At 35.0% G+C, this 576,716-nt stretch overlaps 3 protein-coding genes and 1 pseudogene across 12 annotated transcripts; 1 reads left to right on the forward strand and 3 right to left on the reverse strand.

Annotated features, from left to right (window-relative positions):
• Positions 1–44,788: 44,788 nt before the first annotated feature.
• On the reverse strand, positions 44,789–48,396 carry LOC149538809 (kinesin-like protein KIN-5A; annotated as a pseudogene).
• A 170,478-nt stretch (positions 48,397–218,874) lies between these two features.
• On the reverse strand, positions 218,875–447,497 carry LOC149538810 (protein SEEDLING PLASTID DEVELOPMENT 1-like). 10 transcript variants are annotated; one of them, XM_089800127.1, is made up of 11 exons: positions 446,654–447,489; positions 427,240–427,454; positions 425,930–426,080; positions 425,588–425,779; positions 298,093–298,255; positions 297,700–297,944; positions 238,176–238,352; positions 237,874–238,038; positions 220,892–221,024; positions 220,137–220,225; positions 218,875–219,467 (listed from the first exon to the last, which is right to left on the reverse strand). In XM_089800127.1, exons 1-11 carry the CDS (start codon positions 447,089–447,091, stop codon positions 219,285–219,287), a joined length of 2,151 nt encoding a protein of 716 aa, XP_089656253.1. In that variant the 5' UTR covers positions 447,092–447,489; the 3' UTR covers positions 218,875–219,284. The 10 variants fall into 10 exon arrangements, 7 of the variants coding, with proteins under 7 accessions (XP_089656253.1, XP_089656254.1, XP_089656256.1 ...); XM_089800128.1 differs by having other exon boundaries at positions 297,700–297,842; positions 446,654–447,329; XR_016356108.1 differs by lacking the exons at positions 220,137–220,225; positions 220,892–221,024 and adding an exon at positions 236,964–237,115 and having other exon boundaries at positions 446,654–447,497.
• On the reverse strand, positions 271,078–272,344 carry LOC149538811 (uncharacterized). Its single transcript, XM_089800134.1, has 2 exons — positions 271,933–272,344; positions 271,078–271,824 (listed from the first exon to the last, which is right to left on the reverse strand). The coding sequence occupies exon 2, from the start codon at positions 271,610–271,612 to the stop codon at positions 271,253–271,255; it is 360 nt and encodes a 119-aa protein (XP_089656260.1). The 5' UTR covers positions 271,613–271,824; positions 271,933–272,344; the 3' UTR covers positions 271,078–271,252.
• Positions 415,361–416,719, forward strand: LOC149538812 (uncharacterized). Its single transcript, XM_089800126.1, has 3 exons — positions 415,361–415,519; positions 415,654–415,942; positions 416,061–416,719. Exons 1-3 carry the CDS (start codon positions 415,386–415,388, stop codon positions 416,622–416,624), a joined length of 987 nt encoding a protein of 328 aa, XP_089656252.1. The 5' UTR covers positions 415,361–415,385; the 3' UTR covers positions 416,625–416,719.
• Positions 447,498–576,716: the final 129,219 nt, after the last annotated feature.

The following is a 576,716-nucleotide window of genomic DNA, read 5'->3' on the forward strand; positions in this document are numbered from 1 at the left end:
TTCACCACTTGGCAGATTTTTTTAGGACTTTTTTCAATTTTTTTTGTATTTTTGATTTTTAATTTTTTTTTTGGTGATACATCACAACACCTATTGCTAGGTTTTCACTAAGATGATCATTTTTTCAGGACATTTTTTGATTTTTATGATATTTTTCAGCATCATATATGATTTTTTTTTGATTTTTAGAATGACTTAGAGATTACTAGTTCCTAAGCAAGATCACATCATTTTCTTTCAATGTCTAGCAAGGTGTAGGATATAATAGAGCAAAAATTTGGTGGATAAGAAAAGATGGATATGACAGGAGTATGAAGCAAGTGAAAGTGATCTTCAAGGACTTGACCCCTCAAGAGTACCCAAGCTAGGGAAAGATAGCCGTATATAGTAGATTTTGAATAAGCAATGGAAGAAATGAGCAAGATTATGTATAGGATAAATAGTGAATCCAACAAGTGAGATAGCATATGGCATAAGTAGTGGAAGACAATAAGCGAGATAACATGAGAGCATGTAGTCAAAAAGAGTAGCCATGTCAAGAGACCTATGAGAACCATGTTTTCTTTGTGTGATCAAGAGAAAGGGGTAAACTAGATAGGATAGCAATGGGATAGATAAATAAGAATGAAGTTGGATATGAAGGATATGAATGAATGAGAAAGCACAATAGAGAATCTCATGGACAAAATAGCCAATACGCAAGGATAGCTCAACAATGTCAAGATCAAAGAGGAAGAGGGAAAAGGGGATAGATGGATGATGGAAGAATTATGCATGATTCTTGTTTACCGAGTTTTCATCATGGTACTTATCCAAGGTGCTACAAGAAGTGGTTTTCACCATAGGAAAAATTTATTTCTTTTTACTTTTGCTACTAGCGTGCCACAAGAAGTGGTTTTCACCAAGTACTTTTTTTCTTTTTTCTTTTTTCTTCTATTTTTTTTGAATTTTTAGAAAGAGCTCAAGCTTTGTCAATTTAGATAGTGCTCCTATAGGAAGAATAAGTCATGATAAGCCAAGACCATGGATAAGGTATGCTCAAAGATGCTGATGGGATGAAGGAAGAGAGATGGTAGTAGGAAGAGTATATGTAGGATAAGAGTTTATGTATAGAAAGTAAGTGTAAGCTTTAGAAGATTTCATGAGGGTAGCCAAAATATTGGGCAAGATCAACATTGACACACACCTTGAAGGGTGTTGGAATGATGTAGGAATCATGGAGGAGATATTTTTAGGTTTAGATGTATGATGTAACAAAGAAATTTTGGAAGAAGATTGAGTGGAAGGCTTTGAAAGCTTTTTATGAAGATGTTTGGAAGAAGATGGAGTCGAGGCCTTTGGAAGCTTGAATGTAAACTTTGATATATTCAAACCTTTCAAGAGAGACTTGGGAACCCATATAGCTTTAGATTTTTCTTTTTCTTTGAATGCTTGAGAGCACATTTCTTCAATGATGGATTTAGGAACCCACATTTTATTTGATTTAGCTCTTCGGGTCGTAGAGCTTTATGATCTCTTGAATGTTTTATCTTTCTTAGCATTCACATATCGATTAGATAGAACATAGTGATCATTTTTTAATGGATTCTTATGCTTATTCTTGCTTCAAAAGGACTTGGGATTTGTGGATGAATACGGCTGATATGATTGGTTTAGATGGATAGATGTGTAGAAATTCATCAAAGATGAATCTCTTTTTTGATCTTGAGGTATAATGGGAGAGCTAGGAGTGGAAAATGTAGGATATGAAGGAACATAAGGTCCCAATATAGATGGAATTTTTGAAGGATTTAGCTTTGATAGATAAGGACCAAGGATAGACTTTGGATATGCAAGTGGATAGTGAAAATGGATATCAACATCTTTAGAGTGAGCAACATAGTCAAAGCCATCGATAGACTCATGAGTATCTTTGATAGGGACAACATTTTTAATAGGATCACTTAAAGCTTGAGCACAATTTTGAAGTGGATATGAAGAAGTAGAACATGAGGGGATGCTTTGATCTTGACAAGTAGATTTGGATAGCATAGTAAGAGAACTTTTCTCATACTTTTTAGTAAGTTCAAGGGAGATAATGGAAGTGGTATCTTCATCATACTTGGGGGGATGGAAAAGACATAGGATATGAAGGGGTGAAATTTTGAAGGAGATGAAGGGGTGCTTGATCTTGATCTTTCTTGACATTTATATCTTTTTCTTTTTGAGAGTCCTCTTGACATGGAGCCACTTCCAAGGACAAGGGAGAATGAAGAGTGAATGGAGTAGTGCTTGGATCTTTAGGCTTAGTATCATGGAAAAGGTTTGTAGCCAAGTGAAGGTTAGCTTGAGTTTCTTTTAGAGCTAGCCCTTGAGGATAGGCATAGTGTATGTGAAAAGCATTAGGTTCTTTATTTGATAGAGGCATGTTGGAAAGATTTGAAGTGTTGGGAGGTGCATGAGTATTAGAAGAAGTGGAGGTATCAAGGAAACCATCACTAAAAATAGGTTTATTAATATGATCTTTCTCAAGAAAAGTATCCTCATCACATGAGTCATTAAAGGTATCAATAATCCCATTATCAATAAGATCTTGGATTTTATATTTTAGCTCAATGCAATTTGAAGTACTATGCTCATTATGTTGATGATAAGCACAATAGATATCCAAGAATGGGTTTCAATATGAGCTAGACATAGGTAACATGATGAGCTTGGTACCAAGAAGTGTTTGCAAAGTGTCATCATAAGAATCTTCCAAGGGAACAAAATTTCTATCAAAAGTATGTCTAGAGTCCTTTTGTTGTTTCTCAAGTGAATGGTATGCATCCATGTCTTCATCATTATCTTGGTCAAAGATAGGTCCATCATGATAGCTTGGAATAGGCCCAAAGGAGGTACCACTTTCTTTCTCTCTAAGGAGGTCTTTAGATCTAGAAGATGAAGACATTTGATGTCTTAGAGTAGAATATATAGACCTTGAAGAAGATGAACCATGTGTATGTAAAGGTCTTAAGGGAGATTCATTTAAGAATGAAATCTTCTCCTCTAATCTTTTCTCAAGTTTAGATTTCATTTCTATCATATGCTTAGAGAAATGAAGGTAAGAAAGATCATTTGTCTCTTCTAGTTCTTTGTATTAAGCATATAGATCTTGAAACTCTTTAGTGGAATGGAGGATATCATGATCATCTAGCTTTGGTTGAGGTTTGGTAGCACAAGGTTTGAATTCCATAGTGGTAGATAGATAATCAAGCATGAAGGAGACTAGATGAAGCTAAGAAGGTGACACAAGATAACTTGATGTCCAAACTAGAGAGGTGGAGTGTTCAATTGCCAAAATAGTGAAGATAGAGTAAAGTGACTTGTCAAGAAAGTGTCCAAGAAACTTACAACACTAGTGACTCAAGTCAAGGTCTAGGAAAGAAGCCAAATAACCAAGTAGATAGAGCAAGCGGGGTGACAAGTGAAAAAATTTCCCAACATAAGAGTGTAGTCAAGAAATCAAGGTAACCATTTCAGAAAAAAGATAACTAGCAAGCAAACATAGACCATAAAGATAGAAGGACCAAGAGCACTAAGAACAAAGAGTCACTTTAAGCATGTTCAAGCACTAGAGACATAGAAAAGAAAAATAAAATAATGAGACTCCCCTTAGCAACAAACATAAGAAAAATGTTAAGACTTGATGCTTTGATTTGGTTGACAAAGTTTGACAATAGTTGATAGCATAGCAAGTTTGATGTTCAAAAGCAATTTCTTTCCAAGCAAGATAATGACACATGGAGTAGTCTTCAAACAATCAAGCAAGGGACAAAGAAACCTTGCATGATATGTTGGAAATATGTCCAATAAATCAGATAAAGTAAGTCATGATTGCCATTTATGGCAACATATTTGTTTTGTAGATTAACCTCATTTAGTTGTAGAAGAAAACTGTCTACGTATCAGACAATGTTATTATAGTAGCAGGATAGTTTTGATGTTAATAGAATATTCCCTTGGAATGTTCTCTTGTGTAGTTGACCAAAGATGCATGACATCATAAGGATGATGTATATCAATGCACATGTCTATACAATCAACCAAGCTTGAGTTATGATGAAAATAGTGATGTAGTCCTGACATAATGCATAACAAAGCATATCAACAAAATATGTTTAATGATTCGATTTATTGTTTTAAGTTATTGAGCTAAATCTAATGATGTTATATGAGCTAACTAAATAAGAATTCACTAAGATGCTTCATATAAATAAAGTATTTTATTTGTGAAGTTAAAGGGTGTGTGAGTTGTAAAAAAGGGTGAAAGCAAATGATTTAGTAATCAATTGATGCGAAGTTGATATGATCTTGTGAAATGAGAGTAACAAGAGAATGTGACACTTTGATATGTGATGTGAAAATTTGATGTAGATTGATATATGCACAGTCACTATTGTGTGAAGAATCATCAATTAGAAGGTTTGCACAGTACAACAAACAAGTCAATATTGTATGTATACTTATTTCTTGAAGAACTTATTGTAAATTTGCATGTTAGGGTAGTGGGCTATTCTTGCACACATTTGTATATGATCCACCAACTCCTAAAAAGGTTGAAGCAACTCCTGATAGGGTTGAAGCTTCTAACAAGGCCTAAATCTCCTAACAGGGACTTGAGACACTATACATGCTTCATAGACTCCTAACAGGGTCAATATCCTTAATCGGGTTCTTATATATAGTGAATCATCTAGTGGGTTCCATCCCCACCATGATTTTCCCTTGGCCAAGGTTTCCCTAGTTAATAAAATATGGTGTTATGATCTCTCTTTGTGTATGGTTTACATTTCTCAGTAGTATTGGTTTATTTTCTTATGCATATTATAAATTGATTAACAATATTTAGTTGTGGCTAAAAAGATTGAAAAGACTGATTCACCCTCGCTCTCAGTATTATTTATTTCTAACAATTGGTATTAGAGCCTAATTATTTAGAAAAGGCTCAAAATTTTTAATAAGATCCCTATGGATATGGAACAACTGAAGAAAAATCTTGAAGAAGCACTTGAATAGATTGATCTTCTTACTGATGAAAGAGATGGTCTCAAAGATAGATACAAGGATGCAAAAGCCTACATTGGTGAATTGAAGGACAAGATAGATGACCTAAAATAGAAAGGACCTTCTAATCAAACCAATGATGATGATATTGAAGCTATGAAAAAGGAAAATAAGATACTAAAACATGAGTTGAAAATAGTCGAACTTAAGCTGAGTCTTAAGAAAAATAGAGGTAAGATTGATTTTGAACTAAAAATTGAAAATATAGATATGAGATCTCAGTTAAGAAAGGTAACATCAAAACTAGAATCTATTAAATTAAAACATGCAAAGTTAGAAAAATAGAACACTATTGTGAAAGGTGAGTCGATACAAACCAAGAAACAACTTGAGAAATTATATACCAACAGTGATAAAGTTGAAGAACAATTATGTGTTCAAAGACCCAGTTATGAAAACAGTGGACTTGGATTCTTTCTTGGTCAATCTGTCAAGAAACATATTGAAACAAAAGAACCTGTTACTCCTAAAATTAATAAGGACCTAAAAAAGAAAGATGATACATCTAAGGACAAAGTAAATACTACTCAGTCCGAGATAGTGAAGGAATCTAATCAGGATATGAACAACAAGAAAAAGGAATCTTTTGCCTGGTGTGATGAACCTAAAGACATTGAAGTTAATAGCGAAGGTAAATATTTTAAACCTATGTGTAAATTTTATTGTCATAATTGTCATGGATATGGTCATTATGCAATAGATTGTAAGAAACCTAAATTTGATAATGATAATGCTAATACTAGGATGCATAGGAATGCTAACCATGCAAGAACTAGAAGAAGATCTCATAGTAATGATAGTGGAGAAAGAAAGATAGATTATTTTCTATAGATGAAATAATCATGGACACATTGCAAAGAATTGTAGAACACCTAATGACAAACTGAATGAACAAAAATGAGATGTACTTGTATGTCAGTTGTACAACAACTTTGGACACACAACAAGGTTTTTCAGAATGGACAAAAGAGATCTAAACAAGAATCAAAATTACAGAAGAAATAATAGAAGAAATGAAGTAAAAGAACAACCAAAAGAATTGAAGGATTCATTTGTGAAGACAAATGAACCAAAAAGTTCTCATACAGATCTAGAAGATGTACCTAACAAGACAATGAGGTCACTTATTGTTAGTGACTTTTATCACCAAAATTAAGTATTCTCAATGGAACAAAGTATCAGTTATTGATAACTGATGCTAGAGAAGGTATTAAGGGTTGTGCAATTGACAGAAGGTAGTAGACATTGAGAGAAGTCTACAGTAAAGTGTGCATTATCTAATATGATCATGATGATGATATATGTAAAGATCAAAGTTTTTGTTGCATAGAGACAATATACTAAACTAGTGGTAGATACACATTTATTGTGCAATATAGATTACAAAAGATTTAAAGGACGTGAATTAACTTGCTCACATCATTTACTTGTGCGAAGTTTATGAGTGAGATTGAAGCAAGATTTTGAGAATTAAAGAACCATGAAGAACGCAAAGTCACTAGAAACCCTAGTATGCATAATTAAGGTATTTTTCTAAATTTTTGAGAAAAAAACCCTTCAAGAATGGCAAGGAAAGAAGTTCATAATGTAAGCAATAGGCCTAGGTATAATTTTAAGAGACACCCATTTGTTTCTTTGCTCGACGATTCCATTGGAGCATTTTTGCAAGTTCCAAAAAATGTTCTTCATGTGGAAGATATCAAAGGATATATCCACTGCAAGATTGATAGTATAGGTGACTCTAAGATTCACAAGGAATTGGAAAAGATTTGTAACAATGATTTATCATTGAAATTCGAACATAGATATCTAGAATGCCTTAACCTAGTTAAGCATATGTTCTACACGGATTTTGATAATAATGATTGGACAAGAATTATTCTTAGTAGAGTGCATGATGATCTTCTATGGTTGGGAGATTCTATCATTAGCATTGATAATGAACTAATTCATAAGGTCACAGGATTGAGCAATTAGGGTAGCAATCTAGTAAATATCAAGAATGTGCACAAACTTGTTGAGGCAAATCTCAACACATATTTCAATGGAAGGAACATGAAGGCAAACTCAATCCAAGATGATGGAGTAAGACTTATTTGCAAAATTTTGGGTTACAAATATAACCATGGATCAAGAATTGATTCAATCCTTGTAGGATTCCTACATGTAGCTTACCTGGCTGTAAGAGGTGAAGAAGTGAACATGTGTGATATTATCAGAACACAACTGTTGGATAATATCTCAAGAATTGAGAAGTCAAGAAGTGCAGTATTCAGATTTGAATCCCTTCTAATGCATATATTCTTCTATTCTATCAAGTAGTTTCCTAGTATTACATTTTGGAATAAAAATGAGTGCACAATGCTGCAGATCACTCAAGCTTATAGATCAAGATCTGAAGCAACCAAAGACAATGATTTGGATAGATTAATATATAATTTTTAGATGGAAATGAAGAAGAGGTATAGAATACCTCCAACACTTGTAGAGAATTACAAAGATGAAATATGCTTTATGGTTGAAACAGACTTTACATGCATGGATGTAGTATTTTCTTGAGTGAAATTTATTGAACCTATGGGAAATGAAATGAGTGAGGACTTGATTGAAGAGTATGTGTAGATAATCCTTCAATCTGAAGTTGATTCTAACTATCTCAGATGGGGAACATATTCAGAGAAAATAAAAGACGTAAAAACTAGTCAAGTTATGAAGGAATCCAAGAAAAAGGTGGAGAAAGTTATTGATTCCATCTTGAAGGAATCTGGAATATCAAGGAAAGAGTTTGATGAAGCTAAGGGGATAGCTATGGAAATGAAAGACAATGGCCAAATTGAGGTCTTAACCTATACACCCATTACTATGGTAGTAGCTACTGAGGAGGTCACAGTTGCCCAAACAAGTGTGCAAACTCCTTCTATGCCCTATGCAGTAGTTGCACAATAGAAACCACCAAGAAAACCAATGAAGATAGAGGAAACATCTGTAAAAAGAAAGTCTACAAGGACATCAACCCCTCCTAAAAGGAGAGTAAAGAAGAAAATTAGTCCCCCAAGAAAAAGGAGAAGAACTCTTCAAACAAGCTCATCAGGAGGCCAAGATGTTAGTAGGACACAAAGCATGGAAGCCTAAGGTAGAAAACCTTAACATGCAAATTATTAATGATAACAATTTTGTAGAGTTGAATAAATATTATGATTTGTATAATAACATGGATAGGAGACAACTAGAAAATGCTGTAGTTAGAAATATGATTTTGAAGGATAAGAGGTTTGATACCATCAAAGGGAAAATACCCAAAGATTTGTACAATAAACTGCTAAATAGGAAAAGCAGAGTTATAGAAGAGGATAAATAGATAAGAATAAACATGATAAGAAAGTTATGTACTATGAATAGTGAAGAAGACATAAAAGAAATTTTGAAAGGCATAGAACCATTATTGAGGCATAAGAAAAGATCCATCTTGATTATGGGAGGAAATTATGAGGAAATCAATAAAGAAATTCAACAAGCCATAATTTCTTTCATGACCACTATGCCTAGAGATAATGCACAGTTAGTAGAAGCAAGCCATATGCCTAAAGGAAGTGCATAGATGCCTAAAGTTAGTACGCAGAAAAAAGAGGCAAGCAAGAAGCCTAAAGTAAGTGCACAGATAATAGAGGCCACCCAATCACCCAAGTAGAGTATGTAGATAAAAGAGGATAATCCTATAGCTTACAACCCTCCTCATCAAGCTACTCCAAGCTCTCCTCCTCACATCACTATTGGTAGTGACTCTATGCAAGTAGATAACACCAAAGTGACTATTGAAAAATTAGAGGATCCATTTAAAAATTATGATGCCAGCATTGTTGGCAATATTGTGGATTACAACAGCTTTGATAATGAAGAGGATGAAAAGACTACTGAAGAAGCTACGCAAAAGATGGAAACTAGTATTGTAGTAGGTGCCACAAGTATGCCTTTGACAGGAACAATAGTAGTAGGAACTTCCACTCCTCTTACCCAAATAGTAGTAGTAGCATATCTAACTCAATCTAATGAAGAAGATGAGGCAAAGAACCTTATATCTTCTCTGAGAAAACTTCTTGAAAAGAAAATATCAGTCAAGTGACTTGAGAAGACTTTGACCATAGTTTTGGACAAGATGGAGAAGGTAATAAGCCCTATTGACACCCTAGTTAATATTCAGCAGTGCGCAACAATTTTGTGCAAGGCTTTTGATGATGAGTTTTCTACATTAATGAATGTGGCTAACATTCAAGCACAGACTGAGCATAATGGTAAACTTCTAAACACCATGTGCACTAATATGAGGAATGATATAGCAACTTTGAACATATGTATTAAAGCACTAAAGCAGTGCATAGAGGAAGGAAAATAGCTATATGCTAAGTGTAACCTAGCATATATTCATCTAAAACAATATGATGATCAGATCAAGGAAAAAGTGACTGAGCTTCAGACAGTCACTAAAAACTTTTTGAAGCAGAATAAAAAAGTAGACTCCATTGAACCTACTATATAGATAATTCATGATAATATAAGGGAAATACAAGCAAAGAAGGAGAAAATACTAAAAAGGTTCACTCTCTTAAGAGCACATTTATTCCCTTAGATAACATTGCTAGAAAACCAATTGCAAGAATGTTTGTCTGCAAGGTCTTCATATGACAAGTTTGTGGCCATAGACCTCAATGTAGTAAAATTGGTAGCATATGCTTTATGTGCACTGATTACGGTATCTAATGCACTGAAGGATAGCTGGAAGAAGCATTTTGAGTAGTTGAAAACCAATTTCATTGATTGTTTCTCCAAGTTTTTACATGCAACTTCCATATTTTTTATAGTTTTTGATAACTTTTGTCATTGATGTCAAAGGGGGAGAATATATGGAAAATTATATTGTAAAGAATTGCAATATGTATGTAAGGGGGAGCAATAAATTGTAATAGGAAATGTAATCTGTCACAACATGAATACAAAAGTCTTTTATGTTTTATGTTACGACTATTTGTTTTGATTGGCATGACAATATGTTTGGGACTTAGTCAATTTTCCAAAATGTTTCCATCAATGCCAAAGGCGGAGATTGTTGGAAATATGCCCAATCAATCAGATAAAGTAAGTCATGGTTGTCATTTATGGCAACATTTTTTTTTTTGCAGATTAACCTCATTCAGTTGCAGAAGAAAATTGTCTAAGTATCATACAATGTTATAGTAGCAGGACAATTTTGATGATAACAAAATATTCCCTTGGAATATTCTCTTGCGTAGTTGACCAAAGATGCATGACATCATAAGGATGATGTATACTAGTGTGCATGTTTGTACAGTCAACCAAGCTCAGGTTATGATGAAACTAGTGATGTAGTGCTGACACAATGCAGAACAGAGCATATCAATAGAATATGTCTAATGATTTGATTTATTGTTTTAAGTTATTGAGCTGACTCTAATGATGTTATATGAGCCAAATAAAGAAGAATTCACTAGGATGTTTCATATAAATAAAGTATTTTATTTGCAAAGTTAAAGAGTGTGTGAGTTGTAAAAAAGGGCGAAAGTGAATGATTTAGTAATCAGTTGATGCAAAGTCAATATGATCTTGTGAAATGAGAGTAACAAGTGAATGCAAAACTTTGATATGTGATGCAAAGATTGGATGTAGGCTGATATATGTGCAGTCACTATTGTGTGAAGAATCATCAATCAAAAGGTTTGCACAGTACAACAAACAAGTCAGTATTGTATGTATACTTATTTCTTGAAGAACTTATTGTAAAGTTTCATGTTAGGGCAGTGGGATCTTCTTGCACACATTTGTATATGATCCACCAAATCCTAATAGAGTTGAAGCAACTCCTAATAGGGTTGAGGCTTCTAACAAGGCCTAAGTCTCCTAATAGGGACTTGAGACAATATACATGCTTCATAGACTCCTAACAGGGTCAATATCCTTAACTAGATTCTTATATATAGTGAATCATCTAGGGGGTTCCATCCCCACTGGGGTTTTCCATTGGCCAGGGTTTCCCTAGTTTAAAAAAAATATGTTTTTATGATATCTCTTTGTTTATGGTTGTTTACATTGCTTAACACTATTGGTTTATTTTCTTATGCACATCATAAAGTGATTAACAATATTTAGTTGTGGCTAAAAGGATTGAATATATTAATTCACCCCCCCTCAGGATTATCTATTTCTAACATGATACATATGTGAGGTCTTAAAAGAAAGCTCTAGAACTATCATCATGTCTATGTTCAAAAGATTTCCACAGGTCTAGCACATTTGAGAACACATCAAGCTATATCTACCTAAAAGTCATGATTCATTACTCAACAAATTGGCCCATGCTTGATGCTTCTTTACCTCACACCAACGTGGTTTCCCACAAGAGATATTTGCTTTGTCATGGAAGTGCCATAAGCACAACCAAAAGAACATAGATGGTGAGTGTAAAATCTTGGGGTGATCTGGGTAGTTCATTAGGATCAATCCTTGCACCAATAATTTAAGTGGCAAAATAGGGTAACCTAGGGTGTTTAGAAAGGGCTTCCATTCATAATGTTCCTCTTGTACCCAATTAAGGGACACTCCACCTTGCAGTGGGTAATAGATCTTGTGGTCACAAGCACACCTTAAGCGTTCTTGCCTAGTAAACTCCTTATGGTCAAAATCCCATAAGCGATCACACTAAGCAAAGACAAAAACTACATCTACCAAGGTTTTGTGTCCTTGATAGCCTTGAGTTTATAGTGGGTTGGAAGAGCCAAGTAATTTTCTTGTCTCCACTTGGGTCATTCCTCTCAGTTTGTCCGAGAGCTAGCCCTCTAAAAGATTCTAACTACCATAAAATGCATCCACTCTTAAGGGTCAAAATTTCTGATTAACCACAAGGGTGAAGAGTATACACTCCTATCTCAATTGCTTCCTGCAAATATTGTAAGAAATTTCAATTATATTCTTGGTTTTAAAATCTAAAGCTAAGTCAAGACTTTTGATTCACCACAAGGGTGAAGAGCATACTCTCCTATCACCAAGGAATCCCAATTGCAAGTTTAATATGCCTATGAAAAGAAAACAACTAGTAGATGCCACATATGAAATTAAAAAAGCAATTTTTTGGGTTTTTATGCATTGGGCAGCCCTGCAAACAAGTGTTAGTAGCTCTTGTGCATTTGAAGCTTTGACATGCATTCTTTTTAGCAATGAAATGAGAAACTCCCTACAAAGCAACCAAGGTTAGGGCATAACAACCAAGTAAGACCTGGAATAAAAGTGGTTAGTTTCCTCAAAGATCCAAGTTATCTTCCAACCAAGTGTATGCAAAGAAAGTGCAAGCTAATCACAAATGCTCTCATTTTTACTCTTTTCTTTTGACCTAGTCAGCAAGATTAAACTTGTTTTCTATGATTTCAGATCCAAAAATAGAAATGAAAAGAAGAGACCCCTACTAAAAACTAGATATCTTTCCAAAAGTTCAAGAAATTCAAAAAAATCTCTTCATTTGTGCCCTAGGGACCCATTTTGTCAAAATAGATTAGATTGATCAAATTGAGTTTTTGATCCTTAATATGACCTCAAAATTCAAAACACAATGAAAGTACCCCCTATAGAATTCAATTTTTTTTTTTTGAAAATGTACGTTCTTCTAAAAAAGTTGCTGGTTTGTGACCAAATATAATCTTTTATGAAAAACAAAGAACAATTCATAACTAATGCAAATAAAGTCAAAATGATTTGGAAATTAGACTGAGACATCTCAAACACATAGTCAACTTGTAAAAAATATTTTAGAACTGAACTGCAAGTTTTTTAGGAGATATGATGAAATCTTCAAAAACCTAGGATTTTGGCCTTCAAACCAATCTACATAAGAACTCTACAAAACTACTTGATCAGATCTAATATGCTATTGTACAAAACTAGAAATGAGAAATAAAAAAAAATGGAGCTAGAAACTTGATTTAAGCCCCATGATGGGTGCCAAAAATGTGTGCATAAAAGTGTCAAACTTCTATAAACCATTATTCTTGAGAGAACCCCATGGAAGAGGGAGTCTCAAGAACTGGCTTATAGCTCTCTATCTATGATGTGTAAAGGTTATGAGATGGTGGCTCTCAAATGAACCAAACTATGCAACCCTTGCAAGGTGCACCATAGAACAAGAGATTCAAAGAGTAGAGGCAAGAGTGCCAATATCCAATAATCTAGAATAAAATGCAATGAAAATACAAGCTATTCTAAATGAAATGCAAGCTAAAAAAGAGAACTAAGCTAAAGCATAAATGAAATTAAGATAAAAAGTATGCCATAATATAAGTAGAATGAGAGCTAAGCTAAAATAAAAAAAATGCAAGAATGCTCCAAGTCTCCAAAATCACCAAGAAAACTTGCAACATAACAATATAACAAGAGACTAAGATATTTTGAATGAGGAGAGAGCCCTCCCTTTTAAAGACGAATAAACAATAGAGATTAAGAGGCAAGCTGATTGTAATCAAGGGTGGAGTTTGAAAGTGGGAGTGATCCATGTGAACAAGCATCTCAACCAATCACAATTAATGGTTGACTTTTGAGAGGGTTTGAAATGTGTGGAGGAGAATTAAAGTTATTTAAAAAATAAAAAATATCTCTCACATAGGAAATTGTGCATTCATGTGTAGACAAAAATGCCTTTTCTTTTATTTCTAAAATATGAATAATGCTTTATGTGTGTACACTTAGGGTAAGAGATGAGTGGGGAATTTTATTTAATTAAAAGGGGGCATGTTCTTTTAATTAAATATGAACTTGGGATAAAGTGGTCATACCATAGGTTATAATCTAATAAACATATTTTTGAGGATTTGATAAAAAAAATCATTAGATAAATTATGGAAAAATGCTAGAAAGGGGGCTCATAGTCTAGATGACCTTTTTTAGTGGATTATAGATATAACTTCAAGAAACACCCATTTATCTCTTTTCTTGATGACCTTCTTGATGTCGAGGACATAAGAAGTTATGTTCACTATAAGATAGAAAGAATAGGAGATATTGAGATCCATAAAGAATTTAAGAAAATGTGCAACAATGATTTATCATTGGAACTAAAACATGCATACTTAGAACAACTTAACCTAGTTAATTACATGTTCTATATGGACTTTGATAACCAAAAATGGACATGAATCCTTTTGAGTAGAATTCATGATGACCTTATATGGTTGGGAGATTCACTTATATGCATCGATAATGACCTAATTCACAAGGTCACCAATTTGAGCAATAAAGGATGCAATCTCGTGAACATAAAGAATGTGCGCAGATTAGTTGGAACAAATCTCAACACAAGTTTTGATGATAGAAACATGAAGATTAACAAGATTCAAGATGATGGAGTAAGACTCATAAGAAAAATTTTGGGTTATAAATTCAAACATGGATCTAGGATAGATTCAGCCCCAACCAAATTTCTTCACGTAGCTTATGTGATGGCAGTAAAGTATGAAAAGGTTAATCTATGTGATATTATCCAAACTTAGTTTTTGAATAACATATTAAAGACTAAGAAGTCTAGGAGTGCAGTATTTAGGTTTGAATCCCTACTGACCCATATATTCTTCTATGCAGCAAATAAGTTTTCTGGTATTTTAAATTGGGATGAAGCAAGTGTGTAATGCAAACTATCACTTGAGCTTACAGATCTAAATAAAAAATAGTCAGGGATAATAATATTGATAGAATGCTGAAATCATTCCAAGTTGAAATGAAGCAAGGGTATAGGATACCACCTACACTGATAGAAAAATATAAGGATGAACTGTGTTTCATGGTAGAAACATATTTCACATGCATGGAGGCAGTAGTTCCTAGAGTAAAGTTCATTGAACCTATGGGTTATGAAATGAGCATTGAACTAATTGAAGGCTATGCACATATAATTCTACACTCTGAAGTAGATTCTAAATGCCCTAGATGGGGTACATATACTAAAAAGATGAAAGAAGTCAAAACAAATCCAATGGACAAGGATATCAAGAAGAAAGTAGACAAGATAATTGATTCCATCTTAAAAGAATCAAGGATGTCAAGAAAAGAATTTGAAGATGTGAAAGGGATAGCCTTGGAAATGAAAGCTAATAGTCAAATTGAACTATTATCTCCTACACCTATTGCAATGGCCGGACCTACTGTAGAGGTCACAATTGCTTAGACAAGTGTGCAAGCACCTACAATGCCATATGTAGTAGTTGCGCAACAACCCTTGAGGAACCAAAAGAAAATAGAGGAAGAATTAGTGCAAAGAAAGTATACAAGGCTTGAGAAGAGAGTTAACCAAAAAAAAAGTGGACCAAGAAAGAGGAGGAAAACCTTTCAAATTAATTCCTCAAAATCTAAAGAAGAGACTAGTGATAGACTAGTAGAGCCTACAGATCAGGAACCAAAGACTTCAGTAGGAAGGAAAGCATTGAAGCCAAAGGTAGAAAATCTTAATATGAAAATTATTAATGATAATAGCTTTGTGCAATTGAATAAGTATTATGACTAGTATAATATTATGGATAGGAGATAGCTAGAGAATGGTGTAGTTAGAAACATGATTCTAAAAAATAAAAGGATTGACAGCATAAAAGGTCAAATCCCTAAAAATTTGTATAATAGATTGATAAAAAAAAATAATAGAGTAATTGAGGAAGAAACAAAAAATAAGGATAAATATGGTGAAAAAGCTATGCATAGTAAATAATGAGGAAGAGTTAAAGGAAATTCTGAAAAGTATAACACCCTTGCTAAGGAATAAGAAGAGATCTATTCTTCTTATGGGAGGAAATTATGATGAGGTGAATATGGAAACTCAAAAGACAATAGTCACATACATGTCTACTATGCCTAAGGAGACTGAGAAGAGTGTGTAGTCAGAGAAGACAAGCCCTATTGTGGTAACAATTAGTCCACCTCATAATTATGAGCAACCAGCTAAAACTTCAATTCCAAGTGATCCATCACACATTACCATTGATATTGAATCCATGCAAGTAGATAACACAAATGTAACAATGGATAAAATTGTCGATCCATTCAAATATTTTGGCTCTATCATTGTTAGCAATACTGTTGACTACAAAAGCTCTTCTTATGAAAAAGAAGAGTAGGAGCAAAAGAAAGAAGATGTATCTTCTGAGAAGAAATTCAAAACTATGTCAACTAGCACTGAGGCAGCTACTACAATTGTGCCCATAGCCTTAGTAACAGTGAAACCCTCTACACCACATATAGAAGCAACAATGCTCACCTCAATAGTATAGTTAGATGATGAAGATGAAGCACAAAATCTTATATCTTCTTTAAGTAAATTCCTTGAAAAGAAGAAACTAATTAAGTCATTTGAAAAGACTTTAACTTTAGTTTTGGATAGACTGGAAAAGATAGTAAGTTCTATTGATACATCTGTAGACATTCATTAGAGAGCAGCAATTGTGTGCAAAACTTTTGACAATGAGTTTACAACACTTACCAATGTTGCTACAATTCAAGCATAGATTGAGCATGATGGTACAATTCTTAATACTATGTGTATAAATATAAGAAATGATATAGAAACATTAAATATATGCATTAAAGTATTAGATAAAGTATGGAGGAAGGGAAGTAGATATATGCTAAATACAACTACCTTTACCTTCATAGTTTTGATGAATAGGTCAAAGGGAAGATAATAGAGCTATAGATGCTTACTGATAACTTTCTGAAACAAGATTAGAAGTTAGAAAATGTTAAGCATTCAATGGAAGAAATTCATGATAGCATCCAAGATATTCAAGTAGAAAAAGAGAAAGCCCTAAAAAGATTTACTCTTTTAAAAGAGCATTTATCCCCATAGATTACATTGTTACAAAATTAGTTGGAGGAATGCTTGGAAGCTAAAACTTCATATGACAAGTTTGTGGCTATAGACTTGAATGCAACAAAGTTAGACACATATGCCCTATGTGCACTAATCAGTGTATCAGATGCATTGAAAGACAGTTGGAAGAAATATCTTGCGCAGTTGAAGACTGATTTCAGTGATTGTTTCTCTAGATTTTGATGCAACTTTCAAATTTTGACATGATTTTCTTTTTGTTGACACCTTTGTTATTGATGTCAAAGGGGGACAAATAAGGAAAATTGTAATTAGAAGTTATATAGTTGTACTTTGACGTATAGTAGTAAGCTTTTCTTTAAGAAAGCTTTGTAATTAGAGTTATAATGGATGTAATCTTTTTCTCAAAACATGAATATAATGTTATGTATGTTTATTTACTTTGATTGGGGTAAACGCACAGATCAGTGTCACCGTTTGTGATACAAAAACCTATTTTGGTCAAATCTCATTTCTCTATCAAAACTCAATTTTTTTCAAAAACTAAAAATACCCTTTTATAGATCTTAGATTCAATATCATCATTATATAAATTTTTGAGTGTTTTGATTAGTTATAATATGTTATAATATCAAAATATTATAAGTTGATATTTCAACATTTTAGAAGATGCTCTCTCAAAAAATGAAAAAAATATTAAATCATATCAAAAAAATAAAAAAATAAAATTTATCACTAGAGGAGAGAATCCTCTTCATGAATATGTAATTTTTTTCAATATGGTATAGATTTGATAGGGAAGTTTTGATAGGAGGAAAAAACTATTGGATTTTGACAAGGTCGAACTTGAGTACTTATAACAAAGAAAATATACATCAAAAATAATTATTTCTTTTTTTGTTCACTAGCTATACATGTCATCTATAAAATATTTTCAAATAAAAAAAAATAAAAAATGATTTGCACATAATTGTTTTATGGGAACTACATCCTATATTTTTTACAGTTAAAAAAGGGACTTCAAAATAAAATAAAATGAATAAATTCTTAGTCAAAAAATTATAAAAATTATAGGCATAAAATTCATACAATTCTACACATTTCATCAGTTTACATCATCTTCATATTTTAAACACAAATACCATTTTTTTCGTCATTAATGTTGAACTGTCACATTCTAATATTACGTTTCTTTATAAAAGGTGACACAGGTTTGTGCTTTTACCCATTGGTATGACAACATTTTTGGGACTTTGCCAATTTTTCCAAAATGTTGCCATCAATGCCAAAAGGGGAGATTGTTGGAAATATGGCAATCAATCAAATAAGATGAGATATGTGGTTGTCATTTATGGCAACATATGTTTTAGAGTATAGCTATGATTGCTTGTGATGGAAAATTGTCTAAGTATTGGACAATGTTACAGCAACACAATGAGATTTACTAATAATGGAATATTCCTTTGGAATATTCTCTTATATAGTTAACTACAGATGTATGACATCATCCTAATGATGTAGAAAAGTGTGCATGTTTTTACAATCAATTGAGTTCAAGTTATGGAGGAAATATCGATGCATATACTTCACTATGCAGAATAGAGCATGTCAAAAAAATGAGTTGTACGACTTAAATAATTATTTTGATTGTTAAATCTTGATGAGACAACTCTAAGGATAATATGGGAGCCAACTAAGTAAGGATTTATTAATATGATTGAAATAAGTAAAGGACTTCATTTGCGAGGTTGGATGTGAATATGTATGCGAAGTTAAATTTGAGTGTGAGATTATGTGATATAAATGTGAGATATGATGCGAATTGACATATGTGCAATTACTCCTTGCTTATGAAATTGAGTAAGTAGAATAGTAAACTCATAAAATGATGCATCATTTTACTAATTAGGATAGTAAACTCATCACATTTCTAACACTAAACTACCAACCTAATTTTTCATCTACCCTTTTTACAATCTTACTTCTTACCCCGTAGCATCGTGATCTTCAAAATTCTCTTCCTTGATCTTATGACTAGGGAATGCAATGTAACATATTAAAACTTTATGAGTACCTTCCTAATGTCTCAAACACCTCCTTGTCGTAGGATCAAAAAACCTAAAATGCTTTCTTGTTTTTCACATTTATACAATCCTATGAAAAACTGCTTGTTGCATGGTCGCAACCCTTCCCAACTGTCTTTACGATCCCCTGATCACCTATTTGTCATAATATCACACACTAGGCTTAAAACCTCTTCAAAATGACTTACTATACAAAGGGAACTATGAGATTGGCCACTTTATCTTTTTCATTTGCAATACCAGGACACATGCATATCTTAAGTTTAGGGAACTAAAAACATCGTTCTATGATCCTCTGCAACCCTTATGTCACAACATCATAAGAGATGATTAAAATAAACTCTCACTTAGATATAAAAACTAGTGTAAGGGCCAAACCTTAATTTTTGTGAAATTTCTTGTAGGATAGGATGAAAACACAACTCTAGGGCATCATTTTTCATATAAGGGAAAGGGAAATTATAACTGGATTAGGGAAAAAATATTATGTTAGGTTTCATCCTCTGAAAATGAAAATAAATAAAACATGAACCCTAACATCACAACACTCTTTTCTAAAACATTTTCACCATAAAATCTACAAATTTAGTCCAGTGAAAATAAGGGCTATCAAGATGTAATACTAGAGAAGCCTAGATAGCCAAAGACCAAGAGTATTATATTGAATTGAAACCAACAAAATTGGTACATAGAAATAGCTTATGCAAATTAATTGTAGAAAATCATGACTCTACTCAAGAAGAAGAAACCTCAAGAGCATTAATGGTTAGCCTCCAAAATCCTTGGTTTTTAAATATTGCTTATTTCCTTTCTTATGGAGAATTCCCTGATGGACTAATATACAAGAAGAGAAGAAATCTCAGAAGTAAATCCAACAAGTATGTTATCTATGATGATCAATTATATAAAAGGGAAATTGATAGAACCTTCTTGATATGTGTGGATAAATCTCAATAGAAGAGATCACTTTAGACATTCCATAATGAGGCTTATTGTGGACATTTTTCTTCTACAGTGACAACTTATCAGATTCTAAGGTAGTGCTACTATTCGCCTGGTATGTTCATAGATTCTTAGGAGTAGGTGGCCAAGTGTGACAAATGAGATGTTCTCTAGTAAAACTCTGTTAGCCACCTTACCACTAAAGATAGCAGTAACAGAAGGCCCCTTACAATAGTGGGGAATCAAATTTATTAGTCCAATTAATCCCCCTTCCTCTGCTGGTCACTTATACATTATAACTACAACATACTACTTCACTAAATGGGTTGAAGCAAAACCTACCAGGAGAACCACGTCTGGGATTGTCAGTGAGTTTGTTAAAGAAAGCCTTCTGATGAGATTTGGGGCACCACTAAAGCTTTTCATGGATAATGCTACATACTTTTCTTCTATAGATATTGTAGAGTTCTATTGTGACAACATCATTCACCTCAGTCATTCCTTAGACTACTTTCCTCAAGGGAATGGTCAAGTAGAATCAAGCAATAAGGAGTTGGTCTCTGAGAATTAGAAGGACTAGCACAAGAGGCTACATGAGGCTCTATGGGCGAATAGAGTGACACCTAAGTTCAGGCCATTGGCATTTCCTCATTTGAGCTTGTATACATAGTCAAAGATAGCCATCCCCTAGCCATTGGAACTATCCATCTACAAACTACAAGAAGTAATTGAGAACCTAGTATTTCATAATAGTTTGGAAAAGCAAATCATGTACCTCACTAAGCTGGAAGAATAACATGTGAAATTGTTTGACCACATTATAGATCATTAAAAGTGTGTGAAGAGTTTATTCAATAAAAGATCTAGGCCAAGGAAATTCATGGAAGACAATCTAGTTTTGTTATGGGATAAGAAGCATGAAACCTACGGTATGCATCATATGTTTGAATATCTTTGGAAAGGTCCTTTCAGAATTGTACAAGAAAATTAGAATAACTCCTCCATTCTAGCCTATCCCACTGGTGAGATTCTGCCATTATCTTACAATGGTTAGGACTCAAGGATTTATCAAATTCACAATTGAAAGAAGGTAACAATTGGGGTTAGAGTAAGTCTAGGTAGGCTTTTATTTCTTCTTTCTTCCTTGCTTTATTTTCCTACTTTCCTAGGTTAGTGTTTCTTTTCATAGTGTACTTAGCTTAGTTTTTTCCTACTATTGTTTTTCATTCCAGCTGTGTGGAACTAGAGAATCTGGGACTCCTTCTCAAACATTTGCAATACTTAAATCCCTAGTTAGATCCTACTTTTTCCAAATTTCAATCTATCCCTTTTATGGTTGTAATTGTTGAAAATTCATTGAGATTTTGTTCAATTGCTTGTCTAGACAGTCTGTAGGTGACTCACTTCTCCTCAGGTTTCCAAGACTCCCAGTTTGTGTCTTTTTGCTTCACTTTTCCTTATTTCTCCATGTAGGTTTCTTATCATTCCAATGAATTTGGGGATTAGGTGATTTAGGTTTGGTTGGGATATTGTTTGAGCATCTTCCTGATGAGAAGTGAGTCTTTCTTGTTTTCATTGACATGTCTCTTGCTCCGATTTTCTCATTTCCTTTGGATTCTAAATTATCTGTCTAGCTATGTGCCTTGGTAAACTTCATCGAGTAGGAACCCAAAGACTAGAATCATGATAGCATTCATAGATATGCGCTTGATTGAATTATGATGAAAGGATCCAGAGAAATGAAAGCTACATCTAAGAAAGTATCGAGTCAAATTTCCAAGGTCAAAATCCATTGCTGTGTAGAGAAACAAGTTTGCATATTTTTTGATACTCATTAATGGAAATAAAGCTATTCAGTTCTATTTCTAAAGCCAAAAAGGATCATACTCCATTCAAAGTTTTTATGCATCAATGGACCTAGGTGTGATGTTGAAAATGAATAAATCCGAGTCCATGATGGTGAATTGATGCTTGAAACTTCATCTCAAGGATATACAAGGTAACTAATCAAAACAAAGAGAAATGTTCTAATGTGGTCATTCATCCAAAAAGTGTTGGTCTTAGAGGTGTTTTCCATCTATCAGAAAGATAAAAGGCTACTTCTTCAAAAACACTAGCAAGATAAAGAACTATGTAGGTATACTATGAGAATATTTCATGGAGATGCCAAAAAGATGTTTTCGGTAAAGTCAGTTGTAAAGGTGTATTTTTGATATAAAAAAGATCAAGTATTCAGATACTTGGTGTGGAGAAAAAGAAAATAAAGTGCTTGAGGTATTGAAGGATTATTTTTCGCACTAATTTTGAATCAAAGAAAAGATAGGCTTATGGAAAGATGGATATATGCTTTCTCCTCCATATATAAAGACTTATCATGTGAATCCTTGTTCTGGATTTTGAAGTAAATGAGGGAGTTTCCATTAAACTAAAATCCCTTGGTTCAGTAAGTGGCTTTTCATGCTACTATATCGCTTTGAGAGAGTAATATATTTTCCAGGTTCATGGATCTTTACATGCATAGAAATAAAAAGTTTTAAATAGTCATTAATTATCAAGTATTGTAATTCCTACCCTTATGATCATTGGTTATGTTTTATTTTGCTTGTGTGGGGCCAACATTTGGATTTTTGCATCTATCTGATTAGATTTGCCTCAAACTTTCTTCCTCATTGTTTTAACAACTATTTATTGAGCAATTGTCCCTATGAATTCATAAGAAAATTATAATTTGAGGAGCAGGTTATGATTGATTCCTAGGCTTGGAAAGTGAATTGAAATATTTGACCAATACTTCATTAAAATTCTATGATTTAGGTGATCTCCATAGAAGGCTTAATTCTTAGCCCATCCACCTGATCACCCAGAAATTGATGAAAGTAGATTGGTGGAAGCTGCTAGGTTTCCCATGGCTATGTAGGATATAGAGCTAGTAAGAGAGTATGTCAAGAGATATAATATGGAAATAAAGGAAATCCTACTTCCTAATTAGTCTATCCTTCGCTCAATAGATAAGGCCTTGATGTAATCTACATTTAGTGTACGAGTGAAGGAGGAATACTATGATATTGATTTTGGGTCCTCTGCATCTATGTTCAATGAAAAGAAGACTTTGAGAAGAGAGGATATGTAGAGAACCTAGTTCCAAACACCTCATTCAAAGAAGAGAAAAATGCTAAAAACCCCATTTCAGAACCAATTTGAAAAGAGAAATCATCAACATCTTGGCACTAGTGCTAAGATTGAAAGGAAAGGAAGAAATTCTAGATTTCATCGAGCTTAAATTCTACTTGGTGCAAGCCATATGTGTCAAAGGACTACTAATTGACTGGGCCAAAATCATATGTGATGAGCTTTCCTTGTGGTTGAATTCAGCTAAGGCATTTAAGCATTTCTATATGTCCTCATATATAATATATGTCTTAGCTACACATCACCTGTGACCAGGTCTTCCCAAAATTAAAGACTATGATGAGAGTATGAGGGTGTATGAGGCCTACCCTCACCTTAAACTATAGAGGAGCTTCAAAGAGTACATGAAAGTGAATGATGCATTCATTATGAGATTGTGCTAAGAATTGCAAGGCTGACCCAAGCAAAGATTTTCACCAAAAGCTATTTTAGATATAGTCTAGTACAAATGCTCTTCCATCTAATTCTTGAGTTTCTCCTACCTATAGATCAATGCGTTTGATGGGTTTCCCAAAATTCTCCCTAGGTACCTTGAAGAAAAGGTTATTCTTGTTGAATTATGTTGACAAATATTAGAAGTGAACACCTTGTGTTATAATATAAAGAAAATTGCCAAAATTTCCTTCCCAATAGTAGTTGGACCTTATTCCTATGCTTCTAGATTTGATGCCCATAATCTAGTTAAATTTTTAGAGAACAAGATCAAAATAGTGGATTATGAGGTACTTAGGCATCAATATGATTCAATGAATTCTGTAAGAGATCATTTGAAGCTAGGATATGCTCACAGACATGTTCCAGATATTGAAGATTATTGGGCTAGATGTCATAACAAATACCAAACTAGGGATAGGTATTGGTCCAGGCTAATAATTGATGAAATTAAGTTATATAATGACTCTATTGATGTTTCTTATATTGTAGATGATGGCTTCTATATGCATCCCTTGTCCTTCAAGTAGATCAAGGGAACTCCCATTGTATCAACTCCACCTGAAGGACCTATTATTTATACAATGAGGTCCTAATGCATGGGATCATTAAAAGGATAGAGAAATGGGTGGAGGACTAGGGCAACAAAGAAAATAATAACAAGTAAAGGCTATACTAGTGGAGTAGCTTCTAGAGCTATTGAGTCAGCTATAGCTACCTCCACCACTACTGCCACTTCAACATTAGTAGGCCCAACCCATTCCATTGGTCAAGGTAGAGATCAACCTCTAGAGAAGAATGTCTAGATTACCCCTACTTGTGGAGGAGGATCTTTCCTAGACATAAGAAATGTTGGGGATAAAGGGAAGGATAAAGAGCAGGATCAAGACAAATTAGTGGCCAAGCCTTCCTCCCCTATCCAAGTCATCAACCTTGATGGTGAAACCAATCCCATGGATGGTCAAGATTAAGATGCATCCCTGTATGATGATACATTGGCCCTCTTAGTTACTAAAGTGACCACTTTCCCTAATTCCACTCAGAGCAAGAAGACACCCCAAGTGGAAAGGAAGCTCTTCAATCCTACATCCCTTTAATCTACGATAAATGTCCTCTCAACTGAGTCATGGTTGGAAGAGACCATTGATAAAAAAGAGAGAGGACATGCAGAAGCTACCCCATCAAAGGACCTCATCATGCAAGCTACTTCTTCTTAGCCACAATCAACGAAGATGAAGGAGTAGAAGTTAGTAGCAACATTGGCCATTGATTCTTCTACTAGTCATATGTTGATGGAGATAGCAGAATTTTGGAAAGAGGGCAAGTTCCATGAGCTCACTATTAATGAATTTCATATTAGAATGGTTGAAATTGGTATTCCCATGCATGATTCCATGGTTAATATATGGAAATAAACCAATGAAAAGATAGAGGAAAAACTAGAAGAGTTAAGGGTAGAGAAGAGGTAGGCCTCAAATAAAGAACTAATTGCCTACATCAAATCTGCACTTGGGAGCACTGCTACTAGTACATTTGATCCAAGTGTAGATGAGAACAAGAGCTTGCTTTTAAAGCTACAATAGGAAAGACAATTTAGTCAAATTGGCTGCTCATGGATTGATCAAATGAAGGCTCAAGGTCCCCCTCTCATCGAGAATCTTGGAAATCTACTATTAGATACTATTAAGTTGAGGGAAGTAGTGTCTAGTCATGAATTAATGAACATGTACAAAGCATTAGATAAACTAACTGAGCAATTGGCCTTGCTACAAGAGGTGATAGATATGAAGATTAATGTTTCCATGAACCATAAGATCCTCAAAACATGTCAAGAACCATTGCTTCATTGGAATTAATCATTGGAGTTTATAGTGGAAAGTTCTATAAGGCCATAAAATGAGCTTAAGGATGTGGATGATTTAGTGTAGAAGGTCATTGAAAAGATTTTTGAATACTTAAATGTGATACAAATGGAATCATATGTATCTAGTAACAATCAATTGGTGGACATCAAGAAAATGAAAGGCAAATTCCTGGCATTTATTGATGAGGCCACTGATCCAATTATCTTCCAAGTATCAAAGGTCTATGAGCTTTTAGCAACATATTCCATCCTAAGATGAGCATAAAAAAAACTCCAATCAAAGAATGCTAGAGTGGAAGAGCTGACAGAATTGCATGACTACCAGATGATTCAAGCTGATAACATCATAATCTTAGGTGTCAACGAATTGGATAAAGTAACATATGAAATGAAAGCATATAGAGCTAAGGCTATGACCCCTAAGAAAGTTTGATTCTCTAATATTCTCTTGGACACCTATCTCTCTCTCTCTCTCTCTCTCTCTCTCTCTCTCTCTCTCTCTCTCTCTCTCTCTCTCTCTCTCTCTCTCTCTCTCTCTCTCTCTCTCTCTCTTCTTTTCTTGCATTCTCTTTTGTAATCATTTATGGTAGTAGGCTTAAACCCTGTAACAGATGATGACCAGTCAAGTCCTATTTTTATATTCCTCTATTCAAAGATTCTCTGCAGTGTAGTCATCAAATGTAACTAGCTATTTTGGATAGGCCTATATATGTAACTTTTTGTGAAGTTAATAGGATCAACAAATTATTTATGGGAAAACTCCTATAGCTAGGACTATTGTGTGTGACTCTGATTCTACATTTTAATTTTGCTATTTATTTAGTTGTTGTATAGTGCTTGGAATGAATGTGCTATAAAAAAAAACTGAAAGATTGCAAATAAACTTAGTGTTATTTTTTTCATCTCAGTGGATTGTAAGCTTTACTTTCCTCAATACTCTATTACCCTGTGCTGTGCACATTAGTTCATGTGTATTTTATAGTTTGTATGAGAAACTCAAGATTTTATTAATGAAGTAGCTAAAAAGGGGACGATTTGGGTATTGTCACATTTCAATTATTCTAGCCATTTGGTCATCACTAAATCAATCACTCTCTCTCTTCTCTCATGCTGTAGTAAGTATTCTTGCATGGTTTCAATTTTTTGTCTCAGATAGAATAGATTTTATTTTAGAAGCTAGTTTTTAAAGTTGCCTAGATTGTTTAAAGTTTTAAGCAATCTGGTTCTGCCTCTCCTGCTCTCTGGTTAAGAGCATACCCTAAAAATGTAAAATCACATTCATTACAAATCTTGCATTTAAGGGGAGATGTACCTTTCAATTCAAGGGTCTTTGATAGATTACTATGCTAACCCATTATGTTTTGTTTTCCATTTACTATTGGGCATCATGCATTTAATGGAATAACAGCTATTTTTATTATTTTTTCTATGCATGATGCCACCTACACACCTCAATTAATGGAATAACAACTATTTTTATTATTTTTCTATGCATATGCCACCTACACACCTCAATTAATGGAATAACAACTAATTTTATTATTTTTCTATTTATGCCACCCATGCACCTTGAAAATAGAGATTCCTCTTTTCTCCACTTTTCCTATTTTCTATTTTAAATTATTTTCCTTCCATTTTCCTCACTTTCTCTCTCCTCCGCAAATTTTTTTTTTCCTCTTTTTTTTCTCTCTTTTTTTTTTTTTTCTAATAATTTAATTTTTTCATGCAAGATGCTCCTGCATCAGACTCCCTTGGTAGATAGAAAAGTGTGTCCCACACTTTGATGTCAAAAGAGAGATATAGAACCATCTTCATCTTCACCACAAGCTTCCACCTCAATAGGGACAAGAAAACCAACATGCAAATCTTCCACATTTTTTTTTTTTTGCTAATGCATGATGCTCCTGCATTCGAATCCCATGGTAGAAATTTTTTTGTGAATATGGAGTCACAAAATGAAGTAGCCATTGTTGACATAATTTTTTTCCTCTTCCTCCAACACATAGCTGGAACAAGTATCCGATGCTGAAATTTCTCCTTTGCAATGAACTCTATCCAAGCATAAATCTCATCCTCATTCAATCTTGTTGAATTAATCACACCTGTAATAAATCCAGCAACACCATACCAATCTTCCTTTGCATACCACACATGACTAACAAGATCCTCATGCAAAAAATCATCAATATCTTTTAAAATCATATCAAAGATAACATCCCATGATTCATAAGAATTTACCTGTTTGACATCTTCATCTTTGCTTGTCTCTTTTATGTCATCAACAATGCACGTAACTACTCCACTTGCTTGAGCTCCAACTAAGGCACTATACTTCTCCTCCATTGCTGCAATCTTCAAATCATCTTGATCTACTTCAGGTTCGTAAGTCTTGTCATCTTTATGCTCTTCCTCTTCTCATTCATCTTCTTCAACTTTAGGTTCGCAAATGATTTCCTCTTCATCCGCTTGCTCTTCCAGTGGATCATCTTTCTTTTCCACATCCAAGGAATTATCAACATCTCTTTTCTGGTGACATGCTCTTTGTTTTCACAACTCAGCTTCTAATTCATTCACTTGCTTCTGCAAATCAACTAGCAATGATTGTTGATTTCTTGCTCTAAATTTCTCAAGTCGAGGAATCCTCAGAATCCATCCAATCACAAAAGTCATCTTCTTCTTTCCCTTCTTCATAATCAAGTCTTTAGAAGACAAATCTCATGCAACACAAGAACCTTGTGCAAACTGCCTCACAGTCGGCGATCTATCTACACGTTCAAGAACTTCTTGACAAACTTCAACCAACTCAAGGTCCTGGTGCAAACTGCCTCACGTTCGGCGATCTGTCCACACTCTCAGGAATAACCTGGCTCTGATACCACTGATGACGGGCCACACCACCCGTACCAACTCACAAAAAAAATGCAATAATATGGAGACAAGAGAGATGACAAAATTCTTCATAAAACTTCCATTAATACTTGAAATTCATTAGAATATTCTCCAAATAGAAAAACTCCAAATTCTTACAATATAAGAGAGATTGCTCGCTAAGAGCTTCTACAAGAAATTACATCCGAAGAGCTTCTACTTGAAGAGCTTGTCTTGAAGAGCTTCTATTTCTCGAACTTCTATTTCTTGAACTTTTTCTTGAACTTTCCTACCAATGATAATAAGCCTTTCTTAAATAGGCACTTACCACCCAAGGCATGATTTATCCACAACATTCTAGAATCTCCACAACCTTCTACAATATCTACAACCTTGTAGAATTTCCACCTAAATAGAACTAAGCACCACTATGTGGCCCAATTAGAAAATTACATTTCTTTTGCGGATCACAACAAATATTAAATGCATGATGCCACCTACACACCTCAATTAATGGAATAACAACTATTTTTATTATTTTTTCTATGCATGATGCCACCTACACACCTCAATTATGGACTAACAACTATTTTTATTATTTTTCTATGCATGATGCCACCTACACACCTCAATTAATGGAATAACAACCAATTTTATTATTTTTCTATTTATGCCACCCATGCACCTTGAAAATAGAGATTCCTCTTTTCTCCACTTTTCCTATTTTCTATTTTTAATTATTTTCCTTCCATTTTCGTCACTTTCTCTCTCCTCCACAATTTTTTTTTTTTTTTTCTAATAATTTAATTTTTCCATGCAAGATGCTCCTGCATCATTATCTGAATTTCGTTCCCCTCATTAACCCATCCCATAGATTATGGTTGTGGGTGTCTTGTCATTTTAAAGATTAATCTTTTGACTACCTCCATATAAATTAAGTTATTTTGGCTACCACTATCAATAATAGAATATAGATGCTTCCCATTGATCCATGTCTATGAATGGAATAATCTCTCTTCATCTTCATCTAGCACTACTTTCATAGTTGCAACTATGGCATATGAGTTTGCTTCTATCACTGAATCACTCTCTCATTTCTCATAAGTTTCTATTAGTATCTATTTTAGCTCAACTTCCTCTCCTTGTATTTTTGGCATCAAGTTCTTAATGCTTCAACACTCCTTTGTATTATAGGTTGGGCTCTTATATATCTCACACCACATGCCTATATCTATTTGTGTCTTTTTAGTAGTGCACCATGTATTCTTGGGTGGATTTGAGGGAGGGTCCTTGCACAAATTTTTTCCTAAAAAATTATTTATACTTTCACCCCTTAGCTTATTATTTGAAAAGTAATCTCTTTTCCCTTACCATTTGAAATTTTCTTCATTTTTTGTAGCATATTTGAAGGCAGTTGCAAATGTTTCAATATTCAAGAATTCTATCTCATTTTGAATATATCTATGAAGGCCACTGCAAATTTTCAAAATTTGTGCTTCTTTGAATCTTCTATACGAGGTTTTGCAACAAGTGCATGGAATGTATTTGTCTTGTATCAATTTGTCCCACTTTTTTTGAAGAAACTACTATTCTATATATTTTTGTTCATATATATCTTCAGGCAAGTATGCTTTTTTTTTGGTATTCCACAAATTCTCTCATTTGGGCTTGTTATTAGAGAGTATTACCAACCCTTCTCTAGAAAGTGATTCTCTTTGTTTATTCAATATTTTTGTTTACCATGATAGTTTCACATGACTTTTGGCTTTCAAGAGGAAAAATGTTATTTTTTCTTGCATTGGAGAAATGTCACAGAGAAGTATCGATCTAATTTTGATAACAAATTATCAACAACATACACATCAACTTTTCCTTCAAAATTTGGTATATCAAAATTCACTTGTACTTTAAAAGGGGTATTTCCATGGAATGATGCTACTAAATTGGGTGATTATTGGTTCTACAAAATTTGTGAAAATTGATTCATCATCTCGTCTCATTGCCTATCCAAAGCCTCTTCCATAATTTTCTTAATAGTGTCTAATGAATTATCTAACATCTTTTATTTTGTGCATCACAAAGGAGGGTATTTAGACAAATCTTGTGTGACCAATTCTAAACTTTGATATGTCGTTCTTGTGTTAGTTGGCATATAGGGGTTCTCCCACTCTAATGCCACTGATCTAATTTATGAAATGGGTCAAAACAAGAATATCTTGTGTGAATCAAATACCTAAGATATCAATGTTCAGGTTTTAGGAAAAAACCTTGTAAAAGTTTGAAAGAGTTGTATGAAAACCTAAATCCATATTATTATTTAAAAATATTAGAATATATACAATGATGGAACATCAAAATTCACCACAACCATGAATAAAAAAATGCAGTGTCTATAATAAATACCAATATTTATCTAAAACTATTCAAAATCAAGTATTTATTTATGCCAACTTGATGGGGTCATAACTTTTGACCTAGAGCTCAAAATTTGAAACCATTTGCACCATTAAAAGTAATAAGTACAAATCTAGTTTTAGTCCCTAAAATAAGGAGCCTTTGGCTACAAAATATTAGGGACTAATGAAGTTATCAACTTTAAAATTTGAATAGAATTCCTCAAAAAATGTCATTTAGAAGGACCTAGAAAAAAGTTAAAAAATTATGAACTTTTTAAAATTTTTGATTTTTTAGTTTGATATCCTTGGACACTCTAGATCACACACCCTCATGTGATATTCAAATCCTTTGGTCCTTGAAATATAATTTTCTCTTCAAACCTACCTAGATGCATTGGCCTGAGTCATTTTAGTGTTCATAATGCAGATAGTACCCCTAGGAGATCAAGTTACCCTAGCCAAGGTTTCAACCTAGAATCAATTATTTTTGATGAATTTTCTCAATTTTTTTTAGGGGCATGACAAGGTGTGCCACCCCAACCTTAGCCTAGAGGAGTTGCATAGCTTGATAATTACGAAATAATCCCTATTGTGAGGATCCAAACCTACCTAGTCTCCCATTATGCATACCCTTTGCATACTCTCCCTCCTCTAGCCCTTTAGTAATCTTGTTAGAGCCCTCAAAAAGTGGCACCTCTCCTACCCAGAACTTCCCTTTATACTCTAGCCTCTCAAGGTAGACCATCATATGAGGTCCCTACCTTCCTTGTTGCCAACCATAGTGCATAAAACCCTACAACTCCTATCGTTGTGATATGTTTGTAATCATAGTCATTGTTGCCTTGCAATGAAGTTATGTGCCTCATGATTGAAATGGAGGTCTTCCAAAGAGTCATGAATAGAAGTGAAAACAATATGGGAAAAATGAAACTAGAAAAGACTACTATAGTGGATCAACAAGTCAATCCCTCCCACCAAGTAAATGTGATTCTAGGGTAGCAGGGTCCAAGTACATACAACCCAAAACCCTAGAACAATAACACTACTAACAGATACAACCAATGTTCAAACAATCCAAAACAAAATAAAACACTAAAAAATGAGGGTGCTCTCCTAAATGAATCTAATTCTTAAGGGAATGTAAGGTCTACTCATTCTGTGCATCTTACTAAATTCTACCCCTTGACCAAATAGTGTCAGCTACATGGTATTGACTCACATTTGGAGGCCACATGAACCAATCTAGAGAAAATAATCCATATTTACCATTTGAATCACCAAGCATATTCCAAATAGACCCCTTCTCCAAAACCCCTAATAAAATTTCATAAATCCACCTTTATTTTTGAAACTATCTTCTTTGGAGGAGACAAAGAAGATGAAGAAGAACCTAATCTCTAGGGTTCTTTGATGAGTCCATCTCAACCTTTGAGGCCAATGCCTTTACCTATTCATAGGCTCCCTATAACACAAGGAGCCAATTTGAAAAATGCCCTTTCATAATGTCAATCCCACTGAAGAGAATCAAAATTTCTCTTGACCCACATGTCAACATAAACCCACCCCCTTCAAATGGGCCTACATATCCTTGTGATCTTGTAATAAAGAACATGGGGATCCTGAGGGGGGAGTTTGTACCATGAAAGTAATGGGGAATGTGAGTACTTCCATATCCTTAATGAATATGTTGCTTCACTATCTAGAGAAATAAAAGACCCTCATTCAAAAACAATAGAATCTAAAAATATACCAAAATCTACTCAAGATTGTCACCTTTGATGATGCTAATAAAACCATTTTTTGGGGAAATCCCAAGGATCCCCCTTTCTTTCTTAGTTTGAGATTTTTTGGTAAAAATATGCAAAATTGTCTAGTAGACTCTAAAGCTTCTTGTCACACCATGTCCTTATCCATATGTAATAATCTTTGATTGGTCCTTATGTCATCCAAGGGTATAGTAGTTCAACTTGACAAGACCATTATCAAGATGGCGGGCGAGCTAAATAACTTTCAAATCTAGCTCATCCAAGAATCTTGGGTGTCTAGTGTCATTGATATCTAGGTGGCAGATATTCATAAAACTTACATGATGTTACTAATTTGCAATTAGTTCAAGGTCCTTAATGAGTATATTTCTACTAACTTCTCTCACTTATGGATCCCTTAGAGAGGGGAAGCTAATAAAATAAAAGTTGGTAGTGAACCCTAGATGAAACAAGCCCTTATTGATTATAGTAAGATGAGGGGGGTGGTATATGCACAACTCAAACCTAACCTCTATCAAGGTAGGGATATAGTAACCCTAGATTTCATTCTAGGAGGGAAATTCCTTAGTGAGGATCTTAATTTTAGTTAGAGGATTCAAGACCTCACTGTTAGGTTGAAGAGTCACATCAACCTATGGGTAACTGTGCTTCTATGCCTACTCTTAGGTTTGATACCTAGTGTAGGGTACATTGTGAAAGGCATTTTGAGTTGGAATGCGAGTCTTGTGTGGATGAAACCTTTTTTCATCTCTTTGAAACCCTATAGAAGAAATGATGAGAATAAAATCCCATGCCAACAAATCATCTATGATCATATCCAAATGGATTCTCATTGAGGGGCCCCTAATGGAGTCACCTCTAAAGGTAGTCTTCCATCCCATAGGATAGGCCAAAATCCTCCTCATCCCAAATAGTTCCACCCATTGCTTAACTACCAAAGCCCTGTTTGATTGATAATGACTTATGGCTCTTGAAATTTGATGGATCTAAGAGAAAATTAGGGTCTAAATACAAGATATAGTTGATTAACCAATGAGGGTGGTCATTCCTTTCCTCTTATTTATTGTAGTTTGGTTGTATAAATAATGTGGCCAAATATGAGGCCTTAATATTTGGTCTCATATTCATACTACAAAAGGGAGTCACCCACCTCAAGATAATGAGTGACTTGAAGTTTATTATTAGACAAGTTCAGAGTGAGTACATATGCCAAAATATATGGCTAGTCGCATATCGCAACTAGGCATGGAACTTGATTGAGGACTTCAATGTCTTTGGTATTGAATCATCCCACAAAAACATAATTATGTTTTGAATGCCCTTGCTACATCTTCCAACATCCTCAATCTTGTAGAAAATTCCTACCTTTTGATGATTTTTTAGGTGAATTGGTATCAACTCGCTTTGTCCTTGATAGTATAAAGTAGTTCAAAGCTTTTGAAGATGATAGACACATCCTAAAATTTTTGGCCAACACTAGTGTGTTCAAAGATCAGATCATAGAGGAGGAAGATCATGATGTAGTAGGAAAAGTGGATGAGGTGGATGACATCATCAATCTTCCCACTAACACTATTTCGAAGGGAATGGTATCACTTAAATGAATCTTTGACTTGGATCCTTGGGTCAAGGATAAACTTCCCCAAATTATTGAGGTGGGAAATTATGAAAAGGTCAACCTCAGTAAAGGCACCTAAGAGAAAAATATTTATATTAGTACCTCCTTCTCCCATGAAGAGAAGGAGAATATTCTCATAGTCCTATTAGAATATATTGACATTATTTCCTAGGAGTATAAAAAATTAAAGACCAGTGGAACATCTATAATGACCCACACCATACCCCTTAAGCTAGATGCCAAGCCTTTTAGCTAGAAGCAAAGACTATTGAATTATTTGATCAAACCCTTGATTTACCAAGAGGTTTAGAAACTAATGTCTAAAAGGATAATCTTCCTAGTATGACATACCATGTGGGTATCCCATCTAGTTTTGGTTTCAAAGAAAAGTGGGGAAATCATATTATGTGTAGACTTTCAAACATGAATAAGGATTCAATGAAAGAAAACTATCCATTTCCCTCATTAGATGAGGTGAAAAAAATCATAAATGGCTCATAGATGATGTCTCTCTTGGATGGGTACTCAGGATATAACTATGTTATGGTGAAATATAAGTACTAACTCAAGAGTAGGTTTACTACCAAGTGATGGATGTTTTCTTACTAAAAAAATGCCCTTTGGCCTCATCAATTTTGAGGCTATATTTCATAAAGAAATTAGCATCACTTTCAAGGGATTGGTTAACATATGCATAATCATCTGCAAGGATAATTTGAGTATTTTATCCCAGAATATGCATGATCATCCTGTCCACCTCGCTAAGATTTGCGAGCGGTGTCACCATTATGTCATCTCACTCAACCCTAATAAATGTATATTTAGGGTCATGAAGGGGAAACTGCTAGGACATATTATCTTCAAGAAGGGTATCACCATCTATTTTAAGAGATTAGAGGCTCTACTAAAGTTGTAAATGCTTGATAATAAGAAGGAAACATGATATTTTTTAGGAAGATCAACTTTGTTCACCATTTCATCACAAGATTTTCTAAAGTAATCAAACCCCTAAATAACATGATGAAAATGGATAGTAAGATTGAGTGAAGTCCAAAAGAGAAATATAATTTTACCTTAGTAGACTTTGAAAATTTCTATACCAAATTTCACCATAAGTTTCAATTTCTCCTTAAAAATACCGTGGTAAGTATATTTTTGGCATTTCAAAGGAAGAGTTTTGGGGTGCCCACAAAATTATGAGATTTTTCTATTTCAAATGATACAAGGAAGGAACCTTGTGAAGTAGAAATTTTTTTCTATTTTGGATGACTAAAGATTAAAGGCTTTCAAAGTAGCAATTTGTTGCAAAGTCACACATACTAATACAAGGTGACTATGAAGTAACAATTTTTTCTACTTAGGGGTACCTTTGAGAGGGGAGTGTGTAGTGGAAATTTTTACCATTTCAAAAAGGATCAATGAACTACATAGTGAAAATGCAAAATGAACATTTTTTAAAGTTGATAATACTAAATTGTTTGACATCTCTAGGAAGACATAGTAAATGGTAGTAGTCCAAACAATAGATAACACTAACCCCCTAGTTTCTGAAAATGAGCTGATTCATAAAGCCATGTTTAATAGGGCTCATATGAAGCATATGGAGAGGATTGAAGAGTTATAGATAAGGGACATGGATATGAATTCCATAATCAATAAAATTTACACAAAGGAAAGGCACTTAGAGAGTCAACCCCATAGTCTAAGAACCCTTCCAACACCTAGAGCCATTGTTGTTCATCAACCAGTAGCATGAGTCATTGAATTTAGGGATAAAAAATTTAAAGAGGTCAAGGAGGAAGATTTACACAAAGAGTGCACTTATAAAAAACTTGAGGATATTGTGGCATTCAAGATCAAAATGATGACAAGAAATTGAAATGAAGTATATGAAGGGTTCCAATGTTTAAATAAAATGCTTGATTTCCTCAAAGATAATAATACTATATTGTAAGAGTTAGAAAGAAATGAAAGCCTTTTTGGAAGAAATTAGCTCAGCTCTATGAGATAACAAAAAGGGATCCAAATTCTCATTAAAAAATTAAGGATACAATTGATGTGTTGGAATCCATACCGAAGAATCTAGCTATATGGAGTAGGAAAAACAAAATAGTGATTAGAAGATATTGCTTATTTCCTCTATTGAGCATTGTTTCATACCTAGTTTGAAGGAGTGTGATGGAAAGACTAAGAGCTTGGATGAATGGAAAGGTGAGATGATGGAATTGCCATAGAGGGCTATGTCCTCCTTCAAAGAAAATGAGAACTTTGAGATAAATGATTTCCATACCCTATTGGATAAGCTTAGTATTTTGGAGAGAAAGTTTGTAAAATTTCAAACTAATGTCTGAGTTGCTAGTGGAAAGAAGTGCAAGATATAGAAAAGTTATTCTTGAGATTTCCAAATTTACATGGTCTACATATGCATAGATTTAAGAATGGATCAATGACTACATGGAAGTGCCTTAACTGATGCAAGTGGAATTAGCTACAAATGAAGAAGATGATGCCATAATTGGAGAATGAGGGGCATGAAGATTTTAATAAAGTATTTTTTAGTGTATATTCATAAGTAAGTACTTAGTTAGTTATGAATAGTCATGTAATGAAGATATTTGAACCTCTATTGCACCCCTTTATTTTCTATAAGAATGGTTACTAGGATATCATTTTGACATAAGTTATAAGTTACATACGATACAAGTCATCCATGATATAATGCAATATTTTGATATATTTCCCCTTTATACAATATTATAAAGCAATTTAAACTTTAATGGTTGTTGTAATTTCATGGTTTATGCAATCTACATTATTTTTATGTCGTTCCTTATTCCATATAGAAATATAAAGATACTTTCCTTTGATACTCAATTCAAATATCTGGATGTTTGATAACTCATTTGTCAATATTGTATTATTGAATTCATGTTATTGTTGATAGATTGAACTTTTATGTATCTTCGATAATTAAATATTGAATGATATGTAAAGTTTTTCTTATTGCTCTCTATCACCAAGGTTAAATTCATTTAGACTTAGATTCATATTACTCAAGTTCACTATAAAATAAATGATGGTGTGCACATATCTTCAAAGGTTTGATGATACTTTTATTTTGGGTTAGACTCTTTTACCCAATGACAAAGGACTGGTCTAGCTATTATTAAGTTGATTAATAGTTATAATTGGTGAAGTTCTTTATCTAATTACCAGCATCACATTAGGTCACTATTGTCATCTCCATCATTCATTTACATTTAAAATAATCATTTAAGTATTAAAAAAACATCGAACCTTACACTTGTGATTTCTTATTGAGAATAACTTGCTATCTCAAGAGTATAAATTACTAAAATATGTATAAACTATATTAAGCAGTTCTCATAAGGGATACCCACCTACATTAGCAGAACCTAAAGTGAAGAGGATTTGATCATTAAATATCAAATCCTATCCATTTTCCAAATTGTGTTGGATTACTTAGCATTGCAAAAGAAAGGCTCATATGTTTTCCAACCAACATATTGGCAACTCTGCTAAGGAGAGTTGCTCACAATATCCATTGTGAAGATACCTAGAATTTACAACTTTACAAACTAGAAAGGTTTTGATTCTACACTCTGCTAGAGAGAAGATCCCAAAAGGTAGAATAAGTTTGATATTTCCTTAGAAGAAAGTGGTGACTCTTTTCAAATAATAGTTAGTGACTTTTTTGAGGAGAGCAACCTAGAAAAGAAGTACATTTTTTTCTCTAGAAAGAAATGAATTGTTTAGCCTGAAGAAAATCATTGATTCTCAAAGGTATTAGAGATTTCAATATCAAAAGATTCAATTACAGGCCATAAAATTTATGTTCTAATCTATTCAATAGAGTACCAAAGTTTTATGGAGAGGAAAAAATCAACAATATGTCATCTAGATACATTTTATAACTTTGTGAATGAATATCACTTGTATGATGAAAGCAATATTATGACTCTCTTTGCTAAAACTTTGAAAAGAGAAGCATGAGAAAGTTATGAATCCTTACCCTCTAGAAGCATCTCATCATGGGGAGAATTGGAGAAATGATTTTAAAATACCTTCCAAAATAATGGCCAAAGGGAAAGAAGAGAAAGATACAAACCTCCTTCTAGAAAGAACAAGCCCACATGTTGTAGTAAATTAGTTTCCAAAATTTGTGTACCAAATATATTTGAAAAGAAAAATCCCACATCAAAAGACTATTAGAACAAAGTTGAAGGAATTAAAGATTATAGTATGGTTATCTCAAAAAGATATGAGGGATAACATGACACATAAAGATGAAATATATAGGAAAGATAAGAAGGAAAGAGGGAGATAAACTAATACATAAGACTGGAATGACAATATTAGGTATAATGAAGTAAAGACTAATAATGAAATCTTCCTCAAGAAAGATGAAATTTTACAATTAATTGAGATTGATCTAGAGGATCATCAAAGAAAATAACCTAATTTTATATTTAAAATTGAGCCTTGAAAATGGTGTAACTATATGTGATGAAGAACTATAATGTATGATACAATATGATGAGTAAGGCACAAACTATGATAATAAAAAAATGATTTTGAAAAGCACATTTTACAAGGTTCAATAGGTAACATTGTAGTTACTATGGATGAGGATGACATAAATATCAAAGAACACAAACCATCTAAAATTAAAGAAGAACAAACCTTTTATGGTAAAGAAACAAAGAAAGATAAAAAAGTCAAAGGTCTACACTTGATGTGTACAAAGAAAGATTTCCAGTGCAATACCAAAAAGCCTTCACAACACCTAAGACACATGGTCTATTTGAAAAATTCATGTGATGAGGAGGCTATCTATTTTGAAGTTCTATTTTTTTATAAAAGGTATTCATATATTAAGAATTAGTCAAGTATGTTGGGATCACAAATATCATGAGGCTGATAAAGGTTTTCATCTAAACATAATAGATCATTATGTCTGAGATACATATTCTCCTTTATGATCAACACAAAATCTTTGAAAGAGGCAAGAAATGATGACATCATCCCTTGTATTGGTCTACTCCTCCTAGAGATAACTAAGCTCTCACTATGTTTCAAGTTAACATATGTTCACATAAAGAGCCACTAGTAGACTTTGAAAATTTCTATACCAAATTGTACCATAAATTTTCAATTTCTCCTTTAAAAATACCTTGGTAACTATATTTTTCCATATAAGAGGAAGAGATTAGAGCACCCATGAAATTATGAGATTTTGTTGTTTTAGATGATACAAGGAAGGAAACCTGCAAAGCACCAATTTTTTGCTATTTTGGATGACTAAAGATGAAACACTTACAAACTAGCTATTTATCACAAGATTGCACATACTGACACAAGGTGACCACAAAATAACATTTTTTTCTATTTCAGAGGTACCTTTGAGAGGGGAGTGCAAAGTGGTGATTTTCATCATTTCAAAGGGGAGTAGTGAACTGCATAGTGAACATATGAAATTAAATTTTTAAAAGTTGATAAGCCTAAATTTGTTTACATCTTTGAGGAGACATAAAGAATGATAATAGTTCAAATAATAGATAACACTAACCCACTATTTCCTACAAATGAGTTGATGGATAAAACCATGTTCAATAGGGCTCAGATGAAGCATATGAAGAAGAGGATTAAAGAGTTGTAGATAAGAGAAATGGACATGGTTTCCATAATCAATGAAATTCACACAATGAGAAGGAGGTTAGAGAGTCATCTCCATAACTTGAAATCCCTTCTAGCACCTAAAGCCATTGTTGTTCACCATCCAACAACCCCAATCATTGAAGTTAAGGAGATATAATCTGAAGAGGTCGAGGAAGATATACAAAAAGAGTACACTTATGAAAACCTTGAGGATATCTTGACATTCAAGATCAAATGATTATAAGAAAGTGAAATGAAGGGTTCCAATGTTTGAATAACATGCTTGATTTCTTCAAAGATAACAAGGTTATATTGCTGAAGTTAGAAAGGAAATGGAAGCCTTCTTAGTATGAATTGGGTAGGCTCTATGATATAAAAAAGGGATTCATACACTCCTTGGTAAAATAAGGATATAGTTGATGTGTTGGAAGCCATACTAAAGAATCTAGCATACATGGAGTAAGAAAAACAAAAGATCAAGCATAGGATATTGCTCATTTCTTCTGTTGAGCATTGTATCATACATACTTTGAAAGAAAGTGATGGAATGACTAATAGCTTGGATGAATGGAAAGGTGAGATGATGTCATTTACATAGAGGGCTATAGCCCACTTCAAAGAAAATGAGAACTTCTAGATAAATGATTTCCATACCCTGTTGGATAAAGATCATTTTTTTGGAGAGAAATTTTGTTAAATTTCAAACTAATGTCCAAGTTGCTATAGGAAAGAAGTGACAAGATATTAAAAAGTAATTTCCTGAGATTTTCAAATTTACATGGCCCACACATGAATATAGTTTTGAATTGATCAATGACTACATGGTAGTCCATAAACTAGTGTAAGTGAGAGCTACTGCTAATTTAGAAGATGAGGCCACAATTGGAGAATGAATGACATGCAACTTTTACTAAAGTAATTTTTAGTTTATATGCATAAGTAATTAGTTAGTTATGAATAGACATGTAATGAGGAGATCTGAAGCTTTTTTGCACCCCTTAATTTTGTATAAGAAGGGGCATCATGATCTCATTTTGACATAAGTTATAAGTTAGTTATGATACAACTCATCCTTGATACAATATGATATTTTGGATATATTTCCCCTATTATGTGTTGGGATTAACCTTAGATAGAAATAAAAATTACATGCAAACATAAACAATATTAGAAAATAATAAATTTCACATAAGAGAACACAAGACACCAAGATTTAACGTGGTTCACCCAAACCCTAGGCTATGTCCACCAACCAACACGTCCAATATTATTATGAACTAGTGATTACAACCTGATTACAACTTGTAATCCCTTACAACTCAATACCACAACAAGAAGTAATTTTTGCATCATACACTATGAAAGATACCTAACCCTAAGCACTTTTATACAAGTATTTTTGCCACTTTAGGGTTATAATTAATTATTACATGTTGGCCCAAAATCTTGATAAAATTATGAAGTATGTATAGTACTTCCTTGATCAGTCAACACAAACTAACAATCTCCTACTTGGGGGTTGATTAGACTCCACACTAGACATCGATCTCCCACTTGGAGACTAAGCCTATAGCAATACAACTACTCCATGGGGCTCCCACTAGATCAAACCACTCTTAACTCTATTGTTCTTTTATTATGTTCAGTCTAGAAGACCAACCAAAGTTGAAGAGGAGTTCAACTTATCCCTTTTCACTACCTTTGTAAACATATCCATTGGATTGTCATATCTATGTATCTTGTCTAGATTTAATTGTCCATCATCCAAAATTGATTGAATGAAATGGTACCACAACTGTATGTGTTTTATTTTTGAATGTAGAGAAAAATTCTTCACAAGATGAATGACACTTTGACTATCTATAAATAATTAATTATCCTTTTAAGGATGTCCTAATTCTTCCAAGAAAAATTGAAGCCATATCATCTCCTTAGCTTCCTCTATAGCAGCAACATACTCTACCTTAGTAGTGGAAATGTACAGTACTTCACTGATCAGTCAATACAAACTAACATTATGCAATATTATAAAGGAGTTTTAACTTTAATGGTTGATAAAATTTCATGGTTTATGCAATCTAAACTCTTTTTCTATTGTTATTTATTCCATATAACAATATAAAGATACTTTCCTTTGATACTCAATTCAAATATTTGGATGTTCCATAAAAAAAAAATTCATTATTTTCCTTTAGAATTCATGTTATTGTTGATAGATTGAAATTTTATGTACCTTTGTTGATAAAATATTGTATGCTATGTAATGTTTGTCTTATTGGTGTCCATCAATGAGGTTAAATTCATTTAGACTAGGATGTTGATATCTACACCTAAGTTTCCTATTACTGTCTAAACACTTAGTCATTTACTAGGCAAGGATGGAAGATCATCACTGTGACTAAGTCATCTAGTAAAGGCTGACCACATAAGGACTTGTTTATTTTGCTTTATATGCTGAGAAAGTCAATGACTGCTGAGCACCTAATTTGAGACCAAGCACATATAAGTCGAGCTATTATAGTTGAGACCAAGTAATGTGTAACATTGTTTTTGCCAAGTAAATAGAAAAGATCAATCATGTAGAAGCTGAGTGCCATCATGAATGTTAGTAATGACCAATTCACTAGTACATTTGGACTTTTTTTTCTGCAAAAATTTTTGACCAACACTATGATTTCATCTTATTTTTGGTTTTCATCCCTATTTTGGTTGAAAATGTCCCAAGTTTTCCTAAGTTGGTTGAATTTTTGACCAACTCGGGTCATAAAAAAATAACAAAATGGATTCATGCACTAGGTTCAATTGTGGGCAAGAGCCCAACTAAAATTCATCGCAAGTTTGGTTTCCCACTTGGGCTTCCCTCTCTCTAGCATTTGCATTACAGGAAGGAAGGTTCAAGTAGCCTTTCTTATTGGAAGGCGAGCATGCAATGAGCCTAGGAAACTTCATGGCTAAAAACTCAAGGAGTGTAATGTCCACTTCCATTTCGTTATCCCTGTCATCCCAACCGTCCATCTTCACCCAATGTAGAGGAGATATATTGTGTTTACTACTTCAACACCCCTATCTATGTCTTTTCATGCTACTGTACATCTCTAATGATTCCCACTCTGCATGCACGGATATGCTTTGAGTTATAACCCTAGATAGAGTGAGTAAAGGGATTGGGTGGGGATTGATTATAGTTGGATCTTGCTTATCAATTATATTTTAAAATTCCCAATTGTACCCCCCACCCTGTATAGGCAACTATATCTTATAGCATAGAATAATATCCTTCACACCTAATTTCACCTTGTTCAACTGGACTCCACCTGATTTCACCATGTTGAGAAAGTCAGATTGATTGTTTTCTACCAACCATGGGAGAGATAGCTCTAGTAATGAGCTAGGTAGACTATGTAGAGAGGGTAACCTACTTCATGGATTCTCGACATGCACTTCCTAGGAGGTATCTACAAGTAGTGGCCTGATATGGTTTACATGTGATTACAATTGTGTCATAGTTTACCATATGAAGGACATGTATTGATCACTTTATGGAGTAGATGATGCTTTTGGTTTGCAACACCCAAGAGGTATACCATCTGTAACTTTTGAGCCTACCCTTTTGTCATTTTGAAACCCTCCTTTGGAAATCAGATTGCAATTCTAGTGTTGTTTGTATTCTTGTAAATTTAAATGTTTGTATTTCTGAGAGAAAAGTTATTTGATATGAAAATTATTTTTGGGTATAGTTTATGGTCTGATTTGGTTGGGAATAGTTGCACTACATCACTTTGCATGTAATTCAATGAAGAAGAATTTTATGCAAAATTTCTACCTTGAAAGATTCAAAATTGTGGATGAGATTTGACGTTCCTTGTAGTTTCCTATGGTGTTCACTAAAGTAACTCAAATTTCAAAATTATCAACTATTTAAATGGTTGTTTAGTAGTTGCTTTAGGTCTAAAGTCAAACAATTCTTAGTAGGCCAGGGCCAAAATGCATTTAAGTAGGAGATGAGGAACAAAAAAAATTCTAGCCATTTCAGTATAGGGATTGGTCTGAGACTAAAGTCTAGCTTGAGTGAGGTTAGTGTAGAAGAGTTAGGGTAAGAACACAATAACCACTCTCCTTTTTGTTACATTATCCATTGTATGTGCCTCATTATCACTTCAAAAGTAGAATTAATAGAAGATTCAAGAAATAACTTTGTATTTAGACTTTCTCTTATTGTCCAACATTATTTTAAATGGTAGAATTAAATGATGAGATCAACTTTATATTGAAGCTTTCTCTTCTTCTCCAAAATTATATATTGGTACTCAAAATTATCAATATTGTCTTCACCATCAAAACAATGCCACAGATACTCTGAAAAATGGATATGTAGACCTGAATCTATCTCACTTGTGTTTTTTTATAGTATACATTTACTTCCCCAATAAAAAAAGCATAGAGCAGATAATTAGAAGATAAGGAGAGATCTTGCAAAAGGACAAGTATTAAACCGTAAATACCCTCTGGATCTATATACAGTAGCATTAGTTCTTATACAGTTTTGCTTCAATTACAAAACATATTAATACTTGAAGCAGGCTAGGGATTTGTAAGATGTTAAATCCCACACAAAAATATCTAACTATGATAATGTATATTAAAGTATAGTAATAAATTCCAAGAAATTCTAGAAACAAATCTGCTTCACTATAGAAGAGGAACCATAACATGTAAAACCCACAGGGTAAAATGCAACCCATTTTTGGACTCACATTCTCTTTTAATAGTGTTCCAACTACTTGGTCCTTTCTATTCTTGAATGGATGACTAGCAAGCACTAAGGGTCCAATGTGTACCCTTCTCTGATGCTAAAAGTCCTCATTTTCATTGTGCTTGCATGCTGTACATAATTTACAAAATTGCATAAATCTCAAATCCCAATCAATCCCATTTTTCCTCTTTTGAATAAATAATAATAAATTTTTAAATTATAAAAAGAATTCCCATTTCCCCAAACCCATCAATTTATGGTTGTGAGAGGAATTCTTGATTCACTCATGGATGAAAAGTCTAACACTAAATGTTTTAGCTCTTCATTTGCTTGCTTTATGAGATTCTCATATTTCATCTTTTGAAATTCCTGCAATAATTCATCAAAAGGAAGAGTTTGCAACTCCTCAATTAAAGCCATGCTTGGTATATTGATAGGCCATCTCCTCAGTGTTGTACAAGAATGTCAATCTTCCTAGTTATTCATATATTGAAAAATACCATGACTTAGAAATGTGAAGTGCGGTAAATCGATCTTCCACTACCTTAGGCAAGAAAATGTTTTACTTACCATGTATTCCTCTTCAAGGTATTTGTGTGATTCTTTGCTTATTTTTTTCACCTCTCCATAGTGACTCTTTCTAAGTAATGTAAATTCATTTGAACAAGGCGCTAGTGTGGATTGAATGTTTGTGTAGATTTCATGATCTAGTTCCAATAAACCTATATGCACAGCTGTCACAGGTTAATTATAGACACACACGCGCGCGTGCACCCCCCCCCCCCCCCCCCCCCCCCCACACACACACACACACACACACACACACACACGACATTGGAATTAAATTTAACTTCAAACCAAGCCATAACTTACAATCAATGGATGACATGAGGTTTTCATTTCCAGTCTAAAATTCCTCATTGGTGGAAGATAAAGAATGTGTAGAATTAGCCAAAATAAGTTGATTTGCCTGTGTGCCACTCTTGCAAGGCCAGAATCATGTCAGTTATGTCAAAATGCAACCTCAAAAATGAAATGGGAAAAGAAAAAAATATTTGAGAGGTTAGTATAGCCCAATACTTGATTATTGAAGCAATAGCTTCAATATTGCTCTTCTCAAGTTTCTGCATTGCATCTTGTGCACTCTTCCATTGTACTCCAGTAGCAATTGCTTTTGTCATACTATACACAAAAATTGGGTGTTTTAGGAGATGGAACATAAAATTTCATAGAATATATTTATTAAAATTTAAGGAATAATTTGATTAAATCCCTACCATTCCTATACAATTTCTTTCATAGAGCTGTACCCCCTTTTCACTGATGTTGTGTCCTTGACATAGTTAGTTTCAACTTGCTCCATGTATATATTCCATTGATTTTGTACACTAGACGTGTCATGTCACATATTTGACATTCCTTCTTGCAACTCATGAGTATTATTTACCGTATTTTCACGTAGATCATGCACAACAGATTGTACCTAAAGGATAATAAATCAATAAGACGTTTAGAAGTTGGATATCTTAATTAGAACTATAGAAAGCAATCTTGCATTTAGTCTATACAAGGTTTCTACAATTTATAGAATGCTATTCAATTTGTTTATGAAAATAGTGCACAACTAGCTCCATTTTAAAACAAATACTGCATGTACGAAACTAATGAGATGTTAAGAACTAGTTTGGAACACAATGTTAAACTTCAAAGAAACTCTTCAATATTAAACGTGTGATATAAGAGAAGACTCACTAATTGTGATTTTTTAGCAGTTGAACGTGCCAACATTTCTACAAATTTGTTCAAAATTTGTTTCTCCTCATTTACAACACACTCTTGTATGCAAAAAGACAATATGTATAATTTTTGTTATACCTCAAGGCATAGAGAATCTTAATATCAAAAAGAAGAAAAATAACTCAAGAGGACCAGATTTTCTTCAAGTTACCTAATATCTTTTTTCGAGATCCTCTAATTTCTTGTCATGAACTCTTTGCACGTCTTCCAAAAAAAATTGAGCTTAGATGCATGCTTTTAAAGGGTTACAAAGAAATTTGTATTGATTTTGGAAATAACCCTTGTGGAATCTATAGTTCTCTAAATAGCCTATATTTAACAAAAAACAAAAGTTATCTTGGTAGTTTAATATGAATATGTAAAAGACTTTGCATCCCTCAAAATTTCTCAATAGATATTATTAGTAAGATGAGAAATGTAACAACCTCTCTTTGTTGTTCTACATATGAAACCATTGTGCACTCTTTCTTGGAAAGAGTGCCATGAAGTTCACTCAACAAAGATTGAACATCTAATATAGCTTTTCCTAACAACTTTATACCAGATAGAAAAAAAACATAATTTTATTATTCATAAATCCTAATGAATGGTTAAGTATGTGAAGGAAAAGAAAACATAAACTTGTTATTAATTAGATCATACACCTTAGACCAAAAATCAAGAACTCTTACGTTCTCAAGTGTAGATGCATGCACAGATACTATTGTGTTGAGTTCAAGAAAAGTAGAGAGAACTTCCATCTAGTGCACTTGCTAGGTCAATTAGGCCTTTCATTCCAAAGTCATAAATTGTCTTTAATTTCTCAACCTCGCTCCTAAGTTCTTTTTTAGCTTGGAAGATAGTATGACCTTACATTAGAATTATGTAATATATTTGAATGAGTTAAAAATAGTAAGGTTGTTGACCCCTACATTAGTTTTTTTGATACAAAGGACTGCATATGCTCTTCCATGGTTGTTAGATGTCATTGTTGTTGTTGTTGGTTTGCAGAATCTTCAACAATCTTATGCAAAACTTCAAGTTCTTCAGTTAACTATAAATAAAAAGTTTGGACAAGAACTTTATTTCCTGTCTCTACCTTATACTTCTGCTTTGAAGAAATAATAGGAGTGGAGTTAGCATCCAACTAGGAACTTTTTATTTCAAGATCAAAAGTCCTCATATGAATGATAGGTATCAATTTTCAAGGAAAAAAGGTTCTTTATTATTCCATAGAACAATAATTACCAATTTTTGCAAATAGTCATGATACATTCTGTGCTATGTTCTCTAGTTCTGATCGAATCCCACAAGTTTGTTCAACAATTTCTTTTTTTGCACATTGGTATCACAATCCTATTTTAGTACATGAATAATGACATAACTGAATTAGACTCAAATGAGAAAAAGTAATACTAGAGATATCAACAATAGCCCCTAACTAGATTGTAGCAAATTGGAGATGATGAATTCCTTTTCTTTGAGCATATAGTTTAGCTTTCTATGCTTCTCTTCTAGATCATTCAAAGCATACTCCCTATCGTCAAGCTTTTTCTACAAGCCAGCATAAATTTTTTAGGTCAATGAGGACACATAAGGAAAAGTGATTGTCAAGGAAAGGTAATATACACTCATACAGACCCTAGTTATCTCAAGCTTATTGCACAAATCTGCACTTTGAAGTTTTTGAGATTCGTAGAGTCCTTGCAACTCCTCTATTTGCTGTATTCAGGCAATGCTACAAATTTAGAAGGAATAATGTAAAAGAAGACAAAACCATTCTATAAATGAAGATAATAATTGTACCTTGTCCTTGGCTTCTATTTTTGTTTCCATTTTTTCCATCTTCTCTATCATGGCCTGAATTTGAAAACAAGGAGTTTATGGAAAGCAACTTGCTAAATATAGGTACAAGGTACAAGAACCCTTAGATCACAAAGCCTACTTGAAATAAGAGACTTAACCTTTTTTTTAGCTTCATCCTGGAGGAAATTTTCACGTGGTAAATATAATATATCACTATTCACAATTGAATTTTTTTTTGTCAACTTTGGCAATATCAAGAGTGCATAATGAGGCATGTTACACTTCAATAGTTTTGCTTTTGCTTACATTCTTGGATGCTTTCATTTCAAAGAATACATGTCCATGTTATATGTTTATGTTCTTCTTTCTCTTATATTCATACATGTTTCAATACATTGTTGTCCATAAATTGCAAATTCCTTGTAGTGCCTGCCCCTAGATCGCATTTCTCTTATCATTGTCAAATTCTTTTAGGTTGATTTTATGCATTGATTAGTTTAGAGATATTGGATTTACAATATTATGATATTATTTCATGTTTTGGATTACATATATACTTGTTGATTTCATTTCACATGACGTTAGTGATGTCTTTAATGATGATTATGTTGTATTGATAGAGATGCATTATTATATGTACGAATTTGATGTTAGACTTGTGATTTTTACGATACTTACCCCATACTTGCATGTGTATGGTGTGCGTGTTTATTTTATCTTTTTGTCTGACGTGTTTGATGTGGCTAAGGGAGGGAGTCGTAGTCACCTGCTAGTCGGGATCTACACGATGAACCACTCCCCGCCATTGTCTGTTTAGTTTAGATATATTATATACATGTACATGCTCGTCTTTTATGCAGGATGCAGGTACTGGGCATCGACTTCCCTGAATTGCCAGGATGAGCGTGCCCTATTACAAATACTCAAATGGTGAGAATGGGAAGATAATGATCAGGTCCAATCCTAGCCATAAGCCTATAATACTTGTCCTGCAAGGAGGACTCGTAATAGACTGTCTACCCTTTTTAAACCCGTGAGTATTTTTGTGCATATGTTGTTTTGTGAGTCTTTGATGAATTTTCTATTAATTGAGTCTAATTTAAAGATTAAATTAATGATTTAATTTAATGGAGAATTATTATAACATTTTAATATTTAATTATATTTAATTAATTGAGAAATTTATTAAATAAAAAGAATTGAATTTGAAGATAAAAGTTATAAGATTAAATTTAGAACGTGATAATATTTATTTAATTTAATAATAATATGTTTAGAGTTTATTTTTAAATAAATGCTAAATATTATTGTTATTTAAGTTAATAAATATTTATCAAATTAAATGTTCAAAAATAAATTAAGAAGTGAAAAGATATTAAATTATGAAAAAGATTTAAGTTTGCATGATGCGTGAATGAGTTTAAAATATAAGAAATTAATTAAAAGATTAAAAAAAAAAAATGTGAACTTGAATAAAGATATTTTAATAATGTGCACATGAGATTTAAAAAGTTATAAATTTATTAAAGTAAAGTAAAGTGGAAAGTTAAATAAAGTAATTTAATGATTCACTTAACGTGCATGAAAGGAATAATAAAAGAATATCTTAATTAAAAAGAAAATTAATTGTGCATGAAAGAATTAATTAAATAAAATAATTATAATTTTAGACTGGTGGTGATAGAAACCCTAAAAGGTAATTAGATTCTATATTAGAGGGTTTTGGGGTCATTATTACAGACATAGGTTTCAGGGCACACACAGGTTTTGGGAGAGCAACTCGGAAGGTTTGGAAAAGAAAGGAAATTTTCGTAGCTTGAAGGATTTCGCTTGCGTAGGAATTTTCATCTAGCTGTCAGAGTTTAGCATCAGTGCGAGGTAGGATTTGAAATCCCGTGAATACATTGTCAATTGGAAAATATATGTTTGCTCCGTGTTTGATTGGGTGGTTGGAATTATATTTGTCATCATGTTTGTTTCCTGATTGACTGAAAATTAGTCTCATTATTTTATAGAGGAAAATTTAAGGAGGAAATGAAATTAGTTCTCTAGATTAAAGAACTTATCGTATTTAATTCGGGTGTGTCTTGAAATTAAAAAGGATATTTAAAAATAAAAGAAAATTCGATTAGTTGCTCGAATTTTCTCTATCAGATTAACATTGAAACTAATTTATAAAAATAAAAAATAAAATAATAAATATATATTTTTTAAAAGAAAGTTTGTTTTATAAATTTTATATATTTATAAATTTTATTAAAATAAAATTATTGAAAAAATATTTTTGTTAAAATTAATAAATAAAAATTATTAAAAAAATATATATAAAATGGAATTGGGAAGTGGGGGCCACGACCTCCCCCAACTTCTCCCCTGGCGTATGACCGCCGATAGTCCCTGCTGACGCAGGTACTGCGCAGGCGAGCTGCCGCAGGCGGCAACCTTTTTATTAAGGCTTGCGATTGTGTAAAAAACAAATCGCATAAAAAAAAAATTGTTTTAACTTATTTTGTTTGGTAATAAATTTATACTATTAATTAAATTAAATTATTTTTGTTAATTTTTATTAAGTTTGAATTAAATTAAATATATATATTTGATTATTAATAATTTATTAAATTTTTATTATGAAATTATTATTATTATTATGTTTTAACAAATTATTAATTAATCAACTGATTTAAATTATGATAATATTTAATTTAAGTTTTAATTTAATCAGTGACAAAATTAGAATTGATGTGAACGTTTTTATATTTTAATTAATTTTAATTAAATATAATTTAATTAGAATTAATTAATAACAAAAGTAGTTTAATTAGGTTATAGTTTCATCTAATTATTGTAATATTGATTTTTTATTTTTTTAAAATTTAAAATAAATAAATAAATAAATAAATAAATCATAGATTATTTTCTTTGGAAGACAACAAGTATTATTTAGACGATTACCCTTGAATTATTTGTAAGAAACTGACTAAAATTCAATAAGGGTAAATTCAAACTAAGAACGAGATAATTTGTATGGGTGATCTTTGAGACTTATTTACTTAAAAATTTATACTTTGAAACACAAATTAAAACTTAAACTTTATGATCTACTTGACTCTGTATTTCCAAATCAAACTAACTATTAGACTATTATGTTTTCTATGCACTGTCTATGGTTTGGATTTTGGAGTCAATTAGGTGTTGACTAGTCTAGGACGTACACCAAAGGTTTTGTGAGATTTCTGTTATACCATTTATGGGACTAGATGTTGTGATGTGTTTTGTGATTCATATTGGAGATTATATTTATGAGGTGTATCTTGTGGAGAAATTATGTGTACTTGGATGGGAGAACCATCTTGTTATCAGGTTGCCTGTTAAGGAACTGAGTTTGATCTTTATGAGTGTTGTGGTATGGGACACAACTATGTTTTTATGTGCTTAGGAGAGGTTGTCTAGGTACGTGACTTGGGAGTGGCTTGCATAGGGGTCCGGGACCCAAAATGGTCAGTACCAGGGTAACCTAATGCAAGTTATGTAATAAGTGATAATCTAGTAAGTAAAATTTATGGGGGGAAAACACACTAAAAAGATAAGTTAGAGATATTTGATCTACCCATGCCTTTAGTGCTTGTATAGACTAAGGATGGGAATGAGATGAGTACCTCGTCTTCTTGAGAGGGCTTTCTAGTTTTCCATATGTGTGATGTTGAGGGTCCGGGGTTCAAAGTAACCAGTCCTGGGTAACTCAACGCTTGAGGGTCTGGGGTCTATTAAGAGATTAGTCCAGGGTAACTCAAGTAGCCATGTGATGACACTCCCTAGTATGTAGCCTGAGTCTCCTCTGTAGATCTTTGTAGATCTCTATAGATTTGTGTACTTATTGTTCGATGTGTTTATTGTGGTTATTACTTTCATTGAGGATGATTGGTGATTCATGGATGATGTACTCTTGATATGTGGTTTTTGACTTAGGTGATTATCTTTCGTTGAGTTTATCTTATGATCTTGGTATTTGGTTTATACTTGGTTTGTGAATGATGTTTGGTTATGAGCTGTTGGTTTTGGATTGAGTGTTCTTTCTTTGGATTATTTTATCTTCTTGAGTAGTATGTGTTACCTTTGAGGTAGTTTTGGCTATTAGGGGTACCTTGCCTAGGAATGTTTTATGTTTGATAGCCGTATGTGGATCGCTCATTATCTTCCCTGCATGGTGGGAGTGGAAACCTGACTAGGTAACCACGTGGTCAGGAGGTAGTGTCTTCTTACCATTTGGGTCCCCCTTCACATTGCTAGCTGTTGGATGTTCATTGCAGAAATGTACCTTTATCATGCTTATTTCTTATCTCAAAGACTTCTTTTCAGATGATGTATATATGTTATCATGTATTCTGATGTATTGTATCTTTTCTCACATACCCTGTGACATGTTTAGTGGATGTTATTTAGTGGATGTACTTTCATTGTATTATTATACTTATGCATTTGCTTATGCGATTATGTATCTGTTATTTCTTGATGATCTTGAGACATTGTACTTGGAACTTAAACTAATTAATTTAAAATTATTAAATGTGACTCAACGTAAAGGAACCCTTGAGGAATTGAAACTATATCTGTAATTGCAAATGTGTATTTGTTGTGTATGTTCATATTGCTTCCACATTAATGTTATCTTGATGTTGTTTAAATTTAAAAAAAAAAATAGTTCAGTAAACATTGTAACATGTTAGGTTTATTTCTCTTGGGTTCTCGAGCGGGGCGTTACATTCCTAATATTCTAAGTCAATGAAACCAAGACAAAATGAAAATGTTTTAATGACTTTGCAACCAGGCTGCTGCATATAATTCTAAAAGCAATAAATAAGAAAAAATGGAGATCATTCGAGTCTTTTTGGTTATCATGGACATTACCTCAAAGAATACAATAGAATCATTAGTCTATATAATTCATCAGACCCAACAAGTTGTATAATACATCATTCAATTGATCGAAACTCAAGTGGCCATTACGGTTACTTATATTTTGAACTACTCTTAAGTTTTTTATAATAGATTTGGCTTGTCAAAATGATTTTTGACTACATACTTGTCACTATGCATGATTGGATAATAATTTTTTGGAAATATGTACCTTTTTATAAACCTAAGCAAAGGTAGTAGAGAAATTGTCCTTTTTTTCCCCCTTAAAACAACACGAATGGAATGCTCTTTTTTTAAATCATGGGTGAGTATTTTCCCTCATTTACACATTTATCTTGACTATGAAACACTATAAGAGGGTAGATAATGGGAATGTAAGTTGTCTTTTCTTGATGTATACAAACCCTCTTGCTAGGCTACACGTGCATGGACTAACAACACCACTAACCAAGATATTTTCTAAACTCTTGTTTTCAAGTAGAGCCAACTTTTAGATCTACTACCACCATGAGCTCTTGATAAGCAAGGTTTTGACTTCCATTATTTTTCTCCAAGGTGTGCATACATGACATACATGAAATTTGCAGGTAACTTCAATAAAGGACCAAGAGCAATATTGGGTGGACATAGATATACCATATCACTATATCTCATTATAATAGACACCCTAGTTGGTAGTGTATGCCTAAAGTGTGAGCACACTTCTATGAGTCATTATATCCAAGATTACTCAAGAATGAGGTCTCGAATGACAACTCATAGCTCTCTATTCATGGAGTGCAAGGGTTTGTAATGGAGGCCCTCAGTTTGACCTAGTTTGTGCCCATGCAAGTACACCATGAAATGAGAGATTCAAGGATCCAACATGCATGAAAATGAAAACTAATCTATATGATGACAATGCAAAATAATGCCAGAAAGGAAATCTAATAACAATGCAATACTAATCTATGAAAATAAATATGACTCTAAGATAATATGCAAATGCAAGGATGAAACCTCATGATGGAAGCCATGGACGCATGAGAGAATAAGACAAGAAGATAGAAGTTCTCCACAAAAAGCTTTGATGCTCAAACTCCTCATTCAAAAATTGCTCTCCAAACCTGTAGCATAACAATAGTGTATTTGTGGATGAATTGTGAATGAATCATAGATGAATCATGGATGATTTGTGGTTCAATAAAATGAAGAGAGGGATCTCTCTTATAAAGAAAAATATGGAGGTGAGCGGCTTCACAAAACCAATATGGGATAATAGAGTTTGATCCATGTGAGACAAAATTCCACCAATGAGAAAAGAGAAGTGGTTGAGAAGAAAGTGGAAAGAGAGTAAAGATAAGTCCCACTTAGAGATATGTGCATTTAAGTGTATAGAAAATAAATAAAATATTTATTTAATCATTATTTAATTTATTTCTTTTTTCAAGTGGGTTTAATTTATTTAATTAAAAGGGAGCAAGTTCTTTTAATTAAATAGGAAATATTTAATTAAATTAAAAGAGGAGTTTTTCTCTTAATTAATTAAATGTGGATGAATTATTTAATTAAAAGAGAGGTTTTATTTTAATTAAATGAGGACTTATTTTATTTAATTAAAAGGGAGATTTTCTTTTAATTAAATAAGACTTAGGTTAAAATGATCAACATTAGAAATGAAATAATGGAATTTGATCAAGGAAATTGATTTATATTAATTTAATAAAATGTTGCAAACTATTGATTCAATAAATTTGATAAATTGATAAATTGAATAATGGGGGCCCATAGTCTAGGTGACTGTTTTAGGGTGCATACATTTGCCCCTCTTTGACTAATGTGCGATCGACTTGGGAACACATGTAGTCAAAGAAAGAAATTGAAGTGTGAGGTCGATTTGGTATCACAAAACAACTCAGATGTGTGGTCGAATATGGAACACATTAGGACAAAGAATAAAAATAAATTTTGACTTGAAAAAGTCAAGGATAAAATTGATAAAATTGAATTAAATATTGACTGTCCCCTCATGATCGAAATTGAAATGAGATAGAGGAGAAACAACAAATTGATAAATTTGATCAAATCGAACAAAAGATAAGGTTCTTGATGTAAGATGAAAGATATAAGAATCATAGAACCAAGGTAGATCGTCAAGAATGAAATATTATGCCCCAAAGGTGATTTAGAAGAAAAGAAGTGGGGAAAAAAGAAAATGGAAGATAGAAGTTTGAAAGATATAGAAAAAAATAGAAAGAAGAAAAGAAAATACCCCAAAATTAATCAACTATTTAAGATAGAAATTTCAATTGAGATCATGAAAGAAGATAAGAAAATGAAGATCAAAACATGACCACAGTTCATTAAAAGTCCACAATAAAGATGAAGGGAGAACCCTCTTAAACTCATAATGCAGCCTAAAACTACAAACTAACATGAAGCCTAAAAATGCAAGCTACATGAAAATGCAATGGTGTACTTGAAAAAGAGAAATTGTAACATAGGATTTTGTGTTCATAATTCATTAGAGAATGTAAAATAACTTATTTTCATCATTGGACAATTATTAATGGACATCAAAAAATCACACAATCATCACTAGTCACAAGTGCAACTATGAAGATATGAATGTAATTTATATCGGATTGGAATGTGGAAAGATTCTAACATAAGCATCAAAGACATAAAGGTCAAGATGACTTTGATGTTAGTTTACCCAATTTAATGTAGCAAAACCATGCTCACATCAAGGCATAGATGCCAAGATGACCATAAGAATGGTTGTGCAAAAACAATCAAGGATGATGCCTCAAATCTCCTAAGTGTTTCAAGGGGACAACAAGAGACACTCTAGAGTTTCAAGACCACACCCGCAAGAAAAAAACAAATAAAAACATGTCCCATGCCCCAAGTCCTCTAGTGATGCATCATGGAGAGACTTATCAGACAAGGACACTTAACAAAAACCAATAATAGTCAGCACACAAAGAAAAGATTATGAAATAATTCAAGCATTAAGTGTTGCGTTTAAAATTTAAGTGTGTTAACTGATACTGATTTTTGAGGATAAGGATCAAATGCTTGTAATAGGGGAAGATCACATGATGATACTGGGTAAGACCAAACCAATAAGTGTTGAAAAAAACTCGATGTCAATGATTGTATTGAAAAATACAATTGGGGTGGTGTTGAAAAACATTGTTTGCGAGGTGTCCTAAAGACTAACACATCCAAGAGACCAAAGCTAACATAGTTATGCCCCCTAGACAAAGACCAATTCCAAACCAAGGCAACAAGGACAAGGCATGATGGAGAAAGGCTAAGCATTAAGGACATGTGCTTAAAATAAGGGTGCAAAGGCCTCAAGTAGCGCATGTTTCTAGGTTTTCACCACTTGGATTCTTTTTTTTTTTTTAGGACTTTTTATAATTTTTTTGTATTTTTGCTACCATGGTGCTTATTTCCAGGTTTTCACCAAGGCACTCTTTCTTTCTTTCTTTCTTTTTTTTATTTTGTATTTTTGGAATATATGATTTTTTTTGGTGATACATCAAAGTGCCGATTGTTAGGTTGTCACTAAGATGATCATTTTTTCAAGACATTTTTCAATTTTTAGACTTTTTACAATATATCAATTTTTTTGGATTTTTGAAATATATCAATTTTTTTGAATTTTTAAAAATATATCTTTTATTTTTTATTTTTTTCAGGATCAATAAATATATATAAAGATGCCCCTAGATAGAATGGACATCAAACTCTCAAGCAAGATCACATCATGTAGTCCTAATGTCTAGCAAGGTAGAGGACATGATGGAGCAACAAGCTGGTGGATATAATGGATAAGCAAGAAGTGTATGAAGCAAGTGAAAGTGATCTTCAAGTATTGACTCCTCAAGAGTACTCAAGCTAGGGAAAAAATGTCATGTAAAGAACATTTGGACAAGAAATGAAAGGCCAACATAAAATAATTCAAGAAAGCATAATATAAATTTGGGAAAGATGCAATCCAAAGGAGTAGACATGTCAAGAGGCTTCATAGCATCATATTTTACTCTATTTTATTGGATCAAGACCAAAGGGGTAAATGGGAAAAGGGTAGCGAAAGACTAGAATGAATGGAGGGAAATAGATGTGAAAGCTAAACATGAAAGGAATGAAAACAAGATAATCATAAGATATCTCACAAGATAGCCAAATGTTTGTGTATAGGTCAACATTGTCAAGATCAAAGGGAGAAGATGAAATTAATGAAAGATGTAGAAGAACTATGCATGATGCCTAATTGTCAGGTTTTCATCATGGTACTTATCCAAGGTATCACAAGGGAGTGGTTTTCACCATAGGATGAATTTATTTCTCTTTACTTTTGCTACCAAGGTGCCTGATTACCAGGTTTTCACCAAGGCACATTTTCAAATTTTTTTCTTTTCTTTCTTTTTTTTTTTTCAATTTTTTTTTTTTTTTTTGGAAGAAGTCAAGCTTTTGAGATAATGCTCCTTGAATGTTTAAACCATGATATACAAAGGAATTCAAATGATATGCTCAAAGATGCTAATAGGGAAAGGAAGATGGAAGACAAAAATGGAGGATATGGCTTTATGGAAAGCAAGTAAGATTAAAAAATGAAAATGAAGGCAAGATCAACATCAACACACACCTTGAAGGGTGGCAAGAGGATAAAGAAAAAAATGCATGAAGGAATATGGTGAGTGGATAGAAGAGGTTGCGATTTAGGTGCATGGAATGAAAGATTTCTTTTGGAAGAAGATAAAGTGGCATTCTTTGGAAGCTTGAATGTCAACTTCAATTCTTGTTCAACATTAGAATTTCTCAAAAGACTTTGGAATCCATATAGCCGTAGGCTTCTTTTCATTTTTTTTTGATAATTTAGAGATAATATCTTTAAGGATAGATTTTGGAACCCATACTTGTCTTATAATTTTTTTCTTAGATATCTCTTTTGACTTTATGCCCCCATGTCGATTAAGACATGGTGGTCTTCCTTTTTATATGGATTCTTGAATTGCTTCTTTTTCTTGTATTGAACATTCAAGTTACTTCCAAAAGACTTGGGACTTGTGGAAGAAGAAGGATGATACGGCTGGTTTATGTGGGTGGGTGGATGAAAAAGATTCAAGGATATGCATCCATGTTGATCTTGAGAAAAGATAGGAGAGGGAGGGACATAAGGACCCAAGATGGATGATGAATTAGGAGAGTTGGGAGGGGAAAGTGAAGGGACATAAGGACCCAAGATGGAAGGAAGATGTGAAGCATTTAGTATCGGTGGGGAAGGTCCAATGATGGATGTGGAAGATGCAAAAGGGTAATCAATAAGTTCATCAACATCTATATCACAATCAAGGACATCATCATCTTTAGAGTGAGAATTAAGATTTTCAATAAGATCATGAATATCTTGAACAGGAGCAACTTCTTTAATAGGAGTACTTGAAGCTTGACAAGACTTAGGAAGAGTAGAAAGTGGAAGTGAACATGGAGTGGTAGAACAAGAAGATGGAAGACTTTGATCTTGACAAGGATCTTTGGATAGCATAAGTGTAGAGTTTTTCTCTTGATTTTCAATAGGCTCAACATTGGAAGTAACAAAATCATTTTTAATAACCTTAATGGAAGTATCATCTTTGGAAGGAGCAAGTGTACTAAGGTCATTTTTATTGTCAATAAGCTCAGTGGTGCAAGCAGTATCTTGATCTTGCTTAGGAGAAGACTTAAGACATGGTGGACTGAATGAGAAAGGGAACTAAGGATCAAAAGAACCATGAAACGTATTAGAGACATTGTGAAAATAATTGGATGACATTGAGGGTTCTTGATATTTATCTTTCTTTATATTCTTTTCTTTATCATTTTTAGAGTCCTCTTGACATGAAGCTACTCCTAAGGAGAAGGAAGCATGTTGGAATTGTATGGAAGACTTTGGAATAGATCATGAAGGACTAGCTAAAGTAAGAATTATAGTGCCTAAAGGCTTAGGCTCTTTAGGTTTAGAATTATTGGAAGTATTTGTAGCCAAGTAAAGGTTAGCTTGAGTTTCTTTAAGAGGTAGCCCTTGAGGATAACTATAAGGAACTGCATGAAAATCATTAGGATCTTTGTTGGATGAATGATTGTTAGAAGATTTGAGAGAATCAAAATCTTTAGGGAATGTATGGATAGTGGAGGAAGTAGAAGATGGAAGAGAACCATCACGAGAAAAAGTATGGATAGTGGAGGAAGTAGCAAATGGAAGGGGAGCATTAGAAGACAAAGGTTCAATATTAACACGAACTTGCTCAAGAGTGTAATCTTTATTTTCAGCATGAGGGTTCTTAGAAGAGGAACTCTTATCCCATTGATGTTGTATTTCAGCACAAAAAAATGCTTTTACTTTGTCAAAAAATGTAGATTTATCATTTAGGTATTGTTCACAAAATTTATCAATGTTGTTTTCAAGATTTGAGTCATATGGATTCTCATCAATATCTTTCTGTGACTCATCCCCTTTAAGCATAAGCATAGGACTAGGAGGACTTTTAGGAAGGGTAGGAATATAATAGTCATCATCATCATAATCATTGTCACTAGAGGAATTATAGATAAGCATATCACAAGACTTTTCATGTTGTTCATTATGATCTATCTCAATAAGAGGAATAAGACTCTTGGTATAAGTAGAAGAAGAATGATATCGTGAAGAAGAAGTAGGTGAAGACCTAGATGGATGATATTTAGAAGAGTCATGGTAAGACTTGGAATATGAAGAATGTGAATGATAGTTAGAAGAATCATCATAAGACTTAGAAGATGAAGAATTTGAATGATATTTAGAAGAATCATGATAAGACTTAGAAGATGAAGAATGTGAAGGATATTTAGAAGAATCATGATAAGCCTTAGAAGATGAAGAATGTGAAGGATATTTAGAAGAATTATGATAAGACTTGGAAGATAAGGAATATTAAGGATATTGTGATTTAATCTTGCACATGATCCTAGCAAAGGTGTCTGATTTATCCATTGTTTAAAGCATTTTTGTCGCAATGTTAGCATCCATGTCTCTATTGGAGTGACAACAATTTTTAAATTCAGCAAGAAGGTCAAGATCATCTTCTCTAAAGTGAGGGTCCATAACAAGATATTCAAGATCCATGGTTCTAGAAGAAGAAGAATCAAGCATGGAAGAAGAGAAATGATGAATAGAAGAAGGTAGACTATATGATAATAAGAGGAAAAGAATCAAGAAGACATGAAGAAGAGGAAGAATGGAAATCAGAGATTAGAAAGACATGAAAGATGAAGAAGAAAGAAGACCAAGAGTCATTTTGTGAAATTTAATACCATTGCAACATGTAATAAAACTTGTATTCAACATGAAAGAAAAGGTACTAGTTGATAGGATAACCCTAAGAAATGTTGGTACCAAACTAAGATAGTAAAAGCTCTCACTTGTCCAAAAGAGATGTGATAAGATAGAATTTTGCAATAGGTGTAAACCAATACTGTCACAGAGGTGCCCACAACTTTTGGGTGAATACCCTAACACATATGGACCGGGAGGATGATTTACCCAAATTATAAATAATTAAAATTGAATTTTGATGAAAGTGAATGGACAAGAGATTACTAAGACTCTCCAAGTGTAATATCAAAGGATCCAAGTGTATATCTTTCTCAACAAGGACAGTTTCTAACTCACCAACTCCAAACAAGATCTCTTGTGAAATCAATGACTACTAATTCAAGAGGTCAAAGCACAATAACCTAAGGTGCAAAAAGGCTTCTAACAATGGGGTAAGTAGCCTAATCCAAATAGGACCAACCTGGGGAGACTAGAAATAATGGGATAACAAAGTTATTCGATCGTAAAGTCTCAACTCAAGAAGTCAGATTTTGTTCATTTTAAATATCCAACTATATGTATCAATAGATTCTTTATCATGAACCAAGCACACAACATAGCAAACAGGGATTTCAAGAAAACAATCTTCAAACAATGAGCAAGGGGCAAAGTAATCTTGTGCATGAACAAGTATAGTGACTTAGTATTTCTACTCCTTAAAGGTTATACTTGTGTATGTTCTTGACAATGTTTTAGTAGGCACTTAGAACACAACAACACCTTATCAAGTTGTCTACAAGGATATATGTGACTTTCTAAAAGGAGTCTTTGATATACGCAAGGTACATGAGGTCCAAATCTGTAGATGAGAAGAATCTAAAATCACACAGTCGGGGGGAGATGGTAACCCAAATCTCCTCCTTCACTTCTCAAAGGTATAAAGTTCTTTGAGGCTTAGCCAAGAGTGATATCAAACTCAATTCCCAAGAGAGGTGTCTTTGGATTCACCTCTCGATATTTATACTCCATCGGAACACAGGAGTTGAGGTCATCCCAAGGGGTGATGAAATCCCCAAGAAGGCCTCCTAGAAATAAAAACTAAGTAATTTAATATCAAAAGTATTTAGAGCACTAAAGGTGGAACACTTAACTCTTCAAGTAAATGGGAAGTGAGTCCAAAAGTGAAACATTTAACCCTTCAAGAGAATGTGAAGCGAGTCCAAAAGTGGAACATTTAACCCTTCACACAAACTCAAAGTGAGTCCAAAAGTGGAATATTTAACTCTTCACACCAACTCAAAGTGAGTCCACACCTTAGAAAACAAGTGAGTTCCAAAAAGCACAAAAGGGTTGCCTAGTGGAGCAATTAACGCTTCTTTCCTGTAGACCCCTCTCCCTTAATGTGGCATTGATCTTGCAACCACAGGATAGAAATGAGGGGTCGACGAATTAGCGAGTCCAATAACCCAAGATAGCAATCTAGATCAATCACAAGTAATCTAAGACTGCTAATCAATACTACTCACAAATGAAAAAGGGTTGAACAATGGAATATTTAACTTTCCAAGTAAACATAGAGTGAGTCCACAAAGTGGTGCATTTAAGTCCCTATGTAAACAAGGAATGAATCCATGTCCTCAATCACTTAATGAGATATTTGATATTGGAACCAAGAATTACTTAAGGTTTAAACACAAGCATTCACTTACACAAACTTGAATGAAAGCAAATCTATGTTCATTCATTTCCCATTAAGAGCATCAATTGAAATGTGTTCTATGAAAGCATGTGAAACACTCAAGCCAAACACATGAGAGGTTTAATTTTAATCTCAAATCTAAATGTTTTAGAGTTAAAAAAAAATACCTGATAATCCTTGCAACGCATCTTTTTTTTGTTGTACCTTTCATTTATCCTTGATCACTCGCTCGCAACGAAGAAAGCAACAAACAACACAAGCAAACACAAGATATGCAATATATGTCCAACTCATGCAAAACTAGAGTTAGCTCTAAAAATATAAAATTTAAGACTGATAATAATTAGCAAGTAACCCAAATGAAAGCCCACATCATGCATTGATTTATTGTAAAATTGAAATGCAAACTATTCATTAAATGTCTTTTTTTTTCAATTGATTTTTTGACTTAGTCATAAAGATTGGATCTACATGATATGAATTCGGATCCAAAATTCAAAATATAGAAAATTAACCCCTATCAAAAATTAGAGAGCTTTCCAAAATGCAATTTTTTTGAAAAGATCTATTAATTTGTGCCCTAGGGAGTCATTTTGTCAAAACAAACTAGTTTTTGCAAATCTAATTATTGACCCCTAATATGACCTCTAAAATCAAAACACAAAGAACCAACTCTATTTAAAATTTAGAAAGCTTTCCAAAACTATAATTTTTTCCAAAAAATGTGCTGATTTACTCCCAAAAATGATTTTTTAATGAAAAATCAAGGAAAAATCATAAAAAATCGAAAATGTTTCAAAATTTTTTGAGAATTGGATTAAAGCTGTTCAGATATATCACCACCCTAAAAAAAAAATTTCAAATCAAAATACCTAGTAGTTTGAAAGATATGATCAAATCTTTCAAATCTAGGGTTTCTTTGAGTCTACAAATAGATCTGCATAAAACCAACAAGCAAAGGTGGGTTGCCCCACGATGGACACCAAAAATGTATGCCTAAAGTGTGAGAACACTTCTATGAGTCATTATATCCAAAATTACTCAAGAATGAGGTCTCGAATGGTGACTCATAGCTCTCTAATCATGGAGTGCAAGGGTTTGTAATGGAGGCCCTCAGTTTGACCTAGTTTGTGCCCATGCGTATACCATGAAATGAGAGATTGAAGGATCCAAAATGCATGCAAATGAAAACTAATCTATATGATGACAGTGCCAGAAAGGAAATCTAATAACAATGCAATACTAATCTATGAAAATAAATATGATTCTAAGATAATATGCAAATGCAAGGATGAGACCTCATGATGGAAGCCATGGACGCATGAGAGAATAAGACAAGAAGATAGAAGTTCTCCACAAAAAGCTTTGATGCTCAAACTCCTTCTTCAAAAATTGCTCTCCAAATCTAAAGCATAACAATAATGTATTTGTGGATGAATTGTGAATGAATCGTGGATGAACCATGGATGATTTGTGGTTCAATAAAATGAAGAGAGGGCTCTCCCTTATAAAGAAAAATATGGAGGTGAGAGACTTCTCACAACCAATATGGGATACTAGAGTTTGATCTATGTGAGACAAAATTCCACCATTGAGACAAGAGGAGTGGTTGAGAAGAAAGTGGAAAGAGAATAAAGATAAGTCCCACTTAGAGATATGTGCATTTAAGTGTAGAGAAAATAAATAAAATATTTATTTAATCTTTATTTAATTTATTTCTTTTTTCAAGTGGGTTTAATTTATTTAATTAAAAGGGAGCAAGTTCTTTTAATTAAATAGAAAATATTTAATTAAATTAAAAGAGGGGTTTTACTCTTAATTAATTAAATGTGGATGAATTATTTAATTAAAAGAGAGGTTTTCTTTTAATTAAATGAGGACTTATTTAATTTAATTAAAAGGGAGATTTTCTTTTAATTAAATAAGACTTAGGATAAAATGATCAACATTAGAAATGAAATAATGGAATTTGATCAAGGAAATTGATTTAATAAAATATTGCAAACCATTGATTCAAGAAATTTGATAAATTAATAAATTGAATAATGGGGGCCCATAGTCTAGGCGACCGTTTTAGGGTGCATACAGGTAGCAAATGCAGCAGGCACACATCATTTTCTTGAATTAGCAACAAATGCAATAGGTATGTTGGCGCTAAAAATTGCATGGTCAATTTTGAGAACCATTGAAAAAATCAAGCCCTTAAATGCTTTTGAAATGCATATGTGCAAGGTTGTACCCGGCTGTCCTTTCGAGACCCCTAAGGTGTTTAATGCTTCTAGCACCTTTCATTCAACATGCCTAAGCATTTTGTGAAGTTAGATTGAATTTCTGAGCCATTCTGCGAAGTCTCATTTTGAGCAAGTTTCAAATCTGCATTTTACCCAAGTGTCAAATAGCGATCAGAGGCCCAGTTTGCATCTGAATATTTCTTACCCAGGAATGTGTCATGACTAGCCACTTTGGGGATGTTTAGTATGTATAACAAAGAACCTATGTTTCAATTTTCAAGTAATTTCAGATCCGTTTGACTAGGTTTTGAATCCCTCAAAGTTGGTCAGTTACTGTTTTCATGCTTTTGCACTTTGCACACATTTCTGGGAAGCCCTGTTTGACATGTTGTAACTTTTGACCAGTTGACCCAAATGTTGAAATTCCTTTTGCGTTACATTGTAGATATCAGAGACTTGTCATGTTTCAAGTTTCAGCCCTTGATGAATCCATTTGATCAGTTTTCAAACGTGATTCCAAATGGAATTTCTAACTTTTATTGGTGTCAGCATTTGCAAATTGATTGGAACCCCTGTTCATGACATCATAACTCCTAATCCATGATTGGTGATATCGAATGGTTTGTTTCTCTATGTTCTATACTGAAAATGCCCCAAGTGTGTCAGTTTTCAAATCTTGACGAATCCGTTTGCACACTTTTCCAGGGTCATTCCGTTTGTAAAAATTGTTATGTTGTCATCGTTTCCTATCCTGCAAATCCAGGTAGCCAATTTTAGACGCTTGCCAAATGCGCCCAGTTATTCGTCGTGAGCCCAAATCACAGATTCATATTGTCCTCGTGACAGAGTTTTAACGCCCCAGTTTTCATTTCCCCATGTGCTCATTTGCCCAATTTTCCAAGCCAAATCCAAACCCAATTTGTTGTTTTCTGACGTGTTTACTTGCAGGTGATTCTGAGAAGGCATCTTTGACATCTAGTATCTTTTGACTGGGAATTTTTCATGAGACGAGATTTGACGGTTTGCAAGAGTGAGGAGTAGAGATTCAGTGGGCCAATTTCTAGAGCCTGATCAAGTGTTTGGATCAGTTTTTTAAGGCCAGCCAATGAACCTCCTGGCACAAATTTGATAGTCTGCAAGAAAGTGATAAATTGAGTTTCAATTGGTTCGTCAGTGGTCGAACTTGGTTCTAATCAGTATGATGGGTTTGATCGATCAGTTTGAAGGTTCAGTTGTTCGAAAACGAAATTGTTTTTAGTCAGACCCGCTTTGGGGCCCGACTGATTTCGTCAATTGCTCAGAGTCTTGATAGTATTGGCTTTTCCAATGTTTCCTACGAAAGTGGTTGAAACAATCTTCAACTATTTGATTTTGAAGGGATTGTTCTCCTTGAGTTTTGGAAGAAAAGCTTTGGTTGCCAAAGTTGAAGTAAATAGAGGAGATACACAACAGATATAATCTAGGAACTAAGGATGAATGTGAATGTGTCTGTAGCATACTACCAATAGGTCAGCCATTCAGGCCCAAGGATTTCTTCTAGAAAATGGAGATGGTCTCAGATAGTTATTACTAACCATCTGGGAAATCAGTAATTATAGCCTGGTGCAGGCATAATCCAAGTTATTCAAGAAAATAAAAAGGTCACTATCGGCTAGGGTCACATTGCAGCTGCTCACACTTGGGAAGACTATAAATTTCCCACTCTTTGCTATCAATATTAGCTTTGAAGGAATTGGGTATTGTACTACCCGATAATTAACAAAGAAATCGACCAGTGCAATATTTTCTCTAAAACATTTATCAAATGGAATTTTGATAAAAGGCTCACACCAATGCAAACATGAGAGTCATAGGTCGAGTTTGAAAGTGCAGTGAAAGCCTGCGTCAACAGCCAATGCAACCCGTGAGCAAATAGGGGATTCGTTGCCCCTCTGTATGCCAGATGTCTTTCACTGCCTAGGAAAGGCATCTCGTGCTGCTCCCAGCACCAAGTTCAACATGAGAAGTCCACCATGGAGGCAGAGCATCAGTAAATAGAAGCTGGCTCAGACTAAGAGGAACAAACCGCGCATTGGCAGGAAGATCACGTCAGAGGTAAAGATAGAGGCGTCGAACAAAGCACAGCGGTAGAGTATTAGTGTATGCCAAAGTTGGGAGTCACACACGCTTTCAATGAAACTGCTCCAACAATTTTCACATTGCAGGGGAGTTTGAAGAACCCTCAGCGGCAAAATAGGAAAAGAAAGCCGCACTCTAAAATAGATTAGAGTATTCCTGTTCGAAGAGAAGGCACGATGGGCTGGAGGATTGCAGGCACCATGAAGAGATTGGAAGGCAGCGGCTTGAGGCTATAGTTTACGCAATAAAAGGTATTGATCTTTCGCCACACTATGTTGCCACCTGTGCAACCACAAAAGAAGAATGAGAGCAGAGATGAAAAACAACATCAAACCAGACCTTTTCTTATACTTGATTTGCAATGGCAGAACATCATTGATAGTCTGTAAGAGCATCCAAATTCACTGAAGATGTTTTCATCATTACAGAGAGATTAAGGAAGAGGAGGTCTATAAACGTGTAAATCTTTTTATCCCACATTGGGTGGGTGAAGTTTTTACAGCTCTTTAAATACAAATCTACTCACATATGATTGTGTCTTCAAGAGATGCCTTTTCCAAAGGCCGCGGCCACGTGGTGGGCCTCCAATTTCGACCTAAGTGTTGATGACATCAGCTGGGGTTGACCAACTCAAAATTTTAAACAAATATTTGCCACGCTAATGTGACCCGGGCAACACGATTTTGACATGTGGCACGATCCTGCAATAGGTTGCTAACTCGCCATGCGGAGTTGCTTGCTAGTTACCATAGCGATATAGCGACCTCGCGACACGTGGCAGTGGGTCCCATGGTGATGGCGAGATAGGCGATGACTAGTCAATGACAGAGCAACAAGGCAACGAATCAGGGGATGACACGTGGCAGTGATAGAGTGATTGGGCAGTGATGTGGCGAGCAACTGGCAGGAGCACACTAGATTGTGCCATGTGGCAGATCCGACAGTTTGCGTTACCTCGCTAATCGAAGTTGCTCACTGGTTAAGCATGGCGAAGTAGCGAGGAGATGACACGTGGCGGATGATGCAGACTATGTAGGCCAATCACAGAGTGACACGTGGCACTTGGTCAATAGAAGTTTGACCCCAGATTCAGAGGATAAGGGAAAATTTCAAAGAAATTAAAAAATAAATTTTTAATTATTTTTCTAGTGGGTGTGCACGTTCAAAAATTTTTTAAACTCAAGAGGTCATTTTTACAAAGTCTGAACATTAGAGATTTTAAAATTTTGATTTTTTTAAAAATCTTGAGTTGCAGACCTAAGCTTTTTATAGCCAGAGGGGACATTTTTCAAATGGCAATTTGAGGCGCTTCCAGTAACCAAAATATGAAGTGTTATATATCGTCAAAATCGGGAGAAGACGATCTTTCCAATTCTGGAGTCAGTTTTTTGCACAGGTATCAGTCAGTTTGAGCTACACGAGGTTTTCTATTAGATATTTTTGCAAGTAAAGGGTTTTCATCATTAGGCAAGGATATTTTGCAAGTTTGTTACAGATTAATGATGAAACAAAATCAAATCAGAAGGGATGAAAGAAGAAAGAGGTTTTTCAGTTACAGAGGATTGGATTTCAAGTGGACACCTGGAAATTGCATATCAGATCCGGGAATTCATTTTTTGCTATATCTTTCTTTCTTTTTTCATTTGTAGGGGTTCCAGTTTTTGCACTGAGAAACCATTCTTCAGCATTTCTTCTTGTATTGAACAACATTTTAAGTTTTATGCAGATAGTTCTTTTCTGTTAGGTGATCTATGAGTTATTTTCTGTACATTTCATGTATTTGATTTCAAGGAAAACAAATAAAGTGCAACAAAATTTTGAAGTTCAGTTTGAATCTTGTCTCCTGATTATGGCTCTGTTATTTCTTCTAATTTGTGATCAAAGAGCATGAATTAGGTTGCATTACATTTTGAAATGTATGTGGTTAAAATGTCTTGCTTATGGAACAAAGAACCATGTAATTGCTTGATATTTGTCACAGGGTTTGCAGATTTCATGATAGGATTTTCTGAGTATGAGATTCATTCTGTAGCAGATGTCTATTCACAAGGTGAAAGATAGATCAGGGATCTTGATGTAGAGATACGTCTGAGGATCCCAGGAGATGTATGGTTATGATTCATTTAATTGCCCAATAGATAAGGCACTGGTCAAAGATGGGATCATTAAGTTTTGTTGCTCATACTTGGGTCTTGCTGATATCAACATATTAAATCACTTTTCCCTTTTATGTTGAAAGCTATTCAATGTTAACCCGCACTTAGCTTGCTAGTTTCATGAGTTATGTTCTTAGCTATTTCATGTTTGTGATTCCTGGTTGAGTGTAGAAGAATTAGGGGTTTCATCTGCTTTTATAGATCCTGAATATGGTTATTGCACTGGTAACATAGTCAGTTCTAAAGAGGTTCACCCACCTAGATTTTGCAGAGCCTGAAGTGCAGAAGGAGTACAGCCTTATAGTTGGCGTGGTACCTGAATGGATGTGTTGATAATGGGAGTTAGCTGCCCCTAGATGCATCTTGTTCTCATCAGGGTAATTGGAAATGGGTAACGTTTTCAAACACCAACAAGGTAGACATCATTTTGTTGAGAATCCTTTTGGTTATTTAAAACCTTCATTTGCCTCCATTTTTAGGCTTCCTGGTTATTCAAATTGTTTTTTGAGTTATCTCTACAAATTTCTTGACTATTGTGGGTAGTTTTCATAACTCTTTGTTCATCTTGCATCGTTACTCCACCCTCCTTCATTGTACAGTAACACATATTGACCTTTATTCCAACAAGCTTTGACTTCTTGGCTTCAAAGGGCAGTTATCCTTGCACTAACTCTTGTAGATTTGAATAAGAATATCATAGTGCCTTTATTTCTTCTTCTCATATCTATAATTGTTTATCTAATCATCTTAATCTTGGCTTCCATGTTTTTGGAATCATCAAAACATGGGTTTGACTTTGGCATGCTTCTTAAACAAAAAACCACAAGCATTTCCTCATGTGTGTGTGTAGGTTTGAGGAGTGGATTGAAGTGGCACATTGGGAGTTTCCATTGGAGGGTTGCAATTCCTCTCTCCTTTCTCTTGTCTTTAAATCATATACTTTTAGTTTGTACTTTTCTTTTTGTTTCATGTTCATATTTGCTGATTTATATTGAACTTACCATTTACAATAGATGACCTCATCAATCACAAACCATTTTAATGTATATCCAAGATAGTTTTAAAACCAAAAATATATTGAAAACTTATGTTCACATTGATTCATTGTTTGAGTGAGGCACACTATCTATAATGTCTTTATACAAAATTGGAGGCAGCAAGAAATGTGGGAAGGGATAAGCTTGGTTTGTAAAGTATCTAGAAGCTTTCCAAAACTGTGAAGGGGGAAGTAATACCTGATCATTGTGTTCTCCTAAGAGTTCTAGTTTTGGCTTCTCCAAGGATAAATATTTTTTTTTTGGAGCTGATATTCTTCAACTTTATAGGTAAAAGTCTCATATGGCTGTGGTAGAAATATGGTGCTTCACACATAAGGAAGACCAGTTTCTTAATCTCTATAAAGATCTAGGATATTAATTGGTGATCAATAAAAATTATAGAAATGTCATGGAAGGTTTTTTTAGTCATATATAAAAGCAAATGATTCATGGAGAATCTTTTTCTACACTTGTCAGATACATCCAATTACAATTTTTTGTTTTCTAGAAATGTATAGGCAATAATGGATGTGCATGGTTTTTTTTCTTCCTAAAATGAAGTCCACTTTGAGCTTTATTTTAATAGGCAATAGAAAGAAACATAATTGTTGGGTCAAAGGTGTGGATTGAGGACATAGAGTTGGCATGGGTGGATGGTGAGGTGATTGAAGTTTTATAAGAGCAAGCTAAAGTTCTTTTAAGTAGAGGGAAAATGGTAAAAGTTTCTATACATTTGATTAGACCATCTTTCTTGGCTTGCATAATTGTGGGCTATGGTCCCTTGCTTTATAAACTTTACTATGAGTGAATGAATATCTTTTCCTATATTAGGATATGCACGATCCTTTTCATCACTACAAAAGTGTCATTTTCTGTTTGTAATTATGGATGATATTAAATGCTTTATTGTTACATATGGGTTCTAGGTTGCCATGATTGAGGCTGAAGAGTTTGTTTGGTTGTTTAACTTTTGATGCAGCTATTCATTGCTATTCAAAAGGTGTATCTTAGGGATCCAGATATACAACCTAGAGGGGTAGATGATATGACTAAACTGGCCTACTCAAATGAACCAGGTGTTTTATATAATCTCAGGAGAAGATATGAACTGAGTGACATCTATGTGAGTGATATGAATATGCAATATTTCTTTCTGTTGCAATGGAAGAAAAAAAATCTAGCATTTTTGAGATTATGTCAATAGCATTATTTTGTTGGAGAATTTCTAGAGGCTATTTCCTAGAGGTTCCATACTTGCATTGCATTCTTGAGGAACTCCTTGAGACATTTTCATTCTTGCTCTTGTCTTAAAGAACCTCCTATTGCATGGTTTACTAGCAAGAAGAGTATTCCTAAGGCTCGGCTGAGAGCCTTCTTATTCTTGTAATATACTCTCTTGCACTCTGTGGATAGGGAGCTCTAAGCCGGCATCCAAGCATTCCAAACTCATGCAATCGTTTGGATAGAAGGGTTTAGAGTGGGACACTTTCAAGTGTACATTTTTGGCACCCACTGTGGGGCTTGAATCAAGTTTATAGCTCCATTTGATTTCATTTTGTATCTCTAGTTTTTTTACAACATCACATTGTATCTAATCAAGTGCTTTTGTAAAATTATCACTTTGGTTTTAAGGCCAACCCATAAATAGATTGGTTTGAAGGCCAAAAATTTAATTGGTTTAAAGATTTGATCATATCTTTTAAACTGCTTCCATTTTGGTTCTAATTTTTTTTTTTCAAGTTGGGTATGTGTCCAACATGTCATAGTCCAATTTTTAGAGCATTTTGACATGATTTGCAGGAGTTATGATTTTTTTTTTTTTTTTCATAAAAGGTTGTTTTTGATCGCAAATCAGCATATTTTTAAAAAAAAATTACATTTTTAGAATTTTTTTTGAATTATAGGGGGGGTGCTTTCTTTGTATTTTGACTTTTGAGGTCGTATTAGGTATCAAAAACTTGATTTGATAAATCTGGCCTGTTTTGACAAAATGGGTCCCTAGGGCACAAATGAAGAGATATTTTTGAATTTCTTGCATTTTTGAAAATCTATTTGATTTTTATTTTGGGTCTCTTCTTTTCATTTCTATTTTTGAATCAAAAATCATAGTAAAAAAGTCTAATCTTATTAACTAGGTCAAAAGCAAAGAGTAAAAATGAGAGCATTTGTGATTAGTTTGGACTTTCTTTGCATACACTTGGTTGGAAGATAACTTGTATATTTGAGGCAACTAACCACTTTTTATTGTAGTATTTTATGTTATTTCACACTAACTTGTGGTGCTAACAAGTTGTGATTGTAGGTTGCCATCCTTGTGAAAAAAATTGGAACATTGCATAAAAAGAACACATGTCAAAGCTTCAAATGCACAAGGGCTACTAAAAATTGTTTGCAGGGCTGCCCAATGCATAAAAACCCAATTTTGCTTGTTCTTTACTTTTACATGTGTGGCACATACTAGTTGTTTATTTTTAGGCACATCAAAACTTACAATTGTGATCTTTTGGTGATAGGAGAGTATGCTCTTCACCCTTGTGGTGAATCAGAAATCTTGACTTACCATTTGGTTTCAAGAGTAAGAGGCAACTGAATCTTCTTGGCATGTTTGAGAGAAAAAAATTGGAATAGGAGAGTATGCTCTTCACCCTTGTGGTGAATCAAAAATCTTGACTTCCAAAAGTTGATCCACTCTTTGTGTAGTTAGAATCCTTTAGAGGGCCTGCTCTCGGACAACCTCAGAGGAATGACCCAAGTGGGGACAAGCAGATTACCTGTCTCTTCCAACCAACTATAAACTCAAGGCTATCAAGGACACAAAACTTTGGTAGACGTAGTGTTTGTCTTTGCCTAGTGTGATCGCTTATGGGATTTCGAACATAGGGAGATCACTAGGCAAGAATGCTTAAGGTACTCTTGTTGTTGTGAGATCGGTTACTCATTACAAGGTGAGGTGTCCCGTAATTGGGATCAAGAGGAACACTATGAACATAAGCCCTATCTAAACACCCTAAGTTAGTAACTATGCTTTTTAGCTGCTCAACTTCTTGGTGCAAGGATTGATCCTAGTGGACTACCCAGATCACCCTAAGATTTTACACTCACCATATGTGTTCCCTTGGTTGTGCTTATGGCACTTCCATGACAAAGCCAATATCTCTTGTGGAAAACCACTTGGTCTGAGGCAAAGGAGCATCAAGCGTGGGCCAAGTTGTTGAGTAATGAACCATGACTTTTAGGTAGATATTCCTTAATGTGTTCTCGAATGTGGTATACCTGTGAAAATCTTTTGAACATACACATGATGATAATTCTAGGGATTTCTTTTAAGACCTTAGATATGCTCTTATCATGCAAGGTTGCTTTGTCCCTTGCTTGATTGTTTGAAGACTACTCCATGTGTCACTATCTTGCTTGGAAAGAAATTGTTTTTGAACATCAAACTTGCTATGCTATCAACTATTGTCAAACTTTGTCAACCAAGTCAAAGCATCAAGTCTTAACATTTTTCTTGTGTTGCTTGGTAAGGGGAGTCTCATCATTTGATTTTTATTTTCTATGTCTCTAGTTCTTGAACATGCTTAAAGTGACTCTTTCGTCTTGGTGCTCTTGGTCTCTCTATCTTCATGGTCTATGTCCACTTGCTAGTTATCTTTTTGCTGAAATGGTTGCCTTGATTTCTTGACTACACTCTTGGGTTGGAGAGTTGTTCACTTGTCACCTTGCTTGCTCTATCTATTTGGCTATTTGGGCATCTTGCCTAGCTATTGACTTGAGTCATTCATGTCGTAAGTTTCTTGGACATATTGTTTGACAAGTTGCTTTAATCTCTCTCTACTATCTTGGCAAGTGAACACTCTACCTCCTATAGTTTCAACATCAAGTTATCTTCTAGGCTCTTTTATGATTGGCTTTGCATCTAAAACTATGGGATCTAAACCTTGTGCTACCAAACTTCAACTGCATCTAGATGATCATGATATCCTCCATGTCACTAAAGAGTTTCAAGATCTATATGCACAATACAAAGAACTAGAAGAGACAAATGATCTTTCTTACCTTCATCTCTCTAAGTGCATGATGGAAATGAAGTCTAAACTTGAGAAAATGTTAGAAGAGAATATTACATCATTACATGAATCTTCCTTAAGGTCTTTACATGCATGTGAGTCACCTTCTTTAAGCTTATCCTCTTCTTCTAGGTCTACATATTCTACTCCATGCCATCAAATGTCTTCATCTTCTAGATCTAAAGACCTCCTTAGAGAGAAAGAAAGTGATACCTCCTTTGATCCTATGCCAAGTTTTCATGAAAAACCTATCTTTGACCAATATGATGAAGACATGGATGCATGGTATTCACTTGAGAAACAACAAGAAGATCCTAGACATATTTTTGAGAGGACTTTTACTCCCTTGGAACATTCTTATGATGACATTTTGCAAGCACTTCTTGAAACTAAGCTCATCATTTTGCCTAGGTCTAGCTCCTATGGAAATCCTTTCTTGGATGCTTATTGTGCTTATCATCAATCTAATGACCATGCTAATTTTGATTTTATAGAGCTAAAAAATAAAATCCAAGATCTTATTGATAATGGAATTATTGATACCTCTAATGATTCATGTGATGAGGATACTTTTCTTGAGAAAGATCATATTAATGAACCTATGTATAGTGATGGTTTCCTTGATACCTCCACTTCTTCCAACACTTGTGCATCTCCCAACACTTCAAAGCTTTCCAACATACCTCCATCAAACAAAAAACCTAGTGCTTTCCATATGCAATATTTGTACCCTCAAGGGCTACCTCTAAAAGAAACTCAAGCTAACCTTCACTTGGTTGCAAACCTTTTCCATGCTAGTAATCCTAAACATCCTCAACCTTCATGCACTACTATGCTTAATCCAAGCACTACTCCATTCACTCTTCATTCTCCCTTGTCCTTAGAAGTGACTCCATGTCAAGAGGACTCTCAAAAAGAAAAAGCTATAAATGTCAAGAAAGATCTAGATCAAGCACCCTTTCATCTCTTTCAAGATTTTCCCCCTCCATATCCTATATCTTTTCCACCCCCAAAGTATGATGAAGATACCACTTCCATTATCTCCCTTGAGCTTACTGAAAATTATGAGAAAAGTTCTCTTCATATGCTATCCAAAGCTACTTGTCAAGATCAAAGCATCCCCTCATGTTCTACTTCTCCACATCCACTTCAAAATTGTGCTCAAGCTTCAAGTGCTTCTATTAAAAATGTTGTTCCTATCAAAGCTACTCATGAGTCTATTGATAGCTTTGACCATGTTGCTCACTCTAAAGATGTTGATATCCCTTTTCACTATCCATTTGCATATCCTAATTCTATCCTTGGTCCTTATCCATCTAAGCTAAATCATTCAAACCTTCCATCCATATTGGGGCCTTATGTTCCTCCATCTCCTACATTCTCTCCTAGCTCATTCCCTAGCTCTCCTATAATACCTCAAGATCAACAAAGACACTCATCCTTGATGACTTTTCACCCATCTATACTTCTAAACTAGTCATATCAGCCTATTCATCCACAAATCCCAAGTCCTTTGGAAGTGAGAATAAACATAAGAATCCATTGAAAAAGAAAGATCACTATGTCCCATCTAATCGACATTTGAATGCTAAGAAGGAGAATTCACAAAAGAGACTACAAAGGTCCACTATTAAAAAAGCTAAATCAAAGAAAATCTAGGTTCCTAAACCCATTATTGAAGAAATGTATTTTGAAGTATCCAAAGGAAAATCTAAAGCTATATGGATTCCCAAGTCTCTTTTAAAAGACTTGAATATTGAAAATACTTCAAAGTTGACATTCAATCTTCCAAAGGCTTCCATTCCATCTTCTTCCAAAAATCTTTCTAAAAATATTCCAAAGCCTCCCACTCCACTTTTTTTCAGATCTCTTTTACCACCTCATACATCTAAACCTCAAGCTACTTCATCCATGATTCCTCCATCATTCCAATACCCTTCAAGGTGTGTGTCAATGTTGATCTTGTCCAATATTTCAACTACCCTCATGAAATCCTCTAAAGATTACACTTACTTTCTATACATGAACTATTATCCTCCGTATACTCTTCCTACTACCATTTCTCTTTCATCACCCTATCAACATCTTTGAGCATACCTTTCTATGGTCTTGGCTTATCATGACTTATCTGTTCTATAGGAGCACTATCTACATTCAAAAAGCTTGAGCTCTTTCTAGAAATTCAAAAAAAAAAAGAAAAAAATAAAAAAGAAATAAAAATGAAAATGTGCCTTGGTGAAAACCTCTTCTTGTGGCACCTTGGCAACAAAAGTAAAGAGAAATAAATTTATCCTATGTTGAAAACTACTTCTTGTGGAACCTTGGATAAGTACCATGATGAAAACCTCGCAAAAATGCATCATGTGTAATTCTTCCATCATCCATATATCCCCTCTTCTCTCTTTGAACTTGACAATGTTGAGCTATCTTTGCATATTGGCTATCTTATCCATGAGATTCTCTATTTGTGCTTTCTCATTCCCTCATAGCCTCCATCTTGAGCTTTATTTTTATTGCTCTATCCCATCGCTATCCTATCTAGTTGACCCCTTGGTCTTGATCATAATAAATAAAACATGGTTCTCATAGGCCTCTTGACATGTCTACTCTCTTGGATTGCACGCTTTCATGCTATCTTTCTCATTGGCTTCCACTGCTTATCCTACATGCTATCTTACTCATTGGCTTCCATCACTGATCTTATATGCTATTGCACTTTTTGGCTTCACTACTTATCCTACATGCTATCTTTCTCATTACTTCCATTGCTTATCCAAAATATGCTTCATATGACTATTTCACCTCTTTTCCTAGCTTGGGTACTCTTGAGGAGTCAGTTCTTGAGGATCACTTTCACTTGCTTCATACTCCTTTCTTATCCATCTTTGCTTATCCATCAGCTTGTTTCTCCATTGTGTCCTATATCTTGCTAGACATTGGGAGAAAATGATGTGATCTTTCTTGAGAACTAGTGATCTCTAAATTATTCTAAAAAATCCAAAAAAAATCATATATGATGCTGAAAAAAAATCTGAAAAATTAGAAAATGTCCTAAAAAAAGATCATCTTAGTGAAAGCCGAGCAATAGGCGCTTTGATGTATCACCAAAAAAATAAAAATAAAATTCAAAAATACAAAAAAATTGGAAAAAGTCCTGAAAAAATATGTCAACTGGTGAAAACTTGGAAACAGGTGCTACTTGAAACCCTTGCACCTATGTCTATCAGTCTCAATCACCTACTTCGCTACACATTTCCTAGCTTGAAATTGTTTCTTGTTCTCATCTCTGGGGCATAGCTACTTAGCCTATTGAGGTATTCTTGTGCATTAGGGTTTCTTTGACAACTCACAAAATAGTGTTTCTCAACACTTCCCCCACCTTGACATCAAGTGTTTTTCAACACTTTTTAGATAGTTTACCTACAGTCTTCGATGTCGCGATATTTTTCACTATTAGAATCAAGTCTTGAAGAAATGGCCAAGTGACTTACAGACGCACTTTAAAACTTAAACGACTGAGCTATGCTGATCTTTATCTACTTTGTGTGTTGTCTATGATGATTTCTTTGCCATGTGTTCCCTCCCTAATAGTCTTTCGAGGATGTCATTGACTAGAAGATTGGTGGCATGGGACATATTTTCTTGATTTCTGCTTGTGGGTATACTTTGTTTTCCTATAGTGTTGTAAGCATTTATGCTTGACCTATTCAACATTTTTACTTACAAATGTATCATCCTTGACTATTTCGCAAGACCACACTCAGGGTTTATCTTGGCGCTTATGCCTTGATACAGGTGTAATCTTGCTAAATTAAACTTAGGTAATCTAATTGCGTAGTTATCTTGACTTACATGTCTCTGATGCTTAGATTGGATTTTCACATAACTATTTGATATCGATCATATTCATATCCTCATAGTTATACTAGTGATGGTTGTATGATCTCATGATGTCCCTAATAAATTATCAATGATGAAATTAAGAGTCTAAATGTTATGCACTTCTTGCTGTTAAACCATTTTGCATATTAGCTTGCATTTTAGGTTCATTTTCTAGCTTAATCTTATATTCTTGCATATGGGGAGAGCTCTCTCTTCATCTTTTTGCAGACATATCGGCTAACTCCTTTCATATATTTCTTTACTTTCTTCTTGTTCATGTCTTTTCACCTTCTTAATCATTTGCTTCATCTCTTTTCTATCCTATCATCACATTATATAAATTTTTGACCTCTTAAATAATTTTGATGTCTTGGATTCATTTTCAAGATCAAAATCAAAATTTGAGTTCATCTTAATGGTCAAAATTGTCTTTTAAAATTCTACTTTCTTCTGAGCAGTTAGCTGACCTTTTGAGTTCTAATCTTTGAATCATCACTGGGGCATCTACATTTCTTCATGTCTTCACCATTTCCATACTTCATATCTACTTCAATTCACTGTTTCATGTCTAGAATCACCTTTCTACTCGTTTTGACCTAATTTTTATGCTATATCCTTCAAGGTCAACTCTAGTCAAACTGGGGCATTTTAATAGTCTCTTTAATAGTCATTTTTTGGTTCTAATCATTTATCTATCATCCTGGACATTGCTATATCCTGATTTATTCATATCTAGCTCATTTTTGCATTCCCCTTACTTCATTTCGATTTCTATCCCGAGGGGGCAGAAATAGTCTATCAATACTTGCTACAACTATCTACTTTTTAGAAGCATTTGTTTGATCTTTTCACTTGCTCTTGATCTATCTGCTTTGCTAGGTGTTAGTATTCTTCTTGAATTCTGACATTATCTCTATCCTGGTGTTTAGTACTACCGCTATCAGACTATACATTCAAGATTTGCTATCTCTTTTTGCATTTCATTTTTTGGAATCAGATATCTATTTCTATTGCTGCCTACTTGGCTTCTATTTTTTTTGACGAAATGTGTTCCTAGATTGATCACACATTAGTCAAAGAGGGGCAAATGTAATCACCTAAAAATGGTCAGCTAGACTATTAGCCCCTTTTTCAATATTTTGGCTAAATTAACTTAATCATTTACCTAGACCAAATTGCTAATAATCAATTTATTTGATTATAACCTATAATTTGACTATGCTATCCTAAGTTAATTATTTGATTAAAAGAACATGTCCCCTTTTAATTAAATAAAAGACCCCATTCTTCTAACCCACTTAAAGTGCACACATAAAGTCTTTTTTCTATTTTGCAATTAAAAGAAAAGGCTTTGTGACTTTTGTCTTATATGACAAGTCAACTTATATTCTATTGGTTGACTTGTGTGTGCACATGGATCACTCCTCTTTTCAAATTCCACCGTTGATCATCCACCATCTTCATCTTGATCTCTACCATCCGTATGACTTTAAAAGGAAGAGAGCTTTCCCCCTCAAAGGATCCATCCATCTTTTGAGTATTGTTATGCCACAGGTTTTCTAACAGGTTTGTTTGGAGATTTGTGGAGAACTTCTATTTCTTATCTACATTCTCTCATACCATAGCATTTTAGCTTAGTTTCCATACTTGCATTGCATTCTTGAGGAACTCCTTGAGACATTTTCATTCTTGCATCTTGTCTTTGGAACCTCCCATTGCATGGTTTACTAGCAAGAAGAGTATTCCTAAGGCTCAGCTGAGAGCCTTCTTATTCTTAAAATATACTTTCTTGCACTCCATGGATAGGGAGCTCTAAGCCGGCATCCAAACATTCCAAACTCATGGAATCATTTGGATAGAAGGGTTTAGAGTGGGACACTTTCGAGTGTACACCTGGCAAATAAATTTTTTGTTGGTTTTGTAAATTTAGCTTGCAGTGCAATAGTAATTTTTTGAATATTCAATGATGTGTCATCATGGCGAACACTTCTTACATGGCCTTTGTGTGTGCATCCTAATAATTATGTGATTTTGTATTCATGTCTTGTGAGCATTTAGTAATTAATGTTGTAATGAACTTGTGGTCTTAGGCAATCTTATATACCATTGCAATAAATGACATTTAAATTTTAGATTAAAAGAAATATATAGTTGTTTCATCCCTATATTGGCATGTTTTCATATGATTTTCTCCATGTCAAATGGTTTCCTGGATGGATTATTTCTATAATGTCTTGAATAATTAATGATAGAGCATTTTTTGTCTCTAATGATTTCTTTTGCATACGAGGTAGACATATATAGGAAATACCTTAATTGCTATCAACCCATTTACAAAGCTTCTACATCTATATGATGCTCACATGATGGAGTAGTATAGAGATGCCTCCTTTGGAGAGTTGAGCCCCCATGTTTTTGCAATTGTTGATGCTTCATATTGGTAAACTATTCAATCAATAAATGGAATCATATACTATGTTTTGTTGGTTGATTACTGATGACAAAAAAGTTTACAATGTAGCCAATTAATCCTGGTTAGTGGAGAAAGTGGAGCAAGAAAAATAGAAACAAAAAAACTCATAATGCAATACTAAGCCTATATTGGTAGTTGGTCTGTGACAGATCATAGAACAGTTGAACAACAAGTTCTGGGAGTAAGATTTTTTCTTGAGTTTTTGTGGATCCATGTTGAAACATGTTTTCTTTGGATACCAACTAAACCTTTCTTGATAGGAGTTGAAGTTGTCACATATATCTGATCTCTGGCTCATTATATGCTAACATTTTGTTTGGGTATCTCTATACTTATGTTGGTTTTTTGATTTCTCTAGTCAAATCCACTTCTAGAGGCATTTGGTAATGCAAATTTTTTTTGAAATGATAACTCAAGGTGCATCAAGTTCATATACTAGTTTTGTCTTTGAATTGCATTGCTACCTACAATTATTTTCTAGTTAATAGAGTGAGAAAAACTTGTAGATTAATATGATTTCATATAAAGACTACTTGCAGAGGAACTTTACACTTAAAGTTTGGATATATTTTGTATTTATTGATATAACTAATCTTTATAGAGATGAAAGGATCATTATATATAATAGTCTTTGGACAATGTAATTTTGCAAAGTTACAACCTCTAAAGCACACAAATTGGAAATCTCATCACACATTGACGCATTGTATTTCTAAAAGTCAGCATTGAGAGACATTGGCACTATTGGGATCGGGTACCACCCGTATATAAGCCCACACAAAGAACTCAGAGCCACAATAACACTACCACCCCTTTAGCTATCAAAAAATGAGAATATCCCAACAAGGGAGACACATACCCTCAGAATAATTTTCCATTGATTGCTAGCCCTACTCACCATACTTTCTCTTGTCATTTGTGGCTGAGTCCATACTAGACAAATTAACTCTAGTAGTTCTAGCTTTGTAGAGTATTATTTAATATAGTTTCTCCAAGAATGTCTAAGACATTGATTTACCCAGTTAAATATTATTTTACTTCATTCACATTACTATTTTATGATATGCAAGGTGTTCAATGTACATTTTATGAAAGGAATAAGCACTCTTTGAGTAATCCATGATGATGGGAAATAACCATATTTTTAGGAATAAACCACTAGAATCCTTACATTCTTGCTAAAATTCCATCAAAATCCCTACATCGCTGCTAAGGATATTAAACTCTTTCATTGTCACATCTTTTGCCAAGATTGGTTCACAAGAAACTACTAGAGCTCCTTTGAAGCTGCATTACAAAAAATCATCTCCATCAACATTAAAACAAAGAAATTAGTAATACACTACTTTATATTAGCACAACTTATTACCTCCTCAAATTTTGACTAGAATTCCACTAGGTAGCTTGTGACCCAAAATGACCCTTCTCCAACACCCTTTATGGCCCAAAATTCACATTGATGGGAACTAAAGCTCAATTTAGACAATAAGAGATCTTTTTGAATCTGAAATCTAAAGCTGGGCTTTCCTAAATAGATCTCTAGAGGAAGGAGCACATGATTACATTATTACAAAGAAGCCCAAGCTAGCTAAACACAATGCCCAATTGTAATGACCCCTTTTTAGGTCCTTCATTTTTTTGCCATCTTTTCTCCAATTCTCTCTTTCATTGCCTATCAGGGATCCCTTCAATTTCAACACTGCCATGTAGGTGCTGTGATTTTTGTTGCTGTTTGAATATAGTCCCACTACTGAACCATTATTTGATGCATGTAACTTTTGATTGACCTCATTGCTGATCCTTCCTCTGTTATCGGTGATTAGATGTTGACCATAACCTTTTATGCCTGGATGTCGAATCCAGGGATTATCTTGTGTCGTCACCAGCTAAATTGTTGTGCATAAGGTCATTAACTTAATCATTCTGACTATATATCTTTAATCAAGTCCTTCTCCGCAGTGTGACAATTCTATTCACATTTAATATCTTTAATACTTTGAGAAATATGAAGAGATACATCTCTTCTCAAAAGGTTAGATTTAGCTATTAAAAATATTACTAGAAAGCATACTAATAGTGTTTGATAAATTATAATATTTCATTTTTATTTGTATTCCTATTATTGGTATATGTTAATTAATTTATTTCTATTATCAATTCTTCAATATTATTTATTCTTTTTCAAATAAGTATACATCATAGTATAGGATGTATTACTATTTTATATTAGATTTATTATTATATTAATAGGAAACCATTATTGCATCAATATGTTGATATAAAAATTACGTTATATTATGGTAACATATCTAACCTTATATCATACTTAATCAATTTATTATATTTATTTATCATTATATCAATAGTTAATAGTAATGTATTTTTAATATTATCAATCAATCATATTATATTTTGTTATTTCCATTTATTATATATAGTATCATTTTCATACAATTATTATATCAATTGATATAATAATAATATATTATATCAACTATATATCTAGTATATTTAACAATTATTATATTTTTTTATCAATTATAATCAAGTGCTAATCGGTACGTAAGAGCATATCAACCCATTGAATCACGTTGAAAATTTCATCAATGGTAGAATTATGATACAGGTTTGTTTTAATACATATTGATACAATTTTGATTTAATATATATATGATGATATATATAAATATATGACCTATAAAACAAATATTGCAAGAATATTAATATATTATATTAAGATGAGAGTTATAGTAATTATCGAATCAAAGGATACATGTATACATACAAAAATGTAGATGTTAAATAATATTGATCTAAGTAAACATGCATAACATTTTAAATTATAGCAATTAGAATACATTAGATTAGATATAAACATTTGACAATGCATCAAAGGAATACTGTACATTATATGAAAATATAAATGGATATTTAATAATAATTAAAATTATATTATGGTTTGAAGGACAACATATAAGGTATGTATTAGTTTCAACTCTTTCTTTATTTACATGTAGAAATAAAAAAATACATGTAAGGATAATTTTATTAAATATTATAGATGTTTAATATTTGAATGAGAAAACATAGGAATTACGTATGAAAAGAGTGATGCCACGTGGGTAAAGGTGGACTCACATATAGATAAAGAAAAATAAATTGATGGATAAGACCAATCATTAAATGGGAAGGGAAATTTATGAAGTAAGGCCTCTCCATTAGCAAGACCCCACCATATTATAAGCACGATGATGTAAGTCACTAATTAAAAATGTCACAATGGCATGGGTTACCTACTGGTCAGACTACTAAATGTAGTAACTATACATCAAATGCATGAAGTAAACCATCTACTTAAAGGGTACTCTATATATTTAATAATTATATTCAATTCATCACTAAAATACAATATGGACTTAAAAATATAAATATATATTTTGAAATATTAACAATATTCAACAGGACTTCAATAACTATTGGAAGTACTTCTAAACATCTTTTAAATGAATTGATTTAATTATTCCTATAATTGAATAGAGACATTATAAGTATTAGAGTTAATCTTTTAACTATCAAAATGTGATTATTTCCACCATGAAAATTTTGTAGATCATATGGAGTACAATACTGTAAACTAGGTACGACTAAGATTTAAAAAGGTACATGGCTAGAGTGTGCAGCTGATTTTACATAAACAAGACCATCCTAGTATTATGATAAAAATAGACCATGGAAAAAGAGAATAATATCACAAACTCTAGGCCAAGGGAAATCAAATAGGTTTGAGAAACAAAAAAAGGTGTGGCATGAGCCATGACAAATGTTGTCCCACCAATCAAGTGAAGTATTAAATACCATGGAAATATATGAAATGAGGTGCAATGACCTATCATAGTTTAGTGACTACTAGTTTTACACCTGACATTACAAAAGAGTAAATACATGTCCATAGAGCAGTGCATATTCCCAACAAGAAAGAATTTAACCAATTATGATAGAAGGGAAAGACATGTGATTAGATAGTACATAGGGGTCTATTTCTCATCCACATTATGATCTCTGGAGATAGGGAGTTGGTGGAGGGAGAGGCAGAGTAAATTTGAGCACCTGACGGATATCCTCTAGGGAACCGCTTGTAGCTTGTTTCACGTGCCCTTTGCACCATCAATCTACCATCTCAAGATGATCATAATAAGGAGAGAGAAATATTCTTATTCATTAGATTAACATTCATTTTCTCATCCACATTATGATCTCTTAAGATAGGGAGTTGGTGGAGGGAGAGGCAGAGTAAATTCGAGCACCTGATGGATATCCTCCAGGGAATCACTTGTAGGTTGTTTCACGCGCCCTCTGCACCATCAATCTACCATCTCAAGATGATCGTAATAAGGAGAGAGAAATATTCTTATTCATTAGATTAACATTCATTTTCTCATCCACATTATGATCTCTTAAGATAGGGAGTTGGTGGAGGGAGAGGCGGAGTAAAAAAGAGCACCTGACAGATATCCTCTAGGGAACCGCTTGTAGCTTGTTTCACGTGCCCTCTGCACCATCAATCTACCATCTCAAGATGATCATAATAAGGAGAAAGAAATTTTTTTGTGTACTAAAGAAAAAATCTTCCAAATGAACTAAGTAAATTAAATTTAACACTCATCTTCTCATCCATATTATGATATCCTAAGGTAGGGAGTTGGTGGAGGGAGAGGTGGAGTAAATTCGGGCACATGATGGATATCCTCCAGGGAATCGCTTGTAGCTTGTTTCACGTGCCCTCTGCACTGTAAATCTACCATCTTATGATGATCATAATAAGGAGAGAGAGAAAGATTCCTTCCAAAGGATTATGTAAATGAGAAAAAGGATCACCAGAAGACTCATCTTTGAACTATTATATGCTAATAATTATTTGTGTTGTAGGTCCATGATCAAAAGGCGTATTAGGGAAATATATTTTATAAATCATTTCCTTTACTCTACTTCATTTTAATAATCAATGAAGAATGTATGATGTGTCTACATTGTGTATGCTTTGTTCTTTCATGCATCATTTGTCTTCATCGTGTATGCTTTGTGTTTTCATGCATTCATGTGTCTACTTCGTGCTTGCTTCGTGTTTTCTTGCATTAATGTGTATACCTCATGTCTACTTTGTGTCTTCATGCATTAATGTTTATACATTGTATCTATTTATGTTTCATAATTTTGTTAGCATAATCATTATTTTAATAATCCAAGTAAAATGATCAAGGAATAGGCCATTGATTTCAAGATTATAAGTTGAGTAGAAATTAGGAATTGCTTGAGGGCAAGCAATTTGAGGAAGGGCGGACTTGTCATGAGCCCAAATTAAAAGGATATATGAATATTCAAATAACATATTATACAATGATAATAATTAATTTTTTTTTTAAAATGAATTAAAAACACATGCAAAATAGTCACTTTGGCATGACCCCTCTTGATATTAATTATAAGATTAAAAAAGTTTATCTCAAATAGATTAAATAGAAGGAAAATATTAAATAGACTAATAATAATAGTAAATCTATTATTATTATAATAAAATATATTAAGTGTAATAATAAACTATTTTATTATAGTTACTAAAATAATAATACAACCACATATATCTCATTAAATAAATAATTATACAATGTTATAATAAAATAACATCATAATATGATTCTCTATATAATAATACCTTTCAGACCAAGGAAAAATATATTAGAAATATAATATAAAGATACAATATAAAAATTACTATATTATATATTATTTTTAATTGGTTATACTCTCGCTAGTGATTAAAGTCAATGATAATTAATAAATAGTAAACCTTTATGATAGAGAATGACCTCTCATGAAGGGGCACGAACACTGTATAGACACACCTTTCAAATACACCTATCCATTCAGAACAATATAAATTGGAAATTAATTGCATCTAAGGGAAAGAAGTCATGGGATATATATGTATGAAGGTTGCCACCACAAATATATTCATGGGAATAATAGAAAACTAGGTCAGAGAATAATATATGATGACTAAGAAGCAAAGAAGGGAAGTAGTGACTATGAAGAATTAGGGAACAGCTAATACACACACACAAAATTACTTACAGTCAAACAACAATTAATGCTAGAGATTATTTATTTGTAGCTATCTATGTATTGAAGAAGAAACATGTGGTTGATACACAAGATTATAGATGCTGCCTTTGAATTGCTCATACTCTTCACAACTATGTTTGATGATTGTAGACCCAAAAAAAAATTTGTGTGATGAAGGAAAAAGAATTTGTTAAATGCTTAGAGAGGGCTCATGTGAAAGTGAAAGTGGCATGAAACTTTCATGGAGGGAATAGGAATGAAGAGGGACATAAGTAATGCAGCCACACAGGATGAACAATGAAGGATGTGATCTAGGTTTGGAATATGTGCAGCATCCATTTTCATTGGAATCTCGAGTATTACTGCTGGTATTTCAACTCATAGGATCAATGTTCTTAAAGGTAGTCCTCTAACTTGCATTACCAGGTGATGATTATGAAAAGCTCTACAAACTATTTATTCAATCAAATAGTGATGCTTTATGTTATCAATCTTGGTTTATTCATCAATTAGTAGATTCTAACATATTTCAATAGCTTTGAGCTTTTTAATCAAAAAAATATTTGCCCAGAGCAATTATTGAAGTTATTATTTAAGAAAAAGCTATAAATAAATGAATGACCTAAAAAGGGTCATTACAAGTTCAAAGAACTAAGTGAAGAACCTCATTTTACAACATGCGAAGAACCTCATTTAGTACATCGAGATAGAGATCTTACTATTTTCCAATTTTCTTCATAAACTTCAAATTTTATTGACTTAAATTTATAAAATTATGTGAGGATGCTACATTATAGATTGACCATGTAGAAAAAATTGTCTTTAGATCCATGTTTGGCAGTCTAGTCTTCAAGGAAAAGCTTAGACATGGAGTCACATCTTTAACAATCTATATGATCCAACTTTGAAAGTGAAGAATGACAAAATACTAAGGATATTTATGCAAAATTTCATAGAGCAGTGAAAAAGAGATCTTTCTTATAACTATTGTTATTAGCAAATGCCAAGTAGAATGCATAGTTCTGGAAACATTTTATTTTAGATTTCTTACATAGCAAAGCAAAAAGACATCCATAGTCAACACACACAACATGGCATATGTTATATTTTAATAAAATTTTGTTGTCTCTTTTCTATATAAATGTTATGCCCTATTCATTTTTAGTAAACTTCAAAAGTAGTTGTTCTAGTGCTGAAGTTCCTATGGGATAAAATACATAATTTTCATATAGTGGTGTTAATATCTATTTACCTTTATCTTCAATTTTACCTTGAGATGTTTTATGCACTACTACCATGACAAAAACCTTCTCTCCAAATGAAAGAGTTGAGCAAGACCAATCAAAAAATAAAACAAGAAATGGGTATTTCTTTTTGGAGAAAATAGATGCATTGCCAAATTGCTTGAAACTGGGGATGGATGTAGAGATTGTTTAAGAAAAACCCGCGAAGAAGAAAGTGCAAGGCCAGAAGAAGTAGCCAACAACCTATTTCCTCCTAGCACTATACATGTACTAGTTAAAGAGGATGCAATGCTACCCCTAATTGGACAATGAAGAATTTCCCAGTCCATAGCCCTTAAATAAAAAATGTTGACCAAGTCGAGATTAGAAACCTTATTCAACATGATTTCACTTATTTTTTCCACTTTGGCTTCTATATCTACACTCACATAGGGGATAGGAGCCCACAACAAAGATGAAGACAATCAGTTTGTGGTGCAAGTTAATCAACGATGAAGCAAACAATGAAGAAGTGCCCTCTCCATAGCCCTTACAACCACAATATAAACCTCATGGAGATTAGAAACCTTATATTAATTGGTGGCTTTGACCCCAAAAAATCTAGCTGCATCTGCATCACTCATATAATTAATGGTGCCTTATGCATAAAAGTCCAATTGTTCCATGTTGTATCAAGCAATTGTTTCTTATCCAAGCCATTTAATTTACAATCTTTCAAATCTCTGCAAAGATAAAGTTGGAGCAGGAAATTTTTTCTTCTTAAAGGTGTCCTCTAATTATAAAGTGCCCATTCCATTATCTACACCTCTGATTGTAAAGGACCCATTCCATTATCTATAGATAATGGAATGGGCACTTTACAATTAGAGGACACCTTTGAGAAGAAAAATTCTCCCGCTCCAACTTTATCTTTGTAGAGATTTAAAAGGTTGCAAATTAAATGGCTTGGATAAGAAACAATTTTTTGATCCAACGTATTTTTTTTGACCAAACATTGGTCAAAATTTCTAGCAATTCTTGATAGTTTTCTACCAAGAATTGGTCAAAAATTTCCACCAATTATAAAAAAATTTGACCAAACATTGGTGGAAATTATGACCAATTCTTGATAGTTTTCTACCAAGACTTGGCTGAAATTTCCACCAATTATAAATTTTTTTTGACCAAACATTGGTGGAAATTTCGATCTATTCTTGATAGTTTTCTACCAAGAATTGGTCAAAACTTCCACCAATTCTAAATTTTTTTTGACCAAACATTGGTGGAAATTTCGATCAACAATGAAAAATTAGAACTAGCAGAAATTGAATTTTTTTGATGAATGTATTGGTCAAAATTACCACAAACTACTTGGTCAAAATTTCAACCAACCTAGATCAAAATTTTGACCAAAATTCGTTGAATTGAGTTCAAATTTACTAGTGCAAGCATCTGAACATTCATATGCCAAGCAAACTAGTTTTGTCATATGTGTTTGTAATTGCATAGACACCTATGTAAACCAATTTTGGCTAACTTCCATATACATTAATGATTGTAGAGATAGTTAAGATGGAGTTTATGTGTCTATACAGATGATAGTGATCTTGAGGAAATAGAAATGACCAATCAAAAATTCAGAAGGGAAACAACAAAATAGATGAATTACGAACCATTGATTATGATCTACAAATTTCAAAGATCATTTATTTAAAGAGGGTTCTAAGCCTAGGATAAGTGTGGAAAAGAATGATATGGAATAGAAGAGTGGATGCACAAGTGAAGGAGTGAACAAGGATAGAACAAAGTAAGAAAGGATGAGTCTAAAAGTAGATCAGACAAAGCAATCCAAGTAGTGAAGGACAAATGAAGGTACCAGATTGAGACATTGAACATAGGAGATCCAAAATCAACTTACAGAGAAGATTGAGGATTAGGTACTAAATCAATTCTAATAGGATGAGTCAAAAGAAAATCTCTTAAATGAGTGATCCTAATTGGTCTATGTAAATCTCTTGATAGAGTCCTTACTTGATTGTAAGTGTAAAATCCTTTAACAGGGTAATACCTAGCAGTCTTAATAGCTTTTAATAGGGTGGACCCCTCACAAGGTAGATCATCAGATATGGTCAAACATTGTAACCCTAACAGGTCAATTTTATTGTTGCAACAATGAAGATTTGTGGGTTTCATCAACACCCCAATTTTACCTTCACATTGAAGTGTTTTTGGGTACAAAATCATTTTTGCAATGTGTTGAATCTTTTCATGGATGCAATGTTTTCATTTGCATTTTAGCACTACAATTTTGATGTTAGATCTAAGATATGAGATGATTTAGGTGTGAATTTATTAATTTGGGTTTATAAGTAAAATTTTAAGATCCTGATTTACCCCCCTCTCAGTATCTTGTTTCCCATTAAATCCTTCCAATAATTGGTATCAGAGCTTCAATTTCTTGGAAGAAGTCTAATAGCTTGAGAGGATTAGATCTTGGAGATGTATGAATACCTAATGGGGAAAGTTATTGAGAACCAAATGATTTAAATCTATATCATATTGAAAAAACTTGAAGGAGCACAAGAAGAGTTAAGAAAATGCTTGACAAAAAGGAAACGGTTGGAAATTTAGAAAAATGACATGTAATACTAGGAAGTTAACATAGAAGGACTATTTGATTGTGGAAAGATTGGTGATAGCAATGCAACAATAGTAGAACTACTGGAGAAGAAAAACATTCTAAGTAAAGAAGGAAAATAACTCAAGAGAGAATATGAAACCCAATCAGTAAGACTATGTGAAGTGACAGAGGAAAATAAGATAAAATCATAGTTGAAGATGATAAATTCATGGCTAAAGAAGATAAAAGATAGTCAACAACTATACTTGAAGAAATATAATTTGAAGTACATAAGCTCACAAATAATCAGTTGGATATGATGAATCAATTGATAATTACTACTCAAGAAGCAAACATGAAGGACTTGAAGACCATAAGTTTAAGTTCACAAAATGAGCATCTAAGAAATGAGTTAAAGAATGAAAATGAACTTCTAGAAAGAATGAACAAACCAAGCGAGGCTATCAAATACTTTAAAGAATTGATGAGAACACCTAGATCAACAAGAGATACTTCTAGACTAGGATACACCAAGAAATCTTCAGCTATTGAAGAAGGATAATCATTAAAGAGTAGAGAACAAAGAAATGAAAAATCCAAAGGAAAACCTACATGCCATCATTGTGGTAAACTTGGACATACATCTAAAATTTGTAGAAGCAAGAATGGTATGCAAACTTCTAAACCTAAGTCTATTGGTAATTGCTTTATTTACAAGAAGGCAAGACACCAAGCACATGAATGCAGATCAAAGAAAGGTAATTGATTCACTACATCTATATTTGAAGGACATTGTTATAATTGTCAAAAATATGGACATAGAGCTCATGAGTGCATATCCAAGATAAAATCTATCTAGACATCTGAAAAACAAAAACAAGCACCAAGAAAAGATTACTCTCACCATTAGGATTACAATGCATGGTAAAATTGAAACTATTATGGAGAATATAGACATATTCCAAAGAAATGCATTAAGACACATTTCAGAGGAAATTACAAGAACTAGTTGAATGGAGAACTAGTTTGTTTTATTTGTCTCAAAGTTGGAAATGTTAGTAGAAACTGCATAACCGAAGCACCAACACCAAATAATGGAAATGACAAAGGTAAAGGAAAGGTTGAAGTAAAGAAAACATGGAAAGAAATATTGGAAGTTGGAAGCAATGGATCAAACAAAGCTGAGATCATCCAATCCAATGGATTAGGTGATCACACCACAACTAACTTTAAAATAAGGTATGTAGGAAAAAATAATTTAATGATATATCTTACCGTTAGAAGCTAGAGTTACCATTGCACCAAAAGATCGACTTGTCAATGCCTGATACAACCACTAGACTTATAGAACATAGGAGGTGGTTAAGCCATGTCACAAATCTTGAAGGGGAACATTGGTGGTTAATCCAACAATCCCCCCCTCAATGTTACTTAAGGAGATTTGAAACTGTAACCAAACTCTGATACCACTTGTTAGAAGCTAGAGTTGTTGTTGCACCAAAATATTGACCTATCAATGCCTAATACAACCACTAAACTTATAGAACATAGGAGGTAGTTAAGACATGTCACAAATTCCAAAGGGGAACATTGGTAGTTAATCCAACACTTGCATCAATTCCTAATATATAGATGTGCTAAAAAGTTCATATCTGCATAAGAAAAGATGCATAAAAAATAAATCTGGAGAAAGGAAAGTGAAAGAGAATCATTTACTACATGAAGTATTGAGCATTAGTATTACAATATGTACTAACTAAGCATTGCAACATAGAATGAGTGATTGATTGAGTTGATGTGTTGACCAAATGAGTTAGTGTTGGCTGAGTAAGGTAACGACAAGTGAATGTTTGTAAGTAAGCATGGAGACCGAGCCAACTGTCATACACCTATCAAGTATGAGGACATTTATTGCAAATGTAAAATGAAAAATTGAAGGTATTTATCAAATTTGGGCATACATTTCTATTTACCAAGCAATTTTAGAGTTCACAAGTGATTCAAAGGATATTAAGGTGAATTTAGAGATTAAGCAAGTGAATCACAGTGAAGCATTGGTGAATTTGATAAAGTGAGAAGTGCTACTTTTAGTGTTGAGTTAACTATTTTTCTAGAATTATCCAAGAATAATTTGTTCTCAAGAACCATAGATCATAATGGCATTGACAAGTGATATGTTGAAAGTGAGAAACACTCAAATTGTGAGGAACGAGTAATATCCCCCACCAAATTTTAGTAACAATGTGAATTTTGAGGAAATTGAAGATGATATTAGCACTCTGTCATCAATTCCACCTAGAGCTCTAACTATATGAGATGTGAGATCCTTTTATATGTGTAAAGTAGGAGAAATTGGAGATTTTGAGATTAGAATATCTTATGAGAAGCTATGTAATAATGGAGTACTAAAGGATGAATAGAAGATCATTGCTGAAAAAGGGCTTACTCGTGCCCTAAGTTTTCCAAAAAAATTCAAGGTTGAATGGATAAAGATGATCCTAATTCATGTTCATGAGATGAAGGTATGGTTAGAAGGAGGTCCAATCAAAATTAACAAGGCCATAATACGTTGAGTTACTAGATACCCTACCTTTGAAAAACTAAAGAGCATAAGGAGTGCATCATGGAATAAGATTGAAAAATCCACCTAAGCAAAGTGGCATGGTAGAGGGATATTAATTTATGGGATTGAAGATCATGTGATTGAATTTACAATATGTGTGATAGCACACAAATTCTACCAATCCAACTAATTGAATAGTGTGCTATGCATTGCAGTAGACCTAGGCTACACAATTGTCAAAAAGGATCATACTGATGATCTTGTAGAGTTGCAACTGCAACAACTAACATATAATTTGGGAGAAATTAGGAAACTAAAAAGTACATTTTGTAAGTTTGGATATTTTTCAGTCTATATATTCTTTTATATACATAATTATATTTTGGGATAGGCATAAGATAACTATGGAATAAATAAATGAACTGATAAATTAGATGGGAGATAATTTTGAAGCAATCATGGATAACTACATTGAGGAATTAAAAAGAAAAATGAAAAATCAAATGAGGATTCCCAAATCTATTGTAGATAGATATTTTGATGAGATATGTTTTATGGTAGACACAAATTTTGTTTATGCAAAGGAAATGTTACCAAGAATTGCATGGTTAAGGCCTATGCCTTATGAGCTTAATGTTGACAAAGTCATAGCAGCAATGACTCCACTATTATCAGAAGATGTTGATGCAAATGATGAGCCATTTGACACATATGACATAGTGAAGAATTAGATGAATGTGGAATCTAGTGAGCCCAAGACATAAAAGAAAAGTAAGAAGAAAAGTCTTGAGGACAAGGATGAAGAAAAAGAAGAATCAAAACATACAATTGAAGCTAAGGAAGGAAAAGGAAAAGAGCTAGCTATTGCTGAGCCTAAGGGAACCAAGCAAAAGAAAGTGATAATTGTAGACCCTGAGGTTAAAGATCATCTCAAGAAAGGTGTGCAAAAGGTGTCTACACCTTAGGAGCCCAAAAGAAAAATTATAACAAGATCAAAGAAAACCCAACCCCCAGTGGATAAATGTAAAGGAAGTCAAGCAAAGAGAAAATAGGTCAATTTAGTTAAGGAGAACATCCTAAGAGGATGAAGAGAAAATTGGTTGTAGCCAAGGAGGAAGAAGATGACAAAGACATCGAGTCTGACAATTTGAAAAAATTGTAGATTCTGCCAAGACCACCTCCCTTAATTGTTGATAAGGTATGTCAAGAAATCACCAAACAAGAAAGATTGACAGGATCCAAAGAGATTAATTTTGATTCCTTAAATAAAGAAGATCAAGAAAAACTTGAAAAATATGTTATAAGAATGATGATATAATTTAAGACTACACCTATAGAGATAGGAAAAGGCATTCCTGAAAATTTATATAATAAGGTTGATGCTAAGTGGAAGTCGGCATTATCTATTGAGAGATAGACCATGGAGAACACCTTAGCATAGACAACACTAGAGTTAGGGAAGACATGTATGTCTATTGCCCTAAAAGATTTTGTAAAGAAATTAATGCCAAGAGAAAGGATATATAAAATTTTGATGAACAAAGTTCATGAAGTTGAGAAAGAGAGTATAAATGTATGTATTGAAACATTTGATTTTCTTAATCCAATAGTTAATAAAGAAGATGATGAGGTAGACGTAAGAGTTGAAGAAGTCAAAGAAGAAGAGGATGATTTAGAAGAAGTTGCAAACCTTGCAGAAGAAATCAAGCAACTTGTAGAAGGGTGTGAACAACAAGATGTTATCACCATTGAAGATATTCCTAATTCATCACCACATGATTAGAATGCATTAATAGATGAAGACTTGCAAAATGTTGAGCTTGACACATCTCTACTCAACACTAATTCAATACTATTACAAGTCATAGATTATCCAAGGATTGAGAGTGAAAAAATTGATAGTTTTGAGGTTACACTAGTTATTGAGGATACAAGTGATAAGCAACAAGGAAAATATATAATTGTGTTTCCACAATTCACTTGTATGCCTATATTGTAGACAAAGATAAAGATTGCATAGGTCAAGTAAATAGAGTTGGTAGAATAACATGAGAAATCAAAAGACTAAGAAGTTGCACAAGCTTTTATATAGTTTTTGAGTGCAAAGCCATCAGAACCATTAACTAGAACACTTGAACAATAGGTGACACCTACTCAACAAGAGCATCAACATGTATCTAGATTAATTAAGAAGGGTGAACAATTAAAATTGTCATTTCCAAGTGATATGAACCCACAATCTCAGATTATGACTCATTCAGAAGAGATGGTAGATGAGTCAATGAGTTTAGATGAGGTCATTACTTTACCCATGTATGACTTAAACAATTTGAAATTGGAGAAAATGTCATAGTTGCAAACTTTTCAGAGCTACAAGGAAAAGAAAGAGCAACTAAGGAGAGAGCACAAGAAGAAACATGTATTACATACTATTAAAAATATTTTTGTAGATGCATTTGGAATAATTGACTTGAACAATCATCATCAAATTTTGGATTAGTTAGTGCACATAATTGATAAAGTGAAATTAGAAGATATAGAGACTAATGTTAAATTGATGTAATGGTCTAAGAGAAAGGTTGAGCACAAAGTAGTAGAGAAAGTCTTTGCGAACTTGTACATAGACAAGCAGAGCTTTCTAATTTAGTCATACAACTAGAAACAATTTTGAAGACTATTCATACTTTGTATATGAATCTTTGTGATGTTGAGTTCTTCATAGTAGAGAACTAGTGATCTATTGATATAATACATGCTGATATGAGGGCATGCATAGTTTCATTGAGAAAGAATACAATTTTGAGCTCACCCTCATATAATAAGTTAATATTTGGATAACTAAGGTTAGTCAAGCTCACAACTCAAGTTAGTAGCATGAGGAATAAATTGATATTAATTCAATTCCAATTGCTACCTTAGTTGGAAATTATTTAGAAGGAAGTGTCTATAGTACCAAATATCATGAAGAAAGATGCACATTTATCTAATATGAAATCCTAATTGATCTAGCTGCCGATCTAGAAATTCAAATTCAGGTTTGGAGAGATTAAAGGAACAATGGAATAAAGGATTTGTAGAGATTTTGGAAAATCATGAGAATTTTTTTGAGAAATATAAGTTGGCCCCAACAAACCCCAATCCATATGTGACAAAAACAAGGGGAAAATTAGAAATAAATAAAAAAGGAAATGAAACTAGAAATCAGGTGAAATATTAGAAATTAGAGTCAAAGACATTAGATGGAACAACATCAATACATTTAGATTGTAGATCCAAATTATAGTCTCAGGGGGAGTATTATTGAATGAAATGATTATTCATGAAAATGTGTTTTTGTCACTAATATTAGAGGGGGAGATTGTTGATCTCTATGAATAAGTTTCTTATTAGTGTCCAAACACTTAGTCATTGACTAGGCAAGGATGGAAGGTCATCACTACGACCAAGTCATCTAGTAAAGGCCAAGCACATAAGGACTTGTTTATTTTGCATTACATGCCAAGCAAGTCAACGATTGCCGAGCACCCCAGTTAAGACTAAGTGCATATAAGTTGAGATATCATAGTTGAGATTGAGTAAACTATAAGATAATTTTTGTCGAGCAAACAAAAAAGATCAAGCATGTAGAAGCTGAGTGCTAGCATGAATGTTAGTAATGATCAAGCATTAGAACATTCAAATGCCAAGCAAACCAATTTTTTCATATGAGTTTGTAATTACATAGACACTAATATAAATCATTTTTGGTTGACTTCCATATACATTTAATGATTGTAGAGACATATAAGATGGAGTTTACGCATCTATATAGATGATAGAGATCTCGAGGAAAGCAAATTGACCACTCAAAAAATCAGAAGGGAAATGAAAAAAGAGGTGAATTATGAACCATTGATTATGATCCAAAAATTTCAAAGATCATCTATTTAAAGAGGGTTCTAACCCTAGGATAGGTGTAGAAAGGAATGATATGGAATGGAAGAGTGAATGCACAAGTGAAGGAGCAAACAAGGATATAATAGAGCAAGAAAGGATAGTCTGAAAGGAGATCAGATAGAGCAATGCAAGAAGTGAAGGATAGAATGGAGATATCAGATTAAGAGCCTAGATTGAGACATTGAAAATATGAGATCCAAAATTAGCTTATAGAGAAAATCAAGGATCAACTACTGAATTGGTTCTAATAGGTTGAGTAAAGAAAAATATCTTAACTAAGTGATCCTAATAGGTTTATTTAAATCTCATAACAGAGTCCTTACTTGATTGTAAGCGTAAAATCCTTTAATAGGATAAGACCTATCTATCTTAAAATATTTTAATAGTGTAGACCCCTCATAAGGTAGATCATCAGATATGGTCAAACATTGTAACCCTAATAGGTTAACTTTATTGTTGCAACAGTAAAGATTTGTGGGTTTCATCCCCACCCCATTTTTACCTTCATATTGAAGTGTTTCTAGGTAACCAAATCATTTATGTTATGTGTTGAATCTTTTCATGGATGTGATTTTTTCATTTACATTTCAACATTGTAGTTTTGATGTTAGACCTAAGATATGAGATGAATTAGGTGTGAACTCAGTAATTTGGTTTTATAATTAAAATTTTAAGATCCCGATTCACCCCTCTCTCAATATCTTGTTTCCCATTAAATCCTTCCAACATAGGATTCATAGTCCTCAAGTTATTTTTACAATAATTGATAGTGTGTACATTGTCTTCAAAGGTTTGATGATACTTTGATTTTGTGTTGGACTCTATTTACCCAATGTGAAAGGATTGGTCTATCTATTGTTAAGTTGATCAACAATTATAATTGGTGAAGCTCTTTATCTAATTACTAATATCCAATAGGCCACTCTTATCATCTTCATCATTAATTTACATTTAAAACACTCTTTTAAGTATTCAAAAAGAATTTTGCCTTACACCTTTGATTTCTCCTTGAGAATAACTTACTATCTTAAGAGTATCAATTAGTAAAATCCACATAAGAAATATTAAGTAGATCTCATAAGGGATACCCACCTAGGTTAGTTTATCCTAAAGTGAAGAGGATTTGATCATTAAAAATCATATCCTAGTCATTGGCCAAATTGTGTCAAATTACCCAACATTGAGCAAGAAAAGTACATAGGTTTTGTAACAAATAATTTGAGGAACCAACATACCTAAATCAAACAAGCTATAACAAAGGCCTCAATTTTTTAAAGTCTCAACTATGAACTCCCATTATTCATTTATTCATTCACCTCTACACTTTGTTCTTGTTATTGTTGTGTTGATCCAAAAACTTAGAGAAATAAGAATTCACCCTTGTTGAGGTAGTCAAGAAGTTATGACATTACATCCTTAAAATTAAGGTACATGTGATTGTACAAGATCATATTATCAAGTCCTTTATCATGTAGACTAAATAGAAATCCTCCAAAATTTGATTTAGAAATATAACCTATGTAGTTAGTCCACAAAAATGGATGTTAGAGGCTATGGCGATGACTAATCACTAGATTGAATACCAGACTTACACACTGGAGTCCTTAACTCAGGGTCCTTTGTATACCAATTTGGTGTACTTTCTACTAAATAATAGATTCCTTGAGGGACTTTCATCTCATAAACATCACACGCTATAGTTAAAGAGTGCACACTTCATGATAAATAATATAACCCTCTTTGACCATAATTTTTAAGGCATCTACCTTAGGTTCCTAAACGAAAAGTAGTTTGAGAAAATGACTGATGAGTTTTACAAACAACATGGGACTAGACATGGCTCACCCAATACCACTTCCCACCATATTCCCTAGGATAGTTACTATTAGCTTCATCTATTTAGAGATGTTCATACCCATGTAAGGAAGTGTTACACCTATTAAAATTCTACTTCTAGAAAGTAGAACCTAATAATGCATTTACAACCTATCTGTGCGGATAGACCCTTTTTCCAATGGGAATTTGATTTCATTTGGGAAATAAATCCCAACTCATCCATTAGACACAAGTATGTTCTAATTGTGATTGATTATTTTACTCAGTTGTCTAGAGCTATCCTTTGAAAAAATAATATAACATATGTAGTCATCAACTTAATCAAGGAGAACATTTCCATGAGGCTCAAGATGTATTTTTCCCTTGTATGTGACAATGAAACACCATTATCTTCCACTTAACTTTTAAAGTGGGCATATAAAAATAATGTTTTCCTTTAATTCTTAAGCAATTATTATTTATGGGGTACCCGTGTAGTGAAATCTAAAAATGAGAACCTCCTAGAGGTTACCAAGCATCTTCCTGAGAGGAATCCTTGGGATTGGCACTAAAAGCTGCAATTTACCCTTTGGGAAGATCACATTCAAATTAAGGCCACCTTGGGGTCTTCTTGTTAGAAAGTAAAGTATACCAATATAACTAGGGGGGTGGGGAATCAATTATGCACTTTAAACAACTTTTATCAACTTTAAGAAAACTAAATTATGTAAACAATAGATGCAATAACCACAAGATAATAACCATGCAAAGTGATCAATAAGAGGTCTATAATGTTGTGGAGGTCCACCTCCTCTCCACCTCCTCAACTTGGTCTTCCTCAAAGAATAGAGGGATAATTCCCTTGAACATTCCACAAAACACCAAGTAGTTATTAAATTATAGTTTGACAAAGGAGCCCAATACAAGGCCTTTCAAATATCAAACTTGGTCCTCCTCTAGGATAAGGCCCATGAGAAGAAAGGTAACCATACCAAATTCCAGTGCCTTTAGATTGGACCCTATGAGGTCTTGGATATTTGTATTGATAATACATACCATCTCAATTCCTTGATAGGAGAAGTCATCTCGTTTATTGTCAATTGACAATTTGTCAAGAATTATTTTTGAGTAAGGAGATAGAAGCAAGGTGTCCATTCCCCTTTTTGTTGTACTATATATAGTTTCTTATAAATATTATTCTAGTGTTCCTCTAAGCCCATCCTATAAATTATCTCTTTCTTTTCTTTTTCTTCAATGGCCCTTGTACATAGTTTTCTTGGGTTGGGGTTTTCTTTTGTTCCCTTTTTAGGTTAATTTTAGTTTTCCTTTTGGGGATTTTGCTTCCCACTCCTCATAGTGGGTAGGTACACTTTGCATGATACTAGCCATCTTGAAAAACTTTCACTATACATTTTAGCACCCCTTGTTTAACCTCACAAGCTACCTCTAGCTTGAATTTTATGATTTGGATTCATAAGTATGAACTAAGAGAATGGTTAACCTTCATCAAATTTAGACAAATTTACTCTTTCTAGAAGCTAAAAGGAAGACCAAATAAGTAGGGAAGGAAAGGGGAGATAAACCAAAACAAACTTTGCATGAATGGATAGATTACACTCAAACTTGATGGAACTAAAAATGATAAGTGATATCATAGAAGAAGGATGTTCCTTTCCTCTAGAAAAATAAAAAAAGAGGATGAGATGATGAAAGAAGTACTCTCATGGTAACAAGATAAGCTTGAGGACTCCAAGAAAAGAAGTACCACCTCCAAAATCCTAAAAAATATCAATAGAGTCTAAAATTTAAAGGAAAAATATTACTGATATCTAAAATTGCACAACATCCAATAAATGGAAAAATGGAAAAAATATTGTATGATCATGGTTCCTCTATTTTATGAGAGAATAGAATGATATTCCCCTTCAAAGCACACACATCACGAATTGGCTATTGGGGGTATATGTATCATGGTGAGTTAAGATTTCCTGATCCTAAATTTGTACTAATTAATTTCTACTTCATAAAGATTAGGCATTAATAGGCTCAAAGGTGAATCTTGGAATTATCAAATACATTAGCCATTTGTCCCATCGGGTTGTTATTTTTTATTCTTTGCATACCTATCCCTAGTTTTAATGGTAAAAAAATATGGATCCCTTCTTTTCACCTTTTTCCTTATCTCCCTTGGAGGAAAGTGTTGTATTTTTCCCTCTAACTTTTTCATCTTGGGGTCTATCATCACTTGTCTAGGAATTATTATTGTGTCTTGATAGCGAGGATTGAAATATTTAACCCTCATGTTGGGGATGCCCCTAAGGATTGTAAAGGAAGAAATTTTTTTGCTTCCATGGAGTCTCCTCATCTATGTCCCCCAACATGGTGGAAAGAGATTCATGAAGCCCCAAGCCCAATATGTGGAAAATTTACTTAAAAGGTAAGAAAAATTAATATGCCCTAATAAACATAATTAATGGGCTATTTAAGCTGGTAAAAACCTAGTTTCTACTTTACCTTGTAATAAAACTTGTGCTCTATGATCTCATTCTTTTTGTGACCATCTTGTTCTAGCGCAGTCATACTTTTTGGCTTTACTTGTGGTGGTGTTTGATCTTATTTGTAACTAATGTGAACATTATCTAGTGTAATATTGTAGTGGCATTTGAGCTTTTAGGTTGGTGGTGCTTACTCCCTTTCCTTTCTAGTTTTCTTAGTTCCTTTTTTCTTTTCACTACCTAGATGTTCATTTTTGTCTTGTTTGGTTGTTTTTCTTTCTTTTTCATTTTTATTTTGTGGTTTTTACCTCTATCATGACAAAGAACTCTATCATGGAAGAGAACTTTGTTTTGTACCCTCATTTTGTAGAGGTGGAAAGAATTTTCCTTTACAAGTACCATTTATAGGGATGAAGTTATTTTGGTAATTAAAATTTATGTCCTCATATGATATTTGTGGGGAAGAATTCCTTTCACTCATTTGGTTTTATGCACATCCTTTGGTTTTAGTGCCTATACTCTTATAGAGGGATTTTCTTGGTGTCATTTTAATTTTTTTCTGTGTAGAAGAGTGCATTTTTTCCTACCTCTATTAGTTGTCTCCTACATTTAGCATAGGGAGGGGTTCCTCATGTTGAGTTTTTTTTTCTCAATTCAACTCAAGAGTTGTAAGAATGGTCTTAAAGATGTCTTTTGGGTCCAAATTGCATTATTTTTTTATGAAAGTTGGTTGAGTTAGAGAAAGTGTTCCAACTTATCCCATCTATGTAGCTTTGGCTTTGGCTGAGGAATGATGGCCCACCAAAAACATGTTGACAAATTCTTTATAGTCTTGGTAATAGTTGATAGTGGTTCTCCTCCTATCACTAACTAAGCAATTTCTTTGCTCATGATGGAGAATCTTACACCACCACACCAAATATGATGTATGATTTGAATTTAAATGCCTATCACATTACATGTATGCAACATTAGATGGTATTAAGTGTCACATAAGCTAGTATTATATAGTTACATTTTTTGTGGTATTATGACAACTCATCATTAATCATCGAAATTGTTGAAAGTTTCTTAGGGTAGTGTAATATGGGTTTCCAGTAAGAATGGTGAGGTAAATGTCTAATGGTAATGTTATCTTTTATGCTTAATGAAGAAGTGATGTTGCAAGTTTTTTGACTTTGGGGATCCTCATCTTTCTTTTTGACAAAAGCAGTTATTACACTTACAAGGTATAATATTTATAGATCCTATCCCATCTCTTTATAACACATGTTTAAATGTTTATGAGTCTCAGGGTTTTGGATCTTCCCATATGATTATTCATCCTATAAATAGGATGGGAGGATTTAGTATCCCTAGCCAATAAGAGCTTCTTAAAACTTGGTAAGTTGTTAGTATTTAGTACTAATGTGCATCCATCCTATGTAGGTAATCATGGTGGGTAATCATTATGTCATTTGGAAAATCTATGGGTGCTTGGGGTGTGGGTCCCTTGATCAAGAAGACTAAGGTAGAGATTTTTTTAAAAGCTACCACTGGTCCTCAAATACTGAGATGAATATAACACCCTTCATGCCATTGAAGTTGACATGACCCTATAGGGAATAAATAATATAGACATTAGAGAATGGGTAGTGTAATCACCAAAAAATGGTCATCTAGACTATGAGTTCCCTTTCTAGCATTTTTGCATAATTTATCTAATGCTTATTCTTGATCAAATATCCAAAAGTCCATTTATTATATTTTATCCCATAGTTTGACCACATTATCCTACATTCATATTTAATTAAAATAACATGTCCCCCTTTTAATTAAATAAAATTACCCACTCATCTCTAATCCTACGTTTCACACAAAAAAGAATTTCCCTTATTAAAACATTTTTCTCCCACATGGGGTACAAAAGTCAACTCTTCATCACAATTGGTGGAAATTCTTGTGCATATGGACCACTCCCAGTTTCAAACTCCACCCTTGATCACATTCATCTTGCTTCACGATTTCTATTGTCCATTTCTCTTTAAAAGGGAGAGCTCTCTCCTCACTTCACAACTCCACTCTTTTACTAATATTATGCTATAGGATTGAAGATGTCATACTTGTGGAGCTCCTCTTCTTCTATCTTCTATTCTTAATTCTTAATGATTCTCATTCATTATAGTTTTCTTATATCTTAAATCATCTAGTCTAAATAGGGGTTGTAATACTTATTTTCAATTTTAGCTTGCATTTTACTTTCTCTCATTTAACTTTCATTTTCATTACATTCATTCTAGATTCTTGGATACTAGAATTCTAGCTCCCATCTTTGAATTTCTCATTCTATGGTGCACCTTGTAAGGGGTTTTATGACTAGGCTTACTCTAGAGCCACCATATCATAACTCTTTCACATCATAGATAGAGAGCTATAAGTTGCCTTTTGAGATGTCCTCTTTCATGTGTGTACTCAAGAATACTAGTTTATAGAAGTGTGACACTTTTTGTACACACATGCCCTACTATTCTAAAGGTCTTATTCGTGGCTTCACTAATAAGTGGAATATTTAGTTGGGGACTCATGAATGGAGGATAATAAGGGGGGGTATGCCACCTCATGAATGGATGGGGGTACGCATTGCACCCGATATGGCTCATGAATGGATGGGGGTATGCTTCACAGGTATGCTGCCTCATGAATGGATAATTGGCACGGTACATGAACATTTATTGGTGTGTTTGGGGAAAGAAATTGGAATAGGAGAGTATGCTCTTTACCCTTTAGGTGAATAAAAAATCTTGAACTCCAAAAGTAGATCCATTTTGTTTAATCTTGAATCCTTTAGAGGGACCGCTCTTGGGAAATCAAGAAGAATGACCCAAGTGGGGACAAGTGAACCCGACTCTTCCAACCCATTTTAAAATCAAGGCTATCAAAGAAAAAAAATCTTGGTAGACATAGTACTTGTCTTCATCTAGTGGAAGTATTGGTAGGATTATGACCATGAGGAAATCACTAGGTGAGAATGCATAAGGTACTCTTGTGGCAGTGAGGTCCATTACTTATCATATATAATAAGGTGTCTAGTATTGAGAGCAAGAGGAGTGCTATGAATGAAAGCCCTTACTAGGAACCTAGGATAGAGGCTACCCCTATTTTCCATTCAATATCTTGGTGCAAGGATTGATCCTAGTGGACTACTCAGACCACCCCAAGATTTGACTCACCATATGTGTTCCTTTAGATGTGGGTAACCCATCTATGAAAAAACCAATATCTATTGTGGGCAACCAATTTGTGTGAGGTAAGGGAGCATCAAGTTGTGGGCCAAGGTATTGAGTAATGAGCCATGTCCTTTAGGTAGATATTGTTTGATGTGTTTTTGAATGTGCTATACCTATAAAAATATTTTGAACATATACATGATGGTAGTTCTAGGGTTTTCCTTTTTAGACCTCACATATACTTGTATCATAAAAGGTTGCTTTGTCCCTTGCTTGATTGTTTGAAGACTACTCCATGTGTCACTATCTTTCTTGGAAAAAAAATTGCTTTTGAACATCAAGCTTGCAATATTATCAATTATTTTTAAACTTTTTCAACCAAGTCAAAACATCAAGTGCAAATATTTGTTTGCATTTTTTGCTAAGGGGAGTTTCATAAATTGACTTTGATTTTCTATGTCTCTAGTGGTTGAACATGCTTAAAATGGCTCTTTGGTCTTAGAGCTATTGGTATTTTCTAACTTCATGGTCTATGATATGCATACTAAGAATTTATTTCACTAAATTTTTTTCTTGATCTATTGACTACACTTAAATTTGTTCACTTGTCATCTCTCTTTCTTTATCTACATTGCTATTTGGGATTTTTTCGTAGCTCTTGAATTGAGTCACTATTGTTGTAACCTTCTTGGACAATTTTTTTGACAAGTCACTCATTCATTTCTACCTCTCTTTGACAAGTGAACACTCTACCTCTCTAGTTTGGACATCAAGTTATCTTGTGTCACCTTATTCGCTTCCTCTAGTCTCCTTCATGCTTTATTATCTATCTACCACTATGGTATTCAAGCCTTGTGCTACTAAAGCTCAACCAAATATAGATGATCATGATATCCTCCATGCCACTAAAGAGTTTCAAGATCTATATGTTCAATACAAAGAACTAGAAGAGACAAATAATCTTTCTTACCTTCATCTCTCTAAGCACATGATAGAAATAAATTCTAAACTTGAGAAAAGGTTAGAGGAGAATATTGCATTCTTAAATTAATCTCCCTTAAGACCTTTACATACACATGGGCCATCTTCTTCAAGGTCTACATATTCTACTCCAAGACATCAAATATCTTCATCTTCTAGATCTAAAGACCTCTTTAGAGAACAAGCAAGTGATACCTCCTTTGAGCCTATGCCAAAATTTCATTATGGACCTATCTTTGACCAAGACAGTGATGAAGAGATGGATGCATTCTATTCACTTCAGAAACAAAAAAATTATCATGGAAATTTTTTTTAGAGAATTTTTACTCCATTGGAAGATTCTCATGATAACATCTTGCAAACACTTCTTGATAATGAATCCATCACATTACTAGACAACTCTAGACCTTATGAACCCAAAATCAAATGTCCATGGAGGAGAAATTATCATTATTGCCACTTCCATGGAAGAAAATTTGATAAAACTAAAGATTCCATAGTGTTGAAACATAAAATCCAAGATCTCATTTATGATGGGATTGTTGATACCTCTAATGACTCATGTGTTGCAAGATCATGCTGGTGAACCTATGTCAAGTGATGATTTCCTTGACACCTTCACTTCTTATAACACTAATGAACCTCCTAAAGTGTCAAAGCTTTCCAAAATGCCTCCACCAAACAAAGAACCCAATTCTTTCCATATAGACCATGCGTACCCTCAAGGGCTACAACTAAAAGAAAATCAACCTAACCTTCACTTGTCTGCAAACCTTTTCCATGCTACTAAGACTAAATATCCTCAACATTCATGCAATACTATGATTACTATGCCCACTTTAGCTAATCCTACATTATTGCTTTAAGATTCTATCATGCACACCTCACATTTTCCCTTGTCCTTAGAAGGTGCTCCATATCAAGATGACTCTCAAAAAGAAAAATACATAAATAAAGATCAATATCAAACACCTTTTCATCTCATCCAAAAATTCACCTTTCTATATCATGTGTGTTACCCACCTCCTACATATGACGAGGATACCATTTCCACTACCTCCATTGAGCTTACTGAAAATTATGGGAAAAGTGATCTTTCTATGCTATCTAAAGAAACATGTCAAGATCAAAGTGTCCCCTCATGTTCTACTTCTCCATATCCACTTCAAAACTATGTTCAAGATTCAAACACTCCTATCAAAGGGCCTTCTCCTATAAAAGGTATTCATGAGTCTATTGATGACTTTGGTCATGCTACTCACTCTAAAGATGTTGAAATCCCTAGTCACTATCCCTTTGCATTTCCTAATTCTATCCTTGGTCCTTATCCATCTAATCTAAAGTCTTCAAACCTTCTCCTACACTTTCTACTTCTAGCTCTCCTAATGTACCTCAAGATCAACAAGACATTCATCCTAGAAAATAACTGTCCACTCAACCATCTAAACTAGTCATATCAACCTTATTCATCCATAAGTCCCAAATCTTTTGGAAGAAATTTGGATGTTCAACACAAGAAATATAATAATACATTGAAAAATAGAGATCATTATGTCTCATCTAATCAACATGTGAATGGACATAATGAAAATATATTTAGGATACCACAAAGGTTCACTATTCAAAAAGTGAAATCAAAGAAAATATGGGTTCCTAAACCCATTATTGAAGAAATGTGTTATAAATTATCCAAAGGAAAATCTAAAGCTATATGGATTCCAAAGTCTCTCTTGAAAGACTTTAATATTGAACATAAATCTAAGTTGACATTCAATATTCCAAAGGCCTCCACTCCATTTTCTTCCAAACATCTTTCTCAAAAGCTTACAAATATTCCACTCCATCTTCTTCTAACATTGTCCTACTAGTTCATACATCTAAACCTTGATCTATTTCCTCCATGATTCCTCCATCATTTGGAAACCCTCCAAGGTTTGTGTAAATGTTGATCTTCCCAACTTTGTCACCTACCCTTATGCAATGTTTTCAAAGCTACACTTACCTAATATCCATACTCATACAATCCTTCCAAGGAATGAACTCTTATCCTACTATCATCTCACTTCCTTCACCCTATCAACATCATTGAGCATACTTATCTATGGTCTTGGCTTATCATAACTTATCTTTCCTATAGGAACACTATCCAACTTGAAAAGAGTTGACCTATTTCTAAAAAATAAAATAAAAATAGAAAAGAAGATAAAAAATGTGCCTTGGTGAAAACTATTATTTGTGGCACCTTGGTAGAAAATTTAAAGAGAAATAAATTCATTCTATGGTGAAAACCACTTCTTGTTTCTCCTTGGATAAGTACCATGATGAAAACCTAGTAAACATGCATCATGTGTAATTCTTCCATCATCCATCTATTCCCTCTTCCTCTTTGATCTTGACAATTTTGAGCTATCCTTATGTATTGGCTATCTTATCCATGAGATTCCCTATTTTACTTTCTCATTCACTCATAGTCTTCATATCCAACTTTATTCTTATTGCTTGATCCCATTGCTATCATATCTAATCAACCTCTTGGTCTTGATTAGACAAATAAAAATATGGTTCTCATAAACCTCTTGACATAACTACTCTTTTGGACTATATGCTTTCATGATATCATGTCATTATGCATATGCTATCTTGCTTATTGGCTTTAATTGCTTATCCTACATGCTATCTTCTTTCATGGATTTCATTGCTTATCCCAAATGTGCTTCATATAACTATTTTACGCTTTCCCTATCTTGGGTAATCTTGAAGATCCAATCCTTGAGGATCACTTTCAATTGCTTCATACTCCTTTCTTATCCACCTCTTCTTATCCACCAACTTGCTGCTCCATCATGTCCTACTGCTTGCTTGACATTGGAATGAATTGATGTGATCTTTCTTGAGAAATAGTGATCTCTAAATCAGTCTAAAAAATCCAAAAAATAAATTCATATATGATGCTAAAAAAACCCAAAAAAAATGAAAACAAGTCTTGAAATTTTTTTCCAAATGCTAAAAACCTCGAAACATGCACTACTTGACACCCTCACACCTATGTCTATCAGTCTCATTCAGTCACTCCACAACACATTTCCTAGCTTGGAATTGGCTCTTGTCCTTGTCTTGGGGGCACAACTTCTTATTTTATCAGGGTCTTCTTGTACGTTAGGATTTCTCTTGCAATTCGTATAAAATAGTATTTCTCAACACCCCCTCTTGACATTGAGTGTTTCTCAACACTTTTTAGATATCTTACCTATAGTCTAGGATGCTATGATATTTCCCACTATCAGATGTGAGTCTTGAAGAAATGGCTATGTGACTTACATACAAACACACTTAAACTTTAAACTTTTTGAGCTATGATGAACTTTATCTTCTTTGTGTGCTTTCTATGATGATTTCTTTGCTGAGTACTCCCTTCCTAATAGTCTTTCGAGGATGTCATGGACTAGAAGACTGGGGGCATGGGGCATGTTTTACTTTTTTTTTACATCTGGGTATACTTTGTTAGTCTAAGGTGTTGAGAGCCTTTCTGCTTGTCCTACTTGGTACTTTGGGCCTACAATGTATCATCCTTGTTTATTTTTACAAGACCGCACTCATGAGTTATCTTGGAAGTCATGCCTTGATATAGGTGTAATCTTTATTTATTAAACTTAGGCATCTAACTTCACTATCCAGCTTTATGTACATGTCTTTGATTCTTAGGTTGGGTTCACACATTTCTATCTCATATCGATCATATTCATATCCTCATAGTCATACTACTAATAATTGTATGATCTTCTGATGTCCCTAATAAGGCTCGATGATAAAAAATAGGACGTACTTATGTAACCCTTGAAATTGCACCTTTTAATACTAGCTTGCATTCTAGGGTTCATTCTAGCTTGTCTTTGAACTTTTGCATGTTGAGAGAGCTATCTTCTTTATCTTTCATGGACGTGTCAACTAACTGTGTTCATCATTCTCTTGCCTCTTCTCAATCTTATCTTATCTCTTATTTCCTATTTCTCACTTCTTTTCTATCTTACCATCTCATCTATGCTTTGACCTATCTTTTCTAATCTTGACATCCTAGATCCATTTTTAGGATTGAAATACAAATTTGGATTAATCTTACTAGTCAAAAACTCTTCCTTCTTCTATGTATTTGGTTGACCTATTGAAGCTTAATCTTTGAATCTTGTTGGGGGAAATCATCATTTCTTCATTTGTTCATCATTTTTTCTCTCTTACACTCTTCAGTTTCATTTTTATTTCATCTCATTTCATCTTTCTTCTTTCTTTGACCTAATTCTTATGCTTTATCTTTCTTGGTCAAACTTAGTCAAATTGGGGCATATCTTCATTGCTTGGTGCTCATGCTTTGGTCTGATTCTCTTATCTATCATCACGAACTTTCTTTGTTCTGATTTGATCAAATCTAGCTTATTTATGTATCTCCTCTACCTCTTTTCAATTTCAATCTTAAGGGGGCATGAATATTTGATCATTGTTGCAAATTTATTTTTGGTACAACTATCTATTTTCTCTTCATCTATATATTTTCTTTTCTCAACATATCAAGCTTGGGTCATCGTGGGTACTGATATTGTCTCTTCTCTCTCAATTTTTAGTATTTCTTATAATAGACTATGCTTTCAGGATCTACCATCTCTTTGTGCTTCATTCTTTAGACTCAAATCTCTCTATCATCTTGGCTTCTTCAATTTTTGACGTAATGTGTTCCTAGACTAATCACACATTAGTCAAAGAGAGGCAAATGTAATCTCCAAAAATGGTCATCTAGACTATGAGCCTCCTTTTTACTATTTTTTCATAATTTATCTAATGCTTAACCTTGATTGAATCTCTAAAAATCCATTTATTCTATTTTATCCTATAGTTTGACCACTTTATCTTAAGTTCATATTTAATTAAAAGAACATGTCCCCCTTTTAATTAAATATAATTCCCCACTCATCTCTTATCCTAAGTTGCATACACAAAAGCATTTCCCTTTATTTAAAAATAAAATAAAAGACATTTTTGTCCCACATGGGGGACAAAAGTCAACTCTTCATCATGATTGGTGGAAATGCCTATGCACATGGATTGGTCCTATGTTCAAACTCCACCCTTGATCACATGCATCTTTCCTCATGATCTCTATCATCCATTTGTCTTTAAAAGGGAGAGATCTCTCCTTACTTCACAACTCCACTCTTTCACTAATGTTATGCTACAAGATTGAAGATCTCATACTCGTAGAGCTCTTCTTCTTCTATCTACTATTCTTCATTATTCACACTTTTGATTCATTCTAGTTTCTCTCCATGCTTATAGCTTAAATAATCTAGTAAAAATAGGGGTTTTTAATACTTATTTTCTTGTTTATCTTGCATTATACTTTCTCTTATTTAGCTTTCATTTGCATTACATTCATTCTAGATTCTTGGATGCTAGGATTCTAGCTCCCATCTTTGAATCTCTCATTCTGTGGTGCACCTTGCAAGGGTTTTCATAGCTTGGTTCACTTGAGATCCATCATCTCATAACTCTTACATGTCATAGATAAAGATCTATAAGATGCCTCTTTAGATGTCCTCTTTCATGGGTATTCTCAAGAAGAATGGTTTGTAGAAGTGTGACACTTTTTGTACAAATAGGTAGAATTCTAGGAATTATGAGAGAACCTTAGGAGGAGGAAGAAGAAAAATCACCTAATGGCCTTACAGATTCTCATTGCTAGGATCTTGTAGGCATGGTACTTTGCATGTTATGTCTAATGCATGTAACTCATGGATTTATGTGCTAAAAACTATTCCTAGGAATAACATATGATCATTTGAGCCTTTGATTATCCTATTATAACCATCAATTAATTGGTAGTCCAATAGTGTTTAAGGTGCATAGAGTTCAAGAATCTAGTTATTCCCACTAGATAATATGCACTTAAATAATTTAAGGTGATGGAAAAATTAGTCTAGGAGTAGGTGAACAATTCCTATCTTAATAAGCCAAGGAGGGAATCCTGAAAGATGTCCCTCACTTTTCCTCTAACTTATTTTATTAAGCCTATCTAATTCTACATCATGTGCCTCTACCAAATCTATGGGGAACCTCATTCTCTTACATTTCCCCCATAGATGTATTAGTTCATTGTGTCCATACTGATAGGTCAAACCGAGCTTGATTGGGTGAGGTTCATCTTGCACCACATCCAAAGTGAGTTAAATAAGTTGAACTAGAATTTGGACAAGGGAAAGGATAATACCTTTTTGATGACTTCCTACTTGGTTTGGCTCATGGTGTGATAGACATAAGAGGTTCTAGGACTTATTACAAATAATGTGATTATTACTCTTATATGCATTAATTGTTGTCATTCGTGGAAAAGTATAGTATACAAAAAGTTAGAGATATTGATCAGTGAATATAGTCACAAAATCATAGTATAATTACCTAGCATAGGAAGATATCGAGTGATGTATACACCAAGAAGAGACAAATATACCAACTGAGATAAGCATTATTGAGTCATGTTGTTGCCAAATATCAATATCTTTATTGAGCCAATACATAAAGTTTACTGAGCTATACATGATGGAGCTAAAAGTTTGAAATATCATAGAATTATATGTATTTTGATTCTACCAAGTGGAAAATCTTGATTACATGACTAAGGAGAATATTTGGTAAGATTAATTGTAAAGCAAGATTTGACTTTATGGATCCCAAGGATGAAATTTTAACCAATAAAATAAAAGAAAGATAAATGAAATAATAATGATGAATATAGATCATAGATCTTGCTTAGATGCAATCTCTCAAATTTTCCCAAATCCTAATTAGGTCATACATTAAGTGACAAACTATTTCTATATAAGGACCTATGTTTGATAGTTCAAAGTTACTACTATTAGAAAGTTGTTGTATTATAAGGAGAAGGGTTATGCTGATGAAATGAAGAAACTATTGTAGAGAAAAGCTACCAAGGAGTAGCAAAGAGAAGCAAGGATTACAGATATTAGTCAAAAGATGTGATACAAGGTTAATGAGTAGAATAAAGATTCGATTTAGAAAAGTATATTGTATATCATTCAAATAAATCCATTGTTACTTTTCACCATTGTAGTAGTTAAATCCATTAGCATGGTAGACCTAATAGTCTTGATTATAAATATCTTAATTGAGTGTACATTTTATGAATATTCCAAAATCCTTTAGAAAGGTGAATTTTAACAGATCCTATTGTATTACTCCTAGCAAAATAAGTCACTAGAAGTGACACCATTGTAAGTCCTAATAAGAAACCTTTTGTTGCAATAGTGAAGGATTTGTGGGTGCCACCCCCATCATATTTTTCTCTCTAACCAAGGGTTTCTGCATGACAAAATTAGTGTATCAATGTGTTGCATGTGTTAATAGTTTATGTTTATGTACCTATGATGAAGTAGATTATATATGGTTACTTTCATTTGAGTTTATGTGGTTAAGAACATGCATGCAAATGTTGATCAATTGTAAGAAGGGAAAACTATTATTTAAGATCTAAAATTTTAAGAGGATACTGATTCACCCCTTCTCAAGATCCTACCTTTCCCAAATATTCCAAAATTGGTATAAGAAATAATACTCTTGTTAAGAAGTTTTAACACTTGAAAGAAAAGATCCAAAATATAGAAAAATATAAATTTGATAAGACAATTGAGAATTAGAAGCTACAATTAAAGATTGACCTAGGTCAGATTGGTGAAATGAGAGAAAAGCTCAACCAATAATTGAATAGAAGGAAGGACTTAGTACATAAAATGAATGAAACCACATATCAAGAAGAAGTGATTGAGGGATATCTGATAGAAATATGTCCAAGGAATCTAAAGCTTCTATATCAAATCTGATGGAGAAGAATCAAACCCTAACCAAAAAGATGAAATCACTAAATAGGGAACAAGAGCACAATCAACAAGGATGCGTGAGATCTTGGAAAAAAAGAGACAAGTAGAGGATGGGAAAAGAATGATTGAAATGATAAAAGATAGATCACTACAAGACTAGATGCAAATGATACTGAATTATAAGATTAACTACAAGCCACTATGATATGGAAAATTAACTACTCAATGCTAACCAATAGATTGGTAGGAAGATGGAAGAAATTATTGAATTGAGATCTAAAAATAAAAGCTAAGGAATGAAGTGAACAATGAGAAGGATATTAATGAAAGACTAAGGAGATGAGACAAAAGCATGAGGAAATTGAATGAGCATTTAAGAGGACAAAGGAGATTGAGACACACCACAAGACTAGGATTTATCGAGCACTCTTCTACTGAGAAAGGAGATTCATCAAAGAAAACATAATGCAAGAATGTGTATAGAAATCCTAAGACAAAGAAGCCTACATGCTATTACTATGGAAAACCTAGACACACAATAAATTTTTATAGGAGAAAATTCACTAAAACTAATGTTACTCCTAAATTTGATGGTTATTTTTACAATCACAATAAGTATGACCATTAAGAATATGAATGTAGATCCAGGTTTAATCAATTCGCCTAAGAAATATGAGTTTAATGGTTATTTTTATACATGTAATAAGTATGGATATAAGTCACAAGATTATATATCTCTAGAAAAGTCAAATTAGATACTAAGGATGTTGGTGTAAATAAGTATTTACTTATTGTACTTTACTTAAGTTTACTTAGGTTAATGCATTATTTTATTATTTTGCATTATTTTATTATTTCTTAGGTGAGACACTTAGGAGTTTGCATACTCTTATGAGTTCTATGTTGATAACACTAGAGTAAGCAACTCTAATTCAACACATGGTGTCTACAACACTGGAGTTTGCATAATTAACTGATTTGTCATGTAGACAACACAATTATTCTGACTCCTAATTTAGCACATGGTGTCTACAACATTATTTTGCATGATACACCTTTCTAGGCTTATCCTCTCATCATCGCACTTACTCCTATGTTTAATGGAGGATAACCCATATCTGGTGGGCATGTGCCTAGTTGTATGACTTATCATGTTGCTGATTCCTATGCATTCTAGAAGCATTTGAGAGGCCTTTATATATAGGCACTCCTAGTGTACTTTCATTGATATATTGAATGAATATTATATTGTCATTATGATCATACTCTCTTTGGTCTACTATTATGCTTGTGCTTGAGTTCCTTGGTCTTGGGTGAATTTTTCCCTAAGGAAAATTCTTACAGAGGAAATGAGGCAACACTATCAATTAGGACTATAGCACAAGAATCACCTATACAACATGTGGAAGATATGGTCACATTGCAACCAACTATATGAGATTATACTTTGGAGGAAGATTTTGCAATTGGAGGAATACTGGTATGGCATGTTTTCATTATCATATGGTTGGTCACTTAAGAAAGGAATGTAGATACCAAGCATCAACACCAAATAAAAATGATAGAAAAGGAAATAGTAAAGTTGATGTTGATAAGATTTACAATTAGATGGGTAAGATATGGAGGAAAAAATTTGAAGAAAGTGGAACATTAAATGCATCGTTAGATGACACCTTATCTAATGGATAAGGTGAATCTACTACTTCTAACTAATCCATACAAGAAGGTATGGTAGATACATTACAATTGCTATATCTTACATTAGTTCCTTGTATTCATGAAATGAAGTCCAAACTAGAATATTGTAGGATGAATTAGGGAAACTTGTGCAAAGAATAAAAATAGTAAGGTAACTGAGTTCTATCGAGCATGACAACATGAGAAGGCTAAGAGATAATTGAGCAAGGGTCATATTGAGTAATAACTATGAGTAAACTGAGAGGGATGAAAGAGTATTGCTTGACTAAAGGTTGCATGGAGACCAAGTTGAAAGGTGGTTAGACAACGTATAGATTGATCTTGCACTACAAAGTATTTATTATGACCTACCTAATATAATTTAATGTATAAATATGAAGTCAAACACTATTTTGAATGATGCATTTATGAGCTCACCGAGTAAATTTGTGCAAATTTGAAATTTTTTTGAGCACTATTGATTTTTGATCTAAATTGAGTAAATTTGTCAATGATTTCCAGTAAGCATGTAGATTTGGTGAAGTAGTTTGCAAAGTGAAAAAATTCAAGTTACATTTGCTGAAATCCTGGTTTCTCATATTTTAGCAATGACATCCAATTATGTACCTATAAAGAATTTAAAGGTTGAAAAGTTTAAATTGACTAGGAATGGGGATTGTGAAGAACCCAAATACAAGTTACATCTTGAAGTATCTAAACAAATTGATGAGATGGGAGCATTGTCATCAATCCCCTTGAGGGTTTTATTGGTTAGAGATATTAATGCATTCATTACTACAAAATAGGATAAGTAGGAGATTATGAGTTGCAACAAAACTACAATGAGATATGTGTAGATGGTCATCTCAAGGATTAGAAAAAGTATTTAGAGACAAAGAGTTTGACCCATGTGCTTCATTTACCAAAGTTTTTAAAGATGTAATAGATAAGGATTCTGTTGAGAATAGTTCACAATTAAACAATGTGGCTTGATGAGAGTGTTAAAATCAGTAAGGATGTTATCCAGATGGTTACCAATTATCTAATTATTGATAAGGACCAAGAAATTAGGGCCTCTTCGAGGAAGGAGATTGAAAATCATGCTAGTGCATTATGGGATGGAAGAGGTCTAAAGCTTGCAACTTTCACTAATCCTAAGACATAGTTTGGAACCTATGTCATGGCCTACAAAATCTATCAATTTAGCTGGCCAAATAACATTCCATGTAAACCTAGCTTACAAGATTGTAAAGAAGGGTATCAAGTTAAACCTAGCCAAGCTGCTACTAAAATAATTTGAAGAAAACATGAAGACTATTAAGTTAGCTAAGACCAACACCTGCAAGTATGGATCCCTATTGGTATGTATGTTATTTTACATGCATAATTATTTCCGTACTATTAGTACAATGTTAATTGGGATGTGAAGAGACCTATAATGTATCAAATTAATGAATATATTTAGAGTTTAAGAGATAATTTTGAAAGAACATTATGTCTGCTTACTTTAATGAGTTCAAGGAGAGAATGTATCATAGGTTTAGGATATCTCCCCAACTAGTTGAGAAGTATAGAAATGATATATGTTTCCTAGCAGAAATCAATATTACTTTGATACAAGCTATTTAACTAAGGGTTGATGGTTGGATCCCATAGAATATGAAATTAGCATTAATTGAACCATTGAGGTAATTGAAGCTTTATTGAATGAGCCTATAAATAGAAAGGAAAAGTCATTTGAGACTTATGAGCAAGAAAAAAAAGAATGAAGATTGATATATTAGCTCCCATAATATAGAGGAAATCAAGGAAGATGATTGAAAATATAGGAGTACTCAATGAAGGAAATGAGATGTCTATTTTATTGTTAACCAAGAGACATGGAAAACAAATTGACAAAGAAGAAGTTGAAGGGAAGAAATTGAGATAGAAGAGACCGAAGAAAAGAAAGGGAAAAGGAAACAAGTAGCTACACCCCAGAGTCCTAAGGCTACCCAGGATAAGACTAAAGATACTATCTTGGCTACCCCACCAACAAGAAAAGGTATTGTAAAGGTTTACAAGATAATGTAGCCACAAACTAAAGTTTATTAGAAGATGAAGGATGGACAAGTATTTTCAAGTCACCAAACAAAGAGGATGAGAATAAAATTTGTTATGGAAGAAGATAGTGATAAGATAGAATATGATGATATTAGCTAGTTTAGAGTGGCCTAAATTAAGAAACCTAGAACAATTGATGAAATTGATGATTCAATCAAAGAAACCAGAGGATTAGCAACATTTAGATGATTCAAGTATCCCACTTTAGTGATAAAGATAAACAAAAACTTGAAGAGGCACTAATTGACATGATGTACAAATTCAAATATGTACCACTTGAATTTGTAAATAGTATACCTAAATATTTGTATAATAAAAATTATTAATAGATAGAGGTATGCATTCAATACTAAAAGGAAAATGAGGGAAAGTGTGCTTGCTATCACTATGCCAAACCTAATAGTACCATACCAAGATGCAATATCCAAGTATCAAAAGAGATTCTTGCATAAACAAAGAGCACTAAAGGTGCTAACTATTATAATCTGAGAAGTTGATGAAGATGGACAAAAGCAATGGAAATATATTTTCAATGTTAAGGACACCGAGGAGATAGTTCAGGTGCTAGACACCAAGCCTATAGAAAAATTGAGCTTGAAAATAAAGAAGATGAATATAAAAATATTTCTATTCAGGATATTATTGATGATGCCCATACTATGGTTAAAAACATTGGTGATAATGTTATAATTGAAGATATTATAGGAGAGGATCCATATGTTAATGCAACTAAGGATCAAGATATTATGGATACAACTATTCAAAATCTTGAGGTTTGAGTATTCACCAAGTCAACTCATGTGGAGATACCTAGCTATGCACTAGTTATTGAGCAAATCAAAGCTTACAAATGAACTGACTACACAAATAGAGGTACACAATATAAATACTAATAATTATTTAAATTCTTTTGCTACTAATATTTTGATGGATGTAGATACTATAGCTAACCATAAAATTGAGTAACAAGGACCAACCAATCAAGATGAATAAAATAAATATACTGAACATGCTAATGAAGTAAATGATGGTACAATAGAGAATGAGGGAGACACTAATGCAAATAAAACATATGATTCTACTATTTGTACAAGTAATAGGATAGAATCTCAAGGACATCTGAGCGACGAAATGTCAACCAAGCTCAACTTGAGAAAAGTTCATATGGTGAACATGAGAAAGAAAAAACAAAGACAACTGAGACACAATATCAAGTGCCACATGAATAACATGTTTAATAGATACTACCCAAGAAGATGACAGAACAAGAGAAGAAGAAAGAAAATGTTCCTGCAAAGACAAATAAGGAGCAAAAGGCTCTAGTATGACCTAAACCATCACAAAGCATAAGCTCTAGTTCTTCAAAGGAAAAGAAGAAGAAGAAAATAATTCTAGTGACTCTAGTTGAAGAATTTTTTTTATACCCAAGTGAGACCTTTGCACACTAGACCCCAAAGCCCTAAAGGAATATGGATAGTTGTGCACTAGAAAGGTTAAACAAGATATACTCAAAGAGGAATTGAAGAAAAAATAGGTATTGATTGATGTTAAAGAGATTATTCCTGACAAATCTTTGGAGGATAATGTACCCATATTAGAAAAAATTATCATTTTTAGTAGAAAAAGTGAATTCTCATGACATATATGCATAAGAAAAGTTATTGGAGCATGTAGAAAATAAGTTTGTGTACACAGTTATGAAGAAGGTTTTTCAAACTATTGCCAACAAGTGCAACTTTCTACAATTGTCACCGAGTTCAAAGAGCTCATAAAATCTTCCATTACATTATTTCAAAAGCTATGTAATATTTCTCATTTTAAAATAGAGGCAAAGGATAAACTAAAGAAAATAGAAGAAGATATGAAGAACAATGTAGATGGCATGGCTGCTAACCAAAGTTTATTAAAAGTTCACTATTCAAGAGTGAAATTATTTGCAGCAGTTCAAAATAAACTAAGGAAAGATGAAGATAAGATAAAACAAACATTAAATGAACTCTAATCTATGATATTACCTCACATTTGTTAGGATTAAACCACAAATAGAATTATCAATTACATGCAGATATAACCAATATCAAAAAATAATAGATCACACAGAAAAGAACACAAGACACCAAGATTTAATGTGGTTCACCCAATCCTTAGGCTATGTCCATCAAACAACAAGTCTAATATTATTATGATCTAGTGTTTACAACTCGATTACAATCCATAATCCCTTATAGCTCAATACCACCGCAAGAACTAATTTTTGCATCACCACTATGAAACAATCCTAACCCTAAGCTCTTTTATACAAGTATTATTACCACTTTAGGGTTATAATTAATAATTACATGTCAGCCTAAAATCTCAATAAAATCGGGTTATTTTTTTGTGGGGCTCCCCCAAACCTTCGGACAACTATGGCCTAATGACCTTGGCTATATTGGGGGTTGTTGCCCCCAAACCCTCACTCGAGGCTCGACCCAGCCTCAAACCCAAGCGAGGAATTATGGAGTATGTACAATACTTCCCTGATTAGTCACCACAATCTAACAATCTCCCACTTGGGGACTAATCAAGCTCCACAAAAAAAAAACTCCCTCTTGGAGACTAATCCTATAGCTATGCTACTACTCCATGAGGCTCCCATTAGATCAAACCACCTTGGACTCTATTGTTCTTGTATTCATGTTTAGTCGAAAAGACCAACCCAAGCTGAAGAGAAGTTAAACTTCTCCCTTGGTACTACCTTTGTAAACATATCTACTGGATTCCCATCTATATGTATCTTGTCTAGCTTTAACTGTCCATCCTCCAAAATTGACCCAATGAAATGGTATCAAATCTATATGTGTTTGGTCATTGAATGCAGAGCCGAATTCTTTGCAAGATGAATGGCACTCTAACTATCTATAAAAAAATAATTATCCTTCTAAGGGTGTCCTAATTCTTCCAAGAACTAAAGCCATATCATCTCCTTGGCTACCTTTGTAGCAGCAACATACTCTACTTTTGTAGTGTATAAAGCATTAACCTTCTGTAACCTAGAAACCAAGCTCATGGCTGCCCCACTAATAGTAAAAATGTGACCTATAATACTCTACCTGGTATCAATATCCCCTACCAAATTTGAGTCAACATATCCCTATAAATTAGTAGTAGAGCCCCCAAAGTGTAAAGACTTATTGGATTAATTGTAACAGATTTCCACAATCCATGCTATTCAATATTTATACTTTTGGGTGAGATTGTGTGTAAAACTTACACACAATCTCACCCAAAATTATAAATATTGAACACTTATTGGATGTTCCTCTCAAATATCTAAGAATCCATTTGATTGCATTCCAATGCTCAATTCTTGGATGACTCATATACCTACTAATGACTCCCACTACATGTGCAATATATAGCCTTGTACATACCATATCATACATCAAGCTTCCTACAACTAAAGGATAGGGTACCTTGGACATCTTATCCTCCTTTTCTTGTATCTTGGGACACATCTCCTTAGTCAACTTCAAATGACTAGGTAAAGGTGTGCTAACAATTTTAGCATTCTCCATAGAGAATGTTGCAACACCTTCTCAACATAATTAGCCTGAGATAGCATCAATTTTTTGTTTTTCCTATCTCTACAAATATTTATACCAAGAATTTGTTTTGTTGCCCCCAAATCCTTCATAGAAAATGCATGTGCTAACTGACATTTCAACCCCTTAATATGATCCATATTAGAACTAGCTACAAGCATATCATCAGCATACAAACATAAAATAATATGGATGTCATCATCCAACCTCTTAAAATAAACACAATAATTTGAATGACACCTATTGTATCCATGCTCATGCATAAAACTATCAAATTTTAGATACCATTTATGAGGTGTTTGCTTCAAGCCATATAGACTTTTCTTCAATTTGCACACTAAGTTCTCTTTACCTTTGACCTCAAATCCCCATGGCTAAGCTATATATGTGTGTGTGTGTGTGTCCAAATCACCATGAAGGAAGGCTATGCAAATCTTTAGTAGCCACAATACTTAGAATAGTATGGATATAAGTCATTGTAAGAATAGGAGAAAATATCTCATCAAAATCAATTCCCTATTTCAATGCAAATCCTTTGACAACTAACATAGCTTTAAATCTTTTCTTACCCCAGGCTCTTCTTTTAACCTATAAACCCACTTATTCTATAAAGCTATTTTACCTATAAGAAACTTGCATAAATCTCATGTCTTATTCTTCAAAAAAGAGTTCATTTCATCTTTCATTGCAGACTCTCACTGAATCTTAGTATCCACTTGCACAACTTTATCATAAAATTTAGGTTCACTAGCATTAGTAAGTAAAATTGAATACAAAGAGGGAGTAAATCTTTTTGAAGGTCTAATTTGCCTTGTTGACCATCTAACATTCACTGGTGTGTGTGGTATTTATTGTTGCACATAATGAGGAATGGCTGGAACGTCATCTTTTGGAGTATCATCCAACACTACATAATCATCTTCTTTCTTCTCATGTTGCTGCAACATATCTTTATACAACACTTTTTCATTGAATATGACATCCCTGCTTCTTAAAATTTTATGATTTTCAAAATTCCAAAGCCTATAACCAAATTTATTAATGCCATATTCAAAAAATATACATTTCTTTGACTTAGCTTCCAGCTTGTTTCTATTTTTCAGAATCTAGGTGAGCAAATTCTTCACAACAGAAGGTTTTGAGAAAATAATAACTAACCTTCTTACTAGTCCATGCTTCGTCTACAATACCATTATATTTCTGTTGATGTGTTCAGCCACTCCATTTTCTTGTGGAGTCCTTGGAATAGTTTTCTATCCATGAATACCATTAGTGGATCAATAATCTTCAAATTCATGACTGCAATACTCACCACCATTATCAGATCTGACATTTCCATTTCTTAAAAGTTTGAAATACATCATATTTCTATCTAAAGAAATAAACCCATACTCTTCTAGTTGCATCATCAATGAATGTAACATAATAATAAGAGCCACCAAGGGAAGATACCTAAGCTAGTCCCCATACATTAGTATGCACAAGTTCTAATTTCTCTTTTTTGTTTTCCTTCCTAATCTTCACAAAACTTACTCTTTTATTTTCCATACACACAACTTTAACAAAAATCCATATTAACACATTTCAGACTTGATAAAACATTCTTTGAATGAAGTACTTTCTTACCTTTTCTCACTCATGTGCCTAGGTCTATTGTGCCATAGTGCTATATCAGAATTTACAATAGTTATTTGTTCTCCCTGCTCAACTACAACAACTGTTCCTGAACATTCATTTTTCTCTGAAACAATTAAAGTAGAAGGAACAATATGACCTGTAAAAAGATATAAGGTGCCTATTTTCACACCTTTTTCTACTACAAGGGAACCTTTTGAAACCTTCCAATTTTTATCATTAAAAGTAACTACACAACCCTCATCACCAAGTTGCCGTACTAAAATTAAATTCCTACTTAGCCTTGGAACATGTCTTACCTCATGTAGTAGCCAATGATTCTCATTCTGCAACTTAATCTTAACTTTTCCCTTTCCAACAATTTGACAGGGTTCATTATCTCCCAAATAAACAAGTTCAAAATCCCCTTAGACATAATCAATTAAATAAACTCTATGAGGTGTAGCATGAAATGAAGCACTATAATCTAAAACCTATGAATCATCAACACTTTCTAAAGATAGAAGCAAAGCATCCTCTTCGGCTTTGTTACTTACCATATTTGCCTCCTTGTCTCCATCTAGTTTATCTCCATTTTTCTTTCAAGTCCAATAATCTTTCTTTTTATACCCTATTTCCCACATTACCAAAAATCATTCAATCCTTTGATTGAGACCTCCTCCCCTTTGACTTTCCTCTTGATTTCTCATGATTTCCAAAATTACTTCCTCTCTCAGTCATTCTGCCTTGAATTTGTACATTCAAAGCACTTCTTGATGTAGATCCTCCTAAGGATTTCCTACAAGTTTCCTCATTCAAAATAACACCGATCATATCATCATATTTTAGTGTACTAGATCTAGGAACATAATTACTCATAGCCATTACTAAACCATTCCAACTTTTAGGCAAAGAACACAAAACCAAGAGAGCCCTAATTTCTTTATCAAAATTGATACCCACAAAAGATAAATGACTAGTAATAGTATTAAACTCATTTAAATGATCTGCAACAGATCTACCTTCTACCATTTTCATATTAAATAAATGGTTCATGAGAAATACATTGTTTGAAGTGAAGGGCTTTTCATACAGTTTTGCTAGGGTTTGCATCAACTCTTCTGTTGTCTTTTCTTTTGTAATATTAAATGCCACCGATGGTGCTAGGTATAATTGAATGCTTCCAAGTGCCTTTCTGTCCAAAAGATTCTAGTCAACATTTGACATAGATCCCTGATTTTTGGTTTTACCTTCCAATGGCTTCCATAAATTCTTTTGATAAATATAGTCTTCCATTTGCATCTTCCATAACTAAAAGTTCTGCCCATTAAACCTGTCAATCCTCAACTTACCCTCATCTACCATCACTCCCACTCAACTGTTAGAATCCCACTCAACCATGAGACTTTCCTGTAGAGGACAACTGAAAAAACAACCACACTTTGATACCACTTGTTAGGATTAAACCACAGATAGAATTAACAATTACATGCAAATATAACCAATATGAAAAATAATGGATCACACAGAAAAGAACACAATAAACCAAGATTTAATGTGGTTCATCCAATCCCTAGGCTATGTCCACCAAACAAAAATTTTGATATTATTATGATCTAGTGATTACAACCTAATTACAATCCGTAATCCCTCATAGCTTAATACCACCACAAGAACCAATTTTTGCATCACCACTATGAAACAATCCCTAACCCTAAGCTCTTTTATACAAGTATTTTTACCACTTTAGGGTTATAATTAATAATTACATGTTGGCCCAAAATCGTAATAAAATAGGGCCAAAAGTTTAGCTAGGAATTATGGAGCATGTATAGTACTTCCCTGATCAGTCATCACAATCTAACAACATTAAGGTTATGCAAAAACATGTAAAGAAGGCCAAAGATCTAGTTGCTACGCTAAATTTTTCAATCACTAATCATATGATAGATCTTGCTACAAAGATATATGTGAAGGTTCCCACACTAAAAGCCTTAAAGAATAACTGGACAACTAGTTTACATAATCTAAAGAAAACATGTGGATATGTGCTTGATAAAGTGTGAGTATGATTTGTATATTCTTTTAATTTTTAATTTTTCTTTTTGGTATCATTGTGAAAAAGGGTGAGATATAGTGATAGTGATATATTTATATAAAGGGGGAGATCATATGTTATTAGTATGAGCTATGTTAGGAGATATAAGGTTAAATTATTGTTTAAAAATGGTTTTGAAAATAATTTTTCAAAATACAATGTATACCAAGGAAAAATACATGTTGAGGGGGAGACATACAAATTTTCACTAGTTCATTTTTGAAGTATGTTCACTGAGGTATTTTACACTAATACCAAAGGGAGATAATGTTACTCTTATATGAATTAAGTATTTTTATTAGTGAAAAACTATAATAGACAAGAATCAAAGCTATTAGTGCTTTTAGAATTCAAGTATAATATAGTCAGTGAATAATTCAAATTTGGTGCTTTTAGAAAGTTGTTGTATTATAAGGAGAAGAATTATGTTGACAAAATGAACAAGTGAAGAAACTACTATAGAGTTGAGCTACCAAGAAACAATAAAGAGAAGGAAGGATTAGAGATATTAGTCACAAGAGGTGATACAAAGTTAATGAGCATAATAGAGATATGATTCAACAAAGTATGTTGTATATCATTCAGATCAATCCATTGGTTAGTTTCTTACCATTGTAGTAGTTAAATATTTTAACAGGGTAAACCTAACAATCTTCATTGTAGATATCTTAACCTAGTGCACATTTTATGAGTGTTGTAAAACCCTCAAGAAAGGTAGATTTTAAAAGATCCTATTTTGTTATTCTTAACATAGTAAGTCACCAGAAGAGACATCATTGTAAGCCCTAATAAGAAACCTCTTGCTATAAAAGTGAAGGATTTGTGGGTACCATCCCCACTATAGTTTTCCCTCTAACCAAGGGTTTCTGCATGACTAAATTAGTGTATCAATTGTTTATTTTTATGTTCTTATAATGAAGTATATTATATATAATTACTTTCATTTTAGTTTATATATTTAAGAACATGCATGCAAAAGTTGATCAATTATAAGAAGGGAAAAATATTATTTAAGATCTAGAAGTTTAAGAGGATACTGACTCATGCCCCCTTTTAGTATCCTATACTCCCAAACATTCCAATAGTGATGACTACCAGCCACACACTAAATAACCATAGTTCATCGCACTACTATCCATAGTTTTTGTTTGACAACTATTTTAGCCATTTTACATGGGTAAATGATTACTTTTTGGATGAGAGGGCAATCCTCCTATCAAAGGATATCAACTACTACCTCCCAAAAGTAGTGAGAGTGTTGGTTAGAATGGGATGCCTAATGTATCCAATACTAAAAATTCATGTACATTAGGGTGGTATGATACAATGGACAACCTTTCATGCTTTCCTGGGTTTATTGCAATTGGGTAATTTTGTTAGAGTTTTTAAGCTAGGACTTAGAGCTCTACTAGGTCTACACAACAAAAATGATTTGGGAATCTATTTTTTTGTCAAATTCATAGAATACAGTTGTATTTTGGTACAAGTCTAAGAGTCTAAAAATGAGTTAAAAGCCTAAAAACTTGATATATTCTACTTGTGAAGACTAAATTTTGATTATTATTGGAAGGTGGGAAGGTTGAATGCCACTATCCATTATCATGTCTTGGACTTGGAAGATTTTTGGGCTAACTTCTCAAGTGATTTTGAGGTAAGAAAGAAGAAATATAGCCAAAAAGATGGCTCAAGAGATGGATTGGTATGGGAAACACATCTTTTTACAAAACTTCAAGTATGACAGAAAGACAAATTAATTATACACAACACAAAAGATAAATATTGCTCCATTACCACTAGTTTACTAGAAAGTGGAGGTGCAAATTTTGATCATGGATTTAATGAAAGAATTAATAAATAGGAGCTACCTACACTACAAGAGAGATTTTCCAAAGAGTGCAAAAATCCTAGACAACTCAAAGCAAAATGTGCCCCTATCATAATAACTGCAAGGCCAAGATAAAGAAAAGAAGACTAGTATGCCTTCTCTTTAATTAAAATAAGGAGAATAAGAGGTGTGTCCCAAGAAGATTATGGAGAAGCTAAAAAATAAAATGAAGGAATCAAATAATTTTCTCCTACATTATTAGTAAGTGTTGCTAGAGTTTTGAATCCATTAAGAAGATGTAACTCACTACTAGTGAGGCTTAGAGGATGAAGTCAATCCAAGTGGATCTCAAAGAAAAAGTAGGAGTAATGGAACAAGGTCCCCTACTAACCCAACAAAGATCAAAGAGAAAGAGAAGATACCCTAAGAGTAGCACTATAGATCAAGGGGAGGGAAGTACAAATAAAATAGTGGAGATCAAAGATGGTTCTCCTATTCAGGGAATCCAAGATGTGGTAGATTTGGATGATTTAGATAGGACTGATGTCCAAGAAGCCTTGATGGAGGAGACCCCATAAAGAACACAAGATGCTCTTAATAAGGAGTACTACTGAAAGTTAGAATAACACCTTTTACATAAGGAAGAGGAAAAAAAGGAATAGGAATGCCTCTATTTCCAAGAGGAGGAAAGAAAGAAAATTAAAAAAGAAAGACTCTACAAAGAAAAGGTGGATTGTCTCCAACAAGAATATGATCTCATTGAGGAGTGTATTAGACAAGAGTAAGAAAAAATCCATGAGGCCCAGCTAAATTCTAAGGAAGGGGCTAATAAGCATGTAAAGGAGGCACTTGTAGTCTTCGGGAACTAAGAGGTAGAGATGAATGTCCCTCCTAAGGTAATTGTTATGGGATAGGAACAACTAGAAAATAAAAGGGCCATAATTTTGGGAGGGGTATTACATGTGGTAGCATTAAAGGAATTTACAGAAGAAGAGATGGTAGCATCAATGACTTTAGAGTCACTACAACTAGAGGCTAGTACATTAGGGTTTGTCAGTCCTATACCACTAGATTTATTGGTGGAAGAGTGAAGGAGAAAGAGGCATGCTAGTTTTCCACCTATCCTAATGCTAAGTAGCATAGTGGAGGAAATAAATCTTCAAGATGGGAGGCCAAAGAAGAAGGGAAGAACTATGCACAAAAAGTGAGATGATCCAAGAGGAGATGTGTCAACTAATGTGGTAATCCCGTCTAGTGACTAAAATAAAAGTAATAAATTGACCACCGATTATAAGGTGGTGGAAGTATCATTGGAACACTTAACCTTACCAATAGAGATAATATATCTCAACCAAGCCACCATTAATGTCCAAGATTAGTACAAGAAGTTTGAAGAGAATATTGAAAATATAAAGGAGAACACTACTCTTAAGGCCCTATTACAAGAATTAGCTATTGAAATCGAGTCAGAGGCCCCAACACCCTTACAATTAGAAATCCCAGTACCACCAAGAGAGATGGAGTTGAGAATAATAAATAGGAACACACTAGTGGTAGATAGTTGGATCTCTAAATAGATGGGAGAAATAAAGACCTTCCTGACTATGTCCTTGTTGGGACTCTCAAATATTGTAAGGGTTTTGGAGAACCATATTGAAATCTTGCAAAATGACCCCCTATAAGAAATTTTAGTGGTTATGTACCAAAATATTTCTTCAAGGGATATGAAGTTTTCAAGTCCTCTACAAATTAAAGTTATCTCATTATGCATGATGCAAGATCATATTGGGTCAATGAGAAACCTTGTATCACCTAAAACCATTTTCTATTTTTTTTACATGTTCTTTTGTTCACAAGTATCCATTAATTCATTTGATTTTCAATTGTGTGTGATTCACATTATGTTGAGGAGCTATTTTGAATTCTTACCCTAAAAGCACATAAGTGAATTTGCTATGTGCTTCAAGTTCTATGTCATTTTCTATGGTCTCTATTTCCCACAGTTTCCTCTAGTATAATGTGTTATTTATTTTAACACAATTTCTTCTAATGATGTATCATCTTACATAGCTAGGAGCACACTCCTTTCTCATGTGAGGACCTATCCTTAATAGTGTGTGAATAATTGATTCCAATTTCTTGGGTATTATTTTTCTTCTAAGGCAAGATCTAAATTGTAATTAATGCCTTAAAAATTATCCTATGGCTTTGTTAGATATATAAGAACTTAGGTTAGATGTATGAAAACAAGTTAGAAGTAGGAAAAAGAAGATCATTAGAGAAAGTCTCAAGATTGCAAGATTCAAGATTTGATGTTATAATTCTTTATACTAGCTACAACTCAAGATGCCTCATAGCTAGGCATGGACATTTGAATGTATAATCTATGATGCAATATAGGTGATCAATTAGTAAATATTCTTGAATCAAGTTGATCTTTGCTATTAAACACATGTTTTCTTTTGTGTACACCTTGGTAAGCTATTAGGTGATTGGAATAGCCTTCCTTTCCCCTACCAACTTTGCATCAGGTGGTATTGGAGCAAGATTTTCTTCCCTTGTGAGTTTGGGATTATGGAAAACCTTAATTGGATTATTTATAGGGTGGCAGATATAGAATCTAAGTCATAACTTGCAGAAGATTATGATCTTATAAGAACTATTGCCAAGATGGTTTGAGATAGAGGAAATTCATAAAATGACATTATGGATATGTTGAGGCATATTGTAGTAAGACTTGAAGCTATTGAGATAGCCCAAAGAAGAGGTGTAAATCTTGAGGATGTTAGTGAGGATGAATAATTAGTACCTAATCTTTATCCTGAACCTGAAGTAGAACAAGATGAGGAGAATCTTCTAAAATCTTTGCCAAGGGAAAACTCCAAACTTGTTGTTGAAGTTTCTTTCTATGATTGAATACTTGAGAATAATGCTATATTTGATTGGATCTATGAAATGAATAAATAATTTAAGTATAAAACTACCCCTAATAACAATAAGGTTAAGATAGTAGTCACCAACTTGAAGGGTCATGCTTCACTTTGGTGGGATAATTTGTAGACTAATAGGCAAAGAAGAGGGAAAAAAAGATCAAGAAATGGGAAAATATGATTAGTAAGATGAAGAATAATCTCATTCCTAAAGATTACCATGTTATTCTATTAAGAAGAATACATAATTTAAGATAGAAGGACATGAGTGTGAAGGAATACACTAAGAAGTTCTATAGACTAGAAATTAGATCTAGATACATGGATTATGAAGGGAGAAAGTGGATAGATATGTATATAGTTTGATGATATCAATTCAAGATGAGATTAGCTATGTTAAGATGGATAGTATGGAAGAAGCATATCAATAATCCTTTAAAAATGAAGAGTTTTTGGGAAAGAGACACAATCACATACAAAGAGGAAGAGATGGTAGACTTCAAAGAAGAAAAGGAAAAATCTATGGAGAAAATAGAAGATCTGACAATACAATGAAAGATAAGGGAAAGACATAATGGAAAGAGGATTTTATTAGTAAGATAGACAATTCTACTAGAGGTAGTTATACTCATTACTCTAGGAATAATAATGGTTGTAAGAGATAAGAAAGATTTTTTTTTAAGGGAACTTGTTTCAAGTGTGGAGAAGAAGGACATAGAGCCTTTGTATGTACTACTTATGGCAAGAAGATTGGAGGTAGAAACGAAAATACTTTGGCTTGTGAAGAAGTTGCTAAAAGTTCTAACGAACCTAAGAATGTTGAGAACTTGATATTGAGAAGAATCCTATGGAATGAGGAAGGTAATGAAGAACCTATCTTGAGATAGAGTTTATTAAAGATTAGATGTAAGTTTTCTAAAAAATATTGCAAGCTAATAATTGATAGCAGAAGTTTAGATAATTTGGCATTAGAGGAGATGATCAACAAATTGCTGTTGTAGAGACTAAGATGTCCTAAACCTTAACATGTTTCTTAGATACAGAAGGAGGATAAATTACTTGTAAGCGAATAATGCCTTGTTAAATTCAAAACTTGAAACTATTATGATGAATTTTTGTGTGATGTTATGCCTATGGATTGTTGTCATATTCAATTGGGTAGACTTGGGCAGTATGGTGAACAAGATTTGCATGATGGTAGATTGACTCAGTATACTATTTAGGTTGATGGGAAGAAACAAGTATTTTGACCTTTTGTAGAGAAACCTAATTAAAATCATTGTACCACAGAAAGAGTTTGTTTGGTTGATGGAAATTAGTTTGTTAATGATGTGAAAGAGAAGAATATTTGTTTTTACTTGATTTGTAGGAAGACTAAGAAACAAGATGACCTTGAGCATGCACCCAAGATTGAATCTTTGTTGAGTGCCTTTTAAGATATTATTTTTTATAATGTACCTACTTATTTGCCTCTTGTAACAAGTATTGGTCATTTTATGGATTTGATACTTGGAGAAAGCACCACATATGCTAACACCTACTAAAAATAAAGAATTGAATAGATAAGTGTAATAATTTCTTGATATAGGTTTGATTAGAGATATTTTGAGTCCTTTTTTTGTACTCATTGTATTGGCACCTAAAAACAATGAAGAATGGAGAATATGCACTAATTCTAGAGCTATAAAAAAAATAATAGTGACGTATGGATTTCCATTTCCCAAGATGTTGACCTAATGTTCAAATCATTTGTTAGTTAGTGACTAAATACTTAATCAATTTAATTGATTACATTTCTACAAAGCTCGATAGTTACTACCAAGATTCTCATACAGCTAGTAGTGTCTGTCGAGCTTTGCAGAATCTATCGAGCTCATTAGTAAAAATCATGAAGGAAGTAATGTTAACTAAGCTTAACAACATCTACCGAGTTAGTAGTGTTAACAAAGTAGAATGAACGTAGTGTTGAGTGAGTTATAGTGTCAAATGAGTCCTTTAGAGTCTACCGAGTTCTTCAGTATTCATTGAATCACCAAATGCTATCTGAATCATGCTACTCTCAAGTGATCAATGTGAACTAAGCACTAGTTTCAAGAAAATGCAAAATTTTATTGAGTTGACATTGTTTTTAAGTGTCAAAATATCACCTGAGTGGTCTTCTAAACCCGAGCTTCAATAGTGAGACAACTTAGTAAAGATTATTGAATTTGGTGTTGTAGCTAACTCCAAAAGGTAATTTATTAGATTGGTACATATGCAATACATCTTATCATATCCAATGCATCATAGAAGTGTAACAAGAAAGAAGAAGCCTGAGTGTAAATTAGAAGAAGGCTACAAAAAGTATAAGGAAAAGACAAGTCTTATCTATCACAGTAGGGTGATCATTGTATTTCAAAGGAATCTCATTCAACAAACCAAGTTACATATTAGCGATCATCCATTGGTTCATCCTAATAGGTGCATCAGTCAAATTCTCTAACAAGGAAGACTTAACAATCTTTTTCAAATCTCCTAACTGAGTGCATACTTCATTGTATGTTGTAAATCCTTTCACAGGGTGGACCTAATAGTCCTTATTGCTCCTAACAGGGAATATCACCAAAAGTGATAAAATGTAAGCTTTAATAGGCTAACTTTATACTGTAGTAATAAAGCTTGTGGGCATCATCCCTACACCAATTTTACTTTCTATTTGGAAGGTTTCTGGGTTACCAAATATTGTGTCAAGCGTTATTGCTTTCAGTCTTTTATGCATGCAATTAGATCAAATTATATTGTGAAGGTTTAATTGGTGAATTAAAGTATAAGTTTTATTGATTTCTGATTCACCCCTCCTATCAGTCACCTAGCCTATACTACATTTCCAACAATTGGTATCAGAGCTTTTGGTTGTCACATAAGAAGTTTAGCAGCTTGAGAAAAGATTAGAGGCAATAGAAGTATATAGACTCAAGAAAGCTATTGAAAATGAAAAGTAGGTTCTACAATTAGCCATAGAACAATTCAAGAAAATGAAGGAACAACTCTCTCAATTCCTAAAAAGAAGAAAATACGTAGCAACACAGATGAATGAAAATCTCTACATTGAAGAAAGAATTGAAGACATTTGCCATGATAGAAGTTCAAATGAAGTTGATGCAATAATCAAAGATCTGCTTAAAAAGAATCTTACTCTTCATGAAGAAGTTAGAAAAGTGAAAAAATAACAAGAAATTAAGTTAGTTAGAATGTCTGAAGACATGGAAAAAAAAGACAAAGCCAAAGAATCTCGAGAAAATATTGCTAATTGAAAATATACAAGAAAAGGACAATGAAATTCATCAACTACCTCTTCAGCAAGGAGATTTGATTGATCAACTCAATGATGTAAATCAAGAGCTTATCAACTTGAGGATAGAGAATGAATATAGTGGAATGACCTCAACATACAGAAGAAAACCAATAAGAGGATAATCAAATCTCAAGAAAGCATAAATCAATTGGACAAGCAAACTCAGTTTAGACACAAAGGAAAAGCTTGACTAGGATATACAAAAGAAGGTAAATCATCTCAGTAAGGAGCTCAAAAGAACAAAAGACCTACATGTAGTCATTGTGGAAAAACAAGACATACATCAAAAAAGTTTTGGAGTAATGGGAAATCAAAATTCACTAGAAAATGTTACAGTTGTAACAAGCTAGGACATAGAGCAAGTGAATGCACAAAGAAACCTAAGTTTGAAGGAAAGTGTTTTAGTTGCAAAAAACAAGGACATAAATCTTTAGAATGTAAGACTAAGAAATGGAATCCAATAAAACAAATTGTGAAAGCTATTTTTGGTTGGGATTATAACATATGGTGCAGATGTCACTAGTGTGGTGAGTATGGGAACATTGGAGAAAATTGCATAAAATATCACATGAGAAAGAGAGACCCTAAAAATAGATGTTTTATATGTACAAAACTTGGACATCTAGCTAAAAATTGTATGAACTAAGGTAAAGTTGGAGATGAGAAGAAATCAAAGGCTGATAATATAAAAAGTTAAATGAGGCAACAATGGGTAAAGAAATCTCTAGAGAATACAAATAAAAGTCCTAAAAATGTTGACACCCAAGTCAATGAGTTGGGTAACTCAAACATTTCAAACTAGTTACCAATGGAGATCACTGGAACTATGATTTGAAGGAGTCTTCTCATATCAGTTGCAATCAGCAAGCAAGAAGATCTAAATCACCAAGTTAAGATGAAAGTTGAAGTAATGTCTTAGACCTTATCGAGCAAGGTCAGGTTGCATAACCTAACCAAGTTTGGATGCAAATGGAAAGTTGGAGACTCAACCTAGTTGAAGACTCTACTGAGTCAAAGGTATCTTCCAAGTGTTGAAGACTTGAGTTGGATAGCTTGTCACCAAGATAACTATTGTATAATGCATTAATGCCGACTTTAAAGAAAAAAATTGGTTAAAAGGAAGAAATAAAAGGTTATTGTTTCACTACAAATTTTCAGAGAAAAGCATGAAGAGTATCTTTGAGCCTCTAAGCGATTTAGAGCAGATTTGTCAAAGTTTATTTCTACATTTGAAGAATCACCAAGCGTAATGACATCTCCAAACAAAAAAGTCAAGAAAGGTTTAGAAATGTTGGTCCAAGGGGTTGATTATAAAGCCCCAACATTTAAATTGAGTCAAGTTGTTGCAGAAGAACTTGATCCAGTTGCAACTCAATCAACTTAGCAAAAACATGGAGATCATCTAGTCATCAAAGACAAATCCATGTAAGTTTGTATCACTCTTAACTTTTCTATTCTTTTATATTCAAAATATTTTCCCTTCTAAAGGCACTGTGGCATGGAAGAAGGATATACCTATTATATATCAAATAAATGAGTTTATAGTTGATATGGGAGACAATTTTGAGAGCATCATGGATGCATACTTTAAGACATTCAAGAAGAGAATGTAGAGAAGATTCGAGATTCCCAAATAGTTAGTGGATGACTATGAACAAGATATATATTTTCTTGTGGATTGTGACAAATTAAATATACAGGCAGTAAGGCCAAGAGTGGCATGGGCGAAAGCTTTTGGATATGAGGTGAACATTGATGATACAAGAGACATAATTGAGGCTCTTGTCAATGAGCTAGTGGACCCCAAGGTACCATACTTTGGTACCTATTGTAATCACCTAAAAATGGTCATCTAGACTATTAGCTACCTTCTCAACATTTTGGCTAAATTAATAAAATTATTTACCTAGACCAAATTGCTAATAATCAATCAATTTGATTATAACCTATAGTTTGAATATGCTATCCTAATTTCATTATTTAATTAAAAGGGGACATGTTCTTTTAAATGATCAAGTGCTTTTTTAGAATTATCACTTTGGTTTTAAGGCCAACCCATCAGTAGATTGGTTTGAAGGCCAAAAATCTAGTTGGTTTAAAGATTTGATCATATCTTTTAAACTGCTTGGAGTTTGTTTTTGAATTTTTTTTAAAGTTTGGTACGTGTCCAAAATGTTTCGTCCAATTTTTAGAGCATTTTGACGTGATTTGTGGAAGTTATGATCTTTTCTTTATTTTTAATAAAAATCCATTTTTGATTGCAAATCAACGTATTTCTCGGAAAAAATTACATTTTAAGAATTTTTTTTGAATTCTAAGGGGGGTACTTTCTTTGTGTTTTGACTTTTGAGGTCGTATTAGGGATCAAAAACCCAATTTGATAAATCTGGCCTATTTTGACAAAATGGGTCCCTAGGGAACAAATGAAGAGATTTTTTTGAATTTCTTGCATTTTTGGAAATCTCTCTAGTTTTAAGTAGGTGTCTTTTCTTTCTATTTCTATTTCTGGGTCCAAAATCATAGCAAACAAGTCCAATCTTGTTGACTAGGTCAAAATCAAAGAGTAAAAATGAGAGCATTTGTGATTAACTTGCACTTTCTTTGCGTGCACTTGGTTGGAAGATAAATTGGATTTTTGAGGCAACTAACCGATTTTTATTGCAGATTTTTATGTTATTTCACACTAACTTTTGGTGCTAATAAGTTGTGATTTCAGGTTTCCATCCTTGTGAAAAAATTGAAACATTGCATAAAAAGAACACATGTCAAAGCTTCAAATGCACAAGGGCTACTAACAATTGTTTGCAGGGCTGTCCAATGCATAAAAACCCAATTTTTCTTGTTCTTTACTTTTTACATGTGCGACATATACTAATTATTTGTTTTTAGGCACATTCGAACTTACAATTGGGATCTTTTGGTGATAAGAGAGTATGCTCTTCACCCTTGTGGTGAATCAGAAATCTTGACTTACCATTTAGTTTCAAGAGTAAGAGGCAACTGAATCTTCTTGGTGTGTTTGGGGGAAGCAATCAAGGTAGGAGAGTATGCTCTTCACCCTTCAGGTGAATTAGAAATCTTGACCCTTGAGAGTGGATCCATTTTGTGGTAGTTAGGATCCTTTAGAGGGCCTGCTCTCGGACAGCCTGAGAGGAATGACCCAAGTGGAGACAAGCCGATTACCTGGCTCTTCCAACCCACTATAAACTCAAGGCTATCAAGGACACAAAACTTTGGTAGACGCAGTGTTTGTCTTCATCTAGTGTGATCTTTTATGAGATTTCGACCATAGGGAGATCACTAGGCAAGAATGCTTAAAGTACTCTTGTGGTCGCGAGATCGGTTACTCATTGCAAGGTGAGGTGTCTTATAATTGGGAGCAAGAGGAACACTATGAATGAAAGCCCTATCTAAACACCCTAAGTTAGTAACTACCCTTTTTAGCTACTTAGTTTTTTGGTGCAAGGATCAATCCTAGTAGACTACCTAGATCACCCCAAGATTTTACACTCACCATATGTGTTCCCTCGATTGTGCTTATCGCATTTCCATGACAAAGAAAATATCTCTTAATGGGAAACTACTTGGTGTGAGGCAAAGGAGCATCAAGTGTGGGCCAAGTTGTTGAGTAATGAACCATGACTTCTAGGTAGATATTGCTTGATGTATTCTCAAATGTGATAGACCTATGAAAATATTTTGAACATACACATGACGATAGTTCTAGGGATTTCTTTTAAGACCTCACATATGCTTGTATCATGCAAGGGTTCTTTGTCTCTTGCTTGATTTTTTGAAGACTACCCCATGTGTCACTATCTTTCTTGGAAAGAAATTGTTTTTGAACATCAAATTTGCTATGCTATTAACTATTGCCAAACTTTGTCAACCAAGTCAAAGCATCAAGTCTTAAAATTTTTCTTGTGTTACTTACTAAGGGGGGTTTCATCATTTGGATGTGATTTTTTATGTCTCTAGTGCTTAAACATTCTTAAAGTGGCTCTTTGATCTTAATGCTCTTGGTCTTTTTGTCTTCATGATCTATGCATGCTTGCTAGTTATCCTTTTGCTAAAATGGTTACCTTGATTTCTTGACTACACTCTTGGGTTGGGAAAGTTGTTCACTTGTTACCCCACTTGCTCTATCTACTTGGCTATTTTGCTTCTTACCTAGCTCTTGACTTGAGTCACTAGTGTCATAAGTAACTTGGATACTTTTTTGATAAGTCACTTTACTCTATCTTTACTATATTGACAAGTGAATAATCTACCTCTCTAGTTTGGACATCAAGTTATCTTATGTTACCTTGTTAGCTTCCTCTAGTCTCCTTCATGCTTGATTATATGTCTACCACTATGGCATTCAAACCTTGTTCTACCAAACCTTAATCAAATCTAGATGATCATGATATCCTCCATGCCACTAAAGAATTTCAAGATCTATATGCACAATATAAAGAACTAGAAGAGACAAATGATCTTTCTTACCTTCATCTCTCTAAGCGCATGATAGAAATGAAGTCTAATCTTGAGAAAAGGTTAGAGGAGAAAATTTCATTCTTAAATAATTCTCCCTTAATACCTTTGTGTACACATGGTTCATCTTCTTTGAGGTCTACATATTCTACTCCAAGACATTAAATGTCTTCATCTTCTAGATCTAAAGACCTCCTTAGAGAGAAAGAAAGTGATAACTACTTTGAGCCTATTCCAAGATATCATGGTGGACCTATCTTTGACCAAGACAATGATGAAGACATGGATGCATACCATTCACTTGAGAAACAAAAAAAGGACTGTATACATAATTTTGATAGAACTTTTTCTCCCTTGGAAGATTCTTATGATGACGCTTTGCAAACACTTCTTACAACCAAGCTCATCAGGTTACCTAGGTCTAGCTCATATGGAAACCCATTCTTGGATATCTATTGTGCTTATCATCAACATAATGAGCATAGTACTTCAGATTACATTGAGCTGAAAAATAAAATCCAAGACCTTATTGATAATGGAATTATTGATACCTCTAATGACTCATGTGATGAGGATACTTTTCTTGAGAAAGATCATATTAATGAAACTATGTCTAGTGATGGTTTCCTTGATACCTCCACTTCTTCCAACACTCATGCATCTCCCAACACTTCAAAGCTTTCCAACATGCCTCCATCAAACAAAAAACCTAGAGCTTTCCATATGTAATATGCATACCCTCTAGGGCTACCTCTAAAAGAAACTCAAGCTAACCTTCATTTGGCTGCAAACCTTTTCCATGCTACTAATCCTAAATATCCTCAACCTTCATGCACTACTATGCCTAATCCATGCACTACTTCATTCACTCTTCATTCTCCCTTGTCCTCAAAAGGAGCTCCAGGTCAAGAGGACCCTCAAAAAGAAAAAGCTATATATGTCAAGAAAGATCAAGATCAAGCACCCTTTCATCTTAAAAATTTCACCCCTCCATATCCTATGTCTTTTCCATCCCCCAAGTATGATGAAGATACCACTTCCATTATCTCCCTTGAGCTTACTGAAAATTATGAGAAAAGTTCTCTTCATATACTATCCAAAGCTACTTGTCAAGATCAAAGCATCCCCTCATGTTCTACTTCTCCACATCCACTTCAAAATTGTGCTCAAGCTTCAAGTGCTTCTATTAAAAATGTTGTTCCTATCAAAGTTACTCATGAGTCTATTGATGGTTTTGACCATGTTGCTCACTCTAAAGATGTTGATATCCCTTCCCACTATCCCTTTTCATCTTCTAAATCTATCCTTGGTCCTTATCCATCTAAGCTAAAGCATTCAAACCTTCCATCCATATTGGGGCCTTATGTTACTCCATCTCCTATATTCACTCTTAGCTCATTCCCTAGCTCTCCTATAATACCTCAAGATCAACAAAGACACTCATCCTTGATGACTTTTCACCCATCTATACATCTAAACCAGTCATATCATCCTTATTCATCCACAAATCCCAAGTCCTTTGGAAGTGAGAATAAACATAAGAATCCATTGAAAAAAAAAGATCACTATGTCCCATCTAATCGACATGTGAATGCTAAGAAGGAGAATGCACAAAAGAGACCACAAAGGTCCACTATTAAAAAAGATAAATCAAAGAAAATATGGGTTCCTAAACCCATTATTGAAGAAATGTGTTTTGAAGTATCCAAAGGAAAATCTAAAGCTATATGGATTCCCAAGTCTCTTTTAGAAGACTTGACTATTGAAAATACTTCAAAGTTGAGATTCAAGCTTCCAAAGGCTTCCATTCCATCTTCTCCAAAAATCTTCCTAAAAATATTCCAAAGCCTTCCACTCCACTTTTTTCCAAATCTCTTCTACCATCTCATACATCTAAATCTCAAGCTATTTCATCCATGATTCCTCCATTATTCCAATACACTTCAAGGTGTGTGTCAATGTTGATCTTATCCAATATTTTAGCTACCCTCATGAAATCCTCTAAAGCTTACACTTACTTTCCATACATGAACTATTATCCTCCATATACTTTTCCTACTACCATTTCTCTTTCATCACCCTATCAACATCTTTGAGCATACCTTTCTATGGTCTTAGCTTATCATGATTTATCTTTTCTATAGGAGCACTATCTACATTCAAATAGCTTGAGCTCTTTCTAAAAATTCAAAAAAAATAAAAATAGAAAAAAAGAGAAAAAGAAAAAAAAATAAAAATGAAAATGTGCCTTGGTGAAAACTACTTCTTGCATCACCATGGTAGCAAAAGTAAAGATAAATAAATGCATCCTATGGTGAAAACTACATCTTGTGGTACCTTGGATAAGTACCATGATGAAAACCTAGCAAACAGGCATCATGCATAATTCTTCTATCATCCATCTATCCCCTCTTCTATCTTTGATCTTGACAATGTTGAGCTATCTTTGCATATTGGCAATCTTATCCACAAGATTCCCTATTTGTGCTTTCTTATTCATTCATAGCCTCCATCTTGAGCTTTATTCTAATTTCTCCATCCCATCCCTATCCTATCTAGTTGACCCCTTGGTCTTGATCACAATAAATGAAACATTGTTCTCATAGGTCTCTTGACATGGTTCCTCTTTTGGACTACACGCTTCATGCTATATCACCTATTGGCTTCACTGCTTATCCTACATGCTATCTTTCTCATTACTTCCATTTCTTATCCAAAACATGCTTCATATGACTATTTCACATCTTTCCCTAGCTTGGGTACTCTTGAGGAGTCAGTCCTTGAGGATCACTTTCACTTGCTTCATACTCCTTTTTCATCCATCTTTGCTTATCCACTAGCTCGTTGCTCCATCATATCCTATACTTTGCTAGACATTGGGAGAAAATGATGTGATCTTTCTTGAGAACTAGTGATCTCTAATTTAGTCTAAAATTTTCAAAAAAAATCATATATGATCTTGAAAAAATCCTAAAAATAAAAAAAAGATCCTAAAAAAATGATCATCTTAGTGAAAACCTAGCAATAGGCACTTTGATGTATCACCAAACAAATAAAAATAATTTAAAAATACAATTTTTAAAAAAAAAGTCCTAACAAAATTCGTCAAGTGGTGAAAACCTGGAAATAGGCGCTACTTGAAACCCTTGCACCTATGTCTATCAGTCTCAATCAACCACTTCACTACACATTTCTTAGCTTGGAATTGTTTCTTGTCCTTGTCTTGGGGGCACAACTGCTTCACCTATTGAGGTATTCTTGTGCATTAGGGTTTCTTTGACAACTCACAAAATAATAGTTTTCAACACTACCCCCACCCACCTTGACATCAAGTGTTTCTCAACACTTTTTAGATAGTTTACCTCTAGTCTCCGATGTCACGATATTTCTCACTATCATGATCAAGTCTTGAAGAAATGTTTAAGTGACTCACACACACACACCTAAACATTTAAATGACTGGGCTATGCTGATCTTTATCTACTTTGTGTGTTGTCTATGATGATTTCTTTGCCATGTGTTCCATCCTTAATAGTCTTTTGAGGATGTCATTGACTAGAAGACTGGGGGCATGGGACATATTTTCTTGATTTATGCTTGTGGGTATACTTTGTTTGTCTATAGTGTTGTAAGCATTTATGCTTGTCCTATTCAACATTTTGACTTACAAATTTATCATCCTTGACTATTTCACAAGACCGTACTCGAGGTTTATCCTAGCGCTTATCCCTTGATACAAGTGTAATCTTGCTAAATTAAACTTAGGGAATCTAATCGCGTAGTTATCTTGACTTACATGTCTCTGATGCTTAGATTAGATTTCCATATACCTATTTTATATTGATCATATTCATATCCTCATAGTTATACTAGTGGTGGTTGTATGATCTCATAATGTCCCTAATAAATGGTCAATGATGAAATTAAGAGTCTAAATGTTATGTGCTTCTTGCTAGTAAACCACTTTGCATATTAGCTTGTATTTTAGGTTATTTTCTAGCTTAATCTTATATTCTTGCATATGGGGAGAGCTCTCTCTTCATCTTTTCGCATATATTCTTGCATATGGGGAGAGCTCGCTCTATCAGCTAACTCCTTTCATATATTTCTTTACTTTCTTCTTGTTCATGTCTTTTCACCTTCTTAATATTTTGCTTCATCTCTTTTCTATATTATCATCACATTATATAAAGTTTTGACCTCTTAAATAATTTCAATGTCTTGGATTCATTTTCGAGATTGAAAGCCAAATTTGAGTTCATCTTGATGGTCAAAATTGTCCTTTAAAATTCTACTTTCTTCTGAGTAGTTAGCTAACCTTTTGAGTTCTAATCTCTGAATCATCATTGGGGCATCTTCACTTCTTCATGTCTTCATCATTTCCATACTTCATATCTACTTCAATTCACCATTTCATGTCTAAAATCAACTTTCTACTCATTTTGACCTAATTTTAATGCTATATCCTTCAAGGTCAACTCTAGTCAAACTGAGGCATTTTATCAGTTTCTTATAGTCATTCTTGGGTTTTAATCATCTATCTGTCATCTTGGACATTTCTATATTCTAATTTTCTCATGTCTAGCTAGCTTTTGCATCCCCTTACCTCATTTTGATTTCAATCCCGAGGGGGTAGAAATATTGTATCGTTGATTGCTACAACTATCTATTTTTGAGGAGCATTTGTTTGATCTTCTCACTTGTTCTCGATCTATCTACTTTTCTAAGTGGTAGCATTCTTCTTGAATTCTAACATCATCTTTTCCTAGTGTTTAGTACTACCACTATCAAGTTTTGCATTCAAGACTCACTATCACTTTCTGCATTTTGTTCTTTGAAATCCAATATCTATATCTATTTTTTGCCTTCTTGGCTTCTATTTTCTTTGACATAATGTGTTCCCAGATCGATCACACATTAGTCAAAGAGGGGCAAATGTAATCACCTAAAAATAGTCATCTAGACTATTAGCTTCCTTCTCAACATTTTTGCTAAATTAATTAAATCATTTACCTAGACCAAATTGCTAATAATCAATCAATTTGATTATAACCTATAGTTTGAATATGCTATCCTAAGTTCATTATTTGATTAAAAGAACATGTCCCCTTTTAATTAATTAAAAGACCCCATTTTTCTAACCCACTTAGAGTGCACACATAAAGTAAAGTCCTTTTTCCATTTTTCAATTAAAAGAAAAGGCTTTGTGACTTTTATCTTATATGACAAAATTCAACTTATATTCTATTAGTTGACTTGTGTGTGCACATGGATCACTCTTCTTTTCAAATTTCACTATTGATTATCCACCATCTTCATCTTGATCTCTACCATCCATACGACTTTAAAAGGGAGAGAGATTTTCCCCTCAAACCATCAATCTTTTGAGTATTGTTATGCTGCATGTTTTCTAATAGGTTTCTTTGGAGCTTTGTGGAGAACTTCTATTTCTTGTCTACATTCTCTCATACTATGGCATTTTAGCTTAGATTCATGTTTCATGTTAGTTTAGCTTCTATTTTGCAATAATCTATCTCTAATAGCTTAATATTTGGATTGTAACACTCTCATACATGTTTTAGCATAGCTGCATTTTGCATTATCATCTTAGCTTAGTTTCCATACTTGCATTGCATTCTTGCATCTTGTCTTTGGAACCTCCCATTGCATGGTTTACTAGAAAGAAGAGTATTCCTAAGGCTCAATTGAGTGCTCTTGAACTTGAAATAAACTCTCTTGCACTCTATGGATAGGGAGCTCTAAGTCGACATCCAAGCATTCCAAACTCATGGAATCATTTGGATAGAAGGGTTTAGAGTGGGACACTTTTGAGTGTACACCTATGAAGAAGCTAGAGCCAAGATTTCCTTGGAAATCAAGATTCCTCAATCCATGAAGATAGGAAGAAAATAGGTAGAGAAGATTTTGAAGGAGAGAAAGAAATCTAGCTCCCCTCTTCTACTGATTGAAGGTAAGGAAGATGATGTTGAAGAAGAGGAAGGAGAAGAGGAACATACAGAAGAAGAAGAACTTGAAGAAGAAGAGCCTCTTAAGAAAAGGGGAAGGTTATAATCACAAGGGCTACAAAGTTATCCCCTAAAATATTCACAAGAAGACCTGCAAAATCTAGGAAGAAGCTCAAATTGAATGATGATGATGATGAAGAAGAAGATCAACAAGTGATATTCAAAAGGTCTCCCCTTACCTTTGAACAAAGATTGAAAATACTACAAGATGGTGGAGGTATGTCTGATTTCAAGTTTTTGAAGTATGAAAAAAATCTAAGGAAGAGAAAAAGCAAGTTGAAGAAGCCTTAGTAGCTAAGATGGCTAAGTGGAAGTATTCCCCATAGGAATTGACAAAGAAAGTTCTTGATATCCTACTTAAGGCTGTTACACATAATTGGGATAATGCATTAAATTTTGTTAGGGACATCAGAGAAAAAACCATGAGACAACTTATTCTGAATCTTTCTGACAAGGAGGTGAAGGAATCATTGAAGAAGAATGAACAAAAGTTGACCGTTAGGTTCAATGAATTACTAATTCTATCAAAAGATATTGAATTAGTTGTACAATCAAACACAATTTCATGGAAGAACATCTATGGATTACACTGTACACTAGAAAAGGTGCACTTCTCTAAATCATTCTATCCGAAATTCTCCATAGATTGGAAAGCTCGAATGCCAACTTAGAGCTCCCTAGTCATGGAGTGCAAGGGGCATACAAATGAGTATATAGGAGCTCTTAGCCGAGCCTTAGAAATACAGCCCTTGCTAGTAAACCACAAAATGGGAGATTCTTTAGACAAGAGCAAGAGTGCTAGTGTCAAAGAACTCTTTAGATCATGCAATGCAAAAATGAAACTAAATTAGGATGAGATGCACAATGCAAGCTATGCTAATAATGAGATGGGAATGTTACAAATCCAAATGTTAATCTATGTGATCTAATTATTTGCAAAGGAATCAAAGTTAAACTAAAATGCAACTATTCTAAGAATGCCATATGATCTTATGCTAATGTGATGGAAATGAGAGAATGAGACAAGAAATGAGAAGTTCTCCACAAAGCTCCAAAGAAACCTGTTAGAAAACCTGCAGCATAACAATATTCAAATGAGGATGGATTGAGGGGGAAAGCTCTCTCCCTTTTAAAGATGTATGGACGGTGGAGATCAAGATGAAGATGGTGAATGATCAATGGTGGAATTCCAAAATAAGAGTGATCCATGTGCACACAAAAATCAACCAATAGAATATAAGTTGACTTGTCATATAAGACAAAAGTCACAAAGCCTTTTCTTTTAATTGCAAAATAGAAAAAGGACTTTATGTGTGCACTTTAAGTGGGTTAGAAGAATGAGGTCTTTTATTTAATTAAAAGGGGACATGTTCTTTTAATCAAATAATGAACTTAGGATAGCATAGTCAAACTATAGGTTATAATCAAATAAATTGATTATTAACAATATGATTAAATTAATCTAGCCAAAATGTTGAAGAGGGGGCTAATAGTCTAGATGACCATTTTTAGGTGATTACATTTTCCCCTCTTTGACTAATGCATGATCGATCTGGGAACACATTATGTCAAAGAAGATGGAAGCCAAGTAGGCAGTGGTAGATATAGATGTCTGATTCCAAAGAATGAAATGCAGAAATAGATAGCAAGTCCTAAATGCACAGCCTGATAGCGGTAGTACTGAACATTAGGAAGATGATGTTAGGATCCGAAAAGAATTCTAACATCTAGAAAAGTGAATAGATCAAGAGCAAGTGATAAGGTCAAAAAAATGCTCCTAAGAAATAGAGAGCTGTAACAATCAGCAATAGAGTATTTCTGCCCCCTCGGGGTTGAAATCGAAATGAGGTAAGAGGAAGCAAAAACTGGCTAGAAATGAGAAAAATAGAATATAGCAATGTCCAAGATGACAGATAGATGATTAGAACCCAAGAATGACTATATAAAAAAATTGATAAAATGCCCCAGTTTGACTAGAGTTGACTTTGAAGGATATAGCATAAAAATAAGGTCGAAATGAGTAGAAAGGTGATTTTAGACATGAAACAGTGAATTGAAGTAGATATGAAGTATCAAAATGATGAAGACATGAAGAAATGAAGATGCCCCAGTGATGATTCAAAGATTAGACCTCAAAAGGTCAGCTAACTTCTCAGAAGAAAGTAGAATTTTAGAAGACAATTTTGACCATCAAGATGAACTTGAATTTGGATTTCGATCCTGAAAATGAATCCAAGATGTCAAAATTATTTAAGAGGTCAAAACTTTATATAATGTGATGATGAGATAGAAAAGAGATGAAGTGAAAGATTAAGAAGGTGAAAAGACATGAAAAAGAAGAAAGTAAAGAAATATATGAAAGGAGTTAGCTGATATGTCCACAAAAAGATGAAGAGAGAGCTCTCCCCATATGCAAGAATGCAAGACTAAGCTAGAAAATGAACCTAAAATGCAAGCTAATATGCAAAGTGGTTTACCAGCAAGAAGTGCATAACATTTAGACTCTTAATTTCATCATTGAGCATTTATTAGGGACATCATGAGATCATACAACCATCACTAGTATAACTATGAGGATATGATTATGATCGATATTAGATAGATATGTGAAAATCCAATCTAAGCATCAGAGACACGTAAGTCAAGATAACTACGTGATTAGATTCTCTAAGTTTAATTTAGCAAGATTACATCCCCAAATGCCTATGTGATCAAACAAATGCCCACGGTGGGCGCCAAAAATGTACACTAGAAAAGGTGCACTTCTCTAAATCATTCTATCCGAAATTCTCCATAGATTGGAAAGCTCGAATGCCAACTTAGAGCTCCCTAGTCATGGAGTGCAAGGGGCATACAAATGAGTATATAGGAGCTCTCAGCTGAGCCTTAGAAATACAACCCTTGCTAGTAAACCACAAAATGGGAGATTCTTTAGACAAGAGCAAGAGTGCTAGTGTCAAAGAACTCTTTAGATCATGCAATGCAAAAATGAAACTAAATTAGGATGAGATGCACAATGCAAGCTATGCTAATAATGAGATGGGAATGTTACAAATCCAACTATTAATCTATGTGATCTAATTATTTGCAAAGGAATCAAAGTTAAACTAAAATGCAACAATGCTAAGAATGCCATATGATCTTATGCTAATGTGATGGAAATGAGAGAATGAGACAAGAAATGAGAAGTTCTCCACAAAGCTCCAAAGAAACCTGTTAGAAAACCTGCAACATAACAATATTCAAATGAGGATGGATTGAGGGGGAAAGCTCTCTCCCTTTTAAAGATGTATGGATGGTGGAGATCAAGATGAAGATGGTGAATGATCAACGGTGGAATTTGAAAATAGGAGTGATCCATGTGCACACACAAATCAAACAATAGAATATAAGTTGACTTGTCATATAAGACAAAAGTCACAAAGCCTTTTATTTTAATTGCAAAATAGAAAAAGGACTTTATGTGTGCACTTTAAGTGGGTTAGAAGAATGAGGTCTTTTATTTAATTAAAAGGGGACATGTTCTTTTAATCAAATAATGAACTTAGGATAGTATAGTCAAACTATAGGTTATAATCAAATAAATTGATTATTAACAATATGATTAAATTAATCTAGCCAAAATGTTGAAGAGGGGGCTAATAGTCTAGATGACCATTTTTAGGTGATTACATACACAAGCCTACTGAAGAGGTTTTTCAAATAGATGATAAGGATGAGGAGAAAGAGGATGTTGAGATAGAAGATGAGGAGATAGAAAATGTAGAAGGAGATGATGAAGAAGATCAAGAAACAAGTGGAGATCTTCCTAAAATTCAAAGTATTCAAGACTCAAATTTTGAGAATATAGCAATAAAGATAATGGCCTCTCTCCCACTCTCTCCAAGAAAAGCCTTAGTGCAATCTAGCTCAGAGAAGGCTACTACCAAGTGAGTTGAGGAAAAAACTATCTTATCAGGCACCCAATTGACTATTGGAGCAATTATACTAAGTGCAATGATGAGTGTTGTTTCCATCACTTCATCTACTGAGAAACAAGCTCCAATCATCTCAGCAACAAGCCAAACTAAGTTTCAGCAAGGTATTTCAAATATTTCTACTATTAGTGTTATTTCTCCTATAATTGATACTTTTTCTACTGTTGTTTCTACTATTGCAAGTGCAATGATAGTTGAGGTTAAGCCTCAACCATGCATTGAAGGATTGAGAAAAGAAAAGGAAATTATTCCTTCTATTGTAAATAAAGAAAAGGGTAAAGAGGTAGAAGCCTCTAATAAGGAAATTGATCTAGAGGAAGAAATTGTCATTCCAGATTGGGATCTCTCCAATCTAACTCTTAATCAAATGGATACCCTTGGTGAGCTATGGAAGAAAAGGGCAAGACAAGAAAATATCAGAGAAGAAAAGAAAAACATAATCAAGTGCTTGAAGACATTAAAGGCATATTTTTTGATGCACTGAGTATAGAGGTTGATGAGAAGCAACCAATTTTGGAACAACTTGTTGAGATTGTTCACAAATTTAATGAGGAATTAAGTGGATAGGATAAATTGCTGTAGAGAGTAGAGAGGAAATTTGAAAAGTTTTGGAGAATGTGGCTCAAAATATTACTATTGATCAAGTAGAATTATCCACTATTCTTTCTAAATTTCAAAATTTTGTAAATAATGTTGTCTCTTTATTTGTCAAGTTGAGTGATACATCTAATTTCACTAAGGAGATAAAGGACAAATTGTTTAGAATAGATATTGATTTGAAAGCATTTGCACACCAGTTGTCACTTGACCCTAGCACCAACTTTGCACATTTAATGAAGATAATATATCTGACAGATTTGCAAGTAGAATTGTTAAGAGAAGAAGCTAATATAAGGGCTACACTTGTAGATATATAGAGTATGTTAGTGTCCAACATGGATATAATGCAAAAAAATATTGTGCATGCTAGAACATCAATCCATGACAACAATTTTTCAATTGTTGATCACATGATGGAGCTATTAGCTGAAGTACAAATAGCATTGCACACTTCAAAATTTTTGCAAAAGAACTGGAACAAACCCATGTCCACAATTTTGAAGGTACATCGTAATTTCCTTTGACATTTAGCATTACCTTGTAATTATGTATTTTTGGCATTTGTGTCAAAAAAGGGTGAGGAAAGTAGGTCATATCATACTATATATATATACACACACACACAAGGAGAAAATAAATGCACAAAAAGGAAGATGTATATACAAAGAAGAAAATATGTATACAAAAGCAATTTTGAAAATTCAAAAAATAGAGTCAGAGTTTACCAAGCAAAAAAAAAAGTCAAAACCGATTTGTAAACCTAAACATGTTGATAGGGGGAGTTTTGACTTATATTTTGAGTATTTACAATTTTGGCATGATAAGTGTTTTTTTCATTAATGCCAAAGGGGGATATGTTGACTTGATTGTTAAATAATTTGTCACTTAGTGACTAAACACTTAATCAATTTGATTGGTTACATTGCTATTGAGCTTTACAATTTCTACCAAGCTTCTCATACAACTAGCAGTGTCTACCAAGTTTCATAGAGTCTACCGAGCTTCACAAAATCTACCAAGCTCATTAGTGTAAATCATGGAGGAAGTAATGATAATTGAGCTATGAAGTGTTAACTGAGCTTAACAATGTTTATCAAGCTGGAAATGTTAATGAAGTTGAATGAAGGTAGTGTTGATCGAGCTATAGTGTCAATTGACTCCTTCAATGTCTATCGAGTTCTTCAGTATTCGCCAAGTCACCCAGTACTATCCAAGTTCATGCTACTTCAGAGTGATGAATGTGGACTAAGCACTAGTGTCAAATGAACACCAAAGTTTTGTAAGTTGATAGTATTGCTAAGTGTTAAAATATCACCTAAGTGGTCTTCTGTACCCAAGTTCTAGTAGTGAGCTGACTGAGTAAAGATTATTGAATTTGGTGTTATAGTTGACTCTAGAAGGTAATTTATTGGATTAGTATATATGTAATATATCTTATCATATCCAATGCATCATAGAAGTGTAACAAGAAAGAAGAAGCATGGGTGTGAATTAGAAGAAGGTTACAAGTAGTATAAGGAAAAGTAGTGTCTTATCTATCATAGTAAGGTAATCATTATATTTCAAAGGCATCTCATTCACTAAATCATATTATAGATCAGGGATTAGCTACTAATTCATCCTAATAGGTGCATTAGTAAAATCCTTTAACCAAGTAGACTTAATAGTCTTTTCCAAATCTCCTAACTGAGGGCATAACAAGGTGGACCTAATAGTCCTTATAGCTCCTAATAGGGTAGATAACCAAAAGTGATCAATTGTAAGATTTAACAAGTTAACTTTATACTATAGTAATAAAGCTTGTGGGTATCATCCCTGCCCCAACTTTACTTTCTATTTGAAAGGTTTCTAGGTTACCAAATATTGTGTCAAGTGTTATTGCTTTTAGTCTTTCATGCATGCAAATATATCAGATTATACTGTGAAGATTTAATTGGTGAATTAAAGTATAAGTTTTATTAGTTCTTGATTCAAACCCCCCTCCTAGTCACATAGTCTATAATACATTTTCAACACAAGATAGATGACATAATGGATTTTTTGAGTGAAGTATTTCACAAAGATTGATTTGGAAAGTGGATACCATCAGATCAAAATTAGAGTTGAAGGAGATAAATGGAAATCTTCTTCTAAAGAAATGAAGGTTTTTATGAGTGGTTGGTTATGCATTTTAGTTTAACTAACACACCTAGTACTTTCATGAGGTTGGTGAATGAAGATCTGAAGAAATTCAAGGGTAAGTTTGTGATTGTGTATCTTGATGACATTCCAATATTCAACAAGACTAAAGAAGAATACCTTGAGCATAGTAGACAAGTGCAACAAAGATTGAAAGAGGAGAAGTTGGTGATCAACTTGAAGAAATATTCTTTGATGAAAGAAGAAATTGTGTACCTTGGTGTTTTGATGTTTGCTGATGGTTTGAAGATGGATCCTCAAAAGGTGAGAGTTATCCTTGATTAGTCTACACATGAGAATATTGGGGAAGTTAGATCATTTCATGGATTGGAAAGTTTCTATAGGAAGTTCATCATAAATTTCCATTTAGAATGTAGTTCCATAACAAAGACTTTGTGAGGAGATAAAAAGGATTTCAAATGGACACATGGAGCACATAAGAGTTTTGGAACACTAAAAAAAAAGTTGGCTGAAGTACCTACACTTTCTTTGCCTAATTTTACTAAGGTTTTTCACGTTGATTGTGATGCTAGTGGAACTGAAATTAGAGCTATTTTAAGTCAAGAAGAAAGACCTATAGCTTTATTTAGTGAGAAGTTGAATGATGCTAAGAAAAGTTATTCAATTTATGATAAGGAATTCTATGCTATTGTTCAAGCCCTAAAGAAATGGAGACACTACTTGATGCCTAAATATTTTGTGTTGTACATTGGACATAAAAATTTGTAGTTGGGAAGTCAGTTTAAGTTGAATTAAAGACACATAAAGTGGGTAGACCATTTGTATAATTTTTCCTTTGTATTGAAACATAAGAGGGGATAGTCAAAGAAAGTTACTAATGCTTTGTAAAGAAGAAGGAATTTGCTGACAAAAATGAGATTGGACTACTTGGCTAGATGACTTGAAATATTTGTATGAAACTTATGCTGATTTTTTTGAACCTTGCAAGACTTGTAAGAATTAAATGATGAATAAACATGATAAGTGGACTTATTATTTCATTCAAGAGGATATATTGTTTAAAGGAATTCAATTCTACATACCTAGAGGATCTATGATGGATAACATTATAACAAAGAAACATGGTGGTAGACTTGTTGGACATTTTAGAATTATTAAGATAATAATAATGACCTCTAAAAAATATTAATGGCCTTAGATATATAAAGATGTACATAAGATGATTAAGGGATGTAGAGTTTGTCAAACAACAAAAGGAACTAGTCAAAATTTGGGTTTGCATTCACTATTGCCTATACCAAATAAACCCTGGGAAGATATCAGTATGGAATTTTTGCTTGGCTTACCTAGAACTCAAACAGGTAATGACTCTATTATGGTAGTAGTTGATAGATTTTCAAAATGGCTCATTTCATACCTTTTAATAAGACATTTTATGTAGTACATGTGGCTAAATTATTCTTTAAGGAGATTGTAAGATTGCATGGATTTCCTAAGACTATTATTTCAGATAGGGATACTAAATTTACTAGATATTTCTGGAGGACACTTTGGAAGAAATTGGATATAGAGCTAAAGTTTAGTTCTACATTTCACCAATAGTTATATGGATAAACTAAATTTTTAAATATAAGTTTGGGTAACTTGCTGAGATATTTGGTTGGGGATAAGCCTACTAATCGGGACTGGATTCTAGTGCAAGAAGAGTTTGCATAATTCTATGAACAAAAGTACTAAGAGGAAATATTTTGAGATAGTAAATAGAATGTATCATAAAGGAGCTACTAAGTTGAGATATTTAATTACTAAAATGGAAAAATTTGTTGAAGTAGAGGAATTTGTGGATTTCATGAAGAACCTACATGAAGAAGTGAAGGAGAATATGAAGACTAGTAATCAAGACTATAGACAAAGAGTAGATAAGGGAAGAAGACATAAATCTTTTGAAGTAGGAGATGAAGTTATGGTTCACTTGAAGAAGAATATATTTCTAGTTGGTACCTTTAGTAAGTTGCATATCAAGAAGTTTGGTCCTTATAGGATCTTGATAAAATTCGAGAGTGGAGATGCTTTTGAAGTTGAATTACCAAAAGATTTGGACATTTCACCAATATTCAATATTGAAAAAATCTTTCAATATTTTGAAAGAAATGAGGAATTAAAAGATAACCTAGATTTTCACAAGAGGAAGATTGACAACATTAAGAGTACTAGAGAAAAAGACTACATGCAGTATCTTGTTGAATGGAAGGATAAACCAATTGAATATAGTTTATGGTTAACACAAGATTAGTTGGATCTTTATGATTTAGGTTCGAGTACTAGGGTTTGTTGATATTGAAATTATTTTTTCATTTACCCTAGGTGTCTGATGTAGGAGCATCTTGGGTCAATGAGCAATCTTGCATCACTTAAAACCATTTTTTGTTTTCTATACCTATTCTATTGTTTGTAAGTAGACATTGTGGTGTAGGGGCACCTAGGTAAGCTCATGGAAGACCTTGGATTATAGGTTATTTTATCTTGTAGTGGTGCTAGACACATAAATAGGTTAATAATAGGGCTAACCTAGTCCTAAGGTGAAGCGTGTGAAGGTTAGGATGCCTTATGAGGCCTTAATTGCTCATAGTTGCATGATTAGGTCAAAAAGGGCATTTTTGTATTTTGGAGGGTAGGATGTCCAAAATGATGATATAAGGTCATTTTTACATGTTTTTTTATCCATTTAAGGCTTTTGGTAAGGTTTGGTAACCTTTGGAGTAAGTTTGAGGGTCAAATTCCTAAAGATGTAAAAGTTGCTCAAAAATTGTCAATGTTGTCATTGACAACATTGACAACTCTTTGTTGCATTCGAGAAAATTTGTAGATGGAGCCTAGTAACTATCTAAAAAAATTAGGATGAGTATTTAAGGCCATCCTTGACCTTTTTAAAGAGTTTAAAATTTGAGCAATTTCGGTGTGTACGCACTGAACAACAAGTTTATATTTACAATTCTTGTTTTCTAAGCATTTTGGTACTTTTATCGATTGAGATTATATTGGAACTATGTAGAAGTGTTAGAGGGATTAATTTTAAGGTTTTTTGTATCATTATTTTGTGGTTTTATAAGTTTCATGTTGCCTAAATAAATTATTTTGTTTTCTATCTACCTGTTGTTCTGAATCAAGTGATTTAGCAAAATGGAGTCATAATTCCTTTTCCAATTGTAGGGTTTGTATGGTCTCTTGGGATTAGGAAGATGAATCCTTGTACATGATCTATAGTGAAGGATAGGCCCTAGGAAGCAAGGCAAACATTTTTGTGGTGATGCCCTAGGTGAGCTAGAGATGCATGACTAGGGATCATAGTCAAGTACATAGTTGATAAGAGGGATTGAATGCTTAGACTGCTTCAATCAAAGCTTGAGGAAGGCTAGTAGAATGTATGGAGAAGACACAAACTCAATGAGTGGAAGTGATAAAGGCCCTAATGAGGGTAAAACTTGTTTCTTGTTAGACTAGTTTAATTACCTTCAAAACCCTAATTTTTAGGCACTAACATAGGTCATACTATACAGATGACTTGAGAGATCGAGGCCTCAAGAATCCTTTATTACTATGAAAAGGGTGTCTTAATTAGTGAATATGTTACCCCCTTGTTAAGTAATTACCCAACTTATTCTAGTTTTTCATTATTAGGAGGCCTAATTGCTTGTAGCCTTTTTACAAGTAGTTTTGTGCATTTTTGGGTGTTTCTTGGAACTCATTTAGGGTTTCAATTTGAAATGTGGTATTAAGTCTTGGGAAGTTTCATAGTGTCTTTTGAGATGACCATACCCTCATTTGGGGTGTTAGTTGCGAATTTGGATTATTTTTGGTGTTAATGAAGATGAAGCAATAAGGCCAAAAGGAAGCCTAGGAAGTTGTAGATGAATGATTGTTCTACCTAATTGGTGTGCACTAGTTGAAGGGAATAGGATATCATAGATAGGATCCTAAGAAGAGTAGGGTAACTAGCAAACCTATTAGGTCAAGAGAAAGGCCTAAGGAGACCCTACGAGAAACTAGGGTAGGACAAATACTAGCTATCACATCAGAGTGGTATTAGAGGAAGTTGAGGACTTGGGAAGGAAGTGTATGTCTTCAACTATTGGAGAGTCAATGGGTGAGTCAACTATGGTGACTAATACAGAACTAGACAAAGAGGTTGAGGAGAATACATAGAAGAAGAGTCCTAGAAGAAGCCTTAGAAGAAGTAAAGACAAAGTTAGGTGTAGTTGCTCATGCAACCAAGCAAAAGGAAGAAGAAAGAAATGTTAGGGGTAAAGAGATAGTAGAAGAAGATGTTGTCCCTAAGAAAGATGCTATCTTGAATGAAGAGCTTTTCTTAAAGGCCATAAAAGCTTTAGGAGGGAACACCTTGGAAGGTGTGCCACTATTTAGTGGAAAGATGGAGATAGATGTAGTGATGGATTGAATAGATGGGATGGAGAACCATTTTGAATGTAAAGGGGTGTCAGAGGCACAAAAGATCAAAGTAGCCAAGTCAAGAATTAGAGGATCAATATTAAATTGGTGCAAATATGTCCAAGATGAGAGGATTAGGATAGGAAAAAATCCTATAGCTAATTGGAATGCCATGGTAACCAAACTAAGGGAGAATTTCCTACTAGAGGACAATGAGATTCAACTTTTCAAGAGGAGTCATGGACTAAAACATGGAGACTTGGATGTGGCCTCTTATATAGAGGAGCTTTAGAGATTATGCCTTAGATCCAAGAAGAAATAAGAGGAGCCAATAATAGTGGCTAGATACTGAGGTGGTGTAAAATGGAATATCCAAGAGGAGCTAAGCTTATGGACACCTATTACTATTCAAAGGTTCCATCAACTAGCCCTAAAGGTGGAAGAGAAGACTAGAAAGAAAGGGGAATCTAACTTTAAGGATAGAAGAAAGGGCATAAATTAGAGGGGACAAAGAGGAGGATACCTAGGCAAATTTAATTAATAGAGGAACTAGGGTGAAACCAAGCTCACTGTGCAATCCACAGAAAGAACTTCTAGAGGAGGTTATAGTATAGGAAGAGGTAACCAAGGAGGTTCTAATAGAGGCAGATGATCAGGCATAAGCAACTCATAATTTTCTAGTATGAATTGTTACAACTGTGGTCAACTAGGCCATCTAACATAAAAATGCCCTAAAAAACTCTCTTCTTCAAACCATGAAAAAGGAGTGGCATATGCTCAAGAGGATAACTCTAGTGGCAAGGAGAATGAAGTGGATCACATAGAATTAGAAAAAGGTGAGAACCTTATGTATAGAAGGGTACTGGTCAAGCAACCAACTCCTAATGAACCTAGGCATAGGAGGGATTTATTTAGGATCAGATGTAAAATTTTGGGGAAGGTCTACAAGGTAGAAGACAAGACAATTAAAGACCCATTGCCCATAGAGGTACAAACATTTCTTGACAAGTACAAAGACATTGTAGGTGATGGCACTCCTTCCACTTTACCTTCTAGAAAGGTGACAAGGCATCAAATAGACTTTCTTCTTGGTGCATATTTACCAAACAAGGTAGAATATAAGCTCACTCTAGATCATAACCAAAACTAGCAAGATAAGTGCAAGAACTTTTGGACCAAGGTTTGATCAAGAAAAGCATAAGCCCATGTGCAATCCCTATTGTACTAGCATCCAAGAAGGGAGGAAAATGGAGACTATGTATAGACTCAAGGGATATAAATAGGGTAACAATCATGTATAGGTTTCCCATACCTAAGATTGAGGATCTCATGGATTTTATTAGAGGAGCAAAGTACTTCACAAAGTTGGAATTGAAGAGTGGATACCATCAAATTAGGATTAAGGAGGGAGATGAATGGAAGAAAACATTCAAGATAACAGATGAGTTGTATGAATGGCTTGTGATGTCATTCGGTCTCTCAAATGCTCCAAGAAAATTCATGAGGCTCACGAATGAAGTGCTTAAAGACTTCACTAGAAGATTTTTGGTTGTATGTCTAGATGATATACTCATCTTTAGCAAGACAAAGGACAAGCACATCAAGTGTGTGGAAGCAGTATTGTAGAGATATCATGAGGAGAAGCTTGCTATAAACCTTGAGAAGTTTGACTTCTTCAATCAAGAGCTTGTGAATTTGGGCTTTGTGGTGTCAAAGGGATCCTTGAAGATGGATCAAGAGAAGGTTGCTGCTATCCTCAACTGGCCACCACCTACTACATCTACTGAGGTAAGAAGTTTTCATGGTCTAGCTTAGTTTAATAGGGAATTCATTAGGAATTTTTGTGGCATATGTGCAACTTTGATAGATACCATGAAGGATGGGGTTTCTAAGTTCAAGTGGACCTTAGAAGTAGAGAAATCCTGTGAGATGCTAAAGAAACAAGTATCTACCCAACTTGTCTTGCAATTGTCTAGTTTTGATAAACTTTTCACCATAGAGTGTGATGCAAGTGGCTTAGTAGTAGGGGGAGTGTTAAGTCAAGAAGGTAGGCTAGTAGCCTTCTTTAGTGAAAAACTAAATGAAGCAAAAAATAAATATTCTTTCTATGACCTAGAATTCTATGCTTTAGTTCAGTCTCTTAAGAAGTGGAGGAATTACCTATTGCCCAAGGAATTTGTTATGTTTATTGACAATCAAGCTCTTAGCTACATCACTACTCAAGAGAAGTTGAGTAATAGACATTTGAAGTGGATGGAGTATCTACAAGCTTTCACTTTCACAATTAAGCATAAGAAGGGACATATCAACAAGGTGGCAGATGCATTAAGTAGGAGATTGTTAACAATTTAGGAAATTGAGTTGCATAGCATTGGGATATAGAGATTCAAGAGTCTCTATGAGGAGGAGGAAGACTTTGCAAAGGCATATAAGCTATTTTCTAATTTTGAGAACCATTTCCATAGCAAGTTCTCTAAATTTAACTTATAAAATGGATATTTATTTAAGGGCAATCAGTGATGTTTACCAAGGGGATCCATAAGGGAGAATCTAATTCAAGAAAAAACATAATGAGAGTCTAAGTGGAAAATTTGGTGTGAGAAAAACTCTAGAATTGATCCAAAAGTTCTACTATTGGCGTAAACTAGTCAGAGATGTGACTAGGTATGTTGAACAATGCATGGTGTGTATGAAAGCTAAAGGTGGAATGAGTAATGGAGGTCTATATCAGCCCTAACCAGTCCCAAATAGGCCATGGGAGTGTGTGAGCATGGACTTCATAGTAGGTCTGACTAAGAAAAAATAAGGTTATGAAAATATTTATGTAGTTGTTAATAGATTTAGTAAGATGGGACACTTCATTCCATGCAAGACTATCGATGATGCTAGTCACATTGTACACCTATTCTTTAAGGAGGTCATGAGGATTCATGGACTTCCATTAAACATTTTTTTAGATAGAGCTGTGAAGTTCATGAGCCACTTTTTGGAAGACTTTGTGGAGTAGACTTGGTACAAACATGTCATTTGGTTTAGCATACCATCCTCAAACCGATGGCCAAACTGAGGTGGTTAACAGGGTGCTAAGTAATCTCTTGAGGTGCCTAACTAAGGAGTATGGAAAAACATGGAATGTGATAATTCCCCAAGAAAAGTATGCTTACAATTACAATAAGAATAGAGCCGCAAGTAGAAGCCCTTTCAAAATTGTGTATGAGATGCACCCAAGGGGTGCATGTGAGTTGAGGGAACTTGGAGGAATGGAACATAGAAGTAGACATGCTGAAATTTTTTCTCAAACAATGAAAGAAATCCAAGAGCAATTCAAGAAAGCTATCCAAGATAACACACAAAAATTGAAAGCCAAGGTAGATGAAAGGAGGAAGGATATTTAGTTTTTTGCTGGATATTTTGTCATGGTGCATTTGAACAAGTCTAGGTTGCAGAAGGGTGTGCCAACTAAGCTACGAATGAAGAGAGTGGGTCCTTGCAAAATCATAGCCAAATATGGAGCCAATGCTTATAAAGTTGATTTTCCATTAGAATTAGGCATCTCTCTTATTTTCATTGTGCAAGATTTGGTTGAATTCAAAGGTGCACTACCTTAGAGAAGTCAAGGAGTCAATGTTGATATGGAACCTACAACAATACCTTCATCAAGCACATTGTAAGCTAAAAAAGTGTTGCACTCAAGGTCAAGAAGGCCACTAGACATAAGGTATACATGGAACACCTCATCAAGTGGAAAGACAAGCCAAATTCAGAACCAACTTGGGTTGCCGAGGTAGACTTCCACAAAGCAAGCATTCCCCAAGACCTATTCTCCACAGGAGTGACATAATTTTATTTTGTGGTGGAGTATGGTGTAGGGGCACCTAGGTAAGCTCATGGAAAACCTAGGGCTCCTAGGTTATTTTATCTTGTAGTGGTTTTAGCCACACCACTAGGTTAATAATAGGGCTAACCTAGTCCTAAGGTGAAGTGTTCTAAGGTTAGGATGCCTTATGAGGCCTCAATTTCTCACACTTGCATGACTAGGTCAAATAGGGAAATTTTATGTTTTAGAGGGTAGGATAGCCAAAATGATGATATAAGGTCCTTTTTACATGTTTTATATCCAATTAAGGCTTTTGGTAAGGTTTGGTAACCTTAGGAGCAAGTTTTGAGGGTCAAACTCCAAAAGATGTAAAAATTTTTGTTTCATTTGAGAAATTTTGTAGATGGAGCCTAGTAACTATTTGAAAAAATTAGGATGAGACTTGGGATGTGTATTTAAGGCTATCTTCAACCTTTTGAAAGGGTTGGCAGTTTGAGTAATTTCTATGTGTACAGATTGAACAAGAAGTTTATAGTTACAGTTCTTGTTTTCTGAGCATTTTGGTACCTTTATGGATTGAAATCATATCAGAAGTTTGTAGAAGTATTAGAGCGATTAATTTTAAGTTTTAGTGTATCATTAGTTTTTGCTTTTATAAGTTTCTTTTTGCCTAAATAAATTATTTTGTTTTCTATCTACCTATTGTTCTGAATCAAGTGATTAAGCAAAATGGAGACATAACTTATCTTCTCATAGTAGGGTTTGTACAATCTCTTGGAATTAGGAAGATGACTCCTTATACATATTATACAATGATGAAGGGGCCATGGGAAGAAAGGAAAACATTTTTGTGGTGATGCCCTAGTTGAGCCAGAGATGTATGGCTAGGGATCATAGTCAGGTGCATAGTTGATAAGAGGGATTGAATGCTTAGATTACTTCAATCAAAGCTTGAGTAAGGATAGTAACATGCATAGAGAAGTCCCAAACTCAATGGGAGGTAGTGATGAAGGCCTTAAGGAGGGTAAAACTTGTTTCTTGTCAGAACAATTCAATTAGCTTGGAAACCATTAATTTTAGGCACTAAAATAGACCATACTATATAGATGACTTGAGAGACTAAGAACTCAAGGATCCTTTAGTACTTTGAAAAGGGTGTCTAAATTAGTGAATAGGCTATCCCATTGTTAACAACTTTTCTAAGTTTCCAATTCTTCATCATTAGGAGGGCTAATTGCTTGTAGCCTTTTTGCAAGCAGTTTTGTGCAATTTTGGGTGTTTCTTGGAACTCATTTAGAGTTTCAATTTCAAATGTGGAAATAAATCTTCGAGAGTGTCTAAGTGTCTTCAAAGATGAAAATGCCCTCATTTGGGGTGTTATTTGTGAAGTTGGGTTATTTTTGGTGTTAATGAAGAGGAAACAATCAGGCTAAAAGAAAGCCTAGGAAGTTATAGATGAATGATTGCTCTACCTAATTGATGTGCACTAGTTGAAGGGACTAAAATCTCATATATAGGATCCTAAGAAGAGTAGGGTAGCTAGATACCATATTAGTTCAAGAGAAAGGCCTCAGGAGACCCTAGGATAAAGTAGGGTAGGAGCAAGACTATCTGTCATATCATGTTGCTACTTTTGATTTCTAGTTATGTGACTGACATCAAGTTGAGGAAATATTTTGGATCCTTAACCTAAGAGAACATAAGTGAATGTGACCTATTCTTTGAGAACTTTACCACTTTCCCCTATCTCTATTTCTTGTTGTTTCATATAGTGTGGTGTGTTATTTATTTTGACATAGTTTCCTATGATGATGCAACATATTACATGATTTATCAACCAACTCTTTTCTTGTGTGAGGACCTATCCTTAGTAACACACAAATATTTGATACCCATTTCTTGGGTTATCATTCTCTCTCCCAAGACATGACCTAAATTGTAATTAATACCAAACAAGCCAACTTATGGTGACTTCTTTCTCTATGTTGTTAGAATATTTGCATGATAAACATAGAAGCTAGTTGATCGAATGATTAGATGTTTGATGGAAGCTTGGAAAACCATTCCATGGATTGACCTCCTAAGCTTTGAAGGAATAACCACATAAGGTAGGTAGTATCATGCACAAATTCCATAAATGAAGTATAGAATTGTGGGAGATGATCTTGGGGTTCAGATGTACCAAAGTACTTTGGAATTTGCATGTTTGGAGGGAATAGTGTTAAGATAATGCTTTTTTCAAAGGGAAGAGGACACACCTTTTCCAGACTAAATTTATTGGTTGGACTTTTCCTCTCTTCAGTCTTTCCATTTCCACTTGCAAATCCTGAAGTTTTTGGGTAACAATATCCAAGGGTGAATCTTGTAGTTTTTCTCAAGATTGGATATATCAAAGTCAAATGGTAATTTTTTTCCCTATTCTGCTAGCAATAAGAGGTAACACTCTTTATGCCTTTCTAGAAATTTATCCATTATGTCTACTAGTTTGGGATTTTTTTGGAAGTCTTCTATTTTTGAATTGATATAATCATCGCTCCTTAACATGAATTGATGAGACATCTTGGGTATTGGTTGTTCTTACTAAGGCGATTCATCGTGAATAGTAGTTGATAAAAATATGATTAATATTGTGGGATCAATGGTTTTTGATGATTGTGTGGATTTAGCTATTGTAGTTTGTTTTTTTATCCTTGCACTTATATGAGTGGAAATTCTTTTTGGTTCTTTATCCTTTGCACTAGTACTAGTTTTTCTTAGTGGCATGAGAGGTGAATGTAACCCTTTTAATCTTTCATCATGTTACAAGGTGAACATAATATGTAGACCAAACCATAGTGAAATATCAGGTTAGCTTGTAAGTTGTTCCAACAAGACCAAAGGTTAAGAAAACCTTGGCAATCGAGTCAAGCTCTGTAAAGTCAAGGGGTGAAAGGATGTTTGAATCCTTTGATATTTGAATTTTTAAGAGACACGACTGATGATGTTTGTTCAATTGGACTCCAAGAAAGATTGTTTTAACTATAGATGATGTGAAATATCTTATTTGATTTTGAAGGTATTGGTCTTAAAAGGGTTCCAAACTTTGCAAAATGTTGATAAAGGAAAAGGGTGTTCAAATGTTCTCTCTGATTTGGAAAAATCTTAGTGTAGGTACCCACTGTCTTGAAAATTTTCACAAAAATGTTACATAATTTCTCAAATGCACTACAAATAGTTATAAATGTTATCTTTTAGTTTCATCAGGTGTTATTCTATAGTATGGATGTGTTGTTTAAAAGGTCAAATGGACTTTAATGTTTCATATGCGTCATTTCATAATGTAAAAGCATGATTTAATATTGTGTATGCGCTCTTTGGAAGGGTATGTGCATTGTTTTATAGAGAAAATGCATTGTTTCAAGAAAAATGTTGTTTCTTTGTGATATTTGACAATATTTTACTAAAAGTTTAAATTGGTAAAATGTTCATTTAAGAAAAAAAAAAACACATTCCAACTCAACAATTAGAAAAATAAAAAAATTCCTAGCACAAACCTGAAATAAAAATGGCCTCCTAACAATGGTTGTACTTAGGCTGGTGACTAAAAGGATTTAGTATTATCCAATAATGGTCAAATTTACCTCTCTGAGAATATGCCACAATTTAAGTAAGAAACCAAATGGGTTTAGGCCTACTTGATTTAAAGCTAGCAAAAGTCTAGGCACTTTTTTGAGGTTTCAACACTTTTTCTCCACAATTATAATGACCTCATTCCTTCCTTTCATATTTTTAAAGACTTTTAATCACTAAGAAATCAAATTTTTTAATTACATTAAATAGATCTGACGTTAATGCAAAAGCATAACAGATGCACTATAAAATGTTGCATAAGCATTATTATGTGTCATATAAGTGCCACCAAATATTGTAGTTGCATTATAAAAATTCCCAAAAACATTATAACTAAAAAAAATGCACAACAATAAGTTGTATAGCTTCAAGGGTATAGATGTTGCAGGCCACACAAGTGGCGAGATGACAACCACCCTCCACCCTAGAGAAATTAATGCTTAGTAAAGTTGATAGGAAGGATGAAAAACTCTTCACCAAGTATTTCTCAAGTTGCATAATTTTCAAATCAACAAAAAATTTGTTTGCTCAACTTTTGGCTCTATCAAAGTTATTTTCTCATGCAGTACAAAATGAACCAGTTGTCCTAGATGGAGCAAATTTTGTATGAGTAGGGCAAGGAGATGGCAACACCTAGGGAAAGAAGAGATTTAGGTAAGGATTCTTCCTCTATTTGATATGTCCTTATTCCTAATTCTCAGATGAACAAAGTGTTAGAAGGTGAAATGGTAAGACTTAGAGATACTATCATATTCCTAGCAACCCAAGACATCAAGAAACTACCAATTAGATCATACTTGAATGATTGGTTACATAATCAATGGTAAAAAAACTAGGGTACAAATTTCTTTCTACAAAATGATTCAAAGTGGCCTTTTTCTAATTTTCTTTGAGGATCATACGTCACAACAGAGCGTAGTTGACTAGAAATTATGGAGTATTGGCAACTCCACCTTTAGAGCTGTTCTCTGGTCTCCAAAAGATATAATTGGAGAAATCATAGTCCTTTCCACACTGTGATGGTTACGGTAGGAAATTCCCCCCCCCCCCCCCCCCCCCATTCATGTGGAATCTTATTCCCTGGGTGCTAGAACCCATTGGAAAAGTCCTTAGGATTGGAAAATCTTCCACCCTACTTACACACATGGATGCGAGGGCATTGATGTAATCACCTAAAAATGGTCATCTAGACTATTAGCCCCCTTTTCAACATTTTGGCTAAATTAATTTAATCATTTACCTAGACCAAATTGCTAATAATCAAATTATTTGATTATAACCTATAGTTTGACTATGCTATCCTAAGTTCATTATTTGATTAAAAGAACATGTCCCCTTTTAATTAAATAAAAAACCCCATTCTTCTAACCCACTTAAAGTGCACACATAAAGTCCTTTTTCTATTTTACAATTAAAAGAAAAGGCTTGTGAGACTTTTGTCTTATGTGACAAGTCAACTTATATTCTATTGGTTGACTTGTGTGTGCACATGGATCACTCCTCTTTTCGAATTCCACCGTTGACCATCCACCATCTTCATCTTGATCTCTACCGTCTATACGACTTTAAAAGGGAGAGAGCTTTCCCCCTCAAAGGATCCATCCTCATTTTTGAATATTGTTATGCTGCAAGTTTTCTAACAAGTTTCTTTGGAGCTTTGTGGAGAACTTCTCATTTCTTGTCTCATTCTCTCATGCCAACATATTAGCATAGGATCATATAGCATTCTTAGCATAGTTGCATGTTAGTTTAGCTTTCATTCTTGCAATAATCTCACATAGCTTAATATTTGGTTTTGTAATACTCTAGTTCATGCTTAGAATAGTTGCATTTTGCATTATCATCTTAGCTTAGTTTCCATACTTGCATTGCATTCTTGAGGAACTCCTTGAGACATTTGCATTCTTGTATCTTGTCTTTGGAACCTCCCATTGCATGGTTTACTAGCAAGAAGAGTATTCCTAAGGCTCAGTTGAGAGCCCTTGAACTTGAAATACACTCTCTTGCACTCCATGGATAGGGATCTCTAAGCCGACATCCAAGCATTCCAAACTCATGGAATCGTTTGGATAGAAGGGTTTAGAGTGGGACACTTTCGAGTGTACTTTAGAGTGGGATCTAAACCTTGTGCTACCAAACTTCAACCGAATCTAGATGATCATGATATCCTCCATGTCACTAAAGAGTTTCAAGATCTATATGCACAATACAAAGAACTAGAAGAGACAAATGATTTTTCTTACCTTCATCTCTCTAAGCGCATGATGGAAATGAATTCTAAACTTGAGAAAAGGTTGGAGGAGAAGATTACATTGTTACATGAATCTTCCTTAAGGTATTTATATGCATGTGAGTCACCTTCTTTGAGGTCATCCTCTTCTTATAGGTCTGTATATTCTACTCCAAGCCATCAAATGTCTTCATCTTCTATTTCTAAAGACCTCCTTAGAGAGAAAGAAAGTGATACTTCCTTTGATCCTATGCCAAGTTTTCATGAAAAACCTATCTTTGACCAATATGATGAAGACACAGATGCATGCTATTTACTTGAGAAACAAAAAGAACATCCTAGACATATTTTTGAGAGGACTTTTACTCCCTTGAAACATTCTTATGATGACATTTTGCAAAAAATTCTTGGCAATAAGATCATCATGTTGCATAAGTCTAGCTCCTATGGAAATCCGTTCTTGGATACCTATTGTGCCTATCATCGATCTAATGAGCATGCTACTTCTAATTGTATAGAGCTGAAACATAAAATCCAAGATCTTATTGATAATGGAATTATTGATACATCTAATGATTCATGCAATGAGGATACTTTTCTTGAGCAAGATTACATTAATGAACCTATGTCTAGTAGTGGCTCTATTACATCTTCCACTTCTTCCAACACTCGTGCATGTCCCAACACTTCAAAGCTTTCCAACATGCCTCCATCAAATAAAGAACCTAATTCTTTCCACATTGACTACGTGTATCCTCAAGGGCTACCTCTAAAAGAAACTCATGCTAACCTTCACTTGGCAGCAGACCTTTTCCATGCTACTAATCCTAAAAATCCTCAACCTTCATGCACTACTATGCGTAATCCAAGCACTACTCCATTCACTCTTCATTCTCCCTTGTCCTTGGAAGTGGCTCCATGTCAAGAGGACTCTCAAAAAGAAAAAGCTATAAATTTCAAGAAAGATCAAGATCAAGCACCCTTTCATCTCCTTCAAAATGTCACTCCTCCATATCCTATGTCTTATCCACCTCCTAAGTATGATGAAGATACCACTTCCATTATCTCCCTTGAGCTTACTAAAATTATGAGAAAAGTTCTCTTCATATGCTATCCAAAGCTACTTGTCAAGATCAAAGTGTCTCCTCATGTTCTACTTCTCCACATCCACTTCAAAATTGTGCTCAAGCTTCAAGTGCTTCTATTAAAAATGTTGTTCCTATCAAAGCTACTCATGAGTCTGTTGATGGATTTTACCATGTTTCACACTCTAAAGATGTTGATATCCCTTCCCACTATCCATTTGCATATCCTAATTCTATCCTTGGTCCTCATCCATTAGAGCTAAAGCCTTCAAACCTTCCATCCATATTGGGGCCTTACGTTCCTTCATCTCCTACACTTTCCACTTCTAGCTCTCCCATCATACCTCAAGATAAACAAAGACACTCATCCTTGATGAATTTTCACCCATCTATCCATCTAAACCAGTCATATCAGCCTTATTCATCCACAAATCCCAAGTCCTTTGGAAGTGAGAATAAACATAAGAATCCATTGAAAAAGAAAGATCACTATGTACCATCTAATCGACATGTGAATGCTAAGAAGGAGAATGCACAAAAGAGATCACAAAGGTTCACTATTAAAAAAGCTAAATCAAAGAAAATATGGGTTCCTAAACCCATTATTGAAGAAATGTGTTTTGAAGTATCCAAAGGAAAATCTAAAGCTATATGGATTCCCAGTCTCTTTTAAAAGACTTGAATATTGAAAATACTTCAAAGTTGAGATTCAAGCTTCCAAAGGCTTCCATTCCATCTTCTTCAAAAAATCTTCCTAAAAATATTCCAAAGCCTTCCACTCCACTTTTTTCCAAATCTTTTCTACCACCTCATACATCTAAATCTCAAGCTATTTCATCCATGATTCCTCCATTATTCCAATACCCTTCAAGGTGTGTGTCAATGTTGATCTTGTCCAATATTTTAGCTACCCTCATGAAATCCTCTAAAGCTTACACCTCCTTTCTATACATGAACTCTTATCCTCCATATATTCTTCCTACTATCATTTCTCTTTCATTACCCTATCAACATCTTTGAGCATAGCTTTCTATGGTCTTGTCTTATCATGGCTTATCTTTTCTATAGGAGCACTATCTAAATTGACAAAGCTTGGGCTCTTTCTAAAAATTCAAAAAAAAAAAATTTGAAAAAAAAAAGTGCCTTGGTGAAAACTACTTCTTTTGGCACCTTGGTAGCAAAAGTAAAGAGAAATAAATGCATCCTATGGTGAAAAGTACTTCTTGTGGCACCTTGGATAAGTACCATGATGAAAACCTGGCAAACAGGCATCATGCGTAATTCTTCCATCATCCATCTATCCCCTCTTCTCTCTTTGATCTTGACAATGTTGAGCTATCTTTGCATATTGGCTATCTTATCCACGAGATTTTCTATTGTGCTCTCCCATTCACTCATAGCCTCTATCTTGAGCTTTATTCTTTTTGCTCTATCCCATCACTATCCTGTCTAGTTGACCCATTGGTCTTGATCATGATAAATAAAAAATGGTTCCTAGGTCTCTTGACATGTCTACTCTTTTGGACTACACACTTCATGCTATTGCACTTGTTGGCTTCACCACTTATCCTACATGCTATCTTTCTCATTACTTCCATTTCTTATCCAAAATATGTTTCATATGACTAATTCACCTCTTTCCCTAGCTTGGGTACTCTTGAGGAGTCAGTTCTTGAGGATCACTTTCACTTGCTTCACATTCCTTTCTTATGCATTATTGCTTATCCACTAGCTTGTTTCTCCATCATGTCGTATACCTTGCTAGACATTAGGATAAAATGATGTGATCTTGCTCGAGAACTAGTAATCTCTAAAACCTTCTAAAAAATCCAAAATATCATTCATGATCCTGAAAAAATCCTAAAAATCAAAAAATGTCCTGAAAAAAAATGATCATCTTAGTGAAAACCTAGCAATAGGTGCTTTGATGTATCACCAAAAAAAATAAAAAATAAAAAAATACAAAAAAATTGAAAAAAGTCCTAAAAAAATCTGTCAAGTGGTGAAAATCTTGAAACAGGTGCTACTTGAGACCCTTGCACCTATGTCTATTAGTCTCAATCACCTATTTTGCTACACATTTCCTAGCTTGGAATTGTTTCTTGTCCTCATCTTGGGGGCACAATTGCTTAGCCTATTGAGGTATTCTTGTGCATTAGGGTTTCTTGGACAACTCACAAAATAGTGTTTCTCAACACTTCCCCCACCTTGACATCAAGTGTTTTTCAACACTTTTCAGATAAGTTTACCTACATTCCCCGATGTCACGATATTCCTGACTATCAGAATCAAGTCTTCAAGAAATGGCCAAGTGACTTACACACACACACACACACACACACACACACACACACACACTTTAACTCTTAAACAACTGAGCTATGCTGATCTTTATCTACTTTATGTGTTGTTTATGATGATTTCTTTGCCATGTGTTTCCTCCCTAATAGTCTTTCGAGGATGTCATTGACTAGAAGACTGGGGCCATGGGACATATTTTCTTGATTTCTGCTTGTGGGTATACTTTGTTTGTCTATAGTGTTGTAAGCATTTATGCTTGTCCTATTCAACATTTTGACTTACAAATGTATCATCCTTGATTGTTTTGCAAGACCGCACTCAGGGTTTATCTTAACACTTATGCCTTGATACAGGTGTAATCTTGCTAAATTAAACTTAGGGAATCTAATCGCGTAGTTATCTTGACTTACATGTCTCTAATTCTTAGATTGGATTTCCACATACCTATCTGATATCGATCATATTCATATCCTCATAATTATATTAGTGATGGTTGTATGATCTCATGATGTCCCTAATAAATGCTCAATGATGAAATTAAGAGTCTAAATGTTATGCGCTTCTTGCTGGTAAACCACTTTGCATATTAGCTTGCATTTTAGGTTCATTTTTCTAGCTTAATCCTATATTCTTGCATATGGGGAGAGCTCTCTCTTCATCTTTTTGTGGACATATCGGCTAACTTCTTTCATATATTTCTTTACTTTCTTCTTGTTCATGTCTTTTCACCTTCTTAATCTATCGCTTCATCTATTTTCTATCTTATCATCACATTATATAAAGTTTTGACCTCTTAAATAATTTCAATGTCCTAGATTCATTTTCGGGATCGAAATCCAAATTTGAGTTCATCTTGATGGTCAAAATTGTCTTTTAAAATTCTACTTTCTTCTGAGCAGTTAGCTAACCTTTTGAGGTCTAATCTCTGAATCATCACTGGGGCATCTTCATTTCTTCATGTCTTCATGATTTCCATACTTCATATCTACTTAAATTCACTAGTTCATGTATAAAATCACCTTTCTACTCATTTTGACCTAATTTTTATGCTATATCCTTCAAGGTCAACTCTAGTCAAACTGTGGCCTTTTATCAATTTTTTTTATAGTCATTCTTGGGTTCTAATCATCTATCTGTCATCTTGGACATTGCTATATTCTAATTTTCTCATGTCTAGCCAGTTTTTGCATCCCCTTACCTCATTTCAATTTCGATCTTGAGGGGGTAGAAATACTCTATCACTAATTGCTACAACTATCTATTTCTTAGGAGCATTTGTTTGATCTTCTCACTTGTTCTCGATCTATCTACTTTGCTAAGTGTTAACATTCTTCTCTAATTTTGACATCATCTTTTTCTAGTGTTCAGTACTACCACTATCAGGCTGTACATTTAGGACTTGCTACCTTTTTCTACATTTCGTTCTTCAAAATCAAATATCTATATCTATCACCACCTACTTGGCTTTCTATTTTCTTTGACATAATGTGTTCCCAGATTGATCACGCATTAGTCAAAGAGGGGCAAATGTAATCACCTAAAAATGGTCATCTAGACTATTAGCCCCCTTTTCAACATTTTGGCTAAATTAATTTAATCATTTACCTAGACCAAATTGCTAATAATCAATTTATTTGATTATAACCTATAGTTTGACTATGCTATCCTAAGTTCATTATTTGATTAAAAGAACATGTCCCCTTTTAATTAAATAAAAGACCCCATTCTTCTAACCCACTTAAAGTGCACACATAAAGTCCTTTTTCTATTTTACAATTAAAAGAAAAGGCTTGTGAGACTTTTGTCTTATGTGACAAGTCAACTTATATTCTATTGGTTGACTTGTGTGTGCACATGGATCACTCCTCTTTTCAAATTTGACCATTGATCATCCACCATCTTCATCTTGATCTCTATCATCTATATGACTTTAAAAGGGAGAGAGCTTTCCCCCTCAAAGGATCCTTCCTCATTTTTGAATATTGTTATGCTACAGGTTTTCTAATAGGTTTCTTTGGAGCTTTGTGGAGAACTTCTCATTTCTTGTCTCATTATCTCATTCCAACATATTAGCATAGGATCATATGGCATTCTTAGCATAGTTGCATGTTAGTTTAGCTTTTATTCTTGCAATAATCTCACATAGCTTAATATTTGGTTTTGTAATACTCTCATTCATGCTTAGAATAGTTGCATTTTGCATTATCATCTTAGCTTAGTTTCCATACTTGCATTGCATTCTTGAAGAACTCCTTGAGACATTTGCATTCTTGCATCTTGTCTTTGGAACCTCCCATTGCATGGTTTACTAGCAAGAAGAGTATTCCTAAGGCTCAGCTAAGAGCCCTTGAACTTGAAATACACTCTCTTGCACTCCATGGATAGGGAGCTCTAAGCTAGCATCCAAGCATTCCAAATTCATGGAATCGTTTGGATAGAAGGGGTTAGAGTGGGACACTTTGGAGTGTACAATTGATAGCCATTGACCCAAGAAAAGAACTCCCCAAATATATCTCCCTTCTTATCCAAGGTGGGAACTATGTGTGTCCACTTTTGATCTTAGGCGGCTTCAATTCTTGCTTCTTGTGCAAAAAAATGGACATGTGAGAAATAATAGTCCTATTGTGCAAAAATATAAACCTTCTATCAATCCTGATAGCAATAAAACTAAGAAGGTAATATACATGATCAAAGGCAAGAAGGAGCCTACCAAATAAATTCATGTGCTTAGCATTGAAACACATAAGGTCTTGTAAAACCTATGCATGGAACTTGATGCCCTACAAGTGGTTTTCAAACCCTTGGTTGAGAAAGAACCTTTGGTTTTTACCCATAAGTCATTCAACCCAATGTTACCCACTCCATCTCTAGAAGCCATAGGTTTAACCTTGGTAAAACTTAAGCACAAAACTATGAATTCCCAATAGATTGTATTAGAGAAAATAAAAAAAATGATCAGGGCACAAATTTAGGAAAGAGTTTAACTATTTCCTAATCCTACCACCACTTGAAGAATTAGAAGCAATTTTGAGAAGATATGAACCTAAGAATCTGATTCTTTGGTCACCAGATCTCAAGGAATTAGGCAACCCTAAAGAAACACTCAGGAGTGATGGGCTTGTCACAATTATAGATTCCTACGAGGGATATGAAAAATGAAATGGTTTTGATCTGATTGTAATCTTGACTAATTCTAACCCTAATGCATCCTTGATCAATGGAGAAAGTAGGAAGAAGCTGGCCTCTAAAATTAGAATCCCAAGTAAGGATGAAATTGATGATCAAGAAAATTATGAATCTAATGAGGACATAATTGAGGCTACTAACAAAAACATGGAAATGAGAACTAAGAACTTTTTATTTAATGCAAAAAAGAAAGGATTGAAGCCTAAGAATAAGAGGAAGGAAAAGGTAGTGGAAGTGGCTAGGATTCAAAAGGAAGGGGAATAAGTTACCAAGAGAAAAAGAGGTAGACCATCTTCATCCTCCATCCTTGCCAAACAAATGAAGGCCTTAAAAGATGATTTTCCTAACAATTTTAAGAAGTTTGGATCTCTTAAAGGCAAATCAACCCCTCCAGCTCAATTATAATGGCCAAATACATATCATGGAATGTGAGGGGCTTGGAAAATCTAGACAAGAAATATATCATGAAAAGGATTCTTAGAGCCCATGAGGACATTGACTTTTGAATACTCCAAGAGATCAAAGCAACTAGATTTCAGCTTGATATTTCCCTTAAGTGTATTTGGAAGGATGCTAAACCTTTTTCTAGCAATCATGAGAGAGGAAGAAGGGGGATTGCAATCTTGATCATTACCAAATGGAAGAACCTTGTGGTAGATTGGGGATCATCATTTTGTAATAGAGTTGTTTGGATTATGCTTGAGAATCAAAGGAATAAATGTGGAGTGTGCTTGGCATATGCACCTAATGACCATATGAGCTGGGTCTCCCTTTGGAAATGGATGTCTCTACTTCAAAATATCCCATGGATAATAGCTTGAGACTTCAATATGATAAAGAGTCAACAAGATAAGGTAGGATGGTGAGAGTTTGAGTGGAAGGGGGATGAGAAGTTCTTTTGGAATAGTATTACATCTAAACACCTCTTGTTTGACTCCCTAACAAGTAAGAAAAGTGAACACAAAGGGATATGGTATACATGGACCAACTTTTAGAATGGTAACAATAGAATCTATTGCAAACTAGATAGATATTATGTTTTAACAAAAACACATTTAACTTTCAAATATATGATGAAGGTTCTAATGTGTTAGTGTATCCATTTATGCTCTATGATCATCATCCCATTGTTGCCAATATTTTCTAGATAGATAACCAACATAACGAAGTTATCAAATCAGAAGGGTTTGCCCTCAATACTACCCTGCTAAAAGATGTTGACCTTAATGTAACCACTATTATGCTAAGATGGTATAATAATTATGTGGTAACACATCCAGATTCAATCACTAGATGGAATAATATGATATAAAGTTGGAAATAGATCTTCAAGATAGTAGGAAAGAAGAAATCCAAGGATATGAGAAGGAAGGGGAAAACACTTCATAACACTTTGATTAAGGTAGAAGCATCCTTGTAGTCCAACCCCTAGGATTATACCCACCAAGGAGAGCTAGCTAAAGCAAGAGATGCACTTAGAAAGATCCAAAAAATTAGATACAGGGAGAAAAAACTAGAGCAAAGATCAACTAGATAGAAAATGGGCATAAGGGCTCTAAATATTTCTTTTAGATTCTTAAAACTAAGGAAGAAAGAGACAAAATTGACACTCTTAGAGAAGGGGATGACCTTATCACTAATCTTAGAGAGATTATAAAGGTCTTTTACAAAATTTTATAGGAACTTATTCACGTCAAAAGAGCAGGCATTGAATATGGAAAGTGAAAGGATCAGGATCAATAATTTAATTCTATAAAGGATAGCAAAGGATGATAAAAAAATACTTAATGCCCCCATTTGTAGAGAAGAGATTATTCAAGCTATTACTCAAATGAAAAATAATAAAGCCCTGAGACTAGATCTGATACCGATGGAATTCTACAAGACTCACCTTGATTGGATTTGGCAAGACTTACTAGTGTTGTATCAAGAAGGCTTGGACAAAGGATCACTGGGTGCTATTGTTAACTCAGGATTGATTAAACTCATCCCTAAGGAAGGTGATAAGATCCTAATTTAAAATTGGAGACGTATCACCCTCCTCAATGTCTCATACAAGATACTTGCAAAAATTTTGGGTCTAAGACTTAAAGACATCCTACCATATGTTATTAACCACACACAAATTAGTTTTGTCAAAGGAAAATATATTCTAGAAAACTTGATTACTTGCTAGGAAACCATGGAGTGAGCTAAAGAATCTAGACAACAAGAAGGAATGTTACTAATTGACTATGAGAAGGACTATGACATAATAGAATGGAAGTTCATTGAATTTATGATGGAAGGAATGAGATTCCCCAAGAAATTTGTCAAGATGGTACTCACTTTTATGGTTGAACCACATGTTATTGTAGAAGTCAATGGCTTGAGATCAGATTCATTTTTCCTTTCTAGATCTATAAGACAAGGATGCCCACTTGCTCCCTCGCTATCCATCATTGTAGTAGATAACCTACATTATATCCTTAGAGATAGCTCCATTGCCTTGAAAGTTAAAGGAATTATGCTTCCTAATGGTGAGGGAGTCAATAATGTCTAGTTTGTAGATGATATTTCTCTCCTAATAGATTCGCCAGAAGATAATATCAATAATCTTACATCCAAATTGGATATATTTTGTAGAGTCTCAAGAAGAAAAGTTTCTATAGTCAAGTCCATTATGCTAGGATAGGGAGAGCATCCACCCTTATGGTATAGTGATTTTGGATTCTCTTGGGGAGGCTAATCATATAGTCAAATACCTAGGGATTCTCTTCTCAATCTCCCCTAATCTTAACTCAATGTGGGTGTGGATCAAGGAAAAGATTACCAAAAAACTTAATAGATGGAATAATAATTATCTATCATTGGCAGGAAGAGTTTAGGCATGCCAAAAAATAATCTTGGCATATACCATACACTACTCCTCTACATGGCTCTTCAATCAAATTCAAATAAACTATATTAAGAAGATTATCATGAATCTCTTATGGTAAAATGGAAAAGGTAATAAGAAAAGACATGCAGTTAAATGGAGCTAGTATACCATGAGGAAAGAAGTGGGAGGGATGGGACTAAAAGACCTAAGACTACAAGGTATTTCTCTCACTGCCAAATTGAGTGCTAAATCCACAAAGGGGAATGAACCGTGGAAGGTACTAACTAGACATAACATTTCAAGAGGGTACTATTCTTTGGAAAGACTTGGAAAGGATTGCACATTCATGATCTACTCTTAGGTAGATGGAGGATCAAGATGGAAGGGTTGACAGTATTTAAGGCCATCTAGAAAGCATGGGACAAAGTGAGACACTAGATGATAGGGGCTAGAATCATAGATAAATAGGGAAAATTGTGCAGGAAGAAATCCCCCTAGTGGAACTTAGAAAGGAAAGGGAAACCTCTATCTATGTTACAAGGTTGTTCATCCAAATCCTGGGATATGAGCGGTATTCATTCCTTTAGTGAGCTTATAGTAGAGAAGAATCTATCCACTTGGGAGAACCTTTCTTCTAGATTTAACCTCTCCCAATCCCAAAAGAGAACCTATGCTATTGTGAGAGATGTATGGCTTAAAGTAAGACTCCCCATGATTATGGTAATGATACTGATAGACTCACTCTCCTTTATTGGCCTGATGGCTCAAAACTCCATACCACTAAGGTTAAATACCTTTATAATTTTATGTTTGACAATAATGATGTATTTGAATACCATAATTCTAAATAGAAGTGCAATTTAGAACCTAAGAGTTGGACCAAACATCTATTAGCCATTTCGCACCATAATATAGAACCTAAGTTTAAATTCTTATTTGGCAAGCCTTGCTTCATAAACTCCCATTGTGTAATATTAATGGAAACCCCTTCACCTGTTCCTTTTGGTCCATGCCCAAAACCATGTCCCACTTGTTTTCTAAGTGTGAATTTACCAAATGGGCTCAGAGCTGGTTTGGTATCTAGATTAAGTCCAAATTACTCACATTCTTTGCTATCATTAGGTGTATCCCTGACCTCCCCAAGCAGCTAAACAAATTCTGGGCCATTTTCTCTTCTTATTTGCTTTGGTCTATTTGTCTTATTAGGAATGATGATGTATTTAAAGATAGGAATAGAAACCTTATTGAGTCTCTTAAGAGACTCATTATGCATAAACTATGTATGCAGGTTATCTTTAACTATAAGGCTAAAGTAAGACAAGCTTTGAGGGTATCAAGTGAGTGCACAAATGAGCTTAAAGAAGAAGTTATTAAACTTGAGGTGAAGGTTGACACACTAGACTTATTTGAGGGTACTCTTAAGAATATACAAGAGAAAATCAAGTTGAGGAAGGAAACAGAGGAGTTGAACACACAAGCTCGTGAACGAGATCAAGCTAGCACTAGTGCCATGATGTACAGACCGAGGATCAACAACACCAAGATGGGAATAATGGTTAACATTCTAATAGAGTCTATTATTTGGTAACATACTCATATCTACATGAGAAACATTATGAGTGAAATGGAAAAAGTAATTTTGAAGTTCTCTTTGGGTGGGAATGTTGTAGGAGGGAAATTAGGCGGGTCTCAAGATGGGACCACAACAAATTCAGAGCCAATGGGTCTAGGGGATACAAATTTGGATGGGGTCCATCATTTACAACTTTTTGATTCAAGAAAAGATGGGAGTTCTGTACCCATCAAGATTCTTAACGTTGGAAATGGTGCAGGGCAATTTACTTTAGTGGAGTAGAGGAGGGACCCATTAAGATCTCAAGATGAGCATGTTTTCTCTAAATCATGATTTTCTCTCTTCGGAGTTAAACCTACTAGTAAGTCATCCTTTCCCTAGGTCAAGGTTTTTTTTGAAGTTGAAAAAGGTATGAATGTTATTTCTATCCCTAATGAACTCTTTGATCATAATATTTCTTTAATGAAATTGACCTTGGTTGGAAATTTTTTGAGGCCTAGGCCTAACATAGATGTTGTTCACATCTTTGTGAAAAAAATGGGACCTTAAGCATAGTGTTGAGATTTCAGCTATGGCAAAAGGTTTCCTATTTTTCTCTTTCTCTTGCCAAGAAGATCTTGATTGAAATATTGTGTGGAGGTCCCTAGGTGATAGAGAGGGATTCCCTTTCATTGCAATGTTGAATCACTTATCTTGATCTAAATGATTCCTTTTCTAAGAAAGCTCTAGTTTGGGTCTGTATGCCAGAATTGTATTTGAAGTTATGGTATGAGGATGTATTCAAAGGAATTGATAATTCTTTTGGAGAACTTCTCTCCATTGAACTGGTTACTACCTCAAGAAGAAGGCTAATGTATGCAAGAATTTGTGTGGGGGTAGAGCAAGGGAAGGACATGCTCGAAGTGGGAGAACTCCAGTCTAGGATAGGCAAGAGGATTCAATAGGTGGAATTTGAGAGTGTCCCCTTTACTTTCTTTCACTAGAAGAAGGATGAACATTTGGTTAAGGCTTGTCCTTTAATGAAGGATATTAAGAAGAGGAAAAAAGCTCAGAAAAAGGAATGGAAGGTTAAGGAGAAGGTAGAAAACAAAGAGGTTAGGTTGGAATAGGCCAAAGGAAAATCTAATCTAGGAGATATTGCTTAACCTAAGGGGGATAGTCAAGACCTTAACTCCAAGGCTCAATTAGAGAAAGAGAGGGAGCCCCCTAGCTTTGATGGAGGGGAGGGTACTTTCAAGTCTCCTATATCCTCTTGAGAGTCCCTTGTCTCAATAGTCCTAGACTCTCTAGGGGAGTAGACCTTTGAAGAAGGGGAGATTAGAGTACAAGTTGATCCTAACAAGAATGGATTTGCATAGTCTTTATATTAGGAAGGTTAGGGGTGTAATGTTCTTGAGACACAAGTTTGGGCTAGGAAATCTAGACTAAAGAAGGGAGCTTTCCTTTTCATGAATGAAAAAATTCTACTTCCAAGAAACATAGAAATAAAAGCAATAGAGAGCCCTCCCTTGTCTCACCATCTACCATGAGAAGTTGAAATAAGATTGATGTGGGAGCTAGGTATAAGACACCAGGAAGAAAGAGGGCATTCTTGATTGGAAAAGAGGAAGTGCATTGGAATATTGTTGATGGGAACCAACTTACCATCTGGGAGGCTTGCTCTCAAGAAAATCAATGAACGTCATTTCCTAGAATATATGTGGTCTAAATGGACCACATAAACATGATGTCCCGAGGAGCCTAATTAGAGACCATAAGCTAGATGTTTGTTTGATACAAGAAACCAAAATGCATAAATTTTTTTGGATAAACTAAAATTATGCAAGAACTATTTCTATTTAGGATCTAATTCTAATGGAGCCTTAGGGGGCCTAGCTATCCTTTGGAACTCTATTAAGGCTCCTGGAGATGTTATTTATGAAAGGAATAATATCATGGTGATGAAATTTGTCAACTCCTGGGATAGAGAATGTTGGTTTATTTTAAATGGTTATGCTCCTAACTCTAAAAGAGGCAGAGCTAGATATTGGGATAGATTGACAGGCCTATTAGGGAATTTGGACAAAGAAAGGTGCATCTTGATGGGGGACTTTAATACCCCTCTGAAAAACCAAGATAAGAAAGGGGGCTGATAGTGATTTAGCCAACCAATTGGACCTTATGAGTTTTATTAATGACCTTTCTCTTCTAGATATTGATCTTCAAGAAGTGGATTTCACCTAGACCAATACACGATTAGGAAAGGAGTGTATCCAAGTTAGACTGGATAGAGCACTTATCTCTCTAGACTGGCTAGGACTTTCCTCCTATACTCTCTTGGCTATTGCAAGGGTTGGTTCAGAGCACTCACCTATCTCCCTGAGAATGTAGGCTTTAAATAGAAGAAATAACTTCCCTTTTAGATTTGAGATCTGGTTGGAGCACTCTTGTATCAATAATGTTATTTTGGAGTGGAGGTCAATTAAGGGTATCACTATGTTTAGGGTAGCCAAAAAAATTGAGGAATGTGAAGGACAATATCAAAGTTTGGAAGAAAATTGATCTTGGAAACATATTTGAAACTAAGGCTAGATTACTAACCGAATTAAAAAAGATTCAAATTATGGTACAAAAAGAAGGGTACGATGATTTCTCAATGGCCAAGGAAAAGGCTATGCCTTTAGATTACCATGATATTATTAGAAAAGAGGAGACATTTTGGAGATAGATATCAAGAACTAAATGGCTTAAAAAGGGGGACAAGAACTCAAGATTCTTCTGGTGATGAGTAATGCTAGAAGCTTAAAGGAGGAGGATGATAAAAGATTGGTTGACAAGATTTTCTTTCATTTCCTTCTCTCTAAAGACCTTTCTCTCTCGGAGAATGACCAAGAGTTTCTCTTAAGGAACATTCCTTCTATTATTGACTGTGAGGAAAACAAGACTTTGCTAGCTATCCCAAAAGAGAAGGAGGTCATTAAAATGGTCTTCTCTTTCGATGGTGACAAGGCCCTAGGTCTGGATAGTTACCCCCTAGTCTTCTCTCAACATTTTTGGGACATTTTCAGGAATGATGTGGTGAAAGCAGTGCAAGAATTCTTTGGGTCAAGGAACCTTCTTAAAGAACTTAATGTTGCCTTCCTAGTGCTGGTTCCAAAAGTTGTTGGGGCTAACTCATTGGAAAAATCCAAACCCATAAGTCTTTGTAATGATTTTTATAAGATAATCTCTAAGGTCCTCATGTCTAGACTCCCAAAAGTTCTCCCTTTGATCACTTCTCCCCATCAATCTGGTTTTACCCAAGGCAGATAGATTCTGGATTTGATTTCTCTTGTTCATGAAGTCCTTTATTCTATGATGGTTGTGAACACAATTTTTATTTTTCTTAAAGATAGACCTTTCTAAGGCCTATGATAGGGTGGATTAGAGTCTACATTTCATAATCCTCTCTGCATTTGGGTTTAATGAAAAGGTCTGTAAGTTGATTCTTTAGTTGGTCTCCTCAGCCTCCTTGGCAATTTTGGTGAATAGGTCCATGTCTTCATTCTTTAAACCTTCTCATGACCTAAGGCAATGGAATTCTCTTTGCTCGACCCTCTATCATAATTGCAAAAGGAATAGGGAGGATGATCTCAAATAAGATCAATGGAAACATGTTGGAAGGCATCAAACCCTCTTCAGGCCCAAAAGTTTTCTCCCATCACTAGTTTGTCAATGATACTATCTTAGGGGTACTGGATTCTATTAAAGAAGCTAATATCTTAAAGGAGATTCTTAAATAGCTATTGCAAGGCTTCTGGTTAGCTTATCAATTGGGACAAAAGTATTTTGTTATTTATCAACACTCCCCATGGAAGAAAAAGAAGGATTGATGATATCCTATGGTGTGAAGTTAAAGATCTCCTGATGATATACTTGGGTCTTCCTCTAATATCCAAACCTCTAGATTCTTTCCAGGAAGTACTAGTGGACAAGTTCAATAGGAAGCTTGTTGGGTGGAGAGGGATCATCCTGAGTCAAGTGGGGAAGATTCAATTGATTAAGTAGACTCTCCAAAATCTTTCAACTTATTCTCTAAGTCTTTTTGAGATACCAACCAAATATGTGGAGGCCATTGAAAGAATTCAAAAGAGGTTCCTTTGGTTAGGGGTTGAAGACCACAAAAGAATTCACCTTATCTCCTAGGATAAAGCTTTCCTTCCTAAGAAAGGGGGGGATTCAGACTTAGGAAATTATAAAGGCTCTTTAATAATGTCCTCCTTTATAAGAAGATATGGACAATTTTTCAAGGGGATGGTAAATGGTCTAGGGTGCTTAGGGCTAAATACCTTTTTAATTCACCAAGACTAACTAATTATCTATATTCAGAGGATATCCCCAATGACTCCCATATTTGGACTAACCTTTTGAAATTTAGAAATATTGCCATGTTGAGAATGAAATAGAAAGTTGGGAAGGGAAACCATATTAGATTCTAGGAGGATAACTAGTTGACTAGAGGCCCTCTAAATTCTCTCAATGATTTCAATGTTTAGAAGGAACTATGTGAAGCCAGATTTGGAAAAAAAGTGGAGGACTATTGGATGGATGGGGCCTAGATAAATTTGACTGTTATTGATCCCTCCCTTAACTAGATTATGTTTCTCTTAAACTCTACTTCTTTAAGCGTGAAACTAGAAATATGGTAATTCATCTGGATTATTCTTAGTGGCCTTGGCTTATCTTGCTAGTCTAGGAGAGTAGAATCATTCTTTTAATTGGAAAAAAGTTTGGAGCTCCATTCTCATTTCAAATATCAATGTTTTCCTTTAGTTGTGTTGCAGAATAGATTTCTCAATGTTGATAATCTCAGCAAGAGGGGTATCATGATTCCCAATATGTGTTGTCTTTGCAAAGATGATGCAAAATCTATTTAACACCTATTCATTCATTGTCCTTTTTCTTCACAAATCTGGGCAAAGATCCTCACAAAATTCAGGGTTCTTTCATCATTCCCAAGGATTATTTCTAATTTCTTTACCCAAAGGATCCCCCCTTTTTTTCTCCCCTATTCACCATTACATGGGGCTTGTCCTTTCCTCACATTATTCGAGGCTTCTAGAAAGAAAGAAACAATATTATCTTTCATGATTCCTGCTCCCCCTGACGTGGTGTCCTCTAAGGTTCTAAGTGCCATTTTGTAAAATGACAAACTAGGAAAGGTCTCATTCACAAGTTGGCAGGAGATTCTCTACGAGAAGAAAAAAGGTAAAGATTCTACTAAGGGAAGAGCTAACTGTCGATGGACCCTCCCCCTTGTTGGGTGGAGCAAAGCATTTTTGACAGGGTAGCCAAGGGAAATCTTGGGCTGGCTAGGTGTGGGGGAGTGATAAGAGATTCTACTAGTCATGGCTAGGTAGGAGTGGCACTCCCTTTGGGTGTTTAGACTAACCATGTTGCTGAAGCCATGTGGCCCTCCAAACTACTAAACTAGCTAGAGAGGGGTGTTTCAAAACTTTGGCTAGAGGGAGATTCACTCAACATTGTGAAATGCCTTAAAAGCCAATTGGATCCTTCTTGAACCTTAGAAAACATTATAAAAGAAAATATTTCTATCCTAAATACATTTAAGGACTACTTCATTAGTCATACTTACTATGAAGCCAATGGGGCTGCTAATGCCATGGCCAACCTAGCTATGATGTGTCAAAGCTTGTAAAAATGGAATGAAAACCTTCTTATCTAGTCATCTCAAGAATCAATCATGATATGATGGTAGGGGTTAACGGGGTCATCATTAAAGATAGTGATATACACTAATATGGATATGTTTTTTATTATGAGGAGTGCTAGAGGTGACAATGGTACTCACCATAACTATGCCTTTTTCTCACATGGATTCTGGGTCTTTTTGTTATTTGTTATGTTTTCCTTTCTTGCATTATCTCTATATACACAATGAAGAGAATGGGAGGCCAAAGAAGATGTCAAGAGCCTACTAGATGTGATAAATGGAGGAAGAGAACATGAATTTGGGAAGTGTTGAGAAAAGGGGTATTACTACTTTCCTAGAGAAATTGCATGGGGGCAATCCCCAAGTTACCCAATTATTTTTGCAGAATTGGAATGAGGGTTACTTGACCATGAATGGTAGGAAGTACTCTATCACTGAGGAGTATATCTCCAAGGTCATGGACATCCCAATTGTTGCCAAGAAGTTTTCAAAGATAGGAAGATCTCTAACTCTGCAGTGGACACCTTTCTAAAGATGCCCAAGGAGAAGAAGAAACTAGTGAAGAAAAAAGGTATTACCTACTTTTAGCCCAAGTCTTTGAAGAAATTATGGAGGTTTATTCTTAGGGCTGTTGTTTCCTACATTGCCTTTGATTGCATATTCTCTAGGGTTTATAGTTACGATTTTGTTAGGCTAAATAACTTTATGAATAATGTTAAGATTTCTATTCCTTTTTATATGAATTCCTTGTTGAAAAATAACATCTACGAGGTTAGAGCTTAGAGTATTACCAATCCCACTCTTCATGATGGCCTCATGCTTCTCATTTATGAGGGCATTAAAGCTAACAATGTAGGGAAATTCATTAAAACCAAGACTACAAAGGGTAAAGGTGATGATTCTGATGAGTCTAAAGATTCCTCAGATGAGGAGGACAATGATGAACTTGACTCTGATAATGATTCTAAGCTGAGAAAGAGTAAGAACAAAAATTCCAAAAGGAAAACTTCCAGAGATCAATTATGAAAAAGGGCGAACAAGGACAACCTTGTTGACTTTGATGATGATCTCAACTCTAGTGAGGATGGCATGGACATAGATATGGAGGTTCTATACATGCCTGGGAAGACTAGAACGACTAAGAAGTAAAGGAAGGATAAAAAGCCTAAGAATACCAAAAAGAAGAAAGGAAGGAATTTAAGTTGATTCTTTAGTTGGTCTCCTCAGCCTCCTTGGCAGTTTTGGTGAATAGGTCACTGTCTTCATTCTTTAAACATTCTCATGGCTTCAGGTAGGGGGATCCTCTTTCCTCGAACCTCTGTCATAATTGTAGAAGGAATAGGGAGCATGATCTCAAATAAGATCAATGGAAACATGTTGGAAGGCATCAAACCCTCTTCAGGCCCAGAAGTTTTCTCCCATCACCAATTTGTTGATGATACTATCTTAGGGGTATTGGATTCTATTAAAGAAGCTACTATCTTAAAGGAGATTCTTAAATAGCTATTGCAAGGCTTCTAGTTAGCTTATCAACTAGGAAAAAAGTACTTTGTTATTTATCAACACTCCCCATAGAAGAAAAAGAAGGATTGCTGACATCCTGTGGTGTGAAGTCAAAGATCTCTTGATGATATACTTGGGTCTTCCTCTAGGATCCAAACCTTTGGATTCTTTCTAGGAAGTGCTAGTGGACAAGTTCACTAGGAAGCTTGTTGGGTGGAGAGGGATCATCCTGAGTCAACTAGGGAAGATTCAACTGATTAAGTAAACTCTCCAAAATCTTCCAACTTATTCTCTAAGTCTTTTTTAGATACCAACCAAATATGTGGAGGCCATTGAAAGAATTCAAAAGAGGTTCCCTTGGTTAGGGGTTGAAGACCACAAAAGAATTCCCATTATCTCCTAGGATAAAGCTTTCCTTCCTAAGAAAAGGGGGGGATTGGGACTTAGGAAATTATAAAGGCTCTTAATAATACCCTCCTTTATAAGAAGATATGGAGAATTTTTCAAGAGGATGGTAAATGGTCTAGGGTGCTTAGGGCTAAATACCTTTTTAATTCACTAAGACTGACTAATTATCTATATTCAAAGGATATCCCCAATGGCTCCCATATTTGGACTAACCTTTTGAAACTTAGAAATATTGCTAGGTTGAGAATTAAATGGAAAGTTGGGAAGGGAAACCATATTAGATTCTAGGAGGATAACTAGCTGACTAGAGGCACTCTAAATTCTCTCAATGATTTCAATGTCTAGAAGGAACTATGTGAAGCCAAATTTGGAACAAAAGTGGAGGACTATTGGATGGATGGTGCCTAGATAAATTTGATTGCTATTGATCCCTCCCTTAACTAGATTATGTTTCTCTTGAACTCTACTTATTTAAGCATGGGACCAAACATGATCATTTGGGATGGTAATTCATTTGGATTATTCTTAGTGGCCTTGGCTTATCTTGCTAGTCTAGGAGAGAAGAATGATTCTTTTAATTAGAAAAAGGTTTGGAGCTCCATTCTCATTTCGAAGATCAATGTATTCCTTTAGTTGTGTTGCAGAATAGATTTCTCACTGTTGATAATCTGAGCAAGAGGGGTATCATGATTCCCAATATGTGTTGTCTTTGTAAAGATGATGCAAAATCTATTGAACACCTATTCATTCATTGTCCTTTTTCTTCACAAATCTGGGTAGAGATCCTCACAAAATTTAGGGTTCTTTCATCATTCCCAAGGATTATTTCTAATTTATTTACCCAATGGATCCCCCCTTTTTCCCCTCCCCTATTCACCATTGTATGGGGCTTGTCCTTTCCTCACATTATTTGGGACCTCTAGAAAGAAAGAAACAATATTATCTTTCATGATTCTCGCTCCCCCTGATGTGGTGTCCTCTAAGGTTCTAAGTTACATTTTGTAAAATGAAAAATTAGGAAAGTTCTCATGCACAAGGTTGCAAGATATTCTCCAAGAGAAGAAAAAAGGGAAATATTCTACTAAGGGAAGAGTTAACTGTTGGTGGACCCTCCCCCTTATTGGGTGGAGCAAAGAAATTTTTGACAGGGTAGCCAAGGGAAATCTTGGGCTAGCTAGGTTTAGGGGAGTGATAAAAGATTTTTCTAGTCATGGCTAGGCAGGAGTGGCACTCCCTTTGGGTGTTTAGACTAACCATGTTTCTGAAGCCATCCGGCCCTCCAAACTACTAAACTAGCTAGAGAGGGGTGTTTCAAAACTTTGGCTGGAGGGAGATTCACTCAACATTGTGAAATGCCTTAAAATCCAATTTGATCCTTCTTGGACCATAGAAAACATTATAAAAGAAAATATTTCTATCCTAAATACATTTCAGGACTAGTTCATTAGTCATACTTAATGCCATGGCCAACCTAGCTATGATGTGTCAAAGCTTGTAAAAATGGAATGAAAACCTTCTTATCTAGTTAGCTCAAGAATCAATCATGATGTAATGGTAGGGGTTAAGGGGGCCATCATTAAGGATAGTGATATACACTAATATGGATATGTTTTTTATTACAAGGAGTGGTAGAGGTGACAATGGTACTCACCATAACTATGCCTTTTTCTCACATGGATTCTAGGTTTTTTTGTTATTTGTTGTGTTTTCCTTCATATCTTGCATTATCTCTATATACACAATGAAGAGAATGGGAGGCCAAAGAATTCAAGAGCCTATTAGATGTGATAAATGAACGAAGAGAATGTGAATTTGGGAAGTGTTGAGAAAAGGGGGTATTACTACTTTCCTAGAGAAATTAAATGGGGGAAATCCCCAAGTTACCTAGTTATTTCTGTAGAATTAGAATGAGGGTTACTTGACCATGAATGGTAGGAAGTACTCTATCTTTGAGGAATATATCTCCAAGGTCATGGGCATCCCAATTGTTGCCAAGAAGTTTTATAGAGATAGGAAGATCTCTAACTTTGCAGTGGACACCTTTCTAAAGATGCCCAAGGAGAAGAAGAAACTGGTGAAGAAAAAAGGTATTACCTACTTTTAGCCCAAGTCTTTGAAGAAATTATGGAGGTTTATTCTTAGGGATATTATTTCCTACATTACCCTTGATGCTGGATTCTTTAGGGTTTATAGGTATCATTTTGTTAGGCTAAATAACTTTAGGAATAATGTTAAGATTTCTATTCCTTTTTATATGAATTCCTTGTTGAAAATAGCCTCTATGAGGTTAGAGCTTAGAGTATTACCAATCCCACTCTTCATGATGGGCTCATGCTTCTCATTTATGATGACATTAAAGCTAACAATGTAGGGAAATTCATTAAAACCAAGACTGCAAAGGGTAAAGGTGATGATTCTAACAAGTATGAAGATTCCTCAAATGAGGAGGACAATGATGAACTTGACTTTGATAATGACTCTAAGCCAAGAAAGAGTAAGAACAAAAATTCCAAAAGGAAAACTTCCAAAGATCAATTATGAAAAAGAGTGAACAAGGATAACCTTGTTGACTTTGACAATGATGTCAACTCTAGTGAGGATGACATGGACATAGATATGGAGGTTCTATACATGCCTAGGAAGACTAGCATGACTAAGAAGTAAAGGAAGGATAAAAACCCCAAGAATACCGGAAAGAAGAAAGGAAGGAATTCATCTTCTGAGAATGATGAGGAGGAAGGTGAAGAGATGGAAAGGAAGGGGAGGAAGAGGCTATGAGAAAGAGCACCAAGGAAAAGAAAAAGCAACCACATCAAGAGGAGACCACGGGATATGAGGAGGACAAGGAGTAGAGCCCTATCAAAAACATGGACATGGGAGACTAGAAAAGGTTTGATACTCCCACCAACCTGTAGAAGAACAAATGAAAGATAAAAATGTGATGGTTACTACCTCTACTAAAGGGAGGGTGACAAATTGGAAAAACATGAACATGGACAACATTTTCCTAGGGATAGCCAAAGAAAATATGAACCTACAAATTCATGAGGGCCTAAAAGCGAAGCTGGAACTCTAAAATTTCATCGACCCTGTGATGTTGATCATGAGTGAGTTTAGCAAGGAAGATAACTTCAATTTTCTCAAGAATTCTAAGAAAAACATGATGGACAACTTCAGGTCCATTAAATGGTTGTTCCACTAGATTGTTGAGATTAAGGAAATAATGAGTCTATTGGAAGGAAAGAAGATCATTGTGGAAGGGGACATAGATTAGTCTAACTAGTATGTTGACCTTGTTGCCTTTTATATCCTAGAAGCTAAAGTGTTGGATCTTACCAATAAAGTGGATGTCACTCAAGCTACTTTGTAGGGCATAGCTAACTAGAGCTACCTTATCCTGAAAGCCTCCAATGAAAACCTCAAGGCTCTAATTAGAAAATTAGAGGGTCAGGGAATGAAAAAAATGATGATCATCACATATAATGAGGGTTTTGGAGTTGAGATAGAAGGCCAAGGGAGTAGAAATAGGTCCAACAAGAAGAAGAAAGTCTTTGAGTACAACAATGAGCTCAATAAGATAAAAGAGGTTGTTGGCAAGATGGAAACTCTAGAGAAGGAGGTTGCGAACCTCCTTATGAATATCGACTCCTAGTTATGTTTGTCTCTTTTGTGTTGTTTCAAGTTGTCCTTATGTTGATGACCTTTCTCACTAGACTTTTTCTTCACTATCCTTTTTTAGCTCTATTTTTTTTAGCTTGGTCTTTTAATGTTTTATTCTCTAATGCTATAGAGGGTTTTAGGGACCCTTCAAAACTATTTTTCTTTATCAAAATAATTCTAGTCAAGTCTTGTGAAGCCAAAATCATGACTGTAATTACCAAAAACATAGAAGAGTTCAATGAAGACAAAAATCCATGCATAATGATTAGTGCCTTTCCCCATGCATTAGTACTTCCATGGAAGTAGATTATGAAAGATCTTAACACAGTGACTAGGGATGAAGAACTAAGGTTGTGGTGTTTTGATAGTCCCCTTCTCTCGACAACCTAGATGGACATCTAGAAAAATTGTTACTTTGTCTTTTTGATATTCTATTCTAGTTTGTTTCTGCAGTTAGTCTGATATTTAATTGAAAATCTGTACAGACTATAGATCTTGTGTTGACTATACTCCTCAATTGGTTTTTTTTACGGTTTGTCTTGGTAATGTCTCTATAATATAATTAATAGAAAAAACAATAAATTGCATGTGCACAAAAGAACATTGTAAATGCACTAAAACAAAGACAAAAGTACTAAAACAATGGAGCAAATCTCAGATATGGTATTTAGTGACCCTAGAGCATATTTGAAAGGTTTTGATGCATGTTGTGTGCCTTCCCAAGGTTCTTCTAGGCCTCCAAAGAGTCATATATGTACAAGAAAAGAGAGAAAAACATAGATCTACAAGAAAAATTATAGGTTATCTTGAAAATCAAGTGAAAATGAGGCCTTAATTTGGCCCCACAATGGGTGTCATTTTCTACACGAGGGAACATGTATTCATGAGACCTTGGTGCGAAATGCTATGAGAATGATATTATAGCTAAAGTAGACCCAAGAAACAACTATCAAATCAACAATTCATGAATATCCAATGTTTCCCTAACTACAATTGCTAAAATTGCTCTCATATCAACATCTTAGTGATAGTTATAGAATGGGATTAAGCTATTATGTAGATCTATATGAATGATGTATTTATCAAGATAAACACATGAAAGTGCTATAGATATAAGCATGAATGGTACTAAATAATACTAAATAATGATAAATGGTGTTAAATAATGCCAAACGATGCAAAAATCCTCTATAGTATTGATGCTAAATGACTTGACAATTCCCAGCTCTAGTATTCCTATAATAAGGATGCATAAAATCTAGGTCCTTTCCTCTTGATTTTCTTTCCTATTTATAGGATTTTAGAAGGAGTTGGGGTAAAGATGTGGGATTTGATTTTTTATCAGGGGTAATGGTAAATCTGGAAATATCTCATAGAACCCCAAAAGGAAAAGTCCAACATACTTGAATTGTGAGGATAAATAGAATTTTTCATTTCTTTATAAATCCAAAAAGGTGGATGCTCACTTTTGAGAGGATAATGACTTTATTTGATTTTAAAGTTGTATTTTATTTTCAATTTTTCCCTTTTTATTTGATTTTTTAATTTTTGATTTTACATTAAAATTCCTCTTTGAATTGATTGTTAGAATTTGAATTGTAAAATGATCAAGGAATTGGGCAATTAATTGATTAAATTAATTACATAAACAACTTGATTTTGTGATTAACCCAAATGTCTATTGTTTTTCCTTATTTTCTTTGATTTTGTCCTTAATCTTAACTGATTTGATGAAAATCATGGTTCTAGAGTTTTGCGAAATTTAGGGTGTCTATACCTATCTAACCTAAAAATAACCCTATTTATTTCTATTATAGAAATAAGCTTCCACAAAACCACCAAGCAGTTTACATAATACCATGTTCTAAAATAATATGCTACCTAACCCCTTGACCCCTCATCCAATATTAGGTAGTTTATTAAAATAATTTTCCCAATATAAAAAATCTACACCAAATAATATCACAATGTATCCTTACAACTCATCAAGAATATCTCATGGGAATTTCTACATGCAACATATCTATCTAGGTGCAATAATTACATAATAATAAAAAAAGTACAATATAAATTATTATGAAATATGTACAACACATTGGTCCTTACTATCGAGACTTTGAGAAAAAAAAAAACTATTAAAAATAATTTGTATTCCTCCACTTTCTATCCTATGAATGTATGTTTTTAGTTAGGCTATGTCTCTCAACTAAATTCATTTGTGTGTTCAAAATAGAAACAATTGTAACTTCTATTATTGTGTCCACTTGTTTACCTAGTTGAATTTTTTCAAGTGTTATGTTTCAAGGGTTAACATTTGTTGGTAGATTAGCCCCCTTTGTTAAAGTTTAAATCATTTTTTGATTGCCACTATTATGGTTGACTATTTTTCAATTCCTTGTGCCTAAGGGTTTTCCCCCTGCATGACAACTTAACCCATTTATAAATGTAGACACCCAAAAATTAAAAAAAACTTGTGAGTTTGCATTCAATGCACTAATTATTCTACTATTAATTAAGAGTTCTTAAACCATTAATTAATTATATAATTTCCTCTATAATCCAATCTCCAAATAATTTAATCGTTCTCATAATATTAATTAAATAATTAATATTAAATAATTAATTTGTCTTTATTAGATAATTAAATTCAATTTCTAAAGTTTTGTAAATTAAATAATTATCTTTAATTATTTAAATTAGCTAATTTATTCTTCTTGATTAAATTAATGTACATCCTCTTGACATGTTCACTATTGTAAATCACATGCCAATCAATGTACAATATCATTACCCTGTCTTGTCATATTCAATCCCTAAGCTTGGAAAAAATACGTACATCTCATGGATAGTCCTTATAATCTAAACTTCAAGACATATTAAGAAACCTTTGGCCTTCATCCATCTACCAATCCATCCATCAATCCATAATTCCCTTGCCTTGCTAGACATTGCAGGAAAACTCGCTTAAATTACCTGAAAATTTTTTAAAACATTCAAATACTCGTCTAGAAAAAAAAAATCAAAAATATTTTAAAAATGTATTGAAAAAATAATCCCCCCCTCTTGGAAAAATGATAAAAAACATCATATATGATCCTAAAAAAATCCAAATAAATGAAACTATAAAAAAAAAAGTCATCTAAAAAAATAATGTTTTGGGTGACTCTGATAGGCACTATCATTTTTTATGGAAATCACACATACCTCAAACTCAAATATCTGCATCCAATCAAAAAATTTAAAACAAAACAAAATTATTGCAATAAAATATCAAACCAAATCAAACAATGAGCATCACAAATCAATAATAGACTCATAAGACACATCAGTCAATCAAATCAAACATCAATCCAATCCAATCAATGATCAATAAGGCTACTGAAAAATTCCTTTATGTTAATCCATTATTGATTTATCCTTAATGATTATGTTCATATACTCCTCAAGGATATTGCAGAGTGGTGAGAGAGGCTATGACTACTCATCATCTTAATTTTAAGTTTTCTATCTATGGAGTGTTTCAATAAAAATTTGGGGCATGGGTGATATAAGGTGAATGTGATAAGAACTGTCTTGCATCAGACAGTCACACACGCCCATGATTTGAGACAACCTATATTGATACTGAATCATTCTCTTTCCATTTTTTTTGTTAATCAAAGATATTAGCAAAATCTAGATGGTCAATATCTGCATGTACTTGTAGATCCTTTCTTTTTATTAAACCGTGATGATGAAAACTCTGTCAAAAATATCTAGAAGTGACTCAATACATCATCCAAGTTGATTACTCAAGTTTAATTCTTCTAAATAATATCTCTTAATTCATTTTTCTATGTAATTCATTCTTCTCACTAACATTTATTCTATTAGTCAATCTATCAATTTATCAACAAAATTCAAATTTTGTTATTAATAAGTTAATTGACCATGTCAAGTATATATCTTATACAAGATGCATCTTTCCTGAAACTAGACATTGTCACTTATCTTATATAGGGTATATCTTCCTTGAAAATATATGTTATCTCTAGTCTTATATAGGATGGATCCTTCTTGAAACTAGACAAGATTCTTGTTAACAATCTCTCTCAATGAAATAATCATCATCATCTATTAATTTTTCACTTCTTACTAACTATTCTTCACTTTCATCATTTCATCTAACATTTTCTTATCTTCTATCAAGAGTTCATTCATTCCTTTCTTGCACAAATAATATCTTGAGGGGTCACATAGTCTGCCTACTATCAATAGGGCAAGATGAGGTAGGAACTAGTCTAAAATTATTTGATACAACACTCATAATCACATTATATCAAATAGGGAAAAATGTAGACACCCAAAAATGGAAAAATGTGTCAGTGTGCATTCATCCTATTATTAATTAAGGGTTCTTAAATAATTAATTAATCATCTCATTTCCTCTATAATCTAATCATTCTCATATTTAATTAAATAATTAATATTATTTAATTAATCAGTCTTTACAAGTTCATTAAATTTAATTTCTAAAGCTCCATAATTTAAATAATTATCTTTAATTATTTAAATTAGTTCATTTATTCTTCTTAATTAAATTAATTTAAGTTAGTTTTATCTCAATTTCAATCAATTCCATTTGATCCCATTTAATTTTATTTAAATTCAACAAAGTCTATGTTTCTAATTTAATTGAATTTAAATTCAACAAAGTCCATGTTTCTAATTTAATTGAATTTTTAATTCACTTGAGTGTTTGAAAATATGAAAAATTAAATGGATGTGAAATTATCAATTTTGAAATTAAAAATCTTCACAACTCAACTTTTTCTTTTTCTTTTCAAAATCATATATTGTTAAAATTAGATATAAAAGTCTTTCCATTTCTTATTTTTTGAAACTTTCTCTCCGAAAATTGTAAATGTCTTTAGACTTTATCTTCTATTTTTTAGTTAAATGGGAAACTTACCAAAATCTCTTCAACCTTATCTCTTCTTATCCGCTGATCTTGATTTTCTTTGATCGATCTTGATCGTCCATTTTAACCAAGAATCTATATAAACAACCCTCATTCCTTCATATCTCTCTCTCACAATTCTGAATCAAACTTATGTAGATTTTCAATCATTCTTTCTCATATCAAACTTCTTCCATTTTACCACTAGAATCATACCATCTTATCATTTCTCAAAGCTTTAAGTCAAGGTGTTGCCAAAATGTACAACTAAGTGGTACATCTCACCAAAGTGAAGAGAAGCAATAAAATCTTAGAGTATTTGTCAGTTTGTATGCATTCATTTGTGTTTTTTGTTTCTGATAATGATGCATTTTAATTTTATTGTTTGTAGGGTTAAATATATTTGTTAGTTTAGCATATTCATTTAATCAGTGTTACTAGCTAATATTCTTTCTAGTGTTGAATATTACCCCTATGACGATAAATTCATATGCATAATTAACTAATTAAGAGCGTGTGGGTCTCATGGAGTGTTGTAGTGTAATGTTTCTTTTGTTTCCTACATTACCAAGATATGATGTGTCATATGAGTTGGCACACAATAACATGTTAAGAGATTCATTTGGTCTTAATGTGTTAATGAATGATTTAAAAAATGTGTCCTTCCTTTAATTACCATAAGGATGAAATAATTTGTTACAATCATCAAAAACATCCATTGTGAGATTGTAGTTCCAAGAGCTAATATAACAATAAAAAATAGAGTTCTAATGGTTGCAGGAATAGTCATGGGATAGAGTTCTCACCATATCTTTTAGGTTCTTATTGAGAATGCAAATAATTTACCATGAAAAAAATAATACAAAATAAAATAGTTTCAAATTTATGGATTATTTTTCTCTCCAAGCAGTGTTCTAACATGGATTAGATCTAGGGAAACAAAGACAAAAGAATTATAAGGCACATCCAACTTTATTTTTAGGTTCTCTTGGAGACACAAGATTATGGTTATTGAATGTCTTGCATATATGTAATCCCACATAACCAATATCATCATCAAATTTATATCATACATACACTTCTCACATGTATTACATTAGATTACACTCATGAAATCACTATTATTTTACCTAAATCACTATAATGTGTGTATAAGGATTTAATCTATTCCTCAAAGAAAACCAACAAATACATTATCCCACCATATGTATGTTGGCACATATGGAAAGAAAGGAATAACAGGATATTTAGGGAGGAAAATAGGATGGTTGAAGTGGTTTTTGGAGTGTTGAACAAACTGTTGAAGGAAATTCTAAGGGGAGCTAAATACAAGATGTCGAAGGAGGAATCCAAAAGACTTGAAGGCATTGTAGCTGAGAATTGGGGTTGTCAAGAGGATTTCTTCCTATTTGATAACTTCGCTAGGAGGAGGAGACAACAGACAATATGGAGACCACCCACCATCACAAAGTATAAATTGAATTTTGACAGATCTGCCAAAGGAGGACAGAGAGCGGTTGGAGGTGTGTTGAGAGACAAGAATGGTGATGTGCTATTGGTTTATGTAGGCCAGGTGGGGATTGGTAGCAATAATGTGGTAGAAGATATGGCGTTATTATGGGGTCTTCAACTCTCTAGGGAAAGAAACATTTTAGAGTTAATGATAGAAGGGGACTCCAAACTAGTGATCGATTGGGTAAAGGGGAAGGAAAAATTGGGATAGAAGATTAGAAATATCATCCTGGATATTAAAAATATACTAGAGGAAATGAGAATGGTCCACCTGCAACATATTTATTGGGAGGGTAATCAAGTGGTAGACGTTGCGATTGCCATGGAGTTTAATGTTAGGACAATCATGTGCTGGGAAAATTTAGTTGATATCAACGAAAATCTAAGGATGTTGATATCCAAGGAAAAAAGCGACAAAATTCAAAATGGTGATCACTAAATTTAAGAGTAAGGCCAAATTTGGCAAGATGCAAAACTTTGTCGCTAAATTAAATTTTAGCGTTTTGGAAATAAGAGACAAACGTGGCTATACAAATGACAAGTGGAGTAATTACGAATTAAGGAAATTGTCTTTTTGTAATTATGGAAACTCGTTGCAAGCTTTGAATCGCTCTCCAAAAGGAAGTTTGATAGATATTATGGATTGGGATGTCAGAAATCGACAGGGAGAGAAAAGTAGGTTTTTTAATACCCAGAAATCTCATAATAAGATGTTATGGGATTCTGGAGCACATCATACACAGGTCTGTAATTTTGATCCTTATTCCCTCAAAGGATTTAAGCAAGAGAGTAGACACAGAGAATTTGAAAGTGATAAAGTTTTGATGCATATTTCGGAGGAAGAGAGGCCGGATAGTGGAGGAATTGAAATGGGGGGTGATCTGAATCAGTTGGAACCAACAAGATTAGAGAACATCAAGGATAGGATGGCGACCCAGTATCTTCTTAAAGAAGGGGTTTTTTTTTCCCTATATGATGTCCATGGCTAGGTACGATGAAAATTGTGTTACAATTTGTGAATAATTGGAACGATAGAAAGGTTACAATCAACGACATTACATTCCAGGTTACGGAGGAGGTAATTGCCATGGCAACAGGAAAAACAGTGAAGGGCAAAAAATGGAAGAAAGTCACTAAAGTCTCGGATGAGGCTAGCATGAATAACTTCTTTGCAAAGAATGAGGAGCCGATTTGCTATAGAGGAGGGTTTAAAAGGGATAAGTTACCTGAGCCCTAGGATGATGTGTGTCTAGTCCTGATGAAGTATCTCACACTGGAAGGCAGGTTTGGAGTGTGCTATTATTATCATTTTCCATTGTTGAATCACTTTAGAAATAGGGATTTCATTTCCATTCTGTTTTTCCTTCTGCATTCGCTCGAGGATATGGTTAATGATATTAGGGAAAAAAAGAATAAAGGCTTAAACTTCACCATTATTCATCAAGGGTTAATTTTCCATCTGTATCAGTTCCACTTAGCTTTGTGTCCCCCTAGAGAGGTTGTAGTGGAAAACCCCCGCCATAGTCTGGTTTCCCCCTCGAGCTCCAATACAGGGATGAAAATTCATACTCCTAGGCCATCTCCTAGCAAGGATACTAAGAAAAAGAAAAAACCTGAAATAGCCCTAGAACAAAAGGGAAACAAGAAAATTAAAGTTGAAAAGGTGGTTGAGGTTGTTGGAGAGGATTCTGGTGAGGATATTGGGGAAAAAGTAAGAAGAAGGTCTGGTAGGATAGCTCAGTCCCAGGCTAGGGTTAAGCAGAAATCCATCAGATACCAGGTTGAGGAAGTTGAAGAAGATAGCTCAGGAAATAACAGTGATAGAAGGGAGGAGGAAAATATTTCCAACTCCAAAAAGGATGAGGGTAATGAGGAGGGGGAAAAAAGTTTCAATTCTGGGAACATTTTAATGGATGATACTCAAACTCAAGTGTCGGACGACAAAGAAAGGAATACTGAGACAACCCATGTTTCATCCAGCTTCTCACTTAAACTTATTACTTTTTGTGATGAGATGAGCAAAAAGGATAATTCCCCAATTACCATTTCTTCCCCTGTTAAGGAAAATTTGAAGATTTCCTCTAACCCACAGGTGCTGCAGGATAAACTACAGGGACAAAAAGTGAAGGAGGTTGCTGCAAAGAAGGGCAAGAAGCATAAAGAGGAGAGTAAGGTGGTGGAGGAGCATTACATGAACCTAGAGGAAAGGGTCAAAGCTTTGGAGGAGGGGTTTTTCACCTTCTCCAAGTTTGGACTTAAAGTTACTCATGTTGCTGCAACTACCCTCCAATTGCTGGCACAAGAGAAGGAGGAAGCTGGCTTGGACATGGAGGACAACAAATTACTCTTCAAGTTTCTTGCCGATGACTGGGCCAAGATTCTACTTCATGCAAGGGGAAAAGGGAAAAAAGAAATCTAAGTATTTTTTAGTTCTATTCAGTTATGGGGATCTAAGGATCCAAAGACTTTATATACTTTTTTGGCAGTTATGGTTTTGTTGGTATTTAGCTGTATTTAAGTTTTTATTAGGCATGGGTGCCTTTATGGACTATGTGATTAGTAGCTAGGTTGTTTCCTTTCTGGTTCTAGCTTTCTGGTCTATGGTTTAAGTCTCTGCCTGCTGGTACTTCTATTTTTTTTTTTTGGTTTTGTTATTGGCTAGTAATGTGCTAGTTACCAACCTTTTGACTATTAAGGGTTGACCCCCTTATTTTTGGTCCCTTTTAATTTCAAAAAAAAATAGATTATGCATTCATTAAATTATTGTGAAGACAAATTTGGCTACTATGGATTAAAAAAAACATTTGTAACAGAAAAGAAAAAGTATGAGAAATATTCAAATGAATGCAAGAATTTGATTCCTATTTTTGCAAAAAGACATATTATATAAATGATTGTACATGTCTATGTACAAATAATTTTCAAGACTCATAAGATCGACTTTGGTATTTGTTTTATATACATAAGGAATGAAACAAGCTATAGGAAAAAGTATTCCTTTTATATTTTGTTATCGATTTGCACAAGCCAACCACTAGAGATATTTTCCAAATGAATGTTATTACCTATATTTATTTCCTTGAATGAAGATACCTACATAATAGGATCTAGAGAAGGTCATGGAGTTATTATTAATTTCATTCTTGTCATTCAACCAAACTAATAAGCCATAACATTATTACACATGGGTGGTTATTGAGGTAGAAAATGTGAGAAGTCAAAATTATAACCATCTTCCCTTATAGGAGATGGATTTGAAAATACAACACAAGGAGAATTATATCAAGGATTTTTTTTGCCTCCATCCAAGAGTGAAACCAATGTAGTAATTTGAGAGATCTAAGGTATTTTCAAGAAGTGGGAAGATCTTTCAACTCTATCTATGGTTTTTAGTATCTCTACAATTACCAAAGACAATTTCAATTTCTCTACAATTATAAAATGTATTATCAACTGCTTCACCACCATGATCTTTGCATATCTCTTGCAATGTGACTTGGTCTAATCCTTTGTTATGGTAAAATTCCTCTCTAGCATTAACAAGCCTTATCTTTAGCACTCAAACAAAGAAACACTCCCTTCCAATCATCAACAACCCAAATTCAAAAAACAACCATAACTCATTTTGCCTATCCTTTCATGTATTTAAGCTATGACTCACACTTCTAGGCCACAAAAATAGGAACAAGTACCCTAAGATTTGCACCTATATCCAAAAACTATAGGACCTATCATTGTGGCATTTTCCCTTGCTTATAGCAAGTTAAGTGTGACACTCAAAAGTTTGTGCCACAAGGAGATGATTTTATGGAAAGGGGATGATTGTTAGATAAAAAATTGCAGCATTCCATTAGTAGTGATGTATATTATCATATTCTTACTATCACCACTTCTTTCCTTAATATATTCTAAAATAGTTTTGAGTTTACCCAAATAAAGTGTCATGATGTTGTGACTTACTCAAACTTGGTTAGCAATTCATTATCACAACCTTGCAACCATTTTCCTTAACTACAATTTAACTCTATGAGGGGAATGCGGCCATAGGTATCCAACAAGTATTGGTACCTCTCTCAATGCTTGTTTTCAACCTTAAAATTTTTTAAACCCCATAGTAACATGGTGAATAAAGTCCGTCAAGTGCCACAAGTAACATCCTTGCTTCCTCACAAGCCAAAACTGGGTCCCACATAATAATTTGTGAGAAAATGAAAATGGGCTTGTAGGGACAAACTGTGGTTCAAATATCAAGGATAATTAATAAGATTATGAGCCAAGCCATCTTGCATTTAAATGTCAATCTGGGGTTGTAAACTAATGAAAGATATAGTGGTTGTATGCTCAAGGAATGAAGATAGCATGCCAAGTGGGGATGACTGCAACTAGAATACGTAGAAGAAAACCTACAATAAAAAAATGAATTCCAAACATAGGAATTGTCACTTACTAGTAGTTGGAACTACTCACCCATCAAACAAAATAATTTTTTTATTAAAATAAAACATCTCACCAAATTCATAATACTAAAATCAAATATTAATCAACTTTTCCAAACCAAACTCAAAGCATAGATTTTTAACAAAAATTAAATTAATAGAATTTAAATCTCATGACCATTAAAGTAAATTTCAGCAATCTTAATTAAATAAAATCAAACTAATTAAAATCACACAAGTATTAAAATAAATTACAACCATCTTAATTAAACAAAATTAAACTAATTAAAATAACACAACTACCAAAATAATTACAACTAATAAGCAAACTAAGTAAAAGAACATGATTATAAATTAAATCTATCTTAACATAATATAATTAAACTAAAATAAAATACATAAAAAAAAATCACCGAACTTTCCAAGGAGTGGGCCCTTATTCCTAGTTTGCATGATAGATTAAATAAAAACCTTATTTATAGAGGAACAATCATGCAAATGAATAATTTATTTTTAGAGTAGTACATATGTTTTTCTTCCCTTTTCCCTTTTGTGTAGCTCATATCTATATTAAAACATCATTGCAAGTTATTTCCTATTTTCATGCCACTTTGCTATTATTTTGTGGCTAACATTTGACTTTTCTATTTGTTGAAAATAACTTCCCTAAAATTTAGGAGCTTATTTAGCTCATAGTTACAACAAAATAAGATATTGTTTTTGATGTGAATTGTCTTCCATTGAACCATAAACAACATATTAATTTAGTTACAACAAAATAGCCAAAATATCTTATGAAAACTAATAATAGGGCACAAATTCATTTGATGGAAAATAAACTCATGGGTGACACAAAATGTATAAAATTTGGTTGGTGATAGGAAGTTTGAGTTCTGTTTGACAAGTGGTAGGAAGTATGGCAGGTGATAGGAGGTTTGGGTTTTGTCTAATGGGTGATAGGGAGTTTGTCTAGTAGTTGACAGGTTCTATCTAACAAGTACAAATAAAGTGTCATGATGTTGTGACTTACTCAAGCTTAGTTAGCAATTCATTATCACAACCTTGCAACCATTTTCCTTAAATACAATTTAACTCTATGAGGGGAATGCGGCCATAGGTATCCAACAAGTATTAGAACCTCTCTCAATGCTTGTTTTCAACCATATGAATTTTTTAACCCCATAGTAACATGGTGAATAAAGTCCATCAAGTGTCACAAGTAACATCCTTGCTTTCTCACAAGCCAAAATTGGGTCCCACATAATAAGTTGTGAGGAAATGAAAATGGGCTTGTAGGGACAAACTGTGGTTCAAATAGTAGGGATAATTAATAAGATTATGAGCCAAGCCATCTTGCATTTAAATGTCAATCTAGGGTCGTAAACTAATGAAAGATATAGTGGTTGTATGCTCAAGGGATGAAGATAGCATGCCAAGTGGGGACAAGTGCAACTAGAATATGCAGAAGAAAACCTACAACAAAGAAAAGAATTCCAAACATAGGAACTGTCACTTACTAGTAGTTGGAACTACACACCCATCAAACAAAATAAACAATTATTAAAATAAAACATCTCACCAAATTCATAATACTAAAATCAAACATTAATCAACTTTTCCAAACCAAACTCAAAGCATAATTTTTTAATAAAAATTAAATTAATAGAATTTAAATCTCATGACCATTAAAGTAAATTTCAGCAATGTTAATTAAATAAAATCAAACTGACTAAAATCACACAAGTATTAAAATAAATTACAACTATCTTAATTAAACAAAATTAAACAAATTAAAATAACACAACTACCAAAATAATTACAACTAATAAGCAAACTAATTAAAAGAACATGATTATAAATTAAATCTATCTTAACATAATATAATTAAACTAAAATAAAATACGTAAAAAAACATCACCCAGCTTCCCAAGGAGTGGGCCCTTATTCATGGTTTGCACGATAGATTAAATAAAAACCTTATTTATAGAGGAACAATCATGCAAATGAAAAATTGATTTTTAGAGTAGTACATATGTTTTTCTTCCCTTTTCCCTTTTGCATAGCTCATATCTATATTAATATATGGTTGCAACTTATTTCCTATTTTCATGCCACTTTGCTATTATTTTGTGGCTCACATTTGACTTTTCTATTTGTTGAAAATAACTTCCCTAAAATTTAGGAGCTTATTTAGCTCATAGTTACAACAAAATAAGATATTGTTTTTGACATGAATTGTCTTCCATTGAACCATAAAAAACATATTAATTTAGTTATAACAAAATAGCCAAAATATCTTATGAAAACTAATAATAGGGCACAAATTCATTTGTTGGAAAATAAACCCGTGGGTGACACAAAATGTATAAAATATGGTTGGTGACAGGAAGTCTGAGTTCTGTCTAACAAGCAGTAGGAAGTCTAGCAGGTGACAAGAGGTTTGGGTTTTGTTTGATGGGCGATGGGGAGTTTGTCTAGTAGTTGACAGGTTCTATCTAACAAGTGACAAAATATCCAAAAATGGACAAGAATTCTAAAGCTTTCTCCTTCCATCAAAATGTTGCAAGATGTCATTTACAAGACTTCAACTAACATTTATTAGTAAAGACAATCAATTTATAATTATTTTTTCATTATCCCAAAACTAAACTAAATATCACTTATTAATATTTAATCATATGCAACAAATGATTGTAATAATACAATATTATATATGAAAATAAAATATAGAAATGGGTATGACAGTGTCTAAAATAGGATAAAATATGGTGTAAAATGGGATATAAATGGTTCTCATCATTCTATCCAACTTAGCATATTGCATGTCCTCGTGCAATCAATATGAGAGATATCTTTGATTTGATTTGTTTTTCTTTTTGGGTTTATAGAATTGAGATTCATCTCCACTCTGAACCATAACAACTCATGTATAAACACAAAGCTCTTTCATTGCTTCATATGACAAGCTCTATTGTTGTTGTTGTTGTTGTTGGTTTTTCTATTTTCTATTTCCAATACTGATACCTCCTTCATTTTTTTCCTTCTTTTTTTCTTTTATTTTATTTTTAGTATTAAATGGTTACATATATGAGGGTTCATGAAAAATTATCTCATGATGCACAAGCTTGTTTAAAATGGGTGAAATAGAAGACAAAACAAGAGATTATATAGGATGGAAATAATGGATAGTATGATGGGATGATCAAGGATGATGGATGGTAGATATATAATAGGATGAGATACCTCCCCCCAACAGAAAGGGTTGAATGCCCACGGTAAACAAGGAGAGGTGAGGTAAGGGTGTTGAATAGAGATCAATATAATAAGTAATATAAATAAAGTTAAGAGATAAAAATAATGAAAGCTAAAATTGATTTCTTTACCAACATGCATGACCAAAGAGGTAAACTAGAACATAGAGAAAATCAGCAACAAAAAATGATGAATCAACAATAAGGAACTAAGAAATGCATCCAAAACTACAACACCATAAAATACCTCCATATGACTGAAATCACCAGAGAATGCCACTAGAAGGAACCAAAAATTGTAACATAGACTGCAATGTTAGGAGCCACCATCATCAAATTGAAGCATTACATAACAAATAGTAAGTAGCACATTCTATTGAAACACCTCAACTGAACATGTAACACATACTATGGGTGATTAAAGTGTTGATTACCCATGTTGAATAATACCCTTAAGAGTGAGCAATAGGAGATGCAAAAAATCAGAGAACCACATAAGCCACTAAGTGCTCCAGAAAAGAATGATTAGTAGAAAACAAACACACCAATTATTGCATTTTTTCAAAAAAATTCAAATTTTTTGCAGTTTTAATTTTTTTTTTAATAATGACAAGTGACTATTAAAAAGCATGTTTTCAATCACTTTTCACTTAATGCAATTCATTTAGCTTAACAGTAGAAGCGAATGAGTCCTTCCATTTTCTCAAACTTGTCCACAATACGCCAATATCTTGATTGATATGATGTGCCACGTGAATGAATCTATACATTGAGTTTCATTAATCAAAAAGAGACTCATAGATGGTTCAAATGAATTCTTAAAAGTTTCATTAGCGTCTCACAACAACTCAAATTTCCTTTGTTCATGCAAAGGTATTTGTTTGATCTTTTGATTAAACCTATATTACGCACATCTTGCAATCTGTGTATTCCAAATTTATATCATTAGTGAATCCATCACAACATGGTTTAATCCCTTTGAATTTATATCATGTCCTCTAAATGCTCCCTCTGAATTTCAGTCTTCCTCTTCCTATAATAACATTCTAAAAGAAAAAGATCAAGGCATGTTGCTCTTATAATATGTATTGAAAATAAATAAAATAAGAATAATTCTACATAATAATAAATATTATTCCAATAAAATATACATAAATATATATTTTGAACATATATACATATATTCAATCTTCTATTTATATATTTTACTCCATATTTTAAGAGATAAAAATTATGGAAACTAAAATTGATTCATTACCAACATGCATGACTAAAGATAAAATCTTGGGAAGGACGGCTCAAATCCAATGCAATTATGGATAATAAAGATTGCTTAATAAATGGTAAGTGCCATTATTGGCATTGTGATTTGCACCAGCAAAAGGGGTTTCCTCTGACTTTTCGACACGTTCGAAAGGACGATACCATTATTTTCAGAAAGGGGTATACTCACGGGTATCATAAAAGAAACATCACCATTTTTTTGAATGCAAATAACTTGCACAGATCAGAGTTCATGAGAATTGTGGAAGTTGATCAGGTAAACATGACGGGTGAGAGGAGCAGAAAGGAGCTGGTGGGGGAAGTTCAGAAGTGGAAGAACAAGGCCAAAGTTTGGAGAGAGCTGGAAAAGGGTGGGGTTACTAATTTCTTCGAGAAACTTCATGGCTCGGATCCTGAGATCACTAACAGCATGGTGAATTCGTGGAATAATGGTAAGGTTAAGGTGAACGGGGTCTACTTTCAAATTACTGAGGATGTGGTTGCTAAAGTCACGGGGATTCCGATGGAGGGGCATAAATTCTTCAGAGACAAGAAGATGTCTTCTAATGCAATCAAGGATTTTGTGAAAAACACTGAAGAGCTGAACAAGCTGGGCAAGAAAGAGACGTTTTTTGTAACGGATACTATAAAGAAGCTCTGGAGGTATGTTCTCTACGCTGTCATTGAATATATAACCCTAGACACCAGGTTTGATAGGGTTAGGACTCACCATTTTGTGATTCTGAATCATTTTCGCCATGGTAGTAAGATCTCCTTCCCGTATTATCTTTTTAACTCGATGAACAAGGCCATTTCTAGTTTTAAAAAGAAAGCTACCGTCAACTCGAAACTGCATGAGGGTCTTCTGCTTCTGATTCATGAGCATTTCCACGCTCAAACCATTCACAAAAACCCTATCCAGGGGGCGGATGTTGACAAGAGCAGCTCCAGTTTTTCCTCAGATTCTGACGATGTCGAGAGCATCAACTCTGATGAGGTTTTTGAGCATTCAGGTAAGAAGACTAAAATTCATAAGAAGGATTACCCCTCTATCAAATTACCCAGCAGAAAGAGCCCTAGAGGTCATACCCCAGCTAAAACTGGCTCTGCTGAGGTGGAGGAGGAAATGGATACTGATGATTCTGACAAGGTTTCGAAGGAGGAGTTGGATGAGGAGAATCTGAGAAAAAGACAGAAGAGGGAGGGAGAGAGCATGGAGCGCTCCAATAGTCAGGGAAAGGATTCTCTGCCCATTCCCCTCTCCCCTATACATCCTCAGCCTCCTTTGGAGGAAAATGATAACTCTGGACAGATTGAGGGGGAAGTGCAAGTTAATAACAGAAGGAAGGCTTGGAAGAACTTCAATGTGAGAACGGCCACTATGGGAATCTACAGAGAGGCGATGAACCCCCAACTCCTGGTGGACGACCTCGAGAAGCCTAGACTCAATGAGCTAATTGACCCGGCTATGGTGGCTATTTTTGATAATGCAAGAGAAATGGGCATGAATCTGTTGAACAATGCCCGCAATAGCATGATCGACAACTTCAGATCAATTAAATGGCTTTTCCATGAGCTTGAGGATGTCAGAGATAGGGTTTCCCAAATGGAAAAAATCAAGAGCAAGACAGGTGCAGAAAGCCAAGGCGACCGGAACAGCTGGGAGACTCTGATGGAGAGGAGAGTAAAAAATATTGAGAACTACAATCACAACCTGGCAAGTCAAATGATCTCCCTCCTCGCTTCGATCAACGACAACATCCTCTCTCTCTTGGAAAATCTCAAAGACAGGAACCAGATGGAGGAAGATGATAAACAGAACAGAGACAAAGATAGGTTGGATGTGGATAAAGCCAAGGACAACACTATGGAGCAGGATTTGACGAACGCCCAGGATCATAAGGCAGAAGAGCAACAAGAGTGCGCCGAAGCTGCCCAGACCATGCTCGAGATGGAGAAGTAGTCTGCTAGGTTGGGTCTCTATCCTTTGGTTTTTGTTTCTCCTGGCTTTGGCTTTTTGTCTGGTCTCTGTTTTTCTGGTTGGTTCTCTAGCCTTTTTTGTGGGCAGTTGTTTCGGGCTGGGCCTTTGGGCTTATTTTCAGCCGTAAGGATTATGTTTTGGCTGGGCGTTTTTTCACTTATTTTCAGCCTTTCTTGTTGTTAAACTTATGGGTTTCAGGACCCCTTAAAACCTGTTTACCTTATCAAAAACATGCATGACTAAAGAGGCCAAGACTAGAACGCAGAGAAACTCAACAACAAAAATGATGAATCAACAATAAGGAACTAAGAAATGCATCCAAAACTACAACACAATAAAATACCTCCATATGAATGAAATCACCAGAGAGAATACCACTAGAAGGAACCAAATATTGTAATAAAGATTGCAATGTTAGGAGCCACCATCATCAAATTGAAGCAATGTAGAACAAATAGTAAGTAGAACATTCCATTGAAACAACTCAATTGGACATGTAGCACATACTATGGGTGATCAAAGTGTTGATGACCCATGTTGAATAAGAGCCTTAAGAGTGAGCTATAGGAAGTGCAAAAAATCAAAGAACTACATAAGCCACTAAGTGCTCTGGAAAACAAAGATTAGTAGAAAACAAGCACACCAATTATTGCATTTTTTTTCAAAATTTTTAAAAAAAAAATTGCAAGGTTTTTTTTAAAAATTTTTTTTTTTTATAATAATAATAATGACAAGTGACTACTGGAAAGCATGCTTTCAATCACTCATCTCTTAATGACACTTTAAAAATACTTTTCACTACTAAGAATTTATTTTGCAGTTAATATCCATCAAAAATTGGTTTTCAGATATTAACTAACCAACAATGCCCAAAGGTTTTCATTGTTGGATCTTTTATTTCTTTTTTTATAATTTTTTTTTTTTGTTTTTGTTTTTGAGAAGTTGTATATAATGACCAAAGAAATGGAAACTCTCATGTAGAAACAACACCATCCAAATCACATAGTTCCATGAAATTCACTGATAAAATGGGTTGCTTGTAGATCTTGAAATGATGACCAATAGAAAGAAATATACCTCACCAAGAGTGACCATTCATACCCCCATAGCATAAAGTGCTAGAAAATGTTGGATCCTAGTGAACACATGCCACCATATTGAAAAGTTGATTGTAGAACTTTGGAAAACATTCCCACTCATGTGATTGACATAATTACTAATAGAGAAGGCAATGTATTGATGTAAGAGCATCCTGGGTTGCTTTGCTATCTTGCTCATCTTTGTTCATTTTCCCTATTAGTGTTGAGTTCTAGTGGTTGCCAAGTTGTTTAGTGTTGGCTGAGTTGTTTACTATTGATCGAGTTATCCACTGTTGGCCAAGCATTTATGTATGTGTCAAGTTGTCTAGTATTGGCCAAGCATTCCTTTGTGTGTCGAGTGAACCTGATGTTTGTTGATGTTCAACTCCTTCTTTGATTGATTTTGTTTGTAATTGTTTCTTAGTTTCAGCCAACTTATGTAATTAATTTGGGTCATGAATTTAATGTTTCAATCTTGTCTTGGGATGTGTGCAAATCATTTTAAGGTCAACCTTCTATTATGTAAAGATTTAGAATCTTTTGTAAACTATTTTGGCAAGAATAAAAATGGGTGTTTAGATTTAGGTTAGGTATCACTTAGAGATTCTGGATGGGAATGCAAAGTAGAAGAATTGGAAATCTGAATTAAGGACCTGTACAAGTTCTAAGTCTAGGATTTTATAGAATCTTGTTGGCCATAACCCAAAAGTCCTAATAGTTGGGCATGCATGCTAATAATTTGATGAATTAATAAAGTATTTACTATTATTTCTCTTCTTGGTGTTGATTTTTGTGTTGTTTTATTCCATTTTGTTACTCAACAAGGTGATTGGATAGTTAGGTGTGCCTCTGGCCCTAGCTTTTTGATTGCTCCTTGCATCAAGTACTGAAAAAGAAATGTAGTCCTCCAACTTATATGTATAGATTGAGATAGGTAGATGAATCAATTCATGATGAGAACGTACTCAAAGGCTTTTAATACCTTTCTCATATCTTCATGCTATCTCCATGTGTGATGAAAAAGTAGCGAAAGATATAAGACCCCGAATCTCACAAACCATTTGTCACATTATCTGACATTCAAGGTGGTACAAACTAAAATTGGTATCCACAAACATTGAACATATATCCCAGTAATTGACTTGTCATTCCCATGGGGGAAATACAAAGGAATCGTCTTATTCTCCTCTCAATAAGACCAACAAATTGTTTCATTGGATGCTAAGCAAGGAAGCAATCATCAATTGACATGCATCTGACAAGATTGGATAATCCCAAAAGAGACCTACAACCACATTCGCAAGGCCAAGTTGATCAGTATAGTAATTTGATATCATTTATTTAATAACTCCACCATGATGTATTAGTAGAATATGAATGGTAGAATTATTTATATGAATAAATACTTGATAATGACTTCTTGTATAGACAAAAGACTCATATAAGAACAAATCCCTTGATGTGATCCAAGTGTCACACAATTTATGAATATTAGAGGCACCAATGAAAAATTTAATGAGGATTTATTAGGAATCAACCAAGTTAAGGGATTCCCCCCAACTTAACATTTTAGTGCAAGGGCATTAGAAACAAATGGAAGAATACCTTGAGTCTTCTCTAGTAATCAACCAAATATTCAAGAATTCAATGGGTTTACCCCCAATCTTAATATCATATTACAAAAATATAAACAAGGAGTTATTAGGAAAATTCAAGGAATCAAAAAATTGAATTAGCACTTTAAATTAATTAATGGTCATCTCAATGCGATGCAATACACACACACGCACACGCACACGCACACGCACACGCACATGCACACGCACACACACACACGCACACGCACATGCACACGCACACGCACACGCACACGCACACGCACACGCACATGCACATGCACATGCACATGCACACACATGCACACGCATATACACACGCACACTTGTAACATATTTTATTTGTCCATTAATGCATTTAAACTCTTATGATTTTTCTTATTCAATCATCAATGGTTTCAAATCAACTAGTGTGTGAGGAGTACATATTTTAACCATAGGCCTCCAAAGATTGATGAGCAGAAAAGTAATGAAAGATAGACCTTCGAGATTCTGACAACATATTTTTGGAACAAGGAATGGATATTGCTTAGTATGTATTAGTGTATGATTAATTTAAACACTGATGAATTTGATTAATAACTCAGTTTGAACTATGACCTCATTTGTCTGCATTTGTGATTCACTAAGAAGTAAAGAACACAATTGATTATAATTAAAAAATTATGTTGTTCTTCTAAGTCCATTAAACCAAAATCACATCCCTTATGTGCATCAATCCATTCCAAAATTGATCTACCAATTTCAAGCACATTATTAGTTGGTAAAGGTATCCTTGAAAAAATCAATAGTATATATATGTAGTTTCAACCACCTTATTATGAAGTGTGTTATGAAGCATTATAGTTTCTCCTGGTGGATAATTTGGAGTAGGTGATTGGAAATATGTATTTGATAATTAAAATAGTAAGAATATATATAGGTGGTGGAATGAAGTAGGATGAAGATGGTGAGTATAATATGGATATTGTGGTTGTTGTGAGTATTCATTATGCATACTAAGTGAAGAAGTATATTTGGAAGAAACCTTTGGTCTTTTCAATGCCACAAAGTGATGAGACATGTTAACATTATAATGCATACCTTGAACTTCTTGATTTTTTGTTTGAAATTGTTCATCCTTTACAAGGAATATTTGTTCTCTTTCACCCTTGTCATGGTAAGGCTCACAAATAGCTTGTACTTCATTCACCATGTTTCTTTGGTTGTTTGGGTATTTGCACTCATTGGCTTCCTTGTAACAAATAAAACAACAAATGGTTAAATTGTCATTCTCAAGATCACATTGTCCTCAAAGTGCATCAATTATTTGTTCTTAGTCAGACATAGAGATACCATTTGGACATACTTGTGATATTAGAAGATCAAGATCATCTAAGTTGCATCCATTAGTTAGGGAGTGTATAAAAACATCACCTTTAGTTAGCACAATTCTTGCACCAATTTCTTTTTTGTTTTTCAAATTTGATATGTTTGAACTACCTTGAAAATGCATCATTTTAAACATTTTTTTCTTCAAAATTCCCTTTTTAGTTCAAATTACTCACCCCAAAAAATTGTAAAAAATGTAGGAACAAACTATGGTTCAAATATTAAGGATAATTAATAAGATTATGAGTTAGTTTATCTTGCATTTAAATGTCAACCCGGGGTCCTAAACTGATGAAAGGTATAGTGGTCGTCTACTCAAGGGATGAAGATAGCATGCCAAGTGGGGATGAGTGCAACTAGAACATGTGGAAGGAAACCCACAACAAAGAAAACAATTCCAAAGATAGGAATGATCACTTCCTAGTAGTTGAAACTACGCACCCATCAAACAAAATAAACAATTTATTAAAACAATACATCTCACCAAATTAATGATACTAAAATCAAACATTAATCAAATTTTCCAAATCAAACTCAAAGCATATATATTTAATAAAAATTAAACTAATAGAATTTAAATCTAACAACCATTAAATTAAATTTCAACAATCATAATTAAATACAATCAAACTAATTAAAATTATTACAAAAGTATTAAAATAAATTATAACTATCTTAATTTAAAAAAATTAAACTAATTTTAAAAACACAACTACTAAAACAAACTAATTAAAAGAACACAATTATAAATTAAATCTATCTTAACAAAATATAATTGAATTGAAATAAAATACATTAAAAAAAACATCACTGAGCTTCCCAAGGAGTGGGCCCTTGCTCCTAGTTTGTATGGTAGATTAAATGAAAGCCTTATTTACAAAGGAACTATTATGCAAATGAATAATTTATTTTCAGAGAAGTAGTGTATATGCTTTGCTTCCCCTTTTCTTTTTGCGTAGCTCATATTTATTCTAAAATATTGCTGCAAGTTATTTCCTATTTTCATGCCACTTTGTTATTATTTTGTGGCTCACATTTGACTTTTCTATTTGTTGGAAATAACTTCCCTAAAATTTAGGAGCTTATTTAGCTCACAGTTACAACAAAATAGGATATTGTTTTTTATGTGAATTCTCTTCCATTGATTCATAAAAAACATATTAATTTCATTACAACAAAATAGCCAAAATATCTCATGAAAACTAATATTATGGCACTAATTCATTTGTTGGAAAATAAACCTGTGGGTGACACAAAATGTATAAAATTTGGCTAGTGAGAGGAACTCTAAGTCATGTCTAATAGGCCGTAGGAAGTATGGTAGGCAACATTAGGTTTGGGTTTTATCTAATGGACGATGGGAAGTTTGTCTAGTAGTTGATAGGTTCTATCTGACAAGTGACAGGAAGTCCAAAAATTGACAAGAATTGTTTAGTTTTCTCCTTCCATCAAGATGTTGCAAGATATCATTTACAAGACTTCAAATAACATTTATTAGTAAAGACAATCAATTTATAATTTTATTTATTTATATCCCAAAAATAAACTGAATATCACTTATTAGTATTTAATCATATAAAACAAAAGAATATAATAAAACAATATTATATATGAAAATGAAATGTAGAAATGGGCATTGATAGCGTGTGAAATTGGATGAAATATGGTGTAAAATGGGACATAAATGGTTCTCGTCAAGGCTGCCATAGCATTTTATTCTGCCTCAAAAGCTCATGAACTTATAACATTTACCCTAACTAATCAACACAAGTTGTAAGTATGTGACAATACTTTTATCACCGCCCACAAACTGCCACATAGTCTTGCAACCCCTAAATGTCATGTCTTAACCATCATAAAGTTATGGTTCAATAATTTCACAACATCTTCTCATAATAAATTTAACCTCCACAAGAGTGTGATAGACACTTAGAGCACAACTTAAAGAATATGCAAATTAAACAATAAAGTGTTAGGCTAGGACATACAAGATATATGGCCATAAGATAAGAGCATAAAATAAAGACCAAAATATATTGACATTAAATTAACATAATATCTCAACCATGAACACACTAGCAAAATCAAATATATTGGGATGAGATATGAATACTTTAGCATAACACCTAGTTCTGCACCTAAATGGTCAACATGCATCAATTTAGGTGTCAATGTAGGTACCAATATCAAAACAAATAAAGGTGTTGCATAGTGCCCAAATTAGAGATAGACTCTTTTTTTTGACACAAAATACACCATGAGTAGCACCACCCTAATAATTAGGTTTCTAATAAATGAAGCAAAAATACATTAAAATAGTTCAAAGTAGGGAGCTAATGATAGGGATTTATTGTAGTGAGAAGAATTCAAACAATAATATATTATCCATGATGTTGTTTCACAAATTATAAATGAAAATACATTGAATATCAACACCAAGCACAAGATAAGAAATATGAGCAAGTCAATACTTAATTCTAGCAATGATATTATTCACTTTTCCTTAAGACCTTGTTCACTATGTATCAAATTGATGAAGAAATATTAGGAAACAGATATTTTTTTGAAACTATTGAATGAAATTATTAGTAGTTTTTTGGAATGAATCAATGGTATAAGGAGACAAAAAGTAATACCATTGTAAGGCTTTATCTTGAAATGATCTACTAAAAAAATAACGTATGAGCCTATGATCATGACAAAAATTACTACATGATGTTTGGAAGGTTTTAGCATGAGTCAAATGACCACACTTACCACTATAAGTTTGTAAATGAGGAATTTCTATGCATTGAGGAGTGATGGAATGGATAATATCTACGAACAAAGAACTAGTGAAGCCACAAGTAGAAATGTTAAACTTGGATTGAGTCATAGAGGCAATTTGTTCTTGCAAAGATGAAATGGTTTGAGCCAAGATATTGACAAAAGACTTAGTACAAAGAGTGGTCATAGATATGTGTGAAAGGATTGAATCATTATAGAAAATAGAAGAAAAAACAGAAAATACAAAAGGATCTATTTTGCAAGTGCGTATAGATGAAGGTAATGAAACACATGGAACATTTGAAGGAAGAAGTATAGGATTAATAATGCTAACATGTGTAGGATTGAAAATTTGAATGAAATTTATTATGATAGGTGGGAGCATAAGTACATACACTAGGTATTGAGGTAGAAATAGGATTGGAGGTCTTAACACTACTGGTAGGTGAAATAAAACCTAAATCTTGGTCATAATATCTAATAGGCTTGACATTGTTATTAATGAGATGAGAGATAATACACAAGATGTTAACATTGTGCTCATCACTATGAATTATCTTTCCCAAAACCTCCATTATGGAGATGACCTCATAATTGGAGTTTTCATGTTTTAACCATTGCTTATATTATTCTAAATTTATGGGAAAGTTTATAAACTTGAATAGGGGTATATATTTAGTAGGCACATTGGTCTTATCAAGATTCATCAAAAACAAAGAGGACTCATGCTCAAAGGAACCCATGTGCCTACAACTTCTCCTTAATAGAACTCTATAAGTAGGCATCAAGGTAATAACAATTATGCACAAGAAAAATGAAAAATAGATAGATCTAATGTGAATGTAAATTTTGAAAGAGATATGCAAATGTTTATTAACTAAGCACAATTTAATGAAAATCACATCTAAAGAAAAAGAGATCCCAAGGATTTCTATTGAGTTTGCAACCTAGGGCACCTTCCTCGAGGTGACCTTCCCTTCATCGGAAGGTCCCTCACATTTATTACAACCATCCTTCCAAGATGCTCACCTAATTTATGGGCTTGATTAACCAGGGAAATGGAAAATAAACATGATCCAAGTCCTCATTTGCAACCCATAACCTTCAAAGAAGCGGTGGAAAACAAGATGCAAGTCGTGGATGGAGCATGTTTCTTCCAACAGTCAAGCCAACCCTCAATAGCTGATGTTGAAGGTAAGATTTATAGTGCCAGGTTTATTGTTATTAAGCCTAATGCTTCCATGGCTATAGCCATAGACTCTGAAAAAAATAGGCTCAAAGACTGTAATTTTTTGGGTCACTCAAGATGTTAATGTTCACCCTTCTAGGAGATTCATGAATGATTGGACCCAAAATGTATGGAATAAAAAAATTGGGTACTAGTTCTCATATTTCAAATTAATTCAAAAAGGCCTTTTCATTGTTTTGTTCTACAACCCTAGGCATCAAAAGGAGGTGGTAGAGAATAGTATTGGAAAATAGAGAAGAGTATCTTTTGTGTCCTACCTTGGACACCTAGCACATTGCTTGATGAAATTGTGGCTCTTTCTTGCCCTAGATGGGTAACAATTGGGAAAATTCCTCCATTTCTTTGTAATTTTATTCCTTGGGTTCTAACCTCCATTGGCAATATAATTAGAGTTAATCAAACAAACAATGTTCTCCCACATAATGATGCTCGTGTTCTTATGGTCATTAACTAGGGTGGGAATCCTTGATGAACTCACATTCAACATTGAGGGCCAATTTTTTTAATGCCCATTTTCCCTCCTTGGAGGGTTTAATGTATGTATCTTGTGGAAAAAAGAGGGACATAGAAGAAAATATTGTCCTCTCTTTTGAACCAAGAATAAATCTAGTCTCCCTAATGTGGACTCTAAATATGTGCACCAAAATTCTCTTAATCACGCCTCTCTTACCTCTAACAAAAATTGCAGGAGGAACTTGATTCCCTCAAAGATAAGTTTGTAAATAATAATAGCGAGGGAGAATTTATTCATAGCTCCCAACCCTCGATTATTTGTGGTCTCCTAGATATTAGCACCCTTGACTTAAGTCTTGATAAATCCTCAACCAAGCATAAACACGAGACTATGAATGCCCAACATTTAGCCCTGCAAAAAATCAGTAGTCTATCCTCCACCAAAAATAGTTCGAGATATGTTATTTGTGGGATCATAAGGATAGATGAAACTTCTTCGTGTGCAGTGGGTGTGGAGAGTAGTGGGGCAAGTATTGATGCTCCAACGATGGAAACACCCTCGAAGAAAGATAGTTCTTCAAGCTTGGCTAAAGAGGCTAGTATTAGTCCTAGAAATGGAAATAGTCTAATGGAGTTATAAAATACTTAAAAAGGTTTTGTTAGACTATTAGACTTTGAATTGATAGTCATTCCTACTAAGTCAGACATGCACCCTTTGGAATGGCTTCCATTGGTGGACTACACTGCCTCTCCCCCTACACCTTCCCCATCTAGTGTGGAGGACTTGTAGTTAATCCTTTTACAAAGAATAATAATGATAATGAAGAGATGAGCATTGACTCCATCCCCCTCAAAGAAGGTGGAGAGTTTATATTCAAAACCCAAAAGAAAAAGAGGAGACTTAGGAAGGAATGCCTATCCATTAGAGGTGAGGCTGATATGGAAGATGGTGATAATTAGGAAAGAAACCTTAGAAAAAGAGGAAGGCCTCCAGGGTCCACCAAGGCACCAAAAGGAAAACAAAAAATAGATGAAGAAATTGCCTTGTTATTTTAAGAGTTTCAAATCTCCAAAGAAAAACAACAATAACTTTGCATTATGATGGAATTAAAACTAGCATCTTGGAATGTGGAGGACTTGAATCCACAAACAAAAAGTATATTACGAAGATATTTTTTTATGGAAAATAAGGGAATAGATAAAATCATAATGCAAGAAGTTAACGATGTAGGTTTTTGTTTGGACATCGCTCTTATGTGCATATTGAGAGATGCAAGTGCATTCTCAACTACCCACGACAAAGGAAAGGGACGACCAACCATCCTAGTAGGTTCGAATTGGAAAAATAATATCATGGAGTATGAAACCTCACCCTACAATAGGGAAGTTTGGATTAGAGTACAAGATGATGATGAAGAATTTGGCATCTGCAATGTTTATGCCTTAAATGGCTATAAAGAGAGAATTGATCTATGGAACTAGATCAACGAATTACCCAACCTTCCTTGGATCTTAGGTGGAGGTTTTTAATATGACAATGGAAGCCTATGATAAACTAAGGGAGGGACAAATTTGAATGGAAAGGGAGTGAAACTTTCTATTCGCACATAATGGTCAATAGATTGAGAATTTGTGACCCTTAGAAGGAGCCAGAGACAAACACAAAGGAATTTGGTTCACTTGGTCCAATCTACAAAGTGGTGGAAAAATAATCTTCTGTAGACTAGACACATTCTATGCCAACAAAGACTTCTTTAGATTTGAATTGGGACCCCGTGATGCTCCAATAAAAGTGGTTCCTTATTTTATGTCAGACCATCACCTAGTCTTAGGTTGTGTTTTTGTTGTAAGTAAGATAGAGAAAACTAAGGGAAAAGTGGATAGTTTTTGCCTCAACATATCCCTTCTAGAAGATGAGGATGTGGGAGCTACAGTTAAAATTATTAGGAGGTGTAATAATAATGTTGGAACTAGATGCTTTGTAATAGACTTATGGAATCAAAAAGTCAAATCTTGGAAAGCTCTGTTCCAAAAAATTAGTAAAAAGAGAGCAATGGATGGAAGGATAAATGAGTTAGACTTGAAAAATAAACTACTACAAGAAAAAATGGATAGTCAGTTGAGTCTAGAGTGTGGTAATCTTCAAGAAATAGTGATTATTACTAGGGATGTATTGAGAAAGTTGCAACATAACAAAATCCAAGGAGCTAGAACTAGTGCTAGGCTTAACTGGGGTCAGTATGGGAGATAAAAGGACCAAATAGTTCTTCAATATGCTCCAAGAAAAGGAAGCCAAAGTTAGAATTGATTGTATCAAAGAAGGAACAATGGACATTCATGAACCAAAGGATATCCTACAAGTTTTTGCTATTTTTTATAAAAACCTTTTTACATTTGAGGATATAGGCAATAATATGAAAGATGCCAAGAAGAAAGTGGCTAAACTCATCCCCAAGAAGTTAGATGTAATGAATATTTTGGAATTGGATAAAGCATTATCAAAAGTAGAAATTTTGAGGGTTATTTAAAGCATAGATAAGGCCCCCAACCTTGATGGACTGCCCATTGAATTTTATAAGAAAAACAAAGAATGGATAGGAAAGGAGCCATTGTCAATATTTAATGAAGCATTCTCTAAAGGATCTCTAGGGGAGAGCATCAATAAGAGAGTCATTAAGTTAATCCCAAAAAAAGGAGATCAAAGGCCAATAAGAAATTGGAGGCCAGTTACCTCTCAAATGTGTCTTATAAAATTCTTGCCAAAATTCTAGCATCTAGATTGGAACATATCTTACCTAAAATTATAAGCGCAACCCAAACTAGGTTCATCAAGGGGAGATACATCCTGGAAAATCCTGTCACCTGTTGGGAAGATTTACACTAGGAAAGAGAAACTAACCAACATACTAGTATGCTACTCATGGACTATGAAAAGGCCTATGACATGATTAAATAGGGATATATTAAGATGATGATGATTTAGTTGGGATTCCAAGAGTTCTATTGTATTATGGTGCAAACCTTATTTAAAGAAGTTAACACTTGTGTGGAAATAAATGGCAAAAGATCCAAGGCCTTCACATTAACAAGATTTATTAGACAAGGCTGCCCTCAAGCACCTTCCCTTTTGTAATTATCGTAGATTCATTGGGTTATATTCTCAGAGATAATAGTCTCACCATGTATAGGTATTGCCCTTCCTAATGGTAAAGAAGTCTCCAATATCCAATTTGCAGATGACATTGCTATAAACTTAATCATGGAGGAAAAAATATTCAAAATTTAATGAACAAACTGGACCTCTTCAATATTGCCTTTGGTAGTAAAATTTCACTCCCCAAGTGTATTATGCTTGTTGGGCAAGAGGAACCTCCAAGCTAGTATAAGCAACATGGATTTTCCTAGTGAGATCCAAACCACATTGTCAAGTATTTTGGAATCTCTTTCTCTATATTGCCAAACCTGGGAGAAATGTGGAGATGGATAAAAAAAAATTGGATAATAAATTCAATAAATGGAATGTCAGATTTCTCTCCTTAGCAAGGAAAATCCAAGTTTGTCAAAATTCTCTCCTCTTACACTATTTATTATGCATCAACCTAGATGTTTAATCAAAATCAGATTAATTACTTCCAAAATTTCATTAGAGACTTTCTTTGGTAAGATGGAAAAGGAAATAGAAAGGCACATGCAGTTAGATGGCAATGGTGCACAATGACTAAAATATTAGGGGGCAAGGGGCTCAAAGATCTCAGATTACAAGGAATCTCACTTGCAATTAAATAGATTTCTAAGGCCATTGAAAACAATGAACCATGGAAAAATCTAATTAGAAATAATATTTCTAAGGGACATCCCTCTAAAGCATCATACTGGAAAAAGATGAACTTGTGTGACCTCCTGTCAAGGACATTTTCATTGAAAGTCAAAGGATCTATTGTGTTTAGATCAATATGGAAATGTTGGGAATCGATGAGACCATACATTACTGCTAGTGGGCTAGTTAGCATAGATAATAATATCTATGGTGAAAAATCCATTTGGTGGAATATAAAACATGAGGGAAAATCCCTAGCCTTAACTCAAGGTTGTTCAACAAAAAGGCGGGATTCTCTTGGGATCAACACATTCAAAGACATTTTAGAGTTAGGAGAACTTATAAGATGAGAAATCTTGTGTTCTAAATATGGGCTTCTAGCTACACAAAGAAGAACATATGCTATGATTGAAAAGGCATGTATGTCCTTGATTCTCCCTAGACCTACTATTAACATAGATAATAGATTCTCGGCTTATTCTTGGAAGGATGGAACCCCCTTTCCCTATACTAAAGTTAGACTTATTTACTAGTTCTTATCTGCCAACCATTATATATATGAACATCTCAATACATCCTAGAACTATTCTTCTGATCCCAAAGAGTGGGATATTATTCTTTTTTACCTTTGGAATAGAACATTTTAACCTTAAAAACTGTGTTTCTTTTGGCATTTCCTCTTGCAAAAGTTACCCATCATTAAACCAGATGGGGAGTTCAATTTATGTTGTTGTTGTCGAAAGCCTAAAAATCTCCACCACATCTCCTTTGATTACTCTTTGCTAAATAACTATGGGCCCTATTTGGTTTTTCCATTGATGAGAACTTTAATATCCATAATATCATATCATTAAGATCTTTAGCACCAAAAATATTTGTAATAATTTTAGGTATGTTCTTTCAATTGAAATTCTATAGCTTTAATGGAAAAGAAAAAAATGATAACATATTCTCTAGTGTATCTAGAAATCTTACCGAGTCTCTCAAGAGACTCATTTAATATATAACATATCTTTGCAAGTCACTTTGATCTTGACGACTAAGGGGGAAAAGTTTAAAGATCTAATGCAAAATGATACTACTACCATGTTCGAAAAAGAAGTCAAGTATGGCTACAAAATACAGGTGAAGAAGCCGAAACCATCCTCCTTTGAGAGAGCATTGGCAAAAACTAGGAAAGCCATCTAGGAGAACATAAGACCTGCTGTAGTTTCTACTCCACTGTCGATGATACCACCAATAATGATTATTGTGATCCATTCAGGTCCTCAAGGGTGGACCACAATTATTTCTAGAGATGCAATATTGCTAGATTAGATAAGTACTCTATATATTGTTGTAGGATTTTGTACACAACTAGTATATTTTGTGTATTTTGTGGTTTGCAAATAGAAGATCATTACTAGCTCTATGATGTATCATTGGCTCTAATGGTTGCGAAGGTGACATAAATACTGTTTGAAGTTGTAAAAATGTAGATTTTTTATACTTTATACTCAACAGAAAAAAAATCACATCTAATTATCAAATCAAATATTAAAATTTGATGTACCATTTAGGAGGTTAAGGTGCACAAAATTAACTATTACAACTATTGTTACTCTTCCCCTATATGAGAAGAAAACAAAAAAAAAAATCAAATCTTGATGAATTTCTATTCAAATGTATGTAAAGGTGTGATTATTACATAGCTTGATGAGTTAAATGACAATATAGTATTTGAATTATGACAAGTGTTCAAATGTGATAATAAATAATTATTTCTAAGCAAAGTGCCTATAACAACTCGTTGCACTCATGCTTATATGGAGGCATGATTGGTATTTCTATTAACTTTGTTTTATTAAACTTTACCTCCTTAACAACCATCACGAGATATATGTAAAGGAGTCACACCCCATTTTTAATTTTTCATCATTTTTACAAATAACAATTTATGCCAAAGGCATTGTAAAGGATTTATGTTGTTTTTCATTTCATTGATGGAGTCACCTTCCTAGTATTGTTAAGATTCAATTTTCCATTGCAATTACATACTTTCATTGTTATGGGACATTCACTATTTAATCCACTCTTTTAATTATTATTGCACACACTTGACACATGTTGGTCTATGTTATGCTTACAACCAATTTGTATTTAAAGACAAAAGTAATGACGACAATTTCATTTAGAGAAGTTAGGGGTTTTCATTATCTATTTTATTGGCAATTTTATTTACAAAAGTCAGGAGTTTTCATTATCTATTCTTTTATTGTGGAAGTGACTTTCTAATTGATAAAAACTATACAATGAATTAAAGGGAGTTGCCACTGTTAGGAAATGTTAAAAGATTTTCATGAACTTGATATTTCTTTTGTTATTTAAGAAGGAATAAAAAGATTTCATGGAAAAATGGACAGTAGAAAGTTTTGGATAAATCAAGTGCCCTTCAATTTGATATTGTCTACATATAATTTTTTTATTGTGTTGCATGAGATCATCAAAGAAATAGGACCTTTAGACTTTGACTACTTGAAGTCACATGGTGTACTTGATTACATCTTATTTGATCCCAATTGTTGAGCATGGCATGAAAAGTGACAACTTGCAATGCTTATAAAATAGACATAAAAACTAATGGAGAGACAAAAGGTAAATAATTCATCAAGCATAAAGACTCTAGTGCAATTCAATTAGGACTACAGACATTATAGGTTGGAAGATTTTTATCATTCCATGCTAGCTTACTCAATCCTTTATTTTTATTTGAATTGATGTAATGAAAAAGGAATGTTGAATTTAATACATAATTAACATAGTTTAATCTATTATAAATGATTTAAAATAATAAATAAATAGATCAATTATTAGTAAATAAAATAAAAGTTGTAAGAAAGTTTGAATATTAGAACAATATCATGACTTATGTAAAATATATTGAATATATATTTAATGTAAAACATCATCTAGAAATTGATGTATTTTATTGTATTAATTCATCTTTACTCTTAGGGAAATCTGTTTGCTCTATCATATTTAGTTGTTATTAAATTGTTTTGTTATGTGATTCATTAAAATGATGGTAAACAGTGTACAACATACCTTTGGCATGGCATTATTGATTGATTAATATAAAATAATCCTATGTACTCCTCGGGTATGCAAGAAACATTTTATTCATATTGGATGTGTATACGATGACTCATCAAACCAACCCAAACTTGCAGCTTACCAGCTCGACATACGGTGAAATAAACAACTATGTATTCCAACTACTAAATTTGTGGAAGTTGAGAAGATTTAAAAATTTAAAAAATATTTTAAAAAGTAAAAACTTTGTTTTTTTGTGGGAAAGAATGAGCACAACTTGCCATGTGGCATAACTTTTCCCTAAGCAAGTGGGACTATTTCCAGCCCCACCTCATTTCTCATTCGACCTCTATTCCCTAAAAATAGAGCCCAAGCCCCCCTCATAGAACCCCTGCCTAACTCACCTATGAAAATGCACTTCCTAAAATGGTAGAAATAAACAATGAGATTGCACGTGCTTTCTTGATCACACTCCAATAATTCAATATCTTTGTTTGAACTTTGGGATGTGTATTCATCCTCTGAAAGTTGCAAGCTTAGGCATTTTACAGTGAGCAAGCATATAAAGAATATACAAAACATGATAGAAAGAGGAGAGAAGCAAAAGGCCAACAACTTCTCCTGTTTCTTGGAAGCTCCTCTTTACAAAGAAGCCTAATAATATACTAGGCACCCTCCCTCAATTACTCGGGAAGGTAACCACTGCATTTGATTTTATTCTGGAGACGAATATATGTAGCAATATCAACTTTAACAGTGTAATTAAAACAGTATTCTGCAGTCAATGCTCAATAGTAAATGGATATTCGAAATTTAGAGTTTAGATAAATATCTTCTCTTGAAGAAAGTGTGCAGATTCATTTCCTTGTTACTTGTGGGTAGGAGGAAGGATTTGTAACCTTGGATCTAACTCAGTACCCAATTTTTCTGTTACTAATTGATAGCTCTCCGCCAGTTTTATTTGACTATCAATAATCTTCGGACATCTTGGAAGAAGTTCCACCGCCTCCCCTACTGGAAATACGATGTACTCGATAGCAAGTCTGGCTTCCTGGGAAAGCATAGATGCATTAAACACAAACAAAACTTTTGAAAAATCAAAACGTGCCTTGAGAAATATTTCATAATAGCCACATGACAGTACTTAAGTTCCCTCTAAAAGACAGATTAAAATTTGAGAAAATATCTCAATTGCCAAAACTTAGGTCATGTTTGGATCAAGGCTACATTTTTATTTCAAAATTAGTCTTGTTTATCTCACACGAAATAAAACTAATGCACTTATACGCAAGTCAGTACAGCAGTTAGAAAGAGCTGGACACGTCTTTAGAAAAATTTATCCAAGTCCATAGGATTACCTCATGGAATAATAGAAAATTTGGATAATAGCCCCTGTCACGCTTTATATTCAAATCCTTCAAATAGTTTCAATTAATTAAAAGGGATGGGATCTACATCAAAGAAATTGTCTTTTATAGTTGTCTGTAATTTGAAAGTACTAACTGGAATCTTGGTTCCAACATAACATCATATAGGGTGATTTGGAGAGATATAGGTGTTGGAAGTAATTGAGGTTCTGAGAGTGGGGGTGAATCAGAACCAGTTCTTTTAATTTAAACAAGTGACAAATTTCAATTTAACATTCCATAAAACTGAATGTATAAAATTTGCTCTCAACAATCAACATTCAACATGATAGAGTAAGAAGATGATAACTCACAAAAGATAGAGACACGAGATTTGTGCTGAGTGGAAAACCCTCAAAAATCTTTATGGTTTCATCATAGAGAGGAAAACCACTCCATGAACCTGTAATTTTATTGAATTAATCAGCAGCTACAACTGCTCAGGGCTACAACCCTCTTTATCTCTCTCTTGGATTTGAATTACAATCTTACATAAACATATAACTATATTTTATACACCTATACATGTAAGCAAATTTATAATAAATCTTTCAGATCACCTTTAAAACTTTTTCAATAATTTTTGTGTCTTTGCTTTAAACACATTGAATGTGTTTTTACAAGTTTCAGCATTCTCTTAAATAGAGAAACAATTTCATACATGTAAAACATATTAAGAATTAGTTTTCAAAGAAACTGAACCAGTTCAGGGCAGTTATACAAGAATGCCCTCTTTTTATCTTACATCGAGTTATTCTTTAACAAAAAGAACTTATTCTTTAACTGTCAAACTGCCGAAACCAGAAAATGGTTTTCAATCTAAAACCAACAAAAAATGGCCCATCATCTCCTTTAAACTGAGTCATCAAAAATTTTCCATAATATATACTTCAAAAAAAGAGACTGAATCAAGCTGGTTAGGATTCATTCCTAAAACCCTCATTCATTTGTGTGACTAAAGATGAGCTTTTTACAAAAACAAGAGACTGTATTACAGTTGAACTGATTTCAAAACAAACTATATTTTGAACTCTCCTATGCAACATGGAAGTAGAGAGATCAGTCATACCTTTGTTTTGCGCATACCTCTTAAGGAGCAATAACAAATCTTTAACCATTTTAGCATGACTACAAACCCTTTTGTTTCTTTTATCTGTGGCTGTTCTCAGCATGAAAACCACTTGCTTTCTTTTATCCACCCACTGTTCTCAGCACAAGAAACTTGCACAGAGCCATATATCAGAGAAGTATAAGAATCAAGAAAACAAAAAACATTTACACCCTTTGTTACCAGCAAGATTCAAACTAACATTCTCAGCCAAGGTTACCTTCCTGAAACCGGATCACAGTTGAAGTTTTTTCACCAATTTACAATCATTCCTTACCACCATGAAAGAACAACAAATTTTTTTTGAACAGAATAATCTTACCATAATGCTATCGAATACCCACAAAAGAAATTATGTTTGATAAAACTTTCAAGTCGGCCACATATTCTCAACACTTGGCACCACAGTTTCCAAGAAAGTTTCGCATACTGCATGCTACAACAGAGCCTCATAAATGCCATGTACAGTCCACATGCCTTTTTAACATGCCTTTTAACTGCCGTTTACCCAAACTTTCAAAACATTTTAATGCCACGATGTCACAACATTTAACACTGTTTTTTAAACATGTTATGACACATAATTTTTGCTTAAAAAACGAAGTCAAAAACATAGTCAACAATCTCCCCCATTTTTGAGGCAAAAATTTAACCTCCTCTATATAGTCATCTAATATATGCAGGATGATATACAAATTATATCCAATTGAACCTCTTTTTTATATACCATCTAACATATACAAGATAATATACAAATGTTCTGATCCTGTGACTATACAAAAAAGATATTCGGAAGAACTGACAAAAATGACTAAACTGATATGCTGATCACTAACAAAATCTGACTGAACTGATATGCTGATCATTGATGACTGAACTAATATGCTGATCATTGACAAAATCTTACTGAACTGATATGCTGATCACTGACAAAATCTGACTAAACTGATATACTGATCATTGATGATTGAACTGATATGCTGATCACTGACAAAATCTGACTGAACTGATATGCTGATCACTGAATGTGCTGAACAAAACTGAATCTGATTCATTAACTTCCTTACCTCCCCCAAATTTTTTGCATCAAAAACATAGGATTTCTGCTTTTTGATCGAGTTAGAAGAAATTTCTATGAATAGGAGCAGAAACCTAACACCAAATATTACTTCAAATTATTTATGTCAGCAGTGATTGAGAGAAAACTCTCAATCGAGACTCTTAACCGTTCAAAAGATTCCCTAGGTAGAGCTTCAGTGAAAATATTTGCTATCTGTCCTTGAGATGGAACATAAATCAACTTAAATTCATTGCTAAGAACTTTATCACACAAAAAATGAAGTTTGATAGCCACATGTTTTGTACGAGAGTGCATTACTGGATTTTTACTTAGTTGAATAGCACTCATATTATCACAAATGATAGAGGTAGGCTTTGAGACTTGAATACCTAAATCAGAGAGCTGATAATTCATCCAAATCAGCTGAGTGCAACAAGCAGTAGCAGCAACATATTCAGATTCACTGTAATATTCTGAGAAAATTTTTACACAAAGTTCTGGGACTGTGTTGGTAATTTTGTCAAACAACTCAAATACACCAAATGTTTTTTCATTTCAAGTTTATAGTATACACTAAACTCAACAATAAGCTCATTGTATCAACCCAAAAATTTTCATTCATGACTGCATTAACCCAACAGACAACAGGATGAAACTTAACATATATTAAAAAAAATACAATAATCTATCCCAGTCAATGATTCAACTAGAAAACCGTTAACAATGTCACTATCCAGTAAAAATACTCTTGCATTATACATACAGCTCATAACTTAATAATGGCAATTGGATGTTAGACATCTACCTGGAGTGGATGGTAGTTCGAGTTGGCAATGCACAAGTGAATGGAGGTGGTGAAGGATAATCACAGACCCGTATCTGAGTGTTGACAGTGACTGCACTAGCAAGGTTCTTCCATATTTGACTTCTCAGTTAACTTCTTTCTCAACCCGACTTCCCATACACATTCACGGCAACCTTCCACTAGCGTTAAAAATCACAGTTGGGACCAAAGTTAATGTTGCACGTAAGGAGTTTGTGTTGGTGTGAAGACCCGACGGAATTGATTTTGCCCTCACCTGGAGCGTCTGCTAGAACCCTATGACTTCACCTATGCCTCGTAGCTCAGTAGAACTCAACCGCAGATTGAGTCAATGCGTAGTTATTCCCCCTGGTTCCTATCTTAACCATAAGCATCCAACCAATTCTAATATGGCAATGAAAAAGAAACGCAGCACCGTACCTTACTGTTAACCTTTAGCCCAATGATCTCTGCATATTACTCTCCCATGCGTATTTTCTGAGATTATGGATTTGAATGTAGAATGACCTTTATTCAGAAGGTTTGATATAGCTTCAAAATAGATGAAGAGTTGGGGTAACGTCCAATCTTTTCGGAAGGAAAACTCCTCACAGTTCGGACCAGTCACATTTAAGCAACTAGAACTTCAAAGTATTCAAGCTCATAAATTTTCTTGTGTCCAAATCCCAATACAAGCTCTACTTTTATAACCTCAAAGTGGGAGAAAACACAAGGAGCAAGGAATGTGGGATAAAAACACCATTTTTGTCCTATAGTCACTTAAAGCCACTTTATAAAGTAAATAACTTTATAACATAAAGTGACTTTATTCCACACACATTAATAAGGTTCTGAAGTATATAAAATTAAACCTCCATTGTGACTAGTAGGCATCCTGTTAGATAATGTCGTTAATCTATCCGGATGTGGAAATAAATTAAGCTGGTGCCCAAAACACTAGTGCTAAGAAGGGGACATGATAGTCCTCCCCTCCCGGGATTGCTTGCCCTCAAGCAATCTCAGTGCTAGATGCTACAGTATAGACTCACCTTCCCAAGTGGTGTCCTCATATGGTAAGTTTTTCCATCGAACTAAATATTCCCTAATGGTTCTGGTACGCAGCTTCCTCTCCCGGGTTTCAATCACTTCCTCCGGCACCAAAATAAGCTTACCCACTTCATCAAGCGGGGGCAAACACACTTTGAGGGCACAATCTGCTGGCCCACGGCCTTCTTGAGGCATGAAACATGAAAAACATTGTGGATTCGACTGTCACTTGGCAAATCCAGCTCATAAGCGACCTCTCCTACCCTCCTGGTGATACAATAAGGTCTGTAAAATTTGGGCTTAAGTTTCTCTGACCCGCTTTTCTTCAAGGAGCTCTGTCTATATGGCTGTAGATGAAGAAAGACTCGATCACCCACCTCAAAACTCCGCTCAGTATGATGTCGATCAACATATAACTTCTGTTGGTTCTGTGCCTACTGAATATTATCCTGAGAGCTCGGAGGATGTCCTGTTGGTCCATAATCAAGTCTTTGGCCAAAGGTGCCCTGCTGTCCTGTAAGGCCAAATCAATAAAAGAAAGGGACTCGTAACTATAAAGGGCACGGAAAGGAGTCATCCGAATAGACATATGACAAGTGGTATTATAGAAATGCTCTACCAAATACAACCACTTAACCCAAGCTCTCTGCTGGCCTATAATGTAGTTCCTCAAGTACCCTTCCACCCACTTATTCACTATTTCAGTTTGACCATCCATTTGTGGGTGATAGCTAGTGCTGGGAGTCAACTCTGTACCTATCAATCTGAAAATCTCCTGCCAAAAGGTACTGAGAAACCTACTATCCTTGTCACTCATAATGGTCCTGGGTAATCCATGGAGATGGAAAACCTCTCAAAAGAACAACTCAGCTACCTGAGAGGCTGACCAATCTGCGACGATCACAAAGAAGTGTGCATACTTGGTCAATTTGTCCACCACTAAAAAAATGCAATCCTTGCCTTGGACCCTCGACAACCTGGTAATAAAATTTATGGAGATACTCTCCCAGCTCTGGGCTGGAATAGGGAGAGGCTGTAGTAAACCTGCAGGAAAGCCCTGTTTAGACTTGTTATGTTGACAAGTCTGACACTCTCTGACATACTGCAATACATCGTCCTTAAGCCCCTTCCAAGAGAATCTCTCCTTGATCTGCCTATAGGTTTTAAAAAAAACTTGGGTGCCCTACTGATGGTGCATTGTGTATGGTGCACATAATATCCCCCTTTAGTTTAGATTCACGTACTAGGTAGATTCTGTTTTTGTAATATATAACATCATTCATTACCTTGTACCACTCGTCCTCAAGTATACCATCCATAACCTGACAAACATGAGCATTTTTGGAATACTCCACTAATAGCTGGGACCTCCAATCTGCTGAAATCTCAGAAATGACATAATACGCTAGCACTGGGGGTCGTTGGGAAAGAGCATCAACAACTATATTATTTTTCTCCTTGACATACTCGATGTCAAAATCGTAAGCTTGTATCTTGCTGACCCATTTCTGCTGCCTTTTGTTGAACTCCTCCTATTCCAGGAAGTAGCGTAAGCTGTTATGATCGGTTTTTACTATAAATTTACTTCCCACCAAGTACTGTCTAAATTTGGCTAAGGCATGCATTATAGCCAGCATCTCCTTATCATAGGTGGAATATAGTAACTCGCTGCCCCTAAGTTTTCTACTCTCAAAAGCAATGAGATGACGATCTTGCATTAATACTACCCCTATTTCGCTTCCCGAAGCATCACACTCTAAAACAAAGGGCCTAGAAAAATCAGGAAGTGCTAGCACTGGACATGTACTCATCACCTATTTCAGTTTATCAAACGCTGCCTCAGAATCCTCTATCCAACTAAATGCCCCTTTTCGTGTCAAATCGGTAAGGGGTGCTGCTACCTAGGAAAAACCCTTGGCGAACTGCCAATAATAGGAACAAAGACCAAGAAAACCTCGTAACTCAGAGACATCTCTCGGTGGTGGCCAATCTAGAATTGCCTGTATCTTCTCCTGATGCACCTTAACCCCCTTGGCACCAATCACATGCCCCAAATAGAGAATCTCGGTTAGCCCAAATTCGCACTAAGACTCTTTTGCGAATAAAAAATGCTCCTCCATGAGACTAAGGACCTCATCCAAATGCTGCAAATGTTCTTTCCAAGTCCTGCTGAAGATTAAAATGTCATCAAAGAAAACCAATACACTCTTCCTTAGCTGTTTCTTGAAAATATGATTCATGCACAACTGGAAAGTGACAGGTGCGTTAGTGAGCCCAAATGGCATCACTAAAAACTCATAGTGTCCGTAGTGGCATCTGAAAGCTGTCTTATGCACGTCCTCCTTACGGACTCTAATCTGGTGGTATCCTGATCGAAGGTCTATCTTCGAGAAATAAATTGCCCCGTGAAGCTCATCTAGTAACTCATCAATGCGGGGAATTAGATACTTATTTTTAATGGTTCCCTTGTTCAGTGTGCGGTAGTCTATACACATCCGAAGGGTGTCGTCCTTCTTCTTAACCAACACCACTGAAGAGGCAAAGAGGCTAGAGTTGGGTCTGATATGCCCCATATCTAAAAGCTCCTTGATCGTCTTCTCTATCTCTTCCTTGTAGTCCCTGGGGTGACGATAAGGGGTACTAATGATGGGTTTGGCACCCTCCTTTAGCTCAATGATATGCTCAAACCCTCTATCTGCTGGGATTCCCGGAGGTATATCCTCAAACACTCTCCTGTGCTTATCTATAACTGTTTGAATGTCATAATGATACTGCTGCCTTGTATCACGTGTCTCCTTTGAGGAGATGAAACACTATGTCACCCACTCTATATCATGTCTCAAATAGCCTCCATCCTGTGAGTTGTAATTAATCTGGGTCCACTATCTGGGATGGCTTTGAGGACTACTAACCGATCACCCTATGAAAATTCCAACTGCATGGTCTCGTGATCAAAAGTGTACCTATGAAGAGTCCTTAACCACTGTCTACCCAAAATAATATCCAACCCATCCAAATCAACAACGTAGAAATCAGTCTCCAAAAGATAATCGTCAAACTGTATCTGAAGACCTGCTACCTTCTCTGTACACCTCAACACTTCACCGCCTGCAACCTTCACCTCAAACTCGAGAATGTCAATTGTCTGCAAACCTCTCCTAAATACTATCCGTGTACCAATGAAATTATGTGAGGCTCCTGTATCCAAGAGGCACACAATGCGCTGTCCCTTAACCACGCCCCTCACTCTAAAAGGATGACATGCCGGATCACTAGAAAGAGTGGCTATAATTGGAGGCTGTTCCGTGATGTTTTTCTTCTTCTTATCTTTAAAAGGCTGCTCTTCAACTTCTTCCTCCTTGCTGTCCTCAAGCTCTTCACCTTCTTGTTGCTCCTCTTCATCCTCGGATAGAACCTCAACATAATATATCTTGCCTTTCCCAAGGCATTTGTGATTGGGGGTCCAAGGCTCCCTGCAAGTAAAGCACAATTTCTTCCTCCTAAGTTCGTTCCGTGTTTCAAAATCCAACCTGGGAGGAGTGGGTTTCTGCAGGTTTTTATTTCCTTGGCTTAATGTAGATCCCCTGTAAGGTTTCTTTGGAGGCAGTAATATTGATGAGGGTGAATCCAAATCATGAGCTATATTGATCGCGTCATCCAAAGTGTTTGGTTTAAGAACCTTAACCAAACCCCTAAATCTATCCTGTAAACCTTCTGTGAATAGCATTACTTTCCGCTGTTCTAACATATTTGGCACCATAATCGATATACACTGAAACTCATCAATGAACTTATCTAAAGATCCACTCTGATGTAACTAAGCCAAATCCCTGTAATAGACTTCAACATCCTTCCTGTCAAAGCAAGTAATTAGCTTAGAGTTGAAAGTCTCGTATGAAGTTATGAGGCCATGATTCTGTTTGACTAATCCATGATGCCACCAATCATACGTGGCTCCCTCTAGGTGCATAGTTGCAAATTTGATGGCCTCCGCTTCAGCCATGGGCTTAAGTGTCAAATAAGTATCTAGCTTGTGAATCCAAGCTCTAGCTGATGTCTAACCATTGCCATCAAAGGTGGGGAGAGTATATTTGTTCATAACATATTTTAAATCCCTGTTAGATCCTCTTGGTCTCTGATCCTGCTACTACCTATCAGCCTCTCTTTTCTGATTTAAATAGTGAATGAAGATCAGATTTTGTTTAACTAGATCCGGAAACAAATCCCACTCATCAAATGTTGCCATAACATTATCTGGTAACAAATTCGGAGCTGCAGGTGGTACAACTTCTTCTTCTACATTAAAAACCGACATCAAGGGTTTGTCCGTGTTATGTGTGGGAGCTCTAGCTACTCGGGAGACCCAGCTATACTACCACCTCCATTGTGATGGCTAGGAGCCCTTCTGTGGACCGGAAGCAACTATTACATAGTACCTGCTAATTGCTATAGAGCATTTGCAATATTGTTCTGTCCATCTTTGATAGCCTGTAAAGTTTCCCGGACTTCCCTGTACTGTTTATCTTCGTTACGTGCCAATTGAATGTTGTTTTCTGGTTCAACCTGTCCCAAATGATCAACCTGTTGAGTAATATCAGCTTGTTCACTTGTTTCCAAAGTTATTTCCTCATCAACAGAAAAACTATTTTCAATGTCAATATGTACTAAGGAGTTTGCTTGTTCCAGCTATAGGTGACTGAATTTATGATGTCTTCTACACATTCCTGGCTATCATTTTTAGGCTGATAATGGTCTGTAAAAATTTTATTATTTCTGACAAGATGGCAGGTCTTGTGGCTCTGATACCACTGTAATATTCTGAGAAATTTTTTACACAAAGTTCTGGGACTGTACTGGTAATTTTGTCAAACAACTCAAATACACCAAATGTTTTTTTCATTTCAAGTTTATAGTATACACTAAACTCAACAGTAAGCTCATTGTATCAACCCAGAATTTTTCATTCATGACTGTGTTAATCCAGCAGACAATAGGATGAAACTTAACATATATTTGGAAAAAATACAATAATCTATCTTAGTCAATGATTCAACTAGAAAACCGTTAACAAAGTCATTATCCAGTAAAAATACTGCATTATACATATGGCTCATGACTTCCTTAACAATGGCAATTGGGTGTCAGACATCTACTTGGAGTGGATGGTAGTTCCAGTCGGCAATGCACAAGTGAATGGAGGTGGTGAAGGATAATCATAGACCCGTATCCGAGTGTTGACGGTGACTGAAACTAGCAAGGTTCTTCCATATCTGACTTCTCAGTTAACTTCTTTCTCAACCCGACTTCCCATACACATTCACGGCAACCTTCCACTGGCGTTAAAAGTCACAGTCAGGACCAAAGTTAATGCTGTGTGTAAGGAGTCTGTGCTGGTGTGAAGACCCGACGGAATTGATTTTTCCCTCACCTAGAGTGTCCGCTAGAACCCTGTGACTTCACCTATGCCTTGTAGCTCAGTAGAACTCAGCCGCGGATTGATTCAATATGTGGTTATTTCCCCCTGGTCCCTATTTTAACCATAAGCATCCAACCGACTCTAATATGGCAATGAAAAAGAAACATAGCACCGTACCTTACTATTAACCTTAGCCCAATGATCTCTGCATATTACTCTCCCATGTGTATTTTCTGAGATTATGGCTTTGAATGCAGAATGACCTACTTTATTCGGAAGGTTTGATATAGCTTCAAAATAGATGAAGAGTTGGGGTAACATCCAATCTCTTCAGAAGGAAAACTGGAGGGGTCTCATCGTCACAGTTCGGACCAATCACATTTAAGCAACTAGAACTTCAAAGTATTCAAGCTCATAAATTTTCTTGTGTCCAAATCCCAATACAAGCTCCGCTTTTATGACTTCGAAGTGGGAGAAAACATAAGAAGCAAGGAATGTGGGATAAAAACGCCATTTTCGTCCTATAGTCACTTAAAGCCACTTTATAAAGTAAATAACTTTATAACATAAAGTGACTTTATTCTGCACACATTAATAAAGTTCTGAAGTATATAAAATTAAACCTCCATTGTGACTGGTAGGCATCCTGTTAGATAATACCGTTAATCTATTTAGATGTGGAAATAGATTAACTTGGCGCCTAAAATACTAGCGCTGAGAAGGGGACATGACATTCACAAGTAGATAAAGTAACACATTCTTGTTTTTTTGCTATGTCAAGCAACCAAACGATAACCAAGGAAAAATGTTTAACCACTAGTGCTTTTCTTATCATCAAATCCACCCCAATCTGCATCAATATAACCAGAAAGTGTAAAATCATCACTGTGAGGATACTATAAACCAAAGTCAAGAGTACCTTGAATGTACTTTAGAATTTGATTCATTGCATTAAGGTGAGACTATTTAGGATCAGACTGGAATCTAGAAACCATACAAACTGCTTGCATTATATTAGGGCTAGATGTTGTGAGATATAATAGACTTCCAATCATGGATCTATATGATGTTTGATTTACTGAAGGTGAATCATCATCCTTTACTAACTTGCAACCTGTTTCCATAGGAGTACTAACTGGTTTACAATCAATCATGTTAAACTTCCTCAACATTTCTTTAGCATATTTTGTTTGAGAAAGAAAAAGACTATGTTCAAGCTGTGAGACTTGCAAACCAAGAAAGAATGTGAGCACACCCAAAAGAGACATTTCAAATTCAGATTCCATGATGTTAGAAAAATGTTTTGCTGATTGATCATTAGTAGATCCAAAGATAATGACATTTGTTATAGAATTACTTAAGATGGAAATAAACCATATCTCACGTGGACACTATCCATCTGCAATTAGACTACAGTAAGATTTTGGGGGATAAGGAGTGTATGTATGGCACAATCTACGGTGCAACTTATATGCACCTGTTTTTAATGAAAATATAAGTCCCTTAGACTATTTACACTTGATACGGGTGCATATAAGTTGCCCCATATCCACTGGCGTGTATGTATACACCATTATAATCAAAAGCACATCGATGACATGTAAATGAATATGATCAACACTAAATTCGAACATCATTCCATGTAAATTTCACTTCATTGTTTGTAATCACATCTGAACAAACAAAATCGGGTCCCCGTTAGCCAGCGCCACCTCATCGTGAAGTATAGGTTGCGAAGTATACGATGTTAATGGTCAGTGAAGTGTAGTGGGTCCCCCAAGGAAAAGTGTGGTGGATTGGTTTCTGAATACAAGATATTAGAAGATTTGAATATAAGCATTGAATGTATACATTTTGAAGTGATCGGTGATATATACTTTGTTTATTAAGTTGTAACCATTTATAATTAATAATTATCAACTTTTTATGTGAACAAAATATATATTGAAAACAAGTGACTTCAAGGGTGAGAACTCTTTCATATATAGAGTGATTTCAGCAAATTGGGAAAATAAGAATTTGATCAAAACTATATTGCCTATGGAAGAGATGAATGGTTTAATATAATGACGAAAAATTGAGCAAGAAGCACACAACAATACTAATTGTGGAGTTTGATTCCATTATTTGTTTGTCATGTCAACACTGAGCAAATGACGTGGATTCCATAATGTGAGGAGACATTTGGGTTGACCCAATATTATATGTAGAAATATATGAGAAAACAAAATTGACAGTAATGAATCGGAAGGGCATTATTGGATGAAACCACAAAAAATAAGGGAGACAACCAACATGGTACAAAGGAAATTTCAGATAAATTACCATAAAACACGGTGCATTGAATAAATGGTCGCCAATCACAACCAAGACGGAAATAGGAGTCAAGGGTGCACATAGATGTGAATAAAATAAAACACCACGAAAATAATAAGGAATCCCATTTAGAGTGAATAAAGGGATCATGTCCTCAGAGGCACAACCATAGGGGAGCATAAAGGTGTGTCGATTGAGAGTCAGAAGGCTAAAAGTGTGAGGGAAACCAAGAAACACCATGAGGGCATTCATGGCGTAAGGGCATAGGAAGACAAGATTCGATTTACAAAATTCCATTGGCATATATAATAGGCATAGGAAGACAAGATTCGATTTGCAAAACTCCATTGGCATATATAACACTGATAGAAAAAATATAGTGGACAAATTCATTAAGGTGGGCATTAAAAGGATCCGAAGATTGATTTGGTGATCTGGCAAAGGCGGAAATTGTAGGAACACCAAAGGATAATATTAGGCATTTCTCTGATTTGAGGCATATGGAGATAGCTTATGATTTGACGAAAAGGAGAGAAGTATTTTTGTTATGTCTAATATTATTTCTATTTAATTTTGTGAATTTAATAAGGAAATAATATGTTGAAAATATGGAGTAAAATATATATAGAAGATTGAATATATATATATTGTGATATTGCTATCAAGATTTAACTATGTGATTTTGAGTCAAACTCATTGACCACTTAGTGCATCACCTAGATCCAATGAGTGCTAAGTGTTTCATTTATTCTCATGAGAGATGGATTCATGTTGAATCACTAATGAAACATGGGTCATTGAGTTTGACTCAAAATCACACAGTTAAATCCTGATAGCAATATCACAATTTGATTCGCTGTGGAAATTATCTCCTACTTATCATATGTATATATGTTCAAAATATATTTTTATGTATATTTTATTGGAATAATATTTATTATTATGTAGAATTGTTCTTATTTTATTTATTTTCAATACATATTATAAGAGCAATGTGCCTTGATCTTTTCCTTTTAGAATGTTGTTACAGGAAGAGAAAGATTGAAATTTAGAGGGAAACTGACATTTGAGGCAACTTTAAAAGAGAGGGAGCTTATAGAGGACATGATATAAATTTAGAGGGAGTAAACCAGATTGTGAGGGATTCACTAATGATATAAATTTAGAATACATAGATTGCAAGCTGTGCGTAATATAGGTTTAATCAAAAGATCAAAAAAATACCTTCGCATGAACAAAGAAAATTTGAGTTGTTGTGAGACGTTGATGAAGCTTTTAAGAATTTATTTGAACCATCTACGAGTCTCTCTTTGATGAATGAAACTTGATGTATAGATTCATTCATGTGGCATAATCATACTCAATCAAGATATTGGCGTATTGTGGACAAGTTTGAGAAAATGGAAGGACACATTCCCTTCTACTGTTAAGCTAAATGAATGTTTGGAGTCTGGACCTTCAATGGGTGGAAAGAGAAAGTTGGAACTTAGAAAGGAGTTGCCATATTTGATACAAAATTGTTCAACAATATAAGAATGAGTAAGAATTTTACATTGTTGGGGGGATAATAGTCAATGTTCCATTCCCACTTGAACCTTCTTTAGAGAAGAGATGTTCCATTCTCAAATAATCTAAGAAGACAATTTATGAATCTTCATGTGCACATAAGTATTCTTATCTTTTACATTTATCTACTCATTGTAGTCTCTCTTATTTGTAATTCTATACATACTATAAGCGTTATTTGCCTTGATCGTTTCCTTTATGTTTGAGGATGTTCTTATAGGAAAAGAAGGTTGCTACTTTACACATGCTACCAAATATTGTGCAGACTCAATCTAGTAATAGTAGCTCCAAATACCCCAATGATCAAGACGGATAAAGTGAGGCTCTTGAAGCAAACATCTTTGATGATTGAGACTATGAGATCCTTCTACATTAAGAGGGAGTATGACACTTCTTCTAAGGCAACACAAGAGCTTAGAAGATTGATACTCAGAGGGAGTCTAGAAATACATGTGTGTGACAACATGATTTTGATGGGCCTACTCCTATGTACATATCATGAGGAAGTGATGACTTATCACCAGAGAATCAGAAAATTGATATCAAATTTAGAGTGAGTTTGACAAGAATCCTTGGGGTAAGAGAGCCTCTAAGGGAGTAACTACAGAACTTGACCTCCAATGATCATTGTTTAGAGGGAGAATTTTAAGGTGCAATCCTTTGTGAATGATATCTTCTCTATGAGGAGAAGTTCTAAGTGAAATTCCTTGTAATGCATTCTTCTTTGTGACAGAGAATTGAGGTGAAAGCCTTTGCATCACCCTCTAACTTGGTTCATGGTGGTTACTATTTCACATATGATATGTAATGAAAGGTGACGATCTTTCATTGACATTTATAAACATAAGGTAACCATTATAAGGTGACGATTTTATAAATGGTAGACCTATTATCATGACATACTTTATTAAGTTGTCCCAGAGTGTTGGAAGTCATGATAACAAACATATATAAACCGAAACTAACCATTATAATGTGACGATCTTATAAATGGTAGACTTGTCATCATGACATAAGTCATGATAAAAAATGTATCATATAGAAGGTAATCATTGTAAGGTGGCGATCTTATAAATGGTAGACCTGCTATCGTCACAAACTTCATTATGTTGTTGCCCCAGAGTGTTGGAAGTCATGATAACGAACGTATCATGATTGGACTTCATTAAGTTGTTGTCTTGGAGTGTCAAAGATCATGATACTTGTCATGATAGAGACCATGACATTGTGATTTCTTGTTATGTGATATACTATTTTAAATTGTTGCCTCAGAGTGCCGAAAATCAGATAATTCATATCCATCTAGGATATGACATATTCTTTTGGTAGGCATCAATGGTTTGATGCCAGAGGACATACCAAAAGAATATACGTATGATGGATATTATGTGATTGATATTTCTTGTTGAATCATACTTCGGATTATATTAAAAGATAACATCTATGTTGATGGATTTATATTGATATCCCTAAATATATCATTCAAGGAGTATCATATTGAGATGATATCTCTTCATATACTTAAGAGCATAATGTGTTCTATATCAATCCTCTCTAACTAAGAGGGAGTGTTAAAGTTGTAGCTTCAGTCGGATTGATTTTACATGAGATACATTATTGATGGTAAATCATCATTTAGATAAATATCTTATATATATATGGTTATTTATATTACTAATATATTAATATATATTAACTAGTGATGATTAACCATAGAGACATGTCTCCTCCTCTCATTTTAATAAGCCTTCAATTTGCATTTGGAAAACAATCAATACAATGACAATTGTTAGTACATTTGCAACGATCATATTAAAACCAAGAAGTAGGAGCTTTTTCATAAAACATTCGTTATTTTTTGTGACAAATGAAAAACCATATCATGTAGCACAATTCAAAGAAGAATTTCTTATATAAGAAGAGTTCTAGAAGAGTTTGAGTCCTACCTTGTGCTATTGTGATTTCTGTGTATAAATGAGACAAGCCATCATTTTTTTTTTCACTTAGTTTGAGCATAGGCTACTTTCCCATTGTCTTAGGATTGAGGTGGTTGTAAGGAAAAAGAACATCCATCCTCTTACCTAAATTTTGAATCACATTATGAATCTTATTGCTTACATATCAAACGCACCGAACGCCACCATAGAAATGATGGTTTACACAAATGTGAAAGTGAAGGTCTTCACTTCCTCTATAAAGCCTACTATGCAAAATAAAACCAAATCATAATATCAAAAAGTCTAGGATTTTCTCAACTATCTTTCAATCAATATAGAAATTAATTGTCAACCTAAAGACTAATTGTGTAATGTGATCTGATATTAAATTAAACAAAATACTAAGGTCCTAATCTATCAAATCCCATAAAATTTCGTTGATTTTACTCTTTATTATCAAACATGATAACAACAAATCACTCTTTTTTAATTTTCGATCTTTTGGGAGTGCATTTTTTTCTAATCTTATTTAACCATTTTATTTTCTTCACACTATCATTTAAATGTACAAGGGAACTAATGAAAATGCTACTTTAGTCACTTTAATTGACATACTTTTTATATAGATATCATATATCATTGTTTTAATAATGTAAAAAAATATTGAGTAAGGGTCTAATAGAATGATATGATATAAGATAAAAGTGTCAAATAATCAATTGACAAAACTATCTTAATCAATATATTATGCTATAATAAATTCTAATATATTAATGATATTTTTGAATAAAGTAATATTTTAATAGCAATGTTTTATCTATTATAATATTTTAAAATTCATTTACAATTTTAAATTTAAAAAAAATTAAAGATCTAAAATGTTTAATTTAAGACACAAAAATTACTAATTGACAATACAAATTATTAAACTATTTAAATTTTCTCATTCTTTGACCTTTGTAGACAAGGTTCCTCTACATTACATAAACACAATTAGCACATAGATGACAAGAACGTTCAACTTGGATTAGTCAAATGTTTGGCACCGATATTCGATGTCTATACAGCAGAAAATTTGCACCTGATTTGACAGTTTATGCAATTTATTAATTAATTTTCAAATCACAAAACAACTGATTTGTGATTTTAAAATTAATTAATTAATTGTATAAACTGTCAAATCAGGTGCAGATATTCGGCTGTTTAACCAAGGGCCTGATATTTTCAAGACGATGGATTTAATTTCGCAGCAAATTGAAAGTTATAGATTTAAATGTGAGGAAGAGTAAATCTAATGTCCAAGGAGGAATTGGGAATTGTTGCACGAATGTTAAAGACTTTCTTCAGTGTCAGACTACAAAAGAGGGTCACCTAGTGATTTTAAGTGTTCATCCTTAAAAGCTTTCAGTCAGATGCTCATAGAAAGCATGATGACTCATGCTCTTATTTAGATGATTGGAAGATATACCGTAATTACAGAACAAGAGAGAGGGCGAAATGACAGGTGAGGCACTGATGCCACTAGGCCTAGTGCGTGGCTGCAAAGAGGCCTAGAGCAACATAAATATTTTACAAAATAAAAATAATTACAATTAAAATTCTTTTAACTAGACCAGTAAAGAAAGCAAGCTGCGTTACAGCTCCTACATTCTAGAAGTTTAGACTATTTCAAAGTTCTGAAGATTTTTAAATCCAACATTAATGTTTTCTTATCGTACAAATTTGTCTTCAGCTCATATTTATCTCCTACTAATATCGATAATATAATGGAAACACTTCGATCAGTGAGAATACAAATGTGCACGTACTGCCGTCTTAGAAAGGGCAAAACAAGTCTAGAAAGGAATTTTGAAAAGATGAAATATCTGAAACTTGGAGGGAATAATTACCATTTCCTTCAGTGCCTTGCAGGCAAAAATTCGGGGTCAATCAGGCTTCCACCAAGAAGGGGGTAATAAAGAGGAAGATCTTTGCTTCCATGGCCGACTCATTGGCCGCAACGAGAAAGGACGGTTGCATCCTGCACAGGTGACCGCAGCAGCTGTACGGTGAACATGTTTTTTCAGTTCTTTCATCAGTCGCTGCGAACATGGAAACATGTTGCTTCTTCAAGCTTTTTCACTATTCAGTGTGAATGTTAGTGGGACAGAATAGCGCGGAAGTTCTGGAATTTATTTATTTTTTGGATAAGAAGAAATAAAGACAAAGCTCCAGAATTTTACTTCTTATATTTTTTGGACTGAAACATAAATGACCAATAAAAAAGGAATTAATATTAAAAAAAAATTAAATATAAAGTTATTCAAACCTTAGAATGTTAGATTATTTTTACTTTGCAAATTAATAGACAGGTGCTACTGAGACTAATAATCATTTCCATGGAACAAACTATAATGAAGAATTGTAGACCAAAAGGGTTTAGGGTGGATAGCATTTTATTCACTAATTATTAATTATTTTAATAGTATTAGCTTCTATATTCTTAATCCATTTTCTTGATCATAAACGTAAATATTACATATATTACCTTCATAAATTTTGCATATCCTTCCGATATTCTCCAAAATACATATTTCCCACACACCAGTGGAGTTTCCTTTTTAATAGACTGATAGTGATAATTAAGTAAAGGTTACGACATTCAAACATCACAATATAATATATATTTTAAATCCACCAGACTGATTTTATAAATGAGAAGCAAGCCGGAAGAGCATTAAAGATTCTTGACAGTTATTTCAACATGTTTGTCAAAAACTATCTTCTTATTCTAATAAGTAATATTCAATTAGTATTTACCTCTAAAGCATCAATCTCCTCTCGAGAAGTTTTTCTCTTAGGTGCTCCATCTGAAATTTCAATATCATTCTGGAACTGCTTCAAGGGCCAGGGAGAACTAGTGCCTAGAGTCTTCGTTCCAAGAATTGTATGCACTGCCCTAACAATCTTTGCCATTGTATTACTCTGCAGATAAAATTATACAATTTCAGTTTGTATTTCATGATTTCCTTTGTTTTTCTAGTTGGGCATGATTGAAAATGAAAAGGGTGGGGTAATAACAATTGTCAGCATCTACAATATCTATTTAAAACCAGTATCACCTTTATCACAAATATAGGTAGTCCCCGATATTTAGCCACTCCCCGAATCCATGAGTTCTGCTTGAGCTTAGAATATAAAGCAAGCACTGCATCAGCTGCTCCAATATCATTTGTGACTTTTATTGCACCCTCCAGCCCCATTACCTCTATCACTTGTTGCAAATCAGATTCTGTGATCTAAGTGATATGATATATCAAGAGAATTAGTCATCACATGAAGAAAACCCATATATTCGATGTATTTTTCCAAACTATGAAAGTTCGTACCAATATAAGATTTTTTTTGAATTTCAAATCTATGTTAAGAGATAAACATTAAATTATTGTATTAATTAAATAATGAGTCGGTATATCTCCATCAAATGAATTAATTTGATTTGAAAGAACATTGTTGGATCTTTAAATTGATTCCAATCAACCACAATATGTCATCAAAAGATTCCCATAGCATCCGAAATAAAATAAAATAGGACAGATTTACACATGCCAATCTTCATTCATGCATATACAAAACCATAAAGTGAACATTATAGGATGACATTAAAAGACCATTACTATTTTCATCCATAAAATTATGTTATTGGGTATGCCCCCTTGACTCTTAGTCCTATACTGAACAGGTCTGTTGACAAGTCCTGCCCAAGAGTGGCCTGAGCTCACCCAAGGTCCTGCCCAAGCACCACAAGTTTGTTGCGGGGCCTTCAATGTGAAGGATCTACAGAAAACTGGGGTGCCTGGCTGTGACGGGTCCACAGAAAACTTTCGGACAAACCCAAGGGCCACCCAAACAAAAATAAAAATAAGTCATTTTATTGTGAAGGACTGCATCAAACTTCGGGTGACAAGCTGCAACCTTAGCTGAACCTAGGCCACTTTCAAGAAAACTCGAGAACTCAATTGGAAGTCTGTGGACAAATCCTGCCCAAGAGTGGCATGAGCTCACCCAAGGTCCCGCCCAAGCACCACAAGTTTGTTGTGGTTCCTTCAATGTGAAGGGTCTACAGAAAACTGGGGTGCCCGGCTGTGACGGGTCCACAGAAAACTTTTGGACAAACCCAAGGGCCACCCAAACAAAAATAAAAATAAGTCACTTTATTGTGAAGGACTGCATCAAACTTGGGGTGAAAAGCTGCAACCTTGGCTGAACCTAGGCCACTTCCAAGAAAACTCAAGAGAACTCAATGGCTTCCCAAGCAAGAAATTAAAGCAAATGTCAGTACTTAAAAACAAGCAAAAATGTACCAAATACGTAGTTTCACCCTCAAGTGGTAAAATTGTGAAAATGGTGTATGCCATGACGTTTTCTCTAATTTTAAAGCACTTCATTTAGGCTTGGTGTTGCAGACTTTGCCCCTTCGTCCAGACCTATGGGTGCTTCCCTTAGACCCTATGAAGGACACTGCTCCTCAAACCCATTGAGGATGTTGCCCTCAAACCCCCATGAGGACAGTACCCCTCAACTCCACTAGGGCATTGCCCCTAGATATCCACAAGGAGCATGCCCCCCAAAACCCCATGAGAGGCACTAATCCTCAAACCCATTAGGATCTACATTTAGACACGACTTATTGGGATATCTTGTTACATGAGAAACTTGATAACAATGAGGTGGTCTCAGAGTGGAAATTAAAACCGACAACTTGGACAATTATCTTTATCATTAGCATAACATAATTGTCAACAATGAAATATCATACTTGTAACTTCATTGTATTTTTTTTTATATAAGGAAGGGACTCTTCATCAAAAAAAGGGAAGCAATGCAAAGAGATAGATCACTTCTCTTTTTCAAGATTGCACATTTGGAAGGAAGATGTCCCAATAGGCTAGGAAGGTCACGAGTGCTAAATGAGGTTAATAATCCATTCCCTAAATATGTAAAATTGAAATGGGAAACAATAATGATATAAGAAATGCTGATTAGGAAATATCTATATGCAATGGGAAAGAAAATAGGAGATACGTTGGTTTAGATCTGAATATCAGACAAATAGAATCCCAAAGAACCTGTAAATGCAGAATTGATAGCCGAAGACAGTAACATGACTCCCTGCCAAATCTAAGCTGGATCTGGAGGGTACAAATCGTCAAACATGTTTTGTACCTAGGTACAGATCGCAAAAACTCAATCTGTCTTTAGGTTTTGACCTGGGGCCCTATGTCATAATGTTGATGGTAAATTTGATCTCATGGTCAACCTGCTTGATTTTTAATCCTTGATTGAAATGATGTGACATGTAAATATATATCCTATCTCTCCTCATTTTGAGTTCATTTTGAGTGCATCTGTTATCGTCAAAAGCATTCCAACAATCAAGCACAAGGAAGCAAAAGCGAATTCAAGATCCTTGTTTAAGGTATTTTCTTCCATAGATCTATAGCTTCTTTCCCATTAAAGGCCCAAGTAAAGGAGTTTTCTATCAAGAAAGAAGATCCACATTCATACACTTTCATCAAAGTCTCCTCTCTCTTTTCTCCTCAATCGAACATTGTGGCGAACTACAACATTTATTCCATGATATTTTTCTTTTATGATTTCCTTTTGGGTTTTTGTATTTAGTCAACGCTATTGCATCAACATACTCGATCACATTCAAAGAAGTATTCACATTGCCAAGGTATGATATATTTCATTTTCTAGCTCTAGCCTCTGCTATATGACAACACATTTTTCTTTTATTTCATTTCATTTTTAAGGTTGACTTCTAAGAAAGGGTTTGACTGAGGCAAACCCCTCTATCCAACCTTCTTTTCCATTTCTGTGTGTGTAGCAACAGGTTGCAAAGCTATTGGGAAAGAAAGGGAATTGTTGGAGAACCCTTGGAAATTGGAAGCTAACACCCAAGGTACATAATCGTTTTTGCAATCAGTACCTTGGTACAAAACAAGTTTGGTGATTTGTACCCTCCAGATCGGGCTCAGATTTGGTAGGGAGTTAGGTTACAGTGTTAAGGTCTCAGATTTGCATTTACACATTTTTTGGGATTTTGTTTGCCTGATATTCAGATCTGAAACAACATATCTCCTTTCTTGATGCCCAATGCATATAGGCATTTCTTATAATTTCCGATTTCAATTTTACTATTTCAGCAAAGGCAATACCCATTTAGTGCTTGAGACCTTCCTAGCCTATTTGGGATACCTTCCTTCCGAATGTGCAATTTTGAAAAGAAGTAAGTGGACCATCTCTTTGCATTGCTTCCCTTTCCCCACTGTACATTTTGGTGAACCCAACCCATACCACTTCCATTCTGATTTTTGGTGTTAGCTCTCCTTTGTACACTTGTTATATTTCATTGGCATTCATGGAGTTTACTAAGTTAGATTGGTGTGTGATAAACTATGTTGTAACATTTCTTCTTACTTCTCTTTATCAATCACGTGGAGTGAACAATAATTTCTTGCATTTCATGATGTTTGTTGTGATATCCCATCATTTCAAAAAACAATAATGTAAATAGGGGCAAGGAAAGAAACATACCTTGTCTTGTATATATATCTGCACTTCTTGCATTTTCCATAGAAGTTAGAGTGGATATAGTGACTGATGGAGCTTGGCTCTCACCAAGGCATTCATCCCACCATGGAGATACATAACCTGATGATATGTAGTAGTGAATCCCAAATACTCACTCGTGTATACCATTAGTGTAATGCAAATTGCATGATGGACTGATAGCTTGATGATTGGTTTGTAGCCATCATCATGTGATCACCATCATGATGTGTCACATTTCACACACATGGCCACCCACATGAGGGTATCCATTCATGATGTGCCATCACACATGCATACTCAGTCTCACATACACGACATCCACATCATAAATATATGCATCCACACAAATGTAATTGCATCATTATCATTATACCATCATTACTGCATTATTAGATATGCATTCACAATATATTGCATTGAGCATCATATTTGGAATTCCGACTATATACACATCTCTGTGAGATAACAAAGTTGACGAATATGTATATCATCGGGACTGATATTACCATGCATCATCAATACATGATCAGGCATCACTTTCAATTCATGTATCGGATTATATACTTATTACTGTGCTATCATACAAGTCAATGACATTATCGTACTAGCAAATCAATAATTCATGATTAATCATGTAACTAAATGCACTTAATGGTTCATGATTAATTATGATATTGTTATCAATAATCATCAATCATTATTGTGAACAATAAATTACACTTGTTATGATGGGTTACGTCTTTCCACCCATACCCTTTCATCTTTCGAAGCACATATTTATACAAGTTGATCGGCTCACCAAGAAGGCAGTGAAGATTGATATTTTATAATCTTATACTTTCCTTTGTAAAAGGACACGATTCCAAAGAATGGGAAGGTTACGATAGCAACCGTTAGTGTAGGCATTTCATCTATATATTAGAGACTTCATGACTTCAAAGAGCATAAATCATTTTCAATATAGCAAAAATGGCTCATATATCAAAGAAGTATCACACAGACAATTCCAGAATATCAAAGATAACGTATATTTTTGCCTGAGACCATTGTATCAAACTGTAGTTGCAACATATATCACATACAAAAGATCAAGAATAGCCATATAGGTTATTGTGCATATATTATATTGCTATATCAGAAACAACCTCACATTGTAAACTACATTCTAGGCATTTTAATGCTCAGCGTATGCATTTGGAATTATCAGTAATATTGTATTTGCATTCACATTGCATTATTTATTGCTTGTGTTTACCCCCATGGGTAACAGGAACTTATTGCATACAAATAGAAAAGAAAGATATTCAACACAGAATATAGAAAGAACTCAATAGCATTTCATTCCTTCAATGATCACCACATACAATAGTATATCATATATCCATATCCATACCCTGTTCTATGAAGAGAGTTCATACATATAATGCCCGAGGGGATGTGAGATGAACCATCGCACCCGTGTAACTCTTTTGATAATGCCAACTGTTTAACTACCCAAGTTTCCTGACAACATCATCCCCCACAAAAAGAAAGTTGTCTTAAGACGACGACATCCAAAATGTCCAGGACGACAAAAAACAAAACAGGAATGAAGACAACTACGAAATTTATGACTAAGAAGAAGAAGGGGGCATAGGAAACGTCCCTAAAGGATGTCAGGTGATTAGCAGTAGAAGAGGCAAGTTGCATCATGGAAGGTCCCAATTGAGCATGTAGCTCATAAACCTATGTAGTCTTTGCCTCCAACTTGTACTCAACAACTGTTTGAAGTTCTAGGGTCGACTTCACCATCACCGCAACCTCCCAAAGCTCTTTTTCTTTTTCATCAACCTCCTTCCTAGCTCGGACCAGGCTAGTCTCTAAAGTCTGCATCTTAGTACTAGTCGCTGCCAACTATTACTCAAACGAAGCTATCTCTCTAGCCAGTCTTCTTTCAATAGCCATGCATGTTGCCTTCTTGGCCTCAATCTCCTGGGTACGTTGAGCTAAGTCTCACTCTACTGCCTCCAACCTGGTGGTCAGCTCCTCCTAAGTTCTTTGTGTATCCACCAATGTAGCCTCATGTCCAGTTGAGACATATTCAGAGTGCCTCAAAGGGTAGTATCCTTGACGGAAAGCCTTCTCTATCTTGTGGATAAGAGCTTGCACCTCACTCTCTTCCATTGGCATGGGGACAACCCATGTCTGCAACAAATTATTCTGCAAAAGTTGCGAGACAATCTTATTGTACAAAGGTAGGGCGACACTGTAAGTCAACAGTCACACCCCTCAAGGCCCAAGCCTCTGCGACAACCACCATCCAATGTCCTTTGGTAGCCAAGTCTTCCAAAGATGCCGCTACCTCATCTTCCTCGAACTACATCCTTGCCTCAACCAAGTGCACAACCTTACCTGTTGTCGAGGTCTCATCTGCATGATGCACTGCTGGCTCAATGACCAACTCTTTTGTCTTGTCCTTTTCCATAGGCAAGCTCAATATGCTTCCCATATAGTGGATTTATCTCATGAGCCATAACTAGTATATATATTTTATTTTTAATTATTAGTTATGTTGAGAGTAACTATTAGATTAAAGGTTTATCTTTATGATTAATCAGTATATATAATCATTGTGAATTAATTAAACTATAACGATTACATAGAATATTATTTTGTTTATAAACCAATATTGATATAATTTGTCTATAATATTACTAATAATAACTAATCTATAATATTAATAAATGTTAATATATAACCATGACCAATAACTTACTAGCAAACCATAGAATAATATGGACCATGGTCGTCTTAGTAAAATCTTAATAAATCAAACTCTAAAAATAAATAAATCAAGAATTGAATCGATGTATAATGGGAAGTCACATTGGTTACCATTATACAAATATTATTTGATGTACACAATATGGGGACATTACGAAGAAACGAATTGAAAATATTAAGGAGAAAATATGGGAGCCGTTTAAATCACATTTAGGCATTAAAAAAATACCAAGTAAATAAGGACAAGACTGCCACTTTAGAAAAGATAAGAAACATAAAATAAATTGAATTTCCCTTTCATATTATTTATTGATAAGGTCAAGAAAAAAATCAATAAAGCAGATTAGAAATATATTCAAACTTCAAAGGAGTTTTAAAAAGGTGTTAAGAAGTAGAGAAATCAACACCAAAATTAGATATTTAAAAAGATATGACCTTAGACTTTAATAATAATAGATTGATAAATTATACAGGCTCATTTATATTAAATAGATATGATATATTAATAATCTTTAGTAATCTTGAGTCATATTGATATGTGAAAAGGCACCAAATAGGTAAATGAAAGTTGAAGTATAAGAATTAAATATATATTTATATATGTATGTATGTATTTAGATTAAGAGTCACATTACACATGGTCATAAGTGAGGCATATATGATACTATTGCTAATATACAAGGATATATATGATAAATTTATGTATGTATATAAACGCAATCTATTCTAAATAGAATATATTAATGTAATAGCAATTAGTCTTATGAGTATAAATATTGTACAAGGTATATATTTTGTAATGCAAAGGAATTAGATCTGTTATAGTCTAACCCCTTATTACCTCACTATAGTTCTAGGAGTTGATAGATGGTGTTGTGTAGGGAAAGGCAGAGTAAATCCACAGAATGTACTGGTGTCAAGCGCCTTACGACAAGTAAATCCACGCTCTCCTTAAGATGAGATTGGAGGGAAGTAAGGAATCAAGGCTTAAGCATGTCAATTACTAAATGCATTATTTATTATATACTGTTTCTTAAAAATTGAATTCATTTTTTGGTTGTATAAATAAGTATTTAAGCATTGCTTATTAACAACCTTCAAGAAGGGGTTCATTACAAGTGGTATTAGAGCATGATGTTCCCATCCTGTAGGGTAAGTTCAAATTATATAAAAGGAATCTAACAATATGTGTATTATGTTTATGCTTCGTGTATACTTTGTATCTTCATGCATAAATATGTATGCTTTGTGTCTTTATGAATTAATATGTCTATCTTCATATATTCAAACATGTGTTTCATATGGGGTATGACCTCATTTTCAATTGATCTAAAAGAAATTAAGAGTAATGATGATAATAGTTATGATAGTAATTGCTTGAGGACGAGCAATTTTGGTAGGTGGGTTTGTCATGAGCCATAACTAGTATATACATTTTATTTTTAATTATTAGTTATGTTGAGAGTAACTAAAAAAGATTAAAGGTTTATCATTATAATTAAACAGTTATATAATCAAATCTGAATTAATTAAACTATAATGATTACATAGAATATTACTAATTTTGTTTATAAACTAATATTGATATAATCTAACTTATGTCGCAACATCCCAATGCGATATCGTGATGTCGGAAAAAGAGGGGTAAAAATTTATTAAGACAGAAAGGAATACAACAAGGAGCTCGATCTTGAGCAACAAGATCATCAAATTCTTGCACCATCTCAAAGGACAGTTGCCTCCTATCCCTAATATTCCAACCCGAATCATGACTAGAAGCCCATTTGGCTAAACAATCAGTAGTTCTGTTCCATTCATGAGGAATATACGTGAACCTAATGAACTGAAAAGAGTTCGAGAAGAGAATAATCTACTTAACAACAGTGGCCAGCTGCCAACTAACATCCTCAAGCTCTTGCGAAGAAAGCATGTTCACCACCACTTGGGAATCAGACTCACAAATAATCTGATTCCATCCCCGCAAGCAACATTGATCCACAGCATATAAAATAGCCTGAGCTTCCATGAGATTGTTAGTATAATCACCCTTATGAACTGAGAAGAAAAATTTAACATCCCCAGAACTACAACGAGCCACTCCGCCAATACTAGCAGGGCCAGGATTCCCACGGGAAGAACCATCAGTGTTAATTTTCAGAACTCCACAGGGAGGAGGAGTCCAGTGCCCATCTCGGTTAACCCGACCCTTCCTCTGATGGTGAAGCTGCCTAGACATAGAAGGAAACCTATGAGTTGCCGCCCCATCCTGAAGATGAAAATTGAGGCGATTACAGATAGCAAGATCAACCGGATCCAACCCCCATCAAGCTCACACTTCACAAGAATAGTTTCCTGAAGAGAATGTGATATTTTCCACCAAAGATGCAAAACACCAAGCCGAACATCTTGGAATATGCGACAATTCCTCTCCAACCAGATATGCCAAAGCATGAAAGATGGGCCAGCAATCCAAGCAGCATGGAGAGAAGAAGACTTGGAGGGAGCACTACCCAAGCGGGCCCAGAACTCAGGCAAAGAGGAAGCATGCCGACAAGAGCAACCCCAAGCGCTCCACCAAAGGTGCCATATCTGACTAGAATAGGAGCAATGGAAGAACAGATGGTCATTTTTCATGTTTGCCGAAAAAACTTTTTCGTCACTCATTTTTTGTGTTCGTCGGAAAACTTTATCGCCTCCAACAAATAGATAAAGTGAAGAAAGCAATAAAAAACTTATTAAGCTCATATTTTCATTTGTGAAGATAGGGCAATTCAAGGGAAAAAATGGCTCTTGCCCTTGTTGATTTCTCTGACTTCTCACAACCTTCCATTTTGCTAGCATAAAAGAAGAAGAGTGCAAAGGAGGATCTAAAAGCAAAGACTAAGCACTCAAAAATAGAGGTCCTCGGATCTAAGAATGTAAAGCTACAAAGAAAGTTAGAGGAGAGCCAAAGGTTCGAAGCAGAATTAATGGCAGAGTTAGAGTAGTTGAGGATGAGATTGTGGAGGACGAAAGAAGCAGGGAGGTCCTTTGTTCACAGCTTGGAGAGCTAGAAGCGGAATCAATTCTTCTGGCGCGGGATTAGAGTCATCAAACTACTTCTCTCAAGCAGCAATTGGCACAAATGCAAGATATTTTTCTACAATTTAAACGAAAATTATGTATACATTTTGGTAACACAAAACTAAAAGATTTGTTGTAAAATGGAAGATTGAATTATGTATACTGTCTTTGTTGTACAAGTTCTCTTGTGCGAATCCTTGATGTGGAATGAATTGTGTAATTTCTTAAAGTACAAAATGATACCAATGGAGAAAGATGCTTGGCATTATTTAACAATTGATTTGTGTAGTTTTCGATTAGGTTGAGATAGAGATCCATACTCTTAGTTTGGTCTGTTAAGAGAAAACAACAATTGTTATGAAAAGCTCTGCACATCGCATTAGCGAATCAGATTTGGGATTGGTATTTACAAGAAAATAACGTATTCATGTAACTATGGTCAGGGTTTTGACATTTGTGAATGAGAAATAGGAATTTTAAAAATAAAAAAAATTTTAAAAAATTTGATAGCCTCACAACAATGTTAGAGCTTAGTCAACAAATGCTGTTAGCAATCCTTTTTCCGTAACATTTATATTGAAAGATATATGGTTCTTTTAGTGACAATCAAGGATAGACGAAATATAGACAAAGTAATTAAAAAACTTACTACAATTAATATCAAAAATTAGAATATATTACGATGATAACTATATTTCTTCAAAAATTAAAATGGACTTGTAATTCAAATTATAAAAAGATAAAAACATACTAGCAGAATTATTGTTATCAAGATTTAAATCATACTATTTGATGGATCATCTTTGTGATCTTTTTGCTTTCTTCCATCTGTGTGATCTCAAATGTTGATAACAAAATGTTTTACACAATCTAATTGAGAATTGATATATAGTATGTGAATATACTGTACAAATATAATAGATTTGAGATAAAAATATATTATAATAAAACAATTTTATAGATTTTCTACTCAATTCCCATTATAAAATAATTTTAACTCTCTCAAATTCTCAATACTGAAAAGTACAATATCACAATAAAATTATAACTATCACTAATTTTTTTATATCATATTATTAAGAAAAATAAGTGATTTAGTAAAATAAAGAATTTGTAAATCAATTAAAATATTTCTTTTATTTATTTAGGAAAGATTATTGCATCAAAAAATTAAAATACAATTCAATTTAATTGTTTTAATATTTAAAGAAAATTAAGCATGAAAGGAATTATATCGTTATTTTAACACTTAAAAATATAGTAAATTAATACAATATGAATGATAAATGTTTATTTGTTGAACTCCTGAATTATTATATAAAAAGCACATAATAACTCATCCCCTTGTCCTACGACATTGTAAGTATGGTTAGTAGGAGGCTGGTTTGTGATGGTCCAGGAGGTCACATAGAGGGGTTGCAGCAGAGGCTGATAAATAACAGCTGTTTGCAATGTGTTAGCCAATAAAAATATATATTTAATATTATATTGTTCTAGAAAAAAAATGTTAGACAACAAATAGGAATGTGCATTTCAAATAGGTGGATTACATGTTTCAATGTTGAAAAATTTCTCGTTTTCTAATACGTATAATATATTGTAATCGTATATATATATGCAAGAATTGTATTACTAAACTTTGAGAATCACATTACTAAACTTTATATTTACTATACTCTCTTTTTATAATGAAGTTTATTTTTTTTTTGTTTTTGATTTAGGATTAAATATAGGTCATTTATTATAATTTATATTGCTATAACAATAACAATAACTTTTGTATTTAACATAACATGTAAAACTTAATGTTTATGTAGTCTATTGAAAAATACAATGTAAGTAATTTTTATTGGAGTCAAGAAGGTGATGATGAAAAAAAGCATATACATGCTCTCGTGTCCTGAACAATAAAGGGGAATAAAAAGGAGGATAAGAAAAGGAAAGGAGAATAAGGGGGATGAGGAGGAGGAGGAGGAGAAGAAGAAAAAGAAAAAGAAGGGAAAGAGAAGAAAAAGGAGAAGGAGAAGTAGAAGAAAGAGACAAAGGAGAGAGAAGGAGAAGAAAAATGAGGAGAAGACAAAAAAGAAAGTGGAGAAGGAGAAGAAGAAAATGGAGAACACCAAGAAAAAGGAGAAGGGGAAGATAAAGTGGAAGAAGAAGAAGAAGAAGAAGAAGAATCAAAATGAGATGAAGAATAAGAAGGAACAAAAGGAGAAGGAAAACAAGAAAATTGAGAAGACAAAGAATAAAGTGGTGATGGTGAGAAGCAAATAGAGAAGGAGAACATCGAGGAGGAGGGGAAAATAGAGTGGAAAAAGGAGAAACAAAAGAATAAGGAGATGATGAATAAGAAGAATAAGACAAAGAAGAAAATGAGGAGAAGAAAAAGAATAAGAAAACATAGAAGAAAAGAAAGAGACAACGAAATAGAAGCAAACAAAGGAGGAGGATGAGAAAGAAGAAGGATAAGAAAAAAAGCATAAAGAGGAGGAGAAGTTAAGAAGAACAAAAAAGAGGAGGAGGAGAAGAAGAAAAGGGGGAAGAAGAAGAAGGGAAAGGGGAAGACAAAGAAGAAAGACAAGTAGGAGGAGGAGAATAAGTACAAGAAAATGGAGGATAAGACAATGAAGATGAGGAGAGAGAGGAGGGAGACAAAAGGAGAAGGAGAAGAAGGAGAAGAAGGAGAGGATGAGGAAGACAATAGAAGGAGGAGAAGGAGAAGGAGGAGGAAAGGAGGAGGAGGTTGTAGTGGATGAGGAGAATATTGGGAAGAGGAAGATGAAGAAGAGGAAGTAGAAGAGGAAGAGGAGAAGAAGAATTTGAAGAAGAGGAAGAAAAAGTAGCAACAAAGCAATCTTGGAATATTGTGCAACATCACCAAAAAGAAGAGATAGTATAGCTACGGTGTAAGTTGAGTAAACCACTATATTCAAACTATGAAAATTTGTGAAATTGAAATGGTAGGAGAAGTGGAACAATAAATATTGCACATGTGAATTGTTGGAAACATATTGCAATTTACTATGTAAATTAAAGAATGAAAAAATTACTCAATAGTCCAAATTTTTCAAATGGTGTAATATATCTTGCTATTAGTCTAATCCTTCAGCTAGACATAGGGAACAAAGAGAAAAATGCACATTCCTATTTGCCTAACTTTGTTTGCTATTTAATAATATAATGTTAAATATATCTTGCTATTGACTAAAACATTGCACTTCTTTTGGGTGCAACTACTAGTCTATAATATTAATAAATGTTAATATATGACCATGTCGATAATGTAATAGCAAACCATAAAATAACATGGACCATGATCGGCTTAGTAAAATCTTAATAAATCAAACTCTAAAATAAATAAATAAACCAAGACTTGAATTGACATGTAATGGGAAGTCACATTGGTTACCATTATATAAACATTATTTGATGTACACAAGATGCAAACATTACATAGAAATGAATTGAAAAAATTAAGGCAAAAATATGGCAGCCGTTTAAATCATATTTAGGCATTAAAAAAATACCAAGTAAATAAGGACAATACTAACACTTTAGAAAAGATAAGAAACATAAAATAAATTGAATTTTCCTTTCATATTATATATTGATAAGGGCAATAAAAAAAATCAATAAAGCACCTCAAATTTATTTTCAAACTTTAAAGGAGATAAAAAAAGGTGTTAAGAAGTAGAGAAACCAACACCAAAAATAGATATTTAAAAATTTATGACCTTAGACTTTAATAATAATAGATTGATAAATTACAAAAGCTCATTTATATTAAATAGATATGATCTATTAATCTTTAGTAATCTCGACTCATATTAATATGTGAAAAGGCACCAAATAGGTAAATGAAAGTTGATATCTATATAGATTGAGAGTCACATTACAAATGGTCATAAGTGAGGCATATATGATCATTCTATTGCTAATATATATGGATATATATGATAAATATATGTATGTATATAAATGCAATCTATTATAAATAGAATATATTTATGTAATAACAATTAGTCTTATGAATATAAATATTGTACAAGGTATATATTTTGTAATGCAATGGAATTAGAACTATTATAGTCTAACCCCTATTACCTCACTATAGTTCTAAGCATTGATAGATGGTGTTGTGTAGGGAAAGGCAAAGTAAGTCCAGAGAATGTACTAGTCTCAAGTGCCTTATGACAAGTAAATCCACGCTCTCCTTAAGATGAAATTGGAGGGAAGTAAGGAATCAAGGCTTAAGCGTGTTAATTACTAAATGCATTATTTATTATATACTATTTCCTAAAAATTGATTTTTTTTTTTTGGTTATATAAATAAGTGCTAAAACATTGATTCTTGACAACCTTCAAGAAGGGGTCATTACAATTTATGACCTCTATGTCCACAATCTTCAGAGGTTCCTCTCATCGTGGAGAAAGAATTGTTGCACTGACTAGTTCCAAAAAAGTGACATCTCAAGTTGTTGCTTAAGCCAAGAACTCGTGGTCACCTTCGGGGGACCTGTTGGAGGTGGTAGATTATCTAAAAGCTTAGCATCAATAGTGACTATGACATCAAACCCTACTACCTCTAGATGAACTTGACCCTCTAGCATATCTTGGTTGCCCTATTGCTCTACACCCATCACATTCCCCTTTTCCACTCCTACAACCCCAGACTTTGCTACCACATCTGCGACAGGCACCTCGGAAGGCCCCACAACCATATCCTGTGTAGGTGGGGCCTCATCCTCAGCAATCTCAGGTACTCCCAAGGGTGTTTCAGCTTCAACTCCAAACACCAAAATTGACAGAGAGAATCCTATACTCACCATCCTTGTGGGAGTCAAGTGTATCGTGGACAATAGAAGAGGCGACGCAAACTAAACTAATTGGGTAGCTTCCACTTGAGTAGATTCCATCACGAACTCATCCTCTATTGTATCGCTATCATCTACTGTTAAGTCTCTACCAGAAGGCTTTGTGGTGGAATCCCTACCACTATCAATGCTTAAGGGTCAAATTCTTTCACTACTTGCCTACACCATTTTTGCTTCGTCGTTGTCCCTACAGTAGCCAAATACTACCAGTAGAAGACTGGAGGCTCTCTAGTTGCCAATTTTCCTTGGAGCACCAATTCCAACTTATCCATAGGAATCTATCACAGTCTATCCTCCAGGATTAGGCCAATGGCGTGCTAGGGCATGTAAAATGTGTAGTGTTGTAGGGTCATAAATTCATACATCCTATTTGCTAGCATAGATGTCCAGTTGTATACAACTTTGTTCATGAGGCCATTTGTATGAACTATCTGCAGTAAAGCAATATCTAAGGCACGAATTGCTCTGGTGAATCTACTTTTTGTTACATCAAGCATGCATTGCCATGAGCCCTCTCCGACAAATTCCTTTCAGATGCCTCTACCCTTGGTTGCCTTCACTATGGACTCTAACTCCACTGGGATGAGGTGACAAGAAATACGCTTGATCCAAAACTCCTTCCCTTCCTATGTCTTTGTGTCTTTATCTCGACTTTGTGCCCATCCAACCCTAGTATGCCAAAGACCTGTGTGAAATCAGCAGCCCTGAATGAAACAACTACCACATGCTTCCAATACAAGAATGTGCTCTTCCTTGTACAACCATCAAATGTATTAATCTTACCTACAGAGTATCCTTGAAATTTCAAATAAGAAATAGAGGCATTTAAATCACCCAAAAAATTCCATCATTCTATAGGATTTTTTTCACCTCATCCTTCTTAGGGGTTTCTTGCCACCACTTGTGGCATTCCAGTCTGCTAAGTCCTTCAAATGTGACTGTATGATATGTAACCTATTGTTTTGGGCAGCCTTCTGAACCTTAGGCTATATCTTCTTTTTGCTACTTGTGCTTGCCTCCATTAGTCCTACAATTTGAGCTCCTAAAGGTAAAACTCTTGCCCTCTTTTCTATACTCAAACTCCCTCCCTTTAGTTGAGCCTTCCAATTTCTTTTACCAGCTCAATGCATTTTTGTTTCCCTCTTGCAAATTGAAAAGCCATTAAGAAATTGTTTCTTGTTCTCCTTTCTTCCAATAATACCTTGTCCTTTATAAGTACCAAAAAGAATGAGCAAAAAAACATTATGGATGGAGGCTATTGATTCCCTTCTGCGGCCTGCAAGTGGGATCCAACCAACGATGGTTTCCATCGTCCGGTGATCCCACCACCCGGTTCTCTCTTTGTAATTTTTATTATTATTTATTGTGCTACAAAGCGTCGGTTGATGTTGATTGGGCCTAATTGTTGTTCGTGGTATATTTTTAACTTCAACCCATTCACGGTGTTGGGAATTTTTTTTGCCACCAAGTGTCCATAATTTCACAGCTCCATTGGCTCCACCCTCACAAACCTTATGGGGACCTAGCCACTTTATTCTAAATTTGTCGGGCTTGATTTCATTTCTTCCGTCAAATTTCAATACTCATTGGCCTGATGTAATCTTCATCTGACAGAGGTGTTTGTCGTGACAAAATTTCCTCCATTGTAGCGCCACCTTGGTTGCCTATTGAGCCAACACCCTTTTCTCATCCAATTTGCTTAAGGCATAGAGCCTCTCCCTCAGGCTCTCCATATCACCCAACTTGTTATCAATGGTTATCCGTAGACTTGGAACCATAAACTCAGCAGGTACTAGTGCCTCTTGTCCATACATCATCTGAAAGGGCATGTGCCCTGTGGTCACCTTGTAGGAGGTGTGGTAGCACAACACCAAGGGCAATTTCTCCTCCCAGCTTTCACCCTCAACTCCACATGGCTTATCGATGAGCCCTACCAAAACATTATTTGTTGCCTCCACCTGGTCATTCGCTCGAGTATAGTATGGACTTGAAGGTATGTGAAAGGTTTTTAATTATGTGGTGAGAAGTTTGATAGCATGGTTAACAAAATGACCACCTTTGTCCTTGGTCAGCTGAATCAGAATGCCATACCTCATTATTATTTGTTCATAAATAAACTTTGCAATGCTCAATGCTAAGTTGTCTAGCAATGAATGTACTTATACCCATTTGGTTAAGTATTTGGTAGCTACTACAATATATCGATACCTTCAAGCACGACTAACCCTTGGGGATCTTGATGGGGCCTAAATTTGTTTTACAAATTGAGGCCTCCATGCCTGCATAATAATGACTCATATATCAAGGGGGAATGAAAGTACACTTGACAATTGAGATTTATGAAGAGAATAATAATACACAATAAAATCAGTGTTATCATGAAGTGATATAGGAGACCACAGTTTTAAAGAGATATATACATATCAGATCACTACGTATGGCAGATCACATGCATATTACAAGCTAAAGAAAGAAGCTTATCTGAAGGTTCTTTGCAGATAAAGATAAATTGATAAGGGATAAAAGGTCATTTCACACCTATCAAACGTTGAGTAGATAGAAAAATAAGAGAAGAACATGGTAATTATGTATATTAGCAGATGTTTCGTCCTTTGTAATTATTTTTTGAATTCTACATACAATTTAAATGTCATATAAGGGGACACGGTCATTTAGCATCTTAAACTCAATCATCATAGATATTGTGAAATATCAAATTGTTTTTGTATCTATGTCTAGTTTGTCTCCCTACCAGAGGAGTTAAAGTTCAATCTGGACTAATTTAAGGTTGCATATATATTTGATCTGTCACATCTTGATAATCTAATTGTTGACAGTATAAGTGCATAGAACATTATAAAGTTGTATGTGAAAATCTTCACTGAAGTTGAAACCATCAATTCCATTGTTAAAACCTTATACAATTCATTCAATTCAAACACTCAACATTCAGTTTCATTTAATTGAGTTCAAGGACTTTGCCAACTAGAGAACTTGCAAAGCTTAAATTCGCTTTAGAAAAGCTCTCAACCAAGTAATCAGGTTCGAGGAGAAGGTCTACCTGCCTAGGTGTAGCGGAGCCTGAAGTGCAGGGGAATCAAGGTGATTCTCGTTCGTTGGCCAAACTAATTGCGAAATCCTATCAGAGAAGTGGCAGGCTCTTGGATTTACAATTTGCAGTTTTGGGAACCAACAGATTGGTGACTTTGCTGAGGAGAGTTTCTCGCAACAAGTGTTGTGCAGTTACCGAGAATTTCAAATTTCGCAGACCAAAATCAAAAAGTGGTTGTAACAATTTGATTGGAAGTGTACTTTGCTGGAAGCGAGAACCCAAAAGACCAATCAATACAATCATCGAAAGAGGTGGTGACTCTATTTAAAAGGATTTCAATTGGTAGCTCTACTGAGGGAGAAGACTCAGAAGGAAATGATTTGATCATATACTATGGAGAATATGTACTATGATCAACAAGAGAATCTATGTTACACCATGGAGGAAGTAGACATACACCCCCTAGATGCGTTTTTCAATTTGGAAAGATATGAAGGCGAACCCGCAACACATTTTTTTATAAGGATGGTGAATATTTTTCGGGAAGTACCTTCAGACATCATGCCTCCACGCAAGGAATTGATAAGAAAATTTCATGAGTTGGGAATCTCTCCATATGACCTTGATTTGAAGCTTCTCTTTCAAATATTAGATGAAAAGGATGAAAATCTGAGTTATATATCTCCTTTGGAGGCATATTTGAACTTAGAAAAACAAGAAGAGGAGTCTGCAATACAATTCTTCATGAGAGTGTTTGATACCTATCAAGAAATACCTTCGAAATGCAAACCTCCATCCTTTGATCTAGTCAACAAAATGCGAGAACTGGGTCTCTTATATGATCATCAGTTTCTTATCTTTCTCAAACTTATGGATCATGAACTGGTTGCACAAAAGAATGAATGCAAGACTGAAGTAACATATGAGTCAAAAGATGTTTCAGACTTGAATGGAGAAGAAGTTTTTGGTCAGCCTGAAGGAGAATCCAATTATGATGATACTTGTATAACAAAAAACATCAGTGAATACGAAAAAGAAGACACGAGATTCAATATTCGACAAGCAATTGTAATATATTTATTTTGTAAGGAAGAGTGAGCTATAAAGCATGACTTTATCTATAAATTCAAATATTATATTTTAATAAAAAGTAAAAGGTTGTGTTTTGTTTATTTCTATTGGAGGCATGGAGATTTAAACTGCAGACGATTCGTCCTTTATAATTTTTTTTAAATTTTGTGTACAATTTAAATGTCAGGTGAGTGGACATGGTCATTTAACATTTTAAATTCGATCATCATAGATATTGTAAAATATCAAATGGTTTTTGTATCTATGTCCAATTTGTCTCCCTACTATAGGAGTTAAAGTTCAATCTGGACTAATTTAAGATTGCATGTATATTCGATCTGTCATGATTATTTAATTGTTGATAGTATAAGTGGATAGAATTTTATAAAGTTGTACGTAAAAAATCTTCATTGAAGTTGACTTTGTTGCCCGAATAAGTTAAATCATTGGTCTATTGGATTTATATTTGCAGTCAGAAAATCTATAAATTCCTTCTTACAAACTTCAAACCCATTGTTTAGACCCTTATCAAAACATTCAATTATTTTAAACACTCAACATTAAGTTCCATTTTGATTGAGTTCAAAGATTTTGCGAACCGAAGAACTCCAAAAGCTTAAATTCACTTTAGAAAAGCTTTGAACCAAGTAATTAGGTTCGAGGAGAAGGTCTACCTGTCTTGGTTTAGTGGAGCTTGAAGTGAAGGGGAATCAAGGTGATTCTCATTCGCTGGCCAAAACTAATTGCAGAATCCTATCGGACAAGTAGCAAGCTCTTGGATTTCCAATTTGCAGTTTTCAGAACCAACAGATTGGTGAGGCAAACCGTCGCACCCGTGTTTAACTCTCAACAACTTGTTGATCAATTAAATAAACATTTCAAGAAGGAATTGTATATTTCACATAGTGTCTCATATTATCCAAAAAGGGGACATTACATTTGTCTTCATGGTATTCTTGCATATGGCATTATCAGATTGTCGAAATATCTTTCTTCCTTATAAGGTATATTTCAAGTCTTTTATCAATATTTCTTGTGGTTTCAACATTCAATTTTTAGAAAAATGTGTAGAATACGTGCAACCCATCATGGGTGATAGTCTTAGGAAGGTTAGCTTATGCAATTCTTTAGATGATCCTAAACAATCTTCTTTTTATCAAAGCATCGTTCGCAATCCTAATGTTGAGGTTAGCTTATGCAATTCTTTAGATGATCGTAAAAAATCTTCTTCTTATCAAAGCATCATTCACAATTCTGACGTTAAGCAGTTTCTTGATGATTTCTCTCCAAAAGCTATTAAGTAGACAAGAAGATCTTGATAAACCTTCTTTTTTACCACCAAAAAAAGGTAAGAATAGTGGTAGAAACCTCTCTAAAGGAAATGCTCCCCTTTCTCTCCCTATTTATACCACGCATGTTCATAAACCTCAAGATAAATCTCCTCCACCCTTTGCATTAAAAGCTAATTTTAAAGTGGGATATGACATTACTACTCAACAAGGTTACAATGGATTCGAACTTGGCATTAATGAACAAAGTATTAAGGTTATAGATCCTTAATACCTCATAACACTACTTTTCCTTCTAATCCTTCATCCCAACACAACCCTCCTCTTGACATTCTATTTACCAACACAATCTATTGTCACACCATTGTCACACCTCATTTTAAAGTGGGATATGGTATTACTACTCAACAAGGTTACAATGGATTAGAACTTGGCATTAATGAACAAAGCATTAAGGTTATAGATCCTTAATACCTCAAAACACTAATTTTCCTTCTAATCCTTCATCCCAACACGACCCTCCTCTTGACATTCTATTTACCAACACAATCCACTGTCACACCTCCTTTTGATGACTGATTGGCTTTAGCTAAAAGAATCTTTTGGAGAATTAATATGATCCTAAAATTTGTTTTCCTTGTAGACATTTTCCAAAAACTCAAAGACGATTTCTATGTCTTTTTCATCATAGAAATAAACACTCTATTGCTGATTATATTGAATTTTGAGAATTTTCTCAAGATTTGGTAGGTAGATCTCTTCTTTCTTTAACAATTTCTTGATATCAAAGACATACATTAGCATCTTAGTTTCCTATTGTGTTGCTCTCCATTATGTAAACTTAGTAGCTTGCACTATCATGGGCTCTTTGCTTTGCATAAAGTGCATGGTGGGCATCGTAATAGGTTGTTTTCCTTGTTTCTTCATTTGAAGAGCAAGGTTTATTTGTCTCATCTATTTCTCCTTTCAACGAATCCATTATCTCCTTGCTGGTTACATCTATTATACTATGATGTCCTTCCACACATGAACTTGTTTGTGAAAGATCCCTGATGGATGCCCTTGCTGATCTACTGTAGTTTTTAAATTAATAAACTATATTTTCCTGTGATTTCTTTGATGGTCTTTGAGAATACACAGAAGTTGCAGAAGGTTTTGTTTTTTGTTTTGTGTTTTTTGATAGTTTTCACAATAGTAATGAATAATGAACAATAAACATGAGAGGAGACTGAAAATAAATAAGAACATAGAGCCAAATCAGAATTGCTATAAATCGTACCAGGCAAATTTCTGATTTATAAAGCCAAATAATAAATCCAATGCAGTTCCAAGGAGCTTACATCCAACAATGATGCCAAACTGCTGCAAATGGCAGCCCTAAGACTACAAAGAATCACATCCCAGCTGAAAGAATCAATCTGCAATGCTGAAACAATAAATTTGCAACCTGAATCCACAATAAAGAATGGTGTACTCTATTCCTGATAGCAATGCACACTATCTGAAGAATCCAATGCCAATAACTGCTGAGGGCTACGTCCCAGCCAATCCAGAACCTGGGGTTTGCGTCCCAGATGAAGAATTGCTCTCTCAGAGCCAATTCACAAAAACAAGTTTTTCAATATGCAAAAGATAATAAGAAATTAGGTCTCCATCTCCTTATATCCCCTTCCAATTGTAAATTGAACCCTAAAGGGAAATTACACTTTGCCCTTTAAATAAAATATAATAAAATAACATTTTCTCAATTAAAGTCATCCATTCTATAGGAAAAACATTACTTTATTAAAATTCCATAGCTGAAGGCACCAAAAAGTCTACAGTTAGTAAAAATCATGTATAATAATTCGAGACCTTTCCAACGAGCTATAACACATAGGTGTACCTAATCAACTGAAGCCAAAATCCCCTTATTACTCCAAAATGGTTGTATTATTAACCTTATTTTAATTTATTTAATCACCAACTTAGGAAATATTTAGATATATTAAAATATTTCCCAAATGGTCCCAAAAGGCCCAAAATGACCAATCAAACATGAATCTGACCTTGTCACCTGTCTGTGACTGATGCCGAACAAGATGGGTCAACTAGCAGTCCATCCCTAAAATCTAGGGATGCTCCTAAAAAGTAAGAGACAACTCCAATCAACCAAAATTGAGTCCCAATGACTCCCCTACTGTGTGCACCTCTGAGAGAACTGTCACTGAACTGGGAGTTCCTCCTAAAAAATAGGAGATGCACTCTAAGTCTCCAAAACGTTCGCCGAGGTCTCCAAATGCCTCCTAGACCACTCCTAGTCAATCCCTACAAATTAGGAATCCCTCCTAAATTGTAGGAAATTGTTGTCTACTACTCCAAACTACTTGGGAAGCTCAAGCATGACTCTCAAAGCCCCTGGGTTGGTTCCCTCTATGCTCTGCTGGCCTATGAGAACCAGATAATAGACCAACCTTGCTAAAAATGTTGTTACTAAGGAAGGGCAGAAATTGGGGACATGACAGTTTGTTTAGAATCTTTCCCTCTAATGAGATTGGAATCCTTCTTTGCAATCTCATCCTTGCTTGGATGTGTATATCTTACATAATTGGTTTATCCACAAAATTTGTATAATGTGCCATTGCTCCCTCTCTTCATTGTCTCTTTATGGATTTGTAATGTTATATGGTGGTACATCCTTTTCTAGCATGTGATCCTTTGTTTCACACAAAGTTCTTTCATCTTTACTCAACCATCTATTTCATGCCTCAAAAGGCATGTCTATTACAAAAATGATCCTTCATCTAGGGATTGAACATGGTTTTTTTCACAAATCACTCATAAATACCCTTCTTTGACTTGTGTGTCTTATAATATGATGTCCTTTCTTGCATAATTGTGTTTGTTTACAACTTATTACAAAAGAACTATCACTAGGGGTGTACAGCGTATTGTATTTTCCCTCGCCTTGACACTTGGGGGCCAAGGCTTCATATGTTAATCTCCCCCTTCCTTTTTGTCTATTGATCTACTTTCCTTAGTGAAGTGGCATTTGTTTTCCATGTAACAATCTTTTCTTACAAGGAATTGTGTTTTTCTTGTTTTAGGCTTCTCTTATATAAGAGTTGTGTATCCTTGATCACAACCTCTTCCTTATTTGCAAAATTTAGATCATCCTAAACAATTACTTTCACCTTTTAAAGTGTGTCAACCATCATCAAGAATCCTTTTTCACCTAGCATTAGAAGGTTAAAATGGTGCATTCTTGTTATCTTCCCCTCTGTCTTGAAAAGGTTGTCTTCATTCAAGATCTCCTTTTGAAAGTAGACGTCTTGTAGCCAAGGTCTCTTCCTTTCACAAATCTCTTCCCACTAGTAGAAATTCTTCCATGATTATCTATTCCATTGGGTAATAAGATTTTTCACTCCTTGCCAAGTGAACAACAATACATTGTTGTTTTAAGGATATCTCCTTGTTGGAAGTAGGTATCCTTGTTCTCTTTCCTTATCATGTCACCATCATAAGGAGGGGGGCATATACATGTCCTCCTTGTATATTATGCAGCGTTTTGTTTATTGATCCATAAGGAAACAATGCTTTCCCTACGATTGATTGTATTTTTTATCCCTAATGAGACAATGCTTTCCTTGGGACTAATTGTATTTTTAATCCCTAAGGAGACAATGCTTTCCTTCCGACTAATCACCTTTTTAGATCCCCATGGAGACAATATTTTTCATAAGACTGATCCCCTAAAGCTGCCTCAAAGCACAAACTTTCAAAGCCACCCTTGTGTGCAAATTGAGTGAAATAAAGAAAAATGTGTTGTCATATAGTGGAGGTTGGATATAGAAAATGAAGTATATCGTACCTTGGCTTTCAATGGTTGGATTTATGGAAGAAAACACCTTGAATTCTTTGAAAAAATAAATGTTTGAAGGATATTGAATTTCCTTTTGCTTCTTCCACTTGATAGCTTGAACACGTGATTGTTGGAATGTTTTTGACAATAACGGATGCACTTGATAATAATCATGAAGGTCTCTCAAAACGAGGAGAGATATGGTATTAAAAATAAACCACACCATCCACAAAATGAAATTTACCATCAGCACCCCGACATAGGATCGCGGACCAAATTTGGGCCAAAACCCACAAAGATAGATCTTGTTTGGGGATCTATCCCAAGTAAAGATTGAATTTGGTGAACTTTGGAAAATTTGCTCAAATTTGAATTGGATGTCAAGATGGGTGAAACGATGCAGGGGAAAGAATAATAGGCTGCCAAAATCAAGCATAACAGTCATTCAAATCTCAGAACCACCAAAATGGAGACTAAAGGTCCTAATAAAGCATTCAGCTATGGGTGCTAACTTTTCAAGATGGTACACATGCTATCAAAGATTCACATGTCATTATTATTATTATAAAATATTATACCATATGATACATCGAATGTATTTACACTTCTATATTTTTAAAACGATTGCATATAATGCATATTATATAGCCATACCCAAATGTAGTATATGTAAGAAAAAAATCATCCTCCTAACATACTTTGTAAAACCTTGGCCCTATACCAAAACTGCCAACATAGGTGAAATATTATGATTGTTTACCTTTTGAATTAAAATACACAAAATATGGTAGATTGGACAGTGAGGGAATGAATGGAAAGGATACCATAGGTAACTACTTATGGTGAGAGTAGCATGCTCAGAAGGAATACATTAAGAGGTTTTCAGATGAGCTGGTACTTACTAGCATTGATTTAAATCTTCCCTTTTCATTGGGGAGTGTAAATGTAATCTTTTAACACAAGTTGTACCTTGAATTCATCCATACTTGCAATCATTGTGGACCTCTGGTCCATTTAAAAATATGGGTGCCTTATGACAAGGTTCTCTCTTGTATACTGATGTATATCATTTAAACATTATCTTAAGGATTTTGTTTTCTACGTTAGGCATTTTGCAATATCATGGGGAAACATGCCTACTAATGGGTTGTCAAGGGTTAATCCTCCTTCCTCTTCAGTTAGGGCAGCGTCATGGAATCCACTAGATAAAGAATGGATAAAAGTTAATTTTGATGGAGCTTCAAAGGTTAGCCTAGGCCCTTCTGCTATAGTTTATTTTGACGGGATTGGACTGGTAATCTTTTGACATTGGAGGTGAGGAAACTATTGAATGACACTAATAAGGAGGTATAGGTTCAAGCTTCTCTTGTAGCAATTAAAATCACAAAGATCTTGCAAGTGCCCAAACATCATTTAGAAGGTGATTGATTAGTTATATAATCAATGCTATTGTCAAAGGTGAGTCTGGAGCTTGGTATCTCACTAGGTATTTCTGACTAATCAAATCTCTTTTGGACTCTTTTGAAGAGTTTAAGGCTACACATGTTGAGGAAAGGGAATGAAGTCGCGAACATGATGTCAAAAATTGGTGTTGCATTGTGAGATCAAAGCAGTGCAGAGCTTGTTGAAGATTTTTGAGATATTGATGGGAAGGACTTAAGGTCCAAACAAAAATGTCAATCAGCTGTGTTGAGTTGGGAGAAAGTGTTAATACATGTGTTATTGATGTCAATCGCCATGTCAAGTTTGATTCAAATGCAAACGATTACTAATGGATACTTTACAATTGTTTGGAAATCTGCTTATTTGGCAATCTGTGATGATGCAAATGTTTGTTTGGACATACATATTCAGGAAGACAGAAGACTGAAATATATAAATGATGCAAATGTTTGATTAAATTTGTGACCTCAGCAAAAATAATAGAGGAAATACCTTCATACAGAGCAAGGGTATTGGTCTTGAATATACATGTCGCAATATACATGCATGAAACATTGCCTGTGTGCAATGATTATTGACTTGGGTTCCAGTGCATATTTCAACAGTAACTGAAGCATTAACATCTGAAAAGTATCTGTTTCTATCCAGCAAACAAGCAATCACACAGGTCCCTTGTAAAGTATTTGAATTTGTCTTCTATCAGTCAACTAAGCAAGCATGCAGGCCTTTTACGGAGTAATGATCAAAGATGGTAGTCGTCGGGTCTGATAAACTTCATATGGAGACAAGTTTTTGCACAATAATATTTCCAGCAGAGATAGGCGAATTGGATATATGGTTATTGTGCTCCAGCAAACTTGAAAAGGTGAAGTATAACATTTAATATATGGTTCAAAAATTCAAGATGGTCAACTTATTGAAGATTTTGTCGTTCTCTGGACACAGACATATCTGTCATTATTGGATGAATACTTGTCATTTTTTAATAAAGTGTTGCCACTGTGCAAGTCAGTTAGTCAGGTGCGATTAGCAAACTGCATTCATATCAATATATCTGTCTTTTTTTTTAATAAGCCTTTTCTGTTAAGAATGGGAATATGTTAATATACAATCATTGTCGTTAGTTTGTGGTGACAGAAAAGTTATATCTAGATTCGGTTTTTTTTTTAAATAGCAAAATGATACTTAATATTCTCATCTAAATCTAAGATTGATTGTGTGAGTATGCATTGAGATGTGATATGTTGAAAAGATCTGTTCTGTTGTTGAGAATTATATTTTTCTGAGAAGTATATCAGACACAGAAGTCTGCTATAAAAGAAAGAGTGACAATATAAGGAATGAATGAAATATACGTTGCTGTGGGTTGCTTTTGACATTTTAATAAGATGAAAAGTAATGTCTGTAAAAGTCTGAAGATGATGCTAAAGAAATATACAGGATGACAGAAGACTGGGCATAGTATGCAAGTGTTTGATTGTTACTATCAATTTCTCATGTTCGGTAGAGGGGATATCTATATTTCACCTAAAATTACATTATGATCGTATGGCTCCTAGATTTGATATACATGATGGATTGATAATACTTCGAAAACTGGAACTTCTAATTGTTTCAAGGTAGTTCTGAAAAGTGTTTGATTGCAAGACTTTCCATATATCTCAGATTGTAGTTATCTGACAGCGGTAAGAGAAATTATATTGATCAGTTCAGAATCAGATTTAAAGTCATAAAGTTGTAAACTACATCACTATGCATTCAGATTGAGTTGAGATGTAAATTCACACGCACACACACACACACAGTAGAGAGAGAGAGAGAGAGAGAGAGAGAGAGAGAGAGAGGATGTAATTACTGTAACTGAGTTGATATTCAGACTGGTTGAGTAGATGCTCAATTTGATAAAGAGTTGTTGCTCTTAACCAGGGGTTTGGAGACTCCCTAGGGTTGGAGCCCTTAAAGGTTGTAATTGAATCAGATTAGTGAGGAGAATTAGTATAGTAGATCCTAGCAGCTCTTATTACAATGGTTTTCTCCTACATTGGGTTTCGAGGTCACATTCTTGTGCACTTTTTTGCTTTGTTCCTTCATTCTTTTGATGCTTCTCTTATGTTTGATTCGATGCTTAAGTGCAAACAAAAAATTGAAGTAATCAATTACAATTTGGATCCAATTTTAAAATTGGTTGAAGGTTCATGTACTACTAATCCTCTCCCCCGTCTCCACCCCCACCCTCTTAGTAGTGAATGTGTGCCCCCAATTGGTATTATAGCCAGTGATTGCCAAAAGACTTTACCAGTCTAAGTAGACTCTGTGATTAGAACACATGACTAATTTAGAAGAAGCATAAGGCACTTTTGTTTGATGGAACTAATTATACTTTTTGAAGTATCAGGATGGAAAGTTACAGTACTTCTATAAGTTATGATGTTTGGATGTCTATTGAAAATGGCTATACTTTACCCAAAGCTCCCTTGACTAATCCTGCAGAAAAGAAGGATTATGAGAACAATGCTAAGGCTAAGAATGCATTATTGTGTGGTTTAGCTGATAATAAATTTACTAAAGTTATGTATTAAAAACTGCTAAGGAAATCTGGGATAATTTAAAGGGTATTGATGAAGGGGATGATAAGGTCAAACAGGCTAAGTTACAAATATATAAGGCCAGATTTGAAGAATTAAAAATGAAAGAAGAGGAATATATTGCCATCTTTTAAGAGTTAATGAAGTTGCGAATGCAAGTAAAGGTATAGGTCAAAAAGTAAAAGAACCAACTATTGTTCAAAAGGTATTGTGTTCTTTACCTTCTAGATATAATGCTAAAATATCTGCTATAGAAGAAGCCAGGGATCTCACTATAATAACGATAGACGATATAAGTGGCATTCTGACCGCATATGAAATGAGAATGCCAGGTGAGACAGAAATCAAAAGGCAAGTTGCTTTCAAGTTTCAAGACACCTAAGCAGAAGGACGAAAGTTCAGAATCAGAAGATCTCGCAGAACAATTAGCCAACCTAGTTTAAAAGTTTAAAAGGTTTGATAAAAGTAAAGCCAAATCACCTATGAAATGCTTTAATTATGGAAGAAGTGGTCATTTTCCTGCTAAGTGTCCTAATTCTAACAGTGATGAGGAAGAGGGTTTTAAAAAGAAATCATTTGCTCACAAATCAAAAAGTTTTGCAAAGAAAAAGAAAAGTTTGTGTGTTAATAATGATAGTACTGACAGTAGTGATTCTAATGGTTATCAGATCTTGTTTATGGCTTTAAGACCTTGCTTCATAGATTCTAGCAATGATGAATCAGGCAATAATACAGAACATGACATTGATCTTGAAGTAAAGTTAGTGTGTTGTTTGGAAGAAATCAGTCATTTGAAGTAAATAGTGTCAGGTAATGATCTTTCAAAAGATATTGAAACCAAAATTGAGATTATTACAGAAATTTGAACTTGAAGAAACCAAAAGAAAATTAAATGTGGTGAATTCTGAACTTACTATTAAAACTGAAAACTGATCTAAGCTATAAAGCAAGATAGTTGCTTTAAGAAATGAAATCAAGAAATTGGCCATGATAACTGATAAGTAGAGCTTACAAAAACTTTAGAAATGTTAAGTGATATGTTCTCTCAACAACGTGACAGTAGCATCAAAACAGGGGTATGATTTCAAAAGGCTGAAAGTTCAAATAGTGCAGTAAATAAAATGAATTTTGAAGAGGTAGTTGTTAAATACTCGAATTTACACCCAATACTGAACTGAATGAATTAGTAATTCTGGTATAACATGGGAATCACATCGATGTGGGACATGCAATTGAAGTGAGACCTTCGGATTCTAGGCCGGTTCCTATAAAATGCTTCACTTAAAATTTTTAAGCTTTCTGAGGGAAAGGGATAGAAAGATAACGGAAAATGAAACTAAACCTATGGTAATTCACCTAAAGTTTGAATGATAATATTAAGATAAACTTTAACACTTGAGACCCAATAAGATTAGTAATAGATTCACACATCTTGACTCTGTCATGCATGCACATTAGTATTTAGTAGAAAAGTTTAAATACATACTTGCTCAATAAAGGAAAAGATAATTTTCGCAATAAGGAGCCTATGACATTCATTTAACATAATCTACAACTTGCACATTACACTTTTTACTGAATAGGTGTAACAATCAAACAAAAACTGAAGGAAAAGAAGAATTTCACTGACAGTTTGATCCAATCACATTAATACACGACTCTGTAATTCATAAGAAGGTGATAAAATTATCCCAAAAATGGTCTTCAAGGTAGCTTCTGCATATATCATCACGAATGAATTACAAAAGAAATGTAGAAAAATGGCCAAAGGATAAAGAAAAATCACTAAGAGCCCCCATTCTGCATAATTGGGAACTCCATAAAATGAGTTGTGAAACTAATTAAGTACAATGCTCATTCAACCAACAAGGTCGAATTCAGGAAAAAAGGCCCAAAAATAGCACCTAAAACACCTCCAGATGGCATGTGCCTAATGACAAGGTCCAGCCACCTCGTACCCCACTATGAAAACTCTTTAAAAAAACACTAAAAGCCTCCAAACTAAGTCAAGAACACTCCTAAATGAACTCAACTATCTCCTAGATTCCCTCCACTTGTTCTCAAACATTCTAACCTCTCCTATAGACTAGGTTGTCTCATGAATAAGACATCCATTTTACTCATACGTATAGTTCATGTTTATATTTTGCATTTTAAATTTAATACTTATTCCATGTTTTATAAGTTAACATGAAATGAATGTTAATTACACCAGAACTATGCAAAAAATAGAATTTCATTTCATTTAATAACTTACAAACTAATTAACATCATATATGCTATCAAATAATATATATGATGTTATCTACTAAATAAGTTGTTAAAACTAAATAAAAACATCAATACATAAGCCCAACCCGTCGATATTTGATCTATGGGGCAAAAATATGAAAAAATAAAAACCCCTCTAAAGTGGCAACACTTTGAAAACCAAATCTCAGAGTATTTGAAACCTAAAACACTTGGTATTCACTTCATTTGGCATTTGAAGCAGAAAGAAGAATAGAGAGGGTTTGAAGAACTCTAGCCGCCGTTGTTGGAAGAAATCTGGAGTCTTTGCCGCATACACTCAGTCTTTTCCGCCTGGTTTTTTGGGCACTTAACCTATCATTCTACGCCATTCTTCACTAGGTTTCATTATCCACCATATGTAGAGAGAAAACTGAAGTTTGAAGGCAGAAATCGTGGCTTTGACTTGGAGTTTCGCTGTAGATACATCAGCCTTTTTTGGTACTGATTTGCCCTGATTTCTAGCCACCATCTGTGGAGGAACATGGGTCTTCATTACGCAGTCGTTAGTTTTTCTCACTGACGAACTTGAAGTCTTTTGTTTGCTAACATAACTCATGACATTGTCTTCTTAAATCTGCTGCATTATTTTCTTTAAAAGAGAAAAAGAAATGTGGCTTTCTGTTGCGTATTGCTTTCTTTTCAAATTTACTCGCCATGAGGAAATCTGCAGCTATTCTTGAAGTTTATCTCTTCTGAGTCTTGACATGTTCATCACTTCTACTTAAAACGTGGTTCTTCTCTGTCTTGGAGCTTCTACAGAAAATGATGAGAAATTTTTCCTATTATTGTGCCATGAATCATAAATCCCTTGAACATTTTGGAGAGGAACACGTGTTCACTCTTCTATGGTTTTCAATATTTAATCTCCATCTCTTGTTGCAGAATTCATAGCTCAAGCTTTGCTTTCCCTTTCTTAAAGACACCCTTCTTTTGCCTTAGTTCGGATAAATTGGAACCCCAGTTTGAAACTTCATTTATCATTCCAGCTTCATCTTTGACAAATACTGCAACTTTTCTTCTTTACCTCCTCTATGGTCATGACTTCTTTTCATTGGCAAGTTTAGAATTATTCTTCTGACATAAACACAACCATAGCAGCATTGTTGGTCATGAGAATCATTTATTGTGGAGCATTAGCTGTTAATGTCTCCTCTATTATGTTGAAAACATCTCATGAATCTTTTTCATATGCCTCAAAATTTCTAATCATCACCTTTGGCTTTTGCACTTGGGCACATTATCATTACATTATTTTCAATACTTTGATTTACATTCAATTGCTACATTATGAAACTCCTGAAAACTTTTCATTGAAAACATTGCTTATGAATCTGATCTATATGTATCATTGCTCATGTGAACTATTGGACTCTTGTAGACTTCAGTTTTATGGCTTCTCTAAGTTTTTCTGATCTCATTCGATACTAAACAGCTATATATCTCCTTTCATTTGTTGTAATAGCTATAGCTTCCATTCAGCTCTAAATTTCAACCAACTTGTTATGTGCTTTACTGTTGATGCTTTTCTTACTAGTAAAAGCTCATTGTCATTCATCTTCATTTTTTGTTGAAAACTTTATGAAGATAAATCTGCTCACATTATTGAAATGCTACTCCATATTATTGTCAAACAATTGCTTGTTATGCACTTTCAATGGTATCAACCATTATTTCTTTGTTGTAATCTTTTGATGAGCTTCTTCGATCTTATCTTTTATAGGCATGCCAGGCTCAATAACCCTCATGGGAGCCTACAGTTATATCTACGTACCTATGAGAAATGAGATTCTGCACAGGAAACAAACATGTTAGCAATAAAATTTGATGTGATCATGATTGCCTTTGATATACTGGTATATGTTTCTGTTTTATGCAAGTGTATGACATGACAGTAGCATAGAATATTTGCGCATAAGGTGAGGAGTTTCCGTCATTGCTTAGAGCCTTTGGATCCAACACATTTCCTCTATGTATGCAAGGCTCAGACATTTGGACTAGCTATGGTTTTGAACAACATGCAAGCAGGAATGGAGCAAGGCAGCGTGACCAGTCATTACAGGCAATGACTGGTTCCCTATGACCCTTTGTTCTATATTCTTTCTTTTCATGTTTATGCACTTTGAATAGGGGCACATATCAGTAAATTAGAGATTACTCTCACAGCCAATTGTGTGAGAGGCATTTAATTTTAGCACTTCATTTCATTTCATCATTTATAAATATCTTGTATTTTTCATTTGAAGAATAATTCAAGGACATTCTTGTGTGAAATGAATGGCATTCATGCATTTTCTCTGTCGTCATACTTAAATTTTACATGTGTGCAAAATTTTAGTAACAATAGTTTCCTAGAAGAGTTTATTCATTTTATGGTTATTGTAACTTCTATAACTACTTTGGTCATAAAGCAATAAATTGCACGATTATGCAATAAATTGCACGATTATGCCAAGATGAAGGATCATCTTTGTAAGATCAAATTCTTTTGGCTCTTTAAGAAATTTTAACTTGGTTTTCTTTAGATGTCAGAATTGAGGACATACTGCAAGAAATTGTCCGTTGAATGGTGTTGATTCAAGGAACAGTTTAACAAGAAAGAGACAACAATATGGAGAAAAGAGAAAAAGTCTCTTGTTGTTATAGCTTTACATGCTACAAGAAAACAATTCTGGATTATTGACAATGGGTTGTTCAAATCATATGAACGGAGACAGAGGCAAGTTTTCTACATTCACCGATGGAATGGCGATCCAATAAAGTTTGGAGACAAAGTTTCAGTACCAATTAAAATTAAAGATTCCTTGAGCATAAATGGTATGTTTGAAGTAAGTAATGTGTGCTATGTTGATGATCTAAAGTATAATTTGTTGAGTTTTAGTTGGTTGTGTGATAATGGCTACTTAGTAAACTTTAACATAGTTCAACTTCTCGTTCTCGACCACTTCTCGGCGAGGCCAGAAAAAAATTCCTCAACAAATATCGGAGAGAAATCGGCAACTTCTCGAGAAAATATCGAGAATTTAAAAAATGACTTTAATTTAATTAAAAATGCATTTTTTTCACAAAATTCAATAAGTAGATGCATTGATTGAGTTAGTAAATGAGTAAACAAACCAAACAAGCTGATCTAGATATATATAAATGCAATAAGTAACAAAATCGCATCCTCATGTGGAATGCCGATGTAGTCACAATCTACAGACTTTGAACTTTGAAACAAGCTACAAATAGTAAATATCGAATTGTCTTTGTCAAAGACTCAAAATATAAGCAAATACAAATGTCAAAATCAATATGAAACTAGTCTACTTCTTCCTCTTCCCCATCCCAGTAGCTATAGTAAAAACTATGGGAGAGGGAGGGGGTCTAGCAGCTCTAGCCGTAGCAGTCGTCTGTGGTGGTGCTGGTGTTGGCCCTGGCAAGGACTCCTCATCATCCTCATCCTCAGTATCACTATGCTCACTGTCACTGTCCTCAGACTCCTCATTCTCACTGCCTTCCTCTTGAATGTCGTCTAGTCCCACTGCAAAACCACCCTCCTCCATAGCCTCCCTTTCCAACTCATATATCTCATCCTCAGTGAATAGTAAAGGCTGCTCCTCTGCTGTCCAATCGCCAAAAGGATCTATGTTATCCAAATCAAGTGGCTCAGTTGCTGCTGCCATTACCTTTCTTATGCGCAACTTGAGGTTATAATGCACAAAGACAAGGTCATTTAGGCATTTTTGTGCCAATTTGTTCCTCTTCTTTGTTTGAATAGATTCAAACAAGCTCCAATTATGCTCACAACTAGATGAGCTACAAGGCTGACATAAGATGCGAAGAGCAAGCTTTTGCAGATTAGGGACATTACCACCCCAATTTCGCCACCAAGCATCTGCAATATAAATATTAAAGAGTTAGAAAGCAAGATGAGGACAAGTTTATGTAGCTTATTTATCTACTTAACATGCATGTGAGAGACTCGAAATTCCAAATATTGTACCTAGTGTCTAAGTCAGTCTGCCTCTCTTTGCCAAGGATGAGGAGAATAGTTTGCCCGTTGCATTTTGATACACTTCCATCTCGGCCACAATGAAGTCTCTCACTACAATGTCAGGTATCATCCTTTGCATGCATTCACTAAAGCCCTCCATGACCTCTCCATTGGGATCTGCATATGATGGAGAGAAGCGGTAACAAGGGTTGAGGAAATACCTTGCTACATGAATGGGTTGGTGGAGCTGATTGCTCCACCTCCCATCAATAATATCCCATAAGGGCTGAAATTTTAGGCTCTCTCCCCTGTACTTATTTCTTACAGCCTCTTTCGCACTATCCATGGCCTCATAAAGGGACCCCATTGGGGTTTGTTCCCCATCTACCAAGCGGAGAACTGTAACCAAGGGCTTCACCACCTACAATTGAAAAGTCGAAAAAAATTATTAATCAGAGATTAGGGTTATAAAATAATAATGAAAGACTTGATTAATAAGTACAAAAAAAAAATCAAATTTTGAAGTTTCCAACTCACATCCACAATTTTTGAAGCTCGCTCAAAAAACTGGATGTCAAACACAATGCGTGCAACACTTTGCCCATCGACCTTCTTTGAATAACTTGACTGTAGCCATTTTGGACACACAAACATCTACCTCAAAGGATTCATATCTTTAAGAACATTTTGCAACGTTAAAAAAATTGTTGCAAATCTTGTGACCGTGGGTCTAACCAACTCCTCGTCTTTGGTGTAGTCTCTCATCAAGCGAAGGACCCAAGGGTGATTGTAGATATATTTTGTTATCGTCCTTGCTTCCTCTACAACCGGTTTCACCCAATCCAATTTCCCTCTATCCTCCAAAAGAAGGTCAATAACATGCATTGCACAAGGAGACCAAAAGAGTGTGTTATGCTTTTCTTGTAAGATCCTACCCGTTGCCACATATGTCGCTGCATTGTTGGTTATGATTTGCACCACATTTTCAACCCCAACCTCTATCACAATATTCTCTAGCATTCGAGCCAAAGTCTCAGCCGTCTTTATCTTGTCTGAGGCATCCAAGGATTTAAGAAAGATCACTTGATCCTTGCAAGAAACTAAAAAGTTGATGATGGTACGGTTTCTTCCATCTGTCCATCCATCTGAAAGTATGGTGCAGCCATACTATTTCCATTCTAACCTTTGCTCTTCAACCACTTCTTTGCCCCTACAAACAACATCTTTCAACAATCTACAAGCACAAAATAAAAAATAAAATTCACTTTAAGTACACAAGTTTGATTAAGAAAAATTACTTTCAACAAAAACAAGTAAATTGTAAAACTGTAAAAGTATTAAAGTTTGAAACAAGTGAATTACCTCCCACTCAAGGTTGTAGGAGTAGGTGGTTTGTAGCCCTTTCCTGCTACCGTACAACCAGTCACAAAATTCAGAAAATATGGACTTGCTACAACATTGAAGGAGAGCTTGTTAAAAAACCAAAAATCAGCACATTGAATGTCAAGTTGCACATGCACATCACGGTTCCATCCAGTACCCTCCAATGATGGTTGTGCTCCAGGTGTGTTTCTATGCACAAAATAAACATCAATAGAAAAGCTTTGCTATCTACTAGACCTAGCAGAAGTGGAAGCTGAGCCCAAGGACCCACCACGAGTAGGTGTGTTTCGTACGCAGATCCTTGGGCCATGAAAAGAGCCCACTATCCCCTCAACTGCTTCTTCTTCATCAAGGGTGGCTGGGATACCTAGTCACATGACACAACCCACATCATCTCATTATGAATCATGATAAATTGATAATTGTTTTAACACAAGCATTAGTCGTGATTAGAAAATAATAAATGATTGTTAAAACTAAAAAGGAAACATACCTTGCGATTCGTAAATGGCTGCCCTCATGGCCAATTTTGCCCTTCCCTTTTCAACTTCTTCTCTTCTTAGGCACTAAGCAAAGCAATCATCTCCCTTTTTATTTCCTCCGTAGTCGCATCACAAACGCTTGTGTCACGCTTTTCTATACCAGCAAGGTGGTACTTCAAACGAGATATGCCTCCACGGATTTGTCTTTCACATTTTATGCATATGACACTATTATACTCTGTTCCTTCAAAGGCATATTTCTATGCAAAGTCTCTAGCCCATTTAGGGCGTGCGCCTATGAATCCAAATGGACATGCTACGGGACTACTAGAAGATGTTGCTGCCCCAGATGCAAAGGAAGCCATATTTGCTGGAAAATCAGAGAATAAAACAAAAAATGTATTAGCCTTAAAGTTTTGAAATTATTTAGAAAAACTTGATTGTTTTTGGAAAAATTGCAAAAAGATGGTGTTAGGTTTTTGCCTCTTTGTCATGACTCATTCACTCTAAAATCGTAAAATGTATTAAAGAACATTACAAATGCAAGATATGCAAGTATGATGCAAGATATGCAAGTATGGGAAGACAAAAAAAAGTTTAACTCAAAAGAATTTTTTTTTGAGAAACTTACTTGTGGATCCGGATTTGCTTGGAAAGAGCTTCGAATCCGCTCTTAATCCACTAGAAATCACTACAAATCGCTGCCAAACACCTAAGTGCTGCTCCAAAACCCTTCTCCTCCCCACCCAAGATGCCAAACGCAGCAAACAAAAAATGAAATGACATTTTTTCCAAACGTGGGTATAAACTAACGCCGCCCACAAGAAGTCATCAAATTATTGCTGGAAGTTGGTGATTTATCGCCGGTATCTCGCCATTTTCTCACCGCAAGAAGTTCAATTTCTCGGCGTCCAAACTTGGTGATAAAAACTTGTTATTTCTTGCTGTCCAAAATTTCTCGCGATAAGTCTACAAGATTTTAAACAATGAACTTTAATGTTCAAGGTTGTGAATTAAGAAAGCTTGATTCTGGAATGGTAATTGCAAAAGGTAAATGTATTGAGAGAAATGTCTTTGATTTAAGAGAGGGAAAAGGTATAAATTGTTTCTTGAGTCAAATTGATGAGAGTTAGCTGTGGCATGGGAGGCTAGGTCATGTTAATTTTGATAATCTTGTAAAGATGAAATATTCTTTGTTGGATTTGTTCAATTTAGTTCAAAACTAGGCTATTGACTTACCGTCAAATAGTTGTAATGAAACCATTAAATCTTTATCATGCATTAACTTACTATTACTTAGCTGATCTCTAACTTCAACAACCGAGAATGCTTACATTAACATTAGAACGAAAACTTCAACATAAACATTAATAATGGTCTAACAGCCTAAAGGGCGACATTGATTTATGAAGGTAACAGCAGTAAAAGTTCTATATGAAAAATATCAATGACAAAAGGCCAATCTATAAATGATTACATTAACAAATATTACTACACATATGGTTTAGAGGTAAGAGACAAACCCGATTCCCAGGTGTTATGATCAAACCAAGTTCGTGATCAAATCAGCTGTGCGGTTATCCTATGTCTCCACCTTTAGGTTAGGACCAGTTCTTGATTTGCTCTCACTCTGATAAGGAGGACTTTGTATTGATGATGAATGCAGTGAATGGAGTTCGAATGATGCAATGCATGTTCAACCCGACACCACTTCCAGCCTCTTAATCAATCTACTGTATACCACTATAAATCTGCTCTGCCAGTCATGTGTTGAAGGTGTTTACCGTACTGGGTAAAGAAATCAACGCATAGACAATAGATATGAATAGCAGAACTTCTTATTATTATTCGCATATGCCAAACAGTACATTATATTATGCTTCCATGATTATTTACAATACTCCCAAAGGGTGTATAAATACTTTCCGAAGAACCTTCCCGAAGGGACCCATCGGCTACATAACAATAACCTTCCCGAAGGGACCCGTCGGCTAATACACAATTTCTACCGACGACATCATCCCCCCAAAAGAAAAAGTCGTCTCCGGACGACAATTACAAACAAAATACATTAACAGAGTGACTACAACAAAAAATCTGCCTCTGTCACATCACTTCCACATTCATCCCCTTACATCTGTAGCCTCTGCTAACACAATACTGTCTCCTCAAGGTGACCTTGATAGCCATGCGTGTTGCTTTCTCTGCTTCCAACACTGGGTCCACTGAGCTAAGTGTCGCTGTAGTGCCTTCAACTGGATGATCGACTCCTCTCGAGCTCTCTTTGCATCCACCAAGATAGCTTCATGGCCAACACCTACTCCAAGTGTAACACCCCTCTCGAAATGCTTGTTCCGTAGATCTTTCCACCTCTGGCACACTATGCCTGTAGTAGCTCCAGGTTTCATCAACTAGTCACACTTCCCACAATTGATATCTGCAACGATTGGGGGTCCATGGGGCAGCGCCCCCGCAGGGTCTGGGGTCCTGGGCCAAGACCAAATTAGCACTTCAAAACCCACACAAAACTGCATGAAACACACTATTTCTGTCATTTTCTACCGATTCTACACTCTTTTTGGCAATCGCTAATGCTTCCCCTTCCCTTTGGTATCCTCCGTTACTCATTCTAAGCATGCTTGATTTGTTGACGTTATTTTTTTTTTTGTAAGAAAACCTCCTGCCAGCCTCTGCTATGTTATGCCAATTCCTTATGCAATAACCTGGAATGCCATTCAAACTCTGAATGCAATAACATGCAGAAGCCGTATGCCCAAACCTGTAGAATTCATACGCTACACTATGCAAAAACCCTGCACCACAATATGCAAAATCCGTATGACAGATCCCTTCAAAAAACGTTACACCAAAATATGCTAATGCTACACTGAAAAATCCATACACCAAGGCATATGTCGAGTGCTGAGAATGGAAGCCGTATGCCAAATTGGAATTCAATGTCTTCTTCAAAATCCGTATGACCAACTATATGAATTTCTCCTTCATCTCCATACGCTGAAGGAAACTCGCCAAAATCCGTATGTTGAAGAGAACTCTCAAAATTCGTACGTCATACTCAGACTTGTTTTCTGTGTTACAATCTTGAAATTTGTACGGTGACTTTACCATAGAAATCCGTACATTGGCTGCTTTAGAAAATCCGTACGATGACCATGTTGGAAAATCCGTGCGATGGTTGTTTAAAAAAAATCTACACTAAGACTCCCAAATGCCGTACAGCAAATAACATATACATGAGGAAATCCATATGGCAAGGTTTTTAGCAAAGCCGTACGGTAACTTAACCTCCAAAATCCGTACGGTGACTGGCTCCCAAAATCCGTGCAATGGTGGTCATTTAAGAAGCCGTACGTTAGCTGGCTTTAAAATCCGTACGGTGGCTTGGGCTGGAAAAGCCGTACGGTGACCTTGACTCAAACTGCTTACTTGGAAATCCGTACGGTTCTTGGTTTCCAAAATCCATACGGTAGCTGCTTCTTTTTTTTCTTTCTTTTTTTCTCTTTTTTTTCTTTTTTTTTCTCTTTTTTTTTTTCTCTTTTTTTTTTCACTTTTGGAACAATTATGTACAATATTTACATATATACAGTACTTACAGTCTTTTCTCAGTTGTTCGTCCATAGGGGTGCATTACTTCTTCCATGGTAGACATTCAACTTCCACTGATTTACTGCATCGGCCACTTCCTTTTCGTCTAGTGTCGATAACTTCATCGCTCCATTATCACCAACTTCCCGTATCTTGTATGGTCCTACCCATTTGATGCTAAACTTCCCGAGTTTGATCTCATTCCAACCGTCATACTTCAACACCCACTGTCCAAGTTGAAAGCTGTTCAATTTCAAGTGTCTATCATGCAATCGTCGCTCATCCAGTTTATTTAGGATACATGATCTCTCCATCTGGTTTTCCATATCATCTGGTTTGTTTCTGAAGCTCGATACCATGGACTCCGTCAGCTACCCCTTCTGGCTGTCAATAACATGTCCACTCTGTATTGCTGCAACTTTTATTAAACCCTTCCGCTTTGTTTCCTGTGCGGACCGTATGATGTGTCTTCCTTGCTGCTGGCAACTTTCTGCTATATATGTGGTTTGACGTAATACTTTATTCCTGTGCGGTCGTACAATGGAATCTTTCCTCCTTTTGGGTTCGTACCTTGTGTTATTTCCTTCAGCTTCAGTCATACCCGCCTTTCCTTCTTCAGCTTGTTTGGGTTGCTTCAGACATTCATTTCCTTCTTCGGCTTCTCTGTGTACCTTCGGACATTCATTTCCTCCTTCGGCTTCTTTGTGTTCCATCGGACATTCATTTCCTTCTTCTTTCTTATCTTCATCGACCCTTAACATATTATAGCTCAGAAATAGCTCATAATCCTCTATCTGCCAATGAAAAAGGCCGTTCAACGAATCTAGATCGTCATCACTCGAACCTCCTTCCAGTCTTAATACGCCCTCTTCATCAGGTTCCATTCTTTTCTTCCCTTCGTCATCCCCTTCACCTTCGCCTTCGGAATCCGACGACAGGGCTTCTTTGTCGACCATTTGAGTGTGCAGATCAATGACAAATCGCCAGTCTTTATTTTCCAATGATAAGGTGTTCTTTTTCCAGTCGTGTCGAGCTCTCACTTCGATAAGCCATCCACAGCCCAGGATGGCGTCGTATCCTTTTCGTTTCAACGGAATCACCACGAAATCCAACAGGAACGACTAACTGCCAATTGTTACCGACTGTGCCATGAGGATGCCCAGAGGTTTAATACCATGTTGATCTGCTGTTAGCAACTGAAATTTAGGAGGCCACAATGTCGGTTGTCCAAGCTTCTTCTAGGTCTCTTCAAGCAAAACATTTACGCCAGACCCTCCATCGACTATTGTGTCTGTGAGAACATGTCCGAGGATCCCCATCTCGACGACTGCGGGATGTCATCCGGATGTAAGGGCCAATAACATTTGGTCTTCTCTACCTACAGTAATTTCCTTCCCTTTACCTTGTTCTCCTGGTATCTTCAGAGCTGGCGCAATATTCGTGAGAGTGGATCGAAGCTGAGGCATTGTAAGAAGCAAATCATTTATCTTGACTGGTACCTCTATTTGCAAAATTTGCCGTACGATGTTCTGTTCTACACAGTTCCGTATGGAGGTAACAGGCGTGTCCTTCAAGTGTGCCATTTCTGCCTGTGTTGCTTTCTAGATCTCTGCCCGTGCTTCCTCCAGTCTCTTCTTTTCTTCCGCCGGGTTGGGGTACACTTTCATTTGCTGCCGCGTGATGGCCAGAACCTCTTCTTCGTCCGTCCCAACGGCGATCAAGTTCACTCTCAACTTCGAACACCTAGCATCTTCATGATCACCAGGTCCACACCATCTGCATAACAACTTCGATGTGTTCGCCGTTGTACACTCTCGGGCAAAGTGACCCCACAAATTGCATGTGCGGAATTGAACTATCGGCCGGCCATTGGCATCGTACTGGATTCGACTCCTCCCGCCATTATTGTTGTTGTTTTGACCACGCTGATTGTTTCTATATCCTCCTGATGTGGCACCTTCCATACTGGTGTTCCCATTCCCTCCTGACGGGGATGCTTCCTGTGTCAGGAACACTTGTTGCGGTGTTCTTGTTTTCAAATTGAAAAGGCATTCCTTTACCGAGTGTCCAATAATCTGGCAAATCTCACAAAATTGATCTTTCAAGCATGATCCCTTTGTATGGCCTTCTTTCTTGCACTCTGTGCACCATAGGTCATTGCCCTTAGTCTCCTTGTTCATGTTTTTGAATTCCTTCATCATCCGCAGCATGTCCTTCTGAAGAGCACGGACTTTCTTGCTGCTACCTTCATCGTCGCTACTGTCTTCTTCTGAAAGTTCCTCGTTATCTGAATCGGATGAGCTGGTCTTCTTCTTCTTCTTTGTCTTTTGTTCACTTTCAAGGTTCAATGCCCTATTGTATGCTTCAATATATGTCGATGGTGGCACGATCTACCTACTGATTAAGTCCTTCAACCTCCTGCCGAAGACCCGTACTGTTTCATTCTTCTTCTGCTTGGTATTGAATATCTCATTGACGATCTTATTATCATCGCGCAATATTTGAAATTTTGCACAAAACTCCTTAATGTTATCCCAAGTGTTTAATTTTTGCGGATCTGTGTCAGTAAACCAATCAATCGCAACACCCCGTAGGGTTGCTGGAAACTATCAAACCCATTCGTTCGCATTTGTTATGCCATTCGCTCTCCAGATCGTTTCACATGTTTTACAATGTCGAATGGGATCAGCTGCTTCATCACCATCAAATTTATGCAACTTTTCTTTCGCACCTGCCATTATCACTGTATGTTGGGGGTTTTGTTGTGTGCTTGCGCTGTTCGGAACACCCGCGTTGTTCTGAGCTCCCGCACTATTTTGAACACAAAACTCCTTAATGTTATCCCAAGTGTTTAATTTTTGCGGATCTGTGTCAGTAAACCAATCAATCGCAACACCCCGTAGGGTTGCTGGAAACTATCAAACCCATTCATTCGCATTTGTTATGCCATTCGCTCTCCAGATCGTTTCACATGTTTTACAATGTCGAATGGGATCAGCTGCTTCATCACCATCAAATTTATGCAACTTTTCTTTCGCACCTGCCATTATCACTGTATGTTGGGGGTTTTGTTGTGTGCTTGCGCTGTTCGGAACACCCGCGTTGTTCTGAGCTCCCGCACTATTTTGAACACCCGCGCTGTTTTTTAAACCCGCACTGTTTTTGGCTTCCACGCTGTTTTCAACACCCGCGTTGTTTTCGACTTCCGCGCTATTTGGTGAAGAAGAGGTTTCGTCAACCGAAGCTGTTCGTTCCAGAAGTATATCTCGGACAAAGAGGTCACTCCACACTCGTGCTCCTTCGGCACTTCGAGCCATGCAAGTCAATCTCCTTCCATTAGGATTCTCTTCCCATGGCGTATGCAGGTTCAGAAACTCCTCCTTTGCTTCTTCCACCAAATCGAGCCGCTGTCGAGTCTCTTCCAACAATTTTTCAGTGCTTTTGTGTCCATCGGTAACTTGCTGAAATCTCCATCTGCGTTCAGCCTGTTGTGCCAAAATTAAATTTTCCTGTGCTGTGCGTAATTCATCCCTTTCCTTCAACTTATTCTTATTCTTGTTCAACTGATTCGACATTTAATCTTCATTCCTCCCACTTTTCAGGTTCATAGGGCAACGGTGCCAAATGTTTACCGTACTGGGTAAAGAAATCAATGCACAGACAATAGACATGAATAGCAGAACTTCTTATTATTATTCGCATATGCCAAACCGTACATTATATTATGCTTCCATGATGATTTACAATAATCCTGAAGGGTGTATAAATGCTTTCCGAAGAACCTTCCTGAAGGGACTCGTCGGCTGATACACAATTTCTACCGACAACAAAAGGGAGTTGAACTCGTGCTTTATAGGTGGATTAACACCACTGCTATTGCTATGTAAGAATGTCATGAAACACCCCGAGATCTCCTGTGATCATACCCAGCCAGTATGGCATGTTCTCACATTCACCCTCTGCCAACACGTCTTCTATTCTACGATTATCACCAATACTGCCACCGTTACTATTAACTGTGCTTGCCAAACAACATGGAAACGATGGTGTCTGTGTGTCAAATATTCACTGTGAGAAGAGCAGTATGCCGACTCATCTATGTTTCATCTCGTGAACTCCCCTGTGTGGAAAGAAACTATCACAGTATAAGCTTGAGATGGCAAAGGTTATAGTTACCAAATATCCCACTGATAGCTTCAGTCCTGAAATGACCGTCTACTTGACTGTTGTCCAGCCACAATTGATATCCTTTGAATGGTAATACCATGCACCAACCAGTTCCTCTTCCTATTACTTAGTAACTCCACTTCTTGCCTAATTTTTGAGTACCAAATCGAACTTCAAACTGATAGTGTAATATGAGTACTAGGTTTGCGCCTAGTCTCTCTCCTTTCCTCAAGGGTTTTTGTCCTTAGGGAAATATCCAGTCACATTTAAGCGACCTTTTGGAATCGTGTATAAATATCATATATTCATTGTTAATCTCGATGTAAAAGCTTCCTTATATCACCTCGAAGTTTGGGGAGATACAAACATCTTAGCAATGTGGGAGAAAGGACTATCTCGTCTTTTAGTCATTTAAGTCATTTTGTCCTAAAGTGACTTCAAATAATAAAGTCCTTTATATTTCAATTCAATAAAATAAAATGACTTAAACCTTAGGATTTCCCAATTAAAATCTCCTCAACTGAAACCTAAAAAAATCCTGTGACTAGCTGGCATCCTAAATCACATGTCGTTAGCCTATCCGGATGGGAAGATAGACCAACTAGGCACCATTAAGGCTAGCATAGAGAAGGGGACATTACAAAAGATCAACTCTTTAAATTAAATTAGACATATGCCTAAGATTGTGAAGCCTAAAAGCATAGTGTACAAAGAATGTCAACAAGGGAAGCAAACTAGGGTATGTTTTAAATCCAAAAAATATTCAAGTCTAAAAGCTCTTGAACGAATTCATATTGATCTTTGTGGACCCACCAGAACTAAAGGTCTGCAAAATGAAAGATATTTCATCATGTTTATAGATGACTATTCTCAAATTGCTCTATAGCTAGGACACCTCAATAGAATGGGTAGTTGAATGAAAAATAGAACAGCAAAAAAATGGGTAGAACCTTACTTGATGAATCCAATCTTTTTGATAGGTTTTGGATGGATGTCGTGCACATAAAATTTTATGTTCTTAACATGGTTCAACTCAGGCCTAACACTAGGAAAACTCCTTATGTGTTATGGTATGGTAAGCCAGCTTCAGTAAAATATTTTTTTAAAAACTAGAAGCAAATGATATATTAAATGTGATGACGAAGGCTTAAGTACTTCTGATTCAAAATGTGATGAAGGGTTATTGCTTGGTTACTCAACTCATAGTAAAGCATATAAATGTTACTACAACAGATTACAAAAAATTGTAGAATGTGTTAATGAAACAATTGATGAACAATTACACAAGGACAATTTTGAAGATTGTGTTGTTAATTCAGATAAAATGTTTTAAAGTACTACATCTTCCAGCAATTCAAATGAAACCACCTCTAAAATAAATATTTCTAATGATGATGGAGAAATATATTTTGAATATGTTAATGAAATTTACTTTAAGAATATTGGTGAGAAGAGTCCATCTAACTTTGTAAAAATAAGTCATCCAAAACAGAAAATAATTGGTAATAAAGACAATGACATTCAAACGAGAAAAAAGGTTGTCCAAAACTATAATGAAGAAGCTTATTTATTTTTAATTTCTGAGATAGAACCTAAAACCTATAAGGAAGATTGTAATGATAATAATTGGATTAATGCAATGAAAGAGGAATTAGCACAAATTGAGAAAAATAACACTTGGGAGTTGGTTCCTCGACCCTCAGATAAGAATGACATTAGTGTCGAATGGGTGTTTGAAAATAAATTTAATGAAGATGGAAATAATGTTAGAAATAAGATTAGACTGGTGTGTAAAGGCTATGCACAAATTGAAGGAGTAGATTTTGAGGAGACAATTGCTCTCGAAGCCAGGCTAGAAGCTATTCACATGTTTTTCACATTTTCAACATATAGAAACTTTAAGGTTTGGCAAATGGATGTAAAATCAGCTTTCCTGAATGGGTTCTTATAAGAGGAAATCTATACGGAACAGCTGGAAGGTTTTGTTTGTCCAGAAAAGAAGACTATGTAAGCAGGCTCAAAAAGGCTTTGTATGGCTCTAAAAAGGCACGTAGGGCTTGTATTCCAAGCTGGATCACCATCTCTTACAATAGGGTTTTCACAAAGGTAATGCAGGCAATAATCTATACTTCAAATCTATTGAAAATTGGGTATTCATTGTGGTTGCTTATGTTGATGACATAATTTTTGGTGTAACAATAAAGTGTGTAAGGATTTTGCTAATCAAATGCAATCAGCTTTTGAAATGTCTATGTTAGGAGAGTTGTCCTATTTTCTTGGTTTTCAAGTCTCTTAGATGAAAGAAGACATTTTCCTATCACAAACTAAATATACTAAGGAAATGCTTAAAATATTTCAAATGGACACATAAATTGTGATGTCCTTGAGTTATTTGGTTAAATTTCCCACTTTTATCTTTTGCACCTACAAGGATGTTAGTAGTCTAATGGAATTATGAATCATTATTTATTAATTAAAAGGAATAAAGTAAGTTCCTAATCCCGATTACTCCCCTTCTTAATGAGAGGTTGTGATCAGATACTTAGTTCTTGTGGGAGAGTTCCCTATAGCTTTCGCATGGTAGGAAAACTCTCCACTAAGTATCGTCTTCTCACTATATATCCTCTTGTTAAGACCTATGGATAATCGTTTCCGATTTACCCATCCTTCCTAGAAGATTTCTCTATCTAGGCCTTATGCATAACTTTAATAGTATATCCATCCTTTCATATGCATATGCCTATACTATCCAGTATACTGACCTTCAGTGATAGATGATCTCTGCCTTAATTCTTTAATTATTTTGAATTCAGAGATATTATGATTTGCCCATGTATTTGTTTGTCAATTTGTTTCCTAGCTCAATATATCTCAAATCCAGCTTATTTGCAAACTAAGCTGATTCAAAAGGGAGGATCTCTCGATTTCTGAGAAGTGACAATCTGATGATTTCTGAACACTATCTTTAACTGCCTTGTGGTTGTGGGAGTTTGTAGCAGAAGAATGAATAACTGTTTGTTTCAGGATTAACTTCCTTCCTTCTCTGGATTGCAAATACACTATGATTGCACCTTACACGTGAATGTTGTAGTGGAGATCGCCTTCTACTGGTGCTCGACTATAAAATGTTTTGCCTGGATTGATTGTCAAACTAGGATGCCAACCCGTGGCTGAGGGAGTTAAGACCTATAATTCTCTTCCGAAATATCCTTGATTGGTATTGCACAGAATGCACTTTCCCACAATGTTTGTCTTGTCGTTAGTAATTTGGACTGTATCTCTTCCCGTCACGGTGGTGTCTTCCCTTCGATACTTAGATTGTTGCTTTCTCCTATGCTTCGATGCCCCTTCTTCCTTCATGATGGCCGTTTATATATGGGGTGGGGAGGGCGGTCTACCTGGAAGGTCATGACGATTGATGGGTTGGCCTTCTCTCCAATTTGTTCCATTGTGTATTATGATTTGAACACTTTAGCCTTTAAAAAAATAACAATCATGATTGTCTTTATTTTAATAATATATTATTATTTGATTACTTACGTTAGCCTCTTTTAAATAAAAATAAAAATCATAATTGTCTTCATTTGTTTCTAATATTTTAAAAGGATTAAAATAAATGGTAAGGGGAATAATTAATTATCCTAGAAATCAATAACAATTTTTGATTCAAAATATTAATGATAAATTGATGTATAGTTTCTACATGTTAAAATCTATTCATCATTCTTCACTTGTTTGTTTGGGGATTATCACATAAACCTGTCAATACTCCAGTGGTTACAGGGTGTAAATTGAGTAAAGATAATAAATCTCCTAGACAGATCAGACACAGTATAGATCTATGATTGGTAGTTTCTTATTTCTAACAGCATCTAGCCCGACATAATGCAAGTTGTGGTTGCTTGGTTTCAGGCAAACATAATGACCAGTTTAAACTTGTGGCATATTCAGATGTAGACTTTGCAAGTTGTTTGGATGGTGAATAGAGCACTATTTGTAAAGATTTTCTTTCGGGATACAGCTTGGTCACATGGTTAAGTAAGAAACAAGATTCAGTTACCTTGTCAACAGCCAAGGCTGAATACATTGTTGCAGTTTCTTGTAGTACACAAGTCTTGTGGATGAAGCAAACTCTTATGGATTTGAAGGTAATAATTGACGGTCCAATACCTATTTATTGTCATAATACTAGTGCGATTAACATCTCTACAAATCCTGTTCTCCATTCTTGCACTAAGCACATTTCTATTCAGTATCACTTTTTGAAGGAGAGAATCGCTGACCATGAAGTTTGTCTTGAGTATGTGCATACTGAACAGCAGCTGGCTGATATATTTACAAAGCCTCTTCCTCCAGCCACATTTGAACACCTTCATGAAAGGCTTGGAGTTGTGACTTTGCCACGTGAAGTTCCTGCATAAGAGCATGAACTTAAGGGGAGCTCTTATTCTTTTATTTTCTACACCCCATCCCTTTGCCATTGATGTCAAAGAGGGAGCAAATGAAATGTGCTGTGTTGTATTGCAGAGTTGCAGATCAGATTTTAGTTTTGCAAAGATTAGATTTTATCAGAATTATGTTGTGTTGCAGAGATCGGAGAGATCAGAATTTGTTTGTTGCAAGTTTGCTGGATGCCTTGCCATCATTGACAATGGAAGATTTTTAGGTGTCATTGATGTCAAGAACCATGTCAAGTTTGATTCATACACAAACAATTACTGATGGATAGTTTACAAATGTTTGTAATTCTGCTTATTTGGCAATCTATGATTATGAAATGTTTGTTACGACATACATATTCAAGAAGACAGATGACTTGAATGATTTAAATGATGCAAATGTTTGATTGAATTCATGACTTCAGCAAAAATAGAGCAAATACCTTCATATGGAGCAAGGGTATTGGTCTTGAATATACATGTCGCAATATACATGTATGAGACATGGTTTGTGTGCAGCGATTATTGATTTGGGTTCCAGTGCATTTTTGAAAAGTAACTGAAGCATTAACATCTGAAATGTATTTGTTTTTATCGAGCAAACAAGCAATCGCACAGGTCCCTTGTAAAGTATTTGAATTTGTCTTCTATTGGGCAACTAAGAAAGCATGCAGATCTTTTACAGAGTAATAATCAAAGATGATAGAGGTCGGGTCAGATAAAGTTTATATGTAGACAAAAAAATTCATGATAATATTTGCAACAGAAATAGTTGAATTGTATATATGGTTATCATGCTTCAGCAACTTGAAAAGGTGAAGTGCAAGATATTTTATACATTGTTCGAAAATTCAAGATGGTGAACTTTTTGAAGATTTTGACATTCTCTGGACACAACACGCCTGTCTGTCATTTTCGGATGAATACCTGTCATTTTTTAATATAAGAGTTGCCACCGTATAAGTCAGTTAGTTGGCTGTTATTATCAAACTGCATTTGTATTATTATATTTGCATTTTATTTTTTTAACGAGCCATGTATGTTAAGAATGGGAATTTATTGATATACAGTCAGCATCGTCAGTTTGTGGTGACAGAACAGTTATAACCAGATTCCATTTTTCGAAACACAGAAAAATGATATTATATATTCTGATCCAAATTGAACATTGATTATGTGAGTGTGCATTGAGATGTGATATGTTAAAAATGTCTGTTTTGTAATTGAGAATTATATTTTTCTGAGAAGTATATCAGACCCAGATGTCTTCAATAAACGAAAGAATGACAATTAGGGAATGCAAGAAATACACATTTTTGTGCAGTATTGTTGACATTTAAAGCATATGAAAAGTCATGTCTATAAAGGTCTGAAGGGAGAGCATGTTAAAGAAATATACAGGACGACAGCAGATGGGGGATAGTGTGCAAGTGTTTGATAGTTACTATCAATTTCTCATGTTCGATAGAGGTGATATCTATATTTCACCTAAAATTACATTATGGTCTTATGGCTCTTAAATTTGATATACATGATGGATTGATAATACTTGGAAAACTGGAACTTCTAATTGTTGGAAAGTGATTCTGAGAAGTGTTTAAATGCAAGACTTTCCATATGTTCCAGATTGTAATTATTTGACATATTGATCAGTTCAGAATCAAATTTAAAGTCATAAAGTTGCAAACTGCATCACAATGCATTCAGATTGAGTTGAGCTGTAAATTCACATTGAATTGAGATGTCATTTATTGTAACTGGGTTGATACTCAGAGTGATTGAGTAGGTGCTCAATTTGACAAAGAGTTGTTCCTCTTAAACAGGGGTTTGGAGACTCCCTAGGGTTCGGGCCCTTAAAGGTTGTATCTGGATCAGATTAGTGAGGTTGGATTATGACAATAGATCCTAGCAGCTGCTATTACTGTGGTTTTCTCCCACATAGGGTTTCCACATCACATTCTTGTGCATTTTCTTTTGTGCTTTGTTCCTTGATTCTTTTGGTGCTTCTATTATGTTTTGATTTGATGCTTAAGTGCAAACAAATAAATTGGAGTTACCAATTACAGTTTGGATTAAATATAACAAATTGTCTGATGTTCATACACTACTAATACACGCCCTACCAACAACACCACACCCCCCTCCCCCCCAAGTAGTGAATGTTTCTTCTACAGAAAAGGGTTCCAGTCAAAAGTGTTTAGCATCGATGCCTACAAGGGGGGATTATATTTCAGATTTTTTCTGTGCATCCGCCCATTCTTAGCTGGGTAACTGAAAGTAATTATGATAGGTAATGTTTTGTGTTTGAGGAAGGAAAGGTGGCAAGTACTTTAAGCATCATGAGAAATCACATTGCCATTTAATCTGCACAAGGCAAGCCTTGTCGTTAGTAAATATTGTGTAGCCGATAGGTTGATGTCGTCGGTAAATATTGTGTAGCTGACGGGTTGATGTCGTCGGTAATTGTTATGTAGCCGACTGTAATGACCCTCCTCAAATTTGCTCTAAAAAATGCTGATAAAAGCTCAAGGAATTTCATCAAACAATTCACATGCAAAGGACAAATGACTGATATAGTATTTCAGTTTGCTTTAAATGACTCTTTCTTCAATTTGCATCAATGAGAATCTTGTGCTAGAAGACTCAAAATGGACTACACAATGACCTATCATGAGTGTGCAACTAATTTTGACAATATTCAGTGCATATATATGATCTAAGCATGAGAAATGAACACCTAAAGCCAACTGGCATTTTTACGAACAGTTGGTATGCAAACTAACTAGCTGATAAATAATGATATTGAATTGCTTAAATGACACCAGAAACTATTATCTTCTTAATTGCAATGAAATTTCTAATACAATGCTCATGAAATATGGCCAAGACTTTTTGCATTTACATGGATTACAAAAAATGATAATGTTGGTATAATGCACACCTACAGCTGAAACTTATACACCTAAAAAGCAATACTAACAAAGGAACCTGGTTGTAGATGGCTGAAATAATTTTCTTCAATGCTGCCCTTTCTGCTTTGCTTTTTCCGATTTGCTTTTCCAAACTGCTTTTTCAGATCTGCTTTCTTGAACTGCTTTTTCGGACTGTTTTTTTTGGATTGCTTTTTCGGCCTACTTTTTTCAGTTCTGCTTTTTCGGACTTTTTTTTCGGACTACTTTTTCGGCCTGCTTTTTTGGTTCTTTTAAAAAAAATGAAACCCTCAATCAAATCTCTGTCCAAACTGAATATACCAATGAAGATCAACATGAAATGGCTGAGTACCAGTTCCAATGTGCAACCCTTCAAAAGGTCTTTCACTTCCTTAGTTATGCAATCTCTTGAAAGGTATCGTTCTCAAGGATTATGTTGAATATTTGCAGGCTATCAAGCTCCACAAATGCTCATAGAAGATGTAGTTGAGTTACCAAATCCCGTATATGCAAATGGGAGGCCAAGCCCTCTATTTATTCACTTTTCTAAGAAGTTACTAAGAACTTCTAGAAGCATCTATTATAAAATCTCATTATAATGCACTTTTATAATTAAATAGCTTTATTAAATAAAAAGTGCAACTCAACTTAGAATTATAACATGTAGGCTCCATATGATAAAATATAAATAAAATAATATCTCCAAGAGCATTATAAGCCATCCAAATACCAAATAAATGCCAAAATGACTCTTTCATCACTCTCATCTGCCTACGAGAGTCTATAATAGAAAAATCCACGAACAATGCCATGTCGTACTAAAGAGGGGACATTACAGTCCGCCCCTCCTGAAATTGCTTGGCCTCAAGCAATCTCAACGCCGGGTGCTACAAAATAGCTTCCCCCTCCCAAGTAGCATCCTCAACAAGTAGATCTTTCCATTTAACCAGGTATTCTCTTATCACCCTCCTGCGAAGCTGCTTTTCTCTGCTCTCCAAGATGGATTCTGGCACTAGGATCAATTTTCCCTCATCATCTAAGGGAGGTAATACTGCAAACGGCACCACATTCTGACCCAGAGCCTTTTTGAGACGTGACACATGAAATACATTATGCACTTTGCTGTCTGCAAGAAGTTCCAACTCATAAGCCACCTCACCAACTCGCCTGATAATCCTGAATGGTCCATAATAGCGTGGCTTGAGTTTCTTTGTACCAGTTTTCTTAAGAGTAGACTGCTTGTATGGGTGCAACATGAGATAAACCATATCATCTACCTCAAAACTATGCTCAGTCGTCTTCTGGTCTGCATACTGCTTCTGTTGGTTCTGAGCTCTAGCAATATTGTCCCTGAGAGTAGCAACTATATCCTTACTCTCCTGTAACAATTCACCTGCATTGGGTACCCGGCTGTCATCCAGCAACAAATCCAAGAAACTAGGTGCCTCATAACCATAAAGTGCCATGAAGGGTGTCATTTGTATAGTCATGTGATATGTAGTATTGTAACAATACTCGCAGAGATACATCCACCTGACCCAAGCTCGCTACTGAGCTACCACATAATTCCTCAAATACCCTTCCACCCATTTGTTCACAATCTCCGTCTGACCATCAATCTATGGGTGATAGCTGGTGCTGGGTGTGAGATCGGTGCCACATAACCGGAATACCTCCTGCCAGAAGTGACTCATGAAACGGCTATCCCTGTCACTCACAATGTTGCAAGGCAAACCGTGCAATCTGAAAACCTCTCAGAAAAAGACCTCTGCCGCCTGTGCTGCTGAGTGTGTAGTGGTGATAGGGAAAAAATGAGCATATTTCATTAATCTATCTACCACCACATAAATACAATCCCGACCCTGTGCTTTGGGCAAACCTGTGATAAAGTCCATGGAGATGCACTCCCACTTCCTGTCAGGTATAGGAAGTGGCTGCAGGAGCCCTGCTGGATAGGTGTGTCCTTGTTTGTTCTACTGACAAACAAGACACTCTCGAACGTACTGCAAAACATCAGCCTTCAGCCCCTTCCAAGTGAACCGCTCTCGAACTGATCTGTAAGCCTTGAAGTACCCGAGATGGCCCTCTGTTGGTGAATCGTGAAGTGCTCTCAAGATCAGCTGCTTAACCTTCGATCCTGGGACTAAGTAAATCCTGTTCTTGTAAATGATCAAATCATTTACAAGTGTGTACCCGGTATCAATCATTGTTCCCTCCACTATATTGGAGGCCCATGTATCCCTGGCATACTCTGCTATAATCAAGTGTCGCCAATCCTCTGATATCTGAACCATAGAAGTGAGGTGTGGCCTTCGAGATAGAGCATCTGCAACAACATTCTGAGTTCCCTTGACATATGTGATGTCAAAATCATATGCCTGCAGCTTACCCACTTTTGTTGGCGATCATTCAGGTCTCGCTATCCCAAGAAATGCCTCAGACTGTTATGATCAGTTTTAATACAAAACTTGCTACCCACAAGATACTGTCTGAATTTGGCCAAAGCATGCATGATGGCCAACATCTCCTTATCATATATACTAAATGAACGCTTGGAACCTCTAAGCTTCCTGCTCTCATAAGCTATTGGGTGCTTATTCTGCATAAGTACAGCACCTACTCCCTCTCCAGATGCATCACATTGAAGCTCAAATGGCTTCGTGAAATTAGGTAATGCTAGAATTGGGCACGTAGTCATTATCTCTTTGAATCTCATAAAACAGTCCTATGCCTTCTGAGTCCACACAAATTCCCCTTTTTTCAGCAAATCTGTCATGGGAGCCGCATGTCGTGAGTAGCCACTGACAAACCTATGATAGAAACCACATAAACCAAGGAACCCCCTCAACTGTGTAAGGTTCTCTGGTGGAGGCCAATCAACAATAGCACGAATCTTTTCAGGATCCATCCGCACTCCATCTGCACTAATGATGTGTCCCAGATATAACAGCTCGGTCATCCCTAAGTCACATTTGGACTTCTTTGCATACAAGGACTCCTTCTGTAGAATGCTCAACACCATCTCCAAATGCTCTAGATGCTCCTGCCATGATCGGCTATAGATCAAAATGTCATCAAAAAACACCAACATGAATTTCCTCAACTGATGGTGGAAAACTTTGTTCATAGTGGACTGGAAAGTGGTAGGTGCATTGGTCAAGCCGAAAGGCATGACTACAAACTCAAAGTGCCCACAATAACATCTGAAAGCAATTTTCTCAATATCCTGTTCACGGACTCTGATCTGGTGATATCCTGATCTCAAATCAATTTTCGTGAAATAACAGGCCCCATGCAATTCATCTATCAACTCATCAATGCGAGGAATGGGATATCTGTTCTTAATGGTTCTCTTATTTAACACCCTGTAATCAATACACATCTGAAGAATTCCATCCTTCTTTTTGACCAAAACAACAGAAGATGCAAAAGGTGACTTACTTGGTCAGATGTGCCCCATAGCTAGCAACTCCTCAATGGTCCTTTCGATCTCATCCTTGAGTCGCTTTGGTGCCGATATGGTGTGATCATGACAGGCTTGGCACCTTCCTCCAGCTCAATAATATGCTCAATGCCTCTGTCTGGTGGCTTGCCTGGTGGAATCTCACTGAATACCTTCTCGTACTTAATCCTTAGTTTCTAAATATCAGGATGATATTCAGCCTTATGCTGCTCCTCCTGTGTAGGCATCAAAGTACAAACTACTGCCCACTCTATATCATTATGCCTAGTTAATCTCTCCATCCGCCTAAATGAGATAGTCCTGACATCACCATTACGGATAGCCTTTAGCACATGAGTCCTACCATCCACCTCGAATTGTATCTCCATATCCTCCAATCTCAGGGTAACCACCTTCAAAGAATGTAGCCACTGCATCCCAAGTACTATGTCCATGTCACCCATGTTGACCACATGATAGTCCGCCTTAAATTCATAGTTGTTCAGGCGCAAAGGTAGGTCTCGTACCATCCTATCACAACGAAGAGTATATCCATCAACTACCTTGACTCTTAGTCCCTCGAACTCCTCAGTAATGAGTCCACGCCTCTCCACGAATCGTGCATCAATGAAATTATGCATGGCACCTGTGTCCAACAATGTAATAACCTTCTGCCCAGCCAAGACTCCCCGAAGTCTGAAAGATCCCTCTCTCTGGATACTAGACAGTCGTGCTTCCTGTAAATGTAGCTCTGGTTCCTTCTTTTGCTCTACACTGTCTATCTCCTGCTCTCCTTCTGCTTCATCAGGATCCTCATCATGGTGTTTTGAACTATCTGAATCTGAGTCCTCGTAATAAGCCCACATCACCCGGTTGGCCTTCCCTTTAGGCCTCATAGGACAGTCATGGCCATACTCATAAGGCCCTTTGCAATAGAAGCATAGCTTCTTCCTATGTAGGTCATTAAGTGTCTCATTGTCCAACCTCTTACTTTCCTCCTTAGGTAGCTGAGCCTCTCTATGAAAAGGTTTCCTGTCCTTATCTTTCCTCGAAAGAAAACTCTTTGCCTGAAATTTATTTTTAGAAGCTGAAGAGGAATCCATGTCACGAGCTTTCTTAATGGCTTCCTGCAAAGTGGGAGGGTTGAGAGCTTCATCCACCCTCTCAACGGATCAGCTAACCCATCCATAAATAGAACCAATATCCTCTGTTCAGATACATCTGTTACTAACACTGCAAGTTTCTGAAACTCTGAAATGTATGTTTCCAATGATCCCCACTATTTAAGCTGAGCTAACTCCTTGAAATGGAGTTCTGGATCCTTCCTATCAAAACGTTCAATCAGTCTCTCCGTAAATTCCACATATGAGGTAATGTGTGCATGACCCATAGTGACCATACCATGATGCCACTACTTGTGTGCTAACCCATCCAAGTGAATTGCTGCATACTTAATAGCTTCTTCCTCAGGCATAGGGTTCAACTGAAAGTATGTGTCAAGCTTTTGAACCCAAGCTCTTGCTGTAGACTTCTCCGAGCCATCATAATATGGTAACTGAAGTTTCCCTACTTTCTTCCGTAGCTCATAGCTCTGGTTCCTGTCATGTCCACGTGGCATATGCTTCATCCGCACATCCATATACTCCCTAAAGGTGATTGCAGCAGTAAATTCTGGACCTCCGGCTTCCCAATCTCTCCTCAACTGGTCCTGTATATCAGTGATCTGGGGCTCTGGTATGGGCTGCTCTGGAGCTCTAGGAGGAAATGTGGGAACCATGGGCCTCGAACTCACTGTCCTAGTTTGTTGGGGTGCATGACCGAAATTGTTCCCAACTTGTTCGCCTCCATTATGTGTCCCATCCTGATTATTACCATTCTAATTATTTCCTCCACCCACATTAGCATTCAACCCCATTTGACGAGCCATTATCTACATCATAAGCTCCAATCTCTGACTCTGTTCCTGTGCTCTCTACTTTGCTAATCGCTGTCCTTGTGCCAAGGTGTCTAATAACTGTAAGAATCTTTCCTCTCCTTGATCTGGACCGGCATTCCCGCCTCTGCCTAATCCTGTATTCCTGTCATCTTAGTCACCCATATTGCTGTCTTGATTAAAGAATACCTCCTCTGTGTCTGTATGACTGGATTCTATGTCCACCTACGCGGATGAACTAAACTGTTCGCTCTGCAGGTCTGAAATCCTATTTTGTCTTGCTCGGGTATTGCAGAAATTATAAGGCCCCTGTCGCATGCTCAAACATAAATGCTCTGATTTTTAGTGTTTTGACATTTTGTCAAACACTTTCCCCTCTATCCGGCTGTTCCAAATTCCCTATAAGACCTCCACAGGATGGCAGGACTTATAGCTCTGATACCACTATAATGACCCTCCTCAAATTTGCTCTCAAAAATGTTGATAAAAGCTCAAAGAAATTCATCAAACAATTCACATGCAAGGGACATGACTGATATAGTATTTCAGTTTGATTTAAATGACTCTTTCTTCAATTTGCATCAATGAGAATCTTGTGCTAGAAGACTCAAAATGGACTACACAATGACCTATCATGAGTGTGCAACTAATTCTGACAATATTCAGTGCTTATATATGATCTAAGCATGAGAAATGAACACCTACAGCCAACTGGCATTTTTACAAATAGTTGGTATGCAAACTAACTAGTTGATAAATAATGATATTGAATTGCTTAAATGACACCAACAACTATTATCTTCTTAATTGCAATGAAATTTCTAATACAATGCTCATGAAATATGGCCAAGACTTTTTGCATTTACATGGATTACAAAAAATGATAATGTTGGTATAATGCACCTACAGCTGAAACTTATACACCTAAAAAGCAATACTAACAAAGGAACGTGGTTGTAGATGGCTGTAATAATTTTCTTCAATGATGCCCCTTCTGCTTTGCTTTTTCCAATTTGCTTTTTCGAACTGCTTTTCGGATTTGCTTTTTCGAACTGCTTTTCTAGACTTTTTTTTCGGACTGCTTTTTCGGCCTGCTTTTTTCAGTTCTGCTTTTTCAGACTGCTTTTTTCGGACTGCTTTTTCGGCCTTTTTTTCGGTTTTGCTTTTTAAAAAAATCAAACCCTCAATCAAATCTTTGTCCAAACTGAATATACCAATTTAGATCAGCATGAAGTCGCTAAGTACCATTTCCAATGTGCAACCCTTCAGAAGGTCTTTCACTTCCTCAGTTATGCAACCTCTTGAGAGGTATCGTTCTCAAGGATTATGTTGAATATTTGCAGACTATCAAGCTCCACAAATGCTCATAGAAGATGTAGTTGAGTTACCAAATCCCGTATATGCAAATGGGAGGCCAAGCCCTCTATTTATTCACTTTTCTAAAAAGTTACTAAGAACTTCTAGAAGCATCTATTATAAAATCTCATTATAATGCACTTTTATAATTAAATAGCTTTATTAAATAAAAAGTGCAACTCAACTTAGAATTATAACATGTAGGCTCCATATGATAAAATATAAATAAAATAATATCTCCAAGAGCATTATAAGCCATCCAAATACCAAATAAATGCCAAAATGACTCTCTCATCACTCCCATTTTCCTACGAGAATCTATAATAGGCAAATCCACGAACAATGCCATGTCGTACTAAAGAGGGGACATTACACTGACGGGCCCCTTTGGGAAGGTTCTTCGGGATGGTAAATGTATGACTTTGGATCATGGTTATAATCATCATTGGAAGCACTATGTAATCTCTTTGGCATATATGCGAACAATAACAGGAGTACTGCTGTGTTACATGTTCTTGTCTATTGTCTGTATGCATTAAACTATTTACCCCGTACGGTAAACAACCCTAACGTGGAGGACTGGTGTTATGCATTGGTACTTGTTTAGAAGCGTCTGGAGGAAGCCTTTAAGTCCATGGGCAGAATTAATTCATTCACCCTCTGCTTTTATCAGATTGTTCTTTGGGCATATGGTGTGCAGGTGAATTGGGTCTCAAAGAGCCTAATAGGGAGACGTGAAAGCTAATTTTGCACTCCGTACTCTTAATCAAATGCAAGCTTTTCAGGATGAAGTAATGCTGAAGAGATTGAAAGGGATCTTCCTGATTAATGATCTCAGGTTTTGGCAGTGCGTTGATGTGATTTTGGGCGAAGAATTTATAAAGGCGGACCATTGTTTCAGAATTAACATTTACATATCCTCAACATTCTTCAGAGGCCTCAAGGATTACACAAGCTTGTGTCAAGCCCCAATGGTCAAGGGAATTATCCCAATTATAGCAATGGCTGAACCAGGAGTGGGGTTGAGAGCAGGGGACAGAGTTTGGACTCTGGAGAGCAGTGGTGGGATCTACATTGAGTTTTAAGCCCTTTCTGATTTTGGGTTAATCAACAAGGGAGGAAGACTGGGGATTATGGGATATGCTGTTTGATTTTTTGCAGATCTAGTAGGAGGAGAAGTGTCTACTAGAACTGGAGAAAAGGAAACCCAAGAAGGCCCAGTAGGACACAAACTGCAGTTTGTTCATTCCCAAAATTCCAAAGACCCTATCTACGAGGTCAATGTCAGCAGGTAGGTGTTAGTGGTCATCTCTGTTAAAGTTTTTGCTTAAGGGATGGCACTGCTTTGCTTTCTCTAGTCTGTGAAAGCCAGTTTTTGTTAATGATGGGGCTTGCCAATCTGCTCTCTAAATTAGTATATCAGGTTTAGGTGTAGGTCTACCCATTTTGTATAGGTATGGGTATAATGTGAATTTTCAGTTAATAGTAGTTGTCCGTTTTGTATAGGCCCAGGCAGTAGTATTAAGGTTTGTGTTTGAAGTCAGTAGCAGCAGTGGATGGTGGTAGTGGCAGGAGGGATTTTCTAGTTAGTTCGGTTAGTTTCAGCTTCATGAAGAACTGTAATAAAGTACTTTACATAATTAATAAAACTATATATTTCCCTGATCAAGAAAAATATTGTGAAAACTAGTAGAAAATAAATGGAATGACAATTACTGTCCAAACATTAAGTTTGTTTTCCATTCTTGACGGATTTGTGAAAGTCTAAAATCAAATCCCTCTTTTCAGGTTGCTTAGCAGATGCACCAAGAAATCTTGTTTTGATCTTCAGTCATCAAGAATTTTTGCAGCAGCAATAAGGAAATATGTATTTCTGGATGCAATAAAATGTACTCAAGGTTTGGGTTTCTGCTAGCAATTAAATATGTTGTTATTTATCCTAAGTCAATACCAAATTATCTTTAAATATAGAATCTTTCTGGCATGAAACTTGAAAGAGGTCAATATAGGATGAAAGAGTCAAATTCCAGTAGCATACCTGATAAGTGTATAGGAGAAGTGGTGAGTCTTTGTCCCTCCAAAGTAGCCCAGGTCTACTTTTATGCTCAAATAGGTCATCATCATCACTCTTATCACACGTCTTGAGATCACAATCCAAATTTAAATATTCTGAGATTGTCTCTGTAGATTCGTTTACAAAGCCAAGTTCTTTTGTCAAAGCAGAATTTCCAACATTGTCCACCTTCATGTCCATCAGGCGGATCTCAAATAAGGGAGATTTCCCTATTTTCCAAATGATATGGACCATTCATGAGAGATATAAATCGATAAACAGAAGACTCTTTTGTTTCTTTTCCTTTTAAGTCCCCAGACTAAATCATGCATTATAAATTGTATATTCCAAATGAAAAGAGATAGAATGGATCCTTGCCTGCTAAAATGGCATCTACAGTTTCTTCCAGGCTGTGATGAACTCTGCATTCAGTTCTTGATGTCATTTCAACAGCATAAAGAAATGCAGCTGGCCCTTTTCTCTCTAGTATAGTCTTTTGGACTCCTCTCCTCTTTGCTTCATCATCACCTAGTGTAACACTCTTAAACCATAGACAAATGCAAATATTGATTACAAGAAAAGAATGAAAAACACTAACCATAAAACCATTTACAGAACATAAAAAAAGATATTAAGCAGATTTGTTTTGGTTTGAACTTTGAACTCGAGCATCACAGAATATCAACAAATGCAAGTCAGATTCAATTTCCATACAATGTCACTGTATTGCACAGATATTACAGCCTACATAGTCTCAGCTGGAAACTTTGAAGCTTCTAGAATATACAGAAGATTTTCCTTTTACTGTGTTATGAATCTACCCTATAATTGTATAGTAATCGCTATGCCTTGGCAAAAGGCTCTCCACCTGGAAATTGGGATTGGTTTTGATAGCACCACCAAAAAGTATATTACAGATTTAGTAAAATCACTCAGAAGCCACATCCTTTCATTTTTGGCCACGCTATGTTTAAAAACTCTTTGTTATGTGGACAGAAGATTAGGTATGCAATCTATATGTACTTACCATAACCCTATCCTGTTGTTAAGGAATTATTTTGAAGGAATGAGCATAAGCACCAAGCAACCTGTGGGAGCATTACTAGGACAAAAATACAAGAAGACTGCTGATAAGTGCAGACACCAATAATTGGGCAATGGCCAGCACAACAACCTTTAATATTCAATGTCGAATAAAATTAATATAAAATAAAATACTCAACTATGTCTTTCATCTTATAAAATTTTAGGACATTTCAAACTTGAGGTTACTCTTTGAGGCACTGTCCAACAATTGGATCTCGTCTTGTAGTTTTCCCCTAAGTATTCCATAAATAAATGATTTTTGTTAGTCAATGAATTGTTCATTTATAGTTGAAGAAAAATAAATTCTCCTCTCAATTCAGCTAGAATCAATAAGTGCAGTAAATAAATACAAGATTATTCTAACTATAGATTGTAAACTTGGCGAGTCCCCAAGAACTCCTGAATTTTCTCTGCCCTGTGATGTGCCCTTTTTAGTAGGTGCGAGGGGCATGGTAGTGTTAGCTCATCATTGTGACCTTCGTGAGCTAACAACTTGATTTGAGGGTCTTTCGTGATCGACTTGCAATTTATAGTAACTTAGTATGGGCTAGTTTCCATTTTTGGCATGGCAGTTGGGCACTATATATTACCAGTGTTACTTCTACATTTTAGTGGGTCACTTGATGATTTATAACTTATTATGACTATTGGTCATTATTGGGGTTATTTAATTAAGTTTTACTTAATTAAATACATTATGAACATAAGTTGTATGTTTTATCAAAAGTGCAATATGGCACCTAGAGGGAATTAATTAACGATTATTCAAATTAAGTGAAAAGCAAGTTATGATTTGAGAGAAAAGTGTGAAGTTGAAGACAGTAGCCGTTGTGTACTGGAGAAGCTATTTGGATAAATTATTATAAATGCAGCTCTAGAAACCAAATTGATCCATCCTTTGCATATTGTTTTTTGTGAATTCTTCTTCAGGTTGCTACACTTTGAGTTGGTTGTCTGAATGCCAATGAGTTGTGTTGGTTAATATGGTATATTGCAGCGATTGTGGTTGGAATTGAAGAATGACTTAGAGAATGGGTTCAACATTAGAATTCTGTAGATCCTTGCTAGTTTAGGCGTCTTACATATTAGCAGATCCCAGCAATTTTGAGGAGGCTGCATTGGAAATTGTGTTGGCTGTCATGGATCAGAGGGACGGTACCCTAATAGGCAGTGATAATCATTTTTGGGGGCTGCAATTTCCTTTTTCTGGCCTGTGTCTATAATTAGAGGCTTTGGCTTTATCTTGGAAGGTCAAGCACTGCATTCATTAGACCAATGTCAACCATTTCTGAGGATCATCAACATAATTTCTGATATGCCAAATTCATTACATATTTCTGAAATAATAAAGTGTTGCATAAATTAGGTATACTTTGCATTGTAAGTATTTTCATATTAACATACAGTGAATGATGCCAGATGTGCAAACTTCGAAAACTGCATTTTCAATTTCTATGCAATTTAACCATTTCAATTTCTGAGAAAATTTGAAAAAAGCATATGTTGTCAAAAACCAAAAAAAATTGCAAAAACTAAAAAACATTAATTCTCCAGCATAATCGAGAAAGATTCTTTACAGTGGTATCAGAGTGGTTTCCTGCTATCCTTCAGGTGTTGGATTCATACATGCAGCCACAGAGATTTATTCCAGGGGTTCATTATACTTGCTGAGGTAGAGCTTCACCACCAGGTGAAGGGGAATAGGGAATTCAGTTTGGCACCATGGGAGATAGAAATGCAGGTAATGATGATGATAGAAGGCTAGAGTGTTATTCAGGAACATTGTAGCTGGTCAACACCAGGTTGCTAATGTTCTTCAGCAGCTCTTTGACACCCTACAGTGCATTTCTTTACCCAGGGGTTGTAGCAAAGACAAGAGTACTAGGAGTGTTTCAGTGAGTTCACATAAGTCTAGAGCTAATTGTAGATTTAATCCCACAGGTATACATGACAGGCCTGCGCGTCCTACTTTCTTGAGGCTTGAGTTGGATGAGGCCAGTGTTGAGGTTGAGACAACATCTTTTACTGATGATGTGTTGGCTCTACATGCAAAGTGGGGTGCTTTACCACCATATGTGAAACAACACCTGAAATTTGACAGGTTTATGAGTTAGAAGAGAGAACATTCCAAAGGCAGACCTGATGGGAGACAAAAGCATAAAAACTATGTTTTGAAACAGCTAGAGAATGGGTTTACAAGCTCAACACATACCTCGCATTGCATCCTATGTCTAAAGAGGATGCTATCCGGTTTGCTATGCTACATTTGGATGCATAGGCTATGATTGGTGGTACTGTAGGTTAGTTTCTTTACACCATGATCACATCACTTTATATCAGGAGTTTGTGGATAGACTGGAAAAGAGATTTGACAGGAAGGACCCACAAGTTAGCACAGCTTAGGTGGACTGGTGGCCTTGAGGCCTTTATCAGAGAATTCAGCTTATATCAGTGGTGTTTTATGGCATTCAAAGAGGAGGCATATGATGCTATTTATAGAGGGTTTGGTTGAGCCACTTAGGGGTTGGATTAAGTCTCTTGATCCACCCACCTTGCAAGAAGCTATAAAGAAAGCAAGGAATTTGGAAATAACTACTTGACGAAGTAAAATTCCTTCTAAACCATCTACTTCCCCTTATGACAGCAAGGCAGCTCCAAAGACAGCAGAAAATGCAAATTCAAAGAGGCCTGTGGCAGCCCCTTTCAGGAAACACTTAATGATGAGAAGCATGAGTGTCTTCTGAAGTCTAAAGGCGAAAATAGGCTTATGGAGTGGTTTTATGAGGTTGAACATAGTTCTGATTTTGTGGGAGAGCCAGCTGATCACGTGGAAGAAATCATTTAAGGGGTAATTAATGATGAGAAGGTTGATGATGATTCCCACCTTAAGGTAGCATATCTCTTTAGCATGAAAAAAGAGGGATCTTTCAAGATGTGGGGCCTCTTAGTAGGACATCATGTTATTGCATTGTTGTATACAAGAACTACTCACAACTTTATAGATTCACAGTTGGTATACAGGAGGGGTATACAAACTGAAGATTTTGAAGGCATTAGAGTTAAGGTGGCGGATGGTTACACACTGTCATATAACATGATGGTTTCTGAGCTTCCCATGAAGTTGAATAATTATGAATTCAAAGATGCTTTTTATGTTGTTGACATATGAGGCACTGATGTGGTTTTAGGCATGAGCTTGTTACATGCTATTAACGCTTTTTATCTCAGCCTTTGAGGACATGGAAATGAAGTTTGAAATTAATGACAATAAACACATTTTTAAGGCCATAAGACAGAGTAATCTAAAGGAGATTTCTTTTGGATATATGCGGAGTCTCATTAGGAACGATGCAGTAGAGTGGACAGCAGAGTGTAGGTTGTTACCCGCTTAGGATGAAATAGGGGAACCAGCTTAGCACCTAGATATACAGTAGCTTAGAACTAAACACTTTAAAGTGTTTAGTGACTTACCAATAGACAACGCACCTGATAGAGGCATAGAGCATGTCATTGAGCTTGAGGGAGGCACTAAGCCCATCATGATCACTTCTTACCAGCACCCCAAGTGCCTAAAAGATGAGATTGAGAAAACTATTTGGAAGTTTCTAGCTATGGGGCATATCAGACCGAGTAAGTCCCCTTTTGCTTCATGTTTTGGTAAAAAATAAAAGGATGGTATGCTCAGTATGTGTATTGATTACCGGATGTTGAACATAAGAACCATGAAGAGTCGGTATCCGATCTCACACATTGATGAGTTGATAGATGAGTTACATGGTGCATGCTACTTCTCTAAAATTGATTTGAGATCAAGGTATTAAATCAAAGTTCGGGAGCAGGATGTTGAGAAGACAACGTTCAAATGCTATTGTGGTCACTTTGAGTTCTTGGTCATACCTTTTGGTTTGACTAATACTCCTACTACATTCCACTCCACCATGAACAGAGTTTTCCTCAACCAGCTGAGGAGGTTTGTTCTAGTTTTATTTCATGATATCCTTGTGTACAGTAAGACGTGGGATGATTACATTGCTCATTTGGATACAGTTTGGGATATTTTGGATGGAACTTCCTTGTATGCCAAGGAGTCCAAGTGTGCTTTGGGTGTGACTGAGTTGTTATATATTGGTCATTTTATTAGTGCAAAGGGAGTTTGCATAGATTCTAGTAAGCTTCATGCTATACTAGATTGGCTGCAATGTCCCCTTTTTGACAGGCACCAGCTACTTATTTTATTTTAGCCTTTATTTTCCCCGGAAGCTAAAAAGGAAGAAATAAGGGGGAAAAGATATATTAAATTAATTACTTATAAGGTTACTAAACAATGAAATATTAAAAAGTAACTTTATATTTAATTGATTTAATATTAAAATGACTAACATAATAAAATATCAAAAAGTCACTTAAAAGAATAAAGTGTTGGATTCCTCTAGAAGCTTCTTGGAGTTGCTTGTGAAATATTTATAAGGAGCCTTTGGGGGGTCATTTTACACATCTTGAGTTGCATATTCATCTATTGTGCTGAGAGCCTTAGTGCTTGCATACTTACCTAAGGGTTTGAAGACTCTAAGGTGCCAATTTCGGTTGTGAGATATCAACTCTAGTTGGGAGTGGAGGCATTGGTATTCAGCCAATTCATTTGTGATTAATTGGGAGATAATATTTAGTGATTTTTGTTCAGCTCGTGCATCTAATTTTTGACATCAGTTGGCAAGGAGAAAGGTTTCAATTTTCGCAGCGGATCCAAAAAAGCAATCCGAAAAAGCAAAGCGAAAAAGCAATCCGAAAAAGAAAATCCAAAAAAAGCAATGCCAAAAAGCATGTCATCTCAACTACTTATTCCAGGTTCTTTTGGTATTTACATTTGGCAATTGTAGATGGATACATTTGACAAGTAATATATGTCTTTTTGTTACCAAAGTATTCAATCATTATAAACATTGAAGTATTGAAGGGAAATCAACTTAACTCAGCTGTTCAGTTTGTATGCCAAGTAAAAACATCTCATTGCATAGTCATTCATAGGATGCATGCCAAGTGTTTGTGAAAAAACCTCTTGGCTGTAGGTGTGCATTTTACATCATAATTTCATGTACTTGCATTTGGAAAATAATAAAAAGAAGTTGCATATCACTTTGATTTCCAATTAGTTATTTTGCAATCATTTGTATTCATCAATATCATTGACATTCAAAAATCATAGCAAAACAACAAACATCAGCAAACTGAGGCTGCAAGGGAAGTGTTTGACAAAATTCCTAAGGCAAAAAAACAGGGATAAAACTTCAAAAATTGTCAAGGCACTTTACATAGGCCCAAGCCAAAAAACCTGACATAGCTTAGAGGGTTTATTGGTGTGTGCTTTCTACCATAGATTTGTTGTTGGGTTCTCTCGGCATGCAACTCCTCTCATGGATTTGACCCGTAAGAGTGCTTTTGAGTGGACCTCTCAAACACAGGAGTTCTTTGAGAAGTTCAAACAGATTATTACATCATGCCCAGTTCTAGCATTGCCATATTTTTCTCAACCATTTGAGTTACATTGTAATGCCTCTGGTGAAGGCATTAGAGTTGTTCTTTCCCAGGGTAGTCACCCTATTTCCTTTGAAGGTAGGAAACTTAGGGGTCCTAAGAGAGATTTTAGTGTTTATAACAAGGAGATATTAGCCATAGTGCTACCTTAGCCAAATTCAAGCAATATTTAGTTGGCAATAATTTTTGTATTGAAACTAATCATAACAGCTTGAAACATTTCCTTGGACAGTGGGATCTTAATGAGAGACAACAGAAGTTGGTCAACAAACTTCAATCTTATGATTTATATATTTCCTATATCAAGGGTACTAAGAATGTGGTTGTTGATGCACTCTCGCAGAGACCTCATTTTTATGCTTTGATGGAGATATCTAAGGATTACATATACTTGATCCTTGTCGAGTATGCTAGAGATCAATGGCCATCTAGTATTATTGATGGGTCTATATAAGACAACATTCGCACTCTTGTAAATGAGCCGATCATTTACAATAGAAGGATATTGTTGGTCCTAGGATCAAGTGTCAAGTAGGTTGTAATGAGGACCTTTCATGATTCACCTTTAGCTAGACATCTTGGATTCTTTAAAACCTACAGACGGGTTCGGGAGAGATTCACTTGGAAAGGCCTAAAGTCAGATATTCATTAGTATGTTAGAGAGTGCTATGTTTGTCAACAAAAAAAATAGGAGCATCCCAATTCAACTGGATTACTATAGCCACTTCCCATTCCTAAGAGGAAGTGGGAATGCTTGTCCATGGATTTTATTGTGGGTATGCCGAAAGCCCAGGACAGAGATTGTATATATATAGTGGTAGATTGCTCAAAAAATATGGGCACTTCTTTCCTATCAATGCTACATTTTCAATGACACAGGTAGCTGAGTTAATCTTCCGACAAGTTTTCAAAGTGCATACACTAGAGTATTGTGAGTGACCGAGATAGTTGTCTTGTGAGTTACTTTGGCGAAAATTTGTTTAAGCTATATGGGATAAAGTTGAGTCCGAGTACCAATTACAACCCTCAGACTGATGGTTAGACTGAGATTGTTAATAAATGGGTGGAAGGCTATCTTCGAAACTATGTGTCTACATAGCAGCGAGCCTGGATGAAGTGGACATACTTGTGTGAGTATTGGTATGATTCCGCTCACCATATGTCTATTCAGATGACTCTTTTCAAAGCCCTGTGGTATGATCCTCCGAGTTTTATGGATTTTTTGTTTAGTGATGATAGAGTTCAGAGTTCCCAATGTAGGTGACTTGTTGCAGGATAGTTAGGATATTATGAGGACTCAAAAGGATAATACTGAGAAGTCTAAGAATAAAAAAATGCAATATTGTTGATCAACGAAGATTTTGTTGCTCTTTCTCGGCTGGTGATGTGGTATATTTGATGTCGCACCCATACAGGCAGTCATCTATTTCTAAAGAGCGAAGCTGAGAAGCTCAAGCCTCACTATTATGGTCATTCCTGTGTTGTCCTATGGGTAGGCGAGGTAGCTTATGAGTTTGATATGTCACAGTGGAGTAAATAATGTGTTCCATGTATCATGCCTCAAGAAGGCGTTAGGCAGGCACCTTGTCCCGTCTTCTATTTTTCCACCCCTGGATGATGAGGGGAAGTTGAGTTAATTCCTAAGGCTATTTCAGATACTCGGGATAGCCATTTGCACAAGAGAATCATCAGGGAGTTTTTGGTGAAATGGCACAGCTTACCTATTGAGGATGCTACTTAGCAGTTAGAAGATATTCTTCAGCATCAAGGATTGCGATTGCTTGAAGACAAGCAATCTTGGGAAGGGAGGACAATGATGTCCCCTTTTTAGTAGATGCAAGGGGAATGGTAGTGTTATCTCATCATTGGGCCCCTCGTGAGCTAACAACTTGATTTGAGGGTCTCAAGTGATAGACTTGCTATTTATAGTAAGTCAGTATGGAGTTTGGACTAGTTTCCATTTTTGGCATAGCAATTGAGCGCTACATATGATTAGTGTTAATTTTGCATTTGAGTGAGTGACTTGATGATTTATGGGCTATTATGACTATTGGTCATTATTGAGGTTATTTAATTAATTATTAATTAAATACATTATGAACAAGAGTTGTAATTTTTTATTAAAAGTGTAATATGGCGTGTAGAACGAATTAGTTAATGATTATTTAAAGTTAAAAGCATGCCTAAATGAAAAGAAAGTTATGATTTTAAGTGAAAAGTGTGAAGTTGAAGACACTAGCCGTTGTGTATTGAAGAAGCTATTTAGATAGATTGTTTGTGAATTGATGTTTGAATGAGTACAGTGGTTTGGAAAATTGCATGCTGAAAGAATTGTGAATTCTTCTTTATGTTGTTGCACTTTGAGTTCGTTGTCTCAACACCAATGAATTGTGCTGGTTAATATGGTATATTGTAGCACTTGTTGTTGGAATTGACGAACGACATTTGCAAAGCATTGCTAGTTTGGGCATCTTACACATTAGCAAATACAGCAATTTTGTGGAGGTTGCCTTGGAAATTGTCTTGGCTGCCATGGATCAAAGGGATGGTACCCTAACAAGCAGCAATAATCATTTTTGGGGGCTGCAACTTTTTTTTCTAGCCTATGTTTGCAACTAGACGCTTTGGCTTTGTAATGTCCCCTCTTCCTTGGATGTCGAATCCTACTATCAATTGTTAGTAGAATATTGAAATTTGCATGTAAACATATTAGAAGCATTGGATTAGTGGTTATTAAACTAAAATTCTACTCCGACTACCCCTCCTTATCCCTCGGAAACGATCTTTCTCAAACCACCTAACCCTCTAATGAGGAACTATATCTCGATTAGATGATTATCATTAAAAGAGCGTCTTCCTTAGGCCTCTTTGGGATCTCTGGGAATATTACTTGGTAGAGATCCCACCTCTACCAAGTCTCTTGTCTCTGACATATGCATATGTTTGACCACTACTACAATATATATATTGTCTCAAAGAGATTCTCTACAAATCTCTCTCTAGGATTCCAATTTGGAATCCTGACATTCGATTACAAATGCCCTCTAGTCTCTGAGTTCTCTCTATAAGAACTCGACATTCATTTAGAATGCCCTCTATCAAGTTTAACTCGATTTCTCTAATGATAGTTACTCCTCAAAAAAGTAATATGGAACTATTATTAATAATAACGACGTTATTGTACCTCTATTCTCTGTCGTGTGACTAATCACAATATATGCACTTGCTTGTGTACAGTGATGGGAAAAAAAAGTCTTACTTTATTGCTCTAGTCTAGTATGGAGGCTCTGCACACGCTATTCCCAAATATATCAAACTTGGTTTTAATATATTCTCAGCCTATTTGCTAGGATCGCCCTCTCTTGGTATCTCTATTATTCTCCGATAGGAAAGGTTATATACTATCTCTATAACCATTACTAGTATTCGTCACCTAACTGTTCCATCCGACTTCTCAATGTGTCATCCGATGGTTGGGTCACTATTTGTACACTATCTATATCAATGTATCTTGATTATGTGAACTTCCCTTTTCTGGAGGATGTCTACGTACTTCCTATGATCATATATTTATTCCCACTTTGTCTTGCTATCGTGGTTCTTGCTTCAAATATTTCCTTGTATAGATGGTATATTAAGTCTATTGTCCTTGTTTACTACCCCCCTTTTGCAGCGGGGGATAAAGATTGTACATCCTTGCTTGTTGTAGATGTAGCTTGTAGATATAACTCTTATTCGAAGTGTAGTTGTGGTCTACAACGGGCTTCTATGTCGAGCATGCCAGTTAGACTCTGACTATCTTCTTTCCTCTACTAGCTAATGATTTCATCTTTCTATGTTATATAATTGGATTCAATATGAACATAAGTGTTTTTTCTGTAGTTGATACTATCTTTGTTCCCGTGTTCGGTCTTTTCCCAATTCTCTTCTTATTTCATTCACCTTTTCTAGTCTTGACGTGGCTCTCATGTGGATTGTCTTTCTTTTGTTTCTAAGGCTACTTGTCATCTCTGCTCTTCCATCTATTCTCTTTGATGTTTGTCTTAGACTTCTCTACTAGGTCGTGCCACCCTGCGGTAGAGGAATTGTATTTGATTTCTTGCACTTCTCTAACTCTTCGTCTGCATTCTTTACTGGCTCAGTATAATCAGCCACATCACTGACTTTCTAGTGTCATGATTAGTAGTGAGACTTATGTGCTTCTATGCAATAATCAATAATACCTCAAATTTCCTTCACAAATTCAGCCAGCTTGTAAGAATTTGCCTAAGGCCAAAATTCACCCAGAAACTAAGAACTCAAACACAAGCACACAATAGACCAAGAGAGAGAGAGAGTATGATCAAAATGATGATATATTTAATATGTCATGATTAAGAGTACACTAGGAGTGCCTGTATATAAAGGCCTCTCAGGAAGCACCTAGAATGTCTCTAGAAACAACCAGAAGATAAGACAACTAAGCACCTTATCCAACACTCTAGATGAATGGATAAGAATGACAAAGTGTCATATGTGTGTAGAAGATTCCTTTCTTGTAGACAGCATGTGCTTAAAAGAGGTGCGGACTCCCTGTGATGTCATCATGACATCTCACAAGAGTGCACAAACTCCTAAGTGTCTCACAAATAAAATAATGCAAAATAATTAAATAATGCATAAACCTAAGTAAAGTTAAGTGTAATAAGTAAATACTTATTTACACCAACACCCCCCCTTAAGTGCAACTTAGGGAATGCCCTTAAGCTTACGAACTAGGATGAAGATGCATAATGGGTCCCGACTACTAGGCCATATTAAGTACCCATGTACATAATGAAAATGCAATCTCTCATAAAGCGGAAAAAGAGGGAAAACCTCATGGGAAAAACCCTCCCCCAAAAAGAGAGATAAATAAGGATGCATTGATGGATGGAGTAATCAAAACCCCCCCATTACGACATACATCCAATATATACATAAGAGAAGGAAAGAAGGAAGAGAGACAGAATAGGCTCCCCCCACAAAAGAAGAATGCCAACAAGTGAAAGCCGCTCCAATGAAGAAGCTAGTCCATGAATGCAGAATGGTGTTCCTCCCCTTAGGAAGAAACAAAGGCAAAGATACACTCCTAAAGATGTATGGTTGTCCTGAAACCTACTCAAGTATCCTTGTACTGATGGTGAAGTTCACCCCTTCCAACTGTGCTGAAAAGAACGAATGCAGATCAGTCAAGGATGTCTGTTGAACCTGTTCCACTAAACCATCTGTCTCCTCAACTAACAAAGAGACCTCCACTAATTGCTATTCATAAGGATCCACAATCACGCCAACCTGTATAGATTGATCATGTAGAGAATGGACATGAGGGTCAGAGTGAGCCCTCGCAACAACTGTAGAAGGATCACCTTCATCAATGAGAAGATGTAAGTCCTCAAGTCTGTCTCCCAAGTCAACTGAAGCTGGAGCTGGAAGACAATATGTACCATGCTATGTTGGACCTTTCACTGTGGCAATATAAGCATGTGGGCTGGACTGATGTGACCTCTCACTGCAACTGTCGATAGAATGCCACGTGTCTGAACCTATTGAAGCACTATCATTGGTGTCACTATCAGTTTCCACTGTGTATGATGTGCGGAGAGGAGTAGAGGATAAGCTTGGTGAACTTTCCTCAAAGTGAACATCCTTCTCTACAAAGATCTCATGTGTCTTTGGATCCATCAGTCTGTAAGCCTTCACATTGTCTTGGAAGATAGGTTTGCCCATGCTGGACAACCGAAGACTCTAAGGTGACTCACAACCGGTTTTCTACTGCACCATGCCTCAAAAGGAGTCTCGCCATCTAACGCTGGATGAGGAGACCTGTTAAGTATGTGAGTAGCACTGCTAATGGCTTCAACTTCAAGTGTAGGATCGAGAGACTTGGCCTTTATCATGCAATTTGCCATGGTCTTGAGAGTCCTAATCCTCATAGCTACAACATCTATCTTGTGCGGACTAAATGCTAGTGAGTTCTGAAGATCAATCCCCTCAATTCTGCAAAAGTTCTTAAGTCTTCTGTCTACATATCTATTCTCATTGTCCACTCGTAGTACCTTGATGGCTTTTCTTGACTTGTGTTGAACATGAGTCTTGAAGTCTTGAAGCTTATGAACCACTTCATTCTTATGATGAAGAAAGAAGACCCAAGTAAATCTTGAAAAGCCATCAACAAATGTGAGTATGTAGTGGCCTTGGCTGACTGAAGTCACTACAAAGGGTCCTGCTAATACCATGTGAACTAGCTGAAGAACAACTGGAGCTCGAGAAGACTTCCCTTTATCATACTTCTCCTTGAGATTTATATCCACTGAACATGATGAATATTCTCCCTTAGAAAAGCTGATACTAGGTAGACCCTTGACCATGTGTTTTGAGCAAATTTGCTGAAGAGAGCGGAAATCAAGGTGACCAAACCGCTCATGCCATAAGTTGATTTGTGAAGTAGAGTGAGTTAACAAGGCTTGGGAAGGACTATTAGGCACAAAGTGGGAGAAGGAATAAAGCCTCTTGTCATCATTGACTTTCTCCACTACAACCAATGAATCATCTCTGAGACTTCGCACCATCACTGAATCTGGAAGGTACTCAACTTTATGACCATCTCCAAGGTGAGTGATTTGGTAAACTGATAGGAGATTGGAGCTTAGGTTTGTAACATAGAGAACATCTTTGAATTCCCCATTTTCCATTTCCACATGTTCTTTCCCTTCAACTTCCATTTTAGTATCATCTCCCACGAAGATGTGTGGTACCTTTGACTGCTTCAATAAAGAATAGTCTTCCTTTGAAGAACTCATATGATAGGAGACACTTGAGTCCAGTATCCATTCCAAAGAAGAACTTGAGTTTGCCATAAGTGCTTGACCTTTACCTTTTGAAGAGGTTGGAGTAGAATCCTTGGAAGTACCTGGCACTTGAATCTTGTTCTTCTTAAGTAGATTTTCTAACTCATCGATTCTTTTTGTTTTGTAATGATGCTCGTCATGATTTGGCTTTTTGCAATATGCACAAAAAAGTTTGTCCTCCTTTTCATTACTTCCCTTTTTGTTTGAAGAAGTATTGCCTTGTTGAGAGGAGGATTGTTGTGTCTCAAATTGTGTTTTCTACTTCCACTGCTTCTTCTTGTTGTTGCTTTTCCCTCCTTGACTTGATTTGTGATCATCACTAGCCACCAAGGCTTTGGTCTTAGATGACTTGAGAAGTCCAAAATCCACCAAGTGAGATTGTTCAACAATCAACATGTCTGCAAATGCATCAAAGGAAGGCTTGAGGTAAGCAGATCCCATGGTCAACCTGTGAGTATTAAAACTCAAAACAAAGTTAGCATACTTAGAAGGCAGCCGCTTCAAGATGTGATGAATCAACCTATCATCCTTCATGGGATTTCCACAATCTTTTAGAAGTGCCCTATACTCATTGACTTTGATGATGTAATCCTGAATTGTGTCATAATTCTTAGGATCCAAGAGAAGTAGATCATCCTCAATCTGAAATCCCTTTTCTTCATCCACTTTACCATACAATTTTTCAAGTTTATCCCAAGCTTCTTTAGAGTTTGAACAATTTTTAATGTGAAAGAAAAGATCCCCTTGTACACAACTCCTGATAACACCTAAAGCCTGTCGGTCTTGATTTTGCCAATCAATGAGTTCTTTAGCATCAGTAGATTTGGTAATTGTACCATCAACATAAAGACTAAATCCTTTTTCCATTAATCTACTCCATGCAATATCTTTCCATGTAGAATAGTTGTGTGAAGTTAGAGGACATTTAAAACCCATGATGCAAAAATGAAAAGAGCACAATATAGAGACACAAAAAACACAGTACACCCCCCTTTTCATTCAATCAAAAGACCCCCCAAAAAAGATGCTGTTGGCACTTTATAAGTAGTGCGTTTACAATGGGCCACTTGTCAAAATGAACAAAGTGGACTTTCTAATTTTGCTTTTACAACTACCTTATGAGGCTAAAATCTATCACTTAAGCACTGTAGCTCAGATTTACAACAATTCTGAAAAAGAATTGAAGCTTTACAATGCCGAAAAAGGCCTACTTTTGAAAGTGAGAAATTGGTCCACACAACCCTAGAATCTGACTTCAGAGCTGAAAAGTAGACAAAAAAATATGCACTTGCAAAAAAAATGGAACCTGACAAAGTGATCAGGCCTGTACAAAGCTTTTGAAGTTGCAAAACGCAAGATTATGCTGGTACAGTCGCCAAAAAATGCAATTTCTGCAAAAGCTGTGCACCAAAACAAGAAAACAACACCACCACTAGAAAATGGAAGAAATCCTACCCAATTTCAAAAAATATTGCACCTGAATCGGAGTTCGGATGTCCAAGATATGGGCTCGCAAAGTCAAGCTGCCAAACTGAAAAGCAATCTGAAGAGGGGTTTGTAGCAAAAACTGCGATGCTAAATTTGACGGTCAAACGGCCGTCACTGTAATTATAAATTGCTTGAAAATGATGGTCAAACGACCGTCAATTTTAACACAGTACACTGCTAACGTCAACAAAAAATCTATGTTGTCCTAATGACGTGCCCGCTGACTGGATGTGTCCATACTGTACGAAACGTATGGATGATGATGTGGCAATACAACTCGAGTTCCACGGGTGACGTGGCAGTCCCGGATATGGAGGAGTTGCTGAGTTAGGAAAGCTGCTGACGTGTACCCAGTAAAATCGCACCACGTGTCAGGGACAAAACAATCCGCGCGTTGACATTTTTAAAGCGGGAGTTGTGAAAACAATGGTGCCGGATGATGGAAACAGCCCTGTCAGGAAACGAAATCTGCGCCGGTAAAAATGCAAAGTGCCAGAAAACCATGATCAATGTTTTAAAAAACCCACGCCTAAAAACCTTGCATGCGCTCGGAATATTCATTGATGAGTCCGAGGTTTTAACACGCGTGGGGTTGCCTGAAAACTCAGAGGCTGGTGCCATCAACACATGCGGGACTCGGGAAGATTATGGTGCGGGCCAGAAAGCACGATTGCTGCCGGGATTTCTTCAAACAGCCAGAGTTCTTGCCGGAAATAACAATCAAATGTGTGGAATGTTGAAACAACGAACAGGAAAATTTATTGCCGGCGGGGGATAAAAAGATTATCCCACATTGATTGGGGTTAGTGCTTATAGCGCTCTTTAAAAGTAGGAGCTCGTGGAGGTTTCAAACAAAGAGCCCACGAAGTGTGGCAAGGGCTCGACTGCCGGAGTTGTAATAAAGGGCTCGGTCCGGTAAAAATTGAAGCCGGAATTTGTCTAGTGGGTGTTCGGATTTGAATGGGGTGTAGTTGCAAGTACAGCCCGAATATTGAATGAACCCACCGAATTAATAATGCCCTACAAATGCGATAATATCGCCACCAAAAATACAGAGCTGAGCCAGAGTGTCACTACTCGGTTTAGCAAAAAAAATTTCTCTGCTAGGGCAATTAATAAATCTGAAAATGAAATTCGAAAAAAATGCCCAAAATTGCAAAGATGCATGCAGATCTAAAAATTAAATAATCAGATCAATAAATTGACCATACCCAAATTGCAAATCGGGGCCTCCGGGTTCCGATTTGCAAAAAAAATTTGTCTCACGATCAACTATGGCTGAAGATAGGCGTATTTATAGCCGATTTTTACCAAATCAGCATTCCGGACGCAATGGTGAGGTTAGATCTACTACTGGACTCTCCCAAATTCTGCAATACTCTAGAGTCGAGTTGCGGTGATAAAACAAGTGTGGTCTCGAACGGCTATGTGATGAGAAAGTCTCCAAGTTGCTCTAATACCATGTAAAAATTTGCCTAAGGGCAAAATTCACCCAAGAACTAAGAACTCAAACACAAGCACACAGTAGACCAAGAGAGAGAGTATGATCAAAATGATAATATATTTAATATGTTATGATTAAGAGTACACTAGGAGTGCCTATATATAAAAGCCTCTCAAGAAGCACCTAGAATGTCTCTAGAAACAACCAGAAGATAAGACAACTAAGCACCTTATCCAACATTCTAGATGAATGGATAAGAATGACAAAGTGTCATATGTGTGTAGAAGATTCTTGTGTTGTAGACAACATGTGCTTAAAAGAGGTGCGGACCCCTTGTGATGTCATCATGACATCTCACAAGAGTGCACAAACTCCTAAGTGTCTCACAAATAAAATAATGCAAAATAATTAAATAATGCATAAACCTAAGTAAACTTAAGTAAGTGTAATAAGTAAATACTTATTTACTTAAGTAAACTTAAGTAAGTGTAATAAGTAAAACCCTCTCCTTAGAAACAGTAGCAATAGTCAGGAGGAATGACAAATCGTATACCTCAGCACAATTTGCCATCCAATCCTGGAATAATTCTCAAAATTGAATCTACAATACTTCAGCTGTAGATCCCAAACCCTTATACTTCAGCAAGGGCACAAAAATCAAAGCTTCATAAGTGCCACAAAGACAACAAAGAAAGATAAGATAATCAAATAATTGGATGCTTTACTCATCAAATGGGCTCATATTTATAATATCCAAATGGCACAAAGTTTTCCAAATGAACTTCACTTAAGAAGCTTCCCACACACAACATTAAAATATAATAAAGTGTCATTAATATAATTTATTAGTTGCTTCTTATGATTAAGAGTACACTAGGAGTGCCTATCTATAAAAGCCTCTCAAGAAGCACCTAGAATGTCTCTAGAAACAACCAGAAGATAAGACAACTAAGCACCTTATCCAACATTCTAGATGAATGGATAAGAATGACAAAGTGTCATATGTGTGTAGAAGATTCTTGTGTTGTAGACAACATGTGCTTAAAAGAGGTGCGGACCCTTTGTGATGTCATCATGACATCTCACAAGAGTGCACAAACTCCTAAGTGTCTCACAAATAAAATAATGCAAAATAATTAAATAATGCATAAACCTAAGTAAACTTAAGTGTAATAAGTAAATACTTATTTACTTAAGTAAACTTAAGTAATTGTAATAAGTAAAACCCTCTCCTTAGAAACAGTAGCAATAGTCAGGAGGAATGACAAATCGTATACCTCAGCACAATTTGCCATCCAATCCTGGAATAATTCTCAGAATTGAATCTACAATACTTCAGCTGTAGATCCCAAACCCTTATACTTCAGCAAGGGCACAAAAATCAAAGCTTCATAAGTGCCACAAAGACAACAAAGAAAGATAAGATAATCAAATAATTGGATGCTTTACTTATCAAATGGGCTCATATTTATAATATCCAAATGGCACAAAGTTTTCCAAATGAACTTCACTTAAGAAGCTTCCCACACACAACATTAAAATATAATAAAGTGTCATTAATATAATTTATTAGTTGCTTTTGGCTCCAAGTTCTTGTTAACACAATTTAAAACTTTTCGTCCCAGTTCTAACGAGCTATGATACTAAGGTGACCAACCAACAACATCAAAAACAACAACCTCAGCGTATTTAGATGAATAATAATAATAATTCACCGATCTTGCGAAAACAACTTAAGAAGCATCAGAATCGAAATCTAACAACACCAAAGTGATTCTGATGATGAAAGACAATGAATGAACTTGATAGAGTGACTTACTATAAATAGACGCTCCCTCCAAGATTCTTGGAGCCCAAACTGGAACCCCAAAATAAAAACTGAGAGCATAACACAACTTCTCTAACTCAATTGGGCTCATTGGAACCAACAATTTGATTTACTATAAATAGTAAGTCCCTCAAATGAATCCAAAACACACCATAGGCTACTGAAAAGTCTACAACCCCACAACTGAGACCCTTAAATCCCACTATCAGCTCACGAGGGTCGCGATGGTGAACTAACCAAGTCAACTATAGGAACCTGATGAAAATGGGGACATTACAGACCTCCCTCCCTAAGATTGCTTGTCCCTAAGCAATCGCGGAGCAAAATGAACATCACAGTTCACCTAGACCCCATTGGTAGAACTACATACTATCCATGTTGTGTACAAGCAACTCCTACAGCACCAACACCCAAATAACGAACATCACCATCAAAATCATCTGAAAACTGAACCTAGGCACTGATGAAGGCAATAACTCATTGAAACTCAACCCAACTGACATACCAACTCTATCCACTCCCGAGTCTCCATCAAACTAACACTCACACCCAACTGCACTGTGGAGATGGTAACAACCATAGGTACCTGAATCACTATCATCAACTCCAACCACTGATAAAGTGTCCTGGGTGCGTGGATCCTACAAGAGGTCTGACTTGCGGCTGTTGATCCCATCCGTAGAAGATGGTGCTAACTCATCCCATAATAGATGGTATGAAATTGGAGCTAACCCACACCAATGTGAAACCAAATCCTCTACCTATGGGTCAAAAGAACAATGATGAGCACTCCTCACAATGTAATGTCGATAAAAACTCCCAATCTCTGTCAAGGGCTCATCAGTATCAAACTAGGAATCAAATCATGGCTCTTATCTCTAAATTCGAACTATTGGTTGGACAGGATATTGGGAAACCTTCTCAGCAAAGCCAACCTTAAAATCCCTGTGAGGAAGCATAGTAGACAGAATCTCTACAATCTTTCCCACGAACCTTGAAATAACACGAGAGCCTCAGACAAATTGTATGAATCCTCTTGCACATCAAACTCTCCAAAAGATACTCCATGAAAGACTCTGTGCAATAGGAATTATATGTGGAAACATTAGCCTGCTCCATTGCGACCCACAAGTGATCCCTCTAAAAATGTGGCACTACAAACTGTCCAATGGTTCCATCTGTATGAAATGAAAAAATAGATCTGCTTCCCGCAAAAGGAAAGCAAATCACCATGATAGCTTGTCTTCGCTGATGCCCTCACCTCCTTCATACCTACTGCACCCATATGTTGGATGAATGTGTCGGCCACATTATCACGTCCATCATCCCCAACCATAGAAGCAAACTCACCACCAACCATAATATGCAACTGGAGAGGACCAGGGGCTAGTGTAGTCCGAACGTGCTCTGACTCCACAGTCACCTTATCCAATCGTGACTGTAACTCCTGAATAGCCAACTGAGTACATTAAAGAGAGTCCACAGTCACCTCAAGCTCTTGCGTGAGCTCAACCACCTTCTCTTTCTCTAACAATCTCTCATAATAAGTGCTACCCCACTCAAGAAGGTAATCCCTGTCAGCAACTAGCTGCAAATAGTTAAGCTTCAAGAACCTAACAGCCTCTCGAAGTGCATGAACCTCTGCTAGAGAAAGAGTACTATTACCATACTCATCAAACATAGGAGCACCTCAACCAAATGTAGCCAGCATTTAACAAATCGCATCATAATGCTTGAAAGATGAAGAGATGTCACTTTTACTCACCTTTAATTGACTTGTCACATGATGCCTCTGTAACCCCTGCCTCCTATGCAAGCTCTCTGTCTCACTAATTACACTGTGATAGGAAACCGAATCAGAACTACCCACCACAAGATCAGTCACTACATGTGTGCTATCGACCTTGCACAACTCTACATTTGAGATACAACTACCATGCACCTCAATCAACTCCTCATCTGAAGAAATGGAAACCCTCACAATATCAATATCCCCACATGTCTCAGCTTCCACCTCAAAAGATAGATCTTGTACACACTAATCTTGGGACCCATTCAAAACCTCCTCTGAGTCATTAGCTGATACCTAGCAAGGGATATCATACCCGGTGCAACTCATAGCATCATCAAATGTGTCCATACTATCTACATCCACATCTCTTAATAAAGCCTCAACTACTGACACCTAACTCTGCACACATGACTCAACGTCAACCTATAAATCAATAATGCTATAGCATGAACTCACATCTACTGACTCCATTGTATCACCCAAATCACCAATATCACAATTGGGTGACTCCATACATGCATCAGTCCCACCTGAGGAAGCAATTGCCTCTTGCACCGAAGCAACACTATGACAACTCACATACAAATCTCCAATAATAATCCCCTCCTTAAGAGAGTGTGGAATATCAGTAGTAATAACTGCGTCAACTGTCTCTACACTAATAGCAACAATAGCTCTGGGAGCCTCAACCTGCTAAAGTTCAATGCCGCTATTCTCTGTTGCCATGGACACAACCACATCTTTGCGAAATAAGTCCATCATTAATATTGCAGATAGCACTAGCAAGTGTCGTACTAAATACAGGTACATTTGCATCATGGACACCTGTCGAGTAAAACTAAAGCCTTTTTCTCGCCGACCTTCTAAAGATGGAAACCATATACTTTGCTGCACTCTCAATTTTCTCTGGCTTCGACAAGCTCTCCGCCATCGTCTATTGATGAAGCTTAAGATTCTCCATACTTTCCTGCAAAGTATTCATTTTTGTGCTAACTTCTTCATTACTCCACAGACTTCTAGAACTATCGGTCCTATGTCTGTCCATGGCTAGAAAATGCTTAAGTGCTGGTCACTCCAAATATAACAGCAGATCTGAAATAAAATAAAATAAAAAATTTCTACCCCACAACATGGCAGGAAACCACTCTAATACTATTGTAATAACCCGACTGGCTCACACTACTGTAATGTTGGATAAGATTGCTTTTGTTTTAAAATGTGTTGCAATCTTGGTTTTTTTAAATAGATGAATGTTTTGGTGTATATCAAATATTGAAATATGCACGTAAATAACTCACAACTAATAATGCGAATATCAAATGCTAAACAATCTTGCAATTAATGACTTGCAAATTTATTACTTCACAAATTGAAAATTACAATTGAATATAAGGGGAACCTGAAATGTTTGATATAATTCCAATTTGCAGTAGACTGAACATATTACACCTTGAGCCTTAAATGATACCAATCACAGCATGTATAAGAAAGACCCACATCCTTCAGTAGTCACCAACAATGCCAACAGTGGCTCCAATACCGCAGCCCTTTAAATGCCTAGATAATGTCATTGAAACAAGACTTCTGATCAGTTTCTAGATGCCTAAATTTGTGACTGCAGCAGCTTGGGAAAGCGCCAATAATGACATCTGAAAGCTACAGCCGCGTGGGAATAAATAGGAACAAATGCTATCCAACGTTGCCCAATATATATCACCAACAATTAAAATACCCAATGCCAATATGCAACAAAAATTGTTGTTAGAAAACAAAGATGTGAAATGCCAAAAAGGTGCCTCTATATAGCAGATGAAATTATCAATAATACCTCGAATTTCCTTCACAAATTCAGCTAGCTAAAACCCTCTCCTTAGAAACAGTAGCAATAGTTAGGAGGAATGACAAATCATATACCTCAACACAAATTGTCAACCAATTTTGGAATAATTCTCAAAATTGAATCTACAATACTTCAGTTGTAGATCCATTTTCCAACCAATCTTGGAATAATTCTCATAATTGAATCTACAATACTTCAGTTGTAGATTCCAAACCCTTATACTTCAGCAAGGGCACGAAAATCAGAACTTCATAAGTGTCACAAAGACAACAAAGAAAGATAAGATAATCAAATGATTGGATGTTTTACTCATCAAATGGGCTCATATTTATAATCTCCAAATGGCATAAAGTTTCCCAAATGAACTTCACTTAAGAAACTTCCCACACACAACATTAAAATATAATAAAGTGTCATTAATACAATTTATTAATTGCTTTTGGCTCCAAAAATGATCTTTTCCACCATAACTTAATATTTTGACATGCAAGACCATTGTTTCTTGTTCCCATGATTTAAATTTTTTTGTCTCGGTTCCAACAAGCTATGATACTGAAGTGACTAACCAACAACACCAACAAAAATAACAACCTCAACATATTTAGATGAATAATAATAATAATTCACCTATCTTACAAAAACAACCAAAGAAGCATCAGAATTGAAATCTAACAACACCAAAGTGATCTTGATGATGAAAGACGATGAATGAACTTAATAAGGTGACTTACTATAAATAGACACTCCCTCCAAGATTCTTGAAGCCCAAACTAGAAGCTCGAAATAAAAGCTGAGAGTTTCACACAACTCCTCTAACTCAACTGAGCTCATTGGAACCAATAGTTTGACTTACTATAAATAGTAAGTCCCTCAAATGGAGCCAAAATACACCATAGGCTACTGAAAAGCCTATAACCCCACAACTGAGACCCTCAAATCCCATTATCAACTCATGAGAGTCATGATGGTGAATTGACCAAACCAACTGTAGGAACCTACTAAAAAAGGGGACATTACAAAATAATGCCAGATCTGCAAAGCTTGAAATTTTCATTTTCAATTTCTATGCATTGTAATCATTTCAATTTCTGATAAAATTCAAATTAAATATATATCGTCAAAAACAAAAAAGAACTTTCAAAAACTCCAAAAAACATTCAATTCTTCAACATAGTTGAGCAAGGCTCTTTACAATACATGAAAAAAAACTTAATTTTCCTCTTTCAAACCACCCCCGTTTCCCCATGTTAAGGTTCCATTGTAATGTCCCTTCTTTGGGGACATTAGAATTATTAAGAAGGAACGAATTCACAATATTAAATTTGACTATGTAAGCTAGAGATTTATTATTAAAAGTCAAATTAATATTCCTTGTGGTCACAAGAGGACGAGGAGGAATAAGATGATTTATCAGAGAGAAGTTGAAGAGTCACAAGGAATAGGATGAAATTCAGAAAGGAGCCGAAGAGTCTTCGTTTGTGTATTAAAGGGGGAAAGAGGCTCATTTGTTGGCATGCTTGATTTATTATTCTAATTTTCAATTCTCTCTTGTGAGAGTCATTCAGAAAGCTTCAGCTTTCAGCTAGTGTGAGGACGTAGCCCCTCGTGAATGCAAGTAGTGGAGGCAAACTAATTGTCCATGGAGATATCATTTCAGGTGTCTCGATTGTGCTTATAAGTTCTTCTCTTGTTTTCCAATCTAACTATAAAATCTCTGTATAAGATTGGATTGTGTTTATCTAGTTATTGTATTGTTGTTGTATAATACAATAATGTTTTAGTTGTTGGTTGTCATATTGCTGATGTATAAGGCAATAACGTTGTTTACGGAATTATAAAATTTGTTGGTTTCATCTCATCAATTTGTAATTCATAGTTATATGTTCGACATCTTGAATGTTATTTTGGAAATAACAAATTGTTATCTTGTTGAGAACCGTTGGTTTTATTGTTGTCTCGTATTGCATTTGTTTATAATTGAGTCTGATATTATATTCAAGAAGAGGCTGGATAAGTTTCGGTTGGTATTTCTACTATTTACGATTGTGCTGGAAAATCTTTGCAAAGTTTTATTGCTGATTATATCAGGAAAAGAAAAAATCAATATATATCCAATTCAAGATATTACAGTGGTATCAGAGCTGATTTTCCTACCAACCTATGAAACTTATTCAAAAACTTTAATTAGAGTTGCCAGCCTGCGGATTTTAATCAGGAATTCATTAATAGAGAATCTATCAGAGACAAGGTATTCCAGACAAGGACGGTAATTCACTCCAGCTAACAAGACAAGGAGTTGGCATTTGTGAAAAGATTTGATGAATTTGTGAGTTCATTTAGCTTGAATACTTATCACAGTAAAGATTGGGAAATAAATTAAGGATCAAGTCAATTTATCTTACAACAAAAGAAGTTATTATGGTGACAGTATAGTGCATAAGTATCTGTCATTATTATTGTTTGGCATTTCCTATGTTGTTTCAACTTCGTACGTTCAGGTGCCAAGTATGATGTTGATGGGAATGGACAATCGGCGGCTCATACTCTCACCTTAGTAAGAATACTGTATGCAAATACATTCGTAGTCAATAGTAAGAACTAGAAAAGCACACGAGGGGTAGCAAGTAATTGCACTAACGTCTACAATTACTAATAGTAACCCACAGATAGTGGCACGGGTCTCCTCTCTCCCAACCGTTGGCAAGTGGCTTTGTGAAACCACGGGATTGGAAGGACTGCTAAGTAAGTGCCTACAGGGTCAAGCATAATGTGAGAGTAGCATCTGGAGTAGCAGAGAGACATCGACATCGACCATGTTATGTTTGCGAAGGAATAGATCTCTCACGACAGTCAGTCCCAACTGCACTTTCCATCATCCATGAGCTGTGAAACTGGAGTCTTTGATGTAAATATAACTATATCAAGTTTTTCATGTATTCCAAATGTTTAGAGTCGTAGACTCAATAAACCGTTTTCTAATACCAAACGTAGAAAAGAGTTACGAGAAGCAAAGTAATGTTCTGCCAGGAGTTTAAATATCTTGGACACGTTAGAAACAAGTGGTGAACGATGTAGGCTGAGTCCTTTCATTGTAACACTTTCAATAAGAAGAGCATCAGTAGTTAGAACCGTTTGAACGAAGGACCCACAGCCAAAAGGACAGATGGCATCGGGGAAATTTGGCAAGTCACACATAACAGATGCAAGGTTATCGTCAAGCATTTGAGAGAAAGAAAATTTTGGAATTAATGAGTGTCCCAGGAAATAGAATCAGTTGGCGAACTCTTCCTCTAGCAGCGACAAATGGCAATATTGCAGCAGATCTGTTGAGGAGAGTTTGGGTGCACAAAGAAGTCGGTGAATCAGTATGAAGCTCATATTTATAATTCCAAGCCAGTAATCAACTTAAGCATGTACCCAACAATGGAGATCCAATACAGGCTGGGATTGAAAAATCATTGGAAGCGATTATGGCCTTTTCACAAGACATTAATAATGGACATAGTGTTGTCAATTATGGATTTTGCGGCTTCTTACAATTCATATGCAAATCTTCGGATACGTATGCATCAGACTCCATCTGATAGACTTCCTGTTAATATTCGACGTCAAGAAACTGAAGGAGCTCGCATCTATTTGGAAGTATTACATAAGGCTACTACACAGCTCAATGTTGACAGGGAAAGTTTGAACGTTTTAAGAAAACATGTGATGTGGACTTCATATGTCATTTTGAGACTACCTAGTCCTTGAAGCGGGGATTGTTGTGGTTCTTCCCAAGCCATACCTCCTGACAGGAGACTCCAAATATTAGTATTGGCATTATCACTTAATCTTCAGCAGCTCCCATAGTTTCACCAAGCATTAGCACAGAGTTTTCCAGGAATTTGGGTGTTCAAAGAAAAGCTTGGTCAAGATCATGGTGGTTATACCTTTGGCACAGTCCATATATACGTCGGCAACCATCTCTAGTGGGATTTACCTTCTTAGAAGTCACAAATTTTTATTTTCCCATCTCTTATTGGAAGCCTTTATGAATACAATACTGGGAAGTTGCTCATTTAAGCTATGCATGGAATTTGAATAGGTATATGAGCTGCTGTTGTGGGATTCATATTCTATACAGCTGTTCTGTTGCAATAGTGTCAAGGATCATTAATGCTATAGGGTCAATACTCAAACAATATTGGCGTAAATTATAGGGCTTCTGACATATCGAGCAAGTAGTACAGAGATTAGCGGCACCTACGTGAGGAGCAGAATTTCTGTTCTTGGAATCTTCAATTTATTCAATGATTCTTCAGCGATATTTGGTTTTAAGCATGAGCAAAACTACAAGAAAATTTGTCTACAATTTCATAAGTCTGGATAATGTAAGGACTTAACATTAGAGCTTCTGAGACATTCAGCGATACACAATATCAATAAAACAAAGCAGGTTTCTTATTTAAGTTTCTAGCTCTTTGAGGGAATTTAAGATTGCGAAAACCAAACATTGGTCTCACATAATAACATGGACAAAAACGTTCATCACAACAAGCTTTGACAGTTTGGTTTTAGGTTTTGAAAAAAGATACAGTCAAATAGTACCATTAAGTGTTTTTAGCGCTACTAGACTGTCGTTGGGTAGATACTATCAGGTTCAAGAAGCAGATCAACCTACCTGGATTACAAGATCAGGAAGGGTACTATGAAGTTGCAAGCACAGTTAGCTCAGAATTCAGACTCCATTATAAGAGCAGAAATACTCAACATTTATGGAGAGTACAAAGAACTTCCTACTTGAATCCAAAATGATTTATCATTCAATGAGTACTTGGATTTTTATCTAGGGTAGCGAAATATGACTGATATGGCAAAAAGAAAGTATCTGGAGTTGGTCTAGGATCTCTTTGCAAACGAACAACACACAGGGGTGTTTGAAGAAATTCCGATAGACCTGAACTATCATTTGGATGATCTTGAAATAGAGGAGCAAACAAGTACCAGAGATGGGCGACCTTCTCGTGATCATATAGAAGATGTTACACGAGGTACAAGTTTTTCGTTGGTGACTTGGAGGTGATCTTTGTCAAGCAGAATGATGAAGTAGATTGCACACAAAGTAACATCAATTTGAGACCTTGGCATCATGAACCATATATTCATGATACTCAAAACATGAATTTAGAGGAACAACCTAGGATGAAATTGCAAGATAATGAATAGTTTCAGTAGGGAAATAATGAAACACATGCTTTACAAAATCAACTGAAGGTTAGTAAAGACATGGTCGTGGCATCCTTGGTGCAATATGACAGTACCCACGAGTTGGTTGAGGAGCTCTACAGGAAGATCCCAAGGGAAGGGAAAGGTGATTGGCATGTGGCTGATTTACGGCAAGTCAAAACAGCCCTCAAGTCTATGAAATCAGCTTACTTATATCTGCTATCCGACAGGGATTACATTCTCAAGGTTGCTAAGATTTATGCAGCACAATCAAATAGGGAAAAGGATGAGATTGAAGATCTTAACAGGACGCTTAAGTATGTTTAGGAGAGGCACTGAGTGAAACTCAATTTTCTCTACAGAAGGCAGAAAATCAAATCAAGCTCATGGAACACTCTTAGGAACATGAGAATAGAATGAGGCAGGAGTTCTTCGAGGAAGTCATTGACGAACTTGAGAGCATTCAGCAGATGTATGACTTGGATAGCTGCCCCAAACAAGTAAGTAGTAAAAATTCAAAACAATTTCAGCTTGTTGACAACCCTTTGTTTAAAGTTGTTGCTGATTGGACCTCCGACAATCATTTTTTTGTGTTAAATGAGGGATCATCTCTTGGTTTCCATGAAGAGGAAGAGCTTGATTTCAGACTTTGGGATCCTTGCTCAAATTCTAGCAGTGAATCTAGATCTTAGCATGGGAATGATGAATCAACTTTTGTTGCTTATCACTTGATCTGGCCCAACATATTCTCTGATTTCACCCCATTCAGAAGTTGGGTGAATTTTCTTCAATAGCCTCAGAACAATTCTCAGTGGAGTATTTATGTGAGGTTTATGATTAGTTTCTCAACATCTTTCATATTCATAGCACCTATACGCTTGGGAATTCTCCAAGTTTATGCCGACGGTATGAATTTTGAGGCCCATGGGATGATGATTTCAGCCTTTGAGCAACTCATTTCTTACATCATCCATTTAGGTCAGGTCTTTTGGATTATACATGGACCTTGGATATATTTCTATATCATCATAGCAACGAGGCAGCATAACAGGGTTTAGGATCCAAGTGTTCGCAGATACATCTATGGTTGGACAAAGATTTTATTGTGGTTCTATTCAATTTGAGGTTGATTATGGTGATGATCAGTGTTGATCAGTTTACAAGTGCAGCGTTTCTTCGAAGAGTAATATGGGATCTAGGAATTTGGTTGATAGGTGTTTTGTAGAGTGGTATCGTGCTTCACAGTTTGGCCGGGTTTGTTGTTAGTTTGGGCTAATGGATTAAATTACATATTTATATGGGATCCTGGTACATATTGCTTGAGGGCAAGCAATCTCAAGGAGGGGATATTTGTAATGTCCCTTCCTTGGGGACATTAGAATTATTAAGAAGGAAGGAATTCACAATATTAAATTTGACTACGTAAGCTAGAGATTTATTATTAAAGGTCAAATTAATATTCCTTGTGGTCATAAGAGGACGAGAAGGAATAAGACGATTTATTAGAGAGAAGTTGAAGAGTCACAAGGAACAAGACGAAAACCAAAGAGGAGCCGAAGAGTCTTGGTTTGTGTATTAAAAGGGGAAAGAGGCCCATTGTTGGCATGCTTGATTTATTATTCTGATTTTCAGTTCTCTCTTGTGAGAGTCATTTAGAAAGCTTCAGCTTTCAGCCAGTGTGAGGATGTAGCCCCTCGTGCAGGCAAGCAATGGATGCAAACCCATTGTCCATGGAGATATCATTTTAGGTGTCTCGATTATGTTTACAAGTTCTTCTCTTGTTTCTCAATCTGACTTTAAAATTTGTGTATAAGATTGGATTGTGGTTAGCTGGTTACTGTATTGTTGTTGTATGATACAATAACGTTTTAGTTGTTGGTTGTTATATTGCTGATGTATAAGGCAATAACATTGTTTACGAAATTATAAAAGTTTGTTGGTTTCATCTCATCAGTTTTTAATTCGTGATTATATGTTCAAGAAGGATTTTTACTGCTAATTCATGAGTATTTCAAAGCTCAGACAATTAGCAATATCCCTTCACATGATGCAGACGCTACTGAAGACACGGGTAGTTCTAGTTTCTCTTCTGATTCTGATGACATCCAAAGTATTAGCTCTAAGGTGGAGGAGAACACTTCCTAAGGTAAGAGAGTTAAAGGTAAGGACACAAAGTCTCCTTCCGTCTTTATCCCTCAAAGGAAGAGTACCAGAGGTCATGGGAAAAAAATTTCAGGTCAGGATGATAAGGATTATAGTGAGGAAGGGGAGGACATGGTTTTTGAAGAAGAGGGAAAGGAGGAAAAGGTTGTCAAATTGGAAGGTCTTGCCAGGAAGAAATGGAAGAGGGAAAAAGGTAAAGATGAAGAGAGGGTTTTGAGCCAGGGGCCCGATATTTCGACTATCCCACTTTCCCCTATTCATCCCCAGTTTCAACCCCAGAAGCAAGAAAAGGAGGATATTGGGGGTGAGGGTGACAAACTGGTTGTGAAGGACAGGAGAGAAGCTTGGAAGAACTTCAAAGTCAGAACTGCGACTATGGGTATTGTAAGAGAGGTTATGAACCCCCAAATTCTGGTAGATAATCAGGACCAGCCCAAGTTTGAAGACCTCATCGACCCTGCAATTGTGGCAATAACTGATAATGCAAGGGAGACGGGAATGAATCTATTGAATGATGCTCGTAACAGCATGATTGATAACTTCAGATCAATCAAGTGGCTTTATTACAAGTTGGAGGAGTTCAGGAAGAAGATCGTACATATGGAGAGACATAGGAAAGAGCCAGGTCAGGGTATGAGAAGGACCAAGAGGATAGATTCAGCTTGGCAGAGCGAAGAATTCAAAACCTGGAAAACTACAACCATAACCTAGCGAATCAAATGATTTCCATTCTCAACTCAATCAATGAAAACATTTTGTCCCTAACTGGTGTGTTAAAAGCCAGAGGTATGCTAGAAGTGGATGATAACAAGGACAGAGGAAGAGCCAGAATTGATGAGGATGTGGCAACTGATATTACTTTCACCAGTATGGATCAGGTTGCGCAAAAGACCCATGAGCAGATGGCAGAGGAGACCCACGAAGCCTTTGAAGCTACTCAGACTATGTAGGAGCTCGAGAGGAAAACAGAAGAGTAATTTTCCTGTTTTGTCTTTTGTTGGTCAATGTTTGTTGTTTTTTGTTGGGTTTTGCTTGTTTTGGCTTTCTGATTAGATGTTCTACTGGCCTTTTCGTTGACCTTTGTTTGTGGCTGGGCTTTAATTGCTTATTATCAACACATAGTTATGTAATTACTTTTGGGTTTTAGGATCCCTGTAAAACCTGTTTATCTAATCAAAAACTTGAATGTTATTTTCGAAATAACGAATTGTTATCTTGTGGAGAATCGTTGGTTTTATTGTTGTGCCGTATTGCATTTGTTTATAATTGAGTCTGATATTATATTCAAGAAGAGGCTGGATAAGTGCCTGTTGGTATTTCTACTTTTTACGATTATGCAGGAAATTATTTGCAAAGTTTTATTGCTGATTATATTAGGAAAAGAAAAAATCAATAAATATCCGGTTTAGGATATTACATTCCATAGTTCCTTGGAATTTCCTGACTAGGGGATGCCTAGATGCGGGGACAGGGGGGCCAAAGGTCTAAATTTGGGAATGGCACAGTGGCAGAGCAGTAGTGGGTGGTAGGGCTGATATACAAATTGAGGTGAATTGAAATATTCAAGGCAAAATCTGCAGTTTAACTTCTCTACAAGTATTGTTGCCGAGATAATGGGTAGTTAGACTGTTGGCATCCGAGGGAGTTACATGGTCACAATGGTTCGCCTCATGACATATCATTTAAAATGTAAAATGTTGTAATATAAATTTAACAATTATGCTGAATCATGATAATATTCAAAGGAAATCAATAAAAATTCATAAAAGTTTTGAGCTAACTATTATATTAGGATTCCACATGAGTACGTGACTTTGTACACAATTCGCATTCAAATGAATCAAACTTGATAGAAAACACAATTACACTCATTTGTGGACTCATTGGATAATCCGGTCATTGAATTTTGTGAAAAAAATGTGTTTCTAATGAAATTTAATGAATTTTTTATGTTATTGAGTTTTTGCCAAATTGTATTTTTGGGGCTTGCTCACTTTTTACCGATTCCAACTACAAGGAGCCATTTAGTGTATCGTTTTAGTTTTTTCTTTAGGTAGAGATGTTGATCCCTAACACTCATATTTACCCCTTAGTAGAGATTTAACAATACTTTCCATCAAATTCACCACTGGTCTTTGGCTAGATTTTCTCAAAGGTTACAACCATTATGCCAAATGAATTCTAGATCTAACTTGACCATCTTTCTATTCTTTCCCTGTGCTCTACGGAGTCTTCAAGACGAGGACATTTTAGGGGATGGGAACATTATTTTGGAATGCGTACAATTCAATGCCAATTTTAGGGGATGGGTGTTAAAAAAAGGGCAAAATTTTACATATATAGAGAGAGAAATCAAATATGCATATCATGACATTGATACACCATTCTAGACATTTTTCAATACCTAGCAAATTAACAAAATTCAAATACATTCATTGCAAAAATTAGGCATTCTGTTGCCCTCAATTTCGTATTTGAAAAATTGGACAATCCTATGGAAAATTTTGTAGTTTAAATTCTCTAAGGCTATTTCTTGGTTTGTTTGTTGTTTTTGGTTTTGTTTTTGCCCTTGGATTGTTGCATTTCCAGCTCCGCTCATTTCTAGCTATCTTAGGCCTCATTCAAAGTTATATTTCAAGAGTTAAGGATTGAGCACACTACAAGGGGGGTTTTTAAGCCCAACTGCATATCTTCGTTCCTTGATTGAAATCTTGCACAAACGGGCTTTTTGTCAGTCATTACATGACATCTAGGGCATTATTTACTTGTGATCTGGATTTAATACTCCACCATACATATTTGCTAGGAAATATGTGAACTTCAATTAAAAATAATAATTTGTGATGGGCTTTTTAAACATCATTACATATTTTATCTTTAAAAAGTTTTAAATGCATGCAAATGCACATGAGAAACCCGTTTTTAAAAATAGAGATGTTTTTAAACATATATTTACTGGTAGGCTTTTTGAGTTCGCTGTTTGTTTTTGACTTGCACATGCAATGAAAAATCATGTCACTAGCATTAAAGAGTTAAAAGTGGTGAGTTTAGATGTCATATTACATATTTCAAGCGACTTGCATATGCTTCTTAAAAGTTCCTCCATTACATATGTTGGCAATTTTTACTTGCAATGCATATTAGAAAGCTCGTTTTATGATTGGTGGCTTGCAAAGGCTTTTCAAAAGTATGTCCATTGCTTATGTTATAACATTAAAACATGTTTCTTGTATATTAAAACCCATCATTACTTGTGGGTGGTGTTTTTAATGTATATTACATGTTTTTAAAACTTGTGCATAAACTACATAATCAAAAGCCTGAGGTTGGCTGTAGGGTGTTTTAAAACTTGCTTTTAACATGTAATTGCTCTCAAAAAACATGTCACTGCTCTAATACTGTTTTTTAACACCTTAAATTATTCCAAAATCCTGTTGGCAGCTATAAGGGAGTTGTTATGTTGAGTTTTCATATGTCAAAACATATACAAAGTCTGTCATTATTCTATCAGACATCCCAGCACATGTTTAATCATTCCAAAAGCACGTTATTTGCCCTAAAGAGTAGAGATTGTGGGTCTTTAACATATCGCAAGATAGCGTTTAAAGAACCTTACGTTTTTGGTTTTGTATAAGTCATTTTTTACAGTGCATGGCTTCTGGATTAGATTGTGTTAAGATTTTTACCATCAATGTTTTGAATCACACTATTTGATCCATAATCAGGATGAAAGAGAGCAAGAGACGTAAGATGCAAGGGCTCATCCAAAGCCTGTTTTTATTGAAAAACATCAATCTTGAGCAGCATTTTAAGAAACAATTCATGTTTTTATATGTTTTAAAGCCTGTCTAGGGCATGATTCACATTTTTGCAAGGAAAGAGTATATTTGAGTTTGCAGTGTCTTCTAAGAAGCCCATCCAATTGAAAACTTAAATATTTGCAGCTTGTAATGAGCAATTAAGACCACGTGTGCGCACTAATTCACATTTTTCCCTGTGAATTCAGTGGCATGTAAGCGATGCTTTTTATTTTACAGATACTGGGTCATTTTTGTAGTCTAGAGTCACTTTTGACAAAAATATGGCTAATAATATTTAATGTGTTTCCGATATTTCTCCATTTATTTTTGCGTAGTTGCAATTTGTGGTGGTTTTTGCTGAAAAACGCGGTACTTATATGCATATATTTGGTCGTTTTTGCTCTAACTTTCCATTTTCAGTGGTTGTTTTTGCCATGATTTGGGTCATGTTTGGCTTTTTGTAGTCATTTTTGCTTAGGAGAATGGAACTTTGCAATATTTCTTCATTCAGAGCCTTTCAATGAAGCCATGGCAGGATTTTATATGACAACATGTCAAAGTATTGACTGTCATTGAGAATATCAGTTCATGATGATTTAAGAAATAAAATGCATCAAAGAGAATGAAACTAGAACATGTTATAAATGTACAAAATGAGTGATACAAAAGATCAAAATTGGTAAGAAAGTTTATGAGAACACTGTTTAAACAAAATCAGTGACATACAATCATGGCATAAACAGTGACTGATGCCACCGAAGACAGTGCTACTAAAGAACAGTCAAAAGACATATGACACCATGACAGTATAAAGAGATTTCGAAAAAAATTTGGGTTATCCTCATGGATGATCCATAGTCCTTAATGTATGATGCTATGAAATACATGCTCCAATACACCCCCATTTGCAAACAACAGAAAAATAACTCTACTTGCAATCTGCCTCCCATAAGGCTGCAAGGGGTAAAGATCTTCCCAAGTTAGGTTCTTCCCATGCTTTTCCCACTTACAGATTCCAATACTAGAGAGTGATACAAGACGAGAAAAATCACATGATGGAATCATACAAGGAAAGGGACGAGAGACGGAATACGACCATAGAATGCTTTCTAGGCAGAGATGGGAAAAAATTGAAAAGATACTTTCCTAGTACAGCCATTGTGATGCAGAACAACCAAGAATGGAGGTTCCTGTTCCAGACCAAGATGCCTCCCCCGAACATGAGTACATCAATCACGGGGCATCTTCTAGCAGCATGAAAACCAAGAAAGAATGTTGTAATAGATGTCATGTCTTGTCAGACACCTAATCACTTTCACATGCTTTATAAATAGGTGTACTTTTGTTGACAAATTATATGCAATTGAGTAATAACTTATAATTAGATGTGATAGTACCATGTGCAAAGCTGTAACATGTAATCAGAGTTAAGGGTTTCCCTTTCTTTCTCCACTCCTCTCCTATAAATAAAGGAGGGTGCCCGTTGTGATTTTATCTTTTGGCAATGGAAGAAAACTCAGCCAATTTGTATATGTACTTTAAGACTTTGTGCTTGCATGTAAATTAAATTACTTTCAATAAAAGAATGTAATGATCCCATCTTTTAGCTCTCACACTCTCCAAAATCTAAGTGGAGGATAAGAAAAATTAAAGTCATTCAATTAAAAATTAACAAGAGAGGAGTTTCTAGAGAGTGCATTAATTATTGGAAGGGGGAAGCTTCTAGCACTTGCAATTAATTAATGTTTTAGTTCTTTCTAGAAGGGTGAAGGAATAGGATAAATAGGGGTGAGAGTCTCATTGTTTAGCATCGGATTATTGTATCGGATGATGATGACTTGCATTTGATAAGAGCTTGGATGTGTGAATCACACTCTTTTTTGGCAATAGGGGACGTTCATTCTCTGTTGTAACATTCTAGACGTCATTCCTTTAGGGTTTGGCCTTTGGAATACATCTTTTTGTACTTGATTGCAGCATTTTTAGAATTAATATAATTTCAGCAGTTGGTTCAGCTTTTGGGCATTCCTGGGTGTCCATTACAGTGGTATCAGAGCTATAAGTCCTACCATCCTGTGGAGATCATATTGATAGCTGGATAAAGATGTATATTAGTCCATGTGATGTTCAGACAGTTATTGGTACATTAGAGAAGGGGCAACGTATGCAACAGGAGCATAATAGGATGCAACAGGAGCAGAATAGGAAAATGGATATGATGTTGCAGCTTATGGCTAGACAGATGGGCATCAACATTGACAATTTGTATGTTGCTCCAGAGCAGAAGGTAGTCGATTTCTCAGGTGGGATCGAGACACGTATAGAGCCAGCCAGCTATGATGTTGGTGATGTGGGCATTTCGGCAGAGTCAATAGAGACATGCGTGCAAAGTCAGGAGACCACATATGAAGCCTTGTCAGGGGATGATGACGTAGCAATAGTGGAATTAGGAGAATGCAAGGGAACTGTCATATCAACAACCACTTCTATGTCAGTTGAACCATCCAACGAGGAGTTTGGCAATAAGCATGCGGTTGTAGATGTGTGCTTTGATGATTGTACACTTGTTATTGCTAATGAGGTGAGCAATATAGTGACAGAGTCATATTATACTATCGATCAACAAAGTGTTAATGTTCACTCTTGGGATAGTACTATGTTCAACATGGATGCAACATTGTCTTATGACAATCTGATGTTTGAGGCTGATGTTGATCATTCACCTGAGTGGAGTTGGGCTCAGTTTTCACCATCTACAAAGATTCAGTTTTATGTTTCAGCAGTTGGGAGGAAGAGGTTTCATAGATCTTCTATGGAGACGCCTTTTGGTGACATCCAGACTTATACTTCATTAGCACAAGTTTTGGGAGCTAACTTGCAAGACATGTGGTTGGTCTTAATGATGTTCATTTGCAGTTTGTTTAATGTCTATATGGATATCACATATTACTTCAATTGGGATCCAGGTGGAGGTTGGAGTTCATTATGTTACTAAATTGCTTGAGGACAAGCAATTTCAAGGAGGGCGGATTTGTAATGATCCCATCTTTTAGCTCTCACACTCTCCAAAATCTAAGTGAAGGCTAAGAAAAATTAAAGTCATTCAATTAAAAATTAAAAGGTGACTTTGTATTAAAAGCTTCTAGGATATGAATTAATTATTGGAAGGACGGAAGCCTCTCGTGATTTAATTAATTATTGCCAAGGAGGAATTTTTAGGGTACGCATTAATTATTGGAAGGAGGAAGCTTCTAGCTCTTGCAATTAATTAATGTTTTAATTCCTTCCAAAAGGATGAAGAAAAAGATAAATAGGGCTGAAAGTCTCATTGTTGATCATCGGATTATTGTATCAGATGATTATAACTTGCATTTGATAAGAGCTTGGATGTGTGAATCACACTCTTTTTTGGCAATAGGGGACGTTCATTCTCTATTGTAACATTCTACACGTCATTCCCTTAGGGTTTGGCCTTTGGAATACATCTCTTTGTACTTGATTGCAGCATTTTTAGAATTAATATAATTTCAGTAGTTGGTTCAGCTTTTGGGCATTCCTGGGTGTCCATTACAGTGGTATCAGAGCTTGCTTGCAAAGTGTTTCACGAAGTTATAACCAGTAGGTGCCCATTACAATGGTATCAGAGCTATTTCTAGGGTAGCCATTACAAAGAAGTAGGTTAAGATGAGACTTTATACCGAAACTGTGATGTGACAATATGTTTCTTGAGTTGATTGTGAGTTTTATGATTTTTTCAAGAGGGATTTTAACCCAATCTTGTAGACTTTGAGTTGCATATTATGTTCAGAGTTATAATTGGTTTTAGGCTTGATCTTTGTAATGTCCCCGTTTTTTGCCAGTTTGTGCAGTTGATTGAGTTAGCTCGTCATAGCAACCCTCGTGAGCTAACAAGGTGTTTTGGGGGTCTCATTGATTACCTACTATTTTTGGTAAGTCTATTATGGGCAGTTGCTATTTTTAGCAACACAATGGATGACTTGGCAGTTGGTCGTCACATGTAGTTGATCAGATTAATAATTATGAGCTCTTATTTATTTATTCATTGAGTTGCATTATTATAATGATGTTTATATTATTATAAATAATGACTTAAAGAGATATTTCTAAAAAGCAAGTTGGAAAGTTTCTAGTATTGAGTTCTTTTGGGAAACTTTCACATTTTCTGAAATGGAATTTTATGGAAACTTTTGCTAACGAAAAGCTTATAAATGAGAGCTCTTTCCATTGTGAAAAAGCAACCTTGATTATATATTTGATTTTGCCCATTTGTGGCTTCTTCCTAGGTTCTTAACTGTATGCCCTTGTTGATGTATAAGGGTTGGAAATTCTGAGAATTGCACTTGCAATTTAGCTGCTGAGGTATAGCTAAGATTGCCTAACTTCTTTACTGTTCATCACTGTATCTGAGAAGTTTTTTATTTCATTGCTGAAGTATAAAAGATTTGTCGTATTTCTCGTACTGTATTCCTATGTCTAAGGAGAGTTTGGTTGTGAGCATCTTCAATTGTGATGATCTACGAATTTTTGAATGGTGGAGGACGTTATTGATTTCTGAAGATTGCATATTGCTAACAGTGTTTAAGGAGCTTGGAATTGTGCCATACTGGGGCAATGTTTCATCTTGGGTCTGTAGGTCACTGGCATTATGACTTGCGTCCATTCTTCTGCCTCCTGAAAGCTGAATGGACACTCGCGGAAACATATTTTAAGAGCCACACATCAGCACTAAGCATCCTCATTTGTGGCTGGCCTGCATTTCCCATTTTTGGGCACATTAAAGGGCCTACGGCTGCATTTCTGCGTAAGCCATCAGCATCATACAGGTCTGTCGTCTAATAATAAGTTGCGAGAGCTTCATTGTCAGGTCGAACTTCATTGGTAGGTAGGCTATACATTCTGAAGGAGTCGTTTTACATGTTGGAGGTTGTACCTATGATTTTAGGGATATCATTTATGCAAGCGGGTTCCACACGTAGCTGCCAGGTTGTAAGTCATATGTATTGATTTGGAATTTAATTAAATAAAAATCTTGATTCAAGTTTGGTGAATGGTTTCTATTACTTTTAGTAGGGAATTGGAAATTAATGTTTATGTTTGAAATATTAAAAGTATATATATATTCAAAAACCAAATTAATCAAAAAATAGAGAAAGCCAAAGTTGCCTTTCACAGCTTCCCAGTCTTGGATAAGAAAGGGTTTTTACAATCTTGGAGATTTATCAAATCTGAAATTAACATAGGACGCTCAAGGAAGTGAATAGCTTGCAAACTTTGTGCTACTTTGTTTCCTTCATTTGTGCATACAAGGTGAAACACATATTGGAGACTTGAGTTGTGCATGTACTTCATTCTTGATATCAAAAGGAGCCATGGAAAGACTTTAAGCTTTCATGAATTTCTTGGTTACATCAAAATGTTGTAACAGTAGAAATTATTCTTATGTCTAATTTTTTGTATACTAGAATTATCCCTCTAACAAATGCTTTGTAAGCGAAATACACTATTGCTTTGAGATTGTATTGTGATAGCAATATCTATTCTGAAAAAAAAGAATAGGATGAATGTACCGCTCTAATTTAGCTTAGTGTAAATAAATAGGTAAGTGTTTTGTTGATTCCAGTAGCAATAAGAGGGGGAAGCCTTCCATGAGAAGTAGGAGAGATTGTGTCTCACATGTGGCTAGAGCTACTGTTTTGCAATTGATTTTAAAAAATTGTTGCTTACCAACTATCCATAGTTTTTTGTGTTATTATTTGTAGATACATTATTAATTTTCATTATATAATGAAAATCAATAATGTGTCTACAAATTACGGTCATCCTAGGGACCCTATTGGGGAAGGAGATGTTACGCGCGAAGATGCTCAGAATAATTACAATCTTCGTAAGGATGATAAAGTTACAAAGAATGAAGAAAATGAGAAGGTTAGCAGGAAAGTGATGTTTCTCGATAAAGTTAAATTGAAAGCGGATCTTTCACTTCAGGTTGACTATTGGTTGTATAATGAGATTATTTCTCTAACAAAGAATATTAGAGAACTGCAAGGCAACCTTGAAGATGCAAAAATTAGAAGAGTATAGCTGGAAGGCAGAGTTGGGAATATCCCTAGTAAGCTCATGGCTTACGAAGCTGCATTAAGGCAAATGGTCAAAGATAGTGGGCAACAAATGGATATGGTGCCTTCTAGTCTGTGTGCGACAGCGACAAGCATTGGCAAAAGAAATAATGAGGAGATTATCTCTCCTTTTGCTGCCCAGATGATTGGTTGTCCCAATATGCGCACGAGGTTGAGCAAGAAAAGGGCCATTGAAGTTGCTCCTAGTTCAAATGTCAAAGACCGTATTCAGCAAGTAGCTAACATTGGTAAGGATATGACCAAGGCTACAAAGGAGCTGGAGTAGGGCATTTCTAATTTTTGTTGGTTTTGGTTGCTAATCGTGGACTTTGGTTCTGATTTTTGCAGCTGGTATTGTATCAGTTTTATTTTCCTGTTCTGATTTTCTTTGATTGTTTGTTCTTAAGTTCCAGGTCCTTGTAAAACTTGGATTTTCTAGTTTTGTGCTGAAACTGTACATTCTAGGTCCTTGTAAAACTTGGTTGGACTTTAATTTTGTTGAAGGTGTTCCAATTTTGGTTTGTATGGGGTTTTGAGTCCCCTTAAAACCTGTTTTTACCTTAATCCAAAAATAATGTGTCTACAAATAATGAAAATTGCCACCCAACACGTATATATAGAAAAAATGCTCAAAGGCGCCAAGTTTCATTCATGATATCAAAATGAAATAAAGAGAAGTCCAACTGAAATACTAAATGGTAATAGATATCATAGAAGTTCGACTCCATAATTAGATGTCCAATATAATGAAAATCAATAATGTATCTACAAATAATAAAAATTGCCACCCAACACGTACATATAGAAAAATGCTCAAAGGCTCCAAGTTTCATGCATGATATCAAAATGACATAAAGAGAACTCCAACTAAAATACAAAATAGTAAAAGATATCATAGAAGTTCAACTCCATAATCATGTGTCCAATATAATGAAAATCAATAATGTATCTACAAATAATATATATCGAATATATGGTTGTCCTCTAGAAATCAAAATCAAAATCATAGTCAACCTCTGAGTCATTGATAGGAGTAAGTTAAGAATCCTCATCTAATGAAACCCTAACTAATCCATGAGATGTTTCATCCTCCTCAACCTACAAACCATCGTTGGGATTAACATCTCGACATAATGTTAGAGTCTAATGATAATGAACACTTTGTGGATTTGAAGCCGCAATACAAATTGTCTAGAGGTAAGGTTGTTCCTCTTGACTGATTGGATGAAGCCATATGTGGACCAATTCCTCTGTGCTACAAAGGAATTTGCAACCTGTGAAAGAAGATGAATGGCAAGATCGTTCAGCTCATTGCATCTCTACTATGCCACATCCACTATCCAATAGGGTCACTTTGAGTTACTGCAGTGTAATGTCCCCAATTGGCACCTACCTTAATTTACTCTAAAATTCTCAATTAAAACTTTGTCTTTGTAAAATTTCTCATATTTTCCCTTTCACCCAATTGCTAGATAATATATATAGGTCTTTTAACTCCCATAAGTATAATATTTAGGTCCTCATCTTTATATGCTATTTATTATTTCTTTCTATATCTATATATATGCATGTATTCCACTCCTTAAACATATATATATGAAGAGCTTTTGTATTTCAGAACTACATCATTGTTCCACCACTCATATCTGATGTGATTGAATGATTCTCTTTATTTCATATTTGTTGGAGGACTATATGTTATTATTTCATTTTCCTATTCTTGTTCTAAGTCCAATATTTTGTATTCCTTATTCTTACAATTTCTCCAGTCATGTATGCACTATTGTGTCGTCAAAGTTGGTGGTGAGTATTATGTCTTCTTCCCCCTCCTTAATTGATATTTTTTTGGCAATAATAATTGTAAATGAAATACATGTAATGTTCCTCTTAGATGACTTGATATGTTTCCTTATTTCCACTACTCTTTAATTTAATATTTTTTAGCGATGTTGATACTAGTGAATGTTCACAATGGATATAATCATGACAATCAATATCCACTGATGATAGTCAATTTTTCACTTATATTTAGTATGGATCAAAATGACATATTTATTGTAATGGATCACAATATAAGTTGATTGCTTCCGCTTGGATAATGTCGGCAAGACCATAATGATTCCACTACTTATTATTATAGTCTTTGGTTTTAATTATTTCTTTCATCACCCATACCTACATTCTCTTTTCCCTTTACACCCATACCTATATTCTCTTTTCCCTTTACATCATTCTCTAGTTATCCATCTTTCACCCTTTTTACCCATGTTGTAAGTAATACCCGATGTGGAAGCTCTGATATAGTTGTGATTCTATATGAATTTGATTATAAATATAGTCTACAAAGATGTCATAGAGTTGCTTAATGTGATGATCCAATTACTTTGCCCTATCTTAATGCTAGTTTTGGATCTCCTTACGATCTTCAAATCAATGATGATTGTAAGTACTGGTCTTATTCACTTATGTAGGTGATCGATATCTCTGCTGACTATACATCTTCTTTGCTATGGTTCTCCAATTGGTTGTTATATGTCTATATTATATTTGATTTGCTTTCCTATAGTAATTTTTGTTGGACATATTTCTCTGGTACACATTTTTGTTTCACTAATTACTGGGAATGCTATCTATATTTAATTAAACCTTTTCTTACTATGTTCCTATCTCCCTTGAGATCCACTACCTTTCTCTTCCGATGTCTGGTGATTGTCACTTTTACTCTAGCTTACATTGTTTTTGTCTCTATTGTCATGTCGATTAGTCTATGACAGTGATATCAAATTTATTTTGTGTCCCTCTTTGGCTATCATTGGTCTAGTACATGTCTTCCCTATTTGCTACCTCCTTTTTGGATGATTAATTATCACCACATATAGCCTTTGTGGTAAAAGCCATGACTGTTCATCCAGTAACTCCAAGTTTGTGTATTATAATATAATTTCTATATATTTTTATAAAATGAATTATATATATGTATACTAATATTTTATTGTATGTTCCATATTTATATGCACTTAGATCATATATATTTTAGGTCAATGTCTCGAATCAATTATGTCTTTATTAAATTATTATTTATTCACATTATATTATATCATTTTATCTATTAATTTATTCGATTTTCATATTATTGTATTCATCATATTAATTACATTATGATCATATATAATAGATGATATGATCACATTGATCAATATATATTATGTATTACTAATTTCCTTATTATATTTATAAATCAATAATATTATAAGTTATTATTATTAATTCATTTTAATTAAATCTTATAAATATGGGTACATGACATGTAGCTTTATCTATCCACGCCATTGTTCCCAAATTTTATCAACATCATTTCCACTGTACATTTCTTAAAGGGCCTTGAAGAAGCCCTCCTTTACCTAAGTTAGAACGAATAAAAAATCACATTAAATAATCAATCTTGATTACTAAACATTGAACATTGAAGAGATAATCATAAGAGATCTTTGAAACTTCCTATTTCAAAATTAAATTTGAAAACTTGAGATTTCAAACTTGAGACTCACCCTCTTATCCATAGATGGAGTTCCTCTCCCAAGTCTTGGTACAATCCATTTAGGATTTGACAAAATAGGCTTCCATATGAAATAGGGTATTCATAATGTTCCACCATCGCATCACAATGGGCCTAAGATGCTCGCCATAAAATGCAAAACTAGGGTCCCTGCTACGAATAACGTGCCTAATCTTCCCAAGCATGCTATCAAAGGTCTCATGAAAATCACTCCAAGGTGAGGAGAGTCACTATCAACATAGACAATAGGCTCAATGGAGAAGCAAATGTATCTGCAAATGCATGCAAGTTACAAGTTAAAAACATCATAAATTTTAAAATTCTTAATTGTTGAATAATAAAATCAGCAAATGCTAAAATCGGAAACAATTTTATTAAATCAGCAATAACAATTTTCTAAGTTTATTGCCTCATTGTAGATCACCAATCATCATCAAGAATTCTCTACTTCACAATTCTTCCATCTGGTGTGCTTGATTTATGTCATCTACTCTGTTGGTTCCCAAAACCACAGAATGGGATCCTATGAGCTTTGCCAATTCTCCAACGGGATTCCTCAATCAATTCTAGCCAACGAACGAGAATAATCCAAATTCCCCTACACTTTAGGCTTTGCTATACCTAGACGGGTAAACCTTCACCTCAAACCAGACCACCTGGTTCAAATGTTTTCTATAGCGAATTTAGACTTGGTGTTCTTATGTCGGCAAAATCTTTAAAATTGTTAAAATGACGTTACATGAATGCTTAAATATTTGTTTGCAATATGAATGTTATTTGAATGAAAGGAGTAGTGTTTATGAATTTTGGATATGATGGAATATTGAACTTCAAGACTTGAGATGTTAACCCATTTTTATAAAATGCAGACCAGTCCCTTATTATACCTTGGGGAAATAGAGTCAAACTTTCTCAAGATCCTTACATACAACCCTGGGAGACAGTCCTATACCATCCAATACTTTATAAACTGAAGCATTATTTTGCAACACAAACCCTACTCCAATTGAATTTAATTTCTTTGGGAAAACCGATTGGACAAAACTTTACATAGACAACATTTTGTATGTAAATTTTGATGATCAAAGATTTGTACTAAAATCAATTTCTTCACTGTTAGTAGTGATCGAGTTAAAATCAAATATCACAGGGGATAAATCTGAACAGAATAGTCTAAACTTAGATTCTCAAGACAAATAAAATGAGCTCTAGCATTAAATTTTTTTAAAAAGTACAAATGGTCTTTACTTTATTACAATAATTAGCATATCCAAATTACAAATAACATCTTATTCCTCCTCGTTATATCCCATTTTCTTCATTTGCTTGTAATATTTCTTCTAAAATACCTGTCTTGTTCCATCATGTTTACAAATAAAGTATCTCTTATTTATAACTTTTATTTTCATAGGTGTGACCTTTTTAATTAAAACTTATACCCTTTAGAGATTAATCGCACCTTTTCTATTACTTAATTTTTCTCCAACATAATTGTAGCTTATGGTAATAACTTCATTTAATATTTCCAATAACCATAAACCTTTATTGCTGACTCAAGAAACCCGATGGAATTCATAGGGCATTTGTCATGTTGTATGAGAAGAATTCTCGCTCAGAGTATTAATGATAATAACTTCCCCTTCTCTATCATTGCATTCCTCAATTTACCACAATTGAGATGTTGTACACAACTTCAATACAGAACTGCGACATTCTCCTCTTGTAGGCATTCGATCATATGTTTGTTTCAAGTCTTATGCTTGTTTCAGCTACTTTCTTGCTGCCAAATATCACTAGCCGTTCCTCATTTTTCTTATTATTTTTTTTGCCCCTTTTTCACCAATCACCATCGGTATGAATTTCTTATGCCAACATACTTCATAGCCTTCTCATGTTTATTTCTGAAATTTAGTTGTTGTCTATAATGTCATACGAAACCGCCAAACCTACAACCAAAAATATTAAAATATTGATACCAAATTTCATTGCTAGCAATAGTAAATGATCATAGATCGCTAGGAAATTAAAGCACGTGTTGCAGAGACATAATTTGCAGATTTTAATCACGTCTCCTTCCCCAATATATGAGGTGCTCTATTTTGGACACTGAAAGTTTTACCTTATTGAGCAGACAGTTTCTGACTCAGTTTCATTATTTCCATCAAATAAGCTCACAATTTTTTTACAGTCTTCCCCTGACTCACTTTAATGCTAGGAGATTCACTTTTATTATCAGGAGGTAAAGAAGCCTCTAAAGCACTATCGTCAATAACAATATTTGAGATACTATCAAGGATACTTCCATTTTCATAGTATGAAACAATTGTAGAAGTGTCGATACGAATGTACAATATGTGCTATAATTGAGCAACGTGTGGAATCAGTTGTGAGTTCCTTTTCTTTCCTTGGTCTCACTTTGGTATATTCATGTGTCAAGGAGATTGGAAGTAGTGAATACAAAAGTATATTGAAGTTAAGATGCAAGCAGAGGCATTCTCACACATCCTTCCAACTGGCTTAGGTTCTATTGTAAAAGTCTTACTGTCATAATCATCCTCCATGTCTTCTTTTCAACTCCATTCAAATCAGCTTCAAATACATCAGCATCTGTCCTGGAACACACATAGATCATATATAGTTATTCTTCTTTTGGCATGGTATCTGGGACTTTAGATTTTGCCCAAAATTTAAAGTTCTGTCATACTCCACTTTTGCATTGACCACCATACACTAACAGGGCTCCTGGACATCAAGAATCCTCTCCAACAAAACAAAGCAGCTAGGATATCTAGTCTCCATGGGCTTGACAAATTATTTCTTAGAAAATGTCCTAACTAATGCAAGAGATGTGTGATGATAGCAAGAAAACATTTGCACATCTCCAGCCTCAGACATCATAGCCTTTATCCAATCAATTTGTCCAATGTCCTTTGAGGTTTTGTTCAATGCATGTATACATGGGGTCCAAAAAATGTGCTTATAAACACTTTCTACCATCAATCCAACTAAATTACACAACAGAGCTGAAAGAATGACTATTTGCACAACAAATGAAGGTCCAAGCTCTCTTATAGCATCTTTCAAAATCCGAAATTGGAAGGTTGCATCATTTATTTTCCTTGTACAATCTATAGCTCTAAGAAAATAAGAGCCCATTATGCTAGTGAGAATAAGATTGATGAATGGTCGATGATTTATATCTGTCCACCCATCCATGATTATGGAACATCCTTCACTCAACCATGTTTGTCTCATATCCTCCATCAAAATGCTCACTTTTGAGTACTCTTTATGAAGAATGGTGGTGAAAAGTTTTGTCTCTCCAAGTGGAACAAATGAGGGACCAACAACATAGATATCTTTGCACATTTGTTTATACTATGAGGAACCTGACACGTGGAATGGTATACCATGAGCAAAATGAAACCTACCAATAGATTCTTCATCCTTTTCCTTTGCTTCCAAAATAAATAAATTAGCAACATTGGTTACTCTTTTACTCTTCTATATTAGAAGGTTCAATCCCTTTCCAATAGAAGTGGGAGTAGATGTGGCACTTTCTTCCCTAGTAGAAGATTGACTTGCAAACAAGCTTGCATATTCTCTACTAAAGCCCCTGATTTTAAATTCCTCCCCTCCATGTGCAATCTAGTTGCCTCAAGTTTTCTACTTGTGTTATAGTTTTGTAATATTTGACCCCTTAACCACCTATCCACAAAAGATGGCAATAAACTCTAGTATCACTGCCAAAATAATGTTATTTACACAAATGGCACTATCATTCCATACTATCACCAAAAAAAAGTTCTTATTTTTTCCTACTCTTTTGGAAAATTGAAGAGGTTTCTTGGGGTTGAATGGACCTTGAACATGCTTTTTGAGGGCTTCAAAAGGACAATCAAATGCAGTAGAGCATGTTGGTCTTGCTAAATTCACACTAGAAGGTAAAACCCTCCTATGGCTTCCCTAGTGTTGGTTTTGAAAACAACAGATTGGAAATCCAAGAGCTTTGCCAATTCTACAATAGGATTACTCAATCAATTTTGGCCAACGAATGGGAATAAGCTCCTAATTTAATTCCCTTGCACTTTAGACTTCGCTAAACCTAGGCGGATGAACCTTTCTTGAAACCTTACAACTTGGTTTAAAGCTTTTCTATATCGAATTTAAACTTTGTGAATTCTTAGGTTGGCAAAATAATTTAAACTTGATCAAGAAAAAGTTATAAGAATGCTTTGATATTTTTACTTGTGAAATGAATATTATTTAAATGGGAGGAATAGTGTTTTACGAGTTATGGATATGGTGGAACATTAAACTTCAGCACCTCAGACATTAACCCACCTTTAGAACATAAATTGTAGACCAATCCCTTATCTAGCCTTAGGCTAACAGAGTCGAACTTTCTCCAAATTGTCGACTCATGAATATGAATATTGGTGTCATAGTTTGTTTTTGAGATTGTTGGCTCATGAATATTAATCCTCTTATTATCTTTATCGAGCTCTATGTATTATTTCATTTTATTGGGCCCTCCCCAATATATCAAACTGTATACAAATATATATTATCACTACATAAATAATTATTGTTATCTTATCTGGAGGCAGCAACATACAAGTCCTTTTTTTGTAAAACATTGGTCATTCATTGGAAATTAACTTGCAAGAGCATAGGCTTCTCACAGGCATATACAGTTGGTGTTCATGATCACCAAAATTTCAAACAAATATATATGCTAAGTGATGGGTGGATATTTTGCAACCAACAGTTTGGGTAAAATTCAATCACAAAATAAGTAGACCAGCCATAGCGTGTTAGATAGAATCTCTCCTAACTTATAGGGAAGGCTCCTCCTTCTCACCGTTCCTTGAATCAATTCAAGGTAAGAAAGAACTTGAGAGAATTTGAAAGGGTATTACCTATATTCTTTCCTCTTAACTTTCAGAAAAGAATCCACTTACACACGGAGCAAGTAAGGGGCATGATGAAACCTCTAACTACACTTCTATCTAAAGTTGTAAACGGTGATACCGATAAATCAACATTAGCTCAAGGCTAGCTGAAAGCATACCAGTTTCGCTCTAAGTTTGGTTTTGATCTATGCTATGAGAATAATCTTTACTATTGGGGCACAAAGACTTCTACAAGTAAAGAATTCTAAATATTTTTGTGACTTAAGGAGATACAAGCTACAATGAAAGCTCCTAGTCCATGTATCACCACAACAATAGATGATTTTTACAATGACTGGGCACTCCTTTATATAGGCAAAGGAGTTGAGAAAAATGAGGAAAAAGTGGGAGCAACTTAACCAACTTTCACCCAGCTCTAACTAACCAGAGAACTTATTGGATTAAATATAATAAGGACATGCAATTGTATCACATGTAATTACACAATGTCATGTAATACATCCTCTCCAATCTACAAACATAAAAGCTAAAGAAAGAAGAAGATGGAAAAGAGTTGAAACAATCCTAAGGATTGTTCTTAAGTGCCTTAAATTTGATGATGACATCACACATTGTAGGAAGATCTGAGATTTCCATTGTCTTTGATATAGCTTCTATTATGACAACATCAGCATATGCTGATTTTACAACATTGCGATTTTCCACGAGAGAAACCTTTCAGTGCTTTGCTAATGATTTATACAAAGCAAACCTATCCACTGTGTGAGAACCAAAATCTTCATAATCTAAATAGCATTAACTCTGACTGCATATTCTGAAGTCATCTCCTCTATTGTGACCAAGTTGTCATGCTCAATAAGAACTTGGCATCTCATTTGTTCTAGGCTGCACATGACCTCAATTTCAAATGACTAGTAGTCTTCTAAGGTTGCATGCAACTTTGTTACGAGTTTCCTCAGCGTCTCTTCCTTGTAACCCATGAGTTTGCGACATTTGTTGAATATTTCGCAAGATGGGAGAACATTACATGCAACCAGATCATCCAAATCAGGATAAGCTATTTCATCCCAATCACAAAAATTTTCCTTGAAGGTGTTAGCTTCTTGATTCAAAGATACAATCAGGTCATGCAACATTTCTTAATACTTTTGATACACTCAAGGACTTTAACCACATTTGTAATGGCCTGAACTCCTTTAGAGACTTCTCCAAACCATGTCCTTGTCACTTCCATTATTTATTTCTCTCGAGGTGTCTGACATGTAGTGACTTCATGTTGCGAAGACTATTGTTGAATAACCTCATTTTGATGAGCAACCTCATGCTTGAGCTGATGCTTCTTCTCCCATAACTCATGATTACTCTTCGATATATTAGCAAGTGCATCATGAGCATCTTGTAGACAACCAAACCATGATTTCTTACCGAGTTCAATTTTGGTGAACTTGTAATCTGAACAGTTAAGTTCTTCAGCCGATTTGTCCACCAGTGATTCAACAACCCCTACAAACTCAATCTTTTCAAAATTCACTACAATTCTTGAAAAAAAATTATTAAATTTAGAGATTTAGACCTAGTTTTCTTGATAGGAAGATTATTTGGGGGAGGCACAACCTTCCTTCTCTTCATAGTGATCTTGTGCAACCATGGAGGCAAACCAAAACCCTCATCTACCGAATCAAGTACAGTGGCAACTTTTAGCATTGATCACGATTGTATTTCTGTTGCAACTGAGCATGCTTTAGTTTGCACAGTTGTACCAAGAGGTGCATGATGAGAAGATTATGTCATGAATGCTTCAAAACCAATCATCGAAGTATCAAGTCGAGGAACTTGACCTTCCATGAGTGTTGGAAAATCTTCAAACACGTTTCCCAAATTCTTACACTGCACAAGTCTGAGAATAGGAGAAGTTATTGAAGAGATAGGAAGTGTTAATGTGTTTACTTCTAAGGCAAGGATGGTAACTATGAAAACAAAGAAGAATGAATCCACATCATCATCTATGACACCCAAAAAAGGTGTTTCCAGAGTGGATGGACCTTGATGCTTTATTGGTCGTGGAGGGGAAATGATCATAACCATAGATGGAAAACTCGCAGATTACTCGGCGAGTTTTAAACACTCGCCGAGTATTTAAGCTGGGCGAGTAAATCCCAGCAAAACTCGCAGGAATAAAAACTCGGCTGTTGGGAAAAAACTCGCCGATTACTCGACGAGTTTTTACTAAAAACTCGGCAATTTTTTTTAAAAAACTCGGCTGCATTGTTTGATGCCAAGAACTATTTACTATTTTGCTTCCTACCATGAGCATTCCGCATGAGAATGCAATTTTGTATGCACTGTGCATTTATATATATCTAAACTCTGCTTGTTTCTTTTGTATTCTCTTTAATTAACTTATTAGATGCATCTTCTCATTAAATTTTGCAAAATAAATGTATTTTTAATTAAATTTCAGCGGTTTTTTTAAGTTCCCGAGTTTTCCTGAGTTTTTTTTTTAAATCGCCGAGTTTTTCTCGATTAAGCTTTTGGGGGGCTTGGCGAGTTTTTGCCTTTGGCGAGTTTTCCAACTATGATCATAACCTCTCCTTCCTCTTCATCCTCCTCATTAGGTTCTTCTCTAGATTCCTCCTCATCAAGTTCTTGAGCTTGCACAGATGCTTGTGATGGTTTTGGAGGTGATTTAGACCCCTTTTTGCCTTTCAACTTTAACTTTAGAGATTTAGCTGAAATGGAGGAAGATGCACCATTCCTGCTTGAAATTTACAAGTGGGCTTTCCTTCCAGATGGTCCAAAACTACCACAATTTACCCCGAGCTTAGGATTCACCCTATTTAGGCCTTTAATTTTTAACCATTTGTTGGTATTTTCCAAGACAAACTAAAATCTATCAAAGATAGATACACCTTCTTTCTACTGCCAATGTATGGTAAAAGGGCACTGCTTGTCAAAACCAGCACGATGGTATCCTGGATCAAGAATATTGCCATCATCTTCAATCTGGAGATTGGATGGGATTTCGAGAATGTTAAGATCAATAATCTGCTGCAGTGTGAACTTGCAGTAGTCCATCCTCATGATGTCCAACTCCATGCACAAGTCAATCCATATGTCCTCTATGTGATGAAAATGGGTGAATGCTCTTTTGATCATTGAGTGCATTCCCCGATAATCAAAATCATACCTGGCTTTCAAATTCTTCAACCTGATGAGCTGAAGTTCTACCTCCATATTTTTCACCTTGTAGACTGAATTGATCATATACTGACCAATTACCAAGGGTTTGGCTATAATCATACCAAATCTTAGCATATGTTGAGTATTCTGATATGACTACACTTCCATGAGCTATCTAACTAATTCCATTAGTATGATTTTATCAGTAGCATATCTTGCTAGAGTATATGGTTCTCCTTTGAAATAACCAACTCTTAAATAAGGGAAAGTTGGAAATTGAAAAAAGATAGCACCAAATTGATTTACCCTATTCCAAGCTTCATCTAGTACTATCTTGATTACCTATTGTTTATTAAACCAACACCTAAAATGTCCAAAAAATGCATCTTGGACTCTCCTATATTGGTATTTGCTATGTGACAAGGTGATTTAAAAATAATATTCCCAAAAAGGAACTTGAAGTCGATCTCCTTTGGTTGAAAGTCCTGAGAAAGATCCCATGGATGCAACAATGTAAACCAGTTGAGGTTCTCGCATTGAGCAACTTTTCACAAAGTATGATACTAATAAGCTCTCCCTAGAAGATAGGTTCTTCATTATCAAAGATCTGGAAAATAAATTTTTACATCCATGGGTCAAAGTCATTGGAATCTTTGAGACCGTGTACCCTAATAAGGAGAGTAATAAAGTCCTTACATTCTGGATTGAAGTTAGATTTGTGAATGGTTTTGGGCCATCTTGAAAAATTGTTTCTTCTGACCTTCAACCAATATGCATTTATATACTTTTGATAATCTGCCTTCTTCTCATTCTATAACTCCAAAGACGTCTCCTTTAATAAATCCACACATTGCATTTTGAGGAACTTTAAAGATCTGTTCAATAAACTCTAGCTCAAGGCTAATGATGACCTTTCCATCTGCATCTTTATTTGTCTTGGTCTTTGGACTGAAATGCAGTGCACATCCTAAGACAAGTTCTAATTCCACGGCAACCATAGGGAAAGTAGACACCAAATGAATATTATTTTTCTTGAAGCACCTCATTTCTTGATTTGAAGGAGCTTCGACCTTTAGTATGGGATCAGTCATGTCAACATGCCCAATCTCTATGTCAGAAACATTATCTAGAGGTGATGAAACCTGAGATGCAATCACATGAGGTAACTCTTTGTCGTATTGTGTAATGGGCACTCTAGAAATGCCCATAAACTAAACAACTGCTGATAGGAATTTTGTCAAACAGTTTGCATCCAACTCCTTATTCCTCCGTTTACTAATTTAACCCCTTATGACTTTAGAAATGAGTCATTTATATTGTTTGCTTGCATGGAATTGAAAATCACTCAACATGAACAAAAGAAAGTACAATGATATGTAGATTGGAAATTGTATTATAGCTGATAAGGTATCATTTTCAGAATTATATAAATCAAATACATGGCACATTATCAACTCACTAATTACTCCACGATTATTAACATAATACTCCGGCAAATGTTATTTAAACCCACTGCTACAGTGACATGAATAGTGTCACGTGAATAGTGCTGCATGAATAGTACCCGCGTGAACAGTGTTGCTATAGTATTTTGTCTTCCAAACAGTCTAATATCTTCATAAGAGCATTCCCTCAAAGTAGCATAAGCGTCGGATGAGTAAAGAAGAAGATATGAGCAAAACATCAAATTTGCTTGTAGCTAGAAACACACCCAATCTGCCTGATAATGAAGTTGATAACAATGGATCCAAAGGCCAAACCCCAAGGGAATGATGTCTAAAATATCACAAGAGAGGATAGACGTCGTCTAATGCCAAGAATAGATCTGCAACTCACATATCAATTTTCTTCTCATATTCAACTTGTCGAATGAAGCCACTAACGCTCCCTTTTATTCTTTCTCCAAGGGTTGATTCAACTTATATGAGCAATTTGGGATAAACGATGTGCAATATAAAACATATTAAAATAATCACTTATGTCTCCCTTAGGTGCCCCCTTTGATTTGCACACATTCCCATAAAATTTAATATTAAAGTAACATTTTAATATTTTACAACTAAATTAAATGTTACTTTAATAATACTTCAAGCATAAAAATATGCTAGCTATCGGACTCTAAACAGCAGGAGTGATAGCTTGTCGAAAAGCTCTTGCTAAGGAGTATCAAATCCAATGACCAAAACTAGCCTCCACTATGTCCTACTAACTTACTAAAAATAGTAAGTATGCCTGAGACTAAGTAAATCAACTCTATTTCGACCCAAACTAGAGATGACTAGGCCAAAACACTCTAAGATCCCTTTAAACCCTTCATTAGCCCTCGAGACCATGTAAAACTAGGCTAATGCACACACACTTGGTCGACTGCTAAAGTGACTTCATCTTTCCTTTGAATTTCATAGATGAGGGCATTTCTTGTGTTAACACATGAAAATTCCAAAATGTGAACACATCATTAGAGGATATTGATTCCATAAAGATGTTGATTCTTGACTAGCAACAATGGATCTATGAGGGTCAATATGCTCAAAGTACAAATTCAAAGGTATTATACAATGCCTTTGAATGGAAATGGTAAGAATATGCGTAGGGCTAAAATGAGATACAAAGAGATGGAACGTATGTGAGAAAAGGATGGGTTCTTATGTAAATGCTTTGAGGAATGAAGGCTAGGCACATGGGAATGCACGCAAATGAGAATTTTGTCTTTTCAAGAGTGACCTTTAGTCAAAATCGGGTTCTTTGGATGCAATTACATGTAAAGTGATTTACATGTAATCATTATTTTTATGCAAACATGCAATTAGGTTCGGAGGATGGTAATGCATGTAAATGAGAGTGAAGAATGAGATTACATGTAAGTATGGATGAGGGATGAGATTGCATGTAAACACATATGGAGAATGAGATGCAATGTGGTATGGCATGTAATGATGGATGTGGAATGAAACAATGCACTTGCATGAAAAGGTGTAAAGTGGAATGAAATGAAATGATCTTGTGTTCTTGGGAAAGAACTTGCAACTTCTTCGAAAACAAAACAGCAAGCAAACAGCCAATGAAACTAAACACAAAACAAGATCATATCTTTGGTCTTTGACTCAACCATGACAAGAACAAACTTGCTCTCTTATGCAAATTCGAATTTGGGAAATTCTAAACACTCAAAAATGGAAGTTCTCATCTTATTTAAAGAAAAATTGCACTTTTCATGGCACATATTGGGATAAATGTACAAGGATGAATGGAAAGATGCAATCAAATACCAAGGAATTGAGAACTTCAACTTACTTGATGATCAAAGAGCCAAATGTGGAGAATTGATTAGTTTGAAGAAAAGTTTTCCAAATTTGAATCCACAAACAACTATATTGACTCCTTCAACTTTGCAAGTGATGGATATTAATGAGCAATGAATGGACGTTTTCGCAAGGATATGCCAAAAACATGCTCCAAAACCCCAATACAAAAGTCGTTTTTGCTAAATATCAAATAGAGGGATGTTTTTGCCAAAGACATGCTCTCAATATGCCTTCACATGAAATGTTTTTAGCATTGGATGATAAAAATGTGGCTTCCAATGGAAAGATAATGCATCCAAAGGTCAAAACGACTTCTCTTTGGCCCAAAATGTGATATCCAAACTCCAAATCTAGGCTTTTTTTGGGCAAAACGTGGACTCAAAATGCAATGAAATGTAATGTTTTTGCAAGGAAATGCAAAGCCTAAGGCATGAGAAGGCATGGGAATGCAAAAAACCTCCTATTGCATGGATTTCATGCATGAAATGAGCAGATCAGGACATTCTTGGCAAAAACATGCCCTTAGTATGCATTAACATGGATGCTTTTGCCCTTCTTTGCAAAACTGTGGTCTCAAGAAGCAATAACATGTGATGGTATGCAAAATCGCATTCTATAAGGGAGTTCGCATGTTTTAAAATGCAAAGGAATTGGTTTCTTAAGCAAATCGCATTGTTGGAGTGCATTTTCATGTTTTTAAACGCATGCATTTGTAGTCTAGATGCAAATCGCATTCTAGGAGGAGCATATTACATGTTTTAAAATTTGTCAAAAACAAGCATGTAGTGCAAAATTGCACTCTTGGAGGGTCAATGCAAAAGAGGCCTTTAGATGCAATCGCATTCTAGGAGACCCATTGCATGTTTTTAATTACAAGCATTTACATGTTTATGTATTTCAAAATGCCTTTCTAATGCAAAATCATGGTCTCTAGAGGTTACATGTAAACATGTAAATAGGTTGAGAAACATGTATATGCACAACTACTTAAATGATCAATTAAGCACGTCTAATTGATTTTTGAGGAAATATCATTAATTGGGTCAAAAATAACATTTACACTATATAGTTTAATTACAATGTGCAAATATCATTTCAAAAAGTAATATTTAACTTAGATGTTCTAAATAAAACATAAAGTAACTCAAAAATAAATCAAACTATATAGTTAATAAAGTCACTTAAGTGAAAGGCAAGAGCCTACAACACAACAGTAAATTGTGAGTCTCTTAATTGGGAGGTCTTGGGTTCGAATCTACTCAAGCTTAACTAATAATCGAAATAATTAATCACAACAAATAACAATAATTAACCTTGGCTTCAGCCTGTAACTGATAAAAAAAAAAAGTCACTTAAGTGAAAAATTTAAAAAGCAACTCAACATGAAAATATAACATAAAGTGCTCTATAGTTACATGATAAACTTAAGTGATAAAGTAACTTAAAAAGATAACATAAAGTGACTGTATGTTATATTTTTTTTAAAGTGAATATTTTACATCATTTTTAAAAATCTTGCAATTGCATCTGGAGAGTCCACTTTTTGGGCACTTATTTGGTCATATATTTTGATTGTCAATTCCAATTAAGCCCTGAGATAGACCAAATCAAAGGAAAAATCGAAAGCAATGATTTGAGCAAAACCAAAAGACGAAAAACAAACAAACATACACTTTTAAAAAAAAAAGATGTTGAAGGCTTCAAAGATCAAGCATAGGCTCAACAAACAGAAAAACTAAAAGGACTTTACAAAAGCCTTCAGTGAAAGGAATCATTATATCAATTGGGGTTAATCGGTTGATCAATGTTGGCCAATTCAATAGAGTTAAACTCAGAGAAAAAATGAAACTAAGTTGAAAATGTTCCATACGGTTACCTACATTTTGTGGTGACAAAATGCAGGACAACACTAAGGAGCCATGGAACTCATACCCGAGTCTTGAACCATAATTTGGCTTTGTCATGTTCAGTTCTGAACCAGTTCTTTTTCCCAGTTTTTCCTTCTTTGATGTTTCAGTTGGGGTGTATATAACTTACACGATGGCTATCAGTTCACAACCAAAAGAGTGACACATCCCTTCATCACTTTGGGCCAAGATGGTGACTTCTGATTACAACAGCAATTCACCACATACTTCAGACATTGTTAATTCCTTCTCACGTTATTGTTTGTATTTATGAGTCGTATCTCATCCAATAACTTGTTCATATATATGCTGGCATGGCTTTTATAATATATTTAGCATTTTCTGCTAAACATTTCCTCTATATATATAGTTGCTGTAAATACCAAATCACTGCTTATATAAAGTCCCATTTTGTCTTCATCGGCATCTTTAATATCGCTGAATATATTGGAAGAATCATCATTTTCAAATATGAGTGCATGCTGACTGGGTTTAATATGTTAATTGCTTTGTTTGCAATTCAAGTTGCTCCTCGCCATCTATCGTATCTTCAGAGGATAATAACAAAGTTTTCCCTGTACTCTCTAATGTGCTTGACTTTTCTACAACATCCAGAATATACGTGGCACAAGAGTAATATACAAGCACTATTTGATATAACTCGACAAAGTTCCCCTAACATTAATACTTCTTCGCTGCATCTTTCCTTCATTCACTATCTAACATGTGATCTGATGTTCTTCATATTCCATATCATCGCTGCTGGGTATAGTTGCTGTTTATTTATTTTATTTCAGTTGACTATATTGGAGTTTCATATCTGTGTTTATAGTTTTCTTCATACTTTCACGTTGCTGCATATGTCACATCTATACCATGGTATTCTTTACACTGACATATGTCTGTCACAGTCTTTCTATTATAGTTGTTTTACTTCATAAGTTCCTCGTATTTTGTCTCTCATTAAGCACACAATACTATTTCATATTGCTAATCTTTATAGTTATAAATCTCTTTGTTCTTCCGATACCTAGCGATAGTCAAACATACTATGTCGCTGCTTTATGATTATTCATATTTCGGAATCCCCAATGCTACTTTGATATTGTCTTCATTATGGGTGCTTCTATTAATAGTGTGAAAACTATATTAAATCTGTTTTTATTCTTACTATCCCTAGTTTCCATCACTGCTTCTATATGTGCTTTAAACAAATCAAACTCCTTCAATATGATTCCTTCTTTGGATATTAATTGCTCTTCTATGTGTTGTCCTACATTTTGTCAACACAAAATGTAGGTAACAGTATGAAACTTTTTCAAACTAGTTTTGCATTTCTCTGAGTTGAATTTGTTATTCAATTGGTTAATGTTGACCAATCAATTAACTCCAATTCACGTAACAAATTCTTTTACTGAAGGCTTTTGTCAAGTCTTTTTCATTTTTCTATTTGTCGAGCCTATGCTTGATTTTTGGGGCCTTCTTCATCTTTTTCTTCATTTTTGAGTGTGTGTTTGTTCATTTTTAGTGCTTTGGTTTTGCTCAAGTCATTGCTTTCATTTTTCCCTTCAATTTGATCTATATTAGAACTTAATTGGAGTTGGTAATCAAAAGATATGACCAATTTAGTACCCAAAAAGTAGACCTTTTCTATGCAACTGCACGAATTAAAAATATCATGTTATATTTTTAATTTGACTTTCACTTTTTGAAAAATATAACTTAAATTTACTTTATGTTATGTTTTTTAAGTTACTTTATCATTTAATTTTTCACTTAAAAGTAACTATAGTGCACACTTTATGTTATATTTTTAAGTTGAGTTTGCCTTTTGATTTTTCACTTAAGTGACTATCTTAACTATATAGTTCAATTTAATTTTTGATATTTAAATCAAATACTTCAGTAAAATATTACTTATTAAATGATATTTCCACATTATATTTTTAATATGATAATGTGAATATTATTTATATTCCATTTAAGTCATATTTTCATCAAAATTAAATTGACATGTGCTTAATTTACCACGTAAGTTGTGTGCAACATGCTTACATGCAAAATATGCATTGACCTCCAAAAGGTGCGATTTTGATGAAGAATGCATGTAATTGCAACTAAAACATGCAAAGACATCAAAAAGTTGAGATGTATATGTCATATGCATGTGCACCCAAAAGGTGCATTTTGGCCTTTGGGTTGCAATTGCAAGTTACTTGAACATGTCTTTGCACCTAAAAGGTGTGCTTTGCCAATGAGACATGTAATTGCATCTCTTAAATATTTTTAAAACATGTGTTTGCACCCAAAAGGTGCATTTTGGTCTTGGAAAAGCCCATTGCATGTTTTTAATATATGCAATCACCTCCAAAAGGTGTGTTTTGCATTCAAACATATGTGTTTGCCCTTCTCAAATCCGTTTTTGAAGATTGGAGGGAAACTTCATGCATGTGCCCTCCAAGAACTCATTTTTCACTCAAATGCTTGGATTTGATCATGGTATGACTTGAATGTCCCAAGAGAAGAGGCGTTTTTGCATTTTCATGCCATAGATGTTTGATTTTATCCCAAAATCGTTCCTTTTATGGTGATTTGCAGTCACGTTTCTGACTAAAAACAACCATTCTTGGGTAATTTTAATCACATTTCTAGCCAAGGGAGAGTCGTTTTGAAGTTTCCATGTATAATCTTGCTATTGGCAAACACGTTTCTGCTCTCCTTTTGCAAATTCGATTCATCTCGGGGCAGATTTCAAACATGTTTTCTGCCAAAAACATCCCATTTTCTTGCATTTGCTAAAAACGTTGGAATTGGGAAGCATTTTAGGGCACGGTTTTGGGATTGTGCATGGAAAATGCCTTATTGGATGCTCAATTAGAATTCCTCTTTGCAAGGTTGAAGAAATCCAAATTTGTTTGAGAATTTTTCAACATTGGAGTTTCTTTCTCCTTCATTTTTGGCACACAATCATCATGTAAATGGACATTTTCCTTCTTGTTAATTAATTCATGCTTTTCTTGCTAATTTTGAGCATGTTTTAACTTGATGCTTCACACTTGTTGATTTTGATGCCATGGAAAGTGCATTTTTCTTTTAAAAATGACGAAATGGTTCATTTTCATGTTTTTAGTTTTTTCCCAAACTCCAAATTCGAATTTGCATGTTGAAGTGGCTTGCTTGTTTATATGTTTGAGTCTTTTGCCAAAGGTATGTTTCTCATTTGTGTTTGTGTTTTGCTTGTTTGCTTTTCGGTTTTTCTTCATTTTGGAGAAGTTGCAAGTTCTTTCTCAAGAACTTGAGCATGTTTCATTTCACTTCACCTTCCATTTCATGCAAGAGCATCATTTCATTCCATTTCCATCTTCCCATGTCACAACACTTTACATCTCATTCTTCACATTCAATTACATGTATTTTGTTGGTGTCTTTGATGTACATCAATAAGTGCCCTGTTGCCAGGCAAAATCATGGTGTTTCCCTCTTTTATATCCTTTGTAACAAAAATATAAGGCTGTAGATGATCACCACCAATCTGGATGCCACTCATAGACAACACAGTTCACGCTAATTTCCAATTTTTCGTATATCCTCGTGCATATTTGCATAAATGAAAAATGTTGTGAGTGGAGACTATAATTTGCAAAAATTTATGCTCCATCAGTGGCTCTTATTGCGGACATATGCTCCTTGTGAGCATAATGAGTATCTCAGCTCTCTGGAGGAGCAGACCAAACATCCATGCTTAGCATGATGCAAAGTGAAATTGGGTGGCCCCCTAAAATATAAACACTGCTTCTTTCCTCTATCAAAAATCCAATTATGATCATTTAACACTTTGGATCTTTTGAATACGATGCCACCATTCCCTTGAACAGTATTCATTGCTTTATTTGTATGGTTTGAGTTCTATTCAGCCTTCAAGAAGTCATCAAGTGCACTATGGTTTTTGCTGAGTGGAGGATCCCTCAAATTGTTTGCTTGATCAGCTTTACAAGTAACTAGATTAGACTCTTCTGCTTGGATGTCTTCATGTACACAATTTGTGCCATCTCTACACTCAAGATAGAGTTTCTCCTCAAAAGAAAGTTTTGAAGATGGTTTATATTTAGGAAATGCTACCTTTCTCTCACCAAGAATTCCATCAAATGTGACACTAAGAAGATTTTCAGAATTATTCTTGAACACATCCTCTTGTTCATTTATTGTATATGGTTCTATTTCATCTTCACTATATGATTCTTCGGAATGATCATCTCCTTCGTCGAGTACCTCCTGAGTGTGCACTGATCCATCGACTTGCTCACCATGGTGAATTGAGAAAAAATTTGGACCATTTCTTCCAACATGTTTCTGATACTCCGTATCTAACAAGGCTGAAATCTCTTCCACGCTCAAAGAATCCTCTTCCTCACTTTCACATTTACTGTCATTTGATGTCATACAAGTATCATCATAATCATATTCTTCCTCAGATTGTCCACAAATTTCTTCTCCATTCAACTCTAAAATATCATTAGACTCATATGTTATTTCAGTCCTACATTCATTCTCCTTTGTAACCAGCTCATTGTCCATAAATTTGAGAAAGATAAGAAACTGATGATCATATAAGAGGCCTAACTCCCGCATCCTATTGAGAAGTTCAAATGATGGAGGTCTGTATTCTGAAGGTATTTCTTGATAAGCATTGAACATCCTCATAAAGAATTGTGTTGCAGATTCATCTCCTTGCTTTTCTATATTCAAATATGCATCCAAAGGAAATATATAACTCAGACTTTCATCCAATATTTGGAAGAGAAGCATCAAATCAAGATCTTTTGGCAAGATTCCCAACTCACGAAACTTTCTTATCAATTCCTTGTGTGAAGGCATGATGTCTGAAGGTACTTCTCAAAAAATGAAGAAAAGAATACCAAAGAAACACAAGAATATAATGATGTTTCAGATTCAAATGAAGAAGAAATCTTTCGATAGTCGCAGAAAGAACCCATCAATAATGAACTCTACATAGGAGAGGATGATGTCGATAATCATAGAGAAGATGCTCTTCTTAGTGTGGAAGAGATCTCTGATTTACTTGAAATAGAATATCAAAAGTGTATTGAGAAACATGTTCCAAGAAATTTCCTTTCTTATCAAAGTAAATGAACAAGTGACTTGATATATGTGCTTCCAATTTTTGATGAAGTTCCAAATCAACCTCCGAGGGATGACACATTTGATGGACAAGTTAGTGAACAACATCAAGAAATTTCCTCCAAATATGAATCATGTTATCTGGACAAAGAAAATGATGATCATCAAAAAGATTAGTTTAGTGAGGATAGGCTATTCACTAATATCATATGTAATGAAGCACCTAAGGAGTTAGATGAAAACTCCCCTGGAAGTATGCCCGAGTTTTCTATGTTCCCGAATCCATTTTCTGAAAGTGATTTTCTATGGACTCAAGTATATTAGCATTATAATGAAGATAGTTGGCTTGATGACAGTTTTGAAGTGGATAAAATTCATGCTATGCAACTAGAAGATGAAATATGTATTAGTTCATCTTATGATCAGAAAGTACAAACATATGAGAGTGATTCTGAAAATTCTCCAGCTGTCATGTATGATCAGATTATTGATAAAGGAGGAGTAAAAGTTGTTGATTGTGAGCAGCCTTCAAAGCCTTTTTGTTATGAGGAACAACATCTAGTGTATGGAGATCAAGCAAGTTGTGCAGAAAAGCTTAATTTGGATGTTTATATGACTGATCAGGAGCGTGACTTAAGAGATTTTCTATATGGTGAGCAACACAGTGTACCCGAAGATCTATCAAAGGCTAAACAAGAGTTAGATGCCAAGGATTGCATTCATGGAGCAGAGACAGTAGGTATTGCTCATAAGAATGATGCATTTGATACAAGTATGAAGTATGAGCAACATACCGAGGTAAGTATCCTTGAAGACCGTATGGTAATATTTGTTAATAATATGCTTAAGGAGAAGCTTTCAAGTTCTCATCACAATTCTTTTGACGATTTTTCTTCTCTATATACTAATCAAAATAGCAAAGAAAGAGATCAGATTTTTTGGTTAAATAATAATGAAATTTATTTCTTCTAAAAAGATCCTATTGATAAGACAAATGTAAATTTTACTCCTAAACAGGAGATGAAAGGCAAGCACATGTCATGTGATGATTGTTTTATATGTACTAACAGATCAGATTTTACTAAAGAGCGATATGATATCATATGCAAGAAATCCAAAGGGTTGAATGTTCAGAATCAAGTGTTCGATAAAGGAAAGAAGTGATGTTCACTTCTTGTTAGAGTAAATAATTAATTAATTGTTAATTATTTCTTCTATTTACTTAAGCTTACTTAGGTAAATGCAGTCATTTAATATTTTGTATTTAATGCATGTAGTGGTTAGTTGATGACAACAAGGGAGTTTGTTCCCTAGCATGTTCCACCTTTTGTGGATGTGTGCTGAGTTGTCATCCTTATCTTCTACCACCTTCCAGCTTGTTCTACAAGCTTCTATGAGCTCTTTATAAGCAGGCTCTCTCATTGTATTTTCATAACATTGTGCATATTGTAAATACATTTTCTTCTTGTGTTTGCACATATTGTCTCTCATGTTTGTTTAGGTTTTTTCCCTTGCTCCATGCTCTTCCTCTTCTTGGCTTCCCTTTGACAGGTTCTCGCATGCAGGTGATCTTGGGCGTCTTCGGAGTTGGCTTTCCTCAACTCCAACATGGTATCAGAGCCTTCCTGCTGCTGCTTCGTTGAAGAATTTTTGAAGCCGTGATTTGAAGTCACAAACCTTAGTTTGTTTGTGCATTTTTTCTTCAAATCAAGGGATCAGCATTTTTTCGAAGCACATTGGGACCAAACGAACATCACCATTAGATCCGGAAGGCCGTTTGCAGTCAGGATTCGTATAAAACTTTTCGATTTTGGAGACAGAGCTCCGAGAGGCAAAAAAAATTTTGCAGGGTCTGCCATACGGACTGTACGGACGCAGGGTCAAAAAAAATTTTAAAAAATATAATTTGCGGGCGCACCAGCGCGGCACCACCCGGCAGCCACCGCAGGGCCGCCCGCGCACCGCTCCTCCGGCGGCGACTCTTATTTTCGCCACCGCGGCAGTTCTGTTCCCGACCGCGGCCTCCACCGGTGGCGCCTCTCTCCTGTGCTCCACTCCCTCCGCCGATTGCGCCGCTCTACCGGCAGAGCCTCCATTACGGCCACCTCCACCTCCTCGCTCCGCTCTGCTGAGTCACCAGCTCCAGGGCTTGCGTGGCAATTTTTAATTCGGCGATTTTTTGCCGCGTCAACACTGACAGCTAGGCACAGTCAGCACCCGATAGCCAGTCTGCACGTGACACGTGGCAGGGCTGCCACGTGGCATATTGCCACATGGACCCTGCCACGTCAACCTCTTTGCCACGTGGCCACCCTTTTGCTGTGACAGGCTGCAAGCCGTCAAATTTAATCCAACGAACTGCTAACATAGCATGACGTCATCCTTGCATCATCATCCTTGCATGCACCTCTCCAAGTTCTATTTTGGACCTACTTGTGGTTTTTTGGCCATAACTTTTGCATACGGAGGTATTTTTCCGATCCGAAAAAAGCGTCGGAAAGCTGATTCCGAGACGGAGACTTTGGTGCAAGTATTTTTAGGTTTTGATTTTTTTTGTTATCCGTTTTTTCATTTGAAGTCCATAGTCTTATTTTTGACTCCGGCATGCATATCTTTTGCATCCCATGCCTGTTTTTTGAAAACTTTATATTTTTGGAAAGCTGGTTCTGTCACCTTTTCAGAAATGTGGTCATTTTTTTTAGTTTTTGGTCCATGCTCTTCCTCTCCTTGGCTTCTCTTTGACAGGTTCTCGCATGCAGGTGATCTTGGGCGTCTTCGGAGTTGGCTTTCCTCAACTCCAACATTTCTTGGGGGGCCGGGGGTCACCCAATTTCACCTTGCATCATGCTAAGCATGGATGCTTGGTTTGCTCCTCGAGAGATAGTTGAGATACTCATTATGCTAACAAGGAGCATATGTCCCCAATAGCCACTGATGGAGCATAAATTTTTGCAAATTATAGTCTCCACTCACAACATTTTTCATTTATGCGAATATGCACAAGGATATACAAAAAATTGGAAATTAGCATGCACTGTGTTGTCTATGAGTGGCATCCAAATTGGTGGCGATCATCTACAGCCTTATATTTCAGTTACTAAGGATATAAAAAAGGGAAAAGCCATGATTTTGCCTAGTAATAGGGCACTTATTGATGTACATCAAAGACACCAATAGAAGTGATGGATTCGATTTATAAATATCAATGTTATAAGTCAATATCAACAATCTTGAAGCAATCCTTGGAATATATTATATTGATGAAGTAGCATATTCAGCAGTGGACCTAGAACATGTAAAGAGTTTGGACAATTTGGGCATTACTTGAATGATGAGAATGTGTACACGTTGTCCTAAACTTTGGGGAGTGATTATATTGTTTGCCTTTAAATATATACCAAATGTATTCAATTCAAATTAAGATTAACAATAAGTATTCTATCAGAGACTGGGTGGATATGTGTCTTGAATTCAGGCAGATTCAGTAATAAAAGATGCACATCCAGATTCATCTGCATCATAAAACATCGTTGATGAGATACACGGAGAGGAATATTTTCAAATTGCAATTGACACAATAAGCACATTGCACCAGATGACGTACATTCCTATTTGAAACTTGTGGCACCTTCAATATATTCAATGATAGTTACCGAGTCTGATAAGGGCATCCAATCATTGCAAAAGGAAGAGCTCGATAAAATCACAAGATCATAGATATGAGTGCTATCAAAAGTTTCGATACCTCACAAGGCCTTTCGAGCATGAGAAACATATTATTTGTCATCAATCATTGGCCTCTAACGTTGTTCTATGTTTATTGCAGAAAGAAGCACCATCGTGGAAGCAAAGAGATACAATCGGAAGAGAAGGAGAAATACGTAGAAATGGATATTCGTATACCACGAAGATTATAAGCTCGAGCTATGTCTTTGAGAGCATGGTACTATGCGTAGTGTCTATGAGATGTGCAATTGAAAGGTGGCACCATCAGATTACGATTAGGAATTGCAAAAGATCAGAATTAAATCACACTCAATGAACACCAAAAGAAATCACATATTTCACAGGAGCCAAACAAGCATGTAGATGTGTTTTGTGCGTATGCTAAAGAGAGATTTCCTACACTAGACATGGAGAAGGAGACACCACACACGGAGGAGACACCCATGATGTAAAATTTTCCAAATACTTCACACGCACATGAATGATTTTGAAGAATATATTCATGCTTAATCCTATTATCTCCCACAAATTAACCAATTTAATATTTCGTTGGTATCTTAGTAAAATTTGTATATGATTTGGATTAGGCATTAGTTTTGAGCAAACATATTGTTTTGAAGAAGGCCTCGCACCCTTCCATCATTTATAAATATGAGATGAAAATGTGAAGTGAAAAAATTCATATCCATATACAAAATTTTACATACCCAAGTCATATATGCTCTATGATATATTTTATTCTTTCATTGGTAAAGAAGTGAAGTTTTGAACTAAGCCTGTGGATTGTGTATTATTGTATATACTCATATGCGATTCTAGACTCAAATTGTATTGGATGGATCATCCCTAGGGAGTGTCTCAACTGCAATTTTATTTTCGGCATGATCAGTAAGAAACATTTATTTTATTTTTGCATGAAGCTTTAGAGTTAAAATATTATATAGTTTCGTCCTTTATATTTATTATTTTAATTTTATAAATAATTTATATGATACATAAGTGGACAGATCAATTATAGCATTTTAAAATCGAACATCATAGATATTGTGATATATTTGATTGTTTCCAAATCTATGTCTAGTTTGTCTTTGAACCACAGGAGTTAAAATACATTCTAGACTATTTTAAAATTGCGTCCATATATTTGATCTGTCGCATCTTGATTACTAAATTGTTTATAATTGATGTGCGTAGAATTTTATAAAGTTGTATGTTTTGAACTTATAATACTGACTCTATCGCCCTTCGGCACTGGTCTTTATATTTTTCATAATTCACAATCCATAAATTGGCAATCATTTCATATCTTTCTTTTGAAGAATTAATATATTCATTTGTTGCAATCATCTATAACAATTACTTTTATTTTAAAAAATCATATATTCATTTATTATTCTTAATTCATAATTTGCAAGTTTAATGTTTTCTAAAATTCTTTTCGTTTGGAAAACTTTTGTTGCATTCATATTCTAACCAATCTACTATAAGCATTCTGGGCTTAAGTGTTTTGTTTAGGATTAGGTACACCCACCTTGGTTTTGCAAAGTCAGAAATGCAGGGGATTTGGATTGTATCGATCAATCCCGTCAAGTTGGCTATAACCGGTTGGATATCCCAACATCGAGTTGGCAAGGCTCGTAGGATTCCAATCTACAATTTTGGGAACCAACACTGCCATCATGTGAAATGTTTTTTAGATATCAAGGACTTATGGGCTACAAAGAAGAAACACTGAGAAAACTGATAAAAAAGTTGCAAAGAACCCTTGGAGATTGCCAAGCAATACAAACAAGGATCACATGTGATTTAGAGCAAATGGGATGTTAGATTCTTGATGAACACGGTATTTTGATTGCAGTTGAAAGAATGACTTCAGAATATACAATCAGGGTCAATGTTGATTTAGACTCTGCAGATTTTGGTTCTCACACAATGAACAAATTGGTCCACATAAATCTTTGGCAAAACACTTGCAAGATTCTCTGGTGACAAATTCCAAGGTTGTGCAATCAGCATATGCAGATGCAGTAAGGATGGAGGATATCAAAGACAATGGAGATTTCTGATCTTTCTACGGTGCGTGATGTTATCATCAAATTCAAGGCACTAAAAAAAAATGCCCTCTCTGTATGTTGCACAATGCAAAACAAATGGCTATAAGAAAATGGATGATGAAACACATATTTGGATTAATATTTTGTTCAAACCCTCCTCTTGCAACTATAAAATGAAAACTTTCCTTCTGTTGCTCTTTCATTTTAATAATGTCCCCTTTTCTAGGCCAGTAAATTTTGATGTGTTTTTAACCATTTTTCCTTGGTCTCATAGGCTAACATTGATTTCTCAAGGATCAGATTGAGTTCTGGCCTAGGCAATTCCAGTTTCCAACCTATCAAGATTGTTTTAGTAGGGTTTCCAAATACTTACTATGTGTAGTAAGTAATCAGGCTCAACATTTGTCACGAGCTCGAATTAATGTATAAACATTTTTATTAAATACATATATAATGTCTTATCCTTAGAAATAGTTCAATTATAATGATAAGTAATCTCATTTCAATACATAGATAAGTCTAATGTAAACTAAATATATTACCAATATTCAAATAAACAATATTATAATTAATTCTAATCATATCTCTAGCCTAAATATGTATAAATGGTAATAATAATAATATATTACCTTTGATAAACATCCATATTCATTATAATATTAAATAATATAATGATTACATTTTATAATTAATAAAATGCCTAGCAATAGAATAATTAATGAGTCACGGGTCAAGTAGTCACGACCCGTGACTATAAGATGGACGAATAAATAAAGGAGAAACATATCTTAGCGAAACACCATTGGACTGTACTAGATACGAAGGATTCTATCTGCAGGCGAAACCCAAGAATCGACAATAAACAAACATTTGTGTGTAACTGTAAGTGCATGAATGTGTGACGTGGCATCCATGAGACCACCCTACATAGAGGGTGTTGGAAGGACTAGTAAGGAGTTCGTACATCATTCAACATCCACGATTCCATTGTGAACACGAAACAAGTTAAGCACCCGCCATTGGATGAATAGGGGTGACGTGGGAAGACTCATCGATTTGTAGAAGTATTACGACGAGCACAAGAAGTATTCCACACTGCATACCACGTGACATGATTGACGAGAACAGTCAATAAGGGCGATCAGACCTTTGACGAGGGAAGCACAAGTAAGCACAGGCACAAAGGACAAATATAAACACCCGATCAAGGTAGTAAACATTAAGGCACACATATTATAGATAGTTACAAGAACGATCACATTAAGAAAGAGAGCCCTAGCCGGTATTAAGGTATCGGGTCCCAAATAAGGTACGTCAAGAATATCCATAAATAAATATATTAGAATTAATAACTATGCACTAAGCATTCATTTCTTAATTTAAATGAGAGAGTGAGCTTATATACAAGCTCTATTTACATTTGATGTTTATATATATATATATATATATATATATGGAATCGATAACCAAAAAAAATAAAAGATTGAATGATATTAATATCTTTGATCCAAGCTATGCTTGGTGGAGAGCATTTATTTTAAATGTCATAATACGATCCAGGTATAAACTTGGTGGAGGACATTTGCTATGAATGTCATATTATGATCCAAGTGCACTTGGTGGAGAATGATCCAAGTACAACTTGGTGGAGGGTATCTCACATGGATCTCATTGTATGATCCAATTTGTCTTGGTGGAGGGCATTCTAAGATGAATGTCGTATATGATCAGGGCTATGCCGGTGAAGAACACTTATTGCATATGATAATTAAGTATTCTTAAGGATATGGATACCTTAGCTAGATTTATTATTATCAGGTCAATCTTTTACAATTATTATGTATTCTAATGTAACCCTAATGGTGGGGACATTACAACATTCTTAGCATTTCAAAATTTGATTGGGAGTGTCTCACAGAGATTGTTTCAACGAGCTACCACTCATGTTTATCTGAGTCCATCTGATCAATTACTTTAAATGCCAGAAGATTTAAATGGTCTATTAATGAAGTGACTTCAAAACATAAATTCCTATTATTAATGTCACTTTATTATTATATGAACACTTTATTTTCTAAAGTGGGAAATGGCTATTTTAAAAGGAAACAAAGAAATAGAGAAAGGAATGTGAAGAGTCACCAAGTTGGGCTTAAAAGAGGAAAGAGAGTTCATTTGCAATATGCTTGGTTTATGTTATTGGATTGTTTTTCTCTCTTGGAGAGTTCAAGAAAGTTACTTCTTTCACCATATTTGAGGATGGAGACCCTTGAGTTTGGAGGCAATGGACAGAAACCCATTGTCTGTTGGAGATATCACACAAGTATCTTGCTTGTGCTTAATTTTTTTTCTAGTTTTCCAATCTGACTCTTAGTTATGTATTTAAGATTGCATTCTAATATTGTCATGTTGGAGATTAATGTAATATTCATTTCTGAAAATATACTTTGACATACATATTTTCTGGTATTTTTACTAGTTAATGTGAATCTACTACAGAAATTATTTGTTTGAAATTGTTAAGATTTCTTTGAGAAATTTAGGCAAATATCTAGCTCAGGATATTATATTTTTCTTATTGTGAAGAATAGTTGAAATGAAGAAATGAATAAGACATTACCTTTTCAGCTTCCAAATAGGATTTTGTAACTTCTAATTGTTGTTTCTACCCATGTGTGGCCCCCCTAGCAATCAAAAAAATTAAGTCACTATTTGTGAACCAGCGGATGTTTTTCAGCTAAAAAATAGGAGGCATCATTTGGTACCAAGGACACCTCAGTTGTTTCCAATACCAAACGACGTTCCCGAGTCCCCTTTTGTGCCCAAATTGCCATTTCATTAACGTTTTGGAATTTTGCAAAAAAGGGATGGGCTTTGGGGTGGGAAATTCTCATCCTCGTGCTATCCTTGTACTAGGAGCGGGGGGAATTGGGCACAAGAGACATTCCCATGGAGCACAGTGTTTTCCACTTTGTTGAGGTCTTTGACACTATCTCAAACATCATCATTATTACTCGTTGAACTTGTTAAAATCACCATTATCCTTCACAAAAGTTGTTCAGAATAGAATTAACCATGACAAGGTGGCCTTAGAAACTAAACTAGAAAGACCAAAAATGACTTGGATTAACACACAATAGATAATTAATTTCATGAAAATGGTTGAAAAGTAAAACTACACATTGGGTTCTATAGGGGTATAATAGACAAATATCCATGTGTGCGTGTGTGTCTATATATATATATATATATATATATATATATATATATATGATATGCGATGTCTGCTTTTATATTAGTTAGGACACTGTGTGAATTAATAAATTTATGTGTAAATGAAATGTGGAATGACACTTGACTGATAATTCCAAATACCATGCTAATGCAACTCAAGATGATTGGTATTCCAGATGTTATAATAAATTAAGAGAACTAATGAATTGTGATACAATATGCAGCTCAATATGTAGTGTATTATACAATGACAGGCATCAATGTATGTAGGAAATGCAATATATTATGATGAAATAATGGATGACAAAGATGAAAAGTATTTATGTATTTACAATTGTAATTCCAAAGCCACATTGGAATACAAGCTTACAAAGCTATATCTGCAATAGTTCAAACCTTAATCTAATTCTATGCTTGTCTCTAATATGCCAATACAACTCACACACATTCCCTGCTAGCCATCTTTGATGAACAATAAATTATATGTTGTTATAAGGACAATCATAGGCAATATGCCATCTCTAATAATCTTTGTAGTGTATATGCAATTTGCTTACTTCCTTGAGTCATCTCTAATATGGTGATATGAATATGCTTGATATGGCGATGTCTTTAATTAAATTGTTATGATGCTTGCACTTGAATATAAAAGGTTGTGTCGGCACCCGATGACTACTCAATAAGAGTGATAAGTCCACAAGGGAACAAGTATAATACTTATTGTTCAAGCGACATCCTCCATAGTCGATTGGCTTTTATCATAAATAACATTAGAATAGGCATAATGAACTATTGCCTCCATTTGTTGTGTTTATTGCCATGATTAATCAATAAACACAATAATTGGATCTATTGTTATGAACTAAGTATAATGTAAGAGCAATACGATTAAGGCTAATAGTATGGAATGATAATATAACCAAGTGTTGATAAGTATCCATTGTTGTCGACATTTTAATTGCTGCTTCAATATATTAATGGCTAACTTTCTAGTTTTTGAAGGACTTAATAATTCTTTGTTGTGAGTTCTTCATTGCTTCTTAAACATAGATATCGGCTCATCTTGTCTCTGTCATTTTGGAGGAGATGATATTGATATAGTCTTCCCGATTCATGTATTTGTTATTATTACTCAATCCATGAGGCATATAATAAGTTGATTAATATTTTGACGAATTGATGGTGTTGTCGTTGGCGAGCAAATTAATTAGTCATTGTATCATAATAAATACTCATCTATGTAATATTATGAGTCTTTTCTTACAGTATTAGCCTTTTGATCTACTTTTTCCAGACACTGTTTGGTGATCCTATTATTGTTAGCCTCCTTGGTTGTATACTTTCAGTCCCTTAGACACTTTTCGTGGTCTCTTGTTGGACATTAATCCATTTATCTTATCTTATCTCTATATTGTGTGTTTTTCTTGTCTTGACAGTTGCTTTTCTTGTCTTGACGGTTCCACCATTTCACACCTCAGACCGATCTAGCATGACTATAATCATTATCCATGCTCTCATAAGTCGATAGATGCTAGGAATTGTATCCAATGTTCTCTTCAACTGTTTCTATTTTCTTTTTGCTCGTAATTCGATAATGTCCAGATACTTAGTCGATTAATTTATTTCCCCGTATATGCCTTTGAGTGCAATGTCTATGTGGTTGGTGTATAAATAAATTTCAATATTTAATTAAATTTACATTAATCATCATCTCATTATTCTAAATTCGGGGGCATGATAATCTTCCCCTCTCGGAAAATGCTTGCTCACAAGCATTCTTATAGCATTAATGATGATCCTAGATCCCAAACTCAGAAGCTTTTATAACTTATAGCCTCAATTTTTATTGATCAAGAGGAAAGGTTGTTTAGCCATGAAATCAAAATCTTGGTATTTTTCCACAAGATGTTACAAGAAGAATTCCAATTCTAGAGCGAAGTAATTGTTTAGGGATGACATGGTTAGGTCTTATCATATTGTTCCAAATGGTTCTTACTATTTCCTTGATTAAAGATGCACCACGATCCCATAATCTGTCTCCATCTTTGCCTTTGTGTGATTTCAAAATAGTTTCTTCCTTTGTTTATGAGAGTAGGTTGCACAATTTTTGTTCTCTTCAATAGGTCAAAGATTCCCTTTGTCTACAAACTCAAACTCACCATCTTATGACTCTTTATTTAAGTTCTACAAGTAAACTTTCAAGCTATCATCATCATTCATTCGCTTAATGTAAATTCCACATGTTTAACAACCTTAAGAAGATTAAGTGGAATACAAGAAGTGACTAAATTAGGATCATTACTTCTCTCTTTCCCAACCATGAGTGCAAAGTGTTCTTTGGAAGGTGAAAGAACATTCTAATTGGCAACTTTCCCATAAGCTGAAGTTGTTTCCCCCATTATTATGCCATCTACCATGTGTGATCCTTGAGACGATGTTAGGTCAACCTCATCATACTCAAGGATCCATATGCTCAACTCATTTGTAATAGAGAAAGATTTGGTAGCCTCCTTTACATTTCCTTTCAAACATTTGGTGACTACATTTACTTGTAGTTCTTGTCGGTTATCTCTTTCTTGGTCCTCTTGTTGAAGTATAGCATCAGTCGATGTGATATACTCATTACATTGAGTATTTGTATTCATGATTTATATGAACATTGTTTTATGTCTCATATTACTGATAAGAATGTGTGTGTGTGTGTGTGACTTACATAAGCTATGAGACATCACTTTGTTGTAGCCTCTGTTGGATTGATTTTATTAAAGCTATCTCATTGATGATAAATTGTCCTTAAGATAAGTATCTTATATATATATATATATATATATATATATATGATATATGCAATATGATATGTATTATATATATTATGCATTATATATTATTATATAATAATATTATATTATATTACATATATGGTTAATATATTAATATTATATATATGTTAAAGATGAGTTATACATATAGTTATTTATAAACTAAATGGTTATTAACTATAGAGACATGTCTCTTCATGTCTCTTGAAGAGACATGTCTCCTCTCATATTTATATGAGATCCAAATCTACATTTGGAAATCATCAATTACAATGGCAATGATTATATTTGTAGAAACGGTCTTAGTTACTTTAACACCTTTGTATATGGTCCTTGTGTTGTTGCAAGGTCAACCTCACCATCTTTGTGAATCCAGATACTTGATTATTGCCCTCAATTTTGAGATTGCAAAATTGAGGCAACCCTACGCATTTTTCTCATGAATTGTAGGTGCACCCTCTTTGTTTTAATGTATTGGTAAAGTGTCATAAAGGCAATCCATTATCTTTGAATTGTACTCTGTATAACTTTATTTGTGTGTTTCTTTTGAAGGTTTTAGTCAAGTTTAATCCCCAAATGTTTGGGAAAAAAATTCTTCTCTGATTGCAAATGCTTGAGTTTTGATAAACTTTCACCTCTTTTATTTGTTTTTCTTTTTTTTGTAAATAGTTTTGAGTCTTGTTTTTGCTTTATAATAATGGTCCTTGCAATCCTGCTCATCTTGAGCTAACTTAGGCTTCAAATAGAGTTGTCTAGCTCAAGTTATAGAGGAAAATGTGGAGTTTTTAAGGGTGATAGTACGTCTTGATTTAAAATCCTCCATAAGTAGGTTTTTTATCGAAAATTGCACGAAATAATATAATTCTTAATATTGAAAGTGGATTTCGATATCCATTTTAAAATTTCAGCTCATTCTAAGTTGATTTGACTATAATTTTTAAAGTTTTATGAAAATTAGCGTTTTTAAGTCTTTTCATGTTACTTTATTGAAAACTATAGTTACTTATTAAATTTAATTATATGACACATTTGAAATGCATAAAGGTGGACTTTTTATCATTCATAGCATATATCAACATGCAAAACACCTATTCAAAACCCACCGCCAATAAAATATAAGCCATAAATACATATAGGTGGATTTTTTATAGGCAATAATGCAAATTTTATCACTTAAATACTTTTAAGTGGGAATTTGAACACAAATGCACATGTTATTGCATTTTAGAAGTCTATTAAAGTGTTTATTCACTTGAGCAATAATTAAAATACATAAAGGTGGGGAATTTGAACCTAAAACCATATGCATTTTAAAAGCCTATGTTTTTCTATATTAAAATCAAGTCATTACTTCTCCTATTCAGGCATTTACTTGCAAATATTGAAAAAAAGTGGGTTTTTCAACATAAAAAACATGTGTTATGGCTTGAAAAGGGCTGTTTTTGCCTTTTTGGACTAACATTAATGCTCAAAAGAATTAAGTTGGTGATTTTAAGGCACAAAGCATGTGCTTTTCCATATCAAAATCCTATCTTTATTATTTTTTACAACTGTTTGATTATGAGTGGTGATTTTGTCTTGGAAACCATGTGCTTTTAACAGCAAAAAGTGCATCATTACTAAAGGCATAACTGTTGGAAGCAAAAATGATGATTTTTGCTTGAAAAGCACATGTTTTTCATTACTAAAACCATGTTTTTACTTCCTTTGAATGCGTTTTTGGATGAGTGGCGATTTCGGGCTGCAAAACATATTTTTTGGAGGCTGCAAAGTGCACCATTACTCTATTTTCCATGGGTTTTTTATCAACCATACAAGAGTGGAAATTTTTGAGAAGAAAGCATGTGTTTTTGACATGTAAAAACCCACTTCTTTTGCGTGTTTTTAGCAAAAAAGATAGTTTGACGTAAAGAATCACAAGATTCATCACCAAAACTCAATGATTTTTGCCTCCAATAGGGTCATTTTTTGCATTAAATCTCTCAAGGATCATTCTTGGCTCATTAAAAGTGCAAATTTTTTTTTTTTAAATCATATTGCAGCCCATTTAGGGCACATTTTCGCACAAAAATGTCTTTTGTTTGATCATTTTTCTCCATCAAGTCTTCAACTCATTACCTCAAGCTAAGTTTCAAAGCATTGTTTATCATTTTCAGTTTGTCTAGAATCCTTTTTTAAGTTGCATATAATGCTTTGGATGCCATTCTTAATATGCATCGCATATTGCATATTGCTTGGTAAAAACAGTTGCTAAAATGATGCATTTTAATCTCCAACTTCCTACACTTGGCAAATTACGAATTTTGACTTAGGAATGCATTCATTTTGCCAAGATTGAGTCAAGATTTGAAGTCTATTTAACTCTCAATCATGCAATCATTCTAAATCTGAAAATACCATTGGATTGTCTTCAGATTTTGCATAAAAGATTAAACGATTCTTCCTTTGCTTCTCAAGGAAAAGGTAAGATTCTTCGCCAATTTCATAGGACTTTGTTGTATTTGTTCTTTTATTTATGCAAGCTTTTTCATTTTAATTTTCAAATTTGCATAATGTTTATGATGTGCTGCTGCTATTTTCCATCTAAATTCTCCAAATTGCATGTGCATGTACTTCACCTTACTTGTACATGCACTCGGGTTTAAAACCAATCTTGAAAAACACTCTCATAAAGTGAACTCATTTTCCACATGCTTTTGCGTCCAAAAATCTCACTTTCATGCTTACACACATTCCATTTATATTTTACATACTGCTGCCACGTGATTTAAAAACTCGTGATGGTGGTTGTTTGCATGTTTACTTATGATGAAAACACAAAATCTCACTAAATGTAGACATCTTTCCGCCCATTTCGATGAATTTTCCATACAACATCATTGTTGTCTGCATATGCTTTCATACTCCAAAAACCCATATTGGGTATTTAACCATAAAAACACATTTTTGAGCTCAAATATTCGCATATGTTTTCTCTCCCAATAACTTCCAACCATACCTTCCGTGCAAAAGTCCCATACTTCACGCTTAAATGCTCAAAAAGACACAATAGATACCCCTTTTGAAGATGTGCTTATGTTTTGGAATTCTCGTGTCACAGTTTCTTGCGCATACACACCTATCCCAATAGAGGATCACTCCAAGAAAAGGTAAAGAGAAACAAAAATTGAAGTACCAATATGACTGGTATCACAACCCCTTGCCTCCTCAACAAGTGAATTTGTATTGTGAAAACATCAAGGACACTGATATCTCGCACTTGGATACCAACGATTTCCTAAAGAGAGTAGATGTTGCATCTACAAGTGATATGTTCTATATCAAACAAAGTGGCATTCATTTAGTTTCCACTTTTCCTTAGGCTGTTCATGAGCCTGAGTTCCTATGTGATGTGCCAAGAATTTGGATGTTCTGTCAAGAACTATTAGGAATCAAGATGGGAAGACCATAATCAGTATAGATCTAGAAACTCTTAGACAGAATCTTTCGTGTTCCACCTGCTTTGTTGGTGACTAACATCACTAAACAGAAAGCCTTGGAGAGATGGAAAAATGACATGGCAGAATGCAGTATGTGAATGCAAATGGTTGATAAACAGGAGGCCCACTCTTGTTAGATGGCCAAAAAGAGTGTCCTTCTGACTTCAAAAAAGGAATCAATGATCTTATCACTTTGTTTAGTCGCATTGTTGGACTCAAACAATACGATATCTTTGAGCCGTGGATGTAAAAGTATATCTCTCACATCATTCACTCCAAATAAAATATCTTTTCGGGAGAGATGATTAGTGATATGTTATTGGAGCAACTATCCCGTAATATCCCCTTTCAGATATTTTCCCAAAAACTCGTGATATAAACTGCAAATTTAAAACCAAACAGAAAACCAACACTTGATACAATTTCCAAAGCTTAGTAGATTTATAACCAGCAGATTTCAATACAAGAAAACTCAGAAAGGTTCGTTTATTTCCTCCAATATTCAAAAATACTTATATAAACCAAGAATTACAACAATAACCACAAATGCGTTACTGTATTATACAGCAGCAATACAATAACGTGCAATAATCCAAGTAAACCAATCTTATAAACAAAAATGATAGTCAGATTGGCAATGTAGATGAAACTTGTAAGAAGGCTGGGTTTTCCTCCAACCTTCAAATGCTTCTTCAAGGGTTTGCGTCCTAGAAGAAATAACCAGCAACTGTTTCCAGCTCTCAGATTAATATTTTCTTGAATATTATAATTTTCATATATCCTCTCAAGTGGAGCTTGTTGTACCTTTATTACTTTTCCCAATGAGATGCACGCTCATTCAAGCAATGTGGGATAAAGCAACTTTTTTGTCCTTTAGTCACTTAAGTGAACATAGTACCTTTTTTTAATAAAGTGACAAGTTAAATGAACTTTAATAGTCACTTAATCACTAAACCATATAGTCATCGGGCATTAAAATAACTAACCACATGAACTCTGATGATCATGTGCAATAGCTCGTTGGAAAACTCTCGGCGAGACGCTTCCAACCCAACACTGAGGTATCGAAAATACTGAGCTCTGATTACTTACTAAAAATAGTAAGCATCTGGACAACCTACCAAAACTACTCTGACGGGTCTAGAACTGGAAATGTCTAGGCCAAATCTTGAACTGAACCCTATAAAGAACCTTTTTGCCCCCGAAACCTAGGCGAAGTGAGCTGGCCACACAGAATTATAATGTCCCAGAAAAAGGGGACATTACAAAGCCTACCCTCTCAAAGATTGCTTTCCCTCAAGCAATCCACTCATACCTGTAGAAATCAAATGCCAGGATCCCATACTCGCCTCAAGAATGCGGTTTTACTCCTCAGTCAATGTACCCCGACATGCACCTTCCCAACCTCAGAATGGTGAAACAGTACAATAGGAATCAATGTGTCAAATAATTGAATGCCAGGATCCCAAGACTCACCATAAATGGGCACCAACTGCCATGTGTTGCTGCCTTGTGTGCCAATCCCCTCAGTGAGGATGAAAGCCTCCCTCCATGAGTGACCTTGTGAATCTCTACTATCAAGGGAAGATGGGAGCTCAACAATATACCAATATCCACTCCAAGATGATAGCAACCAAACTCTCCAACAAGCTCCCCGATAAAAAGCAATACATAGGGATGCTCCACCTGGATCCCAAGTGAGAACTCATGTGCTGTCTAAAATACCACTAACTAGCAATTCCTGTAATGTCTGTACCATTGTACCACTGTACCACCCCTGTAGTATCTGTACCGAAGATAATGACAGATCCAACCAATCTATCTCAATCACTATATCACCCAGGTGAAAACGAAGTAGTCCTGATCTCTGGATCTCTAATATGTCAGAAAGCTGAAACACGCAGATCATAACTTTGTGACTGTGTAGCAACACAGCATAATCCTAGATTCTAATAAAACCTAGATTCTCAACTACCCAAACCTAGATACTAATAAAACCTAGATTCTCAACTACCCAAGCAACATGATCCTGGGTAAAAGAAAGAGTGGTGGGTGAGTCACCAACATCATGAGTGCTAACACTGCCTTCAATACCCTGCTGAATAAAAAATGTAGACACCTAATGTGGAATGTAGGGTAATGTGTGATCTCTCCAATCACCTGCAAATAACTCGTTGACCCTGGAAGACCAAATAGAATCAGCGAATATATTACCAGCAGACATAGGCAAATCACTGATAGGGGAAATATACCAAAAAGAAAAATCACCAATCAACAAGTAGGCCATGGCCAACTCATAAGAGCTAGGTGATAAAACTCTAGGCAAGCTGAAGATTCCCTCAGAGCATGCTAAGGATAACTCTGAACTTCCTACTCCACCATAAGTACTTTCGCTTCTGTCAAAATCTTTATAAAAGGATGGTTCACCATTAGCTGAAAACTCTGAATTATCCTCACTTGTTGTATCACTAACCATGTCCCCGTGTGAAAAAGTACAGCTACTGTCACAAAAATCAGAATTTTTAGACTCATCAACTTGCTGATCCATAGAATTTTTCTCACCATAGAAAGCTTCAAACAGGGAACACGTGATTGAATCACACTGTTTGCCTTCACATCAACCCACTTTATGAATTCCTTCAATGATTTGCGTGATTTCTTGTGCCCTTGAACCACTTTCATCTTCTTCATAAGTGGCTGCCCCACTTGTTTGATTTTCAGCTTTGTGGATGGAATAATGTGTTAAGCTCAATTGAAGACATAAGTCATCTACCTCACTCTCCTTGTCCCTTCCAAATTTTATTGCTAGATCTCTATCCATTAATAGCTGCAAGTATTCATATTTTATCATTTTCAGAGTTTCAAAAATAGTATTTAAGTGCGGACTTATGACACCACATTCACTACCATGTCTCTCTTCTATCACAATCTTCCGCATGAGATCTTCAACCAATTTGGAAGAATCATCCATCCTTGTCAACACTTGGACAACCTTGTCCTCTTTGACCAAAAGGATATCCAACAAGTCAAAAAGCGAAAATGGTTTTTGACCATCTCCTTCAAACACAAGTGGGCTGCTCTCCCTAGAATCTTCTGATTTTTCAGCACCTTGGGAAACAACATTTTCAGATATATCCTTTAACTCAACGTGTGCTAGATCATCTGTCCTGCCAACATCGCTGCCCATTTGCTTCTCCTCAATTTTTAACATAATTTTCAGCCTAGTATCATCATAAAATTCATCCAAGTTAATTTCCATGTCACCAAATAAGATGTTGGAATTGCCAACGTTGGCGGTTTGGTCAACTCTACTACCTGGGCCATCAATGTGCTCATCAAAAGAACTAGTGTAAACAGCTCCAAGAGATACTTTTGTCTCCCAATTACCTGCTAGCATACTGGTGCCATTATTATTGTTTTGTGTATTAACATGCAAAGATTGCTCTTCTTTTTCAGTACTACTATCAAATTGATTAATGCCTTCCTCATGCAAATTCCTGTAACTATCCTCTGCAAGGAGATCTCGAGCCAATTCAAAGTATTTCTTTCTTATCATATCCGGCTTGTCTTGCAGCTCTAGTTGAAAGTCAACATAGTCCATGAAAGGTAATTCTTTCTAAATATGTGGAGAAAATTTGTGATAATCATCGTATAGTTTCTTTACTTCAGTTGTAATATCGAGTTGAAAATCTCGTCCCACTTCCTTTTCCATGTAGCTATTCATGTACCACATGAACATGTGTACAGATGATTAACCAAAATGCATGTAATGCCAATACCTACAGGAGAGCCCGAACTTCTGATTCTTCACTGTTTGTTTCTTTTGCCTACAAAATCCATTCTAATAAACACTAGCACATCAGTTCACAGCATTTCCAGACAATGGCCTATTGATCTACATTTGTTCCAATACCTTTTGTAGTCTGAGGGCAAAAGTCTAAAGCCAAACTGCATCTAATGATGGTTACCAATGCCTGATGACCGTGCAACCTTCTCAGCACCTCAACTAACTCTTTTGTTTGCTCTGTTTGTTATAAGGATACTACAAGTTCGAGTTACTGTGAAATTCATCAAATGGTTGGAAGACAACCTGTCTTGGGAGTTTATATGCTGCTGTCTAGCTCTTAAATATTCAAGTAACTAGATGCTACACACATCAGCTAATATGTTTTTAGTGTGTCCACTCCAAAATTACTAGTGTCTACGTGAATCACACAAATCCTGACTTGTAGCTGAGACGACCAAAAATGCTGAATATATATGGCTGAGAGGAATTTTGTCAAACGGTTCACAATAACCTAAATATGTTCTGAAAACAACCTTCACTAGTTTGCCTAATACCTCTATGAACTGGTTAAGGAATTCCATCAAACATTCGGCATAAAAACTCAGTCACTACAGTATTTACTTCGACTGCGTATTCTTCCTTGGTCCCTTCATTATCCACCAAATTGGGCAATGACTCATGACATTGCAATTACAGATATGATGAGAAGTGATACGCTGGAAACGACCAACTTCATCTTGTTGCTCCGCAGTCAAAATTAAGTCAACAGCCCCGTATTTCTTGTATCTGGACTTCCGATGTATCAAAATAACTGGAATTCTGCCTTAACTTCTTTTGAGTTATTGTAACAATCTTTGTCCCAGTTATGAGTTCAAAATGCTGATTGTTGTGGTTAAGATTTATATCAAACAGTTTCCAATCATATTCAGACTGTTCTGGCCATATTGAACTGATCTTTGTTTCAGTTGTAAATATCAAATTACAGGTTATATTATTGTGAGGAATTTAGTCAAACAGTTACCATGCAACCTGTATATGTTCTATGTCGCTGAACTCTGGAACTCAGTCAAGTATTTGTATTTCCTTTATGAAGTAAGCTCACCCAACTATATCTATTTCACTAATCATAGACTTGCCAATATTACAATTTAAGAACTTGTTGCAAAGAGTTTTATTATGATCATATACACAGTATGCATTAGACAATAACGCTAATTGAAACTCTTGCAAATATATTTTTCAAAATTTCCAGTTAATGCTAAAAACACACTGGAAATACAAATTTCAATGCACTGTTGGCAATACACAAGCTCGAAATACTCAAATACAAAATGAAATGGCACCAATGTATGGTCGGGTCTGGCGCGAAACACCTGCTGTTGGTTTGCCATTATCAAATACCTCACATCTCTTTTCGTTTCCCACCTACTACGCAATATCCGGATGCTTGGTATTGACCCGCGTGACCTCCCTACTTCCAACGCATATGCCACCTTGCTGTTAGACTCGAATGAATCTGCCTGCGACTCCAAACTCGTTGTTTTTACAGGCATGCGATATTGGGTCCAGTGTACTCCTGTGCAGTTACAATTTAGGGTATCTCTTTGCACGTCTATCCAACTGCATTCCTGGTTCAAGCATTCGGTTTTTGCTTTTCCTTCTTAACCCTACCTGGGCAAAACCTCCCACTGCTAAAATAGATGGTACTTGTTTGTGTTACCTTTCACTTTCAACGTGAGTTGTTTTATAAAAATAGTCACGCCTTCTACTCCTTGATTTACAGTCGAACCCCTTGAATTTTACACCACTGTAAGTTGTCTCTCAAACTTGGCAACTGTCTATTGTAAAAATGGAGAGGGTTTTTTTTTGGTAACCTGCTATAAAAATCCATCATAGATGCAATAGAAGTAGACATCTGCAAGGCTGTTAAATTTGTAAAGTTGGTCAATCCTACTGCTGTTGTTGCAGGCTGAGTACTAGGTGAAGCCTCTGCACGAATGAATCTGGGCCGTATCATCATAAAAGATTGAACTGCAAGCTTAGCATTTCTCAGCATACCCTTCACAACATTCATCAGCTCCTGGAGTATCACCTTCTCCCTTTCTACAGCAGTGTTACTCCCTCGAAGTTCCTACTGCAATATACGCACAGCATCATGCTCAAAGTCCTCATTCCATGCTGAAATATCATACAACCAGCCACATTGATCAAGCATTTGACTCTCATGTCTATACTCCAAAATTCTTTCCCTTCCCTGTAATTTATTTGCTGATAAAAGTTCACAGGCTAATAGGAAAACCAGCTTTGATACCACTGTAATATCCCCTTCTGGATATTTTCCCAAAAACCTGTGATATAAAGTGCAGATTTAAAACAGAACAGAAAACCAACACTTGGTACAATTTCCAGAACTTAGTAGATTTATAACCAATAGATTTCAATACAAGAAAACTCAGAAAGGTTCGTTTATTTCCTCCAATATTCAAAAATAATTATATAAACCAGGAATTACAACAATAACCACAAATGCATTACTATATTATAGAACAGCAATACAATAACGTGCAATAATCCAAGTAAACCAATCTTATAAACAGAAATGACAGTTAGATTAGCAATGTCGATGAAACCTGTAAGAAGGCTAGGTTTTCATCCAACCTTCAAATGCTTCTTCAAGGGTTTGCATCCTAGAAGAAATAACCAACAACTGTTTCCAACTCCTAGATTAATATTTGCTTGAATATTATAATCTTCATATATCCTCTCGAGTGGAGCTTGTTGTACCTTTATTACTTTTCCCAATAAGATGCATGCTCATTCAAGCAATGTGGGATAAAGCAACTTTTTTGTCCTTTAGTCACTTAAGTGAACATAGTACCTTTTTTAAATAAACTGACAAGTTAAATGAACTTTTATAGTCACTTAGTCAATAAACCATATAGTCATCAGGCATTAAAATAACTGACCAAATGAACTCTGATGATCATGTGCAATAGCTTGTTGGAAAACTCTCGACGAGATGCTTCCAACCCAACACTGAGGTACCGAAAATACTGAGCTCTGATTACTTACTAAAAATAGTAAGCATCTAGACAACTTGCCAAAACTACTCTGACAAGTCTAGAACTGAAAAATCACAGGCCAAATCTTGAACTAAACCCTGTAAAGAACCTTTTCACCCCCAAAACCTAAGCGAAGTGAGCTGGCCACACAAAATTATAAGGTCCCAGAAAAATGGGACATTATAGCTCTCTTCAACTAGGACTTTCTATATGAACTCATATCTGGTGTACATTGTTGCTGCCCTGGGTTCATTCTCAAACCTATTTGCAAAGGGTGACCGCATGACTATCCGTCCCCTTCTGTAGAGTAAAATATAATAATTAAGAAAAAGAAATTAAATAAAGGAATAAATTATAATGAATTAAAATATAATTTATTATTATTAACTTATATAATGACGAAAGAAAATAATATAATGTATAATGATATTATTAAAAATAATATATTATTAGTTCAAAGAATATAATACATTAATTAATATAATTATAATATGACATTTTAATGATATTATAATATAATAATAATATTAAAAGACATGAATAAATGAGTAAAAATGTATGAGAGGGCCATTAGTCGACTATGATAGTCACCACAAAAATAGCAAGACGCTTGCACAATCCACATAGACCAAAGAGATATTCATGTATTTTGCAGGAAGGCGGTGATCTGATCTAAGAACAAGGGAACAATAACGAATTGATTAATTAATATTTGTATGGATGGCAAGCTATGTATATCAATAGATATACATAGTTACACTACAAAAGTAAGAAACAACAGTATATAGGGTCTTTGCACGAATATCAACAAACACATCCCTTGTGACTTATCAGCCTTAGTAATCAAAATAATAATAAATAATTTTTGTTAAGATGATCATTAAAATTTAAAATACAATGAAAGCCACAAGTGTTATATTATACGCTGTCATTTTCTTAGGAAGAACAATAATTGGTAGAAAATAAAGGAAAGACTGCAGATTCTCTAAATAGCAATCAAGAGATGAACAATAATTAAGTGCTAAAAACAATACTTGATAAGTAATTAAGACATGAGAAAATCTGAATGCGAAGAGAAGCGACTCTTCAAGAGGAGGGAGAAAAAGATATATCATCAGACTTTACGTATAAAAAGAAAAAAAATATAGAGGAACGGTAGTTACAAATCAGAAGGATTGATTTGGTCAGCGACTTCTTCATTACTTACTGCATATCAACTAAGAACAGACAAAGGAGTCAGCATACAGATGATCATCATGGGATAGTCACATACAATCTGCTAGTATAAACAAAAGAGAACTTATTCTTACCTCCAACCAGCGCCCTCCATTTGATCACTGGTAGAAGAAGACCTAAGGAATTGAACAACAGTTGGATTGTTTTCCACCTCAACACAGTGATATTGATTACACCTAAGCGTCCCAATCGTAAGAGGAGCCATAACAATTAAAGGAAGTCAAGACCAACAATAACGGGAAGGAAAGAAATCGTCTCAAACACAGTAATAATTTTGACCGGAACACCATACATGGTGCTGATTCTAACAAAGCTAAAAAAAGACTCTGCCATGAAGAATTAGATTGCACTCACTCAGATCAAGTTAGCAGCAGGATAAAGGAGATTATCAATGATCAGAAATATAGACATTTGAATTCAGTGGAAGGTTCACTGTTTTGAAATAAGCAACAGTCTACTTAAGGAGGTATTCTATTAACCGTAGCTAGAACAAGACTAGACATAGCAGTGACAAAAATCAGAAATATTATTCAGTATAGCATAAAGAATGTGAATCTCTGACAAGTGACCTTATTGATCTACTGAATCCCTTCAGACTGATCAGTATACTTAGCATACACACAACGGCATAAATATAGAGGCCAAAGATTTATCTAATTGCATCAGCTCCATACAATTCTTCAAATACTTTCCTAACATATTTAAAGCATCTATTGTTTACAAGTTTATTTACAACGTATCGTAATTATTTTGACGAGGAAGTAGACAATTGCAATAAGAATATTGATACCACACAAGTTCATTGTAACAAACCAAGGACTGAGTATAAGTTATAAATAGACAAATCATTCTATTGCAATCATGAGTTTTTTTAAATCATTGTCCCGAGATTCCAAGCAAATTTGGCAAGGGACATTACAATGACAATGTTAGTGTGGGAGTATTTTTATCAGTTCACCTTGAGGTCGACCCAAATGCATTTCAAGACAGTGCAAGATGTCTTCTTTGGGCATTACATGTGTCTAATCAACAAGGAATTGCCAAAGAAGCGCATGTCCGATGAGGCTTGGGTGAAAGTGAATGAGTATGGCTATTTGTTCTTCCAGTTTCCAAACTTCACATACATGAGAGTTGGTTATTTCACAAATAAGTCATATACTCTTCCAAGGTATCCTACCAACAAGGTCATCTTTATGGAGTTAGCAAGGCAGTTAATGGCAGTAGAATCTTACCAATCTTCCTTGCATAGGCCAGTTGTTGGTATTTCATTAAGGAATCCTCTAAAGATTGGCAACTATACATTGGACATAGTACAAAAAGCCAAGAACATGAAGTTTGGAACTGCAAAGGATCAATTTAAAGTTCTTCATGGTGCACGCTTGTTTTTATTGTGAAAGATCCCTGATGTATCTCTTCTGCTGATCTGCTATAATTTTATTATGTTTAAATTTGTTTTCCATGTTTAATAATATTTTCTTGCAAAGCTAGACAGAAGTTGCAGAAGGGTTTGAGTGTTTTATGTTTTTGATGATTTTGCAATGAATAATAACAGAAGTACAATTACCTGAACCAGTTCTGAAAATATATTTCAAATACAGCAAAAGTAATTTCGCTTCAAGCAGATTTTTAAATATAAAACCTAGTTTGTAACCGGATGAAGATTTACAATAATATCTAAATGATTACAACCAAGGATAAACCCAACCTGAAGGCATGAAGAAGAAATATGAACCCGGAAAGAAGATACGGCCAGATTCCAGCTCTCCAATGCTGCACGTGGGAAAGAATATGGCTGCCAAGTGTTGCCGTACAACTGCAAAGTGCCCACATGTGGATAGAATGCCCAAATCCCAGCTGAAACTCGGATTCAATACTGCGTTCCCAAGAAGAAAGAATGCACAATCTCCAAGACACCTCTGACTGCAAAAAATCCAAACCACTATTTTGGGGGCTACATCCCAAACAGGCAAAGCAAGTAGGGTTGGCGTCCCAAGTGCTGAAAGCTCAATCAGAGCCCAAATCGCAAATCTAAGATGTAATATGTTAATAATACCTTCGAACTTTGTCTTCATCTCCTTATAACCCACCAAACTTAGCTCAAACCCTAAAACTGTCTCTATTTGGCGTTGGGTTATGAAATAATATATTTCTCATTTTAAAAGTGGTCAGTTATCCAGAAAATGACCTTTTTTCCAATAGAAAGAAATCCGTTCATCGAAATGCTCTAAGTCAAAAGAGAAATATTTAGAAAAGTTCAAGACCTTTCCAACGAGCTATTACACCAAGGGATAAGCAATCCAAATGAGGCCAAAAACCCCTTATTACTCCAAAATGGCTATAACTTAGCCTTATTTAATTATTAAACACTAACTTAGGAAATATTAAAAATATAACCCAAATAGCCACAAAATGTCCAACTGACATCACAAACCATAAAATATCCTGTCACCTATCTATGACTGAAGTCGGAAATCAAGGATCCACTGGCAGTCTCATCCCTAAAATCTAGGGATGCTCCTAAAATTTAGAAAACAAGCCCTATCCCTCTGAAATTGAACCCAAAGAGTAATCTCATGGAGACCCAACTCTGGGCAAGATCATACCTCCTAAAAAGTAGGAACTGCCTCCTAAAAACAAGGAACGTCTCCCAACTGATCAATAACTACCATAACATCAAGTCCCCAACACTGAATAACCATATTGGGTCTCTATCCAACCTTGTCAGCCTACAAGACCCCATAATAAGCTGACTCACATGTCTCTGCTAGACTGAGCTAAAAGAGGGGACATGACATATTGGAGAGGCATGAATGATAAAATCAACAAATCCTGCATTAAAGTTCATCGTCTATAAAGATTGTTGGGTTGATCTACACACAGATATTGACATTCAATGGATGAACTATTGTGGGTTGACCCCTAAGAAAATTGCAGACTTCAATCTCGAGGTGATCCGCACAAGGGTTGAAGATGATGATCGAATCTTGGATCTGGAGTACACTGAGTATCATCTTGGTAGGCTTCCTATCCCATCCCCATCCTACTTCCTGGTTCCCAAAACCAGTGAAATCCTATAATTATTGCCAACTCAAAGCTGGGATTCCAACTAGTTATGGTGAACTCGACAGGACTTGATCAATCTGATCAAAGTCCCATGGGCTTCTAGCTTTGCAAGGCCAAGGCGTGTGTGCCTACTCCCAAACCAATCTCTTAGGTCTCAGGGATTGTACAACAGATGATCTGATCACAAGTGCAACAAAAATCTTCTAAATGGCAAGAAATTTAGAAAGCTTTTAATGTGCACTACTGAAATAAATGTGTGAATATGCTGAGAATGCATTGACTTCAAAACTTTACCAATCTCTTTAAGTTTAAGATGTAAATGCTTCAGATAGAATGCATTTAAGACTTCAATATTCTGAAATAGTAATGATTATGAATGTTCTTATTTAAAAGTAACAATGTTTAAAATAAGGATGTGTATAAAAGGAAACAATAAGCGAAAGAGATCTAAAAAAAGGAAAAACAAAAGCTGAATGTATAACTTTAAAAATTCAAATCATATGACTCTGCCTAGATTTTTTCCAGGACCAGTGTCTTATCTACTTGTTGGGAAACAAAGTCAATTGATATGCAAGCATTTAAGTACAATTTTATAGGATGATACATTTAACTCAATATGATCAATTGTTTTAATTTATCAGACTGAGAAATCACTTCTGTATGCTATTCAAAGTTAGTTTAAATGAAATTTATTTTCTTTTGAACGAAGATCAATTAGACATACATGAAAACACACAAATATATTACTTATATCTGATGATCAAACTTTGAATACTGTGGGTGATTCCTCAAATCTAATATTTTTAAAACTACTTACTATTTACTCTAGTAACTAAAAAGATTGAACTACCTTTTGAATTAAATCTCTGCTCTAATTTAAAATTCTAAACAGAACAGAACCAGAATTTTGTCATACAGGACGTTTCATCATCTGAAAACAATGGTCACTGCAAATTCGCCCTTATCATTCAATCCAGATTTCTACTGTGTAGGAAAAGGCCCTTTGATCGATTGTATGAATAGGTGGTTTCTCTCTTACTTTGCAAAAATGTTTCTTATTACAAAGAGAACTGTGTCTCTCTTAGTTTTTATGTCTCATTTTTATATGTATATTTTATATGTATACTGGGAGTCACACGGTTGTTTCACATCTGATGTGCTCCTTAAAACAAATAGCTAACTGCAGCAGGCATGGTTACACAACAAAGACTTTACACGTAGTTTAAAATTAACTTGCTAACGGTTACCTAATCACCTTGCTCATCCACAGACAAAAATTTGAGACAGTAATAAATTGATTAGCAAACTTGTTGACTGTAAGCATGCAAGACTTTGATTCTTCATAAATCATTAAGCCCGATTGAAAGCAGTGGCGGAGAAAAATAAATATATCATACAATGGAAAATTTTAAGTCATGCCCAAACATAACCGTCTTCTTAGAATCATTGTTCCTGGGCCCGCTGAATATGCTTCATGCACACAGGTTCTTCAAAAGTGTCCAAACCGCCTAAAGATCTTATCTGCTTGATGAGGATTGATAAAATGCATCATTTCTGGTGATTGCATCATCTCTCCCGATATTCATTTGACGTGCGCTTATGAATGTAACCATCTGAACAAAACGCTCAGTCTCATTACAATCATCACGTAAAATGCATTGAGTTCAGTTTTGGTACTCCTCCAAAAGTTCTCAAATGCGTTGGATGTCCACAATGGAGTGCCTTGATTGTAAAGATAAAATCTCCAACATAGGTTGCGCGATTCTCAGTTGTAGATGCTCCCTCAATTCTTAATAATATTGAATCAATTCTTGTACCTACACGTTTACGTGTATCTCTGTGAACATCACATGCAAACTTTAACCTGCTTATAGCTCCTGATGTAGAATTTCAAATTATATAAATGAATGCCAGGTGTTCCCAATGTGACAAATGAAACTCCATGGGCTTCGAAACCTTCTTCTTTGTTTTTGTCAGGATCTGCTCATGCCCCTCTTGTTTTGATGTGTTTGCAGTCTTATCCTCCTGCATGCATCTCAAACCTGCAATGATCGCAAAGCATCATTAGACATTATTTTCCGAAAAAATCTGAGTCAATGTTAGATACCACACAACTTGGATCTTTTGCAGCTTCCATCGAAGGAGGAATAGACTTCATGAATTTCTGAATGCGAGGATTATAAGGTTGGCATGGCTTCATCATATAGGTTAGTTAATGAGGAAATGTCAAAGATTAAACATTGTGACACATTTCCTGAATGTTCCCAAACTTACTAATGTGGCCATGCATTCTGAGGCCCATCTAATTCGATCCTCTACTATCTTTTGAAATATTTCCTTTGCAATGTTAGTGAATCATTGCATCCCTGAACAAAGGCAGGCATCTTGAGAATTTGTAAATAAATTAGCACACTACATCTTCCAACACTGATCATGAAATAAAATGTTGTAATTACGGCAGTTATCAGATTTTTCAAATGGGAATCAAAATCCCTTGCACACTATGGTTGCTAATGAATTCCAAAATTTTGAGTATGGTAACAGGCATAGTTTCCTGAGTGCTCTGCACATTGGAAACATCATATAATACACTTTATCTATTAAAGACTCGCATTTTATCCTTTTCGTCCCTTGATATGAATGAATTCTCATACATCTATGCCTGAATTGAGTTGCAACTAGTTTCATGTCAGAAACAACTATTTTCTTGGAGCACGATGACCATGTACTTGTGTTCAATTTGTTAATCAATGTTCACTATGTATTAGAAATAATTGGATAGACCTTTTGTATGTTACCATAAATCTTGTGATGCATTTGTATCCAAATATTGTCAATTCAAGCATCATCCACAGCATGGTAGGTAAATCTAGAACCAACTAAAGCCATCTTTCTTGGCTTAAAGATACGCTTGTTGCAACACAATGGTCTCCAAAACATCTAATTGTTATGACGAAAAGGTTGCTTTCCTCAACATTGTCCAGCAAATGTCCAAAAGAGGCAATAGGATAACTGAATCTTCTTGTTCAAACATTCCATATCTTTTGTGTTGTATTCACTTCCAGATAACTCCAGTTCATATGACTAAGATTTCTATTGTCGGTAAAATTATAAAACAGCCAACAGGTAGATTAGCATGTAGTCGGTAATTGTTATGTAGCCGAATGGTATATATACAACTTTGAATCATGATTGTAATCATCATAGGAAGCACCATGTAATCTCTTCGGCATATATGCGAATAATACAAGTACTATTGTGTTACATATTCTTGTCCGTTGTTTGTATGCATTAAACTATTTACCCCATACGATAAACATTTGGCACCATTGCCCAATGGACCTGGAACAAAGGTAGAGGAATGAAGACTAATGCCAAATCAGCTTAACAAGGACAGAAATAAGATAAAGGGAAAAAATGGAATATGCGCCACACAAGAAATTTTAATTTTGGCACAACAGGCTGAGCGCAGATGGAGGTTTCAGCAGATTACCGACAGACATCGAAGCACCAAGGAATTGTTGGAAGAGACTCAACAGCGGTTGCATTTGGTGGAAGAAACAAGGGAGGAATTTTTAACCTGTATACGTCGAGGGAAGAGAATCCAGACAGAAGGGAATTAACTCGCACGACTCGAAGTGCCGAGGGAGCACGAGCATGGAGTGAACTATTCGTCCGCGATACACTTCCGAAATGGACTTCACTTGAGGAAAACCCTTTTTCACCAAGTAACACAACTGTTGGAAATAAGATGACTGTCCGAAACAGCGCGGGTGTTCAGAACAATGCAGGTATGCAAAACAGCGCAGGTGTGCAGAACAACGTAGGCGTACAAAACAGCGCGGGTGTGTAAAACAGCACAGGTACACAACAAGTACCTCCAACTCGAATAGTAATGGCTGGACCAAAGGAAAAATTGCCAAAGTTCAATGGTGATGGAACGATCGATCCAATCAAACACTGTAAGACATGCGAAACAATTTGGACGGTGAATGGCGTAACCGACACAAATGAGTGGGTCCAACAATTTCCAACAACCCTAAGGGGTGTACCAATTGATTGGTTTGCCGACACCGATCCCCAAAAATTAACTACATAGGCAAGAGTTAAAAAGGAGTTTATTGCCGAGTTTCAATTGCTGCAAGACGACAATGAAATCGTAGCAAAAATCTACACCACAAAGCAAGGGAAAAATGAAACACTCCATGTATATGCCAGAACACTAAAAAATTAATAACTAAAATGGAAAGTAAGCCAACAGATGGGCTGAAAAAGTGATGGTTCATTGAAGGACTATGCCCGGAGTTAAGGAAGAAAATAAAGATTGTGCCGCCATCATCATACATCAAAGCATACAATCGGGCGATGGACCTAGAGAGTGAACAGAAAACAAGAAAGAAGAAGAAAAGTAGCTCATCCGACACTCAAATGACTCGTCTTTGGAAGGAGATAGCAATGGTGATGAGAAGATCCAAGCCCTCCAGAAGGATATGATCAGAATGATGAAGGAATTTAATAATATGTAGAAAGAGATGAAGGGAAACGAGCTATGGTGCATGGAATGTAAGACAGAAGGTCACACGAAGGGATCCTGTCTGAAAAACTAGTTTTGTGATATTTGTCAAATTATGGGACATTCCACAAAAGAATGCCCCTTCAATATGAAAACAAGAGGGCACCACCAAGTGCTCCTAACACAGGAGGCTTTCGCGTTAGGAGGGAGCAGAAACACCAGTAATGATGGTGCCACTTCGAGTGGGTACAGAAATAATAGAAGAGGGCAAATCAACAATACCAACAATAATAATGGGAGCTGCAGCCGAATTTAATACAATGCGAACGGCCGCCCGATGGTTCAATGCCAAGAATGCAATTTGTGAGGCCACTTTGCATGGAATTGTACATCAGTAAACACACCAAAGTTGTTATGTTGATGGTGCGGTCCTGGACATCATGAAGATGCCAAGTGCCCGAAATCAGGAGTGAATCTAATCAGCATTGGCACGAACGAAGATGTCTTAGCAATCACCCGTAAACAAGCAAAACTGTACCCCGACCTGACGGAAGAAAAGAAGAGATTGGAAGAAGCACGGGCGGAAATTGAGAAAGCAACGCAGGCAGAGAAATCACAATTGAAGGACACTACCGGTACCTCAACAAGGAACCGCGCAGAACAAAACATCATACGACAGATATTACAAACTGAAATACCAGTCAGGTTAAATGATTTGATCCTCACAATGCCTCAACTTCGATCAGCACTCACAAACATCACTCCAACTGCTAAATTACCAGGAGAACACGGAAGGGAGAAGGAAAGTGGAGCAAGTACAGTGGACCCAATGTTGCTAGCGCTCACATCCAGACGGCATCCGACGATCGTAGAGATGGGTATATTAGGGAACAGTTCTTTCAAACACAATTGTGAACGGGAGGTTCAGGGGTAAACGTCCTAACAAAAGATACTTGGAAGAAGTTGGGATAGCCGACATTGTGGCCACCTACGTTCCAATTACTAACTGTGAACCAACACGGCATTAAACCTCTCGGGATCTTGATGGCACAACCAATGACTATTGGAACACAATCGTTCCTACTCGATTTTGTCGTCATCCTGCTGAAGAGAAGAGGATATGACACCATTTTGGGTCGGGGATGGCTTGTACAAGCAAGGGTTAAGCATTATTGGAAGAAGAATACACTATCAATGGAAAGCAGGGGACGACGATTCATTATTGATTTACACACACAAATGGTGGGCGAAGAAGCTATATTATCTGATTCCAAAAAAGAGGATGAAGGAAAGCAGCGATTGAAACCCAATGAGGAAGGAGTCCTATGATTGGAAGGCGGATCGACGGGCGATGATTTGGATTTAGTGAACGACCTTTTCTACTGGCAGATGAAGGATTACAAGCTCTTTCTAAGCTGTAATATGTTAACGGTCGACGAAGGTGAGAAAGAAGAGAGAAATGAATGTCCGATGGAATATAGAGAAGCGGAAGAAGGCGATTACGACAAAAGCTGAAGGGAAGAACATACAGTACAAACCTAGAAAAAGGAAAGATTCCACTGTACGGTACACAATAAACGGACCGCGCAGAAAGAAAATGTTATGTTGAACCACAAATATAGTATAAAGGTGCTGGCAGCAAGGAAAACACATCATACGGTCTGCATAGGAAACAAAGAGGAAGGGTTTAATAAAAGCCTCAGCAGTACAGAGTGAAGGTTCTAAAATCAAGAATACAGTTATTGACGACAAGGAGTGGCAGCCGACGAAATTCATGGTACTGAGGTTTCAAGAACAAACTGGGTGATATGGAGAACCTGAGGGAGAGATCGTGTAACTTAAATAAACTTGATGAGCGACAATTGTAGGCACAATGGGCCATGAAGGTGACACAGAACAGGCGTAAAGCATGGCATGAGAGACACCTGAAACTGAACAAGTTCCAATCGGAGCAGCTGGTGTTGAAGTATGACGGATGGAACGAAATCAAATTGGGCAAGTTTAAAATCAGATGGGTCGGGCCATACCAAATCTAGGAAGTGATAATGGAGCAATAAAGCTATGGACATTGGACGAACAGGAAATTCCAGAAATAATGAACGGTTCTAAGTTAAAAATATATCATGCCAAAACTGTTCCCCCGTCAACAAACAATGAGCAGTAAAATTCAGTGAAAAAAAAAGTTATTGCAGGTCACCATACAGTCTTTTAAAGTGCTACTCATTGTCGTACGGTAAGCATATTAACACGGTACGGTCATCCTTTTATTTCACCGCACAGCAGCAAGACATTAGTCACCATACGGCCACAAGACCATATTCACCGTACGGCAAAGGGAAAAAAGTATTAATATTCAAAAATCCAAGGGTCGTACGGCCTTTTATGTACCTCACCATGATTGTACAATGAACACATCACAGGAGGAGTTAACAAAAGATCCTGTATGGTGTGTGGACAATGGATTTCACCGTACAGCCTTCTTGCCCAAGCTAGTAATTTATAAAAACCGTATGGAACAGCCAGAGATCATACAAACATCAAGAGGAAGACACAATATGGTGAGTAAAGCAGAGACAGAGAATATAATTGCTGTATGGCAAGACACTGTACGGAATTAGTAGAGAAATAACACCACCTTTATTGTACCCCGTACGGTAGCATGACAGGAGTTCGTACGGCATTCTCTACACCTGTTCTATACGCCATTTCCTTGCTTGTGTATGCACTATACGTTTTTTTATGTTTCACATGGTCCGTATGGCATGTATGTCTCAGTACTGGACGAATACAGGAGGATGGCAGAAGCCAAATGCCATTCATGAAGTCTTAAAGGAGGGTCGTATGGATGCCAGGGAAGGAGAAGAATTTTTGTGTGTCGAGGCATAACTGACCTAACCCAGCAGAAGAATAAATGGAGTCTACAAAAAAGAGGCAGTCGAAGAAAAACTTAGAGGAAGAATCTACTGCTAAAAAAAAAAACGACGAAAAATCAACAATGTTCAGAATGAATAACGCATGATGCCAAAGGGAAGGGAAAGACATAAAAGGTAGTAAAACATAAGTGGTTGTCAGAAAGAGTGGAATCGGAAAAATCACAAAAATGGTGTGTTTCATGGAGTTTTGTGTGGCTTTGAGAGTGCTAATTTGGTCTTGGACCCCACGGGGGCGCTGCCCCAGGACCCTGTAGGGGGGCTGCCCCTCCCTAGATCCCCAGCCAGTGCAATTATCAGTCGTGGGAAGTGTGACCAATTGATGAGACCTGGAGCTGCTACAAGCATAGAGTGTCTATGTGCCAGAGGTAGAAAGCACTAGAGCAAGCCTTTCAAGAGGGGTGATGCGCTTTGTGGCACTTGGAGTAGGTGTTGGGCGTAAAGTTGTCTTGGTGGATACATAGAGAGCTCGAGAGGAGTTGATCATCCAGTTGAAGGCAGTTCAGCGACACTTGGCTCAGTGTACCCAAGAGTTGGAAGCAGAGAAAGCGGCATGGGTGGATATTTTGTAATTGTCGTCTGGAGACGACTTTTCTTTTTGGGGGGGATAATGTTGCTAGTAAAATTGTAAAACAGTCGATGGGTAGATTAGCATGTAGTCAATAATTGTTATGTAGTCGACGGGTCCCTTCGGGAAGGTTCTTCATTGTTATGTAGCCAACAGGCCCCTTCGGGAAGGTTCTTTGGAATGGTATATGTACAACTTTGGATCATGATTGTAATCATCATTGGAAGCACTATGTAATCTCTTCGGCATACATGCGAATAATACAAGGAGTACTGTTGTGTTACATATTCTTGTCTGTTGTCTATATGCATTAAACTATTTACCCCATATGGTAAACAATTTCTACATTCATCATATGCAGACCTGAGATCCATCTATATTCAGGATCGAAGCAAGTAGATACCAATATACAACCATGTGTGTGAGTTGGGTATCCATGAAGAATTATGTTCTTCGAAAAGGACGAGTCAACAAAAGACTGGTAACAAATATAATGGTCAAGCCATGGTATGTGGTTATCATTTGCAAAGTTGAAATAAAACACAAATCAAAATAGAAGATTTTCAAATATCTTGAATGTTGAAAAAAGATAGATTTGGAATTGGCTTCAGCATCTTGTGCAAAACTAACATTTACGCAATATGAAAGTCTAGTTTTAAGGGGAATGGATTAATAATTTAAAAAAATAAGTTCAACATTCGAAAAGGGTGAATAGGGTGGTAATTGAATGGAGGCCCTGATTTATTATATTAGGGCTCCATCACTACTCATCAAAGGAAAGAGTTTCCATATGGGATTGTTTTCAGCCTATCCTCACCAACACAAATATCAGGTTGAAGAGAAGAGGGTTGAAACCCACAAAGGTTAAGCTTGAAAAATGATTTTGGTCCAGCTGGTCCGATTGGTCTGTGGGTCAAAATGACAGACAAACAAAAGGATGACACTAAGTCTTTGACAAAAGCCATTCCAAAGCTCATCATGAAGGGTGACAAAGAAAAGGTACATGAGCTTGAGGTGGAATTTGCAGAACCTCGGAAGATTCACATTGATCTTAACGATGATGAGCTCCCTCCTCCACCGAGAAATTGCTCTCCAAGGAGACTTCCTCCTCTAGAAGTATCGGTTACAACTACTCTTCCTAATCCTGTGCTAGCCTCAAATGAGTAAGCAGATTCACCATTGCATGCTAACATGGACCCTTTTCCTCTTTAGTCGGCACCATTTCATGTGGATCCAACTCCGATCAGACTGACAATGCCCATCTCTTCAATAGCTCCTTTAGTTCTAATAGTGGAGGAATATCACATCTTTGAAAGTGTGTTTGACACTTACACTACGTTAATCCCCAATGTTGCAGTTCCATCCATGGCATTAATGGATACTTCATCAATGTAGTTTGAGCGATTCATGATAGAAGTCACACATAGCAACCTAGCTCCAATGACAATCATGTTTGAGGCCCCAATTATTGTAACTACAATTACACAAACCAATCAGGTATCCACTTACCATTGCTGCCATAAGATCCTCTTCCTTCACTCTTCCTCCTTGGCTCTTTGCAATTACTTAAAAGAGGAAGAAGGAAGAACTCCCATCCGAGGACCATGATTCTAACATGGTTACAAAGGCCAAAGTTCCTAAGACCAAGAGGACAAAGTGGTGTCATGGATCGTAGTGGGTGCTAACAACACCAAATCTGCAAAGGTGGTTGAGCCTCTTATTGAAAAGCCAGCAGAGTAAATGCAAACCAGTGATTACAAATTCACCACAATTGAACTTGGTAAACAATCTCGTTTGTCTTGTCAACGGGATGCACAAAATGCTCTCAGCTTGCTCACCCAAAAGAATGACAAGTTGTGGGAAAGGAAGAACAAACTTAAGGAGGAGAACACTGACTGCAAGAGATCAATGAGAAGATGAAAGCCTCTTCTCTAATAGCTAAGTCTTCAAAACATGCAATGCGGATCACAAGGAAAGCCAGTAGAGATGTATTACAATACCTTGCATCTAATGAGCAATAGGGAAAAGGTGTTGCAAAGCCTAGTGATTTAAGGTGAAGATGCAGTACAACATTAGCAATACCAAGAGAACATTATCAGTGAGGGTTTTCAAATGCTAACATGTACAATTATCCATGGAAGTGGAGAACTCACCAATGAGGGGGTTTTCATAACAAATGTTGAGGAAGTGATTCGCCCATACCTTGGAGTAGAGAAATTTGATTTTGGAGAGATCGATAATCTCACCGGCTATAGATTTTCACTTTGTGATCTACAAAATAAAATAAAAGGGTGTGGCAGCGTTACTTCTATCTATAAGTTATCATTTGTTGCATGAAGCATAGGAGAACCAGATTCAGCAGTTCTACAAGAGTTGTTGCACAAGTTCGGAGAATTTATGGATACGTGAAGATCACATGTAGGAGCAATGTACTTAGTAAATACAGGAAACATACACTTACTTGTATACAAGCTTCATGTAATCAAGTCACAATAGCATTAGACATGCAACCTAGAATAAGTCAAAGTTAGTTAGGAGTTTGTCAGTTGAATAAGTCAAAGTGGTTGAGGGTTTACCCTTTTCTCTCCACCTTTCTCTCCCTTCTTTTCCTATATAAAGGAGAGAACTCATTGCAAATAAGGATCTTATGTTTTATGCAAGAAGATTATGTTGAAGTGCATGTAGCTTGAAAACTTTGTGTTTCTAGATACATAAAATTTCTGAATCAATTGAAGAAGGTGGTCTTCTCAAACTTTGTGTTGTTGAAGCTTGAAGTTGATCTTTGTATTCTTAAGTTACGTTGACAGTTTATACTTTATTCAGTTTATAGTTTATTCAGTTTATAGTTTATCTGTGTGAAGCATTTGAACGTTTGATTTGGTTTCTTGAAGACTTTGAGCTTGCAAAAATAGAATTGCTATAGTTTGATAGTGGTTATAAATACTTGGAACTAAAGACTTTGTGCTTTAATTTCAAGTATATTATTTTACTTCAATAGGTGGCAAGGGACTTTTCTCATCAAAACAAATTAATTGTAAGAGACTTTGGGTTCTTATTGTCAATCAACCAAATATAATTATAACTGCTGTCTTAGGAGTTGTTCTTATGTCAACTAATAAGTCATTGGTATCACAGTAGCAATAGGTGCCTTTGCTAAAATGCAAGTAGTTGTTTTTACCATACAATCATTCCTGAAAAAAGAGGAGTTGATTCAGAGAACCACCCATTTGTTAATCTCAAACCTACAGTAAGAAGGGAGCCTTCCCTATTGCTAAGAGGAGAGGTTTATCTCACTACACCATTGCCTAAAGACACAATTTTGTAAGTTGTGGTCTAATTGACCTACAAAATTTTTAGCCAACATTTATGATAAGTTGTAATGTCCCTTTTTGGTAATTTTAGGACACTAATGAAATTGCACAACGATACAACTATATACTAGTTTCAAGTGCTATAATATGAACAATGTGCAGCAAATTGTATTTAGATGTTATTGATGATAATATATTGATGCAATTAAATTATTATAAATGAATGCTTATATGCTGATAATGCAGGCAATAGAAATATATGAGAATGGAGATAATATTGTGGATGCATTTACAAAGTCTACTCCAATGTCAATGAAATAATATTCGAAGCAAAGTTTGTAGATATCAAGAGCTTGAGGTGACTCTATGACTGTCTCTGATATATGCAATTATGAACCATGCACATTCCCTGCTAGTCTTCTCTAATATTCCTTATAATATGTGCTGCTGATAATGAGATGGTTACAGGCAATATGTTGGCTTTGATATATCTTTAATGCATGCAATCTGCAATCTCTAGAGCCATCTCTAATATAGAGATATGAATCTGCTGAATCAGTGTTGTGTCTGATATACATACAGTTGCAGTACTTACACTTGTATAACTGGGAGGTGACGTCAGCAACCGTGGGTTGCTCAGTCTGAGCGATAATCCACAAGGGAGTAATAAAACATATTCTTAGTCAATCACACTTTCTCTATCACATGGCATGGAATATAAATACATGTCTAAAAGGACACATTGTTACAGGTCCAAGTTTGTATCACATTTTACAGGTCCAAGTCCGTATCACAGACACTTACGGAACACTGACCCCCACCCTATCTTGGGACAAAGAGACATTTCTTGGATTTACACAAGCCCCTCCATGGAAACATTTTAGCTCCTTTCTTCATGGGCCAAGATAGTAAAAGTTATATGTTTTTTCATATATAAAATATTACACACACATATATAATTATAATTACATTATTAAAATATATAAATATAATCTCTTACTATTATGGATTTCACAGATATGTCTGATTATTATTGTTGTTATTATTATTATAATATAGATCACTTTATATACATATATATACATGCTTGTAAGATCATATGATGGCTCTTTATCCACATATATACTGGCCACGTATTCCCAATAGAATTCAGATATAATATGGACAGTATATATAGATGGGTATTAACTCATAAACAAGTTAAAGCATGCTAATTTGCTATCACGAGATATTTGCCAGCAATAATTATAATTTAGTCCATATATCGGAATATTCCTTTCTGAGCTCTTCTCCAATATAATAAGCTCCACATTCAATGCCTTGAGTGACTGATGTGAATAACTATAAATACATTCCTTCATGATCGAAGAGTCATTTTACATGAGACATGTCTCATGTGTTATGGAGTTCGTTTCATAACCTTAGGTGAAGAAACTAAACCACATACTAATGTTAGTCTATTAGCTATCTTGAAATATCAATCCTCTTCAATTATCCCCCACTCTTTTATAAGTACTATCACTGGTAAAGTAATCATATAATCATCACATTATCTTATTATCAAATATATGCTACTCAGCCCTTTCTGATGATTAGTCCTTGGACTCATACAGATCGATTAGAATTCATGGTTGTTCGTTCAGCATTTACCAGTACCCATTTTTCAGACTGGTTATTATTGAAGATCCTTCCATTATGGTACATGCTGTGTATGCAGTCCCTTCATGTATCTGAAATATCTGAGAAATAATTTTCCTGAAGATGGTGTTACATTCTTAACAAAGATTGTCAAATGTAATTTTCAAGGCCTACATCTATGTGAAAGAATGGTGATAATAAATTCAAATTTCAAATTCAGTTACAGAAACCAATGCAATTGAAGAAACCAATGGTAATTATCAATTTTGAAGACCCAAGGAATAGAGGAAATCATTATACCACTAAACAAAAAGGAAAGAAACAAGGAATGGCAAGAGGCAATAACTCAAAGGTAAAAATATCAAGGTCACAAGTATAGAATGAGGAGAAGATTACAATTGATGCCCTCACATAGAAAGAACTAAGCAACCATGAATGTCACACCTGGCAAAATGAGTTAGATGAAAATTATGAGATGAAGAAACTTCTCGTGCACACGGAGGTGGACAAAGGAATACAGATGCCAGTATTCAATATTAGAAAGTTTGAGCATGTATTGAGAGGGCATGTTCACCGAACTACCATTCCTTATAGTGGGCAGCAATCCATTATTACTTTGTAAAGGAGCAGCACTGCCAAAAAATATAATGAGCCCTGCTGGCTCACTCCTGACTATGCTGAAGGATACTTCTTTTTCTTTGAAAGTTTTATATTTTTCTGTGTTTTGAGATATTTGATTTTGCAATTTTCAGAATATATAAATAACAATGTTTTGAAATACAAAGTAAATGATTACAATTCAAACTCCAACTTCATTTGTTACTGACCAAATTTCTAGTGCTCACAATGCACATACAAATATGCAATTATTTTATTTTATTCAAGAACCTCATATTTGCAGACCAATTCGACTGCTGGAAATTATCTTCCACTGGAATAATCCTTAACTGCAAACGCTACTCACAAAACACTAGTTACACCTTTTAAAAGGCCACGCCAGCATATGAGATTAATGTAACATGTATAGGCATAAAACGGTGCTACAGCAGTGAGATCGCAGCACATATTTCAGTGAACACAGGACTTAATGATGCCACCAATCAACACCAAATACTAATTGCAGCCTCAATAAGATCTTCCCAATGGCAATGTTGATGAGACTTGCAAAGAATCTAGACGCCAAAATTGCCTTTCTTACTTACGCCAAATTGCAGCAGCAATAGTTAATTGGCTCATAGAAAAATACCTTCAATCTCAGATGGAAACACAGATCAGACAGACACACAATTCATTAGCAATGTGGGCCAACCGAACGCGCAAACTAGATTTGAGAAATCATCAATTTCTCCAAACCCCACGTAGAAACCCTTCAGCTCTCCAATTTCAATAAACGTAAGCATCATAAATGATCAATCCTTCTCATGGAGTGTTTTTTATAACATTTAAAAGTCAAAACTTCATCATCACACCAAATGCCGTAAAGCTTCTTAGATACACCTTTCACATAAAAGCCCTTTGCTTTATACTTAGGCACAAATTGGAATAATACAATTTATTAACTCCCTTTGGCTCCAAAAATCACATTTTCAACAATATTATGATATTCTGACACACAAGGTCATTGTTTCTTGTGCCCTAGATTTAAAACTTTTCAACCTAGTGTTTACCATACAAGTAAAATAAATGAACGCATACAGACAACGGAACATGAACAGCAAAATTATACTCGCATATGCCAGACATACATTATGCTTCATAAGATGAATGATAGAAGATAGATGATTTACAATGATCCTAGACGGGATATAAATACTATCCGCCGAACCTTCCCGAAGGAGTTCGTCGACCACAAATATTATGTCCACTACAAACTATTTACCCGTCGGCTACAAAATACAGAAACATCGACAACAATTACCTCGTCGGCTACAGAAACACCGACGACAATCACTCCGTCGGCTGACACAATTTCTACCGGCGACATCATCCCCCCCAAAAGAAAAAGTCGTCTCTAGACGACAATTACAAAATATCTGAGGTAAATTAACAACCAACATACATTAACGAAGTGACTACAACAAGAGAAATCTGCTTCTGTCACATCACTTCCACATTCATCTCATTACATCTGTAGCCTCTGCTAACACCATACTGTCTCCTCAAGCTGACCTTGATAGCCACCTGTGCTGTTTTCAATTCCTCGGTACCCTGAGCCAAGTGTCGCTGCACTGCTTCCAACTGGATGATTAGCTCCTCCCGAGCTCTCTATGCATCCACCAAGACAACCTCCTAGCCAACACCTACTCCCAGTGCCTCTAGTACACAGAAAGTCCATGCCTGCAGCAACTTCAACTCTTCTCAACTGGTCAGACTCCCACGACTAATATCCGCAACGACTGGGGTCCAGGAGGCAACACCCCCGGCGGGGTCGAGGGGCAGCGCTCCAAGTGCGCTCCCTATCGCAGTACAGGGCGAAGTCATTGGTAGAAATTGTGTCAGCCGACGGAGTGATTGTCGTCGGTGTTTTTGTAGCCGACAGGGTAATTTTCGTCGGTGTTTTTGTATTCTGTAGCCGACGGGTAAATAGTGTGTAGCGGACATAATATTTGTGGCCCACGGACTCCTTTGGGAAGGTTCGGTGGATAGTATTTATATCCCGTATGGGATCATCGTAAATCATCTATCTTCTATTATTCATCTTATGAAGCATAATGTATGTCTGGCATATGCGAGTATAATTCTGTTGTTCATGTTCTATTGTCTATATGCGTTCATTTATTTTACCTATACGGTAAACATTTGGCACCGTTGCCTTATGAATCTGGAAGGTGGGAGGAGTGAAGATTAATGCCAAATCAGCTTAACAAGGATCAAAATAAGGCGAAGGGAAAAGATGGAATCCGTACTGCACAAGAACATTTAATTCTGGCACAGCAAGCAGACCGGCGAAGGAGATTCCAGAAGATTGCCGATGGAAACAGGAGTGCGAAGACATTGTTGGAGGAGACTCGACAACGGGTGGAATTGGTGGAAGAAGCACGGGAGGAGTTTTTGAATTTGTGTTCGCCGAGGGAAGAGAATCCAGACAAAAGAGCATCGACTCGCACGGCTCAGAGTGCTGACAGAGCAAGAGCATGGAGTGAACTCTTCGTCCGGGATATACTTCCGCAGGGAACAACTTCAGAACACCCTTCTTCACCAAGGTTCGCAGCTGTTGAGTCTGACGATGTGGGAAAACAATCCGCCAATGTGGGAGTGCAGTCCAGCGGTGTGGGAGTGCAGTCCGCCGGTGTGGGAGAGCAGTCCACCGATGTGGGAGTGCAGTCCACCGGTGTGGGACACCAGTCCACCTGTGTGGGAGTGCAGACCGCCAGTGTGGGAGTGCAGTCCGCCAATGTGGGAGACCAGTCCGCCGGTGTGGGAGACCAGTCCATCGGTGTGGGAGTGCAAACCGCCAGTGTGGGAGTGAAGAGCACCAGTGTTGCAGGACTAAGCAACACCTGTTTACAGAAACCAATCGTGATGGCGGGACCAAAAGTGAAACTACCGAAGTTCAATGGTGATGGTACGGCCAATCCCATTCGACTTTGCAAAACATGTGAAACGATCTGGAAGGCAAATGGGATAACTGATGAAAACGACTGGATGAGGCAATTTTCAGCCACCCTACGAGGCGAAGCAATTGATTGGTTCACTGATACAGATCCACAAAAGCTAAACAGTTGGGATAACATTAAAAAGGAGTTTCCGACGGAGTTTAAACTGTTGCGGGATGATAATGAAATTGTAGCAGAGATCTTCAATACTAAGGAGGGGAAGAACGAAACCATCCGCGTTTACGCCAGGAAATTAAAAGATTTGATAAATAAAATGGAAAGTAAGCGAGCAGACGAACTTCAAAAAAGATGGTTCGTGGAAGGCCTACGCTCGAAGTTGCGGAAGAAAATGAAAATTGTGCCACCGTCGTCATACGCGAAAGCTTATAACAAAGCATTGGACCTCGAAAGTGAGCAGAAAACAAAGAAGAAGAACACTAGCTCATATGATTCTGCTAGAGAAGATAGCAACGATGATGAAGGCAATAGCAAGAAGGTCTGCGCCTTACAGAAGGACATGATCTACATGATGGAGTTTAAAAACATGCAGAAAGAGCTAAAAAGCAGTGAGCTGTGGTGCACGGAGTGCAAGACCGACAGTCATACTAAAGGATCCTGTCCAAAGAATCAATTTTGCGACATTTGTCAAATCATGGGTCATTCGACAAAGGAGTGCCCCTTTAACATGAAGACAAAAGGATCTCTGCAGGTGCTTCTTACACAGGAGGCTTCCCCGTCGGGCAGTAGCGGAAATACGAATAGTGCAAGTGCCACATCCGGAGGGTACAGGAATAATAACAGAGGGCAAAATAACAACAATGCAAACAATAACAATAATAATGGGAGCCGAGATCGAACCCAGTACGATGCAAACGGATGGCCGATTGTTCAATGCCAAGCATGTAATTTGTCGGGTCATTTTGCGCAGGATTGTACAGCAGCAAACACACTAAAATTATTATGCAGATGGTGCGGACCCGGCAACCATGAAGATGCCAAGTACCCAAAGTCTAGAGTAAATTTGATCACTGTCAGCACGGATGAAGAGGAGGTTCTGGCAATTACGCGGAGACAAGCAAAACTGCCAACGGAGGAAGAAAGAAAATTGGGGGAAATGCAGGCGAAAATTAGAAAGGCATCGTCGGCAGGGACATCTCAGTTGAAGGACATCACCGACACCTTGGCAAGGAACTTCGCAAAACAAAACATTGTACGGTAAATCTTACAAACGAAGATACCGGTCAAGATAAGTGACGTCCTTCTCACAATGCCCCAATTATAGACGGCCATTCTGAATCATACACCGTTTTTGAAAGCAACGGAGGACACAGGAAGGGACAGTAGGGAAGTGATGACAACAGACCCGATGCTGCTGGCACTCACATCCGGACGGCATCCAGCGGTCGTCGAGATGGGGATTTTGGGAAACGTTCTGACAGACACAATTGTCGACGGAGGGTCTGGCATGAATGTGTTGCCGGAGGATACTTGGAAGAAGTTAGGAAAGCCAACGCTGTGGCCACCCACATTCCAGTTGCTCACGGCGGACCAGCACGAGATCAAACCGTTAGGAACCTTGAGGGCACAACCGGTAACCATTGGTACGCAACCATTTTTATTGGATTTTGTAGTCATTCCATTGAAAGAAAAGGATATGATGCTATTCTCGGACGGACTTGGTTGGTGCAAGCAAAAGTAAAACATGATTGGAAACGAAATACCCTATCAATGGAGCGCGGAGGCAAAAGATTCATAATTGACCTGCACACACAAATGGTAGGTGAGGAGGCAGCATCGTCAGACTCAGAAGGTGAAGGCGACAGTGACGACGAAAGAAATGACGATAAAGGAAAGAGAATGGAACTGAACGACGAAGGAGTATTGACACTAGAAGGAGGATCAAATGATGACGACCTAGACTCGGTGAATGGCCTTTACCACTGGCAGATAGAAGACTACGAATTGTTTCCGAGTTGTAATATGCTAAGGGTCGACGAAGGTGACAAAAAAGAGGAAAATGAGTGTCTGAAGGAATACAAAGCAACGGAAGAAGGAAAGGCGGTTACACCTAAAGTTGAGGGGAAGAACATACAATACAAACCCAAAAAAAAGAAAAATTCCACGTTCGGTACACGGTGAACGGACCGCACAAGAAAAAAAGAATATATCGCACCATAAAATTTGTTGAAGGGTGCCAACAACAAAGAAATAATCTAGATGCGCGACGACTGCAGGCACAGTGGGCAACGGAGGTGACACAAAACAGGCATAAGGCGTGGCATGACAAACTCAACAGGTTTCAGCCGAGGCAATTGGTACTCAAGTACGACGATCGGAATGAAAACAAACAGAAAAGGTTTAAGGCAAGATGGGTTGGACCATATCAGATCCGGGAGGTCGGCAACAATCGAGTGGTAAAGTTGGGGACGTTGGATGGGCAAGAGGTACCTCACGTAGTCAAAGGATCCTACCATACCAAGAAGATGTCGTCGCCGTCACCATCACAGAATGATCAGATGATTCCCTTGTCATCGTCGTTGCAGAATGGCAACGCCTGGAGGCGAAATTGAGGTGCTGTTTTTTTATTTTATTTTATTTTTGTCAAAAAAAAAATGAACGAAAAAAAAAATCCGCGGGAGGTGCTCCGTGGGCACCTGTCTGTGGGAGGTGTTTCGCGGGGTTGTCAAGCCGCGAACTCTACATTTTCTGCAGGTTTCTCTTCATTGCATTTGGTGCAAGACCTGTTCCCGCGGTGTTATCTGGAGGCCATGGATTTCAATCTAATTGTCATGGGTGAAAAACAATATACCGTCGTTGTTATTATTCCATGCCATCTTCGCTGCAAGAAAACTTCACATGGGGGAACATTTGCGGATTGTTGGATAAAAGTTTTTGTTCTAGTTCAACAAGGGTTTGTTTGTATGTCGGGAGATCTGAAGCTCAGGTTTCAGCGAAAGATTGTTGGAGTTCTGTTTCTCATTTGCGGAGGAGAGATTATTCGAGTTTGTGTAGAAGATGGGTGTGAGGGGTTTTCTTGCAAAAAAAAAAAAAAGCGACAACAGATTGAAATAGTTCAGAATGAGTAGCAGATGATGCCAAAGGGAAGGGGAAGCATCAGTGGTTGCCAAAAAGAGTGTAGAATCGGCAGAAAATGACAGAAATAGTGTGTTCCATGCAGTTTTGTGTGAGTTTCGGAGTGTTAATTTGGTCTTGGCTGCGAGGGGCGCTGCCCCTCGAACCCGCCCTGTATTGCAACAGGGAGTGCCCCAGGACCCCGCGAGGGCACTGCCCCTCGACCCCGCCGAGGGCGTTGCCCCTTGAACCCCCAGTCGTTGCGGATATCAATCGTGAAGTGTGACCAGTTGAGACAACTTGAAGTTGCTGTAGGCATGGAGTGTCTGTGAACCAGAGGCACGGGAGTAGGTGTTGGCCAAGAGGCTATCTTGGTGGATGCATAGAGAGCTCGGGAGGAGTGGGTCATCCAGAAGGCAGTACAGCGACACTTAGCTCAGTGGACGCAGTGTTGGAAGCAGAGAAAGTAGCACGGGTGGCTATCAAGGTCAACTTGAGGAGACACTATTGTGTTAACAGAGGCTGCAAATGTAACGGGATGAATGTGGAAGTGATGTGACAGAAGCAGATTTTTCTTGTTGTAGTCACTCTGTTAATGTATTTTGTTTGTTAATTTGTCTTAGATATTTTGTTAGTCATCAGGAGACGACTTTTCTTTTTGGGGGGGATGGTGTCAGCCGACTGAATTGTCGTCGGTGTTTCCATAGCCAACAGAGTGATTGTCGTCGGTGTTTTTGTAGCCAACGAGATGATTGTCGTCAGTGTTTTTGTATTCTGTAGCTGACGGGATAATTGTTGTCGGTGTTTCTGTATTATGTAGCCGACGGGTAAATAGTTTGTAGCGGAAATAATGTTTGTGGCCGACGGACTCCTTCGGGAAGGTTCGGCGGATAGTATTTATATCTCGTCTGGGATCATTGTAAATCATCTTCTATCATTAATCATTCATCTTCTATCTTATCTTATGAGGCATAATGTAATGTTGGCATATGCGAATATAATCCTGCTATTCTGTTTCATTGTCTGTATGCATTCATTTACTTTACCTGTATGGTAAACACCTAGTTCCAACGAGCTATGACACTAAGGTGGCCAATATACAATACTCGCAAAAATAGCAACCTCAGCATATTTAATCAAATAATAATCATAATTCACTCATCTTGCGAGAACAATTGAAGAAGCATCAAAATTGAAATCTAACAACACATGAGTGATCTTGATGAAGAAAGACGATGAATGAACCTAATGAGGTGACTTACTAAAAATAGACGTTAGCTCCAAGAATCTTGGAGCCCAAACCAGAAGCTAAAAAAAAAAATTGAGAGCATCATTCAACTCCTCTAAATCATTTGAGCTCATCAAAACCATCCATTGAATTACTATTTAAAGAAAGTCCCACCAAATGAAGCCATAACCCTGAATAGGGTCCTCTAATCACCAGAATTAACCTAGGACCCAGCAATAGGCTAAATCCATCCATGACCATGGTCGCGCTAAAAAGGAGACATTACAAAAAAGCCCAAGAAGATAATCGATGAACAGAACCACTTGTTGGACTTGGTGTATAGAAAAGACCTTCCAAAAGAGAATGGAAGCTACATGTGGAATATTAAAAGAAGTGGGGAGTGAAAAAAATTACCCTTCACAACAACCTAGAAGTGCATTCTTGATGCGATCAAAAGTCATCTTGCAGGTGCTAGTCTTGCATTAGGCATAGCAATATGGCAAGTGATGGGTTAAAAACATGCCTTATAAGATAAGTAATAGGCTAAATCCATCCACTATCATGGTCACGCTAAAATGGGGACATTACAAAAAAATCCCAAGAAGATAATTGCCGAACAGAACCACTTGTTGGACTTGGTGTGTAGACAAGACCTACCCAAAGAGAATTGGAGCTACATGTGGAATAATAATAGCAGTGGGGTGTGGAAAATATTCCCCTCCACAACAACCTAGAAGTGCATTCTTGATGCGATCAAAAGTCATCTTGCAGGTGCTAGTCTTGCATTAGGCATAGCAATATGGCAAGTGATGGGATAAAAGCACACCCTATATTTCCTTATATATTTACCTAGTTTTATAGCCATTTTGACTTGCATTTGCCCATATTGTCATCCAAGTTTCAATTATTATTGTAGAAGAATTGATAATTAGCACGAATGAAATAAATACAATATTTCTAGCATTTAACCTTTCAAGTTGGCATTAATTCGGGTATACATGTGAAACAGGGCACTTCATGATTGAGAAGGAGATTGTGGAAGTTTCTTCTCCAACATGGGTGAAGATTTTGAATTGTTGTTATTCCCTCTTTAGTATATAGTTGGATTGTTAAATAGTAGGCTCATATATAGTTGTAGTTTTGTTTTTGTTTTAATCTGAAAATACTGGCCTGCGGCCACTTCACTATTTTTAGCATTACCAAAGAAATTCTAGCCATGTATCTCAAAACAAATTATCATACGGTTTGTAAGTTGTTATGCATATAGTTTGAAAGACAGATATAAATATGTATGCTCATTAGAGACATGATAATCAGAAACATAATATCAATATCAAATTTATACTCTGCTGAAGTTTGAAGTTGTTGTGTCTCATGTGAAACTCAACTCAGTCAGCTATTAGGGAGAAGGGCCCACTCCCTGGATCACCAATTGCAGGTTCATTTGTTTTATATACTGTTTTGAGTGAATTTGTGATGGGTGACCTCCCAAGAAGTCCCGGTGCTTCACCTCTGTGAGAATCACCTAGATCCAATGAGTGCTAAGTGTTCTATTTATTCTCATGAGAGATGGATTCATGTTTAATTACTACTCATGAAACATGGGTCAATGAGTTTGACTCAAAAACTACATGGTTAAATCCTGATAGCAATATCACAATTTGACTTGTTGTGGAAATTATCTCCTACTTATCAATTGATGAGCTTAAGGGGCTTTCTAATGAATGGTTCATAAGGCACAACACTTGGTGAAGGTTTTGCAAATGGGTTTGCAAGCAGAGTGGGTTTAACCATGGAGGGAACTCTGTAGTTAAGCGCAGTTCAGCTGGAGTAGTACTGGGATGGGTGACCTCCCGGGAAGTCCCAGTGCTTCACCTCTGTGAGCATCACCTAGATCCAATGAGTGCTAAGTGTTCTATTTATTCTCATGAGAGATGGATTCATGTTGAATCACTACTCATGAAATGTGGGTCAATGAGTTTGACTCAAAAACTACACAATTAAATCCTGATAGCAATATCACAATTGTGAAATATAGTTTGCCACGTGTAGAAGTTGATTTGCATTTACATTGTGAACTTAATCATGTTTGGCAGAAAACATGTTTCATGAGTATAATCAGTTATTCTTCATGATGTTGTAATACTTTGAATGACAATTAAAAAATTGCATCATGAAAATTAAAAAACTGGCAAGCTATTAGTTACTGTTCTATTGCCAGAAATCTGCAAACTCCTGGTGCCAGGTTACAAAAGCTCCTATCGCCAAGTTACAGAAGCTCATTTAAGCTGGTTATCAAAACTCATGTCGCCAAACTAGTCTTGTGGGATTCTAATTATTTTGGGAAATAGAGTGTGAAGTATGTTTTGTTATTTCGGGTGTGATCATAAGTATATAGTCAAAGGCTTTAATCTTTCATCTTAATTGCATCTTTCATTAATTAGATTTTTATGAAAATATAATTTGTTTTTCAAGTTTAGTGTGTTCAATCTCAAGATTATAGTTATTTATAAAGTGTGCTTCAATCTGAAGCATAGGTTAAAATGTGTGCTCCACTTCCATTAGAGTGTGTGTGTTCAGTCAATCCTTGAAGATAAGATTAACGAGTGCCTTAGAGAGTGTACTTCAAGTTGTAGATGCATTCATTCCCACTTAATTCATTGTCTTTGTCCCTTAGACAAACAGCCACAATATCCTTCACAAGTCTATGGATCCCGAATTGACACAGTTAGGAGGAAACTGAAGTGAAATATAAGATAGAATTTGCTCAGATTTAAACTATCAGTTTTACCCAACATTTTTGGTGTTGCTGTCAGGGAAGGTATTAAAGGCACAAAACTATAGTGAATTAAGCTAGGCGCATTGCGCTGAGGAGAAATTCCACATGATAGTCGACCTTGTTGGATAAATACCCGAAGTTTTCTTTGTTGTAAGTCATGTAGGTGCATGAATAGGATTAGAGATAATAAAGGCAGATTTATCAAGAAGCATAAGGTAACCAAATCCAGAAAAACCAAAAGGTTAATCCAAACCATTGAGCACTCAAACAACTTTCAAGGGAAAGCAATTACAACAAATACAACCAAGGAAAGAAAAAAACAAAGTGGATCCCTTGGCAGTCAGTGCCCCATTCAAAACTGAGACAATTGAGTCTGATCTTGTAAAATGTACTGTTAAGTCTACTACTGTAGAGACTTTTTGATAACCATCTTGAGTCTTTTGAGCAAGTATATCGAAGGATTGTCAAACATTTCAACTAGTCTTATGACTTAATAGTATTTTCATACCTAGTAGACAAAAAGCCAACCACAATTGTCTATACTCCTTGGGCGCTAGAAGTCATGGCTAATCCTAACAACAATGGGGGAAACTTAGGTGGACACGATGTTAATAATAATGGTGAAAGGGGATTGGTAAATAACGAACCCATCACTTTTGAGTATCAGAGGAAGATGCTCCCATGAAAATGTGATGTCCCCTTCTCTGCACTAGGTTTGTTTGGTGCCTTATTGGTCTATCTTTCCATCCGGATAGGCTAACGGCATTAATCTAGAGGATGCCAACCAGTCCCAGGAATTTATTTGGTTTCGTTTGGGGAAATATTTAAGTTGAGGAGCTTTTCTATAGTTAAGTCACTTTATTTTATAAAGGGGATTTATAAAGTTACTTTATGACTTAAAGTCATTTTATAACAAAAGTAACTTAAGTGACTAAAGATGAAAATGGCTTTTATCCCACATTGCCTAGTTGTTTGTACTTCCCCTCATATCGAGGTTATAAAAGCAATGAGCTTCCTTGGGATTGACACCATGAAATATATCAACAGATTGAAGGATGAATTTGGTTGCTTAAATGTGACAGGATATCTTAAGGATGAAACCCCTTAAGAAGATTTTGGAGAATAGAGTAGCCCTAGCATCTCTTCTAAGATTACCAAGCTCAGGTACAAATTTGCAGATTAACATACTGTTTCAGTAGAGCCTACTTCAGAAGTGAATCGGTTAATGGTGGAGCCACTTGTCATTCCTTTGTACTAGCTGGATAGCCGTAGGGTCAGTCTCCATTTCATTTGTGCATGTGGAATTGTGCAGCACCAATCACAACAGATGATAATGCCATAATATAGACCAACTCCATGGTGATAGTGTGTGGCATCAATTACAGCGGGTAATAACATTAGAACAAAACGCAAAAATTAATCCAAGGGGAGTTGGGTCACTATAGGCCGAGGTTAACAGGTATGTTCAGACCAACCGTGAGTAGTGCGGCAGAGGGTGTGAAAGCAGTTAATGCCAATCGGGAGCCTTAAAGCCTGCACTAGTAGCAACCGCAGACGTATTGGTAGTCTCACGCTTCGGCTGTAGAAGTCAAATCCGAAAGGGCAGGCCTAGTGAACACTACAAATGCTTGACTGTTGTGAGTAAACAGGAGCCCCTAGATATGGAGTCCACTTAGGTCGGGTCAAGTGAGCAGTCAACTCCCTCACAGCAATGCCAAGTTCCATGCTATTTTACTGCACTTTGTGTTTGTGTAAAATTTTACAACTAGTGTTCAAACGTAAATGTAAATATATGGTTGAATGTGTTTGTAGTGTATGACGTTTCCCGCAATCTCTCATGAATATTCGCATTGCTACATGTTGTCATTGCCATAACGTAAAAGAGTAAATGTTAGGTTAGAATTATCATTACCATTTCTCATATTATAAGTATTTTGAGTTAGTGTATGTTGCTACATCTCAGGTCCGGATTATAACAGTGGTATCAAAGCCACAAGACTTGTCAACTTGTGGGTAAACTATTGCAATTGCAGGCTGGTTAAAACGGGAAAAATGTCAAATAGGCCTGAATAGGGAGCCATATAATTTTAGTCACATCCGACCTAAACAGGCAAGATCTTCAGACCAACTTAATATTGAAGATAGGTATATAGTTGATGAGGAGCTAACCTTTGAGACAAGCATACAGGTTGAACAGGCTGAACAGGTATAGGTCACTCAAATGGCTCACAATGCAAATGATCAGGAGCGGGAAGTGAGAGAAAGCTTTTACACTATTAGAGATGGACAGAATAATATTGCCACTGCACTTCAGCAGCTTATAGGTACTGTGTAGCAACTAGCCTCGATACACAAAAGAGCACTGAGTCATCACAATGGAGGTGGTAGTGTAGCAGGATCACCCCGGCTGCTAGGGCCTCCACATGGAACACTAACAGGCCATTGATGCCCAATTTTACTGAGAACAATGTCGAGGAAGAGGTAGCCCAACCTACGGCAATAGGCTTACTTTCAAATAATTTTATGACTATGTACAATGAATGGGATCTATTTCTCGATCCGGTTAAGCAAAATTTGACCTTTATTCAATACATGAATCAAAAAAGGGAGTCAAAGAGGACACAATAGGACAGGAGGACTAGGACAGAGAATAGAGACTTGAAGCATGCTATGAACAAGTTATCCCTCCTCAATTTTGATGGTAACAGTACGACGTTTGCTAGGGCTTGGATTCACAAGTTAGACACATTCCTGACACTCAAACACACGTTAGAAACAGAAGCTATTAAATTTGCCACAATGCATTTAGAGGGAGCAGCATATGATTGGTGGCATCATGGGCTAGTCACCCAGGATCATAGTCTCATTACATCTTACGAGACTTTTAGCTCTAAGCTGATCACTCATTTTGACAAGGACATTGAGGTCTACTAAAGGGATTTGGCACAATTGCAATAGGGTGGATCTTTAGATGACTTCATTGATGAGTTTCAGCGGATCTCGATTATGGTTCTGGATATGACAGAACAACTAAGGTAATATTGTTCACAAAGAGCTTAAAGGACAGATTTAGAGGTTTGGTCAAGGTCCTTAAACTAGACACCTTGAATGATGCTATTAAGATCACACATGATCTGGATTCACCTTCTTCGATACTACAACCTCCTAAGAAACCTTATAAGGGGTCTATGTCAATCCAGAAGAATAACAATCAGCATAAGACTTTCCCCCCCAAGTTGGACTTTGAGACATGGAATGAATTGAGGAGGAAGAAGCTATGTTTCACTTGTAGGGAGTCGTGGACACCGAATCATAGATGCCTTGGCAAGGGTAAAATACATTATGTCGAGGTTCTCTCGGAAGAGGAGGATGAGCATCAGGGTGGCAGCAATGTTGATGGTAGAGATGAGAAGGGAAGTGAGGAGCAACCTCGTAAAGATAGGAAGAAGGAATCCACTCCTGGACAATCTCCTATCATAGCTTCCCTTTCTAGTGATCCCACAGGTCACCCCTTTCATTTGAAGGGCATAGTTAGAAGGCAGCATATTGTGTGCCTTTAGATATAGGTGCATCACATAATTTCATAAGCACAAGCTGGGTATCAAAGAGGTTACAGGTTGATGATATACCCGAGTTCGAAGTTAGGGTAGCAGGAGGTGACAGATTAAGGTACACAAGGAAAGTGTCAGGGCTTTCGGTTTACTTTGATGACTATCTTCTAGAGGCAGATTTTTATGTTGTTGATTTGGATGGATTAGATGCCATGTTGGGGATACAGTGGTTATAGACTGTTAACAGGCATACAATTGATCATGTTAAGATGCAGCTGGAATTCGCACAAGATGGTTAACAAGTGATTCTCAAGGCCATGTCGGAGGGTGAACCTAGAGTGATTTCAGCACACAAGATGGAGGCTATCATGAGGCATGATGACATTGAGTGGGTAGCACATTGTTTCGCCTCCTCTATGGCTACATTAGGTTCAGGACAGCAGTTTCACTGTGACATTCAACCGGTGTTTGATAAGCACAAGAGGATTTTTGAAGACATACCCCTAGTTATTCCCCCAGATAGAGGGTTTGAGCATATCATTGAGTAAGAGGGCGCCAAACCTGTCATTACCACTCTTTATCGTCACTCCAAGCGCTATAAAGAGGAGATAGAAAGGATGATCAAAGAACTCTTAGACATGGAACATATCAAACCCAACTCCAGCCCTTTTGCTTCTTCGGTAGTTTTGGTGAAGAAGGACCATTAAGAATAGATACCCTATTCCTCACATTGATGAGTTATTAGATGAACTACACGGGGCAGTCTATTTCTCAAAGATAGATCTTCATTCTGGATACCATCAAATACGTGTTCGTGAGGAGGACGTGCATAAGACAGCTTTTTGATCCCACTACTGACACTATGAGTTCTTAGTTATGTCCTATGCTCCATGGGGACGCGTCCCCTACCTCTGTACCCTAGTACTCGTACCGGGTACGAAACGGGGACACGGGTACGGATTTTGGCCGTACCCTGCAACGTCCCTTTTTGAGGTAAAAGGGGACGGTCCCCGAAACACCAAAAAAAATTTCATAGGAAACTTGGGTACGGATTTTCGTACCGGGGACAGCATTCCCGTCCCTCACCCGTACCCTTTTGCCCACGCCGTCCCCTATTTTCCAGCCGGCCATGGGTGAGTTAAAAAGTTTTTAAAAATGGTTTTTTTTTTAAAAAATTAAGTCTTTTCTATTCCGCCTAGGGCCCACATGGATGTTAAGTTGTTAACCCTAATGTGTCTTCTTAAATAGTTAAAGTTGGAGTTCATTGCTCATTTGGAGTTGTTTGCAAGTTGGGAAGAGGAAGAGGAAAACATTGAACATTCAACAACAACAAAAGAGGAGTGTGTTTTGGAGGTGGAAGAGAAAGTTTTGCCTTCATTTCTACTTCATTCCAAGTATGCTTTTTATTTTCTTTTTGTTTGATTCAAACTTCATTGTTGTTTGTTGTCATTTTTCATTTTTTTCAATGACATAGAGAGGGCATGTTAATGGAACATTGAAATATTTTTTTTTTCTATAACTTGCAGCAGTATACTATAAATCATTGTAAAATCCAAAGGCAAAAACATGAGCAGCAGTGAGAGTGAGGGAAGTAGTGATAGCATGGAAGTTGCCATGCAAGAAACTCAAGTGTCACAATTACAAAGACCAAGAAAAAGACCTAGGGCAGCCATTGATGAGCCTAATGTAGATGTCCCTATGGAAGATGCAATGCCTAATCCATTTGAGTGCCCTTCCAAAGCCCTAAAACAATATGCCAAAGGCCCATTCAACCCTAAGAAACCTCTCCTACAATTTGCCACAAAAGTAGACAAGAATAAGAAGAAAAATTCGGGGGGTAGTAGGGAATGGGAGTGTCATTTATGTAAGAAGCGTTATTTTGGGAGCTACACAAGAGTGTATTGCCATCTTTTATGAATAGGTGGGCAAGGGGTGAAAGGTTGCAAAAAAATTACGGAGGAAGAAAAACTTGAGGCCAATAGGTTGTATGTGGAGGGGGAGTTATTGAAATCCGGGGGTCCTATGAGTAGCACACCCACACCCTCATTGACTCCCACTAGCACTGTTAGTAAAGGGAAGGGAAAGGCCAAGACTAAGAGAGATACCAATGTGGCTGATTTATTTAACATACAAGCAAAAGATAGAGCTGAAGAGTCCATTGGCAGATTTCTTGTTGCTCATGGCATACCATACCATGTTTCTCGTTCCTCATTCTATAAACAAATGTGCAAAGATATTTATGCTGCTGGTCCCTCATTTGTACCACCAGGAGAGACTAAATTACGCACCACTATCCTTGACAAAGAGTACTCAAAAGTAAACATTTTGATGGAGGATATGAGGCAAACATGGATGAGTGATGGATGTTCTTTTATCATGGATGGTTGGACCGATATCAAACATCGGCCACTCATCAATCTTATTGTCACTAGTACAGCAGGGGCCTATTTTCTTAGAGCCATTGATTGTTTGGGAAAAAAGAAGGATGCATCCTTCCAATTTCAGATTTTGAAGGATGCTATAGAAGAGGTAGGGACTTCAAATGTTGTGAAAGTCGTCACTGATTCAGCCTGTGTGTGTAAATCAGCTGGATTGATAGTAGAGAGCACCTATAGACACATTTTTTGGACCCCATGTTGTGTACATGCATTGAATAACACCTTGAAGGACTTTGGGAAAATTGATTGGATAAAGACTATGGTGTTTGAGGCTAGAGACGTGCAAATGTTTATTTGCAATCATCACACATCTCTTGCATTATTTAGGACATTTTCCAAAAAAGAATTCCTCAAGCCTGTGGACACTCAATATGCTAGCTACTTCATTTTGTTGGAGAGGATGCTTGAGGTCCAAGAGGCCTTACAATCCATGGTGGTCAATGCAGAGTGGAATAGATGGCATGAATCAAGCACCCCAGATGGAAGACTTGTCAAACGAAGAATCCTAGATGAAAATTGGTGGACCACAATGAGGTAAGAAACTTAAGAATTGGTGGATATCATAATTGTTATTATTGCTGATTTAATATAAAAAAAATCTGATTTAAGCACTTGCTGATTTTTTTAACATATTATGTTTCTCACTTGCAATTTTCTTTCATTTGCAGATACATTTGCTCCTTCATTGACCCTATTGTGCAGGTCATTAGATATGCTGATACAGACTCTCCTAGCCTTGGAGAGATTTATGAGACCTTTGATAGCATGCTTGGGCAGATCAAGCAAGCTGTTAAAGATAAGGAACCTACTTTGGAGTTCTATGAGGAGCATCTTAAGCCCATTGTAATGAAAAGGTGGAACGCTATGAACAACCCACTTCATATGGCAGCCTATGCAGTCAATCCAAAATGGTATGCACCAAGGCCTGGGAGAGTGCCTCCATCTAATGATGAGGAGGTGAGTTTAATTTATTAAAGAATTCTGATTTTATAATACATTTTTAAATATTTTATTTTATTTATAAAGTTTATAAACTCTAAGTTCTCACTTCTTTATTTTTGTTTGTTCAATATAGGTGAAGGAGGGCTTCTTCAAGGCCCTTTCAAAAATGTATAGTGCAGAGGATGCTGCAAAAATTCGAGGGCAATGGCTTGACTTTGCCAATCTTCGTGGTCCAACATTTGGTAGACCAGAGGCGAGGACTGATAGAGCTACATTAGCTCAAAAGGACCCGATTGGATGGTGGACATGGCATGGTAGAGATGCACCTGAGCTGAAAGCCCTTGCCACCCGTCTTCTCTCACAGGTTGCGAGTTCCTCTGCTGCAGAGAGGAATTGGTCTACATATAGCTTCATTCAATCGGTCAAGAGGAACAACCTTACCTCTAGACGATCAGAGAAGCTTGTGGCTGTTCATAGTGTATTGCGACTACAGGAGCGACAGAGTCTTGAGTATCGACAGACTCCAGCACTACGTTGGGATGTTAATCCTGAGGATGCATTGCAGATTGATGAGGATAACACACCCCCAGGGCTGCTTGGAGTTCCATTGGATGAGGACCCTCTACCTACCCCTGCCAGTGATTCAGAGGGTGAGATTGATGATGATCTTGATTTAGATAGAGATTTAGATTCCTAGAGGACAGCCATATATTTGGCTTTCTGCTTTTCAGATACTCAGATACATTATTGCTTTTGATTATTATGGAGTTGGACATCTCATTTACACTTCTAGTATTTACTTTCATTATGTCATTTTGATTTTCATTTCATGCATGATGATGATAGATTGATACTTGGAGCCTTTGGGCATTTTTGCTAATTGTATGCGATATTCGGATATATCATCATATCATATTCTCATTTTGATTCTAATCTTAATAGTTTTCAATTTCCATGTATTCTATGGTGAATGGTTTATCAATGTTATGATTTATCATTGTTATGGTATGCATATCAGAAATATATCTCTAAAGAAGTCTAATTCTCCATATATAAAAAATTTAAAATCCCCTATATTTTATAGCCGTCCCCTGAGGTCCCGTCCCCTAAATTTTGGCTTCGACCTGTACCCGTACCGGAAACACGTTCCCGTCCCCTAAAACGTCCCCGTCCCGGAAACTCCGTGGAGCATAGGTTATGTCATTTGGGCTCACTAATGCGCTAGCCACATTTCAATCATGTATGAACCATATTTTTAAAAACTTGTTGCGCAAGAGTGTGTTGCTATTCTTTGATGATATCCTGGTTTTTAGCAGGACTTGGGAGGAGCATTTGCAGCACCTAGATGAGGTACTCAGCATTATGGAGGAGCATTCATTGTTTGCGAAGGAATCGAAGTGAGTTTGAATCAACTGAGATTCTTTACCTTGGACACGTGATTAGCGCAGATGGGGTTAATGTATATCAGGAAAAGATACAAGCAATCCTAGATTGGCTGCCTTTGAGCAATGTACCACATTTGACAGGCTTCCTTGTTCTTTGCTCTTATTACCGGGGGGTTCGCTAGAGGCTTCTCTCAAGCAGCAGCTCCCCTCATTGATCTCACAAGGAAAGGGGCATTTAAATGGACAGATGATGCAGAGGTAGTCTTTGATAAACTCAAGAAAGTAATGAGCACTTGCCTGGTTCTGATACTTCTCTCGCCCTTTTATTTTAGTGTAATGCTTCAGAGAACGGAATTGGCACAATTTTGATGCAAGATAGGCATATGATAGCTTATGAGAGCTGGAAGCTCAAGGACAATGAGAGATTGTACTGCACTTGTGACAAGGAAATGCTAGCCATTATGTACGCTTTACCAAGTTTAGACAGTACTTGGTGGGTGGCAAATTCACAATTAAGAAAGACCACAACAGCCTACGATATTTCTTAGAACAAAAGGATTTGAATGAAAGACAGAAAAAGTGGGTCAGCAAGATTTAGACCTATGATTTTGATATCGAGTATGTTAAGGGTAAGAACAATATAGTTGCTGATGCTCTTTCTAGGAGACCTTCAGTAATAGAGTGTTGTGGCATTTCAGAGATATCAGCAGATTGGAAGTCCTAGTTATTGGTTGAGTATTCTAAGAATACTCAAGCTTGTCAAATCATGGATGAGCAACTCTAGGACAGCACGTACAAGGTAATCAATGATATGATTTTTTAGAAGGATAAGATCTATCTCGTGCCCAAGTCTAAGCTCAAGGTAAAAATTATGAATGCCCTTCATGACACACCATCAGGGCACCCAGGTTTTTTCAAAACCTATCGACAGGTCAGAGAAAGGTTTTCACGGAAGGGCCTCAAGGACAATGTCCTCCAGCATGTCAAAGAATGCTAGACTTGTCAGCAGAACAAGTTGGAGCATGAGTTTCCAATCGCATTATTACAGCCTCTTCCTATTCCAGCATAGAAATGGGAGGGTATCTCCATGGACTTTATTACAGGATTATCGAGAGTTTAGGGTAGAGATTCCATTTTTGTGGTTGTGGACAAATTGACTAAGTTTTCTCATTTCTATGCTATAGTAGCTGACTAGTCGGCCTCTCAGGTAACCGAGTTGTTTTTTCAATAGGTTTTTTGTCTACACAGTCTACCTCAAACCATTGTGAGCGACAGGGAAAGCAAATTTCTTAGCACTTTTTGGCAAGAATTATTCAGATTGGCAGGTATGGAATTGACACGCAACACAAGCTACCACCTACAAACTGATAGGCAAACTGAGATAGTAAATAAATGGGTAGAGGGTTATCTCCAGAACTATGTAGCGGGGCAACAAAGGGCCTGAATTAGATGGTTATATTTAGGGGAGTACTACTACAACTCCTACCACATGTCCATCCGGATGACACCATTTTGAGCTCTCTATGGCAGCGAGCCACTATCATTCGTAGATATGGCCTTACAGGACAACAGAGCACTGCTAGCTGGAGACTAGATACAGGACCAACAAAATATTCTCATATCTCTTCAGAAGAACATCCTACAAGCTTAGAATCAGCCGGAGATGTACGCTGATTGCCACCAGACAGAGCAGAGTTTTGAGTTAGGCAACATGGTTTATCTTTGTCTCCAACCTTATAGGTAGAGCTCTTTGAACAAGAGTGGATCTAAAAAGCTTCAACCTAGATTTTATGGTCCCTATCGCATTACCAAGAGGGTTGGTGAGGTTGCTTATGAGCTACAATTGCCAGATGACAGCAGAATCCGTAATGTTTTTCACGTGTCTTGCCTCAAGAAGGCGATTGATCAGCATGTAGTGCCTTCTATTGGATTGCCCCCACTTGATGCGCAAGGAAAACTAGTTTTGATTCCAACCAAGGTGATTGAGATCAGAGAGAGGAAGTTGTGTAACAATTCTATCAGGGAGTATTTGGTTCGCTAAAAAGATTTACCATATGAAGATGCCACTTGGGAGGGTGAATCAATCATGCAACATCAAGCACTAAGATTGCTTAAGGGCAAGCAATCCCAAGAAGGGAGGGCTATAATGCCCCCTTCTCCGTGCCGAGCTTTTCTGGTGCCTTGATGGTCTATCTTTCCATCCAGATAGGCTAATGGCATTAATTAAAGGATGTCAGCCAATCACAGGAATTTATTTGGTTTCGTTTGGGGAAATATTTAAGTTGAAGAGCTTTTCTATAGTTAAGTCACTTTATTTTATAAAGTGGATTTATAGAGTTACTTTATGACTTAAAGTCATTTTATAATAGATGTAACTTAAGTGACTAAAAGATGAAAATGGCTTTTATCTCACATTGCCTAGTTGTTTGTACTTCCCCTCATATCAAGGTTATAAAAGCAATGAGCTTTCTTGGGATTGACACCATGAAATATATCAATAGATTAAAGGATGAATTTGGTTGCTTAAATGTGACTGGATATCTTAAGGATGAAACCCCTTAAGAAGATTTTGGAGACTAGACGTAGCCCCAGTATCTCTTCTAAGATTACCAAGATTAGATACAAATTTGCAGATTAACATATTGTTTCAATAGAGCCTACTTCAAAATTGAATTGGTTAATGGTGGAGTCACTTGTCATTCTTTTATACTAGTTGGATAGTCATAGGGTCAGTCTCCATTTCATTCATGAATGTGGAAGTGTGCAATACTAGTTACAGCAGATGATAACACCATAATATAGACTAGCTCCATGGTGATAGTGTGTGGCATCAGTTACAGCAGGTGATAACATCATAACAGAACGTAGAAACTAGTCCAAGGGGAGTTGGGTCACCATAGGCCAAGGCTAACAGGTATGTTCAGACCAATTGTGAGTATTGCGATAGAGGGTGTGAAAGCAATTAATGCCAATCGGGAGCCTTAAAGCCTGCACCAGTAGAAATTGTGGAGGTATCGGTAGTCTCACGCTTGGGCTACTAAAGTCAAATCCAAAAGGGCAGGCCCAGTGAACACCGCAAATGCTTGACTGTTGTGAGCCCCTGGATACAAAGTCCACTTAGGTTGGGTCACGTGAGCAGCCAACTCCCTCACGGTAGTGCCAGGTTCCATGCTATTTTATTGCACTGTGTTTGTGTAAAACTTTATGGCTGGTGTTTAGACGTAGATTTAAATATATGGTTGGATGTGTTTGTAGTGTATGATGTTTTCTACAATCTCTCATGAATATTCGCATTGCTACATGTTGCCATTTCCATAACGTGAAAGAGTAAAAATGTTGGGTTAGAACTATCATTACCATTTCTCATATTATACGTATTTTGAGTTAGTGTATGTTGCTACATCTCAGGTCCAGATTATAACAGAAAGACATTCCTCACTCTGCATTGCCTGTCTTTTGTGATCTGCCTATTGAGATCCTGATATATTCCTGTTTGAATTTCAAGTTTTATGCAACAGCTATGATTACAGGAGTGACACACAAAAGCTCAAGTTGTTCCCAACTATACTCAAGGATGTGGGATTGCATTGGTTTATGAGTTTATAACACATCAAGTCTTGGGGTATGATGAAATAAGTATTTATGGACAAATATCAAGATTACTACGAAACTAAGGATATTTGGGATGAAGTCTTTCATATGACTCAAAAGGAGGAGGAATCCGTGGAAGATTGATTGGAATGTTTCATATTCAACCTCCAACAATTAAGACAATGACTTACTCCTAACAGCATTAAAATGTTATTTCTTAGAGGAATATGGGATGAGGCTATGGATGCACTATTTAATGGGTAAGGGAAATATTTCAAAATTGAATTATGATGATATTGTTGAAATTTGCAAGAAATACTCTAGATTTCAACATCCCCTAAGAAGTTACTCCAGTAAGTTGCTAGCCTTGAGAGGACTCTTAGGTATTTTGAAAAGCGAAATAGGTGATTTTCTCAAGGACCTTAAAACTGATTTATTAAATCACATGGGAAAACAAATAGACACATTGTATACTTGCAAGAAACATGAGGAAGCAGAGAAGGCCTTAGCATTATATTGTCCCACATGTCATAAAAAGCATGGTCCTAAGGATTGCCCATATAATAGAACAAATATTTCATCCCTAGACAAGGCTAGTAAAAGATTCACTTTAACACCTCTTCCAGAAGGAATAGCTAGTATAGAATATGTTGAGGAACCTGTCTATTTTATAGATTCCCACCAAGAGCAATGCAGCCAAATCCACACACTGAGTATTTCCATGGACCAAGTCAACCCTTACCCAATCAAACCTAATGGTACAGGGATTGACAACAACCTCCACCTTACCCTTAATGGTCCCAACATTACCAATATGCTACACAATTGTGGCAACAAGCATGGAGGCCACATATGTCACAACCTCCATTATATCCACCACAAGCTCTTTTTCCACCTCCACCCCTAATTAATCCCTACCAATAGCTACAACGATTTCTTCCACCCACACAATCAATCATCTTCCAATCCACCACAGCCACAACCACCAAAACCCACATCAATGCCAACACAACAAAACACCAATCCTAACAATAAGGCAACACAACCTATGTATAATAAAGAGGTGGTGAGCTACCCTACTTATCCAGTCAATGCACTGGAACTCAAAGGAGTACAATTAAGGTCAAGAAAAGCCCTCCAAGGCTCTCCATTATTTCCCAGCAGCTAGGGTTTATCTATGTTGTTTTTGCTCAAGATAACTATTGTGATTGCTTTTTAGAACAAAGGCTATCATTTTTGCCATTTTCAGCCACAGCTAGAGTTTGTATATGTTATTTTATTCAAAAACAAGTTGTTGCAGTCATAGGGCCATCACTGATGGAGATCTGGCTTGTTTCTTTAGGAGATTAGTTCTCTTGTTGAAGTGATCGGAAAATTTCCAAATTTTATTTAGACATCAATATGCCACCATTTCCAAAATAGTGTTTAAAAAACCAGAATTCTCGTCCATTGCAACCATTACATTATTGTTACATGCATACCTACTCATTGAGAAATCAGAAATTCTCTTTCGTTTCCATGAAATAAGAAATGCAACAGTATTTGAAAAACTTGCAAACATATACTCTGCAAAATCAGCATTTTTCCATGCCCACCATGAACAATGATATAATGATGTTCCCTAATCAAGATTCATAATCCTAATTGTAAAAACTACTACATTCAGAGTGTGGTCCCACCTTAAAGTCCCATTTTCATGCACCGCACTTTCAATTTTCAGACTTTCCATACCCTTTGCATATTTTATTACATGTCATTCTACGTGCAAGACCAAATTCGGGGATTTTTACACCAACTGCATATTTACTACATGTGGTCAAACGAGCAATCACATATTAAATCTCCTACAATATCCAAAGTTTACCCTTTTTGAAAAAGCAATTCCAAGTGTAGTCGGAGATTTTTGAACTGATTGCAAAATGAACTACATATGCAACTACACATGCAATACTAAGAGCAGTTGGGTCCAAAAATACTGATTCACTTAAAGTCTCATGTTTTTCCTATGTAGTAGGAACTTTTTGGTCCAACTACAAAAACAATTACGAGTTGAACTACTCTTGCACCTTCATCTGCAGTGCACCTCAAAATCCCGGAAATGCAACTATGACCCACAAAAAGCATCTTTTTCACTTCAGCCTTATTTGCCCATGTGATCTTTCAAGTTTTAGAATCGAAGTATGAGCTTCATGGAGAATAATATGGAACTACATCAATACATTTTGACATTACAATGTTTTGGTCTTTTCACCGTAGTGCTATAGATATTCATCCAAAGTCAAGAGAACCAACCGTTACGCATGAGAAAAAGATGAAACTCAACTTTCATAAATATTGGAATTCTTTCAAGACTGATTCCAAGTAGGTGGGACCAATAAGAGGGATTGTGAACAGCTTCCCACTCATGGGTGATAACAAAAATTAGTGATTTGTTGATGCCACTAAATACAAAGGTCAAAGTGTTATTTTCTATAGATGTTCCCACCAATATACAGATTCGAACATTTCCAAAACTTGGCAATCTAGTGACAGGAAGACCTTTTTAACATCGGTTGATGTAAAAGGAGTCATGTCTTGTTAGACACTTAACTTATTTTTAATCATAGTTTATTTTTCATCATGCATTTAGTTTTGAAAGGTTAAATGTAAAGCATAAAATTGTAATTACATATGTAATGTCCAAGATCATTGGGAGACGGGGAGACTTGGAGGTTTCTGTAACTAGTACTGGTACTGGTATGACAATTTTTCAAAAATAAAAAACGGGGGTACTTGAAGACAGAAAAAAAAAATTTAATATTTTGAAGAGTCTAATACTAAATACAAAATTTGAAAATAGTAATACTGTAAAACTAAAAGACTAAATTAAATAATTCTAGTAAGGTCACATTAATATAGAGCCAAATATTTCAAAACTCACATAATCACCATATTATATCTCATTGGTCTTAATTTTTGCATTAAAAACATTAAAATTGAGGGCTAAAATACATAAAATTATTTAATATTATATTTAAAATTTATATTTTATTAGGAGACTTCACTTTTTGGATTAGGAGACTTCATCACAAAGTCTTCAATCTTTTTTGAAGTCTCCAAAGACACGAAGTCTCCGAGATGCGACTTTTAGGGGGGAGACAGGTCTCCCCGTAACCATGGTAATGTCACATTTAAAGTATAAATTTTCAATTACATGTTTTGCCACGCGTAATCACATTGCACAAGACTAAAATGTTGAATAAGTCAACCCTAAGTAGTTAGCTTTTCATGTTTTTCTCATATAAAAACGACAAGGCTCATTGTAAATAATCATATTTATGCATTGCAAGAAAACTCTGGTGAAATTGTGCAAGTTCAAACTTTTCTTTAATTTGTACAAGTTAATTTTTGAGTGAATAAAAGAGCAAGTATTCTCAATCTTTGATTGAGAAAACTTGTGGAATTATTTGTGTTGTTAAAAGAAGAGTCTTAAATTTGATTTTGTGTAGACATTGTGCTATAATTTCCAATTTGAGTTAGTTAGGAGTGAATGCATAGACTTTGAGATTTTAGAAGTAGAAAAGAAGATTAATGTGTTCAAGTCTTTGTGCTTATCATATTGCAACTTCATAGTTTAAAACCATTTCGAGATAGTGTATAAGTTGGTGATCTCATATATATTCCTTAGTCTATAGACAACTAGTACACTTAACAATTAATCTTTCGGTTAATTTTGAGTTTAATAGTATTATTGTTCCAACTAGTATCTAGAGGTGAAATTGTAAAGGGTTCTAAGTTTGTAGAGTGTGTTTTTACAAAAGTGAAATCCTTCCTCAAGAAAGAGGAAGTGACATGTGAACACCCAATTTCAGATTAAATTTGAGTTTATTGTTGAGTTCTAGTTGAATTAGTAGCAATAAAAAGGGTGCCTCCCATAAGTTGAGAGAATAGATTATTTCTCATACACTAAGCCTAAATATCCCATTTTGTAAGTAGTGTGTCTGTGACTACTGAAAATATTTAGTCAACATCTTGCATTGAAACATACATTTCAAAAATATTTGTTCATCCTCTTTGATTGTGTATAAAACAATTAAACATTTGAATTTTAATCTGTATTTGTATTTTAGAATTTTGCACTTAAGGATTTACTTGTACCACTATGTCATTTCTTCTTTTAAATGTTGTCCTATATTATGGAAACTGTGCATTTTACCCAGACAAATACTCAGCAAAACATAATCCTCCAAACTCTTTTTGTCTAGATCAAGGCCATTTTTGTTATTTTTAATTTTGAACTAAAGTTTAGACAAAAAGAGCTATACTCCCTCAAACATGACTAAACAAATGAAAGGAATTCCCAAACTGCTCTCCTAATCAGCATGAACAAATCATTCTGTCGCTGAATAAACTTTGACAGCAATATTGTTCAAAACTTGAAATGGCAATTTCAGCATCAAATTTTTTCTTCAAGATCTTGTTGATTGCTTATGTTGCAAGAAGTCATCCAAAGCTTTAAGAGACAGAATCTATCATATTAATTCATTTGGCATGATATAATAAAAAACTGACGCTTAACATTTTAGGATGGTTATCCCTTCCTAACCCTAGGAATTTCAGATAGAAACATAACAAAGGTCAAAGTGATGCATAGCTTAAATGAGCTACATTTAGGTCAAGTTTCCAAACAAGAAAGAATGTGTACCTGTATTCCCCCTAGGAGCATCTGTAGAGAAGGATTCTTTGTTAGATTTTCAATTGTCATCCCATGGGCAGTTCCAACCAACTGTACCCCACGCTGCGCAATTGTACTAGCTGCCAATGCTTCAAGCTCAGTTCCAATTTCATCAATTATAATGGTTTGGGGCATATGATTCTCAACTGCTTCAATCATGACCTGCAAAGAAATCAAATATTGTTGAGAAATCCATTAATTATAAGAAGAAAAGTATATTTGATACTGAACACCCAAATAGATTATCTCAAATATAACCAAATTAAAACTGCAAATAAACAAAATTGAAATGCCATGACATTAAAAGCATACTTTATGCTGCATATGAACATTTGGTACTTGCATTCTCCGTGCACGACCAATGCCTGCATGGGGTATGTCCCCATCACCTGCTATTTCATTTGATGTATCAATAATTATCACACGCTTCTTGTAGTCATCTGCTGACATTCGGGCAATCTCCCTGAGGAAACAGAATAGTCTTTAAATTTTTCAATAAATGGAAAATAAATCTCATGAAAGCCATCACAGGGAACACCAGAAATATAGAGACCCAAAATTTTCACCAAGTCCATTCATAAGAAGACTTTTTAACTGTATAAACCCTCAAGCTCACAAAATGGTGATGATCCACAGCTGGCTTTCTACAAACGTAAATATTATAAAACAATTGGACATATCAGAAGAATTCATCAACTTCAAAGACAACAATTGAAAATTTATATATAAATTTCATTCCCTATTAGGCAAATCCTATAATCCCTGTTAGAATAGGTTTAGATTTTGGTTAAGATGTGGGGTTCATATGGTTGTGATAACCACTTGTTTATCTATAATGAGACCTCAAAATCTGAAATAATTTCAATAGATAAATCATCCAAAACCTTTAAGACAAATGCAGAATACTTTCATATAATAATAAAAACTTAGAACTTCACTAATAGAGTTTTAGTACCTATATTTCAATCGTGTTATCCCTTTACAGAGTGTAATTAAAGTGTTTTACATGTTCTCTCTATGGTCCAAAACAATATGAATGGCTTTCACCAATGCTCTGTACTATGACTTTTACAAAACGGAAAATGTTTTATCTTGAAAGAGGATACATCACAACATATTTTGGATGGGTAGAAGAAAAGACAATATTCTGATTTTTGAAAGGTGATGCAATATAGTTTATCATTAAGCTAATTAAGTTATCTAATTCTTAGTGCTTCAGGTTCTAAATCCTACAATAATGCTTATGAAAACAACATTCACATTAACTTGGTAACATAAAAGCTTAATAATATTTGTTAACCTTAAATGTGTCTTGATTTCAAAATCTCAAATGCAGATGACGCAATAACATTTATGTAAGTAGTATGTTTTCTTAAGAGATTCACAACCTGATAAACTTAAAATAAATTAACTGAACATTATTCAAAGCACATGAATTAACTAAATAGTTATGAGCTTTATCACACGAGAATTAGGAACAATGTAACATGAGCATGAGTATTACTGAAAGAAAAACATGTACAAAGTGATATTTAAGATTCAAGGAATCTAGGTTTATAACAAAATAAAACAACTTTATATGTGTTTTGAATGGAACAAAACAAGTTGACAAGTATATCAACCTGATGACAGTTGTCTTCCCAATGCCTGGAGGTCCAATAATCAAAATAGACCCTCCATCCTTGACTAGGTCTCGCACCATCTCTGCACTCCCTAACATTGACCGGCCAACACGACATGTTAAGCCAATTATATGACCCTTGCGGTTTCTAATAGCACTGATACGATGCAAAGATCGGTCAATGCCTGCACGATTGTCATCTGCAAAATCACCCACCTGCAAAAAAGTTAAAGCTCAATTAAGTATAAACTATATGTCTACAATCATTAACTTGATAATAGTCTTACCAAACTGAGGAAAGGAACAAAGACAAGTTGTAAGTTGATGGGTGTCTTTTCTTTTAGAAAGGAAACATGGTACTGGTCCATATCTGTGGAACACATGCACACAGAGTTTGATATTTGTTATTCAAAAATTTGAAATCTGGCATGGTCTATAGTAAGCAAGGGAAGCATGTGCTGTCCTAGATCTTCCTACAACGAGCCTTGGCATGTAACATTTCATCCCAAGTTGAGATCAGCCTATTTGGAACAATCACAAGAGGGTTTGCTAAAAGCTTAATTTGGGATGAAATGAAGTTGATGACTCAATCAAACTATACATGAGATTGGATGATTTCAGAACATAGAAAAGCTATGAAGCAATTAATGAAAAATGTGGAAAGAATTAAAAAAATTAAAAACTGATGCCTCATAAAAATCAAAACAGTTTCCAAGGAAATAGTGCCTGCAAAACTCTTTCAACAAGAAAGTGATTAGTAAGAGTAGAAATTGGAATTTGGTTTTGAGATTCATGATGCATCTATTGGAGAGAGCAACCAAGATTGCACAAACTAAGAGTGATTATTAATACTTTCAGTAACATTAAAGAATTACTGTATGAGATTTAGGGCTCCCATTTTTACAGATGATGGTAAGAGAGGCTAGGGAAACAACTCAAGGCAGAAATCGACAAATATGGCATAGAAGAACTGACAAAGGCTTCAATTCTAATGATAAACATGCAAGATATCATGGAGTTATCTCAACATCTGGACATAATAGAGATAAAATTTCATATAGGGTTGGAGAATTTTAATCAGTACAAGATAAAGAAGTAGATTGCATTGAAGCAGCCGATCACTGTTGAGGAAAGCAATTCTAGTGGGCCCAGCTTGATTTCGAAGCCACCAAATATGAGACACATCATCACTGCTAAATCAAATTAGTCAATCAGAAATAGATAGTTATGTAATCTATTTGAGCAATGTTATTAGTCAAAAAACTGTTTGTAGGGGTAATCTTATAACTAGTAAAAGGTATTTCTGTAGCTATTTAAGCTTCTTCGTGTGTAGAAAGTTGGACTCCTTTGTATTCATTTTTGTTGGTGTGTAGCTAGGTCGGATCCCTTCGAGGGCTGACCTAGTACACCTAATGGCTGATTGGCTTGTCCACCTTAGCCATGTTGCTAATGAACTTTGTCATTTGATTCCTAAATTGGGTTTGGCCTATTTGGGTGATTCATGTAACTTGCAATTATGTAATTGGGCAAGACTTATTATATTGGGCAAAACCTATATAAATGTAACTTGTAATAAATAGGTCTGATACTATTCTTGGCACAACATATACAAGGCCGACTGGAGGTCTATTAAGAGGCGTTGATTCATAAATATACAATGCCATTCTTGCATCAAGAGAAAAGGAATTCTGCAATGTACAGAATATGTAGTGTGCTCAGGAGTGATGATAAGAGCTTATCATCTATGGTTGGGAAGGCAAAAATTTGATGGCTTTCCTGTGGTTAATGAGCACTACCATAAATTTAACATGGTATCAAAGTGGTCTAGTAAAGATCCTCTATTAGAACAAGAAAATTGGAATTTAAGAGATGCAAGAAATGAGGGATTCTTACAACAATGTGTAGCTGGCATTGGAGGATCTGTTGGTGTTTGAATTTCTCACTCTCTCCCTGCTCTATAATTTTGTGATGGTGAAAGATTGTTAGTGGATTGTGAGAAAGTTTAGGCAATAAAGATATAAGTATTTTATGATTGAATATTGATCATGAATTTTATGTAGTTAATACTAGTTCATGTTAAACACTAGAACTAATGTATGCTCTTAGAATTAATCTGTCTATTAGAGATAAACATGGGTATGCTGCTTGCAGCCATGGAATGTAATTGGTGGCACATAACTTCATTAAAGAGAAAGACCTTCTATAGACTATCGTTGTGATTAGTCCCTTCGAAGAGGAAGAAACAACATTCATAGGGAGATTATTCGATTGCAGAAATCGGATTCAAAGGAAGCTTAAGTGGCACATGTAGAATGCCAAGTCCTTTGCAAAGGATCAACAAAATTGTGTAGCAATGTGACCAAAAAAGCTCACGTTTGGACAAACATTGGAGCCGATTTCCTGGTATTGTGTTAATCAAAGCTATGAGAATGTTGCCCCTGTTAAAAGAGAGCCTCAGCATTTAGACGATCTTTTATGTGTTGTTAATGAGTTGTTCTCCATGAGGGAGAAGTTAAAAGTGCAATCCCTTGTCAATGAGTACTTCCCTATGAGGGAGAAGTTCGAGGGGCAATCCCTTGTTAATGAGTACTTCTTGTTGACAATTGGCTAATGAGGATATGTAATTGTTGTCATTTATGGCAACACATGATGTACATGGTTTCATGAAACCTCGGAAATAAAAATACTTAGCTTTTGGTAATCAGAAAATTGTCTAAGTATGAATTTGGTATACAGCAGTGTATTGTTTTGTTTGCAACTTGTTCCCGGTGTCATATTATGACTAGCGAAGTTAGATGGAGATAGTATACATGTTGATGATGACGTGTATAACCTCAGAAGTTTGTACGAACTGTATGGAAAAGAGATATTCGTGTTTTAATGAAACAGGACAGTAGAACTAAAGGAAAGGAATTATTACTTGTCCAATTAGGGCCAACATCCTAGATGTTTACTCTAAGTTGGAAAAGTGTATTATGGTCTTAGCCAACCTAACAGCAATTTGTGTAAAGGCATGTTATTTATGCAAAGGACATCTTGCGAATTCAATTGTGCTATTGTACTATATTGGAGAAATTGTGTTGAGCAATTGTATGTGAACTTTTGTGAAAGCAATATATGCGAAGTTTGTGAAGCTATTTTGTGATCTGAGATCGAACTGAGAAAGATTCTATATTCCAGAAATCGGATTACTTGTTTGGGCAGTAAGCTCTTCTTGTAATTGGAAGCGCATGTTCGGGCAATGGGCTCATCTTGCATCTACTGTACTACAACTCCTAATAGGGTTGGAATCTCTTAACAGGGATTCAAAGTCTAACAGGGACTCCGTATACTGAATTTGCTCATTGACTCCTAACAAGGTCCATCCTCTAACAAGGAACTTATATATCAGTATATTATCTAGTGGGTATCATCCCCACCGAGGTTTTCCCTTGGCCAAGGTTTCCTTAATTAACAAAATATGGTGTTATGAGTTATCTTTGTGCATGGTTACTGTTACCGATCAGCATTACTTTATTACTTTGTTATGTATAGTTTAAAGTAAGAAATAATATCCAGTTGGCAACTAAAGTTTGTAGATTACTGATTCACCCCCCCCCCCCCCCCCCCCCCTCTCAGTAATTCCTATTTCTACCACTTCTCTATGAGGGAGAAGTCTGAGGTACAATCCCTTGTTAATGAGTTCTTCTCTGTGACAAAGAATTTGAGGTGCAAGGCCTTTGTAATGAGATCTTCTCCAAGAGGCAGAAGTTCAAGGTGCAATCCCTTGTCAATGCATTCTTCTTTGTTTGAGAAGTTTGCGGTGCAAGCTCTCGATAATGCACTCTTCCCTGGGAGAAGCTTGAGGTGCAAGCCCTAAATAATGCATTCTACTTTGGAAGAAGTTTGTGGTGAAAGTTCTCGTTCCACCCTCTACAAGTGGTACGGTGGACCCACCCTTTACTAATAGGCATGGTGGAGATGCATTCTTCTTTGGGAGAAGCTTGAGATAAAAGCCCTCATTCCACCCTTTGTAAGTATATATGGTGAATCCGCCCTCTACGAGTAGGCATGGTGGAGATGCATTCTTCTCTAGGAGAAGTCTAAGGTAAACGCCCTCGTTACAAGTAATGTCCCCATTTAGGATCATTGTTTACTTTGGCTTTGCTCTCAAATTTGATTTATATTTAATATTCTTTTATTGTTGCTCGTACTTTTTATCTCGAAATAAAATCTTCTTTATTGAAAAGTTCACCACCTTTCATTAGAATTGAGTTGCTACTTTCCATTATTGCCTTAGAGAGTAATATATTATTCCCCAAATTTCTCTCCCTTCCTTGTCTTGGAAATGAAACACTCTTCCTTTATATCTTCCAAGGTGGGGAAGAGTTACACCTCTTCATCATGTCTGCCCTTTGCAATGATCACAACATTTTTATAATTACTATTCCTTTGAAGAGTCACAAAACTTCATAATTGTTTCCCTTTGGAAGTGTCACAACCTTTCATAATTAACCACCCTTTAAAAGAGTCACAACCCTTCATCATTGTTTCCCTTCGAAAGAGTCATGATTTTTCATTATTGTTGCCTTTTAGAAGAGTCACATCGTTGCAGATTTAATATCCTTTATTAATTCATATACTCTTTTTCCTTCCTATTTCTTCCCCCTTTCCAAATGAAGTTTTCTTCTCCCTTTTCATATCTCATGTTTAAACTTTAAAGGACTCACAACTTTTCCTTTCATGCCTCTTGACCCTTCATTAACTTAACTAAGTTTAATTATGTTATATTCCAATTTTATTATTTTATATAGATTTTATTTTTATTTTTTTTCTTTTATATTTATTTAATTTTATTAGTATTAATTATTATTGATTAATTAACAATTTCTATTTTATTTTCAAATTTTTAATATTAATGATTTTAACTATATTATAATTATATTGTTTTACATTATATTATTCATTTAATGATCATTATCTTTAATATTGTTATTTATCTAATAAATTTTTTTATTATTATTTATTAAATAAACTATATTACTTAATTGTTTATTTATTATTAAATCCTATTTTAAAAAAGGGGACATTACATTCCACCCTCTGCAAGTAGGTCACCATCTGCAAGTGGGCATGGTGGAGATGCATTCTTCTCCAAGTGAAATCTGAGGTGAAAGTCCTTTTTCTACCCTCTGCGAGTAGGTATAGTGGATCCACCCTCTATGACTAGGCATGGTGGATGTCATTAGAGAGATTCCATGATGTAGCACTTTTGTTTATTCACCCTCTAGGAGTAGCCATGGTGAACGTCATCACATTTCTATGATGAGCACTTGTGTTTCCATTCATGGAAGTAGCCATGAAAGATCCACCCTCTAGGAGTAGCCATAGTGGTTATGTTCACTTGCATTTTCATGGGCATAGCCATGATGGTTGTCACTATGAAACTCAGATATTTAAGGAATCCTACCTAACTAAGAGGGAGTGTTGATGTATAGCTAGGTCGGATCCTTCTAGGGCCAACCTAGTACACCATGTTGCTAATGAACATTGTCATTTCATTCCTTCATTGAGTCTTCCCTATTTGGGCGATTCATGTAACTTGCAATTATGTAATTAGGAAGACCTATATGAATGTAACTTGTAATTAGCGGGTCTGATCCTATTCTTGGCGCCAAAACTACAAGGCTAACTAGAGGTCTATTGAGAAGCGTTGATTAATATATATGCAAGGCCATTCTTGCATCAATAGAAAATGGATTTTGCAATGACAGAATATGCAGTGTGCTCAGGGGTGATGATAAGAGCTTATCATCTATGGTTGGGAAGGCAACAAAACTGATGGTTTGCCTCTTGTTAACGAGCACTACCACAAATTTAAAAAGTTTGATTGCCATTCTCAAATAATAAATGCAAAGAGCATTCAATCTGCATTCAACTTCACTTCGAAACTGATTTAGTTCATGCTCTCTTTGTTGTCTTGGATTTGAGCATAGCTGATCAAAATGCATTTGCTTATATTGGGAAAGTTGGAAGGTTATCAAAAAGATTCCAATTTTCTAAATCTTAGTTAAGTACAATCAATATTTTCTCCTCCTATGTGGTTTTTAAACTGTCTATTTATGACTTCTTGCAGACTTATACAGCTTTCCTTTCTTATATTGGAAGTCGCAAATTCCTATCCTGCTAATCAGCAGCTTTATTCCTCTTGTAAAGTGTTTCCATAAAAAACTTTTTTACTCCAGATTATTTTGTATATATAAAATTGAATAAAAGAATTCATCCTCTTCAAATAGAGAAAAGACTCCAATGTTGACATGGATAAAGATGAATAAAACTGATTTTATTATTGATCATCTAACCAAACTGAAACAAATTAAGTATTGAATGAATTCGTGAGAAGAATTAGATGGTAAATGATTACTTTTAATTTCTTCAAACTATCTACCAAAATCCTACAAAGTGTTTGTGGCCTCATTTAGTATCTAACCAGTACCCAGAAGTTTGTTTTAAAGAGGTTTTAGCTTTTCTTACAGACAAAAAGAAGTGAAATTAACATTATAAGAAGAAAAATAAGAGAATGAAGATTTTGCATCAAAGCAAAAGCACAAGAAGATAACGAATCAGAAAAAGGCACAAGATCAATCAATGCCTTTGAATTTGAAAAGAGATTTGTACACAATAAAAAGTTGTTCTTATTGCGGAAAACCAAGACATCTTATAGAGAATTGTTTGGCAAAAAAATACTAAAAAATATTAAAATAGGAACAATAAGAGGCTGCATGCAGATGAAGATGAATAGTCAAATTTAAAAGGGGAAGAATTGTCCCTTTTCTACCTTTATTTATCTTAGACTGCAATTCTACAAAACATATGACTAGTGCAAATGTAAAATACTAAGAGATCCTCATAGATTTGAACCAAGTTCATCTCGTTCTTCTAGTTTCCCAATTAAACATTTTGTAAAACATATCATATGCAATCTGATTAAGAGTTTAACTGAATATTTTGGTTTCATAAGCTTGAACATGCATCAATATTGCAAGACATGAAGTTCAAATGTTTATTCAATTGAAGAAAGATTATCTAATGTAACAACAAGCTAGTTCAATCATATATCAATAACAGAAATCTGCTTACAATCTTGTCATATTATTCTTGATGAACCTTTATAAATCTTGGAAACTACAACCACATAGATCATGCAGGCATTTTGGAAGGAGCGGTGTCTTATATTAAAGAAGCAGAGTTGGACTTTGATTTGTGCATCCAAATGCCCTTCAGTCCTGCAAACTAGGGAATTGCATACCCAATGATTTCATAAGAAAAAAATTTGTAGCTATCTAGGAAGAAAATGGAAGGTATGCAATGTTAAATGTAAACTCAGAATTTCTGATTTGGCACACAGCAGAGGAATATGTCAGACATATGTCCCTTCAATTCCAATCATGCCGAAGTGATGTGATGGAATGGAAATCCCATGCTATCAACTTACCTTTACCATGCGTTTCCACTAATCAACTCAACAATTATGATCATCTTTATGGAGATGAGTGGTGGATTGATATTAACCCTTCTCCTAATATAGGCCTTCACTATGGGGATATATTGGCTGAGGGTGGTGTTATTTTAATCCTCCCCCCTTTATGGATCTAACTTTAACTCGTGACTATTCCTCTTCTATGGTGTGCTTTATTGATAGAGATGTTCCTTCCATTGATAATATCACCATTTGGGATGAACCTCTAGATGATAATGTTGACTATTCTCTTCCTCATGAAAAGGATATGATGATTGATACCTTTTCTTCTCAACATGACAGGCTTGATGTTTCTTCTTCTCCTAACACATATCCTCCTCTTAGGGATAAATTAGAGCAAGAAGAAGACATTATAAATTCTTTTTATCAATGTAACCTTGTCTTTATTTGATGCTCCTAGTAGAGATAAAGTATTTATGGGATTCCATAATCCCTATTCTAAGGATTCCTTGGGAAAATAGGATAATATCAATCTCCTTAATGCTCTCCTTTCTAGTGATGAACCTATTAAGAAGCAAGATCCTAATCAAATTAATGTTGCTCAACCTATGATTGTCAACAAGCCTCTCATCACCCTTCAAGGTTATCCTTCCATAACTCTTAACGGGGAACCTAAAAAATCCTTTGGATTATCATGCGGTGTCTCACACCTATTGCACAAGGAATATTCCTCAACCTACTACTTCTCTCCCACCTTCTCAACCTATTTTTCTGCCTCCACCCTATCTTCCTCAAAATCTTGGTATGAAGTATGATTTGGTAGAACAATTACATAATAACCCCCACTAAGATTTCTCTTTGGGAACTTACTTCAAACATCTCCTACATATCATGAAGCCTTACAAAAGCGTTAACCACTCTTCCAACTACACCTCCTAACCAACATAATATCAATGCCTTTTTGCAATGCATGAATGCTACCCTGGTCTCACCTCAAATTGTGTTTACTCATGATGGTTTGTCTCGCAAAGAAATTCAAGATCACTATGATGCTCTTATGGTAGCAATTGTCATCAATGGTAACCTCATTCGTAGAACCTTAATTGATAATGGGTTTGGGCTTAATGTTTGTAGTATGGACATGCTCAAAGTGATTAAAGTTGATCCTTCAAATATTCAACCTAATAATGTTCCTATGCACGACTTTGAAAATGTTTCAAAGAAAACCTTAGGCATCATCACTTTACCTATCAAAGTAGGTATGATTATTTTGAATACTCTCATTCATGTCATGTCTGGACCTCTTAATTACAACCTTCTTTTCAGAAGATGTTGGTTACATAATATGCACGTTATTCCTTCAACTATTCATCAAAAAGTCAAGTTTATCTACAATAATGTGAGGTACACCCTTCATGTGAATGATAAGCCAAATAGTTGTCTGAATGTTGAGGAAAAAACTAACGATCATCCTTCTACAAGTATTCTTTCAAAAGACGATTGGAGATCCTAGAGTATCGATTTTTTGATCTTTCGCTTATGAAATCTAAAACAATTCTTTCTAATAACTTTGTCACCACTTCCACTAATGATGAATCTGTCAAACCCAGATGTGATGACATAGTGTCTAAGGAAGATCCATTATCTCCTTTTAATATGGCTTCTAGTTATGGTCCTGGTTATCATTTATTAGAAAAGTATGGATTCAATGGGAATGGATGTGGTAAACAACAAGGAAATCAAGTGCCCTTAGGCAATGGGGAGCATGAACATTCTTATGGGTTGCGATTCAATCCTTATAAGCCAGAAGTTGTCAACACCATTGTCAATCATAATTCAGGATATGTCCAAGAAAGTGTTGAATCTCATTCTCTGTCCACATCCTCTTCTTCGCCATCTAACATATCTTCTCCTATTAATCAAGAAATGGTTTTATGTAAACTTCTTTGTGCTAAGGTGATTACTAGACCTAAACGCAAAAAGAAAAATAATCAACAACTTATGAATCTTCCATTTTGCATGTATCACCACTATATGATCTCTTTACTAATGATTTGCAAGCTTTACATTACAAAATTCAACAACTCATTGATAATGAGGTTATTCACATATCTTGTCATAATGAGCTTTATGACAATCCTGATTTTTTTAAATAACACCCAAGTCCCTATTATGCTGCTCTATGCCATGTAACATTGTTAGTCTATCTCTTGAGGGCTCATTGTCATGCATGGTTTGATTTCTAAGGAGCATAATAGGTCCTCTTTTCCCCTGTTCCTACACTTGTGGGACAAGGTAACCCTATCCATCTTTCTCAATCTCCCAAGGATTCACTTTTCCCTTGGTTGCATGTTATTTGTTTATCATGTGACATCCAATCTTATATCATTTGCAATTGGGTTTCTATGGTAGATAAATCACTTAGCTTGGAGCCTCCCCAGTAGTTTGTAATCCTTCACAAGGATCTCCTCTTTCACTTTTTGCATGGTATGTCGTTGAATTCTTCCCTTCTATGGCCTCATAGAATTTGTGACCTCTTTGGCTTCGACTAGGTATTGCTTGTGAATACTATCTTGATGTTTAAATTTCTTTATCCTTGCTCATCACTTCCTTAAGATGCCAAAATAAGCATTTATTTTTCCATCTGAGGTAGGGGCCATACATAGTCTTGCTATTTGCATATGTTTTTGTTCATTTCAAGCACAACATATAGAGTACACTAAGCATAACACAACTTGCTAGGGCCAATTTCTCTCCATTTATACATTATCTGAATTGGTTGACTAGCATGCCACACATGCTTGCTAGACCATTTGATCTACCCTAACACATACACAAACCATTTGCACGATATAGGAGTCCTATATCATGGGGGCGTAAAGCCACCACAAGGCACAAAGTTTGTAAGCTTGACTATTGGACACACGAACCCGCTAGACCATTTGATCCTACTCTTTTTTGTGGGATTGACTATCACGCTCACAAACCTGCTAGACCATTCAATCCTATCTTCTTGTTTTTATAGGATTGACTACAAGGAACACAAACCCACTAGATCATTTGTTCCTACCCCTTTTTGTTTTGTGGGATTGACTGTCGAGTACACAAACCCACTAGACTATTCAATCCTTTCTTTTTGGTGTGGTTCACAACACAAACATTATTGGGCAAGTTGATCACACTCTCTCTCTCTTTCCTATCAATGACATCTCTCTTGTTATGATTTTAAAATTAACAGACTCAAGTCTATTAGGGGCTTCGTAATTTCTATCTCCTTAGTCGTGATAAGATCAGCTCTTGCTTTTGATCTACTTTATGGCGAGTACAAGGTAGCTCATACTCCTAAAGTGGGGGCTAATGTATCATCTTAAAATGGAAGCACCCATCATTTATGACCTTTAGCTCCCTTCCTTTAGAGATCTTATGGACCATGGATGCATTTGTGCTCAATCAACTTTTTCTCTCACTCTATTTCCTCTTTTCTAGTTCTATCTATGCAGTTTTTGAGACCTTGAGGTTGTCCAGCCTCTAGAGAACCCTGGTATAGGTCGACTAAGTCCACCTATACCCTGGGCATTTTTGGTCTGAAGGCCAATTTTGTCTCACAGACTTAATTTTTAAAATTAGGTGACCCTGTCGGCTTGCTTTGTTTTTTATCTCGAATACTAGTATAAAAGGAAGCCTAGGCACCTCATTTTCACATCACAAGACATCTATACATGCATGAAGGACATTCAAGCAAGCATATTCAAGGCATTCATCAAGTTTTCAAGGCAGTTATCAAGCTCTTCTCAAGATTCAATGATCCTTTGTAAGCATTTCCTCCTCAAGATCTAGCGTTTTGTTTGCCATCAAGGGAGGATATCTACATTATGACATTTATCTTCTTCCTTTGTGCACATCTACATCCATGGCTCCATGATTTGGCATTAGATCCATTGCATTTGTGGAGATTTCCTACATCCTTCATTGAAGATTCAACATCAACAACTTTCAAGCGTTACAAAATTCCTATTGACAAGGGTTTCAAGTAAGGTGAATATTTACATTTGTCATACTTCTTTACATGCGTTGACATTCTTGTCTCTTTCAAGATTAATTCCTAAACGGGTATTTGACCAAGGCAAGCCCCTCCCCCCAACAAAAATCATTTTTTCTTGTGTGCAGGAACAGGTTATCAGAATTGCGACTTTGGATCTAAAAACTGCTAGCCAACTTTTGGAAAAATCTAGGTTGACTTTTTTGTAATGCTCTTGGAATATGTTTGTCATCTAGTAAACCTACTGATAGACGTCACCCAAATCACCCTATACCTTGAAATCTGAGATTTTCTGGATTTTCTGGGTTTTCTCTTCTAATTGCAGATCTGCAGCCAGATTCTCAGTCACAATTTCAGATCCATAGTTTTCAGAGTGAAAAAACATTTTTCCCTTTGCATATTTTGAGGTCAATTTTCCACCCTATTTATCTCTTAGCCTAAGCCTATTTCCATGTTTTAAATGGGGTGATTGCATATATATTGCTCCTAGATCTACTTTACCTTTGTCATTTAATCAATTGTTTCAATTTATATTCACAATGCACATTTAAAGTCAATGAACATTGCATGAAAGAGGACTTGCTTGTGTACTTCCTTTATATAAATTGGATTTAGTATTGGCATCCCTTCATCCGATATGGGTTTTGCTAATCTAACTTGAGTTATATTGAGAGATATGTTTGAAAGCGCCTGTTCTCTTGTATTGCATGGTTTAGTGTGAAAGTGTGTTATTAATGAATCTATCTCATATAGTTTACATTGTTAAATTCATTGATGTCATTTACCTCCTAAACAAATAATATCTTAAGGCCTAGTGTCTCCCCATGTAATTGGGTATGTTGGGTTACCTTGAAGTTTCAGGAGATTGAATTGTGTTTATGCAATATTTATGCAGAAAGGGATGCCTTATGAAATTAGATGTCCATCTACCTTCCCAAGGTTCACTAGATTCTTATTGGAGATTTCAAAATGATTATGTATATAGAAGTCAAGATGGGAGGCACAAAGCATGAATAGAAAGGTAATGAGTAGTATTTTGGGGAAAAGTGTAAAAGAAGACACAATGTGATTAATCCTTTAGCAAGGAAAATGGAAGAATCCAAAGGGATATAGGTTACTTGGTCTAACAATCAAACCTCCAACCGAAGGATATATTGTAAACTTGAGAGGATATATGTAGATGCCTCGGTATTCTCCTTTTCTTGTGATAAGAACAATAACCCTGTCATTTTTACCACAGGCATTATGTCTAATAACTCTCCCATTTCTACTATTATCAATATTGATGCTAAATGTCAACCAATTGTAGTCCCAGACCCAAAAATGCACTTAAACTTAACACCTCTATTCTCAAAGATGTTGACACCCTTGGAGCCATTAGAATGGCTACTTACCTCTCCAAATTGTGTCATCAAATTGTGTCATCACCCATCAATAATTCACAGCTACAATATCATAAAAATTCAAAGGCGAATTTCTAGTTGGACTATAGAAGCCTTCAATATGCATTAAGGACAACTCTTAATTTTTGTATTCACCATTAGTGTTATCCATCAAAAAAATACATCTCCACCAAGGGAATGATGATCATCATGTAAAATTTCAGAACTAGAATCACTTGATTTATCCTCATCCTTATGCAGAAACATTGTTACCTCATCATAATGTAACGGCATACAGCTCTTGTTGTAAAAATCGAATTTCTTGAATCCATCTTTTGTTGGTCCTTTTGATCATTATTAGCATAATATGACTAGTTTGAATAGGGAGAAGTGGAAACGATATGCTCACTTTCATCTTCACAAATGGTGTTGATTCCTTCGACCATTTGTATGATCTCCTTGTTTTTTGAATTAAGAGCATCTTCCTTGTGTGGCTCCCATAGAGATTTGATTTTCAGCCTTGAATAATGAATAGTGTGTCATACTTAGTCATAGACAAAGTTCATCAACCTCCTCCTCTTTATCTTCTGCATATTTAATAGTCATATCCCTATCTTTTAGCAACTTCAAATAATTTGATTTAATCTCAACCAAGGCCCCTTCAAGTGTGTGAAGGTGTGCATTGTTAATTCCACCATTTGTATTTCCCACATGGTTTCTTCAACATTTCCTAAGTATTATCAAAATGCACTAAGGCTGCAACAACCAGCCATGTCATCCAAGACCTTAAGTCTGTCCTCCAAATTGTATGCTCCAAGTTCCTCATCTAGAGACAAGACTTTAGATTGGTAATTCGAATCAGCCCTTATGGTGTCGACATTGTGGTCTTGCTCATGTATACAAGTTTGGGCAGCCCTTTTCTTAGTAGAGATTTCAACTTTTGTTATACTATTGTCAGATTCATTAAAAGGTATTTTCCTCCATCCCAAACTGCATAGCCTCCTCTTCTATTATGTCATTAATTTCAAGTGGCTCATTATCAAGGGTGTATCCATTCTCTTCCTTGGGCACATCAACTAATGACAATCTCTACACCACCAAATAAGAGACATGTATATCCCTTGCCATTTACCATAGCTGATTCCATCTCCTTGCAATCTTGGTTACCATTTAGCTGGAATTGAACTATAAGATTCTTAACTTCCTCAATGCTAATCTGAGTTTCTTGGGCTGACTCCTCTTCCTTGTTAACCACACAAATGTGTCCAAGAGACCAAGCATGCCTGCAAGTGAACCAAAGTTGCTCTTTCCTCATTTAAATCTTGCTCAAATTTGAAGTTCTTGCAACTAGTATTCTCATAGATCTTAGCTCATTGTTTGTCATGTGATCCTGAAACTTTTCAATTTTATGTTCGATTAACTCTCCGTGAGCTCATAAGCCATGAGTGAAATATTCCACTCTCCAAAAAGCCAGAAAATCTGATTGTAACTGCTTACAGACTTCATCATCCTCATCTCGAATTAGGGATATGATAGTTGTAATGCATGCTCTTACATCGTTCGGATGATGTTTCCTAAACTCGTTCAAAAAATAATGAAACAGCTGAAGAATCATTCCTTCACAACCAAGATCCAGCATGATGATATAAAATCTGGTTTTTCCCATAAGTTCTAAGATTTTTCGCCCTCTTACCAAAGGTCGGATATTTGACATCTTGTAATGCCTCTAGGCTCTCCACAATCAATTGCATGACCTTCTTCAAGATGCTATTATTATATGGTGTAGGAGTTGTAATTCTGATAATTTACTAAGGCAAGAAGCAAGTAGAAGTCTTACATCCTCATATATATATATATATATATATATATATATATATATATATATATAGATAGAGAGAGAGAGAGAGAGAGAGATCTCAATTTCATAAATTTTCGAATTATAAAACATAGTAACAATCATCGTAGCAACAAAGCTATCAATGTTATTTGTCAAATCACCATAGAACATAGCATCAAATCAAATCATCATAGAATAGGAGCATAGGATGACATCAAATCAATAAATGAGAGTTCAAATTTCAATTTCTAATTCATAGTTATAATTTGAAATTCAATTTCATACAATCATAGATATATCATGTGATTTAAACTGATACAGTGATTAAAACAGTAAACTGTGATCTTAAAAGTTAAAACCATAGTTTAAAAACTCGGTATTGGCAATATCTCAGCCAGCCCAAAAAATTTGGAAAACTCAGAATTGGCAAAAAATCGGCACTTTTATCGAACATTTAAAAATATACAATTCCTTAAAATATTCTAAAATCTATTATAAATCTATTTAAATCTATTACAAATCTACTAATATATTATATATTATAATATAAATCTATTATTTAATAATTATCCGTAAAATATATTGCTACTACAAATTATCAGTTCTTAAAAATGAAAATAAAACAATATTAAAGTATATTTTAAATTTAAAATACAGTAAACTTAAATTACTTTTGTCTTTAAAATTGTAAATACTTTAAATTTACTATATTATTATTTACTATTTTAAATTTAAATATACATTAAATTTACTATATTTAAAACTTAATAAAAATTAAATTTCATGTACATCTTTTAAATTTAAAAAAATTAATTTAATCTTATAAACCAACTAGAAGTCTGGAAAAAATGAAAAAGCCTATGTCGTGACTAGAAGGCTGAGTGCAATATTAACAGTGCAACTTTAAATAGTTCGTTGATTATATTTCGTTGTTCACCTGGCACCAAATAAAACCCTATTTTACACAGGCAAAAATGTTACCATTTTTAATAATATGTTAGGTCTTACTAGGCGATTTTTGTCTTATTTAAGCGTGCGATTTGGCGGTTTCTTTAGATAAAATCATGACAGATTTATTAAAAATTCGTTGCCGATATTGCATGCGATTAAATTGTCTGGCATAGCAGCTCGCGAAATATCGCGATTTTGGCGATATTTCGCTGTTTTATTGAACTATGGTTAAAACCATTGATTAATGATTCGATGGTTTTGTTAACCATGTTTTACCACTAACAAATTGATGTTCAATGGTTAACAAAACGATTGAAATAACTAATCAACAGATATTTTTATAAATTTATCTCTGAGAGAATGACTGTTGAAGCATAAAAGGCAACCACAACTTCCTTCTTTCTTGCAAACACAGCAACAAAGGGGCAAAGGCAACTTCAAACTCCTATTTCTCTCACGTGATTTCTCGGCAGAAAACCCTACGTGCAACGGCCCATGTAGATGGCAAGAGATTTCAATGTTTTAAAAGTTAAGGCATTATAAGTTATAAACTTACAATATATTTTAATATATTACTATTAAAGTTGCATTATGTAGGTTCTGTAGAATTATGAAAAAAATTGCAAATTACTACAAACAACCGATGGAAACTACAATCTGTCCCCGGGACAATCAGAGGACAACTTTGTCATCCTTAGCTGTTTGAGGATAGTCAACGCCACCAAGTAATGGTCAACAGTTTTTCCGAGTTTTAGAAATGGTTTCCAATTTTTTTGATCAATCAGGGATGGCTTGGAAATGTCCCCGGCCGTCCCCCTGTTCCTGAAATGATTTTCATTTCAGAAACTTGGCCATTAAGGGAGGAAACACATTTTTAGGCAACATAGGTTTTGACTCATGGAAAATGAGAGTGGTGGGGGTGCTGCAGCAAGGGAGTTAATGGTGTATTTTTTCAGCATTTATAGCATGTTATTTAGGAGGATTTTTTTTATTTTTATTTTTTGGCCAGTGTGTGGAAAGAGAGAAGAGGCAGATCTTGGGAGAAGCTTTGAAGTTTTTCTTCACGGGGGGAAATTGAAGGAATTTTGGGGGGTGAAGCCATCTCTGCCTGCATTTACACCATGCTAAGGAGTTTGTTCAACTACTGCATCAACTCTTGCATGAATAAAGTCCTCCAAACTATGTGTGGTCCAATTATGGTGATATATGCCACTTAACTGCCTAAATGTTCCTGTACAAAGTATCAGAAATCTCAGCGCTGCCAGAACGCTGAGATATTCAAATTTTAAAAACAAATTTTAAAGCTTATAGCTGTATTGTAAGGTATAACCATGGATTAAGATTGGCAAACCAACCTTTCGATACACTGCTGAGATGACACTTCAACATATAATATTCCACCACCATTTTGTTTTACTGCACTCGCTTAAGATTTTGATGAGGGTGGGCTTCTGCTATTGCTTAGAGAAAGGACAACTGCATTGAATTCCTCTTGGAAGCCTCATTGACAATACTGAATTTCGAGTAGTCATATGAATAATCTATTGACAAAATTTACGTATGAATAATCTAGTGATGAAATTTATAACAGTAGTTTTGACCACCTACCATGTGGCCAAAACCAACCTCTTGGTTTTGTTCAAGAAGGAATGTAATAACTAACCTATCAGCCATCACTTGTTAAAGAACACAAAGACTACAGAATACAAACTTCTATCATGTTTTCTGATGCCATCATGCTCACTACAGAAAACAAAATAAAACTGCCATTTACATTTGTTGGCTAGGAAAAAAACCCTCAGTTTGTAATCTCCAGTAGAACCGTACACTACATAAATTGTATTTCGGATGAATAACCGCTTGAAAGTGCTAAAATATAAAATGACTGATTTTATTGATTCAGATTTTCATTGGATACATTCGGATACAAACTGAATTATTCACATTGATCTATCCGAACATCTTTTTATAGCCTTATTTTCCCTTACAAAAACTACTTACAAGAATAACTTCCCAGCAACTAAATATCTAGGTTATTTATTAATTTAATCTAAACATAGAAACTAACCTAATTAATGTAATAAGTCCAACATTCCCCCCTTATTACATTAATCCAACAAAAGTTAAAGTTGAGAGAAAGTTGTAAAGGTTTTAACCCAACCCTAGAAACTTTGATGAAATTCCTTCACCAATATTCTTCACCTGGAAACTTTGATGAAATGCATTCACCAATCTTCACTTATTGAACTAGATTTCCTGCCTGCAACTTCAGATTGCAAATCCTCGAATCCTGAAGTTGTCCTCATACTATGATTGTTCCCACCTCCCTTGCACATTGAGACATAGTTCCTCCAAAATTTCACATCTCCTTGGAGTGTGTCTAATGCCTCCTTCAATGCGGTAGGAACAACAGTCACTAATATGACTACACATGAGATGTCCTTCCTCCTCTCTCTTTGGAAGGACAATCTTGCTACCAATCCCCCTCTCCCCTTCAGAAACACAAAAAGGTGCTTCTCATGCAATAATCATCTCTAAGCGAGAAGCTAGCTTGAGATGATAAAAATCCTCTAGCCTCCTATAATTTTTTTGCTTTTCTTCAATCGCAACAAAAGATGTATTTTTCTTCAACTTCCCATCGATGAGATCTTTGGCCTGCTGAATACAACTCATCTATACATGTTTATTTTGCTGACAATAAAAACATTTTAATTCTCTTGTGGGAAGAACACTAAATTTATTTCTAGCAAATAAAGCACGTCCTCCAGTGATATGATGACTCTTATGAACTCTACTTCATCAATTAAAGAAGAAATTACTGTTTCTAGGCTAGGATTCATTTTGTTCAAAACAATATGATCAAAGCTTGAAGGCATGTTACTAAGTAGGATTGCTTTGGCATCATCATAATTTACAACCAATCCTTATTTGATTCCTAATAAAAAATAAATCACAGTATATTCATTAACTCATAGGCTACAATAAATCTCAAACCTCTCTTCAATAAAAAAATTTCCAATTTGTAGAGCTCATCATCTGCAAAAGTTAGACTTTGATCATCCAAAATCCATCAAAAGCACTCCGATCACCATCGATTAACCCACTATAATACCAAATGAAAGCGCTAAAATATAAAATGACTGATTTTATTGATTCAGATTTTCATTGGATACATTCGAATACAAACTGAATGATTCACATTGATATCTAAACATCTTTATATAGCCTTATTTTTCCTTACAAAAACTACGGGAATAACTTCCCAGCAATTAAATATCTAACTTATTTATTAATTTAATCTAAACGTAGAAACTAACCTAAATAATGTAATAAGTCCAACACCGCTCTAATACCATGTTGAAAATGACTACCGGAATAACTTCCCAGCAATTAAATATCTAACTTATTTATTAATTTAATCTAAACGTAGAAACTAACCTAAATAATGTAATAAGTCCAACACCGCTCTAATACCATGTTGAAAATGAATGGGCAGAAAAATTTATACCATAATAGTACATCAATAAAATAGAACTATTTATGTTATTTCAGATACATTTTCATGCATCACAATGTAACATTTATATAACCTTTTCAAAACAGCACTATTCAAACCACCTACTTAATAAATATTTTCATTACTGTAACATAAAAATACCTTTCTTACAAAATGTGAACCCTTTTCTCGACATGTTCATACAACGAAAGCCACAAACCCCATAAAATAAAGTCATGTGAGCATGTTACCATTGAAATTGCATGTTCCAAGTCGTGGAATGTTACAGGATGCTCAGAAATGATGCAATCTCCACCAGGAAAGCGAGCGAGAGGCCTCCTTCCCACATCCATCACAATTTCGATCAATTCCCCAATCTCGGGATGCTCGCTCAGCATCGTTCGCATTCTCTTGGGCACTAATTCGAGTAGCTGCCGTAGCTCAACCTCACAATCTGGGCGAAGCCCACGAGGAATGGAATAGACTTTGGGAAATCCAACAGGGTGCGCTGGCTTTCTTATTGATGAAGACGAAGATGAAGAGAGAAGGGACAATTCAGGAATTTTTTTCTTCGGCCTTAATTTCCGAGGCAACCCAGAAGCAGTTACCCAGACATACGCTATTCTAAATGCTGGAGACATACAGCCACAACATGCCTTAACTGGAGTAGCTGATTCAATTCTCTTCATTTTTCAAAAAAGGCGGTGAAAATGCAATGCAGCAACTCAGCTAGTTCTAAATACGCGCCAACATTTTATAGTGGCTGCAGAGATAGCTCCGCATCACTGGATTTTATATTGCCCCTTCCCCGTTTATGGGTGTACGATGGTTAAGAGTTTTACAGAGGGGGAAGAGACGTGCGGACGAGAAGATGCGAATATAATTGAGGAGCAAGAAGATTCCATGAATTTTTCTGTGATCAAGTGAGATTATGTGGTTGACATTTTGTCATGATATGAACTTCAATTATTCAAACACCTCGTTTTCAAGCAAGATGAATTGCCAATCACGCTTCCCCCTGCCTCCTCCCTGTAACGGTTCCTTTGGAAAGTTAAAATTAAAATGTAGAAAATAGTCTCGCCCCGGTGGTTCAGTGAAGTGGAAAGAGGAAGATAGATAGATAGATAGATAAAATTTTAACGTCTATGAGGCCAAAAATAGCCTATGGAATAGAGGGCAAGTATGATGGTGGCGATAATCTTTTTTTTTTTAAAATTAAGAGCATGTCTTTGTGCAGCTGTTTAGCTTATTATTGCTGCGCATTGTTTTGTGTGGCACAATTTGTGTAGCTTGTGGTCTCATGGATCAAAATATTTGTTACATAATTTTAAATAGTGTATTAAAAATTATTTTTAAATCATTTTTTAATCATTTTTTTTCCAAATGATTCTGAAAACTAAAATATAGGAAAATAAAATTGAGATGAAAAAAAATGTGGTGAAGACATGTGTCGCTTTTATCAATAAGCAGTCACTAGTTATTTTCAGCCCTCCTCTTTTCCGAGAGCTTATTTTCATTTGCTAAAAAAATCATTTTTCTATTAGATAAATAGTACAAAATTATTGATGAGTGGCTTATTAATTAAAATCTTTACAATATTTTTAATCCTATATTAATTGCTCAAGTCTCCATCATGTTTTAAAATGTGGAAATATAAATTTTAAAATCTTATAATGAAATTTTGACGTGATATTATTTTGTACAAATAATTTTTGTTTTAAATTTATTATTGAATTGATGATAATTTATCATTTTTTCATCATTTTAAATATTTATTTCGTGTATCATTTTAACATGTATATAATAATAATAATAACAAAAGCTAGAGTTCATCCCTTCAGTTTTAAGTAAAATATTGATTTGTGCATACAACGTGACATATAATTGTGACAATAAAAGTATGGCTAATTATAAGTTGAAGATTAAAGTTGTATGAAAGAAAATATACATTTGAAATTATTTAATTTATAAATTAGTTTAGAATTGCTTGGTAAAGTTTATAGAAAAAATCACAAATTTATAGTTTTGTAGTTTATAAATAGATTTAAAATATTTTTTTAAAAATTGTAAGAAACTTTTAACTTAATAGATTCAATCTTTAGAGGTTATAAGTTAATTACTAAGTTTATATAAATTAGTTGCTAGTTACTGTTTTGTATTCTTGTACATTTTTGTTGACTATTTTATATGGAGTATTATAGATTTTATTCTATATTTTAAAATTAATATAACAATATTATATTTTTAATATGTAGAAAAGTAATAAAAAAATTGTAATAACTAATTAATTTTTGAGGTCTTCTATTCTTAAAAGGAAGCTTTCTAATTCTTTAAATTTTTGTCCATGATTTTTTAAATAAATTTAAGATATAAAAACTTTTGTCTTTTCAATGAATTTAACATAAGCTCAACTTTTTTAATAATTTAACTTTAAATTTGAAATACATAAATTTATTTTTTTACATTATGTAGTTTCTTTAATAATTTTAATTTTAATTTAATATAAATATATTCAAATCATATTTGCCTTTAAAAATGTATTTAATAATTATATATAATCTTTAAAATATTGAAAAAATATATTTATTTATTTAAGATGAATGAAATAATAAATTATTTATATTTAAAAACGAGCTCTAATATATTCTAGATCATAACAACTATTTTTAAAAAACATTAATATTCATGAATACATATGAAAATGTCTAAAACTATAAAGATAAAACTATATAATACAAAATCCTACTGAAATTTACTTTTAAAATTATGTAAAAAGAAATCAATTATTAATTGTAAAGATATTTGATTGAATAGTTTAACAAATAAATAAATTTATTATTATTATTTTTATTATTAAATAAAATTATAAGTCCCAACAACAACAATACTTTCAAGTAATCATTCATGTAATATTGTGAGTGGAAGTAGGTAATTTTCATAAGGTACCAGAAGAGTGGAAACGCTCGTTTGTGACCGCGCTTTGTGTTTTCCTTCCATTATTTTTCATTTTTACTAGCATATATTATGAAATACACAATGACCTTCAATTTATATATTCGCAGTAAGTCATGCTAGAGTGTCATACTAGAATGTGAACACTTAGTTCAAGGATCGGTGTCATGGTAAAAATGTGTGTGCATCTACTCATAGTTATGGAGATATTTTTAAAAATAGACATTTGGAGCTAGAAATATTGGATCTTGTTTAGTTTATGTTGTCCTGCATTTTTGTCACCACAAAATGCAGGTAACAGTACAAAACTTTTTGGTAAAGTCAGGCAACATAAAAGGTATTCAACCTGCTACTATACTACCTCCTGAGGTTATATAGCAATTCATGGATGACGCTTTCCTATTTGGTGAATCCTCTATCCAGGAGGCTAGAGCTTGGAGGAATCTACTCACTAACTATGAGGATTGTTTAAGTCAACAAATTAACCTGGTAAAAAGTAAGTTCTATTTTTTTAACACTCCTGAAGTCTTGCGAGTTAAGATTAAAAATATCCTGGGATGTCACTCTGTGATCCTCCCAAACACCTACTTGGGTCTCCCCCTGACAATCAAGAATGTTTCCACCACTTTCTGGAACATTGTTCTAGAAAGGATGCATAAGAAGTTAACTGGATGGAAAGGTAAAATATTGAGCAATGCAAGGAAACTCCTACTACTAGTGGCGACTTTGCAAGGTATACCTATCTACTTTCTTTCCATTTTCAAGATTAATCAAAGTATGGATGAAAAACTTGAAAAACTGCAAAGGAACTTCTTATGGTTTGGTACAAAGGAGAGAAACAAGTTGAACCTTGTTAATTGGAAGACTCTTTGTAAACCCAAAGAGAAGGGGAGGTTAGGAATAAGAAGAATTGTTGATCTGAATAAAGCACTACTCACCAAAATGGGGTGGAGATTGTTGGAAAACAAGACCCGATGGGGGAGAATCGTGAGGGTTAAATGCCTAGCCAACACTCATTTCAAGTATAATCTCCTCAATAATGATCTCTCGAGCGACTCTAAAGTTTGGAATAGTATCATTAAGAATAGGTCCATTCTGAGGAAAGAGGTGAGATGATTGTTGAGAAATGGTAAAAGAATAAGATTCTAGGAGGACAACTAGCTAAGGGGGAACCACTAATCTACAACAAGTTTGGCGGCCTATAGGAACCTTTAAAAAGAATGGTGGGAGAGAAGGTGGCTGACTATATTGATGTCCAAAGGAAATGGAAATGCATATCCACTGTTAATATTCCTAATAGAGATGATCCCCTAGTTAAAGAATTTGAGGAATTGATAAGCTACCACAAACTCCCCTTGTATGCTCAACTTGATAAGGTGGTTTGGGATAGGATGACTAATGGTTAGTTCTTGGTTAATTCTGCCTACCACCTTATATTTGAAAAGGATCAAACCCACATTAGTTGGACAAAGATCTGGAATAGTTGTCAACCAACTGGATTGTCGTTGATGTTTCTGTAGCCAACGAAGTGATTGTCGTCGGTGTTTCTATAGTTGACGGGATGATTGTCGTCAGTGTTTCTGCAGCCGATGGAGTGATTATCGTCGATGTTTCTGTAGCCAAAGGGATGATTGTCGTCAATGTTTCTGTAGCCGATGGAGTGATTGTCGTTGATGTTTCTGTATTCTGTAGCCGACAGGTAAATAGTTTGTAGCAGACATAATGTTTGTGGCCAACGAACTCCTTCGAGAAGGTTCGGCGGATAGTATTTATATTCTGTCTAGAATCATTGTAAATCATTGTTGATCATATCTTATGAAGCATAATATAATATTCTAGCATATGTGAATAATCTAAGGAGTTATGTTGTTCATTGTTTGTGTGTGTTTCTTAATTAACCTATGCGGTAAACATTTGGCGTCGTTTCCCTATGAACTTGGAAGGTGGGAGGAATGAAGATTAATGCCAAATCAGCTTAACAAGGATCGAAATAAGGTCAAGGGAAAATATGGAATTTATACTACGCAAAAAAATTTAATTTTGGCACAGCAAGTCAAATGTCGAAGGAGATTCCAGAAGATTGTCGACAAAAATTGGAGCACGGAAGAATTGTTGGAGGGAACTCGGCAGCAGGTGGAATTGGTGGAAGAAGCACAGGAGGAGTTTTTGAATTTGTGTTTTCCAAGGGAAGAGAATCCAGAAAGAAGAGCATCGACTCGTACGGCTCAAAGTGTCGATGGAGCAAGAGCATGGAGTGAACTCTTTGTCCAGGATATACTTTCGCAGGGGACAACTTCAGAACACCCTTCTTCACCAAGGTTTGCAGCTATTAAGTCTGACGGTATGGGAAAACAGTCTGTCGATGTGGGAGTGCAGTCTTCTGGTATGGGAGACTAGTCCATCGGTGTGGGAGTGCAGTCTGCCAGTGTTGGAGTGTAGTCCGTTGGTGTGGGAGACCAGTCTGCCGATGTGGGAGATCAGTCCGTCGGTGTGGGAGTACAGACTGTCGGTGTGGGAGTGTAGACCACCAGTGTGGGAGTGAAGAGCTCTAGTGTTGTAGGACCGAGCAACGCCTGTTTACAGAAACCAATTGTGATGGCGGGACCAAAAGAGAAACTGCCGAAGTTCAATGGTGATGGTACGAATGATCCTATTTGACATTGCAAAACATGTGAAACGATCTGGAAGGCAAATGGGATAATTGATGAAGACGATTAGATGAGGCAATTTTCAGCCACCCTACAAGGTGTAGCAATTGATTGGTTTACTGATATAGATCCACAAAAGCTAAACAGTTGGGATAACATTAAAAAGGAGTTTCTGGCAGAATTTAAACTGTTGTGGGATGATAATGAAATTGTAGCAGAAATCTTCAATACTAAGCAGGGGAAGAATGAAACCGTCCGCATTTACGCCAAGAAATTAAAAGATTTGATAAATAAAATAGAAAATAAGCCAGCAAATGGACTTCAGAAAAGATGGTTCATAGAAGGTCTACGCTCAAGGTTGTGAAAGAAAATGAAAATTATGCGACTATCATCATACACAGAAGCTTATAACAGAGCATTGGACCTTGAAAGTGAGCAGAAAATAAAGAAGAAGACGAACACTAGCTCATCTAATTCTGATGACAATGAGCCTGTCGGAGAAGATAGCAAGGACGATGAAGGCAGTAGCAAGAAAGTTCGTGCCTTATAGAAGGACATGAGCAGCATGATGAAGGAATTTAAAAACATGCAAAAGGAGCCAAAAGGCAGTGAGATGTGGTGCACGAAGTGTAAGACCAACGGTCACACTAAAAGATCCTATCCAAAGAACCAATTCTACAACATTTGTCAGATCATGGGCCATTCGACAAAGGAATGCCCCTTTAACATGAAAACCAGAGGATCTTTGCAGGTGCTTCTTACATAGGCTGCTTCCACGTTAGGAGGGAACGAAAATGCAAACATTGATGGTGCCACTCTGAGTGGGTAAAGGAATAATAGCAGAGGGCAAAATAACAATAGCAATGCGAACAATAATAATAATAATGGCAACCGAAGTCAAATCCAGTATGATGCAAACAAACGGCTGATTGTTCAATTCCGAGCATGTAATTTGTGGGGTCATTTTGCATGGGACTATACAATGATGAACACACCAAAATTATTATGCAGATGGTGTGGACCCAACGATCATGAAGATGCCAAGTGCCTGAAGTCTGGAGTGAATATGATCACCGTCCGGACGGATTAAGAAGAAGTTCTGGCAATTACGCGGGGGCAAGCAAAAGAGTACCTAGATCCGGTGGAAGAAAAGAGGAAATTTGGGGAAGCACAGGAAAAAATTAGAAAGGCATCATCGGCGGAGACATCTCAATTGAAGGACATCACCGACACCTTGGCAAGGAACTTCGCGAAACAAGCTATTGTACAATAGATCTTACAAATGGAGATACCGGTCAAGATAAGTGACCTTCTTCTCACAATGCCCCAGTTACGGATGGCCATTCTAAATCATACACTATTTTCGAAAGCAACGGAGGACACAGGAAGGGACAGTAGTCCAACGATGACAACAGACCCAAAGCTTCTAATGCTCACGACGGGAAGACATCTGGCGGTCGTCAAGATGGGGATTTTGGGAAATGTTCTAACAGACACAATTGTCGACGGTGGGTCTGGCATGAATGTGTTGCCGGAGGATACTTGGAAGAAGTTGGGAAAGCCGACGCTGTGTCCAACTACATTCCAGTTGCTCATGGCAAACCAGCACAAGATCAAACCGTTGGAAACCTTAAGGGCACAACTGGTAACTATTGGAACACAACCATTTTTATTAGACTTCATGATCATTCCATTGAAAAGAAAAGGATATGATGCTATTTTGGGACGGACTTGGTTGGTGCAAGCAAAAGCAAAACATGATTGGAAATGAAATACTCTATCAATGGAGCATGGAGGAAAAAGATTCATAATTGACCTGCACGCATAAATGGTAGGTGAGGAGGTAGCATCATCAGATTCAGAAGGTGAAGATGAAAGTGAGGACGAAGGAAAGAGGAGAATGGAACCAGACAAAGAAGGAGTATTGATACTAGAAGGAGGATCGAATGATGACGACCTAGACTCGGTGAATGGCCTTTACTAGTGGCAAATAGAAGACTACAAACTCTTTCTGAGTTGTAATATGTTGAGGGTCAATGAAGCTGAAAAAATAGAAGAAAATGAATGTCCGAAGGAATACAAAGAAGCGAATGAAGCAAAGGAGGTTACGGTTGAAGAAGGGAAGGACATACAATACAAACCCAGAAAAAAAAAATTCCACCATCCAATACACAATGAATGGACCGCACAAGAAGAAAAGAATGCATCGCACCATAAAATTGGTTGAAGGGTGTCGACAGCAAGGAAATAGTTTAGATGCGTGACGACCATAGGCACAATGGGCAACAAAGGTGACAGTAGAGGTGACAAAGAATAGACATAAGGCGTGGCATAACAAACATCTCAAACTCAACAGGGTTCAGTCGGGGCAATCGATACTCAAGTACGATAGTTGGAATGAAATCAAACATGAAAGGTTTAAGGCAAGATGGGTTGGGCCATATCAGATCCGGGAGGTTGGTGACAATCGAGTGATAAAGTTGGGGATGTTGGATGGGCAAGGGGTACCTCACGTAGTCAACGGATCCTACCGTGCCAGGAAGATGTCATCGTCATCACCATCACAAAATGATCAGATGATTCCCTTGTCGTTGTCGTTGCAGAACGGCAATGCCTCGAGGCAAAATTAATGTGCTACAATTTTTTTTTTAATTGTTAAAAAAAAGAAGAAGAAAGAAAGTGAAGAAAAAAATGAGGGGGGGGGGGGGGGGGGGGGGGGGGGCGAGGGGGGGGTTGGTGAACTATACCGTGGGCAACCTATCTGCAGAAGTTTGCTTCGTGGACAACTGTCTGTGGGATTTCTCCGCGAGCACCTGTCAGTGGGAGTTGCTCTGCGGGCAACTGTCCACGAGCACCTATCCATGGGAGTTGCTTCACGGACAACTGTCCACGATTTACTCTTCACAGTAAAGCTTGTGGTTCCACGTGTGATGTATTCCACGGGGGAACCTTTATGTTTTGCGAACTTACTCTTCCTTCTCCTCGGGCGAGTACTTTCCCTCTAATGCCTCCATTCTCCACAGATAGTTTTTGATTTCCACAGGTGTTTCTCCTTTCCGCGGATGTTTCCATGTCCCATGTGCAACTTGGTATTTCTTTTTCTGTCGCAGATTACCATTTCTCTCAGGCAGTGTCATTGTTTTTCTCCGCGGACACATTGAGTTACGACGGAAGCATCTTCCTTCTCCTACATTGTGTTTGTTCTCCATTGGTGGTATTATTTCCTTCCATAGCCAGTCATACTTTTTGTGGGTTGCCACGAGGAGGTCATAAGGTGGTTGCCGTGGAGAATGGTGTTGCTAGGTCACCCTTGTTTTCTGCAGCATAGCTTTAGCTTCCGCAGGCAATTTCTTGTGTGCGAGATCTTCTAATTTTTCACGGCAAAAAATTTCCTTCGGCATTATTGCATACCTTGTGCGGGTTCCCTTCTGTGGCGTTTGGGTTTGAGTGAAAAGGAGTGGGGTTCAGAGGTTAGGGTTTTGATTTGAGATGGATAGACAGAATATCATTGGGTCCATGGCGAGCAGAGGAAGGAGCGATAAAAAAAATAAAAATAAAAAAATAAACGTCAACAAATCAAGTTTGCTCAGAATGAGTAACGGAGGATACCAAAGGGCAAGGGAAGCATCAACAATTGCCAGAAAGAGTGTAGAATCGAGAGAAAATGACAGAAATAGTGTGTTCCATGCAGTTTTGTATGAGTTTCAAAGTGTTAATTTGGTCTTGGAGGTGAGGGGCGCTGCCCCTTGACCTCACCCTATAGTGCAACAGGGAGGGCACCTAGGGCGCTGCCCCTCGACCCCGTCGAGGGCGTTGCCCCCTGGACCTCCAGTCATTGCGAATATCAGTTGTGAAGTGTGATCAGTTGAGAAAACTTGAAGCTATTGTAGGCATGGAGTGTCTATGTACCAGAGGCACTAGGAGTAGATGTTGGCTGAGAGGCTGTCTTGGTGGATGCATAGAGAGCTCAGGAGGAGTGGGTCATCCAGAAGGCAGTACAACGACACTTAGCTCAGTGGACCTAGAGTTGGAAGCAGAGAAAGTAGCACAGGTGGCTATCAAGGTCAGCTTGAGGAGGTAGTATTATGTTAGCAGAGGCTATAGGCATGGGACGAAGGTGACAATGATGTGTTAGAAGCACATTTATCTTGTTGTAATTAGTTCGTTAATGTATTTTGTTTGTTAATTTGTCTCAGATATTTTGTTAGACATCAGGAGACGACTTTTCTTTTTTGGGGGGGATGGTGTTAGCTAACTAGATTGTCGTCAGTGTTTCTGTAGCCGACAGAGTGATTATCGTCGATGTTTTTATAGCCGATAGGATGATTGTCGTCAATGTTTCTATAGTCGACGGAGTGATTATCGTCGATGTTTCTGTAGTCGATGGGATGATTGTCTTCAATGTTTCTATAGCCGACGGGGTGATTGTCGTTGGTGTTTCTATATTCTGTAGCCGACAGGTAAATAGTTTGTAGCGGACATAATGTTTGTGGCCGACGGACTCCTTCAGGAAGGTTCGGTGGATAGTATTTATATTTCATCTGGGATCATTGTAAATCATCGTTGATCATATCTTATGAAGCATAATATAATATTTTGGCATATGTGAATAATCTAAGGAGTTCTGTTGTTCATTGTCTGTGTGCATTTCTTAATTAACCTATGCGGTAAACAATAGTCACTTCTTGCCAAAAGTCGATTTCTTCTAGTGGACAGTCATGCATGGCAGGATCTTAACAACTAACAACCTAAGGAGGAGAGGCATACCAATTACTAACAAATGTTATCTCTACAAGGAGAAAGAGGAAAACATAGTGCACCTTTTTCCTGAATGCCCCTATACTTTAAGGGTATGGTCCTACATTTGGAGCAAATTCCCATTGGAATGGGTCATGAACAAAGGAGTGGAACAATTTGTGGAGAACTGGAACTGTCTCTTCTACCACCCCTAACTTAGAATCCTCCCCTCACACGTTTGTTGGGGTTTTTGGAAGGAGAGGAATAATAGAGCCTTTAGGGATGAAGAAAGGGGAGAGGAGGTAGTGGGAGAGATATTGAGGAAGCTAGTTATAGAGAATGTTATGGTGGCCAATTACAAATCCCCATAGGAACCCCCAAGCATGAAGTATGGGAAGATTGCTAGAAATTGGAACATTCTCCCCAACTCCCAGCACTTTGACAACTCAAAATTTTTAGCAAGAACTACATGTTGGATCCCTCCAACAATGTGTACTATCAAGCTCAATTTTCATGGGGTAGTGAGAGAAGTTTTGGTGGCCACTAGAGGTTTGTTGTGAAATGTTAGGGGAGAAGTGTTGTTAGCCTACTTGAGGAATCTAGGACAGGGATCTAATAGCATGGCAGAGACCACTACCTTACTTTGGGGCCTTACATTTTTCGTAGAGATGAAGGTTAGGAAATTAACCATAGAAGGTGATTCCAAACTCATCATTGACTTTTTCCAAGGGCGTACTCAACTAGGTTGGGCTTTACATGGCACAATGGGGAACATTTGGCAATTCCTAATGACCCTTGATCAATATGAGTTACAACACACTTTCTGGGAAGGCAATGTGGTGGCAAATGCTATGGCAAGCTTGGGATTTGAATTGGATAGCCTAAAAGTTGGATGAGTACTTGAATGCTACCAAATTACATAAATTCCCTCATAAGTAGGGAAAGGACCCCTCTAAACTATGTTTGATGATTACCCAAATTTGGAGAACTTGCATTTTTGGTTGCTTTCCTAATAAAATGATGGTTATGATCATCTTAAATATGAAAATAAATTTAGCAAGGATCAATTATGTGGATTTCATCATGCAAGGGCACAAAAAATGGAAGGAAATTAATAACCCTAGCTTTAACAAAAGAGCCATCATTTTTTTTTTTGATATGGGATGATTATGGAAAATGTCATCATTATTATGACTGTCGGATCATTAAGGCATGATCAGATCATTTACACTCTCCATAATGATGTTTTAAGATGGCTTGAATAGTCTGGATATTATATCTTTGTGAAGAGTAAAGCATAATCAATTTTAACTGTTGGACACACCATTTTTAGCCCTACTTCTATGATTTCCTGGGTGGTGTATTTCTTGCAAATGAAAATTATTGAGCTCGTGGAAAGTGATATCGTTGAGGAATGACTTCTCATGGGTGGGGACCTTAATAGATTGAAGCCCACAAAGATTGAGGATTTCTCCAAAAGGTAGGCAACCTAGATAATGTTGAAGGGGGATTTGTCCCATACATGCAGGCCATAGCTAGCTACAATGAGAATTGTTCTCAACAAGTCATTAATAGCTTGAAGGATAGAAGGGTCATTATTAATGGTATCACCTTCTAGGTGAACAAGGAGACCATAGCTATGGCGATGAGCCTTGACATAAATGGCAGGAAGTGGCAGAAAATCATGAAGGTGATGGATGAAGCTGGTTTGCCTAGCTTTTTTAGAGGTGACGAAGCCCTGGATAGGTATTGTAGTGGTTTTTGAAGGGAAAAGTTACCAAATCCTTGGGACGGCATGTGCTTTCTCATAATATAGGCAACACACAGTTAAAACCTGATAGCAATATCACAATTTGACTTGTTGATTTTGTTGCCATGGAAAGTGTATTTTTCCTTTAAAAATGATGAAATATTTCATTTTCATGTTTTTGGTTTTAACCGAACTCCAAATTTGGAATTGCATATTGAAGTGCTTTACTTGTTGACATGTTTGAGTCTTTTTCCAAAGGTGCGTTCTTCTTTTGAGGTTTTGTTTTTTTGTTTTGTGTGTTTGCTTTCAATTTTTCTCCATTTTGAAGAAGTTGCAAGTTCTTTCCCAAGGAATTGGTCTTGTTTCACTTTACTCCACTTTCCATTTCATGCAAGAGAATCATTTCATTCCATTTCCATCTTTCCATGCCAAAACAGTTTGCATCTCATTCATCAAATGTGATTACATGTATTTCATCTCATTTGTCATCTGCGCATACATGTAATCTCATTTTCCATTTTCATTTCATCTCATCCAACTTTTCACATCCAATCACACAAAATGATTACATTAAAAGTCTTACATGTAATTGCATTTTTAAAACTCTTGTTTGACTTAAAGACACTTTTTAAAAGGTCAAAAATGTCATGTGCATGTTTTCCCATGTACTTTGACTTCACCTTTCCACAAAGATGACTATAAAGTTCACTTCACCCCAAGTTACATTGCATTTCCATCCTTCTATATGCACTTACACCTTCATGAGAAAATACATGTTATTCTACTTCCTTTGTTATTAAGCATTTCATCTCATCCTTGATATGCACTTACATGTAAGCTTATTCTCTATCCACATTCGCATGCCATCTCACTTTCCATTCCTCATTACATGTATAATGCAGAAGATGAGCATGCTCTCCTAGCACAACTCACAAAAATGAAGAAGGAAGCAAATGATGGAATGCAAAAGTTTATTCCTAAGTTCAATAAATTAGAAAATTGAATTCCTATTGCTTCTCAACCCACTGCCACAAATTTGAAGTGTTTCTTCAACACTCAACTTCCTGAAGTCAGCTTTTTGTTGAGAAGAGTCACTCTTGCAACATTGGCTCTTGCACAATCTCTTGCAACTGATATTGAATATGATTTGATACTTGCAGGAAAAATTTGTAAAGATGCCAACTGATTTAAGAATAATTCCTTCCCATAATCTTCTTCATCAGGTACATCTGATTCATTGGTTCAAAAGTTAGCAAATGAGCTTCTTGCTCTCAAGAAGAAAATATCTCAAGGTTCATTTGTGGCACCATACAAGGATATTCCAAGGTGACCCTATCCTAATGCTGTGAATAATTATGCAACTAAAAATTAGAATAAGCTTCCTCCTCCTCTGAAGATGCTTGCACTCGAAGCACACCAAGTAAGACAACTACTAGTTACTTTGAAGTTTATCCAATGAAATGATAATCAAGACAAATATCCTTCTGAGGATATTCTTGCTCTATATCATGATGATCCTCAAGCATCTGACGACTCTACTATTGGGTATGTGCAATACAATGACATAGATCATGAAATTGATTTTGCACAAGGTATGGTTATGGCATGTTCACAAACCAAGCTGGCTCAACAACAAGAAGAGGTTGAAAAGAAGTTGGATATTCTTGAAATGCATTTGACCGTTGCAAAGAGATGAGAAACATTACCTCGCCTACCTAATGATCCTGCTAAAAATCAATTAAGTGTTGATCAAATTGCTCTTGCATCTAGTATTTTAAAATCCAATATGCCTAATATTGATGCTAAAACCTTGGTTGAACATTTCAATTCTTCTTTAGAAAATTCTTTCCAACCTTTTGATATCATAGATCATGCTAAGAAGACTAAAATTTAGATGTCTGAGGTAGAATATATGTAGGCCTATCTGGATCAGCTGGATAGACTTTAAATTTGTCAAAGAATCCTAGCCTACCCAAACTCATTTGGTTGCCCCTGAAGTTAAAAATATGCCAAATAACTTAGTAACCATTCCATCCTCAATTCCAAGAAAGATTGGACATTTCTATCTTTCTCTTTTGATCAATGGTTTCAAGTTAAGCAACTGTATCATAGATTCTGGTGCCTTTGATAATGTTATGCCAGCCAAGGTTGCAAATTCTTTAGGTTTGACTTTAACCAAGTCTTTTGGTAGCTATTATTCTATGGAAAATAAATAAGTTCCCTTGAAAGGACAAATCAAAGATGTTTAGTTTTCCTTTGCATCTTTACCATACAAAAATGTCAAGATGACTATCTTAGTTGTTGATGTACCAACCTCCTATGGTATGCTACTTGGTTGCAATTTTTGCAAAGATGTAGGAGGAGAACTCAATATGGATATGATTGAAGCTAGAATACTAGTTAAAGGTGTTATGTAGAAGTTGTATCATGAAAGAGAAACAAAGTATGTGATTTTCAAGTCCAATGATCCACATGCTCAAATTCTTTTTGAGTCAGTTGGAATGGGTAATTGCTACCTACATGCTGATGAAGTATCTGAGTTTGCCAAAGATTGGACTGATTCTAAAAGTTCTTCATTACTATCAAACACTGAAAGATTTGTTGATGCTGTTGAAGTCATAAAATATATTATTCCTAAAGATGATCTTGTGGATTGTTAAAGATGAGTAAATTCTTTCTGAAGGTGATTCCATTGATTCTCTTGAAGGGAAAATTATTTTGAATGATCTAAAAAAACTTCAAGTAGTTCTACTACTATTTGGATTATGGAATTTTATGGTAGTTTTGCTTCTATATATTTGATGTTGGAGTTGTTTTTATTTCATCTAATGGCAATTTTTTTCTTTTTTCTTAAAAGTTGCAATTTCCTAACACCAATAACATGATTGAATATGAATCCTTGATATTAGGGTTGAACATGACACAAAATTTTAATGTAAAAGGAGATGTTGAGTTGGTAGTATGTCAAGTCATGGGTCAATATCAAGAAAGAGATGATCGACTTATATATTACTGTGATTTAGCTTGGGATTACATCAAATTGTTTGATGCTTTCAATATTTCAGTAATTCCTAGAGAACTAAATAATATGGATGATTTGCTTGTTGTTTCAACCACTCTGTTACTTCCACCCCAAGATTTTGAAGACAATATATATGAAATACAATTAGTCTATTGACTAAGTATTCCAGATAATTATGAACATTAGAAAGTGTTCAAAGATGATACTTACATCATCAATTTTCTTGAAACAAAGGAAGGTTTTATGAGATGTATTTTGAAGGAAGTGAAAATTCCTTGAATGAAGTAATTAATGAGATAGATCCTAAAACTGGTCATGAAGTTATTCAGCTTAGAGGGAATAAGATTTCGAAGGGTTTGGTTTCCTTGGAAATGATTTTTGACATGCATGATAGGTATGTTAAGGAGCAACAAAAGACAAGGATGAGATCTACGGAATAATATGAGAGATATAATATTGGAACTGAAGAGGACCCAAAGCTAGTTAACATTGGTAATTGGTGCATGAAGGAAGAGAAGGAAAATCTTATCACCTTGCTTCATGAATACAAAGATGTTTTACCTTATTCTTATTAAGATCTCAAGTCCTTTCATCAAAAAGAAGTACAACATGATATTCCTCTTACGTTTGGCACAGTTCCTTTCCACCAAAAGTAGAGGCAATACAATCTCAAGATTTCAGGTACCATTTTGGCTAAAATTCAAAAGATGCTTGAAGTAGGTATTATTTTTCCCATTCACCATTTGTCTTGGGTAGCTAATATAGTTCCTGTAAAAAAGAAAAACAAAGAGATTAGCGTATGTGTGGATTTTTGTAATCTCAATCAGGCATCTCTTAAGGATAATTATCCACTGCTAGTCATAGACCAAGTTTTACAAGCTATTACTAGTTTTGAAATGTCTATGTCAGATGGCTTTTCAGGTTACAATCAAATTGAGGTCCATGAAGATGATTAGTATAAGACAACATTTGCTACCCCATGGGGAACTTTTTCATATAGGCAGATGCCTTTTGGTTTAATTAATATCGAAGCAACTTTTTAATGAGCAATGGATCTTGCTTTTGATCGTTTGATCAATGACAATATTGTTGTATACTTGGATGATTTGCTTGTTTATTCCAATAAATTTCAAGATCATTTCTTTCATCTTCATCAAGTTCTAGAAAGATGTAGACAACATGGTGTCTCCTTGAATACCAAAAAATTAGTTTTTGGTTTGATGGAGGAAAACTTCTAGGACACATTATGTTGAAAGAAGGTATTAATATTTTTCTAGAAAGGGTACAATCAATACAAAGCTTATCTTTACCATCAAGCAAAATAAAAAATTATTCTTTCTTTGAAAAAGTGAAGTTTTTGAGAAGGTTTATATCAAATTTTGCTGAACAAACTCGTCATATTGTTGAAATAATGAAAGGAAAAAATGCTTTCCATTGGAATCAAGAAGGAAGAAAAATAGTTTCTGAAATCAAGGATGTTATAGCATATGCTCTTGTGTTGGTATGTCCTGATTATACGACAAGCTTTATTATGTATAGTTATGGTTTAGAGCATACTCTTTCTACTATTCTGATGCAAAAAAATGATGAAGGTATCAAATAACCTATTTCATTCATGAGTTGTCCTCTAAAGGCTCATGAATTAAAATATAGTCAAATGGAGAAACATGCTTATGCTATTGTTAAAGCAGTGAAGCATTTCATGTTCTATATTTTGAATTCTCATATCATTTCTCTAGTTCCAGATATGACTATTACGACTATTTTGACTCAACATGATTTTGGTACTAAAAGAGGAAATTGGATGGCCAAGATTCAAGAGTATGATATTGAGATATGACCTACCAAGTTAGTTCATGGTAAAGGACTTTGTCAACGTATGGCTGAAAATAAACCCTTGTAGGTAGAAGATGAGAATTCTTCTTCTCTTCCTATTGACTTGTTCATGAGCACTACATATGATTGGTTCTATGATATGGCATACTATTTAAGCTATGGTGAATGTCCTCCACATTTGACATATAAAGAATGAAGGACTCTCAAGCCAAAAGCTTTGAGTTTTGTTCTTTGGGAAAACAATCTTTACAAGTGAGCAATGGATGGAACATTCCTTAGATGTGTTGATAAAAGTCAATAAGTATGACTTTTGCATTCCTTTCATAATCAGGTATGTGGTGGACACTTCTCAACAGCTATCACTGGACATAATATTTTGAGAGCACAATGTTATTGGTCCACACTTTTTCAAGATGCCTATCAATGGGTAAAAAAATGTGAATTATGTCAGCAATTTGTTGGAAAGCAGAAACTTGTTGCTCTTCCATTAAAACCAATTGTGATTGATGAGCCATTTCAACAATGGGGAATTGATTTAAATAAAACTATTAATCCATCTTCAAGCAAGGTTCATACTTACATTTTAGTAGCAACATTTTTTTTTACCAAGTCGGTTGAAGCAATTCTAGTGAAAGGTTTAATATCTGAGATAGTTTGTGACTTTCTGAAGCATAACATCATTTCACATTTTGGTATTCCAAATAAAATTGTTGCAGATAATGCAACTGCTTTCTCTTCCAAGGAGGTCATTGAATTATTTTTTAATCATGGGAATACTTTGGCACATGCATACAATTATTATCCACAAGGTAATGGTCAAGCATAATCAAGCAACAAGAATTTGGTGACTATCATTAAGAAGTTGGTTGATTCAAATTAGAGAACTTGGCACAAAGCCTTGTTTGATGCTTTGTAGGTGGATCAAATTACTCCAAAGTGAGCAATTGGAAAGTCACCTTTTTAGTTGTTATACGAGATCAATGTTGAGATTCCCATAACATTAAAGCTTCCAACTCTCAAGTTGGTAAGAGCCATCGAGGATGACACTTATTCAAATGCACTAGATAAGAGGATTATGCTTCTTCAACAATTAGAGGAATGGCGGAAAGAAGTGGTTGACATGCTTGTTGCTCATTAGCAACAAGTCAAAGCTCTTTTTGACAAAATAACCAAGTATCAAGAATTTCAAATTGGTGATCTTGTTCTTCTCTGAGAAAAAAAGCGAGAACGAAAAGGAATACATGGAAAGTTTGATTCTCTTTGGTGAGAATCTTTCACAATTCATTAGCTTATGGGTGAAAATAGTTTTTGGCTTGCATATCATGATGGAACACTAGTGCCACTGCCCTATAGTGGACAACATCTAAAACATACTTTCAGTAATTATTAGATAAGTACTCTTGTACATAGTTTTTATTTTTGAGTTGTAGTTTAGTTTTCTTTTTCTTTTATCGCCTAACTCTATTACCCAATGGAGTGGATAAAGGCACTTAGAGAACTGGATTCTATGTCACTCTTTGTTTCCAAGAACAAATGAGTAACACTGTCCTGACAAAGCCAATTGTTGTCCTACATTTTTATCACCACAAAATGTAGGTAATAGTACAAATTTTTTTGAAACTAATTTTGCATTTCTCTAAGTTTAATTTGTTATTTGGTTGTTTATTGTTGATTGATTAAACAACTCTTATTCATGCAACAAGTTCTTTTAGGGAAGGCTTTCATCAAGTATTTTTCTATTTTTGTTTGTTGAGCCTGTGCTTGATTTTTGAGGCCTTCATTGTCATTTTCTTCTTTTTTAGTATGTGTTTCTTGGTTTTTAGTCCTTTGATTTTTCTGAAGTCATTTCTTTTGATTTTCCTTTCGATTTGATCTAACTTGGGGCTTAATAAGAGTTGTCAGTCAAAATATATGGCCATTTTAGTGCCCAAAAAGTGGACATTTTTGATGCAACTCCACAAATTAAAAATATCATGTTATATTTTTAATTTGACATTCACTTTTTGAAATTTTTTACTTAAATTCACTTTATGTTATGTTTTTAAGTTACTTTATCAATTAAATGTTCACTTAAAGTAACTATAGTGCACTTTATGTTAGATTTTTAAGTTGAGTTTCTTTTTGATTTTTCACTTAAGTGACTACATTAAATATATAGTTCAATTTAATTTTTGACATTTAAATCAAATGCTCTAGTAAATATTACTTATTAAATTATATTTACACATTATATTGTTAATATGATAATGTAAATATAATTTATGTCTCACTTAAGTAATATTTTATCAAAATTAAACTGACTTGTGCTTGTTAAAATCACTTAAATATGTAAAAATCACTTTAAAGTGCACCATTTTCATGTCATTACATGTAAAAATCACTTAAAAGTGGACCTTTTTCATGCGATTGCATGTAAAACTCAACTTAAAGTGTAAAATCACTTAGAAGTGGACCTTTTTTATGTCATTCCATGTAAACTCACTTTGAATGTACAATGACATCAAAAAGATGAGCTACATGTCTTATATGCATATGCACCAAAAAGGTGAGCTTTTACCTTGAGTTGCATATGCATGTAACTTAAACACATCTCTACACCAAAAAAGTGAGTTTTTGCACCAAAGACATGTAATTACACTTCCCAAACCCATTTTTGGAAAAAAAACATATTTTTAAAACATTCTCATGCACCAAAAAGGTGCATTTTTGCCTTGGAAGAGCATTAGATTTTTTTTTAAACATGTAATGGTCTCCAAAAGACATGTTTTGCCTCATATGACATTTTTAAAACATGGTTTTGATCCTCCAAAACCCTTTTTTGAAAAAACTTCAGGCATTTGACCTCCAAGAACACATTTTTGGTGATTTTGCATGATTTCTTACATGAAATTTCTTCAAATCTTCTTCTTTATGGTCGCTTTTTGCAAATCCAAGTGTTTCCATGGTAAAAATGTTAAATCTTCTTGCTGAAAATATCATTTTTCAGGCTCTTATTGACCCACAGTTTTAAAAAAAAGTCCATTTTTGGAGTGTTTTTTATTACATTTTGTGGCAAGGAATAAACATTTGGTGTTTTGGATGGATGTATTGGTCATTGAAGGACACATTTTTACTTTTAAATGAAAAAAATGACTTAGAACATGGTAGATTTGAACACTATTTTTACCCAAAAATGTCCCATGATCATGCATTTGCTAAAAATGGTCGAAGTTTGAGCAATCTTAGGGCACATTTTTGGCATTGTGCATCAAAAATGCCTCTTTTGTTGTCCCTTACGGATTTCTCTTGCAAAGTTTGAAAAGGTATAACACTAATGGGGAATTTGTCAATATTGGAGCTTTTCCCTCCATTTTTGGTACATAATCATCATGTAAGTGGAAATTTTCCTTCTTGCTAATAAATTTGTATTTATCTGGCTAATTTTATGCACATTTTAGCTTGATGATTTATAATTGTTGATTTTGTTCCCATGGAAAGTGTATTTTTCCTTTAAAAATGATGAAATGTTTCATTTTCATGTTTTTGGTTTTTTTCCAAACTCCAAATTTGAAATTGCATATTGAAGTGCTTTGCTTGTTGACATGTTTGAGTCTTTTGCCAAAGTTACGTTCTTCATTTGAGGTTTTATTTTTGTGTTTTATGTGTTTTCTTTTGATTTTTCTCCATTTCGGAGAAGTTACAAGATCTTTCCCAAGAACTTTGTGATGTTTCACTTCACTCCATTTTCCATTTCATGCAAGATAATCATTTCCATCTTTCCATGCCACAACACTTTGCATCTCATTTGTCAAATACAATTACATGTATTGCATCTCATTCGTCATTCGCACATACATGTAATCTCATTTTCCATTTTCATTTCATCTCATCCCACTTTTTGCATCTAATCGTACGTCATGATTACACAAAAAGTCTTACATGTAATTGCATCTCTAAAATCCATTTTTGACTTAAAGACACTTTTTAAAAGGTCAAAAATGTCATGTGCATGTTTTCCCATAAATTTTGACTTCACCTTTCCAGAAAGATGACTATAAAGTTTACTTTGCCTCAAGTTACATTGCATTTCCATCTTTCTATATGCACTTTCACCTCTATGAGAAAATACATGTTATTCCACTTTCTTTGTTATTATGCATTTCATCTCATCCTTCATATGCACTTACATGCAAGTTCATTCTCCATCCGCATTCACATGTCATCTCACTTTCCATTCCTCATTGCATGTTGCATATATATGTAACCCACTTTCCGTCCAATGACATCTTGAAAGCCCAAGTCACTTTTTAAAGTCAAGATTTTTCATTCACACACATTCCCATTAATTTTACTTTCATTTCTTAAATCATACCCATCTCCTTCTATTCTCACTTCATGTTTTCTCTCCTTCCACCTACCATTTTCTATCCAAATACATATGCTTTTTAGTTCATTTACAACCATTACATGTGTTCCACAAGTGTCTAATCCATAATTCAAATATCCACTCCTCATGGATTTGTCATCATAACTCAAATCTCAAAGCTTTCATGAATTAAGTCCCATTGAAACTTTCATGTTGTAGCAATTCAAGATATGCCCAGTAAAGAAGGTGTGCTTCAAATCAAAGAAGTGAGAATTCTTTTGGTCTCGATTTTCACAATGGTTGTTGGAGAACCTAAGTTCGTGTGGGAATGCACCAAGCACTTTGTTTAAAAAAAGAAAAGAAAAAAAGTTAAAGGTGCTGATGGAAAGTTATTCCGAGTTTACATCCAGACATCGTCAAGAAGGTTTTCAAAGTGTAAGAGATTCCAAAATATGCCAATGTATAAAGGATAATTCATGAGAACTTTAGCACGAAAAGTTTGATCACATTAAGTTTTCAAATGACAACAAACAATTCATCAAAGAGAGTTAGAGGTTATCAAAAGACATACTAGCATGATTATCAAGGAAACTACAATGGTACAAAATACAAGAAATTTTGATTCTATTATCATTTGGGATTGCATTGCCAAGTACAAGGCTCTTCAGAACAATCCCTAGGATTTTTTCAATTTTTTTTCATCTTTCTTCTTCTTCTTATTTCATGTTTTTAATTGAATAGTATGTATTACATAAAAATGTGTAATTACATATAATGCGGGTTGCACGTAACCCAATAATTTCTCTCATTAGTTAGATTGGGTCAAAGTTGGTTGAGTTGATCCTACTTTTCCTCCATATTTTTCTCAACTCCTTTGCCTATATAAAGGAGTTCCATCTTATTGTAAAAATCATCTTATTTTGTATGCAAGAGAGCTCTAAAGAAATTGTGCCAACAAAAATTTGTTTGTGTAGCACTATTTTGATAGAAAAGTGAATACAAAGGAGCAATTGAGACTTAAATTTGATTGAGTGAGATTGTTACTTATGTGAATTAGAAGCTTTGTTATCTTTTGTTCTTTATAATTGAGTATAAAAAGAGTTAAGAAGCAATTGGAGTCAGAGCTTTGACTAGGAACAATTGTAGAGATATATAGTTAGAAGCTTTGTCTATAGCTTATATCTCTTTTTTGATTCACAAAATAGTTAGGATATCTTTACTTTTGGAAGTCTTTGTGTCTTATTAGTAAAGCTTATTCATATAGAATTATGACTGGACTTAGAGCCAAATCAGTACACTTTCTGCTAGCTTTTGAGTTAGTGTTGGTTTATCGATATCACCATTTTGAGCTTTTAGATAGAAGTGTAGTTAGAGATTTCACCCTACCCATTACTTGCTCCACAAGTAAGTGGATTCTTTCTTGAGATTTAAGAGGGAAGAATATTGATAACACCCCTTTACAAAATCTCTCAACTTCTTGCTTACCTTGAGTTGATCAAAGGAATGGTGAGAAGAGGGAGCCTTCCTTTTAAGGTAGAAGAGACTCTATCTCACATGCTATGGATGGTCATCCTATTTTACGACTAGATATACCCAAAACTGTCAGTTGCAAAATATCCACCCAACAATTTCTAATTACCACTTTTTGGCCTAGTTATCCATGGAAGGAACAATCCTCTTTTTAAAAGGTTATCTTGGCATGGCATGCATGAATCATGGAGCTTTTTGTGGTAGAGGGTGACAGAATATTGCACCCTTTTCACTATACATGCATTTCAAAAACTGACAGAAAAGAATGTCAACCTAAGAGAAGCCCTATGTGAAAAAAAGGGTTATGAGTAATTTTGGGAGGAGGAAAGATGATGCATTCAATCATGAGCTTATGAATGATGGAGAATTTTCATGTATCTAGATTACATAAGGGCTTTGTGTTTATTACAACACAAAATTTGGAACTCATGCAGTTATCCATGACCAAATTTGGAATTCTTGAACATTCAAAGATTGTCCATATGTCTCCTCTCATCTTTAGGAATATTTTAAGCTTCTCTTTCTCAACCAGTATTGTGATGTGAACTTGCAAGATGATTTTAAAATATACAAGTTTTTGAAAAAACCTGTAAGAACTCTAGAATTGTTCTAATACCTTTCTTCATTCCTGCATTTCCATATCTACCATAGAATATTGAGGAGAGAATATTTGAAAATAGATTAATATCTTTTTTTAGACCATCGGTATGTCCAGTAATGATTTCAAAAATATTAATAGTCTTAGGAAAAGTAATGCCAAACATAAGCCATATTTGCTTAGCAAAAAATACAGTCAAAGAAAATGTGTCTACTAGACTCAGGAAGTCTGCAAAGGTTATAGTAATCAGTTGTAGAAGTAGCTTTCCTAATTAGGAGTTTGTCAAGAAACAACAACCATTTAAAGCATTTGATCTTAGGACCAATAGGGCTTGTCCATAATTTACCAAAGTATTTCTTCCAAGAGCTGATCTTAAGGTTAGAGAACTAAATATAATTGACATGATTAATGATGGCATCATTATACCTAATCATGTTGTAAATAATTTTAGCTTTGATTTTGGATATAATGGTCTCATTCAACAATTTACATTTTAGAAATCTATGAGAGTCAATATGGCACGTAGTGGGTAAATCCTTGGAAGGTTTTATAATCATATTATAAGTTTTCTTTTGGGAGGTTGGGATAGTTTATTTGTTTTTAAGATCATCCCAGCTGATGATCCTATCATGTTCAAAGAGGTTAGCCATCTGAGTAATGCCCTTGCTACACCAATATCTAGCAGAGCACCCTTGTGAGAGAGAAAATGGCTTTCTAGATAGGTGTAGGTTCCACCAAATCGACCTTTCTCCATAGAGCTAATTGTGATCATGGAAGTCCCTATTAGAAATAAAATTTATAACACAATTCTAGGGTTTTCAAATGGATCTAAAGATAGTGGATCCTTGAACAACAACAAGGAAGTTGCCAATAATAAGATCACTAAAAGGCATATTCTTCCAAGACTTAGCCTTTTTAGGGTAACCCCTTTCAATATTACTCCTAACAAGGATCTTCCAAGGATCATTACCAGCCATAGAGTGGAAGATCTTTTTGGTAGCAAGGGCAATCCCTTAAATTTTTATTTCATTCAATCCCAAGCCCTCAAGGAGCTTATCCGTGTGGCACCAATCCCATTTAACAACATGAAGTTTTTTATTTACCTTACCATTAGACCATAAAAAATTCTTGATGGCATTTTGAATTTCTAAATTTTGATAATTACTATACATCTAGGTAGAGGAGTAGTAAATATTGTAAGAAGACGGAATTTTTTTACAGACCTACACTCTACTAACCAAGGATAACGATCTGTTGTGCCACTTATTCAAATTTGTATTACTCTTCTCCTTAACCTAGAGCCACATATATTTTAAGAAAGGATCAATAGAGAAAGGGATGCCAAGGTATTTGACAATTTTATGAGGGCCTCCCCATTGAAAATCATATTTATTGAACCAAGCAGGTGGTTTCTCTTCCCATCTAAGACATGGATTTGGAGTGAGATAATCGAGCACTAGAAATAGAACAAAAAAATCGAGTTTATTTTGCAAGGCTTCAAAGTTATCATTAGTGGCTTCAAAGAAAATAACAGTATCATCAACAAATTGACAATTTATAAGCTCATCATTATTAGGGAGAGAGATGCATTTGACAGCAGGGAAGATTGAGTTGTCTCTTAGAATATAGTAACGGGCATAAGTACCAATGAAAAAAAGAGCAGAGGCCAAGGGGAAACCTTTCCTAATGGATAGACTAAGAGGGAAGGTGTCAGAGAGGGATCCATTAATATCAATTTGGGCATAAGCATCATTGAGAAACATCTTAACTAAATTGTAGAAAGTATTAAGAAATCCAAAGGCCTCAAGCATCATGGAGATAACTCCATTCCACTCTGTCATAGGCCTTCTCAAAATCTAGGAGAAACATGGAAGCATTTGGCTAAGAGGATTTGGCCCGGTTCATGGCTTTCCAACTAGTAATCAAATTTTCAAGGATATATCTACCTTTAATAAAACTAGTTTGAGTAGGGAAAAAAAATTTGGGCATGATATTCTCAAGTCTAATAGCCAAGATCTTGGCAATTTTTTTATAGGAAACATTAAGAAGAGTTATAGGTCTCAAATTTTTAATAAGAGCCTTGTCCCCCTCCTTAGGAATTAACATAATGATTCCCCTGTTGATGGAACTACCTAGAGAACCATTAGTTGAACCTTCCACATAAATATCATGGAGATCATTGCATATCCAACTACTATTGGCCTTGTAAAATTCTTCAGGGAGACCATCAGGTCCAGGGGCCTTGTCATCTTTAAGGGAGTTTATGGATTTTTTAATTTCCTTTAAAGAAATTTCTCTACTCAGATTGTCAACATCCATAGTGGAAATCCTATTAAGGATAAGAGATTTGCAATGGTTTCTAAAGTTATTGGCCTCTTTTGAATCCTCAGAGGTGAAGAGATTTTTGTAGTAATTAGCAAAGGCATTTCTAATATTGTCAAGGTCATTCATTTCTTAATTATCAATAATAATTCTATCTATAGTTTTGTTAGAATGTTTTTGTTTGATGAGATTGAAGAACATAGATCCCCGATCACCAAATTGTAGCTAGTGAGCATGAGATCTAACTTTAGCTCCTCTAATTTTGACCTATTGGTGCTATCTAAGAGCTTCTTTCACATTAACAACCTAAGAGATGAGATCATAATCCAAAGGGTTGGCTTGAATGTTAAATTCAACCTCCTAAAGGTAAGAAGTGAGCTTCTTTTAAGTGAACCTAAAGTCTTTGGCCTTTTTTGGCCAGTGGTCCTTAGCAGATTCTACCATGCAAGACTGTTCATATTCCATCTATCAGAGTGAGATATGGTAGGAAGGTTATTTTTGTTAATGATCCTGATAAGATGAATGACAACAAGCACATCTTCATCCTTAAGAAGACTAGTGTCGAGGGGATTGGATGGTTTGTTGTGAGTGGGGGAACTATTAAAGTTGACATTGATAGAGATAGGATGAAAATCAAAGAGGGACGTGGGGGTAACACAAACAAAATTGCACAGATTATTAGGTAAAACAAAAAAGAAGTTTTTGTTAGCATAGAATCAGTCTAATCTAGAATAAATCGTAGAAGAACCCCATTGAAAATTGCACCAAGTTTTCAATAAACAAGGATTGGTTACTTATTCACAATCAAGAGATAAAATAGATGTTTGCCATTTTTCATTCTATTCCATTGAGTCATTTCTAGGTCCCTCCAAGTGAAGGGAAGACCACCAACCTTATCCTCTTAGGATTCAACCATGTTGAAATCTCCCCCTATAAACCAAGGTATGTTAGGGAGAGAAGCCAACCGAACCTAGAGGCCTACTCTCTTCCTATATTCATTCATAGCATATAAAGAGAAAATACCAAATATATTATTATTGAAGTTAATAGTGATCCACAAGGCTTTGTTATAAGGGGAGCTCCCTTTACTAGAGATATAAGACTCCCATTTTGGGTTAATCAATAAAGAAAGAACACCCTGCCTCTAGGGTGGTTAGTATAAAATTTGACAACATCTTTCCAAATATAGTTAAGATTGGGATCAAACATGAATCCAATAGCTTTTAGCTCTTGCAACATTAGGAAGTCAATGGGTTTACAGGTGTCTAAATAATGCTTGACAATAAACTTCCTATTAGGGGATTCAAGTGCCCTAATGTTTCATGAGATGCAATTCATGAGGAAATAGATGGGGGGGAGGGGACAATGGTTTGTTGACCTCCCAACTGAGGCCAAGTCCATAGAGGAGGTATCTCCATGTTTTTTACTGGAGGAGTTCTTATTCTTAGAACCCACTGGTGTCCCCTTTTGTTTAGAAATGAGGAAATCACTCTTGAAATTATTTTCTTCATCACTAGAGATAATAAGGGAGATGATATACACATCCATGGATTGCTTGGAGTGGAAATTAGCAGGGATAACTTCAAGCACATAATCATCACTAATTTTTTTGAATATTTTAGGAGGGATACAATGAGGAGGATCCCCTTCAACATTACTATCAGAGGGATCTTCATTAACTAGTAAAGGAAGAGGTGTAATAATTTGAGAGGCTTGACATTGTGTCAGGTTGGGTATGACCATGTTGGAAGCTAACAAAAGGTTAGCAGGTTGGGAGCACACGATGGAGGTATTATCCTATTTATTAGTCTTTCTTCGCCACTTATTGGATTTTTTTGTCACAATTTGAAATCTATTGAATTGGGTTATATTCTCAATAGACAAAATGTTGGCTGAATTTAGGGTGGGAGATGGAAATTCAAGAATGGATGGGGAGGTAGTGATCATAACAGGAATGGGGTTAGTTTGTTGAACCATGTGGAGGGTTTTCTTTACAGAGGGTTCTAACATATGATTAATCGTATCAATGGAGTTTGGAGCAGGAGAGGACTTGATCGGTTAAGGTTTTTTCTTAATAATGGGACACTCCTTTCTCAGATATCCCTCTCTTTTGCATAGAAAACAAGCGTTAAGGCCCCAAAGATTTCAATAGGGCAAGAATATTTATTGTCTAGGATGTCAATGTTAATATTGGCCAGAATTTTTTTACTAGGATTTATGAAATAAGAACCCTAACATCCATATGTGGAACCAACCTAATAGTGTCATCCATTTGGATGACCTTACTGAGTGGCTCTAGTAATTAGGGAAGAAAATGAAATAAAAATGGCAGGATCTATTTAACTAGAATCCATCATGGGCCTGAGAGGGCAGGAACCTCTTCATGAATGACCTCAAGCAACCATGTGAAGGTGTGGAAGGAGGTGTTCTCAATGGTCCAATATTACTTTTTTAAAACTGTAGCCAAAGATTTATGATTAGTAAAGAAAATAACAAACAATCCTCTCTATATTTGCCTTCAAAATGCAATATGGTACCCAAGTTTCAAGTTCAAGTAGTTATTTAACCAATCGTCTAAGAATTTTCTTGGACGACATTTACCTATTTCAAATGCAGAGAAAAAAATAGTAGAGTTTCTTAGCCTATTCTTTTCCTTCTTAATTTCTATAAGCATTTCAAGATTTAGAGCAATGGAGAAAGATGAAGGAACATTCCCATCATTATTCTTACTAGATTCATAGGCTTCATGGGTATTTGACAAATTAAACCTAGCAGAAGTGTCAATGGCAACACCCGAGTTAGCAAGGGTTTTTGAGAAGGCTTTTGGTCTAATAGAGAGAGAGTTAATAGTGTTAACAATATGCTCCATAATGGGTTTTTCAGATGCTATTAGAGCCCTAAGAGGAGCTGAGGGGTCAATAGGAGGAACGACCTCTACCTTGTGGCAAAGGGAGGAGGGGGAGGAAATGTTCATTTCATGCATAATAAAGGAAGGAACACACCTAAAACCACCGTTGCTAGTTATTGCCGAAAATAGAATTAACCTCGCCAACAACCGTCTAATTTCGCTAGTACTGAATATATAAGTAATTTAATTTTAATCATATATGAAATAAAGATCATAGAGTAAGTCACTTTTTAATATTTTTATTTAATAACATTATATTTTAATGTCTCAAAGAATTATTTTCATGACTTATTATTTTTAAGTATCAATTTATTGAAAAATAAAGATATATATATGATTTGGAAATAAGAAATAATTTACTTTCATAAATATATTATTAATTAAATATAAATTAAAAGTTATTTTTCCTCAATCATTTAAAAAATAATCATAAACTTTAATAAATAATGTTAAATATATGTTTATTTTTTATTTTTTATTGTTTGATGATAATTATTATGATAAATAGAGATGATTATATTCATAAAAGCTATCAAAATAATTATCTTACTATTATATAAATAAATAAATAAATAATTTTGACATATTCCATTCAAAATTAATATATACTAGTAAATGTATATAATCAATTTATAATATAATTATTCAAAAATTATATGAAAAGTTATTTATAAATAAACTAATCTTTAGATATTTATCATAAAATTAACATCATAGGATTCTATTTCTTAGTCCTGTTTTAAGTTTATTAGTAACAACATTGGTTATTGGTAAGGGGACTATCATTCCCTAGGATATGGCATAGTTAAAAGCATGTCTACTTCCTCTTCATCTTCTTCATCATCTTCCTCTCCCTTTTTCCCATCTTCTCCCATCTTCATTAAATTGTCTTCATATCTACTTCTATCTTCCAATCACATTCTATTTTATTCTCTACTTATATCTTCATATATTCTAATCTTCCCTTTCCACTCAATTGACAAGAACTTTTACTCATTTCATCTCTTGTTTTCTTATATATTTTTATATTATATAATTTGTATATTATATTAATTTTGTGCTTCATATTATTATTTTAATATTATAATGATTATTAGGATTATATATTTTAGTTTATATTTATAAATATGATATAAATTTTTTAATTTAACTTAAATTATTAAATTAAAAATTTAATTTTTATATTTTATATTTTATTCAAATGTAATATGAAAATTTGTATTTTATTTTTGAAGTTTAATCAAATTAATTATACTTTAATGATAATTTATATTTATGTCTACTCTATTTTAGATTTTAATATGCATTACTTTTAATGTTGTATATTGATGTTAAAATCTTCAATTTATAATATTTATGGCCATACACAATTGGATTATAAAAATTTATTCTAAACATTATATATCATAATACATAAATATATGATTAAAATATAAGAATATGTAACAAAATCTAATGACTAAGATGCTTTTTTTTTTCAAGCATTCCATAGTTCAATCTCCTCCCTAAATCTACAATGCGGGGATGAGAAGAGAGCCTCTTCAATGGTGAGGGGTGAGGGAAATGGGGAAGGAGATAGAATAAATATTAAATTAAATAATATAACAAGTGCCATGAAATGGTTTAGTACTTGCCTCTTAGTTAAATTTATTTATATATTTATAATAAGTTTTAAATATATTAATTTTCATTTGTTATAATATTTACAATAAGTTTTAAATACATTAATTTTAAAAAATTATAATCTGTTTGTAATTATAATATAATAATATTTAATAATTAGAAAATTAAAATATAAATTTATTTCAATAAGCTATTTCTAACGATAATTATTTAAATAAATATTAATTGTAATGATGATGTTGTAATATATGATTTCATTATATATATTCAATAATGGAAATTAACAATATCCATAAATGTTAGCTAAAAATTTGGAGGGACATAGTCCGAAAAATTTGTGTATAAGATCCCAATATTTTTAGCCAATTAGATAGCTCTTAATTAATTTAATTGATCTATAAATCTAAGAAACATTCATGTGTACTATATAAAATATTAATTATATAATATTGCCTAAAATTAATTAATTTTGATTGGTAGATATTAGAAATTTTAATCACCAATTAAGAGAAAGTGATTACAATATTATTATGCCTACGCCAAGTACTAATAAGGTATATAATTGATTTGATTGGAGGTACAAAATAAAATACAACTTTTCATATTAAATTTAAATAAAATGTTAAATAGTAAATTAAATGTTACTGTGATAATTATAAAATGAATTATAAAAATTATATTATATTTAAATATATAATATTAAAAATAAATGGTAATATATATATTTAAATAAGTTATATTTACTATAAAATTAAATAATATTAAAAATATATATAAAAGAGAAAAATTATAATACTAGATGGAGTGTTTTAATAATAATAAAATTAGATTTAAAGTACACCTAAATATAAAATATATTAATTACAAATTAAAATATAATTTTCAATTATAAAATTAATTAAAATAATATATATCATATTTAAAATTATTAAAATATATATATATTAAAATTTATGATATACGTATAAAATTAATGTAATATAAACACTATAGAGTATAGTTAGTTGTCCAATGAGTCACCATGTTTGAAACTCTTCAATTAATTTTTTGCTCATCCAGCTCTTGAAGTTTTTCCTTCATTGCCTTGCATATTCGCCATCTCTCGACGTGTTGTCCAAAAGTCCCCAAGACTCTTTGTCACTGTTTCTTCTTTTGAACCACTTTGAACTCCAGTTCAAAGCAATTCAAAGTAGTTCAACCAAAGGTTTTTTTGCACTAACGATTTTTCTATAGGAAACACGTGCCAAAGCGGCAAGGTGTTCTTTTGAATTACTTTGAACCATTTTGAACCTCAATTCAAAGTAGTTCAAAGTCATTCAATGATAGAGGTTTCTTGGTGAAGGTGGATTATGATGTACAACATGTTGTCATTTTGCAAGGCATTGATTGTTGTGTCAGAGGGTAATAATTAAAAGGACATTATTGTTCCCAATGTGAAAGATCATCATTATGAGGAAAAGTGGAAAATCTTTAGCTGAAGAGGGGATTGGATGTCATAATAAAGCTAATCATTAGTGGTACAACCGCAAAGGAAGTTATTAAATGAGATGATTATGTCATAAGGCTTTCGAATGTGTAAACCTTAACAAAGGGTGATTTGTCATAAATGCCTCATAATGAGGGTGTACTTTCACACGTAAGTACTTTTCCTTCTTAAAATGAGCTTGGCTTTCCCTTTTGTTTATCGTGCGAAGAATTAAAAGTTTGAAGGAGAAGCTATTAAAGAGGGAAAGAAGGGAAAATCATTGTTTTTTTTTCAGCAAATCACAGGTGAGAAACATAGAAATTCTTGTTTTTATTCTACAATCTATGTGCTTTCCAAGAAAATTAGTTTGAAGCCTTGCTATTTTGATTAAGGATGAAGTCTGTTTTACATTTCTTTGGGAATGTTTCAAGTCTGAAATGTAAAAGACCTGTCATAAGTGATACAAACTTAGAGGGCGCTAAGTTGGAGAATTTGTAAGCAAATTTTCTTGAGTATGCTGATAAATCGAATGGGTGCATGGAAGTTCTAACCGGTGGACTAATTGAAGCTGGGGCTTTTCCCCCATCTCTTCTGAGTCTTGAGTTGCTCCAAATGTGTATTGACCATTATGATGTTAAGAGAAAAAGAATTATAAGAAAAAACGATGACATAGTGATCTCAATTTTGAGAGTAACTATTGCCTCCGTATTGCGTCTGCCAAAGAGCACTTTTGCTGCATTCTCCCCTATTCAAGCCTTGGTTAAGTATCAAGAAACTCCAAACCAATTTCGCAATACCCTGGCTAGGAAATGGACTGAGGCCATGTATGGTGGAGGTTCTAGGTTACCTAAAGTTATCACTAAAGACCACCTTAAACCTCATATTCACGACCATGCAGTGTTATTGCATAGAGTCAAAGGTTCTACTAATGTTTTTCTCTTTGAAGAATGGATGTACAGATATATAAAAATCATTTTGAAAGGAGAACAATGGATGGACTGGGCAAAGATTATCGCTAGTTCACTAAGGGCGCAACTTAAGCATGCCAAAGAATCTAGGGAAAATTTCTATATGGCTTCCTACTTGACTTATTACATTGCCTATGTTTGTGACCTTACCTCTCTGCCCTATGGAGTTTGGAATGAAGAAATAACGGTGTACCAATATTGCCCTTTGCTACAAAAAGATAAGGTCTTTGAGAATTTTAGAAAGGTTCATGATGTGTTAATTGAAAATGTGCATATAGCCTTGAAGAAAGCACCAATGCTTAGGTTGTCTCCCGAAGCTCAAAGGTTGATTCAACAGTACGGAAGTTATTTCATATAGTTTCCCAAGTTCACTTACTTGAGAATAGGCAGATTCAAAGAGGAACCTGCAAAACTCCCATGCTATGTTTGGATTGCTTTGTTTTGGCTGAGATTTGCAGGAAACTATTCTTTGTCATTAAGGATAATTTACCACAAGAGGATTGGGAGACAACTTTCTCGATTAAATTGGGTTCTTTGGTTTGTAACAATATGATTAATGCTTCTATTATTGGAAGCAATTTGCTTGGATTCAATTTTGGTTCTTATCATAGTGGAAGAAATTTTGATAGTAAAGGATATGCAGTTCAGATTCTTGGTCTTATAGGTCACCCATAAAAAAATCCATAGTTAGAAGATCTATGGAAAGATTGTAAAGATGAGGAGGAGGTTTTGAGAAGAGACCATTCAAGGGTAACATTACAGCAAATCAATTCCTTGATATTGAAGTTCAAAACAGAGGGAATGATTGAAGATGGTTCATATTTGGTTGAACCAGGCTAGGAAGAATCTCATGAATCAAAATCACCAGTAGTAGATTGGAATTAGGATGAGGAAGAAGATATAAATCTAAGAGCTAGATTTATATTTACATACACAAACAATTGGCTAAAGAAACAGAATAAGAAAGTTGTCAATGAACCCTCTTCAGGGGTGCTTTCTTTTTTGGAACCATCATCATCTGACATCCCACTTTTGTCTCCTCTTGTAGGTAGTGAGTTGGCTCAAGGTGAACAAAAGAGGGTGCCCATCCATTTACAAAACATGGCTCCTAGGACTAGGTCTCAAGCTAAATTTGAGGCCCTTAAGCAACACAAGGTTCAAAAAGAGAAGATGTCAACTCAGGGGTAGGATTCAAATGATGGTCTCAATTTTTTGGATGGTGTTAATGGTGATGTCCAGTTCATAGAGGCCCCTAAGGTGGATCAGCCAAAGTTCATGACCCCCACTAGAGATACTCAGGAAATCTGTGTAAGCCCTGCTATCCCATCCTGGTTATCCAATACAATTAGCAAGAAAAGAAACTTGCAACTAGTTTCAACACTTGTGAAGGACATTGTAACCAAATATGATGCTCGGGGTTTAAAGGTTAAGAAATTGAAAAAAGATGCCCATCTAACCAAAGACCCAGTGATTGGAAAGATAACGGCTGAAATAGCCAACTACAAGCAAAAAATAGATTTTAGGGAGATTAATAATGAAGATTTTAAAGTCACCTCAGTCGAATTGGAGACCATTAATAGAAGCACTGGTAATCACTTTTTCAAATTTTTTGCTGACCATATGTTAACTCAATCTAAGAAGGATAGTAGAGAGAAAAAGGAGCTTAAGGGTATAGTGGTGACTATGGCCACGTATATCGATTCTTTAATGACTCTTGGTGCATTGCCAGTTGTTAAAACCCCTCAGGCCTTTGACCCAAATTCTGTAGGAAGTCAACAACTGGTGAAACAAATGCAAAGGGGGAAGCTACTAGCACATGTTGTGAAAGATTGGGTGGATGCCATCATTAAAGAAGGTAATAAGTTTATTTTGGAACTCACCAATGTATATGCCAAAGGGGAATCACTATTGGGGGAAATTCAAACTTTAATTCTAGGGTGGGAAACAAAGCAAAGCCGATGTTAGGCAGTTTTATTTCAAGTAACTGAAGTTGAGAGGTTTGGGGTGCTTAAGTTTTTGAATGAGAATCCAATGAAGAACGTAGATCCCTATATGTTGTTCATCATGAAAAGCAACACGAGTTGGAAGGAGTCAGTTTATAAGGAGGCAATTAAAGAAGTGTAGGGCATTGAGAACAAAATTACTAGAATGCACAAAGAACTCCTTAAAGATATGAAGATAGTAAATCCTATAGGGATTTTGTGGTTTGACGATAGGAATATGGATTCAGAGACATTGACCAGGAGCTTCAATGAAGCCATTAAGCATATTAGAGATAATAAATCATCGAGTGTCAATGACTTCACTGTGTTGGCAAATATTGAATCGATGTTATGTCTCAACAAAAACCTCATGCCATGTTAGAACCTAAAGATAAGAGTTCAAATGGTAGAAGGATGTGTGTAGGGCTAGGTTGCTGAGTTTGAAGAATCCACATTCCCATGCAATGCAAGAGTTCATGAACACTTTCAGGAGTTGGAAGCTGGCGTGTCAGACCATGGGTGAGGAAGAGAAGACTGGCAGTGAGGCTTGAACAAGATAGTTGTTTTAGTTACATTTTGACACCTATTTTATAATTTCTTTCTTGTTCATCACTATTTCTTGTTTTAACCGAAACGGCTAGGTTTTGATGGAGGCCTTTCAAATTTGTATTGAAAAACTATAAATGTTGGGGCATTGAATGGATTAAGTTTAGAAGTAGATAGTTAGAAACTCTGATAAGTAGATACATTAAAAATAGTAATCGGAAGATAGTTATGAATGTTTTTCTTTTTGAATGACTGTGTGCATGAAGAAGGTTTAGCATACATATACATATACATATACATATACATATACATATACATATACATATACATATACATACATATATACATACATATGTATATATGTATATGTATATGTATATATATATATACATATACATATATACATATATGTATATATGTATATGTATATATATATATATATATATATATACATATACATATACATATATACATATGTATGTATATATGTATGTATATGTATATGTATATATATATGTCACCTTGAATTCGGCTTGGAAACTTGGTGTTCGAAGTGTTTATATCATTATTACTTTGTGAACTCTAGTTTATTGGTTTAGGATATTTGATTGTTATTCTTGCTGTAAATTCATTTCAATTAAGGTGCTCGAATGATTGATATCAATTTATGGTGTTATTCATTCCTTTGAAATAGATGTTTTGTAGAAGCATGGTTCGATGAATGTTTCTTTTTATTGTTTGAATTGATCTTTACCTCACTACCTAGGAGTACGTGAGAGATCCTTATGCACTTTTTGGTAAAAGTGCAAAGATAATTTTGAATTCATTACAAATTTCATAAGGAAGCTATACCTTTAAAATATAGAGAGAAAATCGAATAACATGAGATTTTCTCATTTGTTTTGAACATTTTGTGTTTTCCATACCTTGGGCATAGAGTGAATCTATTAAATAGTTGAAAAGACAATCTATTCGCTAACAAGTATAAAAGTCTATATTTAACAAAAGAAACTACACATAGTAGATTGGCATGGTTAAATAATTTTAAAGTAATTTTTGAAAAGAAAAAATATACTTTAAAAAATATCAAACCATAAAATTTTTTTCTCATAGTCTTTACAACAACATACACAGGCTATAGCTATGATACAGGCTATAAGGCTGGTACAAATATTTGGCCAAATAGCTAGTGTCATCATAATATCCATAGGTTTGCTAAGAGAAAAAGCTATCTAGCACTTCAGAAAATGACCTGATAGAGTATGTAGAGAATGCATAGCATAACATCATGATATCTCATGATGAGACAAATGGTTCTTTACTGTTAAAGAGATGGATCGATGAAATTGGATATTAGAAAGTAGCCAATGGACAATTGAAAATGATTGAACAATGAGAGCATCGATATAGTAGACAATAGATAGTTGAAAATGATTAAATAATTTGTGTGTAGATCGTTGCAATTAATAAAATTGTGTCCAACATAAAAATTGAAAAGTAATGCATAGAAATAATAAAAACGATATGAGGACTCTCCCATCACTTTGTACTTTTGAGGAACATCAAGAGAAAATCCAAAATAAGTTTTGAGAATCGAATGTGATCAAGTGCAAATCTTACTAACCAAGTGTCCAAACCTTATGATTTTGTTGTAGATGATGAGGAATGTTTTTGAATAATAAAGTAGCCAAAACAAGGGGGCTGACCCTTACAAAAGACAAACTAGCCAACAACCAGTAGATTACCAACAAAAAAAAAAACTACCCCCTACTACTGCTTATCAAAACAAAAACATCATTCAAAGGAGCATAATAATAAAGTATACTAGGCATCCTACTAAGATTTCCTGGAATAGTACTACATATAAGGAAAGAGTTTTTAAATAAAGGCATAACAACCTTTAAACCGACTAAGTCCTTAAACCAAAAAACCATTAAATAAAAAATAGAGAGTAGTAGGCCCTAATCGGGTTTTTTCTCATCCTTCCTTTTAAGGAGGATGTCGGCCCAATATTCTACCAGGAAATCAAACAAGATTTTGGAGTCCTTGTGAGCCAAGTCCTCCTCCTAGTTATCCTTCAGCAGGTGTAGTGTAGTGGTCATTGCGTGTGACACCTTAATGGTGAACTTAGAAAAAATTCTAACCCTATCCTCTGGAGCCTACATCCTCTCTCTCAGATCTTTAACCTCTAATTTATGGGTCTCCTCAGGAACCTACAGCTTACCGCCCAAATTACCCTCCACCATGTCCTTGTCATTATCCTACAAACCTGGGGGGTTAGCAATAATCTTATCTTCAGGCATCACCCTAGCGAAAGAAGACACCATCATAGGTGAGGGGGCTCTTTCCACTATTTTTTGGAACTAGTCCTACATAAGGTTCACTCTACCCATGGTAATAGAAGTAGATTCATGGGTTATCTCTTTGCTTCACTTAACCTCACTCGAGCCTAACATAGAAAAGTCCAAAATTTCCACCTCCTTCTCCTCCTGATTCCCCACACCATAGTTCAATGTATTTTGTTTCACTCTTTATTTGGGGTGGGTTGTCTCTTCATAATCCAAACCCTCCTCTTGCAAAGTAGTGGACCTCATCTTCTTTTTGGCATTAGATTTCACAATTCTTCCAAAGCTTTTCCTTCCAACTTGAACCTCATCATTTGAGTCCTCTAGCTCCTTCTCCTTCCCTTTCTCTTTTTTCTGTTTATTATTAGGGGGGAATTCTTCCTCTCCTAAGGGGACCCACTAGGTGAGGGTTGAGGCGTAGGGGTACTAGGGCCGATAATTCTCAGGGGGATGTGGTGGGGGCAGCGGTTATGCAAAGTCAAGATATCTACCTCCACAATTCTATGGGTAACAAGGCCAAATGAAATTGGTAAAGAGGAAACATCAACCCCTAGTGGAGGAATGTTAGGAATGTGTTGAAAGAGATAATATTTTCTTTATTGCTGTGTTGACCCCTTTCTGAGTGAAATATTTGTCATAGGGGGCTTGAACAAATGCCAATGACTAGTTTTAGTGGTTAGTTATGTGGCAAACATGAGATGGAGAAAATCAAGGAATATATATGTGCTCAATAATCTTTGTCACTTTTGTATTACGTTAAAATTGTTAATTTAAAGAATGTTCTATAATTTTTAGTAGATGTATCACTCTTATGTTTTTGATTAGGTAAAACAAGTTTTATAGGGATCCTAAAACCCAAAGTTTTACAGCAAAAACAGCAAGAAAAAATAGTCTAAACAAACATAAAAATTGCCTCAAAAGGCCGAAAACAAAAGAAGGCCCGAAGCCAAAGTACAAAGGCCAGAGACAAAGCCAGGCGAATAGGCTAGTGGCTATCCGTGTCCATGGCCTACAGGGTTTCTACAACATCATTGTCCTTCTGACTGGCCGCTTCTTCCTGAATCCTAGTACAAGTGTTCATCTAGTTCCCTTGATTCACCTGGTCACTAGCCTCTTTTTAAAATTCATCCTAGTTGAATCCTTGCTCTATGTTCTGCTTCGCATCCCTTTTAAGGCTAGTTGTAGTCAAATAGTCACCCAGATTGACAATATTCTCATTCAAGGTGTGAAGGGTCTCTACTATCTGTTTGGTGATTATCTGGTGGATAGAATCCAGCCTTTGGACCTTTTGCTCTAGCTGAGTGAGTTTGTCATCCTAATGGTCTCTGGAGACTTGGCCTCTATCTTTCTCTTGGCTACCCACTTGGTCCTTGCTCCCTCTGGCTTGCTAGTCCTTGTCAGTATCCTAGTTGGTCGGTTGGCTGCTCCTGTCCTTCAGAGCCTCAATTTCCTATAAAAGCCACTTGATGGAATGAAAGTTGTCAATCAAACTATTCTTTGCATTGTTCAGGAAGTTGAAACCTATTTCTCGCACATTGTCAGAGATAACCAGAAGAGCTGGGTCAAGGAGCTCATCGTAGTGGGTGCTTCTGTCAAGGTCCTCTAGCACCTAGATTTTAGTAGGTTCTCTAACAATTCCCAAACTGACCTTGTCCCCATAGAAGTTCCTCCAAGCCCTCCTCTTGTTCTTTCTGATGACCTCCCCCCCTTTTTCAACCATGATTTCAATGATCTCCTCCAAGGGTGAAATGGGAACCTCTTGAGGCAAATTGGGTGAGGTGGGGCTGGGGGGCACTTCAACAAGGTCGCTGGGATGTTCCTAGGGCAGGGCCTAGTTCACTTTTCTTTTCTTGGGGTTAAGCTTGGGGTCCATAGGGGTCACCATCTCCTTATCTCTCCCCTTATCTTCTTCCATCTCACTTTCCTTCCCCTCCTCCTCCTCCTCCTCCTTAGACTCTGTATCAGACTCCACATGATCATCACTAGCCTCTTTCAACTCCTTGGGATGAGGAGAGGGGGGGATAGGGGGAAGACATCTGGGGCTTTTCCTGCTAGGGATGCGAGGGTCACGGGTAACAGAGATAGTTTTGCTTGGGGTATCAATTTTCTCTGATTTCACTACAAGCTCATCCCCAAAATCAAAACTGGCAGTGTCCTTCGAGGCACTACCCAAATCCCCAATGGTTTTACCTCTAGTTTGGGTTTTCAAGAACTCATAAATCAGAAGCAAGAGAACCTCATGGAGGGTAGGATTTTTGATAGGGCATTTCTTGAACCCCTCTATATTCTTGGCCATGGAGGTGAAAATGAAAAATGGAAAAGAAATTTTCACTTTGTTTCTAAAATGATTTAATAGAACAAAATGACGAGTCCTAATTCTATTAAACCTAGTGTCAAGAGTGACATATTCAATGATGATCCTGAGAACATACCTCTAGAACTTTTTGATGTAATCAATATTGTAGTAGGTGTCAATCTTGACTAAATTGCTTTTCTCCTTATCATCCTTAACAAAGTCGTTGACAACATTGGCCAACATCTTCTTATCCTTGTAGAAGTTTAGGCCATCCTGAGAAAAGCCAATCACCTCCGCAATGAGACCCTCAGAAATTTGGTGGGAAACACCATCAATTTTGACCCTGCCATTTTGCCAGGAATCAACCATAGCTTTAGTAACCCCTGCATCAAATCCATGAAGCTTCTCTATGAATTTGGTTATGGCTCCCTTCTGGAGCTTTCTCTAGACCTTCCTCTTCTCTTTCCATCTCTCTGCTTTGCCCCATGGCTCTCTTCTGATCCTTTCTCGCACCATTGCAGTTTTTAGCTCAATAAACCCTAACCCACTAGCAGTATTGCCGAGTTTAGATTAGAAAAAGGTGTTGAGAGAAAAAAATAAATTTGCGCATGTTTATGGAATTTTTTTTGGCTTCCTTCAGCTCATGTCTTCTGTACACGTGATTATGGAGTAGAGGGGGTTTTGCATAACTGCTAATAAATCCCTTTTTTAAGTATGATTTTGCAAATCCTGTCATAATTAAAAAGACTTTATGTTGGTGCCATGGATTTTCTCCTTTCGGATTAGCTCAATCGCTGCCACCGAAAAATCTTTATTGCTTCCCCACATCATCACTGAGTTGCAGCAACCACTTCGTTGGTGAACCAGTCAGCGACTGTGTTTGCTTCACAATAAACGTGGCTGACGTAGTAGTTTTTAAATTTCCTTAAGTCCAATTTAAGGTCCTCAATAATGATTTCAATCGTCTAGGAGGGTTTAGTGACTCCTAAGATGCAATTTATTATATTTAAGGAGTCACCTTCAAGCCACAACTGCTCAATCCTTGAGGCCAGGGCCAACTTAATAGTGAACCTAGCAGCACTGGCTTTAGCTAGATGGTTGGTTTGGTGGCCAATAGGGGAAGAGATAGCAGCAATACCACCTCCCAAACTGTTTCTTATGATGCCTCTGCATCCAGCTGGACTTGGATTCCACTTAGCCGCCTCATCGAAATTGGCTTTGTGCCAGTTCTCAGGGGGAAAAGACCAAATAGCCTCCTGTCTTCTTTTGATCTTGTCATCTTTCTTGGCTTTATTGTTGCCTCCTACCTTTATGTCTCCTTCTCTGGTTATGGAATAGTTCTTTGTCATGAGGCTTTTAGTTTTCTTAGCAATTATAACCTCAGGGGCTTCTCTATCTTTGAATATCCTATTATTGCGCTCCTTCCAGATTCTCCAACAGAAGTGTGGGAGGATCCAGGAGCTCAATAACTGAGAATTCAAACCTTGGTGGTGGCTTCTCCACTAACTAAAGAAATACTGGATGCTAACTGAAGGGCACTAGTTGAAGTCTAGGTTAGTTGTCAGATGGCTCCACATCCTGGAGGAGAAAGGGCAATTGAAGAACATATGATTAACTGTTTCAAGATCTTGCTTGCAGAGGCAACATATATTAGGTAAAAGTTGGCCTTTCTTGACTAAATTATCCTGGGTGAGGATTTTATCTTGAAGGAGGAGCCAGAAGAAAAAGTTTATCTTAGGCGTAAGCCCAGGGATCCAGGCTTTGGCCCAAATAGGTTTCTCCTCTTTACTCACAAGGGATAGATACCCAGTGGCCATAGAGTAAAGGCCCCTTGAAGAATCTCCCCAAACTAAATAGTCACCATTCTGGTTGATGAAGATGGCTTTCAGAGAAGATAATAAAGGCTTGAGGTCCTATGAAAGTTTAGCCAAATTATGCCATTCATTACCATTTCTGTAGTTCCTTACCATCAAACCGTAACTGCCAATACACTGATCAACCCACCTACCATATATGGGGTGATTAATGAGGGGTTCCTGACACAGCCAGGTATCCTACCAAAAAAGTATTTTGTCTCCCATTCCAACTTTCCATTTTGCTCTGGATTTAGAAAGGGGGAGGGCCTTCAAGATTCCATTCCAAATATGGGGCCTCGTTGGCATCTCAGCCCCTTAAAATATGGAGTTAAGAGACAGTCTACCCAGATATTTCTCAGCCATAATATCCCTCCAAACACCTGTGCTTTGGAAGATGCACCAAGGATGTTGAGCTAAAAGGGATTGATTGAGGTGAGAAATTTTTCTAATACCAAGACCACCCTGGCTTTTGGGCTGGCAGACTAAGTCCTAGGCAACCAGGTGGTATCTCTTGTGGTCATCAGTCCCTATCCAGAGAAAATTTCTCTGAATTCTCTCCAATCTTTTCATAAACTTAACCGGAATCCTGAAAAGACTAAGGGCATAGGTAGGGAGGTTCTGGAGAATAGAGTTAACTAGGGAGCATTTGCCAGCTTGATTGAGGGTGGCCCCTTTCCAACCTGCAAGTTTCCTATTGAAATTGTCTATAATGCTGATCCAAAAGGAATCTAGAGGTTTTGTTCCAAGAGGTAGCACAAGATAAGTTGTTGGAAGGGACCTGATGCCACATCCCAGGATGCAAGCAATTTTCCTTTGCCTCTCCAAAGGGGTATTGAGGAAGAAAAATGAACCCTTATCCAGATTGATAGCCTGTCCTGAGCCCTTAGTGTAGGAGTTCAAAATTATTTTGAAAGTCCTAGCCTCCTAGACAAAGGCTTCACCCCCCAAGATAGTGTCATCCACAAATTGTTGGTGGGTGAAAGTAGAGGGCCCTAAAGAAGGCCTAAGACATTTCAAAATCATGTCTTGGATTTTCTTTTGGATGATTCTGCCCAAGCATTCCACCAAGATGACAAAAAGGATAAGAGAAATGGGGTCACCTTTCCTTAAACCCCTTGAGGGGGAGAAGACGGGAGTGGGGAGACCATTAACCAGAACAAAAAAAGTGGGAGAAGACACTAGCTGAGAGATGAGCTTGCAAACTTGAGCATCAAGACCAAAGGCCTGAAGGACAGCAAAGAGGAAATTCCAGTCGACCTTGTCGTAAGCTTTAGAGAAGTCCAGTTTGAGAAGGAAACCTTCCTTGTTGCCCACCTCAAGAGAGTGAATGACTTTGTGAACCAGAACAATGGAATCAAGGATCTGCCTGCTGGGGACAAAGCTGGTTTGCTGAGGTGAAATGATCAGGGGAAGAATGCTGAGGAGTCTTGAAGTGAGAACCTTGGAGATGATCTTGTAGAAAGAATTGTAGAGGCTAATGGGCCTGAATTTTTCCAAAGAGTCAGCTCCCAAAATCTTGGGGATGAGGAAAAGAAAAGTACCATTAAGTTCTTTGAGCAGATTCCTAGCCCCAAAGAATTCTTGAACCGCCTTAACCACATCCTTCTTAACCACATTCCAATAAGTCTGAAAGAAAAAGGTAGGGAAACCATTTGGGCCTGGAGCTTTATCCCTCGGGAGGGAAAAGAGGGCCTGGTGAATTTCCTCAAGGGTGGGGATAGCTTTTAGCATGGAATTATGATGATCTTGTAGCAGGGGGGGATGGCTGCCAAGATATCCTCTTGATCAGACGTAGAGAGGGAGGGATCAACTGTGAGGAGAGAGGAGAAGTAGCGAACAACTTCCTTCACTATTTCTTCTTCCTTAGAAACCAGAACTTGACCCTTTTTGATATTAGATATCCTATTATTAGCTTGATGCTTAAGGGTGGTCAGGTGAAAAAATTTGGTGTTATGATCTCCTTCTTTCAACGAGCTGACTCTATATCTTTGTTTCCAATAAAGCTCTTCCTTAGATATGATGTTGCAAATCTGAGAGGATTGCCATTTCCTCCTGCCTATTGTGAGTGTTGCATCCAGAGAGCTATATTTCTTCCTAGATAGAATTGAGCTGATCAGTTTTCTCATCTTTCTTCTAGACAATGTGGCCAAAGTCAATTTTGTTCCAAGATTTAATGTCCCTTTTCACATTTTTCAGCTTCTGGGAAACTCTATACATAGCAATACTGTCAACCTCAAAGTTCCACCAAGAAGAGATTTTTCCTTCCAGCGCTGGATGGGAAAGCCACATTTTTTCAAAGCAAAAAGGGAAGGCCTTTTTGCTAGACAGAAGGGAAATAGAGAGATAAATTAGGGAGTGATCGAAACCCACCCTAAGGAGGAGGGATAATCTGCAAGAATGGGAAAGAAGCCATTTAGGAGATATTAGGGTTCTGTCAAGGCAAACCTGAATGCTATCTCCCCCAACTCTCCTATTAGTCCAAGTGAAACTACCCCCTTGAAGGTCCATATCCAAGAAGGCAAGATTCTGAATGAATAAAGCAAGGTCACGCTTACTGTCCTAATCTGGGGCGAGACCCCCCCATTTTTTAGCATCAAAGAGAGGCATGTTGAAGTCCTCCATGAAGATCCCTTTATTAACATTGCAATTGGAAAGGATGTCAAGGAGCTTGATCTAGAAACTTTTTCTATCCTTCTTGGTGTTGGGGGCATATAGGTTTAGGATAAGCCATGAATCATTGCTAAGGATGTGAGAAACCTCACACAGAAGAGCATTGTGAGTGCTAAAAAGAGTAGATAACTTGAAGGCCTTGGAGTTATACAGGATTAGTACTCCTCCAGAAGCACCTTCCAAATCCGAGGCTACGCAGCTAAAAGCTTTATTGAAGGATATCCTCTTAACCAGGTCCCTTTTCATCTTAGTCTCCTGTAACATCAAAAAATCAGGTCTATGGTCTCTAATCATATTTCTGACTAAATCTTGTTTATGAGCCCCATTTAGGCCCCTTATATTCCATGAAATGACTTTCATTTCTTACTGCCCGAGAAATCCTTGATGGTTCTTTGGCTCCCATCTGCTAGGTTCCTTTTTGTTTCTTCTTGTAGAAGCTAATTTGAGCTCTTTCTTTTTGCTCCCTTAGGGGTTATCCCAATGTCAGCTTTGACCCTACTTATGGTAGACACTGGAGATAAATGAGGGAGGACTTTGTTCTGGTTATTCTGGCTCTTCTTTTTCTTCTTTACCATGCACCAGTCATCTAGGCTTATCGGCACACTACTTTCTAACTGACCTTCCCACTGAGTGATCTGGTTTGGATCCGTGTTTTTAATGAAAAGATGGAGCTTGGCCTCTAGCCCTTTGGGAATAGTAGGTTCTCCCCCCTTCAAACCTAAAGGGGTCTAGGCATTTGTGAGCTTATGGGAAAGTATATCCTGTCTCTCCTTTGCTTCTGGAATAATACAGGCAGGGGCTTCCTGCCCCAAACTAAGCTGCTCTGTAGCTTCCGAGAGTGGTGCTTGCTCCACTGCGGAGATAAGCTGCTTTGTTTCTTCCAAAGGTGGAGCTAGCTCCTTTGCTGGTCCCATGGCTTGGGAGTGGGGACTTGCTTGCATCTTTGGACCCTCCTTCAAGGCTGATAGTGGCATCTCTGAGGTAGGACTCTTCTCGAGGGGGGTAGCACTTGCCTGCTCCTTGGGAGTGACCTTCTTAGGTATATCCTTCGAGGCTTTATCCTTTTGGCTGACGGCCTTCCTCTCCTACACCACAGAAATTTTGCACCTCTAGAGAAACTTCATCTTACACTTATCGGAGGGGTGGGATTGCTTCTTGGCTTGGTCAGAGATGACTGGTTCCGTGGGCAGCTTCTTTACTGCAGTGGGGCACTGGTGCTCTTATGTTAATATTCTAGTTTTCTCTTCCTTCTTTTTATAATAGTAAAATATTATTTTTGTGGTTCTAATCATTACTAAAAATTTTCTTTAAATGTATCAGTTGTATTCCATAGTTTATGTATGAGTTTTTATTGCATTGGTGGTTGTAATCTTTGTTGGACCATTTTATAGTTGTTTCATTATTTGTTTGTACTTTAGTTTTTTAGTTGCTAGTTATTTCTTTGAAGGATTGTGCTTCATTATTAATATGTTTTGTATCATGTTTAAATTTTGTAGGTGTAACTAGAAACATTAATCTGGATGTTCCAAGGTCACAAATAGTAATGGTTGAGCTTATTTGACTATCTAGTGGGAATAATTTATTATCAAACTCTCTAGAATTATAGTAGAGGGTGATCCTATTTCTAAGGGAAGAATAATTTTGGAGGAATTGATTGAAGCATATACCACCCAGATGATAAGATATGACCAAAGCTTTAGAAATATAAGGGGAGTACAAAAAGTATTAGAAAGCTACCATAGATGAGTTGTGGAAGACTTTTGTGCTGTAACTAATGACATTCTTTGCCTACAAAGGCTAGTATGGGATGGTCATAGGACTAGGAAAGTAGATGTTAGTACATATATAATATAAAACTAGAGATAAAGGTCAATTTACACAAATCACTATTTTCTCATCTTGTAGCCATGATTAATGGTGTGAAGGAAAAGTAGATTGAAATTAGATACCATTCCTTAATCCATTCAAATGATTATAAACCATCATTTTATGGAGAAAATTTTAGAAAGAAAGGATGGTTGAAGTTTCTTATAGGTGAACATAAAACCAAGAGATTATAGTAAAAAAATCCCCTTGTACCTAAAAATTATAGATTTAAAATAGGAGAAATTGTCGCCCTATGGTATAAGTTTTGTATCATTTTAGAATGGAAGAACCCATCATTTAAGGCCTTTTAAGACTCATCCTTTAGTGACCTTACGGACCATGGATGGATTCATGCTTGATCATCTCTGTTCTCCTATTTTGCGCCATATCTTCTACTTTCATTGATGCAAAATCTAAGATCTCAAGGTTGGCTCCTTGTGGTGCAACCATGGAATAGGTCAACCTATTTTCTAGGGGATTTTAAATATTGAGTTTAGTTTTGTCTTGGGGTTGTAATTTGTAGAAGTGGGTGATCCCATCAACTTGCTTTATTTTTGCACCCAAAAACTAGTATAAAAGGAAGCCCAGGCACCTCGTTTTCACATCACAATCTATCCAAAATCATTATATGAATCACACATAAAATTTCAAGCATTCAAGTAAGTAGATTTTTATCAAGCATTCAAGGCATTCAAATATTTAAGGGTCCTTTGTGAACATTTCCTCTTCAAGATCCAACATTTTGTTGATCATCAAGGGAGGGGATCTACATTTCAAGGCATTCACCATCATATTCATTAATGCATATTTACATACATGGCTACATGATGTGGTTTTGGTGGATCCATTGCATTTGTGGAGAATTCTTACATCCTTCGTTGTGAATTCAATATCTACAACACACAAGCATTGCAAATCCTTATTGGCAATGGTTTCTACAAGAAAGGTGATCATTACATATTCATATTTCAATTTCAAGGTTGATTCCTCAATGTAGGGCTTGACCAAGGCAGCCTTTCATTTACCCAAAACAAAACAAAAACAAAAGTTTTACTATGTGCAGGAGTAGAATAGCCAAATTGGAACCATGGGTATAGAAATCACTCGTCAAAACATCTTTTAAGATGTTGGGTCAAATTTTATATTGTGTCACAAGAACATGGTGACTTCATCATAAAGTGTTCAGACACATTATCACCAAGTCAATATCTTCTTAAGGCCTTGGGAAAATAAAGATTTTCTAGGTTTTTTTTTTGTGATCACGAATTTGCAATCAAAATCTCTATTATAGGTTCAAATCCACTATTTTTTTAATCAAAAGGAATATTCCTTAGTACATATTTCAAGGTGAGTATTTTATCATTCATTTCACTTTTTAGTCTAGACCTAGTTTTATATCTTAATTAGGTTGATTGCATACATTTAGCACCTTGATCTATCTTACTCTTCTCATTAAATCAATTATCTCAATTGTACATTTATATTTACACATATTTAATCAAACCCTACATTACATGAAAGAGTACTTGCTTGCATGCTTGATATAATTTGGGTTTAGCATTAGCATCCCTTTGGTTTTTCTAATAAAACTTGGGTAATATTGAGAGTTGTCTTTATTGATAAAAAATATTGAGTGTTGTCTTTGGAAGTCCCTATCTCTCTTGTATTGAATGTTAGTTTGGAAAGGGCTAGTTAATGAATTCACCTCACATAGTTTATATTATTAAATTCATCAACATCCCCCATACCACTAAACAAGTTCAAGTAGATTGAGGGAAATATAAGTAAAATAAATTGAGATTACTTATACCCTTACTACATAAATTCAGTTTGATCCCCTAATTTCATTATCAACCTCTAGATATAACCACTAAGGAATAGTCCCTTGAGTTTGTTAATGTTGAGAAATCTAATTCAACTTCTTAAGCACATAAAGAAAATTATAGCTTCAAATTAAAAAAAAAACCATCTTGTGTTGAGAATCCACAAGAACCTCTATTGGAGTATTCTCATTTTGATGAATTTGCTATTAATTTAACCCCACATGAAAAGAAATTAGTTGAGGAAACTTAAATAGAATAATATGGGTATGAGGAACTAGTGGAGACTGATCAATCTCCTAGAGAATGTTACAAACAAAAACTTTTCTAGGTGGTTCACAAGTTATCCTAGTTTTTGTGAGTAATTCCTCAAAAAGTGAGGAAGTTGAAGAATAATTTGAGGCAAATACTCTACTTTTTGTGACATCATCTATCCATCTAGATGTATTTTAACATCCATCCTCCTAGTCCTTTCTAAGAAGAAGCCTAGAAATTTGTATGCAGGGAAGGAAAAAAACTAATTGAGGTTGAGGAAGAAATCCTTGAATAAGTAGTAAAAATATTGAAAAAGAAAGAAGAAAATAATTTAGGGAAGCAATAGAAAGATCAAGGAAAGATTAAAAATTTCATGGAGAATTTAAAAGGGTAAGGGAGTTTGATGGAAAACTCAGGAAAGAACAAGAAGAATTAGAAAATATTGTTCATGATCTTGAAATAATGGTAGATTAATATATAAAATAGTTGAAATAAGTAAAAGACTAGTTAATCAAAGTAGGGGAATCACTTAAAGAATCATCCTCTCAAAAATAAGAGTTTGAGAAATAAATTCAAAGATTGAAAATATGATTGAGAAGCAAATGAAAAAATAATACAATGAGATAATAATGAAGCCTCTATCTTTAGTGCACCTCCTAGGTACACCTTTCTTGTTGCAATGAAATAAAAGGACAAAAATATATGCTCCATTGAAAATTAGAAAAAAATAAAGGAGAGGGTTAGAAGAAGCTCATCAAAGGGGGGAACTATTATTAAAATTGAATTCATGGTCATTTCCATAAGAAGACTAGTTGGATTATATGCTCTATTGTTTAGAGAATAACTACTATTGTGGAAAATTGACCAACTGGTGTTAAAAATGAAATGAACTTATAAATATAATCATGATTTCAAGATTGACTAAGTAACAAGTTTCCCAAGTGTGAAAAATCAAATATGTGAGTTTTACTTACATGGATTCTTACTTGGACACTACTTTGAGTCATTTTTAAATTTGTGTAGAGGAAGTCTATTTAAGAGTATTTTTGTCATTAATGCAAAATTAAGTTGAGTGGGAACAAAAGATGGACATTTATTGAGATGAAAAAAGAAGGTCTAGTTTAAGCATAAAGGATGAGTTTCCTAAAGCTTAAGTTTTGAGGGCTAGTTATAGATCAATGGCCCAGTTAGAAAATGTGGCTAATTTATGAAATAAAACTAAACAAAAATGAGAGCTTTCAAATATATTGAGGGATCACTTTCTCATAGGGAACTTATGTCCTATAGAGAGAGGTTTATCTCTATATTAGTATCATTGAGGAGAAGATGTTGAATGTCTCCAACGAACCTCATACGGAGAATGACTCAGACAAGGCATATCATATTGATTATAGAGAAACAATAGAGAATCTATATTGGTTGCCTTTGAGATATTCATTGATTGTTATTCTAGCATGAAGATTGGATGCACCTTATAATTTTATAGAGGATCTAGTATAGATATAGGGAGATAGGGTAGTAGCTATTAGTCATTCAAATTATACCAAAGTACTAGCTCTAAAGGCTTGATTTATTAATTTGGATTAAAGTTGTCAACAAAAACATACTAGACCAACCACGAGGACATGGTTAATAATAATAGGAAGCATAGATTAATAAGATTATAATATTACCATTTTAATGCATAATTTAAACTATAAAAGATTATAATATTTTGATAATTTATTTCCATGGCGATGATCTAAATGCTTATATGTATCTTATTTTGTTGACATGTTAGGTTAGTTATGGACTTATGATTAGAAGTGTTATACTATAATGAATGCATGACTTTTTGGTTTGAATACATGAAAGTGAATGGATACCATTCATGATTAATTCTTTTAGATCTCATTACATTTAATAGAGTCTTATTTAAAAATTTGAATCTTTTTTTATTAATGGGGTTTGATCTTCATTTCTTTAATGGGGCTCTATTTAGATACTTAGATCTCAATTGAGGAGTTGATTATGTGGACTACTTAAGTAGACAAAGCTCTTTGAAGTTCCAAAAATCCTGAAGATGAATTACTCTCACATGCTTGTTAACACATGTTGGGCTCAAAAAGTCCATCTGTAGTTACTTATCCTCTTATTTAATAGATACTGGATTTTGTTGAACCTTTGTAGATGTTACTAGGTTAGTGACAAATTCTTTAGATTTGATTTCAAATAAAGGATATATTGATATATCCTAGGAGTTCGTTAAAATAAAAGTTAGTCAATATTCAATCATTCTAGGAGTGAATTTATTTTGTGATTTTCGATTCGAGACCCTATTTTATGTCTTACAGGGGGAAATTTCATGAAAAATAAAAAATTGATCTAAATATTTCGTTAAAGATTCCACCAAAGGAAGAGAATGACCCGCTTGACCAAAGGATGGTGATCTTGTATGAATTTTCCTTAAAAGTAATTTTTTTCTATGTTCATAAATTTCATCTCCTAATTCATTCAATCTAGAAGTTATTTGTTGAATTAGTTAATTTAAGAGTTGATGTGATGTTTGATTAAATTGATTTCATTTCAAAGTTTAAGTAGTAATGGAGTTTGAATGAGGTTATTTCTATTAGTCTGTTCCATAAGAACCATTATGATATAAGGAGGAAGGATACCCATGTGTTCAAATTGAATGATTTTTTTTGAATGAAATGTTGAATTTAGGATTAAGAAGTAAATAGTGTTATTGCTATCAAGATTTAACCGTGTAATTTTTGAGTCAAACTTATTGACCCATATTTCATGAGTAGGGGTTCACAGAACCCATCTGTTATGAGAATGAATGGAACACTTCCTGCTCATTAGATCTAGGTGATGTTCATAGAGGTGAGGTACTGAGACTTCCCAAAAGGTCACCCATCCGAGTACTACTCCAGCTCAAGTGCACTTAACTACGAAGTTTCCTCCATGGTTAAACACACTCTACTTGCAACCTTATTTTTAAAACCTTCACCAAGTGTTGTGTCTCATGAATCATTCATTAGAAGGCCCCTTAATCTCATCAATTGATAAGTAGGAGATATTTTCCATAGCAAGTCAAATTGTGATATTGCTTTCAGAATTTAACCATGTGATTTTTAAGTCAAACTCATTGAGCCATATTTCATGAGTAATAGTTCACCAAACCCATCTCTCAAGAGAATGAATGGAGCATTTCAAACTCATTGGATCTAGGTGATTATCATAGAGGTGAATATCAGGACTTCCTAGGAGGTCATCCATTCCAGTACTACTCCAGCTTGAGTGCGCTTAACTATAGAGTTTCCTCCATGGTTAAACCCACTCTTCTTGTAATCCCATTTGGAAAACCTTCACCAAGTATTGTGCCTTATGAACCATTCATTATAAATCCCCTTAATCTCATCAATTGATAAGTAGGAGATATTTTGCACAACAAGTCAAATTGTGATATTGCTATCAGGAAGTAAATAATTTAGTTTCCTGATTCTTTGCAATTATATTTTGGTGCGTTTCTAGTATTTAAAGATACATTGAATTATATGTAATTTAGAATAGCTCAAATTCTTAAAATTTTAGTAGTTCATTGTTATTAAATTCTTATTTATTTAATCTTTAATCTATAATTCCACAAATAACTTTAGTAAAATTATGTTTAATCTATTATGTGATTGGATATATCTAAATCAATCCATGTTTTGGTGTTTTGATGAAAATATTTTATCTAGAATAGAGTAAAAAATAATATAAATATGAAAACCTCTTAGATGTTACAAGTAGATAGAAGAGTGAACTCTTTGAATCTCCTAGTGGAGTGTGATCTACAAGCCACTCATTTTACAATGCAAAAATCGAAACTATTACCATTCCTTATCACAAATATCCCAAGGACATGCTAGATTTTACAATTGATAAATTAAATGATGAAAGTTGTAACAATAATGACTTTATCCATTTCTAATACTTCTCATATCCAAATAAACAACTCTAGAACCTATTCTTGCATATAGAAAAATAGGGAAAAAGGTGTGGAAAGGGGTTTTCCTTGGTCAACCCCATGTTTAGGAATTAACCCATGAAATGAAATTGACATTGCATAGAGGAAAGTAATTTAAAAGGAAGTCAAATTGTAGTTCCACTTTATATGAAAGCCTTATGAATGAATTTATTAATCACTCAAATCTATGAAGATGCTTGAATTTGCTCTGAATCCAAAGAGTTAACCTTGGAATGAAGTGTAATCAAGGATACATTTGAAAATACATGGGTCTATGATTTCCAAAACTAGATCTTGAATGTAGATATGCTAGATAACACATGAAAAAGCAAAAAGAAATAAGAATGGACTCATGAATCATCTTGCTTTCTTGATAATTCCTATACTTGGTCATTATGGAAGAAACTTGCATCAATTAGAGAATATTTTTCTTTTTTCTTTTTTAAGAACCTTGATGAATTGGATACTTAGAAATCTTGAATTAGATGTTTGCCTTCAAAACTTGAATCTAGTCCTCAATTGTACAACTTGAATTGCTTGATGATAGCTTAAGATCTTGAATAGTTGCATGCTCTAATGTTCTTATGTAAAAAATAAGGAGAGGAGATGTATAAAGAAATAAGAATAGATATGTAAATTTATTCTTTCTTGATTAAGAATCCTCTACTTTTCCATCGTGGATGAGAAACTTTCATTGATTAGAAAATGCTTCATTTTCTCAAGAATAAACCTTAATGAAATAGATACTTGGAGATCTTGAATTACATATTTTCCTTCAAATCTTAAATCTTATCTTTAATTGCACAACTTGAATTACTTTATGATAGCCTGAGATCTTGAATAATTTCATGCTCTAATTTTCTTACATTATAGAAAATAAAAGAATGATTTGTAATTTTACATTCTATTTTAAGATTAAAATCAAATCCAACCTAACTAGAAATCTAAAACTTGGAGAAAATTTTTTAATACTAGGATCACTAAGAGGGGAGGTGAATAAGTGATCTATAAAATATTTTAAACTTTTAACTTTACTTCAATGATATATACATCAATTACATATATAACATTAGATTTATGTGTGTCAAATGGGACATAAACAAAAGAACATATGCATACATTGGATGTTGGCACTATGTTTATAGTGGAAAACCCCTAAGGGGAAAAATAATTTAGGAATACCTAACTAGAAATAAATGATGCCTCACTTAGCATATATTAGGGCCTCACTTAGCCAAAGTAATGCCTCACATAGCAATATCTACCTCATGTAGGACATATTGCATCACATAACTAAGCTACCTCACATTGTTGAATTGTCTCACATAGCATTTTATAGAAATACCCATTTTCACATAAGAATTAATAAAAAGTAAAATATTTAGTTTAGAGGGAACTACTATGTTACAATAAAAAACTTTTCTTTATTTCAAAACTCTCTTTTACTCAAGTTGTGACAAACATGCAATCACACAAATATGTATATTTCTACAACTATATTAGCACCTTCTCATGATATTTATCTCCAACCTTTTATATGACCTAAAATAGAATCTTATTTGATACAAAATTTTCTATCAATCTCACAACAACAAGCATTAATAATTCCAAATCTTTTTATGAACTCAAATTGGATCAAAGTAAATTTCTATCACCAACCAATACTGTAATTTGTATGAATTAGAAATATAGAATTTTAAATAATCAATCACAAATATTATTCATTTGAAACCAATTAGCACTTCTCAAAATTGTATAGACATTTCTATATTCAATAAGTCTGAAAATATTCCTATTATTATTTTTGATTAATGCAAAAATACAATGGCTTTTGAAAACCTTTACAACATTAGAGAAAGATAATCATGAAGAACCAACAAGAAAAATGACTAGAAGAAAAAAGAAGTTAAACACTAAGAAAAAAATGAACACTATCGAACAACTACTATATATAGACAACATACAGAGATTGACCACCAACAAAAAACAAATAGCAAAACATATGACAAATAAAACTAGGCTAACTACTTGAGGAATGCTACTCTCTTTCTATTAGAAACAAAGGCTTGTTTGGAACTTGGGTGTATTGTTTATGTTTTGTATTGATGTGAATTTTTTTTTATTAATTATAACATATGTTGATATGTTCATGACAGAAAGAGATTTTGTCTATTGCATGGTAATTGTTGGCACAACTAAGTTGATGTGTAAGAGGTTAAGCTATACAAGCTTAGGATTATGTTTATGGATGAGTATAGATATCATATCTATGTTTCTTGAATATTATTTTGAGTTCTAGATAAATTATAGTTCATCTTTTGAAGACTTATGTTAGATTAGTGTACACAAAATAATGACAGAGACATTTGGTAACATATTTGTCATATCTTATGAGCTATATGGAATTAATGTTAAAAAGATTGGATCATGGTAGAAGACATTTCATGAAGCTATTCTTGTGATAGAAAGGCTTAAATATTATTCTAAAAAGGGTGTTATTGTAAAATATGCAATATGTTTTGTTATGAATCAACTAGGTTGAGGAATTGTGTTGATTATTATTGTAGAATATAATAATTACATTATAATATGTGGGAACCTTAATGTAATATTTTTAATGATTGTTATGAAAGTGTATATGTATTAGCATGGTCCTATGTAACTAAATTTTCATTGGTAAAGCTTTGATAGGTCAACCTAATTAATTATTTATAAGGGTATAAAGGAAAGTTGTTTTCCTTGGTTGGGATGTATCATGTGGTCAACTAATGTGAGCTTGAAAGTTGGATGAGTAGAGAAGAGAAATTATTTATTTGGTTGATTGTGTTGGGATTCAAAGGAACTATTTTGGCAAGTAAGTTATATATCGCTTAGTTTAATTGATTTAGATTTGTTATCCTAAAGTTTGATCTTCATAATTATTGGAGAATTTAGATAATGGGTCTATTTATTTCTTTATTAACCTTTAATAGGGTTAGAAGATCCTAACAAGGGTTCAAGGTCTCCTAACAAGGATCCACCCTCTTTACAAGGACTGTTGTATTAATTGCACTATAATTGGATCCTAACAGTGTCACATCCTTTCATAAGGAACTTATTGTTGGATACAATTGTTCAATTGTGTGTTGTCTTTGATGTCACACAAATGTCATATTAGTCATAAGATAGAGTCTACCGAGCTCACTCGGCCATCAAAGGAAATGTGGCAGAAACAATTCTTACCAAGCTCACTCGATCATCAAAGGAAATGTGGTAGAAACAGTTCTTACCGAGCTCACTTGGTCATCAAAGGAAATGTGGCAGAAATAGTTCTTACCGAGCTCACTCGGTCATCAAAGGAAATGTGGTAGAAGCAATTCTTACCGAGCTCTCATGAAGGAATTTAGTTCTTACCAAGTGAACTCGGTAGCCAAAGGATTTTATGGATATTGCAATGTTAACCGAGTCAAGAAGGTTAACTTAGGAAATTTCTAGAAGTAGTATTTATCAAGTAGGGTTAGCCAGTAAAGGATTTCATTATTTTATGAAATAACATTTATTTGTTTAGAGTAATATTTGTAGCCGACTAATGTATGGTTTATTGGTAAATGTAACATGTAAATGGGCCAACTTGACAATTTGAATGGTATAAGTAAGAGGTCAAGTTACAAATTCTAAGTGTGTGGAAGAGTGTGGAATTAATGTGATATGAAGACTAATTATTGTGGAAGCAAATATAAAGGATGATTAGAGATCATTGAGGAGTAGTAGAGCCATATTTTATCAAGGAGGATCTAATGATGCTGAACAGAGATCTGTAGTCAGCAAATCAGTTGCATCTTGTTCAGGTCAATTCATTGTTGCTTTCTAACCATTGTAGTAGTGATTTCAAATCTCTTAACAGAGTTGGTTTAACAGCCATTTTGTAAATCCTCTAACAAGGTGACAGTTCAGTAGAATTGTTCTAAAGACCTCTAGCAAGGCCACTCCTAATAGGGTGATTAAATCCTCTAACAAGGTCACACCTAATAGTGTGTATTGTAACCTTTAATAGGGTTGGCTCCTAACAGGGCTCACTTTAGAAGAGTGAAAAATTGGTGACTAGTTACTCGGTGGTTTTTCCCATATTGGGTTTCCACGTTAAATCTGGTGTCTCTTGTGTTCATTTTGTTTTCAATTGCATGCATGTTTGCTTGAAGATAAGTAATAGTTTAATTTACCGAGTTACAACATTTTTGTTATGTTTACCGAGTATCAATAGTAACTATATCTTTAAGACATCTAAGGGATCTGTGGATGAATTTTTGTAAGTAATTGATTCACCCCCTCTCTCAGTTACTCTACCTTTAATTCCAACACTTATATATTAGTATACTATCTTGTAGGTGTCATCTTCACTAGGATTTTCCCTATGATCAAGGGTTTCCCTAGTTAACAAAATCATTGTGTGATGGTGTATGGTTTTCTCTCATTGTGCATTATTATTATAATGATTGGATTTGAGTTTTATAAGTTTGGATTAAAGTTTAATTTATCACAACCGATTTACCCCCCTACACCTTAGTTGTGTGTGGAATTTATTTCTTAAAAATTGGTATCAAAGCATCAAGTCCTCTTTAATAATGAATCTTAATAACTTGAGGAGATCTATGGCTTACAAGAAGGAAATTTTGAAGTTTTATGGTAAGAGATATGATGGTTGGAAGGATAAGATGCCCACACTTGATCTGCATGCATATTAACTTCTAGTTGATTAAAAAGACACAAGCACAAGTTAAGACAAAAAGTGACCTATCTTCAAGCATAGATGATGAAAAGAAGATTTTTTAGTATAATATGATTGCAAGGGAAGCATTGATTAATGCACTTTTAGAAGTTGAAGTCATCAAGGTAAAGGGTCTTGATTTTTCTTATGATATTTGGACTAGGTTAGAAAGATGATATCAAGGTGATGAACATACAAAGAAAGCGAGGTTATAGAATTGGAAAACTATGATATCAAATGCTAAAATGCAAGAAGATGAAACTATTAGAACATATGTAGAGAGAATCATTAGAAACTACAATGAGAATAATTGTTATGTTGTCATTGATGTCAAACCTTATTGGCGAGATAGTTTCTACCTAAGTAAAGTGCCATATCAAGATGATAGATGAAGAGAATTTGAGAAGAAGAGATAACAAAAGGACCTAGAGAAAAGGTTAAGTTATGTGGAATTTCAATGGGCACTTGATTAGTTAGAATTTGACAAGATAATGTGTTGTTTAATCATAACACTAAGTGGAGAAGATAGCTATGTTAAAGCCTATAAATGATCAATAAAGAACAAATACATAGGCTTGACTAAGAAAAAGAGAAGAAGATTAAGGAACTAGAAGTATATGCCAAGTGATGCTAGTGTTGATCGAGTGAAAACATAAGCCAAGAAGAATACAATGTCAACTGAGCATTACTATCAAACGAGTATCAAAAAGTGTGATGAACATAATAGTTAGTATTGACTAAGTAATTAAGTAATACTAGAGTGTCAAAAGACAGTGTTGGCCAAGTGACAATTGTTTTTTAGTTTGTCAAGGAATCTTAATCCTTGGCTGATAGGTTTGAATTCTTGGAGTATGGAAAGTGTGTTGAAGATAAGGATTGATGAGCTAGAGAATTTAATGCAAGAGAAAGTATGTTTCTGCATTTCTATGCATGGATTCAAAGAGAATTTTATAGAAGAGGAAGGAGGAAATGAAAAATATTGAAGGATTCGATGAATCTAACCTAAATTTAAGATCTATGATAATGTTTAAGCAACAAAAGATCAAGATACCTATTTAAGAAGGCATAAGGGTAATCTAAGAGAGTTGTAGTCATTTGTTTATGCTATTGGCTAACAAACTTAAGTAGAAGGCTGAGAAGAGTTGTGAAGAGGTGAAGAGTGATTGTTGGAAGGATTGCCAAGCATATCAGAGATAGAGATGATAATGGAGGCCAGTCAATGGATCAACATATGAGCTACATTATGATCTATATTTGTAAAGTGAGTTGTATTTATAATATCAACTTTTTATTACTTTCTAACCATTGTATCAATTTAAAATCCTCTAATGATCTCAATAAAATGATGTGGGTTCCATTTTTTAGAGAGAAATATGAAGACTTTGATAAGTTTAAGATACATAAGGAAAAAGTTAAGAATTAATCAAGTGTAAGAATCAAATATTTGAGGTCTAATAGAGGCAGAGAGTTTACTTCTAATCACTTCAATGTATTTTGTGAGGACAATGGTAGTCATAGGCATGTTTCAACGCCTAAGACACCACAACATAATGGTATAGAAGAAAGAAGGGACAAAAGAGTGAGTGAAATAGCTAGAGCAGTGCTTCTTTAAGGTAATATATCACATGTAAATAGCAAAGAAGTAGTTAATACTATAGTACACACTATAAATAAAGTTCAAATCAGACATGGAACGGGTAAAACTCCTTATGGATGATGGTTTGGTCATAAACCTATTGTTAAATATTTTAGAATTTTTGGAAGAAAATGTTAGATCAAAAGAGAAGATGAGATACGCAAATTTCATCCTAGAAGTAATGAAGGAATATTTCTTGGTTATTCTACTAGAGTAAGGTATATAGATGTTATAATGTGAGGTTGAAGAAGATTGTTGAGGGTAGAAATGTCAAGATTGGATGATGGAATATAGGTATATGTTTAAGAGCCTAGAGAGGAACAAAACACACCTAAATATGTTGTAAGGAACCATCTTAATAATCATATTATTGGAGATGCTAGCATAGGAGTAATGACAAGAGGAAAGGTAAGACAATAATTTTTTTATGATGAAGCATGTAAGGATGACTTTGGGATAAATGCAATGAAAGAAGAGCTTTAGCAAATAGAAAAGAAAGATACAAGGAAACTGAACCTAAATATAATAATCTTATTAGTACAAAATGGGGGTTTCAGGAACAAAATGAATGAGAAAGGTGAAGTTGTAATAAACAAAGAAAGTTTGGTATGTAAAGGCTATTTACGATAGGAAGGTATAGGTTTTGAAGAAAACCTTTTCCCATACAATAATGCTAGAGGTAGTAAGAATATTTTTGTCTTATGCATCTTACTAAAATTTCAAGGTGTATCAAATGGATGTTAAGTAAACTTTCTTGAATGGTGAACTTGAGGAAGAGGTCTACTTTGAACAACTTGATGAATTTCCATTAACCAAAGAGAAAGACATGGAATACAAGTTGAAGAAGGTAATCTATGGATTGAAGAAAGCACCTAGAGCTTAGTATGCTAGATTGGATAAAGATTTATTGAGTTTAGGTTTTAACAAAGGTAATCAAAATAGTGACATATATTTGAGAAATAATTTTGATGACTTGTTAATCATTGAAATATTTATTAATGATATCATTTTTGGTGGAAATTATTAGGAAAGAAACAAGTTTTCTAATGAAATGAAAGATGAATTTGAGATGCCTATGATTGGTGATATGAAATACTATCTAGGATTGGAAACAACATAGACTAAAGATAGAATTTTCATATCTTAGACTAAGTATCTTAAAGAGTTATTGGTAACATTTGGTATAAAAAGTTGCAAACATGTTGGAACACCTATGGTAAATGGATAATAAATTGTCTAACAAAGATGATTCACCTAATACTATGCAAACAAGGTACAAATCTATGATTGGTGGCTTACATTATTTGAATCATACAAGACCATATATTGCTAATGAAATTCAAATTATGGAAAGATTTCAAGTAGATCCTAAAGAGACACACTTTACAATTGTAAAGAGAATTTTTAATTATTTGAAAGGAATACTGGAATTTGACTTATGGTATGATAGATATAATGATTTTACATTGTATACATATACTAATGCTGATTGGGCAGGAAATGTGGATGGCATAAAGAGTACAAGTGGAATGCATTATTTCTTGGCGAAAGATTAGTATCTTGGCTAAGTAAGAAACACTATTATATTTCTTAGTCCACAATAAAGGAAAAATATGTTGCAACAACAATTATAATCAGATAATGTAGATGAAGAAAATGTTGAAGGATATTAGCATTATTGTTAGGATTAGGGAGACATAAATAATAATTACATGCAAATAAAAATAATATTAGAAAGCAATAAAGTACACGTGAGAAATAGAAGGCACAAATATTTACCACAGTTCACCCAATCCTTGGGATACATCCACCAAACCACAAGTCCAATACTACCATATTTCAACTTGATTACAATCTGCAATCCCTTGCAACTCGGTACTGCTACAAGAATCTACTAAATTATCATACATTGTAGAACCCCTAACCCAAGCCATTTTATACAAGACTTATGTTACTTACAAAATAAGCGATAGAATATGTTATTAAATGGAGAAATAAGTCTTGGTTCCTTTTATAATAGTAAATTTATTTTTAGTTTTTGGGGTGTTTCCCCCAACTCCATCTAGTATCATGATAGGTAACATGTCATGGGTGTGTGATCTCATAACCTTGCATTGGGTGTTTCCTCTATATTCCACAAGGGGCATTGCCTCTTGACCCCTATCACAAGGGCACTACCCCCAAACCCTCGTAGAAGATATATGGGGACAAATTGTGCTAAAGAGAGTGGAGAAAACTAACCTATGAGTTTGATAAGGCTCCACATAAAATGAATCTCCCAATTGAAGACTAATTAGACTACACAATAATAACCTCCCACATGGAGACTAGTCATAACACTGATAAACTTGTAGCTCCCAATGGAATGTAAAACCACCCTAGACTCTATTGTTCTTTTATTATGGTCCCTCTATAAGGCCAACTAAAGTTGAAGATGAGTTCAACTTCTCCCTTAGCACTTTTTTAAATATATTTGGTGGATTGTCATTTGTATATATATATATAGCTTTAACTATCCTTCATCCAAAATCAATTGAATGAAATAGTAGCATAGTTTTTGATAAGGTAAACAAGTTTTAAGGGGTCCTGAAACCCATAAGTTTAACAACAAGAAAGGCTGAAAATAAGCGAAAAAATGCCCAGCCAAAACATAAGTCTTACGGCTGAAAATAAGCCCAAAGGCCCAGCCCGAAACAACTACCCACTAAAAAGGCCAGAGAACCAACCAGAAAAACAGAGACCAGACGAAAAGCCAAAGCCAGGAGAAACAAAAACCAAAGGACAGAGACCCAACCTAGCAGACTACTTCTCCATCTCGAGCATGGTTTGGGCAGCTTCGGCACACTCTTGTTGCTCTTCTGCCTTATGATCCTGGGCGTTCGTCAAATCCTGCTCCATAGTGCTATCCTTGGCTTTATCCACATCCGGCCTATCTTTGTCTCTGTTCTGTTTATCATCTTCCTCCATCTGGTTCCTATCTTTGAGATTTTCCAAGAGAGAGAGGATGTTGTCGTTGATCAAAGTGAGGAGGGAGATCATTTGACTTGCCAGGTTGTGATTGTAGTTCTCAATATTTTTTACTCTCCTCTCCATCAGTGTCTCCCAGCTGTTTCGGTCACCTTGGCTTTCTGTACCTGTCTTGCTCTTGATTTTTTCCGTTTGGGAAACCCTATCTCTGACATCCTCAAGCTCATGGAAAAGCCATTTAATTGATCTGAAGTTGTCGATCATGCTATTGTGAGCATTGTTCAACAGATTCATGCCCGTTTCTCTTGCATTATAAGAAATAGCCACCATAGCCGGGTCAATTAGCTCATTGAGTCTAGGCTTCTCGAGGTCGTCCACCAGGAGTTGGGGATTCATCGTCTCTCTGTAGATTCCCATAGTGGCTGTTCTCACATTGAAGTTCTTCCAAGCCTTCCTTCTGTTATTAACTTGCACTTCCCCCTCAATCTGTCCAGAGTTGTCATTTTCCTCCAAAGGAGGCTGAGGATGTATAGGGGAGAGGGGAATGGGCAGAGAATCCTTTCCCTAACTACTGGAGCGCTCCATGCTCTCTCCCTCCCTCTTCTATCTTTTTCTTAGTTTCTCCTCATCCAGCTCCTCCTTCGAAACCTTGTCAGAATCATCAGTATCCATTTCCTCCTCCACCTCAACAGAGCCAGTTTTAGCTGGGGTATGACCTCTAGGGCTCTTTCTGCTGGGTAATTTTATAGAGGGGTAATCCTTCTTTTGGCTTTTAGTCTTCTTACCTAAATTCTCAAAAACCTCATCAGAGCTGATGCTCTCGACATCGTCGAAATTTGAGGAAAAATTGGAGCTGCTCTTGTCAACATCCGTCCCCTGGATAGGGTTTTTGCTAATGGTTTGAGCGTGGAAATGCTCATGAATCAGAAGCAGAAGACCCTCATGCAGTGTTGGGTTGACGGTAGCTTTCTTTTTAAAACTAGAAATGGCCTTGTTCATCGAGTTAAAAAGATAATACAGGAAGGAGATCTTACTACCATGGCGAAAATGATTCAGAATCACAAAATGGTGAGTCCTAACCCTATCAAACCTGGGGTCTAGGGTTATATATTCAATGACAGCGTAGAGAACATACCTCCAGAGCTTCTTTATAGTATCTGTTACAAAAAATGTTTCTTTCTTGCCCAGCTTGTTCAGCTCTTCAGTGTTTTTCACAAAATCCTTGATTGCATTAGAAGACATCTTCTTGTCTCTGAAGAATTTATGCCCCTCCATCGGAATCCCCGTGACTTCAGCAACCACATCCTCAGTAATTTGAAAGTAGACCCCGTTCACCTTAACCTTACCATTATTCCACGAATTCACCATGCTGTTAGTGATCTCAGGATCCGAGCCATGAAGTTTCTCGAAGAAATTAGTAACCCCACCCTTTTCCAGCTCTCTCCAAACTTTGGCCTTGTTCTTCCACTTCTGAACTTCCCCCACCGGCTCCTTTCTGCTCCTCTCACCCGTCATGTTTACCTAATCAACTTCCACAATTCTCATGAACTCTGAACTGTGCAAGTTATTTGCATTCAAAAAAATGGTGATGTTTCTTTTATGATACCCGTGAATATACCCCTTTCTAAAAATAATGGTATCGTCCTTTCGAATGTGTCAAAATGTTAGAGGAAACCCCTTTTGTTGGTGAAAATCACGATGCCAATAATGGCACTTACCATTTATTAAGAAATCTTTATTATCCATAATTGCATTGGATTTGAGCCGTCCTTCCCAAGATTTTATCTTGGTCGATGAGCAACTTTGCCTCCGCCGAAAAATCTTTTCTGGCATGCCAGGTTAGATTATTGGTGGCGTTAACCCCTTTATTAGCAAACCAATCAGCGACTGGATTTGCCTCTCTGTAAACATGAGTGACGTGGACCTTATCGAACTTTGTGAGAATGGCGCAAGTCTCAGCAATTTTGTTCGCAATCATCCACGAGGGAGGGGAAATACCATTAATGGTATTAATAATGATTTTGGAGTCCCCCTCAAGCCAGAGTTTAGTAATCCCGGCTTCAAAAGCCAACTTGACCACCTTGCTCGCAGCTCTTGCTTCAGCCAGATGAATAGTCTGGATTCCCAGCGGGGAAGCAAAGGTAGCTATTCCCTCCCCATAGCTATTTCTTATGATTCCACCACAACCTGAAGGGCCTGGGTTACCCTTAGAAGCCCCATCAAAGTTGGCTTTTGACCAACCATCTGGGGGGAGAAGCCAGCTAGCATCCTGCCTTTTGAGGTTCCTATCTTTTTCTTTAGCTATCTTTCTGTCCCCTTCTTCTTCTTCTTCCTCCTTCAGCACTTGGAGATTTTCCTTTATATTCTTTGAGACCTTCCTGCCAAGGATTATAGCCGGCTCCTCTCTGTCTCTAAATATTCTATTATTCCTTTCCTTCCAAATTCCCCAGCAAAAATGGGGTAAAATCTAGTCCGAGTGATCTTGCCGATCAACAATCTTACAAAGACCTTTCCACTGATGGAAAAAATCCATGAGATTATCCGGTTTGCACCAGAGGGTTTCATTATCATGTGTGATGACATTCCACACCTCCCTGGCATAGTCACATAAGATGAAAATGTGATTTTCGGTCTCAACCTGATTCTTACACAAGGGACATCTACTGGGCATAACATGTCCTCGCTTCATGAGATTGTCATGAGTAAGGATTTTGTTCTGAAGAGCCAGCCAGTAAAAAATGTTGATCTTTGGAGTGAGACCCGGAATCCAAGCCTCCGCCCAAGGGGCCTTCTCTTTTAAGCTCCAAAGGGAATTATAGCCTGAGGCAACAAAGTATCTTCCATTGGGATTATCCCTCTAGACCAGCTCATCCCCCAAATTGATAGGAATCATGGAATTGAGCATAACCATTATAGGAGTCAAGTCCTCAGAGATGAGGGATAGGTCACTCCATTCCTGGCCATTCCAATAATCACAAACTTTGGACCCAATTTGATCAGTACAAGCTTGCATCCATCTCTCAAAAATAGGGTTATTGGTAAGAGGATCTTGGGAAAGCCATCTATCCGACCAGAACTGGATGTCCTTCCCATTTCCTAATTTCCATGATATCCTGGCCTTAGCCAGGTCCCTGGCTTTCATGATCCCATTCCAAATGTTTGATCCTTTTGGGATATCTTCATTAAAAAGGGTGAAAAGAAGAGTGGGTCTTCTAAGGTACTTGTTTACCAGGGTGTCCCTCCATTCACCGGTGCTACTGAAGATTCGCCATATTTGTTTAGCTAGGAGAGCCTTATTGAGGAAATAGTAGCATAGTTGTATGTGTTTTGTTTGAGAATATAAAGCATAATTATTGGCAAGATGAATGGTACTTTGAATATTTGTTTGTGGGTGTCCCAACTCTTCCATGAAAAATTGAATCCATATCATCTCCTTGGTTGTCTTTGTAGTAGCAACATACTTTACCTCTATATTAGACAAACCATTCACCTTCTACAACTAATAAATTCAACTCACTATTGTCTCACTTATGGTAAATACATATCTTGTAGTACTTCGCCATAGTATCTAGATCCCTTACCAAATATGAGTCAACATAGCCTAGTAAATCAATAGTAGAGCCCCCAAAATGTAAATATTTACTACATGTTACTCTCAAGTATATGAGAATCCATTTGACTACAATCTAATGCTCAATCCCAAGATGACTCATATACCTACTAACAACTTCCACTACATGTTAATATCTAGCGTAACACATGCCATAACATACATCAAGCTACCTACAGTTGAAGTATAAGGTTCCTTGGAAATTTCATCCTTCCCTTATTTTTCTTTGGACACATCTCCTTAGTCAATTTTAAATGACTTGGAAAAGGTGTGCCAACAAATTTTACATTCTCTATATGGAAACACTCTAACACCTTCTCAATATAGTCAATTTGAGATAGTGTCAAATTTCTATTTTTTCTATCTTTGTAAATATTCATATCAAGGATTTGTTTTGTTTCCCCCAAATTCTTCATAGAAAATGAATGTTCTAACTCTTGTTTGAGTACCTTAATGTGATCCGTGTTGGACCCAACTACAAGCATATCATCAACATATAAGCATAAAATAATATAGTTGTCATCATCCAACTTCTTAAAATAAAAACAATGGTCGAATGACATCATGTATCCATGCTCATGTATAAAACTAAAAAAATTAATATACCATTGCTGATGCTCTTGATTTAATCCATATAAACTTTTCTTTAATCTTCAGACTAAATTCTCCTTACCGTTGACCTCAAATCCTTGTGGTTGTTCCATATAGTTTTCTTAATCCAAATACCAAGAAGAAAAGTTGTTTGAACATCAAGCTACTCTAAATGTAGCCAGAAAACTTAGAATAGTACGGATATAAGTCATTTTAAATAGGAGAAAATATCTCATCAAAATCAATGCCCTTTTTATGTACAAATCCTTTTACAACTAACCTAGCTTTTAGTCTTTTCTTACCTCCATCCTCTCATTTTAGCTTATAAACCCATTTATTTTGTAGAGCTCTTTTACCTACATGTAACTTCCATAAATCCCTAGTCTGATTTTCTAGCAATGAGTCCATTTCTTCTTTGATTAAATACTCCTGTTGAACCTTGGTATCTAGTGACATAGCCTCACCGTAATAGTCTAGTTCACCTATATTTGTTAATAAAATAGAATACAAGAAGGGAGAAAGGTCTACTAGCTTTATTGACTATCTAACATTCACTAGGGTTTGTAGTATTTTTTGTTGTTGTTGTTGCAAAGCATAAGAGACTACTAGAACATCATATTTTATCATTTAGTACTACACAATTATTTTCTTTCTTCTCATACCACTACAACAGATCTTTGTACAACAGTTTATCATTGAATATGACATGTCCAATTCTTACAATTGTATGATTTTTTAAGTCCCAAATTACATAGCCAAATTTATCAATTTCATATCCAAAAAAATACATTTCTTTGATTTAGGTTCTAGCTTGGATCTATTTTCAAAATCTATATGTGCAAATGCTTCAGAACCAAAGGTTATGAGAAAAAAATAATTCACCTTCTTACTAATCTGTGCTTTCTCTAGAATACCACACCAAAAGGAGTAGAGAGAACTTTGTTGATTAAATATACAACAATATTAATAGCTTCTTCCCACATGTTTAATGATGACCGAATATGCAACCTCATTCTCCTTGCATGCTCCATTATTGTTTGTTCATGCATTCAACCGCTCTATTTTTTTGTTGAGTCCTTGGAATTTTCTTGTACCTATGAATATCGTTAGATAAATAATATTCTTCAAACTCTTTTCTTCAATACTCACCACCATTATCAGATCTGCGACATTTTAGTCTTTTACTTGTCTCATTCTCAACCAAGCTTTTCCATTTTGTAAAAGTTGCAAAAACATTATATTTATGTCTAAGAAAATAAATCCATAGTTTCCTAGTAGTATCAACAATGAATGCAACATAATACTAAGATCCATCAAGAGAAGATATGTGAGTTGGTCCCCATACATCTATATGCACAAGCTTTAATTTTTTATTTTTCTTTTCCTTCCCACTCTTCATAAAACTAACTCTCTTATGTTTTCCATAAACATAACTTTCATAGAAATAAATATTGACATATTTTAGACTAGGTAAAAATTTCTTTTGACAAAGTAATTTCATAACTTTTTCACTCATGTTCCCAAGTCTATTATGTCATAGTGTTATTTCAAAATCTTTAACAACTATCTGATGTTCTTCTTGCTCAACTGTAATAACTATCCTCGAACATTGATTTTGCTTTATGACAATTATAGTAAAAGGAATAGTATTAAATATAAAAGATGCCTTTTTTCATACCTTTTTCTGCTACTAAGGAACCTTTCAAAATCTTCCACTTTTTATCATTAACAGTAATTGTGCAACCCTCATCACCTAGTTGCCTTGCTAAAATTAAATCTCTACTCCACGTTAGAACATGTCTTACCTCTTGTAGTAGTCAATCCTTATGTAAATTAGTATTAATCTTTACCTTTCCAAAAATATGATAGACTTCATTATCTTCCAAATAAAATAGCCCAAAATCCCCTTGGACATAATCAAGAAAAAAACTTCTACAAGGTGTAACATGAAATCAATCCCTTGTTCATCAACAATTTCTAAGGAAAGAAGAAAAATATCCTCTTTAGATTATTACTTACCACATTTTCCTACTTATTTCCTTCTTGTTTCTCTCCTTGATTGTTCTTTTGAGACCAAAAATCTTTCTTCTTATGAGATGGTTTCCTACAATATGAGAAATGTCTTAGTCCTATGGATTGAGACCTCTTTCCCTTTTATTTTCCTCTTTATTTTCCATAATTTTTAAAATTATTTCCTCTCTAATTCATCTTGCCTCGACTTTTTGCATTCACAACACTTCCTGATGTAGATGCTCAGTCTTATTAGGTGGTAAGGAAAGACTTTGAATAGATTTGACCCTTTTAGGATCAATTTTGATTCCTTCTTTGGATACAATGTGTTTAAGAAGCTTACCTTTTGTAAATCCAACTAATATTTTAGGATTTAGAGAAATACTGTGTCTATGACATATTTCCAACACTTGACACAAGTGATGAATATGATCTTGTCTTTGCTTGGAAAACACTATGAGATCACCAAAGTAGACCATAATGAATTTATTATTTTTATCTCAAAAAGAAAAATCCATTGAATTTTGAGACATTGGCCACTTTATAATATGGCATACCTATGCAAGAACTATCTTTATTTTAATCAATACAAAAAAATTGTTACCTATCAAAAAATAAAATAAAATCATTACTTTCTGGAAAGTAGCACCCTCATTTATCAATCTAAAGGGCATTTTTTGTATGCAAATGTACCCCAAGGAGTTGTAAATGTTGTCTTGGATTGATCTTCTTCTTTGACCTCAAACTGATTGTAGCCAAGAAATCCATCAAGCATGGATAGAATTTGTGAACCTATAATTGCTTGCAAAACATGATCCATGATACTCCTTCAAAGATACTTGATTTAGATTGAAAAAATTCACACAAATGAAAATCTTATAATTATTTTTGTATACTAGAATAATATTAGCTATCCATGTAGAATTTTGAATAAGAAAAATTATCCTTGCATCCAACATGTTTTAAATTTTTGACATTGCCAAAAAGCTTGGGATTGTACTGTCTTTATTTTTTCCTAAATGGAGTAGCACTTTCCTTTAGAGGAATTTCATTTTGTTACACCTTAGCACAAAAATACTTTAGGTAATCATATTAATATGCCAAAACATCCATGTATTCATGTAATAGATTAATGAAATGATCTCTTTCCTTAGGTGTGCAATACTTTCCAATATTCACAAGATTTGGATCAACATCTAATCTAAGATTGTACTTCTCAAATTCCATTGCAGAACTAGATCTATCTTCTTGTTAATTCTTGACATAATGGTCATTTTTGTCAAATAATTGTTCGAGAGAAACCAAATCATGTAGAATTTTTTTACCTTTAAGCGGAATGAATTCTTCACATGTGATAAGATCTTTGCCAGAGACATTCTTTCAATGAGCTAAACTAATACCTTCAAAATATAGCTCATAAATTTTTTCTTTTATCTCCAAGAAATTTATAATATGGTGATGATCATTAAAAATTTCCCAATGCTTATAGTTTTTTCTAAAATACTTGGGCAAAAAACTAACTGGATATAATATCTATCTTATAAGAGTGTTGCTAAGAAAACAAGAGAATCAGATTTAACATCAAATTATCTTAGAACCATAGAAATATTGAAGGCATCAAATAAATCAATGTAATCCCAGATCAAGTTTTTGTAGTGCTTAAGCATCTCATTATTTTTTTGATATTTATTTCAACATGAGCTTAACATCACCTTGAGCATGCATCTTAGAAACTCCCTTATTTTGTGCAACATCAATGCCAAGTATTAGCGCTTCATACTTTGTAGTGTTGTTAGTGTTATCAAACTATAATTTGAAAGAGTAAAAAAATATTTCTCCTTGTGGTGAGATTAAAACAAATTTGACACCAACACTAGTAGATGCACAACTACCATCAAACTCAAATGTCCAAACATAATTAGAAATAACAATCTCATCAACCAATTGGGAAGAACTTGCAACATCTTCATCCTCTATGGTAGGAAGTATAGTTTTTTCAACCATAGTAGGAGGTTTTATTGGAGATGAGTCAACCACTATATCTTCACTTGTATCTAAAAATCTATCACCATCAAAGACACAAGATGCAATGGATTCATTAGAGTAATAATCGTCTTGGAAAATTCTAAAATTTTATTAGCATGGAGGTAGTAGTTTCCCATTCTAGTTGATTTAAAAAAAAATCTATTCATGTGGATCCTCTAATTTAATGAATGTTTACTTGATCTCTCTTTCAAGAAGTAGCTTTTGCATAACACCTTTGATATGTATCCTTGCTTTAGACATATCCATGTTGAGTTCTCCTCCCACATATTTACAAAAAAAGTGTCCAAGCAACATACCATAAGAAGAAGGATCATCAACAAACAAAATCGTCATCTTTATTTTCTTCTTAGAGAAATATGAAAATGAAAATTGAGTATCATTAATTGGTCCTCAAAGATGCACTTTTAAATTCTCCATAGAATATAAATTTCCAAAAGTCTTTGTCAAAGTAACTCCTAATTATTTAACTACCCTTGAATTGCATGATGTGATAAAAAGATCTAGAATCAATAACATAGTTACTCAACTTGAACCCATTGATTAATAGAGAAATATAGAAAGGTTATATCTTTCTAGGAATGCTAAATGGAATAGTGACTAGATTATTGAGAAAACTTTTAGGTTTGGTGGTAGTGGTTTGTGTTTTTGTAGGTAGAGATTCTTTGACAAATTTACTATGCCTTTCCATCTAATCTAGATAATCTTGTAACTATTCAACCTTAGACATCTGAATTTTGGTTCTTTTAGCATGATCAATAATATCAAATTCTTGAAAAGAATTGGCTAAAGAAGAGCTTAAAGTTTTATCTTAAGGTTTTGAATTAGACATAATCAATATATATATACCAAAAGAAGTCAAATCAGTGGATGCACTTACTTGGTTATTTATTATATCTTTAGGAAGAGTGGACAACATCATTTCTCTTTTAGCAAGGGTAATGGGTAAACACACATACATTTTTACTTTTGAAGCTTCCTCTTATTGTATAGCAAGTTGTGTTTGAAAATGCATCATAACCACATAGGCATAACCAAAGCTATCTTCAGGATCCTAATCTTCATATTAGACATACCCCTCTAGTACATTTGGGCTTGAATTGTGATGACAGGCCATCACAATTGTGATGACCACCCTTCACCCAAGTGATAATACCATGAATTGGCTCTCGTTGGATGGGCGTTGGAATTTTGCTATCACAAATTGTGATGGCAAAGGAGTCCATAAAAATTACAATGGATAATGCTATCATAACTTGGAAGAAGACAAGGGCAAGAGTCCATCTCCATGCTGTCCAAATTGTGATAGTACAACATCACAATTGTGATGGCTAAAGTTTTCAATCTACTATTACAATTATGATAGATGTGTTTTAGGGTCGATGACTATCTATCAAAGAGCCATCACACATGCGAATGGTATGTGACAAAAATGCCATGGGAGTGATAGATATCTATCGAAGAGGAATGTAGTAAGTGCGATAGGTACTATGGCAACAATGCCATGGGAGTGATGACTATCCATCATAACAAGATGTCACAATTGTGACAACTTGTTGACTTAATAAAAAAAAAGTTGGTGGCCATTGTAGCATGGGACAAACGAATAGTTCTTACATCTTCTCCCTTGTACTTTCTTTATTAGATTAGATCTATCAATAGCATTTCATTTCCAAATCATAGTAACAAATAATATAAACCCTACAATCATAGACACTTATAGCACATATTGGGCAAGTTGAGATACATGAGTCTTTGAGTAAGACATTGCTCACAAATTCGGAGGCCATATCCTCTCTCATATTAATATATCAATCTAAGGTTGTATCATCATCTTCAAGCTCTAGCAGTGCAATTTGATTATACAAAAAAAAATCTCATCTTAAAATTATCATTTAAGCCATATGTCTGTTATGTCTTCAATCCTCATAGCATCCTTCACCAATAACCTTAGGAATGTTAGGCTGTAAGTGTGCCTTGTCATGAGATTCCATGGAGACTTTCTACTAATCAAGACTTTGATTCTCCAATGTATAAAATGACAACAAAGTTATATTGGATTGTGAGTTGGGCTCATTCACATGCTTAACTAAGATAGATGAGACCTTTAGTGTTAATCAATTAATTAAGAGATTGGTCTAGTTTAGAAGGTAATTATTGAGCTATCATTTTACACGATGCTTAACATCAAGAATCCTTTCAAACTCCTCTCTTGAAAAGCTAATCTGAGATCAACTCCAAGGTTCTAGGTGATCTTGAGACCTATAGGAATCCACTCAGTTGAAGATAAATGTATTTGTTCATAGAGAGACCTTTGCTGGTTCAAACCAATTTTAGATGAGATGTTCAATTTTCTTGTTGTTTCAAAATTAACCACAAAAGAGATATGTTTTTGGTATTTTCTATTTTAAAAATGAATGTAATCTAACAATGCAACTATATAAATTCCTAATTTAACTAAGTGTTAGAAAAGAAAATAACAAAGATAAGGTAATGAGAAATGAAAGAAAATAACATGAAAGGGAAATTCCTAACAGACATAAACCATGGTAACAACATGTCTGCGAGTTAAATCATCAAAAATATTGGGTAGGAAACCAATGAAAATAGGAGAAATACTTTCTAAAATCCATTGATGCAATTGTCAATTGGAACTTAGTAAAAACCAAAAGATATTTCACTTCTCATCAAATCACAAGGCCATAGAAAGTACACTCATGTGAGACAAGAAGCTATGTAGGAACAATAGGGTGATCTCTTCTCCAACTCGGTACATCAGTAGAATTCATTAACATGTAGAAAATACCAGAACTAAAAAAGATCCCACAATAAAATTAACATAACAAAACAATTGGCTCCATTATTATCATGAACAAGAATTCACAAAAAAATAACACGCTCTAGCAAGAATAACTACACTCAAAATGAGAGCAAAAATAGTATATATTATTGCATCAAAATAACAACCTAAAATACATGTTACATTCCTCAATTTATAAGAAATAATCTCCTCAATTTGTGTTGAGAGTGAGATATCTCTAAATGCAATCATATGCTTCTAAACTAATAAATCTAGTTATGTACAAATTGACTCTCTAAATGGTACCAAGTAGGACTCCACCCTTCTTTATACCAATTAATGGGTGCATGAGCCTTTATATGTCTTAAAACAAAGAAAAGAAGTAGTAGATAAGAAGAAGGAAGCTATAAAAGGATCTGCGAGTCATTGGAAGCTCTAAAAATAGATGTTTAGACTTCTCTACATGATTCTAGGAGTTAAACTACAATCAAAATGTGTTTTCGATGCATGGAAAGCTCTATATTTAGAACTGGCAATTAATTGTCATTGCACCTCTGACTTCTTCAAAAAAATTGGTGCACCTTTGAAGTAGCACATCTTTGGAGTAGTGCACTTTTGGAGTAGTGCACCTTTGTAGCAGTGCTCCTTTGGAGTAGCACACCTTAAGGGAATTTGTGCAAGGTGCTCAATTCACCAAAAAATCAAAGTTCTCTATTTTGAAAACACTTTCTAGGTTTTTCTTAGACGAGGTCTGGGAGCACTCTTGTGTACTTATTTTACATTTATTTGATGATTTATACCCTCTTTATATCCCAACATTTTCATAAAATTGAAGTCCTCCTTCTTCTATCTAAACTCCTAAGGTACATGTGTTGAATCTTATCATTAATATTTTCACAAGATGAGGAACTTGTTCTGGTTCATGTGTCCAACCTTTGTATCTTTGATCTTTAGTGTAAATTCATGAATCAAAATTTATGTGTGATTCCTTTGAAGGTGAAGGTTACCAACTTAGGTGAGATCTCTATTGCTGCTGATAATAAAGATGCTATGATGATCTATGTACTTGTGCATTATGTGTCACACCTTTGTGTTATGCACATCTTCATGCACTAAGAAGTCTATTCCTTGATTTTTAATTCTCTCTATCTTCCTGATCCTTCCTAGTGAGAGACTGGGTGATCTAGATTATCCCAAATGATCAAATGTTTGAAACTTTTTCATATTTCTTTCAATAAGCTTTTCTAGGCATTTTAAACTAGTTTTTTTAGAGGGCTTCTTCTCAAAATTTCAAGTTGAATATTTCATCGGTCCCTAAAATTATGTAGCCAAAGACTTTTTATTTGAGGGACTAAAATTATATTTTTAGTTCTTCTCTCCAATGGCGTAAACAATTTTGAATTCTGAGCTCTAGGTCAAAAGTTATGACCTTGACAAGTTAAGGATGCCTTTTATCTACACAAAGAAGCAAACTTTAGTTATCTTATGTTGGAAAACCCAAAAAAAACCCAAAGTTACAAAAAACCTGGCCCAAAAAACTTCAAAACAATTAGAATAGTCAATTCCCCCCACAAAGCCTTGTAATGCACAATAGCACACCTAGCACACCTTGACAGGTGCACTAAGTGCCTTGAATGGTCGTTTGAAGGCCATTTTAGCACAGTTGCGCACCTATGCACCTATGCACCTAGGTGAGGTGTGCACATGAAAGTCCAAATGGGGAGGGGACTTAAGTCCATGCCTTGTTTAAAAAGGGTGTGCACATGTGCACCTTGATGGGGTGTGCATGTGCACATTCTTAACATTGTCTTAAGGTTTTTGAAAGGTGTGCATGTGTGCATCTTGGAGAGGTGTGTGCATGCACACCTTTCCTTAGGTATGCTAGTTTTGGACCTAGTGTGAACCCTTTAGAGGTGCACACCTATGCATGTGTGTAGGTGCACATCTCCTAAGGGAGATAAGTGCACACTTGCGCATTCAACACAGCTGTGCACCTAGGATAGGTGTACATGTGCGCAAGTGCACATTTATGCACTAAAATACTTAAAATGTTCCAATTTTTTCTCAATTCTAACATCTAGTACTTGTCCATTTAGAGACTAGGACTTGATCTAGACTTAGGAGGAGTTCCAAAATGACCCAAGCTCCAGACTAGGGGTTTAGGAGACTAAAAAATTTACTAGGGGGTCCCCATTTCTAGGAGAAATGGGGCATACATTATGAAACCACAACAACAACTAAATATGATATAGGGTTCTTAGAAAAAACTTGTGCTAACATTTTTCAGTTGACGTTGTTCCATTATTCCTCCTTTCCTGACAACTATGAGAAAGAAATTGGAGAGAACATAGATTTTGGATAACCATTCATCATGCACATTGGAGCTCACATCTAAAGCAAGTGTTTGGCAAGTTGATGTAAAAGAAAATGTCTAGAAAAATAATGACCATGCTCTTCAATGCCAATGGTTTGTTTAAAAACCATTGTTAAATCAATGTTAATATAGACCCTATTGAGTCCAAGAAAAGTAAAAATTTTCTTACTTCAGTAAACCATACAACCAAGGGCTTTAACTAACTAGCCTATGACAACCTGAAAAAGGATATGCATATATGGAAACTTCATCCATACTTAGACATTTAAACATCTATATATGTATAATTAGAAGCTAAAATAACTAAAGTCCAACATGAAAAGTCAAAACTTCAAACGACATGTTCTCAATTTTCAACAAACCACCGCAACATCAAACAAATTTGTCAAATTGGAAATTAGCAAAATAAAACAAATGAAGGTATTATTATGTTTATGATGCTAGCAATTTTCATGCCCCGAGGCTCTCTATTACACTAAAATCCAAACTCTACAATGGAAAATAACTATAAGAATAGTTGATGTGATATTATTCATCTATAATAATGAATAAGTTCTCAAGAGAATTCAATTGATATTAGTTCACAAGGTCAGCTTGGCAATTCAATAGAGATGCATGATATGTGACACCTTCATTTTATTCTTCAAACTAAGATTTGGTAAATGAAAAACCTTATGTTTGTCTCATAAAGAAAACATGAACATCATATGACATGCTAATGCATAAATCTATTGGAGCTTCCTTGTATAGGCCTAAAAGTCATACTAGCCTTTCCTCACTCTTTAATGGTAGAAGTTGGAGATGAATTCTTAGAAAATATAGATAGAATAAGAGTTAACTCTAATATTGTAACCATTTTCTTATGTTTAGCAGTGATTTTTGAAAGGGGCTCCAAAATAGTAAGTGACTTATGCAAGAATGTCTTTCTAAAAAAGTATTTAGTGAACTTAGAGAGAGTCCTCCTAAACAATGATGCAATAATGTCTTTCTATAAATGGAGGCATAATAATGTGTTTTGGATAATAAAGGAAAGAGTCATTTTGTGATTGTCACTTTTTCATCTCCTCACTTTTATCAAATATATAAATTTGGGTAGAATGTTTAAAGATTGATGAAGGGATAGCACTTTTATCGTCAACATATAAAAGATATTTTAGACAAATATAATGTCTCTTATATGGAAATTGATATCTTATTATATGATGTTTTTGGTTTAAAAAATTCTTTGGTTTCTAATCTTTTAAAGCACAGGGGATTTAGCCTTCCTGGCTATGACTCTCATCATCTACAATTTCAAGTATAAGTTTTAACTCTATTAATTCAATTAAATTTATAAAATATAAATTAAATATTCAATTAGTATGTAGTCATTTTCAATAGTAGATGCCTCTCCGTATTAGCTAACTTTTCAATATGTGAACTGCTAGATCTTTCCATTTTAGGGTAAGTCATTGAATAAAACCATATCCTGTCCTTTTAAAATATAATGGATAAGGTTTTCAACTTGGATATTTGAAGGAATACTGTAAGACTCATTTATATCAGACTTTAGAACTTGTTAAGAATACCAACTGATTCAAATCTTGAAATAGTTAGAAGTGAGTTGAGGATTCCCCTTATATTATGAAAAATTAAGCACAATGTATATATTATTTTTGGCTTACAACACATGATCTATGTACATACAAAATAATTACAATCCATATGGAGCAACTTAGTACCCACAAATATATCCAGGGCAAGGAATGATATCCACTCCTATTGTCTATCCATTAAATAGATACAATCAAGCCAATGTAGGAGGATACTAACATGCACAACCAATTCTACATTATTCAACAATAGGCAATGCAATTTCAAGTTTTCCACAATAATATGGTGGGATCATTTCCAATCATCCTACAACCATAGGTGAATAAATTCATCCAATCAATACCCATTATATAGCTTCATACTAATTTCAAATTGGTTTCAGATAGTGATCTAATGGCTTAAATATCACCCTTTAAGCTAAAAGTGTTAAATAGTCAAATTTGATTAACTAATAGTAAACGTAAGATATATAAGAGTGTGGGATAGTAATTAACAATTAGTTGTATTGTATTTTTTCATAGATGAAAAGAATAAAAGGACTAAACTGAATGTGTGACTTTGGGTATGGCAATTAAATAGGTATGACCCTTTCATTGCCACCCAATGTTATTCAATAATATGTGGTTTAGTTAGCTACTTCACAACCATACCATACATCTAGAGTTGGTTTATCAACCTAATCTTGAGCTCATCATGTAACAAGCATTGGACCAAATAAGACAAGGTAGACTTCATATAAGCATATTAGATGCTAATATGTTCAATAGTATGTGGAGCTTGTTATTGCATAGTTCATTGACCTTAGTAACACATTCATTATTATTTAGTTTAACTCACATGCCCTTCACTTGGAAGAAGAAATTTTGGATTATTTTCAGTGTATCACTAGATGTTAAAGAAATTCCCATGTTTGATATTATGTATGGCATGTGGACTATCTAATTATGCAGTCTAAAAAAAGTATGACCATGTGGGCTATCGAACTTTTGTGGGCTTAAAAAAAGAAATGTACATACCAATATGCAATGTAACAATGTGATGAAAACTCCATTCACACAAGATTATTATAAGGTAGAGAGATAGATTAGTTTATACTCACATTTGATAGTTGATAGTTCATAGGCTTGAGAGAACTATTTATTAATATGATCTCATAAGACCACTCCACCATTGTTTCTAGTTGGCACACATAACAAAATTTATATCTAGTCAAAGGTGTATTATTATTATTAGTAAAATTTATATCCGAGTTTCAATAACTATGAAACTGGGATTTTTAAATGTTTATATTGCAATGCATGTTTCTCGAGTGTTAGATTTTCCATGTTGTCTAATTTGTGTCAATTCATGGGCTTTGTGTGTTTTCAATACCCAATATCAATCTTATTCTAAAACACTCTCAAACTCCTTATAATTGACCAAAGTTCTAAAAAAATCCTTATAATTGACCAAACATTTGGATATCAATATCAAATTAAAAAACATATAGGTAATGGACTAACAATACTTTAGTATTTCTGAAGAAAATAATTTATTATATGAATCCAATAGAAAATACATAGAAAGAAGGCAGGATTGTAATGCTTGCAATTTTACTTACAATACCAGACCACGAGACTTTGAGTGCTTAAAAAATGATTTCAAGACAATGTGACATTTTAGAAGTATATAAAAATTTAGAGGTTAGTTAATTATTAATTTCACACCTTAATCTATACACAATGTCTTTTTAGTTTCTTTCTACTCACATGCCAATTTTATTTCATATGATCATCTAAAAGTTATGTCATTTCATTTCATACACTGATCATGTTTTTTTTTATTAAAAAAATTTGGTTTGTGGGGTTTTGATTTACAAAGTAGGTGGTATTTGATAAGAAATACTTAGTATTTTTCCAAGGTGGGTCAAAATATAAAAAATCATGAATGACTAGGGATTAAATAGTGTAGTTTCATGTATAGTCAAATTAGAGAAAATTTAGAGATCATTTTAACTTAAAATACCTAATTAAAGACCTTAAATAAAAATGCAAACTTGTTGGGTTTTTTCAGCTCCACTCGATGTCGTATGCATATGAATTGAGATTGCATATTGAACTATGGTGTCATTCTGCATTGCTTGAAACCAAGAGATTCATACAATTAGTTGTCATGTAATCATAGGTTAATATTGAGCTTCACTTGGTTTTGAGAATGGTTTAATAGTCTCTACCAATCAGGGCCAACCATGTGAAGGTGGAAGTTCATTTGGCCCCACTCCCCTAACATTTAAGTTCCTCGTTAACATCTAAAATTCCTTCATTCAATTAATAAAATGTAACATTCATGAATTATCACATGATAACATTCATTAACACATAAGTTTTATTACAACATTCACATTAACATTAAAACATAAGATTCATTAGAACATTCACGTGAACATTCAATAGAACATAAATAAAACATCTAGACATAAACATCAATCATTATCAAATAAGTTACATAAGTTTTCTTTTTTCTTTTTTCCTTTTTTTGTCCTTCCCTATATTGTTGCAGAGGCATATTGATGTCATCATCAATATTTCTTCTCACCCATGGAGATGCACTCACTGTCCTTTGCAAAGGTGGGTCCTCTACAATAACAAATAAAAGGGTTAAATTTAAAAAAAAATGAGACTATAAAGATTTTAAAGAACATTGTAATGCTCTTTACTTTCTCCAATGACATCATCTTGCCTACTGGCTTGGACCTCAGCACGCTCATCAGGAACAACCTCTGCATCCCCTACAATTGCAATACAAGATGTTTTCTTAATCCCAACACATATTATAGTTTAATTTTTATTACTAAACCAAATTAAATTAATTTTTTTTTACATGTATTAATAATTTAGTAATAAAAAATCAAAGAGAAAATATATACCTTGAGTACTAGGATCCACATTCAAATCGACGCCTCCACGGTGTTTGACTGATGTATTAGGATTGGTAGGATGCAATCCTGTAAATATTAGTACATCTATCAACAATATATAGATATAAATACAAGACAAATATTGAAAAATTTTAATCATTCATTGTAATACATATAAATATATTTACTTTAAAGTTTTAAATATATAATCATTGTTTCCTTACTTAAAACAAATATAATGAATTATATTTTTGGAACTTAATATCAAATACAGTAATTTCTAAAGTGTTCAATTTGAAATAGAAATCAATTGACTTATTTACCTCATTGATAGATCCAGTAGAACAACCTTGTACACTCATTGCTTGGAGTCATTCAACCATGACTGTATAGCCTTCTCTGAAAGCTAATTTCTTGTCCTCTTCAGAAGATATTTTTCAAAACTCCATGGCCTACATTTTTGCTTGGTACCATGAATTTTTTTTGTAATCAATATCATCAAGACCAAATATTTTACAATTTATAAATATTTTCATTTTTTTTTCATTTACTTATACTTACAATTTGTGTAGAAAATTATGAATATCCACCCGAGTCAAGCTTGTGCTGCCTATGTTTCTCTGTTCTAGCTTCAATTTCCTTTGATGTGTCACGAAACTTATGTGAAGTTTGAAATATGTTAGATCGCATAAGTATTAAGAGTAATTATTACATAATTTCATTCTTAATATTATGACACACCTTGTTTCCTTAGGTGATACCATTTCTCCATCATCTATTATTTTTTTCCTAGTGGTATCCTTTATAATATTCTCCCACTCAATAATAGGAATATATGGGCGCTACTCATAAAAAGGGTTCTGTTTCATTTGGGTCTTGTAGTTGTACCTAACATACTTCAAATCTTGGCCCACTTTCTCAAGGATCCTAAGTCTTTGAAAGGCGTTGGGTCCAAAAAGAGTTGTCATGACATCAATCAATTTATCCTTTAACTCTTTCGTTTGCAAATTCCACCTTTTTAGAAAAGAAAAGAAAACTATTAGATTCATAAATGAACTAAAGCTACCTTTTAATTTAATCGAAGAAATTGATCAAAGGAAACATGATCAAGAAATTAAACCAAAATATGATACCGTGAGCATATGGTTGGCCCAAATATACACAAACATTCATCATTAAGTTTTTCATAAAAAATATTATTCCCTAGAAAATAAGAATGAGATTAGTAGCTATTGCAAGGGATTGCATGGGAGGTTTGTGCATTTGAGTATGAGTATAATATTTTATATTAAAAGAAAGGATCAATCTCTAAAGTAACTAGAAGTTGGGCTACTTGTAGGGGAAGACTATCTTCATTGCTAAAGAGCAATTGATCACAATTCTTTATTGTTCTCGTATATCTAACATGGGTACACCCAGAAATGTCCTCATTACCTCCTACATAAAATAAATCCAATATTACAAAATTCCTCCTAAGAAATAATAGTTCATGCGAAATAAACACATAAAAAATAGCACCACATCTATTACTATGCTATGTGTTGCTGAATTTACAATCGACATTGCCTCTTCGATTTTGTTCCTTGTAGTAGGCAGCATAGTGAACATAGGATCAATGGTAGGAGCTGAAAAATGATATTGTTAGAGCACAATAAAACAAGACTATTATAGCTATTAAAAATTTTTTGTTCAAGCAAAACACAAGTGTAGAATAGAACATGCGATGTACTTGAACCAGCTGAAATATCATCCTTTGGGGGATCACCCTTGTATGTCCTCAACATCCTCTATAAAAATAACCCATATGCATTTTATTTAATGACATAAATAAAAGACTATACTATAAAAACCATTATTGAACTTTTTTTATAATTAAAAACCACATTAATACTTACTGTATATGTACAAACTAGGTGCATCAACTTATCCTCTGTCTATTGTATTTCAGGAGTCTGAGGTTGGGTTGATGCCAATTGTAAAATCTTTCTTACTAAAGTAGGAAGCACCTTTTTTACTATAGCCATAGGATCAATGAGTGACAAAAAATCAATAATGAATTCATCTTTCTCATCGTGCAGCTCGTCATGGAGTATTTTTCCTTTCCCTTATCCTGATCAACAATAATTTGTGAGAGCAATATTATTAGCAATATATTTAAAATCAATCCAAAATAGTAGTGAAGAATAAAATATGATAAAAAGATCTCATTAACATATTTCTTGCATCTAATTTGTAAAACAATAATGAGTTTTATTTGTCAAGAAGAAGAAGTCCTATAAGAACCATCACTACCATGCGTATCCTGTAGCTGTTGATCCATACTATAGCCCTATATTTAAAAAAAAATCATTGAAACATGTTAAAATATATGTGTTATTATTCTAAGTTAGCAAAAAAAACATAAAAATTTAATGGTATGTTGGATTCATTGATTGGAGTTGATTTTAGATGTGCATAGTACATACCACCTTGCCCATGATAATGGCTTTTTTTGTATCTATGCCATTCAAATTGTAATTAATAAGCTCTTTACCTCTATGTATTGATTTTATCACACATACAAATACACAATTTCCCTCATGCACATCAAATATACAATTGGGTCACTTTCTTAGTTGATGCGCGTGGTGTACTATTTAGAAAACCTACAATATTCATTGATGCTTTTGGCCTTCCATCAATGTATATAGCTACTATTTTACTTTGTTCACTTAATTTTTGTTGTATATAATTTTCTAGGAGTGCATACCTACACATACTTTTTTATATCTAACAATCTACATCCAATTACTGTAATCATAGCAAGGTCTAACATACTCCATCAATTTAACAACCTTGTTGTAAGAGACCTTTACGTCATTCATAGAAAATATGCCCAAACCATGTAATGAGGATGGTACTATGTGATATATCCTCTCTCCAACACATAAATCAGTGTTTATTAGAGGAAGTTCATTAGGGACCCATTAGTTTTATAAATGTTTGTACCTAAAGGGAACATCAAAGTTGCCTTCACTTTCATCATCACAAGAACATGACCCACCTTGAGAAGGGAAATATTTCACGTGCTTATTGAATTTCAATCTGATATTTTGACCTTGAGTCGATCTCCTTGATTTAGACATATTAAATGTCTCACTTTCTTCTTCCATTCCTACACTTTCCTCACTTGGGTAAGACAAATATGGAAAATACCTATTTGTTGGTACTTGCACTCCACAAAATAAGAGTGATAGGTGGAAATGAGAGAGATATTTTAAAAATTGTAAAAGACATTAATCTCTATGGGCTGTAGTGACTTATACCTGATGATCCATGAGACTATGTGGGATGCTTGTGAAAGGGCTTTGGGTTTCTACAATAGTAAATCAATTATCTTATGTTAGCTAAAAACTTCATGATACATATACTCAAAATTATATTGAATATTATCATCACCTATGAATTATAAACAGTAAAAGGTATATGACAAGTTAATCAAATTAATCATTGATCTATCAAGAACTGAATATTGAATAGCATAGGCATTTATCACATAACTGTACATTTTATTCTTCTCATTGATAATCACTCCAATGTTAGCTAACCAATCCTCCATCATTGATATTATTCTTCATCCATCTCATCATCAGAATCATTATTATCATCGACATCATCACCACTACTATCATTGTCATCATCATCATCATCATCATCATCATAATTATCATCATAATCCTCCTCCTCTTTCTCATTATCATCATTATCATCATGATTATTAGAAGCATCATCATTGTGATTAGTAGCAACATCATTTGCATTAGGAGCATTATCGACTAACTCTCAATCATGATCCACTTCTTCCTCTTCCTTAGTATCTTCTTAGTCTATCACATTATACTTTATCAACCTTCCTCTTGGGTCATTCCTAACAACAAATGACCAATCTAGTTTATGTAGAACCTCTAAGTAAAATACCTACTCACATTATCTTGAAAGGGCATAGGGTTCATCCCCAACTGGCTCAAACAACCTTGTATTAATCATTGGAAATCTATTCTCATGCTCAATAACAATTCTATCATGATTATTTTGATTGAGTCATATTCTATACCATTTGATGATAAATAGAACTAACAATCAAGTATATCAACCAAAATTGCATAGTATCAATTTTGATATTCTCAAGGATGTAAGTCATTTCTAGATGAAATATTAATCACTTGGAAGATTGTACTTATCCTAGAATCATAGGTTCTCTTTGTGTCATCAAAACCTTTGATGCAAAATTCATAACCATTGAATAACATGTCCTTGTGATGTTTCACCCACAATAATGTCAAACATGTACAAAATATTGCATTATGAGTTCAAAAACATAAGGTTGATTAACAAACTTATAAGTACCTAGAGATCTCTTAAACCATATGCTAAATCTATTTCCTTTTTTGTAACATTGGGAGCTCCATTACAATGATCTTGTTTAACCAATAAAGGCATGTATTCCTATTTTAATCTATGACCAAAATTTTGACATCATTCAATCCATACCATCATCCAATATTGATTGTTTGCAATAAATAAATGTATTGCATCACACTCTTTAGTAGCTATAAAAAAGTAAATAGATGACTTACAAAAAAATTATTTTGAAAATTAAGAATTGATTAACTACAATAAAATCTCATAATTTATTAGCTTTCAATTTCCTAAATCTATTTTCCCCCACCAAGTACTCCCCTTCAAATTTTCTAATGGAGTCAAGATCCCAGATGCAATCTATATGGGTCTTTGCTGCAAGATTAGGAAGATATTGAGTAACGTACACCATCATTTGGTATACCATGTATACCTCAATCATAGAAACCTTGGGACATTCTCTTTTTCAAACAAAACCCTTCAAAAATTTAAAGTGTCTCTCAACCATCCATATTGACCTAAGCTGTACAGGTCCATACAATTCAATCTCCTCAACTTGGTGTTTGAGTTAATATTCTTGTGTATTGGAAAAAGTTTAAGGTAAACACTTTTGCATTTCACATATTAGTAGACAAATTCTTTTCGTCTAATATTTTATATCTTCTTTATGAATTTATTTAGATGACAACCACCTACAAAGGATTCAAGACACAAAAATATATAAATATGAGACTTTACAATATATTAGTTGTTTGATATATTGAACAAATATCACTACTTACCTTATACATTTTCCAAGATCATATATCACTTGTTTGATATTATCGTCAAAGTTGTTTGGGAGCAATAGGGGTAGCACATGCTACAACAATTATCAATTGGTCATTTCATTCTTTTTTAATGTAATACAATAAAAATTGAATGTAGTTTCACAAATATATTGTAAATACAAAATACCATGACTTACCTTGATGAAGTAAGCCAATCATGCATTTTTAACTCTGGCCCAAATTCACTTTTCTTTAATATGAGATTGCTTATATTCATGTCAAATCCTATAGGAAATTGATTTTTTTGTATGAATTATTTTATGGCATTACTTTTCTCCTTCATTAATAACCAAGGAAGGGCACTTGAATTAATCTAGTCTCGATTGCTATTTGATTCAATGATATTTTTCATTGCATGATTGGAATCATGAATGTCACTACAAATTTTGGCAAGTTTTTCTTTGTCATGTCTTCCATCCAATAATTTCCATAGCGTAGTTTCCATAGCATTATATGCATAGTATCAAACAAATACATAATTTGTAGCTGCTCATAGTAGGGAAGCCTACTAAAAAATTCTCTGGGATAACATTTTAGTCCCTTTTGAGGGTGGTCAGTGATGCCTTGACAACTTTCATGATCATCAATTACATAATCATCCAAAAAAATATAATCAAAATATATAATTTCCAAGCATAAACCATTAGGTGGAGTGATATTACCTCTAATTCTATTATATTCCAACTACTATATGTGAGGTGTCATTCTTCATGGCTTTGATGTAGTCTCCTCTTTCCCATTGAAAAGATGATTTTGGGCACTTCGAAACTTATGATTTTTGTGGAGGAAGTGCCTATTCTCATCAAACACCTACTTTCTTAAACTTTTGGAATGACAAGATTTCATCTTTGGACCACACATTGGACATGAAAATGTTCCCTTTACTTGAAGACCTACAAGATAATGATACAATTAGATTAAATATGTTCAATTTTGGAATTAGCATTATCAAGTACAACTAGATTTGAACATAACATACCACATAAATGTGTCAACCTTGGGGCATCATGAATTGTCCACACAAGCATTGCATGGAATTGAATAGTGAAATCATTCCATTCTATAACACCAACAACTCGTCGAGAAGAGGTGCAATATATACATTCATATCTTTCACTTGGTACTTACCTAGTTGAATGAACAACATCCAATAATTATTATGGTCATTTCACTCCAAGAATTTTAATTACATGTAGATAACAATACATTAATAAAATTCCTAGAAAAAATCATTGCCAACACAATGTGCTCCCTTTTTATTGACATCCATGGAGGAAGGTTATTGTTGATAACACAAATAGGCCACACTGAGTAAACAAATTTCATCTCTTTAAATGCATTGACACCGTCAGTTGCTAGAGAAAGCCTAAGATTTTGAGGTTCTTCTTTAAATTATGACCACTTTTCCTCTATGTCCATAAATGTTGAATCATCCACATGCATTTGAATAATTTCATGTTGAACTCTATTGCATGCATGGTAATCCATAAATTATACCAAGATACTACACTTGAATAATCATTTAAGATGTGGAATAATGGGGATGTAATGAAGAACCTTGCAAGACATCTTTTTTTATCACTTGATCATCTTGATATCTTCTCATATTGCATTTGGGGTATTCTTTTGTATTTTTGTGTTATTTATGATAACTTACATGATCTTTAGGACAAGCATCTATTGCTTGATACTTCATTTCAATATGTTTCATAGTAGCACATAATTCTTAGAATGAGTGAGGGAGAACAATTGATGGTGGTAACAAATATCACCTATAAATCTACAACACAAAATATAAGTCATTAGTATAAACAATCTTAATGATACATATTTCACTTTTTATAGACTATAATGATGTATATCACAAACATTAGCATACATGACATTGTTATGTTGGATAAACCATGCATAACTTTCAAATTCACCAACAACAATGCAATAGAGAGAAGAATTGATTGGGATCCTTTCTAAAGAGCTATGTTTTCCTTCTCAAGTAGAGGTATATCATGGATGAAATCAATGTCATCCTCATCATAATCATCATCATCATCATTAAAAATAACAACACTAGTACCAAATGTGTCATGGATCAATGCATTCGTACCATCATCTTCCAATATGTTTTCTAGTGCATGATCATCATCTTCCATGGGATCATGATCTTCTACTTCAATACTCACACCTCCATGTTCCTCCATATTCAAACCTCCATGTTCCTCTGAGATGTGTTGGTCCATATCATGTACTACCCTGGGGATATTGACCTATATAAAAATAATGATAATCAAACCCCTATTATGTGGTTCATATGTAATACATTAATTACAAAAATAATAAAACAAACAACTTACCAATGGATGATAATCAAACCCCCCTTCAGCATGACCATTATCCCTATAATGTCTCTTAGCTATTTTGATTTTGATTCTTCTTGTCTTTAAGATGTTACAACTCTTGCAAGGACAATAACATTTGTCATCACCATCTCTTTGAAAGTTAGACAACAATCTAGCAATTGTCTCCCTATTTTGATCAATTTCCCTTGTATTATCTGACATGATCTTTCTTGACAAGAATAACTTATTCTTGTACCCTTACTGAGTTGGTTGCATTTAATGTTTATATCTGCACATATGGTTTTGAAATAAAAATTTGGTGTAATTAATGCGTATATTTGCAAAAATATTGGACATGTTGCACTTAATGCTTATATTTGCACATATGGTTTTGAAAGAAAAATTTGGTGTAATTAATGTGTATATCTACAAAAATATTGGACATGTTGTACTTAATGTTTATATATTCACATATGGTGTTGAAAGAAAAATTTGGTATATTTATGCCTCTTCATTTTGATTTTTTTCTAAGGAAGCCTGTCAATGGTAATAGAAAACAAGAAGGCATTTTGTAAGAGTTTACAATGTTCAAAAAAATTAATATTTTACAAGAAATGCACCTGAAGAACTATTAGCTCAAAAGAAAGAACACGGTGTTGAAACAATATAGAAAGTTCTTGACATGAGAGGTCTAAAAGTGAGGGTGTTGACCAATCCTCAAAACTTGAATACTAAAATGAAAGCTACAAGGATCAAACACCTATGCTAGAGTTACAACATAATGTGAAGTTGATTTTAGATATGATAAAGGTAGATATTCAGAAGTTTGATCAAAATTTTTGGCATGAGAGAGAGTTTGTGGAAATATACTAGAAGGAGAAGGAGTGGCTTTAGCAAGAGATTACATGACAAAAATAACAACTAGGCAACATAGAGGATATTATGGGAGCATTTGATATAATCTAGGAAAGTTATGTGGTAGGTACTATGACACTAGAATCACTTGCAAGTGTCTTTGAGAAGTTATAGTCGAAATATTGGGAGGACTACAAGTTGTGCAATTTTCCATGTTAGGGAGGTGATCTCACCTAGTTTATCTTGATGACTTTGAATTCTTGAATCATGATCTTAGGTGCTTAAACTAACATCCAATACATTTGTGCCTTAGGGCCCCATTTGATAATCATTTGAAAGGACCTCAATGTTGACCACAAAATGTCTCTCAATATGTTGTTCTTTACTTTCATTAGAGGGGGAATTTGTCTCTTGCTTACTTGGACATAAGGGTGAGTACCTTGAAGTTGAACTTCTTTGTTGTCTCTAATTTAGTTACAACTTGTGAAGCCATCTTTCCTTTTGACCTTTGCTTCTTTTGAGGTGGCCCCTTCTCTTGTATCCCCTTCCTCTTAATTCCTCTTGCTTGTAACTCCTTGGCACTCCCTCCATTCTTCTTCTTGTTTTCTTGAATATTCAGGGAGTTGTTCACATGATTCCTCATTTGGTTCTACTACATCTTTCATTAGTTCATATTTCAATGGAATTATTTTTTCCTTCAACTTAGCTATTTATTGGTTTATCCATGTGGGAGTGAATGGTGTTAATCATGAATCATTATTGTGTCAAAACTTCATCTTTGTTTGACTAATCTATAACAAGAATTACATTCTTTCTTGTTGTATCATGATCACTTTGGATATAGCTTCCATCCTCCTAAAACAAATGTGGAATAAGTTATAACTTATTTACTATCAAATCCACTCATCTTTACAAGTCTTTACCTTATAGTAAAAAATCATGTTAATCCAATGATCTTCAATGTGAGTTATTTCAATATGACAATTATGTTAGAAATATAGATGGAGTAACTGAGAGAGGAGGTGAATTAGTTACCACAAAAAAAAATCCACAGATCCCTTAGATGTTTGATAAAATTAGTTACTGTTGTCACTCAGTAAACATACAGAAAATGATGTAACTCGATAGATGCAGTGTATGTTAACTTTAATAGATCTTAAACATTCACAGTGATTAACATTCAAGCATGAAAGAAATAACATGAATACATGAGACACCAGATTTAACGTGGAAACCCAATATGGAAAAAACCACCAAGTAACTAGCTATTGATTTTCACTTTTCTAAAGTGAGCCCTATTAGGAGCCAACCTGGTTAAAGGTTACAAATCACACTATTAGGTGTTACCTTGTTAGAGAATTTAATCACCTTGTTAGGAGTGGCCTTGCAAGAGGTCTTTAGAAAATTTAATAGAATTGTCACCTTGTTAGAGGATTTACAGATGGTTGTTAAACCAACTCTGTTAAGAGATTTTGGAATCATTACTACAATGGTGAGAAAGTAACAATGAAATGACATGAATGAGATGCAACTAAATTGCTGATACAGATCTTTGTTCTACTCTACTAGATCCTTCTTGATCAAATAAATCTTTTCTGCTTCTCAAGGATATCTGACCATCCTTCAAAGTTCACTCACACTTTCTTCTTCAATTAATACACTTGCATGCTCGCTCATTACACACTAGAATTCTCAACTTGACCTTTTATTTATAACTTACAAATTATCAAGTCAGCTCAATTACAAGTTACAATTACCAATAATCATTACCTTAGTAGACTACAATCATTACTTCAAATAATTAAACTTTATTTCTCAAATTAACAAAATCCTTCATTGGCCAACCCTGCTTAGTAAATACTATTCCAAAAAATATTTCTTGTGTTAACCAACATAAGATTGGTTAACACTACAAATCCTACAAAATCCTTTGAAGACCAAGTGAACTCAGTAAACACTAACTTTCCTTTATTAACCATGAGAGCTCAGTTAACACTGACTTCTGTCACAAAATCTTTCGATGCCTGAGTGAGCTCAGTATACACTATTTCCACAGAGTAATTTTGAAGAATGCTCAGTAGACTCTAAAATTTGCTTTGCTGACCAATTGAGTTTGGTAGATACTGATTGCCAACTGATATGACATTTGTGTAACATCAAAGACAACACATAATTAGACAATTGTATCCAACAATATCCCTCTTTGGCATTGATGGCAACACAACATGTCATAACACAATGAAATTTAAAAACAAGTCTTTCTAATAGAAAATTTTCTCCCTCTTAGATTTTATGCCACAAACTTCTCTAATGCAGTAATCTCCCTCTATGAAGGAATTACATAGCTTCTTCTTCAAATAGTAAACTCTCTCTTAATTCAAATTTCAGAAAGATATGACAATAAACTCTCCCTCTTTGACAACACATGTCAAAATGAGTAACAATGTACCTTGAGCACTAATTCATATGCAATGTTTCCATGACTATGTTGCATCAACTGATAGATCTTCAACTTGGTTCATGTTGATGCATCACTAAAACTTTATTTTAGTGAGCTTTAGATAGGGGAATGACCCCTAACTTACCTCTTAGATACAAGAATGCATCCTTAGGTAACAACTTAGTGAATATATCTACAATATGTTCTTTTGTATGGACATATTCCAATATGATCTCCTTATCCTACACCGATTCTCTAACAAAGTGGTATTTTATAGCAATGTGCTTGGTTTTGGAATGCATCACTATATTTTTTGATATGTTAATTGCACTTGTATTATCACAAAACATAACAACTAGTTCTTTGATCTCAATCTTCATACCTTCCAATAACTATTTGAACCAAACAATATTAGAACAGTTCACTACTACTAAAACATATTCTAATTTTGCTATAGATTGGGATGTGCAATTTTACTTTTTGCTTGTCCAAGATACCAACCTTTTGCCAAGAAAGAATGCTTCACCACTTGTACTCTTTCTGTCATCAATGTTTCCTACCCAATCAATATCAATAAACACTTTCAAGTCCAAATTTCTTCCAAATTTATACCACAATCCATAATCTTTAGTGCCTTTCAAGTATCTCAAGATCCTTTTGATCGCCATCATGTGATTTTCTATAGGTTTTGCTGAAAATCTTGCCACTATACCAACTACAAGAGAAATATTAGGCCTTGTATGAACCACATACTATAGTTTTCCAATCATTGATCTATATAAGGTCTGATCTACTTCTTTTGAATCATCATCTTTGGTAAGCTTTAGTCCTATACACATGGGAGTTCCAATTGATTTTGAATCTTCCATACCAAAATTCTTGAGTATCTCCTTGATATATTTAGATTGAGTGATGTAGACACCATTCTTGCTTTGCTGAATTTGAAGACCAACAAATAATTTAATCTCACCAAACATAGACATTTCAAATTCCTTGTTCATTTTCTCTGAAAATCCTTTGCATAGATCATCATTTCATATAAAAAAAGTATCATCCACAAATATTTCTACCATAAAAATCTTGTTATCTGGTCCTTCTTTGATATACAAGCTACTATTATCATTAGTTCTTTGAAAACCAATCTGAATAAGATAGTTATGCAATCTCTCATACCATGCTCTAGGGGCTTGTTTCAAACCATACAATGCTTTGTGTAATTTGTAGACCATGTCCTTTTTGTTTGGATCAACAAAACCTTCAAGTTGCTCAATGTAGACTTCTTCATCAAGAATACCATTGAGACATGCAAATTTGACATCCATTTGATATACCTTAAATCTTTTATGTGCAACATATGCAAGTAAGGTCCTAACACCTTTCAATCTCATAACAGGAGCAAAAGTCTCTCCATAATCAATTCCTTCTTCTTGAGAGTAGCCTTTACATACTAATCTAGCTTTATTTCTTGATACCTTACCATGTTCATTCAACTTATTCCTAAATGCACATTTTGTTCCAATCACATTTTTATCTTTAGGCTTAGGTACAAGAGTCCATGTTTTGTTCTTCTTTATTTTCTCTATCTCTTCATTCATAGCCTCAATCCAAATTTCATTTTCTAATGCATCTTTGACATTTCTAGGTTCAAAATCAACAAGTAAACAAGTACCTTTTAGCTTACTTCTTGTCATAGTACCTTTTGATTTGTCTCCAATAATCTAAACTAGTGCATGATTTCTCCTAACATACTTGGCCAATATAGGTTCCTTGCCTCTTGAATGAATTTCATTGTCATCCTCTTCAATTTCAACTTCAGGTTCTAGCTATTTAGACTTGGTAGGCATTGGCTCGGTAACTTTAGAATGTGACTCGAGTTCTTGCAACTTAGTTTGAACTTCTTGCAACTCATTTACTGATGAAGACTTAGGAGTAAAAGTCTCTTGATTGATAGATGTATCTGGCACTATATCAAGTTCAATGAAAACAAATCTCCTGTAATCTTCTGGTTCCTTTTTGCTTTCTTCTTCAGTCATTTCTGCAAACTCATAAACTTTCACATGTGCACTTTCTATGATTTTGTGAGTAGATAAATTCAAACATCTATATGCCTTACTCTTGCAAGAATATCCCAAAAATATACCTTCATCACCTTTCACATCAAATTTTCCTTTTCTATATTCTTTCAAGATACTTCCAAATACTTTCAAGTAACTTACATTGGGTTTATAGCCATACCATAACTCATAGGGGGTTTTGAATGAGTCCTTCTTCAACTGTACTTAGTTCAAGGTATGAACTATAGTGATGATAGCTTCCTTCCAATATTTGATAGCAATGTTCTTTTAAATCATTAGAGTCTTTGCATAATCCATGATAGATCTATTCCTCCTTTCAACTATTCCATTTTTCTCAGGAGTTCTAGGGGCTAATACCTATCTTTTGATTCGTCTTTCAATGCAAAAGTTATTGAATTCATTAGAAATGAACTCACCACCTCTGTCTGATCTTAAGCATTTCGGTCTTTTCCCTATTTCCTTCTCTACTCTGGCCAAATACCATTTGAACTTCTCAAATGTTTCTAACTTCTCTCTTAGATACATAACATTCATCATTCTAGAGTAGTCATCAACAAAAGGATTGAAGAACTTTTCTCTAGTATAGCTCTCAATTCCAATAGGTCCACACAAATCAATATGCACAATTTTTGAAATATCTTTTGATTGATAGTTTTTACTTTTAAAGCTAGTCTTTTCCATCTTACTAATCTGAAAATTCTTGCATAGACCAACATCAAGTTTCTTTATACTAGGAATGCCTCTTACTTTCCTAAATTTTCTTATCTTTACCATGTTATCAAAATTCACATGACATAACTTTCTATGCCACAACCAACTTTCTTCAACTTGAGCAATAAAACATGAGCACTCACCAAGACCAAGATAAAATAAGTTACCTTTTGTTTGTTTGCCTAATCCAATCAGCTTTCCTTTGTCATCCAGTAGTCTTGCCTTTCCATGCATGAATTCCACCTTGAATCCAATATTGATTAGCTATGCCACACTCAACAGATTATGTTTTAGTCCTTCAACCCAATAGGCATTATCAAATACAAGTTCTTTGGTTAATGAGATTCAACCTCTTCCTTTTATGCAACAAGGTTCATTATTTTCAAACCTTATACTACCACCATCATAGTCTTCAAAATGTTCAAACTTAGTTTTGTCACCAGTCATATGATGTGAACAACCATTTTCTATGATCCATGTATCATTTTTGCTCACATGAGAGATAAGTGCCATCTTATCTTCTTCATCATTATCAGATTCATCTTTCACATCAATATAAACAATTTCATCTTCACTATTATCTGATTCCTTAGAGTCCTTAGCCATAAAGCATGTTTTCTTACCTTTTTCTTTGAATGATTTGAAATCTTTCTTGCTATTGCACTTATGAACTTTCTTCTCATCCTTGCTTTTCTTGTTTGGACACCTAGCTACAATATGACCAATTTATTCACATGAAAAATAGATTAGGGGAACCTTACCTTTGTGTTTTCCTTTACCTCTAGAATATTTCTTTGCAAGTAGAGCCTCAACAACTTTAAGATCATTGTTAGAAATTTCTTCTGATTCTTCTTCACTTTCTGACTAAGTGTCCTTTATCTTCTTAACTTTTTCTTTGAGTGAAAGCTTGGCGTCAAATGCTGATTCAATGTTCTTGGAAGCTGGAACATAATTCTTATAGTTATCTAGTTCAAATGTTGTCAACCTTCCTACTACGACATCCAAATTTATCTTATGATTTGCTTCACATCTTCTTTCTTGAATTACAGATACTCTATTACATAAATGGGAAGAAATGTTCTAAGAACTTTACTTAAAACTGTTTCCTCCTTGATATCTCCTCCAAAAGCTTTGATTGCACTGACACTTGCTTTGATCCTTTCAACATAGTTGGCAATGTTTTCATCCTCTCTCATCCTCATCTGATCAAATTGTCCTTTTAGACTTTCTGCTTTGGCTATTCTCACATTGTCATCACCTCCATAGATATCCTTCAACTTGTTCCACATTTCAAAGGTAGTTTTACAGTCCTTAATATCATCAAATTCTTCATAGCTTAGGGCAGATGCAATGTCTATCATCATGGTGTTATGAGTCTTCTTCTCAGCAATGTCATTAACATATAATGTACTAGAAGGAGTTGAATATTCTTCATCAAGATACTTCAATCCTATATCTCCAATGGAAGCTAGATGGAGTCTCATGAGACCCTTCCATGCTAAAAAGTTATCCCTGTTAAGCCTTGTAATTTCTCTCTTGTAAGAAATCTTGATGTTTAGCTTAGGTCCTTAAAACCCTTCCCACAAGCACAAAAAGCTCAAATACCAATTGTTAAAAATATAGATGGAGTAACTAAGAGGGGGAGTGAATCAGTTACCACAAAAAATAAATCTATAGATCCCTTAGATGTCTGATAAAACTAGTTACTGCTGTCACTCAGTAAACATACAGAAAATGTTGTAACTTGGTAGATGTAGTGTATGTTAATTTTATAGATGCAGTGTATATTAATTTTAATAGATCTTAAACATTCACAATGATTAACATTCAAGCATGAAAGAAATAATATGAACACATGAGACACTAGATTTGACATGGAAACCCAATATGGAAATAACCACCAAGTAACTAGCTACTGATTTTCACTCTTCTGAAGTGAGCCTTGTTAGGAGCCAACTTGGTTAAAGGTTACAAAACACATTGTTAGGTGTGACCTTGTTAGAGGATTTAATCACCCATTAGGAGTGGCCTTACAAGAGGTCTTTAGAACAATTCAATAGAACTATCACCTTGTTAGAGCATTTACAAATGGCTGTTAGAGATTTTGGAATCACTGCTACAATGGTGAGAAAGTAACAATGAAATGACCTAAACGAGATGTAACTGAATTGCTGATACAGATCTTTGTTCTGCTCTACTAGATCCTTCCTGATCAAATAAATCTTAGTTGCTTCTCAAGGATATTTGACCATCCTTCAAAGTTCACCCATACTTTCTTCTTCAATCAATACACTTGCATGCTCACTCATTACACACTAGAATTTTGAACTTGACCTTTTATTTATACCTTACAAATTATCAAGTTGACTCAATTACAAGTTATAATTACCAATAATCATTACCTCATTTGGCTACAATCATTACTTCAAATAATTATACTTTATTTCTCAAATTAAAAAAATCCTTCATTGGCCGACCTTGCTCGGTAAATACTATTCCAGAAAAGATTTCCTGTGTTAACCAACAAAAGTTCGATTAACACTGAAAATCCTATGAAATCCTTTGAAGACTGAGTGAACTCGATAAAAATTGACTTTCCTTTGTTAACCATGAGAGATCAGTTAACATTGACTTCTACCACAATCGATGCCTGAGTGAGCTCGGTAGAACTATTTCCATAGAGTAATTTCCAAGAATGCTCGGTAGACTCTAAAATTTGCTTTGCTGACCAATTGAGCTTGGTAGATACTGATTGCAAATTGATATGACATTTGTGTAACATCAAAGACAACACACAATTAGACAATTGTATCCAACAAATTAAACCTATGATAATTAAACCTAATTAGGGGATGACAACAATTGATATTCAATAGAAAACAAGGTATCCTAAAACACTGAACTGAAGAAAATGGCATAAAAAAAACCCTAAAATATAGAAATACCAAAAAAAAAAAAAAATTGCTCAAAACATAAGTCATAAGATTACCTTGGCCTATTCAAGACATAAGATTATCATATTATCAGTGGAGCCTAGATACCTGGATCTGAAAAGTTATAAGAAAGTAATCATTATGATTAGACTGAAATAAAGGGCTTTCTTAAAATAACCATTCCATGGAAATGAATGAATCCTAAACTAATAAACAAGAAAGTTTGAAATATAACCAAGAAATACAACTTCATAATATCATCATAAAGTAAAAGTAGATGGCTGGAGAAACATATCATTAACAAAAAATAGGAAATTTTATAATATAATAGGAATTAGAATTTTAGAGTATAAAATAAATGTAGATGACTACAGAAATATATCATTAAACCAAAGTAGTGCCAAAGAGAATATACTTCTAAATCTCCATGTAAGTTTAACCATAAGATTTCTATTCAATTGCATATTGAATAGGTGAGAAAAGAAAATAATAGAAATGATTATCTTATTCATATAAAAAAAATTATGACACTAAAGAGAATTCTATGCTAAGTTCCAACCAAACCATTTTATATTTATATATTCCATATCATACTAGTTACACTTTATATCACATTTTATTTAGAAATAATCATACAATAATCCCATGAATATCAATTGATGTCATCCCTTGATGCTACATTTTTTGAAGGCATGAGAGAATTTACTACCAGATTCAATACTTCATAACATTCTAGATCATATAGTGATGCCCAAATTAACAACAACAATAGATACTGGAGATCCTTGTAGAGAAACTATGCCAATACATGCATGGTTACATCCTTGGCTTCCATTCTTGGGCCAATGTATGGAGCCTTTATATCCAACCATTCATTATAAGTTGGGGAATGCACTTCATGCCTGGCATGCAAGTGATGCATCTGCATATGCAATTTTATCACCTTGAAAAATTGTATTTGATCCTCCTAGCCTGGGAAAAACTGATCATTCATTGTATTATACCTAATATGATGATAGTTCTACAGGAATTTTTAATCAACCCAACTAATAAAAAATGAGACCAATTTAACTAGGTTATGACTTGTTTCTTTCTAAAAATGTCTCCTATGATATGTTTTTGTAAAATTTCTTGCAAACTCTGCCCGTTTTTTGCAGTCTACATTATTTTTGTAGGACCTTGAGGTAAGTTAGTTAGCATGGGTTGAGTGAGTTTTATTGTTTTATTATTTGGATTTTAGAATATGTATGTAGTTGGATCAATTTTTTCTATTGTGAGGTAATATGTAATAAGCACCTTTAAAAATATCCCTTTGTATATATAAAGAGATACATATTTAGAAGGAAATATAAAGACATATATGTTTAGAACAAAAATAAAAAAAACATTTACATAGGTACCTCTTCTCGCCTTGAAGAAAATCAAAGAGGAATGACACAGAGATCACAAGGGCACAACACAACAATGAAATCATAGAGAAAGGGCACAAAGATCACAAGGGTATGACATGATAATGAAATCATAGAGCAAGGGCACAAAAATGAAATGTATAGATCACAAGGGCATAATAATGAAATGCACTAATCACAAGGGCATGACAACATTTAGAGCTCTTCATCCTCATTCAGAGCTTTCCACATCTTTTGCATGCAACTCTCCATAATCAAAGCAAATGGGGAATGATTTATGTCGTGTTTTCTTTTTTGTTTATACTCATGTGGGCATCACAATTACGATGCCAATGTTAGTATTGCGATGATGTCAAGGAAAATTGCAACAAAAAAAAGACATAAAAATCACCACAAATTACATCACCGTCACAATTTGACCCAAAATATTGTAGTGCCCAATCTTAGAGTCACTAACTACCTAATCATCAATATTGTATGGAGTAGTGATGAATAACTTGGTAAGTATTTGGTAGAATAGAAAATTGTTCATTCAAAGTACCTTGTAGCTTGATTACTTGGTGGAGCTTCAAGTGCAAGCCTTTTCAGAGGAGGAGGAAGACTTTTCTAATTCTTAGTTGCATAATTATGAGCACTATTGGGAAATAATTGTTGTGGGACATCATTATATGGAGCTTTGAAAGAATTATGAGATTTTTTTTAGTGCAAGCACCTCATTATAATCCAAGTTCTGCATCATAGAATTTGTACTTCCAGAGGTGGAAAGACCATTATAGTTATCATTGGAATAATCCCTTTGTATCTTACTAGCTATGATAAGACCATCCTTAATCTCTATTGCCAAAGTTTGAGGCATTTCTAGATCTAGATGAGTGGCTCTTCTCAGCAAGAAGCTAATTTCTAGAAGTTGAGTATTGATGAAAAAGCACTTAAGATTTTTAGCAGTGGGCTTGGAAGAAGTCAAAATCTAATTGGCTAATTTTTTGAATTTGGCAATGAACTTGTACATGCCTTCTTCTACTTCTTTCTTCATTTGGGTAAGTTGTAAAAGAAATTCAAGCTCATCATTAATAGGCTTTAAATGTTCCTCAAAATTAGTCTTTAGGGAATCCCAATCAATGATTACAGTTGTAGCTAAATTTAAGAACTAATCTACTATAATTCCTTGTAAAGTCTCAACAAAGAGCCTTATAGAAACATTCTTGATGTTCAAAACCAAAAACACCACATAGTATGTAGAATGCCTTGATGTACTCATTAGGGTGTTTCTTGCCATTTACATGGAACTTGGGAAAGTTTTTGTGTGAGCCTTGTGTTACAGTGTGTAGAGGTGTTTTGCAAGATGAAAGTTGTTCCCCATAGACATGTAGGAGTAGGACCACCCACCTTTGAGGATGCTAAAGCTAAACTTAAAGGCTTTGAAGATTTCAATGGGGAAAATAAGAAAGATACATTTTCACTTTAAATAGGGCTCTTCTTCTTGGATGGTGGAAAATAGGTAGTTCTCTTCAAAGAAGTTTTGATAGAAAGGAGATTGTGAACAACTCTTTTAGACCAACTTAGTTGTAGATACTTAGAACTATCTCTTTTATGACTCCTTGAATAATAAGGAAGACACTACATTGTGGATTACCATTGAGTATGACAATGGGAAAATAAGACTTCAAACAAAAGCATAGGGCTTCCAAATGTGTTCAATATCCCCAAAGGAGTTGCCAAAAATTGTAGGATAAATTTTTTGTAACTCACTAGAACTAAAGCTTACAAAATAGGAACTTTAAGAAATGGTGCAGTGAGATAATTCTCTCCTATTAGCAATAGGATACTCTTCCTTCTTAACATAGGTGACTAAAATAGAAACCTAACAAGAATTAACAAATGGTAGGTTCTTTGAATCAATTCCTCTTTTTTTAGGAATAATTTTGAGCTAATAACTACTCTTTGAAAATTAACAAAAGGAATCTAATGCTACGAAGGTGACATAAGAGCAATGGCTTAGAAGCTAACATAAGAACAAGTTTAAGAGAACAGATTCAACTTAACTTATGTGATTGAAAATAAGAACCCATAATCTCTTATGATCAATCCTTTTTTAATAAAGGTGCATCACTAACAAGGTACAAAGTCTCTTATCAACCATCCAATTTGATATAATATATTATAATTTAAAACAAAAAGTATTTAACTCTTAGTACTTGTAGCCACTACTAAACTAAACAAATCTTGTTTCCTACATCTCAAAGTCTTCAAGAACAAAACCAAATGCTTGGACATTTCACAAAGATGATTCTAAAAGAGAACAAAGATAGATTGATCAATGCAACATAAGAAAATAATGATCAATTTCAAGTCTAGCAAGACAAAGTTCGGGAAAACTTGCTTCTTTAGTCAATTTCTAAAATTTGTATAAAGAAACACAAATTTTTCAAGTTACAGGCCTAACATTCTTGTATAAAGCAAAAGATGATTATTTATAGTGAGCTCTCTTCTACAGAGAGAGGTGGAGGTAAAAGGGGAAATCCTTGACCACCTTGAATTATTCTCTAAAAAACTTCTAACTAAGTAATTTGACTTGTTTAAAGTTGCATACCTAATATGATTGCAACTTGACTATATGAGCTGGTTGTATAGGTATATGTTATCCTATATTTACAACATAATTTTTCTTTACATATAATCTTCCTATTTCTATTTACTAAAAGTAAATAATTTTTTTGAATCCCTAAGCTATGATAGGTGGCTAAGCAATGTAATAAGCTCATTAATCTCCTCCTTGAAATCTAACCTCTACATACCTTTAGGTAATCTAGACAGATTAAGCTTCCTTTGGGTTAGCCAGTTGCCGTAAATGATTTGATGCAGTAAAAACTATATTTGTTCCACCACTCCAAGGATTTCTATCTAGTGGTGCTTGTGAAAAATGGAGTGTAAGGAACATGTAAAAATATTGTTAATAGTCTTTCGATCTAGATTAATGATGATATTCCTAGCTTATTCCTTGATAGTTCTGGAGGTTGCATCAAAATGTACGATGCATGCAAGGATGAACTCAAATTCACAAGCCACCATGGGAAACATAAATAGCAAATAAATATGAATTTGATTGATCCATATCATATTATTGGTGGCTTCAACATTAACTCTAATGAGAAAATCTTCCATATTCATGTGTGCTACATTTGTATCTCGAACCTCATCATAGTAGGAAGTTACTTGAGATGGTGGAATGGAGTTATGATATTGATCATACTTGTACTTCATTTTTTTCATATCTTTGTCTTTTTCTAGTTCAAGTTCTTTTGACATCACAAAATGATCTTCCATAGTGTAAGAGCATCATCATATGAGGGGTCTGTAGCAAGATTTTACTATGTAAAAACACAGATTTAGGCAAAACATGAATAGGGAAAGTATATGGGATGATTGTAGACAATGAATGAGAAAATGGGTTAAGCTCAGAATGCAGAGTTCATAAAATGCTTGATGGTGGGATTTATACTTGCATTCATGTGAGGGGAAATGGAGAAATTTCCTTTTCCTTAGAACAAGATTTTACCTCAATTAATTATGCAAGTAAATGAAACCTTGCATATGCAACTTAGAGAAGAAGATGAAAGAATAGAAGGAGAAACTCATATATACATGCAAATCTAAAAATGAAATGAAGAGATTTACAACAACACTTAGAAAGAGAAAAAGTATACAACTTACCTTAAGAAAAATACAAGGATAACTTACCTCTCTTCACCAATAACAAAAGAATAAGTCTCTTTCAACTTTTTGAAAAATCTGAAAAATAAATTCAAGAGATTTTAGATTCAAATTTGCTAAAGAGAGAAAGACTTATATAGTTTTCAAAATTCAATCCTCCTAAATGGTCAAGGTGTGAATTTGGAAAAGTGTTAATGGTTTGAGAGATAAAATGCACAAAAATGCAACAACCTTTGACTAAATAAAATCAAATACAACTAAAAAAGATATTGATGATATCATTTTGAGTTTGGAAATGATGAGAATGAAGTTGGAAATTATCATACACACCCAAACACCTCCTTGGAAGGATTGAAAACCAAAAACATTCACAAAATATGACATTTTTAAATAAAAATGTGCCCTAGAGGGGTTATTTTTTACCAAAAACATGTGTTGAAAAACATGCTTTCATTCCCAAGATCACCATTTTGAAAAAAACCTCCAAAAGTGCTTTGTGCTGATGATAAAACTGGGAATTTATTGAGCAACCAAATATGCCAAATGTCTATGGATACTTAGACACACCTTTGGGAGTAAAAAAACATGTGGAAATGATGCTCATATCCTCCACAAAATAGCATTGGGGTTGAAAATGTAGATTTAAGAATGAATAACATTCATAGAACAAAGTGTTTCTCCCCAATAAATTTCCACTTTGCACTTTTTTGGAGAAAAATACAACTTTCTAAGAAAAATACATGTTTTAAAAGACATACAATAGCATTCAATTGCAATCATGTATTTGTTTTTGCAAATGCAGTCCATAACACATTTTTAAGAGGCATTCACATATTGTAAATACATGCTTTCACTTATAAAATCACCACCAAGGAGTATTTGGTTTATGAGTTAAGGAAAATGCTCTTTTGGAAGACATTTACATGTTTTAACATATATGCAATGGCTTGGAAAATCACCACTTTACCTTAGAAACCCATTTAAGACTTAAAAATATATTTTAAAACACATGTAATGAGACTAAAAATTACTACCATGCATTAGACTTGTGGAAACAAGCTTTCCTCTACCACATATACATGCAATTGGGTCCAAAATTGCGACTTTGGCTTAAGTTAAGTGAAAACTCACTTTAAACATGTATTTATATGTTACAAAAACATGCAAATTAATTTAAAAAAATCCACTTAAGTTGATATTTAAAAATTCATATGTAATAGATTAGAATAACTCCACTTAAATGCAAAGAAACATCTAAAATGAACTTATGTGTGCAACAATATGTGTAAGAGTCAAAATCTCCAGTTAAATTGATTTAATAAGTTTTTATGCAAAAGCATATTAAAAATATATTATACGCATTAAAATGTTTTATTGCATTTAAATAGTGCACTTTAATGATGTTGAGAATTAAAATTTATTGGAAGTGGTTTTTCATATAGCAATTTGTGTGTTGATATATGCAATGAATAATAAAAACCCCACTTTTGTGCATTTCAGTTGTGTTGTATGATTAAATTTATTTTTCAATAAAGTAACATGAAAAATAGACTTGAAATAGGCTAATTTTGTAAAACATTAAAAACTATGGTCAAATCAATTTAGAATGGGTTGAAATTTGAAAATGGATAACAAAACCCACTTGAAATATTAAATATAATTTTATATCATGCTTTTACCAATAAAAGTCCAATTTTATGAGGTTTTTAAATCAAGATATGGAGATGTCTTGAAAAACCCCACTTTTACTTTCAAAACTTGAGCTAGAAAACTTTGATTTTGACTTAAGTTAGCTTGACATGAGCAAAATTACAAGGGCTATTCACCTAAGGTATAAAAAAGACTAAAAAAATATTTAGAACACAAAGCAAAACAAAGAAAAGACACAAATGTTTTTAAAAAATTGAGTGTTTGTAGTTAGAGAAGAAGAACTCTTACTAGAAAATAATTTGGGATTCAACTTGATAGAAACCTTGAAAAGAATGCATAGATAGAGCAATACAAAATAAAATTCAAGGATAACAAATTATCTTTATGATACTTTATGGATGCATTAAAACTAACCCCAAATTTGTGAAGCCAAAGTTGAGGACAACAACATGTATGCCTTATCATGGTCCTAGGTAACTAAATGTTCATTACAGAAGCTTTAATAGGCCGGTCTAATTAATTATTTGTGAGGGTGTAAAGTAAAGTCATTTTCCTTGGTTGGGATATATCATGTGGTCAGTTGATGTTGCAATTAGATAAAAATGGTCATCTAGACTATTAGCCTTATTTCTAACAATTTTGCATAACTTATCTATCACTTAGTCTTGATCAAATCATCACTCTACTATTTATTCAATTATAACCTATAGTTGACTACTATATCATAAATTATTATTTAATTAAAAGAAACATGTCCCCCCTTTAATTAAATAATAGACCCCACTCATCTCTTATCCTAAGTTGCATAGATAAAAGCATTTTCCTACTTAAAAAATATAAGAAAATGGTCATCTAGACTATTAGCCCCCTTTCTAACAATTTTGCATAATTTATCTATCACTTATTCTTGATCAAATCATCACTCTGCTACTTATAACTCAAAAATTTTCATCTAGACTATTATCCCCCTTTCTAACAATTTTGAATAATTTATCTGTCACTTATTCTTGATCAAATCACCACTTTTCTATTTATTCAATTATAACCTATAGTTAACCACTATATCCTAAGTTCTTATTTAATTAGAAGGAACATGTCCCCCCTTTAATTAAATAATAGACCCCACACATCTCTTATCCTAAGTTGCACACATAAAAGCATTTTCCCACTTTAAAAGTAAAAGAAAGCTCTTTTTGTCTCACATGGAGACAAAAAAGTCAACTCTTTGTGGTTTGTGGAAATGATTGTGTACATTGATCATGCAAAAGTCAATTCCCCACCATTAATTAGATTGTCTTTCTTCATGATTTTCACCATCTGCATTTCTTTAAAAGGGGAGATCTCTCCTCATCTTGGGGGAGACCTTTTGGGACTATTGTTATGCTCTAGGTTTTTCTAGGTACACTTAAAGCTTTGGAAGAGCTTGTGGCCTCATACTCTCACTTGCATATCATATTAGCTTAGCATCTTCTTGCATTAGCATAGTTTCCTTTTATGCATTAGAATAGCACACCTAGTTTAATTAGAAGAATTGTAATACTCTCACTTTGCTAGTTAGTTTGCATTCCATATCTTATTTTGAAGCTTAGTTTTCACTTGCATTGCATTGCATGTGGATTATTAGACACTAGCATCCTTGCTCTTGTCTTTGAATCTCCCATTTCATGGTGTACTTGCAAGAGGAAAAATTCTTATGCTCATCTGAGATTTATTCTACTTCTATTTGCATCTTTTTGCATGTCATGATTAGGGAGCTCTAGGTTGATATTTGAGGCTCTCAATTCGAGGGATACCTTGAATAGAAGGACTTAGAGAAATGCACCTTTTTTAGTCTACATTTTTGGTGCCCACTGTGGGGCTAACAATTTTGTTTGACCCTATTTTTTGCATTTTTGTCCCTTTCTTGTTGTTTTTACATGTTTTCTTTTTTTACAGACAGAATTATCATGCGATACTTTTCTATTATTGTACAATATTTCATTCTATAGTGGTGTGATACTTTACTAGTTAAAGTATTATGCTCTATTTTACATTCTATCGTATGATAGTTTTGTGAAATATTGTACGCAATGTCACAGAGTATTGCCTAGGTAAATTGTATCACCTGTCTATACTAGGAAGTATCATACAATATTTCTATGACATAAAGTATTAACTAGTTCAAAAAGGATAGTTGTATAAGTTTTTTGTTAACATTTTGAGTTCTTGAGGAATTTTATTTTTCAAGTTTATGGTTTATTTACTATTTTTCCAATGGGGTTTTGGAGGTTTATCACATTGGCTAACCCTTTTGATATACTAACACATTTGTTTTGTTGGGTTTGCCAAAATTTCTTGCTTATTTTCTCATTAAAAGAACACTGGTTGAAGAATTATATTTTCTAAAAAGGCCTACTAGTATTTTTTTAGGGTTGCCCAAGCAAAGCAAAAAAAAACCAAGTGTGTTTTATGTTTTCTTTCATTTTTATGTGTGGCATCTACTATATGTTTCCTTTTCTAGGAACATAAATCTTGTGAGTACATTTTATTTGGTAGGAGAGTATGTGTTAGAATTTCCTTAGAATAACTGAGAGGGGGGAGGGTTAATCAGTTATTAAGGGTCCAGATGTCCTATTCAAACTTTTCAATAAGTATAGTGGATCCATTCAACCATTCATTCATCCAAGCTTTAACTTATCTAGTCACCAAGTTATTGTAAATCAACATGCACGTATAACACATAAGAAATCAACACATGACACAGTGATTTACGTGGAAACCCAATTTTGGGAACAACCACTAGTAACATGCTACTCAATTTTCACCCTTCTGAAGTGATGCCCTGTGAAAGGCCTGCCTTATTAAATGCTTACAACACACTATTAAATATGACCTTATTAGGGAATTTAACCACCCTATTACAAGTGGGCCTATTTAAAGGACTTTGGAACATTCACTTGGAATGCCACCTTGTTAAAGGATTTACAAATGGTTGTTAGGCCAACCTAAGTCCATAGAATTTTTAGATCTAATAAAATTGCTAGAGTATATTAGAAAATCTTGACCTGACTATAACATACAACTTATCTTGTAGATCTCAGATCACTTCTTAGCTCATACCCTTCCTTGGCCTTCAATCTTTGCAACTCTTGACAGCTTGCTCTCCTTTCAAGCTTTGTCACCTTGAGTCTCCATACTCAATGTACCAGTGCAATCATCTCTTCATGAACACTCATAGAAGCAGAGCCTCTATGCTCTTCCTTCTCCTAGATGTCTCCTCCTTGACACCCTTCTAATCACTTCGTAGATTTGGCACTTCAACAACAATAGTATCAACAACTCTTTGCTTCTTGGTCTATGACTTCTTAAATAGATGTCTTGGAGTACCATTTCTTGCTCGATTCTTGCATTTTTCAATTTTCAATTTGCATGGATTAGGTAGGATTCATTGCATCTAACCCATATTCTATTTCCTCTAGAAACTTCATGAATAATCCATTAGAATTCACCCAAAAATGGCTTACATAAGATTCTGTGCCAACAACTCATCATCCTTATCCTCCAACTCATTTACAAAATTCAATGTAACCACTATGTTGGCTTAGATTTAGCAAATCTTCATCATTTGAAATAATGTAATAGTCGGCACCATTGAAATATTGGTGCTCGACACATACTGTGTTACTCGACATCAACTGTGTTTTTCCTAATGCTTGGCACCTGAAGATCACTTGGCACCAACTAAACATTTTTTGATGCTCGACACCTGATCTTCACTTGACACATGAAGATCACTCAGCATACACTTGGAATTTCTATTACTTGGCTCCTACTGAGAATTTTCTCAGCTTCAACTAACTTCTCAACACCCACTAAAGATCTTAGTTTAAGCTTTGAAATCAACCTTGTTACAACTTCTTCCTCCAATGTTTCTAAGTGTGACCACCCTCTGTATCCTTGAGTATGTCATCAATACATTACTTAACCATTGTCTTAACTGATCCTTGCACTTCATTACAACATCATAACTCAACCTTTCCCCTAGGTGTTCTTGTTACATCATGTTGATTAAATCTTCTTTATCAATCAACTAAGTGATAGTACTTGGATCTTATAAGAAAATATCATCCCTACAAATAGCAAGTTTGACATCAATGACAAAACAATGATTGAAAACATTCTTTTACAACAATCTCCCTCTTTGATCTTCAACAACAATGAGCTTTTTCAATCAGATTTCCAACAATCTCGCTCTTTGGCATTGATGGCAAACCAAACTAATGAACCATCAGACTAAACTATTCAACCAAAAACTTACTAGGTTAGAATAGTAAGTCAAATGCCAAAAAGTAAACTGTAGCATCAAATCTCCTCTTTTCAACTTCTCCCTCTTTGCTGTTGTATCCTTGTTCATTCTTCTTTCTCCCTCTATATTACTTATCTTTTGCTATTCTGATCAACCTCAAACATCTTCTCCCTCATACTGTTGATCAATTGCTTACTTCTCCCTCATATTTTTGATCAATTGCTTACTTTATCTCCCTCTTTGACAATAATTCCAAAGACGTATCAGCATCTTAATATGCAGATGTAGCATTTACAGGTTTATCCAACGTCTCCCTCTATCACCTTGCTTGTGACTGATTTGAAATTTCAACACTTCTACTACTTTTGGCATGGATCCCAAAGTAAACATCCTCTGCATCAATTTATAAAATCTTTAACATTCTACTCCTTTGATGTAGGGCATACTTGATTTTTGGTTCAAGTAGCCTTAGCTAGGTGCATCACCCCTAACTTACCTCTAAGATACTCAAAAGCATCTTTTGGTAGTGCTTTTGTGAAGATATCAGCAATTTATTCCTTTGAGCTAACATATTCCATCTTCACTTGTTTGTCTTCCACTAGTTCTCTTACATAGTGATACTTAATTGCAATATGCTTGGTTTTAGCACGCATTACTGGATTTTTTGATATGTTAATAGCACTTGTATTATCACAATAAAGTGTCACAAGTTCAATTACTTCTTCCTTCATACCAAATGTTTGATCCATACAATATTGATGCAGTTTATAGTAGCTGCCACATATTCAGCTTTAGCAGTAGACTATGAGGTGTAGGTTTGTTTTTTGCTTGTCCATGTAATCAACCTCTTTCCTAAGAAAAGTGCTCCTCCACTGGTGCTTTTTCTATCATCAATGTTACCTCCTCAATCTGCATCAGTGTAGGCTTTCAGTTCAAACTTCTCATTCCTCTTGTAATACAAACCAAAGTCATCAGTTCCTTTCAGGTATCTCAATATTCTCTTCACTACAATTAAGTGATTTTGTCTTGGATTTGCAAATTTTTTTGCTACTATTCCAATAACTAATGCAATGTCTTGTCTACTATGTACAACATATTGTATCTTTCCAATCATTGACCTATATAATGTCTAATTTACTTCAGCAGATTCATCATTTTTGGATAGCTTATGGCATGTTGCCATTGGTGTGCTAACTAGTTTTGAGTCTTCTAGCCCAATTTTTTTGAGCACTTCCTTGATGTATTTGGATTGGGTTACAAATATGTCATGCTTTAACTGATGTACTTGTAATCCAACAAAGAATTTGATTTCTCTAAACATTGACATCTCAAATTCATGCTTCATTTGATTAGCAAAATCTTTGCATAAAACATCTTTTCCTCCAACTATTATATCATCAACAAAGATTTCTAATATCAATATGTCTTTACCTTCTTCAGTTTTGATGTACAAGTTGCTATTGTCATTTGTTCTTTCAAATCCTATTTTCATAAGATATTTGTGCAACCTCTCATACCATGCTCTAGGTGCTTGCTTCAATCCATAAAGTGCTTTGTGTAGCTTGTGGACCATATCCTTGTTTTTCTCATTAACAAATCCCTCTGGTTGTTCTATGTAGACTTCCTCTTCTAGTATACCATTTAGAAAAGTAGACTTCACATCTATTTGGTAGACTTTGAAACCTTTGTATGTTGCATATGCAAGTAATGTTCTTACTCTTTACATTCTTGCAACAAGAGCAAATGTCTCTCCATAATCCAGTCCTTCTTGTGCATAGCCTTTGCAAACTAATTTGGCTTTGTTTCTTGTTATCTCAACATTCTCATCAAGTTTGTTTCTAAACACCCATTTGGTACCAATCAAATTCTTATTAACTGGTCTAGGAACTAGAGACCATGTTTTGTTTTTCCCAATCTGATCTATCTCTTCTTTCATGGCTTTATACTTGTCATCATCTTGTAGTGAAACTTTCACTATTTTAGGTTCAACCTTGCTTAGTATTCATAGTTCATTCCTGAGCCTATTCCTTGTCATTGGTCTTGCATCCTTGTCACCAATGATTTGATCTGCAGGGTCATGTCTTCTTACATACTTGGCTAATCTGGGTTCAGTCCTTCTTTCCCCATTTGATCCTTCAGCATGAGAGTCATTTCATTCTTCTTCATCTGGCATTTCTTCATTGCTTTCTTGCATACTATTTTCAGAATTAGAATGTGCATTTTCTACATTCTACAGGTCGGCTTTTGAATGTAGCTCGACATTCATTGGTTGAGACTTGGTAGATACTAAAGTTTGTTGTTGATTCCTAACTTGATTTTCAACATTGTTTTGAACTGTCATTCCTTCATAGAAGTATACAAAGGATCTATAATCCTCTATTTTCTTTGACTCATCAACCTGAACTTTTGCATGCTCATCAAAATTTACATTTACACTCTTTACAACCTTGTTAGTGTTAGTATTCAAACACTTATATGCCTTACTTTTAGTGGAGTATCCAAGGAATATGCCTTCATCACATTTTGCATCAAACTTGCCATTTCTAGTATCTTTCAAAATATAGCATTTACAACCAAATACTTTGAAATGTTTAACATTAGGTGAATGACCATACCATAATTCAAAAGGTGTTGCATGTGTACCTTTCTTAACTTGGACTCTATTCAGTGTGTAGACTGTAGTACTTACAACTTCTCTCTAGTAATTTAGTGTAACATTTTTCTCCATCATCAAAGTTCTAGCACAGTCAATCACTGACCTATTCCTCCTTTCAACAATGCCATTATGTGGTGGAGTTCTTGGTGCTGATGTTTTCCTTTTGATACCTTTGTCATTACAAAATACTTCAAACTCTCTTGATGTGAACTCACCTCCTCTGTCTGACCTTAGGCATTTCAAGTTCTTTCCTATTTCCTTCTCAACTCTAGCCAAATACCACTTGAACATTTGGAATGCATTAGATTTTTTCTTTAGGAACACAACAATCATCATCTTGGATTATTCATCTACAAATAGCATTATGTATCTATCTCTTAGGTAGCTTTGTACTTCTATTAGACCACATAAGTTTGTATGGACTAACTCTAGTACTTCATTGGAAGTGTAAGTTTTACTTTTGAAACTAGACTTAGTCATCTTCCCTAGTTGACATTGTTTGCACATTGTGTTTTTAGGTTTCTTCAACTTGGGCAATCCTCTGACTTTCTTTTTCTTGTTGATGATAATCAGATTATCAAAGTTAACATGACACAACCTTTATGCCACAACCATGCATCATCAAGTCTAACAACAAGACATGTTGCATCTTCCATATCTAGGTAAAATAGGTTACTCCTGGTTTGTTCACCCTTTCCTATTAGATTTCCATTAGTGTCATAGATCTTGGCACTTTTGTTTCCGAATTCAACTTTGCAACCTACATTGCCTAGCTATGATACACTCAACAAGTTGTAGTTCAGCCTTCAACATAGTATGCATTATAACATGAAATTTTCTCTATAAGTTTGATAGAGCCTTTTCCTTTGATTTGACATGGGGCATCATTACCAAATCTAACACTATTTCCATCATATTGAGTAAAGGCAATGAACTTACTTTTGTCTCTTGTCATGTGATGTGAGCATCCACTGTCTATGATCCACTTGTCATTTTTGTTCACATAGGTAACCAATGCTATTGCTTCATCTTCATCTTTGTCTGATTCATCCTTCATGGCTACATAGACTACTTCTTCATCATTCTCATCAGAGTCCTCTTGAACAACATAACATCTCTTTCCTTTTTCCTTGTTGTCATCTTCTCTTTTGTTCCTGAACTTGTTTCCTTCTTTGTAGTTCTTCTTCTGTGGACATCTTGTAGCTATATGACCTACTTCATTGCAATTGAAACATATGATAAGGAGCTTACCTTTGAATTTTCCTTTACCTCTATGGAATCTCCTAGCTAGTAGTGCTTCTAACTATTCCACATCTTCTTCACTTGTGCTACTATCACTGGATGCATGTTTTCCTTTTCTTCTTCTCTTGCGTGATTTGTCCTCCTTAGTCTCTTTTATTGTCATCTTGGCCTTGAAAGTAGATTCAAGGTTCTTAGGTCTGTAGTTGTCAAAATTGGATAGCTCAAATGCAGTAAGTCTTCCAACTATTCCTTCAAAGGTTAGTGTGTTCCCTTATATGCACCTCAACTCTTGGATGGCTAAAACTCTAGTAGCATTGATAGGAAGTAGAGTTCTTATGTATTTGCTGATAGCTATTTCTTCTTCCAATTGTCCACCTAGGCTTCTTATTGCACTCATCACTTCTTTCATTCTTGCAATATACTAAGCAACATTTTCACCTTCCTCCATCTTCATGTAATCAAAATTTCCTCTTAAGATTTCTCTCTTTTCTCTTTGGATATTTTGATCTCCTCCATATATTTTTGACAAGGTTTTCCACATTTTGAATGCAGTGTCACAATATTTAATGTCATCATATTTTGCATAGCTGAGTGTAGAGGCAATCTCCAACATTTCTTGGTTATGCTCCTTCTTTTTGTTCAAATCATTTGCAGTAAGAGGTCCTACTAGAGTTACATGTTCTATTCCAATTAAGGTTTGTGCATAGTCACCTAGTGATCCAAGGTGCAATTTCATCGGACTCTACTATGCAGAAAAATTATCTTTGTTGAGCTTGGGAACTTCTCTCTTGGACATCTTGATCTTCCTGCTTCTAGTACCTTGAAACGAAATCAGCAGAAGGCTCTGATACCAATTGTTAGAATTTCTTTAGAATAACTTAGAGTAGGGGGGGGGGGGGGAGGGTGGGGGTTGAATAAGTTATTCAAGGTCCAGATGTCCTATTCAAACTTTTCACTAAGTATAGTGGATCCATTCAACCATTCATTCATCCAAGCTTTAACTTATCTAGTCACCAAGTTACAGAAAATCAACATGCAAGTATAACACATAAGAAATCAACACATGACATAGTGATTTACATGGAAACCAAATTTTGGGAAAAACCATCAGTAACATGGTACTCAATTTTCACCCTTCTAAAGTGATGCCCTATGAAAGGCCTATCCTATTAAAGGCTTACAACACACTATTCTTGTTAGGGGATTTAACCACCCTATTAGAAGTGGGCTTGTTTAAAGGGCTTTAGAACATTCACTTGGAATGCTGCCCTGTTAAAGGATTTACAAATGGCTATTAGGCCAACCCAAGTCCATAGGATTTTCAGATCTAATACAATTGCTAGAGAGTATTAGAAAATCTTGACCTGACTATAACATACAACTTATCTTGTAGATCTCAGATCACTTCTTAGCTCATACCCTTGCCTAGCCTTCAATCTTTGCAACTCTTGACAGCTTGCCCTCCTTTCAAGCTTTGTCACATTGAGTCTCCATACTCAATGTACCAGGGCAATCATCTCTTCATGACCACTTGTAGAAGCAGAGCCTTTTTACTCTTCCTTCTCCTAGATATCTCCTCCTTGACACCCTTCTAACCACTTTGCAGATTTGGCACTTCAATAGCAATAGTATCAACAACTCTTTGCTTCTTGATCTATGACTTCTTAAATAAACATCTTGGTGTACCATTTCCTGCTTGATTCTTCCATTTTTCAATTTTCAATTCACATGGATTAGGTAGGATTCATTGCATCTAACCCATATTCTATTTCCTCTAGAAACTTCATGAATAATCCTTTAGAATTCGCCCAAAAATGGCTTACATAGGATTCTATGCCAACAAATCATCATCCTTATCCTCCAACTCCATCAAAAAATTCAATGTAACCACTATGTCAGCTTAGATTTAGTGAATCTTTGTCATTTGAAATAAGGCAGTAGCTCAACACTATTGAAATACTGGTACTCAGCACATACTATGTTACTCAACATCAACTATGTTTTTCCTAATGCTTGGCACCTAAAGATCACTCAGCACCAATTGAATTTTTTTGATGCTTAGCACCTGATCTTCACTCAGCACACACTAGGAATTTCTATTACTCAGCTCCTATTGAGAATTTGCTAGGCTTCAATTAACTTGCTCGACACCCACTAAAGATTTTAGTTTAAGCTTTGCAATCAACCTTGTTACAACTTCTTCCTCTAATGTTTCTAAGTGTGACCACCCTCTGTATCCTTGAGTATGTCATCAATACATTACTTAACCATTGTCTTAGCTAATCCTTACACTTCATTACAACATCATAACTCAACCTTTCCCTTAGGTGTTCTTGTTACATCTTGTTGATCAAATCCTCTTCATCAATCAACTAAGTGATAGTACTTGGATATTATAAGGAAATATCATCCCTACAAATAGAAAGTTTGACAGCAATGACAAAAAAATGATTGAAAACATTCTTTTACAACAATCTCCCTCTTTGATCTTCAATAACAATGTGCTTTTTCAATCAGATTTCCAACTATATGCTCTTCAACCTTGAGGTGAATCATAAATCTTGAACCCTCATTGAATCTCAAAATTGAGTGGTATATTCCACCTTTTAGTAGTCTTAATTAGTCTTCACGACGTGTTTGGGGAAAGTATGTTCTTCACTTGTTAAAGTGAATAAAAAATCTTGATCTTTTGGGTGTGAATCTATTGTTTATCTCCTAGTGAGACATTTCCTTTAGAGGGCCTACTATTGGTGGAAAGATACTAATAGGGATGACCTAAAGTGGGAAGAAGCACAACCCAACTAATCTGACCTACTATAATCTCAAACCTCTTGGAAAAGGCCAAAGCCTTAGGGGGCATAACACTTATCTTCATTTAGTGGAAGTACTTGTGGGATTGTGACCATGGGGAATACACTAATTAAGAATGCTTAAGTTATTCTTATGGCCCCGACATCTGTTACCTATCACAAGATAGGGTGTCCTAATATTAGGTGCAAGAGGGGTTTTTCAAACATGACCCTTTCTAAATACTTTAGGATTTAGAAGCTACCTTTATCATCCACTCAACATTTTGGTGCAAGGACCAATCCTAATGGACTACCTAGATCATCCCAAGATTTTACACTCACTATTTGTATTCCTTTGGTTGTGCCAATGGAACCTCCATGACAAAGACAAAATCTATTATGGGAAACCAATTTTTGTGAGGCAAGAGGGCATCAAGTGTGGGCCAAGTTGTTGAGTAATGAGCTGTGACCTTTAAGTAGATCATGCTTGATGTATTTTTGAATGTGCTAGACCTGTGGAAATTTTTTGAACATACACATGATATAGAATTCATAGGGTTGTTATTTTATTAGCAAGGTTGCTTTGTCCCTTTTTCAATTTTTGGGAGATGTCTATTTGTGACATCTACTAGCTTTTGAAACATTAAATTTTTCTACTACAAACTAGAAAATATCCTATCTAACTATCATTTTGTCCAAACACATCAAAATTTGAGTCAAAATATAGGCATTTTAAGCACATAATCACTAAGTATCATTTTGATTGGACTTGTATCATACCACAATTATAAAAAATATTGTATGACACTTATGGATTTCTAGAAGTATCACATTTCCTTATAGATTTTGTCACACTACTATATTATAAACTATCACAAGCTCTTTCAAAAACTATTGCACCACTATAAACTATCGCCTAAGTATTATAGAAAGTGTCATATGATTATTTTTGTTACACTTTTGTTGCCTAGCTTTTTGAAAACTATCACTTGGTCTTATTACTTTCACAATTTGGTCTTCAACTACATTCTCACTAATTAGGGGTGTTCCTACTTGGTTATCCCGTGTCCTTGGTCTATAATTTGCATGTTTGGTCATGTTTTAGGCTAAAAAGATGATCTTATCTTCTTGGATGTGAACTTAATGTCTTGGATCATTCACTTGTAAAACTTTGTTAGCTTACTTCTCTTGGCTTTTATCTATTGGGCTTCTTGCCCCATTGTTGGCTTGAGTAAGTAGTGCTATACATTGTTTGGGAACTTTTAACAAGCTATTCTCTCTTTTCTATATTTGTTTGACAAGTGAACACCTTGACTATACAAGTTTAATTTTAAAATGGACTTGTGTAATCCTATCATGTTAAAAGAAGTAATTTTTGTTGTGACTAGGCTACAAGTTGGCCAAGGAAATCATCGCTCATTTAGTTTTGAGTAACTAGATACTCCTACTAGATGTTCGCGCAAGAAAATGTTTGAGGAAGAACACATCTTTGACAAGCAAGCCTTTGATAAATCTATTACATGACACAATCCTCTTATTGCCTAGGCAATTCTTTTGATCTTCCTCTCAACATCCCTAGATCTGCAGAAAATGTCTCTCTCACCATGAATCAAGAAGAATGAAACTGTCATGTGGAGGGCTTCTTTGCATTTAAGAAAGAACAAGCTAGGCTAGAAAATGAAAGACTTGAGGAGGCTAGACGTATGGCCACTAGGGAATCATCTCAAATTCTTGTGGAGACTAATGCTCACAACAACAAAGACTTTGGATTTTTTGAGGCACATCACTTTGAAAATTGAGATACCAACATCGTTTATAGCAAGCCTCTTGTAAACCATCCTCTCTTTGGAAATAATGGAAGCAATACATTCCCAAGGTCCCCTAGGTCACACATTGAAGGGTATGCATCATCACCTAGATACTCACAACATTCCCATCATGGAAGCAAAGTAGACAAAAAAGTCAACATTGAAGACCTCATAAAATTTTGACAAGATGAATATCTCTAAAAAATTATGCTCAAAGATTTAGAGAAAAATGGAGATCAATAGTTCACATACATGACAAGTAGAGGTTAGAGACTACCTTATGATTTTTGATGTACAATACATTATACAAAGGAAAGAAAAACTAAAAGTGAGCTTATTAAGAAAGAGGTTCAAGAATTGCAAAACCAACTCGCACTTATGTAAATGGAAAAAGAGAAGCCTAAAACCTCATTCATTGAAACTATATATGATCTTCCTTTTGATAAGAGTCTTTACATGATGTTGTTTCCTAGGGATATAGAGGTTTCCAAGTATGAAAAATATGATAGAAATGGTGATCCACATGATCATGTGAGACATTTCTACGCTCTTAGCATGGATTTCATGCACAAGGACACATATCTTATGATGTTGTTATCTAGGAGTTTGAAGGGGCAAGCCATGGAATGGTTTACGAATCTATCATCTCCTCTTAAGACCTTTGATGAACTTGCATGTGAATTCATCCAACACTATTCATATAACATAAAACATCTAGCTACCCTGTTGGATCTATGCAACATCAAACAAAGACAAGGAGAACCTTTTGCCATGTACCTACAAAGATGGAGAGGGTTGCATTCTAGATACCTTTGTCAAATCTTGGAAAGTGAAATGATTGATATTTTTGTCAAAACCCTTGTGCCATTATTATACTATGATCTTAGGAATTAATTATTCACCTAATTCAATGACATGGTTGAAAATGCTTATCACATTGAAGATGTTGCTATCAAGAAGGGTGACATTGTTCTCAAGAAAGATAAGAATGGTAATGAAAATGGAAAAGACAAAAATAAATCATGGAATAAGAAAAAGTATGTTGTCAAAGATGGTGTTGTGGATATCCCTAAAACAAAGGAACCCACATTTCATTTGACCAATGCTATCTATGTTGCAAAGCAACAAGAAAAAACAAAAATAATGCTTCAAAAAAATTGCAATCTTTTGACAAGTATAAGAAGCCTTCTAGACCAAGACACACATATACTCAGATGGTTGAGTCATACAATGTGGTTTTGAAGACCTTGCTCACCAATGAGCTCATTACACTACCAGATAACCCACAAACTTATGAACCTCATGTTAAGCATGACTAGTATAAAGATGACCAATTTTGGAATTACCATTGGAATAAGGGTCATATTACTAATAATTGTTACAAAATCAAGGATGTCATTCAAGATCTTATTGATGAGGGAAAAGTAGTCAGTGATTTCTTAGTTAATAATTTTGATCATAAAGGTTTTAAGAAACCATTGGATGAATGCAAAAAAAAGGAGAGACATTTAAGGCTAAAAAAAAGGGCAATGATGCTAAGATTAATTATATGTATGCCAACACAAGAATTGTTATCAACATGTTGAAACCTATTGAGAATGTCTACATGATGGGTCCCAAATTCGATGATGAACCCAATTATGACACTAACGATGAAACACCTAAGGTGGTCTTAAGAATGTGCAATCCCCATCTAAATTTCAATGACACTAGATTTAGGACATCCCTAAGGATGGAAACATATTCTTCTGGTCATGGTGAGACCTTAAATGTTGTCACTAGGGGGAAATCTAAGGTTATTCTTAAAGTATCTAGTGATCCCAAACATGCTTCCTCTTCTAAGCAACCTGTTAAATTTTCTATGTCTATCTATGATTTGGTGAGTTGGTTGTACAGTACCCCTACTTAGATCTCCATTTTTGAGTTCTTAGAGTTATCTCCTTTGCATAAGGAGATCCTCTAAAAAGCCTTACATATGACTAGTGTCGCTAAAGACATTGACATAGAAAATTTCCAAGCTATGGTAAACCACATTTCTTCTCCACACTATCTTATGTTTTCTAAAGAATATGACAAAGCATTGGGTCATCCTCACAATCTTTATTTACAAATCAAATTCCAAATTCATCACACTTGAGTCAGATTAGTATTGATAGATAATGGTACAGGGCTAAACATTGTTTCTTTTAGTGTGGTATAACAACTATAATTATCTAAGTTTTCCATTGACCCAAGATAAAAAATTACCATTAAGGCTAATGATGAGGTTGAGAGATCTTCCAAGGGCCTTATTGTGCTATATGTTCAATTTAGTCATGTGGAAAAGGATGTGGTCTTCCAAGTGCTAGATATTCTATTTTCTTATAATCTTCTATTGGGAAGACCATAGATCCATGAGATACAAGTTGGACCATTAACCTACCATCAATACATAAAATTCCTCTTTAATGGTTCTGAGATTGTAATTCCAAGGGATAATTCTATGTTATTTAACATGTTGACTACTGCTAAGTCATTAACACCACATAATCAATCTACCTATGACATTAAACCATCACTTGATAAATGCAAGAAATAAATGAAAATGATGAGCATCGATATGGGAGAATATACCTTAGATTGTATCGTAGTGCTACCTATTTCTCCATTGTGCCATGGAAAACCATTTGAGAAAATGAAACCAACCTTGTCAGCTATGACTATCTTTGGCACCTTTGTTCAATCTTTGCTTCCTTTAGAAGATGTAAAATAAGATCAAGCTATTAAAGACTAGATTTATAGAGAGGAAGAAAATAATAATGAAGTTACACTTACTACCCCTACTTCTCCCAAGAGATATGGGAAAGTCTACCAGTTCCTTAGTAAAATGGGTTATCATGGTCAAGAACCCTTAAATGATAACAAGAATGCTCTTGTAGAATCCATGATTCACACCAAGGGATGAAAAAGCACGTATACTATAGGATTAGGGTATGGTATTGATAATTATTTTCCATGGCTTGACAAAGAAATCCCTATAGCTAGTCAACCCAAATTTGATGAGCTAGATGTTGAGGATCCTAATCAAGAAAGAGTTAGAAGCAATATTGCTCACCTTGTGGCATGTAACCAAAGTTCTGACTCGAATGAGTATGAATGAGAGTCTCTTTGTGGAACATCTTGTGAAGTGGGGGTCAACGTGGTACACACTTATGTTTTCCAAACCAATGTCATTGAAAAGTTTCTCATAGGGTCTAATGAGTTTAGCTCACAAATTTCTTTAGTGGATCACGTTGGTGCTCCTAGGATAAGTCTTGCTTTGGATTTCTAATGAGAATTTCTTATAGATTCCAACTTGCTCATCACACGGGACAATCCTTTTTTCATTAACAATCTTGAAGCTTCCTCCTCATTATCACTTATACAACTAATCTTATTGGTTGGTCTATGCAAAATAAAAGACTTGAACTCCCATCATTTCAAAATGATTATGATATCACATGCTACCTAAATGCCATTGAACCTGTGGTATCTTCCACCACTGAGCCAATAGTTAACATGACCAAGATAGACATCAAGTGCCTCAGTCATAAATTAAAAATAAAAATGAAAAAGAAGAGCTCAGATGGAAAAATATACTTTGTGAAAGTGTCTAAGCTTAAAAATAGTAAAAAGAAAGATGCATGCAAGGGTGAAAAAAATCTTCAAGGCTCCCAAGGATGAGGTACTTGGTAGCCTATCTAGTTTTTTCTAGGATAGGTCATCAGTTCTAGTTGAACCTACATAGCCATTAAATCTTTGTACCACAGAATCTTCTAAAATTATACATCTGACTCAATCACTCTCAATTGAGGAGAAAGAATAGTTCATTCAATTTTTCTAGGAGAAGAAGATAAAATTTGCATGGAATTATGTTGATATGCTTGGTCTAGATACAAATCTCATTATGCACCATCTCTCCATAGCTCATGGAGTCAATCTTGTTAAAGAAAAACTGAGAAAGATACATCCACATGCGGTCCTACTTGTGAAAGATGAAATAGAAAAACTCCTGAGTGCCAAATTCATATTGATTATGCCAAATGGATCTTAAACATTGTCTCTATTTCTAAACATGACAAGTCCATTCAACTATGTACTAATTTTTGAGACCTTAATAAATATTTCCCAAAGGATGAATTTCTTCTACTAAATATTGATATGATAGTGGTCATGAATGTGGGCTATGAAATATACTCCCTTATGGATGGTTTTTCAAGATATAATTAGATAAAGATAGCTCCCAAGGATTAGGAGATAACTACTTTTACATGTGCATGGAGAACCTTTTGTTGGAATGTTATGCCTTTTGGTCTAAAAAATGTAGCTGCTACATATTATAGGGCTATGACCATAATTTTCCATAACATGATGCATAAAAACATGGAAGGCTATGTTCATGACACCTTGTCCAAATCTAAATAGAGAAACACTCACATATCTAAACCAAGTTTGATACTAGACCACATGGAATGGTTTCAACTTAGGCTTAATCCAAAAAAGTGTACTTTCAGTGTCACATTTGAAAAATTGTTAGATTACATCATATCAAAAAAGGGAATAGAAGTGGATCCTAAAAAGGTACAAGAAATTATAGGTATGCCACATCCTAGAAATATCAATCAACTAAGAAGTCTATAAGGACATTTATAATATTTTAGAAGGTTCACTTCTTAGTTGGTTGATAGGGCCGAACCATTTAACAAAAATCTACATAAGGGATCTAATACTGTATGGAAGAAGGAGTTTGAGAAGATCCTAACTTAGATCAAGGACTACCTAGCTAAACCTCGTAGTATTATGCCTCCTATTCTTAGAAATCCCTTGATATTATACATTTTAGCTACTAACACTTCTTTAGGGGATTTCTTGGCACAACATGATGACAATGGGAAAGAATGAGTTATATACTACATAAGCTAAACTTTGGTTTCCTACAAGATCAATTACAACAATATTGAAAAAGCTTGTCTAACTATAGTGTTTGCATCACAAAAGCTTTGCCATTACATATTGGCATATCCTACACAACTAATGGCTAAAATTGATCATTTGAAGTATCTCCCAAGTAAGGATGCACTTATCAAAAGATTAGCTAAATGGATGATGATTCTCTTAGAATTTAACATTCGGTGCATAGAACATAAAGCCATTAAGAGACAAGCCATTTTTTATTAGCTCACTGACTTTCCACTTCAGGACAACACTCCCACACTGATAGACTTTCCAGATTCCTCCATCATGTATTTTATAGAAAGAACCTAGAAAATGTTCTTTGATGGATCTCACATGTAGAACAAGGCTAGTGTCAACATCTTATATATTACACCTAATGAATATACCATTCTAAAGTCCTACAAGTTGCTATTTCCTTGTACCAATAATATAGCTGAATATGAGGCTCTCTCTAATAGAATTAAGTTCACTCTAGAATGGGCAATTACTAAATTACATATATATCAAGATTCCTATCTTGTTATCAATCAGAACAATAATGATTACCAAACTAAGGATGACAAACTAGTACTATACAAGAAATTGGTTGATGCCTTAAGGAACTATTTTACATTTGTTAAATTCTAACTAATTTCTAGGGTAGAGAAAAAAGTTGCAAATGTCATGGCTACTTTGGAATGTATCTTATAATTGCAAGTACATGTGTCTTGCTTCGAGTTCCTGGTGGAAGAAGTATGCTACCCCACTTATGATTCCACTAAAAAAAAAGTCATGTGCACTATTGTTGGTCATGATTCCTCTTGCTACACCACCATGTATGCTTACCTTTGACACCAAATTGTCCCTAACAACCTTACTCACAATGAAAAATGTCAACTTATCTATAATACTTCACACTATACCCTTGTTTCTAGTGACCTGTATAGGAAGGGTCTAAACCTAACACTTCTTAGGTGTCTCAAAATATATGAATCTAAAATGACACTATCCAAAGTCCATGACCGTATTTGTGGGTTACACTCTAATGGTTTTGAGCTTGATTGAAAGATTCTTAGGGATAGTTATTATTATCCCACCATGTAGGTTGATGATGCAAACTATGCTAAAGCTTGTAGGAAATGTAAACTACATGACAACCTAATTCATGTTCCCAAGCATGAGTTGATTCCATCCATTACATACTAGCCTTTTCAACAATGGGCCTTTGATTTAGTTGGAAATATCCACCCTAGTTCATTGAGTGGACATAATTCATTATTAGAGCTATAGAGCACTTTACCAAATGGGTAGAGGTTGTGCCACTTTCAAGTGCTACATGGAAACATGTTTCTCTCTTCATTATAAACCACATCATGTGTTGGTATAACTTTCCCTCCCCCATAGTTACTAATAATGGAGGGAAATTTGAGAACAAGGATCTTAGGGAACTTAGCAAGGTGTTTAAAATCAAGCAACAATGGTCCTCCATTTACTATCTCTAAGGGAGTGGACAAGCTGAAGCATCCAATAAGACTCTTCTAATATTTTTTGCATAGAACCATACACAAATTAGGAAGAGATTGGCACCTATAAATCAATCCTGGATTGTGGGTTTACTAGACAAGTATACACACTCCTACTGGGGCTACCTTCTTTGCACTAGTTTATGGTTCCAAAGATTTTTTGGCACTAGAAGTTGAAAATCCATCCTTAAGAGTCTCTTTGAAAGGGTTCATCATAGATGAGGACTATAGGGCTATGTGTATACATGAACTTCAAATGTTGGATGAATGCTAAAAGGCTACTTTTGATCACACGAGAGCTTACCAAAAATATATTTCCACAAGTTATAATAAGAAAGTTCATCCTCATGAATTTCAAGTCAGAAACCTTGTTCTTAGAGAAAACCCAAAAAATCAACAAAATTAAAAAGAAAAGGGGAAGTTTGAACCTAACTAGCTAGGTCCCTTCATTGTTACTACTACTTTTGGGTCTGGTGCATATAAGCTATCTACACCTAAGGGAGAACAACACCCTGAGACCATCAATACTCTCAATCTAAAAATGTTCTATGCTCAAAGCTCCTACTGCTTAACTATTTGTACATATTCTATGGTCCTAAAAAAATCCTAAAAAATAAAAAAAATGTCTTGAAAAATGACCATCTTAGTGAAAACCTAGCAATAGGCATTTTGATATATCACAAAAAAAACAAAATTTCTAAAAAACATAAAAAACAATAAAAAGTTCTTAAAAAAAACCACTGCCAAGTGGTGAAAACTTAGAAACATGTGCTACTTGAGACCCTTGCAATTATGTCTATGAATCTTGCTTTATTCTCATTTCACTTCATTTTTCCTTTGCCTTGCTTAGCTTGGAACTGAATCTCATCTAGGTGTAGGAGGCACAAAATATTTGTCTTATCAGGGTCTCTTTGTGCATAGGTATTTTCTTTGGCAACTTGCTCAACAATATTTTTCAACACTTTTCAGACACCTTAGTTATAGTCCAAGATGTTGTGATATTTCTCACTAGTAGATTCAAGTCCTAAGGAAACAATCACGTGACTTACACACACACACACACACACACACACACACACACGCACACACACACACACACACACACACACACACACACACACACACACACACACACACACACACACACACACACACACACACACACACACACACACACACACACACACACACACACACACACACACACACACTTGAACATTAAAGTTTATTAAATCTAATGGGCTTTATTTCTCTTTGTGTGTTTATGATGATTTCTTTTCTGAATGTTCCCTCCCTAATAGTCTCTCAAGGATGTTATGGACTAGAAGACTGGGGGCATCGGGCATGTTTTATTGTTTTCTTCTTGTGGCTATACTTGGTGGATCTAAAGTGTAATGAGAATTCATGCTTATACTACTTGACATTTTTATCTACAATGTATCATCCTTGTCTATTTTTGTAAGACCATACTCAGGGGTTATCCTGACACTTATGCCTTGATACAGGTGCAATCTTGCTATACTAAACTTAGGGAATCTAACTGAAATAGTCATCTTGACCTTTATGTATTTGATGCATAGGTTAGATTTCCATATCTTAATCCAATATAGATCATATTAATATCCTCATATTTTATACTAGTGCTAATCATATGACCTTGCAATGTCCCTAATAAATCTCGATGATGAAAATGAGAGTTTACTTATTAATCCCTTACAAGTGTTCCTTTTCATATTAGCTTGCATTTCTAAGGTTCATTCTAGCTTAGCTTTTGCATTCTACATGTTTAGAGTGCTCTCTCTTTATCTTTCATAGGCACATAAGCTAAATGAGTTCACCTTATCTTGCTTCTCCTTAATCATGCCTCTCACTCATGTCGATCTTATCAACTTAATGCATCTTTAATTCCTATCATCACAAGGGGATAATTTGATCATCATATCTAATTTATCCAACAACTCCATTTTCAAATCACAAGTCTACATCATGACATGAAAGCTAAAACCTCTATGAGAGAGATATATCCATGAGCATATAAACATAAGATGAGCATACATAAACATGAACATACATATAAATATCACATGGAAACATAAAAAAAAGTGTTGACATACACATAAACATGAGCTAGAAAGGAGATAGGTATGCAATGCTATAAATTGAATCTAGTATATCATATATAATGATAAATCAAGTACAGGTACAATATGGGATCCAAAATCTAGATAAATGTATTAAAATATACATAAAAGGTTTTAAAAGGGCATCAACCTATCTCTAGCCCTAGACATATGACTAACTTCTTCCCTCATGTGTGAGAGGAAGTTGTGGAGGTGGTGCTTGTGTTCTATCTAGTGGCTATACCACCCCCTCTAATCTCCTAGCTCTCTCAAAGTAGTAAGGTAATCGATGGTCTAGTTGCACAATGCCTCTATAGGCCACATAGTAGTAGGTTTCCCTCGCTCCAGGATGCTTTTACTCTTGTATAGTTGCATCTCACTCATCTATGAGTTGTTGATCCTATACGACAATGATAGTCCATGCTTGCTGAAGCTTTGCCTCCAACACCTTGATCTAGTAGTCCTTCTAATAATCTCCTCCTCTAAATAGTGCAAGTGGCACCTATCTATTCTCTTGCCTCTCCACCCAAAGTTGTCTCACCAATCTCTCTTCCTTCTCCTCCTTGTCCTCCTCTACCTCCATCTCTACTTGGCTCCTCGAGCACGTCTAGCTACTGGACATGCCCCTAGAATCACTCCCCCACTCTCTCCCTCTTCTTTCTCTCCATTTGAATCCTCAATCCCCCCCACCCCCTTTAGCTCCTCTTATCCTTGCATCCTTTGACTACACATTAGGAATAATAAACTATAAGAATGCGTGCCTCCTCATCACCCAAGAATAATATGATGATATACATCCATCTGGGACTCTGAGGAGATAGTCTCACATCTCCCTCTATGGACTTTGATGCAATATAACATTGATAGCCATCCCAAATCCTCCTCACCATAGAATTTGGAATATCTTGTCATCTCTATCGAGACCCTTAGTCATCAGTCAAAATGTCTCCACACCTACATAATAAGAAAACACTACACAATCCCTGAATGACAACTTACCAATGACCAGCTCTTGAACATGTATCCAAGCTTATCTCCCAACTCTCACTAGCCCTCACACCCTCTATATATCTACCACTCAAATGTTAATAGTTCACTGAATAATCATTGATAATATGTGACATCTATACTGTGTGGCTTAGAATCAAAGTCACAATATCTATAGATGTATGGATATGCTCTCTCTTAGGGTTGTACTCATGGTCTGATCACTACTATGTGACCCTATTCCCAAATATGTGCTAACACTTCCTTGTATGCCTATGTCCTCCCACTATGGTATATGATCTTATGTGGCTCATTGTACATATCGACTAGGATGGCTAGTCCCCATGCCATCCATTATGGCCTCCCTATAAGGTCCATCACTAACCTCCCTTAGCTACATGTTAAGCCCTTTGTGCTTCTATTTGTGACTAGTTCTTTCACATCCAAGGAGCATACAATACATACCACTAGGTACTTCTATCCGTACTCTTCTATCAATCTCTCCCAAGTCAAATATTTATCAAGGATGGTCACATCCTCAAACAGTGCTTGTAGTGCCACCCTCTCATCGACCGAGGCCTAATCATAGTACACCCATGATACATAAAACTCATGTCAACACTCATGATCAAGAGATGATGCAAATAAAATAGAGACATATTCGTTACACTTATCGGATCCCCATGACAAGTTACTCGCAGGATGTGATACACATCCTCAAGTGTGATCGTGGCCTCTCAAGTGGGAAAATGAAATATGTTATTCTCATTATGCCACCTCTCTGCTATCATGGTTAGGAGACTATGGTTTGACTGGATATAGGACAACCATAATAGCCACTTGAATCCCATAGTCACAAGAGTCCTCCTCTAATCGTCATCCAACTCGCCCACCAATCTCAGTCCTACTACTGCAGGGGCCCTAATGTGTAGAATCAAGAACACCATATGAAAAAATAAGTCTATATGTCAGTACTGTTGGAATTCTTTAGAATAATTAAGAGTGGGGGGGGGGGGGGGGGGGGTGAATTAGTTATCCAAGGTCTAGATGTACAATTAAAACTTTTCACAACTTAGTGAACCCATAAAACATTTATCTTCATGCATGCATCCATAAGATTATGCAATCACTTAAAACTTGTAGGTTACCATCAAATCAATTTATAGAAATGTAAACATGAAACATAATAGATTCAAAAACACACTTGATACAATGATTTATGTGGAAACCCAGTTTGGGAAAAACCACCAGTAACATGCTACTCTTTTTCACTCTTTTGAGGTGATGCCTTGTGAAAGACCAACCTTGTTAAAAGTTACAATGCACACTATTAAATGTGACCCAATTAAAGGATTTTAATCACCTTATTAGGAGTGAGCCTTGTTAGAGGACTTTAGACCACTCACTTGGAATGTTACCTAGTTAAATGATTTACAAATGACCTTTAGGTCAACCTTAATCCAAAGGATTTACCCTAGAATGATTACAATTATTAAAGAGTAATAGTAAGGCTTGATCTAATAAAAACTTACAAATCCATTTTTAGATTATAAATCTCTATCTCAGTCCTCCATTCTACTTAGCTTTCACACATTTCAGCTCTAATAACTTATTCACCCTTCAAGCATCCATACCCTTAAGCCTTCTTGCTTAACATGCCAATGCAAACTCTTCACTTAGGTCACTAAATGAAGCAATACCTTAGACTCTTTGTCTTCCTTAGGTTCTCGTACATGACAACCTTTTCTTCTAACCAACCATTTCTATAAATAGGAAATTAAGATAATTTTCCATTCATTCTCCATCGTCCAATTTAAGGTTAGGATGGATTAGGTAGGATTAAATGAATCTACCCCTTATTTCATTTCATCCCTTTCTAGAAACTTCTCCTTCAATCCTCTTTGAATATACCTCAAAATAGTTTTCCATGGATTCTATGCCACCAGATTATCAATCTTATCTTCCACATGGTTCATACAATCCAAGAAAACAAACTTGTTGGGTTAGATCTATTGAATTCATGATCTTTCAAATAATGCTGACACTCGACATTAACTTGCTTGTGATGCTTGACACTTACTACATTGCTTGACACCCTCTATAAAATCACTCAGCAAAAATGAAAGTTTACTGGTGCTCAACATCAACTAAACTATACTCGACATACACTAAAATAAACCTTTACTCGGCTCCAACTGATTTTTTGCTCAGCTTGCACTAACTTTTCTCAGCACCTACTATCCACTCAGTCAAGCGTTGCAAACAAAATTTTCTATACTTGTTCTTTTGAACTTTTTTAGTATAACCAATCTTTTACAACCTTAAGCAGATTATTTTATGCACTATGTTACCACTATCTTAGTTGATTCTTGTACTCCTTTTCATATCATAACTCAACCTTTCCTCTAGGTGCTATTGCTACATCTTTTGATCAAATCCACTTCATCAATCAAATAAATGATAGTACTTAAATCATGTAAGTAGTTGCCTTACTAACAAATAGTAGGTTTGACATCAATGAAAAAATAATGAGTGAAACACATTTATCATACTTGTATCAATCTATATTGAAAAATCTCCTTCTTCAACCAGTACATGTGATGATGAAAACTAAAACATGACTTTAAACATATTTATTTGTTACTCAAGTGTGAAAATGGACATTGAAAATAAAAAATGATGCAACTTTGGTTTATACATATAAAATTAGATGACAAAGTATTGTACAATACTTTCTCAAATAGTCATGCAATACAATCTCTATGTATGATACTTTACATGGTACTGTACAACTATTGGGTAGGGCTTGTATGATAATTTGTTCAATATGCGTGTGATACTTTTCGAATCTCAAAAGTATTGTACGATAGTTATGAGAACTATCATGTGATAATTTATAAAGTATCGTATGAATTTTTTTGTAACTTGTAAAACCATATGAAAAGCTACTAAAACCTCAAAACAAAAATTGAATACTTATTGTAGTCTTGTATTGTGAAGTCTAGTTATGCAACTGGTTGCACTCAAAATGGTGTGATGTACCTCCTGGCACCATTGTCTCTCTCAAACTCTCAAAATCTCAAAATCAAAAGAAGAAAAAATGAATAAAAAAAACCTTTGGGCCCCTTTTATAACTTTTGATCTCATTTTGACCTAATTTTTGAACTCCTTGGAATTGTGCAAAAATTGCACCCTTGGCTAAATTCAATGTCCTGGACCATTTTCAGCATCAAAATTGAAATCCAAGTTCATCTTACTAGTCAAAATTGTATTTCAAAATTTCCTTCTTCTTCTATGCAATTGGCTAACCTTTTGAGGCCTAATCTTCAAATCTCGATGGGTCATCACCATTTCCTCATTTTTCATCATTTCTATGCTCTTTTTCTCTTCTTATTTGTTCCATTTCATTTCCATTTCATCATTCTCCTTGTTTTCACCTAATTTAAATGATTTACCTTTCTAGTCAAACTTAGTCAAAATTGGGGCATCTTGTCACATCTTGGTTGTCACTCTTTGGTTTTAATCTCTTATATATCATTATAGAACTCACTTTATCTTGATTTGATCATATTTTTCTCATTTTTGCACCTCCTCTACCTCATTTTGATTTTGATCTCGAGGGGGCAGAAATATTCTATCATTGCTACAAATTGCTTTGCTACTATTGCTATTTCGTAGGAGCATATGCTTGACCTTTCCATTTTCTCTTGATCTATCTACTTGCTTTGGCTACTTTTTTTGACATATTAGTGCTCGTATTAAGTATTGATGTTATCTATCTCTTTTCTAATGTTCAATACTTCCTCTAACAAGCTGAGCATTCAGGATTCACTATCTCTCTCTACACTTTGTTCTTCAAACTCAAATCTCACTATTTGCTACTTGCTTGCTATCTTCAATCTTTTATGTAATGTGTTCCTAGATTGATTATGCATTATTCAAATAGGGAAAATTGTAATGACCCAAAAATGGTCATCTAGACTATTAGCGCCCTTTGTAGCAATTTTTCATAATTTATCTATTGCTTATTCTTGATCAAATCACCACTTTTCTATTTATTAAATTATAATATATAGTTTGACCAATATATCCTAATTTATTATTTAATTAAAAGGAAAAAATCCCCCCATTAATTAAATAAATACCCCACTCTTCTCTTATCATTAGTTGCACACATAAAAGCGTTTTCCCGCTTTAAAAATAAAAGAAAAGTCTTTTGTCTCACATGGAGACACAAAGGTCAACTCTTTGTGATTGGTGGAAATTATTTTTCACATGGATCATGAAAAATTCAGCTCCCCACCCTTGATTACATCCTCTTGCTTTATGATCTCCACCATCCATACTTCTTGAAAAGGGGAGCTCTCTCCTCATCTTGGAGGAAATCTTTTGGTACTATTATTATGCTACTAGTTTTTCTAGGTACTCTTGGAGCTTTGGAAGAGCTTGTGGCATCATAATCTCACTTGCATATCATAGTAGCTTAGCATCATGTTTAATTAGCATAGTTTTCTCTTATGTATTATAATAACACACCTAGTTTAATTAGAAAGATTGTTATACTCTAATTTTGCTAGTTAGTTTGCATTCCATATCTCATTTTATAGCTTAGTTTTCACTTGCATTGCATCTTATGTGGATTCTTAGACACTAGAATCTTTTCTCCTATCTTGGAATATCCCATTACATGGTGTAATTTCAAGGGAATGTATTCTTATGATCATCTGAGAATTATTATACTTATATTTGCATTCCTTTGCATGTCATGACTAGGGAGCTCTAGGTCAATATTTGAGGCTCTCAATCCATGGGATACCTTTAATAGAATGACTTAGAGAAGTGCACCATTTGAGTGTACAAGCACAAACTTGAAGGATGAATGATCATAACATAGTAGAGATTGATTTGGTTGATTGTTTTGCAATTTTAAAGGAACTATTTTGGCAAGTAAGATGTAGATTAGTTAGTTCATTTGATTTGGACTTATTATCCTAAAGTTTAATGT

Source organism: Cupressus sempervirens, chromosome 9 (assembly GCF_028749045.1).
Source record: "Cupressus sempervirens isolate cs-2001-9-10 chromosome 9, ASM2874904v1, whole genome shotgun sequence".
NCBI classification, from domain to species: Eukaryota; Viridiplantae; Streptophyta; class Pinopsida; order Cupressales; family Cupressaceae; genus Cupressus; species Cupressus sempervirens.

Bases quoted from the DNA above. Each gene is read 5' to 3' on its own strand.
- LOC149538811 (XM_089800134.1), bottom strand. From the start codon at position 271,612: ATGGCAGCAGCAACTGAGCCACTTGATTTGGATAACATAGATCCTTTT.
- LOC149538812 (XM_089800126.1), top strand. From the start codon at position 415,386: ATGCTTGAGGTCCAAGAGGCCTTACAATCCATGGTGGTCAATGCAGAG. The intron at 415,520-415,653 runs GTAAGAAACTTA...TTTCATTTGCAG, and splicing joins AATTGGTGGACCACAATGAG to ATACATTTGCTCCTTCATTG. The intron at 415,943-416,060 runs GTGAGTTTAATT...TGTTCAATATAG, and splicing joins CTCCATCTAATGATGAGGAG to GTGAAGGAGGGCTTCTTCAA.
- LOC149538810 (XM_089800127.1), bottom strand. From the start codon at position 447,091: ATGAAGAGAATTGAATCAGCTACTCCAGTTAAGGCATGTTGTGGCTGT. The intron at 238,353-297,699 runs GTATGCTACTGG...CATATCACTTAG, and splicing joins TTCTCCTATACACTTATCAG to ATCACAGAATCTGATTTGCA. The intron at 238,039-238,175 runs GTGATACTGGTT...TTTTATCTGCAG, and splicing joins TACCTATATTTGTGATAAAG to AGTAATACAATGGCAAAGAT.